The sequence below is a fragment of the Pseudochaenichthys georgianus genome, chromosome 1 (assembly GCF_902827115.2).
Source record: "Pseudochaenichthys georgianus chromosome 1, fPseGeo1.2, whole genome shotgun sequence".
Classification (NCBI taxonomy): Eukaryota; Metazoa; Chordata; class Actinopteri; order Perciformes; family Channichthyidae; genus Pseudochaenichthys; species Pseudochaenichthys georgianus.
The window spans coordinates 31,486,658-31,919,157 of NC_047503.1; the positions used below are offsets into that span (position 1 = coordinate 31,486,658).

Below are 432,500 nucleotides of genomic sequence, written 5' to 3' on the forward strand. Positions count from 1 at the left end.
TATATATAGGGGGCGGTCACCAGTTCAAGTCCCCGAAAGACCAAGTGCTACCGAGGTGTCCCTGAGCAAGGCACCATTCCCCACATTGCTCCCCGGGCGCCGTTCAAAATGGCAGCACACTGCTCCTAACACTAGGATGGGTCAAATGCAGAGAAATAATTTCCCCATGAGGGATTAATAAAAGTTCATCTTCATATATAATGTGCTTTCTTCTGTAATTGGTCATGTGAAAACATATTGAAATTATGAGTGGTTTATCAGTAAAAACAGGGCTGAAAGAAAAAGGTTGTTAGTCATATAATAATATCAATTCAAGAAACATGTTTATTAGCAATGTTTGATTTTAAAATGGCTCATTTGGAACATTTGCTCTTTAAAGAAAATGGGTAGCTCTTAAAAGAGCTTTTGGTTTGGAGGAGCCATGGTGACCCTACACCACGTTCTGCTGCCATGACGACACCCTCCTCATTCAGATAGGAGCAGAAGGTCTCCCGCAGTTGGATGGATCGGCGTGTGGCGTCCAGGGAACGGACGCAGCAGGTTGTCCAGCAGCGGAAAAGCCTCATCTCCAACGAAGACACGGGGGAGAAGGCCCAGCCGCTCTGCTCCTGGGATGAGGGTGTCAGGTGGTAGCTGCAGACTGCCATCTCGGATGCCCTCTCCAAAAGCGGAATTCCGCAGGCTCCCACCGTCGCTGCTCCTTCCAAAACCTCCGACATCCACTACCCTGAAGAGGTACTGGTCATCCACGACAGCTAGCAGTACCAAGGAGTGGGTGGACTTGTAGTTGAAGTAGAGGGACCCAGAATTTGCCGGAGCCTGGATCACCACGTGCTTCCCATCAATGGCACCAACGCAATTTGGAAAGTTCCAGCGCTCCTGGAACCCAGCAGCGATGGCTCTCCAGTCCTCGGTCTGTGGTACCGGCACGGTCTCCTCGACCAGCGCGGTCCAGATGGCACCCGCAACCTCCTTGACGATGACAGCCACAGTTGTATGCCCGACCCGATAGCTGAATGCTATGGTCCTGTACGAGTCACCGGTTGCCAGGTACCTGAGAAAAAAGTAATATACAAGATTAAAAAAAAAAAAAGGTTATACGCCACGCAGACACACAATTACACCACAGGCAGACAGACACACACATCACAGACATACAATTACACCACAGGCAGACACAGACACACACATACAATTACACCATAGGCAGACACACAATTACACCACAGGCAGACACAGACACACACATCACAGACATACAATTACACCACAGGCAGACACACACCACAGACACACACTTACACCACAGGCAGACACAGACACACATACAATTACACCACAGGCAGACACACAATTACACCACAGGCAGACACAGACACACACATCACAGACATACAATTACACCACAGGCAGACACACACCACAGACACACAATTACACCACAGGCAGACACAGACACACATACAATTACACCACAGGCAGACACAGACACACATCACAGACATACAATTACACCACAGGCAGACACAGACACACAATTACACCACGACAGACACACACATCACATACATACAATTACACCACAGGCAGACACACACACACACACACACACACACACACACACACACACACACACACACACACACACACACACACACACACACACACACACACACACACACACACACACACACACACACACACACACACACACACACACACACACACACACACACACACACACACACACACACACACACACACACACACACACACACACACACACACACACACACACACACACGTTTACCTAGCTATCTTAATTAATGTCATTCATCTGAACTAAATCACAGACTTCATTCATCCATTGCATGCATTCTCTTTCTTTATATACAGAGTCATATTAAATAAGTAGAAATACACAAAACGTACCGTAGGCAGATGGCGAGTCTTTGCTCATCCTGAAGTACTGCTGAAACAGTTCACCATCCAGGCGGAGCTCTTGGACAAGAACGTGGTATTCCCCCCGTTGCGGACGTTTTTTGAGTATCGGATGTACCCAACAGCGACGCACTTTACGTGGCCTACTGCGATACATTGAATAAACCAACGCTACCGTTGCTACAAAACCGGCATCCATTTTGGCAATAGTGAAGAAGAGCCGGGCTTTTTTTTGCTTTGTATGCCGGGGGCGGGCGGGAGATTCCTGATTGGTTGTTGGTCGCCTTGGGCGCGAGAAAGCGTCAAGCCTCGGACACGCCCAGCTTCAAGCTTTTCTGACGCCTGTAGTGTGTACGGGCCGTAATGCATGACGCAGTCATAGGGTGGTTCCTCGATTATCGCTCCTCCATTATCGATCCTCGATCCTCGGTCCTCTGGCAGAAATAAGAGCCATGGGACGGTACTCAAGATGGCGCAGACAAATCAACTTCCGGTGAGACCGAGGAGCGAGGAAATGAAAATAGTCGACCTGAGACAGGGCCCAGGTAACGCAGCGGCTGCCGGTGGGGGTGTTTGACTTGGGGGGGGGAAGAACTCAAACACCGGCTCCCTCATATGCAGAAACAGGAAATACAGATGTATTAAGACGGGAAATACAGATTTATTCTGGGCTTGTTATTTGTTGTAGTTGCTATACCCTCTCAAATGCAATATTCTTTTACTGATTTGCACATAATGTTAATTTTAAATGATGGTCTCTACTAATCATAAATGCACAACAAGCTCCATGAAAAACTCTTCATTCTCAGAGTTTAATCTCAGATAAATGGTGTTTTCCTCTGTGCAGAGAGACAATCAGTGCTGATCAGTAGCAGCTGCTGGAGGTTTCCCTCCTTTAAAGCTGGCTGGTGCTCAGGCAACACTCCCTTGGAAAACTGCAGAGATGGCAGCTGTTTGGATGCTCGTCTGTGTGCTGACTGTTTGTCTGGCCAGAGGCATTTACTAGTGATGGCAAAATGAAGCGTCGAACCACTTGGACAATTATGTCGGAAATAGGTTCATTTCTCGAAGCTTCAGTTACAGCGACCTCTCCTGGCGAAGTGCAAGGCTGCAGTGGGTTTAACGTATCTTTGCCTTGAAAAATATTCGATGCACACACAAACTAAGACTGAATATCATGTTCTATTTGCAATTAAAGATTGATTGGGTTATTGAGAAGAGACTAGAGAGTGCTAGACATGTTTTTGGGCGGAGAGGACCTTTTATCAGTTATTAAAGTATTAAAGTTGAAAAGCAATGATTAAAAGTTTAACTATTCCAGGCTTTGAACCAGCTGCGCGGAGGACATCGCTGCATCTTGGCCGCCGGCTCTATCCACTGGGCTATCGATTCCTTAGACCCTAGGAGTGTTTTTATATTACTCATTTTCTTTTTGTTCACAGCTTCTCCACATTTCGAAGTGTTTCACGAGCCATAACGACCTATCTTTCTTCCTGGCTTGCTCTATAATGATCCAATTCAAATGCAATGCCAACAACAACTCAACAGCAACAACGCAAACTACGACAACAACCCACACATTGCGCATTGTTTAGAGCGGTCATAAAGTGTTGAAGCGCTCAAATTCGAAACTGTTTCAACCTGTCACCTGTCAGAATCGAGACGAGGCAGTGCATTGAATCGCGTGAATGGACCAGTCAAGTGATTCATTCAGGAAATGAAGCAGTTGCTGCTTCGGACGTCACATGTCACGTGATTTGAAGCAGTTGCTGCTTCGGACGTCATATGTCACGTGATTTGAAGCAAGCTTCGAAGCACTGCTTCTATGGAATAGGAAGTCCAGGGTTGAAGCTCCGTTCGAAGCTTCAGTGTCAAACTGCCATCACTAGCATTTACCTGTTTGATAATTGTGTTGAAGATGAAGGAATAATGTTTGATTTAACAGCATGTTTCCTGTCCACAGTCTCTGGTTTTACAGCTGCAGAAGAGACTGAGAGTTGAAAACATTTGATTGTATGCAGTGTTTCTTCTTTCTGTCTGACACTAACCTTTAATTATACTGTGTCCTACAGATCTGTCTCCCAATGAGATCACCTTAAAGAAAGCCTTTGCACTTTTCCAGTCGATGGAGTCCATGGTAGACCAAGATGCTAGAGAAGGTGAGCCCATAAAGCAGGGGTGGGGAACCTGCGGCCCCCGGGCCGTATACGGCCCGCGAGACAATTTGGTGCGGCCCTCGAGGTAATTTATAAACACACGCAAAAAAGAAAAAAATTAAAGAAATCTAGGCCGCAAACAAATTAAACAAGCGAGTGCCTGTTTTTCCTGGCCACGGTCAGGGTCCTTGAACACAACACAAGCCTTAACGTGTCATCACGTGGTATATGTCTCGTCTGACAGGGGTGCAGTTCTGACGGAGAGCACCAGAACGCCGCTCCACTCCTGCACTTCCAAAAATTGCAGTACCGATAAGGAGCCGTACACATGCCGCAGTTTTTGCGTGGCTGTGTCTTTAGTTGTAAGCCTAGTGTCGATCTGTTCATCTGTCATACTGATCATACAGTCAATAACTTTGTTGTTATTAGCATCTGGTTAGCTAGCTATGCTAACAAATATAAGAAGCTTTTTCTACAACCAGTGAGGTAAAGGCACATCTTTATATGATCATTATAGTTGAATAATAGAGAATAAAGTAAACAGGTATAAAATACTATATCACGGTAACAAAAAGTTGTTATTAATAAACAAGAATACAGTTTGAAAGGGGAGTGATTTGTAAAATATCCATAAAGAAAAATAAATCTGCTTCCAGTTCTGTTTCATATGGGTGTTGAGAAATGTATCCATAGATCTCTTCATGTTGCTCTCAAAGTGCAAAAATCTTCATGTCCACATGAATAGGAAACTAAATTTACATTTGCACACATCTTGTGTCCATATCTTTCTGTGTTGGTGGTCATGCCACAACCGTGCACGTGCATGCATGTGCAGTCATGGTAAGATATCTGGATTAAAAGGTTGCTTTTTCTTTGTACAGCATGAAAGAAAGGTGAAATGAATGGGCTGTGATTAGTATTTTTAAGCAGAGGTCAATCATTTGTACGGCCCTCTTGCCCCTTTCACACCAGCGCCTTTTCAGCTCCGGCTCGGAGCTAGAGCCTGAAAAGCGCTGGGTTTTCCAGTTCACACCGGAGCTGCGCCGGCTCTTAGCTCCGGAATCCGCTTCATTTCCAGCTCCAAAAAATTGTCGGTCCAGAGGCAAGAGCTTTGGAGCTAAGAGGCGCCGTCGCTTACGCCTCTCTTACGTCGAGGCGTGCAGGAAACTAAACCCACCTCCCATGGGTCGACTGTTATGCCTGCCTACAAGCAGTAGTGCCTATAAACACACTTTATAAAGTCAGGCAACACTAACCAGGCTTCGTGTGATTCTGTTTATTTGTACCTTACTTTGACCATCCGTTCACTGTTATCGATCATTGTGGAGAGAGGCAGACGTGTTGTTTTGTATTATTGCAGCTATCGGATGCAAGTAGTCAGTTTAGCTTCGGTTGCTATGGTAACATCACCCGTTTTATACCAGAGAAACTTTCATAACAGCGTTGTGATACCAAACAGTGTCAATTCAGACTGACACACATTCACTTAGGCTAAGGGGAACTGGGGATATGCATCAGCTGCTTGTGTGAGTCGGACAGTGAATACTTTAGAGCGGCCGCTGCAGTGTGAGCTAACCGGGAGCTAACGGGAGAATAAACTCCCGTGGAAGAGCAGCCAGCACTGCAGCGGTCGGTAAATGCTGCAGAAACACATTAATAAACAATGAACCACGGCACTCTGGAGAAAAGTATAAGGTTGGAGAAGTCGTTATTCAATTTATTCTGGCTTCGTGTGATTAAAAGCAACACGATCATCGACCCGACGCAGTTGTTGTTGTGAGCTGCCGTTGGGGGGCAAATCAGCGATGTAAACGGTGACGTCATGACGCAGCAAGGGCAGCTCTGGAGCGCCAGTGGGCGGTGTGCACAGAGCGGGAGCTGAAAAGGGAAACTGGAGCTGAACCAGAAAAGCTCCCGCTCGGAGCTAGAAACTGAAAAGCGCTGGTGTGAAAGCCGCATGTGAGGATGTTGAAAACATTGAAATGGCCCTTGAGAGGAAAAAGGTTCCCCACCCCTGCCATAAAGGCTAAAAGGTCAACAGTATGTGCTGCATTAAAGTGGTGAAAATGATCTGAAAGCTGGGATATATAAGATTAACTCAAGATATTTAAACCGTGTATAAAAGGGTTTAAAACATTATGATATCTGTATGTCAAGTTGTCACCCAGCCCTTGAGGAACACTATGGGGGGATAATGCTTTAAACTGGTTTTAAAAACTTGAAATTGGGAAGATTTTTGTATTTGATGGCCATCCCATGATATATTGTGCATGTTGATGCCATGCGTTTGAGAAATGTCGCTCCCAATTGAATAACTTTGAGAATCAATCTTAAAAACGATCCTCAATCCGGCAGTGGCTCAGTCAGTAGGGGATTGGACTGTGAGCCATAGGGTTGCCTGTTCAAGTCCCCGACCAGACCTAAAATTGGAGTGTGGACTGATACTTGGAGAGGTCCTCGTTCACCTCCTGCCCTGCCGGGGTGCCCTTGAGCAAGGCACCGGAAAGAGTCAATCGGAAAGAGAGACTAGTATCCATAGTAACGTAAAACAGGCAAGAAGGAAAATAAACTGGCAGTGCATCTTGTTTACATGTTGTAACCGAAAGGGTATTAAGAAGAGAAAGAGTCGTCCGTGATCGAACAAACCCACTGGACATCTATTCAATGAGCTGATAGAGAGGTTTCGTTTTGGCAGACAAGCCCTTTTTGATTTAATCGAGGAGATCTCCCCTCAACAACAGAACGGATCAGACAGAAACGCTGCGCTCTCCCCAACCTTGCAGGTGCTGATTGCTCTCAGATTTTACTTTAATACTGTGGGAGACATGATTAATGTTCATCGCACAACTGCATGTCGGGCTATTAGACAAGTTTCCTTGGCTCTCCAGCGCCGCCTTAGGAATTATATTCACTTACCAACACAAGAAGAAGCAGCAAAATCCTCCTGACATCCGTGACGATATCGGTGGACGAGTTAACCGCAATCACACATTACACAACATATAGCCCTGTATATTTGTAATATGAACGCTGTTTTTTTGCCATTGCATTTCAATAAGCTCCCATTGTGACCACATATTTTCATTAGGCCGTTTTATAGCCTATTTTATTCATAAAACACACACAAGAACATTAGATAACATTTGGAGAACTAATAACATGACATTGAGATAAAAACAAGTACAACAAATATGAGAATGGTGAATGACAAATTGTCCTTCAGTGATTCTTTGCTGATTCTTAAGAATTATAATTTTGAGTCTTAATTTCTCCTTCTCCAGCTCAATTTTGTCATGTTCCGCTCTGTTTTGCGGTCTCCACCTCCACACGAACGATCTCTTTCTCCACCAGTTCATACTGTAGCTCTGTAAAATCCTTCTTTCTTTTTCGGGGGGTGTGGGCGTCATTTTTCTCTTCTTTTGGTTTCTGTTATCCATGACTTCGTTATCCAAGTCTTAGTTTGCTCTGAATGGAGGAGTTTGAGTGTTAAATTATGTAGACGTGTGTTGCTTGGCAACAATTACTGTTTCGCGTGTATTCACGTGGACGTGCGTATTCACGTGGACGCGCATCTTAAGACCAGGCGCAACTACGACCGAGACTAGTCAGGCTTGGTGCACTCGGTGTAAATTCGAATCACTAAGTCGGACGTAGCTAAGCCCGACGTTAGAGTTAAGACCTACTTTTTTACGCCCAGCTGGTGCACTCCACTCCTGGTGCTAGGATGGGTCAAAAACAGAGAACACATTTCACTGTGTGCTCTGCCTGTGTGACCATTACAGAGGGTTTCATCCCTCCCAATATTATTAAATGCCACATTAAAAAAAGCAAGAATTAAAAGAAAACTACAGAACAATTCACGCTGTGATTTCAGTCGACGTATAACATCACATGATTTATTTTGGTTCTTATTTTGTTAATCAATCCTACTTTCTTTCAGTACAACTAGAAACTAATGACGTGGCAGCTGATGCGCCTGGTCACCAGAATCCTGAACAAAAGCCCCAGAGCGTCAACGAGACAACAAATGTCCAGACCCAGGTCGTAACGAGGGACAACGGCACGGAGGGGGGCGTCCAGAACCGGGTCGTCATTAGGGGAAATTCCACTGCGGGGCGTGACCTAAAATGGGTCATCATAGGAGGCGACTCCACAACTGAGGACGTCCAGAACCGGGTCGTCATTAGGGGAAACGCCACGGCGGGGGGCGTCCAGAACTTGGTCATCATTAAGGACAAAGCCAAGACGGGGGGTGTCCAGAACCTGATCGTCATTAGCGAAACCGCCACAGCAGAGGCTGTCCAGAACCGGATTGTCATTAGGGGAGTGGCCAAGGAGGGGGACGTCCAAAAATGGGTCGTCATTGGGGTAGACAACACGACTGGGGACGTCCAGAACCGGTTTGTCATTTGGGGCGAAGCAACAACGGGGGGTGTCCAGCAGAACCTGGTTCCCATGGACAACGGCATGACGGGGGGCGTCCAGCAGAACAACGGCTCGACGGGGGGTGTCCAGCATGAGCACAAAGGTGAGCTCTAAAGGCCAAAAAGACAACAGTATGTGTTGCATAAAAGTGGTGTAAAAGATCTGAAATCTGTGAAATGTACGATTAATTTGAAACACAGCAATGTCAAGCTAATCGTGTGTGTGTATAAGAGCTAAAACAAACCACTTGCATGTCTTAAGTTAATGCATCAATGTTTGGTTGCTGAATTCACTGCCAACATCGCTCATTTTTTACAAAAACAGGATTTATTAAGTAACCAAGCCCTTGAGGAACTATTACAGAATTCATGCTGTGATTTGAGTCTAGAGAACATCATTTATTGTCTTGACATCCATCATTTATGACTCAAATGTTTTTTCAGTACTCCTGGACACCCATGAAGTAGACGAGCAGTTGTTGAACGGGACGATGAGCGACGAGGGAAAGTTCAACTGATCGATGAACGACGAGGGAAAGTTCAACTGGTCGATGAGCGACGAGGGAAAGTTCAACTGGTCGATGAGCGACGAGGGAAAGTTCAACTGGTCGATGAGCGACGAGGGAAAGTTCAACTGGACGATGAGCGACGAGGGAAAGTTCAACTGGACGATGAGTAACGCAAATTTGAACGGGACGATGAGCGGCGAGCAGTCGTTGAACGGGACGATGAGCGACGAGGGAAAGTTCAACGGGACGATGAGCGACGAGGGAAAGTTCAACGGGACGATGAGCGACGAGGGAAAGTTCAACGGGACGAGGAAAAGTTCAACGGGACGAGGAAAAGTTCAACGGGACGAGGAAAAGTTCAACGGGACGATGAGCGAGGAGATATTCAATACTGCATAGATTCATCTCGTATATTTTGGTGCCTTGGAGAGCTTGATATCTGAGATGTTATCCTGGCAGCAATATAATAAAACGTGTATACATTTCTTGAACAACAGCGTGTCAATCCAATATTTGTATTGCAATGCTTGGCTATTATCATGCATAAATCTTCCCTTCACAGTCCAATAAAAGCTCATCTGGACTAGAAAAGTCTTTAAAAAAACTCACATACTACATAGGATTAGTACGACGGAGTATTAGGGCCACACTTAGAAAAAAAACAGATTTCGAGAATAATGTCATAGTTACGAGATTAAAGTCGTAGTTTCAGAAGTGACTTGGAGGAGATTATCTCCTTTCTGCAGGAGGAAATGGCTGGTTCTGGCCGACTTTATTTAACCAGGTGAAAGCCACTTGAGATCAAAAGATCTCTTTTTCGAGGGTGACCTGCAGGACATTAGTTACACATGTAACATAAAAACAACAGAACAACAATAAGGATGACATAGAACATAATGTACAGGTACAGTTTACAATGAGTATCAAACGGCATGTCACCCAGCCGAGTTTTAAAATGATGCAGGGGAACCAAAGTGCTCAGTTTTAAACATGTTTGCAGACTGTTCCAAGTTAGTGGAGCTGCACAACTAAAAGCTTTCTTCCCTAAGACAGTCCTAGCACTTGGCACATTTAATAAAACCACATCATGAGATCTCAGGCAATAAGTACTTTCAATTTGTCGAGAAATCAGAGAGCAGACAACGAGACAACAAATGTCCAGACCCAGGTCGTAACGAGGGACAACGGCACGGAGGGGGGCGTCCAGAACCGGGTCGTCATTAGGGGAAATTCCACTGCGGGGCGTGACCTAAAATGGGTCATCATAGGAGGCGACTCCACAACTGAGGACGTCCAGAACCGGGTCGTCATTAGGGGAAACGCCACGGCGGGGGGCGTCCAGAACTTGGTCATCATTAAGGACAAAGCCAAGACGGGGGATGTCCAGAACCTGATCGTCATTAGCGAAACCGCCACAGCAGAGGCTGTCCAGAACCGGGTTGTCATTAGGGGAGTGGCCAAGGAGGGGGACGTCCAAAAATGGGTCGTCATTGGGGTAGACAACACGACTGGGGACGTCCAGAACCGGTTTGTCATTTGGGGCGAAGCAACAACGGGGGGTGTCCAGCAGAACCTGGTTCCCATGGACAACGGCACGACGGGGGGCGTCCAGCAGAACAACGGCTCGACGGGGGGTGTCCAGCATGAGCACAAAGGTGAGCTCTAAAGGCCAAAAAGACAACAGTATGTGTTGCATAAAAGTGGTGTAAAATATCTGAAATCTGTGAAATGTACGATTAATTTGAAACACAGCAATGTCAAGCTAATCGTGTGTGTGTATAAGAGCTAAAACAAACCACTTGCATGTCTTAAGTTAATGCATCAATGTTTGGTTGCTGAATTCACTGCCAACATCGCTCATTTTTTACAAAAACAGGATTTATTAAGTAACCAAGCCCTTGAGGAACTATTACAGAATTCATGCTGTGATTTGAGTCTAGAGAACATCATTTATTGTCTTGACATCCATCATTTATGACTCAAATGTTTTTTCAGTACTCCTGGACACCCATGAAGTAGACGAGCAGTTGTTGAACGGGACGATGAGCGACGAGGGAAAGTTCAACTGGTCGATGAGCGACGAGGGAAAGTTCAACTGGTCGATGAGCGACGAGGGAAAGTTCAACTGGTCGATGAGCGACGAGGGAAAGTTCAACTGGACGATGAGCGACGAGGGAAAGTTCAACTGGACGATGAGTAACGCAAATTTGAACGGGACGATGAGCGGCGAGCAGTCGTTGAACGGGACGATGAGCGACGAGGGAAAGTTCAACGGGACGATGAGCGACGAGGGAAAGTTCAACGGGACGAGGAAAAGTTCAACGGGACGATGAGCGAGGAGATATTCAATACTGCATAGATTCATCTCGTATATTTTGGTGCCTTGGAGAGCTTGATATCTGAGATGTTATCCTGGCAGCAATATAATAAAACGTGTATACATTTCTTGAACAACAGCGTGTCAATCCAATATTTGTATTGCAATGCTTGGCTATTATCATGCATAAATCTTCCCTTCACAGTCCAATAAAAGCTCATCTGGACTAGAAAAGTCTTTAAAAAAACTCACATACTACATAGGATTAGTACGACGGAGTATTAGGGCCACACTTAGAAAAAAAACAGATTTCGAGAATAATGTCATAGTTACGAGATTAAAGTCGTAGTTTCAGAAGTGACTTGGAGGAGATTATCTCCTTTCTGCAGGAGGAAATGGCTGGTTCTGGCCGACTTTATTTAACCAGGTGAAAGCCACTTGAGATCAAAAGATCTCTTTTTCGAGGGTGACCTGCAGGACATTAGTTACACATGTAACATAAAAACAACAGAACAACAATAAGGATGACATAGAACATAATGTACAGGTACAGTTTACAATGAGTATCAAACGGCATGTCACCCAGCCGAGTTTTAAAATGATGCAGGGGAACCAAAGTGCTCAGTTTTAAACATGTTTGCAGACTGTTCCAAGTTAGTGGAGCTGCACAACTAAAAGCTTTCTTCCCTAAGACAGTCCTAGCACTTGGCACATTTAATAAAACCACATCATGAGATCTCAGGCAATAAGTACTTTCAATTTGTCGAGAGATCAGAGAGCAGATATAAAAAGGTAGTTTACCCAACATGGCTTTATAGATGAACGTGTACCAGTGACTGAGCCTCCGTACAGTTAGTGAAGGCAGACCTGCCTTGGCATACAGGGTACAGTGATGAGTAAGTGCTTTACAGTTAGTAACAAATCTCAGAGCACTGTGATAGGTGGCATCTAACTTTTCCAGGCAATGGGCAGTTGCATTCATATAGATCAAATCACCACAGGTAAAAAGGTCACAGTGACTAGCCTTTTCCTGGCTTCAAGTGAGAAACAGGACTTGTTTCTGAAAAAGAAACCTCGTCTAACCCTCAGCTTTTTAAGGAGATTAATGACCTGAAGTTTAAAAGTATGACAATTCAGGTGTATATCAGTATGTAGTGTCTCCAGAGCCGGCCCGACCCATTAAGCGACATAAGCGGCCGCTTAGGGCCCCGCAGCCACTAAGGGGCCCCCTATATTCCATGGAATGCTCTTAACATCCCGATAGCAATGAATATATGAAATGCTTTGAAATACATACAAAAATGTCATCTGTGGAAGCTGTGGCGCTGTAAAAAGCACGACCAATCATCTGAGCCGGCCCGGCTAAAATAACTGGATGGCCTACCTGCCTGTCAGTCTTCCATCTGTGCACAAACTGATCTCGTGCCCTCATTGGTCATGTGCGCGTTCGTGTGTGTTGGAGGAGGGGCTCTGTAAGGAACTCTGAAGGAAGGGACAGATTTTTTTCGGTTGTGTACTTTCAAATTCTAGCGCACTCGAGCTGGTTTCTCCATTCTTACCTACCTACCTTTAATAAATGCAGGCACATTTTTAGCGCCTATTCATACTAAATCAGTTGTCCCTCTCCCTGGTGCCACGACCCACAGATCCATCTTTAGGCTCAGCAGCCCTGTCCCCCCATAATGCTGAACCTGAACCAGCTTTTCTCCCAACTGAAGGAGGTGAGCAGCATTGTGTTGAATGACATGCCACTTAACATATCTGAAGGGAGACTGGAATACAAAATATAACCAACAAAAAGCTAACATCTAATTTAAATTATACATTTCAAACAGTATTTTCCCACATAGCCAATGATCTATATAAAACAAAAAAAAACTGCTTTTAGTCTATTTAGGATGAGGGACAGTTTGAAGCATTGCGTGATCAGTCTGTATTAGGTAAACAAAATGTTAATCACCGACATTTTGGTTATGATATTAATACTAATGTTATTATATTAAAGCAGGGGTGGGGAACCTCCGGCCCCCTACGGACCGCTAGACCATTTGGTACGGCCCTCGAGGTAATTTATAAACAAAGTGGCCTGTGCCTGGTGGTGGGGCCCAATGTGATATATTTTCATGGGGAGAGGACTCTTTAAAGGAATGGTCCACTCATTAGATAATTAATCAAAACTTCAGTATTTAGTGAAACATTATGTTTAAACCATACCCTGAAGAAATCAGCGATATTCCCCGGTAAATAATGATTTGATAGCTCTTTTTTATCAAAACCTGTATATTCCGTCTGGCCGCCGCCATTTTTGCCATTTTCAGTAGTCACGTGATGGTCGTGACGTCATCCATGCGTTCACTTTGTCAACACACGGAAACATGGCGGAGTATTTGAGTTCGGACTCGTCAGCAGAGGAAGAAGTTTTGACCAATGTGAAGAGATTGGATGGGGGAATTCAGCCATACATATCAGTATGACAATACGACACCCTCTTTCCTTAGACCCTCACATCGTACAAGGATAAACTTCCGAAGAAAACCCACAGTTTAAAGGGAACATGGGAGAAACCTCAGGGAGAGCAACAGAGGAGGGATCCCTCTCCCAGGACGGACAGACGTGCAATAGATGCCGTGTGTAAATTGAAAAGATAATACATTTGCAACATAGGTAGTCCAAATGTTTGGAAATGCATGTGTGTATAATAGGAGGATGATATAAGATACTATATGTATGCATGTAGTACCACCCTTGCTAGCGATTCCCTCTCTAGTTTAGCATACTCAGCTTCGTTGTCCCTGGCCATAGAATCACGATTTTATGGGGCCGGAAAAAACTGGGGGGAAATACACACTAGCCGATACTACGCTATATGGAAAGGCCACCAAAAACTGCCCTGGCCTGGACGTTAAAACGGGGCTAGCCGCTGCAATGGAAATGCGCTATAACATACCTTATTCTTACTCCGAGCACTACTTCTGCTCCTCCGTCGCTTCACACTTGCAGAGGGCGATTTCTCAACTGGCCGAACTGGTGTCCTGGTCGGTGATGACACCAGAAAGACCGATGGTACTGCATCTCCATTAAGTAATGGTTGTTCCATAAATCCCATGTTATGTTTTATCATACTCTCAGAGTAGTCGTCCGGAAATTTGAAATGTTCGCTGCATACATGAGCCTGTGAATCTCTCGGTTCGGGCCGGCCACATTTCGCTAGCCACTGCCTCCGAATGTACTTCTTACGCTTACCTTTTGGCAACAGATGGAACCGAGCATTCCGTGGATTGTTCCTATCAGAATTGTGGCAATATTTCGCGATACAGTGAGGCATATTTGAAGAGAGAAACTACAGTAAATAACATGGAGATCAACGTGTCTTCGAAAACCAAACGCATGGTTTACGTCACGTCCGGAAAATGGCGGCGCCCACAGTGTTGATGTTATTTCGGTATACAATCAGTTTAAAATCACTGATAATGTCATCGGATTAAAAAAAAAAAAAGAGAGAGACTGGCAGAGACTGGTCTGTTTTATCGGATGATAATTATTTAAAAATGAGTGTCATGAGCATACCATTCCTTTAAAGTAGAGACACTACATACTGATATACACCAGAACATCAACATGGGATGAAGCTTTAAAGTAGAGACGCAGCAGACCCAACGTTTCGTTGCTCTGATTGGCTGTAGGTCTGTTCAAATTGCATTCGGAGGTATTTTGATCTGACCGCGGCTGCGCTGATATTATAACGCGAGAGTAAAACTCCCCTACTACTTAAGACTATTCCTTGCACCCCTCTAGCATAAGCCCGAATGGTCTCAACCATATTGCGTCAGTAACGTGCACTTGTTGTTACAGCAGGATCAGTTTGTGTGTTGTGGACACGACCGGTAGATTTTCGCAATCCGTGTTCTCAACATGCTTACTTTAACATAATTGTTCATGGTCGGGCTAAGCCATTTCTTGGTATGGCTGTAACCTACCCCAGCGCCGCCACTGCATAGAGCCAAAACATTTCAAGTGCTACTCAACTGGCCTTAGATAAGCCAGACCTTTATTAGTAGCCTATAAAAGTGCTTTGTTAGTAATTGTATTGCTCGAAGTGGAGTCGAAAGAGATTAGTTTTTTGTCTGCGCCAGAAGATGTGTAAGCTTTCTGCTGTCCTGATGTCAATGGGGAGCTCATTCCACCATTTTGGAGCCAGGATAGCAAACCCGTCGTGTTTTTGCTGATGGGAACTTGGGGCCCCCTCGCAGTGTGGATGCAGCGAGCCGTTTGGTTGGCTGATGCAGAGCGGAGTGCTGGGGTGTACAGTTTAACCATGTCCTGGATGTAGGAAGGGCCTGATCCATTCACAGCATGGTACGCTAGTACCAGTGTCTTGAAGTGGATTCTAGCAGTTACCGGAAGCCAGTGAAGGGAGCGGAGGAGCGGCATGGTGTGGGAAGGTTTTGGAAGGTTGAAGACCAGACGAGCCGCTGCATTCTGGATGAGCTGCAGAGGTCGGATGGCACATGCAGGTAGACCAGCCAGGAGGGAGTTGCAGTAGTCTAGGTGTGAGATGACGACAGCCTGGACCAGAAGTTGCGTCACTTTCTGGGTCAGGAGGCGGATGGAAAATCTACAATTTCCCCACGTTGCTGTCTTTGGCAGGCCTGATGGGACAATAGCTGTAGCAAACAGTACATATTTGTTTCTATAATAATAATAATGGGTTTCATTTATAACGCTTCATATTTGAGTTCAAGGAAGTATGAGGGGTGAGGAGTTCCTTGAGGTAGGGAGGGGCAGTTCCATGGATACACTGGTGGGTGAAGAGGGAGACCTTGTATTCGATCCTCAGTTCCACGGGGAGCCAGTGTAGTGATTTCAGGATGGGGGTGATATGATCATATTTGCGCACCCTCATCACCACATGTGGAATCACCACACCAAAGCGATTTCCCACAGAGGTGACGCAGCTGTACTTGTGTCAAATGTCAAGCTTGTAATCAAAGCATTATGTACTATTTATGATAATAATGTTAATACATGTGTTTTGCTCTGATTACATTTAAATGAAAACAGCTTTTTGATATATAGGCTATGTTTTGTACTATGGGAATAGCAGTAGGCTATTTACATTGAAATAAGGTGTTTTACATTACTGGATGCAGCAACTGGAAATGTTGGGAAAGAAAGGGAAGGGAGGTGAGTCATTTTTCCAAGAGAGGAAATTAAGTCACCATCGCACTCTGCTGCTCTTTCTGAGAACCACAACTGTGTGATGGTAAGGTCTTATACATTTATGGTAAAGTGTTGAAGTTATTTGCAAGGGATGGCCTATTTTTGCATTTGGATTAAAAACACTTCCGAATGTTTTATTCCATACAGAGGGGATATTGTGAATATTTAATGTCTTGTTTTTTAAAATTCTAAATTAAAAGGTTTTATTGTCCTCTGCACAGCAGCTACAGTGTAATTATGGCAATGTAAAGCTTGTCTTGTCCCATGCAGGCTCCTCGAACAATGCAACATAAATATAGCCTACTGTATATAAGACATAAACAATACAATAAATAAAATAAAAACAATGAAAATAGTGCAAGAAGTAACAAAATAGAAATAAAACAGTCCAGGAGATTGTGACAAATGTGCAAGTAATAGAAAGCTTTTATTTTATATATTATTGTTATGGTGTTAAGTGTTATAACTATAGTCTATGGGCGTAAATATGACATGATAAATACTCACACATGAGTATAGCTTGCTATTTATTGTTGTTTGTTTGTTTTAGTCGTTGTTTGTTATTGTTTTGTTGGTTTTATTATGCATTGTTGTGTTGTCATTAATGTTTTTGGTATTGTCTCACCTGAAAATAAAAATATTGATAAAAAAAGAAAGCCTTTTTTGTCATTATACAAAGAATATAGGCTACAATGAGATTTTAGTGCAAATAGAATGAGATGAGCTAAAAACTGAATATACAATTAAATACTGTACATTGTATTTACTTAATTGTCAAAGTAAACAAATCTAAAATCATCATAAATTGAAAAAAAAATCATAAAATGAAAAAATATATAACCAAAAATGTGCCTTGCCTCCAGGCTGCTCTTGAGCAATGATCTGTGAGTAATGTGGTCACGTGGTGTGGGTCACATGACACACGAGAGGAAGAGAGTTGGAGACAACAGCAGCTCGGCCCGGCTACTGCTTTCAGACAACTCTGTGATTTCTGAGACCTGTAAACAGTTATTTTTCAAGGAAATACACCCTACTCGCAGTGTTAGCCATATGATTCACCTATTTATTGTTTTCTTAAACGGATAACTACATGGCTGACGCAGTTCACCGGGACTCATTAGGTAATGTAACTCTCCTTTACTCCACAGTTAGACACGACTAATTTATCTTTCTACAAGTAGACATGGTTCTGTCTACTATTAAACTGTGTTAAATGGTGTTGTTTCCCTGCTGGTCACCTGCTAGTGTCAGAGCTGCAACAACACAACATGTAGGTTACTGTAAACAGTGGTGTAATGTCGTGAAGTACATTTACTCAAGTATTGTAATTTAAGAACGATTTTGAGATACTTGTAATTTACTTGAGTATTTTTATTGTATACTAATTTATACTCCACTAGTATACAAAGTCATTCAAAGTAGACCTTTACCAGCTTTAATCAACACAATGCATCAAAGTTAACTTAAGTTCAAGATCTAGTACTTAAGAGTACTTCTCCCACCTCAGACGGTAAATCTGCTCCGTCATCTTCTGCTACAGTACTCCTTTTATATATCAAGTGACAGCTCTGTCAACATCAGGTTTTTGCTGCGATGACTCCTTACTGTAATCCTTGTTGACAACGTGGGATTTTCCCTCCACAGGTTGTGTCTAAATAACGAAAGCATCATTTAGCGAGAGATGTAACTGGACAACAATACAAGAAAAGGTTGTTAGACATACCCTCATTTTGATAATGATATAGCAGTAACTATCATCATGTTTAAATACCAGTCAGAGAAAGGTATTAAACAATTTTTCTCTCAAAAAAAGTCCTTGTAATGCAAAGAGTTTGTCATTTTACAAAATCAACTCAAATACAGGTATTTATTCTACTTTGGGGTTAAACTAAATAAGATATTCAACCACGGGACATTGTGTTCTTTGAACATGTGATTGTCATTAATACCAATTTTCTGATCCTTTTTGATTAATACTATAATACTTTAATGGTCAGATCAGGTCTGAAATTTGACTTGCATCACAGTAGCTCCATGTAATAAATGACAGTTTGTTAGTGTTTGAGTTTCAAGCTTCAACTACATGCATTATAGACCACAAGTTATAGCATGCACCTTTAATTTGAATGAGCTAATTTAACATTACTGATGTAAAATGAGACAAATGGTGTTAAAAACTTGCCCCAGTTTCAGATGTTGATGGTGGGTTTGTTCTTGGTCTCCCATCTATTGAGACCCAGATGCTACATCACCATCAGCCCCCCCTTTCAGCAACTCTAAACGGCCCAGCTCCTTCATGCATAATAACAGTTTCGACACCGTTTCATAATCTTGTCTCACGCATGGTTAAGTCTGCAGTCTTGTTGTTCTGGGTTGTGCGAAGTATGGCTTCACAGATTATGGAGTTCCTCTGTACTGTGAAGGATTTCTGAATTGATTGTGGAAGTTTGTTTGTGACCTTAAAACTGTTGATTTTAGGGCCAAGACAGGTCTTAGTTCATGTAGAGTAGACACACAGAAAGATTAAGGCCTGCTTCATGTAACACCTCGCACAGTATGTGTTCAGTAAGGGTTTATGTGTCTGTGATGGTTTTACATCAGTGCCCCCGAAATTTTAAAAATCATTTTTCCACCCACCACTTCAGGATAAACCACAAAGTTAACCGCAACACTGGAACTATTATTGAACAATAATGAACATCGTTACTAAAAATATTGGTTGTGTGGTAATCTTTCTAAGTAATATTGTATCTGGAAATAAAATTCAATGTTGAGTTTTTACATTTTTTTTTTGATTTACCGCCTTGCTCACCCCCATGGTGTTGTGGTGGCAGCAGATTTGACAGAGATGCATATCTTAAAACTTTAGCACATAAAGCCAAATCTATGTCCACTAAACCACCATTTGTAATCAAGGTAGACTGGCCTTTTACAGCCAGATTATCAGGTGTTTCCCCCCTGATAATATATCTCACAGTTGTATTAAAATGAATAGCATTTCAGTTGATACAAAGAATAACCTCCAACCTGCAGATACCAAGAATATCAATGAATCATCTTTTTTGGTTCAAGGTGTTTCCTTTTAACTGAAGCATAAGAGGAAGTTTTGGACTCTGCACCTGTGGGTGGCCTCTTCCTGCAGCCTGCCAGCCTACAGTAGATACAAGAGTGTTGACATATTCTCAGTGACGGTGAGGACTTAGTCTGACAAACTTGTATTTACTTTAGTGTTTTGGCTGGTAGTCCAAAGATAACTGTGAACCGGGAGAGCCAGATATTTCCACAGCTTTATTCAGCATGTGTCATATTTGGTGGCAGGGTCAATGGTCCACTTTTGTTTCTCCTAATGCTATCCACCGTGACGATCGACACACTCCTCTGATCAAAGATATGTGCGCACTCACGCCTGTTGTCCGCACGAAATATGAGGCGTTTGGATTATTTTACGGAGACATGCAACCATTGTCGAAGCCAGGGTGTTTGTAGTTTATTAAAATGTCCCTCACGGTGTTCAGCTGGATGTTGTTCATCTCAATTTAATGACTTAAAGTTCTCACAGGTTAGCAACAGGTGTCGTATGATGTAGGAAATGATCCCTATGAACGTAGGAAACCATGCTGGAAACCACATGTGGTTATGGTTACATTTTATTTCAATCACAGTAAACATTTCTGTCTAGCTTACTAACTTTAGGCAGAAAACATAATATGAGTAGACCTAAGAAAATACTCATGTCTTTAACTAAATGTTAAGTCTTTACTTTGAATTATTAGATTGCGGTGCCACAGAATATCACGTGACAAGAGTTTTGTCAGTCTGTAACGTTTTTGTTTTGTGTTGTTGAACTTTCATCTAGTTTACAGTTAGTGCTGACTAATATTGAACACCAGGAATGTGTTTCTTCTGTTTCACTTCACTTTCCCATTAGACAACTCTTCTAAGCTAAGGCTTTGCTCTGCTGACATACTTTGTCTGTTGAACCTGCATTCATCCTGACTCTGCAGTTCATCTGATCATGCCCATGCTGACGTTGACTGCCCAACAAGTCATTTCCTGAGGGAAAAAATTGAGTTACCCCATTCTTCATGTTCCTTTATTGCAGTCTCCAGCAAGCTCAAAGCATGTGACATATATTAAGCACGATTAACCTACTTTCCTAACATGAGGTCAGTTTCTGCTAATACGTGACACATCGACTAGCTTTCTCTCCGACCATAAATTGACTGCTCTGTGTAGCCATGTCCGATGTTTTTAAATGAATTTAAATCATTTTGGTAATTTATTGGTATTGAGATCTCTTATTCAAGAAAGACATAAGAATAAGAAGCAATCACAGTCAGACAACCGCACGAATGTCATACAAAAACAACACAGACAAGGCAAAAGACAAAATTGACGAATAATTATGAGTTACATTCATATAATGTAGTTGTTTTTCTCTTTTGGTTGTTGCAGCCTCTCAGTCGGGGACACATTTTCTTGATTATTCTAACACCACAGAATCAGAGACTCCTATCTGAATTTAAGAGGTGTAGCATTGTTTTCAAAAGTGATACAAATCCCAAAGTTCAATTGTTAAATTCCTCTTTTGGCTATTTTTGTACCCTTTACTAAAGAGGACAATTAGTCGTTGTGGCTTGGAGTAAAAAAAAGGGTTAAATCACATGTGCAGCCGCACTGAGCACATGTCTCAAAGCGCCAGAGGGCACAGAGAGGAATACATCCACACAAATTCAGAGACAAAATAGAACGTGTCAGACTGAGGTGAAAGCTGAAGACAGACTGTTCCCGCACACCGAGTGACACCGAGAAGAACGTGGAGTCACGTTTAGCATGAAATGGCAAGACTCCGGCTTACTCACTAAATTCATGTGATTTCCCTCTCAGCCAGTTATAGTCACAACTGTTGTACTGCACAATAGTGCATTTCTGGTGTTTGTCTCTTTGCCGTAAGTCATTTATTTTGTTATTCTAGGTCAAAGTTAAGCGTATTAGCATGCTAAAATGTGCAAATAAGCAAACACAATTTGCAGACGAGCTAAAAGGTTAAAAGGTCTTAGGAAAATCACTGAAAGCAATACCTTGAGACACAAGTCTTCCAATATAATTACACATCAGTAAAACAGTTAAATGTCAGGGAAGACAGTAACGCTGATTTAGAAATCTTTCTGTGGATAGTGTTTGAAATACTGCACAATGTGTTTTGTGAATAAAGAAACTAACGATTGGGAGATGCAGCTTGTGTGGACAATGCATTTCTAAAGAAAATACTCAAATATATTATGGTATAAGAAATGTCTTATGGTCTAAAGTGTTTATTATATATTTATACAGCTCAATTGTATCATGAGGCATTATTTTGAGTTCCCCAGTCCGTTCAGCGTGTGCATCGGTTATCTTTAAGAAGATGCCCCCATCAAAGATTATTAACTGTTTTTTCATCATGTTATCGGATCACATTCTGCATGAGAAAATAAACATTGTTTTTGTTTTTGTTTCAGAGCAAGAAGGCCTATCGGGCTCCATGTCTCCCTACGGCTCCACAGACGGCAGCGGAGAGCAGGACCATCAGAGTCACAGTCATGGCAACAACCATAGCAACCATCTGTTTCCCACGGCTGAGGCGGGTCATTGGGTCGGGGCTGATCAGGAAGAGGAGGCCATTCGTAGGAAGTTAAAATACTTCTTCATGAGCCCTTGTGACAAATACCACGCCAAGGGCCGCAAGCCTTACAAGCTGATCCTGCAGCTGCTAAAGATCATTATTGTCACAGCGCAGGTACGCCAGAAGTTCTCCATATATTATCATATAATAGTTTTACTACTTATGTGTAAGAAAAAATAGAATAAAACTGTCTATTTTCATGTAAAGTGATTTAATCCCAACTCAAGTTTCGCATTATTCAAGCACAGCTTCAGGGTTTTTTAGTCTCCTCACTTCTCCTCTCCCTGACATGCTTTCTCTTCCCTGTCTTTGCTGCAGTTGGTGCTGTTTGGCCTCAGTAACCAGGTGGTGGTGACCTTTAAGGAGGAGAACACTATGACCTTCAAGCACCTCTTTCTCAAAGACTATGACGAGTCATCAGACAATTCCTACGCTGTTTACAAGCAGAGCGACGTCTACGACCAGATCTTCTACACTGTGGATCAGGTCATTGTTTAGTCCTTTACATCAATGCAATAATGTAACTTGCTCTGAATCGTTTTGAATCACAGTTTGCTATTGAACCAAAGGGTTACAGTGGGGGTGGTGCCAGTACGAAAGTCAAGGTTTTTCAAAGATACTTTGGTCTACATCGTCTCGGGACAATGAATGTTTGTGCAACATTTTAAAGATATTTCAGACTAGAGTAAGCTTCTGGTCCAAATGTTTTCATCACTTGTTGAGATTCTAGATGCACAAATATAGATTTAAAATGAAGGAAAATAAAACTTAAGTTACAAATCAAAATATGATTTGGATGGATGGTGGTGTTAGAAAGCACTACTGGGTACCCTGCTCTTCTAGCCATCAGGCTGCACAACAAGGGGTCAACAATGTGACACAATTACTGGACATAGATACACACTGTTTCCACACATTCATGTAAATATATATAATATGTATATATGACTCAATATGTATATATGTTCATTTTCATTTTCATTAATTTCGTAGTTCATAGTTTATATGACCCAATATGTATATATGCTCATTTTTATTTTTTATTCATTTCTTATTTCATAGTTTTTCATCATTTTTATCTTTGATTTTATTAATCTTTGTGAATCTCTGCTGTCCTATTTTTCATCCTTACCCCGTTGCTTTTCAAACTACTGAATGTCCCCATGGGGATTAATAAAGGTCCATCTTATCTTATCTTCAGTACGTGGCTGCCTGCTCAGTTAAAGCTCCGCCTCTCATCCTCTCCACAGTACCTGGCCTTACCAGAGACCACAGTGGGACGCTATGCATACGTGTACAATGTTGGTTTCAACGGCAGTGCGCTCTCCCTCTGCCAGCAGTACTACAAGAAGGGAAGCATCGACCCAGCCAATGACACGTTCGTTATAGACCCTCACATCAAAACAGGTACATCAACTTCACTGCTGACCTATGACTGCTAACAGCGCTAACAGTGGAGGCTGTGATCAACTCTCTGTGTGACTTTTACATTGTTGCCTCTTTGAAAACAGAGGGTGGAGGCTGTAATAAGTATGAACAGCAAATCCAAAGAGATATGTGCCATGGTAGTTTAGTTACACCATTTTAATTGGGTTTAATGGAGTTTAATCGTCACATCACATGACGTGCATTTGTGCCAGTGCTTTAACAGATCAGCTGATAACTCGGTCTCTGAAAAACACAAGTGAACGCTTCCCTTTTGTGAACAAACATATGAGAGTATGGAGAAAGTGCTGTAGAAGCAGTATTTTTTCCTAAAAAAGGGTACTTCATGCATAATGTGTGTGTATGTATATATATATATATATTGGTTGTAAATAGTAAAAAATCAAGCAGAGTATTAGATCCAGGGGGACAGTTTTTGCCTGAGGGTCAAACACGGGCAACCTCAACCTCACTCCCAAGAAAAGTGAGGATGAATGTGTGAGCATGCTCTCTATCACTTACACAACAAGTAGCTACAATAGTTTATAGACTCAAACTAAAAAACTACAAAGTCTTCATAGATAAATAATAAATATTGCGTAATAATGTTATGAGGTGAAAATAAACAGTCAGGTCCATTTTAGGTTGTTACAGTGCAACACTAATCTATTCTTGGCCTTTTTAGTACATGTTAACAAAACCAATTGTCTGCAAAACACAACTTCTTCATCCTATAGATAAAAGGAAAAATACAAATCATCGGCCATATCTTATGATCAAGATTCATAATATCATTCAAGTATTATTAGCGTTAATACATCCGTCGGGTGGAAAGCACTCTGACCCGCCTGAAGGTTCCTTCTAGAGCAATATAAACCGTATGGGATGCTTAATGGGTACAGCCTCGTGCATCAGAAATGTACCTCTGAGCATAGTGGTGATAAAACATGCAATGCAGCGTGATTAGAAATGTTTGTAGCAGCAGTAAAGCAGCTTGCCACTGCATTTAAACCGATCACAGAATCTAATCTGTGGTGGAACACCTTATCTCATCATTCTGGCTGATCTGAGTTATGGGATAAAGACAACTTTTTTCATTCTTTGGTGAGTTCAATATGCTTTAATTGATTGCCCCTTGCAGATGACCATTGAAGGGCTCCCATGTACAGATATTATCATTGTCCATAATCTCTCAAAGCCCAAGATGATGCCTTTCAATTTCTTGTTTTTCATCAAACCTAAACATTTTCAGTTTACTGTCAAAGACAAGGAAAACAAATATTCAGATTCAGGAACATTTTTACTGTCATTTGCTAAATGGCTGTATTTTGTAATCCCGTTTACTGTATTAACATATGTTGCACACACTCAGTTTCTTACTTCCTCTTATCATTGTGTTTTTAGTTCAACGTGACCAGATTTAGAGGAAGTAAAAACTGTGGATGAAAAACGTCACGTTAAAATCTTTCTTCACCTGATCACATGTATTTCAATGATTGCTTTTGATCTGCCCCTTTTCACAATTCTGAGAGATTCAGTGTTTCTCTCTCTTCGGGACACTCCAGTTTTCCCTCAACATGACCTTCCTCTGTTCTCCACTCATTTCAGATTGTGTAGGTGTAGACCCGCTGGCCACACCCACAGGTCTGCTCTCCACCAGCTACAGGAACTTTACACTCAAGTTCCACAAGTAAGGCTTCATTTTTCACATGGCTTCAACTTTCTCCTTGTTTGGCCTCCGTTGATGATATTTATCTCTTGAATATCTGATGATGACAGACAACACACCAACTCTGCTGCACACACACACACGTAAGCATGTATACAGGACACACACATGTTTTAGTACAATAACACACACAGATAAATGCAACATTTTCTCGTCCTGCTTCTGGTTTGTTCCCGGTCGATTGTTGCCATCATGAAATGTCTGTTTCCAGTCTGATTCGTGTTTTATTTTTCAAGGCTCATTAACGTCACTATAGAGTTCCAGTTGAAGGCCATCAATTTACAGACCATTATATACAACGAGATCCCAGACTGCTACACTTTTTACATAAAAGTAAGTAAAGATGTCAAAGACAAAGATATTAAGCTGATGGTTCAGTTTCCAGTTCTAGTGAGACTTCTTAAACTGAGAGTTATATATTCTACGTGAATCTGTCTCCTTTATGTGTACACTTTTTTTTATTAACAAAGCCATTCTTGGCAAGACACAGACTACTTATCTTTTTTTAAACACATACAGTGGGGCAAAAAAGTATTTAATCAGCCACCAATTGTGCAAGTTCTCCCACTTAAAAAGATGAGAGAGGCCTGTATTTTCATCCTAGGTACACTTCAACTATGAGAGACAGAATGGGGGAAAAGAATCCAGGAAATCACATTGTAGGATTTTTAATGAATTAATTGGTAAATTCCTCGGTAAAATAAGTATTTGGTCACCTACAAACAAACAAGATTGCTGGCTCTCACAGACCTGTAACTCCTCTGTCCTCCACTCATTAACTGTATTAATGGCGCCTGTTTGAACTCGTTATCAGTATAAAAGACACCTGTCCACAACCTCAAACAGTCACACTCCAAACTCCACTATGGCCAAGACCAAAGAGCTGTCAAAGGACACCAGAAACAAAATTGTAGACCTGCACCAGGCTGGGAAGACTGAATCTGCAATAGGTAAGCAGCTTGGTGTGAAGAAATCAACTGTGGGAGCAATTATTAGAAAATGGAAGACATACAAGACCACTGATAATCTCCCTCGATCTGGGGCTCCACGCAAGATCTCACCCCGTGGGGTCAAAATGATCACAAGAACGGTGAGCAAAAATCCCAGAACCACACGGGGGACCTAGTCAATGACCTGCAGAGAGCTGGGACCAAAGTAACAAAGGCTACCATCAGTAACACACTACACCGCCAGGGACTCAAATCCTGCAGTGCCAGACGTGTCCCCCTGCTTAAGCCAGTACATCTCCAGGCCCGTCTGAAGTTTGCTAGAGAGCATTTAGATGATCCAGAAGAGGATTGGGAGAATATCATATGGTCAGATGAAACCAAAATAGAACTTTTTGGTAAAAACTCAACTAGACGTGTTTGGAGGAGAAAGAATGCTGAGTTGCATCCAAAGAACACCATACCTACTGTGAAACATGGGGGTGGAATCATCATGCTTTGGGGCTGCTTTTCTGCAAAGGGACCAGGACGACTGATCCGTGTAAAGGAAAGAAGGAATGGGGCCATGTATCGTGAGATTTTGAGTGACAACCTCCTTCCATCAGCAAGGGCATTGAAGATGAAACGTGGCTGGGTCTTTCAGCATGACAATGATCCCAAACACACCGCCCGGGCAACGAAGGAGTGGCTTCGTAAGAAGCATTTCAAGGTCCTGGAGTGGCCTAGCCAGTCTCCAGATCTCAACCCCATAGAAAATCTTTGGAGGGAGTTGAAAGTCTGTGTTGCCCAGCGACAGCCCCAAAACATCACTGCTCTAGAGGAGATCTGCATGGAGGAATGGGCCAAAATACCAGCAACATTGTGTGAAAACCTTGTGAAGACTTACAGAAAACGTTTGACCTCTGTCATTGCCAACAAAGGGTATACAACAAAGTATTGAGATGAACTTTTGTTATTGACCAAATACTTATTTTCCACCATAATGTGCAAATAAATTCTTTAAAAATCAGACAATGTGATTTTCTGGATTTTTTTTTTCTCATTTTGTCTCTCATAGTTGAGGTATACCTAGGATGACAATTACAGGCCTCTCATCTTTTTAAGTGGAAAAACTTGCACAATTGGTGGCTGACTAAATACTTTTTTGCCCCACTGTATATGGAAAACAATGTCCAAATTTGAAATTGGTAGAGGCACGTAAGTAGCACAGTATTACAACATTAGTAAAAATGCAAGGATTAGCTAACTCTACACATTAGCTAACTCTACACATTAGGTTTATCATATAAAATAATGACGTTAGTGCAAAATAAAGCTTTCTCTGAATTCTCAATGGTAGTTGCGGACCTGTTAGAGAGAAATGAAAACTTTATTTTCTTCTACAGTTTCAAAGGATATGAATGTTCTGCTGCTCTCTTTTTCTTCTTCAGATACTCCTGGACAACAAGGCACACAGCGGCAAGGTGAAGATCCGGTTAGAAAACCAGGCTTCTATAAAGGAGTGTAAAGACCCGAGCGTCTCTGGACACGGTGAGATGAGGGAGAGCATGGATAAGACTCAGAAAGTAACCTATGACTCATATTGAAATGCTGCAGCAGTTGTAAGCAGGTTGGAGATTATCATGAGCCATTAGCAAGCTTAAGGAAATGTATGTTTGAGTTACTATCAGTCAAACGGCAGGAAATGTCATGCACGAAGTTAGAGTTAAGGTTACTTCATCTGACTGAAACCCAGCTAACGGCTCTGCTTCCTCCCTATGATCCTCCAGCTGAGAACTACACACGTGTAGCGTTTGATGTCGTTGTGGCTCTGGTGTGTACGCTGTCCCTGCTGCTGTGTGGACGCTCCATACTGCGAGGCATCATACTGCAGCAGGTACGTAAAGTCTGTTGCACCCAAAATAAAACAGATTTAGCTTTGAATTACAGCTTTACAGTCACCAGCACATGCAGAATCATGGTGCAAGAGGGGAAAACGTGAGTCAGCAGACTGAGGATATAACAACTTTGTATTTTTGCGTGTTTATTTATCCAATTTATTTTACGAAGGCCCAGTTAATAAACATTTCCTTACATCCATCTAATGCTTCATGTTAATTCCTCTCTTACCATCTTTGTGTGTTTACAGGAGTATGTGAATTTCTTCAGGGAGACTCTGGATCGTCAAGTGTGCTGTGCAGATCGGCTGGAGTTCATTAACGGATGGTATATCCTCCTTATCATCAGCGACATCCTCACCATCACTGGCAGCATCGTCAAAATCGGCATTGAGTCTAAGGTGTGTCCTACTTACCAGTACGCCTTTTCTGATTTTTTTATGTTGGGTTGTATTATGTTCTTACACCAAATCACACAATAACGTTAACAAACTAACCCATCCATGCAGCAGTTGATCAGCAGCTATCGAGTTATTCCAGGAGAAATACTTTTTTATGTATTTGCTATTCCTTTAGGTGACCACTATTTATTTATTTTATGTTAGTGGCACATAGTTCAAAAAGGTGCGGTGCCGTTAAAGTATATTTTCTTATCTCCTGACAGACTATTTCCTCATACGACTTGTGTGGCATCCTGTTGGGAATCTCCACACTCATGGTGTGGGTCGGAGTCATTCGCTATCTCACATTCTTCCAGAAGTACAATGTAAGTCACAGACACAACAAGACAAATTATGTTATTTGTACAAAGCTGAGAAAATGCTCCTTTTGATAGGTTGATTTAATTTAGTGTATCCTGTTCATAAAGTCTCCGCTCCCTCTCCCTTTTTTTTCTCTAATGTTTTCCTCTCATATGTCTTATGTCTCGGTGCCTCCCTTAGATCCTGATCGTGACACTTAGAGCAGCGTTCCCCAATGTGATCCGGTTCTGCTGCTGCGTGGCCGTCATCTATCTGGGATACTGCTTCTGTGGCTGGATCGTCCTGGGACCGTACCACGTCAAGGTGAACATCAGTGAAACTCTTATACACTTGTTTGTAGTGACATTTATATAATGTTGTCTCCGTAATAAATGATGCAAAGAAATTGGAACTTCATTGAAAAAACAAACAGCAAAGATATGCAACAAATCCTTAAAAAAACACAGTAAAAAACCATACAGCAAAGCTCAGGCTGAAGCTACAGCTTATAGCTAACCCTTTTTACAATACAATATAGACAATATTTGTATTCTGTTCCTACCATAGCATATAATTTCTGTCATCAATTAAAAGAATATATATTTATTAATGACAACATTTTTTAAACGTACAAAGTGACAACGTCTCCTTATATCTGAAATACAAATGTGTTAACCATATAAGGGAATCATTTTTTTAGATGTTTAATTGAGCTCTTCTGCTTCCTGTCCCTTAGTTCCGCTCTCTATCCATGGTGTCAGAGTGCCTCTTCTCCCTGATTAACGGGGACGACATGTTCGTGACTTTCTCGGAGATGCAGGAGAGCAGCACCCTGGTGTGGCTGTTCAGCCAAGTGTACCTGTACACCTTCATCTCCCTCTTCATCTACATGGTGCTGTCGCTGTTTATCGCTCTCATCACAGGAGCCTACGAGACCATCAAGGTAGGAAGTAACTTCAAACCAGGTCATCATTTCTGTTTTCCTAACTACCAGAATGGAGAGGACACGCTGCAACAATATAATAGAAAATAACAGAAATGTATTCTCGTTGGTTTTCACAGCACCAAACCCAAGGACCCATCCACATCACAGACCTGCATGCCTTCATAGCAGAGTGCACGGACGCACCAAACTCAGGGAAGTTCAGAGGACTGGAGACCTCGCCGTGCTCTTTCTTCTGCTGCTGTGACAGGTGAGCAGGGGAGGCACACGATCTATGGAGATTTAGGCCCAATCCCAAATCACCCCCTACACCCTACCCCTACACACTCTCCCTCCGTTTGCGCGTTGGCGCGGAGGGTCCGCCATATTAAGTGCTGTTCCAAACCAACGAGTGTGGAGCGGTGTGGAGGGGGAGTGGGCTATCAAGCCCTCAAACAGCGAGCCTGCATCGGTGCTGACTTGAGACCGGTCTCTACCTGACCGGAGTCACGCTGTGTGTGTCCGTCAGGAAACACGCTGTTTACAAGTAGTTCCAGCAAACATCCACTGATAAACTGCGATGTTAACAACCTCATGATAACCTCATATGTTTTTAATTTAGGATCATACCTGTGTTTAGTCTAGAAAAAGGTAAATGTGTGCATTTTATTATAAAGGTGTGTATATTTACAGACTGTTGCAAAAACTAAGAAGCTTATAAACATCAGGTTTAAAACTAAAAGAGTTTTACAAGAAAGTAACACAATTAAAGATGTTTGGAGTTTTATTTGAGTTATTAATTTACATTTTTTTGTCAAAGAGATGCTGATTTGAAACCGTTGTTACATACAGATACGGCATTTCCTGTTTCTGCCGGAGAGAGGGGAGTTTGTCCCAAAGCTTGCTGCTGTATTTATACCCTTAACCCTTAATGGAGGGAACTTCATTCAGCTGCGAGTGTGGCTACAGACGGAGTTCATTCCGTCGAGGGGGTGATTTGGGATTGGGCCTTAATCAATATTTAGGAACAATTAAATAAATCAAGTGTAACCAAACAAAATCTAAGCTGGGATAATAATATCAGACAGTATTGGGAATTGAAACATTTAAACAATAAACTTTAAAATGAAATTAGGAATAGGAATTAGGAGCTGTCAGGTAAACTAGTGGTTATGACACACACAACACAACAGGTTGATTCTGTGCAGATATTTATTGCATGTCACACATATACTGTTGACTGTATACAAATCATAATAATATTAAAATATATATATTTTATCTTTATCAGTCTATTGTCGAATCCCTCACTCCCCTCACATGTCTTGTCTGTATCCCTACTTTGACTTTCAAAACAAAAAAGGAAGTAATTCTTTAAAGGTTCTTTTTTCAAAAATGACGACATAGGTTTGAAAGTAGGTTAAAATAGAGTGGGAAAATATCAGATTTAGAAAAAACATTAAAATGTTTGGGGGGGAATTTATCTTTTTCCAACATAATTATATTTTTTAATGCATCTTTATTACGTGCACAAACAATACAAACGGATGAAAAGGCAATCATGGGGAAAAAAACACATGATACATTCTCAAAGCAAGGATTCATTTAAAAAAAAAAATATATATATATATATATATATCTTTCAGCCTTATTCCCACTTCGATTGATCGTCTATTTATTTTCACTTTCAAAGTATCCCAATATTACATATCTTTAGGTAAACACTACCATTATTGAACTCAAAATAATAAAATTGTTAATTATGTTAAATATAATGTTTAAAGGAATGGTCCACTCATTAGATAATTAATCAAAACTTCAGTATTTAGTGAAACGTTATGTTTAAACCATACCCTGAAGAAATCAGCGATATTCCCCGGTAAATAATGATTTTATAGCTCTTTTTTATCAAGACCTGTATATTCCGTCTGGCCACCGCCATGTTTGCCATTTTCAGTAGTCACGTGATGGTCGTGACGTCATCCATGCGTTCACTTTGTCAACACACGGAAATATGGTGGAGTATTTCAGTTCGGACTCGTCAGCAGAGGAACAAGTTTTGACCAATGTGAAGAGATTGGATGGGGGAATTCAGCCATACATATCAGTATGACAATACGACACCCTCTGTCCTTAGACCCTCACATCGTACAAGGAAAAACTTCCGAAGAAAACCCACAGTTTAAAGGGAACATGGGAGAAACCTCAGGGAGAGCAACAGAGGAGGGATCCCTCTCCCAGGACGGACAGACGTGCAATAGATGCCGTGTGTAAATTGAAAAGATAATACATTTGCAACATAGGTAGTCCAAATGCATGTGTGTATAATGGGAAGATGATATAAGATACTATATGTATGCATGTAGTACCACCCTTGCTAGCGATTCCCTCTCTAGTTTAGCATACTCGTTGTCCCTGGCCATAGAATCACGATTTTATGGGGCCGGAAAAAACTGGGGTAAAATACACACTAGCCGGTCCTACGCTATATGGAAAGGCCACCAAAAACTGCCCTGGCCTGGACGCTAAAGGACGTTAAAACGGGGCTAGCCGCTGCAATGGAAATGCGCTATAACATACCTTATTCTTACTCCGAGCACTACTTCTGCTCCTCCGTCGCTTCACACTTGCAGAGGGCGATTTCTCAACTGGCCGAACTGGTGTCCTGGTCGGTGATGACACCAGAAAGACAGATGGTACTGCATCTCCATTGAGTAATGGTTGTTCTTTAAATCCCATGTTATGTTTTATCATACTGTAACGTTCACAGGAAGGAGTCGAGAGGCAAGCTTCAAGTTACTAGGCTTTAATAACTGACTTCTACACAGATGATTACGGAGGGGTATAGCTTGAGGCTCAACCTCACACACATTGACACTGACTTCTAACACAGCACCTATATAACACATTGTACACGTCACACTTCCCGCCCTCCCCCGTCTGCTCACCCAACCACAGGCCCGCACCTCAGACAGCAGCCCGTGCAGCTCCATGATTGGCAGAGAGACGGGGGATTCCTGAGTGACACCCTCAACAGCCTATACCAGGGTCGCTACACTACCCCCCCACTACAAAATTCCTCGCCCACGAGGAACAAAAAAAAAACTCAGCACAAACACTATAATTACTCCCTCCCTTACATTGACTAGGAAGGTCTGGGTGGACTACCATCCCTTCCAATGAGACCAGGGCGCATTCTTGCCCTCTACAGGAACCGAGGGGTCTCACTCTACTTTACTACCAAACAAAGTCTCTGAAACGACCCGGGGGTCGTACCTGCCTTCTCGGCAGGGGAACTGGGCTCAGGAGGACAGGGGTGGCCGGTTCTGGCCCAGGCGGCGAAACAATGAGGGGACACTCAGTCCCTGATGGGGGACTGCTACTCTGTTCGCCGGGGGACCTGAGTGGGAGTGTCGAGGGAACGGCTGTGGGCCCCGATGTTCCTTGGGGTTCAGCCTGTGGAGAAGCGACTCCTCTGTACGGAGCCAACCTATCTCTGTGGAGCACCACTTTTCTCCCCTTTGGGGGCAGCTGCACCCTGTAGACCACTTCCCCCACCCTCTCCAGTACTCTGCAGGGACCAACCCACTGACTGTCCAGTTTTGGGCACCGCCCTTTCTTCCGTTGTGGGCTGTAGACCCAAACCAACTCCCCGGCCCTGAAATGCTGCCCTCTTGTCCTGGTGTCGTAGTTCCGCTTCTGTCTCACCCCAGCACTTTTCTGCTGATCGCGGGCAAAAGCGTGAGCGGAATCAAGGCGGTCCTGAAGTCTCCTGGCGTACTCAGGCCCTGGAGGCGTGTCCAGGGAATCCGGTGGCTGACCAAACGCCAAAACAGCAGGGGTTCGAAGCTCTCTCCCCAACATGAGGAGGGCAGGAGAACAGGCTGAGGACTCCTGAACTGCAGAACGATATGCCATGAGCACGAGGGGCAGATGCTCGTCCCAGTCGCGCTGATGCTGAGACGTGAGGATGGCCAGCTGCTGTCCCATGGTGCGGTGAAATCTCTCGACTAGTCCGTCGCTCTGAGGTCGCAAGGGGGAGGTGCGTGTTTTGTGCATGCCCAGCTGTGAGCACATGGAGGCGAACACCCGGGACTCGAAATTTCTCCCCTGATCACTGTGCAGGGTCTCCGGCACTCCAAAACGGCTGAACATGCCGGCCACCAAAGCATCTGCGACTGTCTCTGCTTCTTGGTCAGGGAGAGCATACGCCTCTGGCCACTTTGTGAAATAGTCTATGGCCGTGAGAACGTAGCGGTTCCCCCTGTTTGACAAGGGTAGAGGCCCCACCACATCAACCGCTACTCTCTCCATCGGAGCCCCCACGGAAAACTGTTGTAGCGGAGCATGGGAACGACCAGGTGGGCCATTCCGCGCCATACACAAATCACAGCGGCGACAAAAGTCTTCGACATCCCTCCGACACTGCCCCCAGTAGCAGCCCTGACGAAGGCGCCGGAGAGTCTTAGTGATGCCAAAGTGCCCAGAGCCTGCCGTTCCATGCATGGCCTTGAGTACGACCTCTTGCAGACCCCTCGGGACCACCACTTGCCACCTCTTCTCCCCCGTTGCTGGCTCCTTCCACGCCTGCTGTAGTACGCCCTGACACAGACGTAGAGCCTCAAACTGAGACCACAGCCCCTTGGTTGCTTTGGAGAGCACTGCCACTTCCTCCCACGGTGGCCGATGCTGCGACTCAACCCACTGCAGTACAGGCTGTAGAACGGCGTCCAGCTCCTGCTGTTGCTTCCACTCGGCCACGTCCACTGTCTGGAGCTCCCGGCAGATAACCTCTTCCACTTTCCGCGCTGCCGCACAGACAATGTCCTCCTCCAGCAGCTCCTTTTCCCGAGTCTCTCTCTTCTCGCAGTAGTGGCATCCGCCGGCAGCACACGGGCGGCGGGAGAGAGCGTCTGCATTGGTGTGCCGCACCCCAGCCCGGTGCTCCACCCTGAAGTCGAAAGCTTGGAGCTCTTCTAGCCACCTGGCGACCTGCCCTTCTGGCTCTTTGAACGTCATGAGCCACTGTAATGCAGAGTGATCCGTCCTCACCATGAACGCCTGCCCACATAGGTAGTACTTAAAGTGCCTGATGGACAGCACCACTGCCAAAAGTTCCCTGCGGGTGACGCAGTATCGTCGCTCTGCTTTGTTGAACGCCCGGCTGAAGTATGCCACCACCCGCTCCCCCTCTGGTGTAGTCTGGGAGAGCACTCCGCCCACCCCAACGCCGCTAGCGTCTGTGTCCAGGGTGAACGGCAGCCCGGGGTTGGCTGGGGCGAGAACCGGGGCTTCACTCAAGGCACGCCGAAGGCTGTCAAACGCTGCTTGACATTGCTCAGACCACAGGAAAGCTCTGTCCTTCTGCAGCAGCTGGAACAGGGGTGCGGCAGTGCAAGCAAAACCCCGTACAAACTTTCTGTAGTACGAGGCCAGGCCCAGGAAACTCTTCAGCTGTTTCTGGTTGCGAGGATTTGGCCAGCCTGCGACCGCCTGCACTTTCTCTTGTAGGGTGCCGATGCCCTCACCCCCCACTTTGTGGCCCAGGAAAGTGACCTCTCTCTGCAGGAAATGACACTTGTCTGGATGTAGCTTCAAACCAGCGGCACTGATCCTCTCCAGCACCACTCTTAGAGATCCCAGGGCCGCCTCAAACGAGCTGCCATGCACCAGGATGTCGTCCAGGTAGACCAAACACTGCTGGCGGGGAATCCCAGACAGCACCCTGTCCATCAACCGCACAAAGGTGGCCGGGGCATTACACAGCCCAAAACTGAGGACCTTGAACTGCCATAGTCCCCGGCCGGTGCAGAAAGCCGTTTTTGGTCTGGCCTCTGGTGCCAGAGGAACTTGGTAATACCCGCTGCGGAGATCCAAGGAAGAGAACCACGACGACCCTGCGATCAGGTCCAGGGACTCATCGATGCGGGGAAGGGGGTATGAGTCCTTCTTGGTGACCCCGTTCACCGGTCTGTAGTCTGAGCACAGCCGCCAGCCACCTGTCTTCTTCGGGACCATGACTACAGGTGCTGCCGGAGGGCTCGGTGATGTCTGCCTGCAGCATGCTCTGCACTGCCTCGTCGCAAGCCTGCTGACGAGCAAGGGGGAGTCGCCGCGGGCGACACTTGATGGGACGCGAGTCCCCGGTATCAATCTCGTGTTCTACCAGGTGCGTTCGGCCCACCTCCTCCTCCTTCATGGCGAAACTGCCCTGGAACTCTAGCAGAAGCTGCCCCAATTGCTCCTGCTGCTCGGGATTCAGGCCCCCACAGTTCTTCCTCCACACCTCCAATACTGCAGACTGAGCCTCTTCCACCTCCGCCTGGGGTACCTGAGGGGGGGCTGTTATCTGGTGGCACAGTCCGGGGGTGACCGATGGGGAATTGTCCTGAGCGGCCGTCACCTGGGATACGGAAAAGGGGGGAGGGTTTTCTTCCGTTCCTAGGGTACTCACGGTGGGTGTAGAGGGTCTCCCTGCAGGCTCAGCAGGGTCGTGGATACGGGTCATAGTAATCACCGGCCCCCCCTGGAAACTCACTGTGCCTGCTTGAAGATCCAGGAGGCAGCCAGCCGCCTTCAAAAAGTCCAAACCCAGAATACACGGGTCCTGTACATCCGCTATCCACACGGGGTGCTGCACTTCAACTCCCCCCACCGCCACAGTCAGCATGCCTCTTCCTTTCATAGGCGCCAGCTCTCCTGTGACTGTGCGTAGACGCACCGCTGTCGGCTCAAACATAGTCCCACTGGGCAACACATCTGCTCTCACCAGGGTTACTGTAGAGCCTGTGTCCACCAGTGCAGTGCAGGGCACCCCTTCCACGTCGACCGGGACATAGCAGGACTCCCCACCACCAGCACGGCCCACCGCGACGACATGCTCCCCGCATGTGCTGTCATCTTCTTCAGGAAGCCGTAGAGTCTGGCTCCCCCGGCTGTGCTGTCTGGCTCCTTCCTCGGATGTCTGAGTTGGTGACATTACAGCTGTGGTTTGGTTGAGGAGTCCTCGGGCTTGGTTCCGCATCTTCTCCTTTATGCGGGCCCCCCGTCGTTTCCCCGGGTCCGGTATGTCTTGGGGCAGTCCCTGGCCAAATGTCCTGGCTGACCACACCCCCAGCAGACCCTGGTACTTGGTCTGCTTGTTGGCTGCAGAGAAACAGCCCTTATCAATTCAGTCATCTCGGTAACCCATGCAGGCTTCTCCTCCTCCCTGCAGCTCCTCACAGCCGGTGCTGCCGGCCCTCCGTTGCTCCTAGCAGCTCCACTCCACACCTTCTCTCTCTCCACAGCCATCTCCAAGGCCGCCTGCAAGGACTGTGGATGCTGCAGCTGTACCTCGACCCTCAAGTCCGCAGGGCGAAGAGCCCTGACGAATTGGTCACGTGCCAGCTCACTCTGCACTCCGGGTGGCATGTGCCCATACGCCCGCCGCGTCATGCTCTCTACGTCGTTAGCCAGCGCACGCAGCGTCTCTCCAAACTCTCTACAGCGGTTACTCAACTCGTTCCGGAGCAGCTCTGGTGGGAAACACTGTCCAAACCGCCTCTTCAAAGCCCCCGCTAACGCTTCATAGGTGAGTCGGTCCTCCGGGCTAAGTAGTAGCAGACATGAAAGAGCCTCGTCTGTGAGGCACAAAGTTAGCTGTAGTGCTTTAGTCTCTATTGACCACCCCCCGGCATGTGCAAGCAGTTCAAATTGGGCATGGAAAGCCTCCCAGTCTGCCTTACCCGAGTATTTGGGTGTCTTCACGGACGCGGCGGCTGCTCCTGGCCATTGTTGTTTACATCCCGCTTGGAAATGGCGCTGAAGATGGCGACATTCCCGCGTCTCTAGCCATCTTCACCGCCGACTCTCTCAGGCGCTCTCTCGCCTCCTGTGCCCTCCTGAACTCTCCACTCATGTCCTTCGACCACCCGCATGCTGCATCTTCCTCTCCATCACTATTTTCTTGCTTCACTCCCATCTTGCTGAACTTTTCCATCTCCGCTAGCTTACCGGCTAGCTCGTGACGCAGTTACGAACTCCCGTCAGGATAGACGTCCTCCGTTCGAAAAGTCACTTCTGACACCAATGTAACGTTCACAGGAAGGAGTCGAGAGGCAAGCTTCAAGTTACTAGGCTTTAATAACTGACTTCTACACAGATGATTACGGAGGGGTATAGCTTGAGGCTCAACCTCACACACATTGACACTGACTTCTAACACAGCACCTATATAACACATTGTACACGTCACACTTCCCGCCCTCCCCCGTCTGCTCACCCAACCACAGGCCCGCACCTCAGACAGCAGGCCGTGCAGCTCCATGATTGGCAGAGAGACGGGGGATTCCTGAGTGACACCCTCAACAGCCTATACCAGGGTCGCTACAATACTCTCAGAGTAGTCGTCCGGAAATTTGAAATGTTCGCTGCATACATGAGCCTGTGAATCTCTCGGTACGGGCCGGCCACATTTCGCTAGCCACTGCCGCCGAATGTACTTCTTACGCTTACCTTTTGGCAACAGATGGAACCGAGCATTCCGTGGATTGTTCCTATCCGAATTATGGCAATATTTCGCGATACAGTGAGGCATATTTGAAGAGAGAAACTACAGTAAATAACATGGAGATCAACGTGTCTTCGAAAACCAAACGCATGGTTTACGTCACGTCCGGAAAATGGCGGCGCCCACAGTGTTGATGTTATTTCGGTATATAATCAGTTTAAAATCACTGATAATGTCATCGGATTAAAAAAAAAAAGAGAGAGACTGGCAGAGACTGGTCTGTTTTATCGGATGATAATTATTTAAAAATGAGTGTCATGAGCATACCATTCCTTTAAGAAAGATTGTTTAATTTGTTTTGTTATTTCCTCCAGAACGACGTCATATGAGGATGTCCTGCTTGTGAACTGAAGTTGACCTCAGTGACGTGAAGCATCACTACCCCCCCCTGCTGACCACAGGGAGACACTGCACACTCCTGATGCTGAATACCAACATGCTGTGTATCTGGGTCAAACCTCATCACTCATCTGAAGCATGAGCTGGACCAACGTTCTGTTGAAGGAATGAGTAAAAACTTCTTACTCCTGTCTTTTATGAAGAAGAAACACGGGGCTGATGCAGGACTGGATCTTGCTTCTGTACGGACAGGCATCATGGATGACTAAAGCACCGACAATTATCTGTTCCTTGTTGGTTTTAAAAAGGGTACCGTATTTATTATAATGCATTTAATGAGGCACCATTTACTGAGTGGGTACAGGTGCCATGATGAAGACTGAAGTAGTGCATACATGGTGCTGTTTTTGTTTTTAGTGTTTTTGTTTTTACAGTATTTAAAAGATTTTACCTCTTAAAGAGTTTCTTATACATTTCACAAAATACAGCCTACATCTTATCTTATTTCCTACACTCAATTACTCCAATACCATAATATCCTTTACATTCTATACAAACTCTTTGCTCTAGAAACTACTTGGCAGAAGATACAATGGGACAAGTCAATTCGTACAAAAGATAGAAGGGCCCTTGGAGAGCACTGACCTCTGCCAAGGCTGTTTCCATAAGAAAGCATGTGTATGACCCAATGAATTGGATCCATTCTAAAATAAAATGGGTTCTTACTTAGCCCATGTGTATCTATTTCACCCAGTTTATTAATATTGGGCCAGTAGTTTTTACTTATTTGTTTTAACCCTGAGACAAACAAATCAACGTGGCAGGGTTCATTTGGTAAAAACCCCAAATCCAAAGCCAGAACAATGTGGTAAGAACAGACCAGAAGCAGATGTACAGTTTGAGGTTTCAGATGTGGGATTGATTTGTTTTCTGTCCCGTGAACTGCACCTTCTGTATAGAGTTTCAAACACTTTGATTTGTTCTACTGCACAAGCGTCACGCTGCCTTCAAATGTGGATACTACTATTGTTGTACAGCTTGTGTGATGTATTGCACTCATCTGAGCATTCATCACTATTATGTTTATAATGAAGCACTCAACATTGCCTGTGGTTATCTACAACAAGGAAAGCTCTTCTTTCAGACCCATGGGCATGTTCCTTTAATGATGCCTTACTTAATTCATTATAAGGTAAACATATTAGCCCTTACCTTCAATTCTATACTGATTGTAGTTGTATCTGGCGTGTGTTAAGAGAGAAATGACTTGAATCATCCGACAAAGTCGAGCTGGGTTTAGGCCAGGAGTGTCAAACTCAATTTCATCGCGGGCCACATTAGAATGGTTGCACTCAAAGGACCGGTGGTAAATTTAAGACTATATAAATATACATAGATAAATATCTATAATATATATAAAATAATGTATTATTTAACAATATTTCCTCTGCATTGGATTATTATCGGATAGGGTAATAACTACGTCTGAAAGCAGAAGTCTAGGGCAAATAATTGAAAGTAATTGCAAGTCTCTTCAGTGCGCATCTCACAAAATGAGATGCATTGTGGGACATGTCGTTTATGGGCAACGTGCTCCTGTAAAGCGTCACGTAACCTTATAATAAACGTATTATATTCTTTGCAAGCTCTTGTGGGCCACATACAATGAGGTGGCGGGCCGTATTTGGCCCCCGGGCCTTGAGTTTGACACCCTTGGGTTAGGCTAACAAGAAGGCTTGAATGATTGCAGAAACATAATTGCACTTCTGTAATAATGCCCTGTCACACTGAATCATCTTTTACTGTCATGTTGTTGTCAAATCAAATCAAATTTTATTTATAGAGCACATTTAAAAATGATTTTGGTCGAGCCAAAGTGCTGTACATGTAATTTAAACACATAAAAACACATTACATCACAATAAAAGACAATAAATCACAACAGATAAAGCAACACATGGAACAGTCAGGAGTCGTGACCCCACTCTAACTAGAAGGCCAGAGAGAAGTAGTGTGTCTACCCTAGGGTCTGGGCCGACCTCACATGGAGGGGAAGAGTGTTCCAGAGCCTGGGGTCAGCTGCTGCGAAGGCTCGGTGCCCTCGGGTTTTGAGCCTGGTCTTAGGCACTACCAGCAGAAGCTAATCAGCAGATCTTAAGGCTCTGCCTGGGGTGTAGCGCTGGAGGGGTTCAGCTATATAGGCCGGAGCCAACACATTTAGTGCTTTAAAAATAAATAAAAGGATTTTAAAATCAATTGTGAACCGGACTGGAAGCCAGGGTAGTGAGGCCAGAATTGGGGTGATGTGGTCACGCTTTTTGTGGCCAGTCAGGAGACGTATAGCTGCGTTTTGGACTAGCTGCAGGCGTTTAATTGATGCCTGGTCCATACCCACATACAGAGCGTTACAATAGTCCAGTCTTGAGGTCACAAAGGCGTTATAACCCTTTCCAGGTCTTTTAAAAGATAAATACGACTTGGTTTTGGCCAATAGTCTTATTTTAAAAAAGCAGGATTTTACTACGGTGCTGACCTGCTTGTTGAATTTAAAAGTACTATTGAAGGTCACTCCAAGGTGCATGACAGAGGGGAGGATGTTTTTACTTAGGGAGCCCAGAATATCAACCGGAGAGGCTGTCTTCATAATGATGTCTTGTCGAAAACAGTTTTCCAGTGACTTCATCTCTAGTAGAGAGTAGAGGCTTGATTTTTTTATTATACCTCATAAAGCGCACACAAAGAGTCTCGAGTCTAGAAGGTTCCTTGTCAGGAAAATAGTTCAGGTATAGTTTCTAAGAGAGATTATCTCTGGTTCAAGCAGTAACCGGTTAAACAGTGTTTTTTCAGTAATCTTATTCCACATAATAAACAAGCAATGTCCAATTTAAGATGGATCCTAAATGTTTCAATGGCCTTCACTTTAAATGATATGTTAGGCATGCATTATTTAAAAATGATGTAGATGTACCTTTCCTACAGTTTGATGTTTTTCTACATACAATCAGGACTTTAACTGTACAACATTAGAGACTCTATGTCTGGAAACTATCTACGGGATCGTCTTTGATATTAAAACATTGTCGTGTTTCACTTCATATCATGATTTTATTTCATCTGCAGTAACTTGACTTAGGTGCAGTTCCTATGGGTTGTCAGAAGAGGGAGTAGCTGGATACTGATCTGTTTAACATTGTACTAAAGTAATACATTTGTATTATCTGCTTTGTTGGCATAAAAGCTTTATTTTTACTTGGAAGTAACATTGAGATTGAAAACCTATTTTATAAGTGAGACAGGGTTAAATGAAAGTTATGAACATGTTAACATAAGAAAACAACAACAACAAAAGGTTTTTAAGTTTTTTAATAATTTAAAGAATAAACTATGATTCTTCAACCCAGCACACAAACACAGCTGTTTCAGTTTCAGGCTGCATCACAGAGCTTGCAGAGAGGGGAAAATACACTTTTTTTTCTGAGCAGTCCGATATGATGCGCTCATTTCCTGGTTATTGAACTTGCCAAGTGAGGCTTGGCAGTTGATGTAGCACATCTCTGCCTTTCATCCACTTAACCCTAATATCATCATACATTATGTACTGCTCTAACCACGCCTTGGTGGTTCATGCCAGACTGTGTGAGGGGGAAGGAGATGTAGGATTCATTTCATTTTAAGAGGACATGATGTGTACATATGCAGAACTGCTTTAACTACATGCCCTGAGGTAAAGTCTTGCTCCAGAAGCTTCTAATGGTCTATCATTTGTAGTTTCAGTCTGCTGATGTCGGGCGTGGTGCTTTGTTGACGCTGGTTTGATCTCAGCTTGAAATCCAGTCATCTTGCTGTTAGACATTCAGGTTCTTTTATATTAACTATGCATCGCAGATCGAAACTGCAAGCCTGCAGCAGCAGCAGTTTTCCTTTCCTGTGTCTTATAATACTGAGTCACTGGGCTTGCAGTGTGTGCATCTCTCTACGCTACGAGGTGTTTTGGCAGATGTGTGGCCTGACCACCTCACCAAAGAAAAACATTTAAAGAACTAAGCCTACAAATAAAAGCACTGTATATTATCAGTCGATCCTAACTTTATTATGGATTTCTACTAGAGCCCAGTTCTGAGCCACACCCATGGTGTAACAACATTATGGAGCAATCTGAAATGGATGGGCAGGATGTGAGGTGAATATTGCAGCTTGTTCAGCTCTTTGATATGATGATTAGTGCCATTAGTGCCAAGTTCAAAGAAGGAGCCGAAACCTGTTTACTGACATAGTTGTGGTTGTGGTGCACCATTGTTTCAGTTATGCATTGTTTCAAACAGCTGTAAAACATCTTTAAATATAAAAACAGCGTACTAAATGTAGGTTTTAGTTGAATAAACCGTGAAACTTTGGGGGGAGTTTTGGGTGTCCCTCGTGGATTGGAAAGGTTGACAGGCTGCTGATGAAATATCTGCCACGATCCTGTACAGAGCAGGAATGGAGACGTGACTCACACACTCTCACTCTTCATTGAGAATGTGTTCACTGACGAATGCCATGTTGATGCTTTCTGGGTAGCCTTCATTCCTTCCTTCTCTCAGAGAGCATTAGATTTCTCTTTTACCAAAAGCTTTTTATTCGAAATATCTCCATTCTTTCTCCCCATCTGAGCTTTGTTGGAGAAAACAACAGTTTATGTCAGATGTCTTTATCCCATTCACTCTTTCTTCTCTCTGTGAGTTCCAATAGTCTTTGTATGTCTTCCTCCTTTTCATTGATTTCTATTGTGGTGCCTGCAGCTGCAGCTCAAAACAGCATTCAGCTTGCAGCTTTTGTGGGCTTGTACCATAGGGAAGTGGACACTGTGTTAAACTACAAAAGCAGAAACTTTTATCAATCTGAAAGAATCAGTTTTATTCAGGCATACTTCCAACTATCTAGATCTCTGGGAACAGAAAACCCTTTTGTGAAAAAGGAAAATGACTATTCAACTCAAAGTTACTGCTACTTTTACTTTTACTTTTTTCTTAGGAGTACTTCCTTCAGCACTATAAATCTACAACAACCACTCTTTGACCTCAGTTTTTTTAAACAATTAAGTTTCTCCCAAAGGACCAGGTGGCCCCGTGCCACACTGTGTTCCCCTATTTTTTCCTCCTTTATTCAAGAAAAAATATACATGTACATCGAACATTATATACACACAACACATTGACTTCTGGGATACATAAAATAGTTGCAAAATGGAATACAAAAATATAAAGAAATAAAGAAAGAGATAGTGATGACCAAAAGGTAACATTTAAAGTACAAATATTTATCAAATACTCATTTGGTTTTGCTTGCCTTCTTATTTTTTGTGATTCTTGGTAAAAATGTGTATGGCTTGAGTCAGTAAATGTCTTCTTGTGAATGCGGGAGCCCCACCACACTTTTTCATTATTTGTTTAAAGAAAATATATATGTACATCATACATTATTTACACACAAAACATTGACATACATATTTTTTTAATTATAAGGAAATAAAGAAAGAGATATAAAGAAAATAGTGATAAAAACCAAATGTAACATTTCAAGTAAAATATTTATAAAATGCTGATTTTGTTTTGATTGCTTTCTAATTTGTAATATTTGTAATAAAAGTGAAAATGTGCAAAATAAGGTTTTGACGTGACAACGTTGACGTCATTCCTGTTTTGCATAATCACCAATCTCGCGTTGTTGATTGGACCGCCCGCGGGATTTAATCTGCTCTCCCCGCCCCGAGTCATCCTGCCGCTGCTCAAACGTGGAGAAAAGGACACGGAGAGGGACGCTTGGCTCCTGACTGCGCGGGGTTATTGTTAGTCGCGAAATGTACGGCTCTGTCGACATATATATTTAGTGCATTTCAACCTCAGAGCTGGACCGAAAGGCTGGGACTGTTTGTTTCTTCTTCAACGACAGAGCCGGCGGTAGGAAGGTACGTTGAATTCATCACGTTGTAACGTTTATTCAAGTTACGCAGAAACCCCTTCTCGTTTCTTTGTGCTATTTTAATCCCTAAAATACTTCCAGAATGACTGTTATGCTAAGCGAAACTCGTGCTCTTTTTATGGCATGCATTTTAAATTAACCACACACTATTTGTTTTGAAGCCAAACGCCCTGTTTGTGATGATGGATGGTAACGTTAGCTTGGCTCGCGTCGGTTAGGCGGTGGTTTCTTGCTCTCAAAACGCTATTTATTGAAGTGTACAGTGGTGACAAGTCTCAGCTGGTACGGTTGTTAGTTGTATCGGGTTTAATGTATTGACTGTGCCCCTCAGCAAGCTGCAACCACCGTGCACCGCTATTGTTCTGTGTGGCTAAACGGGGCCTTTGGCTAAACCTGGGAGAATTCAGCGTGTTTGGTCACAGAGACAATTGGTATTATTAAAGCTCCACTTGATGCTTGGAAAAAAAACAACAACCAGAAGCTCTCATGACAATGGTTCAAAAAGTGGGGTCCAGGGACCACCTACAGGGCTCCTTGACGAGGTTTGATAGTGTTGGACACATGGGAGTTTGAAGTATCCCATGTGTCTTGAACTGGTGTTAAAACTAGTAAATGCACTGAATTGTCAAAAGGTTGTCATGTTGACATTCCGTTTGTTTGACATCAAGAAGGTTATGTCTTGTGTAAAAGTGAATGCTCAAATGTATCAATCGCATGTCATACACCACGGATTTTTTTTTTTATTGTATGGATATGAAAATGTAATATTGAAGTAGATTGCACCCAGTGCTTCCTGTCTGCACACCTAAATCCCTTTTTGTGTTCCAAGATAAGCATCATCTCTGTTTTCATGTGCACCCCTGCACGTGGAGTGATGGCTTTCACGATTTGGCAGCATAACACGAGAAAAGGAAGGAATATCGGATGGCATCGTCTGCAGATTTCAGTGATGGAGAGATGCAGTTTATCTTCCAGGTTTTGGCTCGGGGTCTGCATTAAATAAGCAGAGTGTTTTGGGCTGGGTGTGGTGGGCAGAGTTTGGGAAGGGGAGCAGGAGATTCAGGAGATTGTAGTATCTTGAACACCATCAGGTTACTACTGTCGGGGTGTGTGTGTGTTGCTGAGGAGTGTGTCACCTGGCTGGGTGTGAATAATGGTGTTCTTTCCCTCACACCTTTTTGCACCCACTGGCTCAACTCCAATAGCTTATTTAAGGGTCACTGATGCTGTGTTTGCCTGCATTTGAAGGACTCAATTGTTGTGTTGTTGGTTATCCCACAATTATGTTATTGCCATCAGGTATTTGCACTTATCATCAGTAACTGGTTCCAGTCAGCCATCATGTGCTTAATCTTTTCACATCTTGAATTATTTTTGCCTTTCCAACCCTTGTGTTTTGTTGAGACTGGCCAAACTTCCTTAAATATTTGGAGCCCTAACAGACGAGATGTGCAACAATAATAATACAATACATGTTCACTGCTTAGGTTGTGTTATGGTGTGTATGGGCTATGCATAAACAAGTGTATGTTCCTTTTGGTTGCCCATAACAAGTAATTTATAGTGTGTTGCATGACTGTTTTTTTAGGTCACATAGACCCCAGAGAGGTCCAACTTCCTGTTAGATTTGTTATGGGATTTAGAAGAGGAAGTGCAGTAGAAGGGCTGAACCAATATAACATATCAAGTATATTAGCATCTGTTGTGATAAGTTAATCAGCTGTTGTCTTCAAGACCCCACAGAGATTGCCTAGAGGCAGAATTATTGAACACAAACCGGTTCGGCCTGCCCTTCAGGTTTGGTGAAAATACCCAACACACTTGCCAGATCTGGCCTTTGTAGTGGAACACAGCCAGTGTTTTTAATCTGCACACTGCTGTCAACACCCCTGCTTCCTTTTCCTATTCATAAAGGCCAAGGCAACAATAAGAGGGCCTCAAAATAGATATGTCATTTAGCTGCATCCTATAACCTTGAACCAGTTTCAATGGATCGGATATGGGGGTTAAAAAAGAAACCACAAGCGTTATTCAAAGACATGTCAAACTTCAACATCCTGAATTGCCGTACAAAAGCTTAATGATTTACAACATTTAGCAGGATGTGTGACAAGGAATTAGGTTTCATAGTGATGAGGTTGTATTTGCCCAATCACAAAGGTTTATTATTTGATCTGATTGTGCACTGGGTGGCTTTAGTTCGTTGTATATTATCTCTTCTACTTAAGCCAACTTGAAAGTGCCTGCTTTTATGACTGAGGTGGGCCTGTCATTCACAATGGGGGGGGGGGGGGGGCTGCAGTTGTTTATTTCAGGCATGAAAGAAAAGCAAGTGGTTGACTTGGGGACATTTGTTGTAGTGTTTTAAAACGCAACGGATTGGGAATCAAAGATAACCCCATAAATGCTTTATTCTAAACTACATGAATTTTTCTCACGCTTGTAAAGCTGTCGGATTTCAACAACCTTAGCCTTCTTGCCAACATGTTGATTGGTATCTGAGATGACAGGCCTGTGAACAACTAGCCTCGCTGTCTGTAATGTCAGCTTCACCCTGTTGCATGTTGGGATATGCTGTTGGATTATTACATCTAGGAGCTGATGATTTGGGCTTTTAACTCAGTTTAGCATGGGTTCGTGTGCAGCTGTGAGATGTTAGTGGTTATGGATGCAAGCATCGCAAAACGGCATAAAATGTGTAACTTGCCAAGATGATAATCAAATGTCTTGTTTAGTCTGACAATTAGCCCAAATCCAAAGGATAATCAATGTAATATAACGTAACATGAGGAATAGCAGTATATCTTCACATTTAAGAACCTGGAGCCGTCCAATGTTTGGTATTTTTCCAACAAATAATGCCCCATAAAAAAAATCTCCTAATCAGAAGTTTTGTGGCGTATGACCAACCACAAAAAGGCCCAGATAATTCCAATGCAATATTATTATAGGACTAAGACAACACGACAATATTCACATTTTGGAAAGCTGGAACCAGAAAAGGTTAGCCATGTAATCTTTACCAAGGGATATTGTGCTTCTTTTTTTTTGCGAGTCCCTTGTCTTAGAACTCACCCCAACATGAGGGCAGCTGGTTGGGAAGCACAGGGAATTTGCATCTTTTACAGCCCGTCTCAGTCCCTGGCCCACACCCAGGGAAATTCAATCCAAGCTCCTGCCTGCTTTACTGCATCTGTTTAGGATGACATTCTGGATTCAACTGTATTTCATCATGCGCCATCAGTTTGTGTTGCTTCTGGCTGTTCAGCGGTGGGATGGTGAGACAGGGTGGTGTTTTTACTCGTCTCTGTGGTTTGGAGAGGCTGGCACTCTCCTGCGCATTAGGATAAAGCGGTGGACGCTGGCGCTGCAATTTTAGGCCCTCTGTCTGTCTGGGGCTGAAGGTAGGCTCAGTGCACTGTAATTATTGAAAGAGTTATTCAGCACTTTCCGAGTCTGTTTGGTAGCCATGAATGCCATTCCAAAACGTTCTGCTGTGCCAACATAAAGCTTTTCTTTAATCAATGATTCACTGCGTGCATTTGCATTAATGTTCTCTGCTACATTTTGCAGCATTGTTTTAGGTTATATTTGCAGCAAAGGGGGGGCAGAACTGTAGATAATGGGAACGTGTGCGAGTTCCTGTATAAAAGCAGAAGGGGCATACGTAGTAGTAACCTTTCCCCATTTGCTTTGTGTAGCTGCTATCTCCAATGACTCGGCAGTATCTTTTGATCAAGTTAGTTATTGATCCATGTCTGTCTGAGGTGAATCAGCATGCACAGCAACTATAAAGGCGTGTTTGTTTATGTTAACAGGCTCGGCATATCCTGTTCTCATCTTTGCTCTGCCTCTTGATATGCGAGAGAGACGCCATCGTCTGTTTCAGTAATGGGCTTGTGTGTGCGTGTATACTGTGTGTGTGGTTTGGGCAGTTCAGGGGTTTGGCTGTCAGAGGCAGGCGAGGTGTGGGATCACTGTCCATCTGACCTCAGCTCACCCCGCCAGTCAGAGGCAGGGTGACTGATCCGCCCCCCGGGCTCTCAGCATTATATTGACTGCCTGCCTGTCTATATACAGTTGGCTGATGCACAAGAGAGGAGTGGCTGGCGGGCTTTGATACGGCAAAGCTGATGAGGATTCTATTCTGCCAGCCACCCTGGCCTGAACTGAATATCTCTGTCTAGGTCTTTTTACTTTTATGCTGATTCAAGATACTGAAAATGTCATACTTTCAAAATGAAATGAGGTGAATAAAAGGCAGTGCTCTCTTTTACTTGTATTAGTTAGTTGACATGGTACCGCAACAGGAATGGAGAAAGAGATACCAACATGGGACAAAGGTCCTCTTCAAGAACAGCTGGTATGAGTTTTGTACTGATATGTCTGGGTTCCATCTATTTTATAGCCATGGCTTCGTGCCTTACCTTTTTTTATTCTCCATCTATTTCTAGAAATGCTTCTGCAGCCTTTTAACTTGAGCTGCAGTGAGTCCATCAACATACAATAACTGTTTGGTTGAGAAAGTGGCAGAACATTTGGAAATATTCTACTTTTTTTATAAATAATATTTAAAGACAGCACCGTGGACTTTGAGGTACAATTTTTTTTTTTTAAACGATTTTCTTATATTATTGACTGAAATGTTTTAGAAAATAATCTTTGGATTCAACTACTTGTGCAGTAAGACATTCGTGAATTAAGGTCCTTAAATGTCTAGTTTGACAGATCAAAACCCAAAGATATAAAAGTTGATGCAGAGATTAGCAGTAACTCTGTATTTTGGAAGCAGAACACTTCATTTTCTTACATTTTGAAAATTGCCTTAACCATGAAGTGATTATTAAAGAGTTTATATTCATTGTTGACTAATCCTTAGAATTTGAATGTATCATCCACCCTAACCTCTTTCCCTCTGCTTTGATACCCGGGGTTGTTTTGGGTAAAGTTGCCCTGGCCTAGGGTTGCAAAATTCCGGGAATTTTCAAAGATGGAAACTTTCCATGGGAATAAACGGGAATTTTGTAAATTGAAGTTTTTCTCTTCATAGGGAACTTAAATATAGTTGGGAAAATATATTTGAGCATAATCTTGACTAAAAAAAAACGGCTGCCATTCAAGTACACTTGAATTTCCATGCCATAGCACACTGCTTACTGCATGGCTATTGAGACCACCCCCTACAGGCACTGTGCATTCCTCCATCACATGCACAGATGATTTCTAGAAGACTGGATCACACTTTTGAGCCCAAAGCACAAGACAAATAAAGCCACACATTTGAGCCTGTTGACTACACAAAGTGAAGTAAGTTTTGATATTATGGCGGTTTTTAAATTACAAATATCACATACAAATGTATTCATCGTGTTTCTCAAAGTTTTTCATACCAAGGACCACTTAACCAATAAAAAAACACTCGCGGACCACATAACTCCCCAAATATCCAAAAACACATAGTTTTTCTAGAACAGATTACAAATCGCCTGAAAATGGTACAAACAAGTGGCAACATGTGTGACGAAGGTGTTTCGCTGGGCTATATAATGCAATCGAAATTTTCGCTCGCTCGCTCACGGAGATATTCCCGCGAGAGTGCGGAAAACTTAAATTAATTTATTTCAAATATGGAATATTTCCAAAATTCCCCAGCTTAACTTTCCATGGAAATTTACTGGAAATGTTCTGCCCCTTTGCAACCCTACCTGGGCCAGCTGCTCCCTTGTCCCGTTGCAGCAGATAATCCACTCAAAACCTGCCCCCACCCTTGTAGGCACCATGCTTGACAGGGGGTTACATGGTGCACAGTATTGCAGACAATAGGACTCGGCTGCACACCCTCCCCCCTCATAGTACCCTAATATTATGCACGGAAATACTTATTATGATCATGGTTGTTTTTAACAGATTTGATCACGCAGACGCTTCCCTCCCCAGTAGATGATGCTTTTCTTTTACTGCACCCCCTCACTGTCAGCCTATCATGCTGGCAGCAGGGTCTGGCCGAGTGCGTTTTGAAACCCCTGCCACCTTCTAACAGATTGTAACCTATTTCCCTGCAGCAGCCTTCAGAGCCCTCACTGCCAGTAGCCTCTAGCCCACTGCCTTAGAGGCTAGCTGGCTTAGTCCATTTAACTTGTAGCCACATTTAACCACCTGCTCCTAATGGCCTTATTGAGTAGCTTACAGTCACTTAGCACATGTTATCGTCCCGTATGGAATTGATTAGAATAAGCCCCGTGCTTAACGTCAAGCCCAACCCATCCCCTCCCCCCTCTTTTGACGAAAGTGTTTTTCTTCTTCACAAGGCATTGGCTTTTTTCAAAGCTGATGTCAGAATTGTTGCCCTTTTATTTTTTTACAGTGTGCAGTGAAATGTTTTTTATACAGCTCTGCAATTTTGATGGCACTTTAATTTCATCTTAACTTGAAGGTACAGTTAAAGACTATAATAAAACATTATATTAATATAGCGCTTTTTCCAGTGCTCAAAGATGCATATCTCTTGCCTTTTTACTATTATGTCCCATGCTTGTAGGGATGTGGAACATTGTGGTGATCGTTGTCCTACGCCCTATACTTCGGATAAGTAACTGCTCAGTAAGGGAATGACAGACACTTTGGACAACACGTGAGATTACTCAGAGCAAGCAGTCTTGGCCTGAACACATGGTGAAGTAGGGCTTGTCAACACCTCCTCCACACTGTCTTGTTATTTGGACAAAAAAGGGAGTTGTTTTGTAAAATCAGGGTTTAATGTGTTTCTTTCTTTCTATAACGAGGTTCATGGAGTGCCTTTCTTCTTGATGATTTTCTGAAAGTGTTGAGTGTTTTTGTTTTTTTTGTTCACCACCCACTGCTGCTCAAATCAGTTTATTGTTAAAGTGCTTTGGTGATGCTTTTTTAAGGTAGCATGAAAGCATCCTGTATCAGAAATGATAATGTTGTCGTACTTCCTTTCGAGCGATGCGTCCTTATCGCATCACCCCTTTTTGTATCAGAACAAAAGCCAATGATCCACCAAACAATATTGCAAAGCTTGTTAAATCTGTGTAATGAATCAGAATTATTACATTTATGTTGTCTATAGTTTTGGCCCGTAGTTATTCTTAAAAATTGTAGTTTGTTTAAATATTGATTTCTTGAGATGGACAGTTCTTTGTGCAGCTGTGCCATTAGTTAAAAGCTCATTCTCCCTCCTCCTCCTTGTCTGCCGTATAATGTTACCTTGTCTTATTGTTCCTACACAAGATGGATTTGATGACGCATTGTTGAGAGACTGTAAGAATGAATTTGCGCCTCTTCTTTGGATATGATCCCTTCAGTGCCCCACAAGTAATGAGTTTGTTTGGCTCTGTGTTTTCTCGCCTGTCGGGCGGTCTGCTGAGGAATGTATCTCGTGATTAATGGCTGCTGTAATGTTGACAGTCATCTCCAGTCTCTCTTTTCAGCCATGTGTTGTCACTAGCACAACAGGTGGAGTGATGTCAGGTTTAATGTTCTGGACAGCTGATACTTTTATGGCTTATTCCACCGTTCATAACAATGCACATGTCTGAGATGTATATACAGAGATATGACATAAGTTAACCCTAGCAGATGCAGTACTCAAACCATACAAATAATTTGCTCGGATGAGTAAAACGTCTTTAATACCAAACGGCAGATTCAGTTTGTTTGTCATATGACTTCTAGATAACCTATGAACTTCCATTTACACACATCTGTGAAACTAATAATCCACTGGCTGTGTTGCACACAGATAGTAGCTGACATCCTTCATTAGCTTTGTTTATTGGTTGTTTCTAACTTGGAGCAACTCTCAGCATCATGTTGGAGTGCTGTGCTGGAGAGAAGACGGCTCTAAGACACCCTGAGCTTTAAGCACGAAGTTACTTCCATCGCTCACTTTCCGTGCCATGATGGCAAGCTGCATCACTATTTAATGCGTTAATCCAAACAAGGTCTAAACCGCAGCCTATCTGTTACAGAAGCTCTGCATCATTCCCTGACTGAGTTCGGAATGAAAATATATTGTCTTTAATCCTGTATTATATTGTTTTCTTGAAAATAGGCATTGAGCTGTTTTTATATTTGAAGATCTTAATCATTTTTAAGCAAACTGTCATTTAATTTATGTAAACATTTACTATACCTAACCTTTTAGAGACTTAAGCAGATTTGAATCCTTTTGAGCTAAATGAGTGCAATCAGATAACTGTCTGGTGAAGATACTTACTGAATACAATGGCCCAGCTGTTTCTTGTGATTAAGATAAAACATGAAATGTTTGCCTTTCTTATTGGTTATCATAGATTCATAAAACTGCATTATCATAGTTCTTTGGAGCACGCAGTGCATTCTTGTTTAGCACTGCCTGCTTTGAATGATGCATTCCTGTCCTTAACTGACTTCATTAAACCTGGATGAGTCACACAGTAATACTGCTATGAGCCAATGTGCATAGTCACCCTTATTCAAGAGAGGAACACGGTAAAAACATGGCCTTGTTTTTGAAGTACCATCCAAGGGCACATGATGGATGTCTGTCAGAGCGAGGGAGAGCTGCAGAGATGGAGGAAACTCTTTAGCACTTTGTTGTAGGGCTGCATAATCACACATTCTTGGCTCTGTTGCACTCTGCCTTTCCTGTCAGCATGCTTTGAGACACATCTGTGCGTGTTCCAAAAGCAGATTGAATTTCTCTTTTGTCACTCGGTGTGTGTGTGTGTGTGTGTGTGTGAACTAAACACTTGGTAACACAGCGCCGCTGCCTTGTATGGTTAGAGGAATGGGAGGCTGCGTGTGTGTGTAAAGGACTGCTGCCTGATTCCTCATACCACTTTTAACTTAAATTGGTTTTAGGAGACTTGTAAAGTTTAATGGTTTGTGGAGTGGTGGTGGTAGAAGACGGGAATCAGAGTTTAGTTTCCCTGCATCTGATCAACTGTTCCAAGACTGAAGCTTGAGCCCTGAGTAAGGAAAGTCCCTTCCTTTCCAAAACACCGCCACAGTGTTGCGTACATGTCCAGAAAACACACATACTAAGCAAATGCAGATGGGCTTCATAGCTCCTTTGTAGTCATTTTTCATATTCCTTGCATACAATATCTGCCAAACACTCCCTGTCCCCATGGTAAAGTTCACCAGACCATCCTTGTTTGTTTAAAATGTCTAAAGGTGGGGCTCTTAAGGAACGCTGAGATGATGAATAAAGTGTGGTATTGGAAGTGGCGGGCTGCTGGATTCCAAGGTTTCTTTTTTTGTCTGCATGTACATTTGTGCAAATGGCCTTTTCACATGATGCACACTTTCATCCTACACATGCTTTGCTCATACTTCTTAAACACTGCCCCATCTTATTTACACACAACACGCAACACACACACACACATTCATTAGACCCTATGACCCTTTCACTCCCTACTCTTACACACTGACACACACGTCCAGCTGTCACTGTAGCCCTGAGGAGTCTTGAGGAAGTCAGCAGAGCTGGAATGTGGATGGGTCAGATGTGCGCTTGATACCGCTGCTGCTTTCAGGCATTCACTTTCTGCCATTAATCCTCTTGGAGCAGCAGATGCTGCATGACTCGGGTCTTAAAGTAGAAACTCAACATCAGGCAACTGAAGAGGCTAAGTTAGATGGCTGCATCTAAAGAATGTGTTGTCATCAGATAATCAGAAAATAATTCCTTGATGGACGATTCATCGTTTTGATTAATAGATCCTCAAAGTATCATGATTACAATATTTACTGTTATAGTTGTTTGCATGGGTTGAATATGGTTTAAAAATGAATTGCAAGTCATATAAAAAAAAAAATTCTAAAGCACAATCTATGGGTTGCGCAATTTAAATGCTTTTTTTATTTTACATGGGAATATGTTTTTTAAATTACCAATACATTTGTGTTCAAACTTTTGGTGGTAATCTAAAGTGATTCTGATTCAGCTGCAACACTGGAGGGCACAATAAGGAAAATGATAACTTAAGATGGCTGATTGTTCCTAGATTTCCCTCACTACTTTTTTGACACGTTTTGACATGCAATCAATCTTTTACAGTTGTAATGTGTAATATCTCTTTGCTGTTTTACAACACTATGTCTGTGGTAAATCTACAGATGACATTAAGCATCAGTATCCACAGCCCCCCCCCCCACCACCACCTCCAGCAGTCTGCTCAATGCATTCCAAGCCCCTGCCATCCTCTCACAGCGAAATCCCCCTCTGCTTGTATGGTATTAAAAATGACCCATTTTGTCAGGCACCACTTGTAATGTCTGGACGAGTACAGCCAGACTAAGAGATGGGGAAGGGCAGATGTAATTAAACCGCCTCAAGACAGAGGTCAGGAGTTGGATTGTAATGATAACAAAGACCATACATCTTTATTACAACAAGTGGAATGTAAGTGGCATCTATGTATTTTCTGTGTCTCGACAGACCCCCTCTAACAAGCTTACAAAGTGATGGCTGCGTTTATACACTTCTCCCGCCTGGACTCAACTGCTGCAGCCTTTTCACCCTTTGGTTCTTTGTCTGCATCAACACAATACTTGCAACACATTGTTATTGTCTCAAGGGGTATTAGGCTAATTGCCATCTTATCCATGTGGCACTAGATAGAGAGCTTGCTGTAGCCTGAATATGGTTTAAATCTTCATTGAACTAGGATTTATTATGCAAATTAGAACCCAGAGAATGGCACAATAGAGATTTTTAATCAAAATGCACGAGGCTCTTCATCTTGACCAATAATGTGTTTGTTAAGTTTTTAACATTGAACAGGAGTGCTCTGATTTAACATGTTCTCAGCTAGGTGTGAAACACTTGGGGCATCCCAAAATGCTGGATATTATTCATTAAACAGTAAGTGTGGTCTGATAGAACACAAGCACCAGCTCTGCAGAGCAGTCTGACTCTAATTTAGTAAAACATCCCTTATCTGTGGGTGCGTGTGGATGGGATTTTAATGATCCATTTACTTGCCCTCGGTGCTGCGTCACACGGTGTCAGCTGGTTAGACATGATGCCTTTACTTGCCCAGAAGGGGGTCATCACATGAGATGTGATGCTATCTGCTAAGCCCCTGGTATTGGTAGCTGGACTGGCAAACCATGTTAGGCTCTTCAGTGTCGGTCAAATTCCGTTTGGATCATATCCTGCTTAAATAATAAACTGGCTTTTATTGACAAGGTGTCCCTTCGAGTTTCTGGAAAAAGAAAATCTGACTTGATGTAAACATTTTACGCGAATGTACCAACTCATTAAGATTGAAATCTAGCAGGACATGTGAGGAGCCACATCCCTAACCTTTTCGATGTTCCCAATTTGCTAATACCTTCCCGTTAATATGAATGGAGTGATGGCATGGGATTTAATATGTGCAACACTGTCCCAAAAGCTCTGAACATTATCTAATTGACTCAAAGCTTCACATTGTGTGTTGGTAGAGAGGTTACTGTGCTTGACTCGGCTTCCTTTCTGTGTGAGATTCGTATACAGAGACCGGAGTACAACAGAAGAGAGCAGCAGGAAACCATTCTAGACTTGCACCAAGTGGTAACTTTTCCATGGCTGCACGAAAGGGAAGGAAAGTTTGAGTTTAGGGGGATTTCAGTTACTGTGTGTGTGGAGTCAGGAGGTGCGTTCAGTGCTTATCGGCAATAATTCTTTCTCAAGTGGTCAATACATGCACTTCTCTTTTGATTGATGAGTCATTATAGTTACCCACTGTACCTAGAGTTAAACGTACAGAGACCTCTTTACCTCAAACATAAGTGAAAGAGTATCAAGATTTTTTTGGATCTGGGAAAGGGGCCACAGTATTGCGTTGCCTCATATGTTAATGTTTAACTAGCGGTGAAACAAACGTTCTGACCTTTGGACTTCTTTAAAAGAATGCATTCTAAAATGTCTTTGGGAAATGCTTTGTTGGAGATGAATAAAACGGATCCTTTTTCCTTGAGGCAATTTGTGTATAGACTCACTGAGGCTGTATAAATGCACTAGTATCATGTCTGTGGAAAAGGTTAATCATTGGATATTTTTCCAAGATGTTTTTAGTCATCTACCTAATGGCTTGAAAATATAACGTATCGTCTACGGCCATGACTTTCTATTCGTTTGCTCTGTTATGGCTGACTCGGCTTTCTCTCTGAATTGCTGTCATGGTTTTTTCAGTATCATGACTTGCCATTCTTGCATGGTATGAAAAACCTATTCTCTTTTACTCTCACTTCCTTTTGTTCTGGTCCATTACTCTGTCATGTTCTATTATTTATTTTCTCTTTAACTATCCCACTCACTCTGTTTTGATTTCCTCCTCAATCCATCTCTTACGCCTCTGTTTCTTTGCCATTCAGAGCTTTTACTGGCTAGACCATATGTGTAGCCATTTCCTGGAAGCAGATCTTTTGGCAGTGGGAGGAGGGGAGGAAAAAGTGGCTATAGGGAAGAAGAGAGGTAATCAGGTGGGGGAGAAGCTTCTGTGGTCAGAGGTTAAGGAAAGTAGTGGATGAGGTAATTGAGGGGGAAATAAACTCAAAATGAATCTGGGAAGAGCTCTGTCCGGCAAGACACAGGTTGACTGAAGTTAATGAGTTCAGGTCCTATATATGCATCTACTCGCTCTAAATCTTGCCATCAGTTTTCTCTAATCTACAATAACTTCAATTTTTCTTTAGTACTGTCAATTAAGGAATCTCCAAGCACATAAAACTTGGTGAAGCGAGCACAGCCCGATGTGACGGTTACAAACTGCATCTGCTTAACGGGGAGAGAAACAATGGCTGACCAGTGGGCCATTTAGTGCTCTGCCTCCTCCCTCCCCTCACCCTCTGTGGGCTGTGTGTCATGTCAGGAGCCCCCTCTTGGTTTTCAGCGGTCCAAACCACAGTTTTTTCCTTTTTTAATTCAAGATGCTGGAAGCCATTAGGAGCAGTCATCAGTTTCTTTTTCTGCCCCATAAATGTGCAGCTTAACAATCCAGTTCCTTGTATTGTGGTATTTTGATACGGATTCCTCTTTTTATTTATTAACCTCACGCATTGTGATGCATTATGACGGTGGTAGTTCTCTTAGATGTGCAGCATAGTCACTTTAGAGTGTTTTGTCTCGCTGCTCACTTCCTGTTTTTAAACTCTCCCAACTCCTTGGAGGCCCTTAGCCATACATGGCACTTCCTTTGGCTGACAGTAATATGTTTATTATTTGAATGTATGAGTGAACATGGTTGTGATATGTCTTGTTTTTCTTCAACAGGATATCTCAGTGTGAGAGAAAGTGACCAATCTGGGCCCCTGGACTTTGTAAGCAGCAACCCCAGCGGCCACACCTTTTTTTTTTTTAGGAGGCGGGAAAATGAAACCGGATGGGGATACCATGGAGCCCACGGAGCCCACTGAAGATGCAGCAGTAGCAGAGCCCTCCTCATTGCAGGACAACACAACCGAGGAAGCCCCATCGCAACCAGAGGAAGCGGCCATTGATGTAGCCCCTGAGACCATCCCCAAGGGCAATGGCAAGCCAGTGGCAGCAGACTCCAAAGTCAAACCAAAATGTGTTTCAACCAAAACACAGCCCGCAGCCAAATCTGCAGGACCCTCTGGATCAAGGCCGGGCACTTCCTCGCACCGCACTGTGAACGACGTCAAGTCCTCTGCGAATGTCTCTGCAGCTGCAGCCAAGAAAACGGCAACTACAACAAAAGCAGCATCAGCAGCGGGGGGCGGACCTAAACGACCTGTGGGGGCAGCAGCTTCCTCCACGATCAAGACCCTATCTAGAACCCCAGACAAGAAGCCTGTAGGACCAGCTAGGACTACCTCCGCTGCTGCGTCCACAGCAACAAATGTCACCAAACCAACCACCGTGAATGGCGTTCCTAAGAAGAGACCAGTAGCTGAGACTGCAGCGAGACCCAAGACCACAGGTTAGTCTGACTGACATACGGACAACTGAAATCAAATGAATAATACTTGTCTCGCATGCCTCCACGGCGAATGAAGAATCCAAAAATTAATGAAAGGCTTGATGGCTGCATTTATTAACTCTCACAAAACTCATTAAAAAAAACTTTTTAACATTATAATACTTCGCAATTAACATTACTGGCAAGGGTGAGACTCTTTTACTAGAGTTCCTCAATCATTTGGTCAGCTTATTGAGTTTCTTTTCAAGAAGTCAAGGTAACACTAGGTGATTTATTGATATACAAAAGATCATTCCTGGGGGTGTAGTATTCTTTACAAATATTTTCTACAGCTTTTTTGGCTTTCGCTGCAAACTCATTTTGTGTTCCATGTTTTTTGTAGCTCCTGCCAGCAGAGCGGCGGCCTTCACTGCCTCAAAACCCAGCACTTCAACCACGTCAAAAGCTGTTGGTGCAACAACAAAACCAGTCGCCTCTGTAGTTTCAAAGACAACAAGGTATACAGTTTTTATTATAAACAGGCAGCAAGTGTGATGAAGTGTAATTACGGCCAATGGTACCTCCTAAGAGCGCGGACATTAGAATAAAGTTATGCGGTTGGGAACTTATATTTACTTACAATAACACTTCCCCTCTCTTTCTTCACGCTCTGCAATGTTTCAGTCATTCACACTTATCTTTCCCCTCCTATGAGATCTACACTTTTTAATCCCCTACAAACTGGATGAGAGGGCGACTTTGTCTATGGTGATGCCCTGAAAGAGAGCAGCGCAGAACTATGTCCATTGTGGTCTTTGGGCCGTTATTGAGTCAGATTACGCTTCATGAGTGTGAGTCATGTTAGCAGAAATAACCTGAGACAGAGGGCCTTAAGAGAGGCAGCGATACTGAAGAACTACCGCTTTGTCCCAAACAGACCCCCTGGCAGAAAGCAGCCCCACCTCCCCAGGGTAGGGTCCTATTGACTGGACTAATAATCCCTCATACTGAGCTGCTGGTGTGGAAAGAGAGGGCTGTAGTTGGACTAAACTTTCTCTAAGTGCTCCTATCAAATGACCATTTCTCGCTGTCATAGGTTTTCATTGTTGGCCCGGTTCATTAAGCGCAATTTGGACAATAAAGCTCTTGTTAGTAAAGACTTTCAACTTGATAAAATATAAGATATTATTATCTCGTGGTTTCTTCAAATGTTTTTTTTAAATTGTGATTACAAGTTTTGAATTAGATTATTGTGATAGGCATTTGAGTAAATTAAGTCATCTGTCTCTGTGGATAGAGCATCAGATGTATTATACAGGACTCAACGTCTTTCCACAGGATGTTGTGTTCCGCACTGAGGCTTGATTAGATTATCACTCCTTGTCTTCCCTCTTAATGATCTCTAATCAAATAAAGAATCAACGTGCTGCGCCATTCAGTTTTCTGAAGAAGCACTGGTTCATGATGCTCTTTTGCTGTTAGAAATTAAATATCTGCCTTTTTTATGTAAGATGGCAGCAATTTTTTTATATTGAAGACGTATTAGTCCCAATTTCCTATCTTGTACAGGACAATGCTTTTTATCTTTATCCTTTTTTCCCACTTCTATTATCTTATAATATTAAATGCTGATCCATCCTTCCAATATTTAAAGGGGACCTATCATGAAAAATGCACTTTTGTACGTCTTTTATCCAAGTGTCAGAAAACACAACCCTCTCTCTTTTCCTCCATACCCAAATCTCTAAAAACGGATCTGATACAGATTTGAAATTGTTCTGACGTCAGAAACAAGGAGCTCCGCCTATATAGGAAACTCTCCACCTATCAGGGGAATGAGAGGTTACGTGGCATGGCAACATCATGGTAACATGCCGCTCGTCAGCTGCAGCTCATTTGCCACAGAATCAGCCCTTGTGAAGACAGGGCTGGAAAAGAGCAAATGGAGCGAAATGAGGCATGGCTAAAATGCATGATCTGTTTGGTATTTGAAAAAAAAACTTCACGGACATGTTTTATATAGGTATGGCCCTACAATATATTATTCAAATATAGCATGATAGGTCCACTTTAAGTAATACTGATACCAGTATGGGAAACACCTTGACCTTAACTGCTGGATAGGGAATCACCAAGTATACAAATCTATGCACTGATCGTATATCATGTTATCATATCCTTTCCGAGCTCATTTACGGTACGATGGAACATTAACAACACGTCTCTCTCAATACCCAATCAATACATCCTGCCCGAGCGGTACCACAAGTACAATTCCCAACGGAGATGAGAAAAAAGCGAAATGCCTCCCTCGTTAGCTACAATCAAACTGGATAATGTTTTAGTTTATTTGATTTTATTCTACTAATTCATCCAAAAAACAAAAAAAAGTATAATTCATACACACAGATGAACAAAATTAGTAGAAGCCATTGCCACTGAAGAATGTCAATGGCAAATTCAAGTTTTACAAAGAGTTGAACCTGAGCCAAGCCTTAAAACAATGATGGAAGACGTAAGGCAGCCTCTGAATACTCAGTAGCGCCATTTCATGTGTTGGAGTCTGATTACAGTAGCACAACATCCCGGTGAGACCGGTTCCATCAACGTGACATGGCACTCGCCTCTCAGCTTGAGACACAGAAAAGACTACAGGGGAACAGCAGCAGTGTCTGCCCTTGTGACAGATGAGGCACGTTGCATTTCGTGCCACCTGCATGTGAAGTCAGTGGCGTGTCCAATCCCTTGTGTAGCAACAGTAGTAGTGGTGTGCTTTGCAGTCGGTGTTGGTGTTCGTGCTGGCTCACTGGCAGTAACACCAACGGACCTTATGTCAGCTCAAGCAGCGACTTGCATTAGTCATGACACAGACAGCGGTAGCACTAACCATCTAGAGAAGTGCATGCAACAGAATGGAATGGAGTTAAAGGATTTACCAAACGACCGTAAAAGATTATTGAGCTGCAACCAGGGATGTTGCTATACTAGATATCAAGTCACCAATACCAGTGATATTCCATGATCCACAATTCAACACTACATTGAAAAAACAAACAAGACATAAACCAACTACTACAACGTGCACTCCTTTTTAAAGTTACAGTTTGCATGCGTTTGTAAGGAATTTAAATGTTATAATTCCTTTTCAGCCATTTAATTTTGCTCAATTTGTTTAACTGTAATTATTCAATTTTATCTCAATTTGAATAGATTACATTTGAACACCTCAGCTGTCATCCTGCCAATCTCTACATAGATGTGTGTTGCATTATCATGGAGAAAATAGGCTGTGGTGTAAACTGCACCACAAAAATATTTTGTTTGGTCCCCGGCACAATGGGAGGCCATTGGTCTTGAGCCCCCAGGTACCTGCAGTACTACGGCAAAAATAGTACCTTCACGTTTTAAGACCTGTGGCCTTGACGTAGTACAGAAGGAGTGTTTTTTTTATGACCAGCTTCCACAGAGGTACTGCACAACCTATAATTGTACTTTTTACAGCCTTCTTTCTAATTCAAGCCCAAACTAATTGCTTCTCAAATTGCTGAAACGCCAATCATTGCTGCCCCAACTGGCACACAGGAACAATCCTTAACTTTTTAAAAGTCCATTATCTGCAAGTTAAAATTCTTTCATGGAAATCTATTGAGGTAAACGATAAAGAAACGCTACATGCCACTGAAATTCGAGCAGCACACACTGCCTGTGGCCAACATAAAGCCTTCCTCATTAAGTATTAATATTCATTGGCCTACCGGGAGGAATGTACAAAACCATAATTGTTTTTTGTGATGGGCAAATAGGATCTTGTGTTTAGGTATAAACTCCAGGAAATAGGATGTGTACCAATGTATTGGGGGGGGGAGAAAGATAAGATTTGATAAATTGAAATGGGAGTAAAATGTTGCTGTATGCTGTGATGTGGCAGAGCTGTTTCAGCTGTGGGTTGATTTGTGTTCCTTTGAGTTTAACATGCAGGTGCACACCCAGAATCCATCTGAATGACATGGATGTGTTTTTTCTTTTCTTTTACAATTTCATTAGCAGTAGAATCTCCATGTCCTTTTCCCTCCCTCTCACAGATAACATCCCCCATCCCACGCCAAACTACCCTCAGGTCAGGAGGATGTTTCTGTCTCAGTGGTCGATTTGAACCCTTAATAACTGGAGTAGATGCCAAATGTTGTAGAATCTGGCACCTGCTTTGCTCTCCTCTCCTCCAGTGGTGGGTTATGATGTCCTTGCGCTGACTGAGCAATCAGTCTTTGTCCTCCCCACCCCCTCTCTCTATCTCCTCTCCCTTATCCATTTTCTCTCCCTGCCGTCTGTGCATGTACAGTGCTGGGCATGTGGCCAAGATCTCCTCCAGCCCTTCTTACAACCCTACTTCCATCGAGCTGTCCCCATATTTCTTGCTCCATCATTTAGCTGCACACTGAGCATGTACATTTCAGGGTGTTGTTGTGTATCCTGAGAAGCAAAGTGGTGTTGATAAACAATTTGTAAAATGATATGTTCAATGGTTCCTGATTAGGAATGGGAATACTTTGTGGTCTCTCAGAAACGGAGTGTTCCATGGTTATTGAAAACTGAATGTAAAGAATTGCTATGGCCTTGGCTCGTTGTTGCTCAACACACTTTCTTTGCACTTTTATTGTCAGTTTTCTCCCTCTCTCATCTCCCCTTAATCCTATCCAGCCCAGTGGAGTTACTGTCATTTCTCCCCGACTTGGTGCAGAGCTGGATTACTGTCCTAACAGAAGAGGCCCATGGCATCCATCACAGTGACAGCGGGTGCCCAGGGCCTCATAAAAGCCAACAGTGTCCACCATACTTTTGCTAGGCTGCAGACTTTCATTACAGCTTTTCACTGAGCCGATTCAGGCCTCTACTCTGAATTGTCAAGGAGATAACTGTAGGCCCACACTAACCCTGGGAATGTGAGCTCCTCTCGGTAAGGAGTAAAGCAGCTGATTTTGGACGGTGTACAAGCCAAACAAGGTATTGTTAGCGGCTCCATTTCAATTTGTTTTTTTGGAGGGGGCCCTTGAAGTGGTGAAGGGGGGGGGGGGGAGAAAGGGTCAAGAACAGAAAAATGAATACTAAGACTGGATTTTTCTTTTGTAGGATGGGCTTACTGTGCAGGAATAAAAGTGTTTCTCCTGCTCAAGCCCTCTTATTGGTCCCTTTGTGGCTTGATTAAAACTGAATATTTGTTATCTACCAAAGCAAAATGTCAAGGTAATCCATCCTCCTAGCTTTTTCTTGTTTTATAAATGAAGAGCGATGAGGGAGTCATGAATGGATTGGGTAGGTGTGGCTTCAACAAAAGCCCCTAGCTCATGTTTACTCTTTGGCCAAACCGATGTAGCAGCTGCTCAGTATGGGTGTTTTTTTGCATCCGCCATAAACATTTGTGATTTTTGTCTGTAAAAACAAGAGGATCAGTGACTCGTCCCTTTGCTGACCTTGGTCCTTAAGAGCACCCTGTGTTTGGTCATTAACTTGTAGATGGCTGTGGAGTGCCTCTAATCCTCCCTTTGGGCTGTGATTTGTATTGATTTGAACCCTCTGTTGGCAGGAAGTATAATCCATACTAAAACACCAACAACAGAACCACCCACGCACAGGCTTTACTGGGTTTGTCTGTCTCTTCTGGATCAAACCGTTTCATGAGTTACTACTCGTCATAACACAATGGATGGGGTTATTGTGTCTCCGTGCCCCCCCCCCTTACCCTCCTTATTCCCATCCCTTAACTCTTATCTTACTTTCTGTGTCTCGGTCTAATTTCATCCTTCAGTATCACTCACTCTTCCCGAGGAGAAATGCATTCATTCAATCATCTCTTTAATTTCTGCTGTCAATTCCTATTTTGCTTGCATCCAGGAGGAGATATGAAAAAAGGCCTCATTTACTGCACCTTTTTGACCTTGCCTACGATTTTTATTTTTCTGCTCAAAAGTTCAGACTTGTGGCCTTTTTGCCGTTTAACAGCATGTATTTATTTGTTTATTTTCTTTCTGTTTATCATTACCCAACATTTACAGATTTCATCTCAGAGTTTTGGCTACACTTCACATTACCCTAACTTCTGTCTAAGGGCATCCAATTACAATTCTGCAATGAGTCTTTGTCTGTCCAGTGGACGTCTGATCCTCGAGACACAAATGGTCATGGTAATGGTTATTGTAATGTGGGAGCGGCATCTGTGTGCAGGCATGCTATGCTGCTCTGCTTGAAGTCTTCAAAGTCGGCGCTCATGTTGGCAAACCAAGTCCAACAGAAGACATTGTTGTAATTGCTAGTGGGGTCAGAGTTTTTAAAGAGATTACATTTTCGAGCTTTTGATTGTTGTAAAAGTTCATCGATGTTGTACAAATGATGTACAGTACTGAGGTTTTGAATTGTTTCTTTGCACACCAGGGTTAAAGTGTAGAGATGAATACCAGAACCGCCTGCAGCTGACTACTCGCTCGTTTAACCGGCTGACTTTGTTTGTAGGTTAGCCAATGCAGCAAGTTCTCGGAGCCTGACGAGACGAATGTTTTGTGTGGAGATTTTACAGAGCCCAGAATAGCACAACATAAGCAATATTCAAACCTCTATGTAGGTTACAGCTCCTCATATCACTGCACTTTTTGGTCACGCAGTTTCTCTTTCACTGATCAAATGGAGGTCTGGTTTCTTTTTCAGGACCTGGAAGACTTTGAACTTACTGATTCAAGACCTAGTTGCCTGTTTGACACGTATAAAAATGTTAAGTAGGATTTGAAGTTGCCCACAGTGTGTCTGCGCCAATGGAAGGACACACTTCAAAATCTTCCTGTTGAGCAGAGAAGCATAATTGAAGCCGAGAAAATGGGGAAAGGAATGTTTGGCCCTGGTTGTAGTCATTGAGTGGATAATGCAGTGTCACATAAGAGCTCCTTCTTAGACCAGGAGCTTAAAGCAGGAATGGTTTTAAGGCAGTTTTCTTCCCTCCTGACCTGCTCTAGATGTCCTTAGCTATTATCTTCACCTCTTCTTTTCCTCCTCTTCCTCCTTGTTATTTTGCCGTTTATGCAATCACTCATCACACAGCATTTCCCCCCTCTCTGATCTGTTACTTTCGCTGCCCCAGTTCTCATCTCCTACCTCTGCATTACCGATTTCCTTTGTCATTTGCTCCAATTCAAGTTTTCCATATTTCATTGTTTCCCTGTAATCCTCTTTCTCATTACAGCCTAGCCTTTTGGAAGTGAGCAGATAATGGAGGCATAACAGTGTGGTCATAGATTGATGGTGCTCTGTTAATGGGTTCCTATTGTGGAAATTGCCTTTGTGGTTTACAGCAGAACAGGTCATTTATTTATGCTTGTAAATGCATGTAGAGGCGGGGCATCAGGTTTCACGTTTGGATCAATGCCAACAAAGAGAATCGACTGCAGCGATGAAGCTGCTTCAGCTTGTTTTTGTTCTTCCTTTTTTATCCTTCAGCATTTGTTAACATATCTTTTGTTGTCTTCTTCCAGGCCGACTACAGCTCCCTCAACATCTCGACCTGCATCCACCACATCCAGGCCCACAACAGCTGCACTGAAGCTCCCCACCACTGCAGCTGCCAGAACCGCTGCCTCTAGAGTCAACACAGCCCCCCCTACTGGCAGGACCACCGCAGCACAACCGCCCAGAACTGTCGCTGCTAAGAAAGGTCAGGAGTTACGCCTTGTTCTGAAGCCTTGTTATATTCAGGTTGCATACATAACTGTGATGGATTTGAGGGTTTTAATGCGTCTTAAAATGTGGGTGATTAGCCTCAGGGATAAAGTACAAATGCTTATTTTTGACAGATTTGGTGAATTGACGTTTGTTGTTTATCTTTGCACTAGATGTCAGTCGCCCAACTTCTGTTACAGTCGCAAATAAACTTCTAGCAGCTACGACAGCCGCTGATGCCAAGAAAAACCCTCGACCCACAGCCCCCGTAAAGCTCAACACTGCCTCCAAATGTCCCACAACAACCAAGGCAGCAGACCCCAAGGTGTCACAGACCAAAGTTCCTGCAAAATCTACTCCCACCAAGAAACCTGTAGCTTCGGTTCTGTCCCTGGCCCAAAACAAACAGCCTTTTGGACGATCCCCACCTGCGTCTCCAGCCAACAGACCTGCAAACAGCAGCACTCCTCAGGCAAAACGCAGAACCAAACCCACTCAGGCTGTCCTTCCTTTCACTGCCACAAAGAATACCGGTGTTTCCAGTATTCTCAAAGCTGCTGCCGGAGCACAGAGGGCTGCCGGTGGTGCAGGTGCAGCAGTGGAGACTCCCCCTGTCTTGGCCCAGAGTACTACACTGGACGTGGTGCCACAAGAGACTGCTGTAAGACAGGAAGCTGCTTCCTCTCCTCCCCGGACCCCCTCCAGCACACTCTTACCACAAACACCCACGCCTCTGATGGAGACCGAGAGCAGTGCTTTATTACCAACAACACAGGAACAGACCCCTGCCCCAGCCGAGCCTGCATTACCACCAGTGGCCTGTCCCCCAGATTACACTGAGGAGCCTGGTTACCAAACCCCCTCCACGTCTAAAGCCCTCCCAGCAGCAGCAAATTCCCTCTCTCTGAAAGTTCCTCCCACCAATCTAAATGAGGAAGAGGATGAGGAGGGGAGCCAGCTGGTTTCTGTGTCTGAGATGAGTGGAACCACGCAGCCCACAGAGGAGTCTCGTCCCGGCTCAGCAGGACCTGTCGGAGGGTCTGCCTGGAAGGCCGGTGGCGCCCTGTTTTCTGAGCTGGACTCTGAGGAGGTGAGCGGCAGCCAGCAGGGGGCGTCGGAGCTGAGTGCCCCCGGGGTCCTGGAGGGCACCGAGAGCATGGACGACCTGGGGGACGGCAGTCTGAAGGGAGCCATCGACATGGAAGGGGCCTCAGCGGGGTCACCTGACTTTGAGAAGGTCCCCGACATACCGGCTAATGACTTCGATGAGGACGATGACTTTGACGACGACCGGGTGTGTGACATGGACGTGGGCTCGGAGCGGGCCGACGAGCCGCAGAGACTCCGGCATGATAACGACGCGAATGATGAAGAAGAGGAGGAGGACGAAGATGTGGAAATGGCAAGTGAGGGCGTGACAGAGAGCGGGCTGGAAAGCTATGGGAATGCGGATGAAGATGACTTTGCTGAAGATGAAAGGCTGGACAACCTGAACAGAGTGGCCGAGCCCCCGCCTCCTCTTCAGCTCCCCTCCGCCCCCGCTGCTCAGTGGGAACAACCAAACCCCTTCGTTGATCCCTGGCATGCAGACCCTGAGCATCAGCAACTCCTGGTGGCGGTCTCCCAGCCAGAACAGGAAGCAGGAGTGGCAGCAACGAGCCCCTCAGCTGACCCCTGGCATGCAGACTCTGAGACCCCGACTCAGGCCTCAGCTTGGTTGGAACTCGGCTCTGCTCCTTTGGTTCCTGAAAACCAAGAAGCTCCCCATCAGTCCTCCGTCAAAGATGAGCCACAAGATCTAGCTCCAATGCAGACCCTGGCCCTGGTTCTTCTCTCTGCACCCCCCATGTCTCTGTCAAGCACCCTGAGCAGTGAGACCAGCACCCCCGAGGAGCTCTGCGACTACAATCGAGATGGGAAGGCTCAAGATGTGCATGCACCGGCACTCTCCCCACAGCCTGAGCTGGACCACGAGGAAGCCGAGACGCTGCCCGCTGACGAAGTGCTGGGAGGCCCTGCAACTTCCCCCACCAACAACCCCTCCTCCACCTCGGTAACGGAAGACGAGGCCAACAACACGGAGGGAGAGGCTCAGTTGGATGATTCCTTGGAGACGACGCTGCCCGCTGACGAAGTGCTGGGAGGCCCTGCAACTTCCCCCTCCTCCCCCTCGGTAACAGAAGACGAGGCCAGCGACACGGAGGGAGAGGCTCAGTTGGATGATTCCTTGGAGACGACGATGGTCAGCCAGCACATCACCTTCGACAGCCAATCTCTATCCCAGTGCTGCCTGTCCACCGTGGAAGAGGGAGAGGAGGCTGACACGGAGGAGGCTCGTGCAGGTGAAGACACCACCCCACCTTCCGCTACATCGTTAGCGTCATACGGCTTCGACACCATGACCACAGCTTCCAACGCCCAGTCCACAGGGGAGAGCTGCGTCAGGAGCCCCGGCATCTTCTCCCTGGAGGAGCTGCCCGAGGAGGCCAAGGAGCTGTGTCTGATCCCGCAACCTCACACGCCGCCATGCTTCGCAGAGCATCAGTACATCGATTGTGGGAAGCAGGAATCAGATTCTGCTGAGCCCGCTGAGAACACCAGCAGGGGTGTGCCGGGGCCCGAGGAAGCCCCGGACCCTTCGTCTGCCCAGAGCACTTTGCAGCAAGCCGAAGAAAACCCAGAGGACGTCCAGCCTCCCTACTATTCTGCGATCTGTGAAAAGACTGAGAACTCTTTTGCAGGTAATGTATAGTTCATCATCTCCTTAACAGCCCAAGTAATGACCCTTAACTCCCCCCATCATCCATAATAGAGTTGTGCAGTGACGAGTCCGGGAACCCGGAAGTGAGTTAGCATTTTACCCCTTCCGGTTCCCTCGTCTAAGAGCCAATGGGATTTCTCCATAGGATTTTGGAAAATAGCTGGAAATAAGGTCTGTGGTTGACACGCATTTAAGAGCCAGATCACGTTTTGTTCTACGATATTAAATACAGAAGGCCGTTGTACGTCATTACGCCGAACACGTAAACACTCCCGCTAAGTTTGTTTGCCCTGTTCTGCTTGAAAGCAAGTACCTGCCTCCTGCAAACTGTTAAAACAAACACTTCAACTTGCACAATTTTGAATATGTATTTCTGAATATCGATCTTAAGTTGGCGTGACGTTGAAGTCGTGCAACCCTGCTGTACTCGGCTGTAGTTCGTTTATAGCATAACGTTAGCATTTTGCTTCTGGCGATTAAATTTATGATTCGAAAAGTAGGCTAGACATGTGGATATTATCTGGCTGAACAAAACGTGGTTTGGGTTCGTTTTCCACAGACCTTATTTCGTGCTATTTTCCAAAATCCTATGGAGATATCCCGTTGCTTTTTTGTCGAGGGAACCCATGCGCAGCTTACTTCCGGGTAAATACGTCATCCCTGCACCACTCCATATCTCACTGTTGTAGCTCTTGTCGTCAGTGTTTGTCCTGATCTCTGGGGGTGGATGTAATCAAAGTTTTTAAAAAAAAAAGAGGACAGCCGTAGCACTTCCCTCTGATATAGTGTTTCAATTATGAGTATTTGGCTTAAATTCCTGTATGTGCAATAGCTACTACTATTTACTCCTAATGTGTGAGCGTGCTTGGGTTTTGGTTTCCGCGTGACCTAACGCAGAATAATGTGGTTGCCTTGAACTGGCATGGATTCATCTTTGTCTGTTTACAGCTCTTCAAGAGGAAGACAATCGAGCATAACAAAGGAAATGCGGAATGAACTGTTTCCATGTGTATTTATCCCAACACTTTTTTACTGAACAAAGCTGATGACTGACAATGATTTTTGATTGTATATTCCTGTTTGTTTCATTTTGCTCTATTATGATAAAGGCAATCTTCCTTATTCCTGGTCACTCATCATATCTTCTTGCACTTTAAATTGTACCCCAGCTTTTTCTTGTGTGCATCCATCTTTTGGAGTAATGACAACTTTAAATAAAGATTAGATTTTTTACAATGATGCGCTCTCTCACTGTACAGTTTTATTGAAATGGGTGATTGGGAGTGCCATTATTATGGTCTGTGGATTGGTGTGAAAGTTCAAATCATCCAACACCACCAGCATTCATTAAACGGTCTTAAAACTTCAAGTTATTTACCAGTTACATTTGCTATAACACTCAGCCTTGTGTCCTATACAGCATATCACTTTGGAATACATTTACAAATACAATGGCACTGTATGGCATTTCCTTTACAAAATTGACACGAAGAACAGTGGACCTCCTGACCAAGACTTCACTTCTCTGCCATGAGTTGGTCGTCAACACCCCGATCCTCATCTGTGGATCAACTTCTGCATCTCAGTGGCAAAAGGAGTTGGTCCAGCCTCAAGAAGCCCCCACTCCTCACTCTGCTGCCTCCTTTAATTTCCCTCCAGTCACTGTGGGTGTTTGTTTTTTTTAAATCTTTGCTACTACCTTTTTAAGCTCTCCTCCTGATGTTAAACTTATTCTTATGCATGTCACTGTTGCACAATGACTTGCCTTTTGATACATTACTTTGGATTGGTTTGTTCAGGGTCAGCCAAAGAGACTTAATGTACTAAGTTGAAATAATGTCTAGCCTAAGAGGAATATTTCACCCACAAAATTATAATTTAAATATCAGTAACCCACACTGTTACTTTGAATTCTTGAAAAGAAAAAAAGAATGTCTTGCCTATACCTTCATGGTCAATGAAGTTTAAAATAAAGTAGAAAAGTCTTAAATATGTTCTCATGCAGTATAATCCAAGTCTCATTTATCCAGTCGTATGCCTTCTACTTTTGATGCATATTTGCTAAAACTTGACCTACTGATCATCACGCCTCCGCATAATCAGAACTTGGATGAGTATATGCATGAGAACAACTTTCCTTCAAGAATTCAAAGTAATACTGGAGTATTTGTAATAAAAAAATGACCATTTTGTGGGGGAGTATTCATTCAACTTGATCACCTCTAAAGCCAAGCTATTTGAGTGTTTCTTGTGATGCTGGCTGTCTATAAATGCATGGAAAGCTTTGCATGTATCACTGGTTGACTAACTATAAAATCCATTCACGGGGGACAACTTTTTAAGCTCTCGAAAAGCTTTTCTGGGATTGTTTGTTTCACCATAGTAAATAGCGATTGCATATACAGGAAGTTGGCTGCTTTTTTTTGCACAAAATATTTATTTTCCGAGTGTTATTTAAAGAAGAAAAAAGGGGGTACATGTAAAGAAAATCACTTCAATGTGCACATTTGCGCTCTGCACAAATGTATCTAGCACCACCCCTCTAGGGTCACCTCGGGTCACTTTTTACTGGTGTTTTTACCAAAATCCCCCCCTCCCTGAATACTCAGCCGGCTATATCTGTCACTGTTGCACGGCTTTCAAACAATGTCCCACTGTCACATGTTCAAAGTATAAAACCACAAATATTTGCCGGTCAGTTTGGTGCTGTAGGCTCGGCTTCACAATGCTTTCTCTATCCCTTCAGTGAGAATGAGCCTCTGTAGGCCACCCTTTCTTTGCTTGTACTCACACTGCACTGCTGTCACTGTCCTGCTGCCTGTCACCTGTTTTAATAACATCACGCTGCTGTCATTTCCCTTCCCGCTTCCTCTCACACACAGGCTTCGCTGCACTACCGCAGCCTCACCGCCGCGATCACTCGGCCTACCCCAGGACCTACTGCGACCTCGTCAAACCTCTGGTGGCCGCCCCCCCGCCCAAACTGACCTGCGCTGACCTCCCCCCCAGGAACATGGGCCAGAAGGCGCTGAGCCCCCAGCTGCGCAGGTTGGAGCAGCACCAGCGGCAGCTGCTGGAGATGCAGCTGCGCCGCGACCAGCAGAGCAGACCGCTGGAGGAGGCGGAGCAGGAGAGGAAGACCAGGGAGGAGGAGGAGGCCAGGAAGAAGAAGGATGAAGCCGAAGAAGAGATAAAGAGGAATAAGGAGGAGCTGGAGAGGAAGACGCAGGAGTTGGCGAAGAAGGAGGAGGAAGAGGAGGAGAAACGGAGGAGAGAGCTGGAGCTGCAGCAACATCAGGAGCTGAAGGAGCGGCAGCAGATCATGCAGTGGCAACAAGAGCTGCAGCAGGCTAACAAGGAGCAGGCGGAGCTGCTGTTGGCCTCCTCCGTCCTCTGCACCATCTACGAAGCCCTGGAGAACAGTGATGGTGAGGAAGAGCTCAACCCCACTAAAGAGGAGACACCAAACGGAGACCTGATCGACGATGAGCGTGGAGACTCCCCTCCGTCCACAGAGAGCCCCCCTCCTCTGCGAGACTCCCCGCAGACGTCCACCGACCCCTCCCAGGACGGAGACAGCTCCTCCCCCTGTCCCCCCGAGTCTCCAGAGAGACCTCCCCCCCTGGAGCTGGACTGGGGGAAGAAGGTGGATATCGTGCAGCAGCTGATCAATCAGACGCTGCTGCTGAACAGAGGCGGCTGCTCCTCGCTGCTGCTGTTGCCGCGGGGGGCGGGGGGCACGCTGAGCCCCCTTGAGAGCAGCCTGTGGCCCAGCCTGCTGCCCCCCCTCACTCCTCCCTCGGCCACTGTCACCTCCGTCAGTAGTTTCTCCCCAGAGGCCACTGGGAGCTCCCCTCAGGGGGAGTGGACAGTGGTGGAGCTGGAGACGCATCACTGAGGGACAATTACAGTACACACTGTTAAACATTGAGGACAGACATACAGGGAAGATGGCGCAAGTATTTTCACACACACACACACACACACACACACACACACACACACACACACACACTCAAGACTGGCTCACAACTAAAAAGGTGATGTACATGTGTGCGCAGAGCAGCACACATTTACTCTACTGTTGCTGTTAACACAATTAAGCAAATCAAGGTTCATTTAAAGGTGGGGTAGGTAATTTTGGAGAAACCAGCTCGAGTGCGCTAGAATTTGAAAATACACAGCCGGAAGAAATCTGCTACTTCCTCACAGAGCCCCTCCTCCAACACACACGAACGCGCACATGACCAATGAGGGCACGAGATAAGTTTGTGCACAGATGGAAGGCTGGCAGGCAGGTAGGCCATCCAGTTACTTTAGCCGGGCCGGCTAAAATGATTGGTCGTGCTTTTTACAGTACTACGGCTTCCACAGATGACATTTCTTTATGTATTTTTTGTCAAAGCATTTAAGATATTCATTGATATCGGGATGTTAAGAGCATTCTATGGAATATAACGAAAAGTGTATCTCGAGCCAGTTTCTCAAACTTACCTACCCCACCTTTAAGGAGAACAGATTAAATACAGCTGAAAGTAAATATAAGGGCTGGACAATGGATGGGGGGAAGGCAATAACTTGATAAGCAGCACCATTTAAAGAACGATAAACTCGATTTAAAAAATCACTTTGTTGATGTCCATCACATTGAACTCAATGGTCAAGATTGTAAGAAGTCATACCCAAGTAATTAATAAAGATAACCTCAGAGAAATTGATAAACATCATTGTTAGAATTTAAAAAGGACAAAACAAACTGCCCATCAGGAAGACCCAGTAACTTGTGGATCAGTGGTTCCAAACTAACAGTGAATCACAAAATAGAAAGCATGTTTCTATTAGGGATGGGAATTTGAAAGCAATTTTATATTCGAATATTCGACCCCCCAAAAAACGGTTAACCGGTTAACCGAAATGTACATATCCTATAAAAAAAAAAATTGGGTAAAAAAAAATGTTCGGACATTTTTTCAGAATCTTTTTTTAACATTTTTTTTTTTCAAGAATTTTTTAGAAATACATACATCACAGTTTGACAGCTATATGCATACAGCTTTCATGTGTGGAGGCGATTCACAATCAGGCCAGCTGTAGAGAAGACCCTCTCAGCTGGAACGGAGGTTGCGGGTATAGCAAGGTATAGCATGTGTATATATAGGTTTAATTTGGCATAGTTTGACCTCTACACCGCACTCACTAACCTGGTCGAAATATTTCCACACATTACTCCTTTTCCGCCATGTCTGTTGTGTAGGACTCTTCTTAGAGTGTAAATAATTACCGGACTATGACTGGTAAAATATGTTGAATACCGGCAAAACTAAATCTCTCCTGTCAAAATGTCTATGTACTTTGCCGCCACACACGGTTGCCAAGCAGCGCTTATTGTTGTTTAGGCTGGCCACTCATGTGTCGCGAGTGTTGACAGGGGGCGGTGGAGCACGCTCATGAACTGTTAGCGCCGGAACCTCGCAACGGCTGCGGAGCTCATTTGCGCCACATTTGGGCCTAAAATGAGGTATGAGTCTGCGTGATCTGCGTGTAGGGAGGGGCAGCAGCCATGTCATTGGCTAGAACTAGCTAGATCTGATGGATTTGGACATAAACGCGAGTGAAGTATAACCGAACACGAGAGAGAGAGATTAGCACCTGCAGCTCTGCCCGCTGTGACGGCCCGTCTACACTACGGCGTCGACAGCGTCGAAAGCTCCAATCTACCCATTCACTTTCAATGGGGTGACGTCACGTAGCCGCGCTTTTTCGCCGAACTGAATTGTGGGTAGCAGAGCGGTCCGGCGACAGAAGTTGAACAATGTTCAACTTCTGACGCCGGAGTAGCCAGCGCCAGCCAATCAAATCCCGTTTCCCAAAATCTGACAGCTGAAGCCGTAGCCAATCAAACCGCGTCTAAGCTGGGAGAGATATCCCGCCGTTCATTTCTATATTTCAAAAAAAGTCGGAGGAGAAACTAACTATCGCCGTAGCAAATCACCCGGTTTTGTATGACCAGACCCTCTTCACCTACCGGGATACAAACCGGAGGAACCAGGCATGGAGGGAGGTGGCAGAGACAGTGGGGGAAACTGGTAGGTTTTCGCCTGTTTGGGGAGTTTATATATATATTGCTCGCATAAAATCCCCGGGGGTTTTTGCTTTGTATGTCGGGGGCGGGAGATTCATGTGATTGGTTGTTGGCCGTGTTGCTTGAATAAAATCCCCAAGCTCCAGACACGCCCAGCTCCAAGCTATTTTTGAAGCTGTAGTGTGGACGCTCCGTGAGGGACCGGTGAGCTGAGCAAAACACACCTTTAAACTTCACCTAACACATTTAGCTATGGCACAGTCGTATATATATATATATACACATTGAATTATTCAATTTGATAATATGTAATCAACTTAGGCATCACTCCCAAAAAAAAAAATTAATACAAAAAAAAAATGGATACAAAAATTAATAACTCATATTCGAATACCTGAATAATTTCGAATATTCGAATATTAGATTAATCGTTCCCATCCCTAGTTTCTATACACAATGTGTATTTCCTTCAAGCTTTTATTTTCTTGTTGCTTCCTTTCAAAACGACCAAATGAATTTAAGTATTAGAAGGAATAATCACTCGACAACCTGTAGACAGGTGCAACTTGTGACTCGTAGTAGACTGATCTTATCTTTGAAAGGGCAAAAAAGGTTGGGTCACTCAATGGTCAGGGTTTTCTAACCCTACTGTTTTCACAAGCACAAACAAAACAGACACTAATGATCGGTGGTGCTGCAGTTCTTGTTTGCTGTTACTCCAGCAAGTATGCATTTGATTGATGTAAACAAAAGGTTAACAAGTCTTTTGCTATGGTTGTAGACTCTGGTAGTCCTAGGGGTAAGTTAAAGATTAAATTATCATATCAGTAAAGACGGTTCAATTTGTGGACCACATTTTTTATGGAAAATGTATTCAGTTGGTTAACACGCATTAACCCACAGAAACATCTAAATGCTTTTTTTTAAAAAGCTTTTTCTAAAATGTTAGGATTTTCAAAACATTACCAACATGATGTAAACAAAAGGTTAACAACTCTTTTGCTCTGGTTGTAGACTCTCTGGTAGTCCACGGGGGTAAGTTAAAGATTAAATTATCATATCAGTAAAGACGGTCCAATTTGTGGACCACATTTTTTTATGGAAAAGGTATTCAGTTGGTTAACACGCATTAACCCACAGAAACATCTAAATGCTTTTTTTTAAAGCCTTTTCTAAAATGTTAGGATTTAAAAAAAAAAAATACCAACCCTTTGTGTCCATGGTTTAAAGTGTTGAGTCAGATATTTCTTGACTTTAGACGGACTGTGCAGGCACCACTTTCTATTGAACACTGATGAATGACATTGTTTAATACATTTTTGCTAAAATAAAGAAAACGGTTTGTATTTCGTTAATCACCTTATTCTAGACGCAATGATATGCAGACACAGGCCTAGTTTCAATTTGTTTATAAATAAGCATTTGAAGTTATTTTAACCAAAACATACGACAGAAATGCCAAGTACAGGACCTCTGAGTCCTCGGTGTAAGCTAGGACAAGTCTTTACTCTGGGGAAAAGTCTCTGATTCTGCCAGTGAAGAACCTGCGTCTCTGCTCACGTAGACAAACACGAGACAGCACTGAAACTCAGCACCTCTCTCCTCACACTCGATACCATACACCACTGAAAACACAAACGAAACACTGGCTATAAAATTACATTTCAATCCTGTAACACACCTGAAACCATGTGACTACTGACAGGACGCATGATGCATCACTGGAACGAGACACTTTTCATTATGCGAAATCTCTCCACACACACACACACACACACACACACACACACACACACACACACACACACACACACACACACACACACACACACACAGTGCCAAACAGCCAATGGAAGGTACATTGAGGGATATAGGTGTGGTTGTTTTACTTTGCGTTGCTCACCCGCAGCCATTTTTGAATTAAAGCCGTAATTTATCACCTTATTTTCCTATGAGAATAGCCACTGGAGATGTCTTGCTAATGAAAAGTGATAAAAGAACACTCATTCCAAGATTTGCACTCCAGATACACTTTTTGTATCCATTTTATAATGTTTATAATACAGGCTTGGATACTTTGGCTGGTTAGTCAAACTTCATTTGGTATAATTTCTTTGATGTCAAATAAATGTTAAGACCTTACAGTTCTTCACCAAAGGTCAGTGTGACTAGTATGCATTTCCTTATGAAACACTGGAGTCAGGCACCGATGAGGCTTTACTTATGTTCCTGTATTTGTCGAGAGATGAAGTTTGTTTTATATAATAACTGCTGAGAGATGCCTTTTTATGGTTTCTGTTCTGGAGCCACTGTCATATGTTTTGTCTCCGTTATTTTCTCATGCTCACGTGATGTTTCTGTCACAGACTACTGACAGATGATAGCCGGTCATAGCGCCTTCTATTTTGCATTAGAGGACAACGATTTACTTTGGGTAAAACCAATTCTGCTGTAAAGGTCAGGGGTCACTTTATTGTGTGAGATCAGGAAGGCTATTCAAAGGGTTCAATATCAGGTCATTTGAAGTATTAACTATATTGTTGTTGTCACTGTGATGCGAGATGGTCTGGAAGTGTGACCTAAATGTTCATATCTGTGTTCTGTCGATATGAACCTGTTGTCTGGATACTGTGTGTTTGTCAGTCACTGTAAAATCAAAGGTTTAAAGATGAGGACATTCTGAAGACGCATTCAGTCGTTTTATGGCAGTTTCTTGGACTGGTAATGTGAAAGTAAGGGCACAAAAATGACTTTGAAATGTATTAACACTCAAGCCCATTTGAATCAGATATAGCATGAAGGCTGATTTTTGTTTTATAACTAAGCAGTGAACTTTAAACTTATTGGCTCTTTAGAAGGATTGCCCGCTCCCATTATTGATATTGGCAAAGAAAATTGCCGTCTTCATCTCCCGCTCTCTTATGAAAGCCCATGTGTAGCAGCTGAGAAGCGAGCAGGTGTTTCTGCTCATGTATGTTCGCTCTCCCGTCCTCACGGAAGACGCATTGTGCTCGCTGCATTTTTGACAAAGCTGGACTTTAAAAACATGCTTTTCTTAAACATGTCTGTTGTGTTTTTGTAAGCATCTATGTGTATATTGTTTTAAAGACTGCTCACTGTAATGAAGGGAAACTCCACTTGACTTTTGTACTTTAGAGATTTAGAAGAATAGTAAGAGTCCTATATAGATTTTTATTGAATAGAGAATGAAGGATGTTGGTTGTAGATTTTATTCTTTTTTGTAAGTAAATGACCTTGATGTCCAGTCAACAGAACTGATGAGCCGAATGATGACGAGGTTAAACTGAAGACTCAATTAGGGGCTCAAAAATATTAAATCCCACATTTGAGATATTAATTTATTAAAGATGAAGTTGGATCTTGAGAACTAATTCAAATGGCTTGCAGAACTATTGATATTTAGTAAATGGGCGCTCCAGCTTGTGAAGCCCGAACCATGGCAGCTTGTTTAAAAACTGTTATTGTGTGTAATTACTTCAATGCAATGTTTCATGTAAATAAAATGTTTTGTTTTTTTAAATAACGATTCTGAAATTATTTTCAACACAAAACAACAAAAGGCTATTAAAAATGTAAGCAACATATTTATAGTCTCTTATAAAATAAAATAATACTTCAACATAAACACACTGAACACAATTAAGTGACAAAGTGTACAACACAGTCAAACATGCTCATCACAATATAAAGCATAACGTTTTTTACAAACTCTATAAAACCTTTTCAACATGCAATCTATAAAATGTTTGTTTTTCAAACAACACTTGTCATTTATGACACCATCTTCTCTTCAGCTCTAAGTGTTGAACAACCTCTGGCTGACAGTATAACATATTACAGTCATGTGATGTGATTTCTGCATCTGTTTCTGTTCCATCCAAATTGAAGTTGCTCCGGTCAATTCAACAAACTGTTTATCCTTCGATCCTCCAACATGATGGTGTATCCCACAGACAGCCAGGTCACTATGTTCACGCTGCTGTCTGGTGAGACAACAGCAGCTGCTGCAGGTAGTCTGTCGCGCTGCAGCTCGACGGTTCGTTGCTGCCCAGGAACAGCAGCCTGTGGTAACTGGCTGTAGGGACCTGGCATAGGATCCTAAACGAACAGGACAGATACAATGTATATGAGTGACACAACCTGAGAAAACACATCAGATATCAGACATGAGATGAGGAATGTGTTGCTCATTTTAAGATGTATCAGTTATCTTTTCAATACATTGTACTTCCCCAGAAAAGCAATGAAGAATGTCTTAAAGAGATGGTTTGAAGTGGGGTTGTATTACTGTATATTAGATTTAATTGACTTGGTGATTACAGAACCCTTCTAAATGCTCACAAGGTCACACAAAAACCCCAACTGATCAAGGGGGCGCTAGAGCAGCCAACTCCTGTGTTCAGCAAGGTCAAATTACCATCTTTTTTTGAGTCTGGTACCTCCGATAGAAAATATGAAATCTTCAGTTGTTCGACTGAAAGGGCCGTCTGATGGCAAAGTAAATTGGTGAAATTATGCCAAATGTACCGTACGCTTAATCTGATAAAAAACAATTTAGTTGGGCATTTGTATTGGTAGCTAAAATACGTTTTGCTGCTGACCCCAACCACAGCAGTGCATTGCTCCTGTTCCATAACTCCTGTCTGCTTATCCAAGCTAGGGGTGTGCTGACCACCATCTACTGACTGTGTGTAAGTACCCCATACAACCCCTCTTCAAAACATCCTTACAAAGCCTTTGTTGTAGAAGCAGCTACAGAGCAACAGATAAAGAAATGCGAATCAGTTTACCATTCGCAGATGTCGTCTGTTTCGGGTGTCGCCTGCACCCACTGCCCGATGGACCACATCCTCACCACGTCACCATCAGAGGCGCCTTGGCTGTCCCCGCCTGTCTCTGCGTGTACGTTGGGAATGTCCTCATAGCACAGGAAGTAACTGAATAATAGATTAAGAACAGGAATATATGTATTTGAAGAGAAATGACATGATGCAATCTATCAGAGGAATACATTTGATCAAACAGAGGGTGAATATATCAGCCAGACTCACTACTCCGTGTCCTCCTCCTCTGGCTGCTGCTCATCTGGGAGTCTCTCTACGTTCCAGCGCATGCGTTTGAACAGGCTGGTGTCGACCTGGGCCAAGTATTGTGTGGGCCTGCAGTAGCGAAACGTTGTCACCTTCAGCGGGCCGAGCTGACTCTGGCCGATACAGAAGTGAGACACACTACGAATGCATCAAAGAGTTAGAAGGTGAGAGGATGTTGGATTGTTACAGCAGCAACAGCAAGTCACAGGATATAGAAAGTCATCTGGCCAGGATCAACTGTTTCCATTGCATACTGAAACTCTTACAGCGAGAAGCAGTCTGTCAATTTCCCCTTTATGACTTTCCATGATAAATTAAAGGTTTATCTGTGACCTTTAGCAATGCCCAAATCAATGCCGTTACAACAGGGTAAGGTATGTCAGGTGTTATTTTTGCATCCTTAAATCTGCTCGTAAGCAGATATGATACAAAATACTGTCGCGTGGGGGGAAACCCAAGGAAAACCAAAAATAATTACATTCAGACTTTGTTATGTCGTGTTTTTGTTCTCAAACACACAACACATGTTATCAAAATACTCAAAGATGAATATGAAGTGTGTGTGTGTGTGTGTGTGTGTGCCTGTGTACCTGTTAGGCTCAGTCTCGTCCAACGAGAGGAGATTGTAGCTGGCGAAGGTCAACACCAGCTGTTCCAGCCTGTCACACAGCTGCTGAGAGAAGTCCAACAGCTGCACACGCTACACACACACACACACACACACACACACACACACACACACACACACACACACACACACACACACACACACACACACACACACACACACACACACACACACACACACACACACACACACACACACACACACACAGGAAGTTTAGACTCAAGCCATTTTATATTTTGTTTTTAAACAGAGAAGACAAAACCTCCATTTCACTCGGCATGTGATACAGGATAGGCCCTCTGTTAACCTGCAGGAGTTTTGAAATGATTGTGAACATTGGTTACATGAGAAACTAAAGCCCTATTTAGCTATTCCCAGGATGCAACTTTTGAGAGAGGGTGTGAGTTTGTTGTGTTATACACATTTAAAAATAAAATAGCTAGAAAACAATATAACATTTCAAGTTATGTTTGTTATAAAGTCTGAATCAGAGGATAATTATTGAAACAACAAATGCAGATATTGTGTAAGACAGTGACCACTTTTTTGCTATCAAAGTCTGCTGGCTAAATAAATCAGAAACAGGTTTGTTGCCAAGTAGGTTAACACATACGAGGAATGTGTCTTGGTGTTTTTGGTGCATACAAAAACATACATACCTAAAAATTAAAAAGGAATAAAAAAACTATTTTAGAAAACTAGAGTATATATTGAATATAGATGAATTAAAGTTCATACAGAAAATACATACACAATAAAGAATATGTCGCACGATACTAGAAATTACAAAAATCTAAAACCTCAGCCTGCGAATGATTTAATCAACATCATGAAAGGTGTTCTTGTTACTCTGAATAATCGACAGACCCTCCTGCAAACAGATTTCATAAAGATCATTTTATTTTAGAAAATAGAACCAATGTTGGTTTCAAATCTTGAGAAAAAAAATCAGCGTAGCTTAATGCCACTGGTGAGGAAATAGGTATTTTATTTTTGTTGTGGGATCAGGCCATCAGAAAAAACTCATACCCTTGTGTATATGTCAAAATGCACAGGGCTGCGCTGCGACACGATGCTTGTGGATTCCAGGTAGTTAAAGTAAGGCTGACAGGTGTACAGGAAACTTGGCACTGCAGCTGCAAGAGCCTCCCTCTCTAGAGGACCATGTCTGTAAAAACACACACAAATACATACAAACAGCAGAAACACCAAGGTTACAATTGAGCCTTTATCAATAGCCAGGGCCATGCCCCCAGTGATCTTCTGTTGTTGTTCATGTTTGACAGTATGGGCATCACCATCTAAATGAGACATCTTACATGCTTTTGTTTTCAGTTTCTAGCCTCAGAGCCCTAATTCCAGATATTTACAAAGACACGAAACTATGTGAAATTGCATCGTCGCTTTTAAATAAACAAATGTATTTAAATACCCATTGACGAGGCAGTCATGCAAGTCATCAGCTTTGCTCATGAGGAACTGCAGCTGCAGCTCGATGGCCTGGAGGCTCCTCTCCATCCACCTGACCTCTGCACAGCTGCAGGCTGCATGCTCTCCACATGGGGGCGCCAGAGCCACAGGCAACCAAGTCAGGGGCTCCTCCACCTCTAATGTATGCACGGTATCAGACAAAGCAAAAACACAACATGTACTCTAACTCTCTTATTCTCATTTTATTTCAAGAATACTAATCACTGGAACATTAAGCCAAAGAAGGGGTTAAGTACTTCTGTAACGAGAATAAAAACATCATTAAATAAATGAATGATAGGGGAAATTAAATATTAACCTACACACAGTGGTGTAAAGAAACTAAGTAGATGTACTTAAGTAGATGTACTTAAGTAGAGTACTTTCCTTGAGAATTAACATGTTAACTAGCTGCACCAGCTTTGATAAACACTTTAATGCATCAATTATTATATCAACACATATAATATGTGCATAATGAGTAATTTAACTTTTCATACTTTAAGTATATTTGAATGTTAATACTTTTACTTGAGTAACATTTTGAATGCAGGACTTTTAATTGTAACAGAGTATTCCTAAACGGTGGTACTTCTACTTTGATCTGAGTACTTCTCTCACTTCTGCCTACACATCCATGTTTTATAGCATTGGTTAATGGGAATGTATTAGACCTCCATGTCCGGTGTCTTCAGGAGTCTCCGGGCGGTCTGACTGCTTCTCGCCGCTCATGTCCTCCTGCAGGCCGCCACACTCATGTTCCCCTGTCGGCGAATCGGAAGGGATCTGGACCTGAACTTCAACATCTCCCATTTTATCTGCGGTTGGTAAGTTTGTGTTTCTTGGGAAACCTGATGAAAATAAAACGCCAAGTTAACTTCTTATTTTCGAGCGGTTATAAACTGAAAGACCTGTCATCCCGGTTAACTCACCAAACAACGTTGATGCTAAATAGCTAACTGTAGCAAATATTTAATCTGAAATATTAAACTGTTCATTTATTTAATGTAATGTTTTATTACTTTATATCTTTACCGACATTATGTATCATTTGTTATGTATACATAATAAATGATGTTCATATGTTCTTGAATAAAGTTAAAATAAACTAGCTAACTTTAGTTTACAGCTAGCAACAGACTAAAGTTGTAGCACATAAACAACCCGAGATATCGACTACATACCATTCGGCTGGGTTTTTTACCGAATTACAAAATCATAAATATTTGATAGCGTTGTAGACAGTTTAATTAAACAATGTAAGAATTAACTTTCGCCACGTAGCGGCTAAGCTAACAGTTATGTCGTTACCCGATCCGTACCGGAAACTCACCGACAGGTGAACAGCCGCTACTTCCCGTGAAGTATGTCGAAGCAATTGACGGCGCTTTTCTGGGTTACAAATAAAAATAATGTTATCTTTGTTTTTATTAGTTGTAAAATAAAATACTTAAATGGGTCCTTATTCAAATAAGTAGTTTCTCTCTGGTTTTGGTCAAGAATGTCTAAAATATTGAGCTCATTTCGTCATTTATTAACAAAGAAAAGCTAGTTAAAGGTAGGGTAGGTAATTCACTTCAGAAACACTTTTTGTTATATTCCATGGAATGCTCTTAACATCCCGATAGCAATGAATGAATTAAATGCTTTGACAATAAATATATACAAATATGTCATCGGTGGAAGCCGTGGCGTTGTAAAAAACACGGCCGGCTCAGATAATTGGATGGCCTACCTGTCTGTCAGCCTTCTATCTCGTGCACAAACTTATCTCGTGCCCTCATTGGTCATATGCGCGTTCGTGTGTGTTGGAGGAGGGGCTCTTTTTTTTCGGCTGCGTACTAGCTACTTTCAAATTCTAGCGCACTCGAGCTGGTTTCTCCATTCTTACGTACCCTACCTTTAATTGCTTGTTAAAGTCATTCAACTATGCACAATGAAATATATATCAATGGTATACTATATTTATTCAGCGATGGAAGAAGTAATTATATTACATTACATTGCATTTAGCTGACGCTTTTATCCAAAGCGACTTACAATAAGTACATTCGACCATGAAGACACAACCTTGAAGAAAACAGAATCATACAAGTACTTCAGGTTTCATAGAGCCAAGCATTTCAAGTGCTACTCAACTGGCTATAGATAAGCCAGTCCTTTATTAGTATATAAGTGCTTTGTTAGTAATTCTATCGCTCGAAGTGGAGTCGAAAGAGATGAGTTTTCAGTCTGCGCCGGAAGGTGTGTAAGCTTTCTGCTGTCCTGATGTCAGTGGGGAGCTCATTCCACCATTTTGGAGCCAGGATAGCAAACCCACGTGTTTTTGCTGATGGGAACTTGGGTCCCCCTCGCAGCGAGGGTGCAGCGAGTCGTTTGGCTGATGTAGAGCGTAGAGCACGCGCTGGGGTGTACAGTTTAACCATGTCCTGGATGTAGGAAGGGCCAGATCCATTTGCAGCATGGTGCAAGTACCAGTGTCTTGAAGTGAATTCTAGCAGTTACCGGAAGCCAATGAAGGGAGCGGAGGAGCGGCGTGGTGTGGGAAAATTTAGGAAGGTTGAAGACCAGAGGAGCCGCTGCATTCTGGATGAGCTGCAGAGGTCGGATGGCACATGCAGGTAGACCAGCCAGGAGGGAGTTGCAGTAGTCTAGGCGTGAGGTGACGAAAGCCTATATTATCCTGTTTTTATAAATGTAAGGGCATTCAATTGTATGTTTGTAGTTTGAAAACGTGGACCAAATTTAGATACTACAAATACTATGTAGATGACTGGTACAGTACTGCAATATTATATACCATACAGTATCAGCATATCAGGTATTTTATATATGTGCAAAGTACCTAGTAACTGAGTGTTAAAATAAATGTCGTGGAGTAAGAAGTAAAATATTTGCCTCTGCAATGTAGTTGAGTGGAACTACATTTCGTAAAAAATGAAAATGCCCAAGTAAAGTAGAAATATATCAAAAAAGTACTTAGATACATACAATGCTTGAATACATATACTCAGTTTCTTTCACTAGTACTTTACCAATGTACATATTTGAAGTTAAGATAATTGAACACAATAACATTTAAGTGGACCACTGGATTTAATCAGTGTTATAAAATTCAGACTAAACATATTTTATCAATTTATTACTAGTATAGAGATTTGTTATCAAGATAAAATTATCTCTGTAAGCTTTCCTAAACAAATAAATGTTATATATTATTTTTAAAGATTCATTTTTCTTTCTTTCTTTGGCCAATTTAAGTGTTTTATTATATAATTAATCAAAACAAAGATAACATTATTTTATTTAAATCCAAGAAAAGTGCCGTAAATTGCTTCCACATATTTTCAGTAAGCATCATGGGAAGTAGTGGCGTATTTGCAGATGTGCAGAACCGGATGGGTAATGACAAGTTACCTTGGTTCCATCATCATTGCATCCTGCTGTGATAGGTCAAAGGTCAATGCATTGCAACAATTATAAAAAAATAAGTAAATATCTTTATTTCTAATGTTTGCTTGTGTTAGGGGACAACAGTAAAAAAAAGAAAAACACTCAATACAATTTTTTTTAATAAAATTACGAAAACTGATTTGTTTAACTAGATACATGTAATAGTCAACAACTATATTACTTTCTGTCAAATTTGGGGTTTTGTTTCAAATAATCTTGTAAATAAACCATACAAGTGTCATATGTATAATTGTTTACTCTGTTTATTGAATATGATGTCAACATGTATAACATAGAGCTCATTACTTTAAAATATGTATATTTTGCATAATTTCCCAATTAGAAAATACAATACGCTTTTTGTTATAACGATAGTTCATCTGCTTGTTTCGAAGTTTTTTGTAACCCAAACATCTGGTCACTATGATAAATAATTACTACCTTATCGACATCCACATAATCAATTTGTGTGGATGCATTTGTAACCTTCTTTTCTACTCACAGTAAGTCAATCATACTCTGATTAGTGCTGACTGTAAGTGACTCAGCGTTTTGTTTTGTCGGTCTTTCTGATAGTAGTCATGTCATATACATATATATATATAGAAGGATGTGTAGTTTGTATCCTGGAACATTGGGGTAACTCCCTCTTCCTGCGTCTGTCATATCTTTCTGCCGGCTAATTTTCATTATGCAAACCAGTTATGCAAATGTATCCAGTTCAACTTCTCGATCATATCTACAAATGACACCCACTCACTCAATCGTAACGTCATCTAACCATATTACAAGTATATACTGTATATGTCAACAACTTTGGGATGGTTTCCCTTGATATTCTTTTACAGACATTCATGTCTTCCTCAGGATTACTTGAAATAACTTAAAGTGATCCAGTGATACGGCCAATATATCACTGGATCAGATGCTAATGCACAAGACTAATGCTCTCCCTGTTGTGTTGTTAATTTGCACAATGGTTAATTCATTTTCTTTATGCCGTAAATTCTGCCTTAATTTTCCTTGGAGATCTTACCTGGTGGAAGACATAATTGTATATACCAAAACAAGTCTTTAATAAACCCATCTAAATGGATTTCCTATAGCAATGACAATGTGTGATTAACAATTTACTTCATAATGATTAGTCAAAGCAATGAAAAGTTTCGAATGCTAAAATTAGTCCTGCCTTTACCAGCCGCAACATCAAATTGAACACATTAATACATTATTATTTATAGTTTAACAACAAAATATACGTAATGTTGTGGAATGTGACATAACTTGCATAACAAGTACTTGTACTTGGAGTACTGTCAGTACATTTGTTATGCTAATATCTTTTGTACCTTAGAAAGATTTGTAATGCAAGATGTTTACTTGTAAAAGAGTATTTTAACAATCTAGTGTTGCTACTTCTACTTAAGCATAAGATCTAAGTTCCACCACCCTGAAAGCACTTTGTTGTGTTGCTTGTTGAGTGCCTAACTTGACATTTTGTTCAACAGTTGGTTTATTGGAAGTTTACAGTTGACCACGATGGCTAGCGAAGGTCACATGACACATCCGGGCGCGCTCCCGTGGCGCAGCCCTGGACCAATGAACGCCCAGGCGGCATTGCTCTAGCATCGGTAGCGCGCTGCAGTGTTTATCGTACAAGTGGTGTGTGCTGCTCTCCGTCAGTTACCCGCTGTTTGAATGTGATGACACGGTGTCTGGACTCATCCCGTGCACTGTGACGGAGAATGGGCTTTTTTCTAAATGTTTGCGCTTTTTTTTACTAAAGCTAGAGGGATATTTAACGGACAGATTAGCTCCCTATTGTCCCTCGTTTTGACTGTACGAGGTGCTCGTGAAGTACTGACTGGCGGCTTTTTTGTGTGGCATGTGATAAGGACAAGAGACTGAGGCGTGTTCACGGATGTTACCGGGAAAAGGGGAAAAGAAGAGGCTTTCTTTTATTTCCCTGTTGCCTGTGGATGTGACTTTGTATCCGCCTGGGTTCAGCAGGACATGACGGAGCAGCGGATGGATTTTATGGGGCTCCTGCTAGCTGTTGAATGGCAGGATGAACAATGACTGTTGAGCTATAATAGTTTTTGTCTGGATGCTTTATGCGATTTTTTTTTCCTTTTTAACGCGAAGGCAGTGAACACATTGTATTTGTGTGAAGTGAGACCTAGCGTTGGTTAAACACAGCAAAGGGAGGATCATTTCAGGCGCGGCCAGGCAAGCCAACAATGCGGATTACCTCTTGACTGTTTGCCTTTGTGTCAATTCTCACTGTTTGTATAAAGTTTGAGATAAGACTTAACAGGACGAACACCCGGTTCATTTTGCTCTATTGTCTTGGAGACGAGACAATACGTTGACGCGAGGTATAAATCCCACATGTGCACAGGTTGTCTTTGAAACGGCAAACTGGCTGACAACAGAGCAACAGGGACAGCGATGGCGAACGACTCCATACAAGTAAGTTAAAGAGGAAGAGCTGTCCTGCAACCTGCTAGCATGGTGTAATTTAACATATTGACCTTCAAGCTTTTACATTTGGACGGGATCTTGGGTGGTCTTCTGACTCACTCCCCAAATAAATACTTTAAACCAGTGGTTCTTAACGTTTTTTGGGGGCTTGTGACCCCTTACATTTAAGCCATGTCTTCTTTAGACCCCCAACACATGGTCTTGTGAGCAGTTTGACCAAAGATTGCATTTTTCCTCTAAGGATGCAACATAATTTAGTAGGCAGATGAGGTAAAATTATTATTATTAGAAAAATAAACTAAATGTAGCAGTAATGGCTATTTTTGCAATCCTTAGATTACTCTGGGGTCCTGACCCCAACATTGGAAACAACTGGTTTACTTTTAAAGACATAAGAAAGTATATTGAAACATAACTGTACAACAATGGCATTAAGGTATAAAAAAAGCAAGATAGATTAACAGAGCTGCTTGCTGGGTAGATTATTCTCTATATGCATGGGCGACTTGTTGAGGTCCTTTAGTGGCTCTCGGACCCCACCCTTAGGGATGACCATCCCATCAATTGAATTGGAAATGGATAGTGTGTGTTGTTAATAATGGATGATGGGGCACTCTGGTTTTGGAAAGGGCTCGTGCAGAGTGCTTCAGCAGTGTTCACTCACCTTGGTGTTGTACTGTGTACTCATGATGTAGGTATAACGTGAGCTTTGTGCCTTGAAAGTGTTGTGTGTGCAGGTACAGAGAGTAAAGAAAGGTGCATGCAGGCACAATAGTGGTGTTTGTGACAAAAATAACACACACCCTTCCCAAGTAGCATTCGGCTTTTCTCCTTCATTGAAAGCAATAGTAAGCAGGATGCTGCTGGCTTTGCATTGTATTAGTTGTATGCTGAGGTAACACAATTTAACTTATGAAGCATGTAGGCAATATGTTATTAGATCATTGCTTTTCTGAGTCACTAAGCTTAAAGAGACACAGTTGCTACATTTATCTTGAAATGTTTACGACACAGAGCGCATAAAGGAAAAATAAGCATTATGAACATTTATACATACCACTGAACTTAGTCAGCCATTGTTCCATTACAGCTTGACACACTGACATTTATGTCCTTGCAAGTGTCTTGTATCAGTTGACTTGACATGCAAGTGTGGTGTTTAGAAACACTGGTGCTGTCCTGCAGGTACTTGCCTCACCGGGGCGGTCGTGGCGAAGTCGATAGGGACTTGGCCTGGTAACTGGAAGGTCACCAGTTCAAGTCCCGGCAAGACCAAGTGCTACCGAGGTGTCCCTGAGCAAGGCACTGCTCCCCGGGCGCCGTTCAAAATGGCAGCACACTGCTCCTAACACTAGGATGCAATGCAGAGAAACATTTTCCCCACGAGGGATTAATAAAAGTCCATCTTATTTTACCTGTTTGTTCTGCAATCACACATTTCTGTTGCGATTTAGTAACTCTGATGTAAGTCGGTTGTGAAGCAATGCGTTGAAACATGAGGCAAGTTAGCATTGATATACTGTAATTAGAAAAGGCTAAGTGAGAGACAGGTGCACATGAAAATGCAGAAGTGTGACAAAAGTGTGAATTGGTTTACTAAGAAAGTGCACATTAAAAAGTGCTGTTTGCAATGATAGTTGGCTGCAGATTTCCAGTTTACAACCAATGTTCCTCTTATTATGTTTGTGTCGGTTTGTCATAAAATGCTGACTAAACACCTAACAGTTCTTGTTTGCCAACTTCCCTTTGATTAAGTATTTCACCCATATTTGACCTTTTTCCTCCATTGCTTTATAAACAGCAGGGCATTCTGTTTGTTAATGGATTATACTGTAGGTTACCGTCGCCCAGGAGGTTATGTTTTCTGATCTGTTTGTTTTGTTTGTTAGCGTGATTACGGAAAAACCTCTTGACCAATGGTCCAGTTTGAAATGTGACATCTTATAGCTGGAATAATCAGTCAGTTAATCTATTATTTGACCAAAAGAAAACTAATTGGCAGTTATTTTTCAAGCATAATTGCCAAACAATTGATTGATAACACAAGAGGTTAATCTACCGGCTTACAAGTCATTTCTTAATCCTTAGTTGTAGTCTGATTGTAGCACTTATTGTATAGTCTCTAGTCTGTACACATGGACATTGTCTCCACTTACTCTTTTTTTTTTTTATTACCTCAATGAAGTCTTGAACTTTAGCATGTGTCAGTAGTAAAATGAGCCACAGTCTGTGTCTAATTATGCTGTTTGAGTGCAGCATGTTATCTGACTGCTTATAAAAGCTAAATACTGGCTTAGTTTCCCACTTCAACCAGGTTTAATTCTAGCTGTGGTGCCTTAATGTTACCAGGCTAGACAGCTTAGATACCAAACAGATGTAAACGTGCCTTCTCACTGGCTCTGTATCAGAAACCTTCGTATGGAAAACAACCAGAGTTGGAAAATCTGTGCCAAACAGATACAGATTAATTTGGCCTTGCCTCCTTAGTGTCCAGTGACCAGTTTGGGACAAACATCATGGATTCAATTCACCAACCAATGAGGCTGGACAATGTTAACCTGCTCACATCATGAAGCCAGCTGATTTTCACCACAGCCTAAAATAACTACTGGTATTGTCTTAGTCTTAAAACACTGCAGGGTTGCAATCACAAGCTAAGAAGCTAAGGAATGGTGCTGTTCCAGAGTGTTTCTGCCTACACTCATGGGGCTCAAAGTTGGTCAATGTGGGGAAGGAAATCATAGAAGGAAAGAAGGAAATTGGACAAGTTTAAGTTCTCTTTTTGATCTTTGACTTTGAGAGAGAGGGCGCTTTGATTGGCTTCTGTTTTGAAAACACTGGAAGTGGAAAGCATTATTCTCCTCTTTGTGCACAGAAACGTTCTGGCTAATCCAGAAACAAAAGGAAGGAATACGTTGTCACACCAACACAGTATTCATTAGAATTCTTTAAAGTTATGTTTTGATAGGAAGATAATCCTAGACTCAGGTGGATTCTGGGATGAGTTTTGATGTTGATATAGGTATGTGTGTTGGACATATTTGATCTCATAACAACTATTCAGACATCTGTTTTCCTCCTTTTTGAAGAGTTTAAAGACTACAGTATTAATGCTTTGATAAGTGGGCTGTCAATAACTTTTTTAATAAGGATCAATATAAGGAAGATGCAATTTGACCATTTGAGGCAATTTATCAGACTTTCAGCAATTTCCTCTAGACTCCAGAGCAACAAGCGGCTTTATATATAGTTTTACACCTGTAAACGGGCATTTATGTTCAGAGTCAGCGGAGTTCCCCTTTAAGCTTCCATTTTTGCCGATGTGATCGGAGCTCTGCACCCCTCCCATGGTGTGCCATTTGTTTGCCCCTGCAGGAAGACAATATCAAACAGCCCCAATACAGGCACTTCTGCGTCACACTTCCTGTTAGAGGGGAGACAAGAATGGAATGGAGGGGAGGGGGGGGGGGGGGGTGTTGCTGCTCTGTACAGTACACTGAGAGATCTGGGTGCTTTCTGCTTGTTTGACATGTTTTGCAGTCTGCATGTTCACTGGAAAATCCCAGACAACCAAGTGATTTCCCTAAATGTACATGAGCACAAATGTTCATGTTCACTACCACACACTCTGAAACACACAGATATAACAGCTGACACACACAACCAGAGTCAGACTCTCCAGGGAATGCATACTACTGGGTACTTATGGGAGTACTTCCCATAAGCCTTACCATGACGTAAGGAGACAGTTATGTGCACAAAGTAGGCTTTTCTCAGCGCTGCCCTGGGGCCATGTAGGCAGATAGAATCCACAATAATGCACTAGTTGAGGAACTGGAAACTTGGAGAGAGGGATATTATTCTCTCTCATTGTATGTGAGGCGTTTCAAACTAATAAAACAATGTAGTCTAACAGGAGTCAGGACACTCATCATATGATCCAATCTCTTGCATGAATAAGGCTATATTAAGTCTTGTAACGCATGATCACAACCTCATTTTGCCTCTACTGACTGTCTGCTTTATGTTGTCTGACCCACAAGGACATTATAGCATTCGTAAAGCAGTTTCCAACACTGCATATAATGGATTGTTTAAGCCACTGAGCATATTGAGGAATCAAAGAGAAAACGATCTATACCTGTGATTACCAGCAAAGTCGGCTTGTTGGATATGAAGAGATCACTGTTCAGCACGATAGTAGTTGGTCACGATAATGCCTCTCACGGATCCATGACAACTGATCAATATGCAATGTTTGTGATGCACTCTGCGCTATATTCAGTCCCTCTCTTTTCTCTATGCTATGCCAGTGTTTTAACATATGAAACGTAAAGTAATGCTAGCATAATGAACGCAGGTTCCCATGTAGACCTAGCTCTAGTAAGATAGATGTCTGCTCTTCTTGGAAACAATAATACAAATGCACCTAAATGGCTATTATTTGTTTTCAAACCAAATCAAATAGGAGAGCCAGAGATTTCTAAGCAGAGCGATTCAAAACTAAAGATGAAAGCGCCCCAAATCTCCATTCACATCTCAGAAGTTATTCCTACAGTATACACAAGACTGCCACCTGCTTCATTCACAAAGAGACTCCAGAAAAAACACTTGAGACCATGAGCAACCCTCAAACATCTGGCCTTGAATAAAGAGAGAATAATAGAGCAAAATCGTCAATAGGGACATTTCCTTTTCATCCAATTAAGTTAGCTGTTGAAACCAATTTGACGCTAAATATAGCCAAGATGGGCATTCTCTCACTTCTATCCACCAATTTGGAATCAAAAAGGCTCTCTACTGTAGTAAGGATCCGTTGTATCCTAAATGTGGTGCACAGTTAGGCTTCTGTCCTCTGATGGGCTCTATTCAGTGTCTCAATATGGTGTTTCCATTACAGAAGCTCATCTGTTTCTGTCAGTAGCTGTTTTCCAGTGCGGGGCTAAGATGTAGATGCTAACGGACAACTCAGTTCTTGTATTATGGATGTTTGCTTAGTTTAATTTCCCTTTCAGCTATACCCACATTCTGAGCAGAAGATGGTTTTAAAACAACATATCAAGATGCAAAATAAAAACCTTGTCCCGAGAACAATTATATATTCAAGAGGAAGTTTGCTGACAAGGCCTTTAGATGGCTACCCTCTCTTGTAGGCTAGCTATGTCAAATATATGTTCCTAATTCTTTCAACCTCATGGGTGAAATGAAGTTGTGCAGACCATTGTAACCTACTGATAGTAATGTTTTTCCTTTTTCATAAATGAAGTTGGATTATGCCTAAGCGCTTGCAGTGTAACTTGGCTGCTTTGAGAGCACTGCTGTTGCTGCTGGATTACTGCTGCTCTGATGGGAGCAGGTCAGATGTGGTAAGGCTGTGCTCGGCCCGAGGGTGGCGGGCTGAGGGAAGGGGAGGTCTAAAGGGCATTATGCTGATGATGAGGCTCCACAGCCGCAGCACTACAATAGGTTGTATTGTTTGACACCAGCAGCCCAGATCACATTCAGTTCACTGTGAGTTCATTTTCCTCATCCTGGCTGCAGCATCTTGGTGACCACAGCCTTACCAACCCACCATGCTGCCCACCCTGAGGATGGGTAGTAAAGCTCAATGTAGCAAGTGTGGTTAATAATAGAGCTGGACCTTCTTTTTTCTTCTTGCCATCGCAATATCAAAACATCATGAATATTGCGCTTATGTGCCATTTTATATAATTTTCTATCCAGGGCTCGACATTAAGGACTGCCCGATGTCCCGGGGCCATCTAGTATTTAGCTCGGGCAATGAAGCCTCACCTGCTGGTTGCCCGATCGGGCAATCTATTATGCCAGTATCATGCAGCTCGTGGATCAGTGATGAGTGACCCGACAGTAAAACTAAACATATCTATAACTAGTTACGGTAGTTTGAGAGGTAATTAAAATAGCTACGTGTGATATTCTAACCTGAAGTGTGTGTTTTGTTCCGCTCACCGCTGCATGTGATCATGCACAGCTGCGTATCGACTCGTCAGCAGCAGCTGATCTCTCTCCCGTCAGATTAGACTTCACTCGCGTTTATGTCCATATCGATCAGATCTAGCTAGTTCTAGCTAATGATATGACTACCTGCTTATTAAAAGACACCTAAACAATAAGCGCAGCATTATGCATTTGTTTACATGCCCACCGGAACCCCGAGGCATTACCAACAGATCAACGCACAATCAACCCATACAGGACATCTCTTTCTCCACATTAAGTGTTAGACATTAGAATTTACTATTCTTGTCTGTCACATAAGTGGCGCAACTGAAGCGGTATTGCGCTAAAGGGAACTCATGTTGTGTGCTTCGCGGATGCGCTCGGCTCCTCTCGACTGCTGCTCGGGTCTGCTCGGTCAGCTTCCGGATGAGCATTCGTTCGACCAACTTACAGTAGATAACATTTTTAACGGGGGCCATAATAGTGTAATAATGTTTGTTTTGGCAGTTATAACTGAATGTAATGTTTTCTACTTTTATACATCTGGGAAGGCATTTGCCTTCATCAGATGGAAAGTGTCTTGACCAACAACTTAAGTATTTCTTATAGCTATGCAGGGCATGCAAGCGAGCAAACACAAACAAGTGAAATGAAGAATAAAATTGTACAATATAATATTGTGGTGTTTCATCTTATAATTCAGTCTAGAGAATGCACCAGACAGCATCTAAGACCTGCAACAATCTAAATGTTCTAGGGGGAGGCGCACAGGGCCATCTAAGCAAAGATCAATTTGTTCAATAGAAGAATATCTGACATTATTTTTAATCCCAATTATTAGCAATTTATATGATATTGAAGGAAGCATAAAGGGCAGAAATTAGTACACTTTAATAGATATTTATTTACAGCATGTCATTTGGTTACCTTATATTTACTTAATATCGTGTAGCACTAGTTAATGGCGTGTTGGTTGTTTTAGTCGGCTGAGTGCTAATGGTTTCGCTCTGACGTGAAATCTACTCTAATACTGAAAGGGATTATGTATTCAAACGATGCTTGTGTTTCATAGTTTGGTCCCAGCAGCTGTTCTAAGCTGATGTTTTCTCTTCATGGATATTACCCGTTTGCTTTATCGCTCATTCACATCTCGCCCTTCCCTCTGTGCAAACATCTCATCATTCTCATGACCTCATATCGATGTACCCCTGCATTCCTCTTTCAGATGGACCCCTCCTTCTCCCTCGACACACACACACACTGAGCTCACACAGTCATGATATCACCGATCACCAGCTTATGTGCGAGCACTCGAAGGGCTGGAAAAAGCAGGAGTGGTCAGTAGGATGTAAAGGAGCAAGTAGGTCATAGGGAGTCCTTGGCAAAACTTTAAAGTAACAGACATTTTACATCTCTGTATGAGGCCGAACGGTTTACAGAGTCTAAAGTGTCTTCATGTCTGTATCAGTAAAATGTTGTTGCCACTCCTTTTTTAAATGTTTTAGTCTTTGAACTTTCACTATATAACAGAAGTCATTCCTTACTTTCCCTCTCGCACGGCTTGTCAACACCAGCAGCCTTGCACTCAAGCATACTTTGACCCTTTAAAGCTGGGGTGCCCAACCGGTCGATCGCGAGGAGATTCCCAGTCGATCGCGAGATGTGTCTAAAAATAGAACAACAATATTCTGTTTTATCGTTAATGTCCTATAACATAATCTTCCTGTGCCAGAATAATGCACTTGAACGCATCAAAGCTTTGTGATTGGCCGGCGTGACCCCATGTGTCGGGGCGTGGCTGGTGGGCAGTGGGCACTAGTTCGCTGACGTTGTCCGTGTCAACAGGAGTGACAGTCCGCACACACACAAGACCGCAATTATGGCAGAAGCAAAAAAGCCCAAACTATATAATTTTCACTCCGAGTGGGAGGATGATTATTTTTGTATCTATTCCAATTCAAAGTCCATCTGTCTCATCTGCAATGCGAGCGTGGCTTTATTAAAGAAGGGTAATTTAGGAGCGGCATTTCAAAACAGTGCACACACGCTACGAGACGGAATTCCCTCCTAATTCTGCCCTACGCTCCCAAAAGGGGAGGGGCCTGAAAGGACGGCTAAATGCACAGCAGTCCATTTTCACCAGGCCCAACAACAAGAGCAAGGCTGCTACCAAAGCATCTTATCGTGTTCTTACGAAACACATGAAGTCTTTCAAAGACGGCGAAGTTGTGAAAGAAGCTTTCCTGGAGGCTGCCGACGCGCATTTGGGGGAACAGTAAAAATAACAGTAGCATTTCAACAGGTTTTTGATATAATAAAAACTCAAGTTAGATACCGTTATTAATCAGCTGTAAGTTTTTAGTTTGTTTGAATTTATTCATTATAATTATTGTACAAAATAGTATAAGAATGCAAACTTAAATTGATTATAGTCTATTATCAATTCAGGTTAAGAAACTAGTGTTGCTTGCATCCTATTTTAAAAAGGCATTTCTTTTTATACTGTACTAAAATGCAACAAAAAAAGGGTTTGATTCTGTTGATTTTGTCTTTTGTATTGCACTGTTGCAGCAGATTGTAGCTTCAGATCTGAGTTGTCTTATTATAAGCCTAATTTATACTTTTGTAGCAACACTATTTTTATATAATGGCAAAGAAAGGGTTCAGAGTCTTTCCTTTTTTCCCTGTGTCATATGTGGCAGCACTGTTCAATGTTTCTTGAAAACATGACCACTGTAGTATGTGACGTGTGAATAAACTCCAACTCTGTATCAACAACACTGTTGTGTAACTTCAGTTAAATACTTGTATGTGTGTAGATTAGAAAGAGGTAAGATAAAGGATCTGCAGTATTTTATGAAGTATTCATCGTACGAAGGTCAGTTTTATACAAGTAGAAGTGTGTATTTACCTGGTAGTAGGCTGTCAGTAATGGCTACGCCTTTCTATTTGGACTGGTAGATCTCAGCAGACTGGCAACTTTAAAAGTAGCTCTCGGTTCAAAAAAGGTTGGGCACCCCTGCTTTAAAGCATATTTTTAGTGTCTTTCCTATAACTAGGATATTAGACAAACAGGATGAAGCATTAGTAAATGGATTGTTGTTGTACTGGTGAACCTCCATGCAAATATCTCAATTGTTTATTCTGCCTGGAAGTAATGTCAATATAAAACCCAGCATTGAGCTTTCAGTCTTGGTATGTTGTTTTTTTTCGCAGGAAAGAAATCAACAGAGCATTATGTTGTAATCTCTGGAAGTATTTCAATTTAGGGAAATGTACTCTCCCAGAATAAGACGATGAATCTCACATACACACATAAGCGGATGCAATATTAGAGCTACGGTGACAAGTGGTCAAATAATAAGGAAGTTGCGTGTTTTGAAAGATATTAAGTATGAGTATATTAGTGATGGGTATTGCTTGAAATGTATCGATTCCGGTTCTGCTTATCGATTCCGGTTCTTATCGATTCCCCGTTTCGATTCCAAAATTGTAAAAGAAAGAGGTCAAACGTTTAGATAACAAAAATATCTTTATTCATTTAAGCTTTAACTGACATTTTTACAAATAAAAAATATACATGCAACAGAAATTTATTATTTTAACTGCTGAGCTATGCCTATGGCAAGGTATTAACAGGCATTACACTGTGCCTTGTCTTTTTCTTTTATAGTGTAGTGGAACCTCACTTTAGAGCGTTTACCGCGATCTATCTTTGGTGTTATGAAGTGACTGAGCTCGTGAACTGTCTACGGGAGGGCGGGGGGAGCCTCGCTGCTGGGCAACTGTGGACCTCTGTTGTCTGTCAGCGCAACTTACATGATGCCGTTTAAAAAAATTAAGGGCGGTGCTGGCCATCAGCATACCGAGCCGCTGACGGCTGGCCGTTCTGTGATTCTCCAGAACACACAGATGGCCGACCTTACCCTGTATCCCCTGAATACAGGGTCTACCGCGTTTAGGAACCGTTAAGCAGAACCAAAATTGTGTATTTTGTATGGGTACCCGGTACCCGGCATGTTCTTATCGGTTCTCATCTGGAGTTTCGGTTCCCAACCCGAGAGTATAATTGACCTGTAGTTCAAAGCTAGGTTATTTTGTATTTCTTCTCATAAGCACAAACATATAGAATTGCAACATTTACATTTGTTATGTCTTACAATCTTTCTGCATCGAAAATGAGACATTACTAGTACACCCAGCGTACATATACTGGTCGTCGTGCAAAACCAATACAGAGATAATTGACAAGACCAAACCACTAAGTACAGCAGAAAACAAGTAAACATGCATAGTCATAAATAATAACAATTAAAGGGAGAAAAGAATAAACAAATGAATCAAGATAACATGATAAGTTTAGGGGACTTGACCTTGATCATACACAGCTAAGTTATTGATGAACAATATTGTGCATGACTTAGAATAAACTGTTAAGCTTAAATGTATTTCTTAATGCAACTCCTGCCCTGCCATCCCTTAAGTGCAAAATGTTCTCATCCTTTGCACACATAATGGGGATTCATGCATGGTTCCCCCCTCGCAGGGGGTCGGCTGGTAAACAGTTCACGAACAAAGCAATATCGGTCAAGCTAATTGGATAAACCATGCATGGTTCCCAAGACCTCACACTACAACTAAAAAGCACAAGCGCCGTTATGAGAACTCGTCATTAGACGGGGAGTCTGGAAATCCGTCCATATTAAACTTAAATGTATCTCATTGAACTTGTTTTCATCTACGATGATTAAGATTCTTTACTAGAAAATTTGACCAATCAAATGATTAAATATCATTACTTTACCCTTCAATTTAACTAGTCTCATCATTTCAGGGTTTTTCTGCTCTAAAAATAAGTTGAAAGCTTTTAATGTGCTTCTGCTATTGTTGCCAGAAACGAAAAGTTGAACTTGATTAATATGTCGCCATGGAGGGAATGGTAATGCAGTTTTCCTTGCAGGGAAAGAGGTTGTTTGCCAAAAGCACCTAAATAAAATGCTTACCCTCTGTTTTGCGGTTAGCCCAACCTCACTGTCATGTAACCACAGAAAGCCCCTGGCTAACTGGGCAGACTTCTGCATTGTTAGAGGACGCTTTACTGTCCACAGTGACTCAATATTTTAGAAAATGGCAAATTGTTGGAGTTTCTATATGTCCTGTGGGTTTGAGGGAATCTCTGAAATGCTGTGGCTTAACCATGTTGTGTGGCGGGATGTGGAGACCAATTAAAATGAGAATTGTTGCATATAATGAAAGTAACTGGTGGGAACAAGCAGGAACAAAAGAAGTGGAAGGATGCTGTATCATCTTGGACTAAGACCACAAAACAGAGGGGAACTTGGCTATGGCAGATAACAAGATGAATACTTGTCAGCAAAATGCTGCTTCACACATAATCTTTAAAGTCCAACAATCTGTAGCAGGCTTAAGTCACGCCTGTTAAGCCAGTAATTACAGAGCGCACAGACTTAAAACCGGCTTTTAGCTTTGGTTGCCAAGGTAGGCGGAGTGGCTGCCTTTTTTTAAATAACAATGGGAGTTGTAATGATACAATAAATTAAATAATCAACAATTAAATATTGCACACAATATACATTACATCACAACTTCAAAACATAGACCCTGGGCTTGTTTGAGGGGATATTGTATGAAAAGCTTGGTGATGTGTTTCCATGAAAGCTAGATTTGCTGTGTTCATGTTAAGCAGTGTTGTAAACGGTAAAGCCTGATCAATGCATACCTGATCGGTAAATATTGTTAATTTGTAATAATAGCCTTCAAATAGTTTTTTTAAATAGCTGTCATAACAGTCCTATTTTTAAATGTTTTTCTAGGTACTTTCTGTGTCTTTGTATGCACCACATATCCCAAAGCAAATTCCTCGAATATGTAAACCTAATTGGTTATAAAACCAATTCTGATACTGGATATTTTCAATCTGATGCAGATATTGTCATTTTGGCCTTTTCTACTGCAAGTTCTCCTAAATATTGGCCAGCAAACACCAATATCTATGCATCAGCAGTAACTTGATATTGATGTATCTCTTGTCCAGAGCTCTGCTACATTGTGGCCTATTTAGCGTGATGCTACTAAAACTTTCTAAAGACGGTATATCTCTCAAGCATAAGATGTCACAGCAAGGGAAAGGCAGGCAATGTTTCCAACAGGAAAGTGGTGGCTTTGCTTGGAGGGAAGTGGTTTTAATGGTTCAAGTCTAGTTACCTGGGGCATCAGGGCAGTTTCTCCTGACAAGCCCTGCAGTAATATAACCTAATGTAAGAGTTGCTCAACCATCCTCACACATGGCAGTCATTGGATGATAGGCAGTTCTTTGCTGGCTGAGCTTACAGTACGAGCAACCTCACAGTTTTGATGTGTTGAGGGGAGTTTTTCATTTACACTTGGCAGAATTTCTACTTATGTGGTACATTATCAGTGTACTGGGTCCAATACTTCAGTGGTTGCATAAAAGTCATCTGCTTGTAAAACTTGACCCAAAGATCTTTAGCCAAACTGCATTTTAGGTGAACCATGTTGTTGTTTTAAGTTCATGGGATGAGTCAAGTTTGTTGCTGCAATATAAAGCGCCTTTGTTTGATGTTGGGAAACTCTTTGCCAGAAATCGCTTTCAAATACATTTTAGTTTTTCAATGCTTGGCTTAGGATTCTGCCACATGCTTGGCGCTCTGCACCTTCTTACTCTCACTACTATATCTGGGGAACATGTTCTGGCCTCTGTAGTGCAGCCTGACCAAACTCTCTAATGAACGGTTCTGTACTAGTCATGATTGTAAATTGATCTACCATATTGCCCTTCTGTTATCTTACTCCCCCCAACTCCCCTCTCTCTTCTACCCTCTCCTCCTATCTCTCCCTCCCTCCTGTCCAGGCTACGCACCAGCTGCTCTCCTCCTCCTCCTCCTCCTCCTCCTCTCCTCTCCTCTCCTCTCCTCTCTATACAGCCCTCCTCTTGTTTTCCCATTTGGGCATGGTCGGAGCTCGAGAGCTGTCCTCCCCTCAGAATAATTAGAAGGAAAGGACTTATGCTTCTAAGTGTTGTGCTGTTAGCCTGCAGCAAACACTTGAAGGCTAAATTAATTACCATACTGATAAGTTATAACTGACTGTTATGCAAATTCTGTAATGCACAAACCTGGACCGTGACTGAAAGAACTCTTGGTGGTCCTGTTTGTTTTCACAGTGAGAACAATGTAGGGGATTACCATCTTCAAATAATAAACCCACTAGATTACTGTTTGATTTCTCAAGTAAACATTCCAAATAAAAAATGCATGTGTGCATTTCACATTTGTTTTTGTGTTAGTTAAAAAGGCAAATATTTCCATAGCATAGATCTTCTATTGCTGGATAGAAATGCTTTGTCAAAGTTGATGTGTGTTGGGTTTGTGTGTGTTTTTTGTGCGTCATACACAGAGGGTGTGATTTATACCGTATAAATAGGCTATGGGAGTTATTAAGGTCTCCCCACAAACAATCCCTCTCATTAGAAAGGCTTGGAGATCGAGTTACAGGGAGATCATTGGGCCCATTGGGAGGCTCGCTGGCTCGGGTCTGGATGTATGGTTGGGGAAGCTGCTGGGTGGAGTGGCAGCCAGTTCAAAATGTAAAACATTATCCATTTACCATTGTTATATTCTGTTGTTAATGTCATTATACTGGATATGTCTGTATATCAAGCTGCATCAGGTCTCACAGATATCAGTCAGACAGGAGTGTGAGGGGATGACAGAAATACAAGATGTATTTGTCTAAAAACTCCACAGGCTTCACCGGGACACTCCGTACAATTTAAACCTCAAAGGAAGTTGCATCTCCTGGGGAGTCCTGCTGAATATGTGAAGAGTTATAAAGCACTGTATTGCTCCCTAAGCAGCTGTGCAAAATCTGATTTGATGACACCTGAGTGAACGTTAGTTAGAACTGAAAACTACGTTTTGAAAACAAAAGATATTGGGAGTGTGGCGTTACCAGACCCCTGTAGCTCCAGACCACACAAGCGTAACATATCCCAATCTCCTCCTGCATTGTCGCCTTTATAGTTTGTATTGTGGGTAATGTAGGCGGCGACGAGTTGACAAGGAAACATTTGTGGAATAATATATTTAATGTAGTGATTGTCTTTTATGGTTTTTATTTGCAGTACTACTCAACCAAGACAGGAGGTTATTCAATCAAACAAAGGACGAACGTTTGCTGTAAAAATAATTCACCTTGGCAGATCCTTTTTTCAAATATTAAGAAATATACATCTTAGGGTAAAACGGGTATTAGGGTTACATGATATATTACACATTTCTGCTGTCTCGTACCACTGACTGAATTTACAATTCACAATCTTTCTACATATATTTCAGAAGTGCTGGATAAAAACCTTGAGTTGCCAGAAGGTGTGGAAGAGAAAAGACCCAGAACCTGTAATCAGAATTGTGGAGTAACGTTTTTTAGCGAGGATAAAACTCCTTGATTGTTGCTGTCCTATTCCTGATTAGCAATATAGAAACTTTCAATATTAACTTGTTTTTTAACTTAAATTGTATTTTATTTGGTGGTTCTGCAAAAATACATTTAGTCATGCTGCCTTCCACACTACATGTTTGCCGATGAAACAAAGTGCCATGTCATGGTTTCCTCCGTCTAGCTTGCAGTGTTAATACATTAACAACATAGCAAGAACAAACACACTTAGTTAGTACTATCCTCTGTTTAAGTTTTGCCTCGAGTTCACCAACACTTTCGGACTGTCAATTTCTCTCCAGCCACAGCTCCCATGGCCCGGATCACTTGAGATATTCAACACTCAGTCAGGATGACACCCGGCGTTGCCTTCTTTCGGCTCCTGCTGATTTGAATGTCGGCAAGCCTGAACGCAGAGACACAAATGTGTAACAGAGGAAAAGGAGGGGACAGGTGTTTCCTGGTGAATTACCTAGAGGCGGTGCTGTCATAGAAACCGCTGGCAACAGGATGAGGTCATCGTTTTTTTGCCACACACACACAAACCTGGCTATTCCCAGCTGTAGGGTTGTCTTATTTAGGAATTTGCAATTAAGAGTCCATTTTGTGTTCATGCCCATTATGTTTATGAGACGGTGTGTTCTCTTCCTAACACCATTTAATTTCCCAATTTCTTTGGGAAGCTTTAATGAGAGTGGACTCTCTGAGGACAATTTACTAAGCGTAGCTCTAAAATTATATTGGGCTATGTAATTAGAGATTGGATTGAAATGCTTTCTCCCCTCCCACTTGATTAAACGGTTGCTTACATTAAGCTGTATTTACTCAGGCAGGTCCATTATCCCTAAATACTTGATATAACTGGATTCAAATCCAAACAAACCTTCCAATTTAGCTAAATGGCTTTTACTTTACTTCTATATCTCGTTGTATCTGTTTTATCTACAGTGACGTGTTGCTTTCCTCCACATGTTGGTGGTCCACTCTTGCCTCCTGTAAAATATGCCTTCATTTATAATCTGAACCTTTCACTTATTATTTATCTCTGTTTGGGCCCCAAAGTGCTTTCAAAAATATTAAACACTGTAATGTTGACAGACTGAACAGATTAAACAAAAATGATAAAACCTGGCCAGTATCTTTTTGCCACCTACCTAGATGTAATACCTTTTTTATAACGTCCTTCTTTATCTAACAATTATTCCACTGAAAACTAACATTTCAATTTTGATTTATGATTCAATGCAAAGGCGTTAAACAACTTGTAATCCTGAGTCAGTAATGTCCCTCCAGCTGCGACCACATAATCACTGTTGGTTTGCTGAACTTGTTTCTGCAGGTCCTTTAAACACACACACACACACACACACACACACACACACAGCTACAGCCACAGACCTGCTGCACGGGTCTCTGCTGCTGCCACACCTGAACCTAACCGCCATAACCGTTAAATCTGTGACGCACACATTAAGGGCAGTGACGCCCTGGGGTGCTCCCGAGGCACACTAATGTTCACCTCCACGTGCTGCCTCTGTCAGTTTCACAGTGTAATGTAAACCTCCCTTGGTGCTCTCGGTACATTATTTTGACATACTAGTAGCCAGTTTCTGTATTCCCCCCCCCCCCCCCCCCCCACGTGTTAACACACATGTTTGTACATGTTTTTTTTCTAAAACAATGTGGCAAACACACACATTCTATCTTTTTAAGGTATATCTTTCTTTCAGTCAACTGTTAGTCATATTTCAGCTGTACCCACCATCTCGGACAATTTGTGTTTTTAAAGAATTAAAGCTCAGTTTTTTTTGCCATGCTTAAAATGAAAAAATAGAAGTCTATCTTTGGTAAAAATCCTGAGAGTGTAACACAGTGTCACCTTGATGTTCAGAAAGTATCCCGCTTGCATTGAGTAAGTAAAATATTAATCGAAATGAACCTGTTAACGAAAGAGGATTTGGAAATCGTGAGCATCAATTTATCATTTAGCTCATGTAGCTACTGTGTTAAAAGACTCTAAACAAGGATAAGAAATGACACATGCTGCATGTGACACTGCACAAAAGACGTATCTCAATCCACAGAAACTGCTTCAAGCTGTTAGAAGCAACATATCCTCTAAAGATACAGATCATCTGATGTATATCTTAAGCTTACGGGCAGTTGCAAAGTGGTGCATGAAACTAATGTTTAAACTGTATAGGATTCAAATTTTGTTTCAACTTTGGTTCCAAAGAGCAAGTGTATGGAGCTATTTCAGGGTCATAAGTTTTTATCATTCAAAAAAATACAATTTATTTGAAAGTTCAAGGTTTCTATCCTGAACTTTGAAAAGTACAATGATTTATTCAAACCAAAAATAAGTATTTGAAATCATTTTTCAGATTGAATATTATTTTGATTCAGTTCAGCCATTTGTTTGAATAAAATATTTATTTTCATTTTTCACTTTTATACATATTTTGATATTTGAATCCTTATTTTTTTCAGTTGCACATTTTATGTTTTCAGATTCAAAATAATAATTTTTTCAGTTTCAAATCTTGTTTTTTCAAGTTTCACATTGCTTTTCACCTTCAGATCGTTTTTCACTTTCAGATCTTTTTTTCCTCGCCGTCAGACCTTTTCTTTCGCTTTCAAACTTTTGGCCCTGATGTTGCTTGGGGGGCGGGGCTTACCAAAGGGTAGTTTGGCATCCTCCTGAGTGACAGGCCTCCCTCTGTCATGTTGCCTTCATGGATGTTAGGTAGCGCGAGAAATATAACTCAACACTTTCTATACACAATACTCCCGTGATTGGTGGTAAACAAAACTGATACCAGCGTCAAAGTTCCGTTAAGCGAGCTGTTGAGCATCGTAGTTGGCAACAATCAAGGTATAAGAGCAATAAACTGCTAGAATGTGAAATGACGTATCCGCAACGAGCCAGGAGGTTGTTCTGGTGGACCTGACGCCATCCCCCGCTGTCTCACGGAGAGATACCGTGATAAAATAATATTTTTTAAATTAAAATAATAATAAGTGGCGACCCTTTTTCATTTTTGATTGTTTGTTATGTGGATTTGTAGTATTTGTCTTACTGTATGTTCAATAAACAAAATCTTGAGACATTGCCACTGTATACTATGTACTGGCAGGGCCGATTTGTTGGCATAGGGGCGCCAGATCTGGGGGGCGCTGCGCTGGTAGCTCTGGGAGGGGAAAAACATTTTTGACCGTTGGCGCTCATCCTAATTTTTGGCGGACGCACCGGTATCGGCGCTGTTGTTATTAGAATCTGGTGCTAGCTGCACTAACGGATATAAGAAGTAGATATTTTTCTACAACCAGGGTGGAGGAGAGCTCTCCTGTCAGACTGAGAGGCTCAGTGAGGTAAATGACTCTTGAGTGTTTAGATAATTAATTTTAGTCTGTTATCTCAGTGGGTCTCAAACAAATATGTGTTTACAAATTATGTAAACACATATTTCCAAGGCACTCCTTTATAATTATTAGGATAAATAAAAACAGGTTTGAAATCATTCCAATGTATACTATAGGACAGTAAACCAAAACTATAGTTTAAAGTTGGAGAGATACAAAAATATGCATAAATAAATGTTAACTGGTAAAATAAGATATAAATGAACAACAAAAATAAAATAAGTTACATTTATTTGTTAATGGCTATGGTATGTTATTGGTTATGTTCACATACTTATTGATTATTCAAATGTAAACCGATCTTTTTCAGGTGTTTAGAGTTGTACCCCCTAGGTCAGGTCTCTAGTAATTGTGTGCTCAAAGTGCACCAGATTGAAGCATTTTACTTTACAAAAATCTTCCCGGGGGCATACCCCCGGACCCCAGGAGGTGATGTCCACCCCCCAATTAAAACATGTTCATACAATACTAAATACATTTGAAGCCATTTTGACATCTATTACCTATGTCAATAAGTCTCTGTTTTTGTAGTGTATTTGTCTTTTGTAGAGATTTTTCATTTATTCTTTATATATAAAATCTCGCCTAGGGCAGCAAATTGGCTAGAACCGGCTCTGGTACTAGGCCTCAAGAGCCTTTCTTGTGCTGGCAGACACATAGAAACAAATTGGCAGGGCGCACTTCGCAAGCGCACACACTAAAAAATTCCTCACATTATGCTTGGCCCACGTGCCTTAGCACCGCTGCTATGACTCCATCCTAGGGGAAACACTGCATACTATAACACCTCTTGTTGATAAATACCAACTATGTGCAATATATATATATGCCGTTAAAAACTGCAATATATACCTGGCTGCTAAATCCACAGAACTGTGACTGTGTTATGTAAAATGTGTAACTTTATAACAAAATATTATTTCTTTTTTTGTTCTTTAATACTTTTTGTATGTTTAGGTAACATTAAGCTGTCTTTGGCTCTTGTCTGCTCTAACAATGTAAATGTATCCCCTGTGGGACTAATAAAGGTATTCTGATTCTGATCGCAAAAACCAAGCTATGCTGCGTTCATGGAGCTACGTGGAAGTGGGCAAGGACAATGCTTGATTGCGGATACGTAATTTCACATTCTAGCACAGTTTATTGCTCAGGATGCCAAACTACTCTTTGGTAAGCCCCGCCCCCCAAGCAGCAAACGTAAAATCTGCAACAGAAAAAAAGGATTCAAATATCAAAATATGTATAAAAGTGAAATCTGAAAATAAATATTTTATTCAAAAAAATTGCTGAACAGAATCAAAATAATATTCAACCTGAAAAATGATTTCAAATACTTATTTTTGGTTTGAATAAATCATTGTATTTTTCAAAGTTCAGGATAAAAACTTGAACTTTCAAATAAATTGTATTTATTTGAAAGATCAAAAGTGATGACCCTGATATAGCTCCATACAAGCGCACTTACTCCGCTTCACAGCCGCTCCATCTCGACTCACTCAATGGCAGTTCGTCATGCTTAGGTAGAAAACTCTTTATTCGTGCATTAGTGACATTTACACAGGGTTCGTACGGGTGCTTGAAATCCTTGAAAATGCTTGAAATTTGAGGTGGTGTTTTCAAGGTTGGGAAAGTGCTTGAATTTTGGGAATGGTGCTTGAAATTGAGAAAGTGCTTGAAAATGTAAATGCTTTACTTTTACAATAAATTGCTGTCTGACTGAATAGTTCGCTTTTTAGATTAAAAGAAAATAATTGCTTCGCTTCTACATAAAACAGCTCCGCTGCACCTTCCCGCGCTATGCGCGCGACCTGCAAGTGTTTGTGTTACGTGTGACCTGGGCATTCTGATGAGAGAGATAGATGACAGTGTGCCAGGAAGTTGCCGTTTCAATGAGCGTTGGCTAGCAGAAGACAAATACAAGCCATGGCTAAGACGAGGGTCAAGCCCACGAGTAGCCTCCTGCAAAGTGTGCAACATAACGATGGGAGAGTCTGCGCTGACGAGCAACATGAAAGGTACGACGTAGAAGAGCATTTTAGATTAGGCTAACGTTGCATGTTACGTTTGTTTAAGCTAACGTTAGCTAGCTGAATAGCGAACTCGATTGAGGGATAATAATACTTGCAGGGGACAATCATTTCAGAGGAGCGTACCTATGTTAAGATGTGCGTTACAGTCGCCATCGTGTGGTGTTCAGAGGATGAAGCTCTCACGGCATTTCGTGTTATAGTCACGAAATATAATCTATTGATTCGACACAGAGCGATTTTGAAAGCAATGTATTTCTACTGGTGGTATGTTTCGTGCCTAAACCAAATGTGACTTGCTCTATCGAAATCAGTCACATTGACCCGTAGACACATTTTCGTTTGTATTACTGGTCTGGGGGAAGCTCGCGAGTGTGTTTGTGTTTGCGTTTGTGTAACGGTGAAACCCTCACAAGAAACACCGGCTGTTGTTATGCTTGCTGTGATGTTACATTAGTCCGTTCTCTGCTTGTAATTATGCCGAAGCTTCAAAGTTGTATTTATCATCTGAATTTGCCGAAACAAGTTTAATATTCTGAAAGCCAATACTTTGTTTATTTGAAAACAGATGAAAACAAACTGTCTTTTATATAAAATTGAAGTATTATACAAGTAAAACTACATTTTGCTTTAATCCCATGTAATTGTAGAATGAACACAGTCTTCCTTTGAAGATGTATAAGTCAGGAGTCTTGAGTAGTCAACATTACCTAAAGTCATTGTACACATTTGTAAATATTATTTTCCACTTGTTACCATTGTGAGTCTATTTTTATGCAGCTCTGCGTGATTTTGTGGCTACAATTCAGGCTAATACATATATATTATATATATATATAATATAATAAAAGTACAAGTACTCAGATCTTGTAGTGAAATTATAAGTATTCAGATCTTGTACTTAGTAAAAGTAGAAGTACCAGAGTGTAGGAATACTCTGTCACAGTAAAAGTCCTGCATTCAAAATGTTCCTCAAGTAAAAGTAGAAAAGTATTCTCATGAAAATATAGTGAAAGTAGCGACAGTAAAAGTAGTCGCAGATTGGTCCATTTCAGAATAATATCTATGATATGTTTTATAATGATTGATCATGAAAGTGTTCTCAAAGCTGGTGAAGGTGCAGCTAGTCTGAAGTACTTTGTATACTGCTTGTGGATTTACTCCAGGTGGAACTAAAGTCTGATTCAACACTTGATTATATTTCACATCATTCATCCAGATCTGTGAAGTAACTAAAAGGTATTAAATACATGTAGTGGAGGAAAAGTACACCATGTACCTCTGACTTATGTTCACTGCCAACCTAAAAGTACCTCAACAATTAATCAATAATGTATTGAAAAGTTATTTGGCTGATTGTTTTATATTGGCTCAGCCAGGTTATATGGGAGGCCCAGTCTACGTACATATCACTTAGTTTTCTTTTCTTTAATTTTTCATCCTCGTGTAGAATGCTATCACGAAACACACATTTGGTTATTTATAGCATAAAGAACACCTGATTTAATGTGAGGTAGGGAAATAATCATTTGAGTATGTGTATATCAATACGTAATTTACAACAGCTGTAAGATGCTTGAAAAGCTGGAAAATGCACCTTGAAAATGCTTGAAAAGTGCTTGAATTTGACTTTGGAAAAGGTGTAAAAACCCTGTTTACAGCTGGGAGGACAAAATGATTTAAATAAGAGATCTCATCGTATTTGTACTGGGTAGTTGATATATCTTAAAAATGTGATGTATACGAAAAAACAATTTATTGTCACAGTTTGACCACTAAGAAAATTGTCTTCAAAGCCTGGAGCTCATCCTGGGGGCTCGATATGACCACCAGACAGCTTAAAGTGTTAATCTCTTTAACTGAACTAACACACGGGTGTCTACTTCCCCATATCATTATGATTCATTTCAAATGCTTACTTTACTTTTAAGACAAAATGCCACACACAGTACCAAGATCCTTAACATGCACACCATCATATAAGTCATGGCAGTTGTCGTTATAATTGACTACAGTTTATGATTTTAAAAAAAGTTAAAGTTTTGTTTTTAATTCATATTACCCTATTAGATTCAAACACTCTTCCGTGTATATATCACATATACTGTAAACTGTGCAATGGCAACACTGATTCAAAGCTTCACGTCCAGCTAAATAACCAATACAATGACCTCTTGTATACGGTTGTTTAGTGAAGTGTGAACTTGTGGCTTCCCTTCTTTGTCTTCTCTGAGGGCTTCCTGCCTTCCCCCCCGGATCCTGCTTGTTTTTATCTTTTAAAGATGCCAGTGTCTGGAAGCACATGTCAGGAGTTTGTTTCTAAAAACTCAACATAGCGATAACATAATGTGTAAGAAAGATGATTCAACTTTCAATAATGGTCAAAAGCAATTTGATTTAGTTTTTGGGAAGTTGATTTAATGTGTCGTGAAGTGTAAGTAAGGTCACGGCAGTAGTGCCAAATGTGCTTTCTATGAACTCTCCTCCACCCAGAACACAAGCTCCCTCTCTCATCGCCCCCTCATGTGTCTGATGTCTGTGTGTTTGGCAGCGGGTCTGGCCTCCCAGCACGCTCTCACATGCTCTTTTATCCATCAGCCGCCTCTGGCAGTGAGGGTCGACCACCTCCCTTTCTCCTCCACCTGCTTCTTTACCCCCCTTTGGCTGACCGACCCTCTCGTTCCCTCTCTTCTCCTCCCTCCCCTCTCTTTTTCAGGCGTACGGCCTTTGTCTGTCTCGTGGGGAGGATTGGTGTCTGTCTCTCTTCTCCTCTTCCCTGCAGTCTCATCCCTCCCTCTGCTTGAGGGGAAATAAATGAAAAGGAGGAGCAAGAGAACTGGGATTTTACAGTCAAATCTTCCTGACCTAAATTAACATGATATGCAATATTATCTTGACAGGTTTTCAATGGTAACATTCATTTAAAATCAGCATATAATTACAGTACATCTGTGAATTGTAACAGTTACTTCTACAATATCATATTTATATAAGTTAGTAAAAAATCAATCAATTCCTGTCTTACTTCCAATATGACGATACCAACCTTTGGCTGGTTCCAAGCTTTTCTTGTGAGGGTTTGCCCTTTACTCTCTTATATCAAAGTCAATGTAATATTATTTTGTTATGAAAGGATGTTTGGAAAAAATAATCTTATGACATTCCCTTAGGGTATTCAAAGGTATTTGTGTCTATGCACAACCTCTCAGAGCGTTGCTTGTAAAACACATACTTTTGTTAAGTTATGAGGCTTCCACCTGACCACCCTCTTGTTTTAAATAGCTTTCGTCTCATCCATGTGGTATTTCACATAATACAAATCAGTGAAGGAGACATTCTGTAGGGAGTGCAGAGGAGCATGCAGTGGCTGTTCAACTCTCCCCGCTCTTCGTTTACCTTTCCCTTCATTCCTCCCTCTCTCCTTCTCGTCTTTTCTGCCAGGTTGGCTGTTGTCATCGCTCAGGCGTCTCAGGAATGCCTCCAGATGTTTTCTTTATATGACTCACACACACACATGCACGCACACAAACACACTCAGTCTCTCAGACACATTTCCTTTCTTGTGCACAGAAACAGAGTGAAGCAGTTCTTGTTTGGCTTCAGGTCAAAGTCTGTTTCTAACCTTAGCACTCCGATCCTTTCATAGTGAACACGTCCAGTATCAGCTCACGTCTCCTATGTTTTATGCTTCTGACAAGCAGGGACAAACCCAAACTGACATCAGATCCGTGCTTCACTGGCAATCAGCCATGCAGACCCATTTCTATCTCTTTACTTTAGAGTTAACACACTAAGAGGAGTAAACTAAAGTGCAGCTCTGCAGGACTGTCTTTGCACGAAGTTCATCTAGGCAGATATCCCAGGCCTGTCAGAACAATTACCCAGACATCCCTGCTCGCACTTAAATAGTCTAATAACACGTTTCAGACTTCTCACAGAAACAAGTAGAGCACCAGCAAGCTTGGTTACTTTATATATCTCTAACTTTTATCTTTCTCATCCTGACATTTATCTTTTCTAATTTTGTCATTGAACTGACCTCAGTTTTTTAACCACTCAACCATAAACTAGTGATTATCACTTCTGTATGCTGCAATACTGCCTCAGCAAAGCACACCGGCAAATGTGGTGGTGGAAAGAGTTTGCTGTTTCACTTCCTGATCTAAAGATGTAAATAACTTCTGTTTTTACATTTTTAAAACGCATCGTCATTGTAGGTCTGTGTGTTTTGTGATCCCAACATCACAAACATTTCTATTTATTTTAGACTTAGTTGTCAGTAACGTTACTGAATCGGCCATAACAGCAATACTTAACTTTTGTAAACGTATGGTAACTGTACAGCTAAAAGCCATTTAGATAATCAAACTTGTGCAAGGGCAGGTTTCATGTACTTGTGAATCACTTTGCGGCAAAATTACCAAGTGAAGGTTATGAAATGTGTTACTTTCAGGAGTAGAGTTGTAAGTATTTCCTCCTTGCTGTTCCCAGTGTTCGTCTTTAAAGTAAAAACACACACTGAAACATTTGAATAATGCATTGTATTGTAGTGTTTGTCAACATCTGTAAACTCCCATTTCTAGTGTTTGTTATAGATCAGACATTTAAATAATTATTTGTTGCTACACTGAGCAACTTTCAAAGGAACGAACAGGGCCCCTCCTCCATCGCTGTATACAGTTTTTACCTCTTAATACATATATGCTCCAGTAACACAGTGCAGTGCAAACATGTGACCATTTTCTTTTTACAATCTTCTGATGTATATCTTTAGAGGGGTTTGTGCTTCATCTATAGCTTGTAGCCGTTTCTGTGGTCAGAGAAATGTATCTTGTACAGTGTCACATGAGATGAGGCATGTGACATGTCTTCTCCTTATTTAGTATCCACAATGTATGTATGATAGATGAGGCTTTGCTCATGGGAACAGCAGCAAACTGAGCATTAACACTAGACTCAATCTGATCGTTTAGTCGTCATCTTGTTAAGTTTTCTTTCCACTTGGTATCCATGTTAAATGCTGCAGATGTGCGTGCCCTCATGCTCTCCTTCCTCCCCCTTCATACTATACATAATGTACCAGTTTTCACCTTCACACTTAGTTAATATGAACTAAAGCTACCACATTTTTCTGAAACCATGTAATATTTGACTGGAACTTCCGTGGGCTTTTCTTTTATCTTTGCTCTTCTGGTGCTCAGAAAGGTGTTTGTTAAGAACCAGCGCTATGAGAAAAAGGGAGTTACTAAATAACAACATCCTCCCTTTTTATAAATAGATTTTCAAAAATGTAGCCATGTTGTACAGCCAAACATTCCACTTGAGGCCGGTGTGTTTACATTCCCACCTGTAATCATTTCTATGATTGAACTATTACTGTAAAGGTTACAGGTGCGGCCTCTCTTAGCACAGCTTGTGCTACCCGCCCCAGGATGAATGACAGCCGTAGGGACATCGCCACAGAATTGTCGGGGCAGGGAGTGGACAATGATTGATCGGTGTCTGGACCGCTCACTGGGCACGGCTTAAGAACATTTTGATTGACAGATGGCCTGCAGAGCTGAGGGTCCACCCCCCTGCTGATGAGGAAGATGAATGCCTCTGTGTGTTTGTTCTCTGGAGAATAGTCCAGCAGAAAAGCTGTTTGTTCCTTTCCTCTGCTTCCTTTTCTTTCTCTATTCCAGGAAAGGTTTAGTAGCCACTTCACCCTGCAGAGCTGTTTACATTCCCACAGGAGGATGTTTGTCATTTAAACATCTACCTCTGGCCACTGAGGCCTCTTTATGATTGATTCATCCCCTGCTCTTACTCTCACAACATATTATTTTTGGTCACAGACCCTACGGTAGGGCTGCTCAATTAATCGTATTTTAATCGTATTTTAATTACGATTATGGCTTGCAACGATTACGAAAACAACGTAATCTAAATAAAACAATTATTTTTGTATTAGTTATTACTTCTTTTTTTTTTCAGTTGAATTATACTTAAAGTTCAGGGTAATCAACTGTTAAAAACATACTGTTCACATTTTTTTTCTCCAATAAATGGATGTTTTCAAAGTCAATGAATAATCGCAATTACAATTATTGACCCAAATAATCGAGATTATGATTTTTGCCATAATCTAGCAGCCCTAGCCTACGGTGAATGATGTTGCAAGTAGTGTTCGGCATGAAGATATTTGATTGTTCCAGACAACCTTGTATCATTAAACTACTTGTTAACAACTGCCTTTTTTACAAAGGATCATCTTTTTGCAGGCTGATAGCCAACGTGAAAATAAATGTAATCGATTTTAATTCTACAGAAAAAATACAAAACGGCGTTTGGTACCAAGTGATGGTACAGTATGTAGGCTTATGCCGCATATTACACAGGATCCATGATCTCCCTGTTGGGTGTTCTTCTCTCATTAATGGCCACCATATCCTTAAGTACAGCATCAAGCCTACTGTCGAAGACAAAATGAAGTCTGATAATGATTGGAGACTAATTCAAACATACTTCGGGGGTTATTCTCATCTGGTGTCTACCTGGCCTAAGATCATCGATATCATCTGATGGTCATTTAATGCTAAAGAGAAACTGTTGTGTGCTTTAGAACAAAACATTTTTCTCCGGTTCACCTTGTAGGAGTGACACACAGGCAGCAGATTCCCCACTGTTTTAATGTACTTTTACCAGACTAGTTGTACTAAAGCTGAGAAATTGAATTAATATTTCTTCTAGAATGTTTTGCACCTGATGCTGCTGTAACAAATGACTGTAGTGACATTGTTTGTGTGTGTTACGTAGGGTTGCAAAATTCTGGGAATTTTCAAAGATGGAAACTTTCCATGGGAATAAACTGGGAATTTTCAAAATTGAAAGTTGGCTCTTCATAGGGAACTTAAATATAGTTGGGGAAAGTATATTTTAGCATCATCTTGACTAAAACAAACAGATGCCATTCAAGTACACTTGAATATCCATGCCATAGCACACTGCTTACTGCATGGCTATTGAGACCACACAAAGGTTCGCAACAGGCTCGCAAATGTGAGAGTGGAAAAACTGGTTGGCATTCGGGCAAACCTAAGGCTCTTTGAGCCTGACGCAGAGCCATCCTCAGCAAGGCTGGACAGTGACACTGAAGACTCGGAGTTGGATGTTGATGAGGTCCAGGAAGAGCCCATTGACTGAAAGGGTTTAGCAAAAATGCAGAGGATTGCTTGAAGGAAGGGCTCTTTTCATTTAACATTTTTGAATGGGACTTTGTGGGGATTTTTGGATGGGGGGTGCATTTTTGTTCATTTTGTAATGAGTGGGGTTGGGGGGGGATGAGTAATATTTAACTCAACCTGTTTTCGTTCTTCAATTAAACAAATAATTGTTCAATAAAATAATTAAAACTTGTTCTGTTCTACTTAAAAAAAATGTTTGCATCGAATATTTCCAAAATTCCCCAGGTTAACTTTCCGGAAATGTTCCGCCCTAGTGTTGCGGCGTGTGAGCAATAATCCAGGTGAGCCTCAGGCACTCCGCCCGAGGTTTGCATTACAAAACAACAGCTTCCTGGCTGGTTCAACACATGTCATAGGAGGGAGGAGCAGGATTCTGGAGCAAAGCTATTTTCTCCCCCCCAGGCCAGAGGGAAGGATGGGATGTACATAAACACAGAACCTGTATGTGTTTTATTACAGGTCAATGCCACTGTCCTTTCGACCCTGAAACACCGAATTAAAAACAACTATGTTAGCCCCTCTCAGCTTGTCCTTTGAAACCTTCTTAGGTCGGTAATAGGTGTCTAGCGTGTTTGATACCAATCAATTGAAGCACATTCAATGAAACAACATGATTGGACACAGCCGGTGTGTCTGGCACTCCAGCTCCATTTTCATTTGTTTGTGCAGGCTGAATGAGTTTGGCAATCATCTCTGTCTTAAATGCAGCTCAAAGAATATGGTTTCCTCCACATCTGCGAAGCTGTCAAGCCCACAGGACCTGAATCAAAAAAGTGAAGTGGCCAATAGATGATGAAAACTATGGCTGCCAAGTTGAGCCATTCTCTTACATTCTGAGATCCAGCTAACCTTACTGTATAAGAGCTAGGGACTTTTATAATTGGAGTGTGTTATTTACAAACATCCACCTCTACACTAAGTGTTGATGTTTGGGGTTAATGTGACCAAAGGGGTTAAAGGTCAACTGCCTGTCCTCATTCTTATGAGTGTGTCCCTGTTAACATCCACAAACCACCAGCTGTCAATCAACAAAAGAGGGTTAAACCAACAGCAGTATTTGAACCCCCCCCCCCCTGTGAACTTTCATGAGCATCCTCCTGTATTTGTGTAATGGGTGCCCCAGACACAGCCAGCAAATCAGGCCTCTTAGAATTGTGACCATTTAATGCTTTACTGTGTCAAGTAGCTGTCGGTTTAAGTCCAAACAAGCACTTTGAACACATGTTAGTCTTTTGAAAGTTACAAAGTTGTGGTTACACGTTTTAGTTGCAGTGCTATTGCTGTTCTTTGCCCCATTTTATATCTCCTTCTTTCTTTTTTCCTCTGCTTGTTTGTCTGCCTCAACCCTGTGACCCGCTGTGCTGTGCCTCACCCGTCTCTCTTCTCCCTCTCTTCCCGTCCCCTTGCTGCTCTCTCTTTGTTTGCCTCGCCTGTTTCTCTCTCTTCCAGCCCCTCACTTCTCTCCCTGTCTTTTTCATGAGCGTGACTGGACAAACTGGCTTTTGCTCTTGCTTGTGTCTTTTTTCTACTCTTCATTACTGATGGTCCAGTTGCTGGAGATTTCCAATTTGTATATCACTGCAACTGTGCTGCTAGACACAGACATGAAATGTACCCTCAAAAATAGTGTCCTTTAATTTAACAGTGATAAGTTTGGATACTTTTCATGCAATTTTACCAAAAGATTATTGGCTGGGTTTAACCAGCCTATCCTTTTGAAATAAAAAGTAAATGTTTAATTTGTTTTCCCTTCTCGTCCTTATCCACTCTGTTCCTGTCTTATTTGTCCCTGTTTCCTCTCTCTTTGCCATGCTGTCAGTCAATTTGACAACAATAGGAAATGGTATTTCCCTGCCGGTTCGTCTTTCAGCAGAATAATATGGCCCGTGTGGCCGAGGAAGACACCTAGAGGAAGTGGTGTGCAAGTTACTGTAAGCCCTTTGCAGACTCATGCCTCTGTCATACAGGACGTGCCAGTGTGTGTGTTTGAAAGAGAAACCTGATAGCCATGCTGGTTTTACATGACATAAGTATGCACATGTGTTTTAACTAAGCACCATATGTCCTTTGTTGCCACAGACTGGTCAGCTAAAAAACTTGTCCAAATCAACCAGGTATTTGGTCCTCTAGCTCTTCCCACAGTACGTTAGGTTGAAGTGAAAGGGGAATTCCACAGAATAGTTGGTAGTACTCCAGCCTTTGTGAAAAATAGTCTATAAAGGATTTTGTGGGAAGTCTGATGTATTGCCTCAACTGATGTCACTTGAGTTGGCCTCAGTTGACATCTGAGACCAACTCGGTCAATTTAATGCTATAAAAATGCTACGTTAAATCAATCAATCAACCTCTGTTGCAGAGATTAAGGAAATACATGATAACTTGTATACTGTCTTTTCTTCCAAATACTTGTTTTTTGTTAAAAGTTGTGGTCAATTTAAGTATCATTTAAGATATAAAATGCAAAATGCACCCAAATGTATTAATTTGCTGAATTTCTCATTCAGCAAAATATAAAAGACAGTATAACCATGATGATGGGAGAAGATTTCTAATGAAAGTGGAGATTTTGGAAGATCACCAAAGCAGCAGGAAGTAATGTGTCCCTCCTCAGCTGTACCTGGAAAAGAGTAACACTTTCTTCAGGTCTTATTTGGGAGGAATTTACCAATACAGACTCGTATTCAAGTTGTTCCTCCTTCTTCCTCTTCGATTGTCATCTGTGACTTTGAGCCCAGCTTGTTTGTCCTTCCTCCTGTCATGGTAGAAAAGGGATCAAGTCAGTTGTTATGGCATTTTCACCTAGTGTCATATTCACCAGGGAATTTGGAGCGAATGTACTGGAGCTGTGAGAGTACACAGATCACACCCTTTATAATAACACAGAAATGGGCTGAGCTCTGTGTCCTCATTCCCCAAGAGACATGTCCTCATGTTTCATGGGAAAGTGTCAGTGTATTCATTTATGCTGCTGATTTAATTCTAGATTAATAGTTTTGTCTATAAGATTTCAGAAATGTGTGGAAAACGTCTATCCTTGTCTCACAAAGTGTGATGTCAGATGATGTCTTTAAATTAGAGTCCAAAACTCAAAGATACTAGGTTGAAAGCTAGTGGGGGTAATGTATTTTCACCACTCTTCCACATATATGTTCATTGTTTTCGTTCATAATGATCATTTAAGGGGGAGTGGCTTTGGAAATAGACCTGAAGGACCAGTGTTACCAAGTTGGAAACTTTCTCACTACTTACCATACTTTTGGAGCTAGTGCTGCTACACACTTCATTGGAAAAGAGTTGGCAACTTTGGGCCAGGTTTTTTGGTTGGTTATTTTTTTAAATAGAGTGTGCATTAATTAAAAGTGAATACATCTCCTATTTTTATCCATGTCATTTATGCTTGCACGACAATGACCTGTGTGTGGACACGATCTGTACCGAGTGGTCATTAGCACTCAGTGGGAGAACTCCAGGCTTTGTCTTCACACTGAAGGACATGCTAATACACGCAAACACGGAAAATTGCACGTATCCTATGTGCTTTCTTGTCCCTCTCTATTCAGCCCTAGGCTCATCCATGCTGCTCACACAGTCTGATTGAATTATCCTCACTTGGTGCAGTGACTTATCTACTAAATTAGCCTCGTCATTACTTGCCTTGACGCTGCTGATGAATGTTTCTCCCTGGGCTACTTCACTAACTAGCTGAATGGGATGAGTCAGTCATGCCCGATAGCTGTTGCCATTTTTGTAGTGTTATACCGGGTCATCAACTGAAAGATGGAGTGGAGTGTTTTTATCGTGTCAGCTTTTCTCTGTGTAAGTGCTGAGCTCACTTCATTGCATAGGTGTCAGTCTAAGTGAGGTGTCTCTTTATGGTTTGTGACGCCTCATCTGGTGTTGCTGTTGGACGCTACGTATATGTGTGTCAAAACGTCAAAACACATCCTGTCAACATCTGCCGCTGTTACACGTCTTCCTCACATGTTGTGATGGAGGTGACAGGAGTCATGTTACAAATGACATCTTAAAGGGAGAGTGTGACTGGACAATTGGACCAGGCATGGTATTCTTTTCTAGTTTAATTGTTATACAACATGTGAAGATACTAATAGTAATATTATTAAACATATTTGTTAAATCGCTTGAGACATAAAAACACAGACGGACTAGATCAGAGGTGCCCAACCAGTCGATCGCGAGATGTGTCTAAAAATAGAACAACAATATTCTGTTTTATCGTTAATGTCCTATAACATAATCTTCCTGTGCCAGAATAATGCACTTGAACGCATCAAAGCTTTGTGTGGCTTTATGGCAGAAGCAAAAAAGCCCAAAATATATAATTTTCACTCCGAGTGGGAGGATGATTATTTTTGTATCTATTCCAATTCAAAGTCCATCTGTCTCATCTGCAATGCGAGCGAGGCTTTATCGAAGAAGGGTAATTTAGGAGCGGAATTTCAAAACAGTGCACAAACGCTACGAGACAGAATTCCCTCCTAATTCTGCCCTACGCTCCCAAAAGGGGAGGGGCCTGAAAGGACGGCTAAATGCACAGCAGTCCATTTTCACCAGGCCCAACAACAAGAGCAAGGCTGCTACCAAAGCATCTTATCGTGTCAGTCACGTTCTTGCGAAACACATGAAGTCTTTCAAAGATGGCAAAGTTGTGAAAGAAGCTTTCCTGGAGGCTGCCAACGCCCTTTTTGGGGACAGTAAAAATAACAGTAGCATTTCAACAGGTTTTTGATATAATAAAAACTCAAGTTAGATACCGTTATTAATCAGCTGTAAGTTTTAGTTTGTTTGAATTTATTCATTATAATTATTGTACAAAATAGTATAAGAATGCAAACTTAAATTGATTATAGTCTATTATCAATTCAGGTTAAGAAACTAGTGTTGCTTGCATCCTATTTTAAAGGCATTTCTTTTTATACTGTACTAAAATGCAACCAAAAAATACGGTGGCCCTGAAGTGCAAGACACCACAGCATTTCAGAAAACACCACAGCATTTCACAAAACACCACAGCATTTCACAAAACGCCACAGCATTTCAGAAAACACCACAGCATTTCAGAAAACACCACAGCATTTCACATTGGACGGAAAGGGTATTCCTTTAGGGAGAACACTTCTTGTTTGTGATTGGACAGAGCCAGCCAGAGAAGCACTGCTGTGATTGGTTGTTTTTGCTGCCAGTCAAGAAATGACGCTTCGTGATTGGTCAACACCCGACAGCGAAATATGTCCCAACCATGGTCCCACAACGTATGGTTCCAACACATCAGCCATTAGCACACACTCAGATCTCACAGCTCCTCATATCTGTTCAGAAACTGGACAAACGTTAAACATGTACAAACCACAGACTGTCTATGTCATGGTGAATACAGTCGCTGCTTTATTTATGTCTGTATGATGTTGTTGTGTGGACGGAGCAGCTACAGGTTAGTTTAGCCTGATGAATCCGATTCAGAAAACACGCATTTTAAAAGCTTTTCGCCTGCCGTCTTGTCTGCAGACTTGTCAAAGCGTTAATTCATGGTTTTTACTAACTGCTATCAGTATGTAGTTACTTCGGCATCACTTTGAAACGTGTATTACAATTAAATCACGGTCAAATATGTTCATTTTGTTGTAGGATTTACATGGAGATACGCCCCGTCCCCTCTCCAGCGCCTCTTGTTTGAATGACAGCATTGACAGGAGCAAACACAGCTGTCAGCCGCGGTGAAACTCGAGCGATTAGAGCGATGCGAATATTGGGTGGTCTACCATAGTATTTGCATGGAGATAAGCCCCTTAAAAACCATGAGTTAATAAAGCATTAATTCTGTGTTTACTCCTGTCATTCAAACAAGACGCTGGAGAGGGGGCGGGCCGTATCTCCATGTAAATCCTATCGGAATTGGATCCATCAGGCTAAACTAACCTGTAGCTGCTCCGTCCACACTCACAACAACGTCATACAGACATAAATAAAGCAGCGACTGTATTCACCATGACATAGACAGTCTGTGGTTTGTACATGTTTAACTTTTGTCCAGTTTCTGAACAGATATGAGGAGCTGTGAGCTCTGAGTGTGTGCTAACAGCTGAGCTAACGGCTGATGTGTTGGGCTAATCACAAGTGTCATTTCTTGACTGGCAGCAAAAACAACCAATCACAGCAGTGCTTCTCTGGCTGGCTCTGTCCAATCACAAACAATAAGTGTTCTCCCTAAAGGAATACCCTTTCCGTCCAATGTGAAATGCTGTGGTGTTTTCTGAAATGCTGTAGTGTTTTGTGAAATGCTGTGGTGTTTTGTGAAATGCTGTGGGGTTTTCTGTAATGCTGTAGTGTTTTGTGAAATGCTGTAGTGTTTTGTGAAATGCTGTGGTGTCTTGCACTTCAGGGCCACCATAAAAAAAGGTTTTGATTCTATTCATTCAGCAGATTCCTGAGTAGCTTCAGATCTCAGTTGTCTTATTAGTAAGCGTCATTTATACTTTTGTAGCAACACTATTTTTATATAATGGCAAAGAAAGGGTTCCGTGTCTTTTCTTTTTTCCCTGTGTCAAATGTGGCAGCACTGTTCAATGTTTCTTGAAAACATTACCCACTGTAGTGTGACGTGTGAATAAACTCCAACTCTGTATCAACAACACTGTTGTGTAACTTCAGTTAAATACTTGTATGTGTGTAGATTAGAAAGAGGTAAGATAAAGGATCTGCAGTATTTTATGAAGTATTCATCGTACGAAGGTCAGTTTTATACAAGTAGAAGTGTGTATTTACCTGGTAGTAGGCTGTCAGTAATGGCTACGCCTCTCTATTTGGACTGGTAGATCTCGGCAGACTGGCAACTTTAAAAGTAGCTCTCGTTTCAAAAAAGGTTGGGCACCCCTGGACTAGATCAATGTTGAAGCCAAAGCCTTAAAGAGAGACGGGTTGATCATAGCTACTGATAATAACTGAACAAGTAGAATTTATCTTTCATTTATATCTAGAAAGGTTAAGGGCTTTTAATATATTGATGTAATAAGAGTGCAATCAATTACCCCCTTTCAAGAAAGAACACTAGCATTGCAGCTTAGTAGCCAAAATAGGGCCTTAAGCCAGTCTAATCTTTATAAAAGGTGTATTATTTGAATGTTTTTGTTGGCAATTGTGCCTTTTGAACCTAGACTGCAGTTAAGGACTTAAAACACACACAGGTGGATGAGTGGGTGGAGGATGAGCTGAGCCCCACTCTAAAATGTCAATAACTATGAATTACACTAAAACATAGCAGCACCGTTTTTTTCTGTTCCTTTGCCTCTTTAGGCATGAGCAGTTACTCCCACTGTGACCGATGCTGTAAATGTAAGCAAACATTTCATCAGCTGTGGATCACATGTACACACACTTTACATAGGGAGGTAGAGGGGATGGGTGGAGAAAGAGAGGATGAAGTGTGTCTTGTCAAAGTCACGTCAGAATTAGCTCAAAATTGCAGACCTAATTTGTCCACTCTTGTGATCTCAAATGTCTCTATGTCAAGGAAACACAGAAAATGTTTCAATTAAACCAGACTATGTTTTAAAGCTCAAAAGCTTTCATTATTCTTACTGTAAAGAATTGATTTGCTGTGTTGTATTTGTGTAAGTATTCCAGGGTTCTTACATTCATTAAAAACCTGGAAAAGTCATGGAAATTCAAAATGCTAATTCCAGGCCCTGGAAAACAATATTATTCCCAAAGTTTTGGAAAAGTCATGGAAATGTAACTAAAGTTGTATGAAATATAATTTATATTTGATCTAATTGCCGAAATAGTAATACTATAATGATAATAAATACTGTATCGTATAGTAATGAAACGTAAAATGGCATTTAACGGTCGAGGTATTTTGCTGGTGAGAGATTTTAGTTGCTTTAGCCTGTAGAAGCTAGTAAGCCTATTTGATTTGTTTTAGATAGGCACAACATGTTTCAGATGCAGACCTTATTTTCCTGTTTCATGTTAAAAGAAACCATTTTCAGTGGTACCGCTGAGAGACTAATTGTTTTGGTCATGGAAAATTAGGTAAAGGTCATGGAGAAGAAGTCATGGAAAAGTCATTGAAAATCATTTGTGAAAAAGTGTATGAACCCTGGTATTCTGTAACCTATTTTTGTGCCTGTGTTGAACCAGTGGGGAACTCCTTAATCTTCTCTCCCTGTTAGATTATTAACATACCTCAAAGCAGCCCCATTGGCCATTTGCAGTACTGCTGCCCAACAAGCATTTATCCATACAGTTGACAGTCATTGTAAAAAAGGCATCTGTAGAAATGTTGACAGGACACTCAGAACTGCAGATAATCCTTTTTTTATACATTTCCAATCCATGGAGGTTAAATATCTGCAAACCTTTCCCAAAGCATTAGAGAGCTATATGTGTGTGCATGATGTCATGTACTGTACCATGTGGAAGCAAACCAGGAAGTGGGAACATCTGTTGTGGCTTATGAGCTGGGCGAGGGGTTTTCATTAAAGGACTTTCATTGTAGTTCTTACAACACATCCATGTTTGGGCAGCCATCAGGCAAGCTGCCAGCTCACTGCTAATGTTGCTGCCCTATGACGCCAGATCATGGCTGTGTTCATATGTAGCTGTAGCTCAGTGCTAGCTGTTAGCTCTCAACCTCTTCCTGCTTGCAATTTCTTCGTCTCTCCAACCAGATTTTGTGGCACTCAAATATACAGGGTGGAGAACATTTCCAGTATTGTTAAAGATGGAAATGAATTTGGAACAAATTCTCACAATTTGCAGGTTTGTTTGTAGATGGGTCAATTGTAATACAACATTAAATACATGTGGATACAAATGCTGGATTCTCAGTAGCATTGTTGGGATAAACGTAAAAAAGAACTCCGCAGTCCCATCCCTGTAGCTAATTTTCAAAACATAAGACTGGCAGAAGTTTATGATTAAATTGTACAGTATGTTCCATCTTTATCCGGATACTCCATATCTCGACAAACCATCAGGCTTTCATTCTATTGACATGAACACAGATTGCGATATTCAAACCAATATTTGATCACACCCATCTGGCCCTGTGTTACATGCAGTCACTCGTATTGTGCAGTGTTGAGGGGTCTTAAACTGTGTGCTAATTTTCTGATTTGGAAAATGTTGTTGTAGGCTGCCTTTAGGGGGATTTCTTGGTTTGTAGATGTGGAGCCCTAAGGGAACAAGAGGTCAAGAAAAGCCTCGTAATCTTTACTCTCTGGCTGTGATCCAACACTTAGAAAACGCATACTTCCCATGTTTCCACCCTCAAGATCGTATCACATCACGACCCAATGAGAGCACAACATTAATAAAAAGCTGTCACAAATTCACTTGGAGCCCGATTTGAGTAATTGATACATATAAGCATTTGAGAAACATTGTACAAGCTTACTGCTACAGATCCAGGAATGCTTTCCAAAAACTCTGGGAGTGGAGGATGTGTCCTTGATGTATAGAGTTTCTGTCCCCCGTTTCTCTGGTTCTCACTCTCCTCTGACAGCAGCAAAATTGCAGAGGAAACAGGAAAGGCCTGAGCAGCTTGGTGTTGGGACGGATATCCTCTTTCGGGGGCGTTCCCCCTCCCTCACTTAACTCTCCCTCTCTTTATCTCTTTTTATCGTTTATTATCCTATTCGCTCTCGGTGTGGCATTAGCTGTTGGTCCGAGCTCAGGAGCGTACCAACGTTTTCTGGTCATAACATCTGAGTGGACTATGTGTTGGCATGGTGACGAGGAGGATGAGGACAGCTCGGAGGTTAAGTGTTGTTGGCTTGTTTGTTTGATTTGTGTGTTCCTGTAATATTGGGCCGAGTGGCTGTGATTTCTAGTGATTAACGCTGTCGCTCCTGCTGAGTTCCTGATTGTGTGTCGGGCTACTTGAGTCTCCAGAACTCTGCTAGGAGTCATTTTTTGAAAAGACACAGGAAGTGAGTAGAAACTTAAGTAGGAGTGGAGCCCAATTATATTTGGTAGAGTGTGTTTTCATTTAGGTTAGTATGTTCCAGGTTAAGATGTTCTTGTTATTTATCTCGCATTAGAGTAGAACCGGTTCAGGATAAAAAAAGACAACCGACGCCACAGGTCATGGTACAGATTTGTAATTGATTGATTGAGTTTTAGCCCATTTTTTCAGGCAGGGTATCTTGAAAATGGGATTTCTAATGGGGTTGTTTACCCTTAAGCTCTTCTTGTAAGTAGGTGTGCCATTAGACATTTGTGTTTCTATTGTTATAACACTGGTTGAACAAGATTTTTGTAAATCCTTCACTACCCCTCCTGCTTCCTTTTTACTATCATTTTCATTTTCCGCAACTTTGCCCTTTTCCCCCAACCCCCACCACTATCATCTCGCCTTCTCTATCTCTTTCCTCCCATTACTCCTTATCCTGCTCGCCATCTCCGTCTACGACTCTCTCGACACCTCCTCTTACCAGGCTGACTATGCTACCACAATCTATTGTTTTATTCATATAACCACATAGTCTAACTTCTTTATAATTTTCCTCCCCTCTCTGTCCAGAGTGACCCAGATGGGCTGTCTGTTCTGGAGCAGCTCGGTCTGGACCAGAACTCGGACTTCTCTGATTCCAGTGTGCAGCAGCTCCTGGACGAGCAGCGCGAAAGGATCCGCAGAGAGATCCGTAAAGAGCTGAAAATCAAGGAAGGAGCAGAGAACCTACGGAGGGCGACGACTGACAAGAGGAACGCACAGCAGGTTAGACACAGCTACTGTCGGACCCTCTCGAAGCCAGGGACATGTTAGAGTGCACACGTCTCCGGCTTTTTCTGCTTGTCATACCACTCAAATGTCCTCAGAAAACTGGTTTCTGACTGGTAATGAATGATTGGAAAGCAAATAGAAAGATTTATCAAAAGGAAACTTTACAAGAACAGTTAATATGACAACGCATAATTGACACAACGTCAGTAACAACAAAGACATGAGTAATATGATCATGGATGAACTTTGTTAAGTTGGAATTTGACATCAGTAGGACTGCAGGAAACCGGTTTAATGACTGGAGCAGAGTCTGGTGAGTCAGTCACACAGGAACTGGGTCGTTTTGCTGGTATGTTTGGTTGTTATCCTTGAGACGGTTAAGACCTGTCTGAAAGAGCTGGCACTTTTTCTAATGCTTAATGTGATAAATATTTGTGTATTCAGTAGTATGTTCACTGAGCTCATATTTCTACTTTGAGAGGCAGGAATGCAGCACGAGCTCACATATTGACTTCCTGGAGCTGCCAAGTACAGATCCAGCATCTCTTTGTGGATATAGATATCAGAAAGAATACACAAGCAGTGGAAGAGTTAAATGCTTTGCTCACAAGAATGTGTAGGAATGAGTCGAAAGCAAAAAGTACATTTTTTCAACCCATTGTTTAAACCCAACACAATTTCAAAAGATTCATTTCTATTTTGAGTTTGATGACAATTGATTTAGTTCAAAGAGAGAAACATAAAGAAGACGGAAGTCATTAACTCTGCTTCCTACACTCCCCCCATCAATGTAGGTGTTTAAATGTAGGCCACAGAACAGTTCAAGCAGTACCAGTAATTACACTTATTAGATTAGATTGAGTAAACATTTGTAGTCGACTCACAAGGCTTCAATTAGTTACATTTCACTGGACAGGTATACTGAGGCTCCCTGCTTATGGCATTATGTATAAAGAAAATTAAGACAACCGATAAAACTTATACTGGTTTAAAGCCAAAATAAATCTGCTCTCTAGCTTCTCAATACATTGTTGCTGGTGTTGAAATAATGTTCTTCTGTATTTGCTCCTGCCTGCAGGTGGACAGCCAGCTTCGTTCTTCTAACCGTAAGCTGGACAACCTGCATGACCAGCTGCAAGAACTGGATGCTTACATCGTGGTGAAGGGAGGAGAGGAGAACAAAGGTGTGTATCCGAAAAGTCAAATCTACCCTTTGTCTATAATATTAATAAGAAGGACTGCTTTGTGGGAGCACTTATGTACAAAAATCCAGTTGATAATGAATATTTTCCAGAAAACGTCCAGATCAGATTCATGTGTGTCCATGGCATCAAGAATCCTCCAAAAGTCACGACATCACATGAAATTCCTCTGAGCGTATTTCACTTTTGAGTGCTCTGTGTGAACCCTCATCTTGTTTCTTTTTACACCATCTGCAACCTTTCCCTTCCCTCCACAGATGAGTGTCCTCAGTCTCCTGGGGCGGAGTCTCGTACGTCAGCCACCAAGGAACGCATCGCCGCTCTGAAGAGACAGCTCAACATCGAGCTCAAAGTCAAACAGGGAGTGGAAAACATGATCCCCATATACGCCAATGGATCCACCAAGGTACAGGACGATGGCTTGATCCATACACAAACAAACACCTGAACATAAGAGTGTATAGAATAGATGCTTTTGGCTTCATACAATGATACAGAATTGTATTTATACATCCGGATGTCAATGTAGAGAACAATTTGTAGGGTATTAGACCCTCCCCCAGCTGGCTGATAGCGTGACCTTGCAAACTGCTGACTCAGATGATGATTTCCTAAATCTGTTAAACCTGTGACACACAAAACCCTTTCCCTCATGCACATACCTCATCTCTTGATTACTTTAAAAATCCCCTCCCCCTCTTTTATTCAGCATCTCTTTCGCCCTTGCTGTATGACCTTGCCTTCATACCTCCACGTACCTTTCCTGTACTGCTTTAAAACACATAACAACCAACAGACAAAAACAGCTTGTATTTCAATACTTAGCTTCCCGCTTCGGTCATGTGATCTACCCTTTGTCTTGCATCTGCTCCTGTCAGGATAAGAAGATGCTGCAGACGGCCCAGCAGATGCTACAGGACAGTAAGACCAAAATTGACATCATCCGCATGCAGATCCGCAAGGCTGAGCAGGCCACCGAGCACAATGACGACACACAGGGTACGTTTGATTGGCTGGCTAATTGTCTAATAAAATAGGTTTTAGATTTATAAATGATTAAGGGTGACCTGTCTTGGTTAGCTGGTAAATGTGTAAGATCACATTTTGAATGTTAGAATATTTGGTCTATTTTTCTGCACCGTAAAAGGTTAGCACTCTTAGATCTAGGTCTGTAAAAAAAGTAGTATCATATGTATAGCCAAGGTAAACAGGTCCATTTCAAATCCTTTATAAACGGTGTACTGTACATATAACCATGGAGCTGACTTAAAGTGATACAGAAATACTAATTAAAATCGTTTTGAGCAACATGTAGCAATTATTCTAAGCCTGTTCATTTTAGTTCACCTATCAGAGGAAAAGGAACTCATGTCACTGTGAGCTCTCAAAGTATAACTCTGGTTTATGACAACGATCAGCTGGCACTGACAGGATGCTTGTCATGTGTCTTTCTTAATGCTCTTTCTCTCTGCGTGTTGAACGTGTTGTTCTGAGCAGCAGCTCCCGACAGCAGCAACACAGATCAATAAAGAGCCGGCCCTTTGTTTATCCCCCACTTTGGTTTTGCGGGGAAGAAGATGAATAGGCCGGTTAAGTGTGTGTGTGTGTGTGTGTGTGTGTGTGTGTGTGTGTGTGTGTGTGTGTGTGTGTGTGTGTGTGTGTGTGTGTGTGTGTGTGTGTGTGTGTGTGTGTGTGTGTGTGTGTGTGTGTGTGTGTGTGTGTGTGTGTGTGTGTGTGTGTGTGTGGTGTGTGTGTGTGTGTGTGTGTGTGTGTGTGTGTGTGTGTGTGTGTGTGTGTGTGTGTGTGTGTGTGTGTGTGTGTGTGTGTGTGTGTGTGTGTGTGTGTGTGTGTGTGTGTGTGTGTGTGTGAGAAATAACCCACCTGGCGCATTATCACAATGAATCACATTCACTCACAGATGCAATCAAAAAAGAAATCCTGCCCTTCTACAAAAGGATCGGCAGATGAAAAGTCCCTTTCACACACAAACGCTCGCTCACACACTCACACACACTCACAATGGTATTGTACAGTGTGCAGAGGCACAGCAAAAACACGCTGGGCTGATGATTGCATATGAAACGTTCTGAAGCGTGGTCATGCACCTCAAGTTACAATTAAACCATGAATATGATGTCCTGGTTCCTTTCTCTGCCTTCTGACACACACACACACACACACATTAAATGTTGTGGCTGAGTGTATTTTCCATTTAAAGGGGCTGAGGCCGGTGAATGAGTGTCTGTCAGGCAGGGAGTGCTGCGGACCATTATGGCCTCCTGGCTGGGAAAACGGGCCGATTGATTGCGGTCACGAGAGCTGGGCGGTTTGGTAAAATGCTGCAGGAGAGCAGGGAGAGAGCAATGTGAGGGAGTAGAAGTAAAATAAAGATTTGAAGGATGGTGTATTCCTTTGGGGCTATACTTGTTTTTACTCATGTCAGACAGAGGCAGCCAATGGCTATTAAGAGAATGGGCTTTTAAGGCAAAGTGGACAGACTTTGAATGACCGTACTTCCCTCCTCTGTGTCCTCTGTGTGGTAAACGTACTGGGTTTAATGTTCTGAAGTTCAATGCTCTACTGTTGCGTGATAAAGATAGAATTATCAATATTAATGGCCATTGATTCTACACTTTAAAGTGTACCTGTTTAGAGGTTGTGCAGAGTACTAATGCATATGTGAAAAAATATCTTTGTAGCCAGCTCCCCATCCTTGCTTGCGGATATCAACTGGCTACATTAGCTGCCTCGACCGTAACACACCTGCATCCTTTACTGGATTGTGTGTGGCCGAGTTGCATTGTGGGTCATCTGCTGAATCAATTGTTTAAAACTGAGTGCAATGCTAAATCTGTGGAGTGCTGGTTTAATTAAGTGTGTACTCATAACTCTATCGGTCCTTTATCATCTTTAATGGCGCCTTTTAAGTATTTTGTTCAATGTTCTTTTTTTTGTTAAATAGTAATTTGGTGTGTTTAAGCAGCATACTGATGGCAGCAGAACAACGAACACCTTTTATAACCGTTTCTGTGATATTCAACAATGCATTTCTTCATATCCATATAATTTCCTGAATACACTTTCTCTGTATTTTACCCTAGTTGTTACCTCGATATTCCTCTCATTATATTCAACCCTTGAATTTTCTTTTGTGCTGCTGTCCAACATAGTCTCTCCTTGAACCGCACACACACACTCACAGGGGTTGTGTGTATAGTGTACACAGACAGACAGACAGTCTCCAGGCACCACACCCGGTGGAGGGGTCATCTCACAGGGTCTGGGCTCCAGGCAGAACACCTTATTAGGAGATAAAAGCATCCACATCCACCCGATCCCCTACCTCCCCCCTTCCCTTTCTTTCTCCTCCTGTCTCATGAAGCACTTTGAAAACTCAAAAGCCATAAAAAAAAAAATCATTTTTCAGTACTCTTCTGTGTCCTTTGTCCATCTTCTTTACTAGCCTGACATTTGAAAGACAAATGCACTTTGTATCAATTCTATTTATCCTATCATCCTTTTCCTTATCTCATGCCTCCTCTTCTCCTCCCTTATCTGTGTGCTTCAAGGTTTTTGTTAGAGATTGATACTGTGTGTCATTAAGCTAGCCACTTAGCTGTAATTGTGCTTCACGGGTGTTGCTCCAAGTTTGACCGCATGTGTGTTTTTCTGAGTGAAGGAGCTCGATTATGTTTTTCCCATTTGACTGATAGCATTGCACTCAATTCACTGTTTTGGATCAAGCTCCTGTCACCAGGCCTTTGTATTTAAGGGGTGAAATAAACAATTGTTAGTGTTTTATCAGTGTCATTGGTTTCGTCACGTTGGAGAGTGATCTAAAAAATGTTATTCATATAATTTCTGCTCCAACTTTCCATAATGAATCTCTTCATTGCGTATGTAGGCAGGTCTCGATTTATTAAACCATTTGTCAGAGTATCGAAAACATGTCTTTCCATTTAACTGTATCACATCATGATTAGATGAATGTCACATCGTGATTAGATAAATTTCACATCATTATTAGATCAATGGCTTTTTCTTGCATGGCAAATTGCTAAATACCATCTATCTAATCAGGGGTAGCTGTAGTTTGTGGTTACAACAGGAAATACTCAAAAGTATTTTATACTGGACAACAAGCTGGTATTACCATAACAACCCTGGAATTAAATCTCATTTACGTAATTATTGGAAATCATCAATTGTTTTAGTTTGGACAAACTGATGATTTATTTGAAACTAACATCAAATCTAACGAAAAGGACATTTTAAAGACAGATATGAGTTTGCTTTTGAAGATGGGAGTGAGTAAGCCATTTGGAAGCAGAGGTTGGAACTGAAGTTATTGTTGTTTACTGAGTGAACTCGGATTGCTCATTTCCCTCCGGGCGCTGCTAATGTTTTCTTTGTCAGGCTCTTGTGTAATGCATGATATGCATTAAGGTATTAACCTTACTCAGTATGCCCAGAGGAGTTCCCTCTAACACACTGCTGCCCAAACAAGACTCAAGTCCTCAAGTGCACCTGCCAAGATTAAACAGAATATAACTGAATAAAGTTTGCAGGTGGATTAAAGACGTTTCATATTTATAGCATCCTATCTCAGTTGCAAAGTGTAAAATTCCTCTGGTCAGATGCACAGTAATGTAATGTTTCTGTCTCACCGTGCAGGTAACCAGGACCTCTGTGCGATGGAGCTGCGTCTGGAAGAGCTGAGGCATCACTACAGGGTGGAGCATGCCGTCGCTGAGGGGGCCAAAAATGTCCTCAGGCTCCTGGGGGCCAGCAAGGTCCAGGACAAGAAAGCCCTGTCTGAGGTAGGACTGGAAACACACACACACACACACACACATATCCTGCAACTGCAAACCCTTCCTCCATCTCAAATGTACTTAGTGAAAAGCTGTAAGACATGTAAGTCATATGTTTCATCTCTACTTCTAGATAAACACATTGAAACTCTAATCTTCCCTTCTCCAGCCTGTACTGCAGTGCCTTTATGTTTAACCGTTGTTACAGCACCACTTCATTGTAAGCTATCCTAATGTGGTAAGCTTTCTCTTGATTGGTTCAACATAAACAGACAATATGAAGTAATGTAGCACCATAAAGCACTTTCCTCTCCAGTCTGATGTTCTGTATCACAGAGCAGCCACAACATCATATATGACCTTAAAACTCAGAATAACCTTACATCATTAACCATGTGGCGTTGGAAGGGTTTTTTAAAACCCCTTACTCACTTACACACACAAAACACACACATAATCGTTTATGTCATTCAAAATGGTGTTAAAAGCAAATCATATTTCAATTACAAATGGTATAAAGAAAATATCAATACTGTATTCTTCTGCAAGGTATATTAGTATAGAACCTCTTTATTGAACATTTCTAATGTATTCTCACACCAATACTCCTGTGATTATTGTTGATATTTGACCTAAGTATGACAGGAGGGATGGATTTATGTGGTTTGTGAGACGTAAAAGTGAAGTAAATGTCGCCCAGTGAATGTAACTGTGTTTTAAAGCTGTTCTGCTTGACGATCTTTAGGCACAGTCTCGTCTGAGTGAGGCGTCTCTGCGCTTGGACCTACTGAGGCAGTCTCTGGACCGTCGCCTGTCAGAGCTGCCGGAGGACCATCCCAAGGCCAGCGTCATCAAAGAGGAGCTGGTCCTGGCCTCCTCCCCGGTCTTCAGCTCCCGCCACAGCGCCCCCTACCTCCACAACCAGTACAGCACCCTCAACAAGCCCTCACCTCTCACTGGTACGACAAATACAAAAACTACAGGGGACGCAGTCAAGCATGTTCACACAACAAGAATGATAGATACACAATGACAAAAGCATGTGCATGACAACATGCACAACTGTATACTAACTGTATAGAACAGAGGCTATTCAAATCAAAGTCATTTCGAAGCCCCTAGCCATCTTATTCATTCAGGTTGGGATGATGAGGTTTCAGGTTCAACCTTATTATAATATGTATACAACTACATTGTAATGCTTGTGCTCAGTGGCATTTTCTGCTTTACAAAATGGGCACACATCAAGACAAAAAAATAAAAAACGTTTCACACAATAAGGACATTGTGGGTGGGTAATGGCTTTTTATTGATCTTCAGGCCGATGATGCAAATGTGATTCCAGATAATTATGGCTATTTGTGAAGAAATAATCTTTGTAAATAAAAAAAATGCAATATCTTTTTTCTGTGTTCTCAGAGATTATTTGTCTTAAATAAAAGCAGATTGACTTATGTAGCCTCTGGTATAGTTTTAAATGCAGTACAATAGAAATAGCAAGGATGACCGTCAGGGATGACAGAACAATTCCACAATTTATTTATTTCTGTCGTGGCCTTTGCTGTTTTTGGCCTTCAGGTGTTGGTTTGTACCTGAATTCTTCCCCTCTGTCTTCAGGTACCCTACAGGTGCAGCTGCTGGGCTGTGTTGGGCTGCTGGAGGTGGTCCCAGGTCGCAACAAAGGGACAGCCGTCATGCTGCCCTGCTACAGCCCCGGAGACAACCGCTCCTTCATGAGAGGAAGCAAAGGCCTCTACGGACGCAGCGGCTCAGTGAGCGGGAAAACACCCAGCAAGACAGACGAGCTCTCCTGTAAGTGTGGTCCCCATTTTATTCATTTTGTTCACTAAAAAAAAAACAATCTTATTTTTCTCTACTTTTATATTATTATTTTTCCCTATAACGTATATAAGAAAAATAAGAATAAACATTTATTTGTTATGATCATTCAGTTCTTAAATAGTAAATGTAGTTCCAAAGGTTTAAAAAAGAACGTCCTTTTTTGCCTTTGGACATTTTTCATCACAAACAGTGCAACACATACTGTCACTCTCAGCACAAAATGGAAATGAAGCTATAGCAGATCCATATTGAGTAAATTCAATTACTGTCACTGTATGTTGGTACGGTCAGGGATTGTGAGTGCTCACACATAATTGCACAGCAACATCAGCACATTTAGTGAGTTTGCTGCAACACCCTGAGCAGACAATTCACAGCCAGCTTTTCTTAAGGTCTTGCACTTTATGTCTTCAAGTAAATTAGTTACGATCATTAATCAATACCCATACGGTATTACACTAGCTTTCTTTGTTATAGTGTTCAGCACTAGGGTGGCAGGTTCTGTAGAGTGATGTAACTTATAGAGGGAATCAAATGTGATGATCGTGTGTGTGTGTGTGTGTGTGTGTGTGTGTGTGTGTGTGTGTGTGTGTGTGTGTGTGTGTGTGTGTGTGTGTGTGTGTGTGTGTGTGTGTGTGTGTGTGTGTGTGTGTGTGTGTGTGTGTGTGTGTGTGTGTGTGTGTGTGTGTGTGTGTGTGTGTGTGTGTGTGTGTGTGTGTGTGTGTGTGTGTGTGTGTGTGTGTGTGTGTGTGTGTGTGTGTGTGTGTGTGTGTGTGTGTGTGTGCGCAGCCGAGGTGAGTGCTGTGCTGAAGCTGGAGAACAACGTGGTGGGCCAGACACCCTGGAAGACTGTGGGAGAACAGGCCTGGGACCAGACCTTCACTGTGGAGCTAGAAAGGGTCAGTACACACACACATGAACGCATCAAGTGGATTTCAAAGTGTAAACATAATGAGATGGATCTACATGTTCAAATATTGTTAACATTATAGCTAGTGCTAACATCTTGGTTTAAATTACTGTCAAAAGCAAAGAACACCTGAAAAAAAACTGAAACGAAAGAAAGATATCTATAAATGTCTCTTTGCCTCCTCTTTTAGCGGAGACATGACTCCGGTTGTTTGCACTGATGCCTATGTACTGTATATGTTTTATTGCTTAAGGGAGTTGTGACCCAGAGGCAGAGAGAATTACATTTTGTACACAGATGTTGTGTACAGCCATCACATTGTGTAGCCTTATATACTTCATGATAAGTTAAAGCAAATGTTGTGTCTATTGCCTCGTTAATTATCCTATTAGTAAATCTGCAGCTACCACTATTGAGAGCTGGTATCTGTGTGTGTTTTAGTCGAGGGAGATGGAGATTGCAGTCTACTGGAAGGACTACCGCTCGCTGGCCGCCCTGAAGTACCTGAAGCTGGAGGAGTTCCTGGACAACCAGAAACACAGAGTTCAGCTGGAGCTGGAGCCTCAGGGCCTGCTGCTGGCAGAGGTACACACACACACACACACACACACACACACGGCAACAAAACATTGGAAAAGGGACAGCAACACATAAGTGTGAACATAGATGTCCTTGCATACATGACACCTGTCTATTCATGTGCTATAAATACACACAATGATATTCAAATGTGCCCTTCCCACGCACACACAAGCTGTCACATGCACCTGTGCTGAAAAACGCTTTGATATATCATACTGGAATCGTCTGTTTTATGTCGGGAAACTAAAATGTTGATCTGTAGTTTCTATGTTTCGTGTGTGTTTGGCAGGTGACCTTCTTCAACCCGGTCATTGAGAGAGCTCCTCGCCTTCAGAGGCAGAAGAAGGTCTTTTCTAAGCAGCAAGGTGAGCGGAGAGTGGAAACACAGGGAAATATGCTGATCTTGGAAATAAGTATAGTGTTTCCTCTCTGCAAATGTAATGCAGTTTGCTAAGATTACCTTTTGAAATTAACAAACAGCAGTTTTTTTATACTTTATGAGAAAATAAACATAACCAGAAGGCAGGAACAGTGATGGTTACACAAAACACTCAATTCATTCAGACCACAGCACCATCTAGTGGTGAATAAATCATCTCGTTTCCTCATCATGATGACGACTTTATTTACGCAGCACTTGCCGGAACAAAGATAGGAAGTACTACACTTAAACAGGATGTAAACTGGCGATATTCAAATTGAGCCCAAAATAAAGCTAAAAATATTTGTATAGAAAAATTCTGCAATATACAGAAATAATAGTCCAAACGTTGTGGAGGATTTACGTAAAGAATCCGAGCTGATAACAAAAGAAGACCTTTTCCTTGACAGTGTGATGACCGGTTGTGAGGACATAACATATCTGACTCTGGTTGTGTTTCTGTTTTCAGGCAAAGCATTCCTTCGGGCCCGTCAGATGAACGTTGATATCGGGACGTGGGTGAGGCTGCTTCGAAACGCCATCCCCACTGTCAACAACTCGGGAACCTACAGTCCCAACGCACACGGCCTCACACTCAACTCTGGGTAAGACACACACACACACACAAAACAACCCAGAAGCCACACAGATACACACATTCCACTTCATTGTTCTGTGATGTTTCATAGCCATCAGACCTCAAACCTTTCTCCTTGTGTCTCCTGGCAAAGTGTAAAGCACTGGATGCTTTCTCTGCCCCACGTCTAACCACCCTCTTGTGTTTGTCTGTCTGCATCGCCGTGTTGGTTTGTTTGTTTGTGTCTGCGTGAATTTCAGGGAGGTCTCAGTGGAGAAGTTGAGTCTGGACAGCGACTCTCCGATAAGAATGGATTACAAGAGAGACGCGGACGGACAAACCCCGGTGAGGGAGACAGAGAGAGATGAAGCCCTGGAGATGGGGGAGGTGTGTGTGTGTGTGTGTGTGTGTGTGTGTGTGTGTGTGTGTGTGTGTGTGTGTGTGTGTGTGTGTGTGTGTGTGTGTGTGTGTGTGTGTGTGTGTGTGTGTGTGTGTGTGTGTGTGTGTGTGTGTGTGTGTGTGTGTGTGTGTGTGTGTGTGTGTGTGTGTGTGTGTGTGTGTGTGTGTGTGTGTGTGTGTGTGTGTGTGTGTGTGTGTGTGTGTGTGTGTGTGTGTGTGTGTGTGGGGTTAGGCCTACTGTAGTAAGGTCTTTGTAGTTACTGTTGGGTGAGGGAAGTTTCACTATTTCCTAGAAATAAAGCCCAAAGCTCTGATCCACAAGTAAAGAATAAGATGGGATAAATAATCACATATACAATTGATCAGAATGTAATTGCACAAAATTAAGGCCATAAAAGATACAATTTGGTTCAAATGCTGACTTTATTTGAAGTTAAACAAACCACAGAAGACAGTGTTTAATTTTGAGGTTAAAATGTAATTGGGAAATCACTAGTGAATCCAGAAAGCTCTTACTGAAAATAGGCCCCTAATCATTATACATAACACTAAATATAGTTAATATGATCACAAAATATAGATATCAAATGTAAAATAGCATCAGGTACCTAACTTAGTGCAGACAATGGCGTTTTAGGGCCATTGTAGGTTACAATAATCCCATGAATGACAACTTTTTGTTCTTTAAATGCCGATTTCAGCTTAAATGATACAAAAAACAGCCATGTGGATTCTCTTGAAGGGGGCGCTTGATTACATTACATTGCATTTAGCTGTCGCTTTTATCCAAAGCGACTTACAATAAGTACATTCGACCAGGAAGACACAACCTTGAAGAAAACAGAATCATAAAGTACATCAGGTTTCATAGATTACAGTGTCTCCAACTAAAGCAACAGAGCAGGGACAAAAAGTGAATCCTGCTGTTTGTACGTCACATCCATCATGTAATCATGCGTCTCTTGACTTCCATTATGTCTCTGTCTCTGCATGTCCCTCTCTCTGTGTCTTCTCCTCTGTGCCTCTTTCCTCGCATGTCCCCCATCAGGACCAACTGCCCGTCATCGAGCCCTTCTCTCCCCCAGACCTCACCCCCGAGTGCCCTGTCCGAACCCCATCTGTTGGCAGGTACACACGCATAAACACTCCATCCTTGTGCCCCATCCACGTTGGATTTGTTTTTGATATTTTCTGTGAAACTGTACTTTTACGCTCATATTTGTATGAGTTTATATTCTTGTATAAACAACATCGTTTTTGGTTTAAAGTTTTTTCACAATTATATGAGTTTCCTAAAACCCCATATAGAGGCTTCATAAACAAGCAACATGTTTCTTTGTATGTAAGTAAGTCTCTCCATCGCTGTCTGTATTCTAGGCATTTATATATTTGGTTTTACCCTTTAAATGTTTCTGCTGACTGTCTCCTACTGTCTCCTCAGTAAGCAGAGGAAGGGCCCTCTGTCTCTGCAGGACTTCAGGCTGATTGCTGTGTTGGGAAGGGGACACTTTGGAAAGGTACTCTTTTGTTGGTTACTTTTAACTTGGAATACACAAAAGTACCAGCGGAAAAGGTCTCCATTATAACACAAAGAACAATAGAAGGCCGTTCTTGATTTTATGAGCTCAATATGTGTACAAATGTAGACACATTATGGCTACAAAACTTAAAAAGGGTTTGTATTGCGTCTCATATGGATTGCAGTGTGTTCGTCAGGCAGTATCAAGAGGTTTACGCTTAAATATTTCCAAGAATCCATACATTTAAGAGAATATGTGAAAGGCCTTTCTTCTTTGTATGTTTTGAGAATATGTTCTTATTTGCATTCAATGGAACTTTACTTTGTCAACAATGGTATGTCACATGGAAAGTGGCATGGCTGCAGTAAGTTTAAGAAACTTAAATGAAACCCTCGTTTCATACATAGTAATCATTTTCATTCAAAATAAGCTGAAAGTTTGAAATAGCAGTAATGTGAATAAAAGCACAGCAATTCAGATCTTAATTAAATATCCCAATAAACTGTTTCTATTTGGTCTTCCTCATAAAAGAATGAACAACAGCCCTCAGTTCACACTTGACAGGGTTTGTGAATTGTTAGTAAAAACAAAGAGTAAATCGAAGCTGTTTTCTGCATGTGTTTGTCTTCAGGTGTTGTTGTCAGAATACAAGAAGACAGGCACAATGTACGCCATCAAAGCCCTGAAGAAGGGAGATATCGTAGCTCGGGATGAAGTGGAAAGGTGCGTGTTGATATGTCCATTACCTTGGGTTGTTGTTTTTCTTTAGACTGGATCTACTCGCTGTTTTTATAGATAATACATTTCACTGTGTTTAATTATGCAGCTGTGCCTTAAATCATTTTGACCAAAATAAACACTGTCTAATTAAGTGTCAAAATGTTTAATTATTCTCTAATCTTTTTCCTTTCCGCCCAATAATCCTTCCTTTTTTGTGTCTCTGCTTCCTCCTCCTCTCCACCTTTTCTCTCCCTGCCTCGTCAGTCTAATGTGCGAGAAGCGCATCTTTGAGGTGGTGAACCTGTCGCACCACCCCTTCCTCGTCAACCTGTTTGCGTGCTTCCAGACTCCGGAGCATGTGTGTTTTGTCATGGAGTACACAGCAGGAGGCGACCTGATGATGCACATCCACACTGACGTCTTCACAGAGCCCCGAGCCGTGTATGGTTTTTGTTTAGTTCATCCAATGCAATTTGATAAGGAAAGACTACATTTGACACTGAAACAATTTGACAAATATACACTTAATTTGTCTCAGACTTCTGAAGACTGATAATAGCTTCAGCTGAATTAAGAATATGACAACAATACATTTTGTCCCACATCTCTTATTGTAGAAACACATTTGGAAGCAATGTATTTGTGGCCCGTATAGACGGGACCTTATTCAGTGTTCATATGGGAATGTCAGGGTTGATATATGACAGACTTTAAAAAAAGTTTGTAGTGGAAAATGTTGTTTTTAAACCAGTTTTGGAATCAAACTTCTTTGGCATCTGGTACATCCGGCAAATGATCACTTAATTCATTGTCTTTTTCAGTGGACATGACCAAAACCGAAAGCCTACAACTTTGCCATTAAACACATGCATTCACCGTCTTATTAGTACTAGAAGTCAAAGTGTGTCAGTTTTTGGTAGCAAAATGAGATTTGCATTTTACTCCCTTTTATTTCAGGTTAGCAATAACATTTATTTGGTTTGTCTTTAGGTTTTATTCAGCCTGCGTAGTTCTTGGACTTCAGTTCCTCCACGACCATAAGATTGTGTACAGGTAAGAGGAACCCACACAAACCTGTGTCCTCACATGACGGTGGGGATGTAAAAAAGGGATGTCTACTTTATAAGCAACAGACCGGGCATGTTATAGTAATTACGTAATCGACACAATCTTGATCATTTTTTGCTTACTTTGATATTTCCCTTTGTGTTAAAATGTGTATTTATTTACATTCAAATGCCACCAACATTCTAGAAAACATAATACCAGAAATAAAAGCAGGATTAACCTTGGGCATTGTGCAGACATTGAGCATTTTATATAACAAACCTTTAAGTTCATTTTTATTTACGGCTTTTGGGAATGGTTTTATTTGTATTTATTGATTACAATTAAATCTTCCAATTAGAATTCCAATGACTGTACTTGCATTATTATACTAATACACTATCATTATAACAGTTACATTATATGGTCTTAAAATAGCAATAGTAACATTTGTATAAATTAATTCTACATTATGTGTAGAATTGATGAGTTGACTTAACAAATATGTGACTTCTCATATTTGTTAAGTCAACTGGAGAAGCACTTATTGTAAACATTGCTGGATATCAGCCAGGCCTCAGCAAAGTCTCACAGATAAATTAGCACAACTGTAAATGTGTTGTCTCGGTTGTATCTCTTTTAAACTCCTTGTGTCCTCTCAGCTGTACTCGTTAACATTGTGTACAGATTCTCAGCTACACGTTTCTATCTGCCCTCTCTTCCAGAGACCTCAAGCTCGACAACCTGCTGCTCGACACAGATGGTTATGTGAAGATCGCTGACTTTGGGCTGTGTAAAGAAGGTGGATATTGATGTTGCTGACAGATGGGCGTTTATTTTTAGCCATCTGCAAAATTCCTCTAAAAATCTGTCTCTGTCTGTAGGAATGGGCTTCGGGGACCGGACCAGCACGTTCTGCGGGACTCCAGAGTTTTTAGCCCCCGAGGTCCTGACGGATACATCCTACACCAGAGCGGTAGACTGGTGGGGACTGGGGGTCCTCATCTATGAAATGTTGGTTGGAGAGGTGAGAACTAAGCATATATACAGACTAGTGCCTTTACATCAGAGGTGCCCAATACGTCGACCGCAGTCGACCGGTCGACCGCGGGGGCAATGCTGGTAGATCGCGAGTCATTCATAAAAAAAAAAATCCAGCTCCGTTAAAATAGACAAAACAAGTTTTGATCCCTCCTCCCTTGGCCTCCCTGCCACTTAATTCAGGAGTTTACTTGATTGACAGAAAAAGCGACCTATCGCTTTCCAGTCTGTTAACCCAGAATGCAAAGCGATACAAAATCAGTCAAGTGCCGGGAAAACTCAAATTAAGTTAAAGAGACAAACAGCAAAATGAGTGCGGGACCGAGCAAAAAAGCTAAAGACATACCACTTCCACCCAGAATGGGAGGAAGAATATATTTATTTGTTTGTGATGTCACATTCAAAGGTTATTTGTCTTATTTGTAAAGCAAGCGTCGCTTTGCCAAAGAAAGGTAACGTGGAGAGGCATTATCTGAGTGTTCACAAGGCATATGACAGCGACTTCCCTCCGAGTAGCGAGTTGAGAAAGAGAAAGGTCATGTATTATTGCTACACAAACATTATCTCGCAGTCTTAGTGTCGCCAACTCGTTTCTAACATGCAAAAAGACAAACAAATGCGTCTATGGTCGGTGTATTTTTTATCTTTCCAATCGAGACGAGATCTCTCTCTCTCCCCCGTCTGTGTGCGAGGGGGCGGGGCAGTTTACACACACTCGGCTGCTACATGCAGCAACACACGGCGGGGATGGCGGAGAGAAGCGCTCCAAGGTGTGGTTAAATGTTACCCGTCTTGAGGTGGACAATGCTCGTTACCAAAAGTGCAATAAGTGTTTAGCATGTAAGGGCGATAACACGAGCAATGTGTCTAAACATTTATCAAAAGTGCTCCACATTCAGACGGAGGAATGCACCGGGTTCGACTGTCTTTCTAGTAGCTCTGTAGCCCCGTCCACGAGTAACGTTTCCACGTCAGGTCTTATTATGTATGCTAGCAGCAACACACGGGAGTTAACTCAATTATACAAACATGGGTTAATGATTAGAGGTAACAGAGTTACTCTTTATTTTGTTAAAGTTTCAGCTATTCTGTTTACAGTTCTGTCATCACATTATTTAATACGATTTGTCAAAACATTGTTGTTCCTTTTGATATGAAATATTATTTATTTAATTTAAATAAAAAGCAATGTGAGTTTTGTAAACAATTTGTTAAGTTCATTTAATAATATGTATTTTGAATCAAGTATTCATCTTCATTGTTAGTTTCCACATGCCTAAAACAACCTCAAACTAAATCTAAAAGTTGATGGCTAAATAAGAGCGCTTGAGAAATTGTGCAAGGCATAATAGTCCGAATAGTCGATTCATCGTTTCATTAATCAATAGATTAATCGGTTATCAAATTAGTCGTTTGTTGCAGCCCTATTATCCCATGTATAAATAAAATGTGTTATTCAGCAACCCTTGCAATTTGGGATTTTATTTTTGGTTGGTAGACCTCGGTGAGCTGGTCATTTCAAAAGTAGCTCACCAGCCAAAAAAGTGTGGGCACCCCTGCTCTACAAGGTGTATGGGAGGATAGCTGAAATAAGCTTTGCGTGAACACACATTACGTATTTGTTAGTTTACTATCCATCCAATATCATAGCCAAGACTATATAGATTTCATATTGGTAAATGTATATAAAAAGGTGTCCCTAAAATCTTTAATTAAAAATAACTAATCATATTGCAAGTGCGCTGAATAACTTCAGTCTTAGATGTGCTATTTATATTGCTTCTCACCTTTTACAAAGATAACTGGATGTTTAAAATGACTAACAGTGTTTCCCCTAGGATGGAGTCATGAGAGGCTTCTCAATACTCAAATTTCCCCTCCTCGACTCCCCTCCTCGATACTTAGACCCGCCCACAGGAGATGCGAGCGGAGGACCGAGGAGGGGAACCGAGGAGAGAGGAGGGGAAGCAGCAGACGTTTAAAGAAATGAGAACTACTCTCCTCTGAGCGGTCATATTAAAGCGACCTCCGTTCATTATTACGTGGCAACAGCTGCATCAGCTGTCGAGTGTTTTGTCATATTTTATAATCTCTGTTAGATCAGCTGAACATTGTTCCCCCACATATGTACTTTTAATTCATTGAGAGTGCGGTATAATGAGACAATAACAGGCTACAGATGCGGACACACACACACAAATATATTTATATAAATATATGCAATTTAAAGTATGAGAGCACTCTCATAATAACGTAACAGAGACTGGATATATCCCCCCCTCTCTCTGGTCGCTGAAATGGGGAATTGAAATTACGGGCCAAAAGTTGTATTTGCAAGTATTAAAAGTAAGCAGAGGACACCAAACCAACTGAGACCTGTCTGTCCGCCGCATCTGCGCACTGTACAACACACACCTAAACACTGTACAACACGCACCGACACTGTACCACACACACCTACAGCTCCTAACGCATAATCAGGCTACAGCCGTTGTGTATTTTATTATGTGAAGCACTAAATGGTCTTAGAAAAATATCGACTCTTTGTAGATATCTACTAAACTAAAGCAAATAAAGAGAGTAGGTCTGTTATACTGAGTGATATATATTTTACACACTGCTCTGCTTTCTGCACGGGCCTCACAGCTGTTCTCACTGTAAACATCACGTTGCGATGAGAGCAGTTTCTAAAATAATATCCAGGGGATGCATGCAGAGCTGTCATTGGCTGAGATAAGTCCGGCCGTGCGTCACGCCTCCACCGTTCCCGGAAATGCATCCGCGGAGGAGCCGTGGAGGAACCATCAGTGTATCCTCGGTTATAGCTCCTCCAGAGAGCCTCCTCGACGCTCGATCCTCGGTCCTCGGTGTGCATTTAGAGAAATTAGACGTCCTTCAAAATGGCGCGCTGAAATTCATTTCCGGGTCACTACCGGAGGACCGAGGAGTCGAGGAGTCGAGGAGTTGAGGAGGGGAAATTTGAGTATTGAGAAGCCTCTATAGCAGCGGTGCTAAAGCACGCGGGCCCAGCTAAATGTGTGTGCACGTGCGAAGTGCGCCCCGCCAATATGTTTCTATGTGTCTGCCAGCACAAGAAAGGCTCTTGAGGCTCTACAGATGTATTTTGCTAAATCACCTTTATTGAACATACAGTAACACAAATACTACACATCCACATAACAAACAATCAAAATAAAATGTATGCAATTTAATTATTTTAACCTACTTTATTTGGGGGTGGACCTCACATCCTCTAGGGGGGTCCGGGCTTCTTTTTTTTTAAATGTTGAAGTTAAATGCATCAATCTGGTGCACTTTGAGCACAAAATGAATTTATGGATACAGCTCTCAACACTCAGATGAAAGGGAGCTGTATACTTTTCAATAATACAAACATCTTTAGAATATGATCACAACCAATAACAAATCATTTAAACTTATTTAATCTTATCTAATGTTACCTAGTTAGCATTCTTTCTTTTTCTTTATGCATATTTCACTAATCACTTTTTTTTACTGTCCTATATTACGCATTGGAATGATTTCTTACTTTCTTTTTACAATTATATTAAATAGTTAAAGGTGTGCTCTCTCTAGCTCTGTCTCGCTCGCTCACAGAGGCTGTGTGGCCACGAATTATTATTTTAATGTATTAAAATGATTTAATAATATAATGTTTTGGTACCTGGCTGGCGCCCCGTAGCAGAGGCGCGCATACATTCAGCAGTGGCGCTTGATTTGTGAAATCTGTAGAATGGATTTTATTTACCTATTGTCATCTGTGTGTGTTTCTATAGTCTCCATTCCCAGGGGATGATGAAGAGGAGGTGTTTGACAGCATAGTGAATGACGAAGTCCGCTATCCACGCTTTCTGTCCACCGAGGCTATCGGCATTATGAGAAGGGTAAGAATACACACAAACACACGCACATAAATACTGAAAGATACTCTTTCTTGTCATGAGCAATTTGTGATTCTTGTATGTGTTTTTGTGATCAGCTGTTGAGGAGGAACCCGGAGAGAAGACTGGGCTCTGGTGAAAAGGATGCAGAGGAAATTAAGAAGCAGCCATTCTTCAGAGTAAGTGCACATTTTCTTTTTAATATTTTCTTTCTTCTTTTTTTTTTATATTCACCTTTTCTAATTATTTATTGTCTCTTTTTTTTTTTGTCCGCCTCTAGAATGTGGACTGGGAGATGTTGCTGCAGAGGAAGGCTCCGCCCCCCTTCGTCCCCTCCATTGTCGGGAAGGAAGACGTCAGCAACTTCGACGAGGAGTTCACCACCGAACCTCCGGCACTCACGCCACCACGCGAACCTCGTGTGCTCTCCCGCAAAGACCAGGAGAGCTTCCGGGACTTTGACTACGTTTCCGACCTCTGCTAGTGGGCCTTGAAGACGAAGAGGAATGTTTGACTTTAAAGGCTTCACAACGGTTTTATCTGAGCGGACCACCGGTCCCAACTGACTGTCCGCTGACTGTTTGTCTGCCGTTAATTACACTGTGAATGAATGCGGAGAGACCAGAGCCAGTCGGTCTGTGTTTTGTGTGTCTTCAAGTTATAAAGATAGAAAGCTGAGAAAATAAAAGCCAGGACGGACAGCTGGTGGGGTTGTACAAACGAAGGCCCCAATCCTCGTACATCACACCAGTGACTTGTGTATCTTTACAAACATTAGCCTTTTAAATTACCTCCTCCCATCCTCTTATGTGTCGCTGTATTCACCCGTGCAGCTGTGAGGAGGAGCTGCTGACTTTTTAATGGCCTCTCATACCAATGCCTTACATTTGTATTTGATCCACAGAAAAGCATCATGTTTTTATTTTGTGGCCCGTTGTATACAGCAGCAGGAAGAAGAGTGAGAAACCGAGAGAACCTGCTTGTGAGAGTGGGAATTGTAATGTCTCGTTCAGAGTGAATTCATATTTGAAGCTTCCCCAGCAGTGGTGTGATGATGACCCTCAGTCATGCTGACCAATGCTGGGCGAACTATGAAATATAACTACAGGGTAAAGAATCACTTCTTAATTCCTTGGAATTCTACCAACCACTTTTAAAAATGGTGCTGCTTGGATTTTAATGAATGCCACAAATGTTACAATTGCAATTTCTAAGTAATCATATTTTATGACCGTTGACTCCTCATCCATTATTCAGTACCAACCACATACTTTTTAATTGGAAATTATATCACAACCATCAGCATTAAATGCTATGTAGCAAACAGGTCACTGTATTTCACTTTTTTTTTATTACAAAAAAAAACTGAACACTAAAACTTCATGCACAAGTAACATTATTGTGTTTGTTCATTCTGAGTTTAAGACGCATTGCTCCAGTTATCTACATGCTACCAGAGTTTTGTGTACATGAAGTAAGTAATTTCCCCTCAAGACATTTATATGTGACTTTAAACTCAACAAACTCTGGCTCTAGCATTTGTTTTAGTGTCTGTTTTAGAGAACTGATTCCAACAATACATTTAAAAGCTACCCGTGGTGGTTATTGCAGATGAAGTTATCTTTGTTTCAGATAAAACCAATGGATATCTTGGTGAATATCTGGAAAATCTGGGTGGTGAGTGACACAATCAAAATAAATATTGTCGGCCACATCACATCCCAGCGAACAAGGTATCTTGGCAATACATTTCTAAAGAAACAATATCATTTAAAACACAATGATATATCTTGAAAATATGAGCCAGTGGTATAAACATTTCTGAGTAGAGGCGAGGTTTGTTGTGAAGCTGTATGTATGATGTGTGGATTTTACTTATCTTGTGTTGTGTCAAAACAAAAACCATGTGAGAGTATGAGATGACTTATTTTATAAAGAAAACTTGGAGTGAATAATCTGTGTGTTGTTTTTAGTGTACAGTATCTAAGGACACTTGAGAGTCAAGTAAAACAGAAGAGAAAAAACTAAAACATAGCCGTATCAGTAGTTTTTATTTATCCATTTAGCAGCAGCATTTTAAACTGAGGGGTGATGTTCTACATTGTTTTGTGTTTTTTTGCTAAATCAATATCATTCAGGGGTATTGAGTCGTAATATGTGCATATCCTGTCATCCCTTTTCCAAAATGTAAATTGTAATTTTAATAACTTTGACCATAAATTCATCTTTTGATTATTTGTTAGATTAAATGATAACTGTTGAGTCTTCAAAAATGTAACATAGTTTATCAAAACTTGAGAACACATAAACCAGATCCAATGTTAGTGTCTCTTTGAATTGCTTGTTTTGTCTAGTGAAAATCTAAGGTCCAAAAGTAATTGATTTAAAACTAAATAAAATGGCTCCATCAGCAAATCCTTACATTGGAGAATAGAAGCGTGTGCTTATTAGTTATTATGATGATTAGTTTTCTGATCAATAGTCCACCAATCTCTTTAATCATATAAAACATGACCGTTATACAAATGTAATGTTAATGTTATTGATTTCAACAATATAGCCCTAATTCAAACACAAAAGTTGACCTCACAATTGGACAACCTTGCTTTAGTAATCAAATTTAAGAGATCACTCTTGACTATTGAATAGCAAAACACATACATCAGAGACATATTTTACTAAATGATTATTCCCTTATGTGACAGCCAGCAGACATACTCTCGGCTACCGGACGGCCTTTATCACATGTTTTCGGTTGGAGCTTGGGTTGTAATGGCAAAATATTTTAGTTCATAAAATATCAATTCATGTTCCAGGTTACGATTTTTATGCATGTCTGACACCTGCAGCCTAAGGTCAAGAATTTACTTTTATAAAGCTCAACAATAAGGTTGACATTGAGAAAATAATTGTTTACAGTTTCTTGGTAACTAAGCAAACTCAGCCTTATGTTTGAGTACCATGTGATGTAGATGTAGTTGAATAAGTAATAATAATAATACATTATATTTATAAAGCGCTTTTCCTGGTGCTCAAAGCGCTTACAAGCAAGTCAAATAAAATAACAACAAAAGTAGAAAGTGCTAAGCTAGGAGGAATAAGGGCAAGGGGTTAGTTGATTAGGAGTTGATAAGTAAGTACATGATATTCCTCCTCAATAATCATATCCGTACGAAATAAATTGGTAAATTACTATTCATTTGAGTGTGCGTGTGCGCGCGTGCGTGTGTGTCCAGTCTGCTTGCTTGCCGGAGAGGGAGTCGAGAGCGCTGCTGGGAACTACATGGTGCTCAATTTTTCAAGATGTCGTCGCTGGAAAAGAGGTTGTCGCGAATCGAGGAGAAACTAAAGCAAGAAAATGAAGAAGCTCGCAGGAGAATCGACCTTAACATCGAGATGAGTCCGCAGAGATCACGTCCGAGGCCGAGTGAGTGTCCACCGGGGAGCACCGGGGTGTCGGTAACGGGCAGAATAGCAAGGGGAAAGATCGGAGAGGCGGAGGGAGGAGGGGGTGTTATGCTGCTACATGCTAACAGGCTAGCTACATAAACAAACACCGACTCAGCTCAGTCGTTTGATTTTTACCATCGAATCACTTTCTTAACAAGTAGGACAATTTCTATAGTGAGTGAGGCAAAAATAAAATTACAAATAAAGCGGTGTCATCAAATGTTTCGCTGGCAGTCACGTCCCGAAATCTGTTCTGACTGTCCTGTCAAACAAGCTAGGCTAAAAAGCTAGCAATATGAGTGATAGTCGGTGGCAGGGCCCATCGTCAAATCTGATGTAGTGTTCAACCTCGTTGTGAAATATAATGGAGATGCCATTTGTCTGTAGTGTATCTGAAGTTTCACGTTGTTATTATTAAGCAGCGTGTTTGCTTGTGTCTCCTGCGGCAAAGTCAGTTTTCAGTGGCAGTTTTGACCCTTGACGAAACAGACGCTAATGTGTGGGAGCTATCAGTTCTGTTAGCTAACGTTCTACAGACGTTACCAGGTGTTGGTTATATCTTTAAGCTTTATAAACTACTGCTTACATATGGTGGTTGAATTTTAGTCTGCTACAGACTTATTGTCATAAAACCCTTTACAGTTGTCAGTACATATGAGTTTTGTAAGATATGGTGAAACTGTAATGTTGGGCCCTGAGAAGAAAATCATCAAATCAAACTTTATTTATTTAGCATTTTTCATACACAAATGTAACTCAAAGTGCTTCACAAACCAAAAACATAGCCAATTTACAAAAAATAGTAACAATACTATCTCCCCCTTCTCGGGTATATCCAGAGTAGCAGCTTTGTGATTAAAAAAAAAAGAACACTTAATACCAATGCAGGACTGAATCAAACATGAATCAAATATTAAAAAAGAATACAATTTAAATTGAATAATAATAAAATAAAATTCTGTTAAAAACCACATTTTAAAAAGGTGGGTCTTGACTTTGCTCTTTAAAGTATGACAGTCAGGTCTTCTGGGAGAATGTTCCACAATCATGATCCGTAAAAATAGAAAGACGGCTCACTGTGGGTCAGAGATAGCTTTAAAAAACAATGAAAATCTCTTTAGACAGCCCGGCTCGTTCAGTGCTGCAACATCATGCCTGCACTGACATGTTACACCAAAACAAACTCTGTGGCAACATATTGGACTTTAAAAACAGCTTGTCACCGATATCAGAAACCCTGTTCTCTGACTGACTGTTTAAAGATCATTCTTTCCTACAGATCACTTGTCTATTCATGAGGTTGAAGAGACATTGACCACAAATCTGCTTTTGTGCCTTTTGTTTGAAATGTGTTTTTTAGAGGTTACTTTAGCTTTACATTTTTGAAACTTCTCAAAAAGAAGAAGTGTTGCCTTTTAATCCAAGCCATAGAATGATTCTCCTATGCCAAAAAGGAGTAATGCCTCAATACCATCTGATTTAGTTAATCGGATAACAGCCATTATATTACCAAACCACATAAAAATGTTTTTTGGGGGGAAAAAACTCAGATGTGTTTGTGTGAAGAGAACACGGAACTCATACAAGTCAGAATGTATTTTTCCGTGTATTTGTATAATTTTTCGAGAGATGTGTGTGTATGCTTGTATGTGTGTGTCTGATCGTGTTAGTCGTACAGTGCAGTAATTTGCGTATGTGTGTATATTTTCTTTCCTCTGTCTAGTCATCGTGATCCAGCTCAGTCCTGCTCCAGCACCTTCCCAGCGTGCAGGTATCATTCAATCCATCGCTCTCTCTGCCACTGCACCTCTCTCTCTCTCCCCCAACACCTCCGTCCCCCGTTTCACCTCCCATCCCCTCCTCCCTTATCTTTCTTATTTTTTTAACCTATCAGAGAAGAACACAGGCCATCCAGCTCCTTACATTTTGCCCAGTTAAGTTTAGCGCCATATTTTAACTCCTGTCTATAATAGGCTCTCAATACTGCCCTTCACTTACTGCAATTACTCATGTGTCTTCTTTACACTGGAATGATCGTTTCTTACATTCAGTCTTATTAAAAATACTAAAAAGACTGTGAGAAATGCCTGAACAAATGACTATACTAGTCAATTAACTCTCTCTAACAACTCTAGATGTACATCTCAAATGTTTGTAGAAGTACAACAACGATAAATTAAATACATGGATCACAAAGGCCCATAAGTACATCTGCCTGATAAGTTTAAACATTTTACTGGTTTTACATTTCTTGAATGTTAGAAATACATTGACAACAGTGTCTGACGTTTTAATAAGACCTTCTGCTGAAGGGTTGAAACTAAATCTATATCTGTGAAACCAGTTCTGATATTTTAGCCGAGCAGTTATTTACACCTCCCCTCTAATCACATCCTCTCTGTCTTTCCATTCTGACTCCTCTCTCACCGTGAGTCTGTGCCAGTGGCAGGGCAGTGTTGGTGTGTGTTGATGTCCACAGTGTGTGTTTGTCTGGACGTGCATCAGCTAATTAACCTTTGTTTTGCTGGAGGCAGAGATCATGGTGCATGTAGCTTTTCTGCACAACACAATGTTTTGGGTTGTGTTTTGTCCGACACAGTCTCTAATCCAGCATCCCCACTGGTCCGTCTGCAGGAGTGAACACTGGCTGCTCTCTCTCTCTCTCTCTCTCTCTGTGTGTGGAGCCTGAAGACTTCCTGTCCGAGTCTGACTGACTGACTGACTGTCTGACTTCCAGCTTAGTCTGTGCTATGCAGTTTTGGCCGAAGTTCTCCTCTCTCTCTGTTTGATGTTGTTTGTCTCTTATTCATCCTCTGGCATCCCCCCTTGCACCTCCCTTTTTGCAGCAGCACTGTGTGAGCTGGAGGCGGTGCAGCAGTGCCTGCGAGTATTTGTGTGTTGGTTCGTCTCCTTGTCTGTCTGCCCGTCTGTCCTCACATCCGTTCATCTGGAGCCAGCCGAACTATGGAGATGCAATCTGTGCCAAAGACTGCCTGGGTCCTTCTTCCTCCCCACACTAATCCCTCCTCTCCTTCACTAACTGATTCTCCCCTTACAGGCGCATCCCTCCACAGGTGACTCGTGGATATAAAACACCTGCTGGTTTTCTCAGAAGAGATGCCAGCCTTCTACTACAAACATACTGTTAATCATATTAATATTAATAATGGCTGCATGGTCCTCTTAGGGTTTGCAAATTGGTTCCAAACGTGTAAAAAGTTGCTGTTGTGAAATTGATGATAATGAATGAAAACTAAACTTCTTAATGGCACTCCTTAAATACATAGTCAGACGCTGTTTTCTAAATGGCATACTTTTCTTTTTTACTTTTGCAATAGTTCACAGCTTCCCTGACAGCATGTACTGTCGCATTTAGTATGTTGACAGTTTCTTCATAACATTGTCCTTCTAATATATCCCCTTCACAAAGGATTGCGAGTCAGAATAGACAGAAAAGCATGCCACATTCCGTACTGCAAAATGATGCAATATGGCTTCCTGGTATTTTTTGCTTCTTGGATTTAACATACTATGTATTTGGACTTCACTTTTTCAAGGATACTAAAAAGTATGCTACTATGGGTTATGGAACGCACACATAGTCTTTTAATTTGGTTGCATGACAGGTCTGTGCTATCATCACTTTAGATTGTTTTCCTGAAATTCTTTTACATCACAATTTGGAAATGAGTCCGTGCTTGCACGTACACCTGATATACAAGGTCAGCTGAGTCTTAACTTGTCCTTGAATGAACGAGTTAGACCTACAGGGCTGGCAGCATGTTGCAACAGCCAGTCAATATGGCGTCTTGTTTATCAAATAGTTTCGGGGAATCAGTTGATGTTATGTCAAACTGGGTTGTATTTTCATTACTTAGGCTGTCCGTTCTGTTAGTGTACATACATACATCTATTTGAAATGATTACCCAAACTGTAGGTTGTAAACATCGAGTACATTTCCCAGATTGACTAACTTTGACAAATTGTTTGACACACACCAAGTTTTCTTGCACAGTGATGGATAATTATAAATATTACGGTTGCGCTCACTTTGAATTTCAAATCCATGTGGTTGATTACAACTGAAGCCCTGTACTGCTTTCCTTATTGGTCTTTTCTTTGTATTTTTGCCGAGGTCTCAGCAGTCCTTTTCGTGTGTACACTGTACACTGCATAACATAAGCCAAGGCTACAGCTGATGAACAAAACCCAAGTATTAATAAACCATAGTTTTCCTTTAAAAGTGAACTGTCGACATCCACATCCCCAAACTGTACCTCCCAAGCTGTGAGCTAACCCTGTGCTCGCTCCCCTGCCTGAGAATGGTGTTGCTTTTGCTGTGAGATAACGGTCCTGTTTGTTTTAACATTAGGTCGGGACATCAGCGAAATAAAAACAAAGCTGTAACCTCTGGGAAATGAAAACAAGTCAAGTTCATATGCTGGTTAAATCCTACCCAGGGTGTAGATAGCAGGGCTGTAGTGAAAGAACACTTTGACCCCGCAAAGGCCAGTTTCCCTGGCTGTCTCATGGGAACCCTTTTTCCTTGATACTACACAGGATACGATCATTCCAAAGGATTTCTCAATCACTTTCAATTGTGCAAAAAAGAACCTGAAGCCCAGATTTTCAAAATGGAAATGCAAAGTAAATTTAAACACTGAAATGTGTTGAACAAAGCAAATAAAACACACCTCCTTCTCTATTTGTGCAAGACCTCTTTAAACCACTGAAATGAGGCAGTCAGTAAAGGCATGCGTTTACACTTTCTGGCATGCTGGCCTCGGGTGCAAAACGCACTGTACCACTCGCTCCGTTTGCCTGTCTGTTTCTAATGTGTCATGTCCCCCCCCCCCCCAGCGCTCCAGCTGCCACTGGCCAACGATGGAGGCAGCCGCTCCTCGTCTTCAGAGAGCTCCCCTCAGCACCACCCGTACCCCAGCCGCCCGCGACACATGCTCACACTGCCCACCCCTCCCTACGCCCTGCAGAAGAGCTTAGAGAAGTATGTGCACACGTGATGATGTTCATAGATTAATTACTACCTAGAAACTGAAGTTTTTAGTCTAAAATGACTGTTTATGCAGCATCGATAATTGCCTATTAGGAAAAAAACTGTAAAGACTTACTGAGATGTTGGTTGATGATGTGATTTACATTTTATTTATTTTTTCTGAATAAAATACTTAACTGCAATTATTATTAGCAATGACTTAACGAAAGTCAGCCAGTCTTACTGTTGAGTCACAACTATCTGGTTGAAAATAATTATGAAGAAATATTTAGTACAGAGGAATTATAAATATGAACATAAAGAGACAAAATAGTTACAGTGATCTCACATAACACAAACAAGATCGTCACATGAACGACATTAAAAGTGAAAAGTGGGCCGGACAAAAGGTCATCTAAAGAAAAGCAGGTTGTGTTACACTTGTGTGTGGGTTGAAAGTGTGTACAGAAATGCACACAGCATCCATTTGTGAGTCAGAAGCCTCTCTTATGTTGCTATGGGAGTTTTACACTGAAACATACGTACTGTAGCTTCTGCACCCTCTCACATGGTGTCTTTTGTCCCCACAGTGCAGAGATAGACCAGAAATTGCAGGAGATCATGAAACAGACGGGCTACCTGAAGATCGACGGCACGGTGAGATGTGACACATGTTGACTTTCTGTAGTCTGAAAAATGTTGATTCCATACACTTTGTTAAATACATAACTGAAAACCAGGGTGAGAGATCATCAGGCAGGTGATACATGGTTATGGTCAGCAAATCTTGGACGTCCTAGTACATTGGATGTATTTTATTTGACCTATTTTGTTCTCCAAAAACAATTAAAAACGCATTAATGTGCCACACTGTTGCACGGGGTAACATGTTCCTTCTACTGTGTACTGTGGACATGAAGACTGTCATTTATTATGACTCAGTCCCGCATACAGTAGTAGTCCAACCTGCTCCTGTAAAAACTCCCAAAAGCAGTAAATGTGTATTATTCCACAGCTGAAAAAAGTCCCCAACAAATGTTACTTTTTTTTTTTTTACATGTTACTTGTTAGACGCTTTTATCCAAAGCGACTTACATATTCAATACTGTGGGCAATCCCCACAGGAGCAATTTGGGGTGAAGTGTCTTGCCCAGGGACACAACGACATGCTGACTGCAGCGAGGTTTGAACCTGTGACCCCCTGTTCCAAACACCTACGGACAACAACTACGCCACACTTCTATTTGACTTATATTTGAGTCACATTTGCTACAAACTACAGTCACCAGTTTGTAATGTCTGGACCTCTTGAAAACAGAGACAACCCAGGTCAAGGTCAAAGCCCTATAAAAGCAAACATCCATACCAGACTACTGAAGTGTCTTTGAGGAGAGCAGAGAATCTCTATGAAGGGAAACAACAGCCCCTGGCATTTTGCTTCTCCTTTACAAGAAACAGATTCTTATGAAAACAGTTTGGATGGGTATTTGTTTATGTCTAACAAGATAACATTTAGATTAGCTATGGCTCGGCCCCAATTCTTTAAGTTTGTTTTTCTCCCTCTTCTAGCCTCCAGGTCCCGTTTCACAGTCAGTGCCTGTCAGGGTTTGAAGATGCCCGAGAACATGATCTACTCCTGATTGTTGTTACTTATTCTCATTAGCTCAGAGGGGTTTCACAGTCAATTGCTTGACCAATCGTCACTCTCATTTCAGTCACAAATAATTAGTTTTAGCAAAGCAAAGAAATATATTTATCTTCCCGCTGTGTCATGGTATTCTTAGGCGGGGCCAATGGGGGAGCAGCTTAATTACACATCAAAACATTTGTGACTAAATTGCCCAGAGGGGTTTGCTGTTGCCTTACGAAGCAGAACATCTGAATTGGCCTCTCATCTGTTTTCAGCTCGGGGATATCGCGAAGAGACAACATTAACATTTTAACCAGTAAATCCAAATGTAGCATAATCGAAAGACTTATTTCTCTCTGTTCCTTTGCCCGTCCACAGCGGTATCCAGCAGAGGTGACAGACCTGATCAGTGAGGGGGAGATCGGCAGTGGGACCTGCGGACAAGTCTTCAAAGTGCGATTCAAGAAGACCGCCCATGTCATCGCTGTGAAAGTAAGAGCCTGCACTCTGTTTACACCACACATTCATCAGGACTTGCTTCTTATTGGTTTAAACAGAACAAACGTACAGAGAGATGATTTGAATCCTAGGTTTAGATTTCATATTTCCCCGTGGCAAAAGTGTTATGGCTACAGGGTCCCATCACCTACAGCTGTTGAGATTGATTGTCAATTTGCGATGTACAAATATATATGTGTCAAAATCTAGACAGGAAATGTTAACAAGAGAACAATTATTTAATAATACAGAGAGGCACAAATAGGAAACATCTTTATATTACCTAATGTAAATGTCCATTTTGAAGCTTTTTCAATTAGGTGAACTGTGATGGGAGTTGGTAACAGCTAAACTGTGTGTTGTGTAAACTCTGTACAGAAAGATGAACTACTTTTTTCATTCACACAATTAATCCTTAGCATTCTTTGTAAGCTGCTGGTGTTACTATTGTATTTAAGCTGTGCAAAACAAATTGAAAGATGGATTTCCTAATAAATGACAGCACCCCTCGCACAATTTTAATTTAGACAGGTAGCCAGTGTCATTAAACATGCCATACGTCTTCTTTACATGAGCAATTTATAGTTATTTTTAGTTATTTATGCTTTACTAATGATGTCAAATCGACCATATGAGGAAACAAATTGTAATGAGTGCACTGGTCATGTCTTAGCTTAAGGCCTATTTTCAAAATGCAACCAAAAAGGTCCCTAAAGGCCGAGGATCATAAAGACATGAACTCTAAAACACCAGTAAGCGTGAATACAATTCAGCAGGAGCGCGATGCTAACCCCGGCTTAGCTCTCTGACTTCCCGTTGTGTTTTGATTGTGGCTAATTTCCCAACACGGTGGCACTAATAACCTAATAAGAGACGTCTTAATTACAGCCCACTGAGCTGTTTAACAACCAGGCAGTCAGCTCACCAGAGGGGTCTTTGTTTTGTCATTTTCTAATGGATTGTTTCTGTGTGTGTCACCAGCAAATGCGCCGTACAGGAAACAAAGATGAGAACAAGAGGATCCTGATGGACCTGGACGTGGTGCTGAAGAGTCACGACTGCCCCTACATCATCCAGTGCTATGGCGCCATAGTTACCAACGTGGGTGTCCCCAAAATACATTTCAGTGTTTATTCTGAATCGGAGCACTTCCACTGCTAAATGCAGTCTCCCCAAACAAACTGGAGCCTCTGGTTTATTTTTATATTTGCATGCAATCTGACTCCTTTTACCCCTGTGCCCCCTCCTCAACTGAACCACTAAAAGGGGAATGTGTTTGGTAAATGTGTTTTTAATGATGTGTGTACAGACTGATGTCTTCATTGCCATGGAGCTGATGGGAACGTGTGCTGAGAAGCTGAAGAAGAGAATCCAGGGCCCCATGCCGGAGCGCATCCTCGGGAAGATGACGGTAGCAGTAAGTGGAAAAACACACACACTCCCACGCAGATGCAACATTCACACAATGTGCTTTAATTTCACTATTCAAGTATTTTCCAATACAGAAAAACATAGAACCACATTTTTCATTTGAATCGTTTCTTTGAACCGGGACAGTGCACATTGATGAACACTTTAAAAAGAAATAATGCTTATAAGTGTATATGAGCCGGATTTTAGCTTTGAGCTAATTTCCATCCGTAGTCCCTTCACATACAACATATAAGTACATGACATGCAGGAAGAGCAAGAGCAGCATACAAGCATTTACCACATGGCAGTACAATGTAGCAGCTTTGATATATAAAGTGCAAGAGAAGTTAAAAGAGCTACCTAAAGTGCAAGAGGAGATACCCCTGTGTTAAAGTGCATTTAGCGGTGATTACACGGATGTTTGTTTCTCAACCATTCTTGGAGTTGACCTTTAAAACTATTGAGAGAGGGACAATCCCGTATCTCAGTTGGGAGGCTATTCCAGAAAGAGCTGCCTTTAATGGAGAGGACATTTTGTCCAAAAGACTTCACAGTCTCCTCAAGACATAACATTGTCTTGTATTTTGAGCAGGTTTGATGTTATTAATTTGTTATTATTTAATGTTATTAGTTGATGTTGCAGGGGTTTGTTCACATAGCACTTGCTACTTAATGAGGATACTTGCTCATTGTGTACTTTGGAGCCCTTAGCTTGGTTAGATCATTTTTATGAGTTTGGCTATGTCTGTCTGAAGCTAGAGTTAGGGTTAGCGGGATGCCTCGTGATTGGGTTTATTTAGTAACCTCTGTATGAACACTGCAGATGAGAAAGTGCAACACTGCTCGCCTGTTCTGTTCTAATTTGTTGTACTGTGCGTTTGTTCTCCAGATCGTGAAGGCGTTGCTGTACCTGAAAGACAAACACGGTGTCATCCACCGGGACGTGAAGCCCTCCAACATCCTCCTGGACGATAAAGGTCAGATCAAACTGTGTGACTTCGGCATCAGCGGACGCCTCGTCGACTCCAAAGCCAAGACCCGCAGCGCCGGCTGTGCTGCCTACATGGCGGTGAGTCAAAACTCACACACACTGCTCTTAAGACACCTCAAGTATCTCTAACATTAAGTTGATCACATCCTGTCCAACACACAACTGAATCACGATAACACCTGTTCTCGTGTTCTTGCAGCCTGAGAGAATAGACCCTCCAGATCCCACCAAACCTGACTATGACATCCGAGCAGACGTGTGGAGCCTTGGCATCTCTCTGGTAAAGCTTTTCTCATTTTATTACAATAAAATAAAAGTACTTGCCCTTAAAATTGGAGCTAGCTCTGGTACTTCTCCCTCCAGTATATTGGATTCAAATGATGTATTTACATGTTTTGTAAAACATTTAAGCGTGTCAATGTACGAAATAAGCAACACATCTAAAAACCATGCATATTGAACGATTCATTGTGAACGACTACTTTCTCTACCTTATTATTTGTCGTGTTACCTTTTATTATGTTTGGCTATAAATGATATCCCTGTGTGGAACTCATTATAGGCATAAAGGGAGAGGTGGTGCTGCTTCATTGTGGATGTTAACGGCTCTGTGTGTCCTGTAGGTGGAGCTGGCCACGGGACAGTTTCCCTACAAGAACTGTAAGACAGACTTTGAGGTTCTGACCAAAGTGCTGCAGGAAGACCCTCCTCTGCTGCCCCTCGGCATGGGCTTCTCCCTCGACTTCCAGTCCTTCGTCAAAGACTGGTGAGTACACATCCCACTCTTTTACTAATTTGAAGTCTCAGGTCATCAGGTGGTGGTTTCATAACTGAACACATAATTACATCCAGAACTGGAGAAGGTGCTTATAGATTATTTGATCTTGTCCTCTGTTCACTGTAATAAACAATATTTAAATTTAAATATTTATGTGTATAAAGACTTTATGCACTATCTTTTTTTTATTTTAATTTTTCTTATATAACTATGTGGCATTGTTGGAGGAGCTCGGGTCATACGTTTTTCATTGCCGTTTCTATACTTATGTGCCTATGACTTTGAATCTTGAATCTAAACAACAACAAAACAGTCCTGCCTTGAGCAGGTTCTGTAAAGAGACTTGCCTTTCCTTCCAAATATGTCATGTGTATTTAAAACGTCTTATTGAAGCTTTATTTGTGTGTCTTTCCACAGCCTCACAAAGGATCACAGAAAAAGGCCAAAATACCACACGCTGTTGGTAAGAGACTCGTCACAATGAGCAACAAACATTTTGCTGAGATTCACCCAAATGACAAAATGGTTCAATGTGACTAAACCCCCCCCTCTCTCTGTATCTCCTCGTGTTCCTCATCCAGGAGCATAGTTTCATCCGGCGTTACGAGGTGGTGGACGTGGACGTGGCCGGCTGGTTCCAGGCGGTGATGGACCGCACCGAGTCGCCCCGCAGCAGCCAGTGTTACAGCCACCAGCACCAGCTCCACTCGCTCTTCAGTAGGTAGCCTAGCCCAGCCCGGCTCAGTCTGCCCTAGTCTAGCCCAGCGTTAGCAGCTAAGCCTAGCGTTAGACCCAGCCTGTCCATTTGTCCACCAGAGACCCTGAAGAGCCCACAGAGGGGGGGCGGAGCCTCGATGGAGGGATGGACGGACGGATGGCACAGGTGTTCTGTTTCTCAGTGTGTTGAATCTGGACAGGCAGACATGGGAAGGGGGGGGGGGGGAGAGAAAACGATGTGCACACTGTAGTTAGCTTCATTTGTTTACACACTGTCTCGTCACACTATCATTACGTCACAGCATAGTGTGTGTTATAGCCACACACTTGCATACAAACTGTGTTCCTACATGTCCTCCACGTGTCATTTAGTTTCTCACCTACATGTCTTCAGCATCGATCCAAGCCGTTGGAACAGAGTAGTCACTACACTGGAACAAAGCATCTGCTACATTAGCAAACATGAATCTTTCTTGTACAAAAACCTTTGAGGACACATAAATGTCCCGTGCAATTATGATTCTTCAGGTTTCTAGTATCACACATTCTGTGTGTGTGTGTGTGTGTGTGTGTGTGTGTGTGTGTGTGTGTGTGTGTGTGTGTGTGTGTGTGTGTGTGTGTGTGTGTGTGTGTGTGTGTGTGTGTGTGTGTGTGTGTGTGTGTGTGTGTGTGTGTGTGTGTGTGTGTGTGTGTGTGTGTGTGTGTGTGTGTGTGTGTGTGTGTGTGTGTGTGTGTGTGTGTGTGTGTGTGTGTGTGTGTGTGTGTGTGTGTGTGTGTGTGTGTGTGTGTGTGTGTGTGTGTGTATCAAGACACAATCACTGGTTGTTTTCAAAAGTGAGATTATATCTACTAGCCATTTATTCACCTTCACACTACAGCTGTTACACTCGCACCATAATAAATTCATCTGTTAGCGGTGCTTAATTTTAACATGTTAAGTATAGTAACTTTCATTCATTTTGATATGAGTAATGTTTAGGTTACCGTATCGTGTATTTAGAAGCTGCACAATTGGGAAAAACACAATGAAAAATACTTACAAAAAAATGAGTGTTGCATTCTAGCTTTGTAGAGGAGTTGGTTTGGTTTTGTGTTTAGAATAACATAGCTAAACTAAAAGAGATGGAGGGACCAACGAGTGAGAAAGGGATTCTTTCTAGAAGTGTGGGAGAGAGAAGCAGAGAAAGTGGAAGAAGGAGGGAGTTGTACTCTTGGTTGTTTGAATAGCTGTTACAAGTTAGAGAAACGAGGGAGAGGTTCGGAGCTTATCTTGTACAAAGAGGAAGATGTTAAAACCTGTGGAGCATTTTCTTACTCTGAGTTTGTCTACCTCTTCCTCTCTGTCGGCCTCTGCTGTGTACTGTGACGTAGTGCTCCACAGGGTGACCAGACCAAAGGCTGCATGTAGGTTGTTGTTGGTGGAGGCCAAAAGATTTAGACCTGCTCCTGCAAACATTTCAGAAACCACAGACACATCTTTATGAAGCGTGTTTGTGCTGTTTTTAGAACCTAGAGCAGGGTCTCAAAGCCTCAGATCCAGTAAAGCTGCCCACATGTTAAATATAGCTGTTCGGTCTATAGCTGCTTTTTGCCTTCATAGTCTTTTAGTTTTAAAGATTGTTTTCCCAGGATTGCAAATAAGGATTTATTCAGTATCTCTGAATCACTAATCTTTACTTTAATAATTCAGTCAAACAGTTATTTCCAAATCCTTATATCCTTGTTATCTTTTAAAACCAAGAAAAGCAGTTCATCTTGAATTCTGGCAATAAAGAAAACCTTCAGAAATGTTTCTTCAATTATTTAAATGATTTTAGAATATTTTTGTCATCGACCGACTAATTGATGAAGCAAGTAGTCCCAAACCAGCTGTCACAGGCTAAGACCAATGGCTGCACTGCTTTAGCATTTATGCAGAAAGCTTGGAGAAGCGTCCCTGCCAGTGGGAAACTGAACTTTGAGACCCCTGAACTAGAAGATTGTAAAGATAAAATTGACTGTGTCCAGCTCACCTGAACAGGTCCATGTGTTTGAAACTGAGATGTGTAGATGTACACATTTTGAGACTAGAGTCCTTTTTGACGGGCAACAGCCGAAACCTGCGAGATATGCAGACTCCCCCGTCACTCAGAAAACCAAATCACTGCTAGACACAGAGAAGTGCGAAATGGCGACGATAGAGAGAGGAAAAGTGAAGTATGAGAGAGGGAGAGAGAGATGTCAGAAAAGGAGAGGGAGAGCTAAACGAGAGGAGGCGATAGAGTGTGGTGAGAAGTAGACGGGGAGATTTAAGGAAGTTGGATTGGAAGTTGGGAATAGTCAGAGGTGAGGTGGAGGACAGGAAGTAAGTGTGTGAATAAGGAGAGAGGAAACAGGCTAGCTGGTTATTGTAAAAAGCTTTCATGGTGTTACACCAACCTACCAATTATGATTTTAGCGAGTGAGTTAGCGTGTTGTGTTTATGATGTTTACCGTTGAAACAATGTTATTTATTTACATTGCTACTGCTGCTACTTTTTATTGCTTTAGACGCTGCTGTCACTTCTTTTCCCCAAAGGCCAAATACTTTATTCTTTTTTTTAAGCCAAATAAGTAAAATAATGCAACGTGTTACCAAATACAAAGAAAGTCTGAAGAGAGAGAAAGCAAGTGGGAGAGGGAGAAGAAGAGAAAGTGTGGGAGGTTGGATTTATAAAAAGTACTAACTAACATATTAACATCACCTCAAATGTAGCTCTATGTGTAATGGAAGTAGTTAATCCTTTATTTCCTGACGTCACACTAAACTGTACAGTTTATCATTAGAGGGGAGGTCTGTCTGTCCAGATGCTTTGTGTCCTGTCCCCCCGTCCCTCCATCTGTCCACAGGTCGCCTGCAGGTTTGACAACATGACAGTTCACACCAAAGGTGTCAAAACTCAACGTAAATACAAAAGCGTGTAATTGTTATGACTATTGTTATTGACCTTATAATTGATTACTCTCTGCTATGATATATATGAAATCTATAGCTAGTGGGAAGGGGGGCGCTGTACTGTAGTAGTGCTGAGTGTGTGTTATACTGTACAGGGGGAGACTGGTGCACTTATTTAAAACAGAGGCCCATCTCATCTGATGCTCACTTTAAATCTAAATGATGAAAACTGATCTATCCATACAGTACATATAAGCTAATATCAGCCAGGCCAATTATAGTGTTTCTATATTATCCATGATGATACTTTTTAAATTTAGAAAATCTCCCTCCAGTTCCAGAGAAGACATACTACTACTGATGAGTAAACTAAAACGAAATATATTGAAAAACAGTGTCCCTTTAAGTACAGCTGGAAGAGTGTAAAAATGATCCGTTGACCGCATTATCTCCAGGTTAAGCCCTGACCCGTTAATATAGGTATTGTGATTAAACACACTTACTGCGTTTTAATCAAACCCTCTAGAATGATTGATATTTACTCTGGTTAGATTGGGGAGAATTTACCCTTTTTGCCCGATACCACTGTCATGGGTGGTGATTGAGAGTTTCCGTGCAATCAGGGCAGAAAGTCCTTCACAATATGGCTGCTGATTATGCGTAATAAAATTAGCTGATCCAGTTGTTAAACATCTTGCACCATTATTTTAATTCGACATATCTCTAGAAAAACAACATATTTCATGTTGTCTGTCCACATTTTGTTGTTTTTACACGTGCCTATGAATTAATATAAATGTATGTTATTCCCGTTACACACATGTTTGCAGATGCAGGACTGTAGTATTGGTTATTCTGGTGATTAACCATGAGTCAACTTCGTAATACAAGTGAACCTGTGTTAACCCGTGATGCACATACTTTGCGAGCTAATATTTTTAAACGACCTGGAACTTATCTAGCTTGCTAGCTTGTCTAAAACTCTAGATCATAACCTCTGTGCGTGTGTCTGAACACGGAGCAGCACCCAGTCTCCTGCTGTGCTCTGTTATTAAGCTGATGTTTATTTTGCTAAAACACACACTCACTCTTCCGTTCTGTTTGTGTGCATTTCCATGCAAACACCTCTGTGAAACCAGTCAAGCCAGGTGTGCTCAGAATGGCTGTCCGTGTGTGTGTGGAAACATCTGTAACACACACACATCAAATGTATAAAGTCATCCCATTCTCCACAGCAATGCTGGCTCCTGCCAATAGTGGCTTTATGTGTATCTTAGTTTGCCAGAGGTGTGTGTGTTTGTTGTGAAACCATCTGTAAGTAAACCAAATATCATTTTCACTATGCAGTCATTCAAAGCATGTCAGCTTGCTCCCATGGGGGGAGAAATCCTCCGGTTCATTCACAGATTTACGAACAAACTGGAGTTAGCTACAGTGTGTTTTTGTTTTTGAGCCCCTCCCCCTCGCAGTGTGATTAAACAGCGCCTTCAGCTAAAGAGTAGAGGGAGAGCGAGAGGTGTGTTGTGAATGAGCTGACAAATATTTAAGGATTGTATTTGGGTCGGGGAGGGACGCAGGGTTAGACTGGGGTTTGTAGTTTTGGGGGAGATACAGATCAATGCTGTAAAGTATATCAATTGCATGTTATTTTCTCCGTTGTAACTGCCATTGTTTTTGTTTTCTTTCTACGACAACGGTGGGTTTGGGCGGGGATGCACAAAACTTTATCCTTATTTATAATTTTTACGCATATTTCCGTATGTGTGTGTTTAAAATGTTGAATTATTGTGTATTTAGAAAAATACACACTTTTAGTTGTTTTCTTTGCCTTTTTAAAAAAAGAAATGTTTGCAATATATATTTTTGTTTTCACTTTGGACCCGTGGTGGAGCAGGAGCTGTGTCATTATTAGCAGAAGGTGTTTGTTAGAGATCGTCCTGTTTCCCCTCACCCTGTGCCGTGTGTGTTTCTTTCAGTTACCCGCGTGTGAGTTTTGTCTACCAAAAGTCTTTATCGATGGTGATCATTATTATTAGCTTTTATTTTTTGTCCATTGTTGTTTTTTATTATGATTACTATTTTTATTATTATTATTTTTGTTATTATTATTCAGGGCAAAGATGACACCAAATTGAACAAAGAAATAAATGGGTGATCCCAGACAGTGCAGAGCTTCCTTTACTGGCGAGGTGGAGCAATGGCTCCTCACCGTTACGCTGTAGTGTCTGCCACCGTATTGAAACCGCCACGTAAAGACAACCTCTGAGCTGAAAGTCTAATAGTATTTTTTTATTATTATTATGTATTGTTTTCCTTTGATCAGATATCATGATCGTTTTATTTCTTGTTACCCCAGTTTGGGTCATAAATAGTGTGCTGTTATTTAATTTCTTTATTTTTCCCTCTCATCCCTGCCCACTGCTTTTTGATTTTTTTATTCTATTTCATGATTTTTTTTATTCATTCTGGTTTGATGCTGTAGTGTTGAGCTGATTGGTCGAACACCAGAGCTTATTTTTCCTTTCCTAATGCTGAGACTCGTGACTGATGTTGCACTTGTGATGGGTTTTGTTTTGTTTTTGTTTTGCGTTGCAGATTTGGGATTGTTGTGCAGGAGAATATCGGGTGTTTTCCTTATTTTCTTTAAGTCACAGCAGTTATTTTATCAATCATAGATCTGTGACACAGCAAGAAAATTATTCGACAGTGTATTTTTCTCACTGATATTTATTTATTGGTCATTTGTATGTTTTTTTTGGTTTGTTTTATTTTTATGTATTGCTTTTTTGTGGAGGGCAAACAGGACTCAATGTAGAGGAGTTTTACATTGTGTACAAAAAGCTAAATATTGTATTCAAGCATCACACTAACGTACAGTCTAGAGTAACAGGTAAAGTAGAAACCTGCAGCACAGTGAGGTGCTTCTGTTTCTGGCTTTACTGTGACTGTCAGACTTTGTTTACTGTTTACCCTCTCAGAAGGCACAAACAAACTGGTTTAAAGAAGCCACAGCATGGTGTATTTGAACTGTAGTGCTTTGCTAATAACTCACAGTTAAAGCTTGTATTGTTTGAAACGTTGATGGTTTTTAATCTGGATGCCAGATACAAAGCACACTAGATTTGTGTTTTTAAGTTTAAGGTATTCCAGCTGATAATAACTGCTATGATAGTGGACGGATTGGCTTGTTATTAACCTGCACTCCCTGCTTTGAAACATCTTTGAGGTTTGATGCTTGGTTTTCCTAAATGCAGTCTAGATAGCATGATGCTAGTTCGCAGGGCGGGGGGAGGATTGACTTCAGTCTCCACTGTTGCAGTTCAAAGGCTCCTTTATGTACGACACCGTGGATTTATTTACAGTTGTATCATCGAAACAGCTTTACTGCCCGTTTCTCTTTTCGTTTTGTTTTTTGGCTGTATTTTACCCCCCCCTCCCCCCAGTCTCATTTCAAACAGAATAAATGCCATTATATTGTGAATACCTCAGGATTTTTTTGGAGAAAAAAAAACAATAAAACACCTAAAAATAAAATAAATAAAAACTCATAAAAATGCGATGTGTCATGTTTTCCTTTTTTTATTGGCTTGTCAAGCAAGAGGGTTTCAAGAAGGGTTGGAAGCAGACTTTAGACAGAAAAACAGACATATATATATATATATATAGATAGATAGATAACGCACTGAAATTGGTTATTTCATTTAAAATCTCATTAAATGGTATTATTTACATAGATTTATTTGAATTTGCCTTTTAACCACACATTTTTTAACTGCCTTTTATGGGGGAACACTGACTATATAAGTATAATCAATTATACAACCGTGTTAACAGACTCTGTAGCCAACCTAGTAACAAATAAACATAGATTTCATATATTAACTGTAGACCTTTATATTTTGTCAAGTTTTATTCCATATACAACACTAAACATGCAGCTCGAGACGTGGACACTCTTCAGCTTGTAATTCACAGTTTCATCCACAACAGGCTGCCCTTCTCCTTCAGGTTGGTGTCACAGAAAAAGCATATATGAAAAACATCTAATCCCTCCATTACAGCCTTTTTTAAATCTGCTGTCACCAATAAATCAGGATTGATGGAGTGGATTTGGAAGGCCAGTTTAGGTGTGTGAGTGTCTCTGAATTTACCTCAACAATAATCTTGCTTCAATCCACCAAACCCACGCAGGCCGATGTGCTCCAACACGTTGAAATAACCCTCCATTCTGCACTTTCCCCCTGTCTGGCATCTACCACAACTATCTGCATGACATGACCTGATTCTGCTGTCACTCCTCTGTAAACTTACAAAACATGAGAAGCATATTCTAACTAACTTAAAACATATGTTCACACTGTTGATGTGTTTTATTGTGCAGAAAGTAATATGATCTCTTACACTGAGGACATAAGGCGTCTGAGAGTTTCCCTGTCCTGGAGCGAGCTGCAGGAAGCTATTTAAATGTGAGGTGGTGTAACAACAGAAATGAACCAACAAGAATAATGACATGACTCAATCTCAGCTCTGAATAGACACTTTGTTTCTTTTCACAAGAAAATGCAATCATACTGTTTGCTAACTGAGATATACACTAGCAGTATGGAAACTGACAAGTGAAATAAAGTCAGAAAACGTTCATGGTAATTATCCATGGTCTAGATGTGGTTTACCTTATTAACTTTGCAAATGCATGGAATATCAACGACTTTTCAGATAACTTGTAATACAAAATATATATATAATGTAGGAAATCAACAGAAATTGTTTTATGGGTTGTACTAGTTTTTGTTATGTTTACCCTGTTGTGTCTCCCTAAAAGTATTCCTCCTCTTCATACAAAGTTCAAAATATTATGGTATTATCTCAATAACCAAAATGTTGTATTTCAGTATAATGTAGCTACCTGTCTGGTATATTGTAAAGCTTTTATTTTAACACGTTTGTTTTGATATCTCCCTGGAACAAAGAGCTGCATCAGTGCTTTGAATGAAGGGACAATAATAAGGTGTATGTACAGGGCCGTCCCTGGCCAACTGGAGGCCCCACGCAAAGATATATATGATGAGGCCCTCTGACGACGACGACGACGGGGGGTGCTAGTGGGGCCTCGCAGCGGCGACACCACACTAATTGCGCCGCATACGCGCATAGGTGCCTGTAGGGAGGGACGGCCCTGTGTATGTATATTACTGAGGTATTTCATTGCCTAAATTCATACAACACAGTGTATGTACACACCTTGTAACACTCACTGTGTGAGTCCTTGCTCAGTTTCATTCATGCTGCGACATGCTACGGCAACATATCTATATCAGCTCACCTAGATGTGTGAAAGATTTCAAACAGCAGGAGGAGGACGGGGCTGTGGGTAATGACGGGGTTTGAAAAGAAACTTTACACCACGGAGGAAACACAACAATAGAGCACGCCTCCCTCCACCGCTCTGCTCTTTCTGGAGATCTGAGTCGTACTCTGGTTCCTCTCTATGACCATATATGGTAGGGAATTAAACCAAGACTCATTGGTTGGACAGAGACAACATACAGATAGACATTTTACACTTGTTTGGGTCATGTTGAGTTTTGTTGACAAGTAAATGTAATTTATATGAAACTTGTTTTTTACAGATGAAATAGCAGAAGTACAGCAGTGTAAGGCATTGTATTCCCATGCTTGCATTAACATTAACTTACTGACTATCCTCTAAAACATTTAAAAACAGTTATTAGGAATAATGCCTTAATTTCGTTTTGGCTTCATTGTTCCTTGTCTCTAGACAGTTTTGTGTAAAATGTCCCCCTCAGACACATATAGGCAGGGCCCCACCCCTGCTCCTGTTGCAGGTACAGACGAGGCCCTGCATTCCTAACAACACACACACACACACACACACACACACACACACACACACACACACACACACACACACACACACACACACACACACACACAGCTAATCAGTGACTCTTATCTCAACTAATAAACACTTTACTTACTCTTATTTTAATCCTCTAGAAAAGGTGGCTTTTCTTTTTCATAAGGCTTCCAGGAAAATCTGAAAGTATGTTCATTTAAAATGGTGCTGCAGCTTATTGCATTGTTTAAGTGAAGCAATTTGTTTAGTTAAAATGAATAACTGCAAGTTCCTGAAGCTCGAGTTGAATTTCAGACTGCTTGTTTTCAACAGCCAAACTTGACAGGACATGAGGAGCCGGGTATAGGCCTACAGAGGATGTTTGATGATGTTTGAAGTTTTGTTGTCATGAAACACAGGGGATTAATAAAGTACTTTGGTTCTGATTGATTCTGACTTTTGTGTCTTTTGATTGACTTACCAACTAGTTGGCCAGTTGTTTCAGATGAAATAATGAATTCATATATTTTTCCATGGGTTATTGTTGACAGCACACAGTCTGTCCTCAGTAATGTGTGCTGATTTAGTACAGGACACATCTGATGATAACATGTTTTCTAAATAACACTTCATTTGTCAAGTTAACATGCCAACAGCTTATCTATTGCAGTAATTCCCAACTCGCTTAATCAGAATCTGAAATTAGTTTATTGCCAGGTACGTTTACACATACATGTGTAAATAAATTGTAAGAGAAGGTAAACAAAATAAAGATTATAAAAGGAAGATGAAAAAATAAATAATAAAGACAAGTATTTACACCAAATTTAAATATACAAAAGTAACCAAAATAACTTTCTACAATGAGTATATGACAATATATAACTAACTGTCATGTCGTTTTAACTTTAAAGAAGCATATGAGCCAAGAAAACCACACACTCCTAGTAAAGGGTCTTCTTTATTACATTTACGCGGAGCTCTTGAACGCAACACGGGGAGGCGGGGTGTTTGGTTTTACCTGCGGAAGCTGCAGCAGGGCGGATTAAAGGTGCCCCCCCCACCGAGAGCCACGCCTGAGCAGCAGCTGGGCCGCAGGACAGACGCAGAGACAGAAAAGAGACTGAAGAGAGACAGAAGAGAGACAGAAGAGGCTCGCGGTTCAAAGGAGTCGCTGCTGCTGAACACGGACACACACACACCGAGCTCACCTACCGTGCCTGCAGCTGAAAACCAGGTGTGTTTCTTTATTGTTTGTATACAGAGCTGCTGCTGGGTGGAATTACTTTGTGAATAGACATTGTTGTGTTTAGTGTAGAAAAAGTTTCATAAAGCAGGGGGAGAAATGTGTTTGTTTTGCTGAAGATAACCAGGTGATCTCATCAGCAGACACAGAGGGGTCCTTTAAACAAACGCGTGTTAATTGATCAACGCATTATCTCTGAATATTGATCTTGTCTTTTACATTGTTCATTTGATGAGTCTTGTGACATAAACTTAGATATAGCAGCTGACAGTCACTTCTCTTGCACACAGGACAAACGCCCACATGCATAACCAGTAGTATCAACCAGTTATATTTGCACAAGGAGCATATGTATGTCAAGACTGCTTCCAACTCAAACGGGTTCATTGAAATGTAAATTCAAAGTAAAATAAATACTGTTATTTTCAGTTGTGTGGTCACGCAACTTGAGTCTTACATTTGAAGAGTGGGTTGCATGTTTCCTCTTTACCAGGAAATATGAATATGCGCAGTCACTCAAACAGCAGAACTATAGAAAACATGTGGTGAAAACATATTGTCTCCTCAACAATGCAGACTTAATTTCTGTCCCTTATCTAGTTTGGATCCTGCAGTGTACTTTTTTTTCTTGTTGTTTGTCATGTGGTTTGAAGGAGATTATCTATTCTCTTTTTTATAAAACAAGCTGCACACACCCTGCTGCTGCGTGTCTACCCTCAGGGTACAGAATTGACATGCAGTCACAAAAGAGGACTTGTGATGAGATGAGTTATTTTTAAAATAACATAAGACTGCTCCAGCTGCGTCATATTTCTACACTTCACTTGTGAAGAATAGTGTTAGTCTTCCTCTTTTGTTTCAGCCCGGAAATGAACCACGTCTGCCACATCTGCAGCAGCCTGCCTTATCCTCTTTTTACACACTAAGTCAAATACAGACCTCTTGTTTACGCTGATTCTTAAACACTATATTCACATGTTTGACATCTTCAGGTTGCACACAGAGCAGCTATCTACCCCCTAAACCGTAACATTTAAGAACTACCTCTCATTCATTCCCCTCATGACTAATAACTAACCTAACATAGTCAAACTGTTATCAGGCCCTCGGCTCGACAGCAGCCGGCTGCAGATGGTCGGGCCTGGGCTCTCTTTTGGGTCAGAGCCATGGAAGCCCGGATAAAGCAGGGATTGACTGACAGCCAAGGGCAGGGAGAGCAGGAAGAGACAGGAGATGCTGTTGAAAACGAGCATGATAAGAGCAAAGAACACAGATTAAACATGTTCATACAGACAATAAGAGTTGTAAGGCCAATAAGGTGACTCCAGTTTCCAGACATGGTTAAAGAGTCTTTACATTAAAGCCTTGTGGGAAAAGCCTTCCTGTCAGACAGTAAGACTTAAGTCCTAAGGTCAGGCATGAGTTCACTACTCTGTATTTGAAGGGCAGGAATCGACGCAGAAGAGTGGACATGCAGATTAAAGGCGTTCGTCTTGTCATTTTGAACCACGATGTGTCAAAATGTGCGGAGGCAGAGAGTGAGCAACTTCCTGAGGAAGTTAAGCCATGGATAGCGTTTACCAGCTACCACAAACATGTGAATGTCACAAGCTCTCGGTGTGGCCTTCGTGTGTTGTGGTGTCAGCCTCATGGTGCATTCAGGACCTTGTATGTTTACTGTTTATTTGTCTCTATAAGCTGAATGATAAAAACAGAAGCAATATATCTGTGTTCCTCTTCCTCCTCCCCCGCAGAGAGTCTGAGCTCATAATGAACTTAAGAGAGACACAGATGACACCTTGTGCACTGATCCCTTTATCCCTCACTCTACACACACACAAACACACACACAGAACTACACATTCAGCATTTTTTTCATCCTCTACCTATGAGGAGGAAGCTGCTCTCAAGTGCTGCAGCAGAAACATTCATATTTTAACCTTTTGTGAGTATCTGTATAGATAATTTCACATTTGATTCAGAGGAGGACAGTATTTTCTTGGTTTTAATTCAGTCATTTTATTTGTTTGACTTTATTGAATCACCTGATACTGAATTACAAATTCAGTATCAGGTGATTCAATCAAGTCGAACATGGAGGAGGGGTTGTTGGACGACATTGCTGTGCTCAAGGGCCAAACTAAGTAGGCACTTTGAGCTAATCTCAGGGTATAAAACAATGTCTTGTCTTCAAGTTGCTCTTGCTTTTAATGTCTACTGTTTTATATCCATGAATGAGCATAGTTATTTGTAGGAACCTCTTGAAATGAGATGATTCATCACTAGTGGATTATTATGTAAACAATACGTTTGTTTGACAAATGAGTGAAAGCAAAACGAAGGTGGTGGAATTCATCTTTTGAGGCTATTTGTCCTTTTTATGGTGAGTCTTCTCCAGGGTGTGGTCGGGGAGTAATGACATTTCTCTTTCTGCCCAGACTTGTTTCCCACATTCCTCCCTGCCTCTCGAGCTGCAAAGCATCCCTCCTCTGACCTTCTCCTACAACTCAGACTGTTGGAGGCTTTTAATGATCTGTGCCATTCCCACTGTCCTGAAGCCCCATATTAAATAACTGCTCATTTATCACCTGTGGCGGGTATTGCCTTTAAAAGAGGGTTGTGGAAAATGAGGAGTGGGAGAAGGAATCGGGAATTTGTGGAATTCTGTCTAATGAGTTGGTGAGGAAGGAATGTGGGTCAGATTGGGAATACATGGCGGACAGGTAGAAGTGTGGAGACCTGTGGTACTGTAGATCTCAGGTGATCTCAGGTGAAACGTGTTGAATTGTTTAGTCTGACTGTGTCGAGCCTCAGGTCATGAATAAACTGGTCTAGACACAGTAATTACGCATCAAGGGATTTTTCTTCTTTATCTTAAGTAACATAATATTTGAAGTGCTAATCTTACAGTTTCAGGCATCAGACCCCATTTGTTTTTTGCACTAGGTTCATTACTTGTAGGTAAAGTGGTTGCATTCCTTATAATGATAATGAAATTACAGTGAAACCTGAAACGACAGCAGCTGTGGTGAAAGTGTGCCCAAACCTGTCCTCCTGACAAAGGAGTATATTTCATCACCTTCAGTTCAAACATCTGTTTAAATATTTACGTGAAAAGCTATAGCTAAATGTCAAAACTAAAAATCCTTATATGAACTCAACACTTCTCATCACACATGTCTTGAGCAGTGGCTTTAATCGCATGATGAGCAGCAATAAGTAATACAAATGTATGAGAAGAGATGACAACAAGGCCTGACTATCATTTTCTTCTCGGTTAAGCTGTTAGCAATAAACTTATAATGTTCTCTTGCTCTGTCCTGAAGCCACAATGACGGACTCAGACAAGTTCCTGTATGGGGACCGCAACACGACGGGGAACCCCATGGCCCAGGCCGACTGGGCCACCAAGAAGCTGGTGTGGGTGCCCTCGGAGAAGCTGGGCTTCGAGGCCGGCTCCCTGAAGGAGGAGCAGGGAGAGGAGTGTGTGGTGGAGCTGACGGACTCTGGCAAGAAGGTGAAGGAAGGGTTTCTCTTGAGTCTGAATTCCTTTAAAGTAATACTGTCTTTGAAGGTGTAATCTGTAACATTTAAGCTTTACAATGTGTACAATTTCTAGAATTGATCGTGTATATACATTTTTTTTGTTAGTTTATTTTAGTTTTATTTACCTTATCCTGAATATATTTGAAAGTTGATGACTTTCAGATGCTTTTCCTCAAAGTCTTGTCCAGGACAGTCTTCTGACAGGTGTCCCGTCTCTGTTCATTTCAGGTGAAGGTCAGCAAGGACGACATTCAGAAGATGAACCCTCCCAAGTTCAGCAAGGTGGAGGACATGGCGGAGCTCACCTGCCTGAACGAAGCCTCCGTGCTGCACAACCTCAAGGAGAGATATTACTCTGGACTCATCTATGTGAGTTCTGGTGGATAAATGTGTATTATCTCATGTTACAGATGAGTTTTCCTCTCTCACACACTAACTGTCCTCTCTGTTCCCAGACATACTCCGGTCTCTTCTGTGTGGTGGTCAACCCGTACAAGAACCTGCCCATCTACTCTGAGGACATCGTGAACATGTACAAGGGCAAGAAGAGGCACGAGATGCCGCCCCACATCTACGCCATCACAGACACGGCCTACAGGAGCATGATGCAGGGTAACACAGCTATGTTTGTTAAGAAAGATATACATGGACCCTCTTGAAATTGATATTTTTTGGCCATCAGAAAATTGTGAATAATGCTCCTATAGTGTGTCTAAATGTAACTGTGTAAACAATTCACTGAGGCATTCAAGGACAAAAAAGTCCCCAGTAAAACCACAGTTTTCACAATTTTACCCCATTTTATGTTTGCCCTATTGGACTAATGCATGCTATTTTCCTGGTTTCCTGCACACAAAAAATACTGAATGCATCAAAATCAATGTTAATACTTATCGTTCACTGTGAACATCTTAATTATTTAAATATAACATATATAGGTTGTTCTCTAAAGCTGCCTGTGTTTTGCCTGTCAACGTTTTTCGTCTGATTTAAGATTTGTTCTCTTCCTCTCAGATCGTGAGGACCAGTCCATCCTCTGCACGTGAGTTACTCTTTCCTCTTTGTATCTTACTATTGAAGCAGCGTTAAAAAAAATTCCTTAGAGAGCACCGTGACAGATTTACACAGACCATGTCTAGTGTGTGTAGGATTCAGCTTAAATCTTAAATTGAGTGTAATTAAGCTACGCATTTCACAACAAAGCAATGCCAAATCTAGCTTTATGTCGATAAAGTCCACGGAATTATTATATCAACAGATAGTTTGCAAGGTTATCGAGGGAATTGCAGATTTTTCCATTCATTTATGGAAAAATCCTTTATGCTTGTGTTTTGTAATGCCTTAGGGTCATGATTTTCAGTATTTTAACCTCTCTAATTGATGCGTCTAAATCCTTGTATGTATGTTTTTCTGCAGTGGGGAATCAGGAGCAGGAAAAACTGAAAACACCAAGAAAGTCATCCAGTATCTCGCCCATGTTGCTTCATCTTTCAAGTCCAAGAAAGAGCAGGTCAGTAAAAACTACTGCCTCTGGTTTTCCTTCCTTTGTTTTTTTCATCAGCTCCTTTTCTCCTGATTCTCTCCTTATGGTTGACCAAAGATTTAGAAAGATCACGGATGGAAACCCCCTTTTTATTTCTCCTCTCCTCCTTCCTGCCTCCTTTCCCCCTGATCTCCATATTAGTCTACCTGCACAAGCTGCACATTCCTCCTTCAGGCCGCGACGTGCCAGACTCACCTCTGAGTTAAAGTCATGCAGAACGTGGATGTGTATTTGTACTTGATTTCTCTGTTTCACAGGTTTTTACAAGAAATGTCTGATAAATAACTTCTGTATGATTCTTCAGGTGACTCGAGATTTGCAGTTATGTTATTTTTGTGCTCAATGTTTTAAATGTTTGAAACTTCCCTTTTTCACCTTTTCTCCAGGGCAATGCAGTTTTGTCACATGTGAGTTCATCTCCGACTATTTATGTACATGCTACTTTACTAACCGGAAGCGTCTTTGCTGTCTTTGTCTGGGTTTTGAATCATATGCATTCAAATGTTACTGAAATATAACCTCTGTCTTTAAAAGTATTGTTTTAGATTTGTATTTAAAACATGCCAACTTCTTCTCTTACATAGAGTTAGAAAACTGGTCGATATCACTCACTTGCACATTGTTTGTACATTGAATGTGAAGCTAGTGTCTGCAGATTGTTAGCTTAGCTTAACATGAAGCGAGGAAAAAAACAAGACCATTAAAACACAACTTGACATTTAACACACTGTAACGTTATCTCGCAGAAGCAGGCCAGCAAATATCTCCTGTTTTAAGTCATATTGCAAAGCTATCTTGCTTCTAGCCTTACCCTTATAGTTAGCTTACATGAAAGAAAGGGACATCACTCATCATATTCTTGGCAAGAAGGCACATAAGTGGATTTCCACAACACCTTGATTGTACTTACCCAGCAGCTATTGAATATAATCAATTTGGTCAGTCTCGATTTTGTTATTGTTATGTACATTGTTTTGGGATGTCACTGTTGACTCTTGCATTTCCTTTGGGGGATCTTTGCTAACTGGCGTGTGTGCTTCCTGTGTTTTCTTGTTTGTGCCTGCATGGACAGGTTTGAGTGCTGGAATGTGTGTCGGAAAGTGCAGGATTCAGTATTTGTGTGTGTGCGGTTGATTGGGCAATGATAATATCCCTTCAGGTCACTCTTTTGTATATGCAGCCTGAAATAATTGTTTGATAAGATGAGTGATTGCACAGCTCTAATGTTTGTATTTTCCAATGACAAATCTGCACCGCTGCAAGAAAGAGCATGAAGTAAAGCTGTGCTTGCCTGACTGACTTGCAGCTTAAAGCCATGAAAAAGTGTTTTATTGTAGTCTAAAGTTTCTTATACCTGTCCTCTCCGTCAGGGGGAACTGGAGAAACAGCTGCTGCAAGCTAACCCAATCCTGGAGGCCTTCGGAAACGCAAAGACCGTCAAGAACGACAACTCCTCACGATTTGTAAGAGAGATACTTGAACAACCGGAATATTGCTTTCTTTCTATATGATAAACTAAAGGTGGAATAAACATCTTAGGTATCCTTGCATGTTAAACCACCCCCACTCTGCCATTAAACCAGGGACAAGATCACAGAGAAAAGCACAAATAACTCTTTAATGTGAAATAACCAAACGTTGTATATCTTCAGCAAATTAATTTGGGTTCAACGGTATAGTAAGAAGCAGATTTTTGACAAGTTCTTTTAGACCTTTTTTAAAAAAAATATTCTTTACATTCAAGCTTAAAACATCAACGTTTTAGCTCTTCATATCCAAATGATTTGACTTGTTTTCTCTTGCAGGGAAAATTCATCAGAATCAACTTTGACGTCAACGGATACATCGTTGGAGCCAACATCGAAACTTGCATCCTTTTATAAAAATGTTTATTAGCTTCTCAACTGTTGTGCAAACAGCTGGATTAACCTGCTTTTGAAAGTAGCTCCCCCCTAACCAATTTTGCCAAGTGTGACAGAAACCATCAGAATTTCCATCCAGCTAGTTTGAGAAATTAGTTTGAGGATATTTATAATTTAAGACTTGTTTCAGCATAAGAAAAGTCAGTGCAAGATGCTTCTTTTCTGCTGCTTTTTTGTTTCGTCCTTGACTGAAATGTTAACAGATCTTTTGGAGAAGTCCCGAGCTATCCGACAAGCCAAAGAAGAGAGGAGCTTCCACATCTTCTACTACATGCTGACCGGAGCAGGGGACAAGCTGCGCTGTAAGACATTTTATTACAATACTTTCACAGTGAATGAAAGTAGCAAAGTAAATGTGGTTTATTGAAAGATGCACGGGACATGCTCAATAGTTCAAGAGCCCAGACAGTCCTAAAGCATTAAGAGATACAAGGGAAGTACTCATTTAGATTAAATAGAATTGCTTTCAATTTTTTCAAGTGTGTGCAAATTACAACTGTGCTGAAAATGCACTGCCAGATCGCTCTCATCACGTAGGTAAAATGCGTAATTCTCCAATTGCTCATTTCCCCCATCTAGCTGAGTTGTGTCTGGAGGATTACAGCAAGTACCGTTTCCTGTCCAATGGAAACATGACGATACCGGGCCAGCAGGACACCGACCTGTTCAATGAGACCATGGACGCCTTCCAGATCATGGGCATCCCAGAAGACGAAAGAATTGGTACCAATCATCTTCTTTCTTTCTGACTTCTCTAGAGGGCTTATTTTGCTTGTCGATAAAAGGTTCCATTTTGGACTTCTGGTGGAATATGGAGCTGTATTTCTAAAATTGTCACAATTTCACTCAATACGGCCCAATATAAAAAAAGATTCTCAGGGGTGTTTACAATTACCGAATACGACACCTTCTGTCCTTAGACCCTCTTATTGTACAAGGAGACCCTCCCAAATAAATCCTGCTGTTAATGGGGTAAGAAAAACCATTGGTCCAAGAAATTCAGAAATATGTCAGAAAAGGCTGTAGAACGGCAAGCTATTAGACAATGCAAGGTTTTAAATACTCTGCAACAAACACACAAACACAATCCTCCTTTTTGAGAAGGTGGAACAAAGAAGAACATTTGATTAATCATGTCATTGTTGCAGTTTATAATTGTTTTGCATGGGGTGAGTTTATCAATTGTGTGGTGGAACCTATTCATGTGATGTCTTGATCGCTGCAGCACACGGTGACCTCTGTTTCTGTGTGTCAGGTCTGCTGAAGATCGTGTCGGCCGTGATGCAGTTGGGGAACATGAGCTTCAAGAAGGAGCGTCACTCTGATCAGGCCTCCATGCCAGACGACACTGGTACACACACCTACGCATTACCACAACCACCACCACCATCATCATCGTCATTTCCTGTGTGCATGCTCTGTGTCTCGCTTCACTTGCTCAAAACTTCATCTCATTCATCATCAATGTGACTCACCATGTTTCACCCCCAGCTGCCCAGAAAGTGTGTCACCTGCTGAGCATCAACGTGACTGACTTCACACGAGCCATCCTGTCCCCCAGAATCAAGGTCTGCAGAGCCATCAGTACCAACGCGTTCATTTGAAATGAATTCATATGAAACTTTTTTTTCTTATGCAAATCTAAAGACAGACTAGAATTTTACTTTTGTATCACTTCTGATTGACTTTGATGTTTGAATATTTTACAAATCTAATCTCAAATAAGTGAGCATAACTTTGTCGATACAATGTTGCAGGGATGACACATTTGTGTAGGCTAACCTCAAAGTTAGCTCTGCCCTGTGGGCCAAAAGGATATTTCCATTAGATTTTCTATATCTGCAGAACATTTGCTCTGCAGGAAACAAACATGTATTCTACTTTCACCTTTGGTTCAGCAAAATGAACACCACTTTAACTGAAAACCCATTAAAAATATATATAATTTACTTAAAGAAACGGGAACTAAAACAAATTTCCATTTTTAATGACTCACTACTCCATCACTGTTTTTGCAAGTGTTCCTATTTAATGAAGTACTTAGTTCTGCAGGATGATTATCTCTGTACCGCAGGATGACATTGGAGTATTTGTTTTGCAGGTTGGCAGGGACTATGTGCAGAAGGCGCAGACGCAGGAGCAGGCTGAGTTTGCCATCGAGGCTCTGGCCAAAGCCTCTTACGAGAGGATGTTCCGCTGGCTGGTGATGAGGATCAATAAGGCGCTGGACAAGACAAAGAGACAGGGAGCCTCCTTTATCGGCATCCTGGATATCGCTGGATTTGAGATCTTTGAGGTGAGGCATTCAAGGCTTGACAGATCAATAGTTGTGCAGCTCTAGTTGTGTGATCAGACCGGGCACAACTCTGATGCAATTGTGTCAGCGTTACAGCAGTCTGGTTAATGCTGCATTTACGCACACGCACACACACACAGGGCAAACCAGACAAAGAAGTCTGCAGCATAGTCACTTCCCGGAAAGAAGGCTGGTTTCATTTCCTGTGGTTGACTAATGGTTACTCTAATTATCTCCTTACAGTTGAACTCATTCGAGCAGATGTGCATCAACTTCACCAACGAGAAGCTGCAGCAGCTCTTCAACCACACCATGTTCATCCTGGAGCAGGAGGAGTACCAGAGGGAGGGCATCGAGTGGAGCTTCATCGACTTCGGCCTCGACCTGCAGCCCTGCATCGACCTCATTGAGAAACCTGTAAGACCAGTTATTATCATTCCTCCTCAAGACTCATTTATGACAAATTGCTCCTGTGGGCCCACAGTATTGAGAATGTAAGTCGCTTTGTATAAAAGCGTCTAAGAAGTAACATGTAATGTAACACAGGCAGCACTTGTCTTAACCTGAAGTATTACTCACAAGCGTTCTTCTGCAGAAGTCACTGGCTGTAGTAAATGTTTAAAACAGTTGCACAACACGAGCTGAGGCATGTTGACCGTACAAAAATGAATAAACAAGCTTGTTCCTTTTGAACTGCAGGCTGACTTTCGTTTGTTTTTTCCTCCGTGCATCACAGGCCGGTCCTCCAGGCATCCTTGCTCTGCTGGATGAAGAGTGCTGGTTCCCCAAAGCCACGGACAAGAGCTTCGTGGAGAAGGTCATTCAGGAGCAGGGGACGCACCCCAAGTTCCAGAGAGCCAAGAAACTCAAGGAGGACGCAGATTTCTCCATCATGCACTATGCTGGAAAGGTCAATGATGAACCTTGTTTGTCTTAAAATAGTTGCGCTAATGAAGAATGGCGTTTTCACAAGTGGTATATTATTATAGCATATTTTGATAAATGCATGAACAAGATAGTAGGATTTTGATATTCTAGTCAATGGAAGGGGAAATATTTGTTTTTCTTTATTTTATCTTTGGTTACTATAAGTTGTATTGATCTATAAGATGGAACCATATTTTACGAACAAATTGCAATTTAAGATTGATCAAATAAAGGATTATGATCTAACTAGTAATTACATCACCATGTAAATGTACTGGAGTAAAAACTACATTATTTCTTAGATTTAGTGAACTAGAAGTATAGAGGAGCATACAATGGAAATACTCAGGTAAACGACAAGCTGCTGAAAATGTAGTAGATAGTGAGTAGTTGCTTTCCACCACTAGAGGGCTGCGTATTTACAACATAGTCCTCTGGGTCATATATAAGTAGAGAAGTTTGTCTTGAACTTCTTCACCAATTACATATGTAATGGATTGAATTTGCAAATAAAATATTTGCACAATGCTTCAGAATAAAAAGGAGGTTCATTAAGTCAGGTAATAATGTTTTTTAGTAACCTCAACTTCTTGAAATAAATGCGTCTCTCCTCTGGTGCAGGTTGACTACAAAGCAGACTCATGGCTGATGAAGAACATGGATCCTCTGAACGAGTGCGTCGCCGCTTTGTTCAACCAGTCTACAGACAAATTAACCTCAGACCTGTGGAAAGACAGTAAGTGTTGTTAATGAACTCATCCGAAATCTCATATTGCTTAGTGTAGTAAGATACTGTTGGGACTGAAGTTACTGGAAATGCAAGATAAAAGTGTGTTTTTATGACAATTAAGGTCCATGACATGATGAAGTAAAAGTAGTCATACCATAGAATTACAGTTTACACTTATTCATGTATGTGATAAAAAAAAACAAAAAAAACTGATTTAAGGCATATGTTAAGGGATGTTTCTTGGTTTTGTTTTACTTATTTGGCCGGTAAAGAAATACGTTTTGAATTTTGAGCAAAGTTCATGTATAGACAAACCTGGTGAATAGATAAAAAGAGAGAAAGAAAGAAATTACACTATTGCAAGAAAACTTCATATATTCAAAATGTAACGTGTAAAAGTAAAGTAGCATAACATTGAAATACTCCGTACTGTGTACATGAGTAAACATTCTTGCTCAATTTCCCTGTGTCTTGCAGTGGACCATATTGTGGGCCTGGATAAGGTGGCAGGGATGTCCGACTCCATGCACGGTGCATTCAAGACCCGTAAGGGCATGTTCCGCACAGTGGGCCAGCTCTACAAGGAGCAGCTCGGTAACCTCATGGCCACGCTCAGGAACACAAACCCAAACTTCGTCCGCTGCATCATCCCCAACCACGAGAAGAAGGTACAGCACAAAGAACAATACTCGAGTACAAGTGAAGACGCATCAACACATTGAATTACTAATGTGCGCTGCCATTTGGACGCCTTCAAAGACATAACTTTTAACAAAGACAAAAGTCTGAACGATGAATGCTTGAGAACAAAAGTGTTCTGCTTCACTTGTCCTCTGTATTATAAACTGAACAGGTTTGTAATGATTTAATTTGATTGTTTCTCCTCCAGGCTGGTAAACTGGAGCCTCACCTGGTTCTGGACCAGCTCCGGTGTAATGGAGTCCTGGAGGGGATTCGTATCTGCAGACAGGGCTTCCCCAACCGCATCGTCTTCCAGGAGTTCAGACAAAGGTGACAACAAAAACCGAACGCTTTTCAACTTCTTTTTTTTCTGGTATTTAAGAAAGATAATTAAATTCTTCAACATAATTCCCCCCCTTTTTACTTTCATGTTATCCTGACACACATTTACTTTATGAGTTATCCATTCTGGTCTAAACTTAAAGTTCTCAATTAGGACAGACATGAAAAGGAAATAAAAACATTAACATAAAAAAACAGAGATCATTCACAGACTTGCATCCACAACAGGCAATGTTACTTTATCTGCAAAAGTTAGTTGTAAAATAAAAAAAATTGCTCTCCCTAATTCAAAATGTAGAAGAATTCTAATATTGTTTGAGTAATTTTTATTCTGCTGCTCTGTCTCTCAGGTATGAAATCCTCACTCCCAACGCCATCCCAAAGGGCTTTATGGACGGCAAGCAAGCCTGTGTGCTCATGGTAAGAACAAGGCATTTTTGGAAGTAAGCCGTTCACATAGAAGAAGAACAAGTTTTAGGACTTGCGTAACTTCATGTTTTCTCTCCAGATCAAATCCCTGGAGCTGGACCCCAACCTGTTCAGGGTCGGGCAGAGTAAAGTGTTCTTCAGAGCCGGGGTCCTGGCCCACCTGGAGGAGGAGCGAGACATTAAGATCACCGACGTCATCATCAGCTTCCAGGCCTGGTGCAGAGGATACGTGGCCCGCAAGTACGAAACAAATCTAATATTTAAAAAATGTTATCAAGCTACATATTTGTGTACTTTTACTCCAGTTTTTGGATTGTTTAGCTTAACAGGATGAGAGTACCAAGCATATTTACTCAAGTGCTGTAATTGTACTTGAGTATTTACACTTTGTGCTACATTATACTTCTACTTTACTACATGTTTGAGGCATATATTGTGCTTTTGACTCCAGAATGTTTATTTAAAAGCTTTAAACGTTGTAGATGAGTAATACAAATGTATAAAATAACTAATAAGTGATTATGTATTGGTATAGATGAATTACCCAGCAGTATCTTAATAAAGCTTTGAATGTATCAATGATTTTAAACTAGTCGTATATTATACTATTTCCTTCTCCGATGAAAGAAGTACTGTTAGACCAATTTGATTGTGATACTTTTGTACTATTTACTCTAATACAACTTTGAATGCAGGACCTCTGGTTGTAACAGAGTATTTTTACACTTATTTTGTAAATATCTGACTATTTCTTTCACCGCTAAATAGACCACTAAACAAGACACAATAGCAAATATGTTATTTATTTGGTTTTGTTTTGTACTTCAGATCCTTCGGCAGAAGACAGCAGCAGCTGTCTGCCATGAAAGTGATCCAGAGGAACTGCGCTGCTTACCTCAAACTGAGGAACTGGCAGTGGTGGAGGCTTTTCACCAAGGTAAGAGATTCATGACGTAGCTTTCATCAATGTGTCACTAAAGGTTTGAAAAGCCAACAATAGGGGCGACTGGACACATTACTACTTATATTTTACAAAAAAACGTTTTTTTGCAGTTACTTAAAAGAAAATAATAAGAACACTGTTGGCGTAAATGTTCAAGTTGAGCTGCAAATCCACATTTTTGCAACTCTTTGATTTTAGAGTTTTTCCATGAGTGCTATTTCATCCACTCCAGGATGGCCAAACATCGTAATCTGTTTTAATAACGTCGGGTAAATCTTCTTCCAGGTGAAGCCTCTGCTGCAGGTTTGCCGGCAGGAGGAGGAGATGCTGGCTAAAGAAGACGAGCTGGTCAAGACGAAGGAGATGCAGCTGCAAGCTCAGGAGCAGCTCAAAGAATTTGAGACCAAGCAGGATCAAGTAGGAGTCTCAATAATAACACCAGAGTAAATCAGTGGTCAATCTTAAATCTATGAAAGATGATAATTTCTCCCTTTGACTTTGTCTCCCCCCTCGTAGCTGAACCAGGAGAAGTTGGCTCTGCAGGAGCAGCTGCAGGCGGAGACAGAGCTGTGTGCCGAGGCCGAGGAGATGAGATCCCGTCTGTCCGCCAGGAAGCAGGAGCTGGAGGAGATGCTGACTGAGATGGAGTCTCGCCTGGAGGAGGAGGAAGAGAGGGTCACCCAGATGGCTACCGAGAGGAAGAAGATGCAGCAGAACATCACGGTCAGTTCAAGTGGCATCCTTAATAAAGTCTTAATGTAATTAAGAAAACAAATCATGAAATAACATGCAAAAACAGAAGGGAAAAAAAAGATGAGAAAAGTTTAAGATTGTATTTGTTGGTTCTCTTTTTTTACTACAGGCCCCAGAATCGTCAGGGCATTAAATCAAACCATTGTCACTTTAATTTAAAAGGCAGGCACATATCTAAATATCACAAAACATGAATCCGTAGCTAAATCACCATTGTGACTTTATTAAAACGAAACTCTTCATGATTATTACTTATATCATACGGGTTACAGAATGTTAGATGTGATCAAATAACTGTATTGTTTTAGGATGAACATTGCTAATTGTTTGTGTTGTTCTTTCAGGACCTGGAGCAGCAGCTGGATGAGGAGGAAGCAGCGAGACAGAAGCTCCAGATGGAGAAGGTCACCACAGACTCTAAGCTGAAGAAGCTGGACGAGGAGATCATGATGCTGGACGACCAGAACAACAAGCTCAACAAGGTCTCCTATAAAGAGTCAACTTCACACAGTTTGATTCATATACAGTCCAGCCGTGCAGTGACGCTGTTTGTAGGACAAATGCAACGTAAATAGAACGAAACCATGACATGCTCTTGTTTTTTTAAACCTCAGGAGAAGAAACAGATGGAGGAAAGAATCTCCGAGTTCACCACCAACTTGACTGAAGAGGAGGAGAAGTCCAAGAGCCTTCAGAAACTCAAGAATAAACATGAAGCCATGATCACAGATTTGGAGGGCAAGTATTTGTCTTTTCATGTGTGTTTCATAATGACTTTAACTAAGCTAAAAAGTGAAGATGCAGCCTAGCGAACCTACATGCAGCTAATGTATATCCTTAATCAAGAAGTGGCTTTGTTGCTCACTTATCTGTTTCGGTGCTGTGAAAGATCGAGCCTGATAACAGAGGTTTCACTCAAAAAACTAAAAAATATACAAACAAATTACCTTCTGTCCTTTTTTATCTCTACACTTGTACCTGTTGAATGTTTTTGTTGTCCTTATTAGATAATCATTTTTGTTTTGTTTTTCTCACACACAGATCGTCTAAGAAAGGAGGAGAAATCCCGTCAGGAGTTGGATAAGAACCGCCGTAAACTTGAGGGAGACTCCACCGATCTCAACGACCAGATCGCAGACCTGCAGGCTCAGCTCGCTGAACTCCGAGCTCAGTTTGCCAAGAAGGAGGAGGAACTCCTTGCTGCTCTTTCCAGGTTTTTATAATAATAACTATTAAGCAACAAAAAAAGACTGTGATGACTTGCCTTTTGCCATAGTCTGCTTCAAATCATCAGTTTTAGATACACTCACCGGGAATTATCTTGAAAGTGAAAACAAACACACATGTATGTTGATCTAATTTCTCCTCTTTATCTCACCTTCAGGATCGAGGAGGAGGCTGCAGCCAAGAACTCGGCCCAGAAGAAGATCCGGGAGCTGGAGGCTCAGATTTCGGAGCTTCAGGAGGATCTGGAGCTGGAGAGGCAGGCGCGTTCCAAGGCGGAGAAACACCGCAGGGACCTGGGAGAGGAGCTGGAGGCGCTGAAGACCGAGCTGGAGGACACGTTGGACTCCACCGCAGCACAGCAGGAGCTCAGGTGAGAGTCAGCCATAAGTGTTTTGTCAGAAATTGTTGACAGATTGAAGCATTCATGTGGGAGGTTTTTTAGGCCAAAATGATGTGCAAATATGTCCTAGGTCTTGTTTGTTTATTCCTCATTTGGTGTATGCAGGTCCAAGCGTGAGACAGAGGTCTCCCATCTGAAGAAGAATCTGGAGGAAGAGGCCAAGATCCACGAGCAGCAGATGGCTGACATGAGACAGAAACACAACCAGGCATTTGACGAGATCAATGAACAGCTGGAGCAGGCCAAGAGGGTAAGGAAGAGGGTGGTCGGAAGAGAATGATCCTCAATGACAAACATCTGAAAAACGCCACTAACATGCGTCTTGTTTTCCGCTCCTGCAGAACAAGGTGTCTGTGGAGAAAGCCAAGCAGGCCCTGGAGAGCGAGTGGAACGAGTTGCAGATCGAGATGCAGACTCTGACTACAGGGAAGGGAGACTCTGAACACCGTCGCAAGAAAGCTGAAACCCAGGTTCAAGAACTGCAGCTCAAATTCGGAGAAAGTGAGCGACATAGGCAGGAGGCGTCAGACAACATGGTCAAGCTGCAGGTACAGTGAGGACTTCTGGATAAGGACGACAGTTTGGGAAACAATTTGATGATGTGAGGATTTTTATATTGAATAAGAATATATGTTCTTTTCTTTTTTGTTTAGTCGGAGCTAGACAATGTGAACAACCTCCTGAGTGTTGCAGAGGGCAAGAACATCAAATCCAGCAAAGACTTTTCTTCTACCGAGTCTCAGCTGCAGGATACACAGGTACACACATGAATGCCTACATGTGTATTTGATGTCTTACTAAAGTCTACTGGTGTCTCTCTTCCAAGTTCAAATGAAACTGAAACAAGGACTTGTTTTCGATAAGTGATGGAATAAATATTTTTTTAAGCAAAAATGTAAAGAAATTCACAATCTTGTCTCACGTTAGGATTTGCTGCTTTTTTATTATTTAAAATGTTATAAATTGAATCTCCTTGGGTTTATTGACCAAACAATTATTGGAAAATACCATCTGCATGGTTATCTAATAACAACAAGTATCACTTGTTGCATCCCTGATGTCTTACACTATAGATAACTTACAGGATACAGTTTTTTAAATTTTGTTTCAAAGAATTATAACATTATCACATGTTTTTAAATGCAGTGTGACACACACCTTGCACTGATATCAGTATCCCCAGTGTCCATATATTTTATATTTATTTAGAAATTGTAGAAAAAAATGATCACTTTTGAATGTTTTATTCACTGTGACTTAAAGTCATCCAGTTCCTGCACCTTCACAGTGACCGAGGGACTGTTTTTCATGCTGCAGGTTTTCAGCGTGACTGTTGATTGTGCAAATTAATCAAGATGTTAAATAATGCAGGAGAAAAGGAAACATTACACAAGTTTAAGACTAAGCAAAAAGTTCAACGTTTTTATAGAATTTGTTGTCCTGATGTTTTTTTGTCCTTCTCTTTCCTGCAGGAGTTGCTCCAGGAGGAGACCCGTCAGAAGCTCTCCCTCTCCACCCGCCTGAGGCAGATGGAGGACGAGCAGAACAACCTGAGGGAGATGCTGGAGGAGGAGGAAGAGAGCAAGAAGAACGTGGAGAAGCAGGTCACCTCTCTGCAGACCCAGGTCGGTGCTCTGTCCTCTGTCCTTATCATTAATCAGGGTTTTTTTTAGTATAACTTGAACTCATTTCATTCTTGTCCTTCTAATTCCCCCCTTCCTGTTTCCTCAGATGGCAGACCTGAAGAAGAAGCTGGACCAGGAGGTCTCCACCCTGGAGGGGGCAGAGGAGGGTCGCAAGCGAGTCCAGAGGGAGTTGGACAGCTTGACGCAGCAGCTGGAGGAGAAGAGCGCGGCCTACGACAAACTGGACAAGACAAAGACGCGTCTGCAGCAGGAGCTTGACGACATGATCGTAGACCAGGACCACCTGAGGCAGATCGTCTCCACCCTCGAGAAGAAGCAGAGGAAGTTTGACCAGGTATCATGTCAACAGTGTATTTTGTTGTATTTAATTGATTCACTAAAAACTGCTTATTTTATGGACTATTTAAGGAGAACCACATTTTAAACTGTACTTTGCTTTTTTATGCGACCAAACCATAACAAAGAAAAGAAACAAAGACTCTCAAATACAGAAATGTGGCTGCTGTGAATGAACACATATTGATTAAAAAAATGTTTTCAGTGTGAAACTGACCCCAAACTGCCTCTCCTGCTTTCTCCTTTCCCTAGATGCTGGCCGAAGAGAAAACCATTTCCACTCAGTATGCAGAGGAGCGGGACAAGGCTGAGGCCGAGGCCAGGGAGAAGGAAACACGAGCGCTGACTCTGGCCCTGGAGTTGGAGACCATGTCAAGCCTTAAAGACGACATAGAACGCACCAGTAAGCTGCTCAAAGCCGAGATGGAAGACTTGATATCCTCAAAGGACGACGTCGGCAAGAGTGTAAGACAAAACATGGGAATCTCTTGGTGCATAGAGAGTTGGACTGGGTTAGATCCAGCATTGGTTTTGCTATAAATATCAACAACAGAAAAAGTTACTTTACATTTTATTCAAGCATTTAAGATGGCATCATTGATCCTAGGAGATAACATACGGGTAAATTGTTGCTTACAAATGTTACCCCTCCTCAGTAACTTGCCGATGTATGAAAATGCAACCTCTTTGTCCGCAGGTGCACGAGCTGGAGAGGTCAAAGCGTGCCACGGAGCAGCAGCTGGAGGAGATGAAAACTCAGCTGGAGGAGCTGGAGGACGAGCTGCAGGCCACAGAGGACGCCAAACTGCGTCTGGAGGTCAACATGCAGGCCATGAAGGCCCAGTTTGACCGAGACCTGACGGCCAGAGACGAGCAGGGAGAGGAGAGGAGGAAACAGCTGGTCAAACAGGTACAGAACACAAACCCTAAACTGACTTTTCTACACAAAAGCTTTGTTTTGTTGTATTCTACAATTGTGCAAACAGTTAATTTCTAGATAATGCTGAATTATAGTTTGACTGAGCAACCTTTTATTTTCCTCTCCCTCAGGTGCGTGAGATGGAAGTCGAGCTGGAGGATGAACGTAAGCAGCGCTCTCTGGCCCTCTCGTCCAAGAAGAAGCTGGAGCTGGACCTGGGAGAGCTCGAAATCCAGATCGATGCTGCCAACAAAGGGCGCGATGAGGCCCTCAAACAGCTGAAAAAGCTCCAGGTAAAAAAGCACTTCATGCTGCACTGGCCAACTGTGTTTTCTGCAAACCCACAACATGAGATGATCAATTATTAAATAGAGAGAACTTTATCTGATCTCCAGGCCCTGATGAAAGATCAGATGAGAGAGCTAGAAGAGCTGCGTCTGTCCAGAGACGAGGCTGTCAACGAATCCAAGGAGACCGAGAGGAAGCTCAAGGCCATGGAGGCCGAAGGCCTGCACTTCCAGGAGGTATGACAGTCATAGTGCAAACAAAACGTAACATTTTGACACCTGTCCTGATGAGTTAAAATAACCTGGTGTAGAATTTATTTTGACCAGATAACAAAGATGAGGTATACGACATCAAATAATATAGTATGATAAAACAAATCTAATAAACTGTATGTTTCAAATGGGCAGTAGTTGTTTATTTGATGTCAATCAAGGGGCGTCTTTAACTATCGGTATATACTGTATGTGAGAACTGCACTGTCATCAAAAGAAGCTCCTGTTTGCTCCTGATGAACACAAATGATCTTGGAATAAATGGAATTGCTGCAAAAAGGGAAGCTTAATGAGGAATCTTTGTGGCACATAATACTTACATCATGATAATGGTATGTAAAAGCACATTGGAAGGCTGGCTCTGTTCAGTTGATGGCACTCAGTAGACTTCATTTGTTTTAGCAGGGGTTTTTTAAGATATAATTTCATTTTGTTGTAATTTCTCTTGGTTATGGCCCCAACAGCCTCTGCAGTATCAGCCTTTGAAGTACTTCATATGTTTGTGTCTTCTGCATGCTCCAGGATCTTGCCACTGCTGAGAGACTCAAGAGACAGATTCAGAACGAGAGGGACGAGCTCCAGGAAGAGATGAGCAGCAGCAACACAAAGAAGTATGAACCAAAACACGTTGTTGTAGTATATAAAAGTATATGCATCCACATTTCACAGCATCAAAAGAAATCCACAAGTTTGTCTCTAACTGTTGCTCCTCTTCCTCCCTCGTTGTTTGCAGTTCTCTTCTGGCAGACGAGAAGAGGAGGCTGGAGGCTCGTATCACGCAGCTGGAGGAGGAACTGGAGGAGGAGCAGCTCAACACCGAGATGGTCAACGATCGTTGGAAGAGATCCGCACTGCAGGTACGGACACGCTGCATCTCACATATGTTGATCATTGCAAACTTAACTTTTTGCTACTTAGTGTTCAGCAGAAGAGACAGGATGTGTTTCACGTTATCAGGCCGGTTATTGTTTTATTAATGAAATGTCAAGAAATCTTTATTTGGGGACAGAATTTGTTGAAAGATGATTAAGTCATGTTGAGTGGACTCTATGGGTAACAGCAAAGAAACTGCCTGAGTAAGGCAAGGCAATTTGATTTATATAGCCCCTTTCAGCACGCGACAATTCAAAGTGCTTTACAAAATAAAAACAAAAGACATTTAAGAATAAATACAGCAAAAACATATTATTAAATGGCATTTAAAAACAGGCATAAAAAAAGCAAAGATAATGAAATAAATAAATCAACACAGCTGGTACAGAATACATTAATAAAAGGCATACTGCCGTGCGAGTATGAACAGCTCAATTAAAAGCAGCGGCAAATAGATATGTTTTTAGTCTGGATTTGAAAATAGGAAGTGTTTCAGCGGACGTGCACGATTCGGGCCGTTTGTTCCAGATTGTCGGGGCATAATAGCTAAACGCTGTTTTTCCATGTTTAGTTCTTATTCTTGGAACAGAGAGTAACTAAATGAAGAAACATTAAAGGTCACCTATTGTGCAAAATCCACTTTTTCCTTTCCTCTGCGTAAAGAGATTCTGAAAGTTTCATGAAAAAAGACTCTCTCTCTTTTTGTCCTGATCCATTAATATAAAAACCTGTCTGAAAATGAGCTGATCAGATTGTGGCCACTTTATGATGTCATAATGATTTTTTTGGCTTGTGTAACCATTAGCCAATCACCAACCAAGGTAACACCCGCCCACCGTATCACCTGAATCTCCTCCTAGAGCACCAGTGTGTTCTTTTTAACCAAATATCTCGCAGAGGGGCGTGGGGAGTGGCTCCTTATTTTCATCTAAAGTAACAGACAGAGAATCAGCACTTTTGAAACAGAGCTTTTGAAACAGAGGGGATTATGGGTAATGCTACAATGCTCGATCTGTTTGGTATTTCGAGCCAAACACTTCAGAGACATTTTCTGTATATATCTGAGACCTATTATATATTGATGAAAAACAGTATAATAGGGGACCTTTTTAAAAAGACATTTAGGGATGACTGATGTTTGACAAAGCCTCCCACTGTGTTTCTGCCCTCAGACCGAGCAGCTGACCACAGAGCTGGGTGCAGAGCGCAGCGGCTCCCAGCGGCTGGAGGGGGCTCGCTCCCAGCTCGACCGCCAGAACAAGGAGCTGAAACTGAAGCTGCAGGAGCTCGAAGGAACCATCAAGTCCAAGTATAAGTCCTCCATCACCACCCTGGAGGCCAAGATGGGTCAGCTGGAAGAACAGCTGGACATCGAGTCAAAGTGAGTGTAGACAGTTTGAAATGCCATTAGAAAATGAAAAACCAGAATTTGTATTTCTTTGTGTCATGACCGCTCTATTTCTGATTTACCCTCCTTGATGATAGCTGTACATTTTTGACAATACATTTCCTCCGGAGATGCTCAAATGTTCAGTGTCTGTGTATTCCTGATTCAGTACAGACAGATATATAGTGAGTTCATAAATAAAGCTCCTAACCGTGTACTGATCCCTCATTGCATTTGCTTTTATTCTTTCAGGGAGCGTCAGCAGGCCTCCAGGCTGGTCAGGCGGACGGAGAAGAAGCTGAAAGAGACGATGCTGCAGGTTGAAGACGAGAGGCGCAACACGGAGACATTCAAAGAGCAGGTAAACTTCATCACTACTCTGCTTATTACTTTTGATGTCCAGCCTATTAATGGTAGGAGAGAGATGTCTTTTGATATAAGAGAACACACAAATCATACTTATGTTTTACTTAAAGCATTGACCACTAAGAGTAACTTAAAGTATTTTTATAATGCATGTGATTTATAAAATGATATAATAATTATAAAACTAATGTTATGTGTTAAGTATGAGAATTATAATTCACCATGACCCTTGCAAAAGAAATTTGATCAGTTATCAGCTTTTATTAAAAAACTACAATACTTAACCTCTTATGGGTCCTTGAGAATGCTTTATAATGTGTTATTGTTTTTACAAGTGCTTTTAACCCCGACTATACAGCGCTGTAAGTGCTAAAAAGTCTTGTGTAGTTTGAACCGGAATTGCTGATCTGCTTTTGGCACTTGTTCCACTGTTGCTGCTCCCCAGACTAAGTGAACCCTCTCTCTTCAGGCGGACAAGACGAACACCCGGATGCGTCAGCTGAAGCGCCAGCTGGAGGAAGCAGAGGAGGAGGTGACGCGGGCCAACGCTTACCGTAGGAAGCTGCAGAGGGAGCTGGATGATGCCACGGAGTCAGTAGACTGTGTGAACCGTGAAGTCAGCAGCCTGAAGAGCAAGCTCAGGTAGTTACCTCAATGTGTCCAACCCCACTAACTTAACACCAGTTAAAAAGTCAAGGAACCCAAGTGATGTAGGCAGGTTTCTCTGCTTGGTTATTAAGACTGCAAATGGAAAGTCTGCATTGCGTACTCTGCATGATTCAAATAATATTTTGGGCAGGAAAATCTGTTGAAGAATACGCTTTTATTAAGTTTCTGAAAAGTTTATTCTACAGTTTTTCTTTAGTACTACTGCATATTTATAACAAAAATTGCCTTTTTATCGATTTATCTAATTTTGGGATTTACTTACACACTCATTTTCATTATTTAATATATTAATGAATACTGTATGCCTCATCCATTTCACCTGTGTACTATGTTTGTGCTGCACCTGCAAGTTTTTCAACCATTATTTCTTTGTTTTTAAAGACGTGGGGAAGTTCCTTTCAACATGCGGCGTACCATGATTCGCACAGGGCTGGACAGCGATGATGATGATGTGGACCTGAAGGCTGATGTAGTTGAGCCTGCTGCTGAGTAAACGGAAGAAAGCAGAGAGGGAGTTAATATAATGACCCAGTCAACATGCAGATATAGTGAACAATTGCCATAAAGTAAGACTTTTTCTGAGAGGACTTAGCCTTGAATTCCCCTTGACATTCATCTTGTAGCCTTAATGTTGTTTTCCATAACTCATTTATATTTGGCCAAATAATCATATTCATCTCAGTGAATTATTTGTGTTTTTAAAAGGCTTTACACATACCTTCCTGGTCTATTTTTCTACTTAATGGGTATACTCTAATAAAATATTGCGCTTGTAACAAGCTATTGCAGTTTTATTTGTGCTAGAGGTTTATGTGCTGTCACTGAACAATTTTTTGGGGAAAACACTGGACATTGTATGCTTGTTTTGCACACAACATGGGTCTTTTGGGAGTTTGGATGCAGTTACTCAACCACTTTTGTACAATGCCAACACGGACTAAACGGACATAAAAAAGGAAATTGTTCAGTTCTTCAGAGGTGGTGTATTCAAAATGCAGAAATGTTGGTGACAATGTTGTCACAAATTGTGTACCATCATTTAAGTTAACTTGGTTGATGTTTTATATCTCATTCATTGTTGGTGGTGGTGGGTCATCATGTAGTAGCACTCACTGTACTATGTTTTTCTTTCCGCTATGCTTTGCACAGTAGAGGGGGTTTCTATAAGCACATCAGCCTCTGAATAATGCATATTTTAGATTGGGTACGATACCCTTACATTGTATAACAAATGGATAACATTTCATATTGATGCCGATATTTTAAGGCTGATCTCTTTATCTAACGCCTTAAATGCAATAAATTGATAAATCATCAAATGTGTTTGACTTGTCTCTTCTGTGAGTTAAATCAATTTAAGTTGTTGACTGAAAGGATAGGTCTTTATGTTTTTCTAAGCTGTTTTAAAACAACACTTTCAAACGTATACATTATCATTCATCTTGTCTAATAGCTGTGTGAAGAAAAATAAGACTTCTCGAGGACTGACATTGAACAACAGCGCCGCCCTGGGGCCACTGTAGGAAGGGCATTGAATACAAGAAAAAAAAATACAGAACTCCAAAAAACATTTTATTTAACCAGAAGATATAATAGACAACAATCAGACATTTTTACTGGGAGTCAATCAAATTATAGTCTCACTCTCCTAGCCAGTTGCAACACCCCACGGTAACACAAGGGAGGGAGGAAAGGAAATAATCAGCGCCGTAGGCTATAGGGCTCTGGAAATGATGGAGGTTTCTCGTGGAAAACCTAACCGCAAAATTAACACTTTCTATTATTATATTTCTATACTATATTTCTCTGTGCATTAACTATATAGTTCACATATCGGCTTATGTTATAACTAGTGAGTGTGTGCGTGCGTGTGTGCGCGTGCGTCGACCACTGGAGGTGAACTTTGTAGCTATGAGCTACCACTCGCAGCAGCACAGCAAGCAGCGATAACATCAGTCAGTCTCTGCTGTAGGACATTTATAACTGCGGACAAAACTGTATTTTTTACTAAAACAGATTTTAAGGCTCGACCCGTGTCAGGTCATTAACAGGTTTCGTTTTATTGAGGAAGAGAGCCAGACTTAAGTTAAACAAGTTACTAGAGTGAGCTGCTAGCTTTGACGTTAGCTAGCTGACGAGCTTTGCCAGAAAGTTGTGTTTTAGGCCATTTTAAGGTTGACTAAAACAAGACTATTCAGAAACGTATGCAGATAGTAAGAGTAAAAACTAAACATGGGGTTCCTGGAGCTGCCAGGTGTGACGATCACTTCCATCATCCCTTAACACACTTCAAAGTCAGGTAAGAAGAGCTAGCATGCTAAGTAAGCTAGGTAGCTAGTGAATGTGTTTTTTTCCCATAACAAAACTGTCTCTCATACTGGCAGCTTTTCGGATTTCATACTAACACGTCTCTAATTTTATATCTGACTAGTATTATGCCTGTCAATGTTAGCCTGTCCTGCGAGGCTCATGTCACCCTGCATGCACTTTAGCATACAGCTAATTAGCTAAACTAGCTTGCTGCTACAGCTCCTGTGAAACCACTTCATTGTTTTTGAAATGTGACATATGGCTGCTCTTTACTTTCCCAACGTTCAGTATCGTCGGGTGAAATTAACTAGCTCCAAAACGGCAGCACCAAGGGAGAAAGTGGAGCCAGCTTCCAGGTCAAAGATGGAGTTAGCAGCGGTGAGTGCCCTGCATGCTGCTGTTTGTTATGATTGTCATTATGCAGCCACTGTACTTACTCAATCTGTCAGTAAGAGGGTAAATTACCACCTTTTTTATTGGCATTTATGTATTCATCCAAGACAATAAAAGCAGTTAAAATACGATACGATAGTACTTACTTTTCAAATCGAGTGTCTTTCATCACACCAGCTCCATTTGCAACATCAACAAGGACAAATATTTAAGTCATGATACAAGGAAACATACATTTTTCATAACATTACAATCACTGAAGAGAAACATGCCCAAGATTTAGGAATGAACTACATTTGAGAATTGACTGGTGCACAAAAACATGCTTCTATCTATCTATATAATATCGTGGGAATCTCATCAATTTGATCTAACAATTCATATTCACTGTTCTGGACATGGTTTGTGTCGAGGAGGATGTTGTCGGCCAGCTAAATATTTTATTATGGCATGTTGATTCATTAACCCTCTCAAAAGGTTGACCTACAATGTTACAAGTTTGACTTTAAAGTGGTGGTCAAGCACGTGTATATATACTACCATGTAGTATATACTGTAGTAATACTACCATGTAGTATTACAATAGAGTAGAACACTCAGAATAACAGATGTAAAAAAACAAAATAAGAATATATAAAAAAGGAAAATGCTTTCAATTGTAATGCTTATCGTATGTGTGTTGTTGGGACCATACAATAATATTGTAATCGGCAGTAAAAAAAAAGAATCGACTTTAACCATTTGACTGTTGGACCAAGCTGCAAGTGTTGATTAATGATTGAAAATAAACAACCTGTCCAGCTGTATGGCACATCAGTTAAAACTACTATGTGAGAAATACTGAAAAAAAGTACAGTATGTGTGTATATCAATAATAATTATTATTATTTCAATAAATATGTCAATATGTAGTAAATATATTGACATCCTGATATTAAATTCCAAATGTATTTAACTATATATCAAAATTGTTACACAGTAAATAATAGAGATAATCAATTTAGAAATGTGTTTATGGATTAAGTCACTTGATTGAAGTGTCTCCTGTGAATTAAGTGCCTGACGAGAACAATTCAATATAATGACAACATGCTTATTAAAATCCAGCCTATTTATTCACAGGGCATTATGGAATCATGCAGGGTTTTATTCACTTGATTTTGCTGAATTGTTGATCCAGCACACACACACACACACACACACACACACACACACACACACACACACACACACCACACACACACACACACACACACACACACACACACACACACACACACACACACACACACACACACACACACACACACACACACACACACACACACACACACACACACACACACACACACACACACAGCCACTTCATGACTCATGCGGTTTGACAAAGATGCACTTTAGCAGTGAGCTTTACAGGGGGGGGGATACAGATGTGTTGGTGTGTCTCTGAAAGATAAAGACAGAAGCCCATAGAAAAACGAGGGCTGGATTAAGCTCCTGCTTTGGCGGTGAAAGGGGGGGGGGCAAAAGCAGGAGAAAGCCATTGTGGGTCGGAGAAGAAGAGAGGGGGATAGAATTGGGGGGAGGAAGGTTTTGGATAGAGATGGATGCTTATTTTACAATATGCTATTTGAAATAGCAGCTTCACAGAGAGAGGGAGGTGACAGAGGGAACAATGCAAGGGAAACCGGATTCTCAGAGCCGAGCCCCCGGCATAAAGGTAGGAGTGTGTGTATGTGTGTAGATATACTATATCTACATTCAACATATTGAACGTTGTGTCAAAAGCAGACAGCCTATTTATGGTGGTTTATTTATTTTTTTGTTTGTTGATGTAATTGTGTTTCTTGCATTATTATAAGCATTTAGTTTTCATCGTTTACTTGTTTTTTCTGTTTAACTGTTACCTTCAAATGTGTCTGTCCATGTTTGAGGCATGTAACCACAGATAATGTCTAGTCTCAGTTTAATTTTACCCAACTGTGTGTGTGTGTGTGTGTGTGTGTGTGTGTGTGTGTGTGTGTGTGTGTGTGTGTGTGTGTGTGTGTGTGTGTGTGTGTGTGTGTGTGTGTGTGTGTGTGTGTGTGTGTGTGTGTGTGTGTGTGTGTGTGTGTGTGTGTGTGGGTGTGTGTGTGTGTGTGTGTGTGTGTGTGTGTGTGTGTGTGTGTGTGTGTGTGTGTGTGTGTGTGTGTGTGTGTGTGTGTGTGTGTGTGTGTGTGTGTGTGGACTGTCTCTGCACATCTCCATCATTTGAACATGACCCATACTAGTATATTAACATTCAAATGTAAATCCTTTATATGTATATTAGATAACGTTCATTATTGTGTATGTGGGGCTTATTTCTGTATAATTATTTCTCTTCAACAAGAGGTGACCAATGCCAAGAAAGAAATGTGACTTAACCTTTATGTTTCTCTTTGCTTCATCCTCTTTCTCTGTAAATCCCCGCTTCCCCTTCCTTCCTGGTCCACTTTTTGGCATTTCTTTCACTCTCCCTTGTGTCCTCTTGTATTTCTTTCCATCACCCCTCTTTTGTAACTCTGTCTGTCATCATCCTCAGGCCCACCCAGCTCTCAAAGCCTTTATGTGTGGCTCTCTCAGCGGCACCTGCTCTACCCTACTCTTCCAGCCTTTGGATCTGATCAAAACACGACTGCAGACCCTGCAGAAAACTGCCAAGCCGGGGTGAGACTACACGCATGTAACACGCACACCATGTTTTTGGACAACATGCAAACACACACTACATATTTCATCTGCATGTCATTGGACGACTGTACATGTCCCCGCCAGGTCTTATCTTTCTTTTGCTATTCCTGACCTACTCACACACACACACACACACACACACACACACACACACACACACACACACACACACACACACACACACACACACACACACACACACACACACACACACACACACACACACACACACACACACACACACACACACACACACACACAACATGCTCCTCAGGGACACAATCCCACACAAACACACATGCACACACAAATACACAGCATGGGAGGGACACAATTTGCAATCATTGCTGTGCTGAATCTGCTGGTATGACCCATTTAGGGCAATTAGTCATACCAGCGTGTAATCAAACTGTCAGGCTCGGACTCTGCAATTGCTCCACTGGAAACAAGAATCGGAAATGTAAAAGGCTAAAAGTGGATTTTTTATTTAAACAGCAGGTGGAGGCCTTAGTTCACATTTTCAGAAGATAATATCTGTTAATTGGTTGTTTAATTGTTAATATCTGATTTATTTTTCACACCACAACAACAAATATTTTGTGTGCGTCTGAATGTATGTTCTTTCACACCTTCAAATGTTTTTAAATGTCATCCTGCAGGGCACCAAGGGTGGGGATGTTCAACGTTTTCATCAACGTTATTAGGACAGAGAAATTCTTCAGTCTGTGGAAAGGAGTTTCACCAGTGAGTAACTGAAGTTTTTCATTATTATTAAGAAATCTGCAGTCTCAAATGCTGTTGTTTTTAAGCCCCAGACCAACATTAGGCCAAAATAAATTGGTTCTTCCTTAAAAGAAGAAGAATTCATGTTCTGAATATCACTGGTGTTGGATTTTTATTTTTGAGCTAAAGCTACCATCACATTAAGCAAATATAAGAAATGCTTATGACTTCATTTTTTTCCTCTCTTCCAGTCATTTGTGCGCTGCATTCCCGGCGTGGGCATCTACTTCAGCACCTTCTACTCCCTGAAGCAGCACTACTTCCTGGAGCGCTCGCCCAACGCTGGAGAGGCAGTTCTGCTGGGAGCGGGGGCCAGAACCGTGGCTGGCGTCAGCATGCTGCCCTTCACTGTGATCAAGACGCGGTTTGAGGTGAGCGCGCGGCAGTTTCTTTACATACAGACAGACCTCAATATCAGACACATGTTTAAACAAGTGACAATAAATCCAGGAGAAGTATTTAATGAACACCACAAGAAAATAAGCTAATTTGTCTGGGGATATATGCTCGTTGAGTCTTATTTTGTAGTGATGTGCATGTAGTAACTGTTTCATAGTGACTATTTCAAGATACAGTATTCATCCCGGCTAAAACTGGGACACAAACTTCAATGAGCAAAGAACGCGAGAATCTTTTTAGATTTTCGAAAAAACGTCTGAAACGAGGCAAAAAGTAATAATACTTTTACTGCAGTAAAAACAGAAGTGGTTATTTAAAACAGTTTTGTAATTGAAAATAAAGTAGTAGTAACTTAAATCTCTTGTACTTCCTTCATCTTATGTCTTGTGGAGTTGGGCTTAGTTCTTGCTGACATGCCACTGTTTAGCCTTACATAACAAATGTTGTGAACAGTGAATCTTGGAAGTATCTGTGAGACCTTGTACCCAATAAATCACCCTTACACTAGGATCCATAAAAGAATGACCATCATCTACAACATGTAGTATACAGAGCACTCTTCTTTAACACTGTAACAAAGATATAATGAACCATATTAATTTTCCTTGTTCATACGTTGTTTTAGAGTGGCTGTTACAACTATGTGAGCGTGGCAGGGGCTCTGAAGAGTGTGTATGAGACGGAGGGAGTCAGGGCTCTGTTCTCAGGCCTGACTGCCACGCTGCTCCGAGACGCTCCCTTCTCCGGCATCTACGTTATGTTCTACAGCCAGGCCAAGAAGGCTCTGCCTGAAGGTGAGAGCACTGCATCAGCAAATCAAGATGGAGGTCATTAAAATGTAGAGCATGGTTTTCTCTAGCTGCAGGTAGTGAGTGCTGTCCTTGTACTGCAGAACATCATTCAAGTGTATAGTGAACGGTTTAGTGCTTTCCAATATTTGGCCTACAAAGGTTTCTGTGCCTATACTGTATGTCTTAAACCTAGACAAAAATGTATTTTCCCAGGTAGTCAGCAACACAACGTGGGTTGAATCCACCCGTTTTTATCTGCAAATTGCATTTTATAGTAAGTAAGTAAGTAAAACTTTATTTATATAGCACCCTTCTCAACACGGATGTACAAAGTGCTTTACAGTACAGTACACAATTCACAGTACAACTATAAAATGTAGAATAAAAGTCATATGATAAAACAGCAATAAAAGACAGCCACTGACTTCATATATTATACATTATATCCATGTCCTTTAAAAATGTAACTACTTCTTAATTTAATAATATTAGACATTTGTGTGTAATTATCATAATTGGCATATACAGTCTTGTACGTACAATTAAGTGTTATATGATGTTTCAATGAACATTTGTTCCTAATTTGAAGAAATCTGAATCTTTCAGAAGATTCAGATAGCATGTTGACCGCTGTTTTGATTTGTTTAATTACAACAACACGTCCAGAGCTCTATTGTTTGTTAAATATGTGTTTCCTTCTCTCAGAGGTGAGTTCGTCGGCCTATGCCCCGCTGGTGAACTTCAGCTGTGGGATGGCGGCGGGCGTCATGGCGTCGCTGGCCACACAGCCGGCAGACGTGGTGAAGACACACATTCAAGTCAGCCCGTCCCACTGGAGCACCACTAATGCTATCTGCTACATCTACAGGGTGTGTGCTCATTTAATTACCGCTGTACATTTTGATCTTACTGCATGTGAATGTTAATTAGAGAAAAGTCACACATATTCTTGTTGGCACGAAAGATGAAGTTTGACCATAACATACTGAAATGTCCTGCTCTGTTTTCTCTCAGGAGCACGGCATGGCCGGGTTTTTCCGCGGGGCCGTCCCGAGGTCTCTGCGACGCACACTGATGGCCGCTATGGCTTGGACTGTCTACGAACAGCTAATGGCTCGGATGGGCCTCAAATCCTGAAGAGCATCAGTGTTAAACAACACTGGATGGAATATGAGTGGATATTGATTCACATTATGTTCTCACTGAAGGCCCCATGACAGAAGAAACAAGGAGCTCGTAGAGACGATGAATCGGCACTCCCAAGATCTTTCAGAATAGGAACCAGGTGGATAAATGAGAGAGAGAGAATGCTGTGACTGAGTTATTGTTGATATTTTAAATGTTTGTGAAAATGTGCCTGTTTGTGTCTGTAAGTCTGAAATTGTGATGTAACACCTGACATGTCCACCTAGGGCTGAACGTTACACTCCCTGCTGTGAAATGAAATTATTCCTCATCTCACTATTTATGTTTTTTCTGGCTGCGGCTTAGAAAAGATTTCCCTTGACATTAAGGGGGTGTGATTGCTAGTGACTCAGCAGACTGCACCATACTGAGCCAACCGAAAGCAAATCACTGCAGAAGAGAGGGCTCCGGCCTCCGCCATATTTTAGGAACTTGCATGAGATTGACCAACCTTTCTTACTCACCAATTGTGAAGCAGGCTCAGACAATCATAGGTACTCACCCAGCTGCATTCTGGGAAGAAAATCACAATAAAGCCTTTATTGCAATGCTGCTTTAAACTGTGCCAACTTAAAGTTTAAACACACCTGTGATGCATTGAGCGACTCAGCATAGTCAAACCTGATGTGTGTTTTTTTTTTTTTAAAGGCTTAAGAGATGTAGCAGAACAAATATTCAGACCCGTGGCAGCATTTCAGTCGGTTCATGATTTTTGTAATTAAAATGCTTAATTATTTTTTGGGGGAGCATAAAAACACCAATGTTTACTTGTATTTAAGTAAGCACTTTAATAATTTGACCTCTTTTTATATACATTAAGTACATAAATAATGTAATTCCTGATTCACCTAATGTTATCATATTTGCAGAACATTTTACTCATAAGTAAAGCATTGCTTACTCAAGTGGTACAGAATATATCATATCAGTGCTGGAGTGAACCTTGACCTTTACCACCATCTTCCTGGCTTTGTACATATTTAACTAAATACGGTATTACAAATGAAAGTCCTATTTTTATGTTCATTGTACAGTCTGCCTTTCACTATAAACATTATTTATTGTAATTGATATAAAAAGAGGTGATATATTGAAAATGATGATTATGGTGTTGATAGAAGTAATGGAAAATCTCACAAGTAGAGGGAAAGACTTAACTTTATTTTGGAAAATGGATCATGACACAACACACTGAAGCTTTTATTGATAAGATGACAGAAAGGCTTCTAACGTCTGGGTGATCTGTGATGTAAGGAGGAAGGTTGTGAAGCAAAAATAACGACAGTAGTTTTCGGTGTTTACTGTGTAACACAAACGGTGTTTCTAAATGTGATGTAATTCATACATGGAAGTATTACCTCGTGGATAAACTTCATCATCTCTCCGTTGATCCTCTGTTGTGACTATATTGTTTATGGTCATTGTAGACATGTTGTCTGTGCATGTGTTTGCTCAGACAGACGCTGTGCCTGCCTGGTTTTTAAATGTCAATAAATTGTTCTCTTTTAAAAAGAAAATACATGGATTTTTCTTTATTTTGACATAAGAAAGAAAATTGACTTTGCATTCTGATGGATTTCTCTACATTTCTTGATAGCAACCGTCAAATCAACCATACCAAACAGTTTCAACCCGGTTAAGGAGAGCATGCATGTTACTTTAAAACATTGTCAGAGCCACTACACATTCATTTTGCACAGCCAAAACCACAAGCCATAATATAATATATATATATCTATGTATGTCAAATATATAGGCCTATATCATGTATTAAATATAAATGTTACACAAGAAATATATCAATGTTAAACAGTTATTGAGGTCTTAAAGCTCTATAGAATGTTTGTACTTTTTAAAATGGATTGGTTTGAATAATTATTAAATAATACATTCATTATTAATTATTTATCTTTTAATAAGCATTCTCACAACCTTTCAAATAATATTTGACAAAACAAGGTTGGAGGATTGTTAGATATCGACCCGGCACTTTAGTTTCTAAATTCACTTAAAATTCACACAGACGCAAACAAGATGCGAATTAAAGCTAAAATCACAAACAAAAACGTTGTCATGATACAATTGCCAGTTTTAGTATAAAGTTAAACTAAAGTCCTGTAAAAAGACGTGTATTATTTGGACTGAGCGTTTTCAAACAAAATCAAACATTTCACCTGCAGCTACTGCTAAAACCTGAAATATCATGAATGAGACCTAATAGCAGATGAAGTTGAGTTTTTCCTTGCAGTCCCAGTTCTCCCACAGTCCCTCTTTGGTTAAAGCTCCACAGCGTTTATATATTGGACACTGGTGGTCCTGGTCTCCTTGGGGCCAGGCCTCGTACTGCAGAGGGTCTCCATTCACCCACAGCCAGTGGTCCCCCAGGTAACGCAGGCCGATCCACACCCGGTCAGTGATATTGTCGTGCTTGATCTCTCTCAAGGCCAACAGGTGCTCGGTCTCAGAGGTCAGGCTGGTGAGTGCCGTGTGATTCTGTTTGCAGTGCAACATCGCCTGCTCCCAGGTCGCCTTGTACTCAGACACGATCAGATTGAAGCATAAAAAAGGAAAACGACGGGTTAGATGGACATTGTACCATCCATTAGTGCAGCTGGGAAAACAAGCAATAGCAACTGTCAACCAGTCTAAGTGAGCTGGTTGCCCACCAGCCCACGGTAAGTATGTTGCTTCTCCTCCTCCAGACCACATCCAGGTTGTTCCATTCATGTAAAGACCAACGAAGAAATAACCGCTCAGTTTCCCGATTGACGCATCATTTAGACTCTCTTCCTCCCATGGTGTAGTGATGGGGGTCAGATCAGTGTGATGATCTCTGCAATACTGTTGAGCTTCAGGCCATGTAGCGTAAATTGCTGGATAAACATGCTTTCCAATCTGCACAGGCTCAGACACACACACAATAAAGAGCATTTGAAAGAAGAACATCTCCATGGTGGTAAGAGATAATTGTAGAGACGAGTACAAGGTGTGATGTGTGGTCCCTCTGTTCTCCTGGTCAGTGAATGCCTCCTGCTGCTCAAGGAGTTGTTTTGCATATAAAGATATGCATATAGGGCAGGCCTACTTCAAAATGGGTTGAGAGAGACCATCGTTGAGACATAAACCATGTGATTAAAACATCATTGGTTCAACTATAGATGGGAACCTTTGATGCCTGTTAACTCTCTCTTCACATGTTCCCCAAAGAAAAAGGAGTTGTAGAAATCACACTAATGAAGCAAGCATTAAAGGTCCCATGTCATGGCCATTTCCACTGATCATAATTCCATTGTTGAGGTCTACTAGAATAGATTTATATTGTGCAATTTTCCAAACTCACATTGGTTTCTCACAGCATCTCTGTAAACTACGTGTATTCACTGAATTTCACTCTCTGCCTTTAACGGCTCGTTGTAGCTCCAATAGCTCCAGCCCCCACCCTCCCTCACAGTGTGCTCCGATTGGTCGGGACGTTGTGAATCGCGCTAAGCTCCGTGGAGGTGTTGTTTCATTGTTTAGCGATACACAGCCAAACACAGCCAAACTCATCCTGAGTAAGTCAATATATTGAGATAGCTAAGTCAATATATTGAGATAGTAAGTCAATATATTGAGACAGTAAGTCAATATATTGAGATAGTCAGTCAATATATTGAGACAGTAAGTCAATATATTGAGATAGTCAGTCAATATATTGAGATAGCTAAGTCAATATATTGAGATAGATAAGTCAATGTATTGAGATAGTAAGTCAATATATTGAGACAGTAAGTCAATATATTGAGATAGTAAGTCAATATATTGAGACAGTAAGTCAATATATTGAGATAGTAAGTCAATTATTGAGATAGTCAGTCAATATATTGAGATAGTAAGTCAATATATTGAGACAGTAAGTCAATATATTGAGATAGTAAGTCAATATATTGAGACAGTAAGTCAATATATTGAGATAGTAAGTCAATTATTGAGATAGTCAGTCAATATATTGAGATAGCTAAGTCAATATATTGAGATAGATAAGTCAATGTATTGAGATAGTAAGTCAATATATTGAGACAGTAAGTCAATATATTGAGATAGTAAGTCAATATATTGAGATAGTAAGTCAATATATTGAGATAGTAAGTCAATATATTGAGATAGCTAAGTCAATATATTGACTTACAGGATTTTTTTTCCTGTGGCGCTTCCATGGAAATGCGTAGTGCATGGACCGAGAAGGACAAACAAATCAACGTAACACTGTAATATTGCAGATCGACAACACAGATACGATTCTAATTTATTCATTTTATATACACTTTATTTATATAATTAAATCGATTTTTTGTTGTTTTATCTGAGTGTTCCATGCAGGCTCTGAATACATTGAAGGCCCTGACGGTTTGCCACTGATTGATTGTTGTGCTTTTATTTAGGTCTTAATGTGTGCATATGTATAAATGTGTCTGTTGATTGTGTATATATAGGTATATACATATTTTTATTTATATTTGTATTTTTGTATTCGGGATTGTGGGAAATAGTATTCGATCTCTCTGTCTGTAACTGCAGTTTGGCTTTTATCCATGTATTTTATACCTGTTGTGTTTATTTTATTATCTTTGCTTTTTAAAATGACTATTTTTAAATGCCTTTTTATAATGTGTTTCCACTGTATTTATTCTTAAATGTCTTTTATTTTATTATGTAAAGCACTTTGGGTTGCCGTGTGCTGAAAGGGGCTGAAAGCCAAGGTGTTGTATAAATAAACTTGCCTTGCCTTGCCTTGCCTTGTACACACACACTGAAAGATTGACAATAAAGTTGACTTTGACTTTGACCAGCACTCGCCAGAGGCAAATAAATCATGACACTAGTTTGCAATTCGTAAGCTGGAGTCAGTGAAGCGTCCTTGCATTTTCCTAAAGAATGATAAGCCCAGGTACATTATTTCCATTTCACCATCACCAGCAATTTGCTAAAGCTGGTCCATCCTCACAAACATGACCTGAGCCTGAGGGGAAAGTGTCACATTCAAATATCTGGGTCTCTTCAACAAATGTTCACCTGACCATTCAAATGAATTAAGGATTTCACAAAACAGCTGAACTCTTTCCATGGTTGGTTGTGACTTTCAGATCATAAGTTAACTCTCGATTCAACTGAATGATTTTGGTATCAAATATATATTCACTTTTGAGCGCGTTTATAAAAGACTGGACTATTTGTTTTGTTTATATTTTGGAAGATAAATTACTCCTCTGTTTTATTTGGTTATTGTGTTAATTTCCCCAAAACGACATCCCATTCCTATTAAACCCATTTGTTTGTAAGTCAGATAAGTTACACATCGCCTCCTGCATACAGTGCATTAGGCTGACCTTGTCAAAGGTCGTGTTGCCTAAAAATGTACTTTATTCCAGATGTTGTAATTTATGCAGTTACTGAGATTTGCAAAAAACATGTTCATTTGTTTCAGTATAGAAAAAAATACTTGTTATGCTTTGATTGCTTTGTTTGTTTGAACGTGCTTTTATTTCGACGGAGCTAATTTCACCAGCCTTCAGAGCTAATAGTTTATATGTCACCTCATGGTCACAACCATGGATGCATAAAGAGAACACAACAGTGACAACAAACTATATGTTAATAATTCAGAATCAGGCTTGGTACTGTGCGTAGCGGACCTGGGGCCTATACTACGAACCTGGTTCAACCTAACCTGGATATGTTTGAGTTAGCCGGTTGGCCTAATCCAAAACATACGCGCTCTCGCTAAACTGTACTACGACGCTGGTTATCAAGTGGATCGCTCAAACCAGCCGTGTCCTATCTAGTTAGGTGCGCGTTCACATGAAAGGGGTGGTATTTGGAGCATTCGACCAATCACAAACATGGAGAAGCGTACTGACAGCGCAGCGTCATACTTCCTGAATGAAAAGTGAACTTTAATACTAGTCAAAAATGAAGAAGTTAAACTTTAAACATCCATGACTTAAACACTTTATCCAGGATAAAAGCCACATAGCTGCACCTGCAAGGTGAATACAGCTGGCAAAAGAAAAAGTGTTTGAATGCGTACATTAACAGGTTTATGATATCACTGCCCCGTCTAAAACACGATCTGACTTCAATTACATTTGTCTCGAGTGTTTCGTCAACTTATGTGTTGCTTAAAATAATACTTCTGCATACAGTATGTGACACGGTGAGTGTTGCACGGCCAGATACGGCTCAGCTGACTCAGATAAGGAGATATATGATACATTATGAAGTGATATGCCGCGGACTGTACTTAATGTACTCTGATCCGGTTACTTATGTTGTGGCCGATATTTAAGTAAGCTTTCTTAACGCTAATGTTATAATAGTCAGATTGCTCTGAAGATGGAGGTGATATTCTATTCATGTTCACGTTCACACAGTCGGTGATTTTTGCCGGCCGTCTTTCCTGCGACGGCAGTTTTTCTGTATTTCCTTTCTCCTGTAATATGACTTGATCGCTTTAAACTCCGCACACTGAGCTCTGATTGGTCAGCAGGCGGTGCTTTCACTGAGTTGAGCTTTTAGCCTGCAACCTAACCTGGGGGGTATACTGCGAAGCAGGATTTTAGCTTAGCCGGCTAAATTCAGGGGAAACTCCGGCTTTCCGGTCATCCGAAGCTGGTTCTCTTTTTAGCAGGCTAGATCTCCATGGTAATATATGCTAAGCAGCTAACCTGGTCGGGACCAGGGGGGTATACTGCGAAGCAGGATTTTCGCTTAGCCGGCTAAATTCAGGGAAAACTCCGGCTTTCCGGTCCTACGAAGCTGGTTCTCTTTTTAGCATTCTAGATCTCCATGGTAATATATGCTAAGCAGCTAACCTGGTCGGGACCAGGTTAGGTTGCAGGCTAAGAGCTCAACTCAGTGAAAGCACTGCCTGCTGACCAATCAGAGCTCAGTGTGCGGAGTTTAAAGCGATCAAGTCATATTACAGGAGAAAGGAAATACAGAAAAACTGCCGTCGCAGGAAAGACGGCCGGCAAAAATCACCGACTGTGTGAACGTGAACATTAATAGAATATCACCTCCCATCTTCAGAGCAATCTGACTATTATAACATTAGCGTTAAGAAAGCTTACTTAAATATCGGCCACAACATAAGTAACCGGATCAGAGTACATTAAGTACAGTCCGCGGCATATCACTTCATAATGTATCATATATCTCCTTATCTGAGTCAGCTGAGCCGTATCTGGCCGTGCAACACTCACAGTGTCACATACTGTATGCAGAAGTATTATTTTAAGCAACACATAAGTTGACGAAACACTCGAGACAAATGTAATTGAAGTCAGATCGTGTTTTAGACGGGGCAGTGATATCATAAACCTGTTAATGTACGCATTCAAACACTTTTTCTTTTACCAGCTATATTCACCTTGCAGGTGCAGCTATGTGGCTTTTATCCTGGATAAAGTGTTTAAGTCATGGATGTTTAAAGTTTAACTTCTTCATTTTTGACTGGTATTAAAGTTCACTTTTCATTCAGGAAGTATGACGCTGCGCTGTCAGTGCGCTTCTCCATGTTTGTGATTGGTCGAATGCTCCAAATACCACCCCTTTCATGTGAACGCGCACCTAACTAGATAGGACACGGTTGGCTTGAGCGATCCACTTGATAACCAGCGTCGTAGTACAGTTTAGCGAGAGCGCGTATGTTTTGGATTAAGCCAACCGGCTAACTCAAACATATCCAGGTTAGGTTGAACCAGGTTCGCAGCATAGGCCCCAGGTTAGGTTGCAGGCTAAGAGCTCAATTCAGTGAAAGCACCGCCTGCTGACCAATCAGAGCTCAGTGTGCGGAGTTTAAAGCGATCAAGTCATATTACAGGAGAAAGGAAATACAGAAAAGCTGCCGTTGCAGGAAAGACGGCCGGCAAAAATCACCGACTGTGTGAACGTGAACATTAATAGAATATCACCTCCCATCTTCAGAGCAATCTGACTATTATAACATTAGCGTTAAGAAAGCTTATTTAAATATCGGCCACAACATAAGTAACCGGATCAGAGTACATTAAGTACAGTCCGCGGCATATCACTTCATAATGTATCATATATCTCCTTATCTGAGTCAGCTGAGCCGTATCTGGCCGTGCAACACTCACAGCGTCACATACTGTATGCAGAAGTATTATTTTAAGCAACACATAAGTTGACGAAACACTCGAGACAAATGTAATTGAAGTCAGATCGTGTGTTAGACGGGGCAGTGATATCGTAAACCTGTTAATGTACGCATTCAAACACTTTTTTCTTTTGCCAGCTGTATTCACCTTGCAGGTGCAGCTATGTGGCTTTTATCCTGGATAAAGTGTTTAAGTCATGGATGTTTAAAGTTTCACTTCTTCATATTTGACTATATTAAAGTTCACTTTTCATTCAGGAAGTATGACGCTGAGCTGTCAGTGCGCTTCTCCATGTTTGTGATTGGTCGAATGCTCCAGATACCACCCCTTTCATGTGAACGCGCACCTAACTAGATAGGACACGGCTGGCTTGAGCGATCCACTTGATAACCAGCGTCGTAGTACAGTTTAGCGAGAGCACGTATGTTTTGGATTAGGCCAACCGGCTAACTCAAACATATCCAGGTTAGGTTGAACCAGCTTCGCAGTATACCCCCCTGGTCCCGACCAGGTTAGCTGCTTAGCATATATTACCATGGAGATCTAGCCTGCTAAAAAGAGAACCAGCTTCGGATGACCGGAAAGCCGGAGTTTCCCCTGAATTTAGCCGGCTAAGCGAAAATCCTGCTTCGCAGTATACCCCCCTGACCTAGTTTATGGCTAGAAAGGATCCGTCTTGTGTACATATGACGTCACGTTCTCGTTGTAACTCTCGTTGTAATCGAAGCGGCTCGGAAACACATCTACACAGCAGTAACATGCAACATACACATTAATGCAGCAGCAATATTAATAGAGAAACATCAGACATAATAGTAAAACACTGAAAGGGAACATTTTATTGCACCAGGAGCTATCTTGGGACTTTTACTGCGATAACGTTGACTTGCCTGTGAAAATAAAATAAACCATAGTGTTGGTGATCTACAGTGTTTTCATTCTTCTTTGAACAGCAAGACCGCTAACACCCTATTTCAACAATCACACTCCCTGTAATTGACATATTTAATAGATAGTTTAGCTTCTCACTATCATTTGCTGTGGCCCACTGATGTTAACGATCGTAACTGAAAGGCTGCCTGCCAAACGTAAACATTCAGTCACGTGACTTGCAAACTCTCGCGAGAGTTTTACACAAGACGGATCCTTTCTCGCCATAATCGACCTGACAGGCAGCACTCGGGGCAAAGAGACTAAAATATATATAATCGACGCCACTTCCTGTCTCTCTCCCTTTCGACCGCGAGGCGCTGGTCCCTGCAAGTCTGGTCCACGTGGTGAGAAATATAACTCTGAATTACCGTCTTATTATTACACTATGTAAGGATTAACATGTAAGAAAAGCTATAACTATGCTGCAGGGATACATTAATGAACTCGCTTTAATGGCTGCCTTGCGTTTAATGTATATACGGGGCATGCACAACACAACTCTTGAGCCAGTGGTAACACATAACTAACTGTAGCTAAATTGCATCCATCGTCCCTGGGCAGGAATATATATTTAAAAACTACCAATTTGCTAAACACGTTTTCCCCTTTTATATTGACGCACACCATTAAAGCCTGGCACTGATCTCGTCTGTGTTTGGGTGTCGGAAGTGTGCCACAGTAACATGGCCGGGTTTTCGCTAACACCAGTAGGACTGCTGTCCCATGACTGGAGTTTGATAGTGACCTGTGCCACATTTTAACATTAAAGAGCAGGTAGGTAGGTATGTATGTGTATATATATATATATATATATACACATTTTAAAAACGACAATGGTTTGCAAAACAATATCAAAGATTCGAAGAAATACAAAGATCAAGATGTCAACCCATACTGACTCAAATAACTATAGTGGGACGATGAGAATGTATCCCATCAATTAAAAACGAAATCTAAAACAATTTTCTTTTTTCTCTTCTTCCAGCTTTCCCATCAAACTCATAACTCACTAGACACGATGTCTGGATGTGCCGTAGATGCAGGAGGAGGGTGTTCTGACCTTCATTGCAGCAGGAACCAACCTGGCTCTCAGATGGAGCAGCATCTGCAAAAGATACTGACAGTGAGTTTTGACTAATAGTTCATGATTCTTTACCAATTCCAGCCTAAATAATTAAAACCTGTTTCACTTTCCTAATAACAGTAGGTCTGTCTTAAAGTAGGACCATTACACCATATTATCCTTGAGATATTATGTTATAACAAGAGCATTCAACCAAAAACTAATCACAAATTAGAGTGTTCTTGTCTTCAACATGACATGGTTTCACTGTTAGTTTGATGACTTTTATCTTGTGCAATTGCACTTAAAGTTCACATCAAAGGAAGAGCTAGCCTTGCTTTGAACGCTTGTTTTGTAAAAATATTTTAAGTTGTATTTCATTGCATTAAACATGCAGCACACAATTAAAGCCTGGCACTGATCTCGTCTGTGTTTGGGTGTCGGAAGTGTGCCACAGTAACATGGCCGGGTTTTCGCTAACACCAGTAGGACTGCTGTCCCATGACTGGAGTTTGATAGTGACCTGTGCCACATTTTAACATTAAAGAGCAGGAATGTGTATATAGTAGGGGTGTAACGGTTCACAAACATTTCGGTTTGGTACGTACCTCGGTTTTTAGGTCACGGTTCTGTTCGGTACGTTTTCGGTACAGCAGAAAAAATTATCACAAAACATAACATATTTTTTTTATAATTATTATTAAACTGTGAATAATGTATTCACTCAAATAAAATTAGTTTTGGGTTTTACATTATTATTAAACTATGAATATTCACTCAAATAAATATAAAATAAACATTAAGGTGCAGCTTTTCGATGAACTGAAATAATCTGTATTTGAACTGTACTGTACTAGTACCTAAGCAGCCAGTTAGACATAATGACTTGCTTGTCATTGTATTGTCATGTTTTTTTAAAGAAAAATGTACTTGTCCACATTGCTTGCCGAAAGGGCAGATCTGCTGGCACTAACAATGTCTCCTGCTGTGGAGAACACACCCTCTCGCTAGGGACAGAGGTAGTAGCAGATACAGCCAGGTAGCGCTTTGCTAACATGGCAACATAAGGATATTTGCCGTTTGTAATAGCTTTGGCTCGGTCTGAAGTTTTTGCGAGTGGTGGAGGCTTAAATGCTAATGGGAGTTGGGTTTACACTTCAGTCTTTTGGTACCGGTGATATTCATGTTCGGGTGATGCCTTTTCAAATGAGTGGGCAAGTTTGATGTATTGCCAGCCGCGTAATCAATTTTAGTTGAACAATGCCGACAAACGGCTTTGGTTCGGTCCACCTGTCTTTGTCCGTCATCCTTGTACGTAACTGCGAAACCAAAATGTTCCCAAACCGGACACTTCAATGATGCTGGAGGATTTTCGAGCTCAACTTTATCTGCGTTCGCCATTTCGACAGTTCCTCAAATTACTGACTACATTTGAACGCATCCCTCTGACCAGCTCGTCCAATGAAATGACTTGCTCGCTCTATGACGCGTTGAACACAATGGGAGCAAATTACTCTGAATGCTGCGACGCAGCACCTGAGATTACTTCCAAGAAGTTGTTCACGTTCTCAATTTTTTACGTTTAACGTTATATTCGTTCGGTACACTTCGGTACACACGTGTACCGAACCGAAGGACCCGTACCGAATAATTTCGGTACGTGTACCGTTACACCCCTAGTATATATACACATTACATTTTTTTTTTTTTAAACGACAATGGCTTGCTAAACAATACAAATGATTCGAAGAAATGCAAAGATGTCGACCCATACTGACTCAAATAACTCGATAGACGGACGATGACAATGGATTGCATCTCAATTTAAAAACTAAATCCATGTCGCACATTTTTTTGGTTTTGTTTTTCTTCCAGCTTTCCCATCAAACTCATAACTCAGTAGACACGATGTCTGGATGTGCCGTAGATGCAGGAGGAGGGTGTTCTGACCTTCATTGCAGCAGGAACCAACCTGGCTCTCAGATGGAGCAGCATCTGCAAAAGATACTGACGGTGAGTTTTGACTAATTGTTCATGATTCTTTACCAATTCCAGCCTAAATAATTAAAACCTGTTTCACTTTCCTAATAACAGTAGGTCTGTCTTAAAGTAGGACCATTACACCATATTATCCTTGAGATATTATGTTACACCAAGAGCATTCAACCAAAAACTAATCACAAATTAGAGTGTTCTTGTCTTCAACATGACATGGTTTCACGGTTAGTTTCATGACTTTTATCTTGTGCAATTGCACTTAAAGTTCACATCAAAGGAAGAGCTAGCCTTGCTTTGAACGCTTGTTTTTTAAAAATATTTTAAGTTGTATTTCATTGCATTAAACATGCAGCACACAATTAAAGCCTGGCACTGATCTCGTCTGTGTTTGGGTGTCGGAAGTGTGCCACAGTAACATGGCCGGGTTTTCGCTAACACCAGTAGGACTGCTGTCCCATGACTGGAGTTTGATAGTGACCTGAGCCACATTTTAACATTAATGGGCATATATATACACATTAAAAAAAGAACTAGGGTTTAAAAGAAAAAAAAGTTGTGTCATGAGTGTGTCAAGCTTCATTGTGTTTTCCTCTCCAGGTAGTGTGTACTTAACAACGTGATGAAGACCTGGGAAAAGCCAGAGCCATTTGGTGCATCTAGAACCTGGGCGAAGTTGGTGTCACCCGCTCCAGGAATACAGAGCAGGTCTGTATATGCACAAAGCTTTATGTTGCATGTTTTATTATAAAAGTAGGTCTGTCCTAAAGTAGGACCATTACATCAATTTGTACTTGATGTGTTTTTGTTAAAGCAAGAGCATGCCGCAAAAAACCAAACGCAAATAAGACTCTTTGTCTTCCACATGAAAGTTGAAAATATAAGCATTCAAACATGGATCAATTCAGTACTCTCGTTTCACTGTTAGTGTGACACTACTTTGATAGACTTTAAGTTGTATTCCATTGCATTAAACATGCAGCACACAATTAAAGCCTGGCGCTGATCTCGTCTGTGTTTGGGTGTCGGAAGTGTGCCACAGTAACATGGCCGGGTTTTCGCTAACATCAGTAGGACTGCTGTCCCATGACTGGAGTTTGATAGTGACCTGAGCCACATTTTAACATTAAAGAGCAGGAATGTGTATATATACATTTACAAAAAAAACAACGACAATGGCTTGCTAAACGATACAAATGATTCGAAGAAATGCAAAGATGTCGACCCATACTGACTCAAATAACTCGATAGTGGGACGATGACAATGGATTGCATCTCAATTAAAAACTAAATCCATGTCGCACATTTTTTTGGTTTTGTTTTTCTTCCAGCTTTCCCATCAAACTCATAACTCACTAGACACGATGTCTGGATGTGCCGTAGATGCAGGAGGAGGGTGTTCTGACCTTCATTGCAGCAGGAACCAACCTGGCTCTCAGATGGAGCAGCATCTGCAAAAGATACTGACAGTGAGTTTTGACTAATAGTTCATGATTCTTTACCAATTCCAGCCTAAATAATTAAAACCTGTTTCACTTTCCTAATAACAGTAGGTCTGTCTTAAAGTAGGACCATTACACCAATTTGTACGAGATGTTCTGTTAAAGCAAGAGCATGCCATCAAAAACTAAACACAAATTTGGCTATCGTCTTCTTCCACATGAAAGTGGAAAATATAAGCTTACAACCATGGATCAATTCAGTTCACGTTTCACTGTTAGTTTGATGACTTTGTTTTTATCTTGTGCAATTGCTCTTGAGGTCACATTATAGGAAAATCTAGCCTTGTTTTTGTATATTTTAAGTTGCATTTCATTGCATTAAACATGCAGCACACCATTAAAGCCTGGCACTGATCTCGTCTGTGTTTGGGTGTCGAAGTGTGCCACAGTAACATGGCCGGGTTTTCGCTAACACCAGTAGGACTGCTGTCCCATGACTGGAGTTTGATAGTGACCTGAGCCACATTTGAATGTTGTAGGGCAGGAATATACATTAAAAAAAATAGTAATGATTCGAAGAAATGCCCCGATATTGACTCAAATAACTGGGTAGTGGGATGATTACAATAGGTCAGATCTGAATACAAAATAAATTCATAAAATTGAAGAAAAAGCTTGACCTTGATAGTAGACTGGCTAATTATCCGATCCCCAAACTCTGTTGCTGTGTGTCAAGCTTCATTGTGTGTTTTCCTCTCCAGGTAGTGTGTACTTAACAATGTGATGAAGACCTGGGAACGGCCAGAGCCATTTGGTGCATCTAGAACCTGGGCATGTTGGCATCCTCTCCTCCAGGAATACAGAGCAGGTCTGTATTTGCACAAAGCTTTATGTTGCATGTTTTATTATAAAAGTAGGTCTGTCCTAAAGTAGGACCATTACATAAATGTGTACTTTATGTGTTTTGTTAAAGCAAGAATATGCCACAAAAAACTAAATGCAAATTAGACTCTTTGTCTTCCACATGAAAGTTGAAAATATAAGCATTCAAACATGGATCAATTCAGTACTCTCGTTTCACTGTTAGTTTGATAGACTTTAAGTTGTATTCCATAGCATTAAACATGCAGCACACAATTAAAGCCTGGCACTGATCTCGTCTGTGTTTGGGTGTCGGAAGTGTGCCACAGTAACATGGCCGGGTTTTCGCTAACATCAGTAGGACTGCTGTCCCATGACTGGAGTTTGATAGTGACCTGAGCCACATTTGAACTTTAAAGTGCAAGATTATACATTGTCTTTAAAAATAACAATAGTTTCCAAAACGAATTACAAATGAAGAAATGCACCGATACTGACTCAAATAACTGGATAGTGGTACGATTACAATGAGGCCTATCTGAAAAAAAAAAAAAATGCATTCATCACGTTTAAGCAAAATCTTGACCTTGCCAGTAGAATGGGTAATCAGATGACCAAGCTGTGTGTCGAGCTTCATTGTGTTTTCCTCTCCAGGTAGTGTGTACTTTATACCGTGATGCAGACCTCGGAACAGCCAGAGCCATTTGGTGCCTCTAGAACCTGGGCATGTTGGCATCCTCTCCTCCAGGAATACAGAGCAGGTCTGTATAGGCACAAAGCTTTATGTTACATGTTTTATTACAAAAGTAGGACCATTACATACATTTGTACTTAATGTGTTTTTGTTTTATCAAGAACATGCCTAAAAAAACACAAATTAGACTATCTTTGTCTTCTACATGACTCTGTACTCTCGTTTCACTGTTTTATCTTATGCAATTGCACTTAAGTTCAAATCACAGGACAAGCTAGCCTTGATTTAATGCTGGTATTTGCTTTGATAGACTTTAAATTGTATTCCATTGCATTAAACATGCAGCACACAATTAAAGCCTGGCACTGATCTCGTCTGTGTTTGGGTGTCGGAAGTGTGCCACAGTAACATGGCCGGGTTTTCGCTAACATCAGTAGGACTGCTGTCCCATGACTGGAGTTTGATAGTGACCTGTGCCACATTTTAACCTTTTAGTCTATGAGAATATACATTTAAAAATGGTTTGCTAAATATAATTACAAATGATTTGAAGAAATGCACCAAAACTGACCTATAGTGACTTGGATAACTGGATAGTGGTACAACGACAATAGGGCCAGTCTGAATACAAAATGAATTCATAAAATTGAAGCAAAAGCTTGACCTTGAGTAGAATGGCTAATCAGATGACCAATCTGTGTGGCTGTGTCATGAGTATGTTGAGTGTCATTGTGTGTTTTCCTCTCCAGGTAGTGTGTATTTTATAATGCGAGGAAGGCTTGGGAACGGCCAGAGCCATTTGTTGCCTCTTGAACCTGGGCATGTTGGCATCCTCTCCTTCAGGAATACAGAGCAGGTCTGTATATGCACAAAGCTTTATGTTGCACGTTTAATTATAAAAGTAGGACAATATCATAAATGTCTAGATGATTGAGATGTTTGGTTAAAGCAAGAGCATGCCACTCAAAACGCATAGCATTAAATATGCAGCACACAATTAAAGCCTGGCACTGATCTCGTCTGTGTTTGGGTGTCGGAAGTGTGCCACAGTAACATGGCCGGGTTTTCGCTAACACCAGTAGGACTGCTGTCCCATGACTGGAGTTTGATAGTGACCTGAGCCACATTTAAATGTTTAATACAAGGGGGCTTTTCTTTTTTCATACAATTGTACTAGTTGGGAACCTCCTGCAGGCACAGTTGCACTACATCTTTTATACCATTTGTTTACCCGTTTCTTTAGAGCAAATGGCAGCAAGTTTCCATTTGCAACCCGCAAAGCACTGCCTCAGGTTACTTCAGTTGTAATGGGTTCAATGAATCAGCAGATTCTATAGTGAATGGATTAGGCCCATGTGCAGGCACATTGTTAGGCTGTCTGCTGTTAGCTTCCTGGTGTCTTTCACATGGAAAAGATGAGTGAGTAGAAACCACATTTGAAGACAGTCATCCTTTGCCCCAGGGGCTGTTATGAAACTTAGATCAGCTGATTTGAGGCCTTGTGTGGCATAATTTCCTGTCAGCAAACTATAGGCTGCTTAGCTATCAGATAAGTTGCACGTTTTATCTCCCCTTTGATTTTTTTTTACTGTGCTGTGACTATTTCATTTGGTTGCTGAACATTTGAATGATTTGCAGGTGTGGTGCCTGTGACTCAGGATGCCTCTGGAGGGAGAGGTCTGACATTGCCTGGTAGCTTATGAAGTCACGCCTGTTCTCTACTTCTACAGGAGGTGAGTTATTATGCTTTTGCTGGAGTGATAATAAAATTATCTTTCCTATTTATTTATTTTGAAATGTAGAATATTTTCACCTTCTTTTTTTTTCCTACAATTTTTCTCAATACCAAATTCTGAGTTTTCTTACCATGTTTACCAAATTATTTTCCGAGTTGTGTTTTTGGAAGAGTTTTGATGAATTTGAAAATGTTTAAACCGGGTGCTTATTTAAATGTTTTAATGGTTTTCTCTTGTTTCCTGTTAAGGGGTGTTGTGACCAGACAACCACTAAAGACTGGTGTCGAGAAGAAACTCATGAGAAATGCACAATGCTTTTGTTGCACGTCTCTGTCCTCAGATCTTCCTGATGTTTCTTTTATCTCCTTTGTGTCAAAGGACTGAGGCTGTAGGATGCTGTACAGATTGTTAACTTCCCCGAGGAAGTTGATGTTGGACTATATGAATGAAACTGCACTACACTGAGAAATCAATAAAGATCGCTGATTATTCATAAAACTGTCTTGTTTCTTTTGCTTGTCTGCAATAATATTGCACAATGTATGCTCATGTACAAAATTCAAAATCTGCCAAATGTCAACATGTATACAGGCACAAGTAAATGGCATGGTGCAATGTCCCTTACTAAAGCATTAATATCCAGTGCTAGTGTGCTTATATTTTCGTATGAGTCATACATTCCTTCAATTCTCGTAGTAATTTACACGCAAGTAATTAAGAAACTTTAATATTTGTCCATGTGAGTAATCACTCACAATATCTCACTTACGATGCATTGAAGTTGACTTTTGTATAAACTATTTTCAAACATACCATACCACCCCAGATGGGAATCGACCTGGCTTACGAGGCCAGTGCCTTATCCTCATTTGTTAACTATGCATGCATAGTTAATGAATATTTATATCTGTGCTTTGTTTAATAAATGTATTTTTCGAAATTCTCAACCGCCATGTGTGTGATACAGCCATTTTTCTTTCTTCCGTTGCTCGGCAACAAAGAGCAAACTGCTTCATCAAGTTGAACAATGAAGAGTCGAGTGGTTTCCGGTTGAGTCCCAAACTCGATTTGACTTCAAAATAAAAGGCATTCGAAAGCTGTTTATTTTTTATGGTTTCTCTGTCAGTTCTTTGCCTTCAATTGCTTTCGCCAACCTGGGGTTTAATACTCTGAAAGGTTTTCGGAGAGTTGTGGGATGGGTTTCATTAACTGTGTATCTTCAGTGGCGTAATGTAGTGAAGAAAATCCAGTACATTATTGTACGTAAGAAAGATTTTGGGGTGCTTAACTTAATTGTATTGTATGCGGCTTTATACTTCCAATTCACTACAATTTGGAATACAAGATTGTACTTTTTACTCCACTACATTATTTTTGACGAAAGGAGTTAGTTATTTTACAGATTCAGATTATTAGCAAAACATAAACTCATACATAACATGATACACAATTGTAGGTTAAGATATGGTGCAATATACTGTATGAAGTAATTCAATATTATCCACCTTCCAGCTGTGATGAACAAATAAATGCGTGAATAACAATAATTCAGTATATTATTATTCTAAAATGGGATATTATTACGCACAATAAGTACTTTTACTTTGAGTATTTTTATGCCAATACTCGTGTACTTTTACTCAAGTAAGATGATCTATGAAGGACTTTTACTTGTGACAAAGTCGTTTTACACTGTAGTATGTCTACTGAGTCTGTTACTGAGTAGGCCTACCGTTTATCCTGATTAGTTGTTTAACTGCCTTACTAGATTTTAGGGTGCTTTTATTTTTGAAAATATGGGACCGGAAGAATTGGTCTACGCTGCCACTAAACTATTAGATAGCCAACGTTGACTCAGATCCACCATAATTCTCCAGTAGAAAAACGTGTTAAAACTTCAATTTAATCACTTAAATTGTTCTCGTAAGTGAATTCCCTTTACGTTGGCAGCGTTATCTGGCAGGGGTTTAATGTAAAATGACTCTATTTAGCTTAAAACCTCACGTAATGGAGCAAGCGTAACAGCTAGCAGTTTGTGTTTTCGTTGAGAGGTACACGTTACCTAGTGATAAACAAGTCTTAGCTAGCGTTACGGGCCTCTTCATCAAGACTCGTCGAGATGGTGAGTACACTTTTGCATACCTCAATGTAAAACGTTGTCAATACATTTTGTAATGCTTTCTTATTGCATATTTCTGAAATTGTTGTGCGTTGTTGCCAGAGTTGTAGAAATACCACAGAGTAGGACTAGTCTGTTACAAGTTAATGTATTGTATGTAAATAGTAACTCAATTAAAAATGGTTTCAAAAATGCAAAGTGGCCCATTTCAGCATCATATATATTTTGATTATAATTGTTGATGTATTAATGTGTTTATCAAGCTGGTAAAGCTGGAAATAGTTTCAATTACTTAATTTCTGCTGGGTAGCATGTGAATGTAATCCAGGTGTGACTAAAGTCTTATTTAAGTGTTGATCATATTTTTTTAATCATTATTCCATATCAACAAAATAATTAAAGGTAGGCTACTATGTTAATGTAGTCGAGTAAAAGTACAATGTTTACCTCTTAATTGAAGTACATAGTAGCATTAAATGGAAATACACAAATACCTCAACATTGTACTCAATAACAGTACCTGAGTAAATGTACTTAGTTACTTTACACCACTGATCGTTGCCCCAACCCCTCACATTTCTGTGTTAACTGGAGAAATAAAAAAAATGTTGCACCATGGCAGATCCTCTCTCGCGTGAAGCCAGCCGTGGGAGGAGAGACGGCAGTGAGCATCAGCGAGAAAAAGAAGAAAAACAAGACAAAAGTTCCGTCATTGGAGGAATACCTGCAACAGAGAGACTACCTTGGGGCTTTTACCCTGTTAGAGGTACGTACAGTACACTCATATCACACCCTTCACTATTACCCTTTACTAGAGGGGATACGTTCAGTGTGTACACATGCATTCAGGGATTACTATAGTTGTTTAGCCCGTAGAGCAGTGTGTGCTGTACTGCAGCTCACCGACATCTCCAACATCAGAGTTGGTAACATGTACAAGATCCCCAAAAGCCCAATACAATGTTGCATTGTTATAATAATAATTAAGTGGGATGAAAATGTAACAAAACTCAAAATGATTTATTTGTAAATGCATTATATTTTTAATTTACACACAACATTTATCTCTCTCCTCCTGGTAGAGGGATCCTCCTCTGTTGCTCTCCGAGGTTTCTTCCATTTCCCCCCCGGTAACTGTGGGGTTTCTTTGGAAGTTTTTCCTTGTCCGAAGTGAGGGTCTAAGGAGAGAGGGTGTCATATTCATATTCATGTTCTGTACAACTGTACAAGTCCACTAAGACAAATGTTACATTTGTGATATTTGGCTATATCATTTAACTTTGATTGATTGATTAAAAGGTTCAATAAATGCTGAATAACCTTGAAATAAATGTAAGGAATCTAGATCAGTAAATTAAATGTTATAAATGAAGGCTGCCTATTATTCTAGACGTTTACACTTTTAGACAGTACAGCCAAAGATGGATAAGAAAGAGGGAGAGGTCCTATAATATGCAGCAAAAGGCCATATTGATAATTGTATATGTTGACTGATAATTAACAAGAAATAACATCTTATATTTGAGGTAATAGAAACCGTTTTACCATTTTACAGTTAGTCCACTAGAGAGCACTGGCAAGTTTGTTTTTCAATCGTGCAACGTCCCATTAAGTATTTATCTTGGTCACATACAGCTAACAAAATATATATTTTCTTTGCCTGCATGTGATTGATAAGACCATCATTTTCAAAATTCTGAAATGAAGCAGCATATTTTTTAAATGAATAATATCCAAATGAGTGGATTCAGTTGACAAGATATTGAGATGAAACCAACTTTCCCATTTGGTGAATAATCTATGCATATATTCTTTAATATAGTATTTGCTGCACTTTCACAAAGGGGTTCTTTTTTTTTTGTTGCAACTGAATGTCTCCAGTCGATTGTCCTGTGTCATGCTCTGGCATTGAAGTTTCAGAAATAGCATCACTCCCACACCTATGCCACAGACAGCACTGTATTCCTGAACGCTGCTGATTTGTTGCTGTGTCATCTCCAGTTTCAGAGAAGTATTGGCGAGAAAGAAGAGCATGCAGACCTCTGGATTGGCTACTGTGCCTTCCACCTGGGCGATTACAAGAGAGCTATGGAGGTACTCTTCGCTGTACATGTGTGTCTTAATGAGTGTGTAGTTTAATACACAGGAATGGATAATACATAAATGGAGAAATTAAAACGATGTGACTGGCTGCATTTTTAGACTGACCACATGTGTTATATTCCCTCTTCATGTGACAGGAGTACAAAGCTCTTACCATGAAGCCTGATTGTGCTGAGGATGTGTGGGTCTTTCTGGCCTGTGTACTGTTTTTTCTGGGTCTCTATAAAGAGGCTCAGGACGCTGCATCCAAGGGTAAGCTAGATCATGCTCATGTTTAGCATTCAGTGTCTATCTATTCATTGTATCTTATCTTGCCAATTGACTGTCAAATGTGAACGAGATATGGTGTGTGCCTAACAACCAGTCCAAATACACAATTTGTATTTTCACATATAATAAAATGTTTTGCTTGAATTTGACCATACTGTATATTGGTGTAAAGAAGCTGCATGTTCAAAATGCCAATAAGTATTGGTTTGTTTTAAGTTAAGTTAATCTCTGTACAGTTTTAGTTCCCATAAATTAATTTAACACCAGATATCGTTTGTGTAATTGAGCAAATGTAATGATGTAAATACATTGTGCCTCTCATGTGGATTGCTGTGTTACTACATTTGGTATCTCTTGCTGTCTGTAGCTCCAGTGTCCCCCCTCCAAAACCGACTACTCTTCCACCTGGCTCACAAGGTTGGAAAACAACTATATCTTGTTACTATTGCGTTTTTTATTTACCTTATTTCCCTCACTTAATAATAACAATTTACTGCTGAGCCACCCTGCTCTGTAAATGCAGTTTTTGGTTTAAAATACAAAAGAAACACACATCTTCATGTCATTGAATGCTGATCTGATTTTTCATTCCATCTCGTTTTGTCTGAGCTCAACACTGAGAAAAACTTTGTGCAATTTTGATCATTTATGTGCATTCATCTCAATACAAACCTGGTAATATCGTCTTTGTACCCAGATCCTTTACTTCTTAGCTAAAGGTAGAAATAATGTGGTCTGAAAATACTTCTTCAGTACAAGCGGAATGCACTACTACTTTAGTAGAAGTACATATAAGCTTAAACCTGATAATATCGTCTTTGTCTATCGTTTATCTCCTTTTCTGCTGTTGAGATGATGAATATTTCAGATTTCTGTGACCTTTTTGTTCCTTAGTGTGATTCATGTCTTCGTTCCTTTTAGCAGTCTTAGCTGCTTTATCATGATAACATTTCTGATTGATTGATGTATCCCTTCATTGTCTTTATATTGTGTCTCAGTTTAACGATGAGAAGAGTCTGATGAGTTTCCATCAGAATCTGGAGGACGTGACGGAGGACCAGCTGAGCCTGGCGTCCATCCACTACATGCGCTCCCACTACCAGGAGGCTATAGACATCTACAAACGCCTTCTCCTGCAGAACAGGTCGGTGCCGTTCACTGTATTAACCCATTCAGAAGCTAATCGTATTACAAAGTCGAAAAACTGCAATGTTGAATTTATTCTGGGAATAAACACTCATAAATCATTAGCAATAAAACATTTATAATATTAAATATGTGTTTTTCCAAAAGGACAAAACATAAAGAATAAAGAAAGAAAACAAAAATGTATTTATTTTTCATGAATGCCCAACTCAACAAAGTGATGATTTTATATATTTTTGAAATGATTTGAAATGATTTATTTTTTTCATATATAGTTTAGATCACTTGTAATCAATTTTTTTTTAGGTATCTCCAGAAAACAGTAGAGCATAAATAAACAGTATTGGCTCACGTTGTGGATCTTAACGGGTTAAATCAGTTTCACAGTTCTGCTGCGGGTGCATGTGACATCCTTGCACCACCTCGACAGGTGTGAGTTGTTAATTTGAGCTTCACGCCTCTTGGAACCATGAAGATAATTCAGGTGTCAGTGCAGGTGATCTGCTGAGCCAGCTTCCTCTAACCCTGCTGTACTCTATCTGAAGAAGCAAGGGTAAGAAAATGAAAGACTTTGATTTCACTGTGACACATTCCCAGAGGCTGTGGAATCTGGAGGCCAAGGTGTATCTCCGGTTTAACTAGGGTGACGTCAGTTATCAGCATTCCTCTGCAGAAGCTCTGAGCACACTTTTTTAATAAAATACAAAAATTCTAAAATATCAAAAAACAGCAATACAAAAATATACACATTACTCCTAAAACCAGAATATATGATGTGTCTTGTTTCTGTAACTTCTTATGTCTGTTTGTCCCTATAATAACTTCTTGTGTCTGTCTTGAAAATATGCCCAACTCTAAAGATGTTGTTATTATAATATACAATAAACATACAATCTTTTATTTGCTTTATGACCATGGTGTCTGAAAGGGAATAATGTACGTTGATGTAACTTTTACAAACTAGGCCACAGGTGGGTTTTAAGTATTCAAGTATTCTTGCTGAACTGTAGCTAACCATGCTCGGCATCGTACATCAGGTAAATTATTTTAAGTGAAGACAACGATTATAAATATCATAGAGCCCTGCTATTTGATACAAACATCAGTGAAGAGGAGAAGCACGTGTGGACGGTGATCTCAATTCTCATCTATACAAAGCTAATATTTAAAACTGATCACGCTCAAGGTCACGTCATGTAATCTGCTTTTACACTTTGTCATGAACTAGAATACATTCTTGATATACTTATCTAATAGTTAAATGAAATATGTATACAAACTATCTTTTTTCAAGAAATATGAGATAATAGTAACTCAATACATTATGGTACACACATGGTTAACAAATGCAAAGTGAACTGTTTTAAACAGGATTTGTGTGGTAATGAAGAAGCCTGTTTTTTTAGGTCTGAAAGCCAGTTTAACCCCCTCGTTGCTTCTTGTCTGTCAGAGAGTTCCTGGCCCTGAAAGTGTACGTGGCTCTGTGTTACTACAAGCTGGATTACTACGACGTGTCTCAGGAGGTGCTGGCTGTGTACCTGCAGAGCGTGCCGGACTCCACTATTGCCCTGAACCTCAAGGCCTGCAACCACTTCAGACTTTACAATGGCAAGGCAGCCGAGGTACTCAGAACCCAGGAACCAATAGCTTAAGCATACAAATAATCCAACAAATAACACAAAGGCATACTTTCAAACAAGTGACAACTGAAGTGGCTATTTAAAGATACAGTATTTTAGAGCGGTCAGTGCACAGTTATTGTGCTTTTCTGGAAAACGTTTTTTAAATAATTTTGATGTTTATTTATGTAGCAATGCATGCACTGTAACAGTTTACCAGTAACTGCTGGTCATCACTATCTGGTACTGGGTTTGGCTTACTGTAGACTCTCACCATCTTAGGCTGAGTTGAAGAACCTAATCGACATCTCCTCCTGCTCCTTTGAGTTTGCTAAGGAGCTTATCCGACACAACCTGGTAAGCTCTTCACAAGCTCTAGCGCTGTGTGTGTGTGTGTGTGTGCGTGTGTGTGTGTGTGTGTGTGTGTGTGTGTGTGTGTGTGTGTGTGTGTGTGTGTTAACCAGTTACTCACATGCTGCTTTTCCACATTCTGAATCCCCCCCCCTGTGAACTGCAGGTGGTGTTCCGTGGTGGGGAGGGGGCGTTGCAGGTGCTGCCTCCTCTGATCGATGTGATCCCCGAGGCCAGACTCAACCTGGTCATCTACTATCTCAGACAAGGTGTGCAGACATGGCATTACAGTTTTCTGAAACAAGCTAAACACAGAAATAATTCCTATTGAAATGCATCAAATCTCTAACTAAGTGTAAATTAAGAGGTGAGGAAATGAAGATAAGGACATGTTTTCCCATACTCATCAATAGTTCACAAATTCATAATTCTACTAAATGTGCTTTAATCATATTTAAATATTCTACAAATATGAATTATATATAACACTCTATTTTATGTGATGCTCGCGGTATTTAGGAATTACTAAAATCTCTGTGGTGTAAAAAAAAAAGAGCCAAAAACCGAAGATAATTCACTTCCTTAGACTTTAAGATTTATTATCCAACATTTTAAGTAAATATCTCCTTTAATTAATTGTGTAGGGGTTTTAGCCGTCATATTTCAGAGAAAAACCTCCCCTAGCTTGGACTTACAGGCTCCATATTTTTACTTCCAGATGATGTGCAGGAAGCCTACAACCTCATCCAAGATTTGGTTCCCAACACAACTCAGGTAATGATTTAATGTGACATTGGGTGGTAATGTGATATCAAATATAATTCTTTGGTCTCAATAAGGAAATCCAGATCTTCCCAATACAGTAGCTGTATTAAACTACAACCTGTGCTAATATTGGCATGTTGCATACAATGGTTAATAGGTTTTTTTACAGTGAAGAATATTGATACATTTATTTATTTTTTCTCAGGAGTACATTCTGAAAGGAGTCGTCAATGCAGCTTTGGGACAAGAAATTGGATCAGTCAGTATTTCTGTTAAATAAATAGTCACACAAACAAAAGTGATAATAGAGAGTCAGATAGACACATTTCTGTTTTCATGCTTTGTCTTTCAGAGGGATCACCTGAAATTTGCTCAGCAGTTCTTCCAGCTGGTCGGAGGCTCGGCCAGCGAATGCGGTACATTGAAAATAAATATTATCAAAATGCGCTTTATAAAGGAAAGCTGTGTGAGGATGTGTGTGTAACATACTTCTTGCTTTCAGACACTATTCCTGGCAGACAGTGCATGGCGTCCTGCTTCTTCCTCTTAAGACTGTTTGAAGATGTCCTCATATATCTCAACTCAGTCAAGGTTAGTGCTATATTATATTCCAGTATAATCACAGTGAGAATACTCTGCTGTGGTGTGAATATGTGAGATGGAGTTACAAAGACTCCCACACACTGGGAGACAAGTGGCACTTCAGATGAGCTGTAGTGCTTCACAGACACAGTGCACATGTGGGCCTTTTCGTGTAGGCATAATTGTACTTCTGTTTTTTCAGGGTTATTTCTATAACGATGATACGTTCAACTTCAACTATGCTCAGGCTAAAGCAGCCCTTGGCAACTACAAAGAAGCAGAAGAGGTACCTTACTTCATTAAACATCCACACAACTGCCTTTTATAGGCATATATCAATGCTAATACGTTGCTTAAAGATATTTGGATTAATTCGATTTTTTCTTTCAGATTTTTCTACTGATTCAGAGTGAAAAGATCAAGAATGACTATGTTTACCTCAGCTGGCTGGCTAGATGCTGTACGTATAGCATTTATATGAGTGATGTTTAATTACCAAAATCTTTCTCCAAGGCAGAAATCCTTCATTTAGCAATTCATGTATGTCAACTTAACTTTAAAAGGAATTGTAAAAAATGGTTAAAATTTAAAATAGAAAAGGAAAACATAAAGCATAAAATACATTTACATTTAATGAGGAGTTGAGACAGAAACCCTCAGAAATCAGAGCCTATTTCCAGTTTTTCCAACTCTGAACAGATCTTCATTTGGAATAAAGGAGAGGCCTTTTTAGTTAGACATGTAAACAATTACAGTAATCTACACCTGATGAGATAAAATCATGAACTCAGAACTCTTACATTAGACTGAGGAAACCTTTATACTAATTCACCGAGACTGAGATCTAATCAAACATCACCGACAGATTTCTAGCCCTGGGATTATAAAACAAAGTTTATGTTCACTTTTGCACCCAGCTGGCGTTACGCTCAGCAGCTCTAAGACATGGATATCTAAATTAAAAGGTTTTTCTGCCCATCTCGGCTTTACCCACATCAATGAAAACCTTCCCACGGGCAGCGAATATCTCCCAAATCTGAATCTATAAAAGTTGCAGAATCTGCCTGTGGATGAAGGATTATTGAACTCGTCTTGTTCTTGTCAGACATCATGAACCAGAGGGGCCGGCTTGCCTGGGAGCTCTATCTGAAGATGGGCACTTCCTCCGATTCCTTCAGTCTGCTGCAGCTTATTGCCAACGACTGCTACAAGGTGACAGCATCCTGTAAATTCATTAATTATTGCTGAAACAAATAGTAATTAGCGATAAGAAATTTATTTCAAGTCACATTTTAACACACACACAGAATAAAATAACCGATGCCAGGAAAATGGGCATTTCTCATGGAAATATGGTTGTTTCAGATGGGCCAGTTCTACTATGCAGCTAAAGCGTTTGATGCTCTGGAGAAACTGGACCCAGAATCCAACTACTGGGAGGGCAAGAGAGGCGCATGTGTCGGCATCTTCCAGCTCATACTGGCCAACAAGGAGTCTAAGTACGTTTGTCTCTTTTTCCTCTGCAATATATTTCATTAATTTACATTTTACAATGTTTTCAATTTTTTTTGTTTTCGTTGCAAAACATCATGTGTCAAAGAGATCGCTGTCATCATTACCCAGTAAAACTCAATAACATCGGGGCGGACATTTTAAACCTCTGTGTTTGAGTGGGTGTGATGTCTAAATTAAAGCAACACGAGAAATGGTGCATTCTTTGTCTAATCTTGTTTCCTCACATATCCTGTTTGTGTTCTAGGGAGACACTTAAAGAGGTGTTGTCTCTGCTGCGAAATTCAGGAAACCCCCAGGTTGAATATATAATTCGAGCTCTGAGGAAATGGGCCAAAGACAACAGAGTCCTTCTCTCATGACAGCTGATCTTCAGCTCGCTACATCAAGAGTAGCTTCATTATGCAGACATCAGCAGTTCTATTGTATAAATTATACCTATGCCCAAAAATAAAACTATTATCTCTGCCATTACGTTGTTAAATATGTCAGTTTTGAATTGCAATTCTCTATGTACTCGTATATTTATAATAAAAATGTGACTATGTATTTTTTTGTTCTTGTCAGTTGTATCACTAAAGTAACTTGCTTTACAAAGTTCTACCAATAAGCAATTAAAAAAGTATTTGCTGATAAAAAAAAAAACAGGAAATAATAAAACAATTTGTATACTGTTAAGCAAGGGTGGAAAAGGAACCGGTGCAAGACGGTAATACACTTTTAGGATTATCAAGAGCAAATATATATAAATTAATGTATTGTAAAAGGAGTAAATACTCAAACTAAACAACGCTGTTGTTAAATTACACTTTTCTTATTCTGCATTGCACAAGGTAGCCGAAGAAGCTGCTCAAAATTGCAAAAACATGAGAATAAAATGTGAATTATGCTCCAGAAAGATCTACACTGATGCACTTTTGTTGGTAGCCATTGAAAATATGACAAGGAAGAGGAGATGTAGCATTTATTTAGTTTGGGTGTTGTATTGTGACAAAGAGCTCTCCGCGAAACTGTCCTAATGTGGATGCAAATAGTTTTCAGACAACATTGCAGTTGTGTTTGGTTTTTCTCTAAAAAGTTCTTTCAATTGCAAATGTCTAAGGATCGGCCACATATGTTAGGTGCGGCATTAATAGGGGCTACAGACAACACTTTGCCCTAGGACTTTCCAACTGGTTAATCCACTCATGGTTTCTGCAACAGAAGTCCAAAAAATAAATAAAAGCATCGATGTCACATTTAAATGAGTTTATTGTCATAGGGAAACATGTTGGTATCATAAACTGAATATCAACAGGTGGTTAGTAGTGGCTGTAAATGAATCAGCTGTTTTGTGCTGGTTAACTGAGACAGCCAACCATCTGGCTTGCTTTCTTCCGTTTAGGATTTGATGTTTGAGGGTGTGCTTTAGAAAAATGCACAATTCAGCATTTTCCTGAATAGACAGAAAGAAAGGCTTCAACCGAAAGCTGTGGATTGTGATTATTGAGATGAAGCTGTTATATGATACTTTTGTAATCACACAGCATGTGGAGTGAGGTTATATCCCACAGCCTGTCCTTCACTTAGACACTATTTAAAGGTCATTATAGTACTGTCAGTGTTGTTATTATCGCCTGTTGTGACCGAGGCGGGTCTAGGATCGGGGCACGCGTTGATTGGACGTGACGAACCCCCTGTGACACGGTGCTTCCGCTTTGTGCGTAAGCGCAGGCGCAGCGACCCCTCTCTTCTGATATTTTATTTACTCCCGAAACCCAAGATGGCTCCTGTGAATGTCTCGGTCCCATAGCAAATTGAGGATGCAAGTAGCTGCCGTAGAAACAACTTTTCCCCCGCCGTCACAGCCCCTAGAGTTCATTGCGTATGGTGCGGAGGAGGCCCTAACGTCCGTCTAGGCACCGAGCAGCCGTCGGGGCTTCGCGAAACCGTCCTCCACCCTCCAATTTGGAGTAGTTTCGCGAAGTAGCTCTTCTCCTCGCTGTCGCTGTCTGTCCGGAGTGAGGCTCAGGCAGGCAGCTCATCCAAATGGCCGAACCGAGAAAAGTGCAATTTGTCACCCTCTCGGCCTTCGCAGCTGGAGCGGCCGCGGAGTCTAGGAAACGGCGGTTGGAGGATGAGGCCGACTTCAACTTCGGTGAAGCCGGGGAGGTCGAGGCAGCGACCGGGGCTGGGGGTGCTGCCAGCAACGGGCGTCTCGGCCAAACCGGCGATGGGGACACGGCTATAGCTGAGAAGAGGGTGACGGTGCGGCTCAACCTGTCCCTACCCGAGCCTGACGACCGCTCCTCCGCCGAGTTTAATTATGGAGAACTCATCCAAAACCGCCAGGTAGGATCTCTGACCAACATCACCAGGCCGGCTGGTACTGGAGCTGGGGTTCATTTTATTTGCTCTTGGCAAGTGTTTGTGTGAACTTGTCATTGCTGAGTGAGAGGGGGGAAGTGCACCTTGTCCTTCTGTGGACTAGCGTGGCTGAAACTGACCATTAGTGCGACTCTACACAAAAGACAGCGCAGTTATTTGACCAGCCTGTCCACTCTGTGTGCTTTCCAACTTCAGCGGCGCTCTACCATCACATTGTAGCTTTTTTTTCATCGAGGGAACTCCTCTTTTTAAACATGTAGAGATGAAGCTTATCTTGTGCTGCTACCTGTGTCCTATTCACTCAGACTTGCCCAGCAACAGCCCAGTCACACAGCCATTACAGCACTTGGAAATGCCACATGCAGTTTGGCCCTCTGGCTGCGGGTGATAGATAGATGATAGAGCATTGCTGATGGAAGTACCAGGATGTAGCATGGGAGGAAGGCAAATGTCAGAGAGGAGCTTCCCTCATTTTGAATCTGTGCAGTCTGGGATGATGGATTCTGTTGCTTTTATTATGGTTTACATGAGCGGGAATTGGATGAGAAAGTTTGCAAAACAGAATAGGATTTCATAATTCTAATTCTGGCTATACCAGCGCCATGTTTGGCATATGTTATGATTGTTGCGATTACTGAGATCAGTGGTGTAAAGTAACTAAGTAGATTTACTCAAGTACTTTACTTTGTGTACAATTTTGAGGTACTTGTGCTTAACTTGAGTATGTCATTTGTTTGCTACTTTGTACTTCTACTCCACTACATTTCAGAGGTAAATCGTGTACTTTTACTCTACTACATAAGATTTTAGTTACACCTGGAGTAAATTCACAATCTACCCTGGCCTGCGGTATACAAAGTCATTCAAACTAGCTGCACCTTTACCAGCTTTGATAAACACATTAATGCACCAATAATTATAATCAAAATATATCATATTATTCTGAAAGGGACCAATCAGCATAATGAGTACTTTTGGTACTTTATATATATGTTGATGCTAAAACTTAAGTAACATGTTGAAGGCAGGCCTTTCACTTGTAACAAAGTATTCCTAAATGATGGTACTTCTCCCACCTCTGACTGTGAGGGATATTTAACTGATTGTATTTATCTTTTATTTGAGGTTATAACATAATCAGGTTGCGTTATAGAGTGAGATGCAGTGAAACTGTCTAATCATAGCTCTGACATCTGATTATTTATATTAAGTATTACTTTATTTTCCAGGCAAAAAAGACAACTCAAAGTTTGACTTCTTCCAACAATCCCAACGACCCCTTCAACGATGACGAGAGAGTGCGGCTGCAGGTCGTGGCCCTGGCAAAAAAGTTGGAAAATAAATATGTGAGTGTTTCTAATTTGATATTTTTAGCATTATAACCTTGCAGATATTTAGTTTAGTTAAACAATCAGATGATGATATATTTGGTTGATGACCACATACATAAACTGAGACGACAGAGATGGTTTTCAGTTTAAAAAACTACTTTTCAATGGTCTTTGGAGGAAAACCAGTGTCATGGTAAATGTAATTTAATATGGCTAAAAAATCTCAGCTCATCAGTTGTTCAGCTGTGAGAAACAGGAAGAAAGGGTAACACATGGTTAGCAGCGGAGTTAAATATGACTGTTATAGAAAGTTTCTGTTTCTGTTATTTTTTTATACTGATCTTCGGACGTACACTACCGGCCAATAAGTATATCATTTTAACAAGCCCTTCAGTCAGCGTATATATTTCTGATATGGGTTTATGTACTTAAATAGCAATTTAAAAACAACAAAACGTTTTTTTTATGTCATCTAAAACTTAAAATAACATTATACTTTTTAATAATTTTTCAGGGTAATGAGGAAAAGAAGAAGAAGAAGGACAGAATGCAAGATTTGATTGATATAGGCTTTGGCTACGACGACGCAGACCCCTTTATTGACAACTCAGAAGCTGTAAGTGCTCCTCACTTTATTAATAATGAGGTGATTTTTCACCTGCGGTTTTGTTTTCCGGGGATGACACTTTTATTTAGTCTGACGTCTCTCTTAAGTCTTTATAGTTGCACCATTGCACATTGTTTTTATTTTCTCCCTTATTATCTGCTGATTTAACCTGCTGTCATCGTCACATTCCTGATTTGCGGTCTTGTTGTTATTCCCCTGTGGTTAAATATTTATTTTGTGGCTCCAATACAGTGCATTCAGTGGCACTTCTAAAGATAGCCGCTTGTCCCTTCATACAAGCAATCTGTGACTAGGGTCTAAAACCATCCTCATGACTCATGAGTACGTACGTGCGGCTTGTGTCCTCCAAGGGATACGTCATTGTTGAGGTTGGACAGTGTTTGTTACTCAGTATGATACTAAGGATATCACTGTCTGACTGTAATAGCTGGAATTATGCTCTTGTATCGAGTCTCTGCCATAATGTGATATTTGTTTTGATAACTGTCCTCTCTGCACCCATACATTGGCAGTGCTTGTTTGATACTTTTTTCCTTTAGTTTTGATATGTTCTCAGTCTCTGATGAAAAATACTTTCATCTGTGTCTTGGAGGGATTGTGATTTTTGTTTATCTTTGTTTTTTTTTTGTGAACAACAAGTCGTGAATTTTCACTGACCAACAGAAGAGCCTGGGCTAATTTTTTAAATCTTAACAAGAAACATTATCACGTCATTCGCTTTTGTTTGTAATAGGATCTAGGTTTTTTTCTAGATTCATGTGATCTTATCCTTCAACTTCTGTGTTTTTCTCTCAGTATGATGAGCTGGTTCCTGCCTCTTTGACCACAAAGCTGGGGGGGTTTTACATCAACACTGGCACGCTGCAGTTCAGAGCTGCCTCCGACTCTGAGGGAGAGGAGGGCAAGGTGAGACTAACATAACATGTCCATAACACAAAGAATGTATTATTAATTATTCAGTGTCTGAAAGGTACTTTCAAGCCTGCAAATATGTGAATTTGACACAGTCAGAAACAGAAGTGATATAATACTAAGAGATGTCAAGGATAATACTAATTTCCAATGTTAAACTAAAACTAGTAAAGATGCAGGAATACATAATTATTTATCCTTGGCTTGCTGTGCTCTTATTTCAGAAGACTAACGACAACAACGAGAATTTAATCAAGAAGAGGAAAAAGAAGGAAGTGGACAGTTCAGATGAGAAGAACCAGAAGAAGAACAAACTACCTAAACAAGGGTGAGAATCATGACGGTATAATATTCCTGTGAATGTTTGGTTTATGTTTATTAATCAGCCGAACATATGTAAATGTATCATGTGAACCTCCACAAGCTGCACTGTCTCTGTCACACACACCCTGTTGTGTAAATGGCTTAGTTGTTCTCCTGAGCTGGAAAAGTTGACCTTTTGGACACCCATGGATTTGTTGGCCACAGTGAATATGTGATGACGCATTTTGTCCGGTCGTCTCCGTGCTAATAATCCATCACCCTGTGTGACATTATAGTCCTGTGCTTTTGTGCGGATCCTCTCTCATACATCTATCATGAGGAAGGGATGCGGACTGTGACAGCCAGGCACCTTCCAGAAATACTGCACGCTCAGATAGGCTTAATACTCCATAATGCCGCCACTCTGAAAATAATGTCCAAAAATAGCAGTAGCTATTGCCATTGTGCCATTATGAAACAGATTATGTTGTATATGAGTCTGTGTGTCAGATCTTTCAGAGCAGACAGCAGGTTAATCCTGCAGAATCCCCACAGTAGCTCTCCCAACGTTTCAAAGTCGTCTCTGACAGCGTGTGTCGATGCCTCAGTTTGCCACTGACATTTCTTTTATGTAGCATGAGTTTAATTTATTCATTATCCTGCACTTTTTACCTCCAGCCACCCACTTCTCTTTCCCTCTTCAATTTAATTGAAGTTGTCTTTGTAGCCTTATTAAAATGTCAATCTCAAACTCTTTTGTGCCAGTTTATGGTGATTTAGTCAACCAATCAGAGCTTATCGACATGTGGATACTTTTTTACCTAGATAGCCTTAGACAAATAAGCTACATTTACAACATCAGAAGCATTTTGCTAAAAAAAAAGGCATCACTATTCTTTCCTCCAACAGAGTCACAGACCTCACCCTCCAGCGGCCTGAGAAGAAGAAGAGGAAGAAGCTGATGAAGGACTCGCTGTACCTGGCGGCCATGCTCCGCCGCTTCACCCGGGAGAAGGAGGACATGATGAAAATCAACTCGAACGTGGCTCACCCCGGCCTGGCAGGAGGTGTGGCTAACAAGCCACCCTCCATCAACTCAACCAACCACCTGTTGGCCTCAAACTCCACCCACAACGCAGCTGGCAGCGACTTCTCACTGGCAGACCTCACCTCGGACCCCGCCGTGATGTCACTGCTGGGCTCGGCCAATGAGAAGGAGCTGCAGGATCTCTTAGGCGACCTGGACTTCAGCGTGTTGGATTCTGACCAGCAGCACGCCATGTCTGCAGCCCGGGAGAATGGTGTTCTGGGAGTCGGGGTTCCTGGTCCTAAACCAGCAGCAGCAGCAGGAGGGGGAGGGGGGGGCCAGGGAAGAGGCCCGGGTTCCTCCAGCGGTCTGTTTTCTCCGCCTCCGCTGCCGGATGGACTGCCTGCTCCTCTTATTAAACGCATCGAGGACTTGCGGGCGGTGAGTCAACTCTAGCCTGTCTGTGAGCAGCTGCAATTACCTGTGAATTCTCCTCACTGAAGTTTAACACAAATGCCGTTAGCTCAGGAAGTGACACAAAATGTTTATTGTGATTGATTAGTCCAACGAGAATAGACTATTCTAAAGCATTGGAGAAACATAGCTCCAGGCTGAACCTTGAAGCTTTTTATGTAACGAAAACAGTGGGGCTGGGCAGAACTCACTCTGAAGAAGTTCTTATTTTCTTCTTGCCTTTATATCTCACAGTCACAGCCACAAAGTCAATCCATAGCAGGGACCTGTTGTTCTAGATGTTGGTAAAGTTTAAAGAGAGGCAGAAAGAGCCAAGTAGATGGGAAGATAAATACATAAAGGACCATAAATTTTTTTTTGTTGCTTTCAAAATCAGCATAGGTATTCAGAAATCTTGAGAGGTTCAACATTAGTATGAGGTTTTCTAGAAATGATTAAAGGAAGTTTAACTTTGAATTAAAATGGAAGGAACCAAGAGTTCATTCAAATGTCATGTGGCAGCTGTACAGAGCAACATAGAGCAATAGAGCATATATAGGGCTATTTCAGAGCTTTCAAATGAATGGGTAAACAAATTCAACAAGTGTAAAGCATCCTTAGAAGATAATTGTTAAAATGAGAGCCATATGAAGAACAGCATCAGGTAGAGGAGAAACTGTTTGTGTCTTTAGAAAAGGCACAGCATCACAGATATGTCTATGCATTCATATATATTTGTTCTGTATGAAAGAGTGCTGGTACAGTGTGCTGACTCAACATTTCTCCCACAGGCCTCGCGGCAGTTTGATCAAGAGGGCAGGAAGAAATTCTTCACCTTGGACATGAATAACATTCTCCTGGAGTGAGTAGGACGGCTTTTAAATCACCCTCAGCTAAATGCCAGCTCACTCTCCTCCTCACCTCCAGTGTTTCTCTCTCAGTTTCAGACCATTTCCCTCGCCACCTCTCCTGCTGTCTTTAAGTGTTTTGTTTTTCCTTCCGTCTCATTTTGTGTGTTAATGTCATGCTTCTCATTTCCATACTTCTCTCTTACTTTCACCACCCCCTCAGTCCACTCTTCTCCATCCATTACTTTAATCTCCCATCTCTTGTTTATTCTGCCTCTCTGTATCCTACCATCTGCCTCTCCATTGCCATAACTGTATCTCAATTGTGATTTTTGTTCTCCTTTCTCTCATCCTCTCAGCGTTGAGCTGCAGGTCCAGGAGCAGCCTCCTGAGGTGCGCCTCGGCATCTACTCGCACATGGAGGCATTTGTGCCGTGCAACAAAGAAGCCCTCCTCAAACGCCTGAAGAAGCTCAGTCTTAACATCCAGGTGAGTGAGGCTTATCTGTGGAGGAAGTGAGAAATCCCCCAAATAACTGATCTCGGATCCCATTTGAAAAGGTCTTTCCCACAGCTTCCTCTTTGATTACTCTGTGATCATCAAAAGTCAGATTTATGAACAAAACAGTAACACATAACTAGCTTTCTTGTAGTCTTGTGATCTGTGACTAAAGCAACAACATATTCCAAGTGCTTCCTTCTAGCTCACTGCTCTTTTTAGGCGTTATCTTTGAGCATTGGCGCTGCTTTCTTCAGCTCCTGTTGTCCTCAACTGATCCTCTATATTCTAGTCTTTTGTCACGCAACATTAAAGTAGCTTTGTTCATGAAATGGATCAACACTCCCACACTCCTTCTCTTTTCTTCTCATTTGTTTATCTGTTTCTTCTTTTTTTCTTCTCGTTTTCTCTTCCCTCCTCACTCTGACCTCTTTTTCTTCCCATTTTTTTTATTGTCTTTACTTTTATTCCTGTTCCTCTGTTTTGGCCTCTGTTCTTAACTCAACCTCCCTTTCTGTGTCCCTCAGGACGATCGCCTACGGACGCCGCTGTTGAAGCTGAAGCTGGCGGTGTGTAGCTCGATGCCAGAGCAGATAGCCAGATACAACATGGACTGCATGGCCAAGGTTGCAAAGTAAGTACATCTGTTTTTGTTTGTTTCAGAAGACAGGCAGGTAAATAACAGATCATTTGACCTCAAACCCTTAGATCTGTTCAGCTTTATCATTTTTGCTTGGGTGGTAAAAAGTTATTTGTTTACTGAATAGCTTTGCTAAGGCCCTTAAAATCGGTTTGGATTCTTTAGTTTTTCTCGTGTGTGCTACTAAGACACTTAAGCAGAGGAGAGAAGCAGTGTGCAGTTATTTCCTGTTCATTCAGCTTACAGTACACTCACTTTCAGGATCTAGTTCTGCAACTCTGGTTGTGTTTTCTGCGTCGTGGATATCACAGGGCCCTACTTTGCTTTAAAGGACAGATTACATAACATTTGAGCTGACAGCCAAGTGTCTTTGTCATTTTCCTGTAACTCGATGCTCGGACCATAAACTTTTAAGATCACAGTAATCACTGCAGAGGTTATAGAATAAAGTGAATTCATGCTGTGTGTGTGTGTGTGTGTGTGTGTGTGTGTGTGTGTGTGTGTGTGTGTGTGGTGTGTGTGTGTGTGTGTGTGTGTGTGTGTGTGTGTGTGTGTGTGTGTGTGTGTGTGTGTGTGTGTGTGTGTGTGTGTGTGTGTGTGTGTGTGTGTGTGTGTGTGTGTGTGTGTGTGTGTGTGTGTGTGTGTGTGTGTGTGTGTGTGTGTGTGTGTGTGTGTGTGTGTGTGTGTGTGTGTGTGTGTGTGTGTGTGTGTGTGTGTGTGTGTGTGTGTGTGTGTGTGTGTGTGTGTGTGTGTGTGTGTGTGTGTGTGTGTGTGTGTGTGTTACAGGCAGCAGTCAGGAGAAGGGGAAAAGAACGGCTCAGAGGAGGAAGATGAAGAAAAGCCTGGGAAAAGGGTGATGGGCCCACGGAAGAAGTTTGTCTGGGATGACAAGCTCAGGTAATGATTCATAACCGTGCTGCTGTAAGAGCTGGCTGGATGGCATGCTGCAGTTTGTGTGGCTTCAGGTTAGACTTAGTGTCTTTGATCGTTATTCTTATAAGGTATAAGGCTATTCCTTACATTTCTACCTTCCGTGCTTATCTCCAGTATATGTGTCTGATCTAGCGAACTGAGCGTAGGCTTTTAAGACTGTTAGTGTGGTTCGGATGGAGAAAACTAATACATTGTAGGTTTTGAAAATGAAAGGAAAATGGCAAAATAGTCATAAATATTTTCAGCTGTGAGGAACTTTTAGGTTTATTTAGGTAAATAGTCCCTCAACATGCAGTGGGAAAACTGTTGGAGCCACAACTTAACACACATATGCAAAATTACTCAAGACCTGCAAACTGAGTTTGTGAAATATCAAATTCTCCTTTTAAATGTACTTATGAAAGCCTTGAATTGTATGCAGTCACTGGTACATTTTTATATACAAGCCATGTTAGGGAAACTTCCATCCTACATCTGCTCCCTGATCTCACGGCAAATTGTAAGTGGCTACTGCCGGAGATCGCATGCTGTGGTTTTATTAAATGTGCCAACTGCTAGGACTGTCTTAGGGAAGACAGCTTTTAGATGCGCAGCTCCTCTGTCTTGGAATAGTCTGCAAATGAAATGGAAACTGAGCAATCTGGTGCCACTAAATGTTTTTAAAGCTCTGTTGGATGCTACACAATCGGAAGCTGTTGGTACCTGTACATGTCGATAGGTTTGTAAATTGTAATCCCTGTAATGATGCTGTATGATGTCCTTTTTGTTGTTTTATGTTTTTATGTTTCATGTGGAACTACTTGAGCAGGTCTCCCTTGAAAAAGAGATCAATGGATACACCTGGATAAATAAAGTCTTGAAATGAAATGCTAGCACAAATGTAGAAACCCTGAGCAAAGAATTAGTGTCCTTGTGAAATTACAAAAGCCCTGAGAAAGACTTAAAGCAGCTTTTCACTCCTCATTCATTTTTAGAACAGCTTCCAAATGTTCAGCAATGGGTTTTAAGAGTTCATAATTACCTCTGACTCCTGAAGAATAACAGTCTCCTCTGCCATTATGTGCTCAACACCTGCAGCCTTATTTAGGTTTGAATAGTGAATAATTGGCGTTGAAATGAGCCTTTGTGTTTGTGCAGGAACCTGCTGTGCAGCCTGGTGCGAGTGAAGCTGAGCTGCTACGAGATGGAGAACCAGTGCTCTCTGTCTGTGGAGGACTACCTCAAGGCCTTCTTAGAGAACGAGGTTAAACCACTATGGCCCAAGGGCTGGATGCAAGCCAGGTGTGTGTGTGTGTGTGTGTGTGTGTTCTTGTTTTTGTGCTTAGCTTTAATATGGGGAACAAATTCCTTCATATTGATAAGACAGCTGTAAATTCTCCAGGACCCGACCAATGAAGTTAACCTCAATACTATAATTAAGTTTAAAAAAAACCCATTAAAGATTAAAAAGGTTTGTGTTGGTGAGAAGGATGCCAACAGATGGAGCTGGCAGTTTATATATTTTCAGATGAGAGAATAATGAGGTTAGTCTGCTGGTGAGTTCATGGACATTTTCAATTGAACACAGGTTGTTATAAATAGCAGCCATTTGTTTTGCCTGAATGTAATCCTATCTTTATTTGTAAGCACATTAATCTACATTACACCGAATTCCACTGCGTAAGCTAGAAGATATTTTAAAAGAGATGAAGTTACATGTTTAAAAAAAAAGACAATAAAGTGGCAATATAACAACAAAAGCAACTAAATGAGTATACGCAGGAGAGTTTATTGATAAAACAAACACAGACACACAGAATAATATGTTGGTTGAGATGTTTTTATCTCTACTAACAAACTCTGAAAGTGTATCTAAATATATACACTTTCAGAGAAAATGTTCTTATCACCGTTTGTTTCCTCTGCTCAGGATTCTGCTAAAGGAGAGTCTTGCTGTTCACAGTCACCTCACTGGAAACCTGTAAGTATGGATTTATTTCACACAGCTCAGTAACGGTAACTTCTCGATTATTTTCTCTGAGACTAAGCTTAAATGCTAAATGTAAATAAATATTAAAGGCTAAGTATTTGCTTTCATGTTTCTATACAGAGTGAAGAGGAGAATGGTGCCTGGGCCCAGGGCCAAAGCCAAGGTGAGTGACAGCCATGATCATATACTGTATATAATATCTAAACATATCCAACTGCGTTTTGTTTTAGTACAGATTTATTTTCAACCCACAACGTTAATTGGATCATAACCCGAAGCAACAATATAATATACTCATGATATGTCATCTGCTCAGTTCTGAAAACAGATCTGCTGTTTAGTATTCATTTCATTTAACATGACTGATAAACATGGAAGAACAATTCTTCTTTTATATTATTATTACTGTGCTTTAGGGTGGTTATAAAATGTGTAATTCACACAATAACCAGGGGTCTTAGCTGGGTAAAATAAACCCACTACAGCTCACATAGTAAATTGAGTATTATTTCCACAGCAGAGTCCTGTTGGAAATAAATAATGTTACATAAAGCATGATGAATGTTAAGATACAGTCACCAGAAAATCACATTAAAAGCCTTCCTATTAAATGAAGGCTGCAAGAATTGAACACCCACTTAGATCTATATCTGCAACACAATTGCAACCTTTAACAGTGACAGGAACTGGATTTATTTCTTGCTTTGCTTAGATCAGGGGTGCCCAATACGTCGATCGCAAAGGTAGTGTGGGTAGATCGCATGGCATTGAAAAAAAACAAACCTTTTTTAAAGTTAGCCTATCATCCATCCTTACTATGGCATTTGCCACTTGATTGACGTACAGGTAAGCCAGTCTGAGTTGTATTGTGCCATACGGGTTCATGCCGTTATGAGGGGGCCTCACCTCCTCATCTGAAGCGCAAATGCCACAGTTTATCCGCCGTTTAGTCCACTAGCACTCCCCCCGCGCGCTCGCGACACAGATTGGGCAGGGGCGGCCCTGTAGTTAGATATTTTGGGCTTGGTCATTTTAAAAGTAGCTCCCAAGCTGAAAAAGTGTGGGCACTTAGATTTAGGCAATGGAGGCATAGGCCAACACAATTTCATGTCACGATTATCCCTTATAATTGCAATTCACTACATTATCCCCATGATAATCAACAAGTATGCTGCCCTACTCTTAAATGGTACTGAAACGTACTGGAATCACCAACATCAAAAATCAGGTTTTTTTTAAACCTCTTTCCCACGAAAGAGAGCAAGACAGCTTTTTCAAGTCACTCATGTAAGGATATTCATAATTATCTTGATATTTGAAATCCACCAGAATAATTTATGAGTGTTTTTAGTTGTGATCTATGATAACATCCCATCCCTAGTATAATGTCTGTTTTTGAGTTTGTTTTAACTGAGGAAAAGGGAAAATTAGGAAGTCCTGGTTCTGTCTGCCTCTGAGGTACTGACACTTTTCCGTGTCTTCTGTTCTGTAGGAGGGTCTCTGGATCCACAAACCCCCTCTCAGCATGACCTCCACCTCGTCTCTGCACACCTCCGCTCTGACCTCACACCGGAAACCGGCCTCCTGCTCGCCCCCAGAGCCCATCTGTCTGTCGGACTCGCTGGATGAGGATCTGACCGCTCCCTCGCTGGACTCCATCTCCCACGCTCTGGCCCTCCTCAGCAATGCCTCGAAGGGCCTGGGCTTCTCAGACAGCCCTCTGTCCCCCCCGCCCCTCCAGATGCCCACCTCCTCCCCTCCCCCCGTCACTCCTCACTATCCCTCGGCCTCTCAGCTCTCTGCCTCCATCGCCTCGACAACGCAGCTTCATTCCCTGTCGAGGGGGGAGCCCTCTCCGCTGGCAGCTGCTGGGAACCTGCCAACAACAACGCTACCAACCGCCTATTCTACCTCCTCTTCCTCCTCTTCCTCATCTCCCGCTGTTTCCTGCTTGGCTCGAGTGCAGGCAGCCGGCCTGTCACTGGCCTCACGGACTGCAGAGGGACCCTACGGCCTGATCAAAGGATCTGCCTCTATGGGTCAATCGCAGCCTCAGAGACTCCTCACCATGGCAACGCCCAATCACAGGACAGGCCTGGTGATGGGCGGGAACGGCAAGATGCATCCTCACCCGTCCCCTTCGCCTCCAAAGCAGCGGCCCCCTCCCACGGCTTCCCCTCTGCTGCCCCCCCATCAGAAGGCCTTTGTGGGCCCGGGGGGGCTGCTGGGATCTCTGGGAGGACTGGCCAAAAGCAAAACCATCAGCAGCAACGGCAGCGCCACGCCTTCCTCCTCCCCCTCCTCAATGTCTCGCTCAAACTCCGCTTCCCACCCCGGCCTGCAGTCCTTCTGCCCTCCCTCTCTGGTGGTTTCCTCCCCATCCGCCTCCCCCTCCCCCCACTCCTCACACTCCTCCTCTCAAGGTAAACTCCACACACACCACCACCACCAGGCTAACTTCATCACGCCCATGCAGGCCACGCTCACCAAGTCGTCCCACAGCAGCAACTCCTCCCACATCATCAAGCTCACCCCTCGGCCTCCGGCGCCGACCCCCCCTCCCTGCTCCTCCCCCTCCCCGTCGTCCTCGCCCTCACACCTGCTCTCTCATCAGATGATCTCCAGCCAACAGCAACAACACCAGTTCTCCCTCAAAACCCCCAAAGCGTTCCGGCCCCCCTTCAGTGTATCGGGGGGCGGGGGGGTGCAGGTGAAGCCGCCGCAGAGTACCTACAGCTTCGCCAGAGGACAGAAAGCTCTGACCACCACCAGTAACAGTAGCATCAACAACAACTCCGTCATCAACAAGGGAGTGATATCAGCCGTCTGCAGCCGGGCCGACAAAACTCCACTGTCTTCGGCACCCTCAGTCTCAGCCAATCACGCGCAGAGGCAGAGGGTAATGGGCGGGGCTAACCAGAGCCCAAAGGCATTAAACAGCTGGACCACTTTGGCCTCATCCTCACACCTCCCACAGGTCGGTTTAAGGTTCATTAGTTTTAAATTCTAATTGTTTTTCGTTTTGACTCTTCAATTTATATTAGGTTAGTTTTTAGAGTGTGTTTACTAGATTTAGTTTATTAAGAGTCTTTTATGTTTGAGTTTGCTGTTGTTAAAGGTAGGGTAGGTAAGAATGGAGAAACCAGCTCGAGTACGCTAGAATTTGAAAGTACGCAGCCGAAAAAAAAACGACCTTCCTTCAGACTTCCTCCAACACATACGAACGCGCACATGACCAATGAGGGCATGGGATAAGTTTGGCTGACAGGCAGGTAGGCCATCCATTTTAGCCGGGCCGGCTCAGATGATTGGTTGTGCTTTTTAAAGCACCACGGCTTCCACAGATGATTTTCTTTTTATGTATTTATTGTCAAATCATTTAATGTATTCATTGCTATCGGGATGTTAAGAGCATTGCATGGAATATAACAAAAAGTGTTTCTGAAGTGAATTACCTACCTAACCTTTAAGGTCATATAATGTCTCAGAAGTATGTAGCTACATGGTTTGCATGTTTACATCTTCCCCCTTTCCCCTTCCCCCATTAGACACTAGCGGAATAACTCGGTTTATAGCGTTTTGAAAATATTTTAATTATGTATTTTTTTAATTGAATTCTAGAGACTGCATTTAAAAAGAGTGTTTAGTCCATGCTTTAATATCACGAGATCAAACTCAAATTCATGTTACCTCTTTTTTTCTGGATTTATTAACTATAGGTAAACACTTTTTATAGTTGAATATGCAATATTGTAGGGCATTATTTTTGATGGTAATAGTCCTGGTTAGTGTCTTTTGGGCAAACAAATGTTTTATATGCAGCTTCACGCTTTACATATCATGGACGGTTCTAAATAAATGGAAATATATACATAAATGTCTCTGCAGGTTTCCACAGTAGGCTCCCCCCTCCTGGGCGGCCCCTCCCCTCTGTCTCTGGGCTTCGGGATGCTGGGCGGCCTGGTGCACCTCTCGCAGCCCTTCCAGTTCCCCCCACTGCTCAACTTCAGCCCTGGGGTCCCGGGGGCCGCCGGCATGGGATCAGTCCCCAGCTCCAACTCAGGATACACACTAGCACAGAGCGACCTAATGGGTGAGGGGACACACAACCTGCAGAAGCATTGTGTCGCTTAACATCGATCAAGAGAAGCAAGAAAGGAGTAACAATATATAAAACTTATACTGATATTTTCCTCAAAACGTTATTAATCTTTATTTATATAGGACTGAGAAAGTGATGCATCTAGATTTGTATAAGTCTATTTTATGTCACTGAAGCAGCAGCTCCTCCACTGTGCTCCAGCTCTCCCTGGTCTCCATTTTGTTTACAAACGTCTCCCTCCTTTGTTCTCCTCATCTTTTGTGTCTGTCATCTCAACCTTTTGTTCCACGCTGCCCCCTCACTTTGATCATCTCCCTTTTTTGTTGCTGGTTTCCCATTTTGATGCCCCCCCCCCCTTCACTACACATTTTACTCATGTTGCCCCTTTTTTGTTGCCTTCTTCCCTCCATCTCTCCTCAGATCTGTATAAGAGTCTCCAGTCAGGGTCGCAGGCTGCCCTACCTCCTCACTTGCAACTTGCTTTCTCAGGTAATTTACACTCCTCCTCCTCTCCCCCCCCATCAGCCTGTGTCAGGCCGACCTGTCGTCCTCTGCTTGGCTGCTCTGTATCTTTCTGCTTGCTTCAGTATATTTGATGTTTAACATGTTTCTGGTTTGTTCCTGTGGTTGTAACACAGTAGTTGCATGCTGTAAAGATATTTAGATGTATATTGTTGTTTCATTTGCCTGCCGAATGCACAGTGACAATTCCGTTTTTGCCAGATTATCTCTACTGTCCACCATCAAAAACTACAGTATGGATTTATCTGTCTGAATGCAGTCTGTGTTTACAGCTGTAAACAGAGACTGCAGGTCACCTGGATACTTATGGCACACGTGGCAAAGAACCATCCCAACGTCTAAATCTGTAGACAAACATTTTAACACAGTTCTTCACCCTGTGACTAACTTATATTAAATACTAGAATTAATTTAGTTTGACACTAAAGTTTATGAACAAAATAAGGCTTCCAGGTCTTGTAAAACTTTGAGGAAGAGGCTTGCAGGGTAAAGGACGATGAGTGTGGTTTTGCAGGACGCATCAGTAAACTCTTCAGCATGCCCGGTGTCTCTCGATATGATAACCTTAGTAAGAAAACAAACACAAGTTGGACTCAGTGTCAAAGTATGGGTTAATGGGTCAGATTATTTGTTGCCTCTCAATGTAAATGTAAAAATAATTTACAACAATTTTGTTTTTCAGTGAAACCATATGATGGTCAAATATCGGCCGTCATGTCTTTTTAAATTCTGCAGGGAAGTCTGATCTCAGTTTAAGCCGTTCCAGTAGTAGAAGTAACAACATTATATAACAATACATAATACACATGTATCTTTGTAAATCATCGATCCAAAAAATAGTCAAAGATTAGCTTAAAAGAAAACAACCAGTTGGGAGAGGATTTCTACTAGCCTTCAAGTTCCCAAAGGAAACGACAACAACTGAATCAAACAGACTAGAACTTGTGTGACGCAGGAAGTAAGGCACCCCCTGACATGTACGTGTATCTAATGTAACACTATAAGGAGCATCTTAAATCCACACAGCGCAGGTCAAACTTGGTACAGAAGGTTGTCCAATGATGAGTCAAAGTTGTTAAATAGTCTCCATTCTCTCCACTCAGATGCGAACCAAAGCCAGGGCGGAGACATGAAGAGGAAATCCCACTGACCAATAACAGCTCAGGAGGCAGACACCAGCGGGGTGACATCACAGCCTCCTGGACACATCCACCAATAGGAACCTTTGATTGACTGACGTGGTGATGTTGAGTGAGGGGGCGGGGCTACACCGCCTCTTAAAACGGACCTAAAGGAGAATCCTCGCTACAATGACGAATTAATTTCACTGTTTTCTAATGAACCGGGTATGAGAACAAGACAGAGTGAATGACGAGAACACTTTTATTTTTATTCTGCTTATTTTTATTTTTTTGTCAACATGTTTACATATGACCGACCTTGATCACTGTGGAATGAGTGTGAGCGAGGTGGTGATACAGATGAGAGTACTACTACACTATGTAATATAATTTGTATTTAAGCTTATGTGGAAACACAGGACTCTTGTTCTTGCAGTTAAAACAAAAAAACAAAAAAAAACAGAATAATGATTTTTTTTTTTTATTCTTCTGTCAAAAAGACTCCGATGTGGGAATCATTGTGTGTAGAAATGTTAGCGTTGGTCACCTCTGCTCCCACAAATGACTGTTAAGTAGTAGCTTAAATTAATATTAATAAATTATTTGTAATTTACACAGGGACAAAAACATGTAATAGCGTGAGTGAGAGAGAGAAAGCAGTTGATTTGAATGTGTGTATGTACAGAAAAACCCCACAATATACTGTTTCCAGATGATCCTGTATGAATGGTAAAGACATGTTTCCCCTTCTGACAAGAATGAGCGAGTCGGACGCCCCTCTCTCGCTCAGTGTGTTTTTGGTGCCGTTTCATCACACTGGACCTTTTCTGGAAAAAAGACTTGAATTGAAAGAGTTTTGGAGCCGCCTGTGAGAGAGGGGGAGGGATTAGGGGGGCGGGATACGTCACGATTGTAGCCTACTTGAATTGTTTTAGTTTTTGTGAGTTAAGATTATTTTATTTACTTTTTCTGCTTATTGACTCAAATCAACTTAATATAACACAACGCCTTAGTTTGTATCGATAAAATAAGAAGAATATCTATGCAGGACTGTAAAACGCTCAATGCAAAAGTGCAAGTCGCTTGGCTTTCAACCTCTACTCAACTTGTCAGTGCAATTCTGGAGTTGTGAATGTTTGTAGATGTTTGTATTTCACTAAAGACTCCTTTGTGTGTTTAGACAGCATGGAAAGCATATTTTCGAAAGTCAATTTAAGTGTGCGTCCATTCCAGTTTAGAGGCATTACGATAACCTAGGTTGCTAAAGAGAAATGTAAATGTTGTACGTTTACATAAATAGTTTTGGGGCAGATACATTCGTCTACACAAAGCCTAGTTTTGCTAGGTTTACCACATGACTAATCCACAAGTAAACCAGAATAGGTTGAGAACTGACGAGACAAATAATCACTTTGGCGCTTGGCCGTCAAACCAATCTTTTAGGAAAACATTGTGAGAGGTCTTCAGGAATATGTTTCAAATGGCCAATTTGTAATTGTTTTTCATATCAGCTGATGTATAAGCTCCGCCTTCAGATATCAAGTATTGCTGCAAATGTGTCTTTCCTGGCTGTTGCGTCAAAAATTGTTTCAAATATAATCCATTCTTTTTATTTTAAAGGGACCGCTACATATTCACATCGCGAAAAGCTAATTAAGCCTTTTAAGCCCTTGCAGCCACAACTTGGAATAATGTGTGAACACTCCCAACTCGAATTACGGTTATTTATGTATTGTTTTATCTAATGTAGCCCCATAGCTTTTATAAACCTACTAGAAAAAAAGAGTCACGGGATAATTAAGAGTTTTTAATGATTTCGAAGGTTGAGCCTAGCGCCACACCCCCACAGAAACTGTTGCTGTGTCCGTTACTAAATGGCTAACGTTGTCCGTTTAGCTACAATTCCCTTTCCTTTCTGTCTGAACACAGCTGTAGAGATTCCTTCCCTCTGCTGAATACCTCCGTTAACAAAACTGTTCTTCCTGAGTCTTTCACTGTCCTCCACTAGTTCCTCCTCCATGTGGGTCTGACTGACCGGTGGCACCGGGATGGCGCCAAAGATTGTTCTGTAGCTCACTGTTTAGATGGGGTGCTGTCGGTCAGTGTGTGTGTGTGTGTGTGTGTGTGTGTGTGTGTGTGTTGATTTTTCTCACATTTCCCCCCAAAATGTAAACCCACAAGTGTCAACGTGTGGTCCTTCATGTCATTGTGAAGTCATGTGACTGGAGCAGTGGGTGACATCTTATAAATTGTGCTTTCTTTGGGGGTCCGGAGGATAAAATGACATTTTGTGGTTAACTGGTTAATTAATTTGGTCTTTTGTAGATTATTTTGTGTCAATTATTAAATTAAACAAAACAGGTGGTTTTCATGGCGACTTTTTCTCCTTTCTTTGGACGAACTCTCCCTGTGTATGCACACAAGAAACTTGTGAGTATTTGTCATTCATTTTTCTTTAATGTTTTTGCTTTTGACATACTTTACAATGACTTTTATAGCCTATTCTAACTTTTTTCATATTTTCGACAGGCTACTTTGCTAAATATATATTACATTTTTCAATAAACTTTACTGAGACTTTTGCCTCATTTTCGAATTTTTTCATATTTTTGATATATTATATCTTTGATATTTGTCCACTTTTTCATGATATATTCAACATGCTATATACATTTGTCCTATTTTTCGACACGCTAGACTGACTTTCATGATATTTTTAGGACATACTATGCTATGATTTATTTCATTATTTGTTTGACATAGCATGACCACCTTTCATATTTCTGACGTTTTCATATTTTTTCAACATACCATACCATATAATACATTTATTTTGGGGGGCGCCTTTCATAACACCCAAGGACACCTTACAGGGTTACAGATTTACAATTTTACCTTACAAATTAAAACAGTGAATTTAGTATTTTACTGGTATAGTATTTAGTACATTTTATAAAATAACTTTTTCAACATACTATTAACTATAAACCCCCCCCCCCCCTTCCCCTCCCCCAAACAAAACAGCTCAGTCACGGCTACAATGAATATGCTTTATTTTCCTTTTACAAAACAAACCGAACAAAAAAATTACCGTCTAGAAATACAGGTATACAAGAAATAAAATGATGGGAGTATTTGCAATTGGATGCCTGGTTGTCAACAGCCAGCTGGATAATAATAATAATAATGATAAAATAAAAACGAGTTAACTACTTGTGAATGTTAAAGCTTTAAACCAAATAACAACCAATATCCTGTGCAGAGCGTCACTTCCCTTCAATGACTTCAGCACTGAGAGGTTACTTTAAATCTCAGTGCAGAAGTCATTGGGGAATCCAGCTGCTGCTCACTGTAAAGATACTGAAATACTGATCTGACCTAAACACTGAAGCTAGGAGTTTATTATGAACACGGAGGTACACAGCGGATATGATATGAAGCACAGCAAAATACAAAAGAAAGAAAAAAGTTTAATCGTTGAAGTTCTCATTGGTTTACCTGTTTAATCTTTCTGTACTGAAATCACTGCTATGTTCCTATTTAGTGTCTAAGGCACTCTTAAAGAAACATACTGTTTATATTTAGGAGAAGGGCAGAGAAGTCCGCTGTCGACAACCATCCTAATCTGCTGACTCATGATAAAGAAACTAAGGTTGATGGATGGATATGGGTGTTTTTTACACTGTAGTGGTTTAACTGTTAATTAAGGGTAACACCATTTTTCAGCCGTCCATCACCTGTGGGTACTAAGTGCTTAATGTATCAGGGCTGTCAGGAGTATGGAGGCTTCAACTCAGAACCATGGCACAAAGCAGTCCATGTTTGTTGGTATTGGGTCACGTTACATTTGAGGCACAGAGTGGAGCGTTTTTCTGAAAAGTTATTACAGATCAATCCCTAAGAGCACTCCTAAAATCCCAAAGAGACTTCTAACTGGAGGAAAAATATTCTGTCTGTCACACAAACACATGTTTTCTTTAAACTTTTTAGCAGCATGGATGAGTCCTCGAAGTCCCTAGAAAGATAAACTTGAATAAAAGATGAATACGGTTTATTGATGGAGTCTCTCTTTAAATGTTTTGGATTTATGATGGATCGAATCCAAAGGGATGCATCTCATGGAGCTTTTCCATTTGTTTCCAAATGTTCTATCCATACTGCAAGTCTGCATGTCTTGAACCTCACAAGGATGTATGAAAATATAAAATAATTTAATATGAAAAAATATTACATCATTTGTTGCAGACCCTTATGAATGTGTGACAACTTGGGGGAAACCGTTAAAACCGTTCAATTGAATTTCTTTGTTATTTCTTTCATCCATATTGACATTAGAGTCTTTGGAAAGACGGAAGGTAATTCAAATCCTTAAAAGATTGGCAGGTAATTCTTTTACAGAAAAACTCATGCTTCAGCTCTGTAATTTAATTGAGTGAGTCCAAACTGGGGCCCGGCACGAACTCTGAAAATATTCTCACTACGTTTCAGACGGTCAGCATTTCTAATCAAACCACCTGTTTAGCCTCGAGTGCTTCCAGTAAGAGCCTTTTTTATTCTGTGTTTCCAGTTAAAATGTTAAATATATTTCCGTGAATTTTCCAGCATCTTTCTCACCATCCACATTGGAGCATATTACAGAATGTGTTAACCCCTATGAGTTATGAGATTTCTAGTTAAAACCCAGCGACACATTCTTTCGTTAAAAGTTGAGATGAAGCAACAAACACTTTTTCACAGTAATACACTTACAATTTAGAGTCGGCTCTCTTCTATTGCATGTCCCGAGGCGTTTGCTGTTCCTGTAGACGCTGTCCGGTCATCAGAAGGAAACTCATGCAACAAAAGCAGCCGGTGAGGCGACCCAAGGACACGCTGACCTTGGACTGAGAGGAGGGAGTGAGTGGGGAAAGATGGCTTTTACACAACTAGTGAGCAGAACACTTAAAACACCAGAGTGAAACACGCTTCGTTGAAGTCCTACATTTCCAGTATGGGGTGCGTTCACATACGTTACATGTGTGTACACAGCCTCCACCTACTGTTTTATATAAAAAGCACTTTGCACCTAAGCTTCATTTCTCAATAAGCAGATAACTTCGGGCTGATGATGGGATGAGTGTTTCGTCGTGACGCTGAGATGATACATGGCCGAGAGACGAGCCAGGACTGGCAGCTTGCCGGAGGAGAACGGAGTAAGGCAGAGTTGTCCGTGGCCCCTGAGACCCTCCAGGACTGGAGGCGTGGCGTCAGGGGAGGGCGATGGATTTTCCCTGCAGTGTTAACCGATACAAAAAGGGCTGACAGGCGGACTCCACCCAGCGTGACCAAAAATCATCGCTCCAACCGTCTGTCCAGTCAGGGGTTTGAAGTGAGGAAGAGGATGGTGACACCATGGATCTATCTGGGGGAGAACTAAGCGCAGGTGGTGAGGTGGAGGTGAGTGAAGAGGCCAGGGGGGCGAGGAATGAGAGGGTCTCTGTGTTTCTGTGTTTACTCGGCGTTGGTGGGTTGCGTGTCGTTGAAGTCTCCGGCGCGGCTGTCGGCGTCGTCGTCCGACATGTCGACGGAGGCTCCGTCCAAGTTGAGGTTGCGGCGGCCCGAGCGGTTGGAGGAGAAGCTGCTGACCGGACCGCCACGCCTGGGAGGAGCGAAGAAGACAAACTTAAACCTCTGATGCTTCAACAAGTAGTTCAACATTTGTTTGTGTCTGTGTGGCAAGGAGGTAGTTAGCTTAGCATAAAGAATGGAAGTGGGGGGAAACTGCTAGCCTAACTCAAAGTTATAAAATCTAGGTAGCAGAACCTCTAGAGCTCACTGGGGCTTGTTGCATCTTGCTTGTTTAATCCATCAAAAGAGTAACATGTTGGAACTATTCTGTACATACAGTATGACACATGGCCAGAATAGGCTTTGTACTTGCTGGGTACGGATTAAACAAACAAGATGACATTAGAGAATATAGGTATTGATATTGTTAAACTTGCGAGAGAGTCAGGCTAGCTGTTGTGAGACTTATCGCCATGCTAAGGTTAGCGCCTCCTGGCTCCATATAAGTGTGTGTCTGTATTTCACTAAATGCCTAACTATTTATTCCCTATTCAACCTGACACACGTAAGGTAAGCCTTGCAAATACATACACAAGCTAAAAATAGATCAAAATGGTATAACTGGACACCAGTGCCACTAAAATAGCAAACCAAACTACTGTATGTCAAGAGTTAATATTAATAAGTTTATTTATTTTATTCCATCTAACTTTAATGTTGTGACTTTATCAGTTAATTTATTATTATTAATTTGTGGCAGTGCACGTTGCCTCTCCCTACCGGAGGCGGTTCTTGAGGGAGTTGACCTCCCGGGTGAGCCCCTCGCTGCCCTCCGTGGCGTCGTCCAGCTCCCGCTGCAGCTTCCTGCGGGTGGCGTTGGCGCGGGTCGCCTCCTCCTCCGCCTCCTCCAGCTGACGCTTCAGCTGCTTCATGCGAGAGTTGGCTTTCTCCATCTGACGGACACATGGGGAAACAGGCGGACACAGAGAGCGGTTGATGGTTGGCTGGTTTACCCTCCTGAGTGAAAATACACTTTAACTCTCATTACGCAATACCTGCTCCTTGTATTGGTCGGCATGACGACGCTCATCCTCCACCTGCATCATCACCTCCTTCAGTTTTTTCTCCGTGCGACGGACAATCTTGTTGGCTGCTGCTCTCTCCCTGCAAGTTCAAACAGACAGGACACATTACATCCTGTACATAATGAATGTAGACACATCACGAACTAGCAGCCTTAATGTCTTTAAATACATGTTGGGATGTTTAATTGTTGTTGAAAATATAATAAATCACAAGACATTTTTCAAATCAAGTTTATTACATCTTTTTCTCTTTTCCAGTTTTTTATTTTAATGTCTGAACACACTTCTGCTTCTGTGACGAAAGGATTTCCCAAATTGGGATCAATAAAGTATCGATCTATCCATCTCTCCTCAAATGGATGCAGCATTTCCTCTCCGACATGGTGTCGTGATGAGTTCGTCTCATACTTTGCCTCCTGCTCCATCTGCTCCTCCAGCTGCAGGATCTTGGCCTCCAGGGCGGTGATGGACGCCTTGAACTTTAACTTGACAGTCGCCTCCAGCTCTGCCAGCTTGGCTTTCAAATCCTGCGTTTATAATATGTAAATGTTAGAATCATGAACATTAAATATGATCAAATATACATACCTACTTACGAACATAACACCTGACTTTTGGGTAGATTATATACCCTATATGCTAGTGAGTTTAACAAAGTATATGAGACCTTGTTCTGCCGCTCCATCTGTTGCCGAGCGTTCTCACTCTTCTGTGCGGTGCTGCGTTCTGCGGTCAGCTCCGTGCTCAGGTTGTCGACCTGAGAGAGGGAGGAGAGAGGGTCGGGTAGATGCTCCGTGGGAACTGATGTATTGAGAGTTACACCTTTACTGAAGAACGGTCAGTGCATGCGGGCGTTTGCTGATGGACCTCAGTTAACATGTTGTGTGTGTTTATTTTCTTTTGAAACATTAAAGCAAGCAGCTTCATGAAACTTCCCGTTGTCTCATGCGCAGTGTACCTGGAGGCAGGACTTCCTGAAGCGGTCGTTGAGCAGCTCCATGTTGCCCTGCTCCTCCTCCAGCTCCTCCTCCAGCTGGGTGATACGCGCCTCCATCCTCCTCTTCTCCTCCAGCAGCGAAGACCTGACACACACATTTTATGAATGAGACATGCAGGAATCCGGAAGGGGAGATTTAATACCTTTCCAACATAATTCATACAGGCAGGGTTGGAAAAAAGAGCATAATATTGACTAATGTTGCATGGTTTATTACATCCCATTTATCCCGCTCTGAGAGACAGGCTTTTACCGATTGACTGATGTACACCGATTGCTGAATTCCATGTTTAACCAACCCAAATACTTTCCTTACAGCAGTCTATAAAACAAAGTGGACACTTAAGCTATCTTATTTTTTAAAAGATGACCAGATGATGTGTAAAAATACACTGGTTGCTCAGAAATGAATGTGAACACACATTTTTCAAATATCAGTAGAAACAGAGACACTGACTTTCCAGAAGCGCTGTTGGAGATCTCATCAGCCAGCTCGTCCCTCTCCTGCTCAGCATGTCGGCGGGCCCTCTCTGACGCTGCGTGGTCCTACACAAACAACACAAACAACACAAGAGGATCAGAACAGAGAAGACCTTTTTCCACAAAAAAACTGAAATGAAGTCTGACTGGAACTGATGAAAAGTGAATACATAGTATAAGCAGGGTTCATACACTTTTTCACAAATGATTTTCCATGACTTCTTCTCCATGACCTTTACCTCATTTTCCATGACCAAAAAAATTAGTCTCTCAGCGGTACCACTGAAAATGGTTTATTTGAACATGGAACAGGAAAATAAGGTCTGCATGAAACATGTTGTGCCTATCTAAAACAAATCAAATAGTAGGCTTACTAGCTTCTACACGCTAAGCAACTAAAACCTCTCAGCAGCAAAATACCTCGACCGTTAAATGCCATTTTACGTTTCATTACTATACGATACAGTCTTTATTATCATTATAGTATTACTATTTCGGCGATTAGATAAAATACAAATTATATTTGATGCAACTTTAGTTACATTTCCATGACTTTTCCAAAACTTTGGGAAAAATATTGCTTTCCAGGGCCTGGAATTAGCATTTTGAATTCCCATGACTTGTCCAGGTTTTTAATGACCGAAAGAACCCTGATTAAGTCACTTTGCCTGTCATTAACAAAAGACTCTTACACAGGTTTTATCAGACATGATCTGATCTCTAATTTAATACATTTGACATGAAATGAATAATCTGGAGCATGACCTCCTGCAGCTGTAGGATCTCAGCTTCCAGGCCCTTGAGTTTCTTCTCGTTCTCCTTGGACTGGGTGAAGATCTCGTCCCTGGAGGCTCTGGCCTCCTCCAGCTCCCTCTGATAGTCCTTCGTCTGAGCCTGCAGAGACAGGGAGGAGCAGAGAGTCAAACGCTGCCTCAGCAGGACAGGGACCACTCAGGGGCTTTTACACTCTGAGGTATACGATGCATCCCAGCGTAAAAATAACAGGAAGTCAGTTAGTTAGTTTCATTGATCTGATTTGGCTTGTCAACACGGTCAGCAGTAATAACAGCAGCTGACAGAGCCCATTAGGGTAATCTGAGACCCTTCAATTCAATCCGAGCACATCGGCATCATACATTTATGTTTGTTTCTGACTTACTTACACTTATCTATAATGCCCATTGTGAATAAACAGCCTGCTTAGAAATCATTGAGGAGCCACTTATAACAGAGATGAGCAGAGAAACCACACGTTCTTCAGTGTCAAAGTAATGTAGAGATCATCCGTGTGTAAACTGCCAACATCTCCAAAACGTAAAAATGTATAGGCTAAAAATAAGGCTCACGTTATGGTCGACAGCTAACTCACTGACTCCGTAGCAAAAAAGTACTTGCTGTTAGCTCCCCCAAAGCATCACGCAAGCTAAGAGCATGATTATCCAAATAGAAGTAAGACAAAGAATTATAACCCATTAATAACCGTGTCTTAAACGGGATTCTTTACTGTTTTCTTAACAGTAATGAGGTTCAGTTGTTCTTCTCTATACATTCCTATACTCATAATCTGACCTGTGTACATGTGTGTGTGTGTACCTGTAGTTTTTTGAGTTGTTTGACAGCCTCGTCCCTGCCTTTGTTGGCGGCCTGGATCTGCCCCTCCAGCTCGTTTAGGTCCATCTCCAGCTTCTTCTTGGCGGCCACGGCCAGAGTTCTCTGCTTCCTCTCGTCCTCCAACTCTGCCTCCATCTCGCGCACCTGGAGAAGTGAAACAACACGGCATGGCAGGTTGGACCAAGTGTTTCAGCCTGATAAAAACCGCCAGGTCATCTCTGTGTGGACGTGTACCTGCTTGACGAGCGACCTCTTCTTCTCCTCTCCCTGCTCGTCTCTGGCCGTCAGGTCTCGCTCAAACTGGGCCTTCATGGCCTGCATGTTGACCTCCAGGCGCAGCTTGGCGTCCTCTGTGGCCTGCAGCTCGTCCTCCAGCTCCTCCAGCTGAGTTCTCATCTCCTCCACCTGCTGCTCCAGCGTCCGCTTGGACTTCTCCAGTTCATGCACCTGGACGCACCGACAGGGAAAACAGTAACATGAGCAAGAGAGGCAGGAGCAAAGATCCTGAGAAAACCCTGAGAGGATTTCAAGAAGGAAGAATAATCTTTAAGAGTTTTATGACAAACATTTAAACTAACTGTAAAGTATTAACTCATCACTGTAGCCTGTATGCCAGAGCAGGCTTGCCTTCACTAACTGTACGTAGGCTCAGTCCCTGGTACATGTTCATCTACAAAGCCATCTTAGGTAAACTACCTTCTAACATCGGCTCTCTGATCACACGGCCAATTGAAAGTAGCCGTGTGAGTAATGAGTATTGATCTCATGCTGTGGTTTTATTAAATGTGCCAAGTGCTAGGACTGTCTTAGGGACGAACGCTTTTAGGTGCGCAGCTCCTTTAACTTGGAACAGTCTGCAAAAAGAATGGAAACTGAGCAATTTGGTTCCACTACATGTTTTTAAAGCTCGGAAAGATGCTATCCAATCGGAAACTGTTGGAACCTGTAAATGTCAGGAGCTATGTAAACTGTAGTCGCTGTAAATATGCTGTATGATGTCCTTTTTGTTTTTCTGTCTTCATGTGGAACCTACTTGCAGCAGGTCTCCCTTGAAAAACAGATCAATGATCTCAATGGGATTCACCGGGTTAAATAAAGGTTTGAAATGAAAACTACCCTGGTTGATCATACTATACTCTTTAGTTAGACCTGGCAGCTACAATATCAATTCAGCTGTAAATGAAATCCAAATAGATTACATTTGTAACGCCTCTCTGCTTTGGCATTTAGCAGTCATTTAAGGGGTCAAAGGTCACTCACATTCTTCCCCACGTCGTCCTTGGAGCTCATCAGGTCCTCCATCTCAGCGCGGAGCTGCTTGTTGAACCTCTCCAGCTCCTCCTTGGCCTCCAGGGCCTCCTCCAGAGCGCGGGCCATGGACAGAGCCTTGGTGTCCTTCTCTCGGGTCTCGGCCTCCGCGCGGTCTCGCTCCTCAGCGTACCGAGCAGAGATGGTCTTCTCTTCAGCAAGCAGCTAGTGTAGAAAAAGAAAATATCACTCAATACACTGATGTAAATCTAAATCGTGAAACTAACATTACTGAAACATCAGTTGGTCGAGTGTACCTGGTCAAACTTCTTTTGTTTTTTTTCAAGGCTGGAGACGATCTGTCTCTGGTGGTCCAGGTCCACCATCAGGTCGTCCAGCTCCTGCTGCAGGCGGTTCTTGGTCTTCTCCATCTTATCCATGGACATGGTCTTCTCCTCCAGGCGCTGGGTGGTCAGCTCCATGTCCTTCTGGAGTTTTCTCTTCACCTCCTCCAGGCCCTCCAGCGACCCCACATCTTCATCTAGCTTCTTCTTCGTCTCAAACAGCTAGAGGAAGGCATTTTTCAAATCAGTGAGTTCATGAAAAGATAATATGTGACCTGCTCCATCGAAATCAGTCGCATTGACCCGAAGACACATTTTGAGTATACACTGTTGGAAAGAGGAGATTCCTAGCTTTCTGATTATATCAGATTGTTGTTGTGCTCCAAATATTAAGCAAAAATATGTCACATTATATAATGACTGTCACGAGTCATCATTTTGAGAAAAAGGCCTTTAAACTTTCCTCTTCTCTGGAATCCATCGATCTGATTGGTTATTAGCGGAGCAAATGATCAAGATACTACGGAGGGAAGATATTTTCGTTTGGATTGCTGGTCTGGGGGAAGCTCGCGAGTGTGTGTGTGTGTTTGTGTAATTTTGCGTTTGTGTGTATTGTGTTTGTTTCCCGGGGAAAACACTCACGAGAAACACCGGCTGTTGTTCTGCCGTCACAAGCTTTAAAGCTGTATCTATCATCTGAATTTGCCGAAACAAGTTTAATATTCTGAAAGCCAAGACTTTGTTTAATTGAAATCAGATGAAAACTAACTGTAACGGACCCTGCCGTGTTATCTATGATCACTATACGCCTTTCATTCATAATGTCAGCCGGAGGGAGGGGGGCGGCGCTGCGGAAGAGCCGAGTGTGAGTGAGAGGTGCCTCTTCTTCCCTTTACAAGCTTCAAAAATGTATTTATCGTGTGATTTTGGAAATAAAAGTTTCATATTCCGAAAGCCAAGACTCTATTTATTTAAAATCAAACAAAACACCCGAACCCCGAAAAACTATTTTTTTACGCAAATCCACGTTTATTTTGAAATGAGCCGTTGCGACTTCCGACTGATTTGGATAGAGCGGGTCACATGTGAGATTACAACAAGTGATCATCATGCAGTAGTTCATCCTGTTAATGAAGGCCTTTGTGTTGGCGAAAGGTTCAGAAGCACAGTGTGCAATGTTGGCGTTAAGAGGGGCAAATGAGAAACCTCAGCTACTGATGCATAATGAATCTGTAACTATTGAACATAAGTGTATCTGTAACATGTCAGTTCCCTACTGAGAAACATCTGCCTCCAGACACTTGTCTTTCATTTGCTGCAGAGTCTCACTGCTTTACAGCTGTTTGCATGCTGCTCTGCACATCAACGGCAGTCCAGTATCAGTGGGGCCTTCATCATCGTGTGTGTGCATATGACATTCAGATGTGTGTGTGCCTATGACATTCAGATGTGTGTGTGCCTATGACATTCAGATGTGTGTGTGTGTAGGAATATCTACACATCTGAGGTGGCGCACCTGAGCCTGCACTGTCTGCAGCTGTTTCTCCAGGTTGCGTCGCGCCTCCTCGTCCTCCTCCTGCTGCTCCAGCAGGGCGCTCCTCTCCACCTCCAGCTGCCGGATCTGGCCGCTCAGGTTCAGCTTCTGACGTGTCTCCTCCTGACGCAGCTCCTACACCAGAAAGGGTCATTACAGAAAGTTATTTTAGTAACGAATACCTTTCAGATGCTAATTGGTGTGATCAAAGCAACCATTTTTTAATGAATTAGAATTCGTTTAATTAGCTGTATGCCATGATCAAAGGTTACCTTAAAACACCTGTGGACCTTGTTCATTTGTCTACATTATTCTTGAAGTGTGGCTCTCATGTGCATCAAGAACCACGCTGCCATCTTGCTGTTCAAACTTCATGACAAATATGTGACACCTTATGTAACTTTAACATTGATTCTAAAGCAAGTGAAGCTTTAAACTTGTCTGATGTTGTTTCTGTCTCCGCACCTCAGAGTCTTGCAGCTTGCTGTTCAGTTTGTCAGCTTCCTTGGCCAGTTTGACGCCCTTCTTCTCCGACTCCTCCAGCAAAGCGGACGCATTGTCTAGCTCTGTCTGAGAAAAGACAAATTGGGAGATGATGAAACCACAATAAACAAATCCAGTGTTCCAGGAATATTCCCTTTCATATAATGGTTGTGTTTCCAGAGTCATCTGAGGCTACGTCTCTCACTGCCTCTGGAGGCGTTTACCTGCAGTCTGTGTGAGCGTTCCGACAGCTCAGCCTTGACCCTCTCGACCTCGGTGGTCCTGGACGTGAACTCCTGCAGCTGAGACTCCAGTTTCTTCCTCTTATGCTCGGACTCTCCCTTCAGCTGCTGCAGACTCTTCACATCAACAGCCAGCTCTTTGTTCTCGCTCTCCAGACTCTGCTTGTTCTTCTCCAGGTTGGCTTTGAACTGCACACAGCACGAATACATGTCAGTTCATTTCCAGTTTCATTTCATGTTCTGTGTAAATATGATACACAAGGCTAAAGGCTCTGCGAGTGTCAGCAGGTACGAGCCCCTCACCCTCTTGGCCTGTTCCAGCTGTTCGGACACTTCTTCCAGCGCCGTGCCGTGCCTCTGTCTCACTTCCTGGATCTGGGCCTCGTGGTTTCTGGTCTCATCATCTATGGCTTTCTTCAGCTCCGCCACCTCTTGCTCCCGCTTGGACCTGGAGTGCAGACACAAAATAAAGAATTGTAATAGGAGAGGACACCCTCCTTGATACAATACATCTTAACAGGCAAGGCCTCATTGCTATAGTCGGCTTAACAAAAAAAAAAGTAACTGTATACAAAGAAGAGCGTATTATAGTGTTGGAGATAACTGTGACATGTAAAAGAGGAGAAAATAAAACAATACAAGATCTTGGAACTAGTAAACTAATCTATGCATGTTTGTAAAATAGTAGTTGCAATTATCAAGCTGCTGCCTATGCTAATATCTGCTAATGTAGCATTAAGCTATTGTCCTCAATCTGGGATGAGTTGCAGCTACAGTATATACAGTAGATGTGTTAGGCTCACCTGTTTCTAGGTCCACATTAAAAGATATGTTACATTTTTAAACTTGGGAGTTTTCAGCTCTAATCAATGATTAGAGTGACATCACTCATTTCCCAAAACGTCCCTAACCCTAACCCATGTGCAGTAGGACTCCCGACACCTGTAATCAGGCTTTGATGTGTCCAAACGGTGGAGTTGCCCTTTATTTCATTAATAAAGCAGCGTTCAATGAGCACCTGAGCTCCTGCTGGGCAGCGGTGGTGTCCAGCGTGTCCTCCAGCTCCGTCTTCAAGGCCTCGAGCTCTTCACTCAGGTCCCTCTTCAATTTTTCAGCTTTACTCCGGCACATCTTCTCCGACTCCAGGTCCTCCTGCAGCTCAGCGAGGTGTGCCTGCAGCTCCCGAACCTGCTTCAAGGCGTTGTTCTTCTGCAGGGTCTCTTCGTCACTCCTGGTTAGACACAAAGGAAGCCGGTTGTTCAGACAAAACCCTTATCATACTATTTAAACTTGGTTGTCATGAATATAGCGAACATTTTCCAGCTTAGACCATTTGCTGACGATCTGAATGTTCAACTTCTTCTATATTCCACATCAATATTTTAGCTGAATTACATTTTTTGTTTTAGTATGTGAATATAAAAGTACAAGAATCCAGGTCTTATGTTCTTGTACACTTAACCTCCTTACAATGCTGACCATACCAGTAACACCCTTTTAGGCTTCAAATTGGACAACTTCCTTTTCTGTTATAGTGTTTGCACTACAGCTGACATTTCAACACACATTCAAGATCATTGCTTATCCATACACTTATCGTGAACACGTTTCGTCCTTTATCGCTTCTCTCAGTGTTAAGGTTTCAATTACATATTCAAGTCCTCAACATGACAGCAGTAGTGCAATAAAGCAGCTATTATAAAGGATTTTTACATTAAAAGAAAAGTCTAATTCTTTCATCTGAAATGAGGCCACCGGTGCACACAGGGTGACGGTGTGGGGACTGTTCTCTGCCCAAGCTCTCCACTGTCTGTCTGTGTGTGTGTGTGTGTGTGTGTGTGTGTGTGTGTGTGTGTGTGTGTGTGTGTGTGTGTGTGTGTTTTATTTGCGAGATGATGAGCATGTTGATGACTGTTGATTTGTTTTGCTGCTGGAAGTGAGGAGGCCAAGTCAGATGAATGCTGGCTGCAACACCCCCCTAACATTCCTTGCTTGAGTAGAAACGCACTGATTAAACTTGGTGTAATAAGGGCTCGACTTCATTATGAGCACAACACCACGGAGTTGATTAAAGGCACTAATGACTCCAATATAAAAGTCATTCCCTGTAATCCACAAATACCGAATACGATTGTTCGCAGAATAGCTGCTGTAATCAAAATGAGGCGCATCAAGTTGAAGGAAAGCATAATTATCTGAAGCTTGACTAAACTGATGATTTCTGAGTGTGAAATGACATTAACAAACGACCCCTGCAGCCTGGACTATTAGCCGGCTGGAAAGAGGGAACCACTGAGAAGTCAAAATAATCTGAGCTGACCTTCACAGCAACGACCTTCACAGCCGTGTACCTCATCAACATGCATCTGGGGACGGCTAAATGGGAAAATAATTAAATATGACATAGCTCATATTTTGTTCCTACTGTTTAGAGAATCTGGACACACAGAGGTTTTAAATAAATCAAGAATATATGTTGTGGTAAGAAACACAACGCGTAAAGCCATAGCTGAGAGAAATCTTGTGATAGTAAAATAACAGACTTTCCCCTTCACAGCAAAGACCAAGCCAAGCTCTTTATTGCTTCGTGTGGAAAAACAACTGCAAAGAAAAAGGCAGACGCCATCAATCAACATCAATTTGCCTGCAATCAGACGCGCTGCTTCCAACATGCAAGCTCTCAGCCAGAGAAGGCAAACACAGAAGAGTGAAGGATCAGAGTAGGTCTGCAGAAAGACCGTCTGCAGCAGCTGAAGACGTTATCGGCTCTAAGTCAGAGTCAGAGTTCGAGTTGACTGACTGCTTGTTTTGTCTATTTTCGGTCTTTCTATTGAATTGGAGTGCAGTTGTCATGGAAATAGGATGTGCTGCACTAGTAAGAGGATGTGAGTGAAGTTGTGCTTCACATGCTAACAACGAGCAATAACACTAACAGTGATATTTCCCCACATCAGTTTAGGTTCATAGTTATGCGGGTTCACCCAGTAGTGAGTGTTATAATACAAACAAATAATGTGCTTTCACCAAAATCAATTAGACACTTGTTAAGCTCAGTCAATATCCATCGCAGCCTAACAATCATTGTGAATAGCAAAGCGCTTGGACAGAAATACTTCTACTTTCAGACAATGAATTAAATAGATATTGAATATAATAGGATGTGCTCTTTGGCGAGAACAAAAAGATGTAAAATATATATTACACTTAAATTCCTTTGTCTACTGTAAGGAAACCTTTTGGCTCAGTTTCTGATAAGAGTTTTATTGAACTGGGGTCATATAATCAAATACTATCCTTTATTCGATTTTTCGTAAATGTTGTTTTCAGTTATTGTACCATTCTTTTTCTCGAGTAGCACACTTTAATCAATTGTCCCTGCTAAAAAGCTCATGTTTGAATTGAGTTGATCAGTGTTTTATGTTTCACTGAAGGTGTCTGAAGCTGTCAGTTTTGTGTGTACTTTGATGTTGTATATGTTGATCTCTGACCTGGCCAGAGACGCCTGCAGCTCCTCCTCCTTCTTGCTCAGCTGGATCTTCAGCTCCTCTATCTGGGCCTGAAGCTCCGCAATCTGATCCTGCAGGTCCGTCGTCTCAGCATCCAGTTTGCGTTTGGCCTTCTCCAGCTCCTGGCGCGTTTTCTCCTCCTTCTTCAAACGCTCTGAAAGAAAGGCAAAAATCAATGATTAGTAAGAAATGTGAACACTTTTGGCTTCAGTTAATCACAAGAGGTAAATGAGCAAAGTCACAGAGGGGTCATAGGAGGCACAACAAGGTCACAGAAAGTCAAAAGCCACCAACACCTAATTGCTAACAGCCTGACACAACTCATGCTAATCAGATCAGGAGTGTTTTTACAAACTGTCTTACACACCTCGGGCCTTAGCGACACATATTTACTACTGACAATAACAAACAGGTTTTTTTACTAGTCATGAAAAGTAAAAAAATCATTAATAGATTTCAGATTTGTATTCTTTCCGCGATTCGTTCATACTTTTCATTGTAGCCCATTTGTGTTTATACTAGTGTTAATCTAGTTTTAGTCTTAGTCCTGTGTCCTTTTTAGTTTTAGTCATATTTAGTCACCTTCATCCTGTTTTTATTTAGTCAAGTTTTAGTCGACTAAAAGTCTGAGCATTTTAGTCTTATTTTAGTCAAAGAAAACTAATTATTTTAGTCTTTTTTAGTCATCAGATTACATAGAACATTTCAGTCAAACTGGTCTAGCCAAAACCAATAATTTGTCATTTTAGTCAAACGTATTTCCCAATAAGATTATATCTCGTCCTTATTTGATGAAAAACACAGGTTGAATGATTAAGAAGGCAGCTTTGCAGAGAGTATCTGGTTTGTGGTGTTTGTACCAGCTGTGTTTTGGCCACATTGCTTCCCTTCTGATGAAACAATGCATTCGCTTTTTTTCTCCGCCTCATTGTAGCGAAAATGGGCCCAAATATCACATCGTTTCTTTCTCCCAAGCAGTGGTGGCTTTAGACTTTTTCGGTGTCAGTCATTTTGACGGACAGGATCGTAACATTTCCGTCATAATCCATTATTACCCGTCGAGTGCACAATGTATCACTCACTCGCGCTGACGGGGGGGACGGGGGTATTCGGTTAACGCGACTGCGACCACTGCTCCCAAACCCTGTTGTTGCCATTTTATGTTATGTTAAATAAGGTTAGTTAGACCATGAGTTAGACCCGAGTCTTCCTGACAGTTCATATTCTGCCGCTGCCCGGTGTAATTCAAATGTACCGCCGCACGCAGCACAGACACACAGCTGCTGCTCTGCCTCAGCACCGGAAGTGGAACTGCTGGGAGAAAAACTGACTATCAGAGATGTAACGTTATCTTTGATAATATTTCGTCTCCTCATTTTTCGTCAACGAAAGTAAAGAGAGATTTTGGCATAGTTTTTATTTAGTAAACTACATTTTCGTCTCGTCACTTTTCGTCAACGATATTGCATGATGATTTCGTTACAGTTATTGTTTACTGCAGTCGGTGCCGTCTCGTCATCGTCTCGTTTTCGTCATGGAAAAAAAGGACGTTGATGAACATATTTCGTCAGTTTTAGTCAACGAAATGAACACTAGTTTATACTGTAATTTCTGTCATATATGCTACTTGAACTTCTTATAGAACTACAGCTAACAGAACTAAATGGGTCTTTCAACTGTGACGGTGGCCATCCATCTTTTATTGTTTGTCCTAATAAGTGTTATTATGATGTAAGCAGCAGCTTACCCTCCAGGTCAACCATCATCAGCTCCTGCTTGTTCTTGACCTTGCCGAGGTTCTTCGCTTTCTCCTCCTCCTCCGTCAGCTGGGAGGTCATCTCTCCGATCCGGTCCTCCAGCAGCTTTTTCTCCTGTTGGGTGAAATAAGTAAATTATACTGTCACTTTAGAGGTGAGAAGGTCAACATTTTTCTCATATTTATGACCTTATTTTATCTAATTTATAGACTGTTTTTTCTTTCTGGCTCTTGTTTGACCCATCTTTGGCAGATCTAATCCTCTCACCTTGAGGAACTTGGAGTTGTGGTCCTCCAGCATGAGAATGTCCTCCTCCATTTTCTTGATCTTGGCCTCGGCTGTCACTTTATCCAGCTGCAGCTTCTGTCTCGCAGCTTCCTCTTCATCAAGCTGCTCCTCCAGGTCCTGTGGAGAGGGACACACACACACACACACACACACACACACACACACACACACACACACACACACACACACACACACACACACACACACACACACACACACACACACACACACACACACACACACACACACACACACACACACACACACACCCACACACACACACACACACACACACACACACACACACACACACACACACACACACACACACACACACACACACACACACACACACACACGTAAACCAGTGCAAAGAAGCTATAGACTAAACACTCACGTTTTTAAAGTGATGGAAGTCTGACATTTAAAGCTCTCTAAAGCTACAACACTTTGCATTAAACTGTAAAATCTTTTTAAACCATTTAATATTTATGAATAGATAAAGGATTCAAGTGAGAAAATCATCTCTTAAGGAATAACATAGGAGTTTACCAATTGCAAACTCAAATATGGAATCCTACTCTCTTCAACTTTTATAAAAATGCCAAAAGGTTATTTAAATGTTCAAATGAGGAACATTTTTATATGCAACAACTATTGGGATGAATTCAGAATATCAAAATCAAAAATAGGCGAGTGATTGGAGCGTGTAGGAGTTTAAACAGATGAGGATAAACACCTGGATGTGTGACTGCATCTTCTTCTTCTCATTCTGCATGCTCTGGTTCCTCTCCTCCTCCTCCTCCACCCTGGACTCCAGGTCGTGAAGGATCTCCTCCAACTCTTGCTTCCTAGAAAGCAGACGAACTCTCATCTCTTCGGCCTCGGCAAACAGCTCCGTCTCTGCGTGGAGTTGTTCTGCTAGGATGTTCTTCTCTTCTATGAGCTGGAGAAGGGAGAGAGTTCAAACATATATCCAGCCTTCTTAGCCATTAGATTGATTCCTTCCATTTGTAATGAACAAAATGATATTAATCCTTGCAGGATTAAAATCATGTTTCAATTATGAATTGATCACCTTTTGGTGAAGTCATTGTTGCCAAAATGATCTGAGCTTGAAGCCCACTATGTTCTGTACTTTCCATAACAGAGTGCATGTTTACCTGTTGGTGTTTCCTCTCCATCTCCACCAGCTCGTTCTCCACCTTGAGCTGCCTCTCCTTCGTCTTCACCAGCTCCTCATCTTTGGCTTGCATCTCCTCCTCCTGCCTGGTCACCTGCAGCAGAGGCTTCACCTGACAGAGTAGAAGAGAAGACAAACAAATCAACCTCCGCAGGGTTTTAAATGGTTAAATATGTTTAAAAACTCTTAAGTTAATTTAGTTTTTTGCTAAAATGGACACTTGCCAATCACGATGAAATGACACGTTGCTACATAACATAGTGGCGATGGTGTTTGCTGTAGGTCTGATAGCACCTGCTCCTCACCTGTTTTATTTTCTATGTATGTTCACACTTTTTTAAGCCATGCGGACACCCTGCTCTAATAAGCTCAGTCAGGCAAAAATAGGATTAACTTTATTCTCCACCTTGGCAAGAATCAATAAAAAACGTTTGGACTCTATTGAGCTGTACTCCTCAGCAGATGGAGTTTGCTTAACTCAAAACCTTAAAACCCTTTTCTTTGATGACAACATGAAACGCTTGCAAATTCCAATACAATAGGGAGCAAAACATTTAAAGCCTTATGGAGATATTGAGTATTCTCCATTTTCTGTTTTGTCCTTGTTCAACTGAGGTAATTGTTGAGGTATTCCATCAGTCATTTCTGAAATGCTCAGGGGCTTCATTTATAAAGGGATATACGCTCAAAAAATGGCGTACGCCAGTTTCTACGCAATGTTTGCGATTTATAAAATACTAACTTGACGGGAAAACGTGCGGTCCTCCATGCAAACCCATGCGTACGCACTAAGCACAAAAACGGGAGAGACGAGAAACTGCGATAACGTTGGCAGAAGGAAGAATGGAGAGAAATATGTGGAAATAATACCATAAATAAAATGTTACCTCTCATTTATCATATATGAAGAATTCATTTTCAAACATTGATTAAAGCAAATCTTAAAATGATTAAACAAACGCCTGTTTGCGACTCCTCAGTGCACACAAAAACATAACTTGGAGAAATAAATAAATACGGATATGTTATTTAAAACCACCTCGAATATGTTGTGCTAATGTTATGAAATGTTTTCTCATAAATGATGCGGTTTTGCATTTCTATAGGTTGTACGAGCATGGTTTTATATACTACCATGTTTAATCATGTTTTATGCCGTTTGCTAAGACTTAATAAGTCGCGCATAAAACACAGGAGGTATGGAAACTAAGAACACCATATGTGGTCAATTGTAAAGCTAATATAACACAACACATTAGTTGTATTTCCTTTAACTGGTGGATATAGGGTTGCTGCGGGACGGGGGGGGGGGTTGAGACACACAGGCTGCAGTGGAGACACTGAGCACAGCTGATCGACAGCTGGGACACAAACCACCAAATACGAAAACATAATTCAGATCATTTCTTACAGTCTCTCATCAAGGGAGGGTCTCCTGTCCTCGGTGCAAACACATTGCCTGAGGAAGGCTCTGTGTATTTATTTTGTCATGAACCTTTTTCGGACCACTTATTTATTTATTTTGGTGATCCGACCTCCATGCTGCTACTCTGGTTCAAACTGCATCCACCAAACAATATGATTTATCTCCACCTCCCCAAAATAACCAAAATCTGACGGTGTGAGATGTCTTTTTTAGCTGTTCTGTCGTCATTTCCTGCGATCTCCTTCATAAAGTCAGTCAAAATGAATGAATGGGCGTTTCTTTGACTATTTATAGGCAAATATGGGCGTTACGTGAAGCCCGCAAAAGCTGCACCGCATTTCGAGTCGATTGTGATTTATAAAGGGAAACCGGCGTAGGAAGTGCTGTACGCACTTTCCTCGCCGGTACGCAATGTTTGGTGAATCGGAAAATGTCGGAAAATGTCTGTACCTATTTTTTGGATTTCTACTACGTAAGCAACCTTCCCACGTGAATCCTACGCACGGCGTTATAAATGAGGCCCCAGATCTTTAGCCTGAGCAGAAGTGTACAGCTGTGATGCCGTCAGGGTTTCTCACCTTGGTGAAGAGCCTCCACCACTGCCAGTGTCGCAGCTTCAAATAAGCAGCACAGTTCCTCTGGAGGACCTTTAGGGCACTCAGCTGCTGCTGCTTCTTAGCAAAGGCCCTAAGAGAAGAAATGGAACAATAATAGCCGTGTTGAGGTAGAGTGATGCATTTAAAATCTGCAGTATTTTTAAAAAACAAGGTTGGGCTGGATTGAGTGAACAGATGAGCTGTTAAAGCAGCAAACAAACTAATAAATAGTGTATTCCCTCACTGCTCTGGTAATAATACTAAATCTCAACGGGTACTTGTGATTTCTTTTATGGGAACTACCAGGATGAGCTACAAGCACTAAGTTGTGACTTGACATGAGAAATGCCTTTACACTTGACAAATGTGTAAGCTGCATCACTGTCCTTAAATCATCCTGTGCATTTAAACGCATATACATCTGCTAAAGTAATACATATAAAATAAAATAAAACAGAGATCTGGCACCCACTTGCGTGCCAAGTATCCACGGCAAACAGACTGGAAGTAGATGATGATGTCGGTGATCTTCAGATCTCTCTCCTCCTCCAGGTGAGCCAGGACTCCGGTTCTGAAGAAGATCTTACTCTGACCAATACGGAACAGGTTGGGGTCCAGCTCCAGGGCGTGGATCTATAAACAACACATAAACAGTGGTTAAGTATTTACCTCTGAAGGGTAACATTTACATTTTGCTTTAAAAAATGTATGACATGCTAAGGAAAAACAGTTTGACATCACAATCAAACAAGTATTTGTTTTAGAGTTTTCACTACAGGCTTTTTCAAAGAATTTGGATTTAAAGAGGTAAGTTCTTTGATTCAAAAGTTCCTGGATATTGATCAAAAGCAAAACAAAACTCCCTACATTTAGTAGCTCTGTCTCAAAACTAAAATACAGCAAGAACAAAAAAACAAACACTACCATTCTTTCACAGGCTTGTTTTCCATCCATGAAACCCTTGGGGATAGCATTAGGTGTCAGGATCTCATATCTGTGAACAATAAAGTACATCACGATCAGTACTTCTTTCTCAAAAATGTTAATGGAGTTAAGAAGAAAGTGTCTTCTTTGTGGTTTGTCACCTTTGTCTGAACTCCTGGAAGACGATGCGGTTGGGGAAGCCCTGTCTGCAGATACGAATCCCCTCCAGGACTCCATTACACCGGAGCTGGTCCAGAACCAGGTGAGGCTCCAGTTTACCAGCCTGGAGGAGAAACAAATAAACAATTAAGACCAAAAACAAGTTTTTATATCGTACAATTTCTGCTCTTTAAACTGAACTGATATTAGCATTACTGGATTTCAAAGCAATTAACGCTATAGACTGACCAGAAACCAAGTGACAGCAGACTCAACATGGTACAGGGTAAATCAATTACAATTTCATCGTTAAAGGTCGCTGACTCTCCACTTTTCAACATGCAGATTCTAACAAATACATATAGATTCTTTATTTACTCTTTTTTCGTGGTTGGGGATGATGCAGCGGACAAAGTTGGGGTTGGTGTTCCTCAGTGTGGCCATGAGCTTGGTGAGCGACTCCTTGTAGAGCTGGCCCACCGTGCGGAACATGCCCTTTTTGGTTTTGTAGGTGGCGCCAAAGGCTGTCTCGTTCATCCCTGCCACCTGGTCCAGGCCCACGATGCGGTCGACTGGTGGGGAGAGGGGGAGAACTGGTTAGAGCGAGGAGACTTTGTGGGGGGGGGGGGGGGGGGGCAGAGAAAAACAGCAGCAGCAGCAGCAGCCACACAATGACATAATGTAGCTACATGAAGTGCAGATGGATCAAAAAGACATTACACACTGCAGTCTAACACTCAGGGGTATAACTAACACTAGTTTCTGCAGATGGGAAGTGTAGCATATCTTTTCCTAAGGGTGTGTACATACAGGGTCATATGTCATATTAACAAAGATGAATTTAAATGCTTTTCTTTGGTCCTCAAGGATTAGAGAGACGATTCTTGATGGCAGCTACATGAACACTTTAACATTTGACTTCTAACATGTTAACACTAAAGGAGTTGCAGACACTGAATGAATACATATTACAATAGACCTTTTTACAACCTATAATAAAAGGGTACTCCAACAATTGTACCCATGAGGAGGAATGGACTACTCATAGTTCATGCTACTCAGCCTGTGAAATGTGCATGGTGATAAAGGAACCTGTCAGCTTGTGCAGATTTTTGTTGGGAATATAGAATATTGACAGAATTATTCATTACATATTGAAATCGTTTCATAATCTAGCAATAATGTCAGTAGACTTATTTAGTAATATGTTATGATTTAAAACTCAATTAAATATACACTATGGCACCTGTTAATATCCAACTGTCTAAATAAAATCTGTTTGTCTAGTCACAGACTGCTGGAGTTTAGACTGAGATGATGTATGGCCTGCCGTCTGGACCCTCACATTGAGGGCTGAGCTCGGAGCCAAAACAAATACCGACATCTGCTTTCAATCTCCCGCTACTCTGATCCTATCTAGGCAGGAGGAAGGCGGGAAACTCATGTCTTTAAATAGTCTTCAGTCAGGACTCGAACCCTAAATTGCTCGTGGATGTATCACGTGACAGAAACAGAAATAATCTATGAAGCTGCAAGCAGCTGCACTCCATCCAAACACTTGCTTCTGGGCTATTGGACACACAGAGATCACAAGAACCATGTCAGCCTACAAAAATACTGACACAAACTAAAGCACGTTGATTCGACTAGAGGGAGCAGTTGAATATATTCTAAATATTTAGGAGTGACTACTGCTTTTGGCTGAGACAAGGGAGCCATGCAGCCTGGAAGCAAATGGGAGCCATTGTAGCTATGACAGACACAGCAGCGGCTGAAGCATGACACATACAGATCTGGGCAAAAATATACCAGTACACTTTTAAGAATCTCTCTGGCAATCATTTTTATTTTGCCTACTGGTAAATGTGTTGCTATTATTATTTTGGCCCAGGTCAGCTACAGCACGACCCATTCATTCACCTTCGGGGTTATCCAGACTAGTGACATTGTCATAGAATGAAGCCCTTTGAATGGTCTGAATCTCTACAACACAGAGAAAGAGACAGGGAGGGGAGGGCGACGTTAAGTGTATCCTCAGTTATCATAAACGAACAGGCTTTGGTCAACAAGGAGAGCTGTTGTTAGTAGGCTTGAGTGAGAAGCAAACAGGTACATACATACAGAATTTTAACGGATGAGTTAAAAAAAAAGAGGATTATTTTTAACACCATTTGAAATGTTTAGAGATAAGAAAGTAGCAGCTTACCATCTTTCCAAAGTTCACCCACAAATTTGTCAGTTGACTGGTGCAGGAGAGAGGCCACGTTGTCGTTCAGGGGATCCATGTTCTTCATCAGCCACTCATCGGCCTTGTAGTCTACCTGGAACAATCACACGTACAACTCAGAGATATGGACAAAACTAATACCTTATTATTATTACAGCACATTTAAGGATTTGTTTGAAGTTTTAATTTCAATATGTCAATAAACATCAGCTCTTCAGGTTTTATTGTTATGCTGTTTATGTTATTGAATGCCAAAAGTATAGAAAGTCAAAAAGTATTTGAGGTAAACCGGCTCGAATGCACTAAAATTTGAAAGTACGCAGCCCAAAAAAATCCGCCCCTTCCTTCAGACTTCCTTACAGAGCACCTCCTCCAACACACATGAACGACGTGCACATGACGTCAGCAGACGTGAAAGTGGCCGCCTGTTGCTGGCGAGTCATTGAAGTACTGCTGCAATGCACGCCCAATGAGGGCACGCCCAATGAGAGCACGAGATACATTTGTACGTGCACGAGATGGAAGACTGACAGACAGGGCGGCAATCCAATCCGTTTGGCCGGGCCGGCTAAAATGATTGGTCGTGCTTTTTACAGTACTACGGCTTCCACAGATGACATTTTTGTATGGACTTTTGGTTAAAGCACTTAAGATATTTATTGCTATCGGGATGTTAAGAGCATTCCATGGAATATAACAAGTGTATCTCGAGCCGGTTTCTGAAACTTACCTACCCCACAATTAAGCCTTGTTTATACATTTACATTTTCACTGCTCACACACACAAAAAAAAAGTAAAGACAAATATTTATGTTGTTATGTAAACAAGGAATATGGGCCGATAGAAATGGAGATAAGATTATTTATTTTTAACCCTCAAATATTAATTTTGGTAAAAACCTTAAACATTGAGGGCAGGGGTCTCACTGGGGGTCTGTGGGGAGCTCAAACTATAACTTAGTGGGATGAACAGGAAGTCATTTGACAGAAGAGGAAACATAAGGAGAAAGGATTAGCTATAAAGTATCGGCTGTATCAACAACTCTATCAATGTGCATTCTTGTGTAACCATCCAGACTGTGTATTAATGCCTATGATGCTTAAACATATATTAATAAGAAATCTCTGTATAAATATTTTTGTATATCTGACAAATTGACATACTACGAATACTAACTGTATATACTGCACAGGTCACACTTTATTGTAGCGTTTCAGGCTGCATTTGAGAGGTAATATTTTGTGTGCATACTCCCGTTTACAACATTTGGCTTAATGGGGCTGCAGATATTTCTCCACAGCAGATGTTCTTACAGTTCAACCTCTGTGTTTTTGGCTGATTGTGGGGTAAGACGTCAAAGTTCACTTAATGGTAAGCAGATGTGTTCCTCAGCAGGTCTCCCTGCAGAGACTGAGTCCTGTTGGATAACACACCTCACAACTTCCAAATCCACTCCAATACTAAGTCATATCAATCAAACCAGGAGTCAGTATTTCCCTGAAATCCCACCACAGGAGAACATTGCATAATTTTCGACTTCTGTCTTGGGGTTTACATTTTGCAGAAGAATATCAGGGAGGAAAAGAGATGTAGTGGAAAATACGAGTGTAGACATTAATAAAGCAGCTGGTCCTGCAAGGGAGCCATATATATACTTATGTATAACATACTATATGTTTCTAAGTAGGATGGAAGTACATTACATAACATTTCATTTAGCTGACGCTTTTATCCAAAGCGCTAAGGGCTAAGTGCCTTACCCAGGTGGTGTTCCTGGAGGGATTTGAACTCACAACCTTCCAATCTTCAGCCCACCTCACTATCCATTAGACCACCACTATCCAAGTGAAACAGAACATTCACTCCACTCTAGGAACTGCCCTGGCAATGAAACTTAAAGGGCTATCATGCAAAATGCACTTTCGTACGTCTTTTATACATGATTATCAGGGTTTCCGCTAGGATTTTTTCTCGCCGGTCAAATGTCCGGGCAGAATTTATTTTACCGGACACATTTGAAACTTACCGGTCATATTTCAATAATAATAAGAGTTGTGTAGCAGAGTTTCCGTTAGCAGGTAATTACCGGACTATGAGCAGATATGCTTCAGTTTAAAACTAAGTTCACGGGGCTCATTTTTATATTGCTTCAGTTTATAATCGTAACAGATCGAAAAATTCAGATTCATTTTTCAATAAATGATTCCACAAACAACATAATTATTACATTCAAACAAACTACTTGTAGTAGATAACGTACATTATTCAAAAGTTTACATTACATTTGAATAATAACACGGGAGAAACGGATCCTCTCTTTTCCCCTCTCCCTCCCTCTCCCTCTCTCTCCTGACAGCAGTCAGTTTCTCATGCAGCTCCTGCAGCTCGCTAAACAGAGGGCGGGGCTTCAGGTGATTATGCAGAGCTGCGTGTCTCGGTCAGACTCAGCAGCTGATCTGATCTCTCTCTCGCGTCCGGTTACACTTCACTCGCGTTTATGTCCATATCGATCAGATCCAGCTCTCCTGATCGGCCTTTATAGAGAGCACCGATCAAACTATTAAGAGTGAATATCGGCCAATAATGACCGGCGGCCGATCGATCGGAGCCTCCCTAATTATTACCAGACATTTTGACCGACAGGTTTTGAATTTACCGGTTTTTAATCAATTTTACCAGCTAAAAACCGGTAAATACCGGCTAACGGAAACCCTGATGAATATGTGTCCCCGGTGTGTCAGGGATCTCACCAAGTGTCAGAAAACACAACCCTCTCTCTTTTCCTCCATACCCAAATCTCTAAAACCGGGGCTGCAACGGAGCTGATTATTATTTGAATGTTTCTGACATCAGAAAAGGGGTGCTCCGCCTATATGGGCAACTCTCCACCTATCAGGGGAATGAGAGACCGCTCGAAAGCGCTGGAGACGCTGTAGTACATATGCCAGGCCTGTAAGTGGCGCTGTAGTCTGCCACAAAAGTAGCAAAGAAGACTTCTCACAGAATCAGCCCTTGCAAAAACAGGGCTGGAAAAGAGCAAATAGAGTGAACTGAGGCATGGCTAAAATGCATGATTTGTTTAGTATTTTGAAAAAAAACCTTCACAGACATGTTTTATATAGGTATGGCCCTACAATATATGTTTCAAATATAGCATGATAGGTCCACTTTAACTATAAGGGTATCAGTTGTATAAGCATAGATGATTAATAAAATGACCCTTTCATTATGTGTCTGTGTCTGTGAGTGCAGTTTGGAAGAGAGCCTGACCTATAATCTTTAAACAAGCTCCATAAACTGAGAGCTTTATCCTTCAGTGAACCAATTGTTTTCCTTTGGAGAACCCACCAGCAGAGGACTTAACAAAGACAGAAACCTGCTGAGTGTAATTCCTAAAGACATTTTCAAAAAGAAGCGTACTTTGCCAGCGTAGTGGATGATGCAGAAGTCGGCCTTATCCTTGAGCTGCCGAGGTTTCTGGAACTTGGAGTGTGTGCCCTGCTCCTGGCTCAGCTTATCGATAAAGCTCTTGTCCGTGGCCTTGGGGAACCAGCACTCTTCATCCAGCAGAGCCAACACTCCTGGAGGGTTCGCCTGAAGGAACATTAACAAGACAGAACTCAAGCCTTGGGAGAGAGAGGCATTTGTATTTATAACAGTGAGATAAAACGTATTTGCATTTTGTGTTTATTATTCAGGAGCGTTATGGTTGGCATCTCAAATACTAACTATCAACTTTGACTCAATGCAGATATAACTAAGCAAATGTTTGTTCATTAATTTACTTCCTAAAACGCATAAAATACAGCAGGTGGTTAAAAAACAATGTTGTGACAACAAGCATGATTTATTTAAAAAATACTGTGTATCCAGTTAAATATTGTATACTGGATAAGAAAAGTATTATGAAACTTAAGAGTGTGTTATTAACAATGAGACATAGCTTAATAGTTTAAAAAAACAAGTGGAACATATTTGTTGAAGAGTTTAAGTATGTTCAAAATAAAACAAGTAGATCAGCCAATCATCCACACTGACCGGCCTCTCAATGAGGTCGATGCAGGGCTGCAGGTCGAGGCCGAAGTCGATGAAGCTCCACTCGATGCCCTCCCTCTGGTACTCCTCCTGCTCCAGGATGAACATGGTGTGGTTGAAGAGCTGCTGCAGCTTCTCGTTGGTGTAGTTGATGCACATCTGCTCGAATGAGTTCAACTGTAGTAGGGAAGAAGAAAAACAATACTCTGAACATGAACGAATGAAATATGTGTAAATGACAAGAGCTCAAAACCTCAAATGTAGATAGTTTGTAAGAGAATGACAACAACAGCAAAAAACATTTTCTCCAGCCACAACCTGACAAACATTCTTATTTTAAGATTAAAACTTGTAAAGATTTGATCCAAACCTGAAAAATCTCAAAACCAGCAATGTCCAGGATGCCGATGAAGGACGCCCCCTGCCGTTTGGTTCTGTCCAGAGCTTTGTTAATGCGATGGACCAGCCAGCGGAACAGACGCTCGTATGTCGCTTTACCCAAAGCTTCAACAGCAAAGTCAGCCTGGAGGGAGAAAAGGAAACCAGAGGTAAAATAAGACAATGTCAGGTGAGGAAGAGCGGCCATGGCAGAGAGCGAGCACAGGTAGATCGGGGCAATAGTCAGTACAATTCAGATTCAGAAATGGACTCTTACATCTTGGAGATACTGTATACCGTTAATGTGACAGACGTATATTGATATCTAAAACAGTTGAGACAAAGGCTGTTTGATTGAGCTGAAGCCATAATGATCAGAAGTCTGCAATAGCACTTTAAAATGAATGATTTATAAACAGGAGACGTACTTTGGAGAAGTTTCAGAGAAAGTAAAACTTGCCTTCGTATGTGCTCAGTAAAATACAATACAAGGCAAGATATCATTTTTTTCCCTTCACTTTTTTTTTAATCATGTCGGTTCGTTTTACAACATTCCCCATGGAGCTCAGCGGCTGGAGAAGAAGCTAGGCGGATGCTTCAAACAAAGGAATAGAAAGAAAAAAAACCTGCATTGTTTGCCATTCATGTATGAAAAACAACTTTAAAAATGAATCACTGATCAAAATAATTAGAATTTTTTTCAATAGACTGATCGGTTTGCAGACAGACCTTTGCAGCTCAAGTCATTATGAAGTTGTACTGATGATTTAAATGAAGAATATATGCACATCAAATCCAAAAATGAAACCTGGAATAGACCATGATTAGTGTTACGGTGGATCTGAGCTGGAAATGAAAGATGATGACTTGTTGTTCGCTCACTGACCTGCTCTTTAGTCTGCGCTTTCTGGACGTAGTCTCTTCCCACTTTGATCCTCGGGGACAGGATGGCTCTGGTGAACTCCATGACATTCAGACCCAGCAGATGACAGAGCTTCTGGGCAGCTGGGAGACAGAGATGGGAAAAACACACAACAGGGAATACACAGTTATTTAAATTAGATTAAAAGGAGGCCAGGGTTTCCCACACATAGACTATACTTGGGCGGGCCGCCCAGGTATATTAACGGCCGCCCAAGTATATTTCGCGACCCATTTAGGTTTTGTTTTTTTTAATAATTTTTTAATATTTTTTTTTTTTATTATTTTTTTTTGTATTCGTCCGTGACCAAGATGCCATCTGCGATCGATTAACTTGTGGACAATGATCCCTCGCTCCCTTGCACTGATCTCGCCTCCTTCTGGCCTGTTAAGTGACCTGCCTCACACAGGGTGACTGGCTGTCCACATGATGTGGCCTGCCGACATGGCCACTGTCATACAGATCATAAATCAAAGCCCTTGATTGGTCTCTGTGTGTCATTCAAGCTCGGGATAAGCTCAGCTCAGGTGAGGTAAAGGACTCTTTAGGAGTGTTTAGATAGTTAACTTAGTCTAAGTTCTCAGTGGGTCTCAAACGGTGTGGTCACCAGTTATGTAACCACATATTAAGGTGAAAAAAGGTAAGATACACTTTTAAAACTTGTTGAGAGAAAACTAGTCTTTGCTGCTGCCTCAAAGAGGAGCAGGGGGGAGAGGAAGGAGACAGGAGAGGCTGATTCAGGAGCACAGACACACTCACAACTATAAATGAACCAAAAATAAATTAATAAACAAGTTTCAGTGTTTTTTTCATATTGGAAATGGTATGTTATTGGTTATGGCCATGATTTTATGATTATTGAAATGTATACAGTTCTGTTTAATATAGGTGTTTCCATATATCTAGATCTATTTTCCCCTCAAAATGCACCAGATTGATGCATTTAACTCCAAAATAAAATCTTACCGGGGGGGCATGCCCCTGGACCCCCATAGAGGATTTGAGGTCGACCCCCACTAAAAATCACATGGATAGGTTCCTAAATACATTTATAAATACATTTATTTTTTTAAATAGTAACCCATTTCCATATGTTCATGTGTGGGTAGTAGATTTAAACTATAGGGCTATCATTATGGGCCCTGCCTGTACCTGTTCGCTCTGCCATTGCTTGAAGGGTCTGCTAACAAGCGACCAACAGAAAGGTTAATGTTGTTGCACGTCACCTCACGTGACCCCCCCCCCTACCACCACTACCTATTTCAGATATGTGGGAAACAGATCTGTGGGAAACACTGGCAGTTAATGGACCAGCACCAGAGGTGTTCCCATACACACAGGCGTTGGAGCTGTTCTTCATGAAATCCCAGAAGGATGAAGTGCTCTGACAAACAGTGCCATCTTTGCGCAAAATGATTATACAGGAATGAAAAGTCAATAAATAAACATGTTGTTAAAACATTTTTTTTTTTCGGGCACCCCCCCCCCCCCCCCCGCCTGCTGCCACCACCCGCCCAAGTATATTTCAGATCTGTGGGAAACACTGGAGGCTACAACACAAGTCTTAAAAGGGTATATTTGATATATACCTGAATGTTTAATGTCTTTAAACAAAATGTTACGGAGACAATTTCTTGTTTTTGGTTTTGATACTCATGAAGATCTTTCCCAGTGTTGCATTGACATCGTTAAAAAAAAACTATAGAACCTTAAGAAATCTTTTTAAAGATGTTCCCTCAATAGATTTAATGAGGAAAAATGTAATATGTTACATGGCTAGAGATAGTGGAAAAGTAGAAAAGCATGATCTGCTTAAGCTCAGCCAAGTTGTACTACTAAAAAAAACCTCTGCCTCAGTCTTGGATTCTGCTTGTTGCATTTGGGAATATCTGGCCGAGCTCTATCACTGGCATTGGACTCATCCTCTCTCCCTGTCTCCCTTATTTAAGGGCCAAATACGCAGTGCCTCATGTGGAGGAACTGGAAGACTCTGCCCCATTTCCTTCTGGAGTAAATCCTCATAATAATGTGGCTTAATGGCCGGTTGACTGGGCCCGGGGAGAGAAAAGACACAAATCACTAGTTCCTCTGTTCTGTGGATAAGGATGCAGCGTGAGGGAGGCAGGGAGAGGGGAGGAGAGGAGTTGAAGTATATATGGGAAGAGGAAGAGGAGGAAAATAATCTCTTGACCTGTGAGCTGGGAGGTTATAAAGCAGATGTAAAAGGATTGCAACCCGCGCGTGTCTGTGTGTGTGTATGAGTGTGTGTGGGATACATACCAGTATTATCAGGCATAGAGGCTTGATCAGAGTTCCTCTCCTTCTTAAAGCTAATGTTACCAAACTGAAGCACCGAGGACACCACCTTTAGCATGGCTACAGATATAAAAAAGGGAAAAATATTAATATTGTAGTGACATTTTGTAGCATTACATGGATGTGTTTAAGTAGTGGAACTGACAAAAACAGGTGTGTTTTTTTATGGTCATGTACTGAACAATTTGATCAAATCCCATTCAAATGACAAACTATTTAACCATCACCATCATTTTCTTTTCACTCAAAAATGCAGCATTGCATAAACACAGGTACAGTACAGAGATTGCTGGTTTCTCTGTGAACAATACATTCAGAGGGACCTTGATAAGTCATTTTCTCCGTAGTAATGAAAGCAACACTCTTGGGAAACTTTTATGTTTATGCATGTCTCTTGCTAGTGTTGTGGTAACGTACACAGAATCTCCTCATGGCCGAAGCTCATGATGTTCATGGCATCCATCGTCTCCTGGAAATTATCTTTGTCCTGCTGGCCGGGGATCGTGATGTTTCCGTTAGACATAAACCGGTAGCTGTTGAATCCATCCAAAAGCAGGTCCGCTGTAATGAATAAAACATTAAAAGAAGTGGTTAAGATGTGATGTTTTGAATGTGAACTATTTCATATTATTATTAGTTATACTGTCAACTTGTATTTTACTAAGTTCAGCTGCCAAAAACAGATTTGGTCGAGATTGACAGAAACATAATATACCTTGGTAGTTTTAAACTTCAGTCTACTTACATTTGAGGTGCTCTCCAGCTCCAGCGAGCAGCTGGTAGAAAACGTGGAAGGTGCGCTCATCTTTGGCTTGACGAATAGCTCTGGATTTCTCCAGTAAGTCTCACACAGAACGGTCAAGAAAATATCAATTTGGTCGTTCATTTGGACATAGAATCAAAACTTGTTTACATGAGAAATGGTTCCTAGATTACAGGTCTAATTTGTAGACAAATCCAGATCAAAATGTATGTATAAATGGATTTTTTTTTCCAACTTCCAATAAACGCTTTACGCTTTATGAATATCTTATCTACATCAACGCAGGATACAGGTTTCAATATTGGCTCCAACGATGTATCCGGTGACATCAAAGTTGATGCGGATGAATTTCCCCTGCAGAGATTAACACTAATGTTCAGAACGTGCACAAGACAAGATATACAGAAGTCAATCTGGTACATAACTCTGTTGTAACACAAGCTGAGGCCTCATGGTGAGGATTAAGCTTGATGTTTATATATATAACATCAAACTTAAAAAGCATGAGACTAAGACAAATCATCTACACACAGAATAGGTTATAGACGTGCTTATATTCAAAACATCCCATTATTTTGACACACAGGACTTCAACCAGCATCATTTAATTTGACTGTAGTACTTTTAGATAAAAGGGTGTGAGCCATAGGGAACATGAAAGGTCTGTTTGTGCAATGATGGTCGCAGGCTGGAATACGGGATGGATTAGACTTTGATGCACATAACAAAATGCAACCTATCTACATGAATATTCATTTTCTATACTTACAAAACGTGACGAGTTGTCATTTTTCACTGTTTTAGCATTCCCAAAAGCTTCAAGGATGGGATTGGCTTGTAAAAGCTGACGTTCCAATTCACCCTGAAAAACAGAGGAATGTTACAGAAGGCCTTTGACTTATCAGCAAAAAACAGAGTATAAACTTGTGAATTACTGATTATAGAAAAACATACATGCAGACAAAGACAGATGAAATATTGTCATGTGTTTAATACAGACAGATGTCATGTTATCCCTTTACTAACAAAGTCATTTGCATCCAAAGCAACACCAGGCAATGTGAAAACTATTATAAAGAGGTAACCTCTGTTTGATGTAACATTTCTGAAGGTATAGATAAATATGTCCGTCTGCCTCTTTAAGGTGCGACCTCATGTACATGTCATGTAATTGGTAATGGAAATTCCCAGTCAGTTTGTGTTAACAGCAATATGTTGACGGAAGATAGAGCCAACATCTTCATGTGATAGAAGATTTAAATGAGAAAAAAAACGAATCCTGTGAAAATTGTGTCGTCATCATAACATCTTTCACAACCTAGTTTATTCAATTCGCATTAGTTTTATATTTTTAAGTGTAATGTGATTGAGGGAGATTTCTTTGTTGTGAGAAAAGCCAGACAGCCTATCCTGTCACACCACAGAAACACTTTGGCTTCATTTCATCATTTCATAAATAAATAAACGCGTTGTGCAGATGTTTGGACAGGTGGTGCAGTGTGTTTGCATCTCAGCCACATTGTGGGCTTTGTCACGACCACAGAATTCAAAATGGCTGAGAGAAAAACACTTTCTTCTGCTATGTTGCTTTTCCTCTTGTGGCTGAGCGGAATACTTTCAAATGACTTCAGAAATAGCTGCACACACAAAGGGTTGGAGGAGGCCATGTTCCACACAAGGGAGCTCTCTGGAATGAGGAATCAGCATTGCACTCACGATGTGAGGCATGTAATGTGATCTTCGGCCGGAGAGCATGATGGGCTGCTTTTAATTCAGTTTTTATGCAGCTGGAAAGAAGCAGGGCTAAACTAGATCAACTCTGCCACCGCTCTGAAAGCTGGAAAAGCACCAGGAATGGGGTTTCAACCAAAAAACCTTTGTTTCTACATAAACACAGGCCTGTGGTGCAACTTAGTAGCTGGAAATTGTTCATTGGCAGCTTCTACCCATCTGTGTGGTCTGCTGTACGCACATAAACACAAAGTGCAGATTACAAACACCGGTGGGGGGCCAATTAGGCAGCATTAGAAGTTGACCCACATTCCTGATAGTGAGCATGCCAGGCTTCTGACAGCCAACAGAGCTGCCTCCCTCACATGAGCCGGACAATTGTTGTGTAGCTGTGATAAACATTTAGGCAACCTGAGAGGACTCACAACTACTGATCTCCCGAAACACATACAAAATCATTCTTGTCATCTCCTATAAAACTAATTGTTCTGTCTTTTTAGAAAGTATTTAGCTACATGCATGTCTCTCATCAAAGTGCAGGCTGTCTGTAGGCCATGGAGCGTTACTTTAGGACAGATTGAGTTGAGTCCAAAGAGGATCAGTCAAAACTGTTCCACTAAATCTCATGAAGCAGAGGCAAGATGTGGATGTGTACTCGTAGCTCTACATCTGCTCTGGAGGTCTCAAGGATAGGTAAATATTACAAGTTGCTCTTATCATCAGCAGAAGAAAGAGAATTGGGAATGACATGCAGCGCGTGGAGAGGTACGAGCCAAAGGGGAGAAATCATGTGGGACGACAAACCTTCGAGGCTTAATATAACTTAGTGTATGAAATCGCCCACTAGATGCAGGTCAAGGGGTTAGGATGAGTTGGCTTGAACACCAGTGAAGCACTTTCATTTATTTTAGGTACGTTTGCTACATATCTTGTGATGTAACTTTTGCTGTTCTCTGATTTCATTAGCTGTAATGACAACTGGAGGATATTCATTCTTCTATTCAGTAACAAATATTCATTAATTGATAGAAAACTAGCCAAGTCTACCAATTAGACTTTCACGGACTGACTGATGAACATCATTTGATCTGATTCTGTTTATGCATTTACAAGAAAGATTTTGAATAATGCTTGGTTTAATTATATCTTGTTTTTTCCCTGTCAATCACAAATGCAGACACCTCTGGATATATCTATAACACATTCTACCGAATGTAAAACAATATTGGTTGAAAAAATAACAAGAAATTCCCTTTTTTCTAATTGTTAATCCATAGTGATAGCATGGTATCTATCTGCTTAAAGAAGCACATTAGTGTATACACAGAAGATTAGAGCAAAGATTGAGCTCTAAGAGGGTAGGGGTCCTCACACTGTAAGTCATGTAAATGTTAAATGTCTGATAGAAGAAGTATATTAACTCAGTGAGGACAGGAAGTACAGATCAAAGTTAGGTTGATCAATACTGCAGGATGACAGTTGCTTTTCAGGTTCAAGAGGAGATGGAAACAGATTGGGATAGCACCCCTTTTATATTGTTAGTTAGGCGAGAAACTACATACTACTCACATAAAACAGGGATCCACTCTGCAGGAATAGGGAAATTCAATTGTTATCATGGAGGATAATAAAATTGCATTAATGTCATGGATACAAGTTAACCTGTAGTTCAAGCTAAACATTTTGAATGAGGCCTTATTGCCGTCATCTAGGTATAACCGACAGCAGTCTAATGATAGAATTACAACAGTTGATATTACAATACATCAGTGGTTTTGTAGTTACTCAGGTTATGTTGCTATCAGAACTACCTGCAGCGCTCTAGGTCAGGTGACAACAGTCTGATGATACACAAATATAATATACGCCTTGCTTTGGCAATTATTATCATTATTGCAGCAGCAGAAGTGGCTAGGCTTCATATAACTTAGGATGGCTCAACATGTGACAACCACATAAATACATACAACATGCATATGACTGTTTCTGTGAATCGTAATAATGGCAAGCACATTTAAAGTGTGGTACGTCTAACAGAAGTCATTCACATAAAACACACTTAAGGGAGACGGAGAAATCATGCAAAGATTTGAAATGTACTTACAACTGCATTTTGGGCCTGACAGAGAGAGACAATGTAAAAGCTAAATATGCTGTTTTGAGGTATTTAAACTTATGAAATCACACTAAGTGTAAACCGACACATCTGGTGTCTTCGAACTTATTGACGGTGTTTGATTATCCCATTTCAGACAGGCCTTTTTAGACCAAAAGTAAGAATGTTTGATAAGAAAATGTGAGTCTAGCATGCACCACAGAACATGGAGTAAAAAGTAAAGAGACTTGCCTGTTGTTTCACTGGTTTGGGGGATTCTGGCTGTTTGGTACAGATAATCAAATGCACATTGTTATAATGTGTACACAAAGAGCCATATTGCCTACTACAGGAGCTGGTGTTTATAGAATAAAACCCCCTTATGGTCAAGCTGATCATTAGTTATTTATAGTGTTTGTTACTTTAAATACATTTTTAATAGGGTCAAAATAAACAATCTAGTCTTAATGGATTGTGGGACCATTCAGAGAGATGACATGGCATAGTGTTAATGATTCATTTGTTCATAAAATTAATGTTAGTAATTCACCTTTTATGGATCATTTCAGTCTCGTCTATGGCTTTGAGAAGATATTGCTTACATAACTTAGAGCGATGAGAGAATACTCACAGGCGTGTTGTGGTCTTTTCTTCCTTTGTGGGAGGAGGCCACATGTGCCAGGTACTGTATGACCTTTTTTGTGTTTTCTGTCTTGCCAGCTCCTGACTCACCTCTGTGGGACAAAGGAGACACACACAAAACAGAGATCTTCAGAACAGTGTGTGTGTGTGACATACTTAACTCTTCAGAATCAACCCTTTAAGTCTACATCTCAGTTACTTTTTGACCTTTAAAAACTGTATCAATAAAGTTACTGTCTCTTAACTTTACAGATTTGCAGGTGCTTCTGGGTGATGACAGAACACAAGCCCCGTCCTCTTTTCCACAAGAAAGTAATGTGAGAATAATATTTAGACTGAAAGTATATTCTTCGTGAGTGTCTTGTCATGTGTCTCTTTCTCTGCAGTGCTTTTTCAGTGTGTCAGTCAGGTTTAGTCCTGTGGTCGCTGGCCTGTTGATGTGCAGCCTGCTCTGTCATACAGTACAGTGACCACGGCATTGAAAAACTGAAACAATTCTCCAAGACATGCAAAGATTTTAGGGAAGCAGTTTAGAATTAGATCATACTTGAGGTTTTACAGTAAGCGCACATTTGCATACACCAAGTATGCACAAAATATTGTTTTTCTTTCAGATAGAGAGTGTGATGTGGCTGACAGTAAGGACTGGGATAACTGTGTTACTGCCAGTCCTTTAGGCTGCTGTGAACAGAGGGAAATCATGGAGGGATTATGTCTGTTTTTTTCTCTGCTCCCATATTTCAGAAAAATATACACAGGTAGCTGACTTTGACATTATTTAGTTTGTTAGTCCATCCATCCATCCATCTTCTCCCGCTTATCCGTGGTCGGGTGGCGGGGGTAGCAGTTCCAGCAGAGAGCCCCAAACTTTCTTTTCCCTGGCGACATCAACCAGCTCTGACTGGGGGATCCCAAGGCGCTCCCAGGCCAGCGAAGAGATATAATCCCTCCACCTGGTCCTAGGTCTACCCCTTGGTCTCTTCCCAGCTGGACGTGCCTGGAACACCTCCCTATAGGGAGGCGCCCAGGTGGCATCCTAACTAGGTGCCCGAACCACCTCAACTGGCTTCTTTCGACGCGAAGGAGGAGCGGCTCAACTCCGAGTCCCTCCCTGATGACCGAACTTCTCACCTTATCTCTAAGGGAGACACCAGCCACCCGGCGGAGGAAACCCATCTCGGCCGCTTGTATCCGCGATCTCGTTCTTTCGGTCATGACCCATCCTTCATGACCATAGGTGAGGGTAGGAACGAAAATGGCCCGGTAGACAGAGAGCTTTGCCTTCCGGCTCAGCTCCCTTTTCGTCACAACGGTGCGGTAAAGCGACTGCAATACCGCTCCCGCTGCTCCGATTCTCCGGCCCATCTCACGCTCCATTGATCCCTCACTTGAGAACAAGACCCCGAGATACTTGAACTCCTTCACTTGGGGTAAGGACTCATTCCCTACTTGGAGTGGACAGTCCATCGGTTTCCTGCTGAGAACCATGGCCTCAGATTTGGAGGTGCTGATCCTCATCCCAGCCGCTTCACACTCGGTTGCGAACCGATCCAGTGAGTGCTGAAGGTCGCAGACCGATGAAGCCATCAGAACCACATCATCTGCAAAAAGCAGTGGTGCAATCCTTAGTCCACCGAACTGCAGACCCCCCCCCCCACGACTACGCCTCGAAATCCGATCCATGTATATTACAAACAGGATTGGTGACAAAGCGCAGCCCTGGCGGAGGCCAACCCTCACCGGAAATGGGTCCGACTTACTGCAGAGGACCCGGACACAGCTCTCGCTTTGGGAGTACAGAGATTGGATGGCCCTGAGTAGAGACCCCCTCACCCCATACTCCCGCAGCACCTCCCACAGTAACTCCCTGGGAACCCGGTCATACGCCTTCTCCAAGTCTACAAAACACATGTAGACCGGATAAGCGTACTCCCAGGCCCCCTCCAGGATCCTTGCGAGAGTAAAAAGCTGATCCGTCATTCCACGACCAGGACGGAATCCGCATTGTTCCTCCTCAACTGGTTTGTAGTTTGTTAGTGTTTTATATTATTTGCAATGAGTTTGGCACAATCTGAGCACCAAAGCCAAAGCCCTCGAGATCATGCATATAACCTTTTTGTGTGAAAGCATGAATATATCCGTCTTTTGTTTAAAAAAAGAAACATTAATGCAAACTACTGACCCTTAAACTATATTTTGTTACCGTTCTTGAGAGGTGTTGAACTCTAACTCTAGATTATGATTTTATTACACATTCGAACCATTATTTAAACAAAGCATTATATAAAAATAGTCAATCCGTCACGATCTGTGCTTTACAAAGACATGTCGCCTCAAATGTAATATTTTCTTTGCTTTTCCGTACTCTGATGTAAATTCGTCATCACTGTCTAGGATCAGATTACGTGGGTTGAATATGACCTCATTTGAATAATATGTTATTCATTAAAAATAAAATCTACATTTTTTTAAAGTGATCCCAAAATTATATTTTCAGCTTTGTTTGTGTTGGGGTTGTATTTTGTTGAATGTAAAGTTATTTTATAAATGATAGTCTGACTCGCACTGTGCATATAGAGGGTGACACCAACTCTTCACTATTCACCCTGCATGAGTAACTGGGTTGTTGCTGGTTTGTGTCTTGATAGCCTCTCTGACATTTTCTTTGGTGACATTCCTGTCATATGTAGAGACTTGTCACTGAAAGGACGCCAGAGGGCTGTGTAGCAAAAATGTCAGGCATTTCTCAGACCCACATTTCACACTTTCTCTCAAGTAGTGACAGTCTGGTCAATGTCAATGAGACACACAATCTACAATGACTGTGAAGGCCCGGGGCAGATCGTTCACTTGCACTCCTGAACTGTAGTTTAATTACCAATGCATGTATTATTGTCCCTTTGAACTGCATTTATTTCAGAGGAACAAAATGCCACAGAGAATGATATATTGCACCAAGTGATGTTATTTCCGAGAATAAAAAGGGGGGAAAAGACAAGAATAAGGATAGTGAATTAACCATGAATTGTATGCTATACATTGTGGACTTAGGGCTCAGTTTAACTCATAATAAGACCCACAGGCATAAAAGTATAGGCTTTGAGTTACCAATTGTTTAATCGACAACCAAGTACAAGACATTTTATTATAAAATTGATATTTATGAAGCAACTGAGGCTGTATACTTACGTGCAAAGAATGGATTGGTCTTCTCGATCTGTGGGAGACAGGAAGAGGGGGAAAAGGGAGAAGAAGCAAGAACAAATTAAACCTCAGCAGTCTTTGATTCAGTCTCCACTGGGCTTTCTCAAGGTTTGATTGACAACCTCATCACCAAAACACCATGCCAAAAGTAAAGTCTTATCAGCAGATTGCGGATTTATAGGTCAAAGTCAATCTTAGCCCATGTGAGCTTGACATCAAATGTTTTAATATCATGTTTTCACAGCCTGTGCCTCGTTTTTTTGTAGGCTCAGGCTTCACATCATTTCACCACAGGTATTTCCTGGAATGCAGAGAAGTGGCACTGTGAAGTCAAGTCACTGCACAGGAGAGATAAGGCAACTATAATGTCAGCTTTATATATTTATTTTGTATTGGTACTTTAGAGGTTGCTGATCCGAGGTAGGATTTTGAGTCCTGGCGAGAGAAATCGCTGATTAGGTAAAGATGAACAATCCTGGGCAGAGATGCTTAGTGAATGCATTTGAAAGCTTAAGTATCTACCAGATAGTTAAAGAAGCCTTAATAGTGTCTGTGTCATGTGTTTGGAATACATTTAATTTTTTTTAAATTTCATGAAGTCTCTCTCTAAAAATTGTTGGCTAGATTAGTTCAAGGAAATGTGCACATATTTGACTGACTATGGCATCAACCATTCACAGCATGGTGGCACAAAGAGTGATCCAATTCTTAAATCTTTTCTTGTGAAAATGTTAATGTGAGGTCTGCTGAGGGCAATTTATACTGTGGTCGTGTGGCAGTAAAAAATGATGTCTAATGTGTGTCTACATGTGTGTCACCGGGGTATTCCAGTTTGAAATGCCTTAAGAGCTCAATAGGGTGAATTAATGGTGATGATGTCATGGGAAAACAGTACTCTGTCTTCCTGTCGAGGGCCCCCACAGGGACAGGGCCTCCTGTCAACTCCCATGGCTGGCTAAGCAGCAAGAAGTCCAAAGATAAGATAAAAGCAATCAGACGCTCTGCACTCTATTCTTCACTCTGTAGAGCTTTGGCCCTGACAGCAACTGTGTTAGATCCATTCAGTACGAACAGACGCCATGTCATGATTAAGTTAATAGTAAAATCAGGACTATGGATCAAGATTATCCTTTTATATTGGGAAACAGTTGTATTGCACTTGTCTTGAACATTTACCAACAATAAAACATAATGTTTAAATATTTGTCAAATAATGAATCCCAAAAATATAAATCGCAGGTACTTTATCATTTGCTCTGTAGCCTTAAACATGTTTGGAATCAAAAAGCAGTTCATCACAGTGGGCTTAAAACAATCACCTGCGATTGGTGCGACTGTTAAAAGATGAATTTGGGCGGTGGTGGCGAAGTCCATAGGGACTTGGCTTGGCAACTGGAAGGTCACCAGTTCAAGTCCCGGCAAGACCAAGTGCTACCGAGGTGTCCCTGAGCAAGGCACCGTTCCCTACACTGCTCCCCGGGCGCTGTTCAAAATGGCAGCCCACTGCTCCTAACACTAGGATGGGTCAAATGCAGAGAAACAATTTCCCCACGAGGATTAATAAAGTATATCAAATCAAAATCAAAATCGGGCATCCATCTTATTTAATTCTGGCTAAGACAGTTTCCTGTATTTGATGAGCAAGCACCTGGTCATCAAGTGTTCAGGATCTCAGAGGTCATTAATACTGTACTGTATTGCAAAGTCAACATGTTTGTTAATTAAAGGAGTTACTGCTGATTGGCAAGCAGCTGCATTAGTGGATTACCTTTGGAGAGGTTAGCCATCAATAACTCAGGGAGAGACACATTTTTCTCACTTTAAGTATAGCTGTGTGACCGAACCAAAACCATTCCTGCCTTAACATGCATGTGTACCTAAAGATGTCCTTTTAAGTTTCCAAATGTAATTCAGTACGTAGCTCAACAACAGTCTGAACAAAATATTGCAAGGCAACAAGAGTTTGCAATTGTAATTTATTTGGATCTGAAGTGGTACAGCAGGTGAAAATATAAACACAGTGATAAACAATGTTCCTAATTTAGTGGATGCAACCCCCTCTACGTCAGAATAGTTAAGTGATCTGTTTGAGCAGCATATAATACAAATAAGATCCATGGCAAAGGAAAGTAAGCTTTTTGCAAAAACCTACTAGTTTCATTGAGTTCCTCTGCCCTTCCAGCAAAAAGCTAAGACGATATAAAAGATTAAAATCCCAGAAGTAGATGTGGTTAGGGAGCTGATCATTTAAACATAGAGCAGCAGAGCACTCTTGGTCCCTGACTGTGATCTAATTCTGCTCAGCATGGTTAGTCTGATGGCTGATCATGAAATATGGTTTTATGCAAACTTTTACTTTTCCACTCTACAACATATGATTTGCAAGTTTAGAACCTACCAAGTCATCCTATGGTTAATCTGAAGGGGTCATATACGTATTATAACTGCTTAGTGCCCACATATCATGTTGCCACTCAATGTGATAACATGTACTTTGGGGTGACGAGTAACCATTGCTTCATTTCAATGGGGTCAAAAGCCATAAAGGTTAGCAACTACTTCCCTCAGACAAGCTGTGAATATTTCAACTCATTTTGTACATGTTGATTCCCAGACTGGACCGTACTGCCAGGGGCTTCCTGGACTGAAGTGCTGACTGTGCTTTTTTGAGGTAAAACGGCGGAAAGTTATCTGACTGAGGACAAAGCTGAAAGGCTCATCAGGGACAACGAGGGTTTCCTGGCTTTGACCAGGAACTTCCTGCAGTTAAGAACTGTAACAAGGGGAATTGGACACATGCATTCACACACTGCTAAAGCTACGCCGAACCTTCAGGATCTCTCAAGCTACGACGGCCATTAAAGCACACATGCAAACACAATTCATCATTCGCCCCCGACTCTTTTCACCCATCCTTACATTCACACCCCGATCTGAATCAGACACACACGGCACTCAGAAAGCTCTCCTTTATCAGACTCGCCGCAGACACAGACAGTGGAAAGATGTGATCCAGTCATTGTGAAACCTCTTGCTTCGCTCCAGACTGTTAGGCGCTGATTAGTGGCAGACGACTGTGGGTCTGTGCAGATGAGAACTACTAACAGGGGCTGTTATTTCCGTAACATTACTTAATGGTCATAAGGACTGTTTTGTGGGTTTCGCATGATTAGCGAGGCTCTTGCCAACTCCACATGACTCCATTATGTGAAGATTTTCCCCAGGATATAAAATATCTCTTTTTAAGAGAATGCTGAGACATTTTAGTATTTTAAATATTGACTCAGACCTTTTTAAGGACAAAAACATGGACATGTAGTACGACACAAGCTATGTAGTATAGATTTGGATAAAAGTAGCCATTAGATTGAAACTGTTTTCGTCAATGGCTTTACAAACTGGTGACAGTGAAAAATGTGACGATGTCTTGCGGCTTAGACATAAACACAGCAGCTCTGCATGTGGTGTTTCTCCCACTAAGGAGAGAGGGGGGGAGAAAGGGAGCTGATCTCAGCTCTCGACAGTGAGCTCATTGTGAGGCTGTGGCTCGCTGGGCCTGGGCCAGTGTCTGCCACTGATGGCTAAGGCCTGTATTTGAAGTGCAAACACTCACCTCAGGAACCAGTCCTGCACTCTAATCTAGCTGTTACTAAAATGTCACAGCGGGATAAAAACGTTCAAAGAAACCACAGAGATGTAAATAGCACAACTCATGAGCTAAATGTTCAGGGTAATGAAGACAAATCGCTGAGCAGCATGATGCTGTCTCATTACCAGGAGGAAGTAGAGCTTTGTCTCTGTGCTGTCTGCAAAGACAACAAAGCTATAATGTTAATTATGATGTTTTCTTAGCAAAAAATGCTTTATTAAGCCATTACCCAAGTCATCCGTTTTTATGTAGTCTTGCTGACATAAAGACTCAACAGAATCATTACCTATTTGGTAGGGGTAATGTCTTAAAGCAAAAAGGACTCTTAGTTCGTAATGTAATTTTCTACATTCCATTGTTTTTACAATGTGTCTTCTTTCAAACAAATACTGCATCTCATGAATTTCTAATAGAATACACTTTCAAATGATGATCTGAAAGGCAATCCTGCAAATCTAGCCGTAACAAGCAATGACCCAAGGCTGCTAAAGGCTGAGGAAAGAAAGAAAACTTGACACTCCAGTGTGCGAAAAAGTACACGTCCCACCGTCCGGGACGTGTTATTTACAATATCGGACAAGTAGATCTTTCAATTGACTTGTCCGGCGGACAAGTGATGTTTTTCGCCCCGATTTATTGACAAATTATTGATACATTCAGTTTACAAAAGGCAGAACTCATTCGCAAATTGTCCGTGTCCGCCATTGTTCGTTTAGAAATGTTAGTTTCGGTTCTGCTTGTCGATTCCTAAGGAAATGCATCTCGCCGCTTTCTGTACAGTTAGACGGGGGCGGGGCGGGAAGTGTAGCACCGTGGCAGGGTTGGGAAGCAAAACTCGGTTCCGAGTAGGAACAAATAACAATTGTCCGGTACCGGGATTAATAAGAGTTGTGAGGACAGGAGGCCGAGCCCCGCGGACTGCAGCTCTCTCTCTATGCTCCGTATCAGCTGATCGCTGCATGGTGCAGCTCAGCGTCTCTCTCTCTCTCTTTCTACACACAGCGCATCCGCTGCCTGTTTAACAGCCTCATCTTTGTCAAACTTTCTTATGTTCTCTCTCTAACACGTAATGAAGGTTATTAAGCGTTTTAGCTCCTGTGTTGTTAATATTGACCACCATTTCCTTTATGAAGTGAAGCAGCCTCCCTGTCTGTGTCCTCGCGCTGTCCTCACATCCCCGGACCCCCAGGCTCGGAGGAGCAGGGATGTCAGTATTGTTTATGAAGCAGGGTATAGAAAGTACATTATTGAAATGCTATTTATACTATTTATTAACTTTTACAAACAGTGAGCAGCTGGGCAGCTGCAGCATGTGTATTGCAGGACATGTGTAAGCGTGCAAGTGTCTTTGAGTTGTAGAAAAGCGCTAGGCCTATAGGCTATAAATATAATAATAATAATAACTTTATTTGTATAGCACCTTTCATACAGGGGATTGCAGTTCAAAGTGCTTTACATCAGTAAAAAATAAGACATAACATCTGTGTAAAACAAGCAGCAAGAGCAAAGCATAAAGTGGGATAAAATAATTAAAAATAAAAACATGGGGAATAAAACATAGAGAAATAGTGCAATGTCAATCACAGAGAATAGTGCAGTATAATAGTGTAAAATCAGTAAAATGCTTTGGTAAAGATAGGTTTTAAGCTGCCTTTTAAAAATGCCTAATGTATTGGCTTCCCTAATATTGTTGCGTAACATGTTCCACAGTTTTGGGGCGTAGTTTACAAAGGCTGCATCACCGATCTTCTTTTATGACTCTTTCTGGTGACCTCTAATAGACCTGCATCTGATGATCGCAGTGTTCTGGCAGGTGTGTAGTTCATTAGAGAGTCAGCAATGTAGCTGGGTCCTTGTCCATTTTTAGAGCCTTGTATATGAGGAGAAGTACCTTAAAATCAATTCTAAAAGTTACAGGAAGCCAGTGTAGAGTAGCTAAGACAGGACTAACGTGTTCCCTCCTTTTGGTATTAGTCAGTAGTCTAGCTGCAGAGTTTTTAATGAGCTGGAGTCTTTGTACATTCTCAAACTGCACCACTTAGAACTAACTAAACAATGCAGAGATTATTTTTATATAATTGTATTCAATAACCGTAAGAAATTCAACAGTATGAAGTGATTTGTAAATAGGAATACAGATTTGACTTAATGTTTTCATAAATATATTTTTCTCCCAGTTTGTCATGGGACTGATTTACCCTCTCCAAGAACCGGAATCGAGAACCGAAAATAACCAGAATCGAAAAGCAGAACCGGAATCGTTAAAATCCAAACAATACCCAACCCTATGTGTGATGCAGTAAAATGTTACCGCTCACTTACGTTAGCGGTGTTGTAAAAACTGTGGGAAAATGTAAAAAATACGATGACGAAGAAGAAGATTCCAGTGGCCCCAATTTTTGTCAATTCTGGACAAGTGAAAAATGTATTCGGACAAGTAAATTGCCAAACTCACTTGTCCATGGACAAGTACTCTCTAAAAACTTTTTCTCACACTGCACTCCAAATACATTACTATGCTTGGACTATCATTTATATTTATTTTCAACTAAAAATAAAGTTGGTTAAGTACTCCATGTGGCAATTATGGGATTTGCGATGAAGCACACTTGGATGGGGCAGGAGCATTGGCATAAAACTAAACTACAACAACAGAAATCTTAAAGCATAGCTGATTCTGAAGAATTCTGGGTGTCTTTAGTGTCCTGGCATGGAAAAGCAAACACCTTGAGCAGTTATACTTATGACATTGTGCCAAAGGGGCTTTAACAACTTAACCTGTTAAGGCCCCGAGCCTGTTTTTCTGGTCTCGGGCTCGAAAGTGACATTCCCAGAACAAATGACCATAACTTCACTTCTAAAAGGGGTAAATGAATAATCTTTTTTCTCAAAGCAATGATAAACCTGTGAGTTGGATGTAGAAAAGTCAGAATTAATATAGAAGTTTTTATCTTAAAGTAAATTCAGATTGAACATAGTAAAAAAATTTAAATTATAGTTTCCGTCCAAGAAAAAACAATACTGATAGTAAAAACCGACCTTGAATGATGGGATAGTAGACTAAAAGCTTTAGGAATCCAAACTATAACATATAATAAGTACCCTGTATCAAGATTGATGCAAAACAAGTGACATTTTACCTTTTTAGAGAGGTTTAGAAAGAAAAAAAACACTTCTGGGGTCATTTGGGTGTATTTTGGTATTTTGGGCCGTTTCTCAGGAACCCAGTGGTCGATTTTGGTGATTGACACCTCTTTTTAACCGTTAGAGCCAATATAATTGAGGGGAGGTTCCTAAATCCATCTAAAATGAGAGTGATGCGCACGCAGCTTGCCCAAAACCGGAAGCTCCGTCACACTCGGAAATACGAATATTGCCATAAATATGATGATGGATTATTAGTAATCATGTGACACAGAGACATTGGATTAACCTTCAGCAGCGTTTTTATGCGTTTTAATGCCATTGAACACAACTTTTGATAAGAAAACAGCAGAGGTAAGATGTATTTGCCGTTTTGGCCCCGTAAAGCTAAGTTGTGTGTTGTCTGGTTTCGCCTTCGCTGCCCTGAGTTTTGGTCGTCGAGTGATGATACTTATACCATTGTAACCTGTGGAATCTCAGCTTTCATTGTTTGTACAGAAACGATGTACAAACAACATATTTCTACCGTGAGTTCTGTGCTAAGTGCGTTAGAATTTTGTCGCTTAGTGCTAATTCAGAGGCTCGGGGGGCTATGGGGCTTAACAGGTTAATAAAAGAAGGCCACAGTTGTGTTTAAAGGCCCCTACACACCAATCTGACACCAAAGAACACGTCCCGACGGACCCGACTGTTGTGTCGCCTCACGTCTCCTGCGTCTTGGCCAACAGTCGCACTGGAACACACCGCAAAGATGTCAGCCGACGGCCAAGTAGCACATACGAACTGCGCATGCGTGAGTGGCAATAACTCTCCTAACCAACAGGCCGCGGTTGTGTGTATTTGTCATTCAAAAGAGGCAACAACCAGAAGACAGACTGCGTGATAACCGAGAGAAGAAGAACAGACTGCATGATATAAACAAACAGCGTGTGCGTTCCATTTTCACTCTACAGCGAGAATCTCATGGAGCTTTCCCGAACCTGTGTCGAGAGCTGGAGTTAAATGAAATCTCAGATTTGCCTTCTTAATCGTTTGTTTGGGTCCCTCACTTCCGTTTCGCTTCTCATGCACTGATTCGCTAAGCTGAACAGCCAATCAGAGTGATTTCTTTAGCCGACGGCCTTGTACCGTCAGCCTCCCGATTCAACATGTTGAATCGGCGGCGGAAGGTGACGGCACGGCCCAAAGGACACGACGGGGCGGGACACAACAATCTGAGTAGGGCGACAGGACGCTCATTGACGGCCAGACATCTATTGACGGCCGAAATCGGCTTGGTGTGTAAGGACCTTAAAGTGGCATTGATGAACCAGTACTTGCCATTCATCTACCTTTCAAATGTGAGAATACTACTTCATATTGGTTTTAAAAGCCAAAGCATTCAATCATTTCCAACTATCCATTTTAGCTTTTTAAAGGCCTCTAGTGTGGGAAGAACTGGGATTGATGCTTAAGCCAAGGATTTCCAGACGGAAAGAAATGCAAAGGAGATCCAAAGTTTTAGGTTTCCCATATGGAGCCTTTCTAAGAAGGAAAGTCTGTAAGGAAATCTGGGAAAAGCTGTGCTTGAAAAACATTCACAAAATGATTTAAATTTAATTGAAGGTTTTCATGGAAATACTGAAGCAAAGAAATGTATGAAGAAAACCTGTGAGTAATATCTACATTAGGTGCAAAAATAGCGTGTTGACATGTAATGTTGTATTTAATATAGATAGTGACAGAAAGACAAAGCATAACTAAATCTACTTTAGATTCTAACACTATATCGTGAACTACTGGTCAGTCTCCCTTCCACTAGTTGATTTAAAAAAACGAAAACTAACTTCACAAGTAAAACTTATATTGACCAGTCAATCCGGTCAATCTGGGTGACAACCAAAAAAAGGTATTATAGACCCATATCTTAACATTAAATAGGGGGAGGAGCAATAACAAGGAAAAGGGGAATCAGTTGAACTGGCAATCGCAACAAGAAAATTCCCTCAATCAGTCAGGAAAGCATTTTGCTTAACGTTTGTGTTCAGCTGGAATTAAGACACTACTGTCCCTAATTGGACTAAAGAAAAGACAAAGTGGGTCTGTCTTTTAATTTGGCAGAACGAAGAAGAAAAATAAATCACATTTAGTGTTCTTCTCGTAGTTTTTTGTCACCTGTCCTTTTAGAATGCATTTGAAAGGAGCTATAAAATAACACTATAAACTAAAGTAATAGATAAAGGAATAGCAGCTAACTGTGCCAGTCATTTTATGATACAGCTGTGAGCTTTATGAAGATCTCTTACAATGAAAACATGAGTGTTCCTTCAGTTACTGACCGATCGGTTTCACTGTCCACAAAAGACTCTGTTCCAGTTGTTTTTATAAGGAAAAAGAGAAATGTCTTTAAGAAAAATAACTGTGAATGTAAACCTGTCCTGATCCACAGCTCCTTGACTACAGCAGTGGATCACTTTTTCAAGAGAATAGCCAAAACGTACTTTGTGCTTAGTGTGCTCCAGTCTGTCCAGGAGGAGGTTTGAGGTGAAAAGAGCCCGGCATCAAACCTCAGTTCAAAAGGCCATCAAAGCCATTACTGTTTGCTATGGACCTCAATCGTGCCAGGTGGGCCAGTGTACGCTGTGCCATTAAAAACATTCCCTAGATAGCTTATTAAACATTCCTGACAGTATATATTACACTGTGCACATCACTGAAAACGTAATGCCTTGCATTCTTTAAACACTAAATGTAATCGTCGTATATCAAAATCAGCCATGCTGCTGACATGATACATTTGACGTGAGGGGAATAAAAAACTGGGCTTTGGTAACAACATCGATGAGCTATGATGGTTCTAGCTGGACTCGACCTAACGCCTGGATTAGACACCAGGGAGTCACTTGAGGAGGGTGGTCTTTTACCATTTCTACTGAAACAAAGACCCCTGTATAAAAACCCCACCTAGGGACACTGTCAGTGCTGATGCCTGTCCACTCTTGGAAGCTATCGCAGCTGCATACATGACCGTTCCTTGACACGTATTTTATTAAAAGCATCAGCATTTTCCTACGACACATTAACAGATATGATCAAATGTAGCTTCATGTACGGCCTGTGAGTTCACCTCGACTGAGCACCGAGGGTAATTATGTAAAGTATCTGGACCACTAATCAATGACAGATGTGCAGAAGGTTCTGGAGGTCTGCTTACACACCCTGGCCGTTTTTCAATCGCGAGGATGCTTGCTTGGTAGCACATGTCTTCCGAGTCACTTCCTTCAGAAGCTAGGCAAGAATCCTTCCTGGCATTCGGAAAACGAAGAGTGGAACAGGCTAGCAAGTGTGCAGGTATGCCTCATATGAGAGGCCCCGCCTTACATTTTCCGCCACAGATTTGGGGAAATTGGTCCGTGCGCAAAGCATTGTGGGGATTTGAAGGACGAGAAGTCTACCCATGTGCAGCCTCTAAATTACCCCCAAACCAAGGAGGACGCGGCCTCGGTGGAATTCCAAGTATGCTGGAGATTGGAACAGTCCTTCGGCGGCACTCGATGACGTAGTATCCTTGAAATATTGGCTTGGAAGCCAGTTTCCTCGCGATTGAGAAACGGCCCCTGTCTTTGTTAGGTAACACTTCATTTAACCTCCCATATGAGTTCTGACTGGCTTCACACCAATGCTGAGGTAATTAACAGATCCCTGCGAGGTTTAGACACCCTTCAGCTGTAGATGCAATTAGCCAATCTGTTTGACTCCAAAGGTCATAAATCAGTGGCAACAAATTATACGTCTCAAGTGTTCTTTCTTGTTCAGATGGCAACTGACACTGCAAAGTCTAAACATGATGTGTGAAAGTCTGATATTCATCACTGTGATTTAATGAAACATTCTGTAATAGCACGGTATGGGCCGGGCAATATGGTGACCTATAATGTGAGACAACGCAAGCTTGTCAAAAATGTTGCCAGACAATGTATACACTGTTAGTTATACACCTTCAAAAAAACTCAAAAACTCACCTCTTCAATCTGGCTTTAAATGTGTGATTGTTTTTGTATTATTTGAATTTAACTTTAACTATATATTTATTTGTTGTTCCTTCCTTTTCTTTTCTCTTCACTATATCTGTAAAGCGTCTTTGAGCACCTGTGAAAGCGCTAACAAATTAAATCTATTATTATTATTATTATAACTTTCATATATTTTAGAGAATAGAGCTGTAAGTATCTTTTGTTTCATTATTCTGTTGATAATTTTTTCTTTTATCATATTATAGTTTATCTTATTAAAATGTGAAATAATGGTGGTCAAAACACAAACATATCCAACTTACAATGATATAAAACAGAGAAAAGTTGAAAATGAAGACAGTTTTCTAGAAATTGAATAATTAATAAAATGATCAATTGAAAAAGCACTATACTGCATCATCATAGTAGGTCATATTTAGAGGACTGATTTATAGCAGTATTGAATATTTGTTGGACATCAAATGTATTCAGAGTCTTGATAAGTGAGGTGTTTTTTCCATTCCTTTCTGGCTCTTTTATCCGTGAACTGTTAATTGATTTTACAGAAAATGCCTAACACCACAGTATTATAAAATTACAGAAACCTTAGTAGACAATTTGTCGCATATCAAATAATTGTGATAATATCAGCCTAAGTATTTGGGTTTCAAGAGTCTTTATTGGCCACTTGGAGAAAAGAGTAAAAAAAAAACACCAGTGCTAATCCGTGCAGCTGGATGTTATTACATTAACCAGGTTGCTGAAATGCTCAGGGCTGAACAGCAGCTGGCCTCCACTAATCTCCAACCTACAAACCTCCTTTTGAACCACACTGTTCATTCTGAAACGACCACAACTGAAAAAGGGTTGGAGTAGCGGTGCATTAAAAATCACAAATCACACTTGAGTAATCCAAGACATAAAGTAAACACATGCAGCGTCTTGGGGGGGAATGAAGCTTGTGGTCATTTAATTAAGAAAACAGAAGTATGTTCAACGCATTAGTAATTGACAGGTCGCCCTGCCCTGCCCCCACCTGTTTATGTCCATCCATGTAGAAACGCGGTGTGTAGAGAATAGAGGGTGTGAAGAAAAGAGGAGGAGGTGATAAAAAAAAAAATAGCGGGACGAAACGACGAGCTGGCAGAGTTCAACAACACCCACAGCAAGGCAACTACTGAAACTGTTCCTGTGCTAGAACATCATCAGCTGTGAAGAGATAACTCCATTTAATCAACATCATCATTAGACCAAAGCCTAAAGACTACAAATACAGGAAAACTATGTTTATAAACTGAATATTTGTGGTAAAAATGGGGAAGTAGGTATGTAGTAAGTTAATGTCTTGCGATTCTCACTTGTAAAGAGTTGTTTAAAAGAGTTTAAAGAGGGGGAAGCAATCATCAAGCTACTTGTTGACATGGCCGAAACTTGCTTCTGTGTACCAACACGGGGAAAGCAAAGCCGAAAAGGACTGACGGGACTGTCCAGTTTGTCACCACCCCCACTGGTCGGCCCTCACATCCACACAAAGGACTTATTGTTGAGCACAATGGGGTCACCCTCTCGGTTCTCGCTGGTCTGATCCCAGTCAGTCACTGCTCATAGAGCCTGGAAACTCGCCAACGACCAGGCAGGGATCTTTGAGTGGACGGCCTTCACTTACAAGATTGTGTTTCTTTCTAAATGTTCAAAAGGTTAAAATCATATCAACGCGACAACTCAGGCAGCCTAAAAGCCACAGATGCACTGGGAAAGATGTGCAAACATTTTGAAAGTCAGCACTAAGCCACTAGTCATATTTGTGTGGAAAAACAAGAGATAGTGGCTTGAAAATGACTGTATTAATGCCCATCTGCAAAGCCTGAATTGAATTATGATTTTAAACATTGTAGCTTTATTTAGTTTGTTTCATTTTTGAACTGTCAGCTTGGGTGCAGTAGGTGAAATTAACATGTTTAGATTTTTCAAACATCATTTATTGCCCTTTTCACAACAGGACATTCCTGAAATGACCCGCAAAATCACAAACTTGATGTGGAGCATTTGAGAACAACATCTGAGAAGACAGGACTTCACAGAGCAAGAACAAACTTTTATATGTTGGACAAACAACTTTGATACCTGGGCACAGGTAGCCCACGCAGATATGTCAGCCTTTAATACAAAGCAAACAAAGCACATCCTTGAATGTTGGCTGAGACATTTCAGGTGGCATTGAAATCACTTGGCAAGAGAGATAATCACATTATGCCTCTTTTCACGTATAAAATAACAAGTTGAGTGGGTGTGACCTTTTAAAGGTGATGCAGGTGCTCAGGTTTAAACAAGCTAGCTTTTAACAGAAACAAATTAAAGTCCATACATTGACATGTAAGGGCATTTTGAGGTAAGGCAACACTTACCTTGTAACATGCATCTGTACGCAGACTCTGAGATGGCGTAGATGTGAGGGGGCATTTCGTGCCTCTTCTTGCCCCTGTACATCTCAATGATGTTCTCGGAGTAGATGGGCAGGTTTTTGTAGGGATTGATGACCACACAGAAGAGACCAGAGTATGTCTATAAACAGAGAGGAAAACATGATTAAAAGTTCATTCATCACACAGCAACCCTCCCATCATCATTAGCTCACAGATACTATTTTACAATACCTGTAGAATTATATTTGTATTCATTACCCTAACAATGTTTTTTCAGTCCTAATTTAATTGCTATATTAAAAATATTCCTGTCCGCACCAAAACAAAAAGGCCTCATTCAAGAACATTTTAATACTTTGTCCTTAACGTCTATATCCTGAACATGTTAAATGTTTCGTGAGTAGGTGCAACTTCAAATTGGCTACCAAATGAATGGCTACCTGTTCTGCTCTATAGCAGTGGTTTGTGATGATCCAAAACTATTTTAAAAATACAGAATGCTAAATGTCTTACTAAAGCCACGTGAACATTTCCCGACGATGATGCCCATTGTGTCGTGCAGATTATGAATTCACAGATCATGCCAGAAAACGATGCAACACAGCTGGCACACTGCCAAGTATCCGCTCACTTATTCTTCTCATATGAGGCTAATCACCATCTTCTTTTTCTCCACATTAAAGTGACTGCAAGTTTACACTGACTTTCTTTGACTGACTACAGAAATCCGATTCAAAAGGGGGTGATTTTACTAACAAGTGGAAGGGTTCCTCAGTTGAATAATGCAGGGAGACATGCAGGCAGACAGGAGAGGACGGGGTTAATCCCTGACATGTCTGCTGCTGGTGATCTCCATGAACTCAAGAGTGCAGCGGGTACACAGCAGACTCTGCCGGATTATGGCTGTTTGAGTCACACATCAGCGACTGGGATTAGACATCTTGACACAGCATAACAATACAAATGTTTAATGGTGGATGAGGAGCACCCATCTATCCATTGATAATCATGCTTTAAAGTTTAGATTTAAATAACGTCTTCTCTAATTAGTTGCATTAAACATTAGTTGATGCAACGTTAATGACCTTTTACTCCTATACGTTGTGTGCCTCCCCTTTTTTCACCTTTCGGATCTTTTTGTTTAGCTGTGCTGCAAAACCACATTCTGTAAATGATGTTGTCTGTGATGGCCGGTGGGCTGCAGGGGCCCCGGGCCTGTAACCCAGTTGTTGAGCTGGAACAATGGTGACATGACCAACGCATGCTGTGTGAGGGGATTTTGTCTGTGTGTGTGTGTGTGTGTGTGTGTGTGTGTGTGTGTGTGTGTGTGTGTGTGTGTGTGTGTGTGTGTGTGTGTGTGTGTGTGTGTGTGTGTGTGTGTGTGTGTGTGTGTGTGTGTGTGTGTGTGTGTGTGTGTGTGTGTGTGTGTAAGTGAGAGAAACACACTGACAAACACATCACAACCGTTGCCAGGTTGGAGGGTCACACCACACCATCACACATACACAACACATATCTGCCGTCTGATACTGGGGAGCCTGAAATTGCATTGTGATGTTACTGCAACTCCAGCTGGGCCATAATTCAATATTATCACTTAATATATACATTGTTTATTATGGCATAAGTTATATCGGTTATATTTAAATATATTATAAATTGTAGGATATTGTTCTACTCGCATACAAAAGAAATGTTTGGCTAACCAGAGGCTAAACATTATTCATTTTGTAATAGATATAGTTGAATTTCAACATAATAATGATATTAAATCATTCCATTTTACCCCAAAAACTATTCAAATACAGATTTTAATGAAATACAAACGCTGCTAGCAAGAGCCCGAAGGTGCCGACATAAGAACTCTCGGATGTGCATATTACAGTACCACACTGGTGTGCTGGTGTTGGTCATGTGGTTCGTGTGTGTGTGTGTGTGTGTGTGTGGTTTATGTCACCAGATGGCCTTCAAAATCCCCCTGCGCTCCTCTTCCGTGTGCACAGATGCTTTAGACACAGCTCTGTGCCTCAACCTGGCCACACAAAGATTTTGTTATTCTGAACTCGCCAGCAGCAACACTTTGAAACATAACTGAGGCCAATACTCACACCTTGCTAACTGCAATTGCCTTTAAAAATATACCACATGCAACTCAGGATGTACTATAGGCCCCTCACAATAATTACCCCTTCCCAGGCCCCTTCTGATGGGCGCAGCGCCAGGCAGACAGATCAGCGCTCCTGACCCAGCCTGGGCCACATGCAGAGGGGAGCAGCGGGACTCAGCTGGCTGTCCTCGGCGGGGGACCCCGGGGGTATTTGAGGGATTAGTGGGAGTCTGAGGGCAAGCAGTTGGACACCTACACAACCAGGCAAAACAACAAACCAGCCAGCCAGCTAGCTGTGATTCATTCCTTTCTCAAAATGCAGACTTTGACTCAAACAATCGATATAGTCAGTTTAGGCCGCTGAACAATATCAGATTTTTGCCAATATCTGACATGCAGAAATGTTCAAACTTGTTTTGCCAGATTGTCAATGCACTGCAGTCACTGATTTATGTGTATATATTTGTTCCACCTAATGGTACAATTGTGTGTCGTGTAGTTTCCTTAAAAACTATTTTTTTAAAGTACTCACTCATTCACTGGACAAAATGACTGGACTGTCATATCAGAGGAAATTGTTTCTGGACGATGCCTACCTTTAATTTGAAATACTTTATTTACAGTTACTGAAGACGTGAGGATATCATCTACTACATATGCATCTCAGAGATAATGCAGCTGCATATTTTGACCAAATAGATGGGTTTGAAGAGCTAGTCAACAAAGTCCTAAACCGACAACTCAGAGAATGTGAGGAGGACTCTGAAACTGTTGAAAGGGTTCCCATCCCTCCGGAAATGTCCAGATAAATGTCTGGGAACCAAGCAGTGCTTAGCAACAGGGCCTCTCTCAATGGGAAAAGGGGAAACATTTTCTTTTCTGCTATTGCATGAATCAGTGCCCTCCATTCAGAACTTAGTGGGCTAACTGGGCTGTACCATGTTCTTAAACACTGAAAATCATGTGTCTATGCCGACTTCCTAGGGAAATATGAATTATATTTGCCTCACCATATTCCATTATTGCCTGGACACAATATGAAGTTTGGTTCTCTTTATTTCACTCAACAGCACTTGATTAAAATGACAAACCTATCATCACTATGTTCTTTGCTGACTACCTACAAAAGGAGCCTTATTCAAACAGCTGAGAGAGTTGATCCTACACGACAAAATGCAACTATTAATATGATGCAGTAAAACAAGAAATGTGCTAAACATAGTGTGAGAATGTATAAACAATAGAAATATAACGTTACCGAAAGGGTTTCAGAAGAGCCCATGTGAATGAAATGACAGTATCATTGAAGGTCTATTTCTTTATAAAAGACATTTAGGAGAATCTTCTGTCCAGGTTTCAGTTGTGAATAAAGAGACCCAGGGTTTCCCACACATAGACTTTACCTGGACAGGCCGCGACCCATTTGGGTTTTTATTTTTTTTGTATCGTCGTGACCCCGACGCCATCTGCGATCGATTAACTTGTGGACAATGATCCCTCGCTCTACGCCTCCAGTACCCAGGCCCGGACTGGCCATCAGGAGGACCGGGAGGATTCCCGATGGCCTGGCCTGTTAAGTGGCCTGCCTCACACAGGGTGACTGGCTGTCTACATGATGTGGCCTGCCGACATGGCCACTGTCATACAGATCATACATCAAAGCCCTCGATTGGTCTCTGTGTGTCAGTCAAGCTCGGGATAACCTCAGCTCAGGTGAGGTAAAGGACTCTCTGAGTGTTTAGATAGTTAACTTAGTCTAAGTTCTCAGTGGGTCTCAAACAGTTTGGTCACCATTTATGTAAACACATATTTCCATTTGAGGGGGGCGGGGGTAGTGATTAGTAAAATATGCATGAATAAAAAAAGAAAAAGTTAACTAGGTGAAAAAAGGTAAGATAAACATTTAAAACTTGTTGAGAGCTAACACTTGCTGCTGCCTCAAAGAGGAGCAGGGGGAGAGGAGGGAGAGAAGGGAGACAGGAGAGGCTGGTTCAGGAGCACAGACACACTCACAACTAAACTAACTAAATATATATATATAAAAATCTCTGGCCCCGAAAGTGTCTCTTGGATTAATTTTGGACCTTGGACAAATGCAGTTGGTGACCCCTGATATAGGTTTCCACAGATCTAGTCTCTTTATCTTCCCCTCAAAGTGCACCAGATTGATGCATTTAACTCCAAAATAAAAAATAAACTATAAACTATAGGGCTATCACTATGGGCCCTGCCTGTACCTGTTCGCTCTGCCATCGCGTGAAGGGTCTGCTAACAAGCGACCAACAGAAAGGTTAATGTTAATGCACGTCACAAAGGCCCGTCACCTCAAACCCCCCACCCTCACCAATCCCCCAAGTATATTTCAGATCTGTGGGAAACACTGGAGACCCATGCTCCAGTAAGATGTAGGCTCTATGAATAGAGAGACACCCGGTCGATGAAGGCAAACATGATGTCTCCACATAAAGCTCTCAGCCTGCAGCGGCCAACCATCATCTTCAGGATGACCATATAGGCATTCAATAATACATCACAGTGACATCATTACTACCGTATACTCCGTCCTCCTTTATCCTCCGCCACTGGCTTGCATCGTAATTGTTCAATCAATCAGCAAAGCCAGGTATGAAATAGTATATCCATCAAACGTTCAATGAATTAAACACTTTGAGCTCATTTCCTAAGTCCATAAAGTCGTATTTAAATGTTTTTCCTGTTTTATGATTTATTGTCCACTAGTTTGAAGCATGATGATTACCTGCCTGCTGAGCCGATGGAAGTAATGTCAGCGCTGTGCTATGCTGGTCTGTCTTAAAAGGTCACAATACTCAAAAGCAGGACAGGAAAACATGCAGAGTGAGTAATGCTCAAATAAATTATAGACCGAAATCTGGCATGCATAAAACTCAAATCCCTTAAAAGTCCTAGTTCATTCGCTTCACACTTGGGGACTTTGGTTTTGAGGAGAAATGGAAAAAAAGGGTAATTTAGCAGCATGAGGAATTACTCAGCATTTCAACTGAACCAGAGGAAAGAGATGTCGGTAACCCTGTAGAACAGCAGAGACATTTAACGATGACATGGATTAGCTGTTGATTAAGCATCGGTTTCCAGAAAAAACTGAAAGAAAAATGCAGTTATTTGAGCAGACAGCTGTTGTTTATCAGTGAACACAAAGAACTCTGTTAAGGCAGTGTGGTTACAGTGTGACTCAGCATGGGCCTCCCTGAGCTAAGAGATGGGCCTGGGGTCACTCGTTCCCCTTAAAAGCCCTCTGAAACTACTGTTGAATACAAAGATGTTCTTTATTTTCAGTCGAATAAATAAAAACTGAACTTGATGTCTCAGGGTATATGCAGGAATCCTGAAGTCAAATGTAATGCCTTTTAAGACCTTTTTTAAGATCCTTTCCATACATTCTAAGACCTCATCGCCACTTTGAGTTGTAACCGGTTACATTGGCGACACACTTTACCTCACATTGACTATAGACTGTATTGATTGTCCTTCCTCCTTATCTTCCAACCATTTGGACGCAAACTTGCATTTCCCCAAAACTATGTTGTTTAACAGCCGGTGTAAACGGGCCTTCGCGCTATCAAGCAGTGAGCGTGCGATGTCCTGTTCAGATGACCTCAAATCCAACGGGATGCCATAAATAAACTACACAGAATCACACTACACACCTACGCAATGATTACATTCAGGCAGACTGTAGAATACAACCTCTTTGGACAATTTATATACTTATTGAAAACAAGCTACAAAATGTAATACCTTGGAAAATGCCGTTCAATACTTTTTAATACTTTTGAATAGCCTTAATTTCCGCTAAATTGATTGATCAACTTTTAATACTTTTTAAGACACCCTGTGTCTACACTGCTGGAGCTCGCGTAGGAAGAAGGGAGAGTTCGGCTCATGAAGAATACAATTCTGGAACCAAGGTCTGCAAAGAGATAACCTCTTTTTTTACATCTAAGTCTAAAACAGGGGTGTCCAAACTACTACTAAATTCAGTCAATTAAAGTTGGAAACATTTTCCAACATGTCTTAGTTGATAAGAAAAAAGCCAAATAACTTATTTACAAGCTTGAAATACACCCTTCATATTTCTCCTTATTATAATCAACCTGAGGCTTCTGTTTTAAGGGATGAGCTGCCAACACTCACAAGCATCATGTACCTACATTTGATTGATTTTGCTAACTTATAACTGAACTTATGAGGCAATATACCTCTAGTGAGTGGCCAAGCCCTTCGTATATTTTTCTGTATGTGGCCCTCGGTGAAAAGAGTTTGGACACCCCTGGTCTAAAAAAACTCAAACATTACTCAAAGATTTCCTGTGTTTCCTCGTTGGTTCATTGTTTGTTGTCCTCCCTTCACGTCACGTTTCATGTTTTTCTCTCCGGTCTTCCTCACGGTCAGTTTTTGTGTTATTGTTTTCCTGAGCTACCGTTTTGATCCATGCCATGTTTTGTTATCAGCTTATAAACAAAGCTCGCTTTGTGTTTCTAAACCTTTTTCCGTTTTTGTAGTCTGCATTTGGGTCCTACCTTTTCCGCGATCTTACAGAGATCATAACAACACCTTGAATTTCAGGGGGGGCGTTGGCAGGGCGCAGCGGACCAATGGTAGACAATGGTAGGGGAAACACTGGAAAATCGTATCTGTGTTGTTGATCTGTAATATTACAGTGTTACGTTGATTTGTTTGTCCTTCTCGGACCATGCACTACGCATTTCAGAGGTTTTGTGTTAGAAAAGAAAGCAACCAATCAGATCTTGTTCTGGGTCTCTGGGTAGAATATCCTTCAACCAAGGTATTCTATATCCTTGATAGAATGCCCTGGCCATTGCACTGAATGAGAGCGTACGTTTGGACTGACAGTTTGATCAACCAATCATATATTGATTTGTAGCCAATGGGCGTATTCTTTCAGAGTTTCCCTCATTTCCAGGGTACTCTAGAAGGCCTGCTAGTTAACTGGCTCGAGACAGAGGATCTAGATGGATGCGACGAAGCAATTCATGCCGTTTTATTGTTTTTAACGTTGAAATGACAAGTGCAACAGATGAAGTTGTTGCGGAATTGCCACTGCTTGTTCCTAACCATTTACAAAGTAAGTTAAACAGCTTTACGGCTGTCTATGGAAACAAACCATACTTTTCACAATCTGTCCAGAGTCATTCTTGTAGTTTAGCAAAGCTCATTTCTGTCTTTGTGACCGGGCCTCTGAGTGTGAACCCCTTCAGCCCCGGCCTCCTGCCCAGGTCTCAGGTGGCCCACCAGCTCTGTGTCTGGGCTATTCCAGGAATGCATGCCACTAAGTGGGTCATAATCACAGGGGAAATCGGCAGCTTATGTAGGACATGATGGCTTGTTCATTAAAGGTAATGTGTTTCTTAGTCTGTTGAATGCAGAGACTCAAGTATGAAGTGCTATGGAAAAGGTATGTACACCAATTGATCATTTAAAGACACTGAAGGTTACTTCCTCACAATTTTTAGACTATAAATGCACTAATGTGGTAAAATGAACTACAATAAAACCCAATTGCTTCCCAATACATTGTAATGAGGTTACTTAGAGTACATCAAGCCTGACAAAAAAATCAATATTTATCACAAAGTTAATATCTAGGGCCAACAGACATTTGGATGGAACTGTTACATCAACTCTTTGTGATGATCTCTTCAAATACATTTTCAACATAATCATTTGTAAAGACTTTCAAGTTGTTACTCACATAGATGAGGCCAGAGTAGTAGCGGTCTTTGAGGTTGTGAAGCACGGAGGCTTCGTTCAGGCAGGTGAGTTCGGCCATGTCCTCCACCTTGCTGAACTTTGGCGGGTTCATCTTCTGAATGTCGTCCTTGTTGACCACCGCCTTCTTCCCATTCTCTGCCAGCTCCACCACCACCTCATCTCCACGCTCCTCGCGAACACTGGCTGCCTCGAAGCCGTTGCGTTCTGATGGGATCCATACTAGCCTCTTGGCCGTCCAGTCGGCCTGTGCAGCCGGGTTGTAGACCACGGCGCGGTCCACAAAGAGGTACCGCTCCGGGTCCTCCTGCCCACTCTTCTGTGCCATCTCTGCTGGAAACCAGGAGCAGAACACGCTATGCCACCTGTAGGAAGGAGAAAAAGTATGTTTGTCTGGTCAGCAGAAAAAAAGTGACAATACAAATCCATGCAGCTGCTGTCACACAGTTCACTTTATAACTTTGTAAAACAGGTACACCTAAATCTCGGATTGTTGATTTAAATGTTGTTATATCGTTTATCTTTCATATGGTGGTAGCCCTACCACTAAAATATATCCCATTTCAGATAAAAAATCTACTCAACAAGTTGCATTCTATACAGCTGAATGTTAAAGCTAATGGTTAAGCAAAAAGGGTGATGCAGCTTCTCTAACAGCTGCTAAATGCTGGCTCCAAGAAAACTCACTAGTTTTTCATTTGAACAAAATCTTTCCAATAACAAAATATTATATTACTTTCAAAAGAAGTAAGGCTTTCAAAAGCTAGTCCATGATTTACCTTTGGGAACGTTTTGAAAAACCAGGTAAGTACGTATATTTCAGGCCATGTCTGATTAAATGTCAAGTGTCAAAGCTTATCAAAGTGACTCATGGTAGTTGCTGATTTCCTGTTAACACTCAGTTCAAAATGATGGTTAACCTTATATAAAAGTACTGCTGGTATTTGGGTAATTAAAAAATATGACATCCCAACTGACCTGTATGTTAATAAACACTAAGTGTATTGTTTGTGCATTGGATGAAGAAAATGAAAGGATGACTAAATATGTCAATCTGTCAGCAGTTAAGCCTTCTTAATAATCATCTTATAAACAGTGACAGAATAAGCATGAGGAAGCACCTGTTATCGTAGTCTTTTGTAAAGAAAACATATTTCTACAGATCAAATAAGAGGATTTTAAACCAAATAAAAATGGATTGTGATTGTGTGTGTTCTTTATTTAGGTTGCATTAATTTGCAGTCTTTCTTTAGCTTGAAGGCTTTGCAATTGTTCTAGAAGGACTTGTTTGGCCCACACAGACACGTGCAGATTAGAAGCCTTTACACATCCATCCCTGTGCATAACCAACCCATATGCACTCACCATTTTAGCCAAGGCAAACCGTCACTGTGTTATGCAACAAAAAATAAGGCGTTAATGTGAGTGGCAAGTATAAAGAGCATTCTGACTTTTAACAGGGCATGCACTTATCTTTAAAAATAGTCAATAATAATAGCATACACTTCCACAAACTGAGCTATAAACATAACTGAAGAGGGTACCTTAGTTAAACCTGGCACTTGATGCCTTCAACAGCTGATACAATGGCATGTCTGAATGTTACCCATTGACTGAAAGCACCACTTCGGCTTGGTTCTTAACTGAGACAACATCAGCTGATGAATGCTGAAATGAGTTATTTAACCTACAATCATGTCCCATGCTTAAAGCAGGCGCTGATTAGACCAGAATCTGGGTCAGGTCAAGGGACAGGGGATCAGAGAGTCTGCTGGCTGCAGTGTCACTGCATCCCTTCACTTTGACTTTGAAAACACTTACTTTCATCCCTTATTCAGCTCTGGGCCAGGGGAGTATAAAGCACACCACGCCCAGGTTGGTTATCTTAGTAGAGGAGGGTCAATCAGCCGTAAACTGCGCAAATAGTTTGTTAAAGGATTGATATAAACCGGCTGGGCCCCACCGCTGCATCGGCTAGGTTAGCTTGCTAGCTCAAAGTTGGCGTGCTGTGCTCCATATCCTACCCGCTCTAAATGATGCATGCAAGGACAGCTCTGATAAACACCAACAAAACACAACTCGTGATCCAATAGGGGTGCTTTTACGAGTTTAATAAATAACAAGGTGAACAAAAATCCCAAAAAGCAAATAATCCCTGTGAAAATTAGAGTTTTAGGGATGAGACACAATCCCTTCATGGGTGTGGGTGTCTCAAAGCCGTCTGTCTGGGTGGGGATAAAAGCAAGCCGACAATGACCACACAGTTTCACGGTAACTTCTAAAACAATACACGTCTAAATACAGATTCCTGCATCACTCATGTTAATTCAACACTATATCCGAGTGAAACAGAAAGCACGTTTGTTGTGCGGCGCCACGGCTAACACTAACAAAACTGATGGTCCTCCATCATTGAAAAGTCATGGCACAATAATCCGCTAGCTAACGGTTACTGTTGCTAACCAACTATCATCCTCACTACCACGAGCTGAGGCCCCGTGTCTCTGCTGAACTCACCACACTCAGTAGATGAAGAAACCCTGCTCAGGTGTTCAGTAGTTATCCAGTAGATTAAAGTAATAGTCCTCCAAATGCGTGCTGAATTAGTCCCTTCTTTCGCCCGCTCTCTCATCAGTGGTACTCCCCCACCATCCAGCACCCTCTCAACCAAACTCTCGCCGGCCAGCAGGGAGGTTGCACCGCACCGCACCGCACTCTTTTTTGGGACACACCCTCACTACAATTCTGGAATGTGATTGGTTGTTGGAGTATGATGCCTGACCGTGATTGGTCCAAAATAATTTCCATCCCAAAACTTTGATAGTTGACGAATACCGCCCAAGAGATCAACACCTGCAGACCGGTGGATGCTGCTGCAGCTTTACATGGTTGAAGGACATTCAAATTGTCACTGATATTCTGTGTATTATCATATATTCATTTTTGTTTTAGCTATTGCACACTCATACCTGGTGTGAGCTACAGAGTCGCATTAAAATACTAAATTATTTTATATGCATGGAAGATTTTAAAAAACGATTCTTATTCTTCTGAATTCTCTGTAACTGAAAACTGCTTGTTCATTGATAAATGTAATTTGTCATCGTTTGGACCTTATATTTTGTTTATTTGTTTTCTGCTGTTCATTTATCTGGACTCCCCATGTCAAATAAATTCAAAATCTAAATGGCAATATTCCTTAAGAAAGTATTCATACAATTACAAATAAAAGTATATTGTTGATTAGAGACATGTCAATATAAAATAGAACCATATGATTAAATAAATTACTGGTTTATTGAACTATTGAAAATATACACCTGATCTAATTTTACTGCTTTTTTAATCCCGCAGTTTTTTCCGAGTGCATTTTCATCCTCCCTTTAATATATTCCCATTATCTATACCTTATTCAGATGTATGGTTATGCTTTGTTTATCGACAACACATTTAATTGTGTTGAAATAGTGCCCTCTGCTGTGTAAAGACAGACATTACCAATACTGACTATGTGCCTCCATGTAAAATAGTAGATTGATAATGAATAACTGTAGAAAAAAACAATAACATATTAAATAATAATCTAAAATGTACAGATAACTGCTTCTTTTTCTGGCACTGATATCCAAAAGATGAGATTCTGAAAAGTTTCAGGAAAAAAGATTAGCTTTTTGTCCTGTCCATTTATATAAAAACCTGTCTGAAAATGAGCTGATCAGATTTTGGCCACTTTATGATGTCATAACGGTTTTTTGGCTTGTGTAATGGCCAATAACCAACCAAGGTAAAAGGCCACAACAAAAAGGAGACACACCATGTTGACGGTTAACAAAATATGTTTATTTAGGACAAACAAATCAAATTAAGTCAAAACCAGTAAAGTATGAGGTGTGGATGTCAGTGGTATCAGTAATGTAAATGCAGGGTGAGGATTGTATGGACATGTATGTGTGTGAGAGTGTTGCAGTGCACAAAGTAAAGCAACTGAAGAACCTCATAGTATACTCAACATAACCGGAGTGCCTGCAGGGAGAAGCCTAGCACAGACAGGAGCAGAGAGGCTTTAAAATAGCTGCAGAGCACCAGACCCAGGTGCCCCGAGTTACTGCAATCAGTGCAATCAATGCAGCCAATGCAGCACAGACAGAACAGCCACACCCTCTCTACTGATGGACCCACAGGGGCATCACAGCCCCCCCCCCCCCTTAAGACGGGGCCCCAAAGGGGTCCACGACAACCCAACATCCTTCTTCTTAACTCCAGCCTTGCGACTTCGTATTGCTTCTTCGCAGAGGCGTTTCTATATGTACAAAAGTGGTGGGGCACAAAAAACTTAGATGTCTATACTGTATATAAGCTTCTGCAGTGAGGTTCATGGCTAGTGAAGCACTGACTCTTCAGGTTTACAAATATTATATTTTGACCTAAATCAAAATATAATATTATTTTCAAAAGCTTTTTTTGTCTGATGCTTCAATTAATTTTAAACAGACAGTTCAACAGAAGGGTAACCAAAAAAATGTAATTTTATCATTTAAATATTGAATTGTTCTCTCTTAGTAAGATCCCATTTTCAATAAAATTGCGGTCTTACCTTGACTTGAATATTAAGTCAATTTGCCTATCCTTCTGGACAAAAATCGCTATTACTTTTTTGTAAAAGTCCTCCTTATGTTCTTGTAGTTTCAAAAGTCTAACATAAATCTAATCTAATCAATAGATTTATGATTCGAAAATTATAAAAGTAGGGTAGACATGTGGATATTATCCGGCTGAACAAAACGTTCATTTATCTAACAGGTTTGTTTCCCACAGACCTTATTTTATGAAGGTAGATATGGTGCAAAATGTGAGAGCGTGTAAAACCTGATGTGAGCACTTGCAGAAAAAAAATCTGAGCTTGTGTGTTAACATTTACACTTGTATAAAATATCCACGTAACTGTGAACCAAATGTACACTTGTATAAAATATCCACGTAACTGTGAACCAAATTTGAAGTCACAGAAGAAAAAAAAAAGTTTTGTAGCTTGTAGAAAAAAAATGAACTTAGTGATGAAATGTTCACTTGCAGAAAAATACATATTTTTTAAATATATTTTCCATTACAACTGCAACTTTATTTATTACAACCTCTCAAATCAGTCATTACAACTTGACGAATCTGCTCTGTGGCAGTATAAATCGACGAATCTGCGGTCTTGACTTTTGCTACACTTCTTGCGATAAATGTGTCGCAAAAGTAATAGAGAGGCGAAGTCCCTCCCTTTCCGGGAGCCTCCATGGGACCCTGGAAGCGTAAAATTATACATTGAAGTCAATGGAGAGAGAAAGGTTATCTTTTGATCCCGTTTGAATTGTGCCACGAATGACACATATGATGTTTGTCAATTTAAAAGAATATTCAAAAAAATTAAAATGTGTCGTAAAACTGTGAAGTTACAAAAAATTGTGTGTGAAACCGCTGAGTGAACTACAGGTCTCTTGGTCTCGCACAATACGCGTCACCATCACAAAGATGGCCGTCACGTTAGCAAATTTCACCTGTTTCTTTCAGAATGAGAATAAAAGTATAAAACGAGGTGACTACAAGTCTGGACACGTTGAGAGCTGTACATACACGAAAGGGGAGTTAGTCGGTTCTGTAAGAGCAGCGGGACCGGCTTTACAAGATGTTGGTGAGTAATATGAGTGCAATGTGTAACGTTAATGTCAGCTAGCTAACATTAGCTAACAAGGTACACTAACGTGTTTTGTTTCAGTAACTAGTGTTCTCCTTTATAACTTCGTGGTCTGTGTGTATGCTGTGGATAACATTAGTGTTCACAAGAACAAGGTAAACTCCCGTGTTTTGTTTTAGTTGCTCTTCAGATTGAAGCGGCCAGTTTTATATCGACTATACTGTATGTGTGATCCCTTTTTACATCTCGTTGTGTCATTTGAGTTTATTTGCTGTGTGTAGATTCAAGGGTTTTGGTTATCTTGTCAATTTGTTTGGTTATCCAGGCACAGCTGTGTGTGACTCCCTCGGGTACACTGGTATGTGTTTTCCTAATGTAGAGAGCATTGATTAATTAATAAACTACACACTGAGTCTAGATCCTGACCAAATCCTTTTTTATTGTTGATCAAATGTTTTTCAAAAATGTATTCATACACATTTAGAAAAATACAATGTACAATCACAACCAGTACAACACACATTACAAAAAATACAGAAAAAACAAACAATAACAACAATCAGACAAAACTATGGAAAAATAATCCCTCCCACCCTCAGATCTGGACCATCCTTGTATTATTGCTCATTCAATCTATTATAGCATGCTAACAAACATGGTACTTACTTTATTTGTACAGATCTGCATGGGAGACGATGGCGCGATGCAGAGCGCTGTCTGTGATTGTGCACGGGGGATGTACAAATGCAGCCACGCTGCAGCATTGGCAATAGCACATATTGCCAATATGTGTCTCAACTCTACCAACAGTGAGAGGAGACATACAACCCACTGGCCAGAGACATCGCCACTCAGGATGTAGACTGGTTCAGGTCTGCACTGAGGGGCGCACAGTGTGGCATGGCATGGCTTTTGTCACCTGAGCCAGAGCTGCGGCCTCAACATCAGGCCATTGTCACCGTGCCGGAGCTGGTGAAGGGGCATGGGGGTCGGGGGCTTGAGGCAATTCTTGCCTCAATGCGACTGAGCAGCGACCAGCAAGCTGCCATCCAGACAGCCACCGGAGGACAGCGGACAAAGTGGCAGTTACACAGGCGGGGCAGGTTGACAGCCAGCAAGTTTGGTGCTGTGCTGCGGTCGGGACTTTCATCCACTCCATGCGCGTCCCTCATGAAGAGGGTGCTCGGGGGGTACAACTTGGACGGAGTCATGGCTGTCAACTGGGGGGTTGTAAAGGGGTGAAGGCTTTTGTGCAGGCCTATCAGGAGACAGTGTTCGAGTCTGGTCTCTTTGTGAGTGAGTCGGTGTTTTGGGAGCATCCCCCGATGGACTTGTGCAGCCATCTGCCCTGCTGGAGGTGAAGTGTCCACCATCATTATATAGGATATATATATATATATATATTTGTATACATATCTGTAAATTGTATAATTGTATTTGATTTAAAAGTATTTTTGATCTCTGTCTATAAACACAAACTGAGTAAGATTGACAATAAAGTTGACTTTGAAAAATATATATATTCTTTATGAAAATAGTTGACTGTTGTCAAATGAATCCAAATGAAACGTTGCACTGAACTACAACTACGCCTTTAAATCTCTACGGACTGTTTTTCAGTGGGATGGCAAGTTCCTATCTTTAAACATTTATTAGTTTTTTCTCAGAACAGATTTGATTTTCTGAAGTTAATTTAACTTAACCATGTAAGGTCATTATTAAAAAGGTACAATCAATTTGTTTAGGGTTGAATAAAATAATGATAAACATTTCATTTGGATAATTTACTGACAGAATAAGAAACTCAATGATGCTCTACTCACCTGTTCCTTTTTATAAAGTGAAACAGTTGAAACGATAGATTTTAGTAAACTTAAAAACAACCTTCTCCAAAAGCTATCAAGGAACATACCGAATACTTGTTTTAGAACTTTATTACATATTTTTATATAAATAGTTTGAGTGATCCATAATTGACAGAAGCTTGTGTTTACACTGACCTGTCACTCATATATTAATGTCTTTGTAACTTATTTAAACCACTACCTCACTCATTTCTTTCATTCATCACGGTTCAGTAAACTAAGTGACACATGAACCAGTTTAATAATTATAATAACGTAGGATTGCAACTCTTTGAAACTGTAGGTGGCTCTTAAAAGAGCCGTTGTGTTTGGGTGTGCTGGTCTCAGGTCAGTTAGCCCTCTCCGCGGATGCGGCGCGCCAGCTGGATGTCCTTGGGCATGATGGCGACCCTCTTTGCTTGGTTCATCTTACTGGGGGGGCAGCTACATGGATGTCGGTGCAGTCCACAATCATTGTGCAGTTGAAGGCAGAATGAATTTATTATTGACTCCGAATGAAGCACAACTTCATGTCATACAATACATTGACTTTGTTTGTAATTGTGTAAAAAAATAAAGCATTGATTAGCAAGCAGGACCTGCAGGAACAGAGCACGGTGATGGATGGAGCTGGGAAGAGAGAAGAATAAAGAAAACAGATCAACTTCATTATCGGATATTAAAAATTCAATTTCAAAACAAATTGCCGCTCCTACAGTTTTCTAGTATGTAAAGATGATTTCACTTGACCTATGCACAATATCACACTCAATACATGTGTGTCTCTGCGGGGTGCATTGTGCCTTTGATGTATATAAATAATATACCATAACCAAATACTATTACGTATAGTGGAAATCAGGTTGCCAGAGCAGGTCAGTCCAGTGTGCATGTTCCTCAGGGTCTCAGCAGTTACAGGTGAGGGAAAGGAAATAAAAGAGAAAAAGGTCAGTAACAACACCTTAAAGAATTATCTCTTTTAATAATGTTCTATCAGTAATCACTCAACTACTGTCTTTCCAACAAACAGATTGACTCACTATCATCACAATGAAACACGTCCAGAAGAATGGACCACAGATGGAAATTAGCTATTAGCTATAATCTGGCATATTGCATCTCTTCTCTTTGCTGAGATTAATGTTTTTGTATGCATGGTCCTTCTATAAATAAATAAATGTCATGCAAAGCTGCCTGCCTGTCTTCCTTCCTTCGACTCTCCCTGAACTGCCTGATCTTTTAATGTTCAATGTTAACCATTTGAGCAGATAGCATTAAGTAGAAAAGATCGCAGATGCTAATCTGCCGTTAGCCTACCTCCCGCCCCCTTAGCACCTGGTGGAGGGGGCGATAGGCTCCTCTTCAAATGTTTCACAAAATATTTACCATCATGACTACTCTTACGGTTTAACATTTGGGTTCACTTCATGTTACGGCTAATACAAATGACAAGGCTAAGTAATGTGATGCTAACTAACGTGCTCGCTACTAGCTATGTAGCTAGCTTGACTGTGTTCCATGCACAACATGTGTATTACCTGATATGTTTGGTCCAACGACTCCTGGTCCTTTCATCAGACGGGAAGCGATAGAACGAGCTATGATCTATAAGTATGATCACTTATGTGATTACAACCTGGTACAAAGCACACAGGCATCTTGTAAAAGTGAATTTATTTTTAGCAATCTCTTATTTATTGGAGGGAATAAATCAGTTATGAGATCTTCTTCTTCTTCTTCGCTTTAATTACGAGTCACAACCACTTGGAGCATTATCGCCTGTGACATCACTTACGCGAGCCAGAATGGGATTTGGGATTTGTAGTCTTTGTAGTCGCGTATTTTTCATAGTCTTATATTTCAACAGTTTTACGACAAAATGTGACTTTTTTGACATGGAATTTATTGTTTAAGATTGACAAACATCATATGTGTAGTTCGTGGCACAATTCAAACGGGATCAAAAGATACGTTTTCTCTCTCCATTGAATTCAATGTTAATTTTTCGCTTCCGGGGTCCCATGGGCCGGAAGTAGATGGGCGTGACTTCGCCTCTCTATTAGGCTTGTTTGAGACAAGCAAGACCTGCGCAGACCTGCGCAGTTGCGATCAACGTCTTGCTAGTGCGTTGCATGATGGTTAGTCATTTTGTCCGACTTGCCCGCCCACATGAGACTTTGAAATATCGCGGGACAAAGACGCCCGCAGCCTTGAGAGCGAGGCGAGTTGGCACAGTTGCTCTCCACGAGCTGCGGAAGTGAAATGCTTGATGGGAAACGGCTCGCTGGTATCTCGAGCTGAGCGCTCATTGGTGGTTTTTACCACGTGCTGCTGATGAAACTCTCCAATTGGCTGGCAAAAGTTTGTTGTTGTTTTGTGTCAGTTTTACGTCGCCACATCCATTCCCATTTTTCATCATTGTTCCACAATGTTTATCATCATGAAATTAATATCTATATATTTTATACTATACTGCTTACCGTTTTCATACTTTATATATCTTAGCATATTCATACACACTGTTCATACTGCTCACAGGCTGCTAGTGTATATCTAGTGTATTCATACCCCACTGTTTATTCATCATTCAATTCATTCTATATGTTATTCTGTAGATTGTGTACATTACTTTCCACTTCGCTGCTTGTTGCACCTGGTTAGAAGCTAAACTGCATGTCGTTGTCTCAGTACCTGTAATATGTGCAATAACAATAAAGTTTATATTTAAGTTAAACCAAATCATTAAAATAAAATCTGTTGTAATGTAATTATTTGGTTTAACCTTATTTATTGAATACATAATTTAAAATGGCAAGATTAAATCAAATTACATCCATGTTGTACACATCATAAAGCTTAAAGTGGCAGCTAAAGAATTAACACAGCAGCAGGTCTGTTCAATTCATGCTCATGAAGCTTCATGTGTGCGGATCTGAAGGGACTGGTCATTTGTAGCCTGTCCACCTATCAGTTTTGCAAACATTAAGAGGGAGGAGCATTTCTAATTCTGGAACCCAATCACTGGTGTGGTTCCTCATCATGACTGAATTAACAAATCTATATAAAGCAATAGTGATCACCTTTGTCTACAGTGGGTAAAATGGAATTTGTGGTGCTTACACTGCGTGATGGACAGGGAGACATCACTGTAAGAGTCTCACAAGACATTTCCCAAAGACTACAAAATGGTGAGTAAACAACTAAATTGCATTCCAACAATCTGGATATGATTTTAAATTATGTAAATTATTTTTCAGATAACAGTTTAGCAGCTGCACTTATGCAGCAAGCAAGGGCTGCAACAAATGCACAAGGTAATCTATCATTTAAATCAAAAATGGTATTGTCTTTTAATGCAAATCAAACAAATGACATATTCATGTTTATTGTAAACACATATTTAATTTTCTCTCAATCACAGTCCCTTTAGATCATGTCATTCTCCATACAATACATGTGGGATTTCTATTGCATCCACTTCATCTGCAACGAAAAACGCCAACGCAATTTCCGCCATTGCAAACCCAGCCAGTCGAGCCGACTCCGAGTCCGAGCTGTCCGACTTAAGACGAGCTTTTTGACACCTCCCCCGGCTGCGATCGGCTACTCTCGTCTACTTTCGAGGCGAGCCGCAATGTGTCTCAAACAAGCCTCATATCTCTCGAGTTTCCTTTTTGAGCTTTGCTAAAAGCCACTGTGTCAAGTGTCCATCTTGGGTTGCCGTCCGGAGTTGTCCAATATGGCGGACCATCTCGCACATGCGCAGTACCGATCGGGCAGGGGGACGGATCGGGTAGTGACAGGGTCAGTCACAGTCAGGTCGAACCGGATGACAGCGGGGCTAACTGTTCGCTAACGGTTCGTGTCGCTACCAGTCCGCTGACATGGCGCGTCAATCAACGGTACATTTTGCCCATTACTTGCCCAGTATTACTTTGAATATTATTATTGTGATTGAGGATTAAATCCGCTTTGAAGACCACCGTTTTATATCGTGCAGTTTAGCGGCGAAATAACGTCAGTCAGCCAGCTAACGCTAGCTTTGTTGAGTTTATGCTAGCTAAACAAGTAGTGGTTGTAGTCTATACAGCAGTAATTCATATATTATAGCCTACTGCTTTGGCACTAACGGTTGATAACCGTTTATGAAAATAAAACCAATTGAACTGTATTGAAATAATGACAAGTTTTATAATTGTCTTGGGCTCCTGCTGTGTTTTTAAAGCCTTTGTAAATTATCCATGCTATTTTCTATTTAGCTAACGTCAAAGTAGTGTATGTGAAATCAACCTCACAATAAGATGTGTGTATATTACAATTATTAATGTCATATTTCAAGATGATTACTTAGATATTACAATATGGTTGGTTGAGCTGGAGTTCATTATTGAGCTTACAAGTTAACGTCACAGTCATCTGAAGAACGAACCCAAACCTTGTTGTTTTTATTAATTGTATTACACATTGATATCAAATAAACAGTAAGCATTGGTAACACAATTTCCAAAGTTACAGTAAAATAAAAAGGACCCTGACTCGGACAATACACAATCCAACATGTTCAACAGAAGAGAATCAGTTATATTGTTTGTCCACATGGTACTTTACATATATATTTATATATATATATATATATATATATATATATATATATATATATGTTTAAAGCAGGGGTGGGGAACCTCCGGCCTCCGGGCCGTATACGGCCCGCGAGACAATTTGGTACGGCCCTCGAGGTAATTTATAAACACACGCAAAAAATAAAAAAATGAAAGAAATCTAGACCGCAAAAAAATTAAACAAGCGAGTGCCTGTTTTTCCTGGCCAAGGTCAGGGTCCTTGAACACAACACGAGCCTAACGTGTCATCACGTGGTATATGTCTCGATTGACAGGGGTGCAGTTCTGACGGAGAGCACCAGAACGCCACTCCAGCACTTCAGAAATTGCAGTACCGATAAGTCCATACACATGCCGCAGTTTCTGCGTGTCTGTGTCTTTAGTTGAAAGCCTAGTGTCGATCTGTTCATCTGTCATACTGATCAGACAGTCAATAACTGTGTTGTTATCATTAGCATCTGGTTAGCTAGCTATGCTAACGAATATAAGAAGCTTTTTCTACAACCAGTGAGGTAAAGGCACATCTTTATATGATCATTATAGTTATAAAAAAATAAGAGAATAAAGTAAACAGGTATAAAATACTATATGACAGTTATTAATAAAGAAGAATACAGTTTGAAAGGGGAGTGATTTGTCCATAAATTAAAAGAAAATCTGCTTACAGTTGTGTTTGGGTGTTGAGAGATGTGTCCATAGATCTCCTAATGTTGCTCTCAAAGTGCACCAGATTGATGCTTTTAACTTCAACATTTAAAAAAAAATCTTCCCAGGGGAGCACGCCACACCCTGCACGTGCATGCATACGCGAGTCATGGTGAGATATCTGGATTAAGAGGTTGCTTTTTCTTTGCACAGAATGAAATGAATGTGCTGTGATTTTAGTTTTTTTAAGCAGAGGTCAATAACTTGTACGGCCCTCTGAGGATATTGTAAAAATTGAAATGGCCCTTGAGAGGAAAAAGGTTCCCCACCCCTGGTTTAAAGTGTCCAGGTGATGCAGACAGGCTGGACCAGAGAGTGAGAGACAGAACTGGACTCCTCACAGCAGTGAACTTCAGCACAGGTACTAAGACTCTTTTTTCATACTGTACAAAGAATCAAGAAAGATATTGGTTTAAATGAATGAAGTATTGACTTGAATACACTGATATACATTCCATTAAACAATACTAAATACTAGATCACCTACACATCAGTTAAGTTGAGGGTTTTTTCCATGCAAAAAGTCACATTTAGATGTTAACAAGCAATATGACTTTGTCAGCTTTCTAATTTAATGTATTGAAGGCAAAGATATTTAACACATAGTGAGAACTGCTACTATTTATCTCTCAATATTGTCTGTAAAAAACGTGGTAAAAGTTATTCTTTCAGTGAAACAACAGAGCAAGCTTCTACAGTTGCACTACGTTTTGATAACATCCATCCATCCATCCATCTTCTCCCGCTTATCCGTGGTCGGGTCGCGGGGGTAGCAGTTCCAGCAGAGAGCCCCAAACTTTCTTTTCCCTGGCGACATCAACCAGCTCTGACTGGGGGATCCCAAGGCGCTCCCAGGCCAGCGAAGAGATATAATCCCTCCACCTGGTCCTAGGTCTACCCCTTGGTCTCTTCCCAGCTGGACGTGCCTGGAACACCTCCCTAGGGAGGCGCCCAGTTGGCATCCTAACTAGGTGCCCGAACCACCTCAACTGGCTTCTTTCGACGCGAAGGAGGAGCGGCTCAACTCCGAGTCCCTCCCTGATGACCGAACTTCTCACCTTATCTCTAAGGGAGACACCAGCCACCCGGCGGAGGAAACCCATCTCGGCCGCTTGTATCCGCGATCTCGTTCTTTCGGTCATGACCCATCCTTCATGACCATAGGTGAGGGTAGGAACGAAAATGGCCCGGTAGACAGAGAGCTTTGCCTTCTGACTCAGCTCCCTTTTCGTCACAACGGTGCGGTAAAGCGACTGCAGTACCGCTCCCGCTGCTCCGATTCTCCGGCCCATCTCACGCTCCATTGTTCCCTCACTCGAGAACAAGACCCCGAGATACTTGAACTCCTTCACTTGGGGTAAGGACTCATTCCCTACTTGGAGTGGACAGTCCATCGGTTTCCTGCTGAGAACCATGGCCTCAGATTTGGAGGTGCTGATCCTCATCCCAGCCGCTTCACACTCGGTTGCGAACCGATCCAGTGAGTGCTGAAGGTCGCAGACCGATGAAGCCATCAGAACCACATCATCTGCAAAAAGCAGTGGTGCAATCCTTACTCCACCGAACTGCAGACCCCCCCCCCCACGACTACGCCTCGAAATCCGATCCATGTATATTACAAACAGGATTGGTGACAAAGCGCAGCCCTGGCGGAGGCCAACCCTCACCGGAAATGGGTCCGACTTACTTACACCTCCCACAGTAACTCCCTGGGAACCCGGTCATACGCCTTCTCCAAGTCTACAAAACACATGTAGACCGGATAAGCGTACTCCCAGGCCCCCTCCAGGATCCTTGCGAGAGTAAAAAGCTGATCCGTCGTTCCACGACCAGGACGGAATCCGCATTGTTCCTCCTCAATCTGAGGTTCGACAATCGGCCTGACCCTCCTTTCAAGTACCTTGGAGTAAACTTTCCCGGGGAGGCTGAGTAGTGTGATGCCTCTGTAATTGGCACACACCCTCTGATCCCCCTTTTTGAAAAGGGGGACCACCACCCCGGTCTGCCACTCCTTCGGTACTGTTTCCGACTTCCACGCAACGTTGATGAGACGTGTCAACCATGACAGTCCCTCAACACCCAGAGCCTTCAGCATTTCTGGGAGGATCTCATCCACCCCCGGGGCTTTGCCACTGTGGAGTTGTTTAACGACCTCAGTGACCTCCCACCGGGAGATTGGTGTTGATCCCCCGTCATACTCCAGCTCTGCCTCTAACATAGAGGGCGGAGTTGTCGGGTTCAGGAGTTCCTCAAAGTGTTCCTTTCAACGCCCCAACACTCCATCAGTTGAGGTCAACAACGTCCCATCCTTACTGTACACAGCTTGGATGGTTCCCTGCTTCCCCCTCCTGAGGTGTCGGACAGTTTTCCAGAACAACTTTGGTGCCGCCCGAAAGTCCTTCTCCATGTCTTCTCCAAACTTCTCCCACACCCGCTGCTTTGCCTCGGCCACGGATGAGGCTGCTGCCCTTCGGGCCTGTCGGTACCTTGCAACTGCCTCGGGAGTCCCCCGGGATAACAAATCCCTGAAGGCCTCCTTCTTCAGTCGGACGGCTTCCCTGACCACCGGTGTCCACCAGGAAGTTCGAGGGTTACCGCCCCTTGAGGCACCTAGGACCTTGAGACCACAGCTCCCCACCGCGGCTTCGGCAATAGAGGCTTTGAACACCGACCACTCTGGTTCAATGTCCCCAACCTCCACAGGAATGCCCGAAAAGCTCCGCCGGAGGTGTGAGTTGAAGGCCTCCTGAACTTGGGCCTCCTCCAGACGTTCCCAGTTCACCCGAACTACACGTTTGGGCTTACCAGGTCTATCCAGAGGCTTCCCCCGCCACTCGACCCAACTCACCACCAGATGGTGATCAGTTGACAACTCCGCCCCTCTCTTTACCCGAGTGTCCAAAACATACGGCCTCAGGTCCGATGATACGATAACAAAATCGATCATGGACCTTCTGCCTAGGGTGCTCTGGTACCACGTACACTTATGAGCATCCTTATGTTCGAACATGGTGTTTGTTATGGCCAATCCATGACTAGCACAGAAGTCCAGTAACAAACCACCACTCCGGTTCAGATCAGGGGGGCCGTTCCTCCCAATCACGCCCCTCCAAGTGTCTCCATCATTGCCCACATGTGCGTTGAAGTCTCCCAGCAAGACTAAGGAGTCCCCTTCAGGAGCCCCATACAGGACTCTTTCCAGGGTCTCCAAGAAGGCCGAATACTCTGAACTGCTGTTGGGTGTATAAACACACACAACAGTCAGAGTTTTCCCCCCCATAACCCGCAGGCGTAGGGAGGCGACCCTCTCGTCCACTGGGGTAAACTCCAACAACGAAGCACCTAACCGGGGACTTGTGAGTATCCCCACACCCGCCCGGCGCCTCACACCTTGAGCAACTCCGGAGAAGAATAGAGTCCAACCCCTATCCAGAAGTAAGGTTCCAGAGCCGACGCTGTGCGTAGAGGTGAGCCCAACCAGATCCAACTGGTACCGCTCCACCTCCCGCACAAGCTCCGGCTCCTTCCCCCCCCAGAGAGGTGACGTTCCAAGTCCCCAAAGCCAGCTTCTGCCGCCCGGGTCTGGTCCGTCGAGACCCTCCGCTTTCACTGCCACCCTTCTGGCAGCGCACCCGACCCCATCGATGTTTCCCGTAGGTGGTGGGCCCGCGGGACGGAGAAGCGGAGGTGTTGCCCACGTTGCCTTTTCGGGCTGGGCCCGGCCGGGCTCCGTGGCAAGCCCGGCCACCAGACGCTCGCCGACGAGTCCTCCTTCTGGGCCTGGCTCCAGAAGGGGACCCCGGGCTTCCTCCGGGCCGGGTATCCTCACTTCCTGTGTCGTCTTTCATGAGGTCTTTTGAATAAGTTTTGATAACAGTTAAATATTATTTTGATAATAACATATATTTCAATGTTGTTCAATGGGCAAAATGTACCGTTGATTGATGCGCCATGTCAGCGGACTGGTGAAAATTACTTTTGCGACACATTTATCGCAAGAAGTGTAGCAAAAGTCAAGACCGCAGATTCGTCGATTTATACTGCCACAGAGCATATTCGTCAAGTTGTAATGACTGATTTGAGAGGTTGTAATAAATAAAGTTGCAGTTGTAATGGAAAATATATTTAAAAAATATGTATTTTTCTGCAAGTGAACATTTCATCACTAAGTTCATTTTTTTTCTACAAGCTACAAAACTTATTTTTTTCTTCTGTGACTTCAAATTTGGTTCACAGTTACGTGGATATTTTTTACAAGTGTAAATTTGGTTCACAGTTACGTGGATATTTTATACAAGTGTACATTTGGTTCACAGTTACGTGGATATTTTATACAAGTGTAAATGTAAGCACACAAGCTCAGATTTTTTTTCTGCAAGTGCTCACATCAGGTTTTCACGCTCTCGCATTTTGCACCATATCTACCTTCATATTATTTGGAGCTATTTTCTAAAATCCTATGGAGAAATATCATTGCTTTTTTGTCGAGGGAAGCCATGCGCAGCTTACTTCCGGGTTTTAGGACGCCTCACTGCAGGGCTGCAGTCGGATAGTTTAAAAATCAGCTCCTAAGTTCTAACCCTATCGTCTATTCCTTGACCTCTGAGTGAAACGTCACGGGGTTAAGGGATAGTGGATAGGAGAATTCAAAAGGACTTAGGAGAAGAGACTGCGGTACTTTAGAGAATCCGAATGCACTTTCACTATCCGACGTGTTTATGATGCGCCAGCGGACGTCATTTTCTGCGTCTGCTGCTGTGGGGAAACTATGGAAACCACAGTTTTCTATACAGCTGACTACAACATGGATGTTTAATAAGAACGAGGGACTGCTGTGAACTCATCTAGAGACTCTGCACCGTGCTCTGATGCTGCTGCTTTGCTTTATGAACGTGGACAACAGAGAAACATATTCTTCATGACCAAAGTTGGAATTGAAATAAAAAAGGAAAGTGAAACTTATGCTCGTCACCCTCTCCCTCCGGTCCACATTAATACAAATGATCCCAATACGACGTATGATTGTATGAACTAAAGATCTAAAAATCAATACAGATGTATTTATTATAAACGTTAGTCCTTAACATCTATCACTGTGTATATCACCATTCAAACATCTTTTAAAAGTTGAACAAACCCCACACAGCTCAGTAAAGACTGAAATGTTGACTTTATTTGATAATTTCAGTGAAAACTAACGTTCATATTTCTCTTTTTGAGTATAATACTGATGAACGTTCAAAACAAAGCACTTTGGCAACTTACCACCTATGTTTTAAAAAGCTTAATAAGCACCGTAACTCTCATGATATCATTTCTTGGTCATAATCGGTTGTTTCCGACTGTTGAGTGACGGCAAATGCTGCGGCTGCAAGGCATTGTGGGGCAGCATTTTCGCTTCTCCTGTCGGTTAGGGAGGTCCAGTGGTTCCTAAGCTAAAGGAGGTTATAAAGGAAGTTTGAAACCTCCTTTCCTATCATTCTCATCATTCTAGAGAATTCGAACGGCACTTATCATGGCTGCCACTGAGGGACTTCCGGGTCATTTCACTCCTTTAGGAAGGTTCCTAAGCTAAATGGACTATTCGACTTCAGCCCAGCTCTCTCGTCTCCTCTTCACACACCACACTTTTCGCGGCACACGAGCCAATCAGCTCTGAATGATGTGAGATGACGTATGGTGGGGATGGTAGCACTATGCCCCTAGGGCAGGGGTCTCCAACACGTCGATAATGGAGCGGCGAGCTACTGAAAAGCTGCCCGCGAGCTACCTCGCCGCTCCATTATCGATTATAGCGTAGTAACGTTGCTTCTTGATTTTTCGGCCGCGGCCGGACAATAAAGTGTTTTTATTTTAGAATTGTTTCTGTCACACAAATATAAAATTGGTCCGTGACGCAGAGATCAAGGAGCAGATGTGACAGCGGCACAGCGACACCACACATGGAGCAGTCTGCTTTCTCCAGCAGCACCAGTCAGAACCAATGGCAGAATGACCCGCTCTGAATCACTCTTGCTATTTTCAGTTGATAAATACGCGTGTAAAGTTTGTGAAGACAGGAGGAAAGGTTCCGCAATCACCGTCTCCTCTCCGTTCCTCCAAACCCCGCCCCCCCTAAAAAATAACTACTAATAAGAGTGACAGGCTGATAGTGACCTGATAGAAACTTTATTATTCACTTAATCACTGATTGAGATGATGAAGCTAACTTAATCACATACATTCATGGGATTCATGTAACAGTAAAACAGAGAATGTATGTGTGCACCCACATGCACTATTTTTGTTTTTATAATGCTGTTGTAAATACTCCTGTTGTCTGCTGTGTTCAGACTTAAGTCCTGTGTGTGATGCCTCATTCAGGACATTCAGTGTCCTTTTTTTAACAGAATACCGTTGCTTGAAGCTGCAGCTAGACTGCAGAAGTATTAGTTTTTTGTTTTTGAGGATGGAAAAATGTCACACACAGATATAGGGAGGCTAGACCTATACAATTGATTAATTATGGTTTATAATTTCATGTCAATACGAAGAAGAAGAAAAGATGACTGCACTGTTCAGTGTCAATCCTGTGGAGATGGAGATGGAGGTTATACATCTCCAAAATCATGTTCAGCTTAAGTCTCAGCAAAACTCACAACGTTTCTGGAGCCTTGCACGCCCAGAAAACTATAAGAACATTCACCAAGCAGCACTGAACATGTCTGCTTTATTTGGTTCTGTATACATCCCTTTGTGAAGCAGCTTTATGGCATGAATGTCATGAAATCAAAATACAGAACAAGACCGACTGATGAACATGTAAATGACTCTATTAGAGTGAACCTAAGTGGGTCCAGCATACACCTGTATGGTAGACTCCATGCAGCGCCAGTCATCTCACTAACTGTAAAAAAGAGTGAATGCACTTATTTTACATGTGCCATAAGATGCTTGCAAGGTGGTGATTAAGGCGATGTATTTACTATGTGGGCCATACTAAGAAGTGAAAACATTGTAATTTGCTCTTGGACATTTATGTGAATCTTCAGTGATGTACTTACCAGGGTTTCCGTTAGCCGGTAATTACCGGTTTTTAGCTGGTAACATTTATAAAAAAACGGTAAATTCAAAACCTGACGGTCAAAATGTCTGGTAATAATTAGGGAGGCTCCGATCGATCGGCCGCCGGTCATTATCGGCCGATATTCACTCTTAATAGTTTGATCGGTGCTCTCTATAAAGGCCGATCAGGAGAGCTGGATCTGATCGATATGGACATAAACGCAAGTGAAGTATAACTGGAGCGAGAGAGAGATCAGATCAGCTGCTGAGTCTGACCGAGACACACAGCTCTGCAGGATCACCTGAAACCCCGCCCTCTGTTTAGCGAGCTGCATGAGAAACTGACGTGCTGTCAGGAGAGAGAGAGGGAGGGAGAGGATCCGTTTCTCCCGTGTTATTATTCAAAGTTGATGTAAACTTCTGAATAATGTACGTTATCTGTTTGAATGTAATAATTATGTTGTTTGTGGAATCATTTATTGAAAAATGAATCTGAATTTTTCGATCTGTTACGATTATAAACTGAAGCAATATAAAAATGAGCCCGTGAACTGAGTTTTAAACTGAAGCATATCTGCTCATAGTCCGGTAATTACCTGCTAACGGAAACTCTGCTACACAACTATTATTATTATTGAAATATGACCGGTAAGTTTGAAATTAGTCCGGTAAAATAAATTCTGCCCGGACATTTGACCGGCGAGAAAAAATCCTAGCGGAAACCCTGGTACTTACTATGTTGTCCATATTAATATGTGAGAAATTGTCGTTTTCTTGGACCTTGATGTGAAGTTAAGATTTTAGATAAGCTTTAGGTATTGCAATTTCACACAAAAGTAGCTTAATTCAACTGATGAGTGCTATGTGAAAAAATGTAAGCGATGCGATGCAAGTAGCTCTTGGCCACTTTCATTTTTTCAAAGTCAATCAATCAATCAATCAATGTTTATTTATATAGCCCAATATCACAAATGTTACATTTGTCTCAGTGGTCTTCACAGTGTGTACAGAATATCAGTATGACAATACGACACCCTCTGTCCTTAGACCCTCACATCGTACAAGGAAAAACTTCCAAAGAAAACCCAGTTTAAAGGGAAAAATGGGAGAAACCTCAGGGAGAGCAACAGAGGAGGGATCCCTCTCCCAGGACGGACAGACGTGCAATAGATGCCGTGTGTAAATTGAAAAGATAATACATTTGCAACATAGGTAGTCCAAATGTTTGGAAATGCATGTGTGTATAATAGGAAGATGAATCCACGAGGATATCCATCCAGGACCTATGATCCAGGACCACAGCCACGACTCAAGATCCAGCGCTCGCGATCCAGGACACAGGACCGCAGGATCATCCATGACTCCGGATCCCAGCGTATATAGACACCAAAAAGAAAGACATTTGGGGAAGCTGGGTTAATCGGAACATGAGTGTACACGGGTATAGACAGAGAGAAGGAAGAAGTAAGATGTCCCCTGACAAACTAAGCCTATATCAGCAAAACTAGGGGCTGAATCTAATCAGCCCTAACTATAAGCTTTATCAAAAAGGAAGGTCTTAAGCGCACTCTTAAAAACGGATAGGGTGTCTGCCGCCCGAACACAAACTGGAAGCTGATTCCACAAATGTGGAGCTTGATAAGAAAAGGCTCTGGCTCCCATTGTACTTTTAAAGATTCTAGGAACAACCAACAACCCTGCATTCTTGGAACGCAATGCCCTAGTAGGACAGTAGGGTATAATGAGTTCTTTAAGGTAAGATGGCGCCTGCCCATTAAGGGCTTTGTAGGCGAGAAGAAGAATTTTAAATTCTATCCTGTGTTCTATAGGGAGCCAGTGTAAGGCAGCCAGAACAGGAGTAATGTGGTCCCTTTTCCTAACTCTGGTTAGTACACGAGCCGCAGCATTTTGAATCAGCTGAAGCGACTTGATTGACTTCTTGGTACTCCCTGATAATAAAGAGTTACAATAATCCAGCCTAGAAGTAACAAATGCATGGACTAGTTTCTCTGCATCGTTTTGAGGCAAGATATGCCTGATTTTTGCAATGTTACGTAGATGGAAGTAGGCGGTCCTTGAAATTGATTTTATGTGGGCGTTAAAGGATAAATCCTGATCAAATATAACACCAAGATTCCTTACAGTCTCACTGGAGGCCAAATTAATGCCATCCATAGTTAGTATGTCTTTAGATAATTTGTTTCGTAGATTCTTCGGGCCAAGTACAATAACTTCAGTTTTGGTCGTGTTTAACATCAAAAAGTTTAAGGTCATCCACGTTTTTAAGTCCTTAAGGCAGTCTTGAATTTTATTTAGATGATTAATTTCATCAGGCTTGATTGATAAATATAGTTGAGTATCATCCGCATAACAATGAAAGTTTAAAGAATGATTCCTTATAATATTGCCTAACGGAAGCATATATAATGTGAACAAAATAGGTCCGAGCACTGAGCCCTGTGGCACTCCATGGCTAACTTTGGTTTGCGTGGAAGATTCATCGTTAACACGTACAAACTGAGAGCGTTCAGATAGATAGGACCTAAACCAGCCTAAAGCAGTTCCCTGTATGCCAACTAAGTGCTCTAGTCTTTGCAATAGGATATCATGGTCGATAGTATCAAATGCAGCACTAAGATCGAGCAAAACAAGAATAGAGACAAGTCCCTTGTCTGAGGCTATTAGAATATCATTTGTGACTTTAACCAGAGCTGTCTCTGTGCTATGATGTGTTCTAAAGCCAGACTGAAAATCTTCAAATAAATCATTGTTTTTTAAGTAATCACACAACTGTTTTGCGACCGCTTTCTCAAGAATTTTTGAGAGGAACGGAAGATTAGAAATAGGTCTATAGTTGGCTAAAACCTCTGGATCGAGGTTGTGCTTTTTAAGAAGCGGTTTTATCACTGCTACTTTGAATGATTGTGGAACATAGCCTGATAATAAAGACATATTCATAATATTTAATAAAGAAGTGCTAATTAATGGAAAAACTTCCTTCAACAGCTTAGTTGGAATTGGGTCTAACATACACGTTGATGGTTTAGAAGAGAGAATCATTGAATGTAATTGTTCAAGGTTAATGGCTGAAAAGCATTCTAGTTTACTATCTAGTGTAATATTAGAACTTACGATTCCGGGAGCTGTTGATAACACTATACTGGTCGAAGGCAAGAGGTCATTAATTTTGTTTCTAAGAGTAACAATTTTATCGTTAAAAAAGCACATAAAATCATTACTACTGAGTGCTAAGGGAATAGAAGGCTCAATCGAGCTGTGGCTCTCTGTCAGCCTGGCTACAGTGCTGAAAAGAAATCTTGCATTATTCTTATTCTCATCTATTAATGAAGAGTAGTAGGCTGCTCTCGCTTTACGCAGTGCTTTCTTATATTCATTGAGAGTAATATGCCAAATTAAACGAGATTCTTCAAGTTTAGTGGAACGCCATATCCTTTCAAGTTGTCTAGACTTTTGCTTTATTTTGCGGGTTTCGGCATTATGCCATGGAGCTAATCTATGTTGTTTTATTTTCTTCTTTTTCAAAGGAGCAACAGAATCTAATTTTATTCGCAGCGCATCTATAGCACTATCAACAACATGATCAATTTGGGGTGGTGTACATTTTGTATAAGTTTCCTCCCCTACATGCAGACATGCTATCGAGTTAAGTATTGGTTGAATCTCTTCCTTAAATGTGGCTATAGCACTAACAGATAGGTTTCTGCTGCAAGAGCTTTTGACTAATGCTTTGTAGTCTAGTAACAGTACTTCAAAAGTTACTAAGAAATGGTCGGATAAAGCAGGATTATGCGGTTCGACTAATAGTTGCTCAATTTCAATACCATAAGTCAGAACAAGGTCGAGAGTGTGATTATAACAGTGGGTTGGTTTATTTACACTCTGACAGAAACCAACAGAATCTAATATAGAGTTAAATGCAACAGTAAGGCTATTTTTATCATCGTCAACATGAATATTAAAGTCACCTACGATAATTACTTTGTCTGTTTTAAGAACCAAAGTTGATAAAAACTCAGAGAATTCTGATAAGAATTCTGAATAAGGACCTGGTGCACGATACACTGTAACAAATAAGATTGGCTGCAAAGTTTTCCAGGTCGGATGCGTAAGACTAAAAACGAGGCTTTCAAAAGAGGTATAATTACATTTTGGTTTAGTATTGATAAGTAAACTTGAGTCAAAGATTGCTGCAACTCCACCTCCTCGGCCCGTGCCTCGAGCAATATGAGTGTTGACATGGCTGGGTGGAGTGGCCTCATTTATGCTGACATATTCTTCATGTCTCAACCAAGTTTCAGTGAGACAGCATATATCAATATTATAATCTGATATTAAATCATTTACCAATATTGCTTTAGATGCTAGAGATCTTATGTTTAAGAGACCACATTTAATCTTCCTGTTTTGTTGCACTGTAGTAGTTGTTACATTTACTTTTATTAGGTTATTATGTATGACACCTCTATTAGGTTTTACCTTAAATTGTCCTTGGGCAGACACACACACCGCTAATATTGGGTATTTTATTGGGTTCGGGATTCCTATGGGTGACTGCCTAGGAGAGAGCGCAGAGAAGCGTGTAAGACTGCGACTCTGCCTCCTGGTCTCAACTCCAGTTTGTCATGGATTACGTCCACAAAGCCCTGAAATGTTTGCCGAAATGAGATCTGCACCTTTCAAAGTAGGGTGAATGCCGTCTCTCTTAATCAGACCAGGTTTTCCCCAGAAGGCTGTCCAATTATTTACGAAGCCCACATTGTTTGCTGGGCACCACCAAGACAACCAGCGCTGAAATGATGACATGCGGCTATACATGTCATCATTGATCAGATTGGGGAGGGGACCAGAGAAGATTACGGTGTCCGACATTGTTTTAGCATAACTACACACCGACTCCACATTAAGTTTTGTGCATTCTGATTGGCGTAAACGAACATCATTACCACCGACGTGAATAACAATCCTACTGTATTTACGTTTATCTTTAGCCAGCAGTTTAAGATGCGCCTCAACGTCGCCCGCTCTGGCCCCCGGAATGCATGTGACTGTGGAGGCTTCGGTCTCTAAATTCACGTGTCTCATAATAGAGCTACCAATAACCAGAGTTGGCTTCTCAGCGGGTGTCTCGCTGAGTGGGGAATATCTGTTAGATACGTGAACGGGTTGGTGGGGACCTGCGGGTTTCGCGTTATGCCCCTTCTGAACAGTCACCCAGCCTCCCTGCTGCTCGGGAGTTGCCGGGGGACGGCTAAGAGGAGCTACATTTTGCCGGTCCGCACATGCTAACATGGGCTTTACTTTAACTGAGTTACTTTCTAAGATGCGGAGCCGGGCTTCTATGGCTATGATTCCCGCCTCCAACCTAACAACTATACTACATTTAACACATGTATCCTTACCAGTAAGGGAGGCCGGGAAGTAACCAAACATGAGACAGGAAGAGCAGGAAATAGCACCAGAAGGTGGGGAAAGAGCCATGGCTAGCTATCAAGCTAAAGTAGCTACCGTTAGCAAACCCGAAAAGAGTGTAGGCAACTGTGGAGTTACAGTCGCAACTGTGGAGTTAAAGTAGCTCTCAGGTGGAGAAAGGTTGGAGACCCCTGCTCTAGGGTCATTATTTTTTTGCCACACACATTAAATAGGAAAATATTCTGAGCATGCGCAGTGTAGTTTTTACAGTCACAGTTCACTTAGACAGTAAGAGGGAGGGGCAGGATCGGGTTTTGTCCCACATGGCTCTAAACAGCTCAATAGGCACACACTGTAGACACTAATTAGAAGAACACAGACTAAAACAGAAATGTACAGACGAATCAGATGATTAAACATGATCTTAAAATATATTTAATATATTTTTTGCATTTTTTTGTAATCATTATTTTTAATACTTTCTGCTGACACTAGGTGGGGCTGTGCCCCACCTGCCCCTAATGACCAGTCGCCACTGCTTCTTCGCCTCCACTGCCTTTATGTCCCACTCCTCCTTGGGTTGGCTGGCGTTGAGCCACAGCATGTAGGCGCTCATCGGCTTCGCCGACCTCCTTCGGCCTTCTCTTCTTCGGCCTCCTCTCCTTCGCTTTGCGGGGTTTCCTCTCTTTCTTCTCCTTCACCACTTTGACTGTCTTCTCCTTCTTCTTTGTCTCGATCTCAAAGTCAAAGGACCTTGCTGGACCACTTTTTCCAGACTCCGAAACAGGTAGGTCAGTGGATATCCTACGGTTCTGTACGCGTGCAATATTCAGGGTTCGTACGGGTGCTTGAAATCCTTGAAAATGCTTGAAATTTGACGTGGTGTTTTCAAGGTTGGGAAAGTGCTTGAATTTTGGGAATGGTGCTTGAAATTGAGATAAAGTGCTTGAAAATGTAAATGCTTTACTTTTACAATAAATTGCTGTCTGACTGAATAGTTCGCTTTTTAGATTAAAGGGAAATAATTGCTTCGCTTCTACATAAAACAGCTCCGCTGCGGCCTTCCCGCGCTATGCGCGCGACCTGCAAGTGTTTGTGTTACGTGTGACCTGGGCATTCTGATGAGAGTGATAGGTGACTGTGTGCCAGGAGGTTGCCGTTTCAACGAGCGTTGGCTAGCAGAAGACAAATACAAGCCATGGCTAAGACGAGGGTCAAGCCCACGAGTAGCCTCCTGCAAAGTTTGCAAACATAACGATGGGAGAGTCTGCGCTGACGAGCCACATGAAAGGTACGCCGTAGTAGAGCATTTTAGGTTAGGCTAACGTTGCATGTTACGTTTGTTTAAGCTAACGTTAGCTAGCTGAATAGCGAACTCGATGAGGGATAATAATAATTGCAGGGAACAATCATTTCAGGCTAATACGCTACCAGAGGTGGAGAAGTACTCAGATATTGTACTTGAGTAAAAGTAGAAGTACTCAGATATTGTACTTGAGTGAAATTATAAGTACTCAGATCTTGTACTTAGTAAAAGTAGAAGTACTCAGATCTTGTACTTGAGTAAAAGTAGAAGTACTCAGATCTTGTACTTGAGTAAAAGTAGAAGTACTCAGATCTTGTAGTGAAATTATAAGTACTCAGATCTTGTACTTAGTAAAAGTAGAAGTACTCAGATCTTGTACTTAGTAAAAGTAGAAGTACTCAGATCTTGTACTTAGTAAAAGTAGAAGTACTCAGATCTTGTACTCGAGTAAAAGTAGAAGTTGAAGAAGAAGCTCTAGAAGAAGAGCTAGTGAAGATGAGGAGTACGTTCAGCCACAGACTCATCCCTCCACCACAACGCACCAAGCGCCTCGGACAGTCCTTTGTGCCTGTAGCCATCAACAAGGGGTTAATGATGAAAAAGAAATCAAATTAAATCACTGGTCATAAATATAGACTGTTTTCACAACCCATGTTAACTTGTCACTTTAACTTATTATGCACTTTATAACTTAGATGATGACGAAATATTTATATATGCTGAAAGTTATTTTACTCTTATTTTTATTTATCTCCTATTTTTATAGTCTTTTATTGTTATTATCATTATTTCCTTGATTTTATGTTATTTATTTTAGATTTTAGATTTTATTGATCTGTGTGAATCTTTGCTGTACTGTTTTTTTTTTCACGCTTACGCTGTTGCTGCTTTTGTACAACTGAATTTCCCCTCGGGGATTAATAAAGGTTCATCTTATCTTAAGTACTCAGGTCTTGTACTTGAGTAAAAGTAGAAGTACTCAGAGTGTAGGAATACTCTGTTACAGTAAAAGTCCTGCATTCAAAATGTTCCTCAAGTGAAAATAGAAAAGTATTCTCATCAAAATATAGTGAAAGACAGTAAAAGTAGTCGTTGTGCAGATTGGTCCATCTCAGAATAATATATATGATATGTTTTATAATGATTGATCATGAAAGTGTTCTCAAAGCTGGTAAAGGTACAGCTAGTTTGAATGGCTTTGTATACTGCAGGGTAGCTTGTGGATTTACTCCAGGTGGAACTAAAGTCTGATTTAACACTTGATTACATTTACCATCATTCATCCACATCTGTGAAGTAACTAAAGGTATTAAATACATTTAGTGGAGGAAAAGTACACCATGTACCTCTGAACTGTAGAGGAGTAGAAGTACACCATGTACCTCTGAACTGTAGTGGAGTAAAAGTACACCATGTACCTCTGAACTGTAGTGCAGTAGAAGTACACCATGTACCTCTGAACTGTAGTGGAGTAAAAGTACACCATGTACCTCTGAACTGTAGTGCAGTAGAAGTACACCATGTACCTCTGAACTGTAGAGGAGTAGAAGTACACCATGTACCTCTGAACTGTAGTGGAGTAGAAGTACACCATGTACCTCTGAACTGTAGTGGAGTAGAAGTACACCATGTACCTCTGAACTGTAGTGGAGTAGAAGTACACCATGTACCTCTGAACTGTAGTGGAGTAGAAGTACACCATGTACCTCTGACTTGTGTTCACTACCAACCTAAAAGTACCTCAACAATTAATCAATAATGTATTGAAAAGTTATTTGGCTGATTGTTTTATATCGGCTCAGCCAGGTATATGGGAGGCCCAGTCTACGTACACATCACTAATTTTAAAATATTAAACTTAGTTTTCTTTACTTTAATTTTGATTCCTCGTGTCGAATGCTATCACGAAACACACATTTGGTTGTTTATAGCATAAAGAACATCTGATTTAATGTGAGGTAGGGAAATAATCATTTGAGTATGTGTATATAAATATGTAATTTACAACAGCTGTAAGATCCTTGCAAAGCTGGAAAATGCACCTTGAAAATGCTTGAAAAGTGCTTGAATTTGACTTTGGAAAAGGTGTAAGAACCCTGAATATTATAAACTGGAGACACACTTGGAAATTGCAAACCACTCTCATCTGACTCCCCAGATGCCACGGGCCTGGAAACCACCACAGGCGGTGGCACACCAACCCACACAGCACTACGAGCGAGATCGTTGCCCAAAATCATATGTATCCCATCAAGTGGCAACGCGGGACGCACGCCGATAGACACAACTCCACGTACCAGCTCACAATCCAGCACTACTGTATGACGTCGCACAGGAATCAAGCCCATCTCCATGCCCCTCATCAGCACAAAATCCCCTGTTTCTGTCTCTGACGAAAAAGGCAACACTGACTCAACAATGAATGAGTATCTATCGCCGCTGTATCACGCAACTTAATTAGCACATATTTGTCACTACCGACTACTGATACAACAGCTTCAGTGATGAACGGTTCAAAACCAGAACCCGCATCCGGGTCAGTACAAATCGGCTTCCTATCAGGCACCATGCCCGAGCCTACACCCAACGGGGTTTTTTTCAACACGGCAGAACAACACATGGCTGGAGCATGTGGTGCCAAACGAGGCTTCCCCTTAGTTTCCAGCAACGGACACTGCTCCTTCCAATGACCCCATTTCTGAACCTTTGACGATACGCTTCAGGAACTAGTTCGTAAGCCTTCAACACCGCTGATTTTACTCTATCATAGTCCAAAGCCTTTTCGCCACAAACAGCTGAATAGGCTTCCTGTGCTCGCCCAGTGAGTACACACTGAAGTAACAGCACTCTGTCAGAATCTGACCAGTTTCTTGCCTCTGCTATGCGTTCAAATAGAGTGAAAAAAAATGTCCGGGTCACGCTCATTGCATTTTGGCACTAATCGCAAGTAAGAAATGATATCGCCACTGCCTGATGCCGACCTATCACCACCAACCTCCCCTGGAGAAAACTTGCCCTCTCCCATCAGCCGTAATCTAGCATGTTCCACCTCACATTTCATCCTTTCCACCTCCAGCGTCTTTTCCACCTCTAAACGCTTCTCTACCTCCTGCTGCTGACCCCTCATCTCCAACTGTAACTTCTCCTGATCCAACCTCATCTCCAACTGTAACTTCTCCTGCTCCAACCTCAACCTCTCCTGATCAAACTGCATGGCCAAAAGCTCCTTTTGCTGCTCGAACGTCAAACCAACTGTCTGAACCACTACCGGCACGAACCCTGCCGCACCAGACTTACTCTTCTGCAACACCCCCTGCTCAAACAAAGATGACACAATGACAGTTTTAATGTCATGTTTCCGCTTGCTCCCCACCACAGCAATGTCATAGTGCTCTGCTATTTCGATCAACTGCGCCTTCTGGCAATCATCTAATAAAGACACTGAGGGCGCATCCACAAACGCTGACAAAGAAGTCATAATAGCCAATCAGAAAGCAAAGTATTAAACTGCCAACACGCATGGGCATAAGATTAACCCAACAGAGAACTTCCCCCTAACTGCCTAAACTAAATCTTCCTAATCTCACCTAGTCTTCATGTGGCTTGCGGTGGGTAATTACGCACTGGAACCCGGCGGAGTTATGGAGCAACAAAATATGTTTATTTAGGACAAACAAATCAAATTAAGTCAAAACCAGTAAAGTATGAGGTGTGGATGTCAGTGGTATCAGTAATGTAAATGCAGGGTGAGGATTGTATGGACATGTATGTGTGTGAGAGTGTTGCAGTGCACAAAGTAAAGCAACTGAAGAACCTCATAGTATACTCAACAAAACCGGAGTGCCTGCAGGGAGAAGCCTAGCACAGACAGGAGCAGAGAGGCTTTAAAATAGCTGCAGAGCACCAGACCCAGGTGCCCTGAGTTACTGCAATCAGTGCAATCAATGCAGCCAATGCAGCACAGACAGAACAGCCACACCCTCTCTACTGATGGACCCACAGGGGCATCACACATAGAATCAGCACTTTTGAAACAGGGCTGAAACTGAGGGGATTATGGGATGCTACAATGCATTATCTGTTTGGTATTTGGAGCCAAACACTTCAGAGACATGTTTTGTATATATCTGAGACCTATAATATATTGATAAAAAACAGTATAATAGGGGACCTTTAAAGGTGCTACACCAATATCAATAAAAAAATCTACTTTGTGCTAACTCTGCTTTTTAGTTAAATGCAACATTTATTATATTTAATGTCATTGTAGTGCAACAAGAAATAATTTGATATGTCCATATTTGTCATGCAGTAACAGTAGTTAATTGCACTAGTTCTAACTGGCCACAAGAGGGAGCAAGACAAACATACATTTATCTATAATAGTTAATTGTGTAGGTTCTAATCTGACAAATGTATAGAATCTGCAAACATGCGTTATATCTTTCTTGTACATATTTCAGGTGCAGTTCTTTCACATTACTAGGACTATAGAAGGTACACATGTATTACATCCAATTATTGCAAGGGACAATGAGCTCCCTCCCTCTCGATTTTGTAAGAAGTTGTCTGCTGAAAACATCGAGAACCTCTGAAATTGACGTATGCTGTTGCTTATCAATTTCAGCTAGGTTATGCAGTAGAACATAACATTACAAAGAGAAAAATGGGTTTCCACTTTTCAGCTGGACAGTGAAAATCGCAACTTCCACATATTAGATTAGCCTAAAACCTTTCTATCCTACAACCTTTTTTGTTAAAGCACTCATGATACCACTTCACCTTAAATGCCCCTCTCCCAAAATGATTTGACAGCACAAGAATTCTTCATGGTATTTGAAGTGCGGCAGACAGTAGAGGGCAGCAGCAGCTTGACAGACATCCAGCTGAAGTAGGAAAACCAATTACTCATGATGTATGACATACACACTGTATTTAACACAATACAACTATAATTCACTTTTAAAACTCCATCAAGCTGATTTCTCCCAGAAGCACAGAGGTATTTAGTAACTGTGTATATTAATTCCATTTGTTCTCGTACTCTTACTCTATGTTGACTTATAGTATCACAAAATAGTAGACTGGGCATGTTTCTTTGTACATCTTTATGTCACATAGTGAGCACTGACATAGCTTGAGTGGCAGATGCAAGATGTCTGAGAGAGTTTCTTCCTCTCGTCTTGAGTGACTGTGTGACACCCTTTGGTGTGGTGCATTTAGCAAAAATGCTGACAGCTCTGTCTCTCAATTGTTGGCTTCTCCAGTCGCCTCTGTGGCATAATAGACCTGTCATCAGCATCGTCCTCCACCGTCGCTCTCATGCTTTTGTCTGGACAGCAGTTTATCAAATATCTTCATCTTCCCTTTTTTTTCTTCAGCAAGCACAGATAAGAAATGTCAAAAGTGGCGCTTTCAATACCAAATTGCCAGATTGGATAGAGATAAATGTTTGACCTCCTTTGGAACTTTCTTCGGTTTTCTGCACAAAATTTAGATTGATGTGCTCGCTTTCAGTTTGCTAGCATCACAAATCTCCATCTTAATAGCCATTTTGTCCATCATTCAGTTATGAAAATGTTATTCCCAGTAGAAGGGTGAAATGATTTCACCCATTTCCAAAACAAATCATCTGCATGAAGAGTCCTTTTTCTGATGGTATTTATTTGTTGCTTATTTCTATTGGATAGGTGAACTATAGTATGAACTCACTTTCAGATACTTTCATTCCTTTCAATACTCATTACTCCAGAAGGATCAGAGCTACCACTGAGGACAGTGAGGTCATGAACTAGTTTCCAAGGAATTTGGGATTTTAAGCATCCTGGTTTGCATTTTAGTTATACATCACTGACAGTAATAGTATGTTTGTGTTAGCTGTAACCATGTGGGATGAAGCTTTATTGACCAAAATTAAAGAGAGATTAGAGACTGGACTTTTGGGAACATTTGTTAGGGGCTGTTTTTAATTGGATTCATTAGTATTTGATCTGATGTATTTGTGAGTGTGATTGTTGCAACATATCCTCACTCCCAGGTCGGCCTATGTTGACGTTATGTCAAGGTCCCCTGTGTCGGCTTTTTCCAACGCAAGGGGGGCGGCCCTTAGCGTACATTTCCAACTTTCCGGGATGTCCATAGGCTTCTATATAGCTCCCTAAACCTATGTTGTAGACGACTTGAGATCGCGAGCGAATGTATACCCGCAGATCCATTCTCACAGCGTTTATCAACCTTCTTCTTACTCAATATCAAGCCACACTTATTGTTTTTACTTCTTTATTTTAATTGAATAATGTAGGACTTTTGTTGCCGTCAGTTATGGGGAGAGTAGGGGCTCAGAATACTGAAATCTGTATTGTTTAATAGTTTTTTCCTTCTAATTTTGTCTTCTTTTCTAAACCACTGTTATTTACTCAACAATAACACATAATTATCCTTGTGTTTATTTATTTGTTTGATTAATAAACACAAGTTGGAGTCCGTCAGGACCGAGGGTCGGAGCAGCTCATAGTAGCCTTGCTTTAAAGTTTAGAGAATTTTACACCCGGAAGTAAGTATTCTCTCCGCTTCGCTTGACAAACCCTGTGATAGTCCTCAAGCTCTGTGATTGGATGTTTGAGTGTGCGCCGAGGGTTACGCCGAGCGTCGAACCGCACTTTGAAATGGGATGGAACCAAAACTGGATTTGAACGGGTACATTCAGAGGCACATTTTGCAAATATGGCAGTAGCCATCATCATCTTGAGATAAGATATGCTTTATTGATCCCAAGTTGGAAACATTTGCGTTACATCAGCATGTATAACAGTTATAAATATGCAGTGGTGTTTATTTGTAAATCATTTAGTATAATCACACAAATTCTGTGTTTTATTTAATAATTCTGTGTTCTTTATTTATTGAATGTTCAATACCTGACAAGGTCGGAGATGAAAAACTTGGGTCGCAGGTTCCATGCATTACAATCTGACATCTATCAATTATGTGTGTAATTGTAAATGTAACCCTAACCCTAAACCCTAACCACCATTAAACTGTCGTATTCTGCACATTTCTTATACTAGGCCTATCTACATACATCTTATAAGAGTATACTACATATGTATAATATCAGTTAAAATAAGTGCTTAAACATACAATAGTTAACATTGCAGGAAAGCAATATATTAGTACTTTGTCAGGCTTAATATGTATACACCCAAAGCTTTTTTCTTATTCAAAATAAGACCTTAACCTAAAGTATTCTTTAATGTTTAAATAAAGCCTTATTAGTTTGTCTGTCTGTGTCTCCTATTAATATCTAATAATACAAATAGTACATTTCAATAACGTGCTTTAACCACCAGGTGTCCCTTTCTATCAGCTTTGCACCGTTATGGTGTAAATATATACTAATATACTGATTGGATCAAATATAAAAGTCAGCCGAATTAGTGTTGATACTGCAAGGAGACTTAATATTATGAAGAGAAATTGAAGATTTTGTTTAATTGCTGATATATTTATGATCCACGTCACATATTCAGTTTCGGAGGCAGTTCTTCCTATTTGTCTAGATGTCTTCTCATCAGGGCTCTATAAATAGCGAACTACGGCAGATATGTAATATTCAATGCAGCCGAACCGTGTATTACAATGCCGTTATGTGATGACCTCCTAAGAGAAAAGCAAGCAAACTCGGAATAAAGTATTATTTTATTTTTAAAAAATGTTTTCGTATTTCACATTTACATGTTACTTGTTAGACGCTTTTATCCAAAGCGACTTACATACTCAATACTGTGGGCGATCCCCACAGGAGCAATTTGGGGTGAAGTGTCTTGCCCAGGGACACAACATTATGCTGACTGCAGTGGGGTTTGAACCTGTGACCCCCTGATCCGAACACCAAGGCTCTATCCACTACGCCACACGCCTCATCAACAGGAACACATCAACAGGAAGTCCGGTTAAATAAAATGTCCGTGCGGAACAATACCCCAACCCATAGATCCGTGGGTGAATAATGTCAATCACCACAGTACACACATCCCTTCACATTTCAATTTTAATTTAGATTAAAGTATTTCGTGAGGCCTTCTAAAATGTTTTTAAATAGGCAACGCAAACGCAAACGCACAACGGCACGTCCATTAATACAGATACAGATTTCAGTATTCTGAGCCCCTACTCTCCCCATAACTGACGGCAACAAAAGTCCTACATTATTCAATTAAAATAAAGAAGTAAAAACAATAAGTGTGGCTTGATATTGAGTAAGAAAAATGTTGATAAACGCTGTGAGAATGGATCTGCGGGTATACATTCGCTCGCGATCTCAAGTCGTCTACTCTACAACATAGCCTACGTTTAGGGAGCTACAGTGTATAGGCCTATAGAAGCTTATGGACATCCCGGAAAGTTGAAAATGTACGCTAAGGGCCGCCCCCCTTGGGTTGGAAAAAGCTGACACGGCCGCCCCCCCTCTTGCGTTGGAAAAAGCCGACACAGGGGACCTTGACAAAACGTCAACATAGGCCGACCTGGGAGTGAGGATGTGTTGGTGTGATAGGCATTATGAAATGTTATTAATGTTTGTTGATTGTTATGTGTGTACCTAGGGACTGCTGGCATGTAGCATCTCTTCTCTTTATGAGATTAATGTATTTGTTATGTATGGTCCTTGTTCAATAAAGATAATAGCCTACTTTACTCTACCTTAGTATTTCCAAAAATTAACAGAATCAAAATTGCTTGTAAATAATTAGATCTTTCAAAGGTAACATTTTATTCTGAAAATGGTATTGACAGTGGGAATTGATACAACATGAAGGAATTAAAACAACAGATACATATTGTGGTTTAAGGAGATTGTGCATTGACGGTAATGATGACATTGTGATCTATTTCCTCTCTGTAGTTCATCCTCAGCTTCCTTTTTAGTGTCTCCTGCAATCTCCACTGAGTATTTGTGGAGAAGCACCACCTTCTAACACACATCTTTCTATTTCTGAGCGCGTGCCCTCTGACCATTGCAGCTGCACCTCTTCAGCACAAGCATCCGTAACCCCACCTCCCAATTAAAAAGGGCTTTTTTTGGCATGGCATGTTTATGGTGCCAAGTCCTATGAGGGAATATAGCGGATAGAGAAAAGGAATACGACAAAGGGAGATATTATAAGAAGCAGTTGAATGATTATTGGTTTTATAACATTAAAAAACAGCCTTGTATCTGTTACAAAAAGTATCGATGGAATAACTAAGGAATTAATAAGCTGGCTAGAGTCACAAAATATGTACACTTTAGTGCTTTTATTTACAGCCAAAAACTCTGAAAAAACAAAGTTACAAGGATGTCCAGTCCAAAATAGAAAGAAAAAATAAACATTAATATATATACAGCTCTCAGAAATGTAAACAGGTACCTCTCTGCTCTACAGCCAAGACTCACCCAAAATCACTTGTGGACAGAGGTTTATATTTGTTAAGCCCGTCCCCCATAGGCCAATCAACTATACACTTAATTATTGTAATTCTAAATAACTAATGTCTTCAAAATGTATTTCGAAATAATCAAACACCATAAATCAAATAAGTGAACATATACTACTATATCTGACCACTGAAGCCCTAAACAATTACATTGTAATACCTAGAAAATACTGTCACCCATGCCCATGGTATGGTCCAATTGAGCACAGCTGTTTCAATGATTGAGCCTCTACTTAAGGCAGTAGTTATCTGTTGTTCTGTTTCGAACTCCGCAACTGTGAAGGAGAGGGGAAGCAGGTTATTTTGGCACACTGGAAAGCATTGATATATGAAGTATGATTTAAAATAAAACTGTCTTGAATAAAATAATGATTTGAGTTATTATTTTACAAATTTCCAGCAAACATATCAATTTACAAGTTATTGCAGTGCGTGCACTCACCACATGTTTTCTATGAGTTTCCCTGAGTGTGCCTTTTACCATGCCCCTATGCAAATAGTGACGTCTTCATCACAGTATCCTAACAAAGTTTCCCTAGTTTAATTATACAAATGTCATTTAAGAAGCTGCATGGTCATTCTATACACTACACAATCAAATGTAATCTACCCTTCTAATCCAGGAGAGTTTTATGTTTGTCCACAGGTTATATGCTGCCTGATTGTGTTGCCTCATTGCAAATGTTGCAATCTTTCTGTTTTAGCTCATCAGAAGGGGTTAGGATACATTTTTCATAATATGGCTTAGTCATAACGTTTTCAAACCTTAATTTGCAAAACGTAGGGTAGATTGGTTGGGAAAACATCAGTTTTTATGTCAATATGCTGTTTAATAAAACAAAATTAAACAAAATAAAAAGATCAGGCAACTAGTGAAACAGAAACCTGAAAATAAACAAGGTGCACACTGCAGTGGAACCAATCGGGCAGAAAGAAAGAAAATATGTTCCTAAAGTTACATTGAGGTTTTATTTTTTATTTTTTTTAATGTAATTTAAAAAACCTCTGCATGAACACAGTCTGGTGTCTGGCTCCAGTTCATGGCTCCAGTTACTGGAGCGTGTTAAATAGACTGCCAGAGCTACAAAGATTAGATATAAAATGGCAATTTTCCAACCATGTGTGTTCAGTACCAGTCGGAATGACATCGCTCAGACATGGGGCCGACCAACTTTATCATACAGAAAGTAGCGGTGAGTATCACAAGTTAATGCACCTGAGGGCAGGAAGGTAAATTACATTTCGGGGCCTCAGAGGGGAGGCAGCATGACATCGCCATAATCCAGAGATAAGCAGTAAACTGGAGAAATTATATTAGTTTTACAAGTAAGGAGAAAGCTGCTTCTGTAAAAGACAAGGTTTTTCACTTGATATCACAATGTATTAAGTAAGATACTTAGATTATGTCACCCTTTAGCCAAGAAATTAATAGTATTGTTATTTGTAGTGTTTTATCATTAGAGGATGTAAGGTTAAAAAAGGGCACCATGCAGTTCATTAAACCTGCATTCATTGATTTTTCCGGACCCTTTTACGGCAGCAGAACACAGAATATTGACAACACATAAAGCAAAGGCAATCGATACTTTCATAACAATGGATCAAATGGGTGGTTTGGTGTAATGTAAAAGGGGCTTGTGGTAACAAGCCAGTATGGAATATTCACCCGACTGCGATTACCTTCAACTATGCAGAATATTTTTTTGGATCAGTCTTTTCATTTTTGGTCTGCAACCTTTCTGTTTTGGTTAACTTTCATTCCTTAAAAAAAGGAATTAACCTGTTCATCGCTAAATGGCAGATGAGTCCCTAAAGTTTGGATGCATTTAGTCTGCTGTTTTGAGACCAGATAGCTTTCCTTTTCAGGCTACATGTAAGTCCCATGAAACCATTTTGGATCAGTGTTGAAATTGCTTATCTCTGGAAGAAAAAGCGATTACCATTGAAGTGCTTGACTGCCTTCATAGGGTTTTGTTTCTAACCATGTCTTGACAAAATATGAACACCCTTACTCTCTCGTATGATAAACTAGCAAAGCCTCTTACTTTATTATGATATATGTGGGCTGTTATCTATTTGTTTGACATTGTTTTTTCTCCATACAATTATTTTTCACTAGAAATACTAAGGGCAGCTGCCCAAAAAAGTCAGGACGCTTTCCAAGTGGCTTCTCTTGGTTTTCCTCTGGGACAATTGATAAAAACACTGGCTTTCAGAAAAAAAAAGGCCTTATAGGACACTCAAGTTGGATGGGGTTCTACATATTTAATCCATTAAACAATAATTAGAGTAGCTTTTAACACATTTCTCAGTTAATCATTGGACAGAATCAGCAACAAAAAAGCAGTATCATCAGCATAAAGGCAAACTTTATGTACAATTCTTAAAACATATTAGACACATGCAGAGAGAAATATCTCTTCAATAAAAATTCTGGGTTTTGTACATCTGTTTCAATACTGTTTTCCTCTTCAAAAGACAGCATGTAGAAATCCATTCTCACTGCCTTTATGTGAGCACAAACATGTGCGTGTGTGTGTGTGTGTGTGTGTGTGTGTGTGTGTGTGTGTGTGTGTGTGTGTGTGTGTGTGTGTGTGTGTGTGTGTGTAGTTGTAGTTGTAGTTGTGTGTGTAGTTTTGTGTGTGTTGAGGGGGTTGTCAAAGACCTTTGGCTCTGTATATTTCTCCACCCCTCTCTGTCTCTCTCTCTTTATGTTTTCCTCCCCACCCCACTCTCGCTCCATCAGGTCCTCACAACACACACACCACAGCCTCCATACGCCTCATCTCCTCCACCAGCGCGAGAGGATCAGAGAGAGGGAGAGCAGGAGGGACGTGAGGACAACAGCAGCATCCCTGACCAGCATCTCCCTTACTGGGGGAGAAAGGGAGGAAGAGTGGAAAAAGTGAGGAAGGAAGATAAGTTTTCAGTTGGAGGGAGGACAAGTGTGGGAGAGTTTGGACTGAGAGAGCTTGGTGGCTGGTGGGAGGCAGTGGGGGGATCAGGAGCTTAATTTCCCCTTTGTTTTTATTTTCGGCTGTGAGCACCACCTGCCACCTCTCTTCTCCCCCTTCCTCCTCATCCTCTTCTCCGCTCCTCTTCTCATCCCGACTCTCCTCTCCCAGCTCCCGTCGTGGGGTCTCAGCTCTCCCTCACCCTCCCCCCCTCCCTCGCTCCCTACCTCCCCCGGGTGCTGCTGCGAGCCTCCGGGCTGCTGCGCCGCAGGAGGATGTCTCGCAGGGAGTCTCCGCCGCCGCCCTCGCCACCTCCGCAGGTGCTGGGGGTCCGGAGAGGAGAGGTGGAGCCCGACGACCGTCCGGAGCGAGCCGAGCCGCTGTCTGACGCCGAGAGGGAGATCATCCAGGACACGTGGGGGCACGTCTACAAGAACTGCGAGGACGTGGGGGTGTCTGTGCTCATAAGGTGAGCTTTTACCAAAAGATAGTGTGTTAGTTTGTGTAAGCTTCAAACAAAACAACAGATACTTAAGTTGGGTTAAGTTTGGCTGCTGATGCTGATGGAGCTGTCTCTGTTGCTCTGTTTGGATTTAGACGCTTATAATGTATCCTCAATTTGTCTTTTCTCATGCAAATATCTTGAAATGTTATTATTAAACCCTGTCGAAAAATATATTTTGGTTAAAATCTTTATGCTAAAAAAGATTTCAGGAGTTATTGCTTGACTTTCTTATTTGCTGTGACATTGAAGGCTCAGCTTTAGATACATCTACTAAATGAATAGCTGAATGATGCAGATTTTTTTTTTATAATACATGTTAATTTCTAATTACTTAACCAGTCTTTTTATTTTGTGTCCAAATTTAGGCCTAACTGAAATGAGGCTGTAACATTTTTTCACGCAATTATAAAGTCTTATCAATGGCTTAAGGGAATCTTCTGAAATCCTAAGTGCACAGAACACAGAACGTGTGCTGGTGTTCTGGTGTGTTGGTTATTCTGAAGCTTCAGAATTGACCTCTTGACAGGTAAACAGCCTGACTGTTTAAGGGTTGTGTTTGTGACGAGGTTGTTAAGACTACCAGAGCAACAGAACTGACAAACTCTGTTGTGACTTTTTGTATTTTAAAAGTTTGATCCAAAAAAGAAAATTTTGAAATGAATTATTTATGTAACTGATTAAGGCCTATAGTACATTGGTTCTAGCCAATCATTCTTAAACCGATGTGAACACACACACACACACACACACACACACACACACACACACACACACACACACACACACACACACACACACACACACACACACACACACACACACACACACACACACACCCTCAACCTCTCACCAGTAACTGAGCTGTGACAGTGTAGACGAAGAAGGAACATTGCATTCCTGGAGACATATTCCATAATCCACTTCTCCTCACACTTCAGTGTCACAGGAGATTGTAGGAGATTTTGAATTTTATCTCCAATTTATGTATAGAATATACTTTAATAGTCGTTTATTATTTCTTACAAATATTACAAATCTTTGGATATACTGTATGTGTCACGATCTGTCTTTATGGTGTTTTGTCTTGTCTATATCTGTTTTTGGTTTTCTGTCTGCGTTGTGTTTTGTCTTGTTTAGATCTGTCTGTGGTTCCCTGTCGTTAGTTTCCCTGGTGTGTCTGATTACCCGATTGTGTTCACCTGTGGCCCCTGTGTTTTCTCCTCCCTCCTCACCTGTGTCTTGTTTGTGTGATTAGTCTTCTGTGTATTTAAGTTCTGGTTTTTCTGTCTGTCTTTGTCGGTTCGTCTTGTGTATTGGCTTGTCCTCGGTGAGTGTTCTGTTCTGTCATTGTCCTTTTTAGCCTTGAAATAAAGGAATTGCACGTTAATCTGCATTTGGGTCCTACCTGCTTCACACATCGTAACATTACGAACCGACCATTATGGACCCAGCAGACTCAGCCCATTTGATGCGACAGGCGGAATGTCTTGGATACTCTCTGGAGTACATTTTTTATACGTGGAAAGGCGCCTCATCTAGACGGGGTAGAGAGGCTGCATTGAAGGAGGCACGTCAGGAGGTTGCTCGCAAGCCCTGGCTATGGAGCTTGTTGCCCGAGTGGCTTAGGGTTTTCTCCTGTAGCCCTGAGTGCCAGTTTTCATGTTCTGACCCTTTCTTGGGGTCTGGTCTGGCGTTTGGAGGTCCACGAAGTCTCCAAAAGACTCCTAAGAGACGCAAGGCCAGGGTTCCAGCCCCAGTTCCGGCTCCAGAACCGGCCTACAAGGCCATGGATCCATGCACCAGTACCGGCCCACGCAGCCATGCTTCCATTCTCCATTACCTGGCTTACACAGCCAGGGTCCAGGCTTCCGCTCCGCACCCAGCAGCAATGGTTCCGACTCCAGAACCGGTCCCCACAGCCATGGTTCCGGCTCCAGAACCGGCCCATGCAGCCATGGTCCCTGCTACAGAACCGGCCCACACAGCCATGGTCCCAGCCCTAGTCATGGCCCCAGCAGCCATGGCTCCGGCCCCAGCAGCCATGGTTCCGGCTTCAGTACCGGCCCCAGTAGCCATGGTCCCAACTCCAGTTTCTGCTCCAGGACTGGCTCTCCGGCCGACGGCAGCTCCCCGAGGCCTGTCGGCGTACCGACCGACTCCAGCACCTCGTCTCCTGCTGGCTCCCCAGCCGACGCCAGCTCCCCGAGTCTTGTCGGCGTACCGGCCGACTCTAGCACCTCGTCTCCTGCTGGCTCTCCAGCCGACGCCAGCTCCCCGTGTCCTGTCGGCGTACCGACCGACACAAGTTCCTTCTCAAGACCCATGTCAAGTCCCCTCTCGACTTCCCTCTCAAGTCCCCTCTCAAGCTACCTCTCAAGTCACTCCTCAAGTCACCCCTCAAGTCCCCTCTCTAGTCCCCTCTCGAGTCCCCTCTCAAGTTCCTACCCAAGTCCCCTCTCAAGTTTCCTCTCAGGTTCCCTTTCGAGTCTCTTCTCGAGTCTCCTCTCAAGTTCCCTCTCAGGTCTCCTCTCGAGTTCCCTCTCGAGTCTCCTCTCGAGTTCCCTCTCGAGTCTCCTCTCGAGTTCCCTCTCGAGTCTCCTCTCAAGTTCCTACCCGAGTCCCCTCTCGAGTCCCCTCTCAAGTCCCCTCTCGAGTTCCCTCTCCAGTCTCCACTCGAGTCTCCTCTCGAATTCCCTCTCAAGTCACTGCTCGAGTTCCCTCTCAAGTCTCCTCTCGAGTTTCCTCTCGAGTCCCCTCTCGAGTCTCTTCTCGAGTCCCCTCTCGAGTCTCTTCTCGAGTCCCCTCTCAAGTCTCTTTTCGAGTCTCTTCTCGAGTTCCCTCTCGAGTTCCCTCTCGAGTCTCCACTCGAGTCCCCTCTCGAGTCTCCTCTCGAGTTCCCTCTCAAGTCATCTCTCGAATTCCCTCTCAAGTCACTGCTCGAGTTCCCTCTCGAGCCGTCTTTCGAGTCCCAACTCCATGTCCTGAGCCATTGGAGGTCCCGCAGACTCCTCTTCTGCCGGGGATCCTGCCTACCCTGTGTCCTGTGCCGTTGGAGGCCCCGCCGACTACTCTTCTGCCGGGGATCCTGCCTACCCTGTGTCCTGTGCCGTTGGAGGTCCCGCCGTCTACTCTCCTGCCGGGGGTCCTGCCAGTCCTGTGTCCTGGGCCGTTGGAGGCCCCGCCGACAACTCTCCTGCCGGGGGTCCTGCCAATCCTATGTCCTCTTCCATGGGGAATCTTGCCGACAACTGTCCCACCGGCTCTGGTTACTGTCCGGTTAACACCGGCTCCTGCCCGGTCCCCTGAGAGCTGTGGTCTTCGCCCCTCCTCGAACTCTGCCTTGCCCCCGGGCCGTCCGCCCGAGAACCCCTTTTTGAACTCTGCCTTGCCCCCTGGCCGTCCGCCCGAATTCCCCTTTTTGAACTCTGCCTTGCCCCCGGGCCGTCCGCCCGAATTCCCCTTTTTGAACTCTGCTTTGCCCCCGGGCCGTCCGCCCGAGATCCCTTCCTGGTCCTCTGCTTTGCCCCCGGGCCGTCTGCCCGAGATCCCTTCCTGGTCCTCTGCTGTGCCCCTGGGCTGTCAGCCCAGACCCGTCCTCCGGACCCCCTCCACCCACCCTGGTGGCCCTAGTTTTGTGCTTGTTCTTCTGCTTTTCAAATCTCATTTAGTTGTGATTACATTTTAAATTAAATAACAAAGCTGCCAACAAATTACATATCCAGGAATCCATTTTGCAGACTGTGGTTCAAATACATATTCACAGCTTGGATCTTCTTGTAACCAAAGAGAGCAACAGGACCTACACAATGTGTTAAAAATGTGCAATACTAACTGACAGAATATGCACAACCGAAGCCGCAACTAATGATCCTTTTAATTTTGCTTGACAAAAGACTCAAATGTAAATCAAAATTGTTGTAGTAATTGCTAATTGAGTCTCTAATTGTTTCTGCACTTGACATTTTCATTATTCTATCTATGTGCTGCACAAATAGGGTGATTATGAACAGTTGACTGGCAGTTACCCAACATAACCTGAGGCTGACACTCAGTCAAAGTCTTGCACGGTCTCGATCCTTTTCTTGAGATCAGAGCATATTAAGTGAACTGTGGTTTCATTTTCATGTCAATCTGAGCCTGGATGCATGGAGAGAATAGACAATAGCCTCAGTTCATCTAACCAATGCATACAAATACAATTGCACCAAAAGAGCACCCCAGGCGTCCACAGAAACGGTGCATCTGTGAAGACAATCAAATCCTGCTTACATTGACTCAAATAGTAGTGTTGTAGTGACAGTGATGATGGAAGGATTTAAGCACATTTTCACCAAGCTAATTAACCAAAAAAGAATTAATGCAAGGTATTTTATAACATTATGCATTTATGACAGAGCTTAGAGCAGGGCACACAAATGGGATTGCTTTCATGTTAATGTTCATGTCTCTTAATCACTAACGATACACATTTCTACAAAACATGGTTAACCTTCATACTCACTTTTGGGACCAGTTTCCTTTTCTCGTTTATGTTTTCTACTGTTGATACCTCCTGAGGGTAGATTGGATTCTCAGCAGATCGACATAGCGATGGCATGTGAAACAGCTGTGACATCATCTTTATGTTAGCATGGCTACTGGTGTGCAGGATGTCCTGTTTCTAGTGAAAACTCTGTCAGAAAATTTCCCCTCTTACCCTTTTTTAGTCTACTGGCTTATTTCCTGAAGCCTATGGGTACATGGGTACATGTCTTTTAACTCTGAAAATACCAAATGCATAAAAAAGGGTTTGTCTTAATGAGGCTTTTAACAGTTATTGCCTCTTAAAAATCGGGAAAAACACTAAAAGCATGCTGTCTCTCTGGAGTTTCTCCAAAACAACCAAAACACACACATTTACATTAGGTTATTATCTGTGATCTACTTTTGATAATGCAATATCTAGTGTAGTATGTTTTCACTGGCTAGATACAAACTCAGAGTTGTTGCAAGAACACGGGGGCCCCCAGGGCTCTGTGCTCAGCCCCCTCATGTTCATGCGAGACGCTCATGACCACTGTCTGGAGAGAACTGAGTTGTGAAGTTAGTAACCAGATTACAAACAATAAGGAGACTTCATATTCACATAAACAACCTTAGACAGAACGAATGACTGACCACTGATTTTAGATAAAAGGAAGTTGTCTACAGGGGAGCTGCCTTTCTTGAGCCGTGAGACTCCTAAACTCATCCTACAGTATAGTCTTTATTACAAAAAGAGTTGTTATTCTTAGTTTTTTTTTACTTAGAAAAATTGCACTATAACTGCATTTCGTTTCACATCCCTATGTTGTACAATGTCATTACATTATAGAAGTTAAGATATGTCTCAACAAAACTAAAAACAAGCGGATGGCGCTCTAGGATTTATCATCTGGGGAACAAGAATATATTTACAAAATATAATAGCAATCTATCTCATTTGAATCAATACCATAGTAGATCTTCTTGAATCAATGTTATTTGGGTTATGTCTGTATGGGTTTGCAGAGTTGTGAAAAATACGTCCTTGAAGTACCGAGGCTCAAGGTTGTTCATGGTACTCCGAAGATTTATAAAAACCCTTACTGTGTAATCTTACTGTGATTAACAACCTTAACTAATGGGGCTGCTTTGGCTTTGATTACTTCATTTAAATGCAGAGTCAGGTGCAAGAATGTGTTCAGAGCTCTCCAAAGTACTAAACACCAGCACTCCTCTCACACGAGGGGGGACAAAATGTTTCTCACCATGCCTTTAGAGAGATGTAAGATTAAAGTTCTGAGACATACTTGGAACATGCAGTCACTGTGGTCTCCGTATTTTTACCCCCATTAGAAAATACTTTGTGCATTGGTACTCCGCATGTGAAGAATATATTCTCATCACAACTATAACTGTGTCTAAAAGCTGTATCCATATGTCGATGTTTTACCATAGACCATCTCTTTAATGTTTACTTGAAGTATTTAACCATAGGTGATAGCATTGTCAATAAAGCTAGAAAATGGAAGGAGAACTTGCAGCGGCTCCATAGCTAAAAAACGTGTGAGTTAAATGCCTGCCAGACCCGTTGACTGTGTTATATGATACAATTCAAACATAGAGAACAACGTACATTTGACAACGATGTATTGTTCTTCTCATCAAACTTCAATGTGTATTCGATATATAAAGTGAGTGAAGTTAGCCTCACAGTTGGAGTCTTTAAGTTAAAAATGTTGAGGGCACATTAGGGTGGTCCTTAGTGCCATGTACATTTTCGAATTAATTTATTTTAAGCTCCAACCACCGGAATTCGTTATGATAGTCAAGAAAACTCTCCTGGTGAATTGTATTCATATTCCAACAACAGTTACCCCTCCCTCATCAACCTTGAAGTTTAGCCTCACGTACGGTGGTCCTTAAAATTGAAAGTCGGAAAGTCTAAGCTCCAACCCCCAGAATTCATTCTATTAGTCAAGAAAACTCTCCTGGTGAATTTTTTGCTCAATGTGACAACATTTACCCCTCCCTCTTGAAATCTTGATATAACAATACTTGCTTTATTTTTTAGTGATAAAGGTTTTATTTATATGGATATTGGAGAAAACAAAAGGCTAATTCCTAACAACACACGTTGTCAAAGTCGTATGTAAAGGGAAGAAAAAACGCTGCGACTGAACAGTATGCCTAATCAGCACCGCAGGGGTCTGGACAGCTCCACATTAGGCTAACCATGGGTAAATAATTTATTTGGGTTGAATATAGTTTGCTATATACAGTGTGAACTGTAAGGATAACCAATGTATGTTAAAGCAGAGTAAAGTGTGTCACGTAATGGAGCTGGAAGCAAATGAACAGAGGATGGTCCTTACTACAGCAGCTTCAAATCCAGGTATGCTGTATGATGTCCTTTTTGTTGTTCTGTTTATGTTTTTATGTTTCATGTGGAACCTACTTGAGCAGGTCTCCCTTGAAAAAGAGATCAATGATCTCAATGGGATACACCTGGATAAATAAAGGTTTGAAATGAAAATGAAATGAGGTCTCCCAATTTCAATGGCTGTTCAACAATTAAAAGGCAAAAAGCTTGACAAAAAATGCTAATAAATAAAGAAATGTCAAATACTTTTTCTATAACAATAAGACACAATTCAATTTCTGCCTTTGTTAGACCTTGATTGGAGTTCCTACAAGATAAATATTCAAACAAATGTTCTCCGCCTCTGCAGAAAATCAACTAATCAGTGCTCTCTGGCTGACAAACGATATAAGCCGTTATAAATCAGTCTGGCTGATTTGGTCATTGTGATCGTAAGTTTGATGTGAGATGGGAAGCATCCTGCATATAAGTCTGATGTTCTACACACCCACCCATATCCATTAACCCCATCCGTCTATCCTCCACTATCACTTTCTGCTTCACTGTATAACAACTACATTACTTTCTGTGATGGTATAAACAGTGGCACTGGATGTAAACGCTGTGTTACATAATCTCCCAGGAACCAAACCCCTTGTTGCAATCCTTAAAATTGGCTTTTTTTTTAAGAGAACATACTTCCTATTGGTAAACCATTCAAATATTGAGTGTTATAGGATACACTTGAAAGGATAATAGGGAGCTTTGGATAACAAAAAAAGCCTGTTGCATATATTATTTTAATGTACTGTAAACCCATGCCGTGGCTATAGGGGATTTAGCCTTTATCACTCTAACACAAGCAGACAGGCACAAAAAGAAGAAGTCTTTTTTTTATTCAAAGGAAACATCAGAGCAGCGATTGTTTTTTTAAAGCTCTGCAGTTAAGTATGTCTGTGCAGAACAAAAGCTACTAGACAGTCTGTATTATTGCTGCTACAGAGGAAAATAGTGTGCACCGTGTATTGTGACAGCTGGCAGAGCCAAGCTAGGGGTGCTAGAGGCGAGCTGAGCCTTTGTAGGTCTAGCATGACATAGGATCTGGGGGATGAGGATGTAGTGAAGCCAGCCGCCGAGGGCCAAACTCCAACTAGGATGTAACTGTACTGTACGAGCAATTCCAGTCAGCTGGAGCACTGACAAGAGTTAAAGTGGGTCAGAGCAAAGTGTGTGTGTGTTCACATTTAAATCCATCTGTTGTTCAGTCAGTGTTTGTTTGTATGTCTGTAAATGTGTAAAGCTCTGAGTGAACAGTTTGCATTGCTATCAGTGGAAACTGACAATACTTAATCTGCAAAGTTTCTCACTTACTCCTTTAGCTAAGCTTGTGGAAACGTTCTTATTGCTTTGGCGTGTGCTCCTCCCTCCCTCTTACTGAGCTGCTGTGAGCTCACAGCCCACTGTGATAAAAGCTGTCAAACCCCTGAATTAAAACAAATCCCACTACACGATTTACATTGTCTTTGTTTATCTCTCCTCTTACATCTACCAGGGTGGTTTAAGAATGGAATGTACTACTTCACCTAAAATAGGCCTATCTCTCGTTGTACAGACACAAGTCCTTTGTGAGTTTTGAAAAGCTCTTACTGTAGGGGAAGCTTGGTTAATTTCACAGACAGTATATAACTCTGGATTACAGTATAACGGGGGGAAACTGTTTTTTTTGGGGGAAATTTTGAGCTAAACTGTGAGAATATGACTTTGATGTTCCAAACTAATCCAGCAGGAATGTCTGCAAGCGTGATTCTAGATGACTTGCTGAGCTCAACAGTGTTTTAGGGCAACCCTTTATTGTTTTGCTGCAGCCCTGTTGCTGTCAATTCACTGGCTCATTTCAAATTCAAATGTTTTGTTTCACTTCATAATGATTCAAACCTTGTTTCATTTCAGTTTCAAGACTACCGACGAGATGATGATTCTGAAATGAATCTCGTTGGACGTAAAGGTTGCATTACCACATGGTTTTATCAGGAGAAATATACACCTGCTGCTCTCAACAGTGATCGTTGATTACGTTAACGTGGATTTGATTACATTTATGCAAGAAGGCAAACAATCAGTATAGTTCCGTGAATTTATCGAATGGAAAAATATTACACAGCTTTTTAATATGCTTCAGTGGGTTTCTTTCTGAATAAGCCACTGGCATAAACAGCACCAGACATGATGGAAATTAAACTCGGCTCTTCAGCACACCTGCATCCGATTAAACTCAATCTTAACCATCAGGGTTCATCAAGGCTACCGCACTGTAAGAGATTCTGCCGGCACTTCTTCCCACACTGATGGTGTGTGTGTGTGTGTGTGTGTGTGTGTGTGTGTGTGTGTGTGTGTGTGTGTGTGTGTGTGTGTGTGTGTGTGTGTGTGTGTGTGTTTGTGTGGGTGTGCGTGTGTGTGTCTGTGTGTTTATAGAAGGACGAAAAAAACGACTTATCGGTAAAGAAATAACAACAGCAGAATTATCATTTACTGTATGGCATCTGTACATTTAAAAGCCTCGGGATATCATTTGCACAGAACGTTGTTTTGATGAGTGTGAAAGAGAGGGACTTTGCAGCCTCCAGCTGTTCGTTTCTTGGGTAAATTCTCATTTGTTAAGCATGAGTTCCCACGTGCTTTAGTCAAATGTTGTGATGCATACATGGTTCCCATTATAATATATCTTCGCTGGCTCTATTATGGGCTTCTGAAGAGATTTGTCGCATTTAAGCAGACTAGATGTCATAGCTGTCTGTTGTTATTGGGTTTAATACCAACAACTATTGAAGAACGAATAGTAACAACAATGTTAAGCAGTGCTTGTTGTTTGTGTTATGTGTTTGTGGTCCTAATGATCTCGCCTCTCTTGTTAGCAAATTTGCTTCCAAAACACAATACATTTTCCTACCTATCTTCACAGCAAACAATAAAAAGAAAAAAACAACAACACTTTGAATAAAAAAAGCAAACCCTACAGTATACTATATAAATAATGATTTATTTGTGGAATGATTTAGCTTCATTAAAGGGAGCACTGTTTTGTTTGTTGGACTTAGTTCGATCAGCGTCTAACCATAGCTTACAAATTATAGCCGTAGTAGAGATTTCCTGCTCAACCAACCAGATCATTTAAGAAACAAAACAAGAATAAAAGTCTACATTTATGCTAACAGCTCTGTGAAACTACATAGACATGAATGCTTTAAGCTAAATATTAATATAGCTACAATGAATGTGGTAATGTCAAGTTTTGCAGGTATTTGTAATTGACAATAGCAACAGACCAACAACGATGGTCGCCAGATGAAACGTCAGAAAAGTAATATTGAGGGGAACAAGGATGTCTGTCCAATTTTAATGACATTACAACTACTGTAACAGTTGTCGAAACACTTTACTCAAAACCAAAAATATCAACATAATGGTGGCACAGGAGGAATGGTAAGAGGATTACTAATGTTATAAGGACTTTTTGGGCATTCCTGTGGAGGTTGGGGACATTGAACCAGAGTGGTCGGTGTTCAAAGCCTCTATTGCCGAAGCCGCGGCGGGGAGCTGTGGTCTCAAGGTCCTAGGTGCCTCAAGGGGCGGTAACCCTCGAACCTCCTGGTGGTCAGGGAAGCCGTCCGACTGAAGAAGGAGGCCTTCAGGGATTTGTTATCCCGGGGGACTCCCGAGGCAGTTGCAAGGTACCGACAGGCCCGAAGGGCAGCAGCCTCAGCCGTAGCCGAGGCAAAGCAGCGGGTGTGGGAGAAGTTCGGAGAAGACATGGAGAAGGACTTTCGGGCGGCACCAAAGTTGTTCTGGAAAACTGTCCGACACCTCAGGAGGGGGAAGCAGGGAACCATCCAAGCTGTGTACAGTAAGGATGGGACGTTGTTGACCTCAACTGATGGAGTGTTGGGGCGTTGGAAGGAACACTTTGAGGAACTCCTGAACCCGACAACTCCGCCCTCTATGTTAGAGGCAGAGCTGGAGTATGACGGGGGATCAACACCAATCTCCCGGGGGGAGGTCACTGAGGTCGTCAAACAACTACACAGTGGCAAAGCCCCGGGGGTGGATGAGATCCGCCCGGAAATGCTGAAGGCTCTGGGTGTTGAGGGACTGTCATGGTTGACACGTCTCGTCAACATTGCGTGGAAGTCGGAAACAGTACCGACGGAGTGGCAGACCGGGGTGGTGGTTCCCCTTTTTAAAAAGGGGGATCAGAGGGTGTGTGCCAATTACAGAGGCATCACACTACTCAGCCTCCCCGGGAAAGTGTACTCCAAGGTACTCGAAAGGAGGGTCAGGCCGATTGTCGAACCTCAGATTGAGGAGGAACAATGCGGATTCCGTCTTGGTCGTGGAACGACGGATCAGCTTTTTACTCTCGCAAGGATCCTGGAGGGGGCCTGGGAGTACGCTTATCCGGTCTACATGTGTTTTGTAGACTTGGAGAAGGCGTATGACCGAGTTCCCAGGGAGTTACTGTGGGAGGTGCTGCGGGAGTATGGGGTGAGGGGGTCTCTACTCAGGGCCATCCAATCTCTGTACTCCCAAAGCAAGAGCTGTGTCCGGGTCCTCGGCAGTAAGTCGGACCCATTTCCGGTGAGGGTTGGCCTCCGCCAGGGCTGCGCATTGTCACCAATCCTGTTTGTAATATACATGGATCGGATTTCGAGGCGTAGTCGTGGGGGAGGGGGTCTGCAGTTCAGTGGACTAAGGATTGCACCACTGCTTTTTGCAGATGATGTGGTTCTAATGGCTTCATCGGTCTGCGACCTGCAGCACTCACTGGATCGGTTCGCAACCGAGTGTGAAGCGGCTGGGATGAGGATCAGCACCTCCAAATCTGAGGCCATGGTTCTCAGCAGGAAACCGATGGACTGTCCACTCCAAGTAGGGAATGAGTCCTTACCCCAAGTGAAGGAGTTCAAGTATCTCGGGGTCTTGTTCTCGAGTGAGGGAACAATGGAGCGTGAGATGGGCCGGAGAATCGGAGCAGCGGGAGCGGTACTGCAGTCGCTTTACCGCACCGTTGTGACGAAAAGGGAGCTGAGCCAGAAGGCAAAGCTCTCTGTCTACCGGGCCATTTTCGTTCCTACCCTCACCTATGGTCATGAAGGGTCATGACCGAAAGAACGAGATCGCGGATACAAGCGGCCGAGATGGGTTTCCTCTGCCGGGTGGCTGGTGTCTCCCTTAGAGATAAGGTGAGAAGTTCGGTCATCCGGGAGGGACTCGGAGTTGAGCCAATCCTCCTTCGCGTCGAAAGGAGCCAGATGAGGTGGTTCGGGCACCTAGTTAGGATGCCACCTGGGCGCCTCCCTATAGGGAGGTGTTCCAGGCACGTCCAGCTGGGAAGAGACCAAGGGGTAGACCTAGGACCAGGTGGAGGGATTATATCTCTTCGCTGGCCTGGGAGCGCCTTGGGATCCCCCAGTCAGAGCTGGTTGATGTCGCCAGGGAAAAGAAAGTTTGGGGCTCTCTGCTGGAACTGCTACCCCCGCGACCCGACCACGGATAAGCGGGAGAAGATGGATGGATGGACTTATCCTCTGGGGACTCTAAATGTCTGTAGAAATCGTTGTCCCAATCGATTTAATAGATGCTAAGATATTTTACAGGATAAGAAAACATTTTTGATCTGCTGATAGCACTTTAAAAAAAAAAAATGTTATTATTATTTTTTTTTACTTTGTTATAATTATTCATTTGAGTTAGAAAAAAAAGGAAAAAAGAGAATATATATATATATATATATATTATTGTTGTATGTTTTTGTTTCTGACATGTTCAATAAATTGACTAAAAAAAAAAAAAAAGATAAAGTCAAAGTATCACCAATCCAGTATTCATTCTCTGGGGAGCATGCATTTATGCAGAAGAAATAATCACAAAGGCAACACTTGATCCCTTTCCATGAGACATTTACACTACAGGATCAGGCTCCTGTAGGTGACCCATGTGTCCGAAAATATGTTTTTTATTTCAGTAAACCGAGCCATGCATTCAATATTTCTCTCCAGTGATTCGTCTCATCTGTGATATTTTTCCATTTTCCTGTGAATGTCTGGAGTATGAGACAATACATGCAGCCACTGGTGACGAGATGGCTGTGTATGGTAACTCCAATCCTGTGTGGCAAGCCATTATGCATCATTATGTACCATGATATTGGTCCAATCGATTGAAATATTCAACTTGTTATCTGTAACTTGAAAATGATACTGTTAAATACAAACCTTTGATTACAAATGTAGAGTACATATGAAGTTGGTTGTGTGCACTGTTGATAAATGAGGCCAAACAGTAAAGAAGACAAGCCATGCTGTGTTTTACACCATTGACCAACTGTCCTCACTTCTGTTGTTTCTGGCTGTTCCTCCTCAACAGCCTCTTCTCCTCCTACATCTCTGGTGGTGTTTACAGAAAACATAAAATTACATGTTTGCTTCTATAATAATGCATGTTTTCAATTATATGAACTAATCAATCTGAGAGTTATGTATAAGGTGGCCCATTTAAGAAGGCCTATAGCAATATCATTAGTGTTGCAGGTATTTGGTCACAAACAAATTATTGGATAAAAGAAACAAAAATGCCAACCTCATTGAGGAACTAGAAGATGGTCCAAGGGATCACACAGGTCATCAGGATGCATCCTCTGGGGACAATGTCTGTACAATTTTAAATCCAATACATCTGATGTTTGATCGGATATTTCAGTTTGGTGCAAAGTGGTGGAGCAACAAGCTGATATTGCAAATTAGCAAATGATCTTTCACGTTCTTTCTTTTAACTAAAGTGTATTTGCCTCCTTAGGTTCTTTGTCAACTTTCCATCGGCCAAACAGTACTTCAGCCAGTTTCACGACATGGAGGATCCAGAGGAGATGGAGCGAAGCAGCCAACTTCGCCACCATGCCTGCAGGGTGATGAACGCCCTCAACACCGTGGTGGTAAACCTCAACGACCCTGAGAAGGTGACGGCAGTGCTGGCCTTGGTGGGGAAGGCCCATGCTATCAAACACAAGGTGGAACCCATGTACTTCAAGGTAACTTCAATAATGTATCCACTATCTGATGCTATTAGACTCTTTTACATAGTGAGTCTGTGATTACAAGTTACCCTTTAAGTATAACAATCAGATATACAAATAATGCAATTAAACTCTATACACAAAAGTTTGATCAGACGAGTAATGTATTATGTGTAATGCTAATTGACAGAAGAACGAAAGTTGAATGAGATGAAAAAGAAAAATGTCCAGTGGTGAGTGGCATATATTCACTAACAAATGACTTCATATTTCTTAGCTATATTCTGTCAAATTGTAAATAAACATAGATCATGTATAGTCATAGCATATTATAATTAAAGAAAAAGTAAGCTATGAATGCAGTAAAATAATCAAAGTAGATACATTCATTAGAATAACTTTATTATCAGACCTAACATAAAGTGCTGATTAACTGTAGAGGGAGGAAAGACGGAGTCATCAAAACATTTAAAATCCAATTTAGTCCATATATTTTTCAATGTGAAACTATGATTATTAGACATGATTCCCTCTTCATCTGATTGAAAAGAGGAAGTCATTTAAAAGTCGTCTGCAGTTGGTTCTTAAATGCAGCTGTGAAGTGGAAACATTACCTCCATTCAAGCATCCCTCCACCAGCTTCCAGATGACTGCGCTTTAAGATTTAAATGATCACGTTAATAATTAAACGTGACACTGATATGGCCCAGTATGTATTCCCTGAACCCTAACCCTAACCTCATACTGTACGTACTGTACAACGGTGAACCTCTGTTATATACATTTTTTGTGTTTATGCTCAAAGAATCATCATTAATAGAAATGGATGATTAATTAATACTTTCAGGCGGTTTGTTACACAAATACACAAAAAGACCTGAGGACTTTTTTATATCAGTCTGAATATCGAAATAAGATACTGAATATCTTCTGGAACTCATCACAAAAAAAAAAACTGGCTATAAAAGAATAAATGTAATGAATTTAGTTGCATCCTAAATCATCATTTGTCCAGCTTCTGCACATTTGCAAATGATTGTGCTTAAGGATTAATTCCTTTGAACTTCTAAATACACGGACCTGCTTACAGGCACCTGTCGCAGCTTTCAGCCACATCTCAAGGGTTTTTATAATGATCTGATTCTTTTCCATTGTCATTTATTTTTCTTCAGATTGACCAAAGTGAATATTCTGTCAAACACTACTGCATTTCTACCAAATTTAAATCCACATTTCTTCCTCATTTTTGCTTTCTTTTCTTTCCTCAATAGTGTTGTCAATTCTCTCTCCTTTTTCCACTTTCATTCCCTTTGTTCAGCATGCCCACCCACTGCTTTCATGCCTTTTCCGGTTATCATTTTCAATTCTCACCTGCCTCGCCTCATTTTCTGTCAAGGCAAATTGGATTCTTTATTTCCGACGCTCCAGTGTTACTTTACATTACTCTCTCTTTCGACCACATGATCTTGGTAGCCACATATTCCCACTCTTTCAATCTCTTGCTATTTTTCTCTCTCCATGTTAATCAAGTTTTTTTCTCACCCTCCTTCCTCTCAGATCCTGAGCGGTGTGATCCTGGAGGTGATGACTGAAGATTTCCCAGAATTCTTCCCGGTAGAGGTGCAGATGGTGTGGACCAAACTGATGGGGGCGGTGTACTGGCACGTGACGGGGGCCTACACAGAGGTGGGCTGGCTCCAGGTCTCCAGCTCGGCAGTGTGAAGAGTTTGGAAGTAGAGAGGGGTAAAATAGTTATAACTTGCAAGGAGTTCTTTGAGGATGGTTTCACAGACATGGACAAGATAAACGTGGTAATCCGTGCAACTCTGTACTTTATCTTGGTGGCATTCTAGGTGCTAAGCCTTCATTGCAGTGGTGTTTCTACATTACATAGCCCAGATATCACCTGGACACCAAACCATGTAGCCAGGAAACATTTGACTTTTCTTCTAGTAAAGTTTTAGCCAGTGTAAGAGGTACTTTTTGTCTATGTTTATAGCAGGGAAGCTATGACTGCTAATGCTAACTATCCAGTTTGTCTACTGTTTAATTGACAAATGACCCTTTGCTAATCCCTGCCTCCCTTAGTTACTGATGCTAGGCCCTTCAAGCTTTTAAATCTAGTAACATATTCGGTGTACGTGGAAATCAGCTACATACTGTATAATGCTGAAAGGCTGAAGCTACATGTCCTTAAAGTAAACACACATCACATTGTAACACTTGTTTTTCTTGTATTGTATCACATCTGTATACACTAGTTCTAGCATTGAGGTACCCTTATATTAAAAAGTAATAATAAAACATTATTATAAGGAGAAAAAACCCTGGGATACTTTATATGTAGACTAATGAGATAGTTAGCTTAACATGCTAGAACTTGAAGTGTAGGTTTGAGCAGACAAACAAAATATGTATCTCGTGTACATTTATACTATCTGAGTGCTGTTTATACTATCAAAAGCACCCTCAAAACTCTTCATAAGCTATATAGCTCTTACTACATCTTTATGCACTCTGTTTTGGCATCCAATGAAAGTACATTTCAACAGGCCTGATGTGTGTAGTTACAGCTAACATTATATGTTGGACATAGTAGTTCACGGTAATGCTAGGGTTTTACTGAACAGTCAGCTGGGGATGGCAGAAACAGAAGTTTATTTTCAAGAAGATGTAGCGGATTATGGCTTTACATGATGAGTTCATTTCTGTGGAAACCTTTCTGTGGAAACCTTTAGTGAGCGAAGCACCTCCTGGCTAAGCCACACATATGAATACACCTTATGATATTTTGAAGAAGAGATTAAGAATTGTGTAGACAGGAAGTGATTTTTAAGCTCTGGGAGGGTGCAGGTAGTTGTTAAAGCCCCGGCTATGGGACCATGAAGCTGCTGACTGTTAATAGTTCCTCTTTGTGTCCTACTAAAGTATATCCTCATGTTTAGGGGAACCGTGCCCCTTTCTCTCTCTATTGATGCATTGCGTGCTCTTAATGTCTTGTTTAACTTAACTGAGGTGTTGTTTGTATAAGTGTACAGTGGGCAAGTGTGCATACTCTTCTGCCTTTGTTTACAACTCATGACGCGTCCTTCTGTTGACGTGTTAAACAGGGCTGTTTTTTATTTGCTAAAAGTCTAGCAACAATGCTTTGATTTTCCTTTTGCTTTTCACTTTCATTACACGCTACCACTGTAAAAGGGCGATGGAAAAAATCAGCAGGTGGTCACAATCATCAACTGCACACGTACACACTCACACAGACAGGCTATAAGACCTTCCCTGTGATAATATTTACAGGCCTGTCAGTTAGTTTACTTCTTCTAACCCCCATCAGAGAGACAAGAGGCATTAAAGGCTCCATTAAGGGTTTTAGAAAGTCCCTCTGGAGGTCTACTGGAAAACATGTCAGCTTTAGAATTGCCATCAGTCTGTTTTACTTAAATCTCTGACCCATCTTACACAAGAAATTATATCTTACATCTAAACAATAATGCAACCTGCATACTGACAACATTCTTCACCTGACCTAACCTTCGTCACTGGTGCTTCAGTAATCACAGTCTTTGGACTGCATGCTCTCCCACTAGCCGTTCCCATCTGCAAGTCTCTCTGGTCAATTTCCAAACATACACGGCAAATCTGTTTAGGATGGACATTTGATCCAATCTTCAGTTTGCATCTGCTCCAGTGACGTGCTGTATCTCCCATTTGACCCAGCTTGGCATCGGCATCTGGCATTAATGAGGAGGTAACGAGTCTCCTCTCCTCCTCATTTGGTCGTTCATCTACTGTCACTTCCCATTGCCTCTGTTAGGACCACGTCAGCGTGAACAAAAAAAATGATGACAGGATAGATGGTCTGAAAACTGCCACAACACGACAGCCATTCACAACAATGCTTGATCAACATGTCTTTGATTTAATTTAAACATTTAAATAATGTATCCAAAAACCTTTCCTTCAAAAACAGCTTCGCTTTGGAAACCAGAAAAAATAATGGCATCCCCAAGTTGTACATTTAACTTAATCTTTAAAGTAGGCCAAGTGGAATATTATAAACGTATCATCATCAAGAACAGCTTGTTTCTGATTGCTTTGTGTCATGCATATAAGAATTGCGAGTTTAACCAAAACTGCCATTTGTTGTTGCTCACAAAACCACTAAGCTCTCCTTCTGTACCGACAGTAAATGCAATGGGATATAAATGCTTCTTATTTAGGGTTGTAATTATTTATTTGCTAATTAAACATCCCATGTGATTTTGTTTACATCCCCTTCCAAAGTCTTTCCATGATTACACTTTGTCGTCTGGATAACTCTTGCTAACTGGAAATATTGAAGATTTGTTTCTTTATCGAAAAGCATCACATTTATAGACTCTTTTCACAGCAGACCGTGATATTTTGACTTTTCATAGAGGAAAAAGCACAGGGGGAACTAATACCATTAACGATGACTCAATTCCTGAAGACATTGCTTTACATTTTGATTGCAATTTTAGTATTTCATATTTATTAAAATGGTTCTAGTGTGAGCTACATTAAATATCGAGAAGTGTCCCTTCTGAAAACATGAACAACTTAATATCTTGTTATCTTGACAAAACGGTTTCCTTGAGATAGGGAGAACATGACCATGGAATTAAAAAATCCTGAGAGAACACGATATTTTTACTTTGGATCATGATAAGAGGATTAAAAATAATAATTGCGACTACAGCCAATCTTCAATACCTGCAATAACTGCCTTTCACATAAAACACAAATTCACTAAGAGCTCCCTTTAAACAAGTTCCTCTGTTGTTATAGTGTTGTGAGCCAATAAATGGATAAAAATACACAAAGGAGTCAAACAAACCTCAAAGTAAACTATCTCCACTTTGACTCAAAAAGCCGTCGAGGCAGTAAAGCTGTTGTCAGTCATAAATGATCCGCTTCAAAATATACACCAGTCCTATTCTTTGCCCGACTTCTGACGTCAGCACACACACACACACACACACACACACACACACACACACACACACACACACACACACACACACACACACACACACACACACACACACACACACACACACACACACACACACACACACACACACACACACACACACACACACACACACACACACACACACACACACACACACACACACACACACACACACACACACACACACACACACACACACACACACACAATTATGTGCAGACACATCCCAATATAGCTAACTTGCTTTCTTTACGGCTTTTCTCACAAACACATATGGTCTTGCATTTAATTGGTGAGTTGGGCATGTCCTTGCATGCCAAGTGTACTACAGCAGCACTTAATCCAAAATCCGCTCATTAATTCATTTCACATGTTTTCTTTTAGCAAATAAGGGCATCACAGCATATATGAAACGTGAAAAGTGTTTTTGTTGTGAAATGTTTCTGTTTATCAGTTGAAAAGTTAGGACTTTATATTTTTCTAAATATATCTATGAGAAGGATTATATGTATTTGAATACTGTATGAATATGTCATTGTATACTGCGTTGTTGGTGGGAGCGAGTGCAGTGGCTTCGTAGTGTTTTGAGCATGTTGCACAGCCTACCACACACCTGTACCTTCACAGACCTGGTGAAAAGAATCATGACTATCAATAAAATATACTTAAATTTGTCTCTGTCTGAGTTTTTGCATATTTAAAAACGACTATTTCAAATAAATAATTCCGATTAATGTTTTCACTTCATAAAACCAGAAAGTATTACATGATCTGAGGTCAATGTTCGGGCTTAAATTAATCAGACATTTCAATCAAATGAAGTTATTTAACAAAAGTTGTTCAAAGGCAATTGGATTCCAGTCCATTCCGTGGTCGTTTATTTTATTAGATTTATACATTTCACTCACTTTTTGTCCAGAGTGAGATTTATGTCTACTCCTGTCTCACCAAGAGAGACCATGCAGGCTAAAACACTTCAAATGTGTTTCACTGTTTTTATGTCTAGCAGCATTTTAAAGGGATTAGAAACTATAATGTTACTGCAACTATTATGCATATTCTTCAATATTTTTGAAAGAGGATTGCATTTTCTTTTTGGATATCATGAAATCATAATTGGGGAACACAATCATGGTCATGGTTAAAACAAACACATTATGCTGTGTCCCCACTCAAAAGTCTCATGTTCATACATTGTTTAAGGAATATTAGAAATATAAATGACCTAAAATGTAATAAAAGTGAATCAACAGAAGAAAATAACTTTTCAGATTGAACTGTAAATTGGGAACAATCATTCTCTGTTTGTCCTGTACTGTAAACTAAAAATATTACCAACATTTGATGATTGACAAGAACTGAGGGTGTGGGAAAGACAATGTGGGGCTAAAAAAAAAAATACTGCTTCCCCTTAAGAGGTCTGGATGGTTTATTACATAGCAGACGATATCAGAAATATATTGTTAAAAATGTTGTTCTTAATAAACAAGCCGTATAATAAAAGCAGCTCTCTGTCACACATGAAGCCGGTGCAAAGAAAGCTGGTGTGTCGTGTAGGCGTCATTTGCGCTGGGGACATGTCACCATCACTTTTTGAAATGGCAAATTTTGTCCCGACCACTTTTTAAAGTATAACTTTAAAGAAAAATAGCATGCACAAAGAAATGTAATAAACAAGAACACTGGTTTAGTGTCAAGACGTGCACACATTTTAGTAAACTTTTAATAGAAAATGTAAAAAACAAGCTCTGCTCCCTCTTTGCAGCAGCAGGGTACAGGCACTTAAAAAAAGGTAATGTCAACTAAAAGTAATTCCTCCTTACTCTACTGACTTTAAAATTACCCAACAAAATGCTTGCAGTAAGTTGTTTGGCCTGTTTGCCTGAATTAAATGTGGTCTTTTCGTTTTAATTTATTAAAGTACCAGTTTTCTTTTAACATATAAGCCAACATGTTCTACCAAACTGGGGATTCAAAGCCACGTCTCACAGAAAATCAGACATGGACTGCCTGCTTTAACCACTGAGCTATACAGCAGCTTGAGCAAGCAGGATTGATTTGAAATAATTAGATCACATGACCTTTTTGTGTCCCTTGGAGGTAAGGGGGTGTCCCCTGGCAAGGACACACCATCTCTCAAAACATGAATACTCACAAAGATTATAAAGGAAATTAAAACATAAAAAGTTAATTGTGTAAGTATCTTTCTTACCTTGATCACCCTCCCATATCACATGATGTTCACCATTTCACTCTGCCGTGTTGGGAATCAAACCACCAACCTTCTGAATCTTAGACATCCGCTTACCCTTTGAACCAAAGCATCCTGGATATGTATTGGAATCATTTTACCGGCTTTGCTTCTACGTATATTATGAGTTAGGGTTAGAAGACTTGTCAGAGGAGATATTGTAAAAACATTTGTTGAAACTCATCATAGGAAGTGACAGTCAATATTTTACATCTGTTCAGAAAAACTCAAGGCTACCAGGGCATCTGGAGTCAGGTTACTTTAATATGTCCTCTATGGAATTAAGCCTCTGTATCTTTCTAACTTTACCTAACTTGAGCTTTTCATCATTTGGCTGTGGCTGAAAGGAAGAGCTGTTGTCTTTCAGTCAGAAGGTGGTGGGTTCAATCCCAGCCATGCAGTTATCATGTTGATTGATCCTAGTGTGTATTGTGCTGCTTGTTAAATGTGTGTGTGTTCTCACTGCTATAGTGGAGAAGACCTGTTTGAAATCCAAGTCCCTTACACCCTTGTTACTGAGTTTTATGTAATAGCAAAACCTTTAATAGCAACACCATTTTTCACGCTAATTTATATCTGGCTCTTCAGGGCTCTGAAGTGAAGTGTACTTCTTGCGCCAACTCCACCAATCAAAGTCAATCAAAGTTGATTTATTAAGCCTAATATCAACATTTGTACTTTTGTCTCAGGGGGCTGAAACATGCACTGACACAGACATTTATAATTATGTAAATGTAAGTGAAAATAAATCTAGAAATACATTAAAGATATATAATGTGTGTTCTGTTTTATTCTCAACTATTTTACATTCATTTATTTATTTTCACATTTTTTTATTTATGAAATGTATTTATTCTTGTATTTATGCATTTTTTTTTACTTATGTCATGTTCTATCCTCCATACCTGTTAGCTCGTTGTGTGAATAAAGGTACAAATTCGCTCCAAATAGCATCACAGCAAGACCTATAGTTGGGCGTTCATTGTTTGTGCATTGGTTTGTCATCATGCAGGTGCTCGAGGTTCAACAAACAGGGGAGGGACATATTTTGTCTTCTGCTGCTGATGATAAATCTGGAGAAATTGTCCCCACTTTTTCTAACAAAGTGACGCCGATGGTCGTGTTCCACTGTTCTGTGTTAGGGAGGACTCTGGTAGCAGAAACTAAGAGAAATGGATTATTGTTTGTATATTCTTTCTGTTCAAAATAATTTTTAGCATTTTTACTGTCTTTGAATCCAAAGGTGAAATCGACCCAGTTAACCCAACACATCTCCTATCTCCCACCTGCAGGTAGTCGTGCAGATACTCAGCTTGGCAGTCCCACTGTTTCAGGAATGAGAGATAATTAAATGGAATGAGATGTAAATGTCCCTAATCATTGATTAATGGTTTCCTGTTCGCTGCTTGGCGCTGCAGGCGAGACTCTATCTAAGGCTCCAGTGGGAGGTTCATGCGGGGAGGAACACAGTAATTTTTCGAATCCATACAGTCATTTATTCAAAGCGTACATCTTATCATCAAAGAAACGTTGTTGTATTTGCTTTTTGGGACGTCTTTAATATTTTGGCTTTCCATGAAAGCAATTGCTACATGCTGTATCTCGGAGTAATTTTATCAAAAACACTTTTCACAATAGGTGGTTGGGCTGAAAATGTTCTTATCGCCTAAAGGATTAAATATAATACTCCGGAAATCTATTTCATCCTCTTGCTGTCTGGCTCCAGTAATAAGGATTGGTGAAGCAGGTAAACACCATGAGAGTCTGAAAATAGTAATTCCCCCATGAGTGCCTCCATCTTTCACAGCGTGCCCAACAGGACACTGACTTGTCACCATGGTGACACATTTTCCCACTGCCAGATATTGTCATTTCCCGAGAGCTGCAACACACCTGGACCAACTCTGCTTTGCTCTTTGAGAACATGTGGAGGCTAATAATAGTTATACTCTGAAACAGGAGCAATTACTTCATAACATGCTTACTGCTGAAGACAGAAATCATTTTTTTCAGTCTCACTCATAAGCTTTGTATCCAGTTGCAACAGGCTTCTGTTATCAGCCTAAAATAAATAAAAAAGGTATATTACATTTTAAAGGTCAAGCCCTCGCCTTTCACTGTTCCCAATGGAAACTATGCCTGCGTTTTGCATACCTGAAAATACCTACTCTATTGCATTCCAGCTGATAAAACCCACCAGGTTAGATGATATGATAACTATAGGTTACTTATGTAACCCCAGTCTCAGAGTAGCATGAAGTGAGATGTCTCACTATGGGATGCGCCTCATCGCGGAGCAAACAGAAACATCAATCTCATTATGCCAATCCTGATCAGCGTCAGGGAAATCACCCCCTATAAGTAGCCTGCGCCACAACGCATGCGTCATTCAAAATAAGCACCTCTTCTCGCTTCACCATAGCAAGGAGGGCCGTCTGGTGAGACATCTCACTTCATGTTACTCTGAGGGCTGGGGTTACGTAAGTAACCTATAGTTCTCATTCATAACACTCCGTTCGATGTCTCACTATGGGAAATTGTAGCTCCCGTATTGCCAGACGAGCTTATCTCGAAAATCACCGATCAACCAGAATTTAACAGGTAGAGTCCCGACTCAACAAGGTGCCCAGCACTGCTCGGGCCACGCTTGGAGCGGAGACGTCTAGCCTGTAAAAGCGGACAAAAGTGAGCGGCGAGGACCAGCTCGCCGCTGCACAGATGTCTTGGATGGAAACACCCTTGAACAAAGCCCAGGATGTAGCCAGGCCCCGAGTCGAGTGAGCCCGCAGACCCGAAGGTGCTTGCAAATTCTGACTCGTATAGGCCAAAGCAATCGCCTCCACGATCCAGTGTGAGAGCCGTTGCTTAGTAACAGGCTTGCCCTTGTGAGGGTTAGCCCAGGACACGAAGAGTTGGTCATTAAGACGAAGCTCCTTTGATCTGTCCATATATGTGTGTAAAGCCCGGACTGGACACAACAGATCCTGCTGCTGCTCCCCGGAGGAAACCAGCGGCGGAGGAAATGCCTCAATGTCAATCGGGGTACACGAACCAACCACCTTTGGTGTAAAGGCAGGGTTGGGTTTCAACAACACTCTCGTTTGCCCTGGGGCGAACTGAGTGCATGAGGGATGTACAGACAGTGCATGAATATCGCTGACCCGCTTGGCGGATGCCAGGGCCAGTAACAGCACTGTCTTGAGTGACAGATGTTTCATGTCAGCTCCTTCCAGGGGTTCAAATGGGGTCATTCTGAGCCCATTTAAAACCACTGCCAGGTCCCATAAGGGCACCAGCGACCTGGAGACAGGGAGGAGCCTGCGAGCTCCCTTCATAAAACGGCAAACCAAAGGATGTTGGCTAGCCGTCTTACCCTCAAAGCCCACATGGCATGCAGCAATAGCAGCCAGGTACACCTTGATCGTGGAGAAAGCTCTGTGTTTATCGATCAAGTCCTGTAGAAATGATAAAATCACCCCGACAGGACATTGAAAAGAGATGTTCCTTCTTGAAGGCACCACTCCTCAAACACCCTCCACTTACAGTCATAGAGAGACCTGGTGGAGGAAGCTCTCGCACTCTGAATAGTGTTTATCACCTTCTGAGGGAGTCCCACTGTATTCAGATTGTACCACTCACGGGTCAGGCCCATAGTGCCCCGTGCTCTGGGCGTGGGTGAAGGATCGCCCCCCCCCGCCTGAGACAATCTGTCCCTGCGTGGTGGGGGCTGCCATGGCTGCCCGCACAACAGCTGATATTTCTCCGCCAGCCCGTACGTTGCGGGCTAGGGCGGAAACATCAGAGTAAGTGTGTGGCGTTGGTCCTTCACTCTGGCCAGAGTTGGGGGTAACAGAGCCAGGGGTGGGAACGCGTACAGAGGACCCGGAGGTCAATCGTGTACGAGTGCGTCCCCGCCTAACAGTGCGTTTAAATCGTGCAGCTGTCATTGAGCATTTTTTCTTTATGCGAACAGATTTAACGCGGCTCCGCCGTAACGCACCCACAGCGGATTCACGATCCTTGGATGAGGAGTCCAGTCTGTATAGAGTGGTGCACCTCTGGACAGTAGTTCTGTCCCGAGGTGCATCACTCCCGGTACCTGTGTCGCTCTCAGAGAGAGGAGACGTCTGCCGCTCCAAGGGATCAGTTTGTGTGCCAGTGTGTGTGACTGGAGACAACGCAACCTCCCTTGGCGGTTCATACACAATATCGTGTTGTCTGTCCTCACGAGGACATGGTGTCCTCTGAGAGAAGGCAGGAAGCGTTTTAGTGTGGGGAACACCGCTAAAAGCTCCGGGTAATTTACGTGCGCCCGCTGGAGGTCTCTGCTCTAGGGACCTCTCACCGGGCGACCTTCGTAAATACCCTATCAGCCTGTCTGACCTGTGTCCGTGGTGACCACCTTCCGTGAAAGGACAGCACCCGTAGGCGCGTCCCGCACTAGAAAAGTCGGGTGTAGTGCCACTACGCATTACATAATAACCAATACTCTCCGCACGCTGTGGCGCGCGGGGTTTAGTTTTATTATGAGACCCATGTTGAGCGGGTGCTTTACGAGGACATTTGTCTGCGTAATCTGACTCTGCTCGGCGGGCATTATAGATAAAACCCTTCTTTCTAGGAGAGAGAGAACCTCTCTCTCCAGAATATGGGTTGACTCTCTCTGGGTTTGTGAAAACAGATAAAGTGTTGAGAAGCCCAGGCAGATGTCGTGAGTATCTCCGGCCCCTACACACGGCGGCGTGCGTTGCCGCTTGGCGGTGGGCGTGTCTTGAGCTTGGGGAGTCAACGCGAGCAGCCCGTCCAACAACCAACCACATGAATGTCCCGCCCCGGACATACAAATCAAAGCATTCATGCTACATCCATGCTGGCTAAATATACTGTCTATGCTTGCTAGCTGTCCATTCAAACGAAATACACTGGATATAAACTCCCCAAACAAGCGAAAACCTACCAGTTTCCCCCACTGTCTCTGCCACCTCCCCCCCATGCCTGGCTCCTCCGGTTTGTATCCCTGTATGTAAAGAGGGACTGGTCATAGAGTACCAGGTGATTCCCTACCGCCACGATCATTTTCTCCTCCTTTTGTTGACATATGGGAAATAACTGCGGTCTGGCTCTCCCAACATACACCCGGTTTGATTGGCTAGTGCTTGTACTGTCAGATTTACATACGAGGGATTTGATTGGCTGACGCCTCCGTCGAGGCGGCAAAAGTAGAACATTGCTCTACTTTTGCAGCGAGCACCTCGAGAGAAGCTACGCTTTGCTCCCACAATGCAGTTCGGCGAATCGTGACGTCACCCCATTCAAAGTGAATGGGCAGAAGCGTTGAAGCGGCAACGCACGCCGCCGTGTGTAGGGGCCGCGTCTCTGTTAATTTACCGGGATACAAACCGGAGGAGCCAGGCATGGAGGGAGGTGGCAGAGACAGTGGGTGGAACTGGTAGGTTTTCGCCAGTTTGGGGAGTTTATATTATATATGATATTCTGAACAAACTGTGCTGTTGTGCTGTGCTGTTGTATTAGCTGTACTGTAGGCTAGTTTATTATATGTACAGCACTTTGGCTCGACCAAAAATCGTTTATAAATGTTTATAAATGTGCTATATAAATAAAACTTGAATTGATATATCCAGTGTACTTAATTTTAAAATTGAATGGACAGCTTGCAGGCATAGACAGTATATTTAGCCAGCATGGAATGTAGCATAAAATAGCACCATAGACATTAATGTCATAAATGTTCATCATATAAAGTGTGAATGTAAAACCTTTTATGCAAATGACAGTGATAAAGGGATTTGCTTTTCATTAATGTAGGCATAATTTAGTCAATTCTTCAAGTAGTTCAACAAATTAACTTTATTATTTCATTTCATTAGAGGAATTGTGCAGGACAAGGTGGAAGTCTCTGAGGGACAGGTTCCGGAAGGAGAAAGCCATCAGCCATCGCTCCTGTTCTCTCCATGCCACTACCTCAACCTCGTCCAGTGGTGGACGAGGACGAGGACGAGTTGTTTCTCCGGGGCCTCTTGCCTTCATTGCGAAGGATGTCCATGGCAAAGAAGATAAGGCTGTAATTTGCCATTCATAAGGCATTTTTTGAAGCAGAGCAGGAGGAAGACTGATTAATCTTTTTTTTTTTGTTATTTACAGCCATACTGATCCACACTACACGTTTTACACTCATCACTGCACTCATCACTGCACACACTTCACTCACAATATTACATATACATTATTATAAATAAAAGTTATTTAAAGTATGTTATGGCTATACTGTGTCTTCACTTGTTCATGTCGTTTGTCAGTTACAACATACGGAAGATACAGAAGCTTCATGTATGTCGATGTATAATGTGCTGTCTTCTGTATAATTGTTCATGTGAAAACCTGTTGAAATCACGAGTGGTTTATCAGTAAAAACAGGGCTGAAGGAAAAAGGTTGTTAGCAATGCATAATATCAATTTAAGAAACATGTTTATTAGGAATGTTTGTTTTTAAAATGGCTCATATGGAAATATGGGTAGCTCTTAAAAGAGCTTTTGGTTTGGAGGCTCTTAAAAGAGCCATGGTGACCCTACACCACGTTATGCTGCCATGGCACTGCACCCTCCTCATTGAAATAGCTGCAGAAGGTGTCCCGCAGTTGGATGGATCTGCGTGTGGCATTGTTGGAGCCCATCCTCGGTGCATCACGCAGGGTTGGAGTAGCTGGAGCTTCATCCGTGGACTCTGCGATAGGTGTGCGTGATGTCCTTCCTATCGTCTTCCTGCGGAGGAAGTTGTGCAACACACAGGTGGCCTTCACACACAACTCTGCTACCTCCGGGCTGGTGGTGATGACACGCCGGAACATTCTCCACTGGGATGAGAGGATGCCAAACGCACATTCAACCACCAACCTGGCCCGGCTGAGGCGGTAGTTGAACATCCTCTTTTCGCGTGTGAGCTGACGTCCAGGGAACGGACGCAGCAGGTTGTCCATCAGCGGAAAAGCCTCATCTCCAACAAACACATGGGGAAGAAGGCCCAGCCGCTCTGCTCCTGGGATGAGGGTGTCAGGTGGTAGCTGCAGACTGCCATCTCGGAGGCCCTCTCCAAATGCAGAATTCCGCAGGCTCCCACCGTCGCTGCTCCTTCCAAAGCCTCCGACATCCACTACCCTGAAGAGGTACTGGGCATCCACGACAGCCAGCAGTACCAAGGAGTGGGTGGACTTATAGTTGAAGTACAGGGACCCAGAATTTGCCGGAGCCTGGATCACCACATGCTTCCCATCAATGGCACCAACGCAATTCGGAAAGTTCCAGCGCTCCTGGAACCCAGCAGCGATGGCTCTCCAGTCCTCCGTCTGTGTACCGGCATGGTTTCCTCAACCTGGGCGGTCCAGATGGCACCCGCAACCTCCCGGACAATGACAGCCACGGTTGCATGCCGACCCGATAGCTGAATGCTATGGTCCTGTATGAGTCACAGGTTGCCAGGTACCTGAGAAAAAAATAATATACATGATTAAAAAAAAGTATATGTCCCCACACACACAGCCCACAGACACAGACCCCCACACACACACACACACACACACACACACACACACACACACACACACACACACACACACACACACACACACACACACACACACACACACACACACACACACACACACACACACACACACACACTGTGAACATGTTTGTGCTCACATAAAGGCAGTGAGAATGGATTTCTACATGCTGTCTTTTGAAGAGGAAAACAGTATTGAAACAGATGTACAAAACCCAGAATTTGTATTGAAGAGATATTTCTCTCTGCATGTGTCTAATATGTTTTACACAAAATACACAAAACGTACCGTAGGCAGATGGCGAGTTGCTCGGCGGGTCCGATTGACAAACGCATATGGGTGTCTGCCTTTGAAATCAGTGGACCCACTTTTCCGAGCAACTCGTCGAACACGTCTTTGCTCATCCTGAAGTACTGCTGAAACAGTACATCATCCAGGCGGAGCTCTTGGACCAGAACGTGGTATTCCCCCGTTGCAGACGTTTTCTGAGTATCGGATGTACCCAACAGCGACGCACACTACATGGCCTCCTGCGAGACATTGCATACACTAAAGCCACCCTTGCTACTACACTTGCCCGTGCTACCCTTGCTACAAAACCGGCATCCATTTTGGCAATAGTGGAGAAGAACCGGGCTTTTCCTTTTTTGCTATGTCGGGGGCGGGAGATTCATGTTGGTCAGGTTGACTCCCCAAGCTTCAGACACGCCCACCGCCAAGCGTCAACGCACGCCGCTGTGTGGACGGTCCGTCGGTGGTGCCCTTACAGCTCCAGCCGGCACTGCGCTTGCGTGTGACGGTGGTGCCTTTACACATACAGCTCCAGCCGGCACAGCGCATGCGCGTGACGGTGGTGCCTTCACGACCCCAGCCGGCACTGCGCATGCGCGTGGCGGCAGCGGCTGGACCTTTCCAAATGTCCGTGACCGCTGCCATCTCGTCCAGAGTGGCTGCTCCCGGGCTACCCGACAGGTCCTCGCAGAGCTCCGCTTGGTAGGCGGTTAGCAGCGAGGACACGTTCAGGGCCCTGGCGGACAGCGCTGCCGCTTTGTAGGACTTTTCAGTCATTGTAGACTGAAAGCGGTCCGCCTTTGCTGGCAGCTTGGGGTTCCTGCTCGGTGAGCAGGAACCGGCGGTTCCATGGGCGGTATGCGGAGCAGGCCGAGCCTCTCCATTCCATCGCAGTCCAGGGAGGAGGCACCCTGGATTGGGACCTTGGTGCTGAAGGGCCGGTCTCTCCACGAGACCGACAACATTCCAACATTTCTGGAAAAACCGGGAGGAGTTGCCTCCCTTTGCCCGCTGTTTGGGGAAGATGCTTCCCCTCGTAGCGGGACCTGGAGGTCTCCTTGGCCATTTCAGGCCACGGAACATTGAGTCTGACCGCAGCGCGTTTGCACACGGCCTGCAGGTCCATGCTCAGACCGGGCGAAGCTGGTGTGCTGTCGCCCGGGAGAGCAGCCCTCGCTCCAGGCTTTGCAGCCTGGGCCGATGACATGAAGGTGTCCTCTTCTTGTTCATCTGACTCGGACAGGAGGAACGCCAGGGCGTCCTCCTCATCGTCCTCCTCATAATCCAACTCGAGGACATCCTCCGCGGGTGAGACCATGGTGAGGTCTAACCGGGAGCCCCAGCTTGGTAAAGCGCGGGAATCCGTTCCCGCGTGTCTTGTCGTCACCGAGTCCCGGCCTGCCAGGGCGCGGGATTCCGGTACTGAGGCCATCGCTGATAATGAGCCCCAGACCGACACGGAGAGGGGTTCGCTCTCTGTGGCGGACGCCCCCGTGTCCTGACTGCCGGCCGGCGGGTCCATGGACATGGGGGGGTCCTGTTCCGACAGGCTAGCTTGTCTCGCTAGCCGTCGGCGGAGACTCTTGACGGTGAAGCGGACACAATGTCCGCATGAGCCGGGGTTGTCGATAGCGCCTCGGGCGTGTTCCAGCCCGAGGCAGGACAAACAGACCTGGTGTGTGTCTGTGCCCGAGATCTTCAACCCGCAGCCGCAGAGTCGAGCCACCGAGTCCCTGACTCCTCTGGTGTGAGGGAGAGGGGCGTCCATCCTTGTCGCCTCGTGGCGTGGAGAGGGCCCGCTCTCGACAGGTGGGATGGGAGAAAAAGGTATTACCACCTTGTCCTTAATCCGGAGAAAAAGGACGGTGTGGGTCTTTTATTCCTGGAGAATACTGACTGGTGTGGCAGTATGCTCCTTTTTTAATCCTTTTCCCCTCCGTGGGGAAGAGAACAGAAAGACTTCCTCGCTACCGTGGTGTCGGTAGAGAGGGAGCGAGCTAGCAACAGGTGTGCTGCTAGCTTGAAAAAATCGGACCTACCTTACTTTCTCGTAGAGAAGGGCGAGGTCGATTTGTAAGTACTAACGGCGTTAGTACTACCGTCTTCCTGCGAAGCAGAAGAAGTAGCCGGCTAGCGCCCGTCGACCGAAATGGTATTTTGGGTTCAGTCTGTGGACAGTGAAGCTTGCCCGGCTACTGTGAGATGTGCTCTGAAGCGAGAAGAGGTGTTTGAATGACGCATGCGTTGTGGCGCAAGCTACTTATAGGGGGTGATTTCCCCTGACACTGACGTCAAGATCACCAGCCAATCAGGATTGGCGTAATGAGATTGATGCTTCTGTTTGCTCCGCGATGAGGCGCATCCCATAGTGAGACATCGAACGGAGTGTTATGAATGAGAACATGTGTGCATCACACATGTAGTTCAGTGAGCAGTTTCATACAAAACTAAATAGTACTAAAAAAGGCTTTCGTGATTTGCAAAATTATCTTTTAATTTCACATCATAATAGGTATAATTCATGGCACAATTCAAATTTGATAATAATTGGTTCCATAGTGGACATTAGAAAAAGATCCTGAGGAGAAAATGAATGTCAGTTGGTCATCAAAGGGCTGTAAGAACATTTTTATATTCAAGAAAATGTATAAAGAAAACGTAATGAATGAATGTATGAATCTGACTTTTGATTGTGTTCTGGTTTTATGTTTCAGTATTTGTAAGCAACTGTGACTGAAAGAATATTGCTTTTATTTTACTTTATTACGTTTATTTCATTTTCTTTCTTCAAAAAAACAAACAGTATAGGTGTACATGTTTTGTAAAGTGTACATGTTTTGTTTTAAAATAACTGCCATGTGTGGAATAAACAAATAAATAAAGTCCATATGATTCAGCCTCTGGGGACCAAGAATGAATTGACTAAATTCCACCTCAATCCATCTAGTACATGTTGTGATATTTCTGGTTAAAAATGAATTCACCCAGCACAAAACAATTCAACATACAGAGTTTATTAGCAAGTCATTTTCCAAACACTGTTCACATGTTGAACAATTTAAATACACTTCCTGGAATTTAGAAATAGCTAAAAATGTCCTTGTAACTTTGCTCTAATAAATCCTTTCATTATTTCAGACAAACGAGCCCAGAGCACGGCTAAGCCAACCAGCACATTCAGGTCAGCACAAATTACAGCTCTGTGACACTCAAGTCCCCTGATGTTTAGGCATTTGTGAGTCCGTGCAGCTCTCCATCACCACAAAGCTCGAGAGGAGGCCTGAAGAATTTTCCAATTAGGCAGCGTGCGCTTATCTCAGAGCTGCAGATGAGATGCACCGCCAGATCGCAGCCACTTGACATTCCTGACAGCCACTTGTGTGAACTTCCATCTGTCTGCGGACGCCGGTCCATGCACCAGAGGTTTCATGACAGAGCTGCGATGGCAAAGTCACAGGTGCCAGTGATGGGAATGTCATCGCTGGCTTGAGAATATCCACGTCTCTCTGTCTGTGAGAAATATAACTTCAGCCTAATGAGACATATTGGGAGGCTTAGGATTTGATTTATGCGTGTGTGTATTCATTCAGTCATTCTGTGTCTGGGAGCCATCCTCATTATGATGCCAGGTTGTTGTTTGTTCCCCTTAATAATGCCATCATTCACAAGCCTGGTGTATGGGATACAGATTCTGTGTCGCTAAAAACAGCAAGTGATCCTAAACTATTAACTACATAATGTAAACAAGTCAAGAGTGCACACATCAGCACATAAACAATTTGTGGTCTCCAGAGACGCCATCCTAGTGACTTTGGTGATTCTCCTACTTTTTAATGCAACCAGCAGGTTAAAGTTTCCACTTAGCTATTGAAAAATCTCAACAACTACAAGAGAGCTGCAAGAAATTGAACAGACATTGGCATTAGGGCTGAAATAAATATGACTGCATTGGAAGGAAGCTAATTGATTGTCACACACACAATAACAATACTATGTTGTGAATAAAGTGTAAACTGTACAAATAGTATATATGCATATACAGTATATTGCAAATGTCAACATATAACTACATATATATCGCAAATGTTAACATATAACAAGCTTAACATAGATGGTGAACATGGGAAATATTGTAACTGCTGAAAATCATCAATTTTTGCATGTAGCATGCAGAAATGTAGCCTTTAGCTCCAAAAACAGCTACACAGAGCCTCCATCATAGCTGTAGAGTTGCTTTCCAATTTGCCAATCAAATCAAGAGTAACAAATAGGGTTTACTTTACTGGACTGCTGAATATATTTAAACATAAACCAAATGCAAAAGAACATAAACAGTACCTATACATTATTATTCATTATTACTTACCTTAATTGTTTGCTGCGTAAAACATCAAACAGTCAATTGGACAACTATAATTTACGAGGTTGGGGGGCGATGGCGGAACAAGGTCTGGCATGAAAGGGACATGTTGCAGCGGGAATATATTATAAAAAACAAAATGAGATTTAAAAACATCTGAGGTGTCTCCGTCAGAATACAACACAACCTGAGGACTGGGGCTTTTCATTGAAGATTGGGTATTAAATATCTGAACACAATAAGTGTCCACACATCACAACATGGCTAAGGTGGGCAGCAGATCTGTGCCTCAATAATGTGGCATGTCATCTTTTCTAATCTGGGATTGACTAATCCTCCAACGTCCCTGATCCAGGCAGAGAGAGGGAGAGATGAAAAGGTCTCCTCGGCTGTGGAGAGTGGATTCATTATGGAGGCTTCGTGTTGACTCTGCTGTCTCTCTGGCTGCGGGGTGTTGGGGTCGGGTACCATGTGCACCACCATCATGATTCTCTCCACTCTGGCTCTAGTGCTCAGACGGCATCTCAACAGCCGACACAAGACGTAAGTTGTTGTTTTTGTCAAGCTTTATCTAAGCAGGGCAGAGTTCTGGTACTCATGCAGTCACAACATATCTTACTGTATTTGTTTAGGATTTGTTCATTGTTTTTCCTAAAAACACTTTGTCTGAAACATTACCAAGGACATGACCACAGTGTCCTCAGTGGTAGCTGTGTCCCTGGTTACTCTCGTTAGTAGGATGAAAGGTACATTAGTGTTTGACAAATAAGTATTAACATTTGTTCTTTCCCTTGTCATTTTATAGAAAATCAATGGAAATGCATCAAACAGACCTTGTTTCATCCGAGTACAACACACCCAATTTTGATCATTTTGCGATCCATCTCAGCTTTAATGAGCACCCTCAGGCCCATGTTGTGTGCGTATGCTCTTACTAATTAGGACCAACATGCTGTTTGTTTGAAATGATCTTGTTTAATTCAGTAGTTATTTAATTTTCAGATGTATCTCAGGTTTGGTTAATGCAGTCCTTTTCTAAAGTATACTAAGATTTACCGAACAAAATGCCTTTTATAAGGCACATTTTAGGATTAAAGAGGATCTCTTTTTGCTTTTCTGAGTTTTTTTCATTCAAACCTTTATTTAACCAGGTGGTCCCATTGAGATCATCGCCTGCCAAATATCTGAGCCATCCTGTAGTGAGCAATATATATTGTGCATGTAAATAGTCTGCAAAGGCTTTTGTTTGCTATAGTGACATCACTATGTCACACTTGATCTTAATCAAACACAACAGAGCTGGCCAGCTAACCAATCAGAGCAGACTTGTCTCTCGTTTCAAACTAGCTGTACTGCTACAGTCTATGGGCCACAATGCATTGGTCATTTTAAATACATACTGCTATATAAAGTGAAAGCAACATGTTTCACCAACATACATTATGCCTTGGATTAATTTTTAAGGAAACTGAGATTTATATGTTTTTAAAACCAAATTCCATTAATGCAATGACTGCTCCAAAATGTTAAACCTTTCATTTATCTTTAAATACAGCAAAAATATGAGCGTTGTCTCCTGTGCTCTGTGTGTGCCAGGATCTGTATAATGTTTGAAAATAAACTGCTACTGTAGATGTCCTCATCCTCAGGTTGTCAGATATTGATCCCTCCTCACCGTGGTGTATAACGAGGTGCGGCGCCTCGGCTGGAGGCCATGTCTGATGCTAGAGCATGACAAAGTAGAGACCGGTGCATGACTCATTTTCCAAGAGGCCCTCTCTCCTTCAGATGCTCACCCCCCCCCCAGGCGGGTCTGTCCCTGGATCTTTAGCTCATTACGATGTCCAACATCTTTGGATGAACAAAGCAATTATGTGGTGGGAATAACACCAGGGTTTAGGCTTTGAATTGATTTCATGGTGACTGTGCTGCGAAGCCAGCTGAGTACTATGAAATGTTGTTCTCTTTCGGGGTAAGTCAGTCTCGTAGTGACAGTTTCGTCACTGCAGGAAATCTTCAAGGGCTCGATGCTATTCTGAGCTGACTAGAAGCAGGTAATTGCAAATGCCAAGGTTATTATGTTTTAAGCAGCAGTATAACGGCAGTATAAGAATTAAAGACAAACCAAGGTGCTGTGTTAAGAAGATGCCATTTGGGGAGGTTATTCTACATACATTCTAGAAATAGCACATTTATTTTTTACAGGTTGACAGGCTGGTATGATATGTTGTTGTGTGATAAGCAGACCTGTCTCTTAAATATGACATTTCAAGAGGAGATCAATATAACAAACTGATGGATTTATACGTTCTTTTCTCTAAGAAAGACAGCCGTTCTCGTATAATCCAAATTGATCATTTACTTAATTACACAGGTACACCCGGAAATAACCATCATTTAGTTTTGACATTCACTCACGCAGACAGATAACACTGTGTTCAGTTGCTGAAAGGTTGAATCATAAATGCAGCATGAACAAACTATAATGGAAAGCAAAGAATGATATTTGTTGAAAAGGGTTTCCTTATTTGAAGATTGTTTTTTTCCCTTAGAAATAAGATTGTGTTAAAGGTCAGAGCTATCAAATGCTATCAAAGCCTTTTTCTAATAAAGACTTACATTTATATACAACTACATATTTGCTGTCCAGAAATACTGTATCTATGTTTATGTTTTTACATTAAACATACTTTTGGACATTTAGCAAAACATTAAGTAAATGTAAATGTGCAACATGTTATTTTTCTTATAAAATCTGATGTGGGAACTTCAGAAGTTCTCTTGGTAGGGAATAGCTGTCTATAAAAGTAGAAATAAAACCTTTTTAACTATGTTCTTTGGAAAATATTCTGGAGCACACGCAGAAAAAACTTCTTGTGTCTCTTCTTGACAGGATGGAAAGACATCATCCATACCATTTTCTTTTTGTAATTCACTAATTGGGACACAAAATCTACAATGATTTACAAACTTCTTTGAGATGGTAAAATAGAAATGAAACACTCAGACCACACTTCTGTGTGACGCGAACCTCACTCTCTGTATTTGGCAGCAGATTATTTTTCCTGACCTGAATAGTAACGATAATCTCAGCATCATCCCTTCTTCCTTCACCTTCACTTACATTTACATCATCATTCTCTCTCTCGTCTAAACCCATCTCCTCCTCGCAGCTCTCCAGAGGACTCAGGGAAGAATGAGGTGCATGGTGTGCAGATCAGCAAAGACACAGAGAAGTGAGCCTCAGCGTGTTACCTCAGCATTACCCTGCAGGTAAACAATGATACACACAATGTTACCTTGTGTCACCAATACCTGCACTGAAAAACTGATACATTGACTTTAAATAAATGTATTATGTCAACACATTTCACATAACTGTATAAGTTAGTTGAAAGCAATAATATTATGTTGAAAATAAAAAAATATTCGGTTCAACTTAATATTATTGCTTTCAACTAACCTAATACAGTTATGTGACATTTGTTGATATAATACATTTCATTAAAGTCAACGTTTCAGTTTGCCATGGTCAGGCCACCTTATCTATTTTTTGAGGTTACTGCTTATGAATTAAAATACGAGAAAAGATGCCTTACATTTTAAAAGTCTTTATTGTTTCATCTTCTTGGGGGCAGTTTCTACAATATATGTGTCAAGTTGTTGATAAAGCCAATTACAGCATCCCTCCCTTATTATTGTCTTAAATATATGCTAGTAGGCCTATTGTCATATTTCTCCCCTATTAAATTCTGGGTAACAGTAATTAGTCTACACAAATGTCTTTACACTGACTTACCATTAGGTTTTTAATCAAACAGTAATAACATAAATTGAGTCTTTGTTTAGTTCATTAAAGGAAACTTGATTTTAATTGGACAGCATTGTAAAGGCTGTTTTCTTTTGTCCTACTACAAGTGTTTCTATTATTTCAACCTCTAAAATATGTTGTATAACTCTAATATAATGCAAGTGTACACACTCATAACAACAGTGTAATACAGGGGACATCTAGCTGATGTAACAGTGGAACCACATTAAGTCTGAAACATGAATGTGTTTGTCTCATCACAGATGTTTAAGCCGCCTCCAGCAGGGAAATCGGACTCAATAGGTACACATCAAACAGGTGAGACCTGCATTATTCTGACAAATATAACCAAATCACATCCTCTAATGTTTACAACACAATGGCATCTAGAACATTATCCATTAATCAGAAACGCTGCAGTCAAAGGTAACCTATCATTCAAAGCTGTTCAGCTCCTTTTGGACTGATAATGGGTATGCATGTGGGGTTGGGCCAGTGGTGGATGAAGTATTGAGACCCTTTACTTGAGTAAAAGTACTAAAAACGGTAAACCTTACTTAACTAAGGGTATCTAAGTATTATCAACGAATCTAAAGGCTAACAAATGTACGTGTTATTTTTGCTGTTGCGTATTATTGCTTTGGACTTTGATGCATTAATGGGAATGTTGTATTTGACCCTTGCAAAAGTGTCAGTTTGTGCTAGAATGAACACCTTTATATTATTGGTTAGTTTAATACAGCAATGCATCATCTCCTAGATTATCATAGGTTTGTATGCTCTCCCATCACAACCATATATCTCTAAAAAGTCAACTTTATTATGATGCATTTTCCAGCTTATCCAAGAGGATTTAGAACAATGTATTAAATTTCAGTAATGTTCCTTTATTAATCACTGAAGAACAAAATGTACCTCTGAGTGGGAAAGAAGGGTGTTGTCACACCTTCTGCACTGACATCTTATATCTTACTAGAAGTAATAGTAATAGTTTTGACACTGCACACCGTTACCACTCGCTCTGTGTTGAAGAGTATCAGTTTCCAGGCTTCAGTTACATTGTAGGAGATTGTGTTGAACCCCCGAGGGGGCAGACATGGCCAGCGTTGGAGAAGGAGTCGGTGATACGCTGTGTTGAGGGGACATTATGGCTACAAGAAGGGACAAGCGGGAAACTGATGCATGTTTGCCAGAGCACTGGAGGGATGTGCGCGCCTGGAGCATAGAGAAGCGACAAAACCACAGAGTAAGACCGTCACTGACCGCCTTCTGACATGCTCTCTGTCCAAACACTCAGTCTGAACATGTTGTGGTCTTGTTTTCTAGGAATAGTCTTTCTGCACATTTAACTGCGAACAGACTGAACTTGTTTGTTGCCCGTGCTGTCAATACTAAGACATGTACGCAGTCCTATATGTAGTCTTCGTACAATGCTTCTGGGTGTTGTTCTGCAGATCAATCTACATTATTTTATTATCCTCTAATGTGCTGCATTTCCTCCGATAGCCTTATTATATTTTGTATATTAAACGACAACTAAAATCATGACATTATGTACTGAGCATGTTAGTTTTTTTTTACATTTTTTCATATTTAATTCATATGTAGTGTGTGGGACATAATATATGATTGCATATTTGTGTCCTTCATTCAAGATTACAACCTTAAAAGCCTTTGACACCAGCAGTTCTCCATGTAAGGTTATCTGCCTCTCCTAACTGCTTTTTAATAGAGTTTAAGTTTAACCGACATTAAAATCTGTACTAATTAATGTATTTAATTAGCTTCCTAATGAATTCATTAACACAAACGCATTACATAACAGTCATTATGAAGAGCCATTACACCATGCTGTGCTCACAGTAAATATAACAGAGTGAAGGACAAAGCCGCCTCTCGGCAAAAACCTGTCTCCATCTGTGAGTGAATTTTCTAATTTAAAGTTAATATCCAACATAAACTTAATAACTATCCACCAAAGTGCCTAACAGACGGTCGTCATGTTATTTACTCGGTGGCTTAGTTCGATTTTTTTCAGAAAAATCTATAACACACAGACATGTGGACTTCTGGGGACTTGAACATCGCCACCTACACATTACTGTGTTCTTCTTCTTCTTCTTGTGCATGCTGGGAGTTTTTGGAGTGCGACAGAAAGAGAAGAGCGAGACTTTTTCGTTATATTTTCCGTTTATTTTTGTGTAATGGGTGTTCATTTAATATAGTTTATCGGTGGTGGTTTTGATTTTCTTTACTTTTCGTGCTTTTTGGTGGTTTTTTTGGGGTGTTTTGTGGGCTTCTCCTGCCGGTGTCTCGCCGGCCGGCGTCTGACGCCATGGTAAATGGAGAGTTTGCCAAACTCACGAGGAAGCACGGCATTACAATCTCAGCCGGGTTCCCATGCACTGTGGAGGAGATCGGGCTGGCTGTGGGAGAGAAGGTCGGGCACAGCAGCATTAAGTCCCTGGCGCGGATGAACAGCGCGGTGGTGATCTTTCTGGATCAGGTGGAGAAGGTGAACCGCGTCATCGAGACGGGCATCGTGGTGAGAGAAATGTTTGTACAAGTACAGCCGCTGATGCTTCCCGCAATCAAAGTTGTACTGTCTAATGTCCCTCCCTTCATAACTGATGAGTTCCTCAGTCGGACTGCCGCGCCGGTTGTAATGGAGCAGCAGGTGGCTGCTGCTGAGGGAGGGGTGTCACCCACGGTGGCGGCCGCGTTGGTGGAGGGCCCCCCCTCCGGAGGCGGCCGCTGCTGCTGACGGCAACGCTGCTCCTGAGCAGTCGGCGGTGGCGCGCGATGTGCCGTCTCGGACGCGGAGAGGGCTGTACAGCGCGGTTCTGCTGCTGTGCCCGGCTTGCGGTGCGGTGGTGTTGCATAGGGTGTGGGTGATTATGTCCAGGAAAATGAGGTGGTGGTTTTGTGTGAAGCAGAAGAAAAGGGGGATGGGAGAAAAAAAGATCAAAAAATAAATACAAATGGTGAAAAAAAAACTGGAATAATCAATGAACCACAAGGTGATTTGGCAAAAGAAAATGTAGGGACAGGTGAAGTCAGTAAAGCACAGGAGGAAGATATAGATAGGGAAACACATTTGGACAAAACAAGAGAGGAGAAGAAAACATGGGGTGAGCAGGTGGAGGATGCTGATATGGAGGAAGAGGAGGTTGCAACAGAAATGATAAATAAAAAAAAGACTGCTACTAAACGCAGGAGAAATAAAAAGGATGTACCAACCGTTGCAAAAAGCAGTAAAGTAGTGAGTGAGGGAAAGGAAGAAAGAGAGGAAGAACAGGCAGATGAGAGTTGGGATGATTGTGTGTCTGACAGCAGTGATGTGCCAGGTTTTTTGAGCAGTAGCCAACAAAAAAAAATGTACTCTGCTGAAATGATAAAAAATTACCTGGTGTAGACAAAAAACCAACATAATGTAATCATAGAAGAATATTTCCCAGATTTGTCCGTTTTTTGTGCCTCAGCAAGACTCCACATAAGCCGGAAAGAGCAGTCTGTCCTGGATGAGCTGGAAAGACTAAAAAGAATTGTTACTAAAGTGAGGAAGCAAATGGGCAGCGTTGATTTTAAAAACCTCGATGTCTGTGTTTAATTTATTTGTTTTTATTTTTGCTTTTCTCACTCGAAATGGATACTTTTAGAGTGGGAAGTTTAAATGTAAATGGAGCCAGAGAGGAAAGAAAGAGGGCTTTAATATTTCAGACTGCAAAAATAAAACATATCGATGTCCTCTTTTTACAAGAGACGCACAGCGACGTTTTTAATGAGACGGACTGGAAAAGGGAGTGGGAGGGGGAAGTCATTTTAAGCCACAACACCTCTCTTAGTGGGGGGGTGGGCTTCCTGCTCTCCAAGTCTTTTAGTCCTGTCTCTCTGGAGGTCGAGCATTTTATCAATGGGAGGTTGCTTTTAATAAAAGCACGGTTTGACCTTTTTACAGCTGTTTTTGTAAATGTGTATGCTCCAACAAACGGTACAGAGAGGAAGCTGTTTTTACTCAAAGTTAACGATGTTTTAAACGGTTGTGCCACGGAGGATTTTTTATTCTTGGGTGGGGATTTTAATTGTACAGAAAATGCATCTTTGGATCGCAACCATGCAGAGCCGCATCCAGCCTCCCAGCATGCTCTGAGGCAGCTGGTCCACTCCCACGGCCTGGTGGATGTATGGAGAAGGATGCACACAGACAACAGGCAGTACACCTGGTCCCACATCAGAGAGAATAGAATCTCATCAGCTAGACTAGATCGTTTTTATTGTTTTAAGCATCATTTTAATATTTTTAAAATGTGCAGCATATCACCTGCTGGTTTTACGGATCACTCTTTGCTTTTATGTAATGTTTTTACTAGAAATGTTTTACCCAGAAGTGCATATTGGCATTTTAACTCGGTTTTAACATTTGATAAACATTTTAAAGAGGCCCTTATTTATTTCTGGAGTGTTTTTAGGCAGAGAAAGGGAGATTTTAGCAGTCTTAGGCAGTGGTGGGACCATGGTAAGACTGAGATAAGATTGCTCTGCCAACAGCACACCCTCAATGTCACACAAGACATCATTAGATCTATGAAAGACCTGGAGAGTGATATCGTGGAACTAGAAACAATAAGTGAAACCACAGGAGATCGAGGATATATTGAAATCCTCAAAGAGAAAAAAATGGCTTTAGCCAACCTGCTGGACGTTAAAGTTCAGGGTGCACTAGTCAGGTCCCGGTTCCTCAACACCAATGAGATGGATGCTCCCACTAGCTTCTTCTTCAGCCTGGAGAAAAAGAATGGGCAGAGGCGAGTGATCCACTCACTGCTGTCAGACACAGGGCAGGAAATAACAGAGCCAAGCCAGATCAGGAGGCGAGCTGTGAGCTTTTATTCCACCCTCTACACAAGTGAGTATGAGGAGGGGGAAACTCTGTCCGAGGGGTTCTGCAACGAACTACCTCAGGTCTCCGAGGAGACCAACTCACAGCTCGAAGGGCCGTTAACGATCCAGGAGCTGCAGACCGCCCTGCAAGGCATGCAGGGACGGCGGGCTCCTGGTATCGATGGCCTCTCCATCGAGTTTTATAAAGCCTACTGGGACGTCTTGTCACATGACATTTTAGACGTTTTTAATGAAAGTCTGGCCTCTGGCTCGATGCCGATGTCCTGCAGGAGAGCGGTGATCACGCTGCTACCAAAAAAAGGAAACCTGCAGGACATCAAAAACTGGCGCCCTGTGTCTCTGCTGTGTGTGGATTACAAACTTCTGTCCAAGGCTTTGGCCACCAGGCTGGGGAGGGCTGTGGAGCAGGTCATCCACCGGGACCAGACCTACTGTGTGCCCGGCAGGTCCATGGTGGACAATGTCCACCTAATTCGAGATGTTTTGGAGGTCTCCAGCTCATTGGGCATTAATACTGGTCTGATTTCTCTAGATCAGGAAAAGGCTTTCGACCGTGTTGTGCACAGCCAAGATCAAGGTGTTGTACAATAAAATTGAGAGTGTGCTGAAGTTCAACGGTGGGCTGTGTGCTCCGTTTAGAGTGTGTAGAGGGGTCCGACAGGGCTGTGCTCTGTCTGGCATGCTCTATGCACTCTCCCTAGAACCCCTTCTCAACAAAATACGCTCCAAACTGCAAGGGCTGTTTTTACCTGGTTTTAGTGGAGGCATGGTTTTATCAGCATATGCGGATGACATCATTGTTTTTATTAGAGACCAAAAAGATACAGACATTTGGCGGTCTCCCAGTTCTTCCCCAGAACATGATATGGAAGAAAGATGGGCTAAAGTACCTGGGTGTGTTCCTGGGTAATACAAGCATAGTCCTGAGGAACTGGGAGGACGTCATAGGAAAGATAGAGGGAAAGCTGTCCAAGTGGAGGTGGCTGCTCCCTCAGATGTCTTTTAAAGGTAGAGTGTTGGTTTTAAACAACCTTGTGGCATCCCAACTGTGGCACCGTCTTACCTGTGTGGACCCTCCCTCGGGCTTACTAGCCAAATACAAAAGAAGTTGGTGGATTTCTTTTGGGAGGGTCTACACTGGGTGCCACAGGGGGTGCTGTTTTTATCTAGAGAGGAGGGGGGACAGGGCCTTATCCACCTGGCCAGCCGAACAGCCACTTTTAGGATACAGTTTTTACAGAGGTATCTGACTGGCCCGGCTGATTTGGTGTGGAGAGATGTGAGCAGCTGCATTCTCCGACGCGTGAGTAACCTGGGGCTGGATGCTGCTCTGTTTTTAACAGATTTAAACATTTTAAAGTTAAGTGGGCTACCTCCTTTTTATCAGGGTGTTTTTAAATCTTGGGCCCTTTTTAACCATAAAAGGTGTCCAAAGACTGACTCTCTGTACTGGTTGTTGAGGGAGCCTCTCATTCACAAAGCCAGGTTGGACGTCAGCAGTAGCGAAACACCCGGCCTGACGGTGGCGCTGTGCCGATCCAAGACCCTGTGCCTTCAGCAGCTGGTGGATGCAGTGAGGCCGGAGCTGAGCGATGCCCGGGCCTTGGGCTCTCTGCTGGGTCTGCACTCTGTCCGGGTGGCCGAGAGGATCCTGCAACTATGGAGCCAGATCCTCTCCCCTGATGACAAAATACTTTTAAGGAGGTATGGACAGGGAAGAGCCAAGCCGGACCCAGCAGACCCTTTCCCGGAGATCTACCTGAGCCCAGGGCTCGGAGAACTGACCGGCCCCCTGCTCAAGGTCGCAAACCAAGGACACATGACCATCCACACAGTTGACAAAAAAACAATATACATGAACATTGTAAAGACGACCAACAGAAATGCACTGAAGGACAGGGCCTCCACTGTGTGGAGCACCTGACTGGGTGCAGGAAGCGGACCAGGCCCACAGTGGAGGATTTTATACAAACCTCCCATAAAAAAACGTACTGCCGACCTCCAGTGGAGAATTTTACACGGTGCCATCGCCTGTAATTCTTTTATCTCCATTATTAATCCTGCTGTTTTTAACAAGTGTCCATTTTGTGGTTTTAGAGAGACTGTTTTCCATGTTTTTACAGAGTGCAAGAGACTCACGGGTTTCTTCTCTCTTTTAACATTGGTTTTTAGTCTTTTTAGTATAGCTTTTACCGAGAGTGTTTTTATCATGGGGGCTCCATATAAAAAGACGAACAAGGAAAAGTGGCAGCTCCTGAATCTCTGGCGAAGCAAAAATGGCCATTTATTTAAGTAGGAAAAACAGGGTTGAAAATAAGAAAAGGGAAGAGGCAAAAGCGATCTGGCTGTGTAACATCAGAACCAGACTCTGGCTGGAGCATCGTTTTTATAAACATATTGGAGACTTGGATGCTTTTAAACAACGTTGGTGTTATAATGATATTGTGTGTTCTGTGGTGGATGAGGATTTGCACTTTGCACAAGTTTTTAATGTATTATTTTAAGTGATTCGTTCATTTTATTGCACAATGAAGCACTTTATTGATCTAATGTATAATTGATCGTATGTAAATAAAGTGTTTTTGCAAAAGTCTTCTTCTTCTTCTTCTTCTTCTTCTTCTTCTTCTTCTTCTTCTTCTTCTTCTTCTTCTTCTATAAACAAACACATTCATGGCGAGATACAATGTCCATACAAAAATGTCCGGTGCTCAAAAGCTAGCAACTATTTCCAAATCATTTTTACATTTTAATCAATATGGTTGTTACAAAATGAAAAACTATTCAAAAAGATCATGCCAAGCTCTCATTAGTGATTCATTAAAACACAACATCAACGTTTTCAACATCTTCAAACCAGCAAGCACATAAATAAAAAATAGATAACACAAACCAAAACTGTTAAAAACCCTTGATAACATTGTTGTCATCATTCAGGACCTCATTACCACTGGTATAAAAACTCATCATAATGAAGGGCCTTTAATTGAATTTGGTTAATTTTTCCTTCAAACATCTTCCCACTTGGCTGTGACACGTGACAGCATTTGCCTTGATCTGTCCTTGGCAGCTGAAACTAGACAACCTGTCTGTTAGAAGTTAAGTAAGGCTGAGCACTTTCTGAAGCTCGCTCTACATTTAATAAAGTCAAATATGAAAGTACTCTGTTCGCTCAGAGGTGGGTCTGCTGCGATCAAAAGGTGTTAGATCCAATTCTGCTTTGCAACATCTCTCTTTAGATGATGAAATATTTCACTTGTCGCACTCTCTCTCATGTCCTCACAGATGTGAGTTGCAGATGTGGAAGGTGTCCTCAGGTCCATGGAGAGACAGCTGGTGGGTCAATTTAATAAAAATATATCGGCTTTAGTAATAAGACTGGATAGATAGGTTGAATATCTCCAAACTTGATATGAAATTGAAAAAATACTTGTGTTTTAATGTGGTTTAGCGTGTCAAACTAACACTTTCTCCTGTTCCCAGAATGCTTCTCTGGAGAAATATCCTCGTGGTAAAAGTGGAAACAACCCGGAGACGTCTTTAAACCCCAGCAGGTCTCTCTGCAGTCAACCAGCTCAACCGTAGAGGCAGCTGTTCTCAAAGTATTTAAAGGCAGAACAGATGACAAATCCCACATTCAGACCCTTCTTTTAGACATTTAGTTGTCTTTTATTGGAGCCAAATTGGGATGTCACAAAAGATTAGTTCTCACTGCGCCATGTCTCAGTGTCGTGAGCACTAAAGTTGCAACATATATTTATTTGAACCCAGTTTTCTTAGAAAGCCTGAGAGCTTCAATTACTTATGTAATGATAACTTTTCTTAAGCTGTTGTTTGACATTCAGGAGAGCAAAGTCATTTCACACTCCGATGTATCATTACTCTGTTCCAAACGCAATGGGAAGCGGCTTCCAACTTGAAGTTCTTTTCTCATTACTCAAACAATAAATAAACAAATTTCCCTGTGATGTACACGGCCTGTTGCTTTTTTATGTGAAGAGGATATCCACACCTAGGGTTATTCTTCGTTTCAAATATTTGTATTGAGAAGAAGCATACAGGTGTAACCAATAGTACAGACTTCTTTGGGGTGGAAATCATGCTTCCCTTGTTCAACATAGAAGACAAACAGAACAGCCAACAATAAATAATAAAGAAACAACATAGCATGACAGGAATACCATACTTAAAGACATACAGAGTCATAGTGGGAAATAACAGACAAAATAGTATATATAATGAAAATAAATAAATAAACTTAAAGGGTACCTAGAGTTATTCTTCTGTATCTTTTTACATTTTACTCTCTGCACATGGATTCTCCAGCCTCATCGAATGATGACAAAATCATATATAATAACAATTTAGCCCTACGTTTGTGCAGGAACTCCACAATTAATGCATCTTTTTATGAACTGGACCATTTCCTTTGCCCACAAATGAGATCTTGTTATTTCCTCTCTGATGATTGAATCCTTGTTGATATTAAAGTTGTTTTCCTGTTTGTTGTCCCTTGGATACCACTGTTCATTCAATCTTTGTTCTACTGGGACCAATAGGCCACGGTTATTTTTGAAAAGGGACCCAGTGACAGGGATATGGCAGAGTGTTCTGCATCTACTCTATTAGGATCTCTATTATCGTAAATGTCTCTGGTTTCCACTGTCACAACTGTGTACAAAATCCCTCCAGCAATGGTACAATACTGGGGAAACTAATGTGCCTAATATGTCCCCAGGAGCATCGCCGCTGCCAGGCATGCACTCTGAATCAGCCCGTGTAATCAAGACGGTATAGGACACAAATCTCTGCGGATAGTGGCGGCAGCACTCCCATATCTCGCTGTTTGCCTCCTGCCCTGATGAGCACGTCTGACTCAAATTACAAGGTGCATGCCGGGTATTTGTGCGCTCGGTTAAGTGGAGCAGCTTGTGTAATGAGTGTGGTCTTCCTGCACACTCTGGCAGACCATGGGAGTTAATCTAATGATGGGGAGAGAGCCATGACTTCTGATGGCCTCAGAGAGAGAGAGAGAGAGAGAGAGAGAAATGCCATGGAGGTAGATGAAGAGACAAGAGTCCACTTTCTTCTCCAATTACTGTGGAAGCCCACTTGTACTGCAAACTTAATCATATCTGCCAAATACTTTGATATAGGAAGAGGATTCAAAGAAACAGACGTGAACTTATTGGGTCTTGAGAGGCTGACTATGGTTGTGTTGTTGAGTGTTTGCAGTAGAGGAGAGGTCAGACATCAACTACATTTTGTGACATGTTTTCAAGCTATCTCTCATAAATCACAGTAGCCTACAGGCTTTCTTTAATGCATGTGTGTACATGTTCTTATATCATAAAGCATCGGTCAGATATAAGGTTCAGCACAGGCCAGTTTGAGAGACCCATGCAGGCGCAATAGAAACACAATGTTTTCATTTTCTTTCTATATACATTTTAGAATAAAAATAAATGTATTCACTCGTAAAATATGTTATCTGTCCCATTTTTAAGTGAAAGCTGTAGCTTAAATGAATACTAATTCAGCAACAACAAAAAACAAACAAAAGTATACTTTATATTCTGCACTCCAAGATTGGAGAACTCATTCATTTGTCGTCTATTAAAAACTAAAATATTTTAAATTCTAGATGATTCATTCAATAGTTGTTGTCTGCACTTAAAGTGACTTACAGACCGACAGCCGGACAGAGCCATCCCTAAAGCCGTGACATTAACATGACTCTAAACAGCATGATACTTCAGGCATTGATTGAGGACCCATCAAGTGCAAAGTAATCACATAGTGACTTGATTAATGCTTAATAGTGAGCAACATAAATTGACCATATATCCTGCAGTAATTCATTTATTAACTCCACATGTATTTGGGAATTAATGACACACAGTGACCGCATGCTGTTACTGTTTCAGCTTTAAATTGCTGTACTTCTACTGTATGTAGACTGTTGATGTTGTGATACTATGTCGTTTTAATTCAGCCTTAACTTTGCCTTGGTGTATTGGTGCATATTTAAAATAAGAGATATTCAAATGTAAATCAAAAGCAAGTACAAAAATAAGGAAAAATATGTAAACAAAATAAGAAAATGATATCAACAATGTGAGGAAATAATAAAAAGAAAAATGTACAATATACCTGAATTAAAATAAAAAGAGCTGTGCACGTGTGAAGCTGTGCACTTGAAATGTTAGTTTTCTGCAGAAATGTGCAAAATTGTTAATTGCAAAAGGTTAAAGCCCCAAGATATATGTAATTTAACATACACTGAACAAAAATATAAACGCAACACTTTTGTTTTTGCTCCCATTTATCATGAGATGAACTCAAAGATCTAAAACATTTTCTATATACACAAAATAACCACAATAAAAGGCCACTCCGAAACGTGCATTTTTGCTTTATTTGGGGGGGTCTGGGGGGGTTCGAAAACCAGTCAGTATCTGGTGTGAGGGGTAGGGTTAGGGTTAGGGTAATGTTGTGAATCGAGTGGCCTGTGTTCGTCATCCATAACATACGCCTGCCCATACCATAACCCCACCACCACCATGGGCCACTCGATTCACAACATTACCCTAACCCTAAACGTAACCCTAACCCTACCCCTCACACCAGATACTGACTGGTTTTCGGACCCCCCCAGACCCCCCCAATAAAGCAAAACTGCACGTTTCAGAGTGGCCTTTTATTATGGCCAGCCTAAGGCACACCTGTGCAATAATCATGCTGTCTAATCAGCATCTTGATATGCCACACCTGTGAGGTGGGATGGATTATCTCGGCAAAGGAGAAGTGCTCACTATCACAGATTTTTTCAGATTTGTGAACAATATTTGAGAGAAATGGTTATTTTGTGTATATAGAAAATGTTTTAGATCTTTGAGATCATCTCATGAAAAATGGGAGGAAAAACAAAAGTGTTGCGTTTATATTTTTGTTCAGTGTATATCGATAGATGTAGTGTATCCAGTATTTGATACACGATAATTAATTAACTGGGCACAGTCCGGCAGTGGCTCAGTCAGTAGGGTTGGACTGTGAGCCGTAGGGTCGCCGGTTAAAGTCCCCGACCAGACCTAGATATGGAGTGTGGACTGCTACTTGGAGAGGTCCCAGTTCACCTCCTGCCCTGCCGTGGTGCCCTTGAGCAAGGCGTCGGACACCCCCCTTCCCCCCTCACTTTCATGGCTCCCCGGGTGCTGTACAATAGCTGCCCACTGCTCTTACAACTAGGATGGGTTAAATGCAGAGGCCACATTTCACTGTGTGTGCTGTGTGACCATTAAAGAGGGTTTCATCCCTCCAATTCTATCTATCTATCTACAGTGTCATCACAGCTCACATGCACACACATGTTGACACGCAACCTCTGCTTCTCTGGAGGAGGACCACTTGTCCATGAAGAATAAAATACTTTTTGTCAAGTAACATTTCTATGTGGCATGAGTTGCCTGCAAATGAATATTCTTCTGTGTTGATCCGAGGATGAGAACACCTCACAATCAGCAGCAGGTTGATACAGTGAGCAGCAGCCTCCTGCAGAGAGAGCCACAGACTGATAAGATGCCACTCTCAGGCAATTTGCAAGCTGCAGCAACAATAACCTTCTTCAAAACTCTTAACCGAATCCTCAGACACACACAGCTGAAAACGCCTACGCTCTCTCTCTGCTGTTTTATAGGTTGTGGTTTTTTCAGCAGGCTTGAGTGGGCTGGAGAGGTTGTGAGAATAGCGAGGTGTCCCCTCAGACAGCATGATATGTTTGTTCTCATCTTTCAGCGCCATAAAGGGGGACACTCCAGGAAAGGAGCAGCGACATAGAGGAGATCCTCCTAACAGGTCACATATGAGCATCATGAGTGCCGACCCTGTGAAGGAGGAAATGAGATGACGGAGAAGTTAGCAGCCTGATCGTAGTCATTGTCATACATAACTGATGATGATAAGGAATAAGACACCGCAGACACACATACTGTAAATCTTCAATTTTAACATGTGCTTGAAGGAATATGAATTATTGTAAGAGAGACAATTCAAGTTAACATTACCCAATGTTAACTTGAATTCTTGAAGATGAAGACTTCAAGCCTCAACGGTGATGGGAGAATCCAAAAACGTAGAAAAATGACGATAAATTGAAAGAAAATAGGGCCTGTGTTTAATAACTATGTAAAGAGTCTGTTTACAATCTCTGACACAACTCGTGCAGTGCTCACTACCTTCCCAAACATGCATTTTCTCAATTCCTAACTTTTGAATACACTTCTGAGTAAATGGTACTCGCACAACTATTACATCATGCAGCCCACATGACTGCGTCTCAGTGAACGCATCTCAGGACATGACAGTAATGCTCACTGCGACGGTTAATGCCTCTCTAAAACAACGCTGCATTTCAACACTAACATGGACTCCCTCTAATCGAGTCAGGCAAGTTGGTTGCAAGTCATTTTGCAAGACTGAATATCAGCCCATGTGCCACAGTGTTCATGCCTTCATGCTAATCCAGCTGTCTCCGTTTTGATTCCCCCACAACCATGCTCCAACAAGCAGGCCACGAGAATGGAGGTGACCCAATAAACCACGTCCACATGTAATGAGGAGCGATTCCCCCGCTGCAGAGGGAGAGGCCCGGGCTTTCCTCCTGTCTGTTCTTCTTGGCATAACTTCAGTTCTGCCAGTGACTCAGCCCTTTGGATGCCCCATGGCTGCCGGGTGGCAGCTGAGCTGAATTAAAGATGGCCTCCAAGCTGCTCCTGTTGCCCTGCTGCTGTCAGGATGATGGACTCTGCTGCTGTAGAGTTCAGAGGGAAACTAACTTCTGAGAAAAGTGGTGCTCACTCACGCCCACGACTTGTACATAAGGGATAAATACATTAAATCATATGGTAGAATGGCATCCTAAAACCACGATTATAACATGTAACACAAATAGAGCTGAAACAGTTAGTCACTTAATGGATTAGATAATACAAAATTAACTAGCATCCTTTTTTAATATAAGATGAATTCAATCAATCGAAATACTTAATTAGGTATATTATAATAAAATAAATAAATAAGGATATTAATCTAGTAAAAATGTGCAATAAAAGTGGTTGTAGCCACAGGAACACAGCGTTCCAGGCACAGGAACGAGGCAGGACGTTCTCCACAGCATGGAGACCCTCTGAAGACTCACACATGGTGAAGACAGCGCTGTCAGATATATCCTGGTGCAGGTCAGACCACAGCGTGCAGCCATGTTTTCGTAAAGCACATCAAACTAAACTCCAGATATTCATTCCGACTCCAAGCTAGCAGCGTAAGCTTGTTCGTCTGACACCGAGCTCATGCTGCCAGCTCGTCCATTCCATAAGCCGGTGATCTTACGTTGGGCATAACGACTCAAATTATGAATCATCATTCGAGTCATTTTTCAGGCCAAATAACCAAACAATGAGTATTGATATTTACTAAACCAAATCCATTTTCACACTCTTATTTACCCTTAATTTTAACTGTGGAAAAATCCTCTCCACACTAACTGACAGTTTCATATATTCAGCTTGTAATAATACAAGTGGTGAACACAGTCATCATTATAACCTGTGTACTTGTATACAGTGTGAGATACTGCTGTCATTGATCTCTTCTGAGTTGTCTAAATATAAACTGAGTTTATGAAAAGTTGCTTTGGGTTTGTAAAACAAATGATAGTACTTTCTAAAAACATTATTTTGCAGTTTTCACAGTAGCTAGAGGAGGAGAATGATTTTGCATTAAATTATCCAAAATGATGATTCTCCTCCCACCATCAATCAGTTTTCAATTATATATATTTCACAATAAGTGGCTGCATATTTCTCGTGGTTATCCCCGTCATCTCAGAGCTCTACATGTTTCATTGTTTGCCAACGAGAGACAGGTTTGCATAAGTCTTATATAATTATGGCAGCACTTTGACAAAGGGGGGGGGGGGGGCATCTGAAGAAACAGAGCAGAATTAAGGGGCAAGTGAAGGAGAGCCGGGCAGACAGGCGATCCCTTTCTGCAAGACATCAGTGCTAAGCGACCCAGACGGGGAATCTGTCATGTCGGATGCTAATGCTAACTAAATGCTGAGGTATATGACATTCCTGCCTCCCACTCAGTTATCCCTCAGTGTGTGTGTGTGTGTGTGTGTGTGTGTGTGTGTGTGTGTGTGTGTGTGTGTGTGTGTGTGTGTGTGTGTGTGTGTGTGTGTGTGTGTGTGTGTGTGTGTGTGTGTGTGTGTGTGTGTGTGTGTGTGTGTGTGTGTGTGTGTGTGTGTGTGTGTGTGTGTGTGTGTGTGTGTGTGTGTGGCTGGTGATAGAGGCAGGCTCAGTGTATGTTATATAAGCAATAATTACGTTAATGTATTGACTGTATTGATATTCACTGAGTTGACATCTGCTTCATAGCCCTAACAACAGATAGTGGCTGCTTATCAGTTATTAAGTGTGTGTCGATGGTCTGATGTTCAGCAGATGGCGAGGAATGCCAGTTGATTGCAATTAGTGCAAAATGGGGCATGTGTGCAGAAAGTAAGCAGTGATAACACGGTTGTTTTTATCGCCCTTTTGAAAGGAAACTATATAAGCACATATGGGGAGTGACAGCAAAGTGTGTTAAATCTCATGAAAAACCCCATATGCATGCAGGGACGGCCCTCTTCCCCCCCTTCAAGGCCAGGCAGCAATAGAGTGCACAGCTGGAGCTCGGTGGAAGTGAGAATGTACTGTCTCCATTCATGGCTCCTCTCCCGCTCCTCAGCTGTGCCATTTCCAATCAATAGCTTTGAGGAAATCAGCGTCTTCCCTGCAGTTTGAAATGAAAGGCCTCTTTTGTTGTGAAGCCCATAGTGTGTATAATGATCTCATGCTGAAGAAAAATGCATGTTTTTCAGAGTTCTCCCCGTTGCAGCACATTACATAATGTGTTCATGTTGAAAGTGAAGCTGCATTCACAGTTAAAGTAGGAATGAAGGTGATGCCTACCTTGCATGTGAATAAGATCATAGTTTCCCCTCTGGCTCCAGGTGTTTACTGGAACCATTAATTCCCATCTGCATATATGCCCACCTCCTCCTCCTACTTCTTCTCCCACTCCCCCGTCTCGCTCTCTGAGGAGCGTGTGCCTGGGGCTCAACAAGAACGCAAGAATGACTTTGATTTGACCAAGGAGAAGTCAGACAACTTCTTTATTATAATTTCGCAAAGCAATTTACTCCCAAGATGCATCTCTGCAGCAGTGATGAAGATGAAGTATGTTGCCAGTAATGGGTTTTATAGTGGCACTGATGACAAAATATGACAGTATGGTTGCGTTGTGAAAAATAATGTAAAGCTGAGACACAATAACAGCTCAAATAGTCAAATGGGATTAAAGGCGAAGTCAGTGCTTTTCAATACAGTTTTTGGGAAATCCACTGAATATCTCCCAAGGACTAGTCACTGTATATAAGAATTGGAAGTGGTAAACGTGACATCACCCATTGGAAAAGTGAGGCTTTAAAGCATCAAATTAGGCATTTTATTGTTGCTATCTTGTTTTTTGCAACCAGGAATGAAAGTTCAGGATAGAGCTACAACCAAACACAAAAAAAGGTTTTTAGGCAACCAAAATGTAACAATAAATACAACTTTGAATAACTAACAATACTCTGGGAAAGGGTTAACGTTGTTAGACGAAAAGACAGAGAGCAGCCGGAATGGACAATTATGTTATAGCGGCCTGTCAATCACAAGGTAGCCCCGCCCTAAAGCGTACCTCATCTATTTCACTCAAAATGGGACCATATTGGAATAAATGAACATCATGCTTTATTGGAGAATAATTCAAACCCAGGGAACTAGCTATAGTATCAACTTTAAAAACATGCATGGCGGTGTTTTACTGATCATCAAAACTCTAATCTAATCCTAAACCACTTTGTTTTCGTAATGGGTTTTTCATGTCTCATGTCTTCATGTTGTGTAATCATTGTAAACAGAACATTAAAAGCCTATATATTTTCATGATTGTATATCCCTTTTGAAATTAAATACATATATATTGTTTATCATACTGTGTGCAAGTTAACCCTATACAAGTGTACAAAGTGTACCAGTACTATTTACATTACACTTCAGCTTTGTATAAACACCATATATCTTATTTGTTGAAAGTGCAGTGCAGCTCAGTCGCCACTTCACTTCTTACTGTTTTGCTTGCTAATGCATTGTGTCATGGTGACTATCTGCTGCCTCTTTCTGAATCCAACATTGCCATCTGTTGTTTGAGTAAAGTAACTCCACTTTAGTTGTAAAAGTGAATCCATTGCAGAGAAAGTTTGAAGATGAAGAGACAAACACATCAGAACAAAGTCAATTTAATATAATAATATAAATATAATAACAGTCTATACACATGTTCATTTATTAAGGTCATCTGGATTATAAATCAGGATATATTTATTATTTGTACTGCATGGTGGTATAGTAGAAGTGATGGTGCATATACAGTTTATATATTTTTAAAGTAGCATTGCCTTAAAGGTAGGGTAGGTAATTCACTTCAGAAACATTTGTTGTTATATTCCATGGAATGCTCTTAACATCCCGATAGCAATGAATACATTAAATGCTTTGACAATAAATAGGCCTACATAAAAACATGTCATCTGTGGAAGCCGTGGCGCTGTAAAAAGCACGACCAGTTATTTTTGCCGGCCCGGTTAAATAACTGGATGGCCTACCACTGGCAGTGGCTCAGTCAGTAGGGGGGCTTGAACTGTGAGCCGTAGGGTCGCCGGTTCAAGTCCCCGACCAGAGCGGTCCCAGTTCACCTCCTGCCCTGCCGTGGTGCCCTTGAGCAAGGCACCGGACAACCCCCTTCCCCCACTCCCATTGCTCCCCGGGCGCTGTACAATAGCTGCCCACTGCTCCTAGTAGGCCTACTAGACTCCTACTAGGATGGGTTAAATGCAGTGGCCACATTTCACTGTGTGCTCTGCATGTGTGACCATTAAAGAGGGTTTCGTCCCTCCCAATTCTATTCTAATTATACCTGCCTGTCAGCCTTCCATCTGTGCACAAACTTATCTCGTGCCCTCATTGGTCATGTGCGCGTTCATGCGTGTTATGTTATATTGGAGATGGGGCTCTGTAAGGAAGCTCTGATTTTTCCCGGTTGTGTACTTTCAGATTTGAGCGCACTCGAGCTGGTTTCTCCATTCTTAACTACCCTTAATGGACTAATTCTCCATTACAAATAAAGTCCTGCATTCAAAGAAAGAGAGACAAATACATATTGTCAGCAAAATATACTTGGTTAGTTTAGCTTCTTTGAACTATTCACGATGCTGTTGGGAAGTTTAATAAATAACAACAGCATTGTATGTTTTACATTTTTAAATCTGAATCTGCAAAGTCACCAGAAGCTACCAGATGAATTTAGTTAAGTATGTTCATTAATATTATATTATAGAATAAGTAGGAGTATAAAGTGGCATTACATGGAACTACTCAACACTGTGATACAAACTTACTTTACAACTCCAATTCCATCACTGATCACTATTTGGGATTTAAATGCATTCGTTCTCTGGAGTTGATATTTCTTCTTTTCTCCTCCACAGTCGCTCCCACATTTATCATCATCCCCATCTAAAGCGAAAAAACTGACCTGAACTGAAATAATTACCATACCATAATAAGAGCCACCTCTGCAAATATGACCTTGCCCAAACAATCAATGCGATTTACATCTGCATTGAACTTGATGTAGACATTTATGTACAGACTTTCACTGAAAGATGAAATGCACATTTATTAATCACACTTTCTTTTGCTCAAAACGTATACTAACTCAATGTAAATATATAGTCAATACATATATGCTATATATATACAAACATAACAATGTATGCATACACTTATCTACATTGTTGTTTGCATTCTGCCTATACTTTTGCAATCGCTGTCCATAGAAAATATATTCAGAATAATATTTTACATAGACCATCATGTCCGGCAGTGGCTCAGTAAGTAGGGGCTTGGACTGGGAGCTGTAGGGTCGCCGGTTCAATCCCCGAACAGGACCTACCTACTTGGAGAGGTCCCAGTTCACCTCCTGGGCCCTACCGTGGTGCCCTTGAGCAAGGCACCGGACACCCCCCTTCCCCCCTCACTCCCATTGCTCCCTGGGCGCTGTACAATAGCTGCACACTGCTCCTGGTACTAGGATGGGTTAAATGCAGAGAACACATTTCACTGTGTGTGCTCTGCATGTGTGACCATTAAAAGAGGGGTTTCATCCCTCCTATTCGATGTAATGTATTTAACTTCTGCCCCATTTTAAGTGTGAAATTAGAGTATTTTTGATTTCTTACCTCTGGTATTTTCTTGGAGAATTATTGAATACACATTTTTGGAGGGAGCGAGAAATCAAAAATGTTCATTAGCAAATCTCACTGTTATTGTTGTTATTAGAAAGTTATAATCTGGTATTTGCTTTAGTGTACCACTAGAGGGCAGCAGAAGGACTGTTTTTAACGGGCTGAACTACAGACAGTAAAGTTTAAACTGCAGCAGAGCATGCGTCAAGCCAGCACGAGACACCCACAACAACCCAGAGAAAACAGACTGTTATTGTCATAAAAACAAAAGCCTGCATTTCTTCTGGGATTTTCAGTGGGTTATTATGACAGTAGGGTTGGAGTAAATATGTGGCTTAAAGGTAAATGGTTAAACACGAATGATAATGAATGTATCTTCTGATACAAAAAAGATTAAGACTCAGTAGCTCACTGCTGTTTTTTTTCTTAATCATGGCATGGGCAACCTCTCTCTTACATGAAAATGAACAGATTGCAGAGAAAGTGGGAGAAATGGAAATACATTTTTAATAAAGTGCAAAATAAACCCTATAAAGGCTGTGGCTGGCCTGGACCCCAAAAATACATTCTTAAAGGCAGCAAAACACAGTTGGAACAAAAGACTTGAGTTTGTGTGTTATTTTGAAATGTAACCGGATGTGGGTGTGTTTGATTCCGTAACTCTTGACACCGGTCCGGGCAGCAGGCTGTCAGTCGCAGTTTCCCTACTTTGCTCGCACCATCCAGGCGGTGAGCTATGTGACAGAGTGGCCGCTGTTTGATCCCGGACTCCCCGCATCTTCACCGTCCGCTCAGGATGGACCAGAGGAGGGCTGAACACGGCCGGAACACCGGTCCGGTGTCGCTGTACGGGGAATTCACGTTGACCGCTAACCGAAAAGTCAGGTGTGCAGTGAGCCTGACCGAGAAGGACCTCATCGTCCAGAGGCTCAGCTCTTCTCCTGTTGGGAGGAACAAGGTGGTGCTCAGCCTGAAGGACTGCATCGGTTGCCGGGCGTACCGGGGGGATGACACCGCAGACCCGGCAGCTTACCTGACGATTTTCTTCTACCCGCTCAAACGGCGCTGGATGAGTTCCGGGGTCTCGAGGCAGAGAGCGGAGCAGTGTTTTCGTCTCACGGGTCTCCAGGACCCGCGCGCTAACCTGGAGGAGGCGGAGAAGTGGGCTCGCGCTGTCAGTGAACGCTCTGCACGGCAACAGTATCTAAGAGACGGTGAGTGTTCGTTAGCAACAAGAGTTCTCTGTCCTATGGGTCAGGACAGTTGGGTGCTGTTGGGCCAACAGTACACTGCAGTTACATTTGACTACATTTTGAAACTTACATAGATACCAATCAACATATGTGTAACGCTGGGAACATGTCCCCACCACTTGTTGAAATTATCAATTTTGTTCCCAATACTTTAAAAAATGTGTTTTGTAAAAATTTTAATAGATGAAGGTTTATTTTCACAAGAGAACAGGTGCAATAGAGAACAGTTCGTGTGATCTGATCACACTTGGTGGGTGTATTTTTTTTGCCTCCAGGTGTTGATATTACGAAAACATATCTGACATTTTTTTCCCTACCACTTTTCAAAACAAATTGACACCACTGTCAATCACCTAATGATTCAATGTGTTCTTGAAGTCAAATGAAAAAGAAAACAACATTGAACACCGTTTAGTTTCACCACCTACTACAAAACAAATGTCCAATGTCATCAGCTGTATTCTAAATAATACTTAGTTTCCTTTGTGGTTGATTTGCTGATTGTTTGGATCAATTAAACATGTTTAGTCAATACAGAAATCTGAAAATAGTTGTTGATTATATCAGGATCGGCACATTGATTTGTCTTTAACTCTGCTCTTTCATTAGTCACTTTAGGAGAATTCCCTCCCGCTTCTACCTTTTGATTAAATAACTTGTTAACTGCAATTTGCACAGTGTGCAATTACTGCTGCTATACTACTCTTATGTGTATACTTGTCTTTAACAAATCTTTAGATGTTATTATGATGAAACTATGAGAGTTAAGGTGAGACACAATACACCTTTATAGATTATGTGAATGTGTCATAGCGTTTAAAATTAAAGGTAGAAATACTCTTTAGTGCCTATACTGACCTGTACAGTGACTGTTTTTAAAGACTGTTACCAGCTGTTATCAGTTTAATCTGACATTAAAACATGTTTAAGTACAATGTCACTTACAATACCATTTTAACCTAATCATTAACTTACATTTTAAGGCATAATTAAGGCTTCTAGGGTTATTCTTAACAGTTTTCCTTACAGATATTTAAAAAACAAGTAGTATTCTCTGTTTATTTTCCATACAGAACTGGTTTCTTGTAACCTTATAAGCCCACATAGGCTCTTGTTCCTATACCTTTAACCTACTCCTGTGAATATAACAACAGGACAGATCAGGTACAGTCACATTTCAGTTCCGTTATTCAAACAAACCCCTTTAACATAAAAGATGCCTGAAAACATGAGATTACTGAGGTTGCCTATTTTCTGTGACCTGTATTATTATCTGTTATCTGTCACAGGATATCTTTACCTTTAACCTGCTCCTTATATGAATACAACAATAGGTATGGTGTGGTATGGAGACTCACGTTACAGCAACTACACTCTGCAAACAAACCAGATTAACATAAAGACACCTGAGAAACGTGAGGCAATGTTACTTCTATTGAGTTCATGCAATGCCAAAAGGTATGAATACTCTGGTGGGAAACATTCTGTAATTGGAGGTTTCTAAAGATAAGTTATCTCATTATTTGTCCTCCTCAACAAGCTGTTCCAGCTCAATGAAGAAAAAACATGAAATGCAATTTTGTTTTTCTTTAAGTATGCTTACGATTCATTTCACTTTTTTTCTTCCAAAAGTTAATTATCCAAAGCCTCTGCACACCCCCCTCTATTTACATGTAATGGTTTGGTCCTGCCTCCAAACGCTGTGCGGGCACCGCTCTTTTCTTTTCTCCGCAAAGCCATGGTATCACTGTGACCCAGATAGCATTTCCCCATTTGCACAAATGTATTTTTAACGAGACAAAAATGCTGCAATTCTATACTGGCTGTCATTATCAGAAGAGGAAAGAGCTGACTTTTAGAGAGACGGTGTTATTTGCTTTGAAACATATTGTAAGTCCACATCCTGACACTTAAACTTGAGATAGTGTCCTAACAAGTGTTCAACCTTGGAACGGACAACCAAACACATATGACCCCATATCTTCACCTGCTCTGTAGTCTTGTAACACAACTCTTCCTCCAACCAGTTGATCTAGGCTTCAATTCCCTTGCTGTAACTGGAGACATCTTTGCAAACACTTTTTTATTTCCTGCTTGTAATAAATTAGTTTATTCCTAACAGGGATGTCAGTAGACAAGTCATTGATTCAAACGGCTGTATATTCCTGCTGCTGGGCTACCTGCCAACTGTCACATTTTGTGGTCAGTATTCTTAACTTCAAAGCTGATTCATGCTGCAGGGGTCCTGGGTATCTCTGGAATGTGATGACATGATTTCTGTCCTAAAAGCAGTCCGCAGTAAGTTACTCATTACGCCGGCGGCCTTGTGAACCACACTAAATCATGTTCAGGAGCTCTGCATCTTACCCATGAGTCTAAATGAGGTCAGTGCTCCATCAATATCGGTGTAATGTGTCTTCATCTTGGCTTCTGGTGTCCTCAGAATTATTCAGAAAAATCAGTTTTCTACTCATCCATTTACCTCTGACAAGTACATGGGGTTCCATTTCAAAAATGTCTTCTTTAATAAATCCATTAATATGTTTGCTCTGTCTTGCATGTGATGTTCAAATACAAACAGGTGTTCGGTATGTTTGCACATGCTCAGGTTGCCAAGAGTTGCTCCTTTTCACTGAGAGTTGATTTTATCAAACTGTATGGCAAGATTGACTCCACTATCTTGATCCTTAGGGCTGTGGTAAAAATCATAATGAGTCAATATTGAGATTGCAACTGATTAAAACTGTTACTTTAAAATTAAATTCAACTGAAACAGCTTGAAAAAAAAGAATAAACTGAGATTATCTTGTTTTCATAAAAGTCAAACCCAAACTTATACTTTTAAATAAAATGTAATTAAACACACAGCCCTAGTGCTCATGCCATCAATACTGGTTTGCATGACAATGAACATTTCCCCAAGCATCTATTAAGAAGCAAGGGTCAGTTGACCCCGGGGTCGCGTGGCTCTTCTCATGGTTTTGTGCGGCACTTTATGGTATTCGAGGCAGTTGGTGAGAGAGTTGTGTTACAGGTCACTGACAAGACGGAAATTCCATTGCAAGGAAGGGAAACATTTGACAGCATAGTTGTCAGTTAGTAGTCAGAGCCGACTGACTAATCATTGTATATGTTTTGTGTTTTTGCCTTCCTTTTGATTTTTATGATAACCTTCATTTCCTCACAGTGGGAGGATGTCCAGAATCTTAACTTCATGCCACAGTCACTTTGATGTTGGCTCTAGTCGATGTGCTGTGCAGCGTTTAACAAGAGGTGAGGTCACATGAGGTGGCACTATTTCTTTGCATATCAGGATGCTGACTCGAGATCCTCATACATTTCATCCCTTCTCTGACAACCACAACTGACAGTTCAGATGCATTGCCAAGTGTCTCTTTAATAGTATTGATCCTACGTTGTCAATAAATGGATTCACTTCAGCTGTGGGCAGCATTATCATTCTAATGAGTCAGGTGCAGGCTGAGCGGCTTCTTCTATTGATCAAATCAATCACTCTGGGCTGTCATCTGGCTGAAGCACTTGGCTGCCACTGTCAACTGACAATAAATTACAACACATTATGGGAATTAATTCATTGGGGTTATATCCGGTCAATCACACAGAACTGTCACTCAGCAGATGCAGGCTCACCAACGCTGTGGTCAAACCATGTTAAGCATCTGGGTCAAACACAGTAACATTAACGTGATATTATCAGATGATATATATCACCCTGCCAATGTTTTCTGTAAATGCTAGGCTTTCTAATAATGCAGTAGCAGATGATTGGGATTGATATACCAATGGATTTGAATTAAAACATGTTTACAAAGCTGACAGGATATTGAGACTAACTTCCAAACTTAGGGAAAACACAGATAAGTGCATCTGGGGGGACTTTCACCTCGCAGGGATCATGACTTGTGCCAATGTCATGTAACTCAAAAAGGTTGTAAATGAATGTGTAAAACATGGAAGCAGCAGTGATGGACACAATTAGATTAGAAACACTTCATTCAACACTCAGGGGAGACGTTGTTGTTCTTTTATTCTAGCAGAGGCCTCTGTCTGCCAGCCAATGTAATTACTGATACTTTACCTGAGGCAGAGACAGAGCTCAAGCTGGGGCTCACACCATTTCATACCAGCAAAAGAAAAGGTTAATGGAAAATGATGTCAAAATGTTATGCAATTTGAGCCTGCCTTTATAAACCTTATTGACACATTTTGCATTCTTTGAACATGCAGGGGATTTAAAAAAAGTTGAATCTACATTTTGTTTTGGGCTACAAAAACACATCCAACATGTTTTGATGTTTGTTTTATAGCCATCAAAAGGAATAGGGCTGTGTCTGAAGTTGTTTTACAATATAAGACCGTGTTTCAGAGAGCCATTCCAGGGTATTCCCACTGTATGTTCTAGGTGTTCTGTGCTTGAGCTTTGGGTGTGTGAAGGAGATAAGCTTGACGTTTGAGGGTGTACCAAAAAGAAAATATGATCATGATAATGACTAGTGTTGCAATGTTAAGTCAACTAATAGATTAGTTGATTGACAGAACATTTATTAAAAAGCTGTTTTCAACCCTCTTAAATATTATGTAAAATGTCCTACTTTCCTTTATTTTCTATCCTATTTAAGGATACATCTTTGGGTTTTCGACTGACAAATGAAAACGTTTGAACACTGTAAAAATGTGTTTTACTTTGTTCTGACATTTCGTAACATTTTAATTTAGAAAATAACTGGCATAATAACTGATAATAGAACATAATCATCGGTATCGGCTCTAACAATGTGTAAAGTAAATAAAAACGATGTGACTGATCCATTATGGATCACACCCTTGTGACTAATAAGTATCGAATGTACAGAGAAGGAGGAAACTTCCTGATTGTCTCACAACTGAAACCACATAGTAGGGCTGCTCAATTAATCATATTTTAATCGCAATTACGATTATGGCTTGCAACGATTACGAAAACAACGTAATCGAAATAAAACGATTATTTTTTTATTATTATTATTACTTTTTTTTTTTTATTCTTTTTTTTGTTGTTGCGGTTTTTCAGTTGAATTATACTTAAAGTTCAGGGTAATCAACTGTTAAAAACATACTGTTCACATTGTTTTTCTCCAAAGTAAATGGATAATCGTTTTTAATAATCGTGATATCAATTATTGATCCAAATAATCGAGATTATGATTTTTGCCATAATCGAGCAGCCCTACCACATAGTTCATTTCTAAGTAGTTCTTCGTGGTGCAATAGTATTAAAGGGAAACAGATTTGATACTATTAGATTACAATAAGTAAACCAGCACTGTGTGTGTGTGTGTGTGTGTGTGTGTGTGTGTGTGTGTGTGTGTGTGTGTGTGTGTGTGTGTGTGTGTGTGTGTGTGTGTGTGTGTGTGTGTGTGTGTGTGTGTGTGTGTGTGTGTGTGTGTGTGTGTGTGTGTGTGTGTGTGTGTGTGTGTGTGTGTGTGTGTGTGTGTGTGTGTGTGTGTGTGTGTGTGTGTGTGTGTGTGTGTGTGTGTGTGTGTGTGTGTGTGTGTGTGGTCAGACAGCAGTGGCAGCAGCTCTCTCCCTGAGGACTCCTCCTCATTGGATATTCGCTGTGATCGAGCTTGACGTGCTGTCTAACCTCTGATTCAGCGTCTCTGGAGCTTTCTCCGGGGGCTCACAGCCGCTCTGTAATGACGGTGTTCTGCCCTCTCTTTTACCACGAGCAAATCTAAATGATGGAGTATGTCCGTGATATTGGGCAAAATACACTCCAGAGTAAACCCCATCAAACTTTTATATTTACATCCCGAACTGGGGGATGATTTTCCGTGCATTATATCAGCAGATGTATGAAGCGTCCGGGGCTCACCCAGTGTGCTATTCTCAGAAATGCCCTCTCGAGTCGCTCTATGACACGCCGACAACAACAACAACCACTAATTGAGCATTCAGGCTACAGAGCAGCTGGGTCACCTCAGAGAAAGTCTGCCTTCGCCTGGTAAAAGAACATGTGGTGCTTGTGGGTTTTTTTATGGTGGGAAGTCCATTTCCTCCATACGCTGCCGAACACCACAATGTGTATTCTTTTTTACAGTTTGCAATGATGTCATGTTTGCCCTTCTTGTGTATCTTAACAACATACAGGAATTGAATATAGTCGACTGTACAGCCATCAGAGCTTACATTCATTCATCATTATAGCTCCAGTTCCCATTAAAGAAAAATCAAACGTTAAATGAATGACTATCGGAAAGTTTGTTTTCATACAGCAACTTAACCTCCTCTCCCTAATCCGACCCTGCAGCCTAAAATACCCAAATGGGAGAGACAGGCGGTGGTTACATCCTCTCTCTGCTCTCCCATCCCGTCTCTCTGTCTCCTAACATAATGCATCTCTCTATTATAACATTTCAGGGGATACTGTAAAGACAAGTGGTTGACAAACAGCGCAGGATAATTGAACAAAAAAACCTCAATGTCATAAACTCTCTTGCCTTTCCTTATATAGATCAACAGCAAGTTAACCACTGCCACCTCCTCCTCTCCCTCCTCTCCCTCCTCTCCCTCCTCTCCCTCCACACCCTTTGTGGTTCTGGCTGTGCAGAAATGTGCTGTGAGTTGGAGCTGCTTCCACTCTTTGATTTGCAGACAAGAGTTGTCACCTCACTGCACCCACATGTTACTGCAGAGAAGTTGGGTAGGCAAGGTTTCTTTAAAAGGTACAGTCTGTGATCCAGCTGTACAAAAAGAGAGTAAAGCCAACACCAAATATTAGATAAAAAACTCCCAAATTGATTGACAGATCTTTAAATACAGGTTAAAACATGTTTTTCATCCATGGGAGTTCAGTCAGGTTTTGTGAAGCACAACAGTGTAAAAGGCCCACTGTATCCTTGATTTGCAACCCTTAATATTTTAGTAACTTTTACTTTTATAGGACGAGAAACAAAACAAAAATGAAATTTCATTAAGTAACTTTGATTACCCTTTACCTGTTTGTTTTGCGTGTGTATCCATGGATATAGCACACTAATACGTTTTTACAAAAGTAGATTAACTTACAATAATTATTTTGCAACCCACACATATATATATACAAATAAAAATAAAGTACTCTTTCTTATGGATTAAGGTCAGAGTTCTGGAAAATACCATGTATTGCACTGATTTATAAATAAACACATTCAAGCACAGTCTCATACTGTTTATGTGCATGCACTAATGCACATTGAATCACACTAGCATTGCTGGTCTTGATGATATTGGAGTATACGATGACTGAAAGCAGAAGTGAACCTCTCATCATGATGGAAACCTCCCAGACATTGTGATGTATCTCTAGATTGCTATCATGAGGTTACAACGGCTTTGTAGTTAACTACAGTGTGAAGCTCAGTTTAGAGGCATAACACTGTACAATCACATCACTGCAGAAAATAATGTTTTCTTTCATAAAGTCAGCACAGCTGGCTGATTCAGCTGCTCAGTTAAAAGGTGGCTCAAACTAAGCGTAAAATCAGCTTTAGTAACTGATTGCTGGCTTAAATATATGTTTTTGGCATCATTTGTTTTGTTTGCTTAGTACTGAACACAAGATGACATACACACACACACATCAGATTACATTTGATGCAGTACACATATAGTACAGTGTATATGAGAGAGTACCTGCCCCCAGCTGGCCTGTGACAAGCTAACATTAAGTAGATTGCAATTGGACATATCTATCATAATAAAGTAGAGGTTTTAAGTACCAGGTCAAATACATGATAATCCAGTAATCCATTTAACGTGGAAACTGGATTCCCTCCTTATGGATGTTTTTAAAGCTTAGTGCCCACATCATCACTGAAACAGAGATAGAGCAGTGGGCCACAAACCAGAGGTGAGTGGGTTTCTCTAGGTCTGCTCTTTTACCAGAATACTTAAAAATATGCATTGAATACCCATTTATCACAAAGTCACAGTTGACACGAGGAAAGCATTTGGAAAAAACCTGACAAATAAAATGTCTTTATTAATTGTAATGCATGTCTCTGACATGTTGTAATACACCATGGTCTTGAGGCTTGGCAGTGCTCCTGCATTATAACAATAGAGCCACACAGGTCAAACAGTCTGGACCAGATACTTAGTCAAACAAATACTGACTACATTTCCTTCTTCGTAAAACATCTACAAAGCACTGCTTGCATTCATGATAACAAGTCTGAAGTGTTCTTCTTCAATGCCTTTGCTGCATTCTTTGCTATTTTACTCGCCCATAGAGATCGGTAGGATAAGGTGAAACCATGTGCATGAGAAAAAACCCGTCAGGGACCTGCTCTCAAAAACTCATGCCTTTGTTGGTGATTGGCTAATGGTTACACAAGCCAAATAACGTTATGACATCATAAAGTGACCAAAATCTGATCAGCTCATTTTCAGACAGGTTTTTACATAAATGGATCAGGACAAAAAGTGAGCTGAAACTTTCAGAATCTCTTTACACAGAGGGGACACATGTTTATGTATGAAAGACAAGAAAAAGAGCATTTTGCATAATAGGTGACCTTTAAAGATTTCTTGTAAAAGTGGATTAACAAACATCGTCCTTTTCTATCGATAAAATTCAATTCCCAAGCAAAACCTGTCCAAATGTCCCTTCTATCCATTTAAATCCCCAAATGAGACCAAATCTGGACAGTGGGTCCCATCTGAGTGCAGTTTTGTGGGCTCAGCTGAGTGTAACGAAATCCACTTTTCAATCAGGATTGCTTCTTCATTCCCTAATCGCAGACAGTTATTGCTTTGTCATGCTTCACTGCTGATGGGGAGCTGATTTTGGGAAGTTGAGTGTGACACAAGTTAAAGTGACTGACGTCTGCGCAGGTCATCACAATGAGTCAGTGTGAGTCAAGCAACAATGACACTTAAAAAGGAAAGAGTGGCCATGTAAGGTCATGGATGATGGATTTAAATAATGAGGATGAAACGGTAATGTTTGAATTTCACCCTGATCTTATATTAAAAGCCAGCATGATAATACATTGAAATAGTCTTAATTATAATAACATTTGATCAAATAGTAAATCTGTCCTGTTTCATGGTGCTGAACAGTGGTTACATTTAAGGCTTATATTTTATTTCTGTGTCTGCTTAATAGAAGCTGACGTCCTGCTGAATGCAAGAAAGCTGTCTATTCTCAGACTCTTTAAACACCCAGATAGCTATTATGGGGAACCTTGCTAGAAAAAAAGTGTTTTTTTCCCGACTCGTGGGTTTTCCCCTTTCATTTGCGCTGTCATTTCCTATGGCGAGTACCTCAGTAGTGATTATTTCATTAAGATCTGGGAAAGTTCCCATGCTGTTTGAAGAGAACACATGAGACGGCTGTAATCACAGATCAAGTTAAAAGAGATGCAGAGCTTTGTTGCTGAAGTGTTGTTTTTCATCCTATTTGTCCTGGCTGCTGTTTGTGATGATGATGATGATGATGATTAAGTCAGGATGAAGTAGCATCTTCCACTTTGCACTTCTTCCAGGGCAGTAATTTACATTTTTTGTCACAATAATTCTAGTCTTAACCGAAGTCCTCGCCATATTTTTGGTTTAGTTAAAAAATCTGTCCATCGCAGTTTCTCAACGTCCAAGATGATGTCACTTAATGTCTTCAGTTCACAACCAAATATATTAACTTAGATATGATATTAAACAGAGAAGCAGAACAAATGTCTCATTTGACAATTTGAAAACTGCATTTCTATTGATTATCAACAAAGTTTCACTCTACTACCATTGCAGTCCTTAAACGGATAAAGCAGAAACAAACAGTTGTGATGACAAGATTTGTTAAATGATGTGTCTTTGACCTTTAAGTAGCGATGTATATCATGACTTCATAATCAGGACTACGCCCAGTCCTATACAAACAAACCAGACACATTATCTGCTGTCTTAACCCCCCATCCCCAATAATAACCTCCTTTTGGTTAAAAATACACCGGATATAGTTTAATTATAGAAACAGTACAGGGTTGTAAATTAAAGTTCTGTTGATTCTAGTCTGTCTTATTAGATGTCAGTCTTTGGCTCTATGCCATGACGTCGCTGCAGCTAATGACAGGGGAGGAAACGCTGAGCGTAGACGGAGACGAGACGACAGATAGAGCCTCAGGAATGTTTGGAAAAGGGGAGGGGCGGCACACAGGAAGTGGCATGGGGTTGGATTTAGCCAACGAGCTCTGCGTGGGTGTCGGGGGGGCAAACAGACTGCAGGTCAGCCCCTTCAGTGCCAGCTGTCCTGCCAGCTGATTTATGAGGGCACTTCTGTGGCTTTCCCTCACAAGTCCAGTCATTACGATTTGGACAATAGCTAACTATTTGATACACAGAAAAGATGTCGCCAATTATTCTGCTAATTGGGTAAACTTTAAAGAGATTGTTCATGCAAAAATAGTATAAAGGAATGTTTTTAACCTCTAATAGTTTTTTTAATAATACATAATAAATTATATAAATAATACATTTATAAAGCACTTTTACCCGGGCTCCAAGACACTTGTTTTTTATCACTTTACATTTTTATTTTTTTAATTATAATACATATTAAATGAATATTTTGGACTGAAAAAACATGACACTTAATTAGAGCTGTGAGAGACTAGGATGGACATTTTGGCAGATAAATTGATATTTGAATATTGCAGCCATACTCTAGAGAAATATTCATCACGCAGACGAAATGGCTAAACCCTACAAGACTGTGAACTTGTTTTTGGCATTTAAAAGGTATACATAACATACCTACATCTCGCCATGCTCGAAGACCAATGAGTTGAGGTTAGGTCAAGTGAACAGAACATTTTTGATGTGTGTTAACGTGTTTCGTTGCATGTTTTACGACATTCCAGTGGGATCCCGGTGAGCCCGCTGTGTGATATCCATTTCATGTAAACCTGCTAATCAGGTTGAGCAGCTCAGCCCTGACTGCAGTTGATCCCGCCCATCGTTACTCACGTATCTACTGTCAGACTTGTTTGGATGGTTTCTCCTCCCTCCACGCTCACAGTTTTGATCTTTTTTTCAAAACAGCAGACTGCAAAACCAAGTGAGGAGGAATCTCACTGCGGGTTTTCTGCCTATCCGGTTGCTTCACTGAAACTGTTTGTTTGTTTGTTTGTTTGTTTGTTTGTTTGTGTTTGTGAGTTAGCTAGGCGTGACATGGAAATCAGTCTTATTGCAGCGTGGCGTTTCTACAACAGAGAGCACTGTGTGTGATTTTCTGTAAAGCTGTCCCACCGCTGAAACCTGTCAAATGCGCCTGATGGCTTCCTGTCACTTTTTTTACTTGAATTCTCTCCCGGCTGAGACGTGACAAAAACAGATTTAATGATAATAACTTTGCTTCACATTTCTAACACATTCTTACATGAATCAATAATTGAGTTTCTTTAATATTTGAGTTACTGTTCATTTATTGTCATATCTTCTTTTCTCAGAACGACCAGTTCCCTGTTGAACATGAGCACAGTTTAATCATTGTGCGCTTACCTTTATCCATATATCATCCAACCTCACATTGTCTACTCTCAGATATGAATTTAAAACTTATTTTGGAATGGCAAAGTCTGATGCTTGCAGTTCTCGATGTATCCTCCCCAGACCAGAGCCAGCCTCTTCCAGTTCCTCCTCCTCCTCCTCCTCCAGCCCCCTGCTGTGCCTCTTAAAGACACTCTGGGATATAATATGAATATGTCTGATTAGAGCAGACATATTCATATGGGTTTCCATTGCAGCATTTTACCATCATTACCTCCTCTCCCCTGGTCCTGAGTTGAACTGTGGAGCTTCTTTCCTTTGGTATAATATATTCAGCTTTACAGCAACAACAACCTTTGTGCACCTGACTTTCCTTTGCAGCAGAATCCATCAAGTCTGTTTGAAGATATGCAGTGTTTCCCCTAGGTTTACTACTTTGGGGGGGGGGGGGGGGGATTATTTTTTAATCCTCTGGAGCAGAGCTGTGGATTATTGTTATTGATTACTGCATCAGTGTAACACTAAACTCACAACTTAAAATTAAAGCTTTTAAGTGACAGTAGATATAGATTAGTTGCAAAAAATGATAATTTTGGCGGGGCTCCGTTGGCGGGGCTCCGTTGGCGGGGCTCCGTTGGCGGGCCTCCAAGACAATGGCAGGGGAAACACTGAAAGGTGTTTACATTTGTGTGTCTGCAAATCCAATCTGCTTTCCTCCACTCTAGAAATGTCCCCTGCTTGTGATGCTTACTAAACCAGCCCTCCTGGGGATTAGCCTTTTCCTTAAAATATAAGAGTGTTTGCAAACATTACTTTAATAAAATGCCAACTTCTTTAGCTTAAATATGAGAATAAATAAAAACTCAGGTAAACATAGTCTGGATTTTGCTGCATAGGAACTTGAGTTCCTTGTAATAGCAAACAAAAAGGTTTTACAAGAGTTTGCATTAAAAAAAAAAGACAAAAGTACAGACCTCATAGTCATGCAACGAGATAAAAGGAAAATTAATAACTCGTAGATGAGCATCTGTGTAACGAAATATAATAATACAAAAGTACGAAAGTAAAATGTTTCCAGAAAAATTGGTGTTTGTTTGAAAAATGAAAAATAACTCTGTAGTTGTTGGAACTGAACATCTTTAAACCCTGGCTAAGACAAGATAAAAAGAAAGTAAAAAAACTACAGATGAATCAATGGTGCAAGTAAAATGTCGGAAAAAGTAAACTAAATAACATATTATGTAAAATAGAAAAAGAAAACTATGTTTAACAGGAGGCAGCTGTGTTACACTGTGAAGAGAGTCTGTGCCTTCAGTCCAAATGTTTGAAAAACTATATAAGAAAGTGGAGAATACTGAATGTACTCTTCTAATATCAGAGTAGCACATGATAACAAAGGCCCTACGCAGCTGTGTACGTGGCCGGATGTATGATTACCTAGAAGAGCGTCAGGACTGTTTTAGACATATGAGAGCTACTGTAGTTCCCAGAGCAGTGTCCTTCAGATGCTTTATATACAAGAGAGGGTGTTATTCACTCACAAGATGTATACCGGTTCAAAGCAGTATTCTATGCTTAGTTCAGATTAGCTAAGACCCACGTCAGAAATGATCATGCTTGTCATATGTCTATCTCCATAGAGGCTGAATCATCATGTTAATCGTTGTCACATACAGTAGTTGTACCATATGCTCTGATGACTACTTCCATTCTTGCAAGCATAATAAATACATGTATCCTGACATTGAAGCTCAAGTCGGTGACGAGTGATATTTTTCTAACAGAAAGCCTTGATTTGAAACCCTTGTCTTGTGTCCTGTCCTGTAGGGGTGATGATGAGCGCGTTGTCCCGTCCCAGCCGGATGATGCTGCTGGTGAACCCACAGAGCGGGAAGGGCCAGGCGCTCACGCTCTACAACAACCACATCCAGCACATGCTCAACGAGGCGGGGGTCACACACACTCTGGTCATCACCGGTGAGTTGGAGGGTAACAGCACAGACACACAGCAGTGTTGAGCCCAGACACCATCAAGTTTTATTTGTATAAAAGTCTACTCGCACTGATTCAAGATTCCAGATTCTGTGAGAAAACTGTGAGTTAATATTATCAGAAACTAGATTTTTTTACCCAACTTAGTCAAATGAGACAAGAACTCAATTTACATCTATTAAAGGTGGGGTAGGTACGTTTCAGAAACCGGCTCGAGTGCACTACAATTTGAAAGTACACAGCCGCAAAGAATCTGCCCCTTCCTTCAGACTTCCTTACAGAGCACCTCCTCCAACACACATGAACACGCACATGACGTCAGCAGACGTGAAAGTGGCCGTCTGTTGCTGGCGAGTCATTGAAGTACTGCTGCAATGCACGCCCAATGACGGCACGCCCAATGAGGGCACGAGATACATTTGTGCGTGCACGAGATGGAAGGCTGACAGACAATCCAATCCATTTAGCCGGGCCGGCTAAAATGATTGGTTGTACTTTTTACAGTACCACGGCTTCCACAGATGACATTTTTTTATGGATTGTTGTCAAAGTACTTAAGATATTCATTGCTATCGGGATGTTAAGAGCATTCATGGAATATAACAAAGTGTATCTCGAGCCGGTTTCTGAAACTTACCTACCCCACCTTTACGTGGGCTGCAAAAAAAGTCATTCATAAATATATAAAATGAGGCCTGGTTACATTTTGTATGAGTAAGCAAAGATGTAAAACATACCATAAAAATCAACAAATAGTGCAAAGTTGCCATATTAGAAACAATCATTTTCTAATAACCTTTCAAACATGTTTTCAGATTCATCCCGTCATAAGGCATGGGTTAAAAAATAAAAGATAAAAGATCTGTGTAACCGTAATCTATCATTTTTTCATCACCTCAACATTAAAACATTGTTTAATCTTGTCATAAAATATAGCACAGCCTCACGTATAATCAGCACTCACGAAACTCCAAACACACACAACCTTCAGACAGTTCAGCGAAGAACACAATAACAACAACAACATCCCCCCTCCAAATCTCAATACCCCTAGTTTAAAAGCTCGTCGTGTTTTCATGCTGTCACCATCATTATGCTGATCAAGCGCCTCTGACCCATATGCATGCAGATCTGTTATGTAACAAAGTTTGTCCACACAGAGACTCACATATGGATAAAGACACACGTCCATGACAAACGCACAAAATCCTCTTTGGCCATGATTAGATTTGATACGATCTCTATGCATTCATAATCATCGCCATAATCTACACTGGGCTGTAACGATTAAATAGTGCAGCATTAGATTTACACGCGGTGCCGTGCTCCCTCATCGTTTCTGTAACCCGCTGGTGTTCTCCCTTGTTTCACCCCGTGTCTGGCTCTGTTCATAAATCACTGCAGAGTCAGATAAGAGACAGAAAAAGTCTTTCATCACAGTGTGAGGTGCACACGCACAGAAAGAGGGCAGGCGCATGGAGAATAAGCTTACTGGCACCGCTGTGCTGTGGAAAACTCACAAAAACGGATCTTTTTGTGATTTCCCAGATGTACTTTTTGACATGTTAATCCTTGGGAATATATACAAATAGATTTAATCCCCAAAATCTACATGAAAGAGCATGACTACTGAAAGGGGAATTTAGATGCTACAGTGATAGACAATCTCTGTGACAGACTGACTTTAAAAATACAACTTTGACTCTAATCTTTCACAACGATGCCTCAGGAGCAGCGTTGGGATTTTAGATTCTTAGATGCAGTCTAGTTATTCCTCAAAAACCAAATTGAGCTCCAGACCAGACAGAAACAAAACTGTTAACAGGTTTCACTGGACGATAAGAATTGTATTTGCCGCAGGCGTAGCTGAGGATATTCTAAGGTTGACTATCGTGCTTTCATTCAATATTTACACAATGAGATTTCTGATAAGTAATCATCAGTGTTGTGGATATAATGACTTGGTGGAAACATGTAAAAAAACGATAGAAAGCCACATGACTTTTCTGTAATGCAGCCTTTAAAACCCACACAAATACTGATTTTGCCGTAATATGATATCCAAAATGCATCCCAATATAGTCTATTATCCCATTGTCAATATAATATTGATATATTGCCCAGCCCTAGGTCTCACCTGTCCATTTGATAAAGCCGATAACATCTAAAAGTCTTACTAAATTAAATATATATAGAGAGAGAAATAAATAAGATGTAGGAGAAGTAACTTTCTAATGAATGTTAATTATTTGCAAGTAAGACCTTTTCTATAAGGTAGAACTATGTACTAATGCGTATAAGCTCAGTTATAGGACATGAATTACATCTCTATGTTGCCAGTGTTTTGAGTGTTTAGTGAACAACTTGGACACACCCAATTTGACCAATGGAAACAAATATTATTATGTTTGGCCGTAAACGCTTGCTATAAAACATGGCTATCTTTTCTCATGTGTATCTCTCGAAGTTTATCTATGCGGATGATAACTAGTGGGCAGACTCATTATTGTATCTTTGGCAGCAGCTGCGGGCGCTGCCAGCGGTGGAGGACAGGTGAAGGATAACTGCACTGCTGTGGGGATGCAGAGTGTGTGTGTGTGCGTGTGCGTGTGTGTGTGTGTGCGTGCGTGCGTGCGTGTGTGTGTGTGTGTGTGTGTGTGTGTGTGTGTGTGTGTGTGTGTGTGTGTGTGTGTGTGTGTGTGTGTGTGTGTGTGTGTGTGTGTGTGTGTGTGTGTGTGTGTGTGTGTGTGTGTGTGTGTGTGTGTGTGTGTGTGTGCTTCTGAGTATATTTGTATGGGCTTGTTAGCTTCTGTTCTGCATGTGTAAAGATGGCACACTGATTCCTCTCAGGCAGACTCTGCTCAGGCATCCTAAGATGTCTGTCACACAGCATTAATTAAAAGACAGCAACATGACTCATCTGCTCAATACAAATTAAATATATTTATTTAGGTGACAGATATCTCCTCCAACAACTTCTCTGTTGCTCTTTTATTTGTCTCTCAGCCGTTAGTTTTTAATGTTATGGCAACAATCTTGAGAAGTAACACAACACATTAACACAGTGTGTTGCTGTGGGGCTCCTCTGTGCCATGGTTCAAGTTAAGAAACTATTATGTGTAAAAACAAGGACAGGGATCTTTGAAAACTCCTTCATCCTAAAGACTAAGCAGAAAATACATAAATAAATACGTCAATGCATTCAGTTGTATGAGCATCAACACAATTTCAGAACTACAATAGTGGCTAACACCTATAGACAGTCATAGTCCTTTCATGGTGAGACATTTGACCTTAGTGTCAAAAGTCCTGTAATTAATCGTGACACAGCGGCAGTGCAGCGTCGTTGAACAATGAGATATGCACCAGGCCTGGAGGGGAACATGCTTTCTGATTCCATCATGGATTTTGAAGGGTCTAAAGTTTTTGGTGATGATCTTATTCTACGATATGGATCATCCGAGCATTGTGTTGACCTGATTATACTTTTCTAATCGAAAGGTATGATGACTGTGACCAAACAGGCTTTTTTTAGCCAGTACTCAAGAATCTATGCTATTCATGCTAATTTCATAACATGTTTTAAAAGGGTACGATAATGTATTGGAGATATTTTGGACAGACATCTATGTGAACTGCAGCTAAGTTGACGGAGGAATTCTACTGCTGTGAGGTGGTAATTCTAGTTTCAGTTTGACATTTGTAAGTCTGCCAACATTATGAGAGTGCAATACTAGTTTGTTGGAGTAAACCTTTCGCAATATACCAAAAAGAAAAGAAAAGGGAATCCTCTTTCCATGACATTTTTACTTAAATATGTATGTATATTTTTAGTTTGGTACATCATGTGATTAGAAAGATTCCTGACAGACTGTTCTCTATGTCTCCCCCATTTTGTAATGAGACACAGGTTTTCTTTTTATTCCCACATTAAAATCTTGCTACAGTGTGACTTTTACACACAGATCACTTGTGTATTTTGTAGAGCCATCGTAGAAAAGTATTTACACCATGACCCAAAAGCAAGCATTTCCAGGATTTCACTCGTTTAATGTGGCTGTTACCACTTCATATAATTGCCACTTGGTGCAAATAAATATACTCTCTAAAGTTGAACTGTATCTGGATTGTTGCTCAATTTAGGTCGTTTTCTTCCACTGGCAGGCCACAGACATTTCCCATGTTTAAACTCGTGTTGGCTGATCAGGGATCAGGCCTGGCAGAGGAAACGTCCATCAGTGCCTGTAGCTGTGATGAGGTGTGTGTGTCTATTACTGTCCCTCTAACTTCACACCGGGAAGAAATATAACTTTCGTCACATATTTTAGGACGGTGTGCTGAAAGAACACTTCCTCTTAGTGGCGATTTTCAATGGAATACATGTATTAAGAATTAAAAAGGGGCTGTTACTGTAAGGTTAATAATGCAGCGTTTCTGAGTTGAGAGAAATTAGGCTTTGGAAACATGTGCGTACATTTGACCGGTCTTATGTACACTGCGGGAGGGAAAGACGCACGCAAAGCTACTATTTTAGCAATGCAAACATGGCAGATACAGCCACTATTCACTGGCATCTCATGTTTACCTAAAAATCGTTCTCAAAGATATTTCAGCATCAGTTAGTGAGATGAAACACTGGAAACCAACTCATGGGAAAGAGTGGCCAAACAGAGAAAATCACACCCCTAAAAAGTTATTACATTTGACAGTGTAAACATTTAGTACAGTCCCATCTGTGGCGCTCCCTGGTGTGTGTGTGTGTGTGTGTGTGTGTGTGTGTGTGTGTGTGTGTGTGTGTGTGTGTGTGTGTGTGTGTGTGTGTGTGTGTGTGTGTGTGTGTGTGTGTGTGTGTGTGTGTGTGTGTGTGTGTGTGTGTGTGTGTGTGTGTGTGTGTGTGTGTGTGTGTGTGTGTGTGTGTGTGTTTGTTTGTGTGTATGTTTGTGTGTGGGTACACCCTCAGGCACCTCCCTGCAGCTGACCGAGCTGTCAGTGTTTATACTGATACACACACACACATTCAGAAGGGGGTGCTGTTTAACTGTCACCACCTGCTGTCATTTAGGTGGAGGAGTGCTGCAGTTATTAGTGTGTGTTGTTTGAAGGGAGTCACAGTCAGGATGCTGGTGAGTGACAGCAGGGTGGAGAATCATCTGCAGCTGAGCGGAGGACGGAGCTTCCCGTTACCTCACCTTTAATCCATCACAAAGCAAGTGTTTTTTTTATCAGTGAGAAAATGATCACCTCACTCTGCAGCTCCACTCAGTGTTTACGGGGCTTCAGAGGACTTTTCAGCTCATCTGATTGATAACAGATGCTTTGTAAAAAAAAATCGTTTTGCAAACATTGAATGTTAAAATAAGTGTTTCCTCTGCCTCCAAGTGGCCAAAAAAAACTGTTCTAAGTTCAAAGTATATTAACACACTCATACAGTACATGCATTCAAATATTTGTTGGTATCCCCTACTCTTCAAGCTGGCTGTAAAGTGATCACTTTGTACTCTGATTACAATTTAAGAGCTATAGTAAAGAATTAGCATTCAAGTGCAGATGAAGCTCTAGCTAGTAACCTGTCAAGTGCCATTCTTGAGGCTACCCATCAAACTGTATGCTGTGCACATTGTATGGCGAACTGTTAATGATGTCTGTAATGATTGAATAATAGTTTGCTTTGAATGTCACACATTTGGAGCTCCTTGTTGCCAAGTGACACAGCATATGCCATGTAAACGTTACATCCTGGGTTCAAATCATTGGTGACCTTTGCCACATGCCACACCCCTCTCTCTCTCCCAAACAAAAACATTTAACTGTTGCAATCATTTATCAAATTAACCAGCATGTAATCTCCTTTTCATCAACGCTGAATCCCAATGCTTGCATATTGATATGCGTTGGAAGAAGAACTGTAATCCTTACTCCGATGTGCAGTTGTTCTCATCCTCCAGGAGCTTACTCATCTTGAGGACAGTTAGAAACATGCAGCGCTGGTCAGGCTGAGAGCAGAGGCCAGTGATGAAGCCGAGATCTGCATGGCTGTAAGGAGTTAGTTACAACTCGACCCACAGAGAAACTCTGCCGCTCTCCTCTCTTTACCTCTGCAACATAACTATACAAATAATTACGATCACAGTGTGACTTATCTCCGACCCTGATATTCCTTTCCTCTCACTGCGACATTTTGCCATTATCAATCTGTCTGACGAGGAGGGGGGGCTCTCAGCTCTCCTCCCACCCACTGCAGTGCCTCGGTTCTCGGTTCTGGTTGGGGTCCTTCAATCATTTTCAGTGTACAGCCTCCGCATGGATACTGAAATGTGATGTGACTGGACTGATAAAGAGGAATTGATCCCGTTATTCTGAGTATAGAGAAGGGAAGGGAGGCAGAGGAATCAGATCCTCTCCAGAGGTGTGTGTGTGTGTGTGTGTGTGTGTGTGTGTGTGTGTGTGTGTGTGTGTGTGTGTGTGTGTGTGTGTGTGTGTGTGTGTGTGTGTGTGTGTGTGTGTGTGTGTGTGTGTGTGTGTGTGTGTGTGTGTGTGTGTGTGTGTGTGTGTGTGTGTGTGTGTGTGTGTGTGTGTGTGTGTGTGTGTGTGTGTGTGTGTGTTGTCACGATACCAACATTTTGGTTTCGATACCGATACCAAGTCAAGAATTGCGATTCCGATTCTTTTTCGATACTTTTCTTAAAAAAAGGGAAACAGTCTTAAATATAATCAGGGATGCAAACTCATCAGGTATGAAAAAGGTGACAAGGATCCGAGCCCCACGGAATATCGGCTTTAAAATTAGGAATAACAGATGAGTTTAGCAGTCAGAACAACTAAAGCAGCAGTGTTACTAAGAACAGAAACGCCAAATAGTCACATCTAATTAAAAGCATTTATTTTAATTGTGTAGCAGTGAGTTTAACATTTTGGCAGCACTGTTGAGCATTTTGAAAATGTATTTTCATGCCTCTGTGCAAGGCTTACTCTTTCTATCTTTATAGCCACTGGTGTAAAGTAACTAAGTTCATAAACTCAAGTACTACTTGGGTACAATTTTGAGATACTTGTACTTTATTTAAGTATTTCAATGTTTCTTTTGCTACTTTGTACTTCTAATCCACTACAGTTCAGAGGTACATGGTGTACTTCTCCTCCACTACATGTATTAATCCCTTTAGTTACTTCACGGATGTGGAGGAATGATGTGAAATATAATCAAGTGTTAAATCAGACTTTAGTTCCACCTGGAGTAAATCCGCAAGCTACCCTGCAGTCTACAAAGTACTTCAGACTAGCTGCACCTTCACCAGTTTTGAGAACACTTTCATGATCAATCATTATAAAACATATCATATATATTATTCTGAAATGGACCAATCTGCACAATGACTACTTTTACTGTCGCTACTTTAATACTTTTACTTGAGGAACATTTTGAATGCAGTACTTTTACTGTAACAGAGTATTCCTACAGTACACTCTGGTGCTTCTAGTACAAGACCTGAGTACTTCTACTTTTACTGTCGCTACTTTTACTATATTTTGATGATAATACTTTTGTACTTTTATTTGAGGAACATTTTGATTGCAGGATTGTTCCTACATTCTGGTACTTCTACTTTAACTCAAGTACAAGACCTGGGTACTTCTACTTTTACTCAAGTACAAGATATATACTTATACCACCTCCGTTTATAGCCTATGAAAAAAACTAATAGAAAACGAAGGCTAAAGCTAACGTTTATAGTCTATGAACAAAACTAATAGAAAACGAAGGCTAAAGCTAACGTTAGCAGATTGCTAGTTAAGTTTGCTCAACGATAATATTGCGACAGAAAAACGTTTCAGTGCACATCAGCCCTGAACACCTGAACGGCCCATTCACAGACTTCTGGTGTCTTTTTTGTCAACAAGCCGAGGCGCAGCGGCAGTTGCACTCCCACTTGCAGCCATGCTTCTCGTTTTCTCACATGCTCTGGCAGCTAGCGCGTGGCCGCGTGCACGAGAGAGGGGAGGGACTTAGAGCGTGCTTGAGAGGAGCGGGACTGCAGGCCAGGCACGGCTGCAGTGCAGGGAGTGGAAACAGAGCGCTGAACACACACGGCTCTTATTAAAACGGCGCTTTTTCACGGGAGTACTTTCCCCCGTCATTCTTAAAGTACCGATACTAATGAAACGGAGGAATCGTACCGTTTTTAACGGCAGGGTATCGCGGTACCTTTCAAGTATCGGTACACCGTGCAACACTGTGTGTGTGTGTGTGTGTGTGTGTGTGTGTGTGTGTGTGTGTGTGTGTGTGTGTGTGTGTGTGTGTGTGTGTGTGTGTGGGTGTGTGTGTGTGTGTGTGTGTGTGTGTGTGTGTGTGTGTGTGTGTGTGTGTGTGTGTGTGTGTGTGTGTGTGTGTGTTTACTGGCAGCTTTAAGGGTAGAAACAAGAAGGTGGTTGCACAGAAGAGAAGACACTAGAGGGGTCTAGAAAAAAACGTGATCATTGATAGAACACAAAGTAATGAAATACTTCCATATCCTCTTATAGAATATACATTTCCTAAACCTGTTGTTATTAATACTCCAGGTGCATTTCAGTGATTCTTGATTTTTTTGTAGCTTTCTCATTTATTTTGGCCAATGCTATCTATTGATTGGTACTGCTGTTAACAGCTTCCTCCAGGCAGAGCTCCTGTATCCTATTGTCTAAATCAGGGGTTTTCAAAGTGTGAGGCGCGCCTCCCCGGGGCGGCGCCAGAGAGCTTCAGGGGAGGCGCAGCGGGAGAAAAAAACTAACGAGAAACAGTTAGCTAGCCTAACCCTAGCTAGTTAACTTCAGCTAACTTTATGCACCATGAATGCCCGTCTCTTCTCCATCCTCTGCAATGAGATGGGCGCTCACCTCCACCAGCTGCTGCTGCACTCCGAGGTCCGGTGGCTGTCCCGGGGCAAGGTCCTCACTCGCTTGTGTGATTTGCGCGAGGAAGTTCTCCTCTTCCTCGCCGAAATCAACTCCCCACTGGTCAAGCACATGGAGGACATGAACTGGGTTGCAATGTTGGCCTATCTGTCCGATATATTTGACCGGATAAACCTGTTTATTCCTGTCTACATTGCATCATCCGCCTGTGCGCATCAAAGACGCCAACACAGTCTCACTCCCTAAGCGTCCAATAGCGACGTTTGGTCAGTGTCCGTGGCGTCCAATTGTGACGCTCCTAGGCTCCTTCAGCGTCATAAAGGGACGCAAATAGCTTTCAACTGATTACAATGTATTCCCATCTGCGTCGGGATTTGACGCTCATGGAAGCACGGCATTCGTTTATGCAGGCTGCCCTTAAAGGCAATGTGAGCGTCCATTCCCATTGGATAACGGAGAATTGTACACCCGGAAGTAAGTATTCCTCTTACTGTCGATTGATTTTACAGTGATATCTGCACTACTCATCGACTAAAAAACACCAGATTATCCTTGTTAATTACACAACATTGATTGGTTTAAATTGTGTGCAATGCTTTTGTATTTTTCCCCTTCGATTCGGAGAAACAAATATTTTTTCTGAGTAAAGGATGGCAGAAGACACTACACTACCCAGAATCCCCAGCTATCGCTTGGACTACACCATGTGCTCTGTTTGACAAACCCCGTTTTTTTCACCATTCATTCTGATGGCTGGCATCTATGTCACGTGATCTTCAAATTTCTCCCTGCAGAAAAAGAAAACATGGCCGAAATTCGTTTTACTCTCGGTAGAAAATGCCTATTTTAAAGTTAGTTTGGCCATTAAAATGCGTTTTGATGTCATTTGATGCGAGAAATATGAGTTGTTATTTCAGATTATGTGTGCAGTGGATGTACATGATCTTTAGTTTGCTAGTTATTACGAAGATTACATTGTTACCAAGGTGGTTGCTAGGGACGCAGCTATCGATATTATTTCTGTTATGTTGTGTAACTGTTTAATGGTGTTATCTTTATTGCTACCCCCTTCCCCGTCAATGTATAGTGTTGGTCCACAGCCTAAACATATTAGTTTAACAAAATCCGCATCTAAAGATAGCCTACGTTATTTTCCCATGTACAATTCCAGTCTCACATCTCAGAGCACATCGTCATTAACAAATACTGGAAACAGACCGAAAACATTTAAAAAAATAATACTTTATTCCGAGTGTGCTTGCTTTTCTCTTTGAAAGTCATCACATAACGGCATTGTAATACACGGTTCGGCTGCATTACATATTACATATCTGTCGTAGGTCTGTATTTATAGAGCCCTGATGAGAAGACAAACATGAGGAACTGAAAACGTGACGTGGATCATAAATATATCAGCCATTAAACAACATCTTACATTTCTTTTCACACAATACGTCTCCTTGCAGTATCAACACTAATTCGGCTCACTTTTATATTTGATCCAATTGGTAGATAGGCTGTATTTACACCATAAAGGTGCACAGCTGATATAAAGGGACACCTAGTGGTTAAAGCATGTTATTGAATGTAATTATGTTTATTATTAGATATTAATACGATCCCTATAAAGTATATTCATTACTCGTTATTCTCTACTAATAGTTAATTAAAGACTGTATGTAATGACTATTTTGCACATCCCTTTCAAGATTTCAAGATTTTCTAATGTTTATTGACATATCATATAGGCCTACACAACTGTGGTGTAGTTCTGCACTGAATGAAAAACTTGGGTTGCAGGTTCCTCAATAGTGCACAAGACATCTATCAATATTTGTGCATACCTCCAGCTATGTTGAAGCACTTATTTTAACTGATATTATACATAATGTATTATACTCTTATAAGATGTATGTAGATATTTCATCTCCGGCCTTGTCAGGTATTGAACAATCGATAAATAAAGAACACAGAATTGTTGAATATAAAACACAGAATTTGTGTGATTATACTAAATGATTTTCAAATAAACACAACTGCATATTTAACTGTTACACATGCTGATGTAACGCAAATGTTCCAACTTGGGATCAATAAAGTATATCTTATCTTAAGCTGATCGATGGCTACTGCCATATTTGCAAAATGTGCCTCTGAACCTTGACAAGTGCATGTTTCAGGCTTATCAATTAATGTAATGTAATGTTATCAATTAACAACAGGGGTCACAAACATAAGACCAGCTGTTAAATAAAGCTCTTCTGACCTTAGCTGGCATGTGGGTATATATATTAATACTGCCCATAATGGGCACAAGCAATTTTCACCCATTTATTAATTATATGTTTTAAATGTGAGTGTTTCCTGTCCCCTAAACCTCCAGGGATGTACACAGTTGAATACTGGCAACTTCTTATTATGGGAAATACGAAAACGTCTTTTAAAACTACAACTCCCAGTAGAGACGTGCCATAGAGCATGTTGCGAAACAGAATAGCCAGCATGTGTAGTTCTGGGGACGGGGTGGGGGAGGGGGGGACGCGGTGGACCCGTTCAAATCCAGTTTTGGACAGTCTGCCGTGGTTCCATCCCATTTCAAGTGCTGTTCGAGAATCGGCTTAACCCTCGGAGCACACTCTCCAATCACAGAGCTTGAGGACTATCACGGGGTTTGTCAAGAGCACATGGTGTAGTCCAAACGATAGCTGGGGATTCTGGGTAGTGTAGTGTCTTCTGCCATCCTTTACTCCTGGGAATGGACGCTCACATTACCTTTAAGGGCAGCCGACATAAACGAATGCCGTGCTTCCATGAGCGTCAAATCCTGACGCAGATGGGAATACATTGCAATCAGTTGAAAGCTATTTGCGTCCCTTTATGACGCTGAAGGAGCCTAGGAGCGTCACAATTGGACGCCACGGACACTGACCAAACGTCGCTATTGGACGCTTAGGGAGTGAGAGTGTGTTGAAGACGCAGACTCATTGTTCCCACTAAAGTAGGGGTGTGTGTAATAAGGAGGCAAACTTGATGTTCAGTGTGTTGCGGGGAGCATATAAGGATTTATCCACGATGTTGAACATGTTAAAAATGTTTTTAAAATATGTTTAAAACATAAAGATAAAAAAGTTATTGTTTAATGTTTTAAGGAGGTGACGCTTCTCAGCCAATCAAATTGGTGTTGTCAGTGAGTCAGCACGATAGATTCAAACACACACAGAGACGAGACAAGAAGAGAGAAACAGTCGGAGTAATTTCAAATGATGTGCTCAAAAAAGAGAAAGGAGACAGCGAAAACAGAGCCTTTAATTACATTTTCTCTTACTGGACCTCTTTGAAATGCAATTGAATACCCCTGCATTATAGCAACAATAATAATAATTGGGAGGGGGGGGCTGTTCTTATGTTCTCTGAGGGGAGGCTCACCTTCCCACACTTTGAAAACCCCTGGTCTATAGATGAGACATCTTGGTTGCCTGCAGTGATTATGATAACCGCCTGCATGTTGTGAACAACAGATCAGAACTTCAGACTTAACAAACTTGAACAAAATCCACATCTGAAAACCTGATGGTCTTGCTCAGTTTAGTCAAAAAATATCAGCAGCAAAATATCTAGTCAACTCAGATATGTTTGTCTTAAATGCATACATTATGCATGAAAAAAACACTCAATGAGTTTTCTGCTTTCCTTACAGCAAGATACGCTTTGACTGAGACTGTGCTGATAGTAACCACTATTATCCATCACCTTTATCTTTACCAAATACTGTGTCTGAATATGAAAAATCTCAATATTCCGTCAAAAATAGGAATGATGGCTGTTTCTAAAAGTAAAAAAAAATGGGTTCAAATGGTTTGAAAGAGTAGAGGGCTAGAAGGAAAGAGCTTGGGGTGTTTCTGAGCCTCAGCTGGTCAGAGAGTGAGAGTTGTGACTGAGTTGTGTGACGGTCCGCTGCGCTTCACTGACTCGTCTTCACACCTCGCAGCTCTCCTCCTGCCCTCTCACCTGCAGAGAGAGACATGCATCCCTCCACACACACTGAACAGACCCTAGAGAAAACGTGATGATAATATGTCTGGAATGCAAGAAAGTAAGATGTTTGAATAAGTGACAGGTTCAGTTAAAGGTGGGGTAGGTAAGATTGAGAAACCGGCTCGAGATACACTTTTTTGTTATATTCTATGGAATGCTCTTAATATCCCGATGAATATCTTAAAATCCATAAAAAAATT

At 41.6% G+C, this 432,500-nt stretch overlaps 12 protein-coding genes, 1 long non-coding RNA gene and 8 other non-coding genes across 34 annotated transcripts in view; 19 read left to right on the top strand and 2 right to left on the bottom strand.

Annotated features, from left to right (window-relative positions):
* The first annotated feature begins 17,494 nt into the window (after window positions 1–17,494).
* mcoln1a (mucolipin TRP cation channel 1a) lies at window positions 17,495–41,857 on the top strand. Its single transcript, XM_034083347.2, has 14 exons — window positions 17,495–17,688; window positions 22,069–22,346; window positions 22,551–22,718; window positions 23,483–23,639; window positions 25,266–25,347; window positions 25,623–25,719; window positions 27,764–27,863; window positions 28,103–28,209; window positions 28,462–28,611; window positions 28,875–28,976; window positions 29,152–29,274; window positions 29,687–29,893; window positions 30,013–30,143; window positions 38,738–41,857. Exons 1-14 carry the CDS (start codon window positions 17,658–17,660, stop codon window positions 38,772–38,774), a joined length of 1,770 nt encoding a protein of 589 aa, XP_033939238.1. The 5' UTR covers window positions 17,495–17,657; the 3' UTR covers window positions 38,775–41,857.
* A 2,659-nt stretch (window positions 41,858–44,516) lies between these two features.
* Window positions 44,517–78,715, top strand: prr36a (proline rich 36a). Its single transcript, XM_034083360.2, has 6 exons — window positions 44,517–44,709; window positions 57,994–58,663; window positions 59,046–59,160; window positions 66,157–66,335; window positions 66,514–69,081; window positions 71,984–78,715. The coding sequence occupies exons 2-6, from the start codon at window positions 58,093–58,095 to the stop codon at window positions 72,997–72,999; spliced, it is 4,449 nt and encodes a 1,482-aa protein (XP_033939251.1). The 5' UTR covers window positions 44,517–44,709; window positions 57,994–58,092; the 3' UTR covers window positions 73,000–78,715.
* Window positions 78,716–78,806: 91 nt separating this feature from the next.
* c1h19orf67 (chromosome 1 C19orf67 homolog) lies at window positions 78,807–83,781 on the bottom strand. Of its 5 annotated transcripts, none has more exons than XM_034094293.2 (8): window positions 83,726–83,781; window positions 83,067–83,243; window positions 82,355–82,529; window positions 81,952–82,090; window positions 80,885–80,994; window positions 80,256–80,432; window positions 79,995–80,141; window positions 78,807–79,302 (listed from the first exon to the last, which is right to left on the bottom strand). In XM_034094293.2, the coding sequence occupies exons 2-8, from the start codon at window positions 83,203–83,205 to the stop codon at window positions 79,176–79,178; spliced, it is 1,014 nt and encodes a 337-aa protein (XP_033950184.1). In that variant the 5' UTR covers window positions 83,206–83,243; window positions 83,726–83,781; the 3' UTR covers window positions 78,807–79,175. The 5 variants fall into 5 exon arrangements, with proteins under 5 accessions (XP_033950184.1, XP_033950192.1, XP_033950207.1 ...); XM_034094301.1 differs by having other exon boundaries at window positions 83,715–83,751; XM_034094316.1 differs by having other exon boundaries at window positions 83,704–83,737.
* A 3,712-nt stretch (window positions 83,782–87,493) lies between these two features.
* On the top strand, window positions 87,494–147,492 carry pkn1a (protein kinase N1a). 3 transcript variants are annotated; one of them, XM_034083381.2, is made up of 23 exons: window positions 87,494–88,317; window positions 125,991–126,185; window positions 127,270–127,375; window positions 127,651–127,799; window positions 128,272–128,392; window positions 132,068–132,213; window positions 132,953–133,166; window positions 133,825–134,019; window positions 134,839–134,948; window positions 135,401–135,544; window positions 135,831–135,906; window positions 136,432–136,567; window positions 136,800–136,926; window positions 137,987–138,066; window positions 138,380–138,455; window positions 139,090–139,181; window positions 139,443–139,619; window positions 140,169–140,231; window positions 140,951–141,027; window positions 141,110–141,252; window positions 145,064–145,171; window positions 145,267–145,347; window positions 145,449–147,492. In XM_034083381.2, exons 1-23 carry the CDS (start codon window positions 88,297–88,299, stop codon window positions 145,650–145,652), a joined length of 2,841 nt encoding a protein of 946 aa, XP_033939272.1. In that variant the 5' UTR covers window positions 87,494–88,296; the 3' UTR covers window positions 145,653–147,492. The 3 variants fall into 3 exon arrangements, with proteins under 3 accessions (XP_033939272.1, XP_033939263.1, XP_033939280.1); XM_034083372.1 differs by lacking the exon at window positions 87,494–88,317 and adding an exon at window positions 125,115–125,225; XM_034083389.1 differs by lacking the exon at window positions 87,494–88,317 and adding an exon at window positions 125,115–125,225 and having other exon boundaries at window positions 136,800–136,884.
* A 912-nt stretch (window positions 147,493–148,404) lies between these two features.
* Window positions 148,405–166,109, top strand: map2k7 (mitogen-activated protein kinase kinase 7). Of its 3 annotated transcripts, XM_034083421.1 has the most exons (13): window positions 148,405–148,595; window positions 150,342–150,389; window positions 153,480–153,624; window positions 154,203–154,269; window positions 155,621–155,734; window positions 156,722–156,841; window positions 157,050–157,157; window positions 158,043–158,222; window positions 158,344–158,424; window positions 158,768–158,910; window positions 159,340–159,385; window positions 159,504–159,639; window positions 161,712–166,109. In XM_034083421.1, the coding sequence occupies exons 1-13, from the start codon at window positions 148,472–148,474 to the stop codon at window positions 161,915–161,917; spliced, it is 1,518 nt and encodes a 505-aa protein (XP_033939312.1). In that variant the 5' UTR covers window positions 148,405–148,471; the 3' UTR covers window positions 161,918–166,109. The 3 variants fall into 3 exon arrangements, with proteins under 3 accessions (XP_033939312.1, XP_033939294.1, XP_033939303.1); XM_034083403.2 differs by lacking the exon at window positions 161,712–166,109 and having other exon boundaries at window positions 159,504–160,245; XM_034083412.2 differs by lacking the exons at window positions 150,342–150,389; window positions 161,712–166,109 and having other exon boundaries at window positions 159,504–160,245.
* Window positions 166,110–169,448: 3,339 nt separating this feature from the next.
* On the top strand, window positions 169,449–193,470 carry myh9a (myosin, heavy chain 9a, non-muscle). Its single transcript, XM_034083429.2, has 43 exons — window positions 169,449–169,647; window positions 172,983–173,173; window positions 173,431–173,571; window positions 173,658–173,814; window positions 174,217–174,244; window positions 174,619–174,712; window positions 175,132–175,152; window positions 176,116–176,208; window positions 176,551–176,614; window positions 176,871–176,969; window positions 177,247–177,390; window positions 177,923–178,018; window positions 178,159–178,235; window positions 178,769–178,963; window positions 179,207–179,380; window positions 179,700–179,873; window positions 180,512–180,626; window positions 181,098–181,288; window positions 181,510–181,631; window positions 181,994–182,063; window positions 182,152–182,312; window positions 182,901–183,009; window positions 183,301–183,432; window positions 183,532–183,738; window positions 184,113–184,250; window positions 184,383–184,506; window positions 184,810–184,981; window positions 185,153–185,365; window positions 185,501–185,645; window positions 185,737–185,943; window positions 186,049–186,153; window positions 186,868–187,020; window positions 187,127–187,375; window positions 187,630–187,842; window positions 188,075–188,287; window positions 188,428–188,589; window positions 188,692–188,820; window positions 189,379–189,467; window positions 189,590–189,713; window positions 190,902–191,110; window positions 191,369–191,477; window positions 191,952–192,124; window positions 192,533–193,470. Exons 2-43 carry the CDS (start codon window positions 172,988–172,990, stop codon window positions 192,642–192,644), a joined length of 5,889 nt encoding a protein of 1,962 aa, XP_033939320.1. The 5' UTR covers window positions 169,449–169,647; window positions 172,983–172,987; the 3' UTR covers window positions 192,645–193,470.
* Window positions 193,471–194,045: 575 nt separating this feature from the next.
* On the top strand, window positions 194,046–202,241 carry slc25a38b (solute carrier family 25 member 38b). 2 transcript variants are annotated; one of them, XM_034083453.1, is made up of 9 exons: window positions 194,046–194,450; window positions 194,750–194,839; window positions 196,494–196,574; window positions 197,418–197,542; window positions 198,226–198,310; window positions 198,541–198,720; window positions 199,374–199,542; window positions 200,245–200,408; window positions 200,554–202,241. In XM_034083453.1, exons 2-9 carry the CDS (start codon window positions 194,825–194,827, stop codon window positions 200,674–200,676), a joined length of 942 nt encoding a protein of 313 aa, XP_033939344.1. In that variant the 5' UTR covers window positions 194,046–194,450; window positions 194,750–194,824; the 3' UTR covers window positions 200,677–202,241. The 2 variants fall into 2 exon arrangements, with proteins under 2 accessions (XP_033939344.1, XP_033939351.1); XM_034083460.1 differs by lacking the exon at window positions 196,494–196,574.
* A 7,829-nt stretch (window positions 202,242–210,070) lies between these two features.
* Window positions 210,071–218,302, top strand: LOC117446942 (uncharacterized). 2 transcript variants are annotated; one of them, XR_011643229.1, is made up of 10 exons: window positions 210,071–210,160; window positions 210,802–210,939; window positions 212,755–212,892; window positions 213,475–213,582; window positions 214,206–214,343; window positions 215,078–215,184; window positions 215,836–215,938; window positions 216,621–216,727; window positions 217,510–217,604; window positions 217,856–218,302. It is a non-coding gene; the product is annotated as an uncharacterized lncRNA (long non-coding RNA). The 2 variants fall into 2 exon arrangements; XR_004552182.2 differs by having other exon boundaries at window positions 215,832–215,938; window positions 217,856–218,297.
* LOC117455866 (small nucleolar RNA SNORA62/SNORA6 family) lies at window positions 210,432–210,574 on the top strand. The gene has a single exon (XR_004553194.1). It is a non-coding gene; the product is annotated as a small nucleolar RNA SNORA62/SNORA6 family (small nucleolar RNA).
* LOC117455873 (small nucleolar RNA SNORA62/SNORA6 family) lies at window positions 211,273–211,415 on the top strand. Its single transcript, XR_004553195.1, has one exon. It is a non-coding gene; the product is annotated as a small nucleolar RNA SNORA62/SNORA6 family (small nucleolar RNA).
* LOC117455876 (small nucleolar RNA SNORA62/SNORA6 family) lies at window positions 213,226–213,368 on the top strand. Its single transcript, XR_004553196.1, has one exon. It is a non-coding gene; the product is annotated as a small nucleolar RNA SNORA62/SNORA6 family (small nucleolar RNA).
* On the top strand, window positions 213,853–213,995 carry LOC117455887 (small nucleolar RNA SNORA62/SNORA6 family). The gene has a single exon (XR_004553200.1). It is a non-coding gene; the product is annotated as a small nucleolar RNA SNORA62/SNORA6 family (small nucleolar RNA).
* Window positions 214,703–214,844, top strand: LOC117455907 (small nucleolar RNA SNORA62/SNORA6 family). Its single transcript, XR_004553203.1, has one exon. It is a non-coding gene; the product is annotated as a small nucleolar RNA SNORA62/SNORA6 family (small nucleolar RNA).
* Window positions 215,443–215,585, top strand: LOC117455902 (small nucleolar RNA SNORA62/SNORA6 family). The gene has a single exon (XR_004553202.1). It is a non-coding gene; the product is annotated as a small nucleolar RNA SNORA62/SNORA6 family (small nucleolar RNA).
* On the top strand, window positions 216,213–216,355 carry LOC117455895 (small nucleolar RNA SNORA62/SNORA6 family). The gene has a single exon (XR_004553201.1). It is a non-coding gene; the product is annotated as a small nucleolar RNA SNORA62/SNORA6 family (small nucleolar RNA).
* LOC117455882 (small nucleolar RNA SNORA62/SNORA6 family) lies at window positions 216,858–217,000 on the top strand. The gene has a single exon (XR_004553198.1). It is a non-coding gene; the product is annotated as a small nucleolar RNA SNORA62/SNORA6 family (small nucleolar RNA).
* Window positions 218,303–219,418: 1,116 nt separating the features above from the next.
* Window positions 219,419–228,611, top strand: ift56 (intraflagellar transport 56). Its single transcript, XM_034083482.1, has 18 exons — window positions 219,419–219,729; window positions 220,349–220,492; window positions 221,728–221,820; window positions 221,967–222,081; window positions 222,467–222,516; window positions 223,098–223,243; window positions 224,696–224,867; window positions 225,147–225,221; window positions 225,382–225,484; window positions 225,934–225,989; window positions 226,186–226,239; window positions 226,333–226,396; window positions 226,483–226,571; window positions 226,765–226,848; window positions 226,953–227,022; window positions 227,668–227,774; window positions 227,928–228,061; window positions 228,322–228,611. The coding sequence occupies exons 1-18, from the start codon at window positions 219,727–219,729 to the stop codon at window positions 228,434–228,436; spliced, it is 1,674 nt and encodes a 557-aa protein (XP_033939373.1). The 5' UTR covers window positions 219,419–219,726; the 3' UTR covers window positions 228,437–228,611.
* Window positions 228,612–229,041: 430 nt separating this feature from the next.
* On the top strand, window positions 229,042–248,099 carry ubn2a (ubinuclein 2a). Of its 3 annotated transcripts, none has more exons than XM_034083493.2 (17): window positions 229,042–230,405; window positions 231,671–231,787; window positions 232,287–232,388; window positions 233,196–233,306; window positions 233,537–233,640; window positions 234,525–235,083; window positions 235,887–235,957; window positions 236,303–236,432; window positions 236,969–237,075; window positions 237,868–237,978; window positions 239,152–239,295; window positions 239,924–239,974; window positions 240,104–240,146; window positions 241,476–242,960; window positions 243,872–244,076; window positions 244,506–244,574; window positions 245,711–248,099. In XM_034083493.2, the coding sequence occupies exons 1-17, from the start codon at window positions 230,103–230,105 to the stop codon at window positions 245,755–245,757; spliced, it is 3,759 nt and encodes a 1,252-aa protein (XP_033939384.1). In that variant the 5' UTR covers window positions 229,042–230,102; the 3' UTR covers window positions 245,758–248,099. The 3 variants fall into 3 exon arrangements, with proteins under 3 accessions (XP_033939384.1, XP_033939392.1, XP_033939401.1); XM_034083501.2 differs by having other exon boundaries at window positions 233,540–233,640; XM_034083510.2 differs by lacking the exon at window positions 232,287–232,388.
* Window positions 248,100–248,764: 665 nt separating this feature from the next.
* On the bottom strand, window positions 248,765–311,219 carry LOC117446973 (myosin-10). 2 transcript variants are annotated; one of them, XM_034083523.2, is made up of 45 exons: window positions 311,054–311,219; window positions 308,520–308,901; window positions 300,643–300,799; window positions 287,438–287,465; window positions 284,238–284,340; window positions 283,859–283,888; window positions 283,616–283,630; window positions 283,081–283,098; window positions 280,550–280,642; window positions 280,071–280,134; window positions 279,763–279,861; window positions 279,435–279,578; window positions 278,982–279,077; window positions 276,666–276,784; window positions 275,772–275,924; window positions 275,405–275,578; window positions 274,787–274,960; window positions 271,345–271,459; window positions 269,517–269,710; window positions 269,141–269,262; window positions 268,980–269,049; window positions 268,528–268,688; window positions 268,038–268,146; window positions 266,014–266,145; window positions 265,590–265,796; window positions 264,830–264,967; window positions 264,553–264,676; window positions 262,788–262,959; window positions 260,318–260,530; window positions 259,603–259,747; window positions 259,282–259,488; window positions 259,040–259,144; window positions 258,557–258,709; window positions 257,014–257,262; window positions 256,709–256,921; window positions 255,683–255,895; window positions 255,431–255,592; window positions 254,603–254,731; window positions 253,815–253,903; window positions 253,319–253,442; window positions 253,028–253,117; window positions 252,769–252,887; window positions 252,331–252,439; window positions 252,056–252,228; window positions 248,765–251,366 (listed from the first exon to the last, which is right to left on the bottom strand). In XM_034083523.2, the coding sequence occupies exons 2-45, from the start codon at window positions 308,862–308,864 to the stop codon at window positions 251,219–251,221; spliced, it is 5,997 nt and encodes a 1,998-aa protein (XP_033939414.1). In that variant the 5' UTR covers window positions 308,865–308,901; window positions 311,054–311,219; the 3' UTR covers window positions 248,765–251,218. The 2 variants fall into 2 exon arrangements, with proteins under 2 accessions (XP_033939414.1, XP_033939422.1); XM_034083531.2 differs by lacking the exon at window positions 283,616–283,630.
* A 36,189-nt stretch (window positions 311,220–347,408) lies between these two features.
* cygb2 (cytoglobin 2) lies at window positions 347,409–367,041 on the top strand. The gene is made up of 3 exons (XM_034083542.2): window positions 347,409–348,061; window positions 361,809–362,040; window positions 363,583–367,041. Exons 1-3 carry the CDS (start codon window positions 347,868–347,870, stop codon window positions 363,745–363,747), a joined length of 591 nt encoding a protein of 196 aa, XP_033939433.1. The 5' UTR covers window positions 347,409–347,867; the 3' UTR covers window positions 363,748–367,041.
* Window positions 367,042–405,125: 38,084 nt separating this feature from the next.
* Window positions 405,126–432,500, top strand: part of LOC117448278 (sphingosine kinase 1-like) — a 40,969-nt gene continuing 13,594 nt past the window's right edge. Inside the window, exons 1-2 of the mRNA XM_034085496.1 lie at window positions 405,126–405,816; window positions 419,209–419,358. Of these exons, the coding sequence (XP_033941387.1) occupies window positions 405,399–405,816; window positions 419,209–419,358 (568 nt within the window). The 5' untranslated portion in view covers window positions 405,126–405,398. The remainder of the gene's footprint in view (window positions 405,817–419,208; window positions 419,359–432,500) is intronic.

What these genes read in the sequence shown, in the direction of transcription:
- pkn1a (XM_034083372.1), top strand. Translation starts at nt 125,184, where the DNA reads ATGTGTTGGCATGGTGACGAGGAGGATGAGGACAGCTCGGAG. An exon ending in AGGATGAGGACAGCTCGGAG is followed by an intron (nt 125,226 to 125,990) that starts GTTAAGTGTTGT and finishes CTCTCTGTCCAG; the next exon opens with AGTGACCCAGATGGGCTGTC. An exon ending in GGTCTTTTCTAAGCAGCAAG is followed by an intron (nt 135,907 to 136,431) that starts GTGAGCGGAGAG and finishes TTCTGTTTTCAG; the next exon opens with GCAAAGCATTCCTTCGGGCC.
- ift56 (XM_034083482.1), top strand. An exon ending in TATATCTCAACTCAGTCAAG is followed by an intron (nt 226,572 to 226,764) that starts GTTAGTGCTATA and finishes CTGTTTTTTCAG; the next exon opens with GGTTATTTCTATAACGATGA. An exon ending in CTGGCCAACAAGGAGTCTAA is followed by an intron (nt 228,062 to 228,321) that starts GTACGTTTGTCT and finishes TTTGTGTTCTAG; the next exon opens with GGAGACACTTAAAGAGGTGT.
- myh9a (XM_034083429.2), top strand. Translation starts at nt 172,988, where the DNA reads ATGACGGACTCAGACAAGTTCCTGTATGGGGACCGCAACACGACGGGG. An exon ending in CTCCATGCCAGACGACACTG is followed by an intron (nt 178,019 to 178,158) that starts GTACACACACCT and finishes TTTCACCCCCAG; the next exon opens with CTGCCCAGAAAGTGTGTCAC. An exon ending in TCCTGTCCCCCAGAATCAAG is followed by an intron (nt 178,236 to 178,768) that starts GTCTGCAGAGCC and finishes TTTGTTTTGCAG; the next exon opens with GTTGGCAGGGACTATGTGCA.
- LOC117446973 (XM_034083523.2), bottom strand. Translation starts at nt 308,864, where the DNA reads ATGGCACAGAAGAGTGGGCAGGAGGACCCGGAGCGGTACCTCTTTGTG. An exon ending in AGCTGGAGAGCACCTCAAAT is followed by an intron (nt 279,579 to 279,762) that starts GTAAGTAGACTG and finishes TATTCATTACAG; the next exon opens with CGGACCTGCTTTTGGATGGA. An exon ending in AGATGGAGCGGCAGAACAAG is followed by an intron (nt 252,888 to 253,027) that starts GTCTCATATACT and finishes TTATAAACGCAG; the next exon opens with GATTTGAAAGCCAAGCTGGC.
- slc25a38b (XM_034083453.1), top strand. An exon ending in TGATCAAGACGCGGTTTGAG is followed by an intron (nt 198,721 to 199,373) that starts GTGAGCGCGCGG and finishes ACGTTGTTTTAG; the next exon opens with AGTGGCTGTTACAACTATGT. An exon ending in CAAGAAGGCTCTGCCTGAAG is followed by an intron (nt 199,543 to 200,244) that starts GTGAGAGCACTG and finishes TCCTTCTCTCAG; the next exon opens with AGGTGAGTTCGTCGGCCTAT.
- mcoln1a (XM_034083347.2), top strand. Translation starts at nt 17,658, where the DNA reads ATGGCTGACGCAGTTCACCGGGACTCATTAG. An exon ending in GCTACACTTTTTACATAAAA is followed by an intron (nt 25,720 to 27,763) that starts GTAAGTAAAGAT and finishes TTTCTTCTTCAG; the next exon opens with ATACTCCTGGACAACAAGGC. An exon ending in CATTCTTCCAGAAGTACAAT is followed by an intron (nt 28,977 to 29,151) that starts GTAAGTCACAGA and finishes TGCCTCCCTTAG; the next exon opens with ATCCTGATCGTGACACTTAG.
- c1h19orf67 (XM_034094293.2), bottom strand. Translation starts at nt 83,205, where the DNA reads ATGGGAGATGTTGAAGTTCAGGTCCAGATCCCTTCCGATTCGCCGACA. An exon ending in TGAAGACACCGGACATGGAG is followed by an intron (nt 82,530 to 83,066) that starts GTCTAATACATT and finishes TGCATACATTAG; the next exon opens with AGGTGGAGGAGCCCCTGACT. An exon ending in ATTTTGACATATACACAAGG is followed by an intron (nt 80,995 to 81,951) that starts GTATGAGTTTTT and finishes GTGTGTGTGTAG; the next exon opens with CGTGTGCAGCTGTTGGACTT.
- map2k7 (XM_034083421.1), top strand. Translation starts at nt 148,472, where the DNA reads ATGTCGTCGCTGGAAAAGAGGTTGTCGCGAATCGAGGAGAAACTAAAG. An exon ending in AGCACCTTCCCAGCGTGCAG is followed by an intron (nt 150,390 to 153,479) that starts GTATCATTCAAT and finishes CCCCCCCCCCAG; the next exon opens with CGCTCCAGCTGCCACTGGCC. An exon ending in ATGGCGCCATAGTTACCAAC is followed by an intron (nt 156,842 to 157,049) that starts GTGGGTGTCCCC and finishes ATGTGTGTACAG; the next exon opens with ACTGATGTCTTCATTGCCAT.
- prr36a (XM_034083360.2), top strand. Translation starts at nt 58,093, where the DNA reads ATGAAACCGGATGGGGATACCATGGAGCCCACGGAGCCCACTGAAGAT. An exon ending in GTAGTTTCAAAGACAACAAG is followed by an intron (nt 59,161 to 66,156) that starts GTATACAGTTTT and finishes GTCTTCTTCCAG; the next exon opens with GCCGACTACAGCTCCCTCAA. An exon ending in AACTGTCGCTGCTAAGAAAG is followed by an intron (nt 66,336 to 66,513) that starts GTCAGGAGTTAC and finishes TCTTTGCACTAG; the next exon opens with ATGTCAGTCGCCCAACTTCT.
- cygb2 (XM_034083542.2), top strand. Translation starts at nt 347,868, where the DNA reads ATGTCTCGCAGGGAGTCTCCGCCGCCGCCCTCGCCACCTCCGCAGGTG. An exon ending in GGGGTGTCTGTGCTCATAAG is followed by an intron (nt 348,062 to 361,808) that starts GTGAGCTTTTAC and finishes TTGCCTCCTTAG; the next exon opens with GTTCTTTGTCAACTTTCCAT. An exon ending in TGGAACCCATGTACTTCAAG is followed by an intron (nt 362,041 to 363,582) that starts GTAACTTCAATA and finishes CCTTCCTCTCAG; the next exon opens with ATCCTGAGCGGTGTGATCCT.
- ubn2a (XM_034083493.2), top strand. Translation starts at nt 230,103, where the DNA reads ATGGCCGAACCGAGAAAAGTGCAATTTGTCACCCTCTCGGCCTTCGCA. An exon ending in AAAAGTTGGAAAATAAATAT is followed by an intron (nt 231,788 to 232,286) that starts GTGAGTGTTTCT and finishes ATAATTTTTCAG; the next exon opens with GGTAATGAGGAAAAGAAGAA. An exon ending in CTGAGGGAGAGGAGGGCAAG is followed by an intron (nt 233,307 to 233,536) that starts GTGAGACTAACA and finishes CTCTTATTTCAG; the next exon opens with AAGACTAACGACAACAACGA.